The sequence below is a fragment of the Triturus cristatus genome, chromosome 4_1 (assembly GCF_964204655.1).
Source record: "Triturus cristatus chromosome 4_1, aTriCri1.1, whole genome shotgun sequence".
Lineage (NCBI taxonomy): Eukaryota > Metazoa > Chordata > Amphibia > Caudata > Salamandridae > Triturus > Triturus cristatus.
Window position 1 is genome coordinate 408,130,984 of NC_140585.1, and position 521,856 is coordinate 408,652,839.

Below are 521,856 nucleotides of genomic sequence, written 5' to 3' on the forward strand. Positions count from 1 at the left end.
GAGTGCAGGCGAGTGACTTGACATAACAATAAGAAGACCTTGTCGGCGTGCTGACGTCAGTTGCCTTTTTCCTGCGCCGTCAACGCGTAATGGTTTTTTCCAGGGCTCTCCATTTCTGGAAGTTTCTTTGTTGCAAGTCTTTGTAGCAGTGACTATGACTACTCAGAGGAAATCCGGATTCAAGCCAAGTAGGTAATGTGGGGGTGTAGTGAGGATATGGACACACCTGCGGACATTGCTAAGTTAGCATGGGTTGGATGTGCTTGGCCGCCATTTTGCCGCTTTTGCTCACGTTACTACATGTCACATTTCTCGTAAACACTTTACCTGCTCGCTTTCACATGAGAACTGTCTGCATTTCACATATCTAGTTGAACACTCTGCTCTTTGTCTGTACAGTGTGTTCAAGGTCGAAAAACAATGAGCTCTGTTGACTTGCTTTGGTCAGTCTCACGTCCCTAGCCGTAATATAGAACACAGCTGCAAACCTGGAAATCTGCTGCTTTTAATATTGCATTGCATGCATGTTAAGACACTTGGAGAAACGCTTTCCAGGATAGAAGAGCTGTGCTTGTCCGGGGATGTAAACTCCTGCATCTGAACTTGGGGTATGGGGTCCCCCTGACAAAGCCTGGAGGTCTTCTATAATTATAATAAACTAGTTTCTAGCATGGGGGGGATGGCGAGGCGCTGTAGTCCTGTTCCCACCCTCATTATAATATGATTTCCCCTTTTGTTCTATATGGAATTGTAACAATGCTGATTTGTTTGAACTTATGCATATTGTTGCTAGTATTGGCACGTGTATTGCATTATAGAGCACGTTAGTTAAAATAAATATTTTAAACTATTCCTTGGCTCTATTTACTCATGTTGTGGACAAGTACGAGAGTTTGAACGAAAAAGTGTTCTTGTTCCCACGTATCCTGAGAGTGACGGAGTAACATGTTCTAGGATGTCTAATCATTGGTAGATTCGCTGTAGCACGGGAACGAATGAGACACTATAGCTAGTCGGATTGGGGTTTTTGGTACACCACTACACACTGAGGTCCTGGTTTCCTGCGCATAGTTCAAATATGTGCAGAATCCCTGCAACAGGGGTCAGATGTCTATCACTGACCCCCCATGAATACTGTTTGTGATGTCTTTCATCAGACCACGATGCCGGCAATTGTTCGTCATGCAGGCACATGAACCCCAAGGCACTGAAGGCGAGGGAGGACAAATTGTTCATGGCCAAAGCCAAGAAACAAAAAAGGGTCGAAGAAGGTTGAGGTCCCGATCCAAGTCACCGACTCGGCATACTTCGAAGTCATTGAGGAAGCAAAAGAAGAAGCGGCGCCATGGGTCTCTGTGTCATTCGTCGAAAGATGCGATGCTGAAGTCGGTGTTCCCGGTTCCCCGGCGTCATCGGAAGGATGAAGTTTCTCTGTCTCCTCCTGATGTGACTCAGGCCCCATCTCCGCCACTGAGAGTGGTGACTCCACCAGCTCCAAGAGAAGCAATGCCTCCACTGTTGCTGACCACTCCATCTCTGGCTGCAGAGTCCCCAGCGCCACAACCGGAGCTGAATGTCCTGCTCCTTGAGCGGCTTAAGAGCATGCAGTACTGGAATCCGTTGCATTTTGTAAATGCAATGTTCGGCTTGTTCGGCTTGTGCGCCAGAGCGGCAAACGCTACTGGTGCGCTTGTGGGCCAAATGGACCCTGGCATACTCCCTGGGAGGTTTCCCACCTCATTTCCCTCAGGTACCTCTTATGCCTTTTATGCTGATGGCTCCAGGGAGTTTGCCTCTCCCAACGCCGAGATTTTCGATGCTGGTACAATCTCTGGAGGGGCGAGTGCCACTAGATGGATCTTCCCAAGCGCCGTCTCGTTTTGAACCAGCGCCGACTCAACTTCGACCGGTGTCAACTACTGTCCCGGTAGACCTTCCTTCAACGCCGATCCCAAAGTCCCCGGTGCCACGCCTGGCACCTCCGACGCCGGTTCCAAGGTCTTAAAGAGAGGCACAGAGGTTAATGGAAGAGAAGGTATACGAAGAACATGAGGAGGCCGGCGATTGTCTCGTCTTCATGCTTCAACACCCTACGCATGCTTCGAAAGATCTTCCGGTGGATCCCCACCGAGACCAGGAAGACGGTCACCCAGGCCCTCGTCACCAGTCGGCTGGACTACGGGAACGCCCTCTACGCCGGCACCGCCGCCAAACTCCAGAAGAAACTCCAACGGATCCAGAACGCCTCAGCACGACTCATCCTGGACATCCCCCGACACAGCCACATCTCCGGACACCTGAGAGACTTGCACTGGCTCCCCGTCAACAAAACAATCACGTTCCGACTCCTCACCCACGCACACAAGGCCCTCCACGACCTGGGCCCCAAGTTCCTCAACAGCCGCCTGACCTTCCACAAGCCCACCCGCCAGCTCCGCTCCGCCAGCCTCGTTCTCGCCACCGTCCCCCGCATCCGCAGAGCCACCGCCGGAGGAAGATCCTTCTCCTACCTGGCAGCCAAGACATGGAACTTCCTCCCCATCCACCTCCGGACAACGCAAGACCATCTCGCCTTCAGGAAGCAACTCAAGACCTGGCTGTTCGAGCAGTAGCGTTCTCATCCCCCAGCGCCTTGAGACCCTCCGGGTGAGCAGTGCGCTATACAAATGCCTATGATTGATTGATTGACTGATTGATTGTGGATCCTGATCAGGATTTCAAAGGTCTGCAGGAAGCTAGTGGACTTGAAAATCTAAATAAGCTCCCTCATGACTTATATATTTTTTTCAAGCTGAAATTGATTTCAACATGAGCTGAATATAGACTAAACAGCAAAGTCCAAAAACATAACCATGTTTATAAATATTCACATTATTTATTTTCTTAGTTTTATCAAAAATATTTTTATACTTTCTTTTTCATATTTTTACTTATAAAATCAATGTATAAACATCTACAGACAATGTTGCATAATTGTGACATGACATTTGCATGTAAAACAATCTTTGCATCCCTAACCCCCGGGTAAAGAAACAAGAAAAAGACATTCATACACACTACCTCACATGCATTCCAACTCAAGTACACTCATACCACATTCATTAGTGCATATATCTGGAGGGTGGAAGACAAAGGGTTGTATAATCTCCACGACCAATTAAAGCAACTGCATATAGCAGGATCTGAACAGCATTGGTCGACGCGCGTTTCGGTGGCTTAGAGAATGGTAACACCGCCTTCCTCAGGACCTTAGCCAGATATCAGACCAATATTGACACCCCCAGGGGATACCTAAAAAGTATAAGCACAATAAGTTCACAGCCCATGTATAGAACAAGTTTTATCGATTGGACCTTAAAGCACAAACTTTAATTCACATATGGGTACGATATGAGAAGACAGATTTCACATACCTAAACTTTCAGAACACCGAGAAATGTGCTCCATATACCCCAAAGATTAACCAGAAAATCCTTCCCATACTTACTGAGGGAGGATCGTTGGATAGAATTCAGAAATATTATGCCTCCACCACAGTGTGCCATAGTGAACAGTTTAAAGAAAGGAAAAAGATGTAAAAACCACCATCAATTGTCAGAAGAGGAATTCGCCAGGTGGCTACCCTATGTTGCAAAATAGGCCTAATTTGTGGAAGGCAAGGGGTACTTACTAGTGCTGATACTCTGCAAGAGACAGGCCACTGGCAGATACTGTTTTTTGTGACTATATTTCTAAATTATTATGCCACACTCTATCAGGATAGATAAAACAATAAGTATAGTGAGTACTGTTGACCCGATTACATATAATAGTATCAGGTTTACAGAGGGTCAATGGCGTCTTACCTAGAAGTCTCATATGAGCTGTGCATTAGACGAAACGGATATGCATATATATTGCCAGCAAAATGAGAAATCCTATGAAAGAGAAGAGAAAATCCCAAAAGTTGTTGAACCATGAAAAATGGATGTTATTTAGATGCTAGTGGACTGGATACTTAACCTGAATGGAAACTGTCATCTCCGAAAGGTCTCCCAACACAGGAGGTTCCTTCTTATCACTCTGTGATCAGGAAGGCAGCGGATCTGCTGGAGTTGCCTCTTTCCATAGAAGGATTAAAATCTAATATTTTGACAGAGGCACTCCATTCGCCTTCTTCCATCTCAGAGTCTTTACTCCTTTCAACGAGGCTTTGATCCTTGATGTGTGGCAGAAGCCGATGACTGCTCCTGCGGTGTCGAGGTCTGTGGCGAGTAGGTATTAGGTGGCTCTGGGGAATCCTGCTTTTCTGTCCACTCATCCATCACCAGAATGTTTGGTTGTCCAGGCTTCGTGCTCATCATAGCAGTCTGCAGGGTCATTCCCATCAACTCCTGCAGATAGGGAGTCCAAACGCATGGAGCAGTCTGCGAAAAAGGTATTCTCTTCAGGTAGTATGGCTCTCAAATCAACACATGCAACATGCTTTTGGGTCGCTACATCCATGCACTTATGGACTCGGCAAGTGAAGTGCTCCCAAAACTACTGGAGGACGTTCAGGATAATTTTTCAGAGGTTCTTACGGATGCTCAAGCTGCGGACCACCAAGTCATACAATCTGGTCTAGACACTGCTGATCCGATTACCAGGGCAATGGGATTGTCTGTGGCAACCAGGAGGCACGCTTGGTTACGGGGTTTCTCCTCAGATGTCCGAGCTACTCTGTTAGACCTTCCTTTTGATGGATCTTGTCTGTTTGGTGCCAAAGCAGACTTGGTGCCGCAGCTCTTTAAAGACAGTAGAGCCATGGCAAGACCTTTGGGTCTCCTGTCTCAGTCCAAGGGTGTTTGCTGTAGCACGTTTCGTGGTTTTGGAAGGACCATATCCATTCGTGCCAGGCAGCAGCTGCAATAGCAGCAACAGCAGGCAAATCCCCTGTACAGATCATACAGGGGAAAGGGCAGAGGTCGTTTGCGGGGTGCAGCACTGCAGCAAGTCTCCTCCTCCTCTTCTGCCCCTCCAACTGGTGCGGCAGGGAAGCAACTCTAGCTCCGCCATCCTAGAGCATGCTTGTCCCATGCGAGGATGGGTGTCCCATTTTCTACAGCATTGGAGTTCTGTTACTACAGATCTCTAGTTGTTGAACATCATAGAGAATGGGTACACCCTACCCTTCTGGGAGTTTCCCCCCGTTTTACCCTCCCCATCAGGGTTTGTGCTCAGAAGAGAACCTTCTGCTTCTCCAGCAGGAATTTCTGTCATAACTGCAAGAAGGTGTGAACAAGGTGGTTCCGGAGCAGGAAAGGGGTCAGGGATGCAACTCCTGGTACTTCCTGATTCCCAAAAAGGTCAATCACTTTAGGCTGATCCTAGACCTCAGGGTCTTGATTTTTTACCTCAAATAGGAGAAATTCAAGATGTTGACCCTGGCTCAGGTTCTTCTTGCACTGCAGAAGGAAGACTGGATGGTGTCGATCGATTTGCAGGATGCATATTTTCACATTCCCATCCTGAATTCACATTGGAAGTATCTTTGTTTTACAGTGGGGTCCCAACACTACCAGCTTGCGGTCCTTCCATTCGGTCTTACTTCAGCACCTCAGGTCTTCACAAAGGTGGTGGTGGTGGTGGAAGCAGCACATCTCATAAGATTGAGTGTCCCTGTTTTCCCCTATCTGGACGACTGGATGCTTAAAGCAAAGTCATCAGAGATGGTGTTGCATCATCTGCAAGTGGCAACACAACTGTTGTTCAACTTGGGGTTTTTAATAAATGTACCCAAATCTCACCTGGTTCCCTCTCAGCACAACCTGTTCATAGGGGCAGTACTGGACACTACTGTAAGTCGTCTCTTCCCACCTCTATAGAGGATTCAAGACATCTAGGCTATGATTCTACTTTTTCAGAATGGAGCACCTGTTCCAGTCCTGAAGGTCTTGTGCCTGCTCAGTCTGTTCACTTCCTGCATACTGTTGGTCAGCCATACATGCTGGCATATGAGGGCCCTGCGTTGGTGCCTCCTCAGGCAGTGGTTTCAACACAACGGAGATCTCAAAGAAATGATCAGAATCTCTAAAGACACTGCAGTGGAGTTGTTATGGTGGGGTGTTGCAGGCAACCTACCTTAAGGGACGCCGTTTCAACGTCCTTCTCCGGTGACCACAGTGATAACGGATGCCTTCACTCTAGGAAGGGGAGCTCATCTTGGGGATCTAAAGGTCAAAGGCATTTGTTCTCCAGAGGAGAGGTTGTTTCACATCATTCTCCTGGAATTGTGGGTGATACGTTTGGCTCTCAAGGCCTATCTTCCCTCCCTTCGCGGTCAGTCTGTTCAGGTCCTAATGGACAACACTACATCAGTGTGGTACATCAACAAGCAGGGAGGAGTAGGATCATATCTTCTTTTCAGAGAGGCTCTGCGACTCTGATCCTGTGCTAAGGACCATCAGATTTGCGTGATCGTGAATCATCTGGCCGGAGGACTGAATGTGCATGCGGACAGTCTCAGTCAGCAGTGTTCCGCTGATCACGAGTAGCATCTCCATCCAGAGGTGGTCCTTTATATTTTGAGGATGTGGGGGTTTCCTCAGTTGGACCTGTTTGCCACTCACAAGAATGTGCACTGCCTGTCATTCTGCAGTCTCCAGTATCCGACGTGGGGAGCGTTGGGGGACGTATTTGCGTTCGATTGGGGCTTACAGCTTCATTACACGTTTCCTCCCATACCTTTAAGTCCTCGAGCTCTGAGGAAGATTCACCATGACCGGGCCCAAGTCATATTGATTGCCCCGGATTGGCTGCGAAGGGTGTGGTACACCATCCTCATTACCCCTCATTGCACCCTTTGTTCCGTCTCCCTCTAAGGGCAGACCTCCTCTTGTAGTCACAGGGGCAGGTTCTACACCCCCACCTCCAGAGCCTGCACCTTTATGCCTGGAGATTATACGGGCCAACCTGAGTTATTTCTCTCCTCTTCCAGATGTGGCGGATGTTATTTTTTCGCCCAGGAGACATTCCACCAGGGCTGGACTGGCCGTAGCGGGCACCGCACAATCCCCCGGTGCGCCGCAAGATTAGGGCCGGTTTTGGGCCCCTGGGGGCCGCTTTTGTTACAGGGCCATTTTTGCAGCATAGATGCAAAATCGGCCCTGTAACAAAATCGGCCGAAAACCGGCCCTGGCAAAGAGTTCGGCTGCACCCCCAACTCCTGGGGGGGCGGCCGAGCACTTTGCCAGGGCCGGTTTTGGTTCCCAGTCCAGCCTTGCACTCCACCAAATCTGTCTATTCTGGTAGGTGTGCCAAGTTTGTTAGATGGTATGGAGCGAGATCAATTGATCCTTTGCCGGCCTGTTTGTCTGATATTCTGACTGTCTTTCTTTCCCTGGCACAACAGGGTTGTGCAGTAGCTACTGTTAAAGGCTATTTGTCTGCCTTGTCGTCTTTTCTCTGTTTGTCAGATCAGCCCTCATTGTTTAAATCTCCCATAGTTATGAGGTTCATTAAAGGTCTCACAAATAGGTTTCCTCCCACGTCCTTGATCATACCTCAGTGGGATTTAAATTTGGTCCTCACTTTATTGATGGGTTCACCCTTTTGGACCTTAACAGGGTTGTCCCTTAAGGTTCCTAGCATTTAAGATGATATTTGTGGTTGCAATCACTTCCGCTAGGAGGGCGAGTGAGTAGCTTACCTGCCTAAGTTGGTCACTCCTTTCCATCTAGGGCAATCCATCACTTTACCCACTTTTTGCCCTCCTACTCATCCTACTAAGGAGGAGGAGAGACTTCATTGCCCGGACCCTAAGAGGGTGGTCAGCTTCTACCTGGACAGGAGCAAGTACTTCAGGTTGGACAACCAACTCTTCATCGGATATGTAAGCAAGATGAAGGGCAAGGCTGTGCACAAGAGAACACTGTCCAGGTGGATCATCCTCTGTATCAAGATCTGTTACGCCTTGACCAAGAAGAAGCCTCCTTAAAGAATTTTAGCTCATTCTACCAGAGCTAAGTCTTCTGCTTCAGCTTTAGCTAGAGGTGTCCCTGTGGTAGACCTATTCAAGGCTGCAACCTAGAGCCTCCCTCCACACTTTTTCGAAGCACTGTTGCTTAGATTCGGAGGTGAGGAGGGATGGCCATTTTGCGATTTCTGTACTGCAGAATTTTTTGGTGTAGGCAGGCACACTCCGCTGGGAGCAGGACTGCTTGGGGATTCAATTCAAAAGGTGAGGAATCCACAGGCAGATGTATCCATCAAAAGAACAAGTTACTTGCGCACAGACATGCGACGATTGAATGCACCCTGATTGTAATGGATACCTTTCCCTGATGATTTCTATGTATCGTGAGATGTACCTGATATCATTAATAATTGTAAGTGACCTATTAATGTTGAAACCAATAAAAAAAATTTTTTTTAAACGGGAAAAAAAAACAAGTTACTTACCTTTTGGTAACGCTTTTTCTGGTGGATACAGAAAATGTAATTCAAAGAAATATGTAATACATAAGGTATTTGAAGAGTTTAGGTTGGACCAAATATATCATAGGACCCCTTATCCTAAACAATTCCATCAGATGCTGGAACAGCCAAAATGTTCACCAGGGAAAAGTCTCTGCACGACGAAGAATGGGGTTTCAAAACCTCATTTACTAGTTCAACAGCAGATCTTTCTGGGAGATAGTATCTGTTCAGAAGCAGAAAATAGATCGTTACAAATCAAGAGAAAAAGTAAAGAAACTGCAATTGAAATGTATATCCATGGAGGGATAAAGTATGTCTTTTTGAGCCAAATATAGAATTCATGTGGTCCCCTTTGTGTAGGTGGATCCGGTTCTGACAAATCCAAAAAGTTATCAAAGTCGATGAAGTAGCTGGAGGCTGTTGGCACACAATTGGGAGACTCGTGGAGCTGTGTAGAACAGATAGGTGACTCCAGTGGTGGTACATTGTGGTAGACGCATCCTTGTCTGTTTGCAGAATTGAAATCTGTGTTTTTGTAAATTATGATTTTATGGAGTTTGTTGACGTAACAGGAAGAAGTGATACTTCAGTGTTATCTCTCCCCAGCAGGGAAGAAGAAGCTTCATCATCGGTCAAAGCTTTCAACTGGACTTCCTGTAGGGTAGTGACAGGAGACAGGTAACTACCCAGGAGCCCTTTTTGGACTCCTGCGTAGAACCGGCCACATGATGTGGTTTGATGAGATCGATACTACAAAACAATGTGGACGGACCCAATGGTGAAGCACTAAAAAAGGACGACTGTGCTGCAAGTTTTGGAATGCCAGGAACCAGATGGGTTTTTAAGAAGAACCCTCACCCACCAACCTAGTTGGTGGCATTCTTCATCATTTGTTTCCCAGCTGGGAAGTCGAATGCTACCCAGCTGTGCTTGTACGTCTAAATTACAGCAGAGCGGGTTGTTTTTTTTTGGGTGGATGATGCTCAAAAAGTGGTGAGGTTAAAAATACCTCTGGGATTCCGCTGTATTCAAGTGTCGAAGCATAGCTGGGTAGCCTTTGGCTACCCAGCTGGGAACCCAATGATGAAACATGCCACCAACAAGGTTGGTGGGTGAGGGTTTTTCTTAAAAACCCATGTGGTTCCTGGCATTCCAAAACTTGCAGCACAGTCGTCCTTTTTTAGGGATTCACCATTGCGTCTGTCCACATTGTTTCGTAGTAGTAACTAGAGGATTGGGACGTACCCCGTTTTCAGTTCTCGCTCTCTTGTTTGTTTTCCATATTGATGAGATCGGCAGACACAAATCTCTTATGTTTGCTGCCAGCAAGGGGTGGCAAAAGTATAGTTCTGGTACCTTCAACAGCCAGGACGGGTATAGGCACTCTGTAGGATAGCCCAAATTCCTTCTTGTCCACTATCTTCTCCCAGACTAGATCACCAATCTTTGGAATACAAACTGGAGTTGCTGGTGCTTCCTTCACTTTACCACTGGCAGAAAGTTTCTGCTGGACGTTGTTGCTTTGAGCATCTCACAAGTCGTACCGTTCCTGTAAAACATCCAAACGTTCACTGATAAAGTAATTTCCACCACCACTGCACTGGGACTGTCAAGGTCTAGAACTCACATCTCAACCTCAAACAGGATCTCATAAGGAGACTACCCACTCAAGGATTTCTAGTCAAATTATTGAGGGCTCTCTGGAGCCTATATACATGGTAGACCCAAATTCGACCTGAATGTAATACTCTAGCTGTAAAAGACTGCTTCAAGTCTCAGTTCTTCCTCTTCACTACTGTGTTTCACTTGGGATGGTGGGAGGAAACTTGCAAGTCCTATAACAGTTGGAGCATAAGCGAATTGCTGCGGCCAAATCCATAGGAATCAAGAGCAGAAATACACTGCTACCATGATGTACTTGTAAAACCCATCAGAGTGTAAGGGTCCACAGCGGTCCAAATAGACACAAGCCAGAGACATGTCTGAAATCAATAGAGGTGTCTGTGGTGGGCGTGCTATGGTAGAAACCTTCATCTGCTGACAGATGTCACATTTAAGGACTAAGGGCCTCATGTACGTAGCCCAATACCGGTCGGTAACGGACGATTTTCGGTAATTATACCGTTACCGACCGGTATTTAGGCTGTTGACATGTAGGGGGCTCATTTCTGTATTCGGTAATTTACAGAATCGGTAAAATTACCGAATCGGTAATTTTACCGATTCGGTAAATACCGAATACAGTAATGAGATGTAGGGAGACTGTGTGGTGGGTGTGGGGATTCGTTATTTACCACCAACTAATAGTTGGTGGTAAATGACGAATAGGTGTGAAAATGCATTTTTGTGCACTGTGAAGTGTGCAATGTGGCAGACATACATGCCCCTAGGGCATGTATGTGCGCCACATGTGCACACATGGAAGAATCAGGGGTGCAACAGGGTGTCAATGTGACACCCTGCCACCCTTGAATGTGCTCCCCCCATTACCGAATCAGTATTTACCTATTCGGTAATGAGGCATACCTTCCCATTGATTCAATCAATGGGAAGGTATGCCTCATTACCGAATCGGTAAATACCGATTCGGTAATTACCGACTTACTCCGATTCGGTAACATTTACCAAATTTTTACCTACATACACTTTACCGATTCTTAAATACCGAATCGGTGAGATTCGGTATTTAAGAATCGGTAAAGTGTATGCCACCTACATATGGCCCTAAGTCCTTGGTCTGCTTGTATAAACCTGGCCACCAATAGGGTTGCTGCAATAATGAAATTGTAGCCACCACTCCTGCATGAGCAGATGCTAGGCCCTCATCTGCTGCTAGGCTTAGGCCTAACCTGTGATCTGAATTAGGTATTACTCTATCCCCCACATCGGGAATATGAGAAAATGTAATGTTTTGGGTATTCAACTGGTAGGATTATTTAGTTGGAATATGTTTCGGTGAGTGGCTGCCATCGTGCACAGCGTTGAGAGCCCTTATAAGGTCTCCATCTATCCTCAGATCAGGACAAGTAATTGCATCAACTGCAGCAGTTTGCACTGTTGCTTTTGCGGCTTGATCAGCCATGGAATTCCCAGCAACGTGTATTCCTACATGCTGAAGACTCAAAGTGTGTATCACATGAGTCTGTGGCAAACATTCTTTTAGTTTGGTCACCTGTCCTCAAAGCATCTTATGCTTTATTGTGTACCCAGTAGTTTAAGTACACATTGTAAGACTGGACACAATAATATGAATCACACACAATGAGTGTGGGTGATCTGTATTCTCTAGCACAAGAACTACAGCTTTCAGTACAGCTGTGGTGTGCAATCACCAAGTGACTCTGTGTAGGTTTTATGCAGGTGGAATTCTCCATTATGCATTTTACCCTTTACTGCTGCACATGCTGCAGAGTATTAGTGCTTTGTCCCTACGGCAGGCTGAGCAGAACCATAAGTATATATATGATATAATTATACTGATCTAGAGGCATGACTTCACTTGGCAAAGGATATTCATGTTCATATTGCAGATATGCATGTGTTTGTAGTGTAGAATCAAATATGTAATCTACATCTGTTGCTGTAAGTGAGTTGGCGTATTCTATTCATCTTGGATGTAAAGCTTTTGTGTTTGGAACGTTTGCCGTTGTGACAGTCTCTGTCGGTGCAAAACACAGCTATAAATTTGTATATAAATGCAATTTATATGCAGTGGGTACTGTGTCTCCTTCATTGAATGCGACATATGTGTATCCTGATGCACCCACAATTATATGGATCACCAGGTTTGTGGTATTTGCAGGTGTGTGTAAGTGTTTGGAAGCTAACATGTCAGCTTGTACTGTATTTAAAATTTGTGTGTGTTCAGCTGAGTACTTGAAAAGTCTGGACAAATCAAATTATAGAGCTGTTTTACTTGTTGGGCATAGCCTGATATGAATTGTGTTTGGTGGTTGTAGAAGTACACATTTCTCTAGGAAGTGTGTTGCAAGGCTTCTGCCCTCACTTGACAGCTCGTATCCCAATAACAGGACACTGAGGTAGGCTATTTTTGATTTCTTGAAATTAAATTGGTAGCTCATGAGAGCAAATCCCAAAACTATGCGATCTACTCTTGCCAATTGAGTTGATAGGTCTTCATCCGTTAGGTATATGTCATCGATAAGGGTGGGTGCAGTGCTCCGCTCCGCCCGCGGAGTGTGCGTAGTACTGCCCACTTCGCGCTTCGCAAAGTAGGCGTAGCAGGGGCAGACTACGCACACCCGCGGCGGAGCAGAGTTGCCCGCCGCCCACCTCCCTCCCGCCCTCATTTTACAATTACTTATAAACATTACATAAAGAAAATTACTTACCTGAGCTGCCGCGTCCCGGGGCTCCATCTTGCTGCTGCCTGGATAGCTTCTTCCTCACGAATGCGCATGCGCGGGCACCCGCGCTTGCGCATTTCTCACGAGAAATGCGCGGGCGCCCATGCATGTGCATTCGTGAGGAAGAAGCTATCCAGGAAGCAGCAAGATAGAGCCCCGGGACGCGGCAGCTCAGGTAAGTAATTTTCTTTATGTATTGTTTATAAGTAATTGTAAAATGAAGGCGGGAGGGAGGCGGGTGGCGCGTAGTGGGGCTACGCGAAGTGTGCGGGTGGGCGTAGATTTGCCCCCACTCCGTAATGCTTCACGTAGCCTCACTACGCCCACTACGCCCAGGCCTGGTCATCGACATAGGATAATGCCTGATCGTCAAAATCTTCTAGAAGTTCTGTTACCCTGGCTGTTCTTATACCCTTGGGGCAATCAACTGAACTGTTTCTGAGAACTGAGGGTGCTGTTTTGTACGGCGAATGTGCATGTAGCGGTGTTCAAGTGTCTGTAATCGATCACTTAACAATATGAATGATCTGGTTTAATCAATGGAAACAAAGGATTGTTCATTGGTGAGGTGCAGGTTTCTATTACACCTTGGCATTCAAGTTGTCAGCATTTCGCTAACCTGTTTTTAAGCTTCATGTTTAATGGCGTATTGTTTTTGTGGTTGTGGGGTTGACCTCGCAGGTATGGCATAAGGGGAACAGTCATCCCACCCCACATAGTTTCGGTACAATGCTGGAGCTTGAGCTAAAGCCCACTCCTTGCAGTATGAATGTTTTACTGCATCTGGGGCAAGGTGGGAAAAAAACAAGTAAAATGACTGATTTCACTCTAGGGCAATCCATAAGAAACTCTGGTGTTCAATTCTTTTCAGCCAAGAGAATGTCATAGCACAATGACAAGTTTTCCCAAAAACAAACATTTATGGTATGTTGTATATCTCCCTCCATGTGGGGTTGCAATGAATATACTTGGTTAGGAACACTTGTCTCCTTTCCAGTGTTCCCACATAAATGTAGTCACTCATTGCTACTGCCACCAGACACTCCATTAGATTCCAGTGAACTATTATGACTTCTGTCATGCCGTGCTGTCCAGCGTAGCCCACTTCCCACTCAGAAGCAGTGTTTTCATTTTCTGTGGCATGCTTGAATTTAAGACCAGGTATTAATTGAGGCTTGGGCTGTTTAGATTTGTCTTCCTTTTTTTTATTATAAAGTCAGAAGAGCATTGTGAGTCCTTCTTTGGTTTCACATACTCCTCTGTCATGTGCTCTGATCGTCCTCCTCTCCCCAAGCCTTTTTTTATGACTCCTAAAAGGAACGAGATGTACATGTATCAGTATCCTGATGCTTGTCAGGCATTCTAATAGTTTCACGGTTACGCAGGTTTTAGCATTTGTCAGTGGGCTCCTGTTGAGGAGATCCACCCTGTGATTAGTCTTTTGTTTAATTTCCTTATTATCCCACTTCTTAGAAGACTTGTGTCTGTGCTTCGATTTATCCTTTTCACAATTACCCTTAATCTATGGTTTACTATGTCTGGCTCCCAAATTATCTCTACCTATTGATGCATAGATTTCCTCAAAGATTTTAGGTAATTCGCGCTCCTGGTCTTCTAGAGCCACCTGTGTGAGTCGCTGGCATATAGCCAACGCTGCTTCTTCCCTTTTTATGTTACTTAACATTATGGTGGATACTGTGGGAAAGTTGCCCATCAGTTTCGTTCCCAAATCCAGGACAGGGGCTGCCCTGTACTCATTTTGGATCTGTTTAAGCACCTCGGGCAAAACAACTAATGAGGGTGTAACATGTGTTCTGGCATATACTGCAGCAAAGATTGTTCCCCCAAGTGGCGCATTCTTCCACTGGGAAAACATCCCCTCTGGCACTCATATTGTGAGAATTCTGTGTTTTTCTTGGTGCCTCGTATGGGGTAAAACTGCTTCAAGCTGATTTGTTTTTGTGCAATCCAGAGCAGAATTCCCTCCCATCTGGTGGGAACCTTACACATGACTGCATCAATGGTTACTGGGCTAATTCCAGGCCTGGCCAATTGTGGTTGTACAGCATGTGCAGCCCTTGCATTGTCATTGTTCGCATCACATATTGTGTCAAGCATCTATATGCTCTAACCAGATCTGTGTATAGTATTTGTAGCTCTGGTGCTGTCAGATTTCCTATGTCTGGGTAGGGGTGTGTAACCAACTAAGACTGGCCATGTTGCTCCCTCATTACTAAGGGGACCTAGCCTAACCTTGTTTCTTGTAAATGGTAGGGTGCCTTCAAAACTATTTTTGGTGTTATTGATATGTTAGTGATATTTCTTGTGTTTCACAAGCTGCGTAGTAGTTAGTAGGCCTGGGCGGTAAATTCCGCTCGCGGAATTTGCGGAATTTTGGCAATTCTGCGTTCCGCGGAGAACGCAGACTTGCCAAAAATTACGCGATCCGCAGTGTAGCAGAATTTTTTACTTGTTTGCACTTTAAAAATGCGCGTTCGCGCGTGCTGTAGCGACTTACTGGGATCCCTGCGTTCGCCGACGAGTTTTCCTATCCATTCGCGTGCACCATGAGATTTTGGTAGCCTGCAGCGCGATGCCATGAGAGTGTGCGATCGCGAACACGTCATTCGGATGCGCCATCGGACATCCGCGTTCGGGAACAGGAAACGCGCATCGCGAACGGGTGGGACAAGTTAAACAAGATTGCCGCGCCAATTGGCAATCACATGGGCAAACTCGCAAGATATTTCCCCTGAGCATGCAAACCGCGTCCCCGAACAGGAAAAACGCGGGCGGAACAGGCAATTCCGCGTGCTCGCAAAATTCTGCATAGCTCGCGGAGATTTTTTACCTTTTCGCTGAACTTTGCGTAACGTGACTACGCAAATTCCACCCACCCCTAGTTGTTAGGAATTGCAGCCTCAGTGTAAGTGTGCAAATATCTTGAGTGTTCATTTACTTCTTGGAATGTAAGCCATGAAAAGAATACCTCTGTCTTGTACACTTCGTGAGTCTCTACCACAAGGGTAAAGTCTGCACCCGCAAGGGGAGTCCATGTTGTTGTATCATTTGTGTAACCGCATGTCTGCAGTTTACTATTATGCTAACTGGTGCTGCGTTAGTCATGTGTGGAGTCCAGAAAGGGTACCTATTTGGGGTGATCTTTTCAAAGGTTTAAGCTTGTACAACCTACAGCCAACACAAAGGATTCACCTACCCAGCTGAGGATTTTTCCCTCACACCACAGACATCTCTGGTAAATTGGTAAATAGGGGTCGTTGAGATAATAAAAGAAAACTACTCTGGTGATTCATTAAACAAGAACCCAAACTAGATTGCAGGTGGCGTATGATGTTTCAAGGATTTCAATGCAAGGTATCGGGTATGAACAAAAGGTATTTATTGTTCCACAAAATATACAGGTCCTCTTGCTTCCTACGTCTTCGGTCCAGAGGTAGAGGAATCTTTAACTCTTCATTTCTTCCACCAAAGGAAAGGGCGTTCATCAAAATAAACGAAACAGAAAAAAGGCCATTTAGGACAACCCGTACTGAGAAGATCCTAACTAGGGAATTGGGAGTGAGGGGTGAACTAAACACCCGGTTTCTCCAACACCAGTGTCGTGGTTTTCCTTTAATGCTGCTGGCTTTACGCGCTCTGAGCCCCACAACTATTTTCCAGCCAAGCACGCACAACCCCCCCCCCTTCTCCTTTAGCGACGTCTGAACATCTGAGGTGCCCTTAACAAACCACCCCCTGAGGCGGCCACATGCCTCAGAGAGCCACGCTCCTCCAGGAACGCAGCTGGCAGTCTCGTGTTGCCAGATAGGGTCCGGCTTCCTCCTTGCACTTCTCTCCCGGCTCTTCTGCTCCAGGTCCAGTACGGGAGCCTTCCTTGCACAGCCGTTGATATTTCCTTCCCTTTCATCCTGGGTCCCGTGTGCATTGGGTCTCCATGCTACCGTCGTCCCTCCTTGACTCCTCCTGCTCACTCGGGATGACGCTCTTCTTTCTCGGGACACCGGATATGTAGTCCTTTGTTCGAGGGTTCCAATTGGTTCATGTGACGAGGTCACGTGGGTCGTCTCTGCCTCCAGGAAGTTGAGCCTGTTAAAGGTATCGCTGATTCCACCCTCAGCCAGATCTATGGGAGACTGCAAATAGAGTAGAGGAGAGATGTAAGGGGGAATACATCCTCACTCTCTTCCTCATCCCAGCCCCGACCAGGCAAGTCGTGACATGGCGCAATGTCGTATGGCTTATACTTTCTCAGTAAAACTGTGCATATGTTGAACTACATAAATGTCAAAACTGTGCAAGACTGATTCTAAGCATATCATCAGGATATGTTGGCCATAGTCCTGCTTGCTCACAGTACACTATCTGTACCCCTAACTAGGTAAGGTGGCAGGTGGAATATGCAACCTCAGAATATGACAATCCTGACTCCCAAAGGAAATCACGGTAACAGATCTAGAATGTTTTAGTTTGGTTGCTCATGCATACCCAAAAAGATTCACAAGAAATGCACAGCATGGTGTTTCAATATTTATTGAAGCATTGTGATTCTTGAGTAAAATACCTTGCAATAATCAATAGAAGGATATAGAATAACATGATCAGCATTATGTGAATGGGGAATATTTAAACCATTGTGCTGTAACAGAGTATATATGCTTGCTTACAAATACTGTTATATTTTGTACTCCTACCTAGCGCTACCTAACCTAGTGTGGCTAGGGTAGGTGAATCTGCCAATACCCTGTAGGGTGATCTAACTCCCCCATTACCTGTGGGTAAGTGTCATCAGGGAGCCCATCTTAGTGGACAGCTGGGCTTGATCCCTCACAGAAGGTAAACAGGAATCAGCTAGGCTGGCATTCTGGCATGGGGCAACCTCACAGTGCCAGCTAAATACTCCTCTAACTAAGCAAAGAAGTGGTATAATTTATATAATAAACACCACCCATGTTCCCATGCCTAAGTCCCAGTCAGGTTGCTATTGTTGATTCTTCTATGATAGCTCAGTTGCCGAGAGGACGATAACAAGCAACAACATTTTGCGCAGTGAATTTTCAAGGTATATGCCTACGAAGTGGAAATGTAAGAGAATATTATTCTACACAGACACACAAGCAAATGTGTGTTAAATGTCAGTGTGTTTAAGAAAAGAAACAAATTAAAAACGTGGGCATGTAAAATGGTGGTGTTTCTACTCCGGCCAGAATGTTATCATACCCCATGACATTATGCTCTGCACATCTCTTAAGTATTATTTCTGCCTTGGAACCAGGTTGCAAGGGGTTACATTTGCGCAGTGTGTAAAACCACACATAGGGACTATTAGTAAAGTTGGTTCTCTGTATGAAGTTAATGTAACATGCAATCTGTAAGGAAGTCAAAATCATTTTTCTTCTGTCAGTTTTACTGTACTGTGGTTATATGCAGTTTGAAATGTCAAGTTGTTTTTCTTTGAAGAAGTCTTTTGGGTCACAATGTCTCTGTTACTCTTCCTCTAGGTGTAGATGCGCATGGTCACAAACTCCATTGTTAGATTGTTTTTTTCCTGCAATCAGGTGATCCAGTGAGCTCTCAGTCTCAACAAGATCGCCGATTCCCATTGTGGCCCTGAGTTTGCAGACTACCACCTCGTCACAAGTACTATCTTCGATGCATCACTGTCTACTAGTGTGTCTGTTCCAAGCGTCGGTTTTGTTCAACGGCGATCGTCTGGGCCTCTGGCTCTCGGGGGCCCTTTGGGCCACCGCATGCTCTGGCTTCTCTTCAGGGATGGAACGGACGCCTTCAAGGAGATGCACCCAGTGCGATTCTAACTATACCTGGACAGATCTTCTTGTGGTATGCAACTTGTGTCTCTCTTCGGACCATGACAAAAGCCGGTGCAACTGCTGTTCACATACCAAAGTAAAAGGACTCTCTGTGAGCGCCTACATCATCACTGGGCTCACCCGTGGATGCACAGTCCACTTTGGAAACACCCTACATCTTCGGAGAAGCTGACCAGAAGAAGAACAGCAGGAGGATGTCGGTGAGTCACTCAAGCTCCCAGTCCAAAGTACATCTACTCTGATGCCTCAAACTCTGGCAAGAAACTCCTTTAGGAGGAAGAGGAGGCCTCATAGGGAGCTGCATTCTTGTCAGTAGGACCCGAGCAAAGCGCCAATAAAGCAGTATGCGTGAGCAGTGTCAATGCCCCTCCTTCAACCACCTCTCGTAAGCATCTGCATATCAGAGGTGAGCACTGCCCTGGAAGGTGTTGAGTGTTGAGCCATTGCACAAAGCACCGCCACCTTCAGTTGCTCCACTGCCCTCCGGCACTGGTTTAAACTAAAGTAAGGTCTCTGAGCTGATGACAGACTGTATTTCAGACCTTGGTCCTCAACTGGCCTTGAGTCTGAAACCACATGTCGGTGCCCAGTCACTAGTAGCCCAAAGCCGCAGACTTCTCGACGTCCAAACCAGCCTCGCCGCTGAAGAGGCTCTTGGTGCTGAAACCATTAGCAAAGCCACCTTTGATATTGAAGACTCGTACTCTCAATGTCGAAGAACAACCCCTCCTCAAAATGTTCCAGGAAGAGCTGGATGTAAGACGATGCTAAAGTTTCATCTACATTCTCACAGGAAACATTGAGGCCTCTTCCCCAAAACTGTAAAACACCTTCCGAGGTCGCTCCACTATAGAATGTTCAAGGTCCTCCAAAAAAGCCCATCCTACTCTTCGTACTCCTCCCGCTCCTCTTCCCCCATCACCTCCTCCTCTTCCGTCTTCACCTCCTACTCCATCTCCCATGCGCTCGCCACATAGGTCCCCACAGTCCTATTCAGACACAGGGAGCCCAAGCCCTAATTGACAGGCAGAAGATCTTGCACCTGTGTACCAGGGTGTTTCTAGTGACCTTTCCGAGGATTATGAGGAGGACCCTCCAACAGATCCAGACTTAGAACATATCCCAGTCAGGACCTTACCACCTAATGACACATCGACATACCATTGTGACATTCAGCATGCCCCCACCGACCACAAGATGGATTTGCACACTACCCCAGAGAAAAATAATTTCCTTCTAGAGACCCTCTTTAGAGAACCTCTCTAAGACAGAATGATCTTTCCACTATCTCCCAGTGCTCAAAGGGTTGGTTAAGTTGGTACCTGATATTTTTTAAAGAGCCTGGAAATCTTGCATGGTTAAGCTTCATATTGCCAAGAAATATAAACCAGCTCCTTCAGACCCACTCTACATCAGCGGTCATGTCTCCCCGAATTCTCTAGTGGTCACCTCTGCGAGGGAGCAGGCATCAGCCCAGGCTTCTGGGGACGAGTCACCGGCTGATAAGGAGAGAAAAGCACATAGATGCTGGAGGAAAATGAGTAGTGGTAAATACAGCAAAACACTGGTGCATCACTACCTCAGTGGGTCTCCGATCTAGATATGACAGGGCCCAATTGGAGGCAATGGAGGAGCTCTTGCAGCACCACCCACCAGAATTGGGTGCACCATGGATGCGTAAATACTTCCATCATTTTGCGGGGAGCACCTCTTTCGACTACAGAGGAGCACAATGTTTGAGAAAATAATCATTTGCAAAGCCAAAAGGTCTTGCCTGTGCAATAGTTATGGGCTTTGCCAATGTGCTTTAGCCGTGTTGGTGTAGAGGAGAGTGGAATGACGAAGAGTGGAGTAGAGTTTTGTGGCAGAGAGTGTCATGTATTGGAGTGGCGTAGAGTGACATACAGTGGAGTGGCATACAGTGGGCCTGTGTAGAGTGCATTGGCATAGAGTGTTGCAGAGTATAGTGGCATAGAATGAGGGTTAGAGAGCAGCAGCATAAAATTAAACTGTGTGCAATGCAGTGCTGGAGAATGAAGTGGCATAGATTGGAATGTTACATAGTAGAGTGCAGTGTGGCACAAGAGAGTAGAGTGGCGTAAAGTACAGTGGTAGATAGTGGAGTGGCACAGAGTTCAATAGAGTGCAGTGGCGTAGAGTGGCGTAATGTAGAGTGGCATGGAGTACATTGGTACAGAGTAGAGTGCAGTGGCATGGGGTGCATTGGTGGAGAGTGTTGCAGAGCATGCTGACATAGTGTGCAGTGGCATATAACTCAGCACCATACAATGCAGCACTGTAGAATACAATGGCATAGATTAGAGTGGTGCATAGTAGAGTACATTGGTGTAGACTGCAGTAGTGCAGAGTGGAGTTCAGTGGTGGACATTGCAGTGTTGCATAGAAGAGTGGCATAGAGTGCATTGGCATTGAATGCTATGGCGTGGAGTGGCATAGAGTGCAATGGCATACAGTAGGTTGTTTCAGAGTAGAGTGAAGTGGACCATTGCAGTGTAGAGGCTAATTGATTAGAGTAAAGTGGTGTTGAGTTCAGTGGCATACATTGCAGTGGTGCAGAGTAGATAAGGGTGGTGAACAGTGGATTGGTGTAGAGTGCAGGGGTGTAGAGTTGAGTGTTAGATTAAAGTGCATGGCGTAGAGTGCAGTGTTGTGAAGTGGCGTGCAGTGGAGTTGTGCAAAGTAGACTGGAGTGGTGTTGAGTGCAGTGGTGAAGAGTGGTGCAGTGCAGAGTACTGAGGCATTGAGTTGTGCAAAGTAGAGTGCAGTGGAGTGGTGCAGAGTACATGGAGTGGCATAGAGTACAGTATGCATAGTGTGGTAGCACACTGCCATTACAAACAACACATTTTCAATTTAAATGACCATAACATTTGCACAGACATTCAGTTTTATTAATAAAACTATATAGCGCAGAAACAATGTGTGGCAATGGTGTCACCTAGTGTATTGATTTGTTTTGGTCATAGTAAAGTATTTGTTTACAACACACTTAAAAATGAACAAAACATTTGCTTCATTTGTGTACTTCTAATTCAAATATATTCTGAAATACTTGCACAGATCATTTAAATGCTGTTCTGTGCTAGAAAGAAATCCTTTCCTACCCCTGTATCCAGTAAGAGTGTAACATAAATTCTCTCACTTTGAAGTCAGAGACACAAAAGTAAACACCAAGCTCCCTTGGAAGACAGAGCCTCACATTTAACCTCTGTCTTTGAATGCACAGTAAATGTAACAAGATAAGGACAAGATTTACAACCCTGTTTTACAGAAAGGAGCACTTGTGGAAAAATGTAAGTTCCAAAATGCAAAGCCAATGGTAATCAACAGGTGGCATGCATTCCCAGGGAAGCTTTCTAAATGTTCCCAAGCAGTCATTAGCAAAGATAAGTTTCAACCTAATTAAAAAGAACACAGATACTGCGAAGGCCATGGGTGCCTTGCAGAGTTCTTCTGGTAGAGGATCCTTTTGCAAGCACGACTACAGATGAGGTTCTAAGCCCACCTCTCCGGGACCCTCCCACTCATACGAAGGTCACTAGCAGGGTTATCAACAACAAGCAATTAGAGGTTTTTCAAGGGACTCTTTTAGGCATAGCAACTGCAAGGGCTGAGGCAGAGGCTTCCGGACCTGTGGAGTTTACCCTTTCAAAAATTTACTTACACAGCCCCACCGATCACACAACACCTGTCTGGGGTAGGACTTAGGGATTTCTTCCCCCCTGGGAGAGGTCACGGATAATTGGGTTCTCTCTTTTATAGAGAACAGCTTCTGTCTAGAGCTTGTAGCAATCTCACCAAACAACCCCCTTGCACCCACAGCATCTCATATGCCTACAAGAGGAAGTTCAGGCTCTTCTCTCCAAAGGAGCCATAGAGTCTGTACCCCCGCAACCCTTGGGCAAGGGTATCTTCCCTATATTTCCTAATCCCCAAGAAGAACAGCTCACTCAGACCAATCCTCAACAGCAACCCTCTTAGCAGGTGACTTCATGTCCACGCTCGAACTGAAGGATGCCTGCTTTTACATCTCAATCCTTCCAGCTTATCGCAGCTGCCTCCAATTCGATTCATGCTAAGTAGTCGGCACTATCAGTTCAAGGTTCTAGTCTTTGGAGTCACCAAAGCTCCAAGAGTTTTCACAAAATGTCTAGCAGTGGTAGCTGCTCATCGAAGGAGACCTTAACGACTGGCTGATAGAGTGCAAGCAGACAAGAATGCCTGATCCACACTCTGTCCACAGTCTCCCTCCTTCACACTCTAGGGTTCACAATAAATGACATACAATCCCATTTAGAGCCACTTCAAATCCAACCCTCCCTAGAGTCGGGCCTCAACTCAAAAGAGCGAAAAGCCTTCCACAGTCCACAAAGGGTATAAGCTTTCCAACAGTTGCCTCGTTTTTAGCCACTTAGTCAATCAATCAATCAATCAAGGCATTTATATTGCGCACTACTCACCCGGAGGGGTCTCAAGGCGCTTGGGGAAGGGGGTCTGCTAATGCTCGAACAGCCAGGTCTTGAGCTGTTTCCTGAAGGCGAGGTGGTCCTGGGTCAGCCGAAGGTGGATGGGCAGAGAGTTCCATGTCTTAGCCGCCAGGTAGGAGAAGGATCTTCCTCCAGAGGTGGCTCTCTGGATGCGAGGGATGGCGGCGAGGGCGAGGCGCGCGGATCGTAGCTGGCAAGTGGGTGCGTAGAAGGCGAGGCGGTTGTTGAGGGATCTTGGGCCCAGGTCGTGGAGAGATTTGTGTGCGTGGGTGAGGAGTCTGAACGTGATCCTCTTGTTGACAGGGAGCCAGTGTAGGTCTCTCAGGTGGCTCGAGATGTGGCTGCGTCAGGGACGTCTAGGATGAGTCGTGCGGAGGCGTTCTGGATGCGCTGAAGTCTTTTCTGAAGCTTGGCTGTTGTTCCGGTGTAGAGGGTGTTTCCGTAGTCTAGTCTGCTGGTGACGAGGACCTGGGTGACCATCTTCCTGGTCTCGGTCAGGATCCATCGGAAGGTCTTGCGGAGCATGCGGAGGGTGTGGAAGCTGGATGTGGAGACGGCGTTGACTTGTCTGGTCATTGATAGGGAAGAGTCCAGGATGAAGCCCAGGTTGCGTGCGTGGTCCGTTGGCTTTGGTGCGGTGCCTAGGGCTGGGGGCCACCAGGGGTCGTCCCATGCGGAGGGTGATGGTCCAAGGATGAGGACTTCTGTCTTGTCCGTGTTCAGCTTCAGGCGGCTCATGTTCATCCACTCGGCGACGTCTTTCATCCCTTCGTGCAGGTTAGTCCTGGCGCTGTCGGGGTCTCTGGTGAGGGAGAGGATCAGCTGGGTGTCATCGGCGTAGGAGATGATGTTGAGGTTGTGTTGGCGTGCGATGGCCACGAGGGGTTTCATGTAGACGTTGAAGAGGGTGGGGCTGAGCGACGATCCTTGCGGGACGCCGCAGATGACTCCGGTGGCTTCAGATCGGAACGGAGGGAGGCGTACTCTCTGTGTTCTGCCGGCGAGGTACGAGGTGATCCATTCCAGAGCCTTCCCTTGGATACCGGTGTTGTTGAGGCGTTGGACTAGGGTGCGGTGGCAGACAGTGTCAAATGCTGCGGAGAGGTCCAGGAGGATGAGGGCCGTAGTTTTCCCGTTGTCGAGTAGGGCCCGGATGTCGTCGGTGGCTGCGATGAGGGCGGTCTCAGTGCTGTGGTTGGCTCTGAAGCCAGATTGCGATGGGTCGAGGGATCCGTTCGTCTCGAGGAAGGCGGACATTTGCTTGTTGACGATCTTCTCGGCGACTTTGGCAGGGAAGGAGCGAGATTGGGCGGAAATTCTTGAGGTCGGTTGCGTCCGCTGTTGGTTTCTTCAGCAGTGCGCTGAGCTCGGCATGCTTCCAGCTCTCCGGGAAGGTGGCTGTGTCGAAGGAGATGTTGATGATGTCTCTGAGGTGGGGTGCGATGGTGGAGGCTGCTTTGTTGAAGACATGGTGGGGGCACGGGTCCGTTGGAGAACCGGAGTGGATGGTGTTCATCATGCGGGCCGTGTCCTCGGGAGTCACCTTGGTCGAAGTCTGGAGAGTGACGGTGGTGTGCGAAGGTTCCACCGATGGGAGCGGGGGTGGAGTCCCGAAACTCTCGTGGATATCGGCAATCTTGCGGTGGAAGTACGAGGCGAGGGAGTCGCAGAGGTCCTGTGAAGGGGTGATGTCGTTCCTTCCGGTGCTGGGGTTGGAGAACTCCTTGACGATGATGAAAAGCTCCTTGCTGTCATGGGCGTTGTTGTCCAGTCGTTCCTTCAGGGATTTCTTCTTGGTGGTGCGGATGAGCTGGTGATGTCTGTGAGTTGCGAGTTTGAGGGCGGTCATGTTGTCGGCGGTCTTGCCGAGGAGCCAGGCCTTCTCGAGTGTGCGGCAGACCTTCTTGGAGTCTTTGAGTTCATCGGTGAACCAGGGGGCCTTCTTGCTTCTGGGCTTGGTGGGTGGGTTCTTCAGTGGGGCGAGGTCGTCGGCACAGGTGGTCAGCCACTGCGAGAAGTTGCGGGCTGCTGTGTTGGGGTCCGTTGTGCTGACAGGTGGGTTCTGGCTGAGGGAGGAGGTAAGCTGGTCGGCCGTGATCTTGCTCCAGTTTCTGTGGGGGACCTGCTTCGGGTGGTGGTGGATCGTGTTCTTCCTGAAGCTGAAGTGGACGCAGCTGTGGTCGGTCCAGTGAAGTCCGGTGGAGTGGCTGAAGGAGATGTGTGTGCTAGACGAGAAGATCGGGTCGAGCGTGTGGCCGGCGGAGTGCGTGGGGGTGTTAACCAGTTGCTTCAGTCCGAGGTTGGCGAGGTTGTCCAGCAGGGCGGTGGTGTTGCGGTCGTTGTTGTTCTCCAGGTGGAAGTTGAGGTCTCCGAGGAGGATGTAGTCGGTGGAGGGGAGGGCGTGTGGGCTGATGAAGTCCGTGATGTCATCGCAGAACTGTGTGCGCGGTCCCGGGGGTCTGTGGATGAGGGTGCCTCTGAGGGTGGTCTTTGGGTCGGTGTGGATCTGGAAGTGCAGGTACTCGGCGGCGTTGAATGCGTCGATGGAGTCAGTCGAGATGCGAATGGTGTCTTTGTGTACGATAGCGATCCCTCCTCCGGTCTGGTTGACGCGATCCCTCCTGATGATCTTGTAGCCGTCCGGGATGGCTATGGCGATGTCGGGGGCTGAGGAGGCGTTCATCCAGGTTTCCGTTAGGAAGGCGACGTCAGGAGCAGCGGTGTCGATGAGGTTCCAGAGTTCCACGGCGTGTCGGTGGACGGAGCGGGTGTTGATCAGGATGTACTTGAGGTGGTCGCTGTTGTCCGTCTTGAAGGGCGCGGTGCAGGTTCGGAGGCAGGAGAAGTTGCAGGCTCGGCAGACGAAGGGTCCATGGGTGCGTCGCGGTGATGCTCGGTAGCATCCGGGGGTTCGGCCGGTGCTGAGTGCGATGAGTGTTGCGGCAGCGTAGGTTCTGCGGGGGGGGGGTGGCGGACGCGGGGGCCAGGGGGTCTGGTGCTGGGCGCGGTCCAGGCGCGGACGGGCGCAGACGGGCGAAAACGGGCTTACTTTTGGTGCACCTTCGGCGCACATTAGGCGCGCCCGCTGCGCGTGTCCGCTGCGCGGTCGCAGAGGGGGCGTCATAAGTAAGGAGCCGGGAGGGAGGGTCAGCCGGGAGGTGGGAGGCGGGGGGACCAATGGGCTGCAAGGGGAGGCGGGCCTGGGGTCAGCGTCGGCGGGAAGGAGGAGCGGACCAGGAGCAGCGGCGGAAAATGGCGCGAAAACGAGGTGGCGGCGGCGGCGGCACCTACCAGGAGCGAGGGCAGCGGTGGAGAGGCGGAAGGTGAGGGCAGCGAGCGTCAGGAGGCAGCAGGAGGCAGTGGCGGAAGCAGGAGGCCGCAGGCAGCGGCGGCAGCAGGAGGCGTCCAGGAGCGGCAGGCAGCAGGGGTGAGGAGGGACCGGCTGTGGGGGCACAGGGGGTCAATTCGCACCCTTGTGCATTTGCTAGATATGATTGGCTTTTTCGATAGTGCCCCATGCATAGCTCTATATGTGTCTGCTTCAGAAGTGCCTCTCCAGTCAATGGTCACAAGTTCAGGTGTATATGGAAGATCTAGTGTTGATAAGGACCAGCACCCATTGCTCTCTGCAGTGGTGGAACAGCAGCAAGTTATTGCATGGCAGGCCATTTCTAGACCCTGTTCCGCAAGTGACCATTACCAAAGACAAATCCCTAAGTGGCTGGGGGGGGGGGCCCATCTGAACAACATGACAGTACAAGGTCTGTGGCCACCTCATCGCAGGGTTCTGCACATCAATTGCTTGGAGCTGTTAGCAATTCAATTAGCTTTATAAGTGTTTCTCCTACAGATTCAAAGAAAAACAGATCAGGTACGTACTGACAACATGACTACCATGTTCTATCTTCAGAAGCAGGGAGGCACTCGCTCCCCGCCTTTGTCAGCGCTAGCTCAACAGATCTGGCATTGAGCCATCCATCACTGAGTTCCTCTCTTAGCAAAATATCTGCCAGGAGTGGGCAATGACTTTGCAGACCTACTCAGCACAATAGCAGCTAGTCCACGAGAGGAAACTCCACCCGCAAGTCCTGCTCCTTTACTTCAGCATGTGGGCACACCAGACATAGATCGGTTTGCCGCAGCAAAAAAACGCATAATGACAATACTTCGCCACCAGGTTTCCTCATCCTCATTCTGTAGACAGTGCTCTGTCAATCAATTGGTCAGTGGTGGTTCCTCCTGCAGGGCGGAGGAGCGTTCTCTCCTGCTGTGAGTGCAACAGCTGCAGCAATTTGATTTAGTAACACGCACTCACTGTCTCCTCTTGGGGGCAGGGCCATTCCTACTGCTGATTGGCAGCAGGAATTACTTGCCTACGAGCGCATGTCAGATTGGTTGGCGGTCTTGCAAAGGTCGGCCCCAAATGCGCACTGTAGTCCTCACCTATGTATGAGCTGGGTGAAAGCTGGAAGACTGCAATACAAGCACAGGTTCCTAACCTGAAAAGGAGTGCTGTAGGAACCTGCTCCAACCAATCATGGAGCTACTCTCATGCTGAGAGAAACTCCAGGATTGGTTAGGTTTGTTGGCACTTTACTTCAGGCTCTGTGCATTTATTCAGAGAATAGGGAGGACTGCTGTTTCTGAAGACACCAACCGGATGAACCGACGTCAGTAAGTACTTTAAAAAAATATATATTCAAAGAACATGATTTCCCAGTTCACAGGGAGATGTGCACAGTCTCGTGCTGCATGGGGTCACGTCTCGGTACTTCATGATGAGCTGCACCAGCACAACATACGTTTTACTGCGGCTCACTCTTGAGCGAGCTTTCAGCAACAGGGGTCCGTGAGTGGGTGAAGCAGGCTCCGGTGCAGCCTACCAATGGAGCTCCCTGAGGGTAAAAAACATCCAGCTTCTAAGCCCTGCAAAGACAGACCCCAGCCACCCGCCCTTGCCTCTAGCAAGGTACAGGGAACACTGGCAGACCATTGTAAATCCAAAAGGCCCGGAGCTCCAGAGGGTAGTAGGCAGTGTAGTGTCCTGCTGGACACGTTCTAGTGTTCTGCCTGTGCAATACACCCACACTAACACCCACTCATCACAGGCGCCACCAGTCAGGTGACCCTGCTAATAAAAGGCCGGGCGCATGTGCCCTGGGCCTGTTCCAGTAACCCACTGCCAAGCCTCTGTGTGGTCATTTGTATATCATGTGGGCCTAGGGCCCGAGACACCACAATGGCGACAAGACGGGTCTGACCCCGCGTGCTTGCCAAGGGGAGACCCTAACGCTCATCAAAGAGAACTCTTAGGATGTTTATACCCTACCCCACACACCGTGCCATCAATGATATCAGTCGTGGAGTAATTGGTGGACAGCTCTGCCGGAGCACTCCCATTTTCGCCTGCCTGGAGGAGGGGATTGGGGCCTCGGATGCCCCTGCAGCCTGTCCTGTGGAAGTGGGCCCCACGTAGGTGACTCCTGCCCCCCACTACTGCCCGCCTGCTGATGGTTTGAGGGAAGAAGGCAGTGCAGAGAAGAGAACATGGCGTCAAGCAGCGCCATTGACAAAGAGAATGCACTCTACCCGTCAGGTATGACCAGGCGACAACTACGAAATCGCACCACTGATGAGGCACCTGTAAGCGGCCCCAGCATTAGGAGCACCTCTCAGCAGGGGACAACGAGGTGGTAACAAACGGTGGCATGGCAATACCACAAGCGCTGCGGAGAGCAAATGAAGGTGGCATCCTGCTAGCGCAGGGGAGAAGAATAAGCCACACTACAAGACACTGCCATCTAAATAAAAGACGGAACACGTACCAGTGCAAGGTGGATGCAGTGGCCCGGATCAGTGGCCAGGTGAACGAAGACATGCTGCCTGACCGCACTAGTGTGAAGCAGCACCCGGCACCTGCTGTGTGCGCGGGAGCAAGATGGCTGCCACCCGCCAGTTTCGTGCACACCCTGCCAGCGTGGAAGAGGACCGAAGCTGCAGAAAGCAGAGCCCTGCGCAAACAGCCCCAATGCCAGGAGCGCCGCTGTGGGGCTGCTCTCAACAACATTACTGGAGCCCACTGAGGGTGTGAAGACTCATGCGCCAAGAGTCCTGCCCTGGCGTGTTCATCCACTCCCAAGGCCTGCAGCTGCAAGTACGCCTGCCGCGACCTCTAGGGAGACAACTGCAGCGCCACCTAGCTGCTGATCCACCGCACAGGCCAATTGCAGCAACACTGCACAAAAGACAAAATATATAAAATATAAGTGCTCAGGACACTTGCAGCCCTACCGCACCGGCACAGTGTTGTCCTGGCCCTCCAGCAACTTTATGCACCAAATGGCATCTAGTGGCAACTCGTGACACTGCAGCCACCAAAGAACACCTAATGGAAGCAGCCCTGAAAAGTACACAAGTCCTGCAAGCGACATACTGTCCATAGAAGGGAGACCCAGCAGAGCCCCTCTCACTTTAGTCTTGTATTTCTGAGTAAGTTGCACAACACTGATCCTGCTAAAGACATAAGAAAGGTGGCTGCAGCACCACCCAGAGGACATGTGCTGCCAAGACACGGGAAAGGAGCAAAGACAGCACTGCCAGCTGCACACTGACCTGCCTAACAAAGCTGGCAGACTGAGGCTGAGCAGACTGAGGCTTAACATCGAGTGACAGAGCGAGTGTATTGCTTTGTATTGCTGTGCCAGATACTGTGCAAAATCAGGGCGCCGCGTAGCGCTGTTTTATTCTTTCTCTATGCTAAAGTGTTGCTAAAGTGTTTTTAACATTTGTAAAATTTGATTTCTATCGCTGCTCCACTCACCCGCACCATAAAAGCTTTTGCACACGCTATTTTAGCGTGCCGACTTCTCCTTTCTATCTGCACCGCCATCTTGGGTGCGCTAACCTTCATCACTGTGCCACCACCAAGCGCCATTTTGGAAGGCATTCTAGTGCTCTAGTGATTGGGGATTTCTCGCGGAGATCCTACTTAAAGCCACTCGATGCAAGCGCGCAGCCTAGCAGACTGAGGCTTAACATCGAGTGACAGAGCGAGTGTATTGCTTTGTATTGCTGTGCCAGATACTGTGCAAAATCAGGGCGCCGCGTAGCGCTGTTTTATTCTTTCTCTATGCTAAAGTGTTGCTAAAGTGTTTTTAACATTTGTAAAATTTGATTTCTATCGCTGCTCCACTCACCCGCACCATAAAAGCTTTTGCACACGCTATTTTAGCGTGCCGACTTCTCCTTTCTATCTGCACCGCCATCTTGGGTGCGCTATCCTTCATCACTGTGCCACCACCAAGCGCCATTTTGGAAGGCGTTCTAGTGCTCTAGTGATTGGGGATTTCTCGCGGAGATCCTACTTAAAGCCACTCGATGCAAGCGCGCATTAGAAAGTCACAAGTTTGCGAGTGCTAGCCTTTCCTGTGGGTTAGTTAATAGCCGCTCGCTCGTTAAGCACTCCATCGAAGTGTTCAGTCTTCTGGAAGACATGAAACTAGATATACTCTGTATAACTGAAACATGGGCCACCACGGAATCGGCCGCCGGACTGAGCGGGGCCTGTCCTGGGGGATATAAAATCATCCATAAACCTCGCAACTCGGGCAGAGGGGGAGGAGTGGCCCTGATTTTCAAGGAGTCTCTGGACCTTAGGCCATATCAAATTGATGAGGTTGGGGGGATAGAAATTATGGGCTTCTCTCTTCAGTCCCCCAGTGGGAACTTACTCACGGGGATGCTCTGTTACAGGCCACCGGGCGCAACCACACAATTCCACCTTCTCACCGAAACCATCATCAACTTAAAGCTTACCCACACCAATATGATTATTTTAGGAGATTTCAATCTCAGTGAGGATGGAAGCCATGGCAGTCAACTGAGAGACCTCCTGTATTCGTGTTCCACCCTGAATCTCCATCAATTGGTGTCGAGCCCCACTCATCAGAAAGGTCGCACTCTGGATCTGGTCTTTGCCAATCCAGACACAATAAAAGTATCTAACATTACGCCCCTGAACTGGACCGACCATTTTCTTATCCTTTTAAGTCTGGCGATGCCATGTAAGGAGAATATGTCCAATCAGCAACACGCCTACAGGCTGGACATAGAATGGGTCAAACTGGCAAAGTGTGACTCCTTGACCACATCCTTTGACGTCAATCTTTTTTCTCCCAATAAGTCTGTGGAGGATAATTATAACTCATTTGCGGAACACATAGCTAAATTACTAGACCACTGCATCCCTATAAAGCCTCTAAAGAAGAAGAGGAAAAGATCTGCCCCTTGGTATAATGAGAAGTTACACCATCTTCGACTATCTCGCAGACAGGCAGAGAGAAAATGGAGAAGAAGTTACTCTGAGGAAGACAAAAAAGTCTTAAAACAAGTTCAATTGCAATATAAAACTCTCATCCTGAGATCAAAGGCAGATTTCTACGCCAACTCTATTTCACAGGCTCCCAACGGGTCTAAAGCCCTTTTTAAGATCGTCAGGGACCTCACTAACCCAGATTGTCTGAATAACAGAATTGCCCCCTCGCAACTTTTGTGTAATGAAATCGCCTCCTTTTTTCAGGAAAAATTTCCAACATCGTCAATCATTTGCAGGTCAACACACAGGATGGTCCTAATGGAACCACTAATCCCGCGGATGAAGACCTTGAAACGACTGCCACCCTGGACAGTTTTCAACCTCTCTCCCATGAAATCTTTGATAAACTGACTGATAGCGTGTCGTCGGGCTCTCCTCTAGATCCCTTCCCCCACAAAATCTGGAAGCTTTACGGACGTAACACTTTTCCTTGGCTAAGGATGATTTGCAACCAATCCTTGACTGATGGAGCTGTTCCAGGCTGCTGGAAACTAGCAGTAGTCACCCCACTGATAAAAAAGCCGAACCTGGACCCTTCGGTGCCAGCCAGTTTCAGGCCCATTTCCCTTTTGCCGTACCCGGTGAAACTACTGGAAAAATCTGTGAGCAAGACCCTATCTCAGTTTTTGGAGGAGAACCTGCTGTTGGATCGGGATCAGTTCGGTTTCCGCCCAGGTCACGGAACCGAAACAGCTTTAATCACCATGCTGGACCATCTTCGCATGCGAGCCGACAATGGGAGTGCTATGATTTTAGTGCTCCTTGATATGTCGGCAGCATTCGACACGGTAAGCCACTCTGTCCTGCTGGAGAGGCTGAGGCAGATAGGTGTAAAGGGCAGAGCGCTGCAATGGTTCCGCTCCTACCTTGAAGACAGACAGCAGGTTGTCACCCTAGCACCGTTCTCCTCTAGCAGATCCCCAGTTGCGTACGGGGTGCCGCAGGGATCCGCAATTAGTCCCATCCTCTTTAACATCTATCTGCGGCCCCTGTTTCCGTTAATGAAATCTTTCGGAGTCAGCTTGGTGAACTACGCTGACGATACGCAGCTGGCTTTCTCTCTGGAAGGGGAGGATGCATTGGCCATGGATCGCTTCCATCAATGCATGAACCAGACCATGGACTGGCTCAGACGGAACTCTCTTCAATTTAACAGCGGTAAAACTGAGGTGGTATTCTGCTCACCATTCAGGATTCCCAAACATCTTCCTCTTGAATTCCGTCTTACACCGGAGGAAGGACCCCTTATACCAGTCAGAAAGGTCCGCAATCTTGGGGTAATCATTGACGACGATCTCCAGATGGTTTCCCAAGCCAGTAAAACTGCGAACGTCTGCTTTGCCCTGCTGCGACTGCTCCGAAATATTCTACCTCTGCTCCCTAGGGAGTCGCGAGCTACAGTGGTGCGCAGCACGGTATTAAGCAGACTTGACTATTGCAACTCCCTGTATCTGGGGGCTCCGCAGTATGTCCATCAAGGATTGCAGAGGATTCAGTCAGCCGCAGCCAAATTGGTGCTCGATAGGCAACGCCGCTCTTCATCAACCAGAGCACTAAGGGACTTGCACTGGCTTCCGGTGAGAGAAAGGATCCTCTTCAAGTCCTTGTGTCTGACTTTTAGAGCAGTGCACGGACTAGGCCCAGTCCCTTTACAGGACAGGTTTGCTCGCTACCTTCCAAGCAGACAACTACGCTCCTCTACAGCTGGACTACTGACGGTCCCGAGATTTAAGTGTATGAGGGTAGGCGGAAGCGCCTTCAGCACGGTAGCCCCTGGAGAGTGGAATAAACTCCCTGCGAACCTGCGACAGTGCAACTCCTTACTCGAATTCCGTAAGGGACTTAAGACCTGGTTATTTCCTGAAGCTTAATCTTGGCATGCCTATTCGCTCCTCCTCTGTCATCTCTGATGCTCTCCTCTCAGTCTAAAGCGCCAAGATGCCCGTAGGGCGATAGCCGCGCTATATAAGTTTCACAATCAATCAATCAATCAATCAATCTGTCCGCTATCCGAGCCCCGCAGCTACACTAAGTTTGAGGAAGACACGAAGGGAACGACTTAAGCAAGCACACACACCCTTGTAGCTGCCGGTCATGGCAGCGAGTACAGCAGAAATGCTAAACTCCAGTAGAGAGTATCAAATAGTGCAAAGGTTCCCGAGCCAAGAAAACTGCCAAGAGTCTGTTTGAACCCAAGGACAAAGTTCTGTGATGGGTATGACAATGCGTGCTGCATGTTGCCCACAGTGGCTGTCTGATGCCACGGCAAGTCAGAAAGAAGGGCAAGCGCACCAGAAGCGGGCGCAGTTAAGAAGGACCGAGAACGCAAGATCTGAGGTGCGCCTACGCATGCACCCAGAAGTTTGAACGCATGGGCAGGCTCCCGGGAGAGTGAGACCTCTCCATAGAAAGAAGAGCGGGCATATTAAAGTGTCAGAAGATGGCGCCCAAAAAGAAAAAAGGAAATTGCTCCCCCAGTGGTGAACAGACACCAACGCAAGCTAGAATAAGGGCAAGCCAACTGTCAGAAGAGGGCGCCCATGAAGAGAACCAAGCGCATTGAGCCAGAAGTGCACAGAAGAATGCACCAGCGACCCTGACAGCACAAGCAGGTGCCCAGGAGATAGAGACAACTCCACAGAAAAGATGCAATGCTGAAGACAGCACCAAGTGCCCACCCTCACACTGCCTTAAGACAGAGTCACCAGAGGCCCAAGACAGGCAAGAGGAGAGTCTCACACTCCACGTGTTTACCATCCTAGGCATCATCACATTACTCCTCTTTTGAAGCAATTACACTGGCTTCCGGTTGCTCAGCGGTGTGCTTTCAAGACTGGATGTCTTATTTTTAAGTCACTTTATGGAAAGAGCCCTAAATTTGTTGATATGATCAACAAATATGCTCCTACACGAAATCTTCGTTCAGCTCACAAAAACGTATTACTCATTCCTCATTTTAGATTAAAGCACACTGGTGGTGCCAGGTTCTCTAACTTGGCCCCCATATTTTGGAATTCTCTTCCTCTCGATATTCGCTCCTGTACCAATCTTTTCGGTTTCAGGAGTCTTCTAAAAACGTGGCTCTTCTGACAGGCTTTTTAAACTCTCTTTTTATGACCTGGATCTCAACCAAAATAGCGCCATGAAACCTCCCCGGTGTACGTGCGCTCTATAAATTCATTTTAACATAACATAACAACATAACGTGGCAAGCTGCCACCGCAACACGTGCTTCGATGAGAGAAGACACTTGGTTGGATGCCACAGTCACACCACAAGCATGCAGCACATCACTCGAAGTGACCAACCCTGCCCAGCATGCCTGAACGGATGCAGGATCAAGCCCCACGACGGCGTAGCCTCGAGGCGCAAGAACGATGCCCTCGAGTGAAGAGCAGAGGAGCATCGCGTAAATCCCTGAGGAGGGGATGGTGCCTGCGAAAGGTCTTCAAGAGGAAGAAGCAAGTCCTACCGACAGGACAGACCTGCGACAGGTCCGCAGAAAAGGAAAGACCATCTTAAGAACTGGACATGACTAGTAAGATGTCCATGTGGCGCAAACATGAGACATGCAGCAGGACGCCACTCCTGAGTGAGGAACCTGGTCGAAGAAGGAGAAGAGTGTGGCAGGACGCCACTCCACGTAGGAGGAAAGGAGAGTGGCACAACACAACAGGGCAAACAACCGCCACAGGCTCGCAAGAAGGAAAGGATAAGAGCGACAGTACAGAGGACACTCGTGCCAACACTGGAGAAGGTGTTTAATCAGCACAAGCCAGCCACCGGGGTGCAGAGACGTCACTAGAGACAGCTTTGCGGGAGGACCAACCGTAAGCCGATAGCAAGCGCGATCTGCGTCTAGGCCCCACGCTTCACAGTTCGACCGTTCTCTCACCTGTCACCGGCTGCTTGGCATCGATAGCACCTGCTGGAAGACAACTGCAAGTGGCCACGAAGTCCCTCCAGTCCTCCTCAATCCATGACGTCCCCAAAAGCAAGAGACCGCCGCCTGTTTGCCCAACTGAAGGAAAGTTACCATGTTCATCATCCAAAGTGCATCATCACCAAGAACATCAAAAGAGCATCGTACCACCGAAGTAAATCCAACCACTCGAGACAGCCGGAGTTCAATGAGGCATTCCTGGTGCTGTGGGATGCTTGTCACCCAGGAACCTTCTGTGTGTCCCCATGAACCGGAAGCCTGCCGAAGAAGAGCGTTCCGACCATTGGACCATACACCCTTGGGGTTACACGAGGCTCGGCCGTTGCCCTGTTGGGAGTTCCGCAGTGACCCCTCGACGCTGCCTACGAAAGGCCCACACAGCCCACGCGGTCACGTGGCAATCCAGGGGCAAGGGCCTCAACGGAATTCCTGTGAGAGGGGAATTTGGATCGGAGAGATGTGTCGGTGGCAGCTCCACAACAGGCATCCGGAAGCATGGAGGTCACCGATGAAGACTGGTCACCCAAAGACCACCTGAGGAAGGCGTAGAACTTGAGCCCTGATGGCAAGAACACCCAGACTGAGACACCACGCTCTGCAGCTACATGAGCGACTTGGCTGTTGTCCTGTTGGCAGTTCCTCAGCGACGCCTTTGCGCGGCCCACATGAAGCCTGCACAGTCCACACGGTCCCATGGCAGCCCGGCAGGAAGGCCCTCCAGGAAACTCCTGTGAAAGGGTAGTCCAGGCAGGAGAGGCAAGTCTGAAGCTGCTCGACTATCGGGAACTGGGAAGATCATCAAGTACGTAGCCCCCAAGGAAGGACCTCAGCCACCAAGGTCATCCTCAATAGCTGTAAGTTTGTCATCCACCAGAACCTGAGCGCCTGCAAGATCTCCAACTCCACCACCGCTCCAGATGCACCACTTTTTGAACTTTGTAAATAGACTCGAGCACCATGAGACCAGGTCGGTCTGAACTTCATTACCGAGGTGGACCAAAGCTTCCTGACTGTGTGGTCCAGAACTCCCTCACTGCCCAGCAGACGGCCTGAAGAGACTCATTGGTGCTGTGTATTGTTGTTTGTTTTCTTCATAGGTTGGACTTTTATTTCTTTTACATTAAGGTTTGGGAGGGATGTAGTGTCCTGCTAGACACTTCTAGTGTTCCTCCTGTGCAATACACGCACACTAACACCCAATCATCACAGGTGTCACTAGTCAGGTGACCCTGCTAATAAAAGGGGCTGGGCTCACGTGCCCTGGGCCCGTTCCAGTACCCCACTGCCGAGCGTCTGTGTGGTCATTTGTATATCATGTAGGCATAGGGCCTGAGACACCACAGGCAGCGCTGAAAGGCGCAAGAGTCCCGGAGCTCCAGAGGGTGGCGGACCGCACAGAGAGACCGGCGCTTCGCAGGGTCGTATGCAGAGCTTAGAGGCCCCGAGCTCTGGAGGGGCGCACTCGCAGGCAGGACTGAGAGGCTCAAGAGGCTGCACTCTCGGCTAAAACAAAGTATTTCAAGGCATGAAGGCGCATTATTGTGGCACAGCCCTAATGCTTTCAGGCAGGCAGACACTTTTATGTTTTTTCCTACATATATGGCGCACCCGGGAGCACTGCTTTCCAGGCCAGGAGGACAGATACACAATCGAGCCTTACTGCCCTGGAGAGTTTATGGAAAGTGCAGGTTTGGGGTGATGCATTTGTAAATGGAGGGGAGGGGGAGACTGCAGGTTTGGAGAGATGCGTTTGTAAATGGAGGGGGAGGGAGTGCGTGCAAGTTTGAGGTGATTCGCAGAGAGTGCAGGTTTGAAGTAATGCGTTTGTAAATGGAGGGCAGGGGAGGAAAAGAGTGCAGGTTTGAGGTAATACGTTTGTGAATGGAGGACAGGGGAGGGTAAGAGTGCAGCGATCTGTCTCTCCGTGTCTTTCTCTTCCTCTTTCCATCAGCATCCTGTCTCTGTGTTCTTTCTTTCAGTGTGCTGTGTCTGTATGTCTTTCTTTTTGCCTCAGCGTGCTTGCCTCTGTGGAACGACTAACCTGTTCTGTTTACTCGGGGAGAAAAAAACTCTTCATGCCCAAAAGTTTGAGTGCAGCGTGAACAGAATGGACATGCCGAGGGCAGTGGGGACACGTACTTCAGGGTAAATCATGGCGAAGACTCCAGAGGGACACACATGAGTGGGTACAGCTACAAATGCTGCTGTTTTACCTCATTTCACCAATTCTTCCAGGATACCTGTGTCCTTCCTATATGGAACCGAGTCTGAGAGAAAGAAAATGTGATTTGCCTGGGATTAATGGGCTTCAAATAGGGAAGTTTGCAATTCTGGTCTCCTTGTTCAGTCTTCATATGTGCTTGTATATGCACTTCTGTAGTTTATTCTGTGCTGATAGCAGGTGTTTACAATACCCTGGTGGAGTAGAGAACAAGTCAAGTCTCCTTTATGTAGCACCTTACACTGGCATTTAACCCGTTTCCAAACTCTGAATTGTTGCAGCTAAAGGACTGGGGTAAAGGTCCCACTTAATGGTGATGATTGTGCTTTAACTCCCACCAACCTACCCACTGACATACATTGACCTTCGCAAGTTCACACAGCTTCACTCAGTTGTGAGGCAGCCACGACTTCTGATTCCACAGCAGTTGACAACACCACTAGATACCCAAAGTATGAAAGAGAGCAGAGAAGGAATGTGGCTGGAGAGTAGGGTTCAAGGGTGGGTGCGACAAGAATCTGTGAAAGTCCAACTCAATTTGGTCGGGTGTGAATTCATGAGTAGCTTGATGAATAAATAAGGTTCCAGGGATTGACTCTACCAAAGTAATGGCCCCACGACACCCACGGGTGCAATTGTGGATGGATGGCGAGGTGAACAGACTTGTAGAGAAGGGCCTTGTTATTTGAATGGCATCAATCTGCCTTCTGTTTATCTTGTGAATGCATGAATAGGCTAGTAGTGAATGACTCTGTAGCCTGAGTCACCTCAAGGCACCCAAGGACTCTCTTGTGAATATGTAAATGAATGGGTGGATGAATAGGAATGTAGAGACTATTCTGTTAACTGAATCGTCTCAAGGTGGTCTCTGGTCCTCTTTTGAAAAAGTCGAAGAATAGCTATTTAAAGTGAAGGGCTCAGGGTGGACGGACCTCTTCTGAATGGATGAATAGGCTTGTACAGAAATGGCGCAATTCGATTGCCTTAAAGTGCTTCCAGGTTTTCTTGTGGATGGATGGATGGGTGGCTTATTAATTTATAGATTGCTTTATGAATGTTCTTGCTTTCTCAAATGAGTTTGAAAATGCACCATTTGCCCATTTCTTTTTCAAACTGTTCCCGGGGGGAGAACCCCCCCAAATCCTTCTTATGACGGTCGGCCTCGCTCACTACACTCACTCGCCATAGAGCACTCATCCTGAACCTATACACCGTACCAGTTTCAAATGTCACCAGCCACCACTGGCAACAGGCAATAGAGTGTGACAGCAAATAGACACAGAGGAAAAGTAAGTGGCAAGCACACAAACCAATAAAAAGTAAGGGGGGATGTAAGCCCCTTTTAAGATTTATCTTAAACACAATAGATTTCACAAACATAGTGCAAGCGCTGTGCAGGCGAAACCTAAAAATGTCAATATAATGCAATAATACTATCACAAAATGTGCCTCTTTGGGCCAGGTAATTTGCCTTTTCTTGTTACATAATTTAGTCAACCCTGGTGATAATTTGGTCCTCTCCTGCCACATAATTCCCGTGGTCCTGAGCATAGGGCAATGGGGCTGCCCATTTCATTCACTGTCTCTGTAGCACTGTGAGTGATGGTATTTTCCCAGCTCACATGCACAGCCCTCTAAAAAGAAGAGCAAGTGTGCCAGGGCTGGTGTGTATTGACTATAGGGCCTTTACTTTATTTTTATTATCATTTTTTTATATAGCATTTGTTTGGAAAATAAATAAATAGGGGGCTTGGTCAGGGATCTGATGTGGTGAAGCTCTTGTAGATATTCTGTCCCTTTGCCTGCAAAGTCTTGTTACACAAAACACAGCAACCACACTTCCATTTACTAGGAGTTGACTCTTTCATGGCTGGGATAAAACACACTAGGGCTGCCTATCCGCTGATTTTAAAATCCTCCAAGTTTGAGAATTTTTTTCTTTGGCATACTTTAACCCATGCCCCAGTCATCACTTTTGTGGAAGGTGGAAATATGACACGGATGAGAAACGGAATAAGTATGTGGGTGACTATCTTTTGATTACATATATGATTTGTGATATTGGATATTGTTTAATATGGTATTGTATGTGTGGAAATGTTTTAATGTTGACAACCATATTTGGTGTAGGTAGGAGTTGTGGTTGAATGAGGACAGTAAAGTTGAAAGCTATGTTTAAGCTACTACCACAACTTGCCAATTTCACATTTTTGGGGATTTGTCTTCTAGCCATCACTTTATTCCTGTCAATTAAATGACATTTTTCCAGGAGTGCCATTGTGTGTTTTTTTTTGTTTTTTTTTTAGAAAATTCTCCTTCAGTTGTTTAGGCTGAAAGTGTGTGAGGAAACCTGCCCTAGCCTTCACTTACCCAATTTTTGTAAGATGAAAAAGCACACGTTACCGTTCACCCGCAGTGCTGTTCACAACTACAAACAGAGCGCCAGGGCAGGTGTTGCCCATCTCTGACCACCTTATGCTGAAAAATACCTAAGGCAAAGGAGGGCAAGGCAATGAACACTAAGCGCAGGGGATGACGGTCCTGCGTTTTTCAAGGACAGACCTACTGCGTCTTGGGCCCCTGCCTTGCCTGTGGGCAAGGGAGAATATCTGCTAACCCCACCTTGCCCTTGGAGGTTTAGTATGCCCTATGGGACTGATTTACCCCTCCACCCCTCCCAATTGTTGAGAGAACTATTTGTGGCGTTCACCTTTACATCTTGTCCACGAGCAAAGCGGTGCAGTGAGCACCATTGCCTTGCTCGGCCACAGAGGGTGTAGGGTTACCTTCCTCTGCTGGCTTTGCTTAGAGGCAGGGAAGGGATTTTTGACACCACTGGCATTTGCCAACACCCTTTTCTTGTAAAAAGGAAGGGTGTGTTTTTCTCTGCCCCTTTGCTCATGGCCAGCAGTGATTTGTCACTTCGACATAATTACGAAATGAGTGGTTTTGTTTGTCTTACATTTTGGTCCAGGGTGAGGGATTGCCCCCCCCCCCCCCCCAAAGGTGTTTCCCCTCTGCCTTACCCAAGGGCTGAGGAAGCATTTTGTGGTATTAACTTCCTTACCCAGCCCAATTGTTGAAAGGTTAAATGTTTTCCCCGCCACCACCTTATCCGAGGTTGTGGGTGGTGTACATTTCTTCCCCACACTCCTTTCAGAAGTGTGTGGAGCCTTTTGTCACTTGAAACTCCCTGTTTTGCTCAATGGTGAGGTGTGTGATCTTTTACAAAACCTTCACTTGGTCCAAGAGTATGAGGGTGCTCTCTGCTGCGCCCCAGCTGGTCATATGAATACGATTTAAAGCTTAGAGGCAATTGGTAAATTCCAAGTTTCAAGAGGAAACTCTAAATACTGAGCAGATTCCCTCAACTGAGCCTTCTCCGCCGTAATCTCCCTTTGAGAGAGGATATCCAGAGTTTCTTTCACGAATTGGAGAGTTGTGAGTTACCACTGAATTCTAAATCAGGGTTTTATCTCATATTTCCACTATTCTTTATTGAAATATAGAGGGTACATATTACAGCAGTAGGGTAGATACACAGGATATCTCAACAAGTTGTGTATTAGATACATTTGAGACAACTGTGGAGTGCATGTCTTCTGTGTACGTCTCATCGGTTGTGCCCGTGGTTTAGTCCCTCAAGCTTAATGGGGACAAAGCAGAGGTCATGATTGTGGGTAAGGATGCCTCTCTGTGGGTTCTAGACACTGGCCAGAGTCCCGTGGGACCCTGCCCATCCAGTCTCCTCTGGTGAAAAACTTGGGCATTCTCAGGCATAATAAACTCTCCATGAAACCACAAGTGGCTAGAGTCACTGCTACTTGCTTTGCAGATCTCAGATGGCTGAAAAAGATTCTTTGGCTGATGCCCTTAGCAGCGCAAAGAAGGGTCATTCAGGCCTTAATCCTATCCAGACTGGATTATGGTAACATGCTGTACCTAGGTGCTGATAAGGCCCTGGTTCAGCGCCTTCAGGTTGTACAAAATGCTGCTGCTACCCTGCTTCAGTTTCCCATTTGCAACTGCATTGGTTGAGGATCATCAAGCGCATTGAGTTTAAAGCACTGTGCTTTATGTTTAAAACCAAACAGGGTTTAGGCCCTCGTTACATTCAGGAACTGGTAGTTCCTTACCAGCCAACTCGCACCCTAAGATCTTCAAATCAAACCCTGTTCTCGGTACCAAGGTTTTGTTTACCTCGCACGAAAGGTCATTCTTTTGCAAATCTTGGCCCACAACTGTGGAACTCTCTTCCCTCAGCTTTAAGGCATTGTAATTCACTCCCTGAGCTTTTGCGAGGGTTTTGAAATCTTGTTAACTCAACTTACTGCATCAGACTTGTTAAGTACCCTGCGCCCGGGAAACCCTTTGGGGTATCTGTGCGCATTACAAATTGCATAATAATAATAGTGAGGTTGAGTGTACCCCTCGACTGAGTATAGTCGCTAGGTGTGTTGGTCGCAAACGGTCCACTGATAATAGCCATTAATAATGCCCTAAAGGGGCTCAAAACTTGAAACAATGTGCTGTTGAGTTACTCCAGCATCTCCTTCAGCTGAGGTGTCTCGCCTCCTAGTGTCTGTGAAATTTGTCGTGTTGTGAGGTGCACCAGTGCGGTGTGGGAGAGGATGATGGATTCAATACTATGAGCTTGGGGCGGGGGAAGGGGAGAATGGGAGGGAGGGCCTGTGGGCTAGGCTTGGTGTGATGTTCAATCAATCAATCAGGGTTGGTAAAGTGCTGCTACTCAACTGCAAGGGTCTCAAGGTGCTGGAAGAATGGGGGGTGGCTCCGTTGAGTGCTGGGGCCATTCGAAGAACCAGGTTTTGAGGTTCTTCCTGAACTGCAGTAGTGTAGGGACTTGCCGGAGGAGGAGGTTGTTCCAGGCCTTGGCTGCGAGGTAGGAGATGGACTTTCTTTTTCTAGATGCGTGGGATAGTGGCCAGAGAGAGAGATCAGCTGATTGGAGGTGTCTCTTGGGTGCGTGGAAGGAGAGGCAGTTGTTTAAGTATGGTGGTCCAATGTTGTGGGGGGGCCTTGTAAGCGTGAGTGAGGAGCATGAAGGTTATTCTTCTTTCGATGGGGAGCCAGTGGAGATCTTGGAGGTGTTGGGTGATGTGCTTGCAACAGGGGATGTCTAGGGTCAGTCTGGCAGCGGCGTTCTGGATGGTCTGGAGTTTTTGTAGTAGTTTCTTGTTGATTTCGGCATAGAGGGTGTTGCAGTAGTCCAGTCTGCTACTGATGAGGGCGTGCATGACCGTTTTTCTGGATTCAGAAGGGATCCATCTGAATGTTTTTCGGGGTATGCGGAGGGTGTTGAAGCAGGCCGAGGATACGGCGTTGATCTGGCGGTTCATCGTGAGCGAGGTTTTGTGCGTGGTCTGTCGGGTGTTGGGAATTCTGAGGGCGCGGGCCACCAGTTGTCGTCCCATGCGGAGGGGGTGGAGCCCAGGATGAGGACTTCTGTTTTCTCAGAGTTGAGTTTCCGGCAGTTCTTCTTCATCCAAGTGGTGGCGACTGTCATCCCTTCTTGGAAGTTGTGCCTGGTGATGTCGGTTTCTTTGGTGAGGGAGAGGATGACCTGGGTGTCGTCGGCGTAGGAGACAATGTTGAGCCCGTGGTTTCTGATGATGGTTGCAAGGGGAGTCATGTAGATGTTGAGAAGGGTGGGGCTGATGGAAGATCCCTGGGGCACTCCACTTCTGGTCTTCATTGGTTCCGAGAGGTAGGGCGCGAGTCTGACTCGCTGGGTTCTGCCTGTGATAAATGATCATATCCAGCCAAGGGCTTTTCTACGGATGTCGGTGTTGTGGAGTCTGGTGGCTAGTGTGTGGTGGGAGATGGTGTCGGAGGCAGCCGAGAGATCCAGGAGGATGAAGACTGTCATTTGGATCTGGTCGAGGAGGGAGTGAATGTCATCAGTGGCAACCAGTAGGGCGGTCTCTGCTGTGGTTGCTGCGAAATCCAGATTGGGAGATGTCTAGGACGTTGATGGCTTCGATGAAGTTTGCTAGCTGGTTGTTGACGGCCTTTTCGATGACCTTGGCTGCGAACAGAAGCAGGGAGATAGGCCTGAAGTTCTTGAGGTCCATCGGGTCTGTGGAGGGTTTCTTCAGGAGGGAGTTGACTTCGGCGTATTTCCAGTCATCGGGGAGTGTGGCGGATTTGAGGGAGCACTTGATCATCCGGCATAGTTCAGGTGCGTTGGCTGTGGTGGCTCTGTGGAAGATGTGAGGTGGGCAAGGGTCTGAGGGTTCTCCTGAGTGGATGCTGTTCATGGTCTTTAAAGAGTCTTTTGTCGTGAGCGGGTTCCAAGTGAGCAGGGTCTGTTAGGTGGCGTCGCTAGGGGTGGGAGCTGGAGTGATTTTAGAAGTTGTCAAAGATCGTCTTAATCTTGAGGTAAAAGAAGATGCTGAGTCTGTTGCAGAGGTCTTGGGAGGGTAGGACATCTGCTGTTTCGCTGCCGGGTTTGGCAAATTCCTTGATGATGAAGAAGAGTTCTTTGGAGTTGTGGGCATTGGTGAGGATTCAGTCTTTGGGGAAAATCTTCTTTGTGGATATGATGAGTCGGTGGTGTGCTGTGGTGGCTGCTCTGTAGGTGGTGCATGTTTCCGGGGCCTTGTTGTTCCTCCATGACTTTTTGAATCGTCGGCAGGAGTGCTTTGATTCTTGGAGGGCAGGGGTGAACCAGCTTGCTTTCTTGATGTGTCGTCTTGTTGTTATCTTGAGGGGGCGAGTGCGTCGTCTCAGTTCATGATCCAGCGGTGGAAGTTGCATGTCACGGTGTTAGCGTCTGGCTTCATCGGTGGTGGGGTGCTGATGAGGGCGTAGTTGAGCTGGTCTTCTGTGACTCTGTTCCATCTACATTGCTGAGGTGCTGGGGGGGTTGCCACTGTATCGGACTACTCCACTGATGAGGGAGATTTGGGTCATCTGGGCTTTATTGTCTCATACTGCCTGGGAGTGTTTCTTTATATTTAGACTTAAAAATTGCCTTAGGAGCATTTGATGGTCCTAACCCCACAGCCGTGCTCAAAGGTGAAGATGTCGATATTTTTCTCCACCCTTACCTTGCCATAGAACACAGGAGCTAATTGCCAAAAGGAGAGAATCTGACAGCTGCTTCAGTGCAGATCTTAGAATGTGCAAACATGACACTGGTGCAGTTGTGAACTTACCTAGTTGTCCTAAGCCCACCAAATGCTACAGAGTATGGAGGACTAGGGAGAATTACAGATAGGGTGTGAGGGCAGCTTTGAGATGTCTCACTGCCCCATGATCTGCATCATTTTGTGTTCCATTAGAAGAATGGCAAAAGTAACCAACTCAAGGCAAAGGAAACAGGTCCAAGTATTCCTCCTACCCTTGGGCAAGGTTGGTGGTGCGGTCAAATCCCCCTTACTTTAGAAAATTGTGTGGTGGGTAAGGCAGATATTATATCAAAATCCTTAAGCAAAGATAGGGTGAAATTAAATCCCCCCACACTTATTCAATGAAGGAAACACTGGGCTTGCTTAGCAAATACTCCTTAATATTGTGGGATGTAGGAGAATAAAGATTACTTATCCCCACACTTACTCAAGGCCGGAGGAGTGGTCTGTTATTACTGCTGCAGTTTCACAATCCAGGAGGCTCTCCAGGGCTATAAACTCTCCTCATTTGGACAATCCAAAGGAAGCATACCAATGCCTCTCCCACACTTGAGCAACGCAGGGCCAGATGGTATGTCTGAAGGGTCGGGGATATCATTTACCCTCCCTGACCCTTTGTCAAAGCTAGGAGGGGACGACCAAGAACCACTCACCCTTGAACAAGGCAAGCAAGTTATTTCCTGGAGGGGTGGGACCTACACAGCCTTTCCCAGATGTGCTGCAAAGCTGTGGAGTGTGGTTGTATTTGTCACCCTGCCTCCTCCACAGATCTGTCCTCCTATGCATATTGCAGCATTGGCTAGTTATGGTGCTTTGTTTCTTTTGTTCCACCCGTTTACAAACATTACGGGGAGGGTAAGATGAGCAATCGGGGCATCTGCCCCATTAACATTTTTCGTTATTTGGAATAAATTATCCTTTTTTGTCCAGTGATCAAGAACAATTGTGTTCTTCATCACTGGACATATCCAAAACTGCTCGTTGGAAATTCACCTAAGTGAGAAAAGGCACTAAATGTTGGAAAGTCTGCTGTGCCATTAACGTCAAGTGTATTTTTAGTAGTTTTGGAGATAGTTTTAGACTAGTCGCCTATGGCAAACCACATCTTGTTTATATGCAAGACAAAAAACAAACCTATATATTTCAGCTGCAGCTTTTCAGCTTCCACCTTCCTCAGGTAGTGCAAGATTGTTTCTCAGTGGTTGCTCATATATCAATAATGTTTTTTCAATACCACTGGTCAAGATTCTACTTCGAATGAAGAATCAATACACTCCTGAAATCTCTTGGGATATGCAGTGAACCAGTGCTAGTGTCACGGATGTCCACTCACATGTATGCAATGATTTCAAGAACTACATCCAAACATTATCCGCGCAGTCCAGTAGTCCAGTTTTGAAAACATGTTCCACAGTGAAAATGTTTATTTCCAACAGCAAATGGTGAGTGCGTTTAAAACGATTGGCAGGAGGCTGCTGGAGATTCTTTTAAACTGTTGCTGATTTGTGATTCTTCAAGTGTGCAGTGAGGACATTTGTTTGGCCTCCACATTGCTTGTTACTGTCTTGTCATGGGCATTGGATCACATCAATGACCCACGTTGATCTGCAGTCAGAAGCTGTTTCTGATGATGGTTGTAAATGGTATTCACTTTCTAGATCCACTGTAGTCAGCTCTGCATTTGTTTCATCTGTGCTGATTTCTGCTCTCGCCTTAAGAGCTTGTTAATTGGGATCTCTATGATAAGCAATGGCTAGACGCTTTGAAAAATACTTTTGTGGTTTTTCAGGGGTGGACAATATGAGAAATGCTTTTTGCATAATGTTTTTGTAGCTGATGAACAATAGTCTGTCACAAATTGGATTCTGCTACTCTTGTTTCTACTGTTTTTTTTGTTTGTTTTTAAAAGTACTTTCCAGGATAACTGCAAGGACTTGTCAATATGCTACTTTGTGAAGTTCAAAAAGTACTCACTCATAAGGAAATGTTCACAAACTCTAGTGGATACACTTTTTTAGTGTCCCCATTGCTGCAGATGCCTCCTAGTCTCAGCGCCTGGCTGTAGATTAGGAGTTGTGCACATTTTCTGCGTTTACCCTTCAGGAATTCGACCAATAGAAAATGATTTTATTTCAGGAGCACCTACTGTCTGTGAATATCTTAGTTGGTTCGGTACACTCCGCTCCAGCACAGTATGAGCCTTACTCATAATCATATATGAGGATAGTCTCATCACATCCCACATTAACTATCACCAGGCCCTGGGGCAGATCACCACACCGGGTGTGGGACCAGGGACCTGATGCCCCTTATGTTTGCACAGTTTTGGCCGGTACACCAAAAAGTACAATGTGCTTATAGTGGGGCTTCCAATCCGTGCTTCTTTATTCAGCCACAAAGGGCCTCATCTACAAGAAGATGGTGCAGTGCCACAAGCCATTTAGCTGCGCCGTGCTGTCATTTCCAAAGCACAGGGATGCGTCGTATTAACAACAATACGACGCATCCCTGTGCTTTTTCCTTCGTTGCAAACAATTGGCTGCCATGCACCCGCACGGGGACCCTTGTGTCATTTTGCACGGGTGCCTGTGCTGCGGGGATGATTATTTTTGTGTAGGAAGGGACACCTTCCTACACAAAAACAATAATTAATGGCATTTTCCTCTTTGTAAGCGTGCTTCAGAATGCAGCATGCATAGAAAGAGGAAAGAACGAGGAGAAATAAAAGTATTCCTCCCCGTTGCGCCATTCCTATGCCTCCCCTGGGGAAGCATAGGATTCTGACACAGTCCCAGTTTTACAAAATGTTATAAATCTGTCAAGTTCCATGGCTGTTGCGTAAAAAACACCCATAGCCATACCCATGGAACGCCCCTTTTTACACAGAGTAATGCGTGAAGGGGCCCATATATACTAGGCCATGAAAAGTCACGCAGGGTGACTTTTCAAGGCCTTGTAAATATGGGGCAGCTCATTGCGCCGCCGGTGCGTCAAAGAAAGTGAAGCGTTGGTGGCACAATGGACTTGTAAATAAGCCCCACAGTCTGCAAGCTGTGGGCTTTGTGACGGAATAAAGAAGCTCTGGTTGGAAGACCCACCCACGCACAGGGTACTTTCTGGTCTACGGGCGAAGGTTGTTCAATCACATATTAGGATGTATATAAATGGACGTGCAGACTCGTTTTGTGATTAATATTGCAGTGATTTACAATATTGGTTGTTTGTGGTAGTTGCTAAAGTTGCTTTTCATGTTTACATATCAGGCCTGTTTCCTGTCCTCCTTCACATCACATGTACTCCAATGAGTTCTTCATCTCTATGCATCTGAGCGAGTGACTGTGACCCCACATCATTCTACTGATGCTCTCTGGGTCTCGGCCTGATCGATGCCTTCATTGCATCGGAAGCAGATGATCTCCTAAAAGAAGAAGAACAAGAAAATAAAGCGAAGAACTGAATACATTTTGGAGCTCAGGTCTCATAGGACCATTCTGCTCCTTCGGCTTCTGTTTTAGTTCAAATCGGAGTTGATCATGTTGAGTTGTTTGTTTCAGCTCGAGCGCTAGTTATTTTCTTTTCTCCCTAAATTCAGCTGTGGCTCCTCCACTGTTGTGTCGCTGGGGGCATTAGCATATGGGCTCCCAGCATGGGCCTAACACGTGGTGCTGAATAATGACTCGGGACACTGGGAATACGTGCTTGCCGTCTCCGCAGCCGTGGCGCTTCTGCCGACGGTTCCGCGTGACGTCACATTTTTTACTTTGCGTGCAAACCAACGTGCTCTGACGTGGACACCATAGCGTGTCACGTCAGGAGCGAGTATCGCGACATTACATTCCTCCCCAACACACAAAACAAAAACACACCTGATGCAACCCCTAGTCATGGACAAACAGTATCAGAATGTCCGTTACTCTGCAGCCTAAAGTCCCAACAATAAAACTTAAACAGTCTTACTTTACGTAGTCTCGCAACCGGCAAGAAGGTGCGGGGTGCGGCCTCAGGTCGTATCGCACTCCGCCACGTTCCACAGCAGCCTCCTGATCTCCGCTCCCGGAGTCATCTGCTGCGTCGTTCTCTTCCGACTCAGGCACACCCGCTACTCCAGGCCCCAACGACTCCGGCCGGTGCTGCGTGGTGTCATGTCCTAGATCGGCGGGCTCTACTCTCACGCCCGCCTGGCTCTCGAGTTCTGCGAGTCCTTCTTCTCGCGGCCTGTCCCTCATGACCCTGTCTTGGCGTCGTTCACCTCCTCCAGAGGGCACGGGAATTTTCTTGAAGAATGAGACGTTCCTCGTAATTTGTTCAGCCCCCTTCCGAGCTGTCACGCACGTGCCTCGGACTTTCTCCACCATCCAGGGCTGAGGTTCGAAGTTCAGACGAAATTTGCCCCCTGGCACCCGATTGCGAATTAGTACATGGTCACCTGGGGCTATTGATGAGGACACCGCCCTCCGGCGGGCGTCTGTTTGGGCAAACGCTCCACGTCGCTGCACATCAATGGCCCCGTCATTGGGAGTTTCGGGCTGCCATTCTGGGTGATGCGGAATTGAGTCAGTGACCACTCGCCCCATTAACAAGTGCGCAGGAGCCACTCCCGTAAGTGAATGAGGCGTCTGGCGATAGCTGCGGAGGAATGTGAAAATGGCGAGCTCTACAGACTGGTTCTTCTCGTGGGCAATCCGTATCACTTTGTTGAGGGTCCTCATGAAGCGTTCTGCCTCACCATTCGCCTGAGGCCATCGGGGGGTGATTCGCCGGTGGTGAATCCCAAGGGCCTGTAGGTACACTGCGAAGTCTTGGCTTTGAAACGGTGACCCATTATCGGTTCTGATTTCTTTGACAATGCCATGGGTTGCCATAATTTTCTCGATCTTCGGAATTACCTCCTGAGCACTCAGAGCAGTCAATATCTCAACCTCCGGATACTTGGAGTGGTCATCTATGGCCACCAGAGTGTGCCGTCCGTCTGGCAGGCTGCCGAAATCGACGCTGATCTTTGACCAGGGCCTCCTCGGGCGAGGCTCCATCACCACGGGGGCCGGCCGGGGCACCTCACCGGTTAGCTGACACGCCTGGCACTCTCGAACGGTAGCCTCCACAATTTCGTCCATGAGAGGGAACCATACTTTGGTTCGGAGCCGTGACTTAGTCTTGACCATGCCCTGGTGACCGATATGGGCTAGATCCACCACTCTCTGGGTGAGGGACATCGGTATGACCAGCCGGTGGCCTCTCAGCAGGCATCCAGTCTCGTCTTCCGTTAGTTCAGTCCTCACATGGTATAAGCTCACCATTATCTGTCTCGCATGAGGCGTCAGGCTCTTCCACTCCTCTCGGGCGCGAGTCCAGCTGTTGCCTCGGACCGCCATTCTCGCTCTTTGTAGGCACTCGTCCTCACTAGTTGCCTGGGACAGGCTGGCCATGGACACTGGCCGGGGGCATGACCGCGCCGTGATACACCGGACGTACTCTTCTGTTTCTGCCGCCTCTTTTATCTCTCTTGGAGTTGCTGTGCGGGGGTGGCGAGATAGGTAGTCTGCCGGGTTTCGCGCCCCCGGCTGATACTCAATCTTGCAGTTGTAGTCCTGCAATTGCAACATCCACTTCTCTATCCTTGGCGGCGGCTTCGTTGAGGTGCCTGCGAACAGGGAGACCAGTGGCTTATGGTCGGTGGTCACAACAAAGGGTTTGCCGTAGACGTACAAGTGGAAGTGCCGGCACCCCCAATGAATGGCGATCACCTCCTTTTCTATTTGGGAGTATCTCTGCTCCGTCTCCGTGAGTGACCGACTTGCAAAGGCCACCGGGGCCCATTCTTCGGCATCCGTTTTCCGCTGCAGCAGGACTGCACCCAGCCCGACTGGACCGGCATCGACGGCAATCTGTGTCAGCTTGGCCGGGTCAAAGAAGGCCAGCGTCGTGGCTTCTGAGAGTGCGTGTTTGACCTCTTCAAACGCTCTACTCTGATCACTGTTCCATGTCCAGGGGGTTGATTCTTTTGTGAGTTCTCTCAGTGGTGCTGTGAGGTTCGCTAGATCCTTGATGAACCGGCCACAGTAATTCACCATACCTAGAAAACTCCTCACCTCCGTGACGTTTGCAGGAGGAGCTGCCTCCTTGATATCCTTGACCTTGTCCGGATCGGGGTTGACGCCATCAGCTGAGAAGATGTAGCCGAAGAACTGGATTTTCCGGCACAGGAATTCACACTTCTCCCGATGTAGCGTGAGGCCTGCGTCTCGTATTCGTCGCAGCACCTGCACCAGCCTCTCGTTGTGTTCCGCTACCGTCGTGGCGTGTATCATGATGTCATCGCTGACGTTGAGCGCCCCGGGGTTTCCAGCGATCAGCTCTTGTATTACATTCTGGAATACTTCCGCAGCGCTCGATACCCCGAAGCTCAGCCTCGTGTAGCACCTCAGACCTACATGGGTGGAGAACGTGGTTATGTTCCGGGACGCTTCATCTAGAACTAACTGGTGATATCCCGAGCGTAGGTCTAGCTTTGAGAACCACTTGGCTCCGGCCATTTCTCCAACGATGTCATCGATGGTCGGGGTGATGTGTCGCTCCCTTTTGATGGCCACGTTCGGGAGCCTCATGTCCACACATATCCGGACAGCGCCTGGCTGCTTGGGTTTCTTCGCCACGACAATTGGCGACACCCACGGGGTTGGTCCGGACACTTTCTCAATGATCCCCGCTGCCTCAAGCTTCTTCAATTCCGCTTCCACTAGCGGCCGGAGATGGAATGCTATGCGGCGATGCCGGAGTGCTATCGGCTGGACCGTGGGATCGATATGTAGGTGAACTTCTTTCCCCCGGAACTTGCCTATTCCTTGAAAGATTTCCTCGAACTCCTCCAGAGTGTGGTGTACTGATTCTTGGTGTACCCCAAACGCGAAGGTTACCACTCCCAGATCTTCCGCCGCTCGACAGCCGAGGAGCATGCCTTGCCCGTCTTCGGTGACGTAGACATTCGACGTGATGGACCTGGTCCCATGGGACAACACCGTCCTGAACTTTCCTCGCACCTTTAACGGCTCTTCCTGTCTATAGGCGAACACTGTGATAGTCGAGGGCTGTAGTGGGGGCTGTGGACGCATGGACTTGTGCATGGCGGCAGCCATGATGTTGATGCTGGCTCCTGTGTCTACCACCGTTGTGACTTCCTCTGACCCTACTCGGATGCTGCATTGCGGCAGTCTCCTCGTCCGGCGGGCCGCCGTGCCTATCATGTGCACTCGGTGTATGACCTTTTCCTCCTCTTCATCATCGTCCATGTCGCTGGCTCCCGGACCTCCTTCCTCGACCGTGTGCACGGCCTGGCGGGGCTTTCGGAGGCCCTTTGACCGGCACACTTTCTCAAAGTGGTTGAAACGTCCACACCCTCTGCATTTGGTCCCCCTTGCTGGGCACTCCGCCGGGGCGTGGGGTGAGCCACCGCAATATCCACAGGACTTTTGCTGTTCTTGAGCAGCCGGGGCTGGCTTTCGTCGGGGCCACCTCTGTTTCGGCTTGACTGCCACGGCATTGACCGGCTCGACCTTCACTGGCACTTGCAGTGCCGCCTCCATGTGCGCAGCGCGCGCCTTGGACAGCTCCTTCGTTCGGCCCATCGTCAGGATGTCCGCCAGGGGCTTACCGGATTCCTCCAAGATTCTTTCCCTGAGCTTGGCGGACGCACACCCTTGTATTATCTGGCCTCTTATCTCCTCCGTCTCGTCTCGGAACCCACAGGTGGCCGCTAAGTTCTTGAGACGAGCGTAGAATTTGTCGAGCGACTCCTCCGGCGATTGGCGCGCTTGGCGAAATATGAAGCGTTCATAGTCACGGTTTGCCATTGGCTCAAAGTATTCGTTGAGAGCCGCTATGAGCGTCGTGTGCGTCTTGGGGGTGGCCTCCGCGAGTGTCTTCACTATGTTGTGAATTTCTTTCCCACCTAGGTGAATTATCATTGCACGCTTTTGATCTCTGTGGACCTTCGTGGCCTCAAAGAAGATGCGCACTCTGTCCTCCCAGTCTCTCCACCGGGCTGCTACTGTCGATGGGGACCCCTCGACGGAGAACGGCTCTATTGGCGGGATTGTCGCCATGTTGCGCGTGCGTGGCCTGCGCACGGTTGGACTGGGCCTCCCTCTCTCGTGCGCCCTCACGCTGGGCGAGACCCTCTGGCACGTGTGCGGCTGGCACGATGCGAGACCTCTTCTCCCCTGGGCAGTTCCGATTCCCCTGGGCGAGACCTTCTGGCCCGTGTGTTGCTGGCGCTAGGCGAGACCCCTTCTCCCTTGTGCAGCTCAGCTTCCCCAGGGGGTGTGTGTGTGGCAGCCCCTCCCTTGTCCTGTGATGCTGAGGGTTTATTTCAGGCTCAGGGGCGCTTGACCCTACCTTCCTGGGCCTCCGGTGAGCAGAGCGTGTTGTTTGTCTCACTGTCTGGCTTCGGGTGTGGGGATGCTGGGTACAGCAAACGCTGCGCGCTCCGCAGGGCTGGAGGGCCGGGCACGTGATGTCCTTGAGACGCGCTGGGGCGCCGACAGCAGAGACGGCCCCAGCGCGAGCAGCTACACACAACGGAGCGCTCCGGCGCTTCCGCGCACGGCCAAGGCACGCTCTCAGCGCGGGGACTGCAGCGCGTTCCAGCGGGGCACGAGCACCGCCAGCGAGGAGCGCTAACGGCCGCCACACCAACCGGACGCGCTGATTCGGAGCGTGGGCACGATCGCACCCTCGTCGCCAACTTGTTGTGTCGCTGGGGGCATTAGCATATGGGCTCCCAGCATGGGCCTAACACGTGGTGCTGAATAATGACTCGGGACACTGGGAATACGTGCTTGCCGTCTCCGCAGCCGTGGCGCTTCTGCCGACGGTTCCGCGTGACGTCACATTTATTACTTTGCGTGCAAACCAACGTGCTCTGACGTGGACACCATAGCGTGTCACGTCAGGAGCGAGTATCGCGACATTACACTCCACTGAGACGGAAGAGCATCGCAGCAGCAGTAAAATTCAAAAAATGAAATGATAACAAGGGGTTATTGTTTTATTTTTCAAACGAGCCTTGGGGCAGGGCCAGACGACGAAAGGCTGGAGGGCAGTATTTCCGTACTGCTGTCAGTGCGCATGTCTCCACCCGAGCTGCAGTGCTGGGCGGGAGACGTGCAGGCCCAGGCTTCCGGTCCCAGGCTTCCGGTCCCCCTGGAAGTGCAGACCGAGGGTGCTCAGGCGAATCCTGACGCTGCTCTTATACATCTGAGCAGCGTCAGGATTGGCCGCAGGGAGGAGGTCTCAGAGCCTGCAATAAACATAATCAAATGTCCCACTGGACCAGTATTACTTCCTCAGAGGCTACAGATAGCTCCCAACGCTGGCCATATGTATATTACTGTGACATTGAACCAATACATCCTTCTGCCAAACTCCGTTTATTTTATTTTTTAATATTTCAGATTTTCATTTCTTAACTTGTAATTTTTTTATACATTTTACATTTCTCCATTGTATTAGATATAAAATATAAACTGACTGCCTACAATATACACAGTGCTATACAGATGGATTCAATATGTGTTACCGGTTCTTTGATCGCTCAATTGAATTTTATATGAAACATAATGTAAATACATACAAAATGTACATTACTATACAATTTGGTCCAATAATTAATATCGGTTTTGTTGGTCAATCCTCTTCATTTCCTATACAGACATAATCCCAAGAACCTTAAAGACACAAGGAGACATGTCTATATATACACATTTTTTCGTAAAAATAAGTCCTCATATCAATTTTATGCTCCCCATAAATACAACGCCACTCACTCTTCACACTCGCACATTCATTCCCTCACTTATAGCATTCATGCTTGTGCCAAACAACATTTACAATCACTATCCAGGAATAACAGGAAAATGACTATTTTTTCAACCATTGCTGTGTTGTAGGTTGGAATCTTGTGCAATCCGGGTCTATGTGCGTTGCGTTGGAAAATATAATGAAAATCCACCTTCTTCAGGACTGCCTGAGATGACAACTCAAAAGTTGGTGAATCAACAAAGAGGGTATCTTGAAGGACCTTAATTTGCCTACTGGGAGCACAAAGCTCTTGGAGGATCCAGTGCCAATAATGGTTGTATTTCCCTTCCCAAAAACTCTTTTGTAGTGTTATTTGTTATTCTTTATATACATCCAGTGAGTCGTGTACAGAGAGTGTTCTCTTTCTTTTGTGTGTCTGACTGGAATAAGCTTTTATGAGGGTCCGCAAAGCCCTACATGGGGCTATCACGAGTTCCTTGAAACATGGAGATCTAACTGTTCACTTCTCAGTCACAAGGCCGGGTTCTGCTCCGGGAGCCTGTGCTCTGCACCGAGTCGATGATGCGATGAGCGGACGGTAAGTGTTTCTTTTTCTATTTCTTCTAGTAGTCTTCTGCATCCCTTCGCTTCACCAGCCTGTCCTGATACCGGCCACCACAGCCTGAATTAAAGAATGTACTTTATGTTTGCTCCTCCTAAGATTTCTGCTAAAAATACACAATGTGGTCTAATAATGGTAGCAATTTGCTCCTGGATATCTTGTTCTGGCAACTAGGTCGTCGGAAACAGCCATTACTATGCGGTCATAACCACGCGTGACCATCACCACGAAGCCATTACCACGCATGCCTTTACCACGCATATGCCTTTACCACGCATGCTTTTACCATGAGTATGCTGTGGCTTAAGTGCTTAAAATGAGTTTTTAGGGATTAGTGTCACCAAGTCTGATAAGAATGAATGCGTGCCTTGCTATATCATACATTCTTAGGTCGTGAGGAACACGTCTCCGGTTCGATTTTAGCAGGGTTTCTCTTTTGCCTATTTTGATTATTATAAAACCCACTAGTTACTTATCATAGCCTGCTCTATTTTTTCCTTATATCTTGTCTTTTCAGTCTGTGAAAACCTTATCCCTAAGGTGGATGTTCCACTTACTTAGATCTTAACTCCTAGGCGAGAAGATTTTCTCTAGTAAATGTTTTACTTTCTTGGGCTACGTTTACTGCCATTATTCTGAAATGTTCTACACACACAATAATTATTACAAGATAATGTGTAAGGAGACACAACGACCTCCACAGTGTACAGGACCATTAGTTATTGCTAGATTGTATCATTCATACACATTGTATGATCCCCGATGGCGGCACCTTCGCTTAAATCAGAACTTTTCCCTTAAGAATCAAACATCCCAGAAGAATGTGCAAATTTTTTATGTTTATTTAGTTGGGAAGCACCCACTGCATAACTTAATGACTTTAAGGCGCTCTTAGTGAGAGAGAGAGAGAGCGAGAGAGAAAGTATCAACAGAGTGAGTTAATTGAAAAGTGCTCATGGTAGGACTGAGTTATCAAGTGGGGTGACATGTTAGGCTACCGCTTCGCAGGTTGTCCCACTGCAGGTGAAGTCCTGTTCTGGGCATGTCGGAGAACAATCATGTCTAAACTATTCAGCATTGCAGAGGACATGCAAAGAGGTCAGTTTGTCATAGAGGATTTGCAGGCAGCTGTTCGAGTGCAAAGACCTAATGTCATTGATTTTTTGACTTTATGTTATTGGCTATATTACATTGATAACTCCACCCCTGTGTATATTGAAGTCACATTCGAGTGTATTTGAGATTAAGGGGAACTCTCAAGAAATGTAGTGACACTTAATAAGATCCTGTTTGAGTGCAGTTATGACGCAACAGACGTGAGTCCTCAGTTGCAAAAGTACAGAAAAGGGATTCTCAGTGGCAGTCGGCAACATTAAAATATGGTGAGGCTGATGCCCAAAAAACTCACCATATATGTTGCACTTGCTGGTAGGCAGCACTGGTTCCGGTCTCTCTATTCGTCTTGGTGATCTACTTGGCGGTGACTCAGGCGGAAAGGAAAGGACTTCATGCCTAGTGCAACGCAAAACCAACCAATCCTGGAGCTGTGATTGGTTAGGGCAGGCTAACATAGCGCTCATGTTGAGGCTGGGGGCCAGTGGCTGCAATCCCTCTGCTATTTCGCAGCCCTGCAATTGATAGCTCTGAGTGCGCAGGTCAGATTGGCCGGCTCTATGCTGCTGGCCAATCTGACATGCGCACTTCCAGGGGCTGAAGTAATAGTGCAATTGCACTAATCATCCCCGTCCCATGCCCTAACGCTGAAGCAGTGCCAGCCTGTGACATATTATAATATAATTGTATTTATTACCATGATATTAATGTGTGTGCCTGCCACACTTTCAGCAGGTGGGGCACTGCTCCTCCTCCAAAACGGTGGAGCTGCCACTGGACATTCTTGCAAATAAGGCCAGCTGAGCATGTGTTCTTTTGCCAAAGCAAACATAGTTGTTTAATCAGCAGATATCCAATAACATCTGTTTTGAAATGATTCTTGCAAGATTTTTGGATACGTTGTGACTGGTGGTGATGATCATGACCCCTTATTATTTAAATCTAACTTGTACCTCCCTTTTAGCAGGCAGAGAGGTAGCCTCGTCTGTTTTCACTTTTATTTATCCTGCGCTCACTTCCTCAGGCAGTTACGCCTTTGATGCACTTCTAATCAACAAGCGGGATTGTCATAGACTTGAGGTATCTTTCGCATCATGCGACCCCTGCCGTGGTCACTGGTGGGGCACAAATCTGATTAGGCCTTAGATTTACGAAGAAATGTCACACGATGTGGCTGTTGCACTGCAGTAAGAGAGGGCAGGTGTGGCCCTGTCTCCTTAGAAAGAGAGTAGACTGGTTAATTAAGGGATTCAAATTACATAAATGGCAATAGTTTTTTTAATGCTTTTTCTATCCCATCACAAGATTTTCACTCTAGATCGTTACTACAATCTGTCCACACATTATTAAAATTAAGACCGTCAACTCACCATTGTACATTGCAATTGGAATTAGGTTTAACTTTGTTATTACCTTCTGGTCCCTCCAGTCCTCGTCCCATTCCTTAACAAAGTGGAGTTGACTATCTCCACGACAGAAAAAATGAGCAGGAGAATGCTGGGATACCTAAACCCACCCCCTCCCACTTTGAGTACATAAGCTGTAATATCCCAGCATTCAGCATGTTCTTTTTTTCTGTCTTCCGACAGAATGGGACGTGGATTTGCTGGTTCTTACATGCTGGAATCTTCTTGGATGTCTTGTCGGGCTGCTGGGCTGTCCTCGACGTCCTGTTCCGTGGTCTCCTGGCCTGTCGGGCATTCCGGGAACAGCGTTGTTGGGCAGCCAGTCCTTTGTGGCTGGGGCGCCGCTCCTCCCGTTCTGTTCTGGGTTGCAGGCCGCGTCTTCCTGTGGCTGGGCCGGTCTGGGAGACGCGCTGCTGCTTGGGAAGCCCTGGGCTGGTCTTGGGAGTGCCCCTGGCATTCCTGGTTGCCGGTTGGGGCTGCATTTCGGCCTTTTCCTCCTGGACGCTGCATGGCCGCCTCGGGGTGCCGGTTGCTCCTGGTTTCCTCCTTTGCTCGGCGCTCGTGGGTGGATGGCGTCTGGGCTGGTGGCAGTTGCGACTCGTGGAGGGAGTGCTGCCGGGCAGGGCGTTGAAGGCAGGGGATGGGCAGGGTGGGGGGTAGTAAACTATGGCATACGGTCAAACAGAATTAAGTAACTAAATAAATAAGTAAATAAAACAAATATCATTGCGCGCACTGAAATGCCAAATGCATTACTCCAGTTGGCTGTGAGCCAGAGTTTACTACCCCCACCTTTCCCCTCCCCCGCCCTACCGCGGCACTCCATCCACGAGCTGCCACTGGGTGGTGGTTGGGAGTCAGTTGGTGGTGTTTGACTGCCCCCGTGGTAAGGTGGTAAGTACGGCGTAGCGTTTTTTTCTCCATGCTGTGCTGCCTGTACTGCTGTGCTGGCCTGCGGCCTTAGCACCCTGATATTGTATGACTTCCGGTGTTCGGTGGGGTCGGGCCTGGTTGTTACCTGTATGGGTGACTGCCGGGGCATAAAAATAACAATATAATTTGCCGAGGCACACACTCAATAATCCTGGTCAAAACAGTATTATACAATATTCTCACACTGAAAACTAGACACTTTCAACATAAGCGTGCTGCAGGGGAAGGCATGAACAGTCAAACGAATGCCAGCAAAACACGTCCATATATAGGGTCAATGAGACCCAACCTCTGCGCACTGTAGCTATAGGTAGAACATACCTATTAGTATGTCAACATAATGAATTTCACAATCATAAGCTGGTGAATTTCCAACATAAGTCAAATCCACATCGGACTCGGAAATTGTTCAAATATATTTACAATGAAGTCATCAAGTATCAGTTAAAAAAAATGTCCATAAATCCATCAAAACAGAAGTTTTTCCAATTAGATACATTCACATTGAATCAAGAATTATCTGGATGCCCAAGGCATTTCGAGCCGGACTGGCTCTTCTTCAGGGGCTTGAATTCTGGAAAAAAAATAAACATGAACGATTTACAACCGGTATGCCACAAACATCTGACAGGTCATAGCAGCAACAATTCGCTACAGTACAATGTACCAGAAAATTAAGTGTCAAGACGTGTGCTCATGAAAAAATGAATAGAATCAAGTAAAAAAATAAGAAATGAAATAAAAGAAAGAAAAGCAATCCTTCACCAGAATGTGCCACTTTCACAAACAGAACAAATCGACAAAAACGAGTGTGTTGAAGACTCTCGTACATCAATGCTGATGAACAACTACTACTCTTTGTTAAATTGGCCACCCGTGAGACGCCCACCATGAATGAAAGCAAAAGAATGAATGCCTTTTTCATCACAATAAAGGCGCTGAAAAGCGAACAGCTGGAAGCATGCCTGGAAGCAGAGAAACAAACTAATGCTCAAACCCTCCGGAGAGAAGCAAAATCATAATCTCACGGACTCAACTCTTACACACAATAATAATAACATGTTACCAGGTAAGAAGGCTGGAACACTTCAAAGATCTGGAACCCTCCCAGTTGGCGACGAGGCGGACTCGGGAATGCTTTACCGCTTTACCGCGTCCCCGCCAGAACTAAATACAAACCCGCCGGTACACGGAAGTACGCGGTCATTTCAACAAAACTGAAAACTGACACAAGTCCGGTCTGAATGAGCGCTTAGGAAACAAAAAACGGACCAACAAATGTACGAACCACGGAAGACTAAGTAACCGCCATATTACCACGGGTACATCGGTATGCTTGCGATTGGAACAAGGTGAAAAAACACATACAACACACGTAACGTGTGAAGAAATGAGGAAAAAGTGAGATAAAATACAAAATGATGTGAGAAAATTAGACTCAAATTAGAAAGAAGCAAATTAAAAAGAAAATGTGAGCACATCAGAATTCTACATTAAAATACCAGCACTCAGCACGCAAAAACATGCCAGTTACAGTGAATTAAATCCAGATTACAAATAACATTAATAGTCAATTCGATCATTAATTCCCTTGTCTATCAAGGTGTCAAGACGTCTAATCCAAAATGTTTCTCTTTGAAGGAGAGCTCTAGTGATGTCCATATCAGACTGGTGTATTACTCTTTCTAACACTGAAAATTGGAGTTGGGCTATGCTATGTCTTTCCTCCTGCCAATGAGTAGCTAAGCTGCTGCTTTTATTTTGCTTGCTCAATAACTTCGAGAGGATACCCTCTGTTCAGATACAGTTCCTGTTGTAGAGAAAAATGATTGCTCATGTTATCAGGTTCAGAACAAATTCTTTTTATCCGCAGAATCTGTGAGTAAGGTAAGTTCTGTTTTAAATTGGGGGGATGAAAACTTTGGAAGTGCAACGAATTGTTAAAAAATGGTTAAAAAAATCCAACTTCTTAATGCAGTTGACGATCACATCCAATTCACTCACGAAATAAGCCGGACGATGATTGCATATCTCGATGTGACTCTTACCATTAGGGATAAGTCGATCCAGACACAAGTACATAGGAAACCCACTGATGTCAACAATTCATTGCACTTCCAAAGTTTTCATCCCCCCAATTTAAAACAGAACTTACCTTACTCACAGTTTCTGCGGATAAAAAGAATTTGTTCTGAACCTGATGACATGAGCAATAATTTTCCTCTACAACAGGAACTGTATCTCAACAGAGGGTATCCTCTCGAAGTTATTGAGCAAGCAAAGTCACGTACTCTAAAACTCACGAGAAAGTGCTTATTCCAACCTCAACTTCAAAGACAAAAGTCCAGACAAGTTTTTGTCTCAAAATTTTCCACTAGTTCCAAGAAGGTTAAAAACATCATCATCAAAAGGTGGGAAATACTGCAGAATGAACCTGATTTTAACAACATCTTCAATGATCCACCATTGTTGCCCTACACTCGATCAAAGAATTTGAAAGAACTGATTCATTCTCCTAAAAAAACACTCATTACCAATTTTAAAGGGATGAAAAAATGTCAGAATTGTATCCACTGTAACAACGTCATTGTAGGCAATGTGTTACACCATCTAACCTCAGGAGAAATAATCAAACTGTTTCATAACTCCGATTGTAATTCTGAGAAACTGATTTATTACATCAAGTGTCCATGTGGGAAACTATATGTTGGTAAGACTGAACGTAAGATCAAAGTTCGAATTTCGGAACACAAGAGCACTATAAGGACACAAAATAAAAGCAGCAGCTTAGCTACTCATTGGCAGGAGGAAAGACATAGCATAGCCCAACTCCAATTTTCAGTGTTAGAAAGAGTAATACACCAGTCTGATATGGACATCACTAGAGCTCTCCTTCAAAGAGAAACATTTTGGATTAGACGTCTTGACACCCTGATAGACAAGGGAATTAATGATCGAATTGACTATTCATGTTATTTGTAACCTGGATTTAATTCACTGTAACTGGCATGTTTTTGCGTACTGACTGCTGGTATTTTAATGAAGAATTCTGATGTGCTCACATTTTCTTTTTAATTTGCTTCTTTCTAATTTGAGTCTAATTTTCTCACATCATTTTGTATTTCATCTCACTTTTTCCTCATTTCTTCACACATGTTACGTGTGTTGTATGTGTTTTTTCACCTTGTTCCAATCGCGAGCATACCGATGTACCTGTGGTAATATGGCGGTTACTTAGTCTTCCGTGGTTCGTACATTTGTTGGTCCGTTTTTTGTTTCCTAAGCGCTCATTCAGACCGGACTTGTGTCCGTTTTCAGTTTTGTTGAAATGACCGCGTACTTCCGTGTACCGGCGGGTTTGTATTTAGTTCTGGCGGGGACGCGGTACAGCATTCCCGAGTCCGCCTCGTCGCCAACCGGGAGGGTTCCGGATCTTTGAAGTGTTCCAGCCTTCTTACCTGGTAACATGTTATTATTATTGTGTGTAAGAGTTGAGTCCGTGAGATTATGATTTTGCTTCTCTCCGGAGGGTTTGAGCATTAGTTTGTTTCTCTGCTTCCAGCTGTTCGCTTTTCAGCGCCTTTATAGTGATGAACAAGGTATTCATTCTTTTGCTTTCATTCATGGTGGGCGTCTCACGGGTGGCCCATTTAACAAAGAGTAGTGGTTGTACATCAGCATTGATGTAAGAGAGTCTTCAACACATTCGCTTTTGTCAATTTGTTCTGTTTGTGAAAGTGGCACATTCTGGTGAAGGATTGCTTTTCTTTCTTTTATTTCATTTCTTATTTTTTTACTTGATTCTATTCATTTTTTCATGAGCACACGTCTTGACACTTAATTTTCTGGTACATTGTACTGTAGCGAATTGTTGCTGCTATGACCTGTCAGATGTTTGTGGCATACCTGTTGTAAATCGTTCATGTTTATTTTTTTCCAGAATTCAAGCCCCTGAAGAAGAGCCAGTCCGGCTCGAAATGCATTGGGCATCCAGAAAATTCTTGATTCAATGTGAATGTATCTAATTGGAAAAACTTCTGTTTTGATGGATTTATGGACATTTTTTTTAACGGATATTTGATGACTTCATTGTAAATATATTTGAACAATTTCCGAGTCCGATGTGGATTTGATTTATGTTGGAAATTCACCAGCTTATGATTGTGAAATTCATTATGTTGACATACTAATAGGTATGTTCTACCTATAGCTACATTGCGCAGAGGTTGGGTCTCATTGACCCTATATATTGACGTGACTGCCGGGGCATACCTGGTGCTGTGGGCTTCCTTTAATTCTCCCCATTGCTTGTAGCAAGATGCCCTTGTTTTTGACCGGCACTAAGCACCATGGTTGCGCACTGGGGTGCAGTCTCCCCGTTGAGATCTTGGCATCCTCTGCACTCACAGTTTCATGCCGGTCTGTCATTTTGCTATTGACCACAGACCTTCCTGTGCTGTTTCTTGCTTGTGGCCACTTTTTGCGGTCAGCGGCTGGTGGGGCATCTCTGGATGCAGTGCTGGTCATCTGAGGCTTCCTCCCTGGCGCTTTTGCTCTCTGCGCGGCCTCGGTCCTTGCCCTGGTGGTGTGCTGTTTCCTGGGTTCCCTTCCGCGGCCTGCTGCCTTTCCACCCTGTTGGTTCCTGCCCTTGTCTACTGTGCGGTGTTCGGCTAGGTCAGGCGTGGTGGGTTTCTGGTTGGGTGCCCACCTGTGCATGTTGGGTGCTGTGGGCTTCGCAGTGTGTGTTTTCCTGGCCTGCGGCCTCTCCTCCCTGCTGGTGTCTGGTCGTGTCTGCTCTCGGTCCTTGTGCAGGTTCGTGCCTGGTTCGTGCGTGTCTGGGTGCTGGCCTGGGGCTTCCGGTTGCTGTGCGTTCCTTGGTTCTTTCCTGGGCTGTTTGCTTGGCCCCTGCTCGGGGGTGCCTTGCTTCTTCTTGACCCCTTCCGTGGGATCGCTGTGGCTGTTGGCCTTTGTGTGTCCCGTGGGGCGGTGTGTGGGTCTTTGTTGGTTCCTCTCTCTCTATTGGTTGAGGGGTTCCGGTTTCCCTTCCCTGGGGTTGGGTGCTCGGGGCAGGCGGTGGGTTGGCTGTTACCCTGCCCCGTGGTGGATGCCCTGTTGCGGTTGCCTTCCTGTTCTAGGGCCCTGTCCTTTGGGGTTCCCTGCCTCCCGGTTGTTGGGTTTTGTCTTTCTGCCTGTTGTCTGGGTTGGTGGTTGTGGGGCGCCTGTCCCTGGCGGTGCTTTTCTTTTCCTGTGGCTGGGTCGCTTCTTGCGTCCTGCGTCGGGCTCTCGGGTTTCCGGCCTCCCAGTTTCTTGGGTTCCATTGTTGCCCGGAGTGGGGGGGGGAGTGTTGTGCCCTCCCTCTGTCCTTGTGGGCCCTCAGGCCTTGGTTTGCTGGTGGCTCCAGAGCTGTGCTGGTGGTGCCCCTGGTGGGCTTTCTGGCTGGCGTTGGTTTTTGCCTCTTGCCTAGTGCTGGGTTGTGTTGCGCTTGGTTGACTGGTGGGGTTTGGTTTTCCTGTTGTGATTTCCTTCTCCCCTCTTGTGTTTCTTTTTGTGGCTTGGCCCGCTTTTTGGGGTCCTTTGCCTCTCGGCTGCCGGTCCATTTGCCGCCAGTGGTGGCTGGGTGTTGTGGGTCTTCCTTGGCTTCTGTCTGGGTGGCTCCTTGGTTTCTTGGTGTGCGCGGCTCCTGTGCCTCACCCTGTCTGCCGGTTCGGTCTGCCCTGCGGCCTTTTCCGCCCTGATGGTTCTTGTTCCCCACTGCTCTCAGTGTTTGTGCCTGTCTGGGTGTCCTCCTTGCCGTGCCTGGTCTTGTCTGTAGCTTGTGGGTGTGTTAGTGGGGCGGCCGGTTTTGGGTCTGGTGTCGGCCTACCCTGGTGTGTGGGCCGCGTTGCGGCTTTCCCACTCCTCCTTGTCGGTTGTTTGGTTCCGGCTGGCTTTGCCTCAGCTCTGGGGCTGTGGCTTTCCCCTTGGGGTCTGTCCTTTGGGCTTGGCCTTTTCTTGCTCCGGTGCGGGGTTGGTTTTGGGCCTGTGGTGTCTCTGGTCCTTGCACTTTTGTTGGCTCTGCGGTTCTTGGGTCGGCCGATGTACGGTCTTCCCTTTTTCTTTCCGATCCTGCAGCCCTCAGTGGGTTGTGTGCCTTTGGGTTCTCCGGGCACCTCTCTATTGGTTTTCGTGGTGTCTGGAGTGTTTCGGTGTGTTGTTGGGGCCTTGGCTTTGCCTCTGTTTGGTTTTGGCCTTGCTGTCCCTGTGTTTGGCCGCTTGTTTGCCTGTGCGGGTGGGTCGCTGGTGCCTTCTCTGCTTGGGTGTGTCCATCTTTCGGCTGTGGGGCCTTTGGTTGCTTCGGGGTCGCCCTTGGGTCCCTACTTGGGTTCTTTCCTGGCCGCTCTTTCTCTGGCGCCTTTTTTCGGTGGGGCTCTTTCAGCCTCTTGGTGGCCGGTGGTCCTGGGCTGGCCGCCTGTCCTTTTCCTGTGCCGCTCCTTTGCGTCTGGCCGGTGCGCTGGGGCCGTTGTGTGGGTTGACATGTGTGGACTGCTGGGCTCCGTCCCTGTCATCCTGCTGCTTCTCCTCTCTGTGTGACCTGGCTGTGGCTGGCTCCTGTGCCCCTTCTTTGTTGGGGGTTTTAGGGTTGGTTCGGTTGGCCCTCTGCCTCTCCTTCCGGCCCCTGGGGGCACCGTGATGTGGGCCTCCTGTCTGGCTGGCCTGTCGGTTCGGCCTGCTGGCTTCTTGGGTGTTTGTAGGGGTGCCTGCGGGGTTGGGCTGTGGGCCTCCCTGTCTTTCTCTCCTGTTTTTGCCCTTCTGCGGCTGCTCTTGGGGTTCGCCTTAGGTGGTTCCTTGGTGTCCTCCTTTGTCATCCCGGCCGGTGGGTCGGCTCTTGGTTGGTGGGGGTTTCCTCCTTCCTGGTTCTGGGGTTTGGTCTTCCCTGGTTCCGTGTTCGTCCCCCTGTTGTTGTCTCTCTTGATGGTGCCCTGGTCTTGTGTGGGGTCTGCTGTGGTCCTTCCCTTGCTCTTCTGTGGGCTGGGTTCTGTTGTTGGCTGCGTTCTCGGGGGTGGTTGCGCTTCTGGGCACTCCCTGGCCTTCGTTGGGTGGGGTGCTGGGTTTGTGTCCCGGTGTCACCTGCTTTTGGGATGTGTGCCTTGGGCCTGGCCTGTTGTCCTGTCCCTGTGCCTCGGTCTTCTCCTGGTGTGGCGGACTTTCTGCGGCTCTCCGGTGTCTCCGCTGGGGTTGGCTGCTGGCCTTTCCTGCCCTGTGGCCTAGGACACCTCTGGGGTTTCTGTGCCTTTGGGCTCTCTGTTGCCGGAATTGTGGGTTATGCGGGGGGGGGAGCTTACTTGTGGTCGCTACCCCCTATCTTCCTGATTGCTCCTCTGGGTCGGTACCTGCGTTCTTTTCAGGTCCATCCTCTTCGGTCTTTGCGGCTCTGCTGGAGGCTTCCCCTGGTGTGTTGGAGTTGGTCTTGTGTTGGTCATGTGGTTCCTTGGTCTCTTGCTTTGGCGAGACTTCTTCGGTCTCTTCTTCCTTCCCCTCGGCTTTTTGGTGTGGTCATTGTGGGTCAGTTCGGCGGAGGGTCACTTTCTTCCCTCGTCTGGTGGGGTCGCTCTCTGTTTTTGCTCCTGCTGTGTTCGTGTTGCGGGTGGTGTTTCTGGGCCTTCGGCCGTGCCGCCCTGTGCAAGCCTGCTCTCTGGCATTTGGCCAGGTTTGGCCGAGTTTGTTCCTGGTTGGGCGGCTGCCTGGTGCGGTGGGCTGCACCCTGGGCTGTTTTCTTCCTGGTCAGTTGCCATTCCTGGCTTGGTTGTACCGTGTGGGTGCTTCAGCATCTTCTGAGGCCCCCTTCTACTAGATGTTAGGGGGCGGGCGATTGTTTCGGCTCCTCTGGGAGTCCTCTTGGGGCTTGGCTGTGGGTGCTGGGCCTCCTTCTGGCTTGGCCTGGGGTTCTTGTGTCCCTCTTGTTGCGGCCCTGGCTCCTTGCGCTGGGTCTTCTTCTGTGATGGCTTCGTCGCTGTTTTTGCGGTCTGTTCCTGATCCTTTCTTGGGTTCTCCTCCTCTTTGGCTGGTGGGGTGCTTCCTGGTGTCGGTTGTCTGCCCCTTGGGTGGCAGCTCCTTGACTGGGCTCCTTGTGTTGGGGTTTGCCTGGTCATCCCCTGCTAGTTTTGGGGTTTCGGCTCTGTTGGCTTGGATGGGGGCATGGCTGGTTGTATGCTCCTGCCTGTGTTTTTCTTTTTTCTTGCGGGCTCCCTTTTGCTTCTGTTGGGTGCCGCTTTCGGTGTGATGTCCCTGGTGTTGGTGGGTGTCCGAAAGGCCGGGTTGATGGCTTTAGTATTCTCCACTTTGTTAAGGAATGAGACGATGACTGAAGGGACCGGGAGGTAATGCCCTATTACTTACCGGTAATCTTCATTACGCCTGGTCCCGTTGTCCTCGTCTCATTCTTTACACCCCTCCCTACCTCCCTCCCAGACAGCTGGCCTTCCGGTTGGTGGCTTGGTAGTTCAGGCTGATTGCTGGGATATTACAGCTTATGTACTCCCAGTGGGAGGGGGCGGGTTCAGGTATCCCAGCATTCTCCTGCTCTTTTTTTCTGTCGTGGAGATGGTCATCTCCACTTTGTTAAGGAATGGGACGAGGACAACGGGACCAGGAGTAATGAAGGTTACCGGTAAGTAATAGGGCATTATCTCTATATAATATGCCGCACTTAATTACTTTTGCAACTGCTGATCAATATACTTTAAAATTATTCAATTATAAGAAAGATTTTTTAATCAAACTATGTTACTGCTTTGTTGATGTGAAACAGTATTAACTTGCCTATTAACATAAATAAATTTAAAAAAATACTCCAACCTCTACTCATCTCACATATGCCCTGCACCCGCCCTTTTTGGCTTCACGTCGGCAAACAGAGAAGACCCCTAGCAAAGAGCCCCCCTGCGGGCCCATTGGGCATTGCAGCGCCTGCCCAACGAGGAGCTGACCTATAATGAAGCATGACACTTCTCAGTGTGTGTGAGGGCCCTTGCTCCTTATAGGTCTATCCCACTCCTGTCTCCGTTTCCACACCTGGAGCTTCCCTCCCCAGCTCAATCCATCTCTCAGCCCTTCCCAGGAACTACATACTACTTTTCTTATTTCTAACCATTGTCTTGAGAAGTTGATAACTCCATAGCTGACTTAACTTATCCCATAGGACTGCAATAGTCCTGTCCGAAAATTAGTATAAATGCTGTCTTTCTCTTTTTACAGCTCAACACTATTGTGACTTTAATTATTGCACTTTCATCGCATTGGCACTGGGACTAGGGGGAGGGCGGGAGGTGCTGCAGCACCCCTAAATAATCATGGTGTAATTCAGAAGCAGAGGATTACGGTCACGTGAGTTATAGTTGCCAGCACTAACTATAACGGGGCAATTTCACTGGTTTTTTATCAGTAAAATTTCCGCTAACTATAACATGTGTGAAACCTATGGTTTTTTCAGTGAATTTGCAAGGTTTTTTAAATGCTAATTCCTAACTATAACGTGTGTGAAACCTATGGTTTTTTCAGTGAATATGAAGATTGGGATTTACTTTTCTTTCTCTGATCTCAATTTTATAGTGTTTTTCAAAATGAACTGTGTGACAATCGATCCTGGTGCCCAGTGGGGAAGGTAAGGCTGCAGATTGCCTTTTTTTCTTACACACAACAAAATGTAAATGACTGTAAATTAACTGTACAAATATTTCAAAATGTACCACCAGTTCAGAAAAGCACAAAAGGAGCACATTTTTGTAATTCTGAAGTGTACTGGAAGCAAAGGCTCTAATTTGATCATACAAGTCAGAAAATAAAATTCCTCTATGGTTTGCTCAAAAGCACATCTCAATTGCATACACACCATATACTCAAATGAACATCATCAGAACATAAATGTATCCCAATAAAAAGAGCTATATTATAAAAAGTTATTATTTATTTCATAAAAACCAATACTACAATCAATGTTAAAAATCTGCGAATAAAAATCACTTTACAATTTTTGTGGGTTTTTTTTAGTGGAAGATACCACAAAGACAAGAAAATATACAATTCCACATTATCTACACGAAAAGGACAGAGACGGGAGAAGAACGACAAACAGTTCATTTCAATGAATGGAAACATAAGACACTCTTGGATTATCAATCGTAATTAAAATATTACTATTTAAACTTTCTTATTAATACGAAGATATTCTAGTAATCTAGTTGCTATTCAGACAAAGCATCGACGCGTTTCGGTGGGTAACCACTTGTTTAAACCACCTTCTTCAGGATTGTACATAACTTCTGACTACTCTTTTTCAAATCTTATAGGATTACAACACGGAGAAAGAGGGGGCTTAACAATCCAGTACCGGTGTTTGGAGCGGAAGGAATTTTACAAAGAAAGGAATCCTATTGAGGTTATATACCCGAAAGTACAGAGGGGTTGCCTGACTGATTTTGCGACGGAATTCAACCCGTATGAACAATGACAAAAGTATAAATACACAGAACAAAGTGTTTTAGTTTAAGATTCCGCTGTTTCAATTACCATGGGCACCGTGTATAGTCTGTGCAACATACAGATTATCTAAATTTGTGCTGCTACAATTACATTTGATCAGATTAAGTCGGCTATCTGTTGGTAGAAGACACCCTAGACTATATTGAAAAGCGAGAAGGATTGTCAAGCCCTCTCTTTCTCCGTGTTATAATCCTTTAAGATTTGAAAATGAGTAGTCAGGAGTTATCTACGATACTGAAAAAGGTGGTTCAAAGAAGTGGTTACCCACCGAAATGCCTCGATGCTTTGTCTGAATAGCAACTAGATTACTAGGATATCTTCGTATTAATAAGAAAGTTTAAATAGTAATATTTTAATTACGATTGATATTCCGAGAGTGTCTTAAGTTTCTATTCATTGAAATGAACTGTGTTTGTCGTTCTTCTCCCGTCTCTGTTTTTTTCGTGTAGATAATGTGGAATTGTATATTTTCTTGTCTTTGTGGTATCTTCCACTAAAAAAATGTAAAAAAAATTGTAAAGTGATTTTTATCATTGATTGTATTATTGGTTTTTATGAGATAAATAATAACTTTTTATAATATAGCTCTTTTTATTGGGGTACAATTATGTTCTGATGATGTTCATTTGAGTATATGGCGTGTATGCAATTGAGATGTGTTTTTGAGCAAACCATAGAGGAATTTTATTTTCTGACTTGTGGTTTTTTGGTGCTCCACCTCTTTTGGTTATAGGAGCCCCTCTCATTTGGTTGAGATCTAATTTGATCATACCCAATCAAGACACTTTGGTCAGTAATGGCCGAATGAAAAACACTTGCCTAAACCCCACACATTATCGTGTGTGTATTGTATAGTTTTATCAGTAACACTGCATGTCTGTGCACATTTAGCGGCCATTACATAGGACAATGTGCTGCCAAAATGACAGTGCACTGCCCCACGACGCTGTAGTGATATATTTGTGACAGTGTGCGCCTTCATGCTCCATTAACTACATGCCACACTCTTACCACCCAGCTGATCATGGGCGGGGCCCATTTGCTTTGCGTGCTCTTTGCCTGACGCTCGGATTGTTTTAGGATCCCTGTGACCTTAGTACTAGAACATGGAGGGCAGCACCCCCACTCTGAAAATAGTTCCTTCACGACTCCTTTCAACTTAGTATTTTGCCGAGCTGAGCACCAGGAACCGTGCAGGTGAGCTGCAGCGGAATCACCGCTTCCAGCCCTGATCAAAGCTACTGGCCCACAAGCCTTTCAGCGCTTCATGTACCTCATGTTTCCCAACTTCACCTCAACGAGCCCAACCATGCAGTATTTCTCGAAAGGTTGTGGTCTGCAAACGCGGGGCAGTTTTTCCCCCGGATGTCCTATTTATGGTTCCGACCCCACCCTGCTAGTCTCCCCGGGTACACGAAGCAGCCCTCGTGGTCTGCGCGAGGGATGAGCGCGGAAACAGCTGTTGCTTCCACGGTTAATTTTCAGATGGCCATGTTTATTTAATTTCCTGTTTGCTTCTGGGCTTTAAACCCAGCCTTGAAAGAGCCCTGCAAACAGAGCCACCTGCGGTGGCATCGAGCGCCTCCTGGCAGCGCAGAGCCGCGTCAGAGGTGGGCTGCATGACCACCCTTGCGCCCTGGGGCTGGGAGGGTGGCTGGCTGGTTTATGTGCCACGTCCAGTCACAGCCCTTGTCTCCAGTGTTCACGGGCAGACGCTGGTACATTTAATTCCTTTTAGATGTTTTGGAAAGCGCCCACTCGTCGCACAATTGCCCCTTCGTAGCGCCGATAAGTAACAAAGAACTAGTGAGAGACGTCGAAGAATGTTTTTTGTAATTGTGTGTCGTTGTGTAAGATCCACCGCCAGTTTTCCCAACTTCTGCCGTGCGCGCTCCCTACATAGTGACCTACACAGACACTTGTGCACTCCATTCAAGGACACCCCGAGCTGTGTGTCGGTGATCCCTGAAGCGAGGCAGGCTGACCCAGGCGCTAGCACCCACCCCCTCCCTTCTCTGACATGGTCTATTGCAATTTTCCTATCCCTGCCGTTAATTTTCCTTTAAGGCTTCATTGGGATTAAATCAGCAAAAGTCAGGAAGGAAAGCTGCTGAGGAGTTAATCCCGGGGCAGGCGGTCCATGCGGGTCAGAGGCCGCGGGTTTCACGCCCCCACCTCCCACCCAGACCCCACTCTCCCCCATCATGCATACTTGTGCAGAAAGGTTTATGTTTTAATAGACTTGCAACGAATAGAGGAATATTTTTAAGGAGGAACCATGTCGTTTCGCAGTTTTGACGAGAGGAGGGGCGCTCTTGTCTCGTTCTCCGTGGGGCCGGGAGGTGTCGTCTGGCGCGTGGCTGCAGTCAGCACGGAGAGCTCCAGCCCCACAGCAGCCGAGCCTGAGCCCCCGGTCTGCTGCCTGTCTCTCTAAGGAGCTTACTAGCTGCGGGCAGATGTTGATGCCGGGCTCTGCGCCAGCTCTCCTCGCTGGAAGGGGAGGAGGCTGAAACCCCCTCCTGTTGCAGTTAGCCAGGGTGCTGATTGGGGAGGGCTGGTGTGTTGAGCTGCTGAGTGTGATGCTGCTATAAAAGTAGGATGGTGTCTGATTCCCGTTCGCAGAGCTGGACCTGCTCAAAACTTTAGTTCCCGGCGCTCCCGCGGGGAAGGCTTCGCGGTGTGGTCTTGTGCGCTGGGATGGCCAGGCTCAGGGTGACCTACGAGTACTCGGAGGCGGAAGACAAGAGCATACGCCTGGGACTGTTCCTCATTCTCAGCGGGGTGGTGTCTCTCTTCATCCTGAGCTTCTGCTGGCTGAGCCCGGCGCTCCAGGACCTGCGGGGCACGGTGGCCAACTGCACGGTGCTGTCGGTGGAGGAGCTGGGGGAGGCCTTCGAGTGCACCTTCACCTGCGGGACGGGCTGTCGGGGCACCGCCCTCTACCCCTGCCTGCAGATCTACGTCAACAACTCGGCGTCCCGCTCCCGGGCTCTGCTGCACCAGGACGAGCAGCAGCTGCTCTCCAACCCCAAGGTAAGCCGGAGGTACTGGTGAGACTAACTGGGCAGCACCACCTTGCCCCCGCGCCATGAGCAGAGAGAAGGGGCGATGGCCACTTCCACTTCCACTTCCACCAGCTGTGTGACCTCCAGCATCGACACTGAAATGAAATTAAACTTTATTCGGTTATTTACAATCATACAAGTATACACTTAGCAGCATAACATTCCATAGATAAGCAAGTCAGAATCATACAATATACAATACATCGACACAGCCTAAAAGGAAATACCTGCTGCGCTCTGCACTCCGTGTGCCCCAGGCTTTGTCGGATATTCTGCCCCTGTGCCGCAGGTCTGCGTGAGCCTGTAGCACCGCCTCCTCCCTACTGCACAGTAGGGTGACCAACTGGCATTGGTGCAAATTCAGGACGGTGAGTTTAAAAATTCAGGACACAAATTCAGGACAGGTGGTCAAAGTTCAGGACAAAACTTCAGGACAATAGGTATGTTTTACAGACACATCAGAGGAGGTCGCGCAATAGTATATAAGTAAGCCCAGCCATATCCAAACAAATTCAACCATTTGCAAATCTATCCATCATGTATCCTTCCATCTATCATTTCACTCATCCATCCCTTCATCCATACTTTCACTCATCTATCCATTATCCATCCATCCACCCATTCACCCTATTCATCTGTACACTCATCCATCCACTCTTCCACCCATCCATCCATTCAGCCATTTACCCTTTCACCCATGCAGCCATCCTTTCACTTACTCATCCATCCACCCAGTCACTCATCCATCCACCCATCCACCCTTTCAGTCATCCATCCATCCTCCCTTTCTCTCTCCATCGACCCTTTCACTTAGCCATCCTTCCTTCCATCCACTCATGAATCCATCGACCCTATCACTCATCCATCCTTTCTCTCATCCATCTATCCTTTCACTCCTTCACTCATCTATTCATCCTTTTGTCAATCTACTCTCCCTTTCACTCACTCATCCATCCTTACATCCACCCTTTCACTCATCCGTCCATCCATTCACCCTTGCACTTATCAATTCATCAATCCTTTCACTCATCCATCCACCCTTTTACCCATCCAGCTACCCTTCCACCCATACATCCAACTATTTACCTTTTCTCTCATCCATCCTTCCACTCACTCATCAATCCATCCATCCTCTCTCATTATCCATCTATTTGATCGTTCATTCATCCATTCACCCTTTCACTAATTCATCCAGCCATCCACCCATCCCTTCACTTACTCACTCTCCCACCTTTTCATATTCATTTTGAGCTGAGCCTTTTTGAGAAGAGGCCAATCAAGAACTTCACCCTCGCTGCAGGAGCCATTCCAGGACTGGGACAGAAGCCACCCAGGATGGAGACAGGATCCACCACAGGGGGGGCAGGAGCCATCACAGGTGGGGGGGACAGGAGCCACCACATGGGGGGACAGGAGCCATCACTGGGGGGGCAGGAGCCATCACAGGAAGGGGAACAGGATCCACCAGGGTGGGCACAGGGGTGGGCATGCAGCATTCTAGTATCATCTTGGTCTCTTCCAGGGAGGGGCAGGGCTCCTCACCCCCTCCTGGACAAGACAACGAGACGACAGGCTCTCTTTCTAAAATGTTAGTTTTGCCAACACCCACTGTGATGTACAGTACTTAAAGGAGATACTCCAAGAGAACTGATTTAACTGATTGTCCTCCATACTTTGATAATCAGTGTGGGTGCGATTGTGCCATTTCTTTATGTTATTACATTATCGACTGCATGTTTGAAGAACCGAGGTTTGCTTACAATTTAGTAACAGTAATTAAGCTCTGTGAAGAGAACCACGTGCTGCCTCGGGGTAATCAGGGCCGGTTCTAGGATGTTTGGGGCACTGGGCAGAAAGGGAATGTGTGAGGCCCCTCTAAATTACAGAGACATGACGCATTCAGAGCTGTTTGCATCTGAATAGATGCCCCTGCTCCTGAAGCTGCAGCCCCTCCCTCTCAGTCACCTTCAAGCACCTCTTAACAGCTCATCAAGGGCCGAAGGTGTGAGGGTTGCCATCCCGCTGTGCCTCTTCAATGCTGCTGGGTATCTTAGCTTTGGTACTGCTGCATCGAGTCTGTTACACCCGACCTCCACAGCATCGGAGTCCAGAAGGGAGGTGGGTGGAAGCTGTGCCGGCTTTAGGGTGGTACGACCGGTGCCGGATAAAATTACGGACTAATGGCGTCTGTTAAAGAATCCTTCACGGACAACGGACAGACGGCCGAAAAGAGGACTGGCCGTGAAATTTACGGACGGTTGGTCACCCTCCTGCACAGCGCCAAAAAGTGTAGTGAGGTATCTGCAACCCCCTTTCTAAGTTATCTTCCCTTGTGCCAAATTCGTGGATTCTGCAACACCCGTCCTGTGCCTCTGGCTGTCTGGTCTGCAGCACCCTGTGATGGCAAGCTGTGTGATCTTCAGCACCAGAGCACAAGCATAAGTGCTCTTCAAGCTCTCAGCGTCTACTGCCACGAGAATAAGTGCGTCTGCACTCCATCAGCTCTCGGCGGCACAAATCCGGGGACGCGCACCCACTGCCCTTGTTACCCCCGTGCCCGGGTTCTGCAACCGCTCAACACATCACCCACCCAGCTCAATTGTCATTCTGCACCGTCAGAACACCCCACCCCAAGCCCCCGTTTCAAGTGTGGGCCTGCAGCGAAGTCGGCCTCAGTATTGTGCGGTGCACAGTCCGCCCCACTGACTCTAGCGGGAATCCGCGTCCCTTCAACATCTGACTTGCCCCCTTGAAACACTGTTAGCCACTGCTTGGCTGCTGTACGGTCAGCCACAGCCACCTCGGCTCCAAGAAACTTCAGTTGGCACAAAATAAGACTCTCGAAAGCGCCCATGCCTCCCACCGCGGTTTGTGCAGGCTGTGTTACCTGCAGGTGCCCGGCTTTACTAGACGGCCCGATCCCATCATCAGGCACACACAGGAAACCCGGACGCTGTCCGCGGCGGGAGTGCTGAAACCAGCGCGCGAAACGCAGGGTATCCGAACAGCGGCCTGACTCCACGCCCCTCTCACTTTCTGTTGTCGGGGTGCAGCGCACACCCGCTGATCCAGGTACGGGGCTGCAGATTCCGTCGCCCGATGCAGAGCAGACCTGCTCTTACTCTAACGATCACTCTTCAGGGTTAGTCAGGGGGCTGCCGTTTAACTGATGTGCGAGAGTAAGGGGAGCGGCACGGCGCAACTTGTGCGTAGCTTGAGCTTGACCCGATTGCCCGAGGTGAAAAGTTTAGTTTTAATTTGTATTTTAGAGCGTATAGGTCAGCATCTCTGTAAGCGTTCTTAGTTTTGCTGGAAGGGTGGGCCACAAGGAGAAACACGATGCACCCCAGGCCATCGGCTTTAATGAAGTACGGTCTGTATCTGCGTGGGGTCTGGGGGCTACAAACTAGCCCACGCCCTCCCTTTGCACAGAACTGTAGGCTGTTGCTATTGTCCCCGGCAGTGCACCAGTGCATCAGAGTAAATGCAACTGACAGAAAACATCCGTGCTCCCCCCCGCCCGCCCCCAACCCCCCCGCACCACACCCCCCCCGCACCCCATCTGTGTGGAGAAATACAGGGGAGGGGACGAACTTTAGGAGCGCAGGGAAGTAATCCAGAATGTATGCTAATATCGGGTGGGCGCACCCCTCAGGGAGGGCACTGACGCGGCAGTATGCCTGAAGAGAGGTGTGCCGGCAGGTACAGGAGGCCCGACTCCAAGGAGCTAAGCTGGTTTCCGTACCTCGCCACAGTCCTCACTTGAACCAGCTTCCACGAACGGAGGCTGGGCTCCTCGAGAAGTCCATAATGTCACAACCAGGGACGACCGGGCCAGCTAATAAGACCTCGGAGCATGACGGACATACACACACACACCAGCACGTGCGGACACACGCACACAGAGCTTATTTATTGGCTTTCTTCTCCCGTCCTTCTAGGTAAGAGAAGACATTACAAAAAGACATATCAGAACACAGAGAAGGATGCCCGCTAAAAGAAACACAACATCAGCAGAAACAAATCACACGGAAACTCTAACAACGAAGACAAGATACAATGAACTAGAAGAAAAGAAGTCAAACAAACCTGCACTGCTATTCAAACGATACGTCAAAGCTTCATAAACACCCAGCGCCAAGTTAGACACCCAAAGTCCAACACCAAGGATGTATCAGAGTGCAAACACACACCTGATAAACACTATACCAAACTATCATCCACAATACACCCACACTCTCTCACACACGCAACAATAAAGGAAAGCTCAGGTTAAACTTCCCTGCAGCGGACCGACGACACTCCACTGCCGGCAGCCACAGACTCAGAGGTCCTCTCAGCCCTTCCTGGGACGAGCCACACACCACAAAAACCAACAGAAATACAACTTATTCTCATCCTCGCAAAAAGAAACAGCATCAGGCAACACTTCAAGTCACATCCAAAGAGAGGGATCTGGAACTGACACTTTCAAATGACCACAGTGCAAAGTCCAGAGGAAAACAGAAACTTGCACAGTCAGAACTAAAGAAAGGCTTACATTAAAGAACATATCTGTGTACACGCAGGTGTCCCCTTAAAATCAAAAAAGAACCTTGCAAGCAATATGAAACTACATTTAGATATCTAAAATGCATGGGCTTTTAGTTTGAGCTCTAGCTTTATGTGCGAATTCACGCGAACTAGCCGAGCACATATGTGCCCAGATGAACCGTCTTGCCAGGGAAGTCGAAGACATCTACAAGCGCCATTGTGGCTGCCCAGGGATGCCCGTAGTTCTCGTTGTATAGCCGCACCCAACAGTTAAGTGGATGACTCCACAGACTCCAGTGTCACGTGGCCAGACTGGCATCGCATGTAACATGGCGTTGAATGGTCATTTTACCACCAGGTAGCAGAAGCCACCCTAGCGGCCCGCTGCTGCCAGCATCGGCTTCGATGTTTTCTGTTGTGTTTACCTCTATCCTCCAGGGTGGTACAGCCCACAGATGCCCAGGTTCACTTGGACCCCGAGATGTGCCTACCCAAGGGCCTCCCTGCTGCCAAACATATTTAAATAGCGTGGGGGAGAGCTGTGAAACCAACCAAGCGAGCCCAGCCTTGAAGAAAAGATGGCGCACCCGCTTTCAGAACACGGAGGGCCTGGTTTACAGTTCGGTGGGTAGGATTCTCCATCACAACGACGAAGGAAACCCCGCCGTCCTATTACAAGTACCGTAGGATACATTGCACTTGTTCTATAGTGGACAGCATGGCCGCCATGTTTATGCTGGAGTTACTCTTCCAACTTTAAACCAGGCCGCTAGATTGGAATCCGACTTTTTTTACGACTATCCGGGATGCGCCGAACTGCCCCGGACTCCACTCCTGCTAACCACAGGCCCCTCTTGGGCGTCTTCAGTTACCAGGGGGCATAGAAACAATCCTTTGGGGCTGTGTTGGAGGTCTTGACGAAGTCAAGACAGCCCCAGAACCCTGTAAAATCAGAGATGACATTTAAGCAAACATTTTCTAAAATCATATACATGCAAAGTAAGGAGGCAGTATAGTATGTGAACACTACTATTGTTTGTATGTGTGTATATATATATATAACAAAAAGACATCAGCATCGTTTTTGAAAGCGTCCAGACTGAATGAATTCCACGTACATGAAGGCTAAAGAGCCGCCTTATTGTGTGGTTTATACGAATGTATGTTCCGATAGTGACGCATGCACCAGGATTTCTTTTGACCTTTGATGTCACGTTTATGATTGCTGGCAGACGCCCCTCACTTGAGGCCTGGGGCAGGTCCCAGGCCATTCTCACCCTGGGCCTTTTTAGATCTGGCTTTTCAGCAGAACTGTCTGCATACCTATTGTGACCAATCTTTTAAAATACACACGCGGTGGCTTTGGCTCAAGCAAGGGATGTCATATTATGCAGCGGGCTGTGTGGTGAGCGATTCCGCTTCCTAGGAAGATGCAGAAGGGACTATTTTACATCTGAAAAGTACACTCAGTCGCCGCATTGTAGCAGTCACTTATCTCCCGCACGCATTCTATACAGAAAGAACATCTGTTTTTGCTACTTTTGTTTCTAGCACTGCAAAGCCAATAGGTCTAGCTTCAAAGCTGCAAGCAGTGTGGAGAAGTGTGGCTCAATGATTAGAGCGGCAGACCCTGATGCAGAGGTCTAGCCCGGGACCAGGGTTCAATTCCCCGCCTCGGTGGGTCTTGTGCTCAAAAATTCCACGGACCTGATAATTCTCGCCTCGGTGCCTATTCCAATCATGGAGTCCCACTCTGCAACTCCATTCTGCAACTCTGGGCAATAGCTTGCTTAATCTCCACAACGGCCCCCACAATGCTAAGGATGCCTGGCCTCCACCTTGGGAGTGCCAAGGAGTGGACGCCTCACAGGGAAAGCCAGGATGGGTTCCACAGTGGTATTCGTACAAGCGCCTTGAGACCCTTGCGGGTGAGTAGTGCGCTATGCAAGTATCAATTTACATTTACAGTGTTTGTGGATGTAGCACACGTAAACAGCATTTACGCATGCCTCTGTTTGCATAGTCAAATGGGTAAGCCAGATCTATTGGCTTTGCCTTTGCTTGTTATATGCGTATCGATTCGAACTATACATGACATGTTCAAGTGGACTTGACCAGTGTAACCTCGCAGCAACCTTGACATTATCAATATTACGAAAAAGCAAAATACAATATTCAAAGTGTGTACAAAATCCTTTCTAATGTGGACTAGACACCAGATATAGTTTACCTTTACATTTTGTTAAATCAATCTTGCAGGAGGTTTTTGTCCATGCGGGAACCACACGTTTATATATAGCATTTTAATATTTGTATCAAAGCAAAGCTAACACTGTGGATCAGACGTTGGGCAGAGTAAAGTCTGGATTGAAAACACCTAGGGGCAGATTTACAAGCCCCTTGCACCACTAGTACGTCACTGTTCGTGACGGACTGGTGGCGCAGGGGGCTCCTCCATACCTACAAGGACAGGAAAAGCCGCCCTGCGTGACTTTTCCTCTCCTTGTAAATACCGCCGCTTCACACGCAGCACTTTGCGTTGAAGGGGTGTTCCATGGGTGTTGCTGTGGGTGTTCCCACGCAACAACCATGGAACAAGACACATCTCCAGATTTACGAGAAATCGTAAATCTGGAGATGCATCTGAATGCTACGCCACCCTAGAAGTGGCATAGCAAGGTGCAAGAGGAGAAATATTTTAATTTCTCCTCGTTTTTTCCTCTTTCAATGCATCCTGCATTCTACAGCACGCATTGAAAGAGGAAAATGCCTGTAGTGATTATTTTTGTGCAGGAAGGTGCCCCTTCCTGCACAAAAACAATCTCCCCACGACACAGGCATCCTTGCACCATGGTGCAAGGGTGCCTGCGCCAGCGCATGGCTGCAGTTTGTGCACCAGCGCAGAGGAAAGCACAGAGATGCAACATATTCTTGTAAATATGTTGCATCCTTGTGCTTCGGAAGTGCCGCAGCAAAAGGGCTTGCAGTGCCACGCTGTGGCACTTCCTTGTAGATCTGCCCCCCTAGGGGCAGATTTACAAGCCCCTTGCGACATCTGTTCGACACCGTTGCATCACTTCTGTGACGCAGCAGCATCGTAAACAATGCGCCACTATGTGATATATTTAAAACGTGACGCATCTAGGGAGATGCAGCACGTTGTAAAGCCCTGCGCTACATTATACCTGCATCAGGTATAATGTATGCAGGGTGGGCGTTCCATCGCAAGGAAGCCCCATAAAAGTGACGCAGTGAAATCTACAAGATTTCACAGAGTCACATTTACGACCCCGCTGCGTCCTAACCTTATGCCTGCTTGTAGCAGGCGTAAGGAGTGACGCAGCACAGCAAGTATAGGCCGCCCCTGTGCAGTGCTGGAGTTGTGTCGGATTTGCGACTCGACTCCAGCACTGCGTCACCTTTATGAGAAATGCATCTGTCTATCCTTGCGCCACAGTGAGCCACTTGTAAATGCGGCGCATCCATGGTGGTGCAAGGGTTTTTTTACATCACGTAAAATAACTGGCGCATCCCTGCTGGCGCATCCCTGCTAATATGCAGGGATGCGCCAGTTATTGTAATTCTGTCCCCTAGAATTTTCAAGCTGAAGGGGTATTGTTTTGACGCAACCTGTCTGGATAGGTCTGGTGTACTTCCGATGAATAGCAATAGGCGTGGTACCTACCTCAGGAGACGCCATGATGGAAATGGTGTTATTAGACACATGCCCGGTATTGCTACATGCCCTGGAGAAGGCTGAGATGCAAAGCACTTATTTGCTGTGCCGCAACTTTCTTAACCTGGGTTGAATAAAACAAATTGTACAAAGGAGAGTTTTTTAAGAATCCAGCTGAGTGTAAACATTTTTCTTCTGTAAAGTGTTGAATTGTGGCAACAGAGTGTCAGCACCATCAATGAGAGTCATGTAGTGCAAACTGTTAAAACTTTTGTTCCTCTTAGCATCTTTGCGTTCGAGGTATGCACCTCCTGGTCCTCAGCCTTGCTATGGCATGGGAAAGGCCACACAAGTAGTGATTGTTTGACTGCCTTGAGATGACGCAGTGTATCTTGAATTTGATGTGCACTTTGAGAGAGACTCTGTTGCACCGTGCTGCCATTATGCTGCTGCCTTTCCACCTTGTCGCAACCCCTTTCTTTACGTTCCACATTTTGAGCTTCTTCTTCTTACCCACTCACCCTGTGACGTCATCTGTAGATACTCTACATGTTGCACAGGCAGCCGGTTGTCAGCCAGGGGGCTGTGCTTCTATTTAAAGGCTACAGGGGGGCAAACAGCATCTCTACTGTGGATCCTTAGGTAGGGTATTCAGATGTGACACAGTCTTGGGTGTGTATGACTCAGCATCTCGGCGCAGCAAAAACAAGAGCATTATGGGTCACTGGGAGTACATGACCCTGCATGCCTCGGCGAAGCGAAAACAGGAGCATCATGGGTCCCTAGGCGTGCATGACTCTGCATCTCGGCGCAGCAAAAACAAGAGCATTATGAGCCACCCGGAGTGCATGACCCTGCATCCCTCGGCGAAGCGAAAACAGGAGCATCATGGGTCCCTAGGCGTGCATGACCCTGCATCCCTCGGTGCAGTGATAATAAGAGCATTATGAGCCACTGGGAGTGCATGACCCTGCATCCCTCGGCGAAGCGAAAACAGGAGCATCATGGGTCCCTAGGCGTGCATGACCCTGCATCCCTCGGTGCAGCGAAAACAAGAGCATTATGAGCCACTGGGAGTGCATGACCCTGCATCCCTCGGCGAAGTGAAAACAGGAGCATCATGGGTCCCTAGGCGTGCTTGACCCTGCATCCCTCGGTGCAGCGAAAACAAGAGCATTATGAGCCACAGGGAGTGCATGACCCTGCATCCCTGTGTGCAGTGAAAACAGGAGCATTACGGGTCCCTAGGCGTGCATGACTCTGCATCTCGGCGCAGCAAAAACAAGAGCATTATGAGCCACCCGGAGTGCATGACCCTGCATCCCTCGGCGAAGCAAAAACAGGAGCATCATGGGTCCCTAGGCGTGCATGACTCTGCATCTCGGCGCAGCAAAAACAAGAGCATTATGGGTCACTGGGAGTACATGACCCTGCATCCCTCGGCGAAGCAAAAACAGGAGCATCATGGGTCCCTAGGCGTGCATGACTCTGCATCTCGGCGCAGCAAAAACAAGAGCATTATGGGTTACTGGGAGTACATGACCTTGCATCCCTCGGCAAAGCGAAAACAGGAGCATCATGGGTCCCTAGGCGTGCATGACTGCATCTCGGCGCAGCAAAAACAAGAGCATTATGAGCCACCCGGAGTGCATGACCCTGCATCCCTCGGCGAAGCAAAAACAGGAGCATCATGGGTCCCTAGGCGGGCATGACTCTGCATCCCTCTGCGCAGTGAAAGCAAGAGCATTATGGGTCACTGGGCGTGCATGACCCTCCATCCCTCAGCACAGCAAAAGCAAGAGCATTATGGGTCACTGGGCGTGCATGACCCTGCATCGCTCAGCACAGCAAAAGCAAGAGCATTATGGGTCACTGGGCGTGCATGACCCTCCATCCCTCAGCACAGCAAAAGCAAGAGCATTATGGGTCACTGGGCGTGCATGACCCTCCATCCCTCAGCACAGCGAAAGCAAGAGCATTATGGGTCACTGGGAGTGCAGGACCCTGCATCACTCGGCACAGCAAAACAAGAGCATTATGAGTCACTGGGAGTGCATAATCCTGCATCCCTCTGCACAGCAAAAACAAGAGCATTATGGGTCACTGGCCGTGCATGACCCTCCATCCCTCTGCGCAGTGAAAACAGGAGCATTACGGGTCACTGGGCATGCATGACCCTGCATCCCTTGGCACAGCAAAAGCAAGAGCATTATGGGTCACTGGGCGTGCATGACCCTTCATCCCTCAGCGCAGCGAAAGCAAGAGCATTATGGGTCACTGGGAGTGCAGGACCCTGCATCACTCGGCACAGCAAAACAAGAGCATTATGAGTCACTGGGAGTGCATAACCCTGCATCCCTCTGCACAGCAAAAACAGGAGCATTATGGGTCACTGGGCGTGCTTGACCCTGCATCCCTCGGCGCAGGAAAAAGAAGAGCATTTTGGGTCACTGGGAGTGCATGACCCTCCATCCCTCTGCGCAGTAAAAACAGGAGATTACGGGTCACTGGGCATGCATGACCCTGCATCCCTTGGCACAGCAAAATCAAGAGCATTATGGGTCACTGGGAGTGCATAACCCTGCATCCCTCTGCACAGCAAAAACAAGAGCATTATGGGTCACTGGGCGTGCATGACCCTCCACCCCTCTGCACAGTAAAAACAGGAGATTACGGGTCACTGGGCATGCACGACCCTGCATCCCTCGGCACAGCAAAAGCAAGAGCATTATGGGTCACTGGGCGTGCATGACCCTGCATCCCTCGGCACAGCAAAAGCAAGAGCATCGTGGGTCACTGGGTGTGCATGACCCTGCATCACTCGGCACAGCAAAACAAGAGCATTATGAGTCACTGGGAGTGCATAACCCTGCATCCCTCTGCACAGCAAAAAACAAGAGCATTATGAGTCTCTGGGCGTGCATTACCCTGCATCCCTTGGCACAGGAAAAACAAGTGCATTATGGGTCACTGGAAGTGCATGACTCTGCATTCGTATACACAGTGAAAACAGGAGCATTACGGGTCACTGGGCATGCATGACCCTCTATCCCTCGGCACAGCAAGAGCATTGTGGGTCACTGGGCGTGCATGACCCTGCATCACTCGGCACAGCAAAACAAGAGCATTGTGGGTCACTGGGCGTGCATGACCCTGCATCTCTCGGTGCAGGAAAAACAAGAGCATTATGGGTCACTGGGAGTGCATGACTCCGCATCCCTTCGCGCAGTGAAAACAGGAGCATTACGGGTCACTGGGCGTGCATGACCCTGCATCCCTCGGCGCAGAAAAAACAAGAGCATTATGGGTCACTGGGAGTGCATGACTCTGCATCCCTTTGCGCAGCGAAAAGAGGAGCATTATGGGTTACTGGGCATGCATTACCCTGCAACCCTCAGCACAGAAAAAAGCAGGAGCATTATGGGTCACTGGGCGTGCATGACCCTGCATCGGTGTTTATTAATGAGCTACCCCCTTGTGAGGCTTTAAAACATTGCACTCTCCTTGTCTGCCCTGATACCAGAGGCTTGCATCTTTTTTTGTTTTGTTGTGATCAACCAGTTGGAGGTTCACACGCACAATGCAAAAGTATCTTTTGTGAATGGAAGGGAGAGGAAAGGGGTGTAGTAAAATCCTCTCTATTTTCCCCTGTCTTTTTTCTTATTATTGGAAGGGGAGCAGGGGATGTATGTTAGTATTATATTGAATTCAACAGGTTAAATGCTCACCTCATAATTCAAAAAAGTAGTTTTATCATTCTAATACTCAGAGGCACTCTCTTTTTAGCCTTGAACGGATTGCAGTCTTTGCTGTCGCACCAATGACTTTGACAAGTGATTCGCAAGGCACTTGGCCCACCGAGCTATCTCACTGTGCTTTTAACGAGTAACCTGCTGGTTACACAGTTCTCATCCACAAGTCTTGAGCTCAACTATTACTGTTTATCATGTGCTCTCACTTCTTGAATACCAGGGCATGGCGCAGGTCTGATCTGAGCTGCATGGAGTGTCACAAAAGTGGGGCAAACCCAGCGCAAAGTGTCATTTCCTTCCCAGTGCAAATCTCGAGTTGCATGAAAAGTAGCTATGCTCTACTTTGTGTGATGGAGTGGTTCCATGGGTGGTACATAAGCGTTCCAATGCAACCATCCATGGGCTTTGATGCAAATTGCTATCTACTAACATTTGTAGGAATTTGCACCAAAAATGTTTATCTTCTCGAGGAAAATGGAAAGTTTGAGAAAAGTTTCCAATGTTTCCAACTTTGCATGTGTTGCAGTGTACAGCACAGCAACAAAATGGGAATGTGCAAAACTGTCAAACTGCAGTATTTTGTACTGAAAGGGTTCCCTGACTGCACAAGACCTATTCTTGACATCTCTCTCTCTCTCTCGCTATCTCTCTCTCTCACCCTTTCCCCCCAAAGTGCGCCAAGGCTGGGAGAGAGATAAACATGGAAGTATCTTATTTTTCTTTTCCTTTTTTTTAAGTCCTCATTTCACCATTTGCATCAGCTAAATTAACAATAAAACCCCATTTCAACCTGGGCGCCCTGGGCTTATGTTATTGCCTATGCATTAGGCCGACCAGGCCAGCTTCTTTTGTACGAGGCTTGGTGTAATCATAGGACCTATGAGGCCTTAAACCAGCCTAATTTCCTTGCCCCAAAGAATCAATGGTGACCAGATGTTATTATCCTCATTGACCAACATGCCCTGATCCAATCTTGCTGTGTCCAGTGCTACACCCAACCAGCTCTCATAAGACGGAGGTCTAGGGTCCTTCCACAGCTTACAAATCTCTCTACGAGCAATCAAAATCAAGCTAAAGAATAACCCCACCTGCATCGTAGAGAGCTGCCTTATAAGATCATTATCCAATCCAAAGATTACTCGAGCTAAATTAATATGTAGCTTAAATTTAAAAACGCCTTCCATAGCACATTCCAGATTATGCCAAAAGTCTCTCACATGTGTGCAGTCATAAAAGATATGCATATCATCGGCCTCAACCAAGTCACATCTGGGACACCTAGGGGATGGACAAGAAACAAATTTTGCAATCTTCTTAGGCGTGTAATATAGCCTATTAATCACGGAGATGCTGACTTAACAAATTTATATAGGATTTGGAGAAAAAGAGCATATAAGCCGGCTAATGCATCTCCCACTGTAGTGGAACTCCATACCAAATGAGAAGGGGGAAGCTCTTCATCCTCAGCGTCTAATAGGCTCCTATACCAGAATCCGACTACCTTTTTTCTTAAATTTACATTCTGAAGTATAGGCTCAATCTCCCAATTTCCACCTATAAACTCCTTCTCTGCTAAAAACGAGGAACACAATTGCAAATATTTGAATCTAGTGGCTAAGGAAATTGACCATCTTTTTTCTAGATGGCAGAATTTACCTCTCACCCAGCCGCGGTCGGTAGTAGGAGTTCCTGCAGGGCGGTGACGTGGGGAGGGGGAGGGGCTAGGGTGGGGGGTAGTAAACTATGGATTACGGAGGTTTACAGGTAAGTAAACATATAAATTAATAAAACGAATTTCGTTGCGTTCACTGCATCCCCAAATGCGATGCAGTGAACGCAACAAAATTCGTTTTAATAATTTATATGTTTACTTACCTGTAAACCTCCGTAATCCATAGTTTACTACCCCCCACCCTGCCCCTCCCCCTCCCCACGTCACCGCCCTGCAGGAACTCCTACTACCGACCGCGGCTGGGTGAGAGGTAAATTCTGCCATCTAGAAAAAAGATGGTCAATTTCCTTAGCCACTTTCCTCAGGTTAATCAATGGGATGCTGCTTAAGTCCTGCGCTACAGTTATCCCCAGGTACCTAAACTCCTTACTGCTACTTTCAGGCCAATTATCAACGCCCCAACACATTACCTCAGTCTTAGAGGAGTTAACCGAGTACCCAGAGTACAGACCAAATTCCTTCAGGGTAGCCTTTACCCTGGGAAGCACCTCCGCTGGATTGTTGGTGTAAACCAACAAATCGTCCGCGTAACGGGCCAATTTGCATTTATAATCTAAAGCTTGAAAGGGGGTGATTTGTGTATCTAGTCTCAATGCTTGTGCAAGGGGTTCGATATAGATATCAAACAATAGGGGTGAGATGGGGCACCCCTGTCAGGTTCCCCTTTTTATACTAAAACTCGATGTCAATAGACCATTTAAAAGGATGACTGCAGAGGCACCCTCATAGCACTTATTGAGGGTTTGTATGAATATTGCACCAAATCCCATCATTTTTAAGGATTCCCATAGGAAGGCCAAATTAACACGGTCAAACGCCTTGGCTGCGTCATATGCAGCCACAGCCAAGGGCTCTGACAGTGCCAATGTCAAATCAATACTTCCTATCAGCTGTAGAGTTTGCTCCTGAATGAACCTACCCGGGATAAACCCCTTTAGGTCGACATTAATCATCCGTGGAACTATCCTGACCAATCTCCCCGCCAAAATGCTAGTAAAAATCTTATAATCTGCGTTTAGCAGGGAGATTGGCCTATAAGAGTCTGCCTTAAGAGGGTCCTTTCCCGGCTTCAGAACAAGTACTATTGTTGCCTCTTTCCACGAGGGGGAAACCCTACCTTCTGAACTATAGATGTAATTAAAAAGTTCATGTAGCCTAGGAACTAACACCTCCTGCAGTGCCTTGTAGACTTCCCCCGGTAGAGCATCCGCCCCAGCTGCCTTATTATTCTTGATCTTCTTAATATGAAGTTTAATTTTCTCTTCTGTAATAGGATCCTCTAACATGTCGCGCCCTCTGCTGTCAATATTGGTAAGGCCTCATTTTTTAACCATTCTCGGATATTGTTGGGACTTGAAGATGTCTCCTCTCCATAAAGATTAGAAAACACAGGAAGGAGGCACCTTTGCATATCCTCTTGATTACAAGAGGTTTCCCCCGTCTCATTTATAATCAATTTATTGATGTTATTTTTTACTCGATCCGCCTTTACTTTCCATGCCAGGATAGCACCGGCTTTTTCTCCATATTCATAACTTTCCATGTTATGGACCAACCATTGTGCTTTTACTTTTTGGTCTAACTTTCCTCTATATTCCAGTCGCAAATGCTCCAGGTCACTGAGAGTTTGTGCCAAGCTGTCAGCTTGGCAACTCAACCTTACTCGTTCCAAATTAGATATTTCTTTTTCCAGTTTTTGAAATACCAGCACCTCTTCTCTATTCTTAGCACATATCAGACTATGTAAGAGACCACGGATATGGGCCTTAAACGCGTCCCATACATAGTCTAATGATGTCGAGCCCATATTATCTAAAAAATAATTGATAGTAGATGTTTTAATGGCACAAATTATTTCCTGGTTGGATAACATTGCCCTTTTTAATGTCCACCTAGGGGTGGAGTTGATCTTAGACTTATTTCCTAGATATGAGAAAGCTATAGGGGCATGATCAGATAGAATGCTTGGAAGAGTAACAATATCCTCCAGATTCTCCAACCCCAATCTATCCATAAGGATATAATCGATTCTAGAGGAGTGTCTATGTTTTTTACTAAAGAAGGTAAAACCTGGTTCTACTCCCTTCTTAGCCCTCCAAGCATCTACCAATCCCAGCTCACGGATCATATTGGTCATTGCCCTGCGCATACGCGGGGCCGCCACATTGTGACTACAATTCGATCTCTCCTGGATGGGATTCAGAAGAACATTAAAATCCTCTCCAATTACGACTGGAATAGTAACATCTACCAATTTGGTCTGTACTCTGAGCAAACAGGCCGGGTCGTCAACATTAGGACCGTAATAAGATGTTATAGCAATCTCGGTACCCCTGATATCTGCCAGCACCAAAATCCATCTGCCAGATTGATCTTTTTGTACGGACTTTATGGAGCCACCAGCTCCTAATCTAAATAAAACAGCTACTCCCTTATTATGTATTGTCTGCTCAGAACAACAAAAAGATTCAACCCATCTATATTTTCCAAAGACAATCTTACACTCAAGATTACTCAAGTGGGTCTCTTGTAAGAGGCACACTTGAGCTGAAGATTGCTCCAAAAAAGACATAATCAACCTTTGTTTTCGCGGACATCATAGCCCATTAACATTCCACGAAATAAACCTTATTCTAGCAGTCATCATATCTAGCTCTTCTTTCCTCCGCCCTTGGTAGACACCCCCAAAAGAACTTACTCCTTACAAAAAATAAGAGGAAATGAAAAGATGACTTATTTTTTATATTTTTCCCCACTGCAACCCCACCCGTGCATCCCTTCCCCTTCACCCACCGCTCTCTCACTCATGACTCCCTCTCTCCTTCAACCCCCTGGGGAACCCTCCCAATTTCTCTGGGCTTACGCCCTTGGCAGGGTCTACCCGATGTGTGACTAAACAAAATTACAAATTGATCTAGCCAGGACGGCGGCAATATTCATACTTAACTGTAGATTTCTCCTTTGTCTCCGTTATCTTTTGCATTCTTTTCATTCTTTTTCCCTCTCCCCTCCCTCTCCTTATTTATTAGTTGAATTAGAATTCCAGTGTCAGAAAGCTTGATCCTTACTTCCCATTCCCGCTACTACTCCTGCCTCCTTTTCCAATCTTATCTATTAAGATATCAACTTCCTCTATTTGATTTAGATTATACATATGGTTGTTCCACATGATCCGCAAGGAAGCAGGGAATCTCAACTGTGACTTAGCTCCCAACAAATTCAAAGTAACCATCCTCTTGCCCAATTCCCACTGCTTTGTGGCAGTAATATGGGAGACATCAGAGCGAATAAGGAATGAAAATGGGCTAGATAAGGAATCGCACTTCACATGACCGGCTTTCAGGGCCAAAGACAATATTTTCTCCTTAAGGGAAAACGTAAGAAAGTTCACCAGAATTTTCCTTGGACGCTCTTTTCCGGGTTTCCGCCTAAATGGATCACGGTGAACCCTTTGAATATCAGCCATCAAATCCAGATTTTCCCCTGAACAATCTTTTAAAATTGTGGTTTTTAAGAGGGAGACTACAAAGATCTTGATATCGCCTCCTTCCAGATGCTCAGGGACTTTTAAAATCTTCAGATTATTTTTTCTGGAATTGCAAGACGCTCAATATCATCTTTCAACTCCCTGTTGTGTTGAACCAGCTTATCCATCACTGCGGAGGAAGAACATAAGGCTTCCTTAATCTTAGGATATCCGGCCTCAAGGGCATCCGTTCTTTGTGAGACCTCCTCCACTTTCTGTGCCAGTAATTCACAGGAGGCCTGAATAGCTACCTGATTGGTCTCAGAAATTGTAAATCTCCTACCGATATCTTCTTTAAGACCTAACAGGATTTCTGCTAATGTCCCGGGCACCGATGATGTCAGAGGGGTGAGGGAGCTGGTCGATTGAGGGTCTGGTATGATGGATTTTGGAGCCACTGCTCTCCTCATTGATGAAGTTCCACAGTCCTCTCCTCCAGCTTCTTCCTGATCGACCCCCTGATTTTCTAATGACGAAAAACTATTTGTTAACTCCACTGAAGAGTGTACTAATGTCCGCTGATCTTGTAATACTCACCCCTCCACCTCTGCATTCCTAGGAGAACTCAAAGAGAGCTGATCTGCAATACTGGGGAGGGCAGCTATAGGAACGGTAGGAACAGTAGTCATATTCATATTCATATTTATATTTTTATCTCGCCCCTGGTCCAATGTAGTGGTAGAAAGGACCTTATAATAGGACTTCAATGAAGGCGTTATCCTAACACCAGTTCCCCCTCAAGCCTTTTTCTACCTCTTCCTTTCCCTGGGGGAGTAATATCCGCAGTCTGGCTTTCCTTCCTGGAAGCAGCCTTAATTTTTGTTATTGGAGGTGAAATTATAGGGGGCTTAGATAAAGCCGAGACAATAATCGGATCACTATTACGTAGGGTATTAAACATGGAAGTATCGTAAGAGATATGGAGCTACTCTGCTGTCTTCCTTTTATGTAACCCAGTGCAACAACTTTAATGTGTTGCATCAAAATGTGGGCCTGGATGTCTCAAAAGTGGGCTGGCAGCACATTTCTGGTCAGAAATGAAGCACACTATGAGAGGTGTAGGAGTGTGTCATTACAGAAAGGCCAAGGGAAAACAATGGTGCACAGCAAAGCTTTGTAATTGATTTGCTTCGAAAAATCATAATTGTGTAATGTCTATGGGACTAAGATTTATGAAGAATTGCATGAACGGCCAAAATACAGCGTCGTTATGTTTCTTACCTGACGTAAAAACTGCTGTGGTAGCACAATGCTAAACATGTTTTCGATTTATGGTACATCACAAAGATGAGCAAGTGGTGTCTTAAGTGAATTTATACTCGAAGAACAAATTTAAGTTCAAAGTTCTACCTGCAGATATTCGCCTACTGTCAATGACAAGACATGTCATTTTGTAGAATTTACATGTTACATGTCGTAAAATAACATGGCTTTCTCTCAGCCCTAGGTTTGTACCAAATGTGTGTGACATTACCTCATCAATCATAAATCCAGGGGGTGCGTGTACTGTTCCCGCCCCTTGCACCCACTTTGCATGAATTATATGTGATTGGGCTCCATTCGATGGAAAGCCTTTGGGTGCTGCATATTTGCACACAAAAGTTGGTCGACACTGCTGTGTGTACCTCTGTGCATTGCACTGTGCCACTTAGCATTGCACAAATGCGTAGTAAGTCTGTGCAGTGATATATTGCAATGGTGAATCCCACTACCCCAAAGCCACTACATTAGAAATACTACATTGATATGACCACGTCAGAGAATCCCACTGCTGTGAATGCCCTATCTTACATAAGGTAAATTCAACATTTACTTCAAGGATGGATTGGTATTATTGCTGGTTTATTTTATTTATTTATTTTAGTGTATTTAATTTAATATAAATTAATTTAAATCATTTTAGAGTTGCTAGGGTTATGTTTAAAATATATAGGCCCTGATTAGGATGTCGTTGCGGATGGGGGACCAATCGACCTCAGGTTGGCAGCTCTGACACCGCAATTAGGATGCGACCGCACATGGGGCAGTCGCAAACTTCCATTTTTCAATGGGAGCTTGTGTGTCTGGGCGAAATCGCCCGCAGCATAAGCTCCCATTGGAAAAATTAAGTTTTTACACATACCTGCACCATGTGGCAGGCACCTCATTGTGCCTGCCACATGGTGCAGGGATGTGAAGGGCGGCACCATAGCTGCCCCCCAGGGCCACATGCCGAGGTCCTGGTGGGAAGGGGCCCCCAAAGACACTTTCCAACAGCAGTTCTACGTCGGAAAGGCTGACCTGGAACTGCTGTCAGAAAGTACCATGATAATCCCGATGCCGGAAACGCAGTCCTTTAGGGATTATGAGGCAATTTCGACTGGCCGGCAGGCTTCTTGAGCCTGTTGGCACCGAGTCAGATTCCGCAGGCACTTTAAAATCTGAACGCCGTGATTGTTATATGGCGGGCGGAGTTTAAAACGACAATGTCAGTTGGAAAGTTTCTAAATGACATTGTAATTAGGCCTATAATGTTTGGTTTGGAGTTAGGTTTGGTTTGAAGTAATTTATTCAATTTAATTTGATGTAATTTTAATTTAGTTCAAGTTTAAGGTTAACGTTCATTGTAATTAGATGAATACATTTTAATTGAATTATAAATACTTATTTCTATTTAATTTCATTAAGAGTTTGGTTAAGGTCTGCTCCGAGGATTGGTAAATGTCACCAATAAAAGTTAATTTAATATACTTTTTTTAAAATTGAATTTAATTGAATCTGTTATGATAAGCATTAGGGGTATGTTAAGGAGGCATATTTAATTTAACTACACTCATTTTAAATTGAATGGCACTTAATTTAAAAGAATTTAATTTCTATTAACCAGACGTCGCTTTATTTAAGGTTAAGGTTAGCATTGGAATTTACTTTGCATTCATTATTTCATTACGTTTGAGTACATGTAGTTTTACGCAGTTGTATTAGTATTGGGGTTTATGCAATTATAAAGCTGTCTTGTTAGGGTTGAAGTAGTGATACATTATTTTTCATAGTTATCATGTTCAAGCAGTAGGAGTCTTTATGGTGGCTCCAGTGTAGCGAATGGTTGTAGTAGTAGATCCTGAGGTAATAACATTGAACCATTGTTACGCTTTAAGTTCCCACATTCTTCAGTATGTAAGAACACTATAAAAATAAAACTTTAGTGACAATCAAGCTGAACGTTTCAAATAAATATTAAACAAACTGAGACCTTAGTTCACTTATGCAGTTGCTTATAGTTCTCTACATTAATGATATCCAGTATGTTGTTCACTTTTCAGCAAACCATCCTCACATCTAGCACTTCTCCTCCGACTCGCCCCCCACCTCCACCGAACCCACCTGTCACATCACCTTTTTATTAGAAGGGCTGACCGGGCATGGGTGTCCTTGGGGATGGCTAATGGCTGTGTAGAAAAACACAAGTGGATGACGCATTTTGCACATAAAAACAAAAAAATACTGCATTCAACTAATTAACTAATTCATCTGAGTATGTCTTTGGTTGGTCTTCAGTTCTTGCGTGTGTTGAAAGTCTGGGTTTGATTGTGGTGGGTGTTGGTGATATCTACCGAGTCCCATGTGATGGTGGAAGGACATAGGATGATGTCAGTATCTGCTGTTGAGGCAGATGAGAGAGCCTGCTGAATGCTTTAATTCGGAAACTTTTTATGGGCCCTTCTGGTGGTTTTTGTTGGCTTGGAGTCATCTTTATTGGGGCTGAGGGAGTTCATGATATCTTCTGTTAAAATGGTTGGAATTTTGGTCAAACTGTTCAAGAGGATAGGGTGCTGCCCTGATGAGTGTGGAGGAAATGATGCGTGCCAGCGCCGTTCCCTTAAAGTCGGGGAATTGATGTTATGTAGGATGTTATGTTATAGCAGTGAATTAATGCCCACACTCAGCACTGACCACAACTTTGTGGTCAGTGCGTTCACTGCTATGCAGCGGTAGTGGAAGTGAGATCGTGTGCTATTTGACCACTGATTCCATCGGTGAACTGGTCGCTTGTTCCACCCCAAGCCCTTCATCAGCCTATTTCAATCAATCAATCAATCAAACATTTATAGAGCGCAGCAAATCACCCGCGAAGGTCTCTAGGCACTTGAGCTGTTTGCTGCTGCGTTGAGGTTTGATCATTCAAGCCTCTTTGCTTCGGAGGGTCTCGAGGGAGGACAGGAAGAGTGAACTACAGCAGTGGTGCGTTTACCTCCACGTCCCCTTAGACCGCGGGTATCGAAGACAGTGCTAGGTCCCCTAAGACCGCGGGTATCGAGGACAGTGCTAGGTCCCCTAAGACCGCGGGTATCGAGGACAGTGCTAGGTCCCCTAAGACCGCGGGTATCGAGGGCAGTGCTAGGTCCCCTAAGACCGCGGGTATCGAGGGCAGTGCTAGGTCCCCTAAGACCACTGGTATCGAGGACAGTGCTAGGTCCCCTAAGACCGCGCGTATCAAGGGCAGTGCTAGGTCCCCTAAGACCGCGGGTATCGAGGGCAGTGCTAGGTCCCCTAAGACCGCGGGTATCGAGGGCAGTGCTAGGTCCCCTAAGACCGCGGGGATCGAGGACAGTGCTAGGTCCCCTAAGACCGCGGGTATCGAGGACAGTGCTAGGTCCCCTAAGACCGCGGGTATCGAGGGCAGTGCTAGGTCCCCTAAGACCGCGGGTATCGAGGGCAGTGCTAGGTCCCCTAAGACCGCGCGTATCAAGGGCAGTGCTAGGTCCCCTAAGACCGCGGGTATCGAGGGCAGTGCTAGGTCCCCTAAGACCGCGGGTATCGAGGGCAGTGCTAGGTCCCCTAAGACCGCGGGGATCGAGGACAGTGCTAGGTCCCCTAAGACCGCGGGTATCGAGGGCAGTGCTAGGTCCCCTAAGACCACTGGTATCGAGGACAGTGCTAGGTCCCCTAAGACCGCGCGTATCAAGGGCAGTGCTAGGTCCCCTAAGACCGCGGGTATCGAGGGCAGTGCTAGGTCCCCTAAGACCGCGGGGATCGAGGACAGTGCTAGGTCCCCTAAAACCGCGCGTATCAAGGGCAGTGCTAGGTCCCCTAAGACCGCGGGTATCGAGGGCAGTGCTAGGTCCCCTAAGACCGCGGGTATCGAGGGCAGTGCTAGGTCCCCTAAGACCGCGGGTATCGAGGACAGTGCTAGGTCCCCTAAGACCGCGGGTATCGAGGGCAGTGCTAGGTCCCCTAAGACCACTGGTATCGAGGACAGTGCTAGGTCCCCTAAGACCGCGGGTATCGAGTGCAGTGCTAGGTCCCCTAAGACTGCGGGTATCAAGGACAGTGCTAGGTCCCCTAAGACCGCGGGTATCGAGGGCAGTGCTAGGTCCCCTAAGACCGCGGGTATCGAGTGCAGTGCTAGGTCCCCTAAGACTGCGGGTATCAAGGACAGTGCTAGGTCCCCTAAGACCACTGGTATCGAGGACAGTGCTAGGTACCCTAAGACCGCGGGTATCGAGTGCAGTGCTAGGTCCCCTAAGACTGCGGGTATCAAGGACAGTGCTAGGTCCCCTAAGACCGCGGGTATCGAGGGCAGTGCTAGGTCCCCTAAGACCGCGGGTATCGAGGACGGTGCTAGGTCCCCTAAGACCGCGGGTATAGAGGGCAGTGCTAGGTACCCTAAGACCGCGGGTATCGAGGGCAGTGCTAGGTCCCCTAAGACCGCGGGTATCGAGGACGGTGCTCGAGATGCTGAAGGACACGTGTTGGGTAGCGGCTGCGAGGTTGGCCACCCGCCTGATGTCTGTAGAGATGAGCTCCATGGATGCTGCTGTCACAGGCGGCCATCAGTGCACTTGTAAACACACTCCTCTAAAACTGACTATTGTTCCTCACACGTTGTTTCATTGTAAGGAGCTCACATCAGGGAAACTAGAAGAAGCCATTGCTTATGACCGCCCTCCAGGCTCTCCCGACGGCCGCTGACCAAGTAAAATAATGCAATTCCGGACCTCCACTATGAGGCGCTTTCTGGTACCCCTTCTTTAACTGCTCTTCTGGCCCGTGAGTCCTGGATACGAAATATTCCCCATCCCACCCTTCCGCACAACCCTCCCTCCATGCATGCCCCGCAACGAGATCAGACAAGCCTGACACCTCTCCACTGCTCGGTCTTATTACAAAGAACCAACCAAAGGATGAAAGTAATGTGATATTTAAATTATTCAGGTAATAAAGCGCGAAAGAGTGTAGGGATGTACTTTTATGCTCCATCCCATCCCGGGTAAAGGAGAGATTGGGCTGGAGCGGCACTCAACCTGGTACCTTTGTATGAGTATTTGGAATGCCAAATCATACCTGCACGCAGTCTGCAATGTCTGTGTTAAAGTTGGAAAACCAAAAAAAGGTTTTTGACGAAAGAGATGTCACTTTATCACGTGCCGATGTTGTATGTGGTACAACATTATTGTCTAATAAACCATAAATACGTGTCGTTTTCATACAGCACACATGCTCAAATGAATTTCTTCAAGCTGGTCTCAGTTTTGACACTCAATTGAAATGAGACACAGTGAGGTAGAGTGGTTTGCGTAGTATCACACACTTTGGTAAAGTGGAGAAGCTGGGACTTGAATCGAGATTCCCTGATTACATAGTGCTTTATTGAGCCACTGGATGCATATCTATTTCTCTGTCCTTTTCCAACCAAAGCTCAGTGCTATGTGCAGCTATGTCGCATCACAAATTGTTCATTTTCAGGGGCACTAAATGACCTGCCTATTGAATATTAATTAGTCCGTTTGCAATTTGCGACACCCTGTGATTGGCTGGGAATGCAGAGATGGAGGCCTGCAATGGACAGCATCCCTCCATCCCTGGACATGCTTTCCCAAATGGAAACATATTTTTAAGAGCAGCCTATGTCCATTAAAAGGTAAAAAAAAACAATTGGTTTGGATGGGGTATACAAATTACTTTAAAGTACTCAAACAGCACAAGCTTACTTGTATTAAACACCAACAATTTAAAGGAAGAAAATGACATAACAAACACCGAGGTATAGAAATAAATGCTGTATTAAAAAATGTCAACTATTCAAGGCTGTCGCAATTTGCAAATTCAATTGCAGAAGGAATAGGTGACTGTGGTGAAAAACGTGACATATGGTGATTGGTGACATCTGCAAAAACAACAGTTGATGGACAGAATGCAGAACAACGTCATACATTCACCCCAGTACAGAGATCTGGGCCTAAATCCATCATTTATTTGCTCACCATGCCATTCCAGTTTGAACCCAGCCATATGCAAATCAGTCTTGACCCTGTGCCTCATGGGAACAGTCCAGCCCGAACTGCCAAGCCAGGTCCTCCCTGGACTGGAAACAAGCATCCTAGGACCGGTTTCAGGGTTTCACCCCTCTTCAGCCAGGATAGCTTGATTCCAGTGGCAGGGAGGATTTCTTCAGCTGCACTGCAGGGCCCGCGTCGGAGTTGGAGTGTGCACCAAGGACGTTGGTGACACAGTACTTGGGACTCTGGTTACAGTGATCTTTCAGCCGCACGGCAGGCACTGCGTCGTTTTTTTAGCTGCACAATGGTGATGCGTTGGTTTTTACAACCTCACTGCCATGGTGCGTTAGAAAAATGGGCTCTGAGTGTCAATGCGTGGATTTTCTTCCCAGATTTACCAGATTCTACTTCCAAGGGCCCAGGAACTGGATTTGGCACTGCTTGGCAAGTCAGGGCTCTCAGGAGAAGAGCCCAGGCACTGGTAGGTGAAGTTTTTGATGGCCCTGAAACTTCTTAACAGGAGGCAAGCACGCACAAGCCCTTAGGGAACCTTGGAAAGCAGGATGTAGAAAGCAAATTCCAGCCTTTCACTACAAGGACAGAAGCAGCAAGCAGCAGGCCAGCACAACATAGCAACAAGCTGAGTGTCAATCTCCCCTACAGCATCCAGCTCTTCCTCCGGACTGAATGTCCTCTTAGTCCAGAAGTGTTCTCAAGTTATGGTGTCACAGTTCCAGTACTTATACCAGTTTCTGACTTTAAAGTAGGCAAACTTAAAAGGAAAGTCTTTGTAGTGCACAAGACCGTGCCTTGGTCTGACCTGGCTCTAGACACACTACAGGGGAGGGGGTAGAGACAGCTTTGTGTGAGGACAGGCACAGCCCTATTCAGGCGTCAGTGACAACTCCTACCACCACTCTAGCTCAGGAAGACCCATCAGCCTGGTGATGGGTCATCAGGATATGCAGGGCACACCTCAACTCCCTTTGTGTGACTGTATAGAGTGAATGCACAAATAGCCCAATGGTCAGCCTAAACCAGACGTGGATTCTACAGGCAGGCAGAGGCACAGAATGGTAAAGGAAGAAAATGCCCACTTTCTAAAAGTGTATTTGATAAGAACTCTCCTCTCGAGCTCTACACTGTCGCACAGCAAAAAAATGGGAATCGATCCCACTGATGTGTTCTAGTAATCTACGTCCTCCAATATCAACTCATATAATCGTAAACATTTTGTAGATCATTACTTCATCAATTTGCTGCTTTTTTCCCATCGCAATGGTGACAGGGTGATTGAATCTGCAGTCTTTATTTAAAATTTCCATTACCAACTGCACACCACTCCAGGCTTTATACAACGGTACGAGCAGATCAACCAATCTGAAGTTGACTCGGTGTAAAAACCCAATGCATTTCAAGCCCATTTGGCTCTTCGTCAGGGGTTGCTAAAAACAAATATGATAAACAGTATGACTAATCATGGTACTGTGCACATTGTTTAGCATTTCAAACAGATCATCAGTTACAAAAATCACGTAACCATCTCCATATCCCTGAACGCGATACCACCTAATTTAAATGATATCAATTACTGCCCTAACACTTAACTGTGCTCCTCCCCAAACTATAATTACCCTACTGTTACACTCATCCTGATACCAAACCACAAAAGACTCTTCCCCCCTCTCTCGTTGTCCTGAAATATTCAACTATCATTCCGTTTACCCTCGTACCCTCTCCCTTTCTATTTTACCTCAAACAAAAGTCGCCACCAGTAATCTGACCTCCTCATACTGGTCTCCGTGAGTCAACTGCTTGTCTCCGTGGTCTCCATTGTGATGAAAAAAAGCAGCAAATTGATGAAGTAATGATCTACAAAATGTTTACGATTATATGAGTTGATATTGGAGGACTTGGATTACTAGAACACATCAGTGGGATCGATTCCCATTTTTTTGCTGTGCGACAGTGTAGAGCTCGAAAGGAGAGTTCTTATCAAATACATTGCATGGACTGTGGCCTGGGGCGATCCACGGACACTGGACGCACGCATTTATAAACAAGGTTTCAAAGAATGGTTTCACATTAAGGGAAGGAGTACAGTCTCATATATATATTTCTCACTTTCTAAAAGTAGCATTTTCAAACACGCAATTTAAAAACCAAGTTCACTAAAAGATATATTTTTAAATTGTGAGTTCAGGGACCCCAAACTTCAAATCTCTATCTTTTCCAATTGCAAGTTACACTTGTAAGAGGTTGCAAGGTAGCTCCAATGATAACCCATGGGAGACTTTGTCCTTGCAATAGTGAAAAACGAAATTAGCAGACATGTAAAACACACCAGTACATATCCTACCTTGTAAATACACTGCACCCTGCCCACAGAGCTACCTTGAGTCTAACTTAGGGGTACCTTGCATGTACTAAAAAGGAAAGGTTTGAACCTGGCAAGTGGTTGCACTTGCCAGGTCGACATGACAGTTAAAAGATGCACACACAGACTCTGCAGTGGTAGGTCTGAGGCATGTTTGCAGGGCTACTCATTTGAGTGGCATAATCAGTGCTGCAGGCCCACTAGTAGCATTTGATTTACAGGCCCTGGGCACACACAGTGCACTTTACTAGGGACTTACCAGCAAATCAAATATGCCAATCATGGATAACATGGATCATGGATGGTCAGCAGTGGTAAAGTGCTCAGAGTCCTAAAACCAGCAAAATGAAATGCAGCACACAGTCAAAAACAGGAGGTAAGAAGCAAAAAAGACCGGGCAAAAACACTCCAAAGATGCCAGGTCTAGCCCACTCTGTCCAAGTAGGAACAACCAACTCTAGTCAGGGTAAGCTGGTTATACACTAAGTAAGTGCTCACCCTCTGGTAGCTTACCTCAGAGCACTCAGGCTTATCTAAAGAGGCAATGTGTAAAGTATTTGTGCAAAACACACATGATAACACATTGAAAACAGCGCAAAAATATTCCACACAGGGTTAGAAAAATAGATTTGAATTTTATGAGTAAATCAAGACTGAATTGACAAAAATCCAATAAATACAACCAGAGTAATGAATTTATAAAGATTATTTTAAGGTATAGTGTAGAGTTATAAAGCGCCATTATTTCTGAGTGGTATCGCAAGGGAGTTACAAGCTGACCTGTGAAGAGTGTGCTTTTAAAGGACAGTTGTAAAACAAATTTGCACTACTTACAGTCTGGGTATACTAAAAACTATTTTGAACACACTTTTTTTTAATCTTAATCCTTTTTGCACATTTTGTAGCAGACTATTTTATACTGTGTGTAATGCAATTTTAAAATAATGACATACATATTTACAGCACTTCACTAACCAGGACTCAATTCTATGGCTCCCTGGTTACACACACAGACATCTATAGTGCATTCACTAATAGAGGTTTCATAATATATGATAGTGCGTTTCCCACTGATTAACTTGACTTGCATTTATTTTTCATTTAAGCTGTGCGATATTTTATATTTAGTTACCTGAAGGTGAAACACCAAAGAAAGTTACAGAATATTTTATTTTTTAGCCGTGGCCTTGACCCCGCCCCCACCCTCACACACCTCACCCCCATTGCACACAGCATCTCTGTTCCCATACTTTTTTTTAATGCACTTCGACCGCTGCTCATTAGACTTAAAGTTTACAACCATCCAATTAAAGTGCAAAACACATTTTCACAATTGTTTGCTGCTCATATGGTAAGGAGCAGAATGTGTCTTCAAAAGTGAAAGCTAGGAGTAAGCAGCCGCAATGATAGCAAATCAATTTTTATATGCTGTACCACGGTAAAAAGTGCATGCAACATGGTGTGGGCATATATATGTAACATGAAAGGTAAAACCCATACGTGTAACATGAGTGGTAAAACTTGTTATGCATTAAGGATCAAAAGTGAAAGTTAGGAATAAGCAACAGAGGTTATACCATATCATTTTTTATATTTTGTACCATGGCAAAAAGTGTATGCAACAAGGTGTGGTTATATACATGTAACATTGGAGGGAAAACCCATATATGTAACATGAGTGGTAAAACTTGTCATGCATTAAGGACCAAAAGTGAAAGTTAGGAATAAGCAACAGAGGTTATACCAAATCATTTTTGATATTTTGCACCACGGCAAAAAGTGTATGTAATATGGTGTTGTAAAACGTGTCATGCATTAAGGAAACTGCATTTGTTCTCTCCCGACTCCCGCCCTCGTGCAAACCTGTATAATACGGTGGGAACCGCTTTCTTTGGTTTAACTCTCTATTGCCATACACTACCCCAATGAGGCGAAGTAATAAAAAGCCAGGCTTACACAGCTCTTGGGGTAACTCACCGGAAGCGCTCTGACTGACCGCTTTAATAAGCCTGGATCTAATTGACGTCACCTTGTTTTCATTGGGCAGATCAATCTTTCTCGCGAAGGTTTCCTTGGTTGTTGTTCCTTCTGTCCAACACCATGAACGTCCTGTCTGCTGCCGTCTGCGGCCTGCTCGTGCACAAGCAGGTTTATGTGGAATTAATACAATTTACAAGAGCAGGCAAAACTCTGCATGCAGCAGATGTTTGATGACGTTAGTAAATTCTCCAATGCCCGGCTAATTATTTAAATTAAAGTTTCACAGGAAACATGCTTTCAGGGCCTCATCTATCTTCCTAAATACATCGACTCAAATGCTTACAGTAAATATACTTAGTCATTTTATTCAATTTCAATTCATTTGCACTGCATACGCCATCACAGTTACAAGAGATTTGTAAAAAACATATTGATTTGTCGTGCAAACAAACTGATTCATGACAGGAATTAGTCAGTTTGGAATAAAACAAATCCATTCATAGACTATATTTCAAAGGACACAACCCGCCCAGTTCTCAATGTGTTGACCTGTGTCCAGTGCAACACGGCACCGAGTGGTAGTAAGAGGGGAAAAAGATTGAATAACGTGGGTGCTGCCTGGGCTGGGAGGTCATGGCAATTGTTGACGCTCCCTTCTGCTGACCTCCCTCTGCCACCTACCCACTATAGCACCACTTCTGAAAAAACCTCCAAACACAAGCACTGGCAATGCCAATAGGTCTGGTGTATGATGAAAGTGCCTTTTGTGTCATTGATGGGTAATGGACTCCGTAAGTCATCAGATCTGCCCTCATTACTCTTCTTTGCACTCATGTATCCATTCATCCATGCACTGACTCATTCTTGCACTCACGCTCTGACACAACCACAATAAATTACACACAAATTCAACAACTTATGCACGGTACATTAAAAGAACACAAGTAGAAAAAATAAAACACGCTGCTATCAAAATGCTTGCAATAACAAAACTAAACTTAGCAGCCGGTGTTCATCTTGCAAAGGTTTTGTTCATAGTCTATTCAAGTTCAAACATGGCAGCTACATTTAATATAGTGTTTTAAAGGTCAAACATGGCAGCTGCTTTTAAAAACGAACGTGTTGGCCATCTTGGAATGGTAAAACAAGGATCCACTATGGGCAACAGCATTCCAAAGGGGTTTCTTGGTTGAGAGTAAGTAGCTTAATGGGATGCGGCACTCTGCAGATGAGATGATAAGCAAGCAAGTGACCCATTAACGCTGTCTGAAGAGCTGAAGTATTCTTTTAAGAAAATTAATAAAAGCAGAAAAGAAGCAAATACATTCAAAACTAAAGCACTGGCCAACCAGCCCTGAAGTGCACTCATTTTCAGAAGGCAACCATCAGGTATACTGTAATAAAATTGCAAATATTACAAAATGCAGTTGCCAAAACAATATAAAATCACAACTAATAGAGCCTAAAAAGGATTAAACTAGGGCAAATCGTCTATCCCCATGGTTTATTCAGGAAGGTCACCAACACCAAATCCCTTGCCTACTACTGTAATCTGTGAGATTTCATTTAACAAAATACCTGCCTACAGGCTTCAGCCCAGTGTAATAACAAGTCACACGTAAAAGCCTATTGCCTTTAACACATGCTTTTCTCAAAAGGTAAATAAGGCCTACTTGTTTGGCATAAGTTTTCATTAAACACAGATCACTCCTACGGAATCTGACATAATGTTTCCGAGTGAACAAATTAAGCCTCTAGCCTTTACCAGTGGCTCGACGCTATACAGAACCCATGTCTACTGAACAGCGCATAAATTAGCACCTATCAGGCATACATTTATAAAATTACAAATATGTACAAAATTACAAAACAATATACAATCAATAAGGCCTAACCAGAATCATCACAGTGAAATTCCACTGCCAGACCAGCATCAAAACCTTTGCTTACTATGGTAATCTGTGAGATTACATATAACCAAATACACTTCTATGGCCTGTAACATAAAGTGATAACAATCCACTGTTAGAGGCCTATAACCCTTACCATATGCTTTTCACAATAAATAAGCCTGACCTATGTCCTTCGTAATAACATTTCATAATAGATAATATACCAATAGACCTATGGCATAACATTTCCCTGCAGACCAATTAAACCTATAGTTGTACTGAGTGTAAGCTTTCCACAAAGCAACAAGGAATATTGTAGTGCATACCTTCAATCCTCACAGTTTGTTCTGGTAGATCAACATTTATGGTAATCTGGGATATATCCATGCCACAAAATACCTGTCTACAGGCTTTAGCACAGTGTAAAAACAATCCATCCTTAAAAGTCTTTTGTCTTGGCGCATGTTTTTCACAATAAGCAAGTCGGGCCTACTGGCTGTGTCATAAAGTTTCATAATATATCAAACTTATGAAATCTGGCATGACTTTTCTCAATAAACCGATGAATCCACAACCCTTTAATGTTAACTTTACATTTTACCCAACACCGGCCTATTAAGTGCCTATTTAAGTTCTCATAAACTGGCACTGATCATGCACACAGTTATGAAATTACAAATATGTAGAAAAACACAGTCTGCAAAACAATATACAGCCTCTCTCAAACCTCACAAAAATCATCACAGTGAGAACCCCCAGGTGTTCTTGGAGTGGGTGGCCAGTGCCAAACCCTTGCCGTCTACATAAATCTGTGAGATTCCATGCACCATGATGAAATAAATACCTGTATATTGTCTGTAACACCATGTGATAACAACAAACTGTTAAAGGCATTCTGGCATTAACATATGCTTTTCACAATTATTAGGGTAGACCAACTGTCTTTGTCATAATGTTTCATATAAGCGCACTAAAACCATTGCTGGGAACCTATGAGATTCCATGTAAAAAAATGCCTATCTATAGGTTTGAAAATAGAGTGATAACAATCCACACTTTAATGCCCATCTTCTTGATCATATGCTTTTCACAATAAGTATGTAACGCCTAGTGCCTTTATCATAAAATTTCATAGTAAACAAGTCAGACCGATAGCAATGATCATTGGTTTGTCACCATAATCAACTCAGTCCTGCTGTATTGAGTATAAACTTTGCTAGAAGCCAAAAAGTGAAGCACACATGTTCGGCCGACTCAATACCTGTACTCAGGGGAACCAACATTTATGTGGAGCCTAAGCCTGTCTCTATGTAGGACTCTGAAAACTCTTTTTTTGTTAATCACATAAGGTCAGATGACACATGTTAAATGGTAGCGGCAGTCGTAGTCGATAACCTTTCAAGTATTGCCCGGCGGTAATCGCCTCTTATACCATTCGATGCTAAACCAATAAAGAGGCAGGCGCCGGAGACTGGAAGGCAGGAAACAAAGTTTTATTCCGTCGGAGTGGAACACATCAGATCAGACAGCGAAGTATCGTCACGAGGTGCTCTAACTGCATCCCTGAGGCCAGGCCTCTTATACACAGGTTTATGACTTTATTGCAGGTTTATCATACATGGCACATTCTTGAGATTGTCTTGATACATGAAAGAACATCCTCGGAATCCCCACTTCGAGCTCGTTCCCACACATATCTACAGTGGAAGTCCCCACCCCACCCACAGTAGGAGATGGCTATCACACAGCTGGACATTCCGCCAATTCCTGGGGGTGTGTGTGACCGGTCGGGTCTCAGGAGGTGGGGGGCCTTGATCTACTGTAATCCCTTTGATGTGGGGTGTTTCCCTTACAGTAGGGGCAATAAACTGCATCCGCAGGGCTAGGTGATGGCCTGGGATCGGTTCGGACAATGGGGCGCAGAGGAAGGGGGTTATCAAAGAGATGCATGACCATGTATGGGATGTCGGTCAGGCGTGGGATGTGGTTCCATGGCAGGGTCGCGCAGAAGGAGAGGGTTTATGGCCCGTGTATGAGAGAGCAGGGGTGGTCGGCGCGCGGGGGGGGGGGTGCTTGCAGCGCCAGGGGGACGCGCTGGCGATCGGCAATGAGCAGGGAGAGACCAAAAGTGCCTAAAATGGCCGCCGTGCGCTTTCCTGTGTGTCGCGCTGGGGAGAGGCAAGATGGCGCAGATAATGTTCAGTTGTAAACTAAATTTCCACACACACTTCACAAACCTTCTGTCCACATGGGTGCAGGAGTACAGGTTTTGATTGAGCAGAAGTTGTGTGTTTCACAACAAAGTGCTTGCACTCCACACAGCTGTGATCATGTTGTTAATTTAGCCAGCTGCTTGAGCTTAGTTTTTTAGGGGCACACACATGACATTGCAATGATATTAGAGTGTCATTGATAACCGATTACTTTATTTTGTTTTTCTCAGGCCACAGCACAGATGGGAGGAGGGCAGTCATTAAACTAAAGGGATTTTGAGGTCTGGCTTGGCAGTGCGACTGTCATTTGACTTTTTAATGTACAACAATATTATTCACCAGTTCTTCGATTCTACCATAAAGCATTCCTTTAAAGTCAGTCCAATTTGGCTTTGGCAATACTTGTTTAGGTTCCATTGGGGCAGGAGAGGGATGGTGAATCACGGAGAGGGCTTGTTTTAGAGAGAAGATAAAATTAACTATGGATAACTAGAATTCAGTGTATTCAATAATTTTAAAGTGCCTACAATTTTCACAATTGTGGGCATATAAAAACCACTCTTATACTTGTGCTACTTGGCAGAAGATTAGGGTTTTATTTAGGTCTTGAAAAATTGCTGCTGACCCTGTAAGAGAAAGAAAGGCATGAAACATGTAGACCAGTTCATGGACTCACAGACCTCTTAAGTCCTAGGGGGTCTTTTTTGTCGTAATTTTACCACGGATAAGGCTCATTAATTAAAACATTGGTTTTCCAGAGTTTTATCTTCACACCAAAAAAACCTCTCTCCCTGATTCACCACCTGCTCTTGCTTCCATGGATCCAGGGCGTAATGATTCATATTTCATTGTTCACAGCACGTAATATACTGAACGTCACATCTTTTGGACTCAAGTGTTGATAGGGGTGATATGTGACAAACCGACCAATTCCTCTAGTTCCCCGGTAGGTTGAGTGTAAAGAGCAAGTACACCAGTTGAGTCATTATGGGCACACACTCTGAATGTTGACCCACAATAGGCAAATTCATAGTGTAACCCTTATTTTTATTTTTTTATATCATTTAAATATTTTTCGACATTGTTCATGCCTGCATTTTATTGATTAATGTACTATTCTGACCTAAGAAACTGAGGATGCTATTCGAGTCGACTGTGGTCTTCCTGTGGCCACCCCTCGGGGCACGAACACGGTAGGGCAACTTTGGCCACAGAGGTAGATGTCGCTCGAAATCCTGGTGAAGTCCACCCAAAAATCAGTTGTCAATGGTCTAATGACCTCCAGTGACAGCAAAACTAGCTGTGCCATTTAGTTGTGGATAGTATCTGTCTAGGGCAACCAAACTGCACTTTGATGACTCTCCTGGGTCAACAAGACCTGGGTGCACATTTGGAGTGTCGGGGTTCGGTCTCCTGGGCTGCGCTTTGGTAGTTAGAGGCAAACATGCAGTTGTGTCTATCAATTCTGCCAAGGCAGCTTCTTCAGCTTTTGTGGCCCTGGAGTTGTACCAGGAATTCAGCCAACTGACTCTTGGACTTCACCTGTTCTGTCTGGGGCTCGGAATAATTTTTCCTCCAGCTGGGCAACAGAGGCACAGTCCTCTTTGCTAGCCCAGAAACAGCAGGTGCAGTCCAGTTTTAGATGCAACCTCTCTTTGCCAGGGCCACCAAACTGCAGGGCAGTCCTTCTTTGGTCCTCTTTCCAGTGCAGAAGTAATCTAAGGTCTGGGTGCCTTGGGTTATACTTTTATACCCACAGCTTGCCCTTGGGGAATGCAGCGGCTACTAGCCAATGGACAAGCAGGTCCCCTCCCACCTGGTGACGCCTTCCTTCAGTATGTGGCATCTAGCTATCCCAGAGTGTAATATTTTGCCCACCCCCAAGATAGCAGAGCCCTTCTCTCAGTGTGTGGAATTTGATAGCCCACCCTCCAGGGTGAAAGCTGGTTTTACAACTGTTTCTCCCCTCTCTGTCACTGATGCCAGCCTGTCTATCAGAACAATAGAGCAGTTCCTCTCGAGTGTGTCCACCATTTACCCTTCGAAGGCAGCTTACCCTTTGAAGCTCACCTTTTGGGCTCGCACCCAGTGTGTCTTCCTGCAAGAGAGAGGATACACCTCTTCCAACAGCAGGCCTGTATTGTGTTCTTTCCTGGGAGCAATTCAAACTTCCTCCCACGAAGGCCGAAAGCTATCTTGTGGCCAGCATCTGCAAATGGCCACTGGAAAACATGGGCAACAGAGGGGCAACTTTCAAAAGTTGCCTTTTACTCAAAAGTTACATTAAATTCAATTTGGGCATCAAGTCAGGTTTAATGTAATGATTCTTTTGATACATTGAAGTACCAACTTTAGTAGTCTCATTCATAAGTTAGCACAGCTGAGTTGTCAGCAGGTAACCCAGCACTCACAATTCAGGCTACTAGCCTTTCCACAGGAATAATAAGAATTTTGGGGTTTTACTGTTAGGATATGTAAAAATACATGCACCACTTTTTGCTATGTACAAAATTGCACGGTCAATCCCAAGCACGGTGCAATCCTAAGCGCGATTCTCCCACTCATGTGGGAGAATCGCGCTTAGGATTGCACCGTGTTTGGGATTGACCCGGAATTATGACCTATGTAAACAGACTAAAAATTACTGCTCTGCCTGGTTATGAAGCAAATATGAGAAATGCAATGTTAAACCAAAAATATTGTGCTGGAATGCAAGAATCATAAGCCTTGAAAAAGCCCTGGCCCAATTTTAGAGCCTCTGGGCGAAACACGTGTCAGCTGTTCACCTTGATCGGAAACGTGAAGAAAGAAATAATTAGGCCGTTTAATCTGTTGCAAGTGGGAAGAAAGAAATAATAAAATGAATAATCAAAATAAAAACCTGCACTGATTCAAGAACCTTGATCATCTTTATTTCAATCTAACCCAGGAGTTTTTGACTCATATTTCAAGTTACCACTTTTTGCTATAGTTGTTCCTGGAGGAATTATTTAAGTATTCTTTTCAATTAGTTGGTCTCTCAATCCAACAGTATAATTAATATACAGAAAACATAATCAAATCCTAACCAAAAAATGAGATTTTAGGTTTACTGATCTAACTGTTCTTATTTAGTTCTTGCAGTTTTATATAGAGTGTACAAAAACATATAATATTCAGGGACAACAATAAAATTTAAAAAAATATTAATGCAACAACACTGTCGCACCCCATATGAACAAATGAATAATTACAGAATCATTCTCAAGAAAAGATCACTGGGAAGCGATAAATCCACCTAAGCACATATGTTTATAAATCCTGAGTGCAGTTCAGTTTCTTCTTCTGTACTCCAAAAATCATGAGGACTGATAAAATAAATAATACTGTGAATGAGGTTAGAGAGGATGAACGTCAATGTTTTCTGTCTCTTATGGCAAGTCCACGAGACCATCATCAGGTGGTCATCAGATGATGGTCTCATGGACCCCTTGGCCACAAGAGACTGAAACGTCGACTGTTCATTCTCTCTAACCTCAACCTAGAGTCGAAAAATTAGCAGCATCAGTCCAAAACATTGGAGTTTATCATTAAAAAAGAGGCAATTCCTTACAACAATCTACATGTGATGCATCAAAAAAGCTGGACTCAATACTAGACTTCTACGCAATAGAAAACACGTGCATCTGCTGAAAGAACACAATCTATGCTGTGGTTATCAAGGTGAGTCTCCTCCGCAGCAATCACAGAAAACTCGCTGCATGTGCAACCATAACTGAACGATCGCTCCAGGAACTCCAACCACAAGCAAAAGATGCACAGACCCAGCTACTTGGCCTGTTGGAGCAGGCGTCTTACTTGGAGTGGAGGGCAGAAGATTCTGAGGGACCCTCCTGCAGGAGTAACCTCCAGAGGGTGGGCATTCTGGAGCTCATACAAGTCTGAGACTCAGGCTGTTAGCAAAACTGCTCCACTACAAAGACTTCGGTGCCATACCTCAGCATACAAGACAGATGGGCCCGTTCGTGGAGGCAAACCACCAAATAATGTTTTTTCCCTAACTATACCACGGCAGATACGAAGCCATAGATTTGCACCACATGCTTTGGGAATGCACAGCACCAACTCACTTCTGGAGAAAAACTATGGTGCTACTGATCCAACTGTCTGGCCCTCCCAACTTGCAGAGTTGGGAAGTATGGGCACTGGGACTATTCAAGTGCCTTAACCGACACAAAGCTTTGGCTCGGTTTCTAGACGTAGCCCTGCTGTTAGCAATACATCGCATTACCAGTCGCTGGAAAGCCAGCACTCCAACTGTGGTGGCCAAATGGTGTTGTTTGGTGATCTCATGGGCTGAATCTGAAAGCACAGCCCAGAGCAGCGAGGAAGCTAGAGGACTCCGCAATGCGAGCTACTGCAGGAGTGGTATGCGCTAGTTGCCTAATTCATGGCCCTCTCCAAGAAGACATGTTACCTCCATAGGATGTACTTACCTATACACCGGCCCTATTCCTCCCATCTTCTGTAGAAAGATCCTCAATAATCTACTGCTTTCCTTCTATCGCAGTCCCCTACTCTGCCACCCCCTGCACAGTCTATTGCAGTGTGTCACAGATATACATTACAGCAGTACACCCAAATCAACCCTGATGCTCACCAAATCTCATCAACACCTCTAAGCCTCTCTCAAGCAGACACTGTATTTGCCATCACTTTCTGTTCCCCCATGTTTTTTGTACTGTTTTTTACATGTATTTTGTTTTTTCTTTCATTGAAGTAGTTAACTTTGCTATATGCGTAAATACTATTGCAATGTGTTTCATGCCTTACTACTTGCCTAAGCACTCTTACTGTACATGTCACGTTGCCCATATGATTCTATGCAATTATTGTAAACGCAAATATAAACAAAAACGAATAAAAAGATTCTAAGAAAATATAGATACCAACGTTGTCTATAAAAGTATAGCTTTCCATCAAAACTACTACAATGGCATCTATAGAGGACTCCATAAGAAATCTGTACATAAACTGCAAAGAGTTCAGAATCAGGTGACGTCACTGCTATTTGGCCTGACATGACAAGGACACATCAGTCCCTTGACTGGCTACCAATAAAATAAAGATCCCACTTCAAAACTTTCTGTTTTACCCATACTGGTTTGCATGGTCAATGTCAAAGCTACCTCACTAAGCCCTTTCCTCTCTATCAACCAACTAGAAACATGTGGCCTGTCTACCTCACTAGCCAGTAAATCTGATACAAGATATTTGGAGGATCACCATGTTCAAAGTTCCTCCTTGTGGTTACGCTCTGCAACTACACCTGAAACTCGAAGGTAGTGTTCTCAAATTGAAGAAAAACGAATCTTTTCACACATGCCTTTGGTTAACCCCCTCTATGAAACCTAGTGGATTAGCAGAAACGTAACTATTTTTGCATTAGCTTGAGACTTTACTCTTGCTATCATCCGATCAGACAACTAAGACTGGTTCTATGCCCCATCTAAGAATATCTGTATGATCCCCTGTTATGCGTGTTTAGGTCTTCACCTCATTCATCCACCTACAAAGGGGAGAGCTCCTTTCATCCTTCTACCTCATTCTACCTGTTCCCTTGTATTCAACTGGAGTTCACTCTTTTCCTTCTCTGTCTCCTGTCCTCCTGGAATGCTCTGAGGCTACCCTAGCTACTACACAGTTCTAAAAAGGTTATATAAATCCTACAAACAAATAAATACTGTCATGGCCATTTTGGTGTCTTTGACATTATTAAGTTAGAGATTAGGGAATCTAGCATTGAGGGGCTGGACAAGTTTATTCTGTCCACGTTTTCCCAGCGTTTCAACCGCTTTAAGAAGGAGGGAGCTTTGAGATGGGGGCTTAGATTCCACCAACATGCAGATGTTCTTCTCCACTGCTCTTGATTGGAAAGGCTGTGAGTGTCTGCACGTAAGAAAGTGCTTGAATTGCACTTTTTCCCTTGTGGGGAAGCCTATGCTCAATTCACTATGCCTAAATTTGTTATGATGGCGAGTCGATAACCAAGGTTATAGGCCCGATTGTTTTTATCTGTAAGCGTGATGTCAGATGCCACAGGTCTGATCTGTTTAATGTGGACAGTTATGACGAAGGCAGCAGGTCTGATTTTTGTGAAAAGAATATGTTAAAGCAAATATTCTCTTAAGGGTGGATTGTTTGTACGTTGTGTTAAAGTCTTTGGACAGGCATGTGGTTGTATGGAATCTTACAGATTTCTAGAGTAGGCAAGGGATTTGGTGTTGCTTGCCCCCTCTGACAAACACTAGGGGTAGAATATTTGCAATGCTTCCTAGACCCTCTAGGAGGAGTTGTATATTGTTTTGCCAACTGAAATATTATACATATTTGCAATTTTATGACTACATGCCTGACTGTTGTCCTATGGGAAAGCTTATGCTTAATACAGAAGGATTGTGCTGGGTATGGCATGAAGCCAATATTAAACAGCATAGGGCTGATGGGCTGATTGAGAAAAGGTATACCAGAAGTCATAGGTCTGATCTGTTTATTACAAGAAGTTATGACAAAAGCCTTGAAAGGTGGATTGTTATTATATTGTCTTAAATCCTGTAGACAGCTATTTTGTTCCATAGTATGGAAGGGTTTTGGTCTTGGATACCTCCTCTGACAAACCTTTTGTTTAGAAGGTCGGCACTGTTATAATCGCTAAACCCTGTAGAGGGATTAAAATTGTTTTGGCAACTGTAATTTGGTATATATACATAATCGTTTGTGTTAGAAATGGGTTTTCTGACTGGCTAGTGTATGCACCCACGCCAGGCAGAATCCACCACTCTAATCACGATAAGGGGATTACACGTCTAAAATAACCTCTGCTCACCCCCTTGGTACCTTGGCACAAGCAGTCAGACTTATCTCAGAGGCAATGTGTAAAGCATTTGCACATAACAAGCAGTAATACATTGAAATCTCTACAAACAGACACCACACCAGTTTTAGAAAAATATCCAAGATTTATATGTGTAAAACAAGACCAAAACGATAAAAATCCAACATACAGAAATCCAAAATACCAATAAAGCAAAACTAGACTTTAAAAACCGTTCCTTGAAGCCGATAGCTCAGTTCAGGGCGATCACGGCGTCATGAGAAAACAAATCCAAGCAAATCCAACATTTCTGGCCGACTGCGGTGTTGCGGGCCAGCTACGGTGCCGGGGAGACCCGACCCGTAAAACAGTACCTTTGGAGGTAAAGGGCGTTGGACCTTGCGGTGAACTCCAGAGGAGCAGCATTGGCAGGCGTCTGATTGGGAATTGGTGCAGGAGTCATCGAGCCCTTGAAGTCACATGTGTTGCAGGTTGAACTCCTTGAGCTTGAAATCAGGAGCACCAGCAGGCATCTGGACGGCGGTGTGAAGCGGAGTGATGCAAACTGCAGCTCGGTGACGGTCGTCCTGCGGTGTCGGTGAGACCACAGCTGCGGTGCGAAATGGGGAGGTGCTCCATGTGATTCTGACAGGTCATAGTGCAGGCAGCAGCGTCGTCATTGCTGAAGCGCTGTTGTCGGTAGACCCAAGGCTGTGGTGCGAAACGGGGCAATGCAGTGTGCGGGGCCTAAAGGTCGTAGTGCTGGCAGTGGCATTGGTTGACGATCTTAAGTTGCTGGCGTCACTAGGCCAAGGCTGTGGTGTGGGACGTGGCGGTGCGTAAAGTAACCTACGATAGTGACCCCAAACCATGGTGCAGGCAGCGGAGTCAAGGTCAGCTTAGAGCGGCAGCGTCGATGAGACCAGGGCTATGGTGCGAAGCGGGACAGTGCTCCGTGTTCTCCACAAGTGGTGTCCACAGATCATGGTGCAGGCAGCGGCATTGGTGACCGCGTCGTTGGGGATACCAGGGCAGCGTTGTGAAGCGAGGCGGTGCCCACAGGTCACGGTGCAAGCAGAAACTCAGTGGTGGCAGCAGACGTCGTCATCGATGAGACAAGGGTTGTGGTGTGAAGTGCAGTGGTGCCCTCTGCTGTGCCTTCAGGTCACTGATCTGGCAGTGGGGTCTTTGACGGCACCATGTTACCTTTTTCCTCTGTGGCAGCTGAAACACCAAGTTCCAGAAGCCGGAACCCAAAAGATGTTGAAGTGATTTCCCTGAGACTTCCAATAGGAGGCAAGCTCTACATCAAGCCATTGGAGATGCTTAGAATGCAGAAAGAACAGTCCAGTTCTTTCTCTTGCCTAGACAGAAGCAGCAATTGCAGGCCAACCCATCAAAGCACACAGCAAAGTGGTAGTCTCTCCTCACAGATCTTCCAGCCCATCTTCCTGGCAGGTTCCTTAGTCCAGCAGTAATCTAAAGTTCTGGGGTCAGCCCCCATATTTATACCACATTTTTCTTTTAAGTTGGTACAAACAAAGTTCCTCTAGCATACATAAACCAGTTCAGACTGGCTCAGGCCAGGTTCACCGCAGAAGGTGTAGACAGCTTAGTGGAAGGCAGCCACGGTCTATTCAGGTGCAAGTGATAACTCCTCCCACTACTCTAAATGCAGACAGGCCTATTCAGGCTGGCTATGAGTCACCCAGGAAAGGCAGGATCCACCTCACCCCCCCACCTTGTGTCTGTCTAGTGTGAATGCACATCCCCTGCTCCTGTCACTCTAAACCCAGACAGGGAATACACAAAAAGCAGAGGCCCACAGAATGGTTGAGGAAGAAAATGCCCACTTTCTAAAAGTGGCATTTTCAAACACACAACATAAAGATCATCTTCACTAAAAGATGTGTTTTAAAATTCTGAGTTCAGGCATACTAAATTCAATTTGTCTATCTTATCCCAATGCAGTTATGCTTGTAAAATGTTACAAGGCAACTCCCATGTTAAGCCTATGGGACAGACAGCCTTTCAGTAGTGAAAAATGATTTGCAAAGTATTTCACTATCAGGACATGTCACACACACCAGTACATGTCCTACCTTTCACAAACACTGCACCCTGCCCATGGGGTTACCTTGGGCCTACCTTAGGGGTGCCTTACATGTAAGAGAAGGGAAGGAGGGCCTGGCAAGTGGGTGCACTTGCCAGGTTGACATGGCAGTAAAAACTGCATGCAGACAGTGCAGTGGCTGGTCTAAGAACCCTTTGAAAGGCTACTTGTGTGGGAGGCACAACCAGTGCTGCAGGCCCACTAGGAGCATTTGATTCACAGGCCCTAGACACACATATGCACATTACTAGGGACTTAGTAGTAAACCAAATAGGCCAATCTTGGAAACACCAATCCATAAACACAATTTAAACTCTAAGATTGCTACTGTTGGAAAGTGGGTTATTAGTAGTGGTAAATATATGTCTACCACTGGCAATAAGGCCATTAACACAGTCTAGGGCTCAGAATAGGTCTCAGAAAATTATTCTCATGCTCAACCCTTGGTAGCTTGGCTGTGAGCATGCAGGCTTAACTTCAGAGACAGGTATGTAAAGCATTCTAAAAACACCAATTCAGTAAATAATTAATACACAGCACACAATAAAAATCCAACACCAATTTAGGAAAATAGGAAATCATTTTATCTTTAAAATGACAGCAAAATGAAAAAAAAATCCAATGTAGTGAACTGGAGTTATGAATTTTTAAAGATTTAGCACTATATAGCACATAGAAACCTATAGCGTCTATTGGAAAATCTGGTCACGCTAGACCGGGACAAAGTCAAATTTTCAAGCAGACCGCGATGAAGCCCTGCACAGCTACCCCTTGCATTAGGCCTTGGTCACAGTTCTTACCTTCTGACTTAGAAACTTTCCTGGAGCTTTTTCTGCCGGGGTCCCTTGATGCTCTCCACCAGTCTGGGTTCGATGAGGGTTCGACGGCTTGCCTTTTGGTGAGCTCCCAGTCAAACTATGGAAGTCAGACCTCCAGAGCTTTCCAGCGGGACGAATCAGGGATCCAGTCCCACTCGCGGTTGAAGGTGGACGACTTGACTCTTGCGGTTGGAGCCGATCAAGTCTTATACCTTTGGACTTAGTAACTTTTACAGGGATTTTTCTCCAGGGGTCCCTCGATGCTCTTCACTAGGCTGGGTTTGGTGAGGGTTCACTGACTTGGCTTTGGACAAACTCCCGGTCAAACTCTGGAAGTTTGACCTGTCTTCTGAAGCAAGTTAGGGCCACAGGGCTATAGTTCTAGATTGTGCAGCAGGTGCAGTCAGTAAGAGGGAAGGGCCTGGGTAGTGCAAATTAAACTTCCAGTTTGGACCCTTCTTCTTCTCTTGTTTCAAGCAGCAGATCTGAGAGGCCCTGCCTCTCTTGGATACTTATTCTGTGTTCTCTGGGGTCAAGCAGGAGGGCACTCCTGCCCAATGAGGTATAGGGCAATAACACCCCAGAGCATGACCACTTCCTCCAAAGTGTGGCACAATGGTCTCCCAGAAAGCACTATTCTTCCAAACTTCAATATAACTGAAGTCTTGGCAGAGAAGAAAGAGCTAGCTAAACCAAACTCCAGGATGGCTCAATTTCATAGATCCCCTCCCACTGACATCTGCAAATTCCTTCCTTAAGCCTGCCATCTGGCCTGGATCAGAGTGGAAGGGTGTAGATGGACCTGGCAGTCTCTGCCTGTCCCCCTCTATCTTTGAAGCTGATGCGTTATGACCCCTCGCCCCTGCTCTGGCATTTACGTGGAGCTGGGTTCTCTTACAAGAGATAGCCTTTCTCCCTGGGTGCCACTTATCACTTCATCAGAGCAGCCTGGCTAATTCACTTAACTCTGACCAGTAAGGGCAGACCACTGGAAGGCTGAATGTTGGCTTACAGAGAAGAAAGTCTTGTAACATATTTTCTATAGATTTTAGGATAAATTCATCAACAGCATATTGTTGGATTCATCAATACCATTCTCCTAAGTCCATGAATGATATTTTTCCGTTGTCCCTTGCAGTAGTTATGAATTCATACACTCTTGCAATGTTAACCTTTGTGGCTGAAGATCTACAATGGAGAAAATGAAATATCCAATTTCTCCAACACCAGAGCCTATAAAACTGCTTTTATAAGGACACTGCCTATATTTACATAACCCCCACCCCAGGGACACCTAGGGGAGACCCTGCGGGTACCTAAGATGGCCAAATATGGTAGTTTAGCAATTTATAACTGCCCCTAACACCAAAGTCGAGTTTGGGCACAATTTACATTTAAAAGCAGTTCTACAACACAGGGCTGCTTTTAAAATGACCTCAGGCTCTCAGCTCTGCACGTACAGAAAGGTCTGCTGGCCCTTAAACTGCCATGCCCTGTTATATGCTAGGGACTTAAAGGTAGTTTTAATCCGTACTAGGACCTTATAGGGGAGGTCATGCCAATCATAGGGATACCCGAACCCCTAGTGTACCCTAGTGTGTAGGAGTTTTTTTTACTGTATCCTAAGTGTTTTCAGCATAGAACTGGCCCTGGGCCTGGTTAGGCAGAGTCAGTTACCACCAGTTCCAGTCAGCAAAAAATGGGGGTGCCCAGGCCACAGGATGACTTTGCAACAGTTACCCAGCACAATTCACGGTCAAACCGTTGTAGAATGGCATTGTGCATAATGTACATTTGGAGCCATTTAGATTCTGGGGGCCAGTCTGCAGATCCTCTGGCTCATATCTCCAATGTCACTTATGGTCAGGGAATGTTCACCTAAAGTGCTCCTGTCAACACAGCAGGAGCACCTTCGGCAAAAATGCATGCCCGCATGCTGCCATGTTATGGCGGACGGCCTGGCATGCTTTTTTTTTTTTTTCATAAACAAATCCTCAAGGCAGGGGTTTGCTATTGAAAGAAAACGTGTCCCAGGCGTGATGGGGTATGTATATTTTTATGCCTTCTGGCAGGCTTGGGTGGATGGTTCTCTGGTTAAATGTCTCCAACAGGAAAGTTATTTAAGGCACTGAAGTCTGCAAACCAATTCTGTAGGATTAATTTAGCGGATTCCCCACCTCGGAAAAGCTCCCACATTCTGCTTCTTGGTATATACATTAGGGTAGGTTTTCTAATGCGCAATAAACCTCCCATAATTCACAGAGCATTGTGGAGCACACCCTGAACTTCCATTTTGGATTTTTTGGGGTCGTGTTGTTTTTCCATACATTGGTTGGTTGAGGGCGGACTTTAATTTGCTCACCTTAATGGTGTACATAAAATATATTCTAATACAAAATGGGAGAGAGCTAACCAGCCCGACCAATATTATTTAAATAACAATCAGTTGATGAGTGGTAAGGCTGGACCCGTGTGATTTTGCACTGACGTGCGCCAGTTATGTTAGTTATTTTTTATTTGAGCGATCTGCCTTTGTGTGCGACATGTACTTGACCATGACTGCAAATCCTTTGTAAATGCGGTGGGTATTCATATGTATATCAAGCGCGCGGCAATCCTTACTGGTGCTTTTTTATCTCAGCATTCAGGGATGTGACAATCAGTGGCACAGGCGGTGTACGGAAGGAAATGTCTCACCTGGCTGTTGTTTGAACTGTGAAATATAGCAATGATCATTGTTGGCTGGGGCCCAAAGGCCTATGGGCCCTGGTGCCACTGCACCTGCTGCACCAATGAAAGCTACGCCCCTGCCCACAATGAACATTAGGAATGGTCAGTTTTCATGTTATCATTCATTATGTCACCTTTCATTTCAGCTTTCATGTTATCATTCATTATGTCACCTTTCATTTCAACTTTCACTTTTTTCCTTACCTGTTTTTGTTGGGAATCGCTCTTGCTTTCCAGGAGACAAATCGCTGTAATGTCTTTGCCCTCCATCTAGATTAATTACTGATTAATTGGCTATGCTCTGTAAGCTAAATTTTTGCTGCGTTGCTCTCATTGATTTTTGTTTAGCTTTCACATTACTCTCTCTGTCAGTACTGTGATGTCTGACGCAGTTTGGCTTATGGTTTTAACATTGAAGGATTTTGCCTCGAGGTCTATTTGTGGCTTGTCTGTTTTTAAATTATCTTAAGTTACTAAAGAGAGTCACTGTTCCTGAGATGGGAATTAGAAGAAAGGGTCAGCCATTTTTGAAAGGTGGAGATGAGTCGGAGAGACTCTTACTTGATGCCCTCACCCACCCGGAAGGATGTCACGATTCATCATTGGGCGATGCTCCTCTTTGGGCCGGCACTGCAATGACCTACGGGTCCCCCGAAGGGTCACTTTATTGGAGATCTTTTACAGAGCTAGCCGTAAGGTGTGTGCGGGTCTGTGTGCAGTGTTATATGGTATCTGTGGTAGACTAATTTAATGAGGGTGATCCCTCTGTCATAGTTAAAAGATTATGTGCTGTGTGAGAGTAGTCATGACCTTCAGTAGCTAGACAAGTGTGGCGTTTTATTAAAAAGGGGGTAAGGTCGACATGTTTTGCGCTATAGAATGGTCCCTGGAGGAGATACTACATGCTTCTACTGGACCGTAGGTAAGTGATAAATAAGAGGCATTGTGCGGTGGCCTTTTTGAAAGGAAAGTGCCACTGCAATGGACCCAAACAGTGGTCCTTACCTAAAACGACAAAAAAGGGAAAGAAAGAAAAACAGATAATTCAAAATGTAATAAAGTAGTGCCATTTCAGTGCAAACTCGAGGTCCCTAGTTGGTGTGTGGAAATGTGGATTTTCCTGGTCAGTTATGTCCCCTATCTTGGACCCCAACGGTTCTATGTGCATGTCACAAGTACATGTATGTTCCCTCCAGTTCCAGTTTTGATGACGCAAACACATGTGCGTCCACCGTCAACATGTCCTCTGTCAGATCCGCCATGAATGGGCTGGATATTCGCTTCCTAAGTATGAAAGGCCACCGACTTTATATGGCTCAGTTACTCCATTTTTACAGTTCAGGCGAGTAGGCCCGATTCTGTCCTCAAAGCCTTTCCCTGCTCTCTGTCTCTGACAAGCTTCAGCTTGAGCTCGCATCTGTATCCATGAACTTTGTCCTATTTCCTGTGCAGCTAACGGTGCCTGCCTCGGCCAGTTTCGCCTGCCTGCCAAGAAGCTGTATTTCACCTTCGAATTATCTACTTTGCTCTTCAGCCGATGCATTCCTGTCTAGTAGTTTAGGTAAACATTTCCTTTAGCTCCCAAGCAAAGGGTTTGGCTTCTCTGTTCTCATGCAAGTAATTCATAGCCCTGTTGCCATGGAAAGTTTTCTGCCCCTCGCATCTCATATAGACACTTAGACGCTTGTGCACGCACACACAGTCAGTATAGAATAGATTCTGTCCGAGAGTCCTTCCTTGTGGATAACATAGTTCTCTAAATATAGGATGTTAGATATGATTTGGGATTAGGTTGACTTGACCCCCCAGACTTTTCGTCTCCACATGTAGAGCTAAATGTCAAGTCCCCTTCACCCCCTAGTTGCACGTCAATTACACGTCATGCTGCTGCGCGCGCATCTCTGCCAAGTATTTCTGCTGACATTGCGAAATCATCTCCAGGTATCCACCCACACATGACAATTTACCCATTATCATCAAGTGGACGCCCACATGGACGCCCACCTTCACGCCTACTTACACGCCCACATGCTCTTATCTCATTCTCTCTTGCTCACGTACAATTGAGAAATGTATATATACTGTACTCTGTGAATAATGTTTTGAGAATATTGAGAATACTTTTCAGTCCCGTCCAGATCCTTTTTTGGTGATGGAAATATTCTCCCTTTGACTCGAGTTATTGGAATAAAGCCCTTTATGAATCTGATACCACAGACTCAGCCTCTTGCTTTATGCATGATCTTATTGATATCTGAAAAATTATGACAGCGTGATATTTTATTTACCACAGAATGGCGCCCGAACAGTTTAATCTCTTTCCCCACACGCCGGAGATGAAGGTCCAGTTTTGCCCCCTTCCATGGCCGTGATGGACTTCAAGCACGCACGTCGCGGGTTTTCCCGCCAACTCCCTCAGGCCAATGAAGGGGACAGACTGCGACCAGGCATCCATACGAGGCGGTGAGGAACGCAGATTGTCTACCCAGAGCCCACCTGCGAGAGAGCTGTGTCCGAGGTATACAGAGGCCCACCAGGTTTTCGAAGTCCCGATGTCCAGAGGGTCCGATGTCCGCAGTCGTCGAGTCCAGTCCATTCTCCGAGGCCTTCCGTTTCAAGGAGCTACCCGGTGAGTACCATCGCCGGGGAGGCGTGTTGACGCGCACATAGGTTGTGCCGGTCAAGACGGATTTGGGTACACAAATCCGGTCTGCACTGTTTAGCAGTGTATATGTACTGTTTAGCAGTATATCAAGTATTCCGAAGTATCTAGTTATTGTCAAGAATTCTGCTTGGTGATTAGTTATGCAGACTGTCATCATTGTTGGTCATTTTTAAAGGTTAAAATGTTTTATGTTCAATGTTTAATGTGTTAAAATGTCCTGCATATTGTGGTATGAATGATTGTTCATTATTGTGCTTTTTGTATTAAGTGTGTTCAAGACCAGGTGTCAGATCAGTTGTCAATATGCCGCTCTTTTCGAAGTTCAGACAGATTACTACTAGAAAAGGGGTGCTTGAAGAAGCAGTTCCTATTCCTCCTAGGGACACTCCAGGGCACTTTATGTATCACAAGCATGGCTTAGACGCCATATTATTTCTTGATCTATGGGTGGACTACACCAAAGAGTTACCAGAAAGTCAGAGATGGCCCGTAGCTGGGACCTGGGATGCCGAATGTATCATGAAAGTCGAAGAAGAGTTGTGGAAGAGGAAAGCTAGACAGTCACAGACAGACGCTGTTGAATTATGGCGTAAAGAATAGCATAGACGCACAGAGTAAGCGCTCAGAAAAGAAGAGAAAAGTAGGGAGGATTCAGACAAAGCCCGAGAAAACGTGTTAGTTGAGGAAGGTATCTGAGTAAAAGCAGAACAAGTAGACAGACAACGAAACACTCTTATGAAAGAGAAAATGTAGACCAGCTTGGAAGGATGCCATTGAGTTTTTGGCGCAAGGCGTCACATAGAAGGTCAGAGTAAGTGTTTCACGAAGCAGAGAGAAGTGGACTGGTGTCTGGAAAAGCCAAGGATGAGATGTTACAGGAAGAATTAGAGCTGGTAAAATGAGCGTAGGCTGACAGAAAAAGAAATACTGACGTTGCTGGTATTTATCCCGTCCTTTCAGAGGACCTAGCAAGAGTGGCCCCAGTAGAAAGACCAGTTATAATACATATAATAATTACATAGTAGCCCAAAGGTTCTTGAGCCCCCCACCAAATGAACAGCGCATAGCTGGTGTTTACATGGTCCAACATTTGACTACGTTGTCAATAGGAAATTGAGAGGGGTGCAGCTAGAGAAGGAGCAACTCCTGTGATTTGATGACACCCCTAATGTACAAAGTGTTAACGAAAAATAATTAGTGACAAGTTTAGCTTGGAAAAAGAATTGTGGGTATTTCGAATTTGCAAATTTTTCATGAATACAGGTTTGTGTTCTTGATGGTCCAGTGAGCCAATGTGCTGGGTCAAGTCGGTAAGATTATGACCCCCTGAGTGCAAATTGTATGTAAAAATAATTTTTCAATTGAGCGAATTATTGCAGTTTTTATGGAATTGAGTAGTCTTTTTGTCTTTGACAGCTTCAGAGTGAGGAGAAGGTGGGGGCTGTGTAGAGCAGAATGTGATACAGAAATCGGAGACAGATTCTGACCTTGTAGCCAGTGTAGGTGGGGGCCGATGAGAGGAGCAGAACAGGGCACTGCTTAGAAGGCTTCTCTGACATCGCATCTGTGTAATGCCTGCAGCTGGAGAGCCTTGGGGCCAGGAGTAGGAAAAACAAAAAAAAGATGGCTGGCAGCCCAGGCTCAGGCCGCGCTGAGGGGCTATTTTTAACTTCTCTGATAAGACAGGGCAGCTGAGAAATGTAAGTCGAGAAAGATTCCCTTGTTCTATTCTGTGCAAAACAAGTGCCCCGAGGAAATGTCTATGGAGAAGATTTGTTTTATTTTTTAGCAATTGTTATATTGCTTCTGGTCAGAAAGTAAAATGTTGCTCTTGTTTGGAATTTTAAGGGCTATGTGCCTATATAAAAACGATTTTCAAATTCAGACATTTTTGAATTGTGGCCACAAGCTGCCACCAGTTGCATTGGATAAATGATCCAGTGGTTACGGGTCTGTGAGGAAAGATGTGAGATGCATCTTCGACTAGGACATAAGGGTACATTGTGTACAAAGATGCATAGCTCATTTTTATAAAAAAAAAAAAAAAAAAAAAAAAAAAAAGAGACAGGTTCGTGTGTTCGTCATTTTTTGATTATTGTTGCTGATCCTGTGTGTCAGACTTGACACGGTCATCATTGGGATGACCCACTGTCAGATGGAGGTGTATAGGGCAGGTAAATCAGTTATTGATTATAAGCCTGACAAATTAAGCAGGCCAGAATGTTCGCATCTGAGCTGTAGGTACTGTAATTGCTCATCGCTGCTCATTTATATATGTTAGTGTAATTGTCTATGCTTTCTGTGCTTGGTATACTGATGGCTTGGCATATGTATTTTATATATGTTTTGTTTTTGTGTTGTATTGACCAGTCTGTTTAGTGTTTAATACTAAGTTCTCTCCTGTACAAGTACAGAGATAGTCGTGACGACGGCGATCTTTGCACAGCGCTTGGCTGGAACTTGTTCACAATTACTAAATTTCACAGACATGATATTACCATTATCATGCTGTCAAAATAGCAGACAACACGTTATCAGTGTATGTCTAATTGGTATTGGAGATGAATAAAAGAAGGAAAAGTTATGCAAGACTAAAATATGTATCACATGACTGCCTTTCTCTTATAGACAGGCAGCCTCGGTCATATGTTTCCAGATTGGACATTAAGGAACAATTATGATCTGTGCACTTGCATCTTAACTCTTGAAGGCCTGTTTTAAATAAGGACTGCCACCACAGAGTGACAAATGAGGCCCGGTATTTAGGGTAATGAGAAAATATCTGACAGAATTTCCTTTTTAAAGTTTGCTTTAGTAAGCTCATTCTTGTGAGTGGTGGCCCCAAAAGTTGACTTGTTTTTGAATTAGGCTATTTATTGTATAGGTGGAAATTATTGCACAATGACTGATTTCTTTAGCAGATAAATTATTAATTATCAACATTAACAACTGTTCTTAAACTTGGTTTTCCGAATATTTAGGTAATTTAGCATTCCTATTAGGGCCTCCTAGCATTAATATTGACTTCAGGTTGGTGTAGGTTCATGTAATAGGGACATTTGCATATGAGATGTCATGTGGCCAGCTTATGAGCTAACACAATGAGGTTTGTACATTAATTTGAAGGATTTCTCGCCGTTTCACATACGCTGTGTATCTCCTATAATTTTGCTTACGCCCAGTAGCTACACACAGGGATTAATAGTGTTGACAAGACACAGGGTTTGATAGTGTTTGACAGCAGTGAAATCTGTTTCAGATTTCCTCCTGTCAAAAAGGGGGGGGAAGGAGGAGAATATTGGTTTTCTGCTGGCCCCTGAGGAGGTTCGCTTCCCGCTAGCCCCTTAAGAAATTAAGCCCCTTAGAAATTAGCCCCCTTAGAAATTAAGCCAAGGAAATAGGTATGGTGTTTTCCCCTTTTTCTCATGTTTTATTGTGATCTTTCAGGGGAATTAGTTGTGGGCACCGGAACGTATTCAATTGATTTCTGGTTTTTCACAGCCCAAGACACAAAAAGACTAAAGTCCTCAAGAACACACTGTGGCATTTGAAGAATTAAAGAGAGTTTTATGCCAAGCACCAGTTTTAGCAAACCCTGATTACAACAAATCGTTTATGTTTTTTGTGACAGAGCGGGATGGAACAGCACTATCTGTCCTAACACAAGATCATGCAGGAAAACACGAGCCCTGTGCTTATTTTTCTAGTACATTAGACCCAGTAGCACAGGCTTTGCCTGCGTGCCTAAAATCAGTTGCAGCAACGGCCTTAGCCATAAGACAAAGTGACTCGATAGTGCTGGGCCACCCTCTGACAGTACAAGTACCACACGCAGTAGAGGTTCTCTTGAACCGGACACAAACACAACACCTGACTGTAGCTAGACTGACGGATTATGAGCCAACGTTATTTCAACCACACATAGAGATCAGACGATGCAACATACTGAATCCTGCTACCCTTTTGCCCTCCAGTACAGAAAGCGTTTCACCACACAACTGTGTTGAAGTAATACATACCGTGACTAAACCAAGACAAGACTTGACAGATGTTGCACTCCCAGACCCCGACCTAACACTATATGTTGACGGCTCATGCATGAGGACAGGGGCGGGAGAATTAGTGGCAGCATATGCAGTGACTGCTGATACTGTAATAATAGAGACTAAAAGAATAGACATATTGTCAGCACAAGCAGCAGAGCTCATCGCCCTGACACAAGCGTGCATAAGAGCTAAGCACCTGAGAGTAAACATTTACACCGATTCTCTGGCGAGAAAGAGGTTTCTTGACCTCTCATGGGGCCAAGATACAGCATGGCCCCCATATTCAAGCCCTACTGGAAGCAATACATTTACCAACAGCCATAGCTATCCTAAAATGTAAAGCACATACTAGAGCCACAGATACCATTTCCCAAGGCAATGATCTGGCAGACCGAACTGCTAAACAGACAGCTCAGACCCCACTAGACATGACAAAGTTACAGGTTCAATAAGTGTCCAAAGCCATGACAGTTAGGGATCCTTCCAAGGATGTACAAGACATACAGACACATGCTACTATGGACGAATTAAAGAAATGGTCGGAACAAGGAGGGGTACTGACTGATCAGGGTTGGATGAATAAGGGCAAATCCACATGGTTTCTTCCTGATACCATGGTACAAGTGATTATAAATACCGCACATAGTCCTGCACACTTAGGAGAGAAAGCAATGATAGATAGCTTACAGAATATATGGTTCAACAAGCACCTGCGTGCAGCAGCGAAACAAAAGGTCAGAACATGTATGATCTGTTGCCAATTCAATCCAGGTAAAGGCATTCCGATGGAACAAGATGGATTCCATCCACCTGACCACCCTTTTGAAGTGCTCCAAATGGATTATATCCAAATAAACAGATGTAGAGGTTACAAATATGTCCTGGTACTAATGAAGCAGGTGTCCCTTCTGTTAGGGTATACCTGGAAATTCCATTGTGTGCGACATCCTGAAGCAGCAGGCCTTGTAGAAAGACATAATCAGACATTAAAATTTTGCGCAGACAAAGGTATAGACTGGATGGTAGCCCTGCCGGTTGCCCTCTTTTACATGCGAATGGTAGCTCATTCTAGAACAGGCTTATCTCCCTATGAAGTGGTCTTTGGTAGACCACCAAAATATGTGGGCACTACAATGCCTAAAAGATTACTTATGTTGACAGTAACATGCTGACAGATTACCTGGCTTCCTTGATGTCTGCACTACTCTCTTGTTGTTCGCAGGTTGCTGCCGCCTTCCCTGACAACACCCAGGTCAAAGAATACTCCATCGCTCCTGGATGGAAGGCGCCAAAGTCAGTGCTCTGGACCACGGGGACGGCCGTTAAAGTCAAAAGGCGGAAAGGATGATTGCACCTTCACCACTCTTTTACAAAGAAAAAAAAAAACTTTGAACTTGGATTTTGGATTTTGAACAACATTTTCTAGAGGAGAATGCCCAGAAGTTTCCACAAAGCTAAATTGTGATCCAAGAAGTCAGAACCCGTTTGATCAATTAAGTCCACTAGGTGGTGAAGCGGTTGAACATGTATTCTGGCTCGCATAAGATCTTGGACAATAACATAAAGCAAAAATAAGAGAGCTAGATAAGAAGCAAATAGATGTATAGTGACTGTAATTTTTCAATCTCTTATGTGCATCATGATAATATGTATCAGCTTAATACTACATGCTATTTTTCCTCCTATTGCCTCACTCTTATACTCCTCCACTAATGATACCATAAAGCACACATTTAGTGATCTGCCATCCTATGAGCTATCATATCGACTTGCCTTACGCAACAATACCTTTATTCAGATGTTGCACCATTCACATCAGACTAGTAATGCTACAGACTGCTGGGTCTGTGGCCGACTCCCCCCCTATCAGAACTATAAGGGAGTTTTGCCCCTTTATTCTCTATCCGTTCACACACAATGGCTCCTGTGGAGCATGGTTTAGTTTGATTAATTCCCTAGATTCGAATTCCGCAGTTTATCAAGACAACTGGGTATGGGGAAACCTGAACTTAGTTTTGCTTAAAGTCTGCTACCCTAACAAGGAGGGACTTTCCAAAAAGAACAGGAACTGATCTAAGAAATGAAGTATATGGATTAGGTAATTTTACACTTAACCTCATGATCCTGAACGTTGAATCTGAAGCTACACCAATATTGCCCGCCATGTCCGTATTCCCAGTAAAAGGGGAATTATGTATAAGAAAGAATGGCTCCATACACATGGGCCATAGTAAATGCACCACTGTAATAAAATTCAGTGATCAAGGCAAGTCTACATTTAGAGCTTCTCGTCATTCCTACTTTATATGTGGCCAGACCGCATATATACGCCTACCTCTAGATTGGGATGGTACCTGTTACATAGCATTCCTCCTACCACCTGTTTTCCTAGCTCCTCCTGATTATCATAGAAATACTCATTTAGTACACAATAGACAGCAGAGAGATCTCCCAATTGTCGATTACACTGAAGCAGCATGGGAAAAATACACAGATTTCAATAAAGGTTTCTTTCCCTATATAGGTACAGTTACCAATAGTAAGCTGATACGTAGATTAACCAGAACCCTTGAAGCAGTAGTGAACGAAACTATTTCCGCCTTAGGCAATTTAACAGAAGAGCAGTCTGCTATGCGGATTGTTGTGCTTCAAATAGTCTTGTCCTTGACGTTATCCTGGCCGATAGGGGCGGAGCTTGTAGGGTCATCAAATCAAGCTGTTGCATTTTTCATACCAGAAAATTCGCCATCTGTATATAAAGCCATAACTCGCCTTCATAAGATTGTAAACCAGATACACCAGAACCCAGGCACTTGGACTTGGTCCAGTTGGTTTTGGAGTGTGATATCAGCCTGGAGATGGAGAGTTTTATCCTTCCTAGGTATTGGCCTTCTCATACTATTCAGTTGCTGTCTATGTCTACAATGTGGACCAGCGATCTGTGGTCTGTGTGCCACATCGTGTATTCCACCACCAAGATTTCATTCAAGATCACGGAAGAAGAAGAAAGAACAAATGATGCTATATGAACAGATCAATGGATTGATGAAGATTGATATCTCTTGAAGGGCAAGTAGGGGACAAGGAGGGAATGTGGAAATGTGGATTTTCCTGGTCAGTTATGTCCCCTATCTTGGACCCCAACGGTTCTATGTGCATGTCACAAGTACATGTATGTTCCCTCCAGTTCCAGTTTTGATGACGCAAACACATGTGCGTCCACCGTCAACATGTCCTCTGTCAGATCCGCCATGAATGGGCTGGATATTCGCTTCCTAAGTATGAAAGGCCACCGACTTTATATGGCTCAGTTACTCCATTTTTACAGTTCAGGCGAGTAGGCCCGATTCTGTCCTCAAAGCCTTTCCCTGCTCTCTGTCTCTGACAAGCTTCAGCTTGAGCTCGCATCTGTATCCATGAACTTTGTCCTATTTCCTGTGCAGCTAACGGTGCCTGCCTCGGCCAGTTTCGCCTGCCTGCCAAGAAGCTGTATTTCACCTTCGAATTATCTACTTTGCTCTTCAGCCGATGCATTCCTGTCTAGTAGTTTAGGTAAACATTTCCTTTAGCTCCCAAGCAAAGGGTTTGGCTTCTCTGTTCTCATGCAAGTAATTCATAGCCCTGTTGCCATGGAAAGTTTTCTGCCCCTCGCATCTCATATAGACACTTAGACGCTTGTGCACGCACACACAGTCAGTATAGAATAGATTCTGTCCGAGAGTCCTTCCTTGTGGATAACATAGTTCTCTAAATATAGGATGTTAGATATGATTTGGGATTAGGTTGACTTGACCCCCCAGACTTTTCGTCTCCACATGTAGAGCTAAATGTCAAGTCCCCTTCACCCCCTAGTTGCACGTCAATTACACGTCATGCTGCTGCGCGCGCATCTCTGCCAAGTATTTCTGCTGACATTGCGAAATCATCTCCAGGTATCCACCCACACATGACAATTTACCCATTATCATCAAGTGGACGCCCACATGGACGCCCACCTTCACGCCTACTTACACGCCCACATGCTCTTATCTCATTCTCTCTTGCTCTCTTGCTTACGTACAATTGAGAAATGTATATATACTGTACTCTGTGAATAATGTTTTGAGAATATTGAGAATACTTTTCAGTCCCGTCCAGATCCTTTTTTGGTGATGGAAATATTCTCCCTTTGACTCGAGTTATTGGAATAAAGCCCTTTATGAATCTGATACCACAGACTCAGCCTCTTGCTTTATGCATGATCTTATTGATATCTGAAAAATTATGACAGCGTGATATTTTATTTACCACAGGTGGACCACAGTATCATAATATGAGAGAGAGCCACATTTAAGGTTGTCACATGTGGATCGGTCAGGTGAATAGTTAAATAAAAATACTAATGAGTTTCACCGAGCAAAATAAAATTAAAATAAAACAGGAGCGATGAATCATCTAGTCACAAGCAATACTCATGGTGTACAAGTTGACATAGACTGCCCCATAGGCTATCAGGATAGAGGGGGCGGGCAGGCTGTGGTAGAGGATGATCATGTCGTGACCATCAAGACCGTCACAGTAGTAGTGATCAATTAGCTAGTTTCCATTGATGGCAAACCTTTTAATACACACTGTGATAGTAGTGGTAGCACGGATAGGAAGTGAAGGGAAAATGGCTGAGGGCTGCTTCCCTATTCAAAATTGGGCAGGATGCTCCATACGTCTTTGCGAGAGGGAGCTTGCCGTCCCCATCTACATAACAGAAAAGTATTATGGTCGCATTTACCAGTGGACTCATAGCGTATGTATGCGCGAGGAGGAAGTGTGTTGACACTCACAGTTTTGTCGGAGGGCACAGAATCTTGCACCTACCTGACCTCTCACCAGCTTGGGAATTGTTTAGCGTGACGGCTCTGGTATTTCAAGTTACTTTTGGTTTCCGAGGGAGGTGGGTGTGGTTGCGGGCACGCAAAGTGTGACAGAGTCATCACGTGTGAGAAAGCCATCTGTGAAGACAGTGGTGACTATGGGTGCCATCTCATATTTGTTGGGAATAACATGGGGTGCATGGTCGGAAATGGATATTCTTTGTGAGTTCATCGATACTACTAATTGTACCTGCCAAAGTCCATGGAGCAGTGAAACAATGTGCACGTCTCATGTGTGAGTGGTGTCAGAGTGGTAAATGACCACAGACGGGCCAGTTACATTATAGGAGGGTGAATAGCCACTCAGGTTGGTGTTGTTTTATATCAATTTATAGATTGATTAGTGTATTGCTCTGAAAAACCGGGTATGATCAAGTGTATGGGGGTAATTTCAACACACTAGGGACTATGATTAGTAGGTATTATAGTATAACCCTCATGTATGTATGCTGCGTGGGGAGTATCACCAACAATGGTGTAGTAAAGGATCTTCGTGAGTCCATGTATACTATAAATTATGGCTACCAAAGTCCATGGTGAAATGAAACAATGTGCAGCCCTCGTGTGTGAGCGGTGGTCAGAGTGGTAATAGACCACAGGCATTGTAAGAGGGTGAATCACCACTCAGATCGGCTTATTTATCATTGTATAGATTGATCGATGTATTGCCCTAAAAGACCAGGTATGATCAAGTGTAGAGAAAGGAAATGTCAATTCACTAGGGACTATTAATAGTAGGTATTGTAGTACATCACTCATGTATAAATGCTGCGTGGGGAGTGTCACCAACAATGGTGTGGTAAATGATACTGGCGAGTGTTAGTCGGTGAGAATCCACAGGGAAAAGAGGCAGACTAGATTTAACCTTGTGATTCTATCCAAGGTATCTCGTCGTTTAAGCCGGTGGTGTTTGAACACAACCGGAACACCCACCGTTGTTCTTTCCAGAATAGCGTTGGAGCATTCCAAGATGCATTTGCCTCCATAATAGACCATGTTAGTTGGTCTGTGGTATGGCGCTTCTCAATATAATGGTTGCACATTTTGGTTGTGCTGCGGCCGCAGCGAATGTTGCATTTATGTTCACCGATTCTGATTTTCGCAGGTCTGGTGGTCATGCCCACATAATGCAAGTCACACAGGCATGTGATTAAATAGACACCGTTTTTTGTGTTACAATTGGTGTGTTGTTGTTGGGTCCATCTGACATCGACTAGCTGGAGATCTTTTGTGTGGCGTGTAGAGGCACATGCACTGCGGTTACCACAAGGGTAGTGGGCTATGACTGTATGGAGGTCCCACAGCGTGGTTTGTCGTGTCATCCTTTTGGTCTGCGGTCGGCTGTGGACCAGCAGGTCTTTTAGGTTTTGAGTGCTCTTAAAGGCAAATCTGGGACATTCTAACTGGAGTTCTCCTTTGTTGTCAATGTCCCAGTGTTTTAGAACGATGTTTTTTACTTTATTGGATGTAGGGGTGTAAGTCGTGACACAGGTCATGGTATCATCTTGCATTGTCGGGGTGGTTTCCAGAAGGGCTTTGCGGTGGTTGTTACAGACCCTCTTTTTTGTGGTTCTGATGACTTTCCTTGGGTAGCTCTTGTTGTATAGATTTTGTCTGAGTGCATCCACTTGTAGAGCATAGTCACTTCTGTTGCTGCAATTCCTCCTCAGCCTCAAGAATTGTCCATATGGAAGATTCTCACAGAGTGCTTTTGGGTGGTGGTTCTTAAAAGGGAGGAGACTGTTGCATTCAGTTGTTTTTTTGTATGTTTTGGTTTGTAGTGTGCCGTGGTTCAGGGAGATAAGAAGGTCCAAGAAGGGGATTTCCTATTGGATTTGGAGATGGTGAAATTGAGATACAGGTCTTTTGTATTGATCCAGTGATGGAATTCTTCACACCTTTCCTCAGTGCCAGACCAGACAATCAGAATATTGTCAATGTAGCATTTCCATTTGATGATGTCTGTCTGATAGGGGTCTGTGTCAGTGAATACATGTGAGGATTCGAAATCGAAATCATGCCAGGCTCGGCGCGAAAGTGCTGCCTATGGATGTTCCATGTATCTGGTGGTATAGTTGGTTCTAGTGTTGGAAGAAGTTGTTTTTGAGGGCTATACTTGCACACTCCATGATAAACTCCATTGGTATGGGTGAGTCGATCGTGCTGCTTCTGAGGATATTGTCGATGGCCCTCATGGTGGCGTCTTGTGGGATGGGGTATTGGTGTATAGGGCTTCTACATGAAGGGTGACGAGGAAGGTAATTTCATGTTCATTGGGTAGGTTGTAAATGAGGCAAAGGGTTTCTTTGGTGTCCTTAGGAAATGACGGTGTGCTCTGTACCAAGGGTTGTAGGAAGTGATTGCAGAATTGGCCGAAAGGTTCTAAAATGGAGCCAATGCTGGATACTGTAGGTCGTCCCGGAGGGGGTTGTATATTTTTATGGATTTTTGGAAGAATGTAGAAGTATGGAATTGTCGGTAATGTCTTCACCAGAAAATCTGCTTCACACTTCGTGAACCATCCATTGGAGATTGCTTCATTGACCAGGATTTTAATTTTCTTTCTCAAGGTTTCCGTAGGATCTGTATCCAATTTCTTGTAGTATTGGGTGTTTGCCAATTGTCTCTGACATTCGCTGCCATAGTCGTCCGAGTTCATGATGACAGTGGCGCCACTCTTGTCAGCTGGTTCTATAACTATGTTGGAGTCATTGTTGAGTCCATAATGGCTCTTCGTTCTCTTGCTGGTAGATTGTTGAAGAGAACCCTAGGTGTTAGGAGATTGACATCTTTCAGGATGGCCTTCTCAAAGGTAAGAATTTCGCTAGGAGTCATAGCAGCATTGGGCGTAAATCTTGGTGGGTTACGAAGTCCAGAGTCCGAAGGGGTGACGCTCTCTTGGTTATTGAAAAATGAGCGTAATCTCAATTTTCGGAGGCGATAATTACACATCAAACATAATCTTTCAAACACCCAGGTTTTTTCACTACATGACACAATGCAATATTTTTTTTTCCACAGTCGTCACCAACTGAGAACTCAGTGGGGACGCAGTCTTTGCCACCTGAGGACTCAGTAGGGACCACATGTTCTGTACAGTCGCCACTCACATTCTCACAAACCACCACACGATTAAGATTCCATATTCTGTGGTCTTGCGTCTTCACAGCATTAGTGAAGGTTTTAATGACACGCAAAGTTTTTGAGAATTTGGAGGAGCCCGTTTTCCTTGGAATTTTGATCATGACAAGGTCCCCCACACACACTTTTGTTATCTTCACAGCTTTTCTGGTATCAAACCCATTCTTCCTTGAGCAAATTTTACTTTCCTCACGTTTGCACCAATCAAGACCATCCATGCAGTGGCCAAACTGCAATGTATAGACATTCACCCAGGAAGGTTCAACAAAGGTATTGGGAAGTCTTCCTCGAAACAATTCAAAAGGAGTCTTCCCAGTAGTACAATGTGGAGTTACCCTGTACATCTCTATCATCCTTTTAACTTCTACTTTCTAATCCTTGGCATTGGACTTTGCTAAAGAGACAGTCTCCTTTATGACTCTGTTGAGATGCTCGACCATTCCATTAGTTTCTGGATGATATAACACATTTTTTTAAGTATACCTCTAAGGTAAAGAAACTCCACCATCTACCTAGAGGTAATTGAACCCCGTTATCTGTAAGAATTGAATGAGGAAAGCCTTCTCTGGCAAATAAACAGTCGCAAATGTTAATGATATTTCTGCTCTCTATGGAGTTGGTGAAGAAGATTTCTGACCATCTTGAGAACATATCCACAATCACAACAAAATAACACTGCCTTCCTTGATCGTGGATGGGACCCACAATATCTAAAGCTATCTCCTCCCAAGGACAGGAAGGCAAGCTACTTGAAATCATGGGTTTTACCCTTGTTTGTTTTGACTTGTCGCTCCAAGTACCAAGCAATCACGCACTAAGCGTTCTATGTGTCCATACCTGGCCACCAATATGACATCCGCACTCGTTCCTTACACTTGGTCATGCCTTGATGTGTTTCATGTGAAAGATCTATTATTTCACTGCTGAGACTGGATGGGGGAATGAGCCCAGTTCCCCTGAACAAAAGACCATTATTTACAGATAACTCATCAACAACCCAGTAATTACGACACAAATCTGAACCTTGTTTTTTCTTTTTCCAACCTTTATGCACACACGTCAGTACCTCAATCAGAACATCGGCCTTCCCCAATTCTTCATGCCATCTCTCTTCAGAGAACGTACTGGCGGCACACTGACAGATGGAGTCATCCTCAACAAAGTCCTCAGAAACAGATTAATCTCCAACATCAGAAACTAACCTGGAAAGAGTATCAGTAACAGTGCTGCAAACACCAATTAAGTACTCCACAACAATGTCATATTCTTGTAAGGCTATAACCCACTTGGTGATGCGACTTAAAATTAAATCTACACCTTTCTTAGAGAAGGTCTCCACCAGGAGTTTATGATCAGTCCGCACGACAAATGACGAACCCCACAGTAACATTTTAAGTTTCTTCACTGCCCAAAACACGGCCAAGGCCTCCCTCTCGATCATCACAGAATAGTTGGTCTCTGTATCCTTTAACGCTCTTGACAGAAACATGATGGTCCCTGCCCCAAACTCTCCTTCTTGTTGGAGAACAGCACCCACACCTTTAAGGCTTGCATCAGTGGCAACAAGTTTTCCTTTGAGGATCAAATGTTTTCCACTTAGGTGCCATACTGAGATGTAGCTTGAGTGATTTAAATTCTTGTTCATGGAAGGAGTTCCAGGAGAATACAGCCCCTTTCCTCAAGCGGGACCTCATTTTGGCACTAAGTTCCAAAACTCTTTTAATGAATTTAGAATAAAATTCTATAATTTTGAGAAATGTCATTAACTCCTCTAGAGAAGTGGGAGAACTCATGTGTAAGATCGTATTAATCAATTCATCCTTTGGAATGATTACCTCTCCTGACATTATGTGACCAAGATAAATTATGGAGCTAACACCAAACTTGTTTCACAGTGAGGTTCCAACCAGATAGTCTGCTTAACACCTCCCTTAATCTTGCATCGTGCTCCAGAGAGTCTTTCCCATATCAATATGTTGTTTTGATAAACACAAACACCAGTAGAACCATCAAGAACTCTCTCCATCGCACACTGGGAGACGGAAGAAGCAGAGACAAATCCAAAAGATAACCAAACAAATCAAAAGGTACTAAACGGCGGTATGAACGTTGTGAGGTTCCTTGAAGATTCTTCCAATTCAATCTGGTGATAGGCACTGGTTAGTTCAATCGTACTGAAAACAGTGGCACCACCCAACAACATAATTAATTCAGAGATGTTAGGTAGGAGATACCTATCAACCACTATGCACTTATTGAGGTGCCTATGGTCCACACAAAGACGAAAGTTACCATTGGCCTTCCTAGCAGCAACAATGGGAGCAAGCCACTGGGTCCCCTCAAACTCCTCAATTTTGCCCTGGGCATTGAGTTTCATTATTTCTGCTTTCAAATCCTCTTCCATGGTAATAGGGACATTTCTAACCTTGCAGCAAACCGGTTTGGCATGATCAATTAATTGTATCTCACGTTCATAAGACTTCAAGCATCCCAAGCCTTCCTGAAATACTTTTGAAAATTCTGCTCTAAGTTGAGAAGGCAGTAAAGATTCAGACACAGATTTAATGTCCGTGGTGAAACAATCTTTCAACTTAATGGGTGTGGCGCTTCCGGGATCAAGAATTACACCCAGTTCACCCTGGTGTGACCAACTAATTATGCTATCACCTTTTTGGGAAGCATAAACTTTGCCACCTGAGAGGAGTTGTTTATAGTCTATGACACCATTGAAGTAGCCGCGCAATTTTATGGGTTCCCCACCATAAGCACACGGATTAATATCAGGTTGGATCAACTTACGTTTGTGAGCCAGCTTGTTGGAGAAAAACTCATTAGTAACTATGGTAATTTTTGCCCCTGAATCAAAAAGGACTTCTGTAGTTTCTCCATCAACACAAATGGTATCAATCAGACTGTGCTTGTTACCACAGTGGTCACCCACCTTGTGCACAATCTGACCACACATGAAGTCATTACTCTGTGGCCCAGAATCATCACTAACAATTTTTTTTCTTCAATGTAGCCCCTTTTGGTTTATATACGGAGGCTAAATGTCCTTTCCTATTACACTTAGAACAAGTCATCGTAATGGCAGGTCATTTTTTATCATTAGCAAGATGAGAACTTGAGTTGCAGCGTTAGCATCTGCGTACTGATGCAGATATAGTTTTACGACCACTTACATCCGGTTTAATGGACATCCTCTTAATTATATCTTTAATCATATTGACAATCTGATCTTTTTCCTTTTCTTTTTTTATCATACCAATACACTCTATTGAATGTTTAATGCGCTTTACAACAACAAGCACCTCATCCAGGGTAGGATCCTCCTTCAACCAAAGTTCCTCCCTCACCTTTTCTATGCAACAACCCACCATAAATTGGGCCCTGACATGCTCATCAGATAAATTCCCAAATTTACATGTGGAGGCCAATTTTCGCAAATTGGTAACATAATCTTTAACAGACTCCTCAGTATTTTGGAATCTCCTGGCAAAATGCTACCGTTCAAGACTGGTGCTAACTTTTGGTAGATATTGAGTATCCAACGTTTTGATACATAACTCATATTCATTTAAATACTCCGAGTCAGCTTGTGAGGGAAAGGGAAGATGATCAAATATTTCTTGACCTTCAGGCCCCAAACAATGTAACAATAAAGAGGTCTTTCTCTCAAAACTCAAGGATGTTCCACACACCCTTGCATATATTTCAAAAACCTTCTTCCATTTTTGCCCCCTAAATACCGGTGTGCCTGGAGATGCTAAGAAAAAAGTAATGTTCTGCATTGTATAACGTTGCAACAATGAAGTAAGCAAAAAAACCAAATCAAGAGTACAGAAAATAGTAATAATAAAGTAATTAATAGAAATAAAACCCTACTAAAGTCAGTCATCAGCAGCGCTTGAAAAAATATGCAGTGACCCATAGCCAGATTAGAGTGCTTAAACCGTAAGAAAACAGCAGACCATAGAGGAGTGAGCGCACCACTGAAACCTTGCTCAAGCAGATAAGAGCGAACAATTCAAAGAAGAACTTCAGCGCTAGTGTGCACATCACTGAAACAATGCACAGTAGGAAACCAGGAACAGCTTACCACATAGGGGCCGATTATGATCTTGTTAGGAAGGCCTCCAGATGAGTTCCGGAACGAGCAAATCCGATTCGGAGCCTATGTTTTCGACCGAATCTTCCCCCGTTCCGAACCACCAAGTACGATGCGAAGATCTCGTCTGCGTCAACCGAATCGTTTCCGAACCCGATCCTATCAGTCCAACTTGTTCGCAGCTGAATCGTGCGGCGCAATGGAGCTGGCTTTCAAACGAGCGAATACGATGCACGATTTGGACAGCTGTACCGACTCGGTCTCAGCGAGACAATACGGCTGTGGGAATTTGACTTCAGGGGGCTGTAGTGGCTCCCCCTTCACCCGGGGCCCTCCGAATTGGTCCCGTGGGAGTACCCATGGGTCCCCCCTCTCCATGCAAGCACATTGTGGCAGGCACCATGAGGTGCCCGCCACAGGGTGTACTCTTTTCCCCAGCCACCCCTTTTTGCTATGGGTGCCTGTGTACATGTTCAGTATACAGGCTCCTATAGAGTTCAATGGGAGTCTGAGCAAACCGAGTCCGTCACCATACGTGCGCATCAGAATCGGTCGCTCGACCTCGCGGAGTGCAATTCGCTAGGACAGCCATCCGGATCCGAGTCGTACGGAGGGCTTTCCTAGCGAGATCATAATCGACTCACTTGAGTGCATATCACTGAAGAGATGTGCAAGTGTTGAAGACTCATTACACCACAGAAACTGCGCACCAGTGTAGAAAATCAGAAACGCCCTCAACACAGTGTGCGCATCACTGAAAAGGCTCACACGCATAAGAATTATGCACCATACAGTAGAGATGCCTTCAATAACAGTGTGTGCGTCAATGAAGTTGCGTGCATGCGTGGTAAATTAATAAATTGAGAATCACTTGCACGGCACAGCTATGAACACCAGTATGCGCACCCCTGAAATGGTGCACATGCATAGCAGATTGGAAATAGGCAAAGGTGCCTTCAATACAGTGTGCGCGTCACTGAAGTGGCGCACATCGGTAGGTGATTAGAGAAAAAAAACAATACACTGCACACAGAGGAGCATAGAAAGACTCATGCGTGTAGAGAGAGGAAATATCTGTAAACGCACCCCTTTCACTTTTAACGGCTCACAAAGTAACTGGTAGAGCCTCACCACAAGCACCACGGATGGCTAAACCGCAGGAGCAGTGGAGCAGGAGTGCCACTAATAATATAGCACTTCAGGGAAGACCATGCTAAAACAAGCAGGTAAGAGTCACAGTGAAGTGTGCCTTCAGCGAGAGCATCCTATAGAGACGCGCTCTTGTCTCTCCTGTCGGATGCTTAAAAGAGAGAACAGGTTATAGCAGGAAAGGAAGGTCTTACAATACTGGATTTGACTAACTGCAACACCGCACTGTTCCGGTGGTTGCCACTCAGCGGTAGATCGGGATGTGGAGCTGTGCTTCAGACAGACGTGTTGGGATCCTCTCTTTCCATGGTGTTCGTAACTGCCGACTATGCTAGGAGTCCATATGATGTCGAGAAAGTAGGTAACTTTATTGGAAGAGAGAAATCCAATCCAACAACCGCTCCTAGTGAAGCAGCAACTGTCAAAACCCCTTCAAATCCTGCATATTCTATCGCCTGAGCCTGGCTCTCCAGGCACATAGATACCACAACATCTTTACTTCCAACCTCAACCCACACAGTTTTTAGTGGTATTGCTCTGCACTTCTCCTCCCTGCCTATTCTTCCCCTCAGCTGTCCATTTGATAATACCCAAGTCTACCACCTTCCCAGGCCCTGCTGTGCACTTAGATTATCAGACCTTGCTTTACGTTAGTTCTCAAAATCATGTCCAGTCGCTTAAAACAGCTCAATTCACTGCCTCCTAAACTAAACAAGCATTGGCATAGCCAATAGGTCTCGCCTTTGGGACCTTATAAGTGTTTAGCCATGCAACAGTTGCAAAACTAAATACTTATAAGGTCCCAAAAGCAAGACCTATTGGCTATGCAAAGCGGCCATGCGGCCGCGAAAGTGAAAGTAATCGCGGTGCGGCGCGCGCGCCCGCGCACCTGCACTGTAGCTCTAGGCTGGCCTGGTAGCACTTTTTGGAGCCCTCTCAATAAGTCTCGCCAGACCAGCGCATGCGCTGGGTCAGGCGGGACCTAACAAGGTTAGCTGTCCAGCTGTCCTCTAATCCATTCACTCTTCTAATTTCATTTTTTTCTACCCAAACAGCTTCAAAAACTCCAAATGAGGGATCCTTCAACTCAAAACACCTTCAATAGGATCAGATTGTGCTGGCTGGCTGCTCATCAAATCCAACAAATGAGACTACATCACACCTTCTCTCAGAGTCTTAAAAAGATGGAATGTGCGCTAATATTAACTCTGGGCGGAGTTGCGCTACGCGAAACTCTGCAAAGTGGAAAGAAAACTCCGTCACGCTGCACGGAGCTCCGCAAGCGGCGGAGTGCGATAGAAAAATGCTGTTCGTGATGATTGTAAAGTGCTGGTTGCTTGTCCGCAGTGTGCAATCATTGCGAACAGCACCATGCACAGAGCAAGCTTTCCTTTTCTGCCACTCGAGTAGATTATTATTCGAGCGGCAGCTTTCTCAGGGCGAACGGGCTGTGTCTCAACGCGAGCGGACGCGAGCATACGCGACCACTAGCAATGAGAAACCTGACCCCCCCCCCCCCCCGTGTTGAGAAAACTCACCGGGAAGTTTATCTTCAACACTCGCGCTCTCCAACTTGATGTTGACGATTGCGAATGAGGAAAAATCTCGACGGGAGGTGGATTTTCCACGCTCGCGCTCGCCAACATGACGTTGGTAAAGGTGAGCGAGGAAAAAAACTCTGCTCCGCTGCGTGAAGCAGAGTTTTTCAGAACTCCACAAGCTCTGCGTAACACGGAGTGCAGAAAACTCCGCGAATAGAGCGGAGTTCACCGTCCAGGGTTCTCTAATATAGCCTTAGAGCCCGGTGTAGCTAGCTCTACTGGCCATTAAAGGCCCGCCCCAGCGTTAAAGGCCTGAGCCAAAGGCGAGGGCCTTTAACAAGGGAGAGGGTCTTTAATGCCCAGTAAAGCCCGCTATGGAGGGCTCTGAGACTATTAGAACATTCCGCCCCTAAAAGGCAGAATGTTCTAATTTGTAAAACAAAGGCCTGACGGAGCCCAAGGGGATTGAAATGCCCTTGGGCTCCGTCAGGCCTTTGTTTACAACAACAGCTGTGAACAAACATTGGAATGATGATGCTTCGGGCTTCTACTGGCCATTAGAAGCCCGGAGCACTCTATTGTTTTCAATGGAGCTCTCAACATTCCAATGTTCTAATGAGGATTATGATGACAACTCAAATCAAATCAAATCAAATCTTGCTTTATTCGATTCCAAAGTATCAAATCATAAAAGCACAATGCATTTAAAACAGATAAAATACAATAAAATAAAATATTATACAAATATTAAGAACAGCAATGCATGATACAATGAAATGACAATCAAGGCGTGCTAAAAGTTTAAATACAATTGCTATGAGGCATTACCCCGCATGCTCATTCTGAAGCGAACTACCCCTTTCAAAAATGTAACAATGTGATCAATAAAAATCGTTTCATCAAGAAGTAGCAATTTTATAAAAGCGGGTCGACATTGTCTTAAATCTAGCCGTTTCAAGATGGGCAAAATCCTTTTCTTTCTGATAAGAGTATAAAAATTACAGAATAAGAGAATATGAATTGTTGACTGGACCGATGTATCATCACAAGGACATGGACACAAGGTACGGGACCAGTCATTTATCTCAGGAAAGGTCACCGTAATGTGAAAGTTGCGCAAACGAAGGTGCGTCAACAGCATCCTATCGTAGTTGCCTAATGTAGAGGATAAGTAAGGTTGTAGCCCAAATTGTGTCAGGAGTAGTTGATGTTCTCTGACAGTCGGTTTCATAACCTTAGCAGACAACCTAATCAACTCCAGATGGTCTAGGCATAGTGATTTCAATTCCTTCCTGGAAACTAGAGACAGGCTATCAGGGTTGACATAAAACTCAGGATGACCAAGGTCATTCATGAAGTTTTTAATAAATGAGAGCCATGGAATGGTGGATGCCCGCTGCAGATTTTGAGAGTCCTTAATCATGTCCCGATTGAGCCCAGTCGCGGTGCTGGTCCAGACCTTATGCCAGAGTAAAACTGGCTAAATTTTAATAAGATCTGATGAATACGATAGGCCCAGCTCAGTATGACATATGTATGTAGCTGTGCAGTTCGGGACGGCTAAAAGGTCATCTAACCCCATATGCCTGAGCCATACATGGCTACAGGAATACATTTAACTTTATAGATGGTCAACAAGTCAGCAATAGGGTGCTTGCCAAGTTTCCTGGAGAAGTTAATTAGGGCTCCTGTAGCTTTCGCAAATAATATTTTTTTTGTGTTTTTGCTCCATGTACCCCGCTTATCAAACACAATGCCAAGATAAGAAAAATAATTGACAAACTCGATTTTTCTGTCGTCTATGAAGATATCTTGACACTTAACCGACGGTTTACTGCATTTCATAACAAAAGTTTTGGTAACGTTAACTTTAAGATCGAGCCTAGACATACAAGACACAAAACTTGAAACTGTTTTCTGCAGGCCCAGCGGGGTTCTGGATAAAAGAACGGCATCATCTGCATATAGCAGGGCTCCAATTTGCCGGGTGCCGATACTGGGTAAGTCCTGGCCTTCCCTCGCTAAAGTAATACCCAGACTGTTTATGTATAAGGTAAAAAGGAGGGGGGCCAACACACAGCCCTGCCTTACCCCCTTCCTAACAGGGAAAGTGAGACTACATTCACCTGCAAGCCTGTAACGGACACTTGCCTTAGCGTCTAAATAAGACTGTTTAAGAAAGTTGAACAATGGTGCTTCCACACCCATGAGCTCTAAGATACCCCAAAGTTTCAGATGGTTAACACAATCGAAGGCTGAGCTTAAATCGACAAAACAGACAACCTTGTTTGGCCCTAGTGTATTTTCCCCATATAAGGCTCAGATTTAAACCCTGCTCGATAGTGCCAAGCCCTTGACGAAAGCCATACTGGAACTCAGAAAGAACACCCCTGTTCTCCGCCCACATCTGAAGTCTATTCAGGACGAAGCGCTCAGCCACTTTTACGATGGAATCTAAGAGTGATATAGGTCTATAACAGGCCGGGTCGTTGAGGTCGCCTTTTTTAAAAATAGGGACAAGTATGGACTCTGTCCAAGTTGGATAAATCCCTGTGTGCGGCAAGCTTTTAAGACCATGGTGAGTAGGGGGCCCCATAATTGAGGACAGGATTTAAACAAGTCTTCCGGAACACTATCGGGTCCGGGGGCTTTTCCTCCCACACTGTCGTTTATTGCCGCAATCACCTCCTCCACATTAAAGTCGATTTCAATTGGTAGGTTACTTGTATAACTAATATTTTGCTCCTCACACTGTATAGAATCTAAGTTATCACAATATAGCCTAGAAATATGGGTTACCCAATGGTCCTCCTCAATCGTGATTTCAATGCTCGGGGGAATTTATGGGTGCCAGGACCGGGGCATTGAAAGCCTGCCAAAAGCTTTTAGTATCTTTTAACTCTGAGGCCTTCTTAAGTGACAACCATAATTCCGTTCTAACCTCCTCTTTCCGGGCCTTAAGTGATTGTTTATACATAGTTCTTGCGCTTCTTATAATCTCCTGATCCCATGGGGATTTACATAAGGCGGCTTTCAAAACTGCATGGGCTTTACTACATTTGGAGTCAAACCAACCTGTCTTGACAAAGTTACGTTTTTTGGAGTCGGATAACAGATTGAGATGTATAGCCTGTGTAATATTACTAAAGGAATTAAGGATGTCCCGGTCCGTAGCGGACTCATCCAAACAGATAGCCAAATCAGTTTTGCAGCTGCCCAAGATCAGCTTTGTTAACTTCATAGGGTCTGCCCTCTTCCACTTAATGGTATAGCCGTTAGTTCTGTTTAAGGCAATATCCTGCCAAGGCGTGGCCGGATTACCCTCTGTAAACACGTTTGCTGGAAGATACATGGTAACGCTAATGGGGTAATGATCGCTGAATGCAACGGTGTGAATTACAGCATTTTGGTTTCTATCTGTGTATCTATTGGAAATTAGAATATGATCAATAGTGGAGGACAATCCACGACCAATAAAAATGCCAGTAAACGCAACAGGTGGTGTGCATAGATCGTTCACAAAGCCCAAATCCAAGGTATACTTAATCTCATTTAGATTATCCCCAAGCGGGGAGTGCGAAAAATGGGAAGTATCTACCTCATCGTCCAGTATCAAACCGCAATTACCACGTCCAGAATAGTTACAGGGATCCATATTAAAGTCACCCAACCAAATCAGACACAGGTCCTTAGAGGTTGACCTTTGTGTTTTTTCCAAATTTTGCAGTAGATTTGACAGGGCAACCTCTCTGTGTGGCAGGGGAATATTATTATAAAAATTGACCAGGATGGTACTATGAGAAGCGTCAATCTGTATTAATAAAACCTGATAGTATATGTTGGAAACCACAAGATCCAGTTTTTTAGGTTTAGCCTATGTGAGATGTAGATACACAAACCGCCCTTTTTTCTCCCGTGTCTGGACGGTATGGTTGGGGTAGAGAATGTTTTAAACCCATTGATATGCAAAGGGCTATCAGCCCAGGTTTCTTGAATGCAAAGGATGTCAAAACCGGCTACAAAGACAAGCCAGGCTTGATTGGTCAATTTGGTGATAAAAACCGCCACATTCCAAGATAAAATTTTGGTTGTACGAGACCTGAGTACAGCTGGTTCGGGACTTTGGGTGTGTACAGGATTGTCATTACAAACAATGGGGTAGAGAACAGAATTTTTAGAAGACATTAAAAGGGAGGTATTTCGCTTCATTGGAGCTACTCCCGACTCGTTAGTGCAATTATCTATATTATCAGCAACAGCAACGTCCTGGTGTAGGACATCAGGCTGAGCCTCAAGCTGGGCCTCCAGACTTCTGTTATGGATACCAGCATATAAATCATCGCTGTAGCTTACATCCCTAAAATTAAGACCATTTAAATCGTTAGATGTCGATGCCAAACCATTTGGACTAAAGACAGAAATTCGTCTATGAGCTGCATGGCTATGTGTGAAAATAAGTCAGTCGATGTCTTCTAGGCCTGTAAGAGTTTCAAATCTATTACAGGTCGGTCAAATAAATTGATGTTGGTAAGTGGGATTAGTAGATCTCGGCTGGGGGATATAAGGATAATATATTGGAGGAGGATAAAAATAACCAAGTGGCAGAACAATAATTCCTCTGTTGGTTGCATGGTCACACCCTAGTCTGCGCAAGATTTCACTTACCAATCTTGGCGTTCTAAAAGTAAGAACTACAGAATCACCAGGGTAAAATTTTTCCCTTATCCCAACCCAGCCAACTCTTCTCACCATCTTGAACTCACTAAACAGTCTTTCAGTTAGGTCGGTTCTAGAACCGATCCAACAAAGGGATTTATTCCGTAATGCCTCCCAAGTTTTATGTGCCTGATGGAGAAGATGTGGTACATTTGATAATATTAGCGTGTAAGGGGTAACCTCAGGGGGCAGTTTAAGTGTCACCTCTTCTGAAACCCTGGAGGTGATGTGAGAAGGTAAGGTCGGGTAATCTACCTAGGCCCTGATGAAACAACTCTGTGAGTCGCAGGAGTATGATTTCCAGCACCAGGTACATTTTCAGTGGAGGAAGTGTGTTTTGCCTGAGTGGGAGCCTTTGTATTTCCCATATCTGTTACTGGGGGTAAATAATTGCCAGTAGTAACGTTAGAGCAAGTGCCATGGCTATTTCTAACTAGCTCCTCAATCACTGCTATTTTTCCCAAAAGCTTAACTTCGGACTCTGTCACCATTTTATAAATTGCATCTAAACGAATGCGCAGTTGATCATGTACCACCTGGGAGCAATGGTTATCAATAGGCAGAGACAAATGTTCAGAGGGGCCCACCCCTACGCTTTTATGGTTATATGTTAGCTCAATAGGCCGTACCAAGTCTAAGCCTAAGACAGCCCCCCCATTAATAACAGTTTCAACATCCCTGTTAGCACTATGTAAGGGTGCAAAAAAGGCGTCATCAGTCTGGGTACTGATAGAACAGGTTTTTGTCTACACTGTATTGGGATTCTGACTCCGTTTCTGTACTTTAGATTTCAGAGGGACCGGGCCCATACCCTTTCTTCGCTTCACGGATGAATTTTGGGATTTGGCCTCGTTATGAGCTTTGATAGTATGTGACCGTGTCCTTGCGACTGTACTTGGGCAATCTTCAGTGTCCGTGGGGGCTACTTCCGAATCAAATACGATGTCAAATACGGGGTACGAGTGCTGCGGGTGCTGCTGCACCTGTGTGGTGGGTGACGGGAAAGACTGAGGAACGTCACCCGAAATGGTGGTGCCCAGAAAGGAACACCTCTGCAAAGGTAACAGTCCGGTGGGGCCTATGGGGCCTAGGGAGAGGCGATTCTCAGTCAGTTTGATCTCGTGGCTGAGCATGGACTCAGCCCTGATGATGAAGGCATCCAAGGTTCCCGCCACTCCCTTGTGTTTACTCATTTTGTAACCAACACCGGTCGTTACCACATGAAAACGAAAAAACACAAAAACAAGAATGAGGGGGCAACTGTCCAACTCGGTACCTGTAGGTGTTGCTGTCCAGGCACGAAAGTCCCGTTCCTCCCTTATCAAGAGGGTGGCCCCAACCCAGCCCCCGTCCGTGCATTGTCCGAGGGTGGATCGCGTCCTGCACAGCAATGATCTCTTGGTGCTAATAAGGCTTCCGACGACCAGCACACTCCTCCCTCTAGGGTAGCTTAAGGTAACCTGCAGTTTGGAATCCCCCTCACGACAATCCCCTGGACACCAGACATCTAATCACCAGACCAAGAGGTATGGCCCAGCCCAGCCTCGTCTGGTCTTGTCCACGCCCGCGCGCGTCCCGCGGAGTGGGGACCGCGAGCTGGTAAAATGCGCAAATGCAGTGGCGGCGGCACCTCCTGGCGCGGAAACACAGCAGAGCAGACTGGGGGCTGTAGTCTAATGAGAATTATATTGACAACTCAATAGGTTCGTCTTCTACAATAAAGATGTGGCAGGTCACAGATTAAAATCACAGCTGGTAGATTCTGATTTTAATTTGTCCGAGGCTGATAACATTACTATGATAAAGCTGGATAATCGAATCGTATCAGCAAATAGAGGCAATTCAGCCTAAATAATGCACTTTTTAGATATTCGCGTTGATTGTAATTGTTGACAGTGCATTCAAGTCTACAGGCTGAGAGATTAATTTTCAGTTAACTTCATTCTTATGAGCAAGTTTAGCAGGTTATGTGCACCAAAGGGTTGTGAGATGATGCTTTGTGCATGTTTGCGTAGATCAATGGTTACCTAAGCCTTTTAAAACCTTCTTGAAATGATTGCTCATCTAAGTGTTAAAGAAATGTTTCTTGAAACAATTATTTATCACTTTAAAAATCAATGCAAAAATAGTATATACAGAAACATTCCCCTTCAGAGGTATCAAAAAAGCAGCTACCTAGTTTCTTAGTAATGGAAACGAGATGGAAAACTTCGAGGCACCGGTAGGACGGGGCTAAAGTTTGAGAACATTACAAAGTAGCATCCAGAAACATTCACGTTTTTAACTTTCTAATCTAAGACATTTGTGTTTAGAATTGTTCTTTGACAAGTTCTACTATAGACTTCGTTATTCATACAGGATTCATTTGAATATCTGTGAACTAAAGGTCCACGCCCTGCACTAGCACAGCACTGGGTTTCTCTGCCTCACAGGAATCGTTTCTCTACCTCATAGGAATCGTGTCATCTAAAGGAACATGTTTCTGTTAATGTCATAATTAAGGGTCCCAATTTTTCAGTTGGTACAGATTTGATACATAAATAGAGGCAAAAACAATCTGCTCCATGTCTGCATTTTTTTTATTTTTTATAAAGCAATAAAATATTACATTTCGATTTTCTTTTGAATGTCTCTATGCTTTAATTTTCATTTTTAAGCAGTAGTATTTCATGTGTGTTCATTATTTTAGTGTATACGGCTACACAGCACATTGAAACTCACCAGACTTTGATGTGTGAGGGTACATTTATCAGTTATATAAGTGAGGACGTTTATTAGTTCCTTCTTTCATTCGTCACCGATCAAAAATTACCTATCAATAATACCATTAAAATGAGAGCAAAAGTAAATATGTATAAATACAGGCAAAAGTAGTACACATAAATACCATAAAGCAGGGAGCCGTAGTGTCAATGCATTTAATCCCATAACCTAGTTGGGTCCTTCTGATTGCTCCATTTTTAGGTCTCGCCTGAGACAGCGCTTTAGCGCTGCTCTGGCGAGACTTATAGTAAGCACGTTTTGGAAGTGCAAACGAGTGCTTTCAGGCCTCCAACTACAGTGCATGTGCCCCGGGCGCGCGCACCATTTGGCAGCCTGAAAGCACTCGTTTTCTTTCACTTTCGGGGCCCCTTTGATGTCCCGCACCACTGTGCCCGCCCCCAATCCCCCTCCCACTCCCTCCTCGTCAACTTCAATGCGCGCTTGTCTTTCCGCCCCCACTCCCCCTCCCACTCCCTCCTCGTCAACTTTTGCGAAAACATTTTACTAAGTGGAGAACTACCTGGCGATAGTGAGCACATTTTGAAAAATCGACAACAGCCCCTTTGTTTTAAGGATATACATTACCTCGTGAGACAACTGCCCTGATTGCTTGGTTTTAAAAGTTTTTGTAAAGTTTCATTGATCTGTTTTTAACATGGGCGGAGGCGCCACAGGACAAACAGAATATTCTTAAAGTTCTTCTTAAAACAAGTTAATAAAATGCACTTAACAGATCTGCAACCAGCTAGTGGCGAACCACGGTGCCTTAAAAAAAGTGCGAATTATAACAAGAAAACAAAACGAAATAGTTTAAAAGACATCAGTGAAGATTTCGCTAACAGAATTAACACAAATGCCATATTTGCGTTTCGCCCAGGCTTGATGGCAGTCACGTGGTTTTCACATCCTCCTGGAGTTTTTGCACATAGCGGTGCTGTCTCTTTCACATGCAGATTAGCTTGTCTTTCGACTGTCTAAATAAATAGCGTTTCTTGCTATTCTCCCTGGTGGCTGTATGGCTCCCGGCAGATTACATGCAAATTTACGTGTCGCTATAATTGGTATTTTTCAACATCAGCCTCCAACATCCGCTTTACCGAAAATAAAGTTACTCCTGTCCACAATTCTACAATAATTGTTTTTTGAGTTTCAAATAAGCCCTCTGAAAGCATCTGTGCGCCTCCCCTCCACAGAGCCCCTACCTCACACCCCCATCCCATCCCCGCAGGACCCCACCAACGGATTACTGTTTAAATCTCATTACATATTCTAAGATGACTTCCTTGGTCGGGTAAAGGACCCCCTGTCAGGGAAACAAACATCGTCCCTTCTCCTCCTCCCAAGAAATTGTACCAACACCATTGCTTCAAAAACAACATCCTCATGCACAAAACTAACAACAACAAAAAAATCACTGCAACAGAAATAACAGAAAAAACAAGCATTTGCAATGCAATAGGTCTCGCATTTATACGAGTTTGAGCTATTGGCATTGTAAATGACAATGCCTTTTATTTATGTTTTAAAAACCCACACATAAATAAAAGGCATTGCCATTTACAGTGCCAATAGCTCAAACTCTTAACAACTGCGAGACCTATTGCATTGCAAATGCTTGTTGATACTAAGTTCACAGAATGTGATTGCCTTGCCCGTTGTTCCCTGTAGAGAAGAATACTTATTCAGAACAGTGCAAGTCCAAGGTTTGGTTCACAGCATCACTGGTCTGCCTCTTCCCGTCTGTGTGTAGTCTGCACTTGTTTTGCTCACAGTTAGTAGTCATTATGTGTATTCTACAAAGCAGACCTTTTATGTAACATATTTGTGTATCCTCGTTTATCACAGAACACACAATTTAGGCATTTTTACACTGTACCCATACTTTCTTCATGTTTTCTTTGTAAAGTTGTTCAATTCATGCATACAAATTAAGGTACCCTGAGGGTCGGGACGTGACACTCAGGAAAGCATACAAACAAGACAACATTTTGTTTTACTGTTTCTCTGCGCACGGCCAAGTGTAAAATACATTTAAGAATGTCTGAGTTTAAGGGGCACCACTCTGCCCATGACTGAAGTTGCATCTCGACTCAATTTGAAACAGGCAAGAGTAAAGGCTTGCCTAGCCATTGCACATTATCTGTGTTGAAATGCTTCACATCTTTGAATGTGCTTGTGTAGATCTATTCTGATAATTCCCATCCAGGTAGTACAGAAAACAAACCAAAATGCACGTGGCATTTATTAATAGGACCTCGTTACTACTCAACCGTACTGTAAAAAGAGCAGAATACATGAGAAATACAGTGCCTAAGGATGCATTGAAAAAACACAGAATTCCTAATTTTCTTTCGCACGTGACTTGTGCTCAGCAATTGTGCAGCAATGTGAATACCACGAACAGATAGATGCATGGATGGTGCACAGTAAAAGACAACAGGACAGAAAAAGCCAATGCACTCTACAGAATGGTGTGTATGTAGGGGTAGTCAGATCCTCTGGTTGCACTTTCTAAACTGTAATTCCGTTAATCAAATCAATTAAGCATCCCAGTTTTTCCTTTTTTTGCTCTTTTTATTGTGCTGATTGCTGCCTTTGTTTACACGTTCTCTGTTTTTGTAAGAGGTTAGGGATAAAGTATGTAATTGTGGCATGTCACTGAATTTCTTTTGAGGAGATTTTGGCATGAAACATTCCAAACTAATGTTTGATAGGATAGTTGGGTTTTTCAATTTGCTTTATTTGGGACTTGTGTTTTTATTATGCAGATAAGAATCAATAAAACTAATTACAGGGAGGACAAGCACTGGCAAAGCCAAAACGTTTTTCTCTCCTGTGCAACATGCGAAAAAAACATTAGTACCTGCCTTTGTTTGCATGCATTAGCACTTAAAGCATTCAGAAAACGGAAGTTTAATTTCATTCTGTCATGTGCCTTAAGTGTAAAATAACAATATAAACAACAGAATTTTTTGTATACATTTATATGGTGATTGATGGATCTGGCCCTCTCTGCGGGGTACCCCATACATTTTGCCTTTATCCTCCACTTTTTTGCTGAATTCATTTTTGTTTGCCTTAGGACTCTGCACTCTTTACCACTGCTAAGTAGTGCTAAAGTGCTATCTCCTTAAAACATAGTAGAATTGACTTATAACCAATTAGCATGTTTAATTTACTTGCACATCCCTAGTAAAGTGGTAGTATGTCTACCAGTGCTTAATTTGTTAAAAAACATTAGTGCCAGGGCTCTCTTCAGGAGGCCACTGAAGCTTGCACCACACATTGCCCATGCCATGCTACCAATGATAGTAACAACACAATTACTAACCCTCACAGCCTACAAGTGTGACTATTTGAGGACCCCAAAGCTATAAGTATGGCTTGGGTGGCATGTAATAGTCATTCTTAATGTGTATCGAATTATTAATTAACTGTTGTTGAGGTCATCTCTAAATTAGCCAGACAGCGCCACCTTGTGGCAGACTGTCACAAGCCCCTGTGTTGACAATTAAGAGCAGGTGCAGAGCACTGGAAACCACTGGCTCAAATTAAGCACTGATGTGTATCCAGGGCCTGTGCATTAAATGCTACTAGTGGGCCTGTAGCACTGATTGTGCCACCCACTTGAGTAGCCCTTTAAATATGTCTCAAGCCTACCATTGTAGCCTGTGTGTGAAGTTTTTAACTGCCACCTGGATCTGGCAAAATAAACCTTTTCAGGCCCAAACCTTGCTTTTCACATAGGTTACTCCTAGGGTAAGCCCTGGACAACCCCATAGGGCAGGGTGTAGTGTACAATTACACTTAAATATGCTGTAACCTGCCTCCACATACAGGTCTGCATACCCCCTATGGTTAGTCTGGAGCCAGGGAAGGCAGGAAGCCTGTGGACTTCAAGGGAAACCTCTAGAAGCATCTTCCAGCTCAAAGAGGGAACCAGGTATAAATATTGAACCTCAAACACCAACTCTTCAATACACTTCTGGACCTGGGGAGACTCTGCCAGGAAGAAGGCCTGCTGTGCTGCTGAAAGGACTGCCACTCTCCTGGACTGCTGCCCTTCTGGACTACTGCCTTGCTCGACTGCTGCATTGGTGGATTGTTGCCCTGCTGCCCTCCTGCCTAACTGAGAGAGAGTTGGACCTGCACCTGAGCCCAGGACTCCCAGGGCGACTCCAAGGACTAGTCTACTGGCATCTTGTTCACAGATAAAGGTATATAACAGACTCCCAATCACCTAAACCATCACCCAGATCTAGCTGGACCAAGCCCCTGAGCCAAAAATGGTGCTCCTTAGATCTCGGAACTTTGGTGTGTCCTCAGCGAGGCTAAATTAAAGTTTTTGGGCTGTTCCCAACTGCGAAAGGGCCCCGTTGGTGACGAAACCTTGTCACTCATACAGCCCGACAACACGAAGTTCCGTCAGCCCGACCCTTCGCATTACAGAATCAACCGCTCACAGGGAGCACCACTGTGAAGTTCCTCCTTGCATGTTCCAATAGACAACATGCTCTTTGTGCTACAGTGATGCCCGTCCGCAATGCCTGGCCTACTTTTCACACTACATTGATGACTGTCCGTGATGCTTATGGCCCCCTCCTCCGTGAAGGGGACTCTTTGTGCTGGACTGAGAAGGTAGCTTTTCAGCTGGACTAACCTGGTCCCTGCATCCAACCTGTACTCAATCTCAGTTAGCATGAACGTCTGACTTTGTGGCACTTTGGGTTTTTGGCGCAATTTTCACTTAAAACTTCATCATCATCAAACCTTTTATTTCGACTAAAACCCATAAAAAGTTACAGTCATAAAACATAGAATTCAATATATGTAAAAAAATCATACAAACTTCCTTTTTGCAATAGGTTAAAATCCGCAATGGCTAAACGTAATAATTATTAAGTAAAACAGTTCTATACTTTTCCTGGTACCAACTGGATTAGCCTAGTATACATATGTTCATCATGGGGAAAAGAATTCATATGTGGTTAAAATAATTTAATAAACAAGCCATAGAAATGCCATGATCCCCAATATCTTCATTATAGGACATAAAAAAGGGTAAGACGCTGAATAAATCTTCTGTGCCTTTCTCTACTAGCTATCATAGCAGGCAAATTATCTATGGCCTTCTTCCTCTGATTCCAGGCACAGAGCAAATAGCGCGAGATGGCCTAGGCTAGCAGTTCCCTGGTGTTGCCCTTGAGAATTCTTACTGCTTCCCTACAGTGTCGCAATCCCATGGATTTTAGTGCCACTATCAACCATTTCTTGCACGTGTTTCTATATTAAGGGCAGAAGAACATAAAGTGCTCAACCGATTTTGCAATATTGGAACAGTTTGGGGAAAACTTAGAATTTGAGAGCGTCTTGTCTCATTTCAAAGTGTGGGTTCTCAGGGGCAACATAGCACACCTGAATTGGACAGATAGACATTTAGAACGAAGTGGGTACATTCGGTCCATGTAAGGCTCTAGGCTAGGTATACATTTATGGTTAAGGAACTGGCCAGTCATGCTATTTTCCTGGTATACTTTCAAAGTTTGCAGTAGAATTGCCTCCCTGAACCTGCTTTTTACTTCCTGGGCATCACTTTTAGTGATCGGCTCTGGGGTGTTCCATAAATTAACCATGCCTATTCTATGTGATATGTCTTTTATCGCCTTCAGCCAGGGAGTACTGTGGTCCCTATTAAGAGACACTAGTTCTTTCACACAGTCCCTATAAATTACTAGTTCCCTGGTGGACCAAATGGGGTGATAGGGAAGCTTGGGGGGTAGTTTCAAAAGGCCCCTATAAACTTATTTTTGATCCTTGTCAACACATCTGCAGAGGCATAACCCCAAATCTCAGCAGCATAAGTCGCTGATGCTACAGCTGATGCTCTGTATGCAGTGATAACCGAAGACAAGGTACCTCCCAAGGCAGCCCTGTACTTTCTCCCTATGGCTGAGGTTTTCATTTGAAGGATGGCTTTGCTTTTTTCTAGTTGAGGACCCCATGTCTTACTATCACTTAGACTCCCAGGTAGTCAAAGTACAAGACTTTCTCAAATGGGACCCCCTCTATAAACGCATTTCCTCTATACGTTCTGTGAGGATTAATGGTCATTACTTTAGACTTAGAAAAATTTAGTTCTAAACATCTTTCCTCACAGAAGGAGACATAGGCGTTTCATTCTGCTTGCAGTCCCATCGGAGTACGTGAAATTAGCAGGGTGTCGTCCGTAAACATCAAAATAGGAATAGACACACTTGCTATTTTAGGGGCATCATGTTTGCAGTCCATCATTCTGCCTACTGCTCCATTAATGTAAAGACTAAAAAGGGTGGTGGCGAGGACACACCCTTGTCTCACCCCTTGATTGATCTCAATCTTATCCGTCAAATCCCCTGCATTGTTCCACCTGACCTTTGCAAAGGTGTTTGTGTGTAGGACTTTCAATAGCCTTAGCAGGTCTGGGGGAATGCCATACCCATCCAATACCTCCCATAGTGTTTCCCATGGGACCAGGTCGAATACCGCTCTCAGATCTATGAAAGCGACATATAGATGGTCACGCTTCAAGGTGACATATTTCCAAGTTATCACCTTGAAGGGGAGGACCTGGTCCAGTGTACTAATCTCTGATCTGAACCCAACTTGAGACTCTTCTAGGTTGTTATTCTGATCTATGCAGTCATTAAGTTTGAACAACACCTGCCTGCAGAAGGTTTTCTGTGTGTTATCCAGTAGGCTAATGGGTCTATAGTTGGAGGGGTTTGATCTTTCTCCCTTTTGTAGATAGGTATAATAATCGTTCCGTGCCTTGTAGGAGGAATAGAATTACTCACTTAAATCTTAAAATGTGCATAACTGCGGTTCTGCTGATTGAATTTTTGTCATTTGGTCTTGCTTTCTTTTTTTTTAAATCTACTTTATTTTTCTAATTTGATATGGGGGTTTTCTTGTGGGGTGTTTTTCAATTTAATACTGTTTGAAGTGCTGCATAATTACTTTACACATAGCCTCTATGTTAAACCTGACTGCTCTGTGACAAGTTACCTGGGGCGGAGTGCAGGTTAATTTGGGGTTAACTTGTGACCGGAATTGTGGTTGCTGCTTGAGAATGGTTTCACCCACTTAAACCAGTAACCCAATTTCTTACAGTGACAATGAATTTTAAAGTAATGAAAGATGAGAGAAGAGAAAATAAATATATATGCACATGTATACATTCTCATAGACACACACAGGCCCACATATATATTATGCAGTGGTGGTGCAACTGTATAGTTATAGTTAGGTCAGAGGAAGAGAAAATGTTGTTTTACTAATAACTTTGGCGCCGTTTGATGAATCTACATGAAAATTAAAAAAAATAGTTCAGCCACCCCAGCTCCTTTGTATTAATACAAGCCATAACTATAACGTCACTTTAATGGTTGTTTTTCCAGTGTACATATATGTAGAAGGGCATACCCTTCTCCACTTAGGGTGTTACATCAAACACACAAAAGGTGATGGGATGAATGAGGTACACCCAGATGTGGGTCTCTTAATTACTGTGCCACTGGAACCAAGCTACACCCAACTAAGGAGGCCCATTGAGGCCGAAAGCGGTCTTGGGTAGCTTGTGTCCTGGACCTAGCTTGGCAGTGCAGGCGGGACTGTTCCTATTAAAGCAGGCCCAACACTGATTTTCATATGGTCTAATTTGAGGTTGTATGGTGGGCAAAAGAATGATGGATTGGAATGTTACCCCGAGTTATTTCAAGCGGTCAGACTTATTGAACGCACTCCTCCCATTCCCTTTTGTGTGTATATTTTGAATATATACATTGATTCTGACCAGAGGAACAACAGGCATGAGTTTTATGGGATGCTTAAAAAAACAGATGGGCGAGTTACAATCTTATAGAAAATGTGTATGAATAGGTGCAACACGTTAAAGGCTACGAAAGGGAAAGAGATGCTCGTGTTATCAATCCTTGAAGACTTCTAAAAGCCTCATCTGAGTTGGCCATAAAGTGTTAGCAGCTGTCTTACTTCATTCAGGGAATTACAATTTGAGAAACACTGTGGCACACAGTGAGCTATGAGGAACTAGACAAACTGTCCAATACACACAATGAATCAACTATAAACACACAAGTTTGGAAAACATAAAAACCAACCCTACAATGTGATGATAAACCAACTGCTGAGGAGAAATCCCAACACAGTGGAGTTTCACAATTAAAAAGGAGACACAAGAAATCTGACTCCCCAAAATGAATTAGCTGAGACCTGCTCAGCACAGGGTAGCATTTCCAAACTACAAGCGCATAGCAGAGCGAGTCAACAATGCCAAGTGTATCAACAGTACCTCAGCGTTCAGAAAAAGCTTTTAAGGAATTCACGCTGCCTGGCTGCCCTCATGCGGTAAACGCAAGGATGTTGGTATGGACATTGAAAAGGGACTACAAGTATTTAAAAGTTGTAAATAGTGGTTGCACTGTATGTATTTTGTGGAAACCATGTCTCTTCTCTTTTTATTTTGAAATGTACATTTTTCATGGGTAGGCTACCTGTTGCCGCCGATAACATGCCTCAAATGATAGGAACAATTACACTGGCCATTTTAAATTTGCTGACTGCCTTCTCAGTGAACGGGAATGTATGTAGGAGCATGAAGTCATGTGCAATGCGCAGAAGACTTAGTTGGCTATTTTGAGTTCAGTGTTGTTTTTATAGGCGTTTACACTGTTATCTTTTTCTTTCTACAGTATGAGTTGTTATTTGACCTCAACATAAATTTCGGTGCCATTCCATCATCATGATTACAGCATTTACCAAAGAGAACCCTCTGTGTAGCTCCCTGCGGGGTGAGCAGTTGAGGGGTTTTAATGGGTGTGTACCTACCACAGGCCGTGAGCAACGAACAGAAAAACAAACCAAAGGAGCATACTGAAAAAATGGTTTTCTACAATACACCCAACATAAACACATAAAAAAACGAAATAGGTCATTTTAAGTATGATTTAAAGGAGTAAACACTAAATTACTTGTCAGATGCTATTTTTTCATTCAGTCATTTGTCGTGGCTTGTTCATTTAGCTTTCTTTTGCACACACATTTTAAGAAACTGTAGTACACCGAACTGAAGCAGAAGGACGAGCGTGGCTCTGTCCCTAGCCACTCAAAGTGGCATAGAGCAGTAGAGGGGGGCCTGTTCCATAGCACAAAAGGTTTGGTGACGTGCAATCGTTCTCGGGTAATGCGGCGAGAATCTGGAACTCGCTTCCTTCCTTTGCTCCGTCCCACCACCTCCATCCGGATCTTCAAAGCGGACCTCAAATCTCTTCTATTCCAAAGACACTTTCAGAACTAATTCCTTCATTCTCAGACCCCGCCAGGAAGTTCGTTAGTCATTGTAAATGTGTTCTATTTATTTATTTTTTGTACATTCCCTGCTTGCTGTGTTTGATATTGTGTTCCTCTTGCCTGCTGTGTTTGATTCTGTGTCCTGCTATTTTTGTACGTTCTATTTTGTAACATTTCTCTCATGTAACGTAACTGGTTCTATTGTACAGCGCTCTGACACCTTCGGGTATAGTCCGCGCTTTATAAAAATGCATAAGTAAATAAATAAATAAATGCAGTCTCAGGAATAATCCAGACACTACAATGTTCTGTTGGAGTGCTTAGCGGTGTTACTTGGGGTGAGTGTACTATTGTTGGATGCCACAGCAATGACAAGGAAACATGTCCAAACTCTCTGCTTGCTTCTAGAAAGATTCCAAAAATAATGTAATAGTCATATAGACACCTCAGTCTGATAGGAGGAGGAGTCTGACATCATGGTCAGGCAATAGCGAACTCACGGGGCGTCAACCAGTAACTGGAAACAAACTCTAGTAACTAAATAGACTGTTTAAAGATAAGGTGTGCTATTGGGAAGTGAGTAGTACACTCCGGACTAAACCATGCTTATTGCTTTGATGTGTGTAGTGGTTGGGTCCATTTTATGTTTTATGTTCATGTTATAAGCTCTTGTTCTAGATTAATTCTCTCAAGAGGCTCAGATATAGTAGTGTCTTGTCACCTGAATGTTCAGTGTTGAGCTTTACTGGGCAGTTTAGCTGGCATCAACCATTTCCCATTACTACTCACCCTTTCATGTTGCATCCATTGTTTACCCAATTTGAGATTGCCTGAATTACCGCTAGTTGTTGTCAATCTGATTGTCTTCATGACTAAACAGGTCTTGAAAAAAAAACCGCCACGTTAGTGATCATCAAATGCCATTAGTTATGTCATGTCAGTGGTGGGGTCTGACAGCTTAAATCACTCATGACGTTTTGACTTTGAGTCTACCGGCTTTTGCATGTCTGCCAGGAATGTCTCACCAACTGATTCTCACTCACTGTAAATAGCTGGTGAAATGTTACTGACTGAAAACCACCAGTGCCCATTGTTTTTAAATAATGCCTACTGCTGAACAGTACGAGGCTCCATATTGGTTACACATGAACCCATGTGTGGGCTGAGGGAGGAAGAATAATGTCTAACAGCCTACTTCCTGCACACAGGTAGCCTGCCATAGATGTGACCTTGAATACACTGGTTATGGCTTGTAGGGGCCTTAAATTAATAGGACATCCAAAAAGAGATATCCCATTTCATTTTGATTAGAGAGTGAGTCAGCAGTGATTTACAATATGTCTGTTGTACATTACTATATTTACACTGCAGATGAAAGCTGCACCAACATATTCATTTTGGGTTGTTTCAACATAGAAGAAAAAAATCACTTTCTCTATGTAAAAAAAAACAGCGTGTCATTGTGATATAAATTTGACAATTTCTACTCTCCTTTCCATACTTTGGGGTTTGCAATAGTCTCATGAGGCAGCCCCTTGAACTGCCTTGTTGGGTCAAGTTAATTTCTTTGCTGGCCAGCAGGTAGATCAAACCCTGTGTATGAAAAAAGGCCAATCTGGATGGGATTAGCCTTCTAGTATCAGCGGAAGATGGTGCAGAGGCTGATTAACTTGAACCTGCACTGACAGGGGTAGGCATGTCTTCTCACAGGAATAAAGCAAAGCAGGCAGACCTTTGATTCCCATCACATTAAGGGTTCCCTTTCAAGTCATGGAGGGAAAGAAACAGCTACGCATTAGGGGCAAGCCATTGGGAGAGCTCTTGCAAACCAAAACTTCCTTTGGCCACATTGAAAATTCCAGGAGGCTTTGCAGTGGGTGCACCTGTCAGTGGTCTGTTATCATGAGATATTGAGTGGATGGGTGATGTAGTATCTCTGGACTGATCAGAGACTTCCACCTTTTAGAACTCTTCACCTCCACTTTTAAATTGATGCACAAGGGAAAAATTCTGGGAATAAAAGTGAGCTAAGATAAAAAAAAATAGATCTTTTTGAGATGATCTCCCCCATTTTGTGGACCGATGATGCTGTTGTTTTTACTCTGTGTGCTGAGACTCTGCTAACCAGGCACCAGTGATTTGATCTGACCCCTAAATAATGTCGAAATTGGCTATATGCCTAATTGGCAAATGCATTTGCAAAGAAAAAATGTCACTGGTTAAATTCAGGCGTGGTCGTGTAGTGTCACCTTAACAAAGGTTGTAAGAAAGTATATTATTATTTGAGGTGAGCCCTAACCTATCAGGGTGAACCCTAAAAGTTACTAAATTAACATGAGCTCTACCCACTGGTAGTTATGGCATAGAACAGATATTCTTAACTTAGGGTAATGTGTGAAGTAAAGGATAATAAAAAAAATGTCACAGAAATGCCAAAGATACAATAAGTGGAGCAAGGGATATGGGTTTTTTAAGCTTTGAGTGAAAATAGTGGCAAACTCTCTAAGCGCCAAAGATACTCTTTGGTCATGGTAGACCAGGACCTAGGTGAGTTTTGAGGCTGAACGCAATGGATCCTGAGATTCAATACATCAAGCAGGGAGGGCTGGTCATGGATTTTACCTTTGAGGTTAGCTTGCAAAAAAGGAAATCATAATCTTTAAGAGGGGGAAGGCACAGAGCTATATCCGGGAAGGTTCACTAAAGTCTGATGGGCATTCAGCAAGGTCCTTCAAAAGCCGTTAATTTTGGCAGGAAAATCTCTGAGTAGGAAAAGTCAGATTTCATGCCCTGAGCTGTTGCCTCACTCGGATATTTACGGCACCTTTGCCCTGTTAAGATTTCTACCTTTGTACTCTGAAATTAAGTTTGAATTTCTCCAGTGGGAAAATGTGGGAGTTGTATCTGAAGAGTACTCCATGGTGTCGGAAACCTTCTTGACGAGGGCCTTCTGAAATGGATTTGCTGCTGTGGAGAAGTTTAAAGAGGGACAAACCTGTTTCTTCAGCCTGGCGGGATCACATCTGTGTCAGATGAGCTTTGTGGATTGGTCTCTGTCCTCCGGCAGCTTGAAGTCAGCATTTTTCTAAGTCCCAAAACCTTGCAGTAGTAACCCCTTTTTCTTCCGCTCCTCACCTAAGGCTCACAGGCTTCAGGGCGGCTCTCAGAACTTTCGGGCATGGTTCATCAAATGTCAATGTCAAATGTTTTTGCAGAGCGCACATATCACCAAAAGGTCTCAGGGCGCTTGCAACCAAGACAAAAGGAACGTACAGTGACTGAAATGCTCAGGTACCTAAATTTAATTAGCAAAAAGCCAAGTCTTCAGCTTTCTGCGAAAAAGTACATGGTCGGTAATGGACGCTAGCTCCAAAGGAAGTTTATTCCAGAGTAATGGGGCTAAATATGAAAAAGATCGGCCCCCATTGCGTACCGTCCGGACGCGTGTTTGGGCAAGAAATAATCTGGTGCTGGACCGCAAAGAGCGTCCAGGAACATACCATTGAAGTTTTTTTGCCAGATACAGTGGACCAGCTCCATGCATTATCTTGTGGGTGAGACTTAGAATTTTAAAGCGCCCTCTTTGGCGAACCGAAAGCCAATGCAAGGTTTTAAGAGTAGGGACAGAGGGAGAACGGGAAGGAAGATTGAGAACCAGTCTAGCGGCTGTGTTTTGGAGAATCTGAAGCTTGGAAAGTAAATCTTGATTGAGTGCGGTGAACAGGGTATTGCCATAATCCAGGCGGCTGATTATGAGACCCTGAACCAAAGGTTTCCTTGCTTCCAAAGGTAGCCACTTAAAGATCTTACGTAGCATGTGCATAATCCCAAAACAAGTCCCAAGCATTTGATTTATATGGGTCTTCAAAGACAAAGAGTTATCAGTTGTGATGCCCAGGTTGCGAACTGCTAGCTTGGGCAGAGGACAGGTGCCCAGCTCTACCGGCCACCAGTCACAAGTCCAAAGCTGTTCTGCATTCCCAAATAGGATAACCTCCGTCTTACCGCCATTAAGTTGGAGCTTATTCAGATTCATCCAGTCGTTGATCCGGATCATACAACTCTTAAAGCGGGCTTGCACATCATCTTGGTCAGAATTACAGGTGACTAACAACTGAGTGTCATCTGCGTAGGATATTGTTTCAAAGCCATGTGTCCTGATGATATCAGCTAAAGGTGTTAAATAAACATTAAATAGCATGGGGCTAAGAATAGAGCCCTGTGGAACCCCGACTGTTACTGGATATGTTTTGGAAACAATCCCATCCACAGAGACCGTAGTAAAACGGCCTGCCAAGTAACTCTCAAACCAGTTAAAGGCCTTCCCTCTAATACCTACCTCCCAGAGATGATGTTTGAGGATGCTGTGGGAGACGGTGTCGGACGCTGCGGACAGGTCCAGAAGGACCAGTATTGCAGATTCTTGATGGTCCAAAGCTAGCCTGATATTGTCCACAACTTCGATAACTGTGGTCTCAGTGCTATGAGCTGCACGGAAGCCGGATTGTGAGGGAACTAGAAGCCTATTAGTCTCAAGGAAGACAGTAAGACGTTTATTGACTAAAAATTCCAAAGCCTTCCCGAAACAGGGGAGCAGAGAGATGGGGCGATAATTAGCAGGCAGACTGGGATCAGCTCGGGGTTTTTTAAGGATGGGCTTAACCAGTGCAAGTTTCCATTTCCGTGGGACCGTGGCTTGATTCAAAGATAAATTAAAAACAGTTGTTAGAGCATCCACAAATAGAGGTAGAATTTTAGCACAAGCACGAGGGGGAAAGGGGTCAGCTGGGGAACCAGATTTGATCCTTCCTAAACTTTCAGAGACTTCACTATTTGTTATGGGTTCAAACTCGGTTAAAAAAAGGGCACTGTTGGATTCTGGAAAGAAGATAGGTTCACTCACATTAATTATATGGCAACCATGGGCGTTTTCCAGAGATGGGAATGAAGCATATATAGCTTTGATTTTATTATCAAAGAACAGTGAGATAGAATCGACCCACTCCTGGGGGGCGGTGAATTCCTTCAATATTTTGAATAATTCTTTGCTCGAGTGTGCCGCATTGTTGATGCGCTGTGTAAGGTAAGCCTTTTTTGCGGATTTAATATTATTAATGTAGATTGAATGAAGCTGTTTATAATTCCTACGGTGTTCAGCAGATTTGGATTGCCTCCACTGACGTTCGGCCGCCCGACTATCTTGTTTATCCATTTTTAATGAAGCTGAGAACCAAGGTGAGGCGCTGTTTTTTACTTGGACCTTGGTAGGTGGAAGGACTATATCCAGAGCTTTTAAAATAGAAGATTCCAAATTAATGGCAGCGGAATCTACCGCGTCCACCTTCTCGCCTCGTAATAAAGGCACAAAGTGAGATAAAAAAGTATCCGTGGACAGTTTGTGCCAGGGCCGGATCCAGATTCTTCCTTTTGGACTCAATTTGCTAGGTATCTCTACGGGCATACTAAATTTAGGGATAGAGTGATCCGTCCATAGAACAGTGCAAGGAGATTCAATATTAAATTTAAGAGAATTAGTAAATACTAAGTCTAAAGTGTGACCCGCTGAATGAGTAGGTCCAATCACCTGCTGCGTTAATCCTAAAGTAAGCATTGCACCGATAAGATGGGCTGAATCCGAATCTAACAACAATTCAGCATGATAATTAAAATCTCCAAGTAGAATAAATGTATCTGCTGCTAGTACATGTGGTACGATAAATTCTAGCATCAGATTAGCAAAGTCCACCTTAGGACCCGGGGGTCTATAGATCAGGGCCCCATTCCATGATTCTGAGCCAGGCGTGTCTATAGAGAAAATTAAGATCTCCAGCTTGGTAGAAGAAAGAGAATCTAGTACACAGACCCTTTAAGGGGCCACCGTTGCAACCGCAATGCCGCCACCTCTTCCAGATTTCCTATCAAGTCGAATCAGATGATATTGGGGAGGAAACGCTGTGGCTACACTCACTGATGAAGAGTCCTGAAGCCAGGTCTCGGTGATAAAACATATCCCAGGTTTCTCTTCATCTAAGGCCTTGTGCAGGGTCCAGTGGGGTTCAGTTGTGACTGGGCAACTGGTCATCAAGGATAAAGTTGATCTTCAGCTTGTTGTAGCCACCCAGTCATCCGAGCCAGGTCCACCCCCTTCTTCTATTTCCATGTTGTGTCTATTCACTGACACTCTAGTACCCTCCTACCTAGCAAGATTAATACATCTTGGCTGTCTCACTCATGTGCTTTTGTCTCTGTTTCAGACTTCCTTCTACTCTCACAGATTTGCAAAGAGGAAGACTGAAAACAGCTGTTGCTATCATCAGCCTTAGTGCCTGGGACATGAAAAATGGTTATATGGGAGTTGAGGGTAATGAATTTGTCTGCTGTCTCTACTCACATATGGCAATATTTTGAGTGTAAATGGGTTTACGTGTTTTTTATTGAGGAAGTTTTGTGCAGTGTGAGGTAACGCAGCTCTTCAAACTGATTCTGCGTTTTGGAGTACTGTTGTGATCATAGGAAATTTGTGAGCTCATTGAGATCTTCAGAGGAAAATATTGCATACGTTTTTAGTCACAAACAAGGCAGTTTGATTGCATGAAACACTTCAGGTGAGTATCTGTTGGGGGTCACAAACTATTTTCGGTTTTACAGATAAAACTTTGCTTCAATTTATAATTGCTGCTGAAGTGCCAATATGTCACATTTGGGGACTACACAGAAAGATTTGGAAAGCGTATTGATGGAAACTGCGTGATGGAGATTATTTCCCCTGAAGGGATAATAAACCTTTTGTGACAAATAGGTAAATATTATTTTGGCGTTTAATATATCAGGTCAGGTCAGCAAACTTGTTTCTGTTAAAAAACGGCCTGCTTAACTAACATTCCGATAGTTCGTCTGCTTTAACTGGCTCCAGTGCCATTCATTCCAAATCTAAACCACATTATTTTGATCTGAAATGTACCACAGTGGAATCGGAGCAACTTAACTCCACGCATCCTTCGTTCTATGAACTGGAAAAAACATTGTAATAGCATAGAGTTGCAATGCTGAAAATAACAGAACAAGTGCAATAAGATAACATGCAGGAAGGACATATTTACACCACCAAAATAAAGTATATATAATTTTTCCCCTGCCATATGGTATATTCCACAAGCATTTCGGCAAAAGAATTAGCAACCTGTAAGAAACACAATACTTATATATATGATAAAATGCTTGAAATATTATATTTGCTCGAGTTTGTCACACCTTTCGTCATTTAACCAATTAAGTGGTCTTAGCTTCCCATTATACTCCAACTTATCATTTTAAAGATTACACCAGTTTGCAGTAGCCGTGATCCCAGCCATTACAGTGTAACTGACAGTAGTTAAGCGCTCTCAGTAGAACATCACCCCTTCACCCTTTTGCTGCTAGGCCTCCCGCCGTGTGCTAAGCCTTTTTTTGGCCATTTGGGGTAGTTCGCGCTTAGGCCGTGTAACATTTTGTCCGCATAAGGTATCCACACCAAATTTGCGATCTTTTCTTCCAACATCATTGGGATTTTAAAGGTACCCAGGGTTTGTGGATTCCCCTGGAGAGGTCCCATAAATTAGCCAAAATACAGCTACATTTTGTTTTTTAAAAATGGGCCCAAGTGCTACAGAAGAAAGCATCTGTTTTTTCCTCTGAAAATGGTATCAACATGTCTCTGTGGTGCTGAAATCACCATCTTCACAGATTTCAGGGACAGGCAGACTTTTGTCAGATAACCATAATGTTATACATAGTGTTGGCATTTTACTTGGACATAGCCTATTTTTGCTACTTTTTGTGCTTGCAACCTCCTTCCAGTTAGTGGTAGAAATAGGTGTAAAAGCAATAATGGATCCTGGAAAGCTGTACATTTCTGAAAAGTAGACAAAATTCTGAATGTAACAAGGGGTCATTTGTGTAGATCCTTCAAGGTTTTTGTTATAGAAACTAACAGTTGAAAATAAGAAATATTGAAAATGAATTGCCAGTTGTGCCAACATTTTTATCTATAACATCTTCTAACTATGACAGATTTTTTAAAGCAATATACTGTTACATCCGCTGGACCCTTCTGGTTGTCGGGATATATAGGACTCGTAGGTTCACCAAGAACCTGAGGAACCCAGAGTCAATAACTGAGCTGCATCTTGCAATGGTTTTTCATTGTGTACCGGGTAAATAGCAATTAATTTGGTAAAATATAAAGAGTGAAAAATAGGTATCAAGGACACCTATGTATTTCTGAAATAGGAACACAATATAGAGTTTAGAAGCAGTAGTTATTTCCAGATCTCCAAAATTGTGGGTACCCATACTAGCATGTGAATTATAGGACATTTTTCAAAGAGACTTATTTTTTACACATTAATTGTTTGTCAGCTAAATTTGAGGTTTGTAGGGGATTCTGAGTAGGGAAACTTAGGGGTATCCACAAAGCTCATATCTCCCTGGACTCCCCAGGGTGTCTAGTTTTCAGAAATGTGTGGGTTTGGGAGGTTTCCCTAGATGGCCGCCGAGCCCGGGGCCAAAAATCCAGGTGCCCCCTGCAGAACCAGGTCGTTTTGTGATAGGTAATTTTGATGTCTCCACAATACGATTTGGGCCATTTCCTGTTTCGACCGCTATGCCTACCCACACAAGTGAGGTACCATTTTTATCGGGAGACCTGAGGGAATGCTAGGTGGTAGGAAATTTGTGGCGGCCCGGGGATCCCACAACTTTCCCACACAGAAAAGTGAGGAAAATGAGAATTTTTTTGTAGCTAAATTTGAGGTTTGCAGGGGATTTTGGGTAGGAAAAGTTTGGGAGATCCACACAAGCCATACCTCCCTGGACTTCCCTCGGTGTCTAGTTTTCAGAAATGTCTGGGTTTGGTAGGTTTCTCTAGATGGCCGCTGGGCCCGGTTCCAAAAACGCAGGTGACCCCCATGAATAAACAGGTCGGTTTGTGATAGATAGGTGGGCACCTGTGTTTTTGGTCCCGGGTTTGCGGACATCTAGGGGAACCTAAAAAACCCAGACATTTCTGAAAACCAGACACCTGTGGGATTCCAGGGAGGTGTGGCTTGCGTTGAGCCCCCAAAATGTTCCTATCAAGAATCCGCTGCAAACCTCATATTTAGCTGAAAAGTCACATTTTCCTCTAATATCTGTGTGGGAAAGTTGTGGGATCAACGCATGGCACAAATTACCTACCACTCAGCATTCCCCTCAGTCTCCTGCTAAAAATTATACCTTATTTGTGTGGATGGGCTAAGTGCCTTTGACATGGAAAGGCCAAAAACTTGTCAGGCTTGAGGGGGGCCAAAGGGGGTCCACAATATCAGTTTGTTTATACGTTTTTAGGCTGACACTACTTTGGGCACCCGCACAATTGAGGTATTATTTTTCTCGGGAGAGCAAGGGAAATGCTGGGTATTAGGAAATTTGCACCTGTGCGGGGAACCTACCACTTACCTACACAGAAATTTGAGGAAAATTTGAGTTTGTACGTAAATTTGAGGTTTGTGGGGATTCTGGGTGCGAAAACGCTGGAGGATCCATGCAAGCCACACCGCCAGCCGAGAGTTGGTACACGCACACCACCATCCAGCACACCACCAGCCCAGCACCATCCACACACACCGCCAGCCAAGCAACATCCATACACACCGCCAGCCAAGTACCATCCACGCACACCGCCAGCCAAATGCTATCAATGCACACAGTCAGCAAAGCAATATCCACGCACACCACCAGCTAAGTGCCACCCATGCACTCTGCCAGCCAAGCACCATCCCGCACATCACCAGCCAAGCAGGGCGGGACTGGGAACAGCAACCAGCCCTGACAGATTGCGGACCTGGGGGAGGTGTGCTAGTAAAAAGCACCACTCCCGCTTTTGTTACTGGCACCCGATATTGCAGTACTGCTTCAAAACCGGCTCCCAGTGATAAAACCGCCCCCCACTGCCAGAAAACCAGCCCCCACCCTTCCGGCCCACCGGGGAAATGCCTGGTGTCCGCTACGGCCATTCCGGCCCAACAGCCAAGCACCATCCATGCACACAGCCAGCCAAGCACCAGTCCACATACACCGCCAGCCAAGCGCCACTCCACGCACACCACCAGGCAAGCGCCAATCTATATACACCGTCATCAAGCGCGAGTCCACCCACATCATTAGCCAAGTGCAGGTTCACACACACCGCCAGCAAAATTCCAACCATAGGTCTACACACAGACCAGCAGCCAAACTCCAGTTAACACACACATAAACTCTCCCTGGTTTCTAGTGGTGTTTGCCCCGTCTTGGGTGCAGATGAGAATAACAATATCACAGAAACAGCCAAAATGTGTGCCTCAAAAAAAGGGAGTGACCCTTGCCTATGGGGCTTCTCACTGGCATGCCCATAACCATATCCCTGGTGCCTAGTGGGCTTTCTGCCCCACCCGGTTGGCAGATAGGCTTGTGCCCCGATCTGCCTTTCCTGGGGGGGGGGCAGAAAGCTGTTTTTGGTGGGGGCATTGCCATGCAGTTCTTATGTATCCTATACAGTATCTGCGCGTTCGGATAACATAAACTGTGGGATTGGAGGCAGACTGGTTCCGAGCACCGCCACTGGAAATGTTAGCCTGTTTGTATCAGCTAACTCACAGTGCCAATAGAATCTCCTCTTATCGGGGAGAGAATAGTTTCTGGCAACCTCAGAACATGACAACCCTGATCCCTCAGAGTCATGGAAACAATATACTACCTTTCGCTCAGTCACTCATGCTCACTTAGATTTCTCTGAGAGATACACGGAATAAACAGTCTGGGCATTTCAATAAGAATTTATTGAACAGTTTTTATTCTAGTGTAAAATAGATGAGCTGCAACAACCATTAGACAGTAGCAGAGATATATGATTAGCAGTACTATGAAAGTAAAAGGATGGTGCAATTCTACCATTTTGCAGTAATCAGGAATATATACAAGTACATAAAATACATGGTAATAAGGGAGTACTCCTACGATTCCTCCCTAACTAGAAGTACCTAAATGTACCTAGCATCTGTGTAGGTGTTATGCCAAGAATCCCTCTAGGATCTAGTCAACCCCATTACCTGAGAATGAGAGAATATGGGACCCCGTCCTGGTCTCAAGTTGGACACCCCGCCAGGGATGTTAGACCACTGCGAGCTGGAGTGTCTGCATGCAGGAACCTCAGCGTCTCTGTTCAGTGTGTCAGCTGGGAAATCACACTCTCCTCTGTCTTTCTAAGCAAGACATGATGTTTATATACCTATAGGTCTCTGCAGGGGTCCTACCTTGCTGTGTTACTGTGTCGGCCTAAAGGATGACTTCGGGCCTGAACTTTAGACAGAGATATTATACAGGAGATGGTAGTCCTGCTGTGCTTCCAAGAAACCTCATGCATAATGTATGAGATTCGAATTAGGGAAACCCGCGTTGTGAATGCAGTGCCGTAACTAGGTAAAAGGTCAGTCCCTAAGAACCGTTATGTATGTAATGTTGGAAAGAATATAGGTGAAAAGTGACAGTGTTACCTGCGCCTATATAGGGTACCTATATGGAATATAACATTAGCATGCCCATTCTCGGCAGCCCCCACCCCTACGTATTAAAAAATCGCCCTGGTGCCTAGTGAGCTGTTTGCCCCCCTGGGGTGGGGCAGATTAGGGACTATTGCCCCCATCTGCCTCCTGTGGAAGGCAGAAAGGCTGTGGGATTTGTTTGGGTGGGTGGGGGCATTGGGATGCCCATTTTGGGCAGCCTCCACCCCAATATCCATAAATTCAAACAATCCCTGGTGCCTAGTGGGCTTTCTGTCGCACCCCGGGAGGGGGGCAGATCTTGGGCTATTGTCCCCATCTTCCTCCAAGGAAGGCAAAAAGACTGTGGAATTTTTTTGGGGGGTGGGGGCATTAGCATTCCCATTTTTGACAGCCCTATATAACAAATAACAACAAAAATCCCTGTTGCCTAGTGTGCTTTCTGCCCCCCCCCCCCACGGGGCAGATGAGGGGCTATTGCCCCCATCTGCCTCTTATTATTATTGTTATTATTATTATTAGGATTTGTATGGCACAATGAATCATCCCCAAGGGGATCTCTCGGCGCCTGGATATCAGACTACAGATTGATAGAGATCATTGAAACATCCAGGTTTTCAGCTGTTTCTTAAACTGTGCTAGATTGGGACAGGTTAGAATCTCACCTGGCAGTCTATTCCCGTGGGTGGGGGCTAGATGGGAGAAGGCATGACCACCCATTTTAGCTTTCCTGATTCTCCGTGTGCAGAGCAGTTTCCGATTACTCGATCTCAATTGACACACGGGGTGTAAGGTTTTAGTTTCTTCATTAGGTACGCGGGGCCCGTCCCCTGAAGTACTTAAAACACTATACACAGGAGCTTAAAGACTGCTCTCTTCCTAATAGGTAGCCAGTGCAGTTATCGCAAGAGAGGTAGTGACGGGGTGCGTACAGGTTTGTTGAGAGCAAGATGCGCTGCTGTGTTTTGGACTACTTGAAGCCTTGATAGTAAATCTTCCCTTGCTCCTACTAATAGCGAATTTCCATAATCTAGTCTACTGACTAGAAGCGCCTGTATCATGGACTTTCTGGCCGCGAGGGGAATCCACGGAAACATCTTTCTCAGCATCTGCATTATCCCAAAGCAGGTGCCTGAGCCAGTCTTCACATGCTCCTCCATGAAAAGTTTATCATCGATTATGATGCCCAGGTTCCTCACCTGCTTCTTTGGTCTAGGAGCTTCCTCGAGTTCTGTAGGCCACCAGTCAGCGGACCACAGTTCCTCTTGGGGGTGGGGGGCAAAAAGACTGTAAAATATGGCGCAGGTAGGGCTTTGGCATTCCCATCACTGGCAGCCCCCACCCCTGAATACATCGTAAAAAATAATCCCTGGCATCTAGTGTGCTTTATGGCCCCTGGGGGGACAGATTGGGGGAATTTCTGCCCGGGGGCAGAAAGTCTGTAAAATGTTGTGGGGGTGGGGGCATTGGCAGGCCCATCTCGGGCAGACCCCACCCCTAAATAAAATCTAAAAAATAATCCTTGGCATCTAGTGGGCTTTCTGTCCCCCTGTTGGAAATGGGGTCTCTAGTTGGTAGAGGTAAGTACCTTTGGCCAGGTAGGGATCCTTCTTCCTAGTCAGGGTAAGAGGATACCCTTCTAAAATAACCCCTGCTAACCCCCTTGGTAGCTTGACACACGCAGGCAGGCTTATCATAGAGGCAATGTGTAAAGCATTTGGCACACGTACAGTAATAGTGAAAACACTACAAATGGACACCACACCAGTTTAGGAAAATAAGTACTCTTTATCTAAACCAAACAAGACCAAAACAACAAAAATCCACAATACATTAATACAAATATGACTTTCAAAAGGTAGAAACAGTTCTGTTCAAAGCAAATTGCAGATGCGACACTTTCAACACAAAGTATCTTGGATGCGTCAAAATCAAAAGCAAGAACAGCCGCGTGGGAGGTGATGCGTAGGTTCCTTACACGCAGGGAAGGTGATGCATCGGTTCCTTACTCCAGGGGAGGTGATGCGTCGGTTCCTTACTGCCACGCAGAGGAGGTGATGCGTCGGTTTCTTATTGAGCGGGGAGGTGATGCGTCGGTTTCTTACAGCAGCCCCGCCGTCCTTGTAGACTTGGTGCGATGCATGAGGATGGGGGCTGCGTTGGTTATTGATGCGGCGGTGTCGGCAACAGCGCTGCGTTGATTTCTTCAGCCACTGTCCCACGATGCATTGGTTTTTGCAGCCGCACAGCAGGGCCTGCGTTGGAATTGGTGCGGTGATCTCGGCCTTCGTAGATTGGTGCACTCGATGCGTCGTGTGGCGATTTCTTGAGCCTCGGGAAGGCGCTGCATCGGTTTCTTTGGCGGTGTGTCGGAAACATGTACGAAAGCGTTGCGCTTCTCCTCGTTGCGTTACTTTTCCAGCTCCCAACAGCAGGAACAACCTCCAGAGGCCCAGCAACAAGCACATCTTGGCAGGTCAGAACTCCCAGCAAGGAAGTTCAGGGGAGCTGGGGGTGAATTCTTTGTGTCCCTGGGACTTTAAAAACAGGAGGCAGCTTCTCCAGCTCTTCTCCTTGGCAAAGGTTCCTCTAGAATCCCAGAAGTGATCTTTGATTTTAAACAAAGCAGAGGTAAGCTTGGTGGGTATATTTAACAAGCATTGGCAAAACCAATAGCTTTCTCATATTCAAAATCTATTGGCTCTGTCAATTTTCTTTACATGGCGCACTGCAGTTGACCTACTGTGCAACATGGGTTAAAGTAAAAAAAAATAAAAGCACTATGACTTGGCCAGATTTGACTGCATCGCAGCGTTCTTTCTTTAAACTAATCCATGTTCCACAGCAGCTTAACTGCTGTGCAATGTGTAATAAAACATTGATAAAGCTAATACATTTCACATAGGCAAAACCTATTGGCTTTGCAAATGCTTGTTATACCTGGTGGCTCATTTGAAGTGGAGGAAACTTATGGAGTTTTCCCCCCGTAGAAGTGTCTGGTATTTTCTGCCTCTCTGCCCTTGTCCCAGTCTGTCTGTGCTATGCACTCACCTGGTCACAACCACAGAGGCGATATTGGAACTAATGCTGGATCTCCTATCCTGCAGGGCCAGGCCCGTTCAAGAAATAACTTCTCCCTAAACAAAGCACGGCCCAGGCCTGGGACAAAATAAGAAAAGAATGACTTGCGGTAGTGGTTCAGGTCAGCAACTGTGCGACACAGTAGTAGCTGGAGGCTCTCTGAGTGTGCTAGGTAGATGTGAGCAGGGCCAGGACCTCTGATTGTAAGAACAAGCAATGCACAGGAAACAACAAGAAGAGGTAATTACCATCAGTACACCACAGGGCTCTCAAGCAATGGTTTTGCAGTAACTTCAGTAACATACACTTACAGTCTCTATCAGAAATACGGCTAGGAAACAGACTACAGATTGGAGATAGACACTCCCAAGGAATAGCTTGAAATGCAGATTGAAGTTACTAACATTCATAAAGAAACATTCGGCACATAGATTGTAATTTATGACACTCCCAAGGATAAACTCAGAGCATAGATCTCCGTACAGGTTCATACATGAATCAAGCACTCTGGGGAGAATTCTCTTGGCACTACTGTTCATCAGAGAAACACAGAGCAAAGTCTTTAGTCCTTGTATAAACACAATTCAAAGGCCAAGGTTGCAGGAAGGGTCCAGAGCAAGAACAATCAAGTTGAACTGGAGGGAAGTCACTGAGAGGAAACATGAAGAGAAGTCTGTAGTCTTTAAGACGCCGATATTCCGGCCTGCTTACTGCTATAAAAGGATAGTGTTCACTAACCTGATATCAAATACTTAGCCTAGCTCTTCAACTTGTCTTACGTTCGAAGAAGGTCTTCAGGTCTTGACTGAGGAAGTCGCCGGGGAACTGGAGTAGCTGAGCAGGCGGCAGGGACGAAGAATGCATCGAGGTAGCTGCAGCACCACCAGAGGAGCTTAGAGCTGCAGCAGAGACAAGCGCTGCCCAGGTCCAGTCGATTCTTTAGGGGAGTGAGTAGGAAGGAAGCTTGTTCCGCATGGAGCATGGGCCATACAATTGATACAGTGGGATCATGAGTGCCATGTGGCAGTCTAGACGGTTCTCCCAGACTCCTGAAGGAAACATGTGCTAGTACATGTGCTAGTAAACTGGCTTTGATCTTACAGGTGGAAACTAATGGATGGAATCAATTAACAGGAAACAAATGTTTTGAATTGTCTAAACGTGCACAAGGGAAAATAATCCAAGACCCTACAGCGGGAGCAAGGCAAGCCTTTGGGTCTCATGTTCAGGGAATGCTTGCAAGCTCAGGCATAATAGAATCAGGGGGGTTGTGGAAACTCTGGCATGGAATCATAGCACGCCATAAGGCACCACAGGGGTAGCGAAACATGAGACCTGCGCACCAGGATCATTACACAGAGGCTGCATGAGGGGATCATGCCAGTCTACAGGCACAAAAGGCTAGTGTGAAGTCCTTTGTCTGTGAGCTGAGACAGTGTTTTTAATGTGCAAGTGTGACATGTGACAACTTCACCCCCTCATCAAGTGAGGATTGCCCATCCTGCCAACACCCAGACCCTCCATTGTGTGGCTGTCAGGGAGAAATACACAAAAGCCTACTGCCAACTACACCATGCAATGTGACCCAGGGACAGACTGCAGGCACTAAGTGATTAGGACAAGTAACTGGCAATGTTCTAAAAGTGACATTTCCAGAACTTTTGCTTAAAATTCGACTTTACCATTAAAGAGGTTTTCAAATTACAATTCCTCAGACACCAAACATGACATTCCACCCTACCCATGCCCACAAAAAGTTATCACTTGTTAAATGTAATAAAGTAGCCCAATGTTATTCTATGGAAGAGGTAAGCCTCACAATAGTGAAAAACAAATTTGAGTGCTTTTCACTACCAGGATATATACAACTTAAATGTATATGTCCAACTTTTTAAATGCAACGCACCTTGCCTAATGAGCTATTTAGGACCTACCCTAGAGGTGATTAACATGTAATAAAAAGGAAGAATTAGGTCTAGCAAAAAGATTATTTTGCCAGTTGGAAATGGCAGTTTAAAACTACACACACAGGCTGCAATGTCAGGCCTGAGACAAGGGTACTTATGTGAGTGACAAAATAAGTGGTGGAGGCCCACTAGTAGCATTTCATTTGTAGGCCCTAAGTACATGTAGTACAACTTTACTGCAAACGTCTAAGTACATTAAATGTGCCAATTGGGTGTAAGTCAATTTTGCCTTGTTTAGAACCGAAAGCACAAGCACTTTAGCACTGGTTAACAGTAGTAAAGTGCACAGTGTCCTTTGGGCCAACAAAAATGAACCCAGCAAAACAGGAGGGATGAAGGCACAATGTTTGGGGGACTACCACCAAGGGTGTGAGGTCTAACAGGCACCATGTTTGGATGCATTATATTGGTCACCTTTGATCAGAACAATAGTGATACACTGTACACTTTAGCATTGAAGGATGGCATCCCAGGGCAATGTTTGTTTACTTATTGGCCATCTTGGAATGGAATTGACCAAGAGTATCATTGTTTTGTTTTGCTCCACAATGGCAACACTTTACCTCTAAATGTGGCAGTTACATTGAAACATTAAAACAACAATAGATTATGTAAAATACCATTATAAGATGCCGCACAAATGATATAAAGTCAAATCAGACTTCTCAAACTTTACATATATTTTGCAGACACTATTAATATTTATGAGCTATTCCTGTGACAAATGAATACCTCAAGGCACAAATATGTAATAAATATACCAGTAAGCCTATCTAATGTTAGGCAATAGAACATGGATACAATAATATATTATTGTTGTTTCTCCCAGTGTTAGACAGAGCAATACCAATAGATACATTTAATTGTAATGCAGGAGTGGTCATTCTGGAAATCTAGTAGTTCTACTGGTCTTTGGCAACTGACAAAGATGATAGTGAAAGGGATAATTCAGGAGGAAAGTGTGGAGATGTCAAGGTGCCTACCAGGGATGAAATGTAGCATGGTAAATAGAACATTGTGGAAAGGAGGCTACCAGTACCCCATTACCGCGATGTCCGGGCGCGGGGATCCTGTCCCCCGCGCCCGGTCGATTAACGTCCCGGTCACACAGGACACCCTCTCTTTCTCGTTCCCTGCAGGTACCGGCTCCTGGACTGGGTGAACCGGAAACACTCGCCAGTCACCCCGGACGCAGAAACTGGACGACCTCGATCGACCCGGAAGCACCCGACCTTGACCCCGGAAGGGACCCGCCAGACAACAAGCCGGAAGGTAGAAAAGGCCCCGAGAACGACGGAGAGGCGTTCGGAGCAACCGACTCGTGGCAGGAGAAAACGGAGAGCGACGAACCCCCGACTGAGAGCGGGATAGCCCGGCTGGACCGAAGCAAGGAAGAGGACGAGGACGTCTGGACGGAAGACTGGTGGCATCCTCAGGAGGAGGCTGGAGAGCGGCCGCAACTCGGATGAGAGTTGCGGCGGGGCACGTGAGTACACGTCACCTTTCTCCGTGGCCCTCTTGTAAATATAGAACTGTACATAGCATAGGAGACACGCGCACTAAGACACAGTATACTTATCCCCCTTTTCACGAGCACTGTATAAATTCCGATCACTACCCAACACCTTGCACCTCTATCCCCTCCCCTCTCTTACTTACCTCTTCCATCGCCCCTGTCCGTCCCGCCCTCACTTCCCTCCTTCGTAAACCCTCACTCTCGGGTGTCGGTGGAAGTATTCTGACGGTGTCGCTCGGACTAAAAGCCCTTACGCTTCTCTCCCTTTTTCAAGCCTCCGTGGAGCTCCAGTACCATTCCGAGGAGACCGTCGGAGAAAAAGGAGAAGCAAGAATTGACCTCGGCTCCACCACGCCGACCCGGGTCACCAGCCAAGTCAACCGTCCCTTCCTCCATTCTGACGTGGTATATCTGTTCAGCTGTTGATTAAAGCACAGACATTGCTCACTATATTCGGCCTCCCTGCCTGTTATTCCGGTCCGCCCTACCCACAAGTCCACAAGTGGTGTCAGAAGTGGGATCGTCCGGAGGCATGGAGGCCGCAGTCAAACAATTGGCAGAATGCCAGGAGCAACTGGGGAAGATGATGGAGAGATTCCTCAAGACAGCGGAAGACGATAGGGGGCAGCTGCATGATGTGCTGAAAGGCCAGGGTACCGCGCAGGACCAAGCCCTCGAGAAACTCACCACTGTCATGGGGCAACAAAGACCCGTCACCTCCCTGCCCTCCGTCGTGGTACAGAAGTATGTACCTGGAGAGGACCCCGACTACTTCTTCACGAACTTTGAGCGCCTAGCCCAGGCAGCCGCCTGGCCCGAAAACCGGTGGGGCCACTACTTAGGTCCCCTATTGACCGGAGAACTACAGGCCGCCTATCAGCAGGCTAATATCCAGGGACAAACCCCATACGCCGACATCAAGGCCTGCATCCTGGAACGATTAGGGATAGACGACGAGACATATAGGGTCCGACTCCGTCAAGCAAGGGAAGGACCCCAAGAAACCCCTAGGGCTCTGGCTTTCCGTATTCAAGATCTGGCCAATCGGTGGTTGAAGTCGGCTACAGCCACTAAGGAAGACATTCTAGCCAAAATATACTTGGAGCAATTCCTGGCTTCCTTATATCCTGCCACCCAGAAGTGGGTACGCCAACATTCACGGCTAACACTCGACAGTGCGGTGGAAATAGCAAGCGCCTACAGCAGAGCCCAGGAATCCCAGCGACCCAAGGAGGAACACCATTCCCGCACCCCTCCGGGGAACCACCCCCGGATCACACGACCCCCTCAGGTGGTCAGGAAACCCGAGCCTGCTGCCCTCATGCCTTATCCTGTCTTGCCTCGGCCCCATCCACCTGGACCCCAATGTTTTCATTGTGGTGGGTACGGACATATTGCTCGCGTCTGTCCTCAAAAGGAGGAGCCCATGGACATAGGGATGGCTAAAAACTATGTATGTCTCACCGCTGACACCACCCCTCCTCCGTTCCGATGCCCAGTGCGGATTGAAGGACACAGAATGATGGCCCTGGCCGACACCGGCTGCAGACAAAGCGTCCTAAGACCCCAAGAACTACCTCACCCGGTCGGTCCAGTGACCGGTACCGTGGCTATCAAATGTGTCCATGGCGACACCAAGCACTATCCGACCACACAGGTCCATGTCCAAAACCCCACAGACATGGGTAGTCTGTTGACGGTGGGCCTTATACCTAACCTCCCTGAACAAGCGATATTGGGAAGTGATTATAGTGGTCTACCCCCTCTCCTTCAAGACACCACCGAATCTCTGAGGAAATGGTGGGCCGAAGCTCCGTTTTCCCGTGAATCCCCTCCGGGCCGTCCAGCGGTCAAACTATCCAAGACCAAAAGACAGAAGAGGAACGAAAGGAAGGACTTCGCTATGGCCTTTCCTGCCCAAGTTGATGTCCACCCATGGGAAACCGACAGGGAATTCCGCGCCACGCAACAAGAAGACCCGGTGTTGCAGGAAGCATAGGCGCGTGCGCTGGATGCTGAAGATCCCCTACATGTAGGTCCTTATTTCTTCCGGAAAAACGGACTCCTCTACAGAAAGGGAGGACCCCAACAGCCTCCCCAGCTGGTTATCCCTGGGTTGTTTCGTGATAAAGTACTGTTCCTAGCACACAGCCATTTGCTGGGAGGGCATTTCAGTGATGAAAAAACCGGTCATACCATCCTAGATAAGTTTTACTGGCCAGGGGTACACGGACAGATCAAGCAGTATTGTCGGGAGTGCCCGGTCTGCCAACGGAATAGTCGGTATCGGCCCCCCAGGGTTCCTCTCCAACCCCTCCCCATCATTGATGTCCCTTTCACAAGAGTGGGCATGGACATTATAGGCCCCTTGCTTCCCTCGAGGTCCGGATGTAGATATGCTCTCGTACTGGTGGACTATGCCACCCGCTTCCCGGAAGCGGTACCCTTACGCCACCCCACCACTCAAAACATTGCCAAAGCTCTCCTATCCATTTTTTCGAGGGTTGGTTTCCCACGCGAGATATTGACTGACCAGGGGACCCCCTTTGTGTCCTCCCTGATGCGCCAAGTCTGCTCCCAGCTAGGCATCAAACAAATACGAACAGCTGCCTACCACCCCCAGACAGATGGACTAGTAGAGCGATACAATGCCACCCTTAAGACGACCCTTAAAAAGCTTTTGGGCCTCGAAAGTAAAAGATGGGAGGAGATGCTTCCCCTGGCGCTGTTTGCCATCCGGTGTAAGCCTCAAAGCAGCACAGGATACTCCCCATACGAATTATTGTATGGAAGAGCCCCACGGACACTCTTAGATATGGCTAAGGAAGCGTGGGAAGCCGAACCCGACAGAACCCGACCCTTACCTGAGTACGTGGACAACCTAAAGACCCACTTGGAACAGATAAGGGTCATTGTGAGGCAAAACCTGGTAGCCGCTCAAGACACCCAAGAACACCAGTACGATAAAGGAACCAAAGCCCGGAAGTTCAGCCCTGGCGATCTAGTACTGTTACTATTGCCTTCTTCCGACCACAAGTTATTAGGACAGTGGCAGGGCCCCTTTTCTGTACTAAGAGCCGTGACTCCTGTCACCTATGAAGTGGAAACGGAACCCACCCGAGGTGTCACGCAGATATATCACGTGAACCTCTTGAAGAAGTGGGAGGGACCCCGTCCTGTCCTGTCTAATACAATACCCCCTCCCTTTGAAGTGTGCATTGACCCTGACCTCCCCGAATCTAACAGACAGGATCTCAGGCGAGCCCTGTCCTCGGTGCAAACAGTCTTTTCCTCCCTGCCAGGACACTCCACGGTGGTCGAACACGCCATCCACACGGAACCAGGAAAAACCGTGAGACAACGGCCCTACCGCATCCCGGAAGCTCGTAGAGCCATCATCAAAGAGGAGACAAATCAAATGCTGAAAATGGGCATCATAGAGCCCTCCAATAGCAGCTGGAATTCCCCTATAGTGCTAGTACCCAAGCCGGATGGCTCCACCAGATTCTGTATAGATTTTAGAGAAGTGAACAAAATATCGGCCTTCGACACCTATCCCTTACCCCGCGTAGACGAAATGGTGGAACGCATAGGTAAAGCCAAGTACATAAGCACCCTGGACCTCTGCAAGGGTTACTGGCAAATCCCCCTCAAAGAGATAGATAAACCCAAGACCGCCTTTTCCACCCCTGAGGGTTTGTTTCAGTTTAGGGTGATGCCTTTTGGGCTTCACGGTGCCCCGGCTACCTTTCAAAGAGCCATGAACTTGGTACTACAGCCCCACCTAAGGTATGCCGGGGCGTACCTAGATGACATCGTCATTTATAGCGACAGTTGGGAGCAGCACTTACACCACTTATGTTCTGTAGTAGCCTCTCTGGGAAACAGTGGCTTTACCATCAACCCCTCCAAGACCACCCTAGCTGCCCAGAGCGTGAAATACCTTGGATACCTGTTGGGGGAAGGGCTCATACGGCCCCAGAACAATAAGATCAAAGCCATTCAGGCCATCCCCTTCCCCCAAACCCGGAAGGACCTTCGTGCCTTTCTGGGTTTATTAGGGTACTATAGGAGGTTTATCCCGAATTTCTCCCAAACCGCGGCCCCTTTAACGGACTTGTTGAAGAAATCCACGAAAACTGAAGACCTACTCAGACATCCCTCAAACCTGGTGGTCCACGCCTTTGAACGACTGAAACAGTCCCTACTCTCGGAGCCGGTGTTAGTCAGCCCGGACTATACCCAGACTTTCATCCTGCAGACTGATGCCTCTGATCAGGGTCTAGGGGCTGTTCTTTCACAAAGGGACTCGACAGGGATCGAACGACCAATACTATACCTCAGCAGGAAACTTTTTCCCCGAGAAGTCAATTATGCAGTGATCGAGAAAGAGGCCCTAGCCATTAAATGGGCAGTGGAAAGCCTTAGGTACTATCTGGAGGGGCGTGAATTTATATTATACACCGATCATGCCCCTCTAGAATGGATGGCCCGTAATAGGGGTCACAATGACCGAGTCCTTCGGTGGTTTCTCTCCCTACAGCCCTTTAGATTTAAAACCGTACACAGGAAAGGACTACAACAGGGCAACGCTGATTATCTATCCCGGTATCCATTCCCCAGCCCCCCTACTAGAAAGACAGCTAGGGAAAGGGGATGTGGAAAGGAGGCTACCAGTACCCCATTACCGCGATGTCCGGGCGCGGGGATCCTGTCCCCCGCGCCCGGTCGATTAACGTCCCGGTCACACAGGACACCCTCTCTTTCTCGTTCCCTGCAGGTACCGCCTCCTGGACTGGGTGAACCGGAAACACTCGCCAGTCACCCCGGACGCAGAAACTGGACGACCTCGATCGACCCGGAAGCACCCGACCTTGACCCCGGAAGGGACCCGCCAGACAACAAGCCGGAAGGTAGAAAAGGCCCCGAGAACGACGGAGAGGCGTTCGGAGCAACCGACTCGTGGCAGGAGAAAACGGAGAGCGACGAACCCCCGACTGAGAGCGGGATAGCCCGGCTGGACCGAAGCAAGGAAGAGGACGAGGACGTCTGGACGGAAGACTGGTGGCATCCTCAGGAGGAGGCTGGAGAGCGGCCGCAACTCGGATGAGAGTTGCGGCGGGGCACGTGAGTACACGTCACCTTTCTCCGTGGCCCTCTTGTAAATATAGAACTGTACATAGCATAGGAGACACGCGCACTAAGACACAGTATACTTATCCCCCTTTTCACGAGCACTGTATAAATTCCGATCACTACCCAACACCTTGCACCTCTATCCCCTCCCCTCTCTTACTTACCTCTTCCATCGCCCCTGTCCGTCCCGCCCTCACTTCCCTCCTTCGTAAACCCTCACTCTCGGGTGTCGGTGGAAGTATTCTGACGGTGTCGCTCGGACTAAAAGCCCTTACGCTTCTCTCCCTTTTTCAAGCCTCCGTGGAGCTCCAGTACCATTCCGAGGAGACCGTCGGAGAAAAAGGAGAAGCAAGAATTGACCTCGGCTCCACCACGCCGACCCGGGTCACCAGCCAAGTCAACCGTCCCTTCCTCCATTCTGACGTGGTATATCTGTTCAGCTGTTGATTAAAGCACAGACATTGCTCACTATATTCGGCCTCCCTGCCTGTTATTCCGGTCCGCCCTACCCACAAGTCCACAAACATTTAATACTGTACTGTATGTTATGCAGATTTGTAGAGCGCACTATCACCCAGGAAGGTATCCTGGCACTGAGAGGGTGTGAGTCTACGTACACCTAGTAGATGGAATACTTGAAAAGCCAGGTCTTCTGCTTGTTGGTGTTGAAGAGAGCAACAGATCAGTCCATGCTTTAGAAGCGATGTAGAAGAAGGCTCGACCGCCAGATTTGTTTTTCCATATGCGTGGGATTTATGCAAGTAAGAGTCCAGAAGCTGAGGTGTCTGGAAGGTTTGTAAAAGACGATGTGATTATTGAGGTATGCTGGGCCGGTGTTATGTTAGTACCTTGAAAGTGTGGACAAGGACTTTAAATTGTGCTCATTTGTGAACAGTATGTTAGTGATCCAGATGATACATTTTAGTCTATGTGGGTTTGTTTCGATGCTTTAAAATCTATCTTTTGTTGAGTGCACCACTCCTATGCTATCCATCATTTTAAGGTATTATTTAGTATGTTTGCTCCAAAAGCCTACTTACATATATTCTTTCTAGTTCATGATACCTCTAAGGTCATTTGCCCTTATCTCCTAACTCCATCTTACTACTGATCACCAGATGGACTCAAGGAAATGACCAGAAATCTACCTATCAATACACAAGTGTTGGACTTGGCCCTTTTTACAGGGTCATCCCTAAACTTTTTGCCTTTCTCCTAGCCTTTTTTCTAACATCGTGTTGGTGGTTTTTGGAGTCTGGCCACTTTAGCACTGCTGTCCAGTGTAAAGTGCGTGTGCTCTCTGTGTTACTTATGGTAAGATTGGTCTACACCTGTTTGGCCTACTTAATTTACCTGTCAGTCCCTTGTAAAGTGGTATCTCAGATACCAAGGGCTGGTAAATTAAATGCTACTGGTAGGCTTGCAGCGCTGATTGCGCCACCCACCAAAGTAGCCTTGCAAACCTATCTCAGGCCTCTAACATTGCAGGGCCTGTGCGCGCAGTGTTACTGCCGCTGTGACGTGGCACCTAAGGTGTGTGCCATTTCTGTGACCCCCCTTTTACTGCATGTCAGTCACCCCTAAGGTAGGCCCTACCTAGCCCTATGGGCAGGGTGCATTGTAGGTAAAAGATAGGGCATGCACCTTAAGTGTGTGACATGTCCTGGTAGTGACAAACAGCCATTTTGGTTTCTCACTACTGTGGTGCTGCTCTCCCATAGGAATGCACTGGGGATTCCCTGATAAGTGTTTCAGTGGTAATTTCTGATATGAGAGGAGCAGTGTGGGAAGTTTACTATGTTTGGAAGTTTGGAATGGTAATAATAAATGCTGCGCAATGGTGTGCACAGATTTATTATAACTATTTTAGAAATGCCACTTTTAGAAGTTGGCATTTCTGTGTGCTATGTGTCTGCCTGGCTGATGTGAATTGCATGTCTGGCTTTTGAGTGACAGGGGCTGGTGAGGTGTGTGTGGCTCCAGGAGGGGCTGAGTGAGTCAGCACTAGGCTGAATGGGACACCTGCATTTGGAGTAGTGGGAGGAGTAGTCCCCTGACCCTGAATAGGATTGTGCCTGCCCTATACAATGCTGGCTCCACCCCCCCTATGGTGTGTCTGATGACGAGCCCCCACCCGACAAAGGGGAAGAGAAACCTGGTAAATAAAGTGCTCCAATTCCCCCCTGAACCAGTTGTTGCTGGTTCCCCTGTTAAATGGTAGCGGCAGTTTCAATCGATAACCTTTCAAGTATTTGCCCGGCGGTAATCGCCTCTCATACCACTCGATAATTTACCAATGAAAGAGGCAGGCGCCGGAGACTGGAAGGCAGGAAACAAAGTTTTATTCCGTCGGAGCAGAACACATCAGATCAGACAGCAAGGTATCGTCACGAGGTGCTCTAACTGCATCTCTGAGACCTGGTCTCTTATACACAGGTTTATTGCTTTATTACACATAGTACATTCTTGAGATTCCCTTGATGCATGAGAGAACATCCCCTGAAACCCCGGCTCAGATCCGATCCCACACATAGCTACAGTAGAAGTTCCCACCTTACCCGCAGTAGGAGATGGCTATCGCGCAGCAGGGTATTCCGCCAATTCCCGGGGGTGTGTGTGACCGGTCGGGTCTCAGGGGGTAGGGGCTTTGATCTACTGTAATCCCTTTGATGTGGGGTGTTTCCTTTACAGTAGGGGCAATAAACTGCATCCGCAGGGCTAGGTGATGGCCTGGGACCAGTTCGGACAATGGGGCGCAGAGGAAGGGGGTTATCAGAGGAGAGGCATGACCATGTATGGGATGTCGGTCGGATGTGGTTCCGTAGCAGGGTCGCGTAGAAGGAGAGGGTTTATGGCCCGTGTATGAGAGAGCGGGGGCGGCCGGTGCGCGGGGGATGCTCGCAGCGCCAGGGGAAATTGCTGGCGATCGAGAATGAGCGGGGAGAGAGTGGGGTGCCTAAAATGGCGGCCGTGCATTCGCTGTGCGTGGCGCTGGGGAGAGGCAAGATGGCGCAGATAATGTTCAGTTTGCAAGCTAAATTTCCACAGTCCTCCCTTTTAACATATCTCGCCAGCTTGCCTGGCCGTCATTTATCTTCGTTAACCTTCAGCTATAATATCGTTAATGTCTTTCGTACATTCCTTAAAGATACAGAGTTTTTTTTAGGGCAGGCAGGAGTAATCTGACACATTTGCTTATAGTTACATACAGGTGATAAAGTAGGCGAGGAGGTAGTACATACAGAGTTACATCAGCTGTGCCGCATGTCAGGCCCAGGGACAGGAGGAGGGGAGTTTGTTTGAGCACAAATAGGATACTGTAAAGCAAACAGGATGTTTCTGGCAAAACAAGGGATATTTCATACATTACTTAAGGCCCAGACTTTGTGTGGATCGAAAATAGTCAGTTTAGTCGCGTACATGGCTGGTGTTGTATGAATGTCACTATACAAAGTTACATTTTCTTAACTTCTCAGTGTACAGTCGGAAGTGATTGATGCAACATCATGAAAACTTGATAGGAAGATAGTTAATATAAAAAGGTGGTTGGGAGAGGATTTTCAACTTTGACATGGGTTCTTCTTTCCAGTGTCCTTTCTTTTTATAAAGAGCCATCACTGGTAAGCTCTTATTGTTGTTCTTCTTTCGTTGGCACTGTTGAGCACCGGCGGTGGAGCTAAGGTCCAGCTCAAATCCAATTTCTCACGTTGCAGGCTGTGACCATTCACTGTTCTCCGATAACAGCCCCGTTCCTTAACACAGTTCACCATAGGTACTTTGAGACAGGGTACCTGCTTTTTGTTCTTCTGTAGGTAAGTCAGATTCATAATCCATATGAAAGAGGGTGAGAGAGAGAAGGGTGTGACGTGCTTCGGGATGCCGAGGGAAGAGGGGGTGGAGTGGGATCGGATCAAAAAATGTGGACCAAGGGGAGCAGAATCTTCCAGCACTGGGCCCATCAATCGGGCCCGACGGGTTGAGACTTCAGGCACGCTGGTCAGTGAGCAGGGGGGCCTCGATGCAGCCCTTCGCGCTTATCATCCTGAAAATGGTGTCTCGTCTCATGCCCTTTTTGCTTCGTAGCTTCCCCCTTGGTCGATGTCATAGATGTTCCATGGTCTGCAGCCAGGCTGTGCGTCACGTCCGACCCCTCCCTTCCGATGGCAGCACGTTATCTTTAAATGGGTACAAGAAACAAAAATCTTAGAGAGTTGGCAGGGAAGACATTTACATACTTCATCCTCTCTCCCAACCACCGAGTGGTTGCGGACATGCTTTTATCGGTTGCTGTATGATTGGTGTCTATTAACTCTGATGTTAGTGTGTGCGTTACTAATCTATTAATCATTGCTGTGATGCAAGTTTCTGTGGGCGTCCCTGCCCATCGTCTGGCCCTCTAGGTGCCGATTCCTGCGCCCAATACTGGTTGCAGGAAGCCTGACATCTGTCAACCTTCTAGTCTATTAAAAATTCGAACCGGCTTCTCCGGCAGAGGCTCGTTCGTCTCAACACAAGTTTTGTTAATACATATTTCCTTCCGAGGACTGCTAAGTTTATGAAAAGAAAGTGCGAGGTGCTACTGTCACGGGTTCACGAGTATCTATTTCGGGGAGGAACATAAGCTAAGCATTATTTTTGCTGGCGACAATAGGTAACCCTTTATCAGTTAGGCGATGTATTATTAGTGAATAAGGTCATCAGCTGTTTCGTTCGAAATACTCTGAGGTGGCTAGTATAGGGTTGGGGTTATCTCGGGAGAACGGGGTGCTTTAGACATTCTATTTCGGGGTAATTGGGCGGGGGTAATTCTGGGCGGTGGAGATGGTGTTTGTTAAAGCTCTGAAAAACGGAAACCACTGACATATAGTCCCCGTGATGAGGGCCAAATTGGGTGACATCAGTCGTCTTACCTGTCCTTTCTTTTCTCAGCCAATTAAGCTCAATATTTGTAGAAAGGAGAGGTAGTAACGTGGCAGAGTTCGGTCGTTTTGTTTCAGTCAATTTGTTCGAACACCACTGTGCTCCAGGCCAATTATACACTTACCGAGGAGGTATGTGTCGTTAATTTATTCAAACAGAAAAGAGGGTAAGAAGGCTTTTTAGTGAGGGAGGAAGGGAGGGAGGGAGGAAGGGAGGGAGGGAGGGAGGGAGGAAGGGAGGGAGGGAGGGAGGGAGAGGGAGGGAGAGGGAGGGAGGGAGGGAGGGAGGGAGGGAGGGAGGGAGGGAGGAAGGGAGGGAGGGAGGGAGGGAGGGAGGGAGGGAGAGAGGGAGGGAGGGAGGGAGGGAGGGAGGGAGAGAGGGAGGGAGAGAGGGAGGGAGGGAGGGAGATAGGGAGGGAGGGAGATAGGGAGGGAGGGAGGGAGGGAGGGAGGGAGGGAGGGAGGGAGGGAGGGAGGGAGGGAGGGAGAGAGAGAGAGAGAGAGAGAGAGAGAGAGAGAGAGAGAGAGAGAGAGAGAGAGAGAGAGAGAGAGAGAGAGAGAGAGAGAGAGAGAGAGAGAGAGAGAGAGAGAGAGAGAGAGAGAGAGAGAGAGAGAGAGAGAGAGAGAGAGAGAGAGAGAGAGAGAGAGAGAGAGAGAGAGAGAGAGAGAGAGAGAGAGAGAGAGAGAGAGAGAGAGAGAGAGAGAGAGAGAGAGAGAGAGAGAGAGAGAGAGAGAGAGAGAGAGATATGCATCAAGTAGGCTATTTGGCATACATACGACACAAAACGAGAGAGAGAGAGATGGGTAAGATAATAGGCCACTTGGTGCACACACAACATGGAGTAGCATGGGTCTGTTCCATGTAAGAAAACACAAGCGGGGAAAAGACATAAATTCGGTGACCACGTACACACAAATGCCGGATAGGGTGTGACAGTACATGCATCAAGCGCAGAAACTTAAGACGGAGACTCAGGGCTACGTTGAGTATCGGGACCTCTCCTTTCCTGTCCTCCTTTCCTATGCATGCTGCGTACTTTCAGTATTTTGTAGTTTATCCTAGGGGGTGTCGGACCCTTTATTCTCCTCCCTTTGATCGATGGGCAAGCACTTCAATCATACAGTGACGCTCTCTTCAAGTGACCTAAGCATGAGATGCACACACATTCATACCGTGTAATCATAGCACACACGCACAATCATGCCATACAGTTTCTCATGTTCTCAATGGTGGTCTGCACTTCACGCACTATCTCACAACGTTTGTCTAAATTTTCCCTGATATTGAACTCGGTGCGGTCCATGTCCACTTCATTCTTCAGTCGGAGCTTCGTCGTGACCTATAGAGGGGAAAAGAGGGGAGGGGATGTGCAGTATTCAAAGTACCCTAGCACGCGCAGACACGAAAAAGTTCTACTTACCACGTACCAGGCTAGTCGCAGGAATGGGTGATACAACAGACCTATTATTCTTTTTGCCCGAGAAAAAGATGCTCTAATTTATTTCATTTCCTAAATTCGGGTTCCCTTGTCATACATGCATTTCTCAATCGGTCGTGTATTAAGGTGCAAGATACCATACCTTGCGTTCGGCATATACCCTGAGCTATGGTTGTCCATTGTTTAACAACTCTTGGAAAAAGATAGGTGTGATGGGTATAAATTCCGTTAATCAAAAAAGATTCAGGCAAATGGGGACTGCATTATCTGTTTTCTATTGCTTGGGAGTAACAATCATTTATTCAAAAGAAGAAATCTTTATCAACCTATGTGATTAGTCATGACACTGATTCCGTAATTCTTTCAAGGGGCCCTTTATTTAAAACAATGTCAGTATACAAGATACGGGCCTACAACCGTTCAGGCCGGCCACGGGGTGGGAGGCGTCGAGTGTCATGAGCAACGCTACTACGGCATAAAATCGGTTCCCTTCCCGCCCCTCCCCGACCATCATGTGTGGAAGCATCGCATATATATATATATATATATCTATCTCTTTTTAACACAAATGTCACGTGACTGGGACGCCACAAGGGTTTGTAGGCCTCTCCTACATCGGCGCCATCTTGGGGCGAGGTCGGGCCAGAGTACAGTCTAAGTCTTTCCATGAATTAGCTGTTGGACCAGAATTCCTTTCAGTAGTTCGAGAACTTTCGTTAGCGTCAACTTTGCGTCAGCATGGCGTCACTGCGACCCCGTAGAAATGCCATGGTTCGTTCTTGGGGCGGGGCAGCAGGCGGGTTCTTCCGCCGACGCTTCGAACCAGTCTTTCTCACTGCACCAAGCGGAGGCAAGGTGGCTGCCGCCCGGGGCAAAGAGCAATGGCGGCGGTTTTGTCCTTACCGGAAGTCCGCGGGAGTCGAGTGTCAAATGACTCCAGCCGATTCTGCAAGGCTGAGGGGAGCATTTTGTCAAGGGTGGGGCCCATGCCCAAGCAGACAAGCTTTCGAGTCCAGAATTGTCTCACGGTGGGCTTTAGGCCTGGATCCGGAGGAGCCGACCTCCGGAGTTCAAGGGCAGCAGTAGCAGCAGCTCTTCGGTACAGCCACCGGAGAGGAGCCAACAGCAGTAACAACGGCAGTTCGGATGGTACTGCCACCGGGGTGATTCCAGTAGCAGCGACGACAGCAGTTTGGATGGTATCACCACCGGGGTGGGTCCCCGATTATTTGGCTGCGGGGGCCCACTCCTCGCGTCGGGCGCTAGTGGCGATCCTGGTGAACCCGTGCTTGGGCGGTTGTCCGGTGGTCGCGTGCAGCGGCAGGGTGCAGCTCAGCTGGCCGGTGAGTCAAAGACGGTTGGGGTGCAGCTTAGCTGGCCGGCGAGTCAAAGACGGTTGGGGTGCCCTCATCTGCTGGCGAGCCTCCACCTGGGGAGGCGGGGGAGGCCCGTCCGCGTCGCCTCCCCCCTGCCAGGGCACCCTAGCCGCTATTGAAGGAAGAAGAAGAGAATAGGAAGATCCGCACAACGTGCCAGGGTGCAATTCAGCAGACCGATGAAAAAGATGGCTGGGGCGCCCTCATCTGCTGGTGAGCCTCCACCTGGGGAGGTGGGGGAGGCCCGTCCGCGTCGCCTCCCCCCGTCAGGGCATCAGCCATTATTGAAGAAAGAAGAAAGAAAACGGGAAGGCCCGCACAGCGTGGCGGACTCCGCCTTGGTGTTGCCAGAACTTCGGCGCTTCGTATAGCCTCCGGCCTATTCGCACAGTCGTCCGCCACTGATGTCAATGGATTTTTGCATGGCTTTTATAGCCCAAAGTCAACTAAAAAGGACCGCCCAAAACAGGCCAATGTTGCAATTTCGAGGAAGGAGAGGCGAGGACGGTGTCACGTGGACGTAAATGCTTTGGGATGCAGGTCGCAGCAGACTGTCATGTAAATAGTTGTTTAAAACGTGTTTTAACCTGTTTACCCTGTTGGTGTGTTTGTTATATCTTATAAGTTATTAAAATGTTATAACTATACTACTTTGTTGGAGTGTTTGTACATATTTGCAATCTGACGACGAGCACAAGGAGGTTACTGTGCAATCGGAAAAATAACATAGCCCAATTGTGCGCGATCTAGCCCTAGTTTGGTGACGTCGATGGTGGGTGTCAGCAGGCTTCCGTTTGTGCAGGATTTTGTCATGCTTATTGGGCGGGGTGGGCAGTAGGGCAGACATGTTTAGGCAGCGAGAGTAATGGAGTCGGGCTACCTCGTGGCCGTCTCGACCGTGAGCTTGGCTCCTTCCCTTGGTTTCATATGTCCCACAAAGGGCTAACTCCTAGCGTTACTTTAGTTTTTGTAAGGTCAAAAAGGATCCCACCAGTGCCTTTACTATTTTGTCGATTCCTGTTCGTTCATCCTTCGTTAGTCGATTCATTCTGGTGGAATCTTTCTTTCTCATCTCAGGGTCATCCAACGTTATTGCCGACGTTGTGTTCAGTACAGGAGGCTCGGCCGGCGCGGAGGCCGTGAGTACCGAGGCCCCTGTACTGCTTTCGTTCGTGTTTGGGGGTTGTGGGTGTTGCACTATTGATTGGGAGGGTGCATATGGAGGGGGCATGTAAATGATCGGGGGACCTAATAGTAATTCATCATTCGTTCGCTGTTTAGAGGATAACTCAGGGTAGAGCAAAGAAGGGGTCCTAACAGCGTACTGGCCTGATGTTTCGGGCTCCTGTCTTAGTTTAGTTTCCCTTCTCTCCTTTATTTCTTCTTCTAACTTTCTAGCGGCAAGGTGAGCTGCTTTTCGTAGTTCCTTTTCTGCTTTTACTTCTTCCCTCTTTTTCCATTACGTTGCTTCTTTGCGCCACATGCCGATGCTGTCAAGCATAGTAGGCGCCGTCTTATTGCTACGCAGAGCTATTTCTAGCACTTCTATCTTATGGTCGTCGAAGGATCCCATCAGTGGCCACTGACTCTCGGGGTCCTTCTTTGTATATTTATGCCATAGCTTGGTATAAGCTACGGCGACTAGTCCATATTTAGTGAACATGTCCTTATTAGGGGTGCCTTCCAGTGGAGCCGGATGGTTCACCTCTAATAAGCGGTCCGGGCAGAACCAACTATCAATCAGTGGGGAGAAGATAGGCATGACGGGTTTCAACGGGGACAAAAGTCAGCACTACCTATCTTTTCACTGCTTGCAAAGACTAGACGGAATATCTCTATTCCTCGTTATTTGTAAGCAGAGAATACCTCCAAAAGAACCAATATCGAACAACTAGTGTTCGGGCAATCAATCAATCAATCAATGGGGAGATAAAGATAGGCATGACGGGTTTCAACGGGGACAAAAGTCAGCATTACCTACCCTTCACTATTTGCAAAGACTAGACAGAATATTCCTATTCTACGTTATTTGCAAACAGAGAATATCTCAAAGAGCACTATTCTTCAAAACAATCAATGTTCGGACAATCAATCAGTGGGGAGATAAAGATAGGCACGACGGGTTTCAACGGGGACAAAAGTCTGCGTTACCTACCCTTCACTATCTGCAAAGGGAGAGAGAGAGAGTATTTCTACTCCTCCCCGTTTGTAGACAGCGAATATCTCAAAGAGAACAATCAATGAGCACAATCAATGAGCAATACTAGTATTCCAAAGCTTCAGACAATCAATCAATTATTTCGCAATTTGTCGTGTATCACGACCTTACCCAGACCGCGTGGACAGTTTCTCGTCTTCCGCCTCCAGCGCCCGATCGTCCTCTACTCTCCGTATTTGCCGCGGCACTCCTGATGGTTCCCAGTCAGGACCGTAGATCACTCGAGAGAGGTCTGCTCGGAACCAGTGAAGTTCGGATGATCGGCTGCCAGACGAGGGTCTATTGGGCAGGAGCTCTCCCGATCGTTGCAGTCGTTCACTCTGTCGTCGGGACCTCTCCCACTGGATCCACGTGTCGCTGATGGGCCCCACGTTTGGGACGCCAATTGTTAAATGGTAGCGGCAGTTTCAATCGATAACCTTTCAAGTATTTGCCCGGCGGTAATCGCCTCTCATACCACTCGATAATTTACCAATGAAAGAGGCAGGCGCCGGAGACTGGAAGGCAGGAAACAAAGTTTTATTCCGTCGGAGCAGAACACATCAGATCAGACAGCAAAGTATCGTCACGAGGTGCTCTAACTGCATCTCTGAGACCTGGTCTCTTATACACAGGTTTCTTGCTTTATTACACATAGTACATTCTTGAGATTCCCTTGATGCATGAGAGAACATCCCCTGAAACCCCGGCTCAGATCCGATCCCACACATAGCTACAGTAGAAGTTCCCACCTTACCCGCAGTAGGAGATGGCTATCGCGCAGCAGGGTATTCCGCCAATTCCCGGGGGTGTGTGTGACCGGTCGGGTCTCAGGGGGTAGGGGCTTTGATCTACTGTAATCCCTTTGATGTGGGGTGTTTCCTTTACAGTAGGGGCAATAAACTGCATCCGCAGGGCTAGGTGATGGCCTGGGACCAGTTCGGACAATGGGGCGCAGAGGAAGGGGGTTATCAGAGGAGAGGCATGACCATGTATGGGATGTCGGTCGGATGTGGTTCCGTAGCAGGGTCGCGCAGAAGGAGAGGGTTTATGGCCCGTGTATGAGAGAGCGGGGGCGGCCGGTGCGCGGGGGATGCTCGCAGCGCCAGGGGAAAGTGCTGGCGATCGAGAATGAGCGGGGAGAGAGTGGGGTGCCTAAAATGGCGGCCGTGCATTCGCTGTGCGTGGCGCTGGGGAGAGGCAAGATGGCGCAGATAATGTTCAGTTTGCAAGCTAAATTTCCACACCCCCAAGCCCTGTGCCAGGGCAGACAAAGACAAGATGCAATATAAATATAGGGGCTGTGACCCCATGATGTTGTGTTGTTCCTGTGCTTGGGGGGCTTGCTGCAGCTGGGCCTCAGGAGGTACCACCACAAGGGACTGCCTCCCTGCTGGAGGGCCCTGTGTAATGGCCTGTCTGAGCCCAGCTTTACCCAATTAATCCCTAAGGACTTTGGAACTTAGCGCCTCGTGAGCGCTTTATCTTATCTCAAGAAGAGGAGCGCGTGGTCTTTGCAGCGCCGAGCTGCCCATCTTTCAGAGGGAATCCCCATTGTAGGGATTCCCTAGTGCTGCTTTGTGGAGCGGGAGCCCATCCCGCATTTTGCCCAGCCGAGCTGGAGCCTACCCCGCTTTATGCCTATCTAAACAGCAGATCCCCACCCCGCTTGGTGGTGTTGGTGGTTGCCCACCCCGCTTCTGTAATTGTATTCAAGGCGGGTGCCCACCCCGTATTTTGGTGGTGTTGGCGGGTGCCCACCCCGCTTCTGTGATTGTTTTCAAGGTGGGTGCCCACCCGCATTGCGGCCAATGAGAGCGTCACCACCGCGGCCAGGAAGCCAGGCAAGCTGCCTAAGTGTGGGCGGGGCCTGTGCCCCCACGCACTTCCGGAGCCTCGCGGGCTCCAGGTCGAAGTCCCGATCCCAGAAAAGGGGACCGGGTGAAGTAGGAAGGAGAGCTCGGCCGGAGGAGTTCTGGGACGGCCTGGTGAGTGGCGGCTGGTTGAAGCACATTGCCGGTGCCTACAAGGAGAGCCCGGTGAGCGGAGCTCACAATTGCACAGTGGGTGCAGGGACACACGCAATAGGGGGAGACCTGTGAAACGGGGCTCCCCAGGCACGGTGAGTGCCAGTGCGTGTTGCTTCACAGCTGCACCGCCATTGCGGGCAGCTGCACCAAGGGGGCACATTTGTTTTTGAGAAACCCCAGAGCGCCGCTGCCCATTCTCTGCACAGCTGCACCGCACCAGCGTGGGCAGCTGCAATGGAGGTCCAGAGGGCACCGAAGTGCCAGTGCCACTCTTTATTTCCTCAGTTGCGCCCTTGTAGCGGGCAACTGCAACGATTGGCCACATTTTTTGTAAAGTCCCAGTGGGGACCCATCCAGAGGGCACAGTGAGTGCCAATGCCTACATTTTTCCTCACAGCTGCACCGCAATTAGCAGCAGCTTCAACGTTTAGGCCAGATCATTCTCAGGAGTCCCATTGGGGACCTAGGAGGCACAGTGGTGCCAGCACAATTGCGCACTTATGATTCTGCTGCAGTGGCAGCCAGCCCTGACATTTGGGACATAGGACATTTGAGCCCTCTGAGAAGACCAGTTGGCCAGGGGGTCATTGTTAGGTGGGTAGGGCGCCATGTCCTAATGTGATTTATGTGGTGCCGATGATAGATGTGATTTATGCACCCTGATCTGCACATAATGTGTTTAGGTTTATGAGGTTATTGCATAATGTGTTTATGCTGGTGAGGCCTAATGCGTAATGTATTTATGCTAATGAGGTTTGGGCCTAATGTGTTTATGCCTAATGTCATGTTATGATATTTTAGGATGGTGTCTAATGCTAATATGATAATGCTTAGGTCATTATGGTACCAGTAAGTAGTGGTTATATTTTATATTTACTTACCTGTTCTGATGGTTCTGACAGTGGCCCGATTGGCGCTGTCCTGTATATAATCCCCTGTCAATATTGCTTAGTGCCAATTGGCACAGTGTATATTGTGTGATTATGATTCTAATGGGTTTATGATAATACAAAGGCTATTTTTTATATAACCGTGTGTGGCGTTCCTTTTGTGGTGTGCCTATTGTGTTGCTGCTGTGTGTGTGTGTGTGTTGTGCAAATGCTTTACACATTGCCTCTGGGATAAGCCTGACTGCTCGTGCCAAGCTACCAAAGGGGTGAGCAGGGGTTATCTTCAGTGTGTAATTCCCTTGCCCTGACTAGAGTGGTGGTTTCTGTCTGGCTTTGGCGCAAGCCTTAGCCAACCAGAAATCCCATTTCTAACAATAAGGAACAGGCTAAAGGATACATGAAACCCATTCCAACTCTAGAATAGGAGAAAACACACAAAGAAATCCTATCACAGGATCTGGGGCTGTGATACCCACAGGGATCCAACACTGAGGGCTCATGGCCCTTCATTACATCTGTGGGACCATGAGACAGTGGTGATGGAACCCATATGCCAGTTGGAATTCCTAGGATTCTTTCACTCAGTCGAGGCTGCTACAAATGTACAGTGGTGGGATGGCAGGGCAGCAGCGGCACGGAGTGGGAGAAGGGGTATGGGAATAAATTGTTTTTGTGCAGGAAGGTATCCATTCCTACACAAAAACAATCCTGTGCTTAACGCAGTCACCCTTGCACCATGTTGCAAAGGTGCCTGAATTAGCACTAGGCAGCCTCAAGTACGCCAGTGCAGGGAGTGAATTGAAGGGCACCATATCTTAATAGATATAGCGCCGTTCAGCTTTTTAATGTTCATTCTTGCTCCCCTTTGTTTCGTGAACTTCTAATAAATATGCCCTTATTTTGTTTACAACAACCTTTACATTTATTTAAGTGGTAATCTGCTCTTTCTATTTTTTGTGGTTTGTACCTACTTGCAGTTTGTTGTGGAAATAGATGTGAAACCCATGGATGAACCCACAAAGATATACATTTCTAAAAAGTAGACAAAATAAAAAATTCTGCAAGGGATCATTTGAGTAAATCAACTATGGGTTTCTCAAACAAACTAATTGTTGAAATAAAAAAGTAATGGAAATATGTGGGTAAAAAGAAATAGGTTACAAAATGTTTAACCTGTACTCATTTGCCTTGATGGCCAACTTTTTAAAGTATTACACTGTTACATCCAGCACACCCTTCTGGTTGTAAGGGCATGGTTGTCAAACTACACTTTTTAGTACATTTTATACTTCTGCAATACATACCACAAAAAGGTCTACAAAACATTTTGACTGTACTTATGTGTGAGTTCTCCACTCTGACTTTGGAGTCTTCGCACATGTAAGTATATATTTCAGTAGTGAATGTGGGAGTAAGAAGGGTTTAGGGAGGGTACTGCAGGAGTTTAGAGAGGGGCATCACCCGACCACACAAACGTAAGCCAATAGCTTTACTCTGGGGGTGGAGACATGTAACTTACATTTTTGCAGTACGTTTACACTGGGAGTTTGTGAATACTGAAAGTAGTAAGCCTACTACAGGGTACACACCTACTCAAAAGTGTAACTTACCTTTATGAATCAGGCCCTAGAATTTCTTGGTACACAAACATGCAATATTCAGAACCAACAACGGGGCTGCAGCTTACAATGATTTTCCATTGTGCATCAACTATGCATCAATTGATACAGTAAAATCTAACGAATGACAAATGGGTAGGAAGAAAGCGAAACATTTTTGAAAGGCGCCCAACATACTGAGTTAAGGAATAGAGATTATTTTATACAACTCTGAATGTGAGGTTATTCGGACCACCATGTGATTCCCAAGGCATTTTACAAAATGTGCTCTGTTTTGAACACTGACTTGAATTTGGAAGCAGAAAATGGCAAAAGATCCAATATGTAATAACAAATTATCTTCTATTGTGTGTTCCCACAAATCTCCCAATGAAAATGAACCCCAAGTGTGTGGGTGGGCCTTTCTAGAACGTCCCCTAAAGCAACTTGCCAACATCAGGCTTTGACATGAAAATTGACCTATTTTGACAATGTTGCAACACCCCTCTTTGGGGCCCTAGACGCTGGCCCTATTCCTTAGTCCCTATGCCCACCCCGTCTTCTAAGGGTAAAATTGGTATTTCATTATTGAAGGCAAACTTTCAGATGGAGGTCACTACCACCTACTTGTCAGTCCTCAGTAAATGGCTGAAAAAGATTCTTTGATTAATTTCCTTAGCGGCTCAAAGGACTGCTCTTTAGGCGCTGGGCGTATGCAGACTGGATTATGGCAATGTGCTGTACCTGGGTGCGGATAAGACCTCCATTCATGCTTGCAGATTGTTTACAATGCTGCTGCCCGGCTGCTTTTTCGAGTGCCTAGGCATGGTTCAGTCTCCCATCTGCTTCAGGAACTGCACTGGCTCAGGGTCTCTAAATGCATTGAGTTTAAAGCATTGTCTTATATGTTCACGGCCAAACATTGCATAGCACTCCATTACATTCAGTAACTGGTAACTCCTTATTTGCCTGTTCGACCCTTGAGAACTTCCAGCCGTGTGTTGTTTTCTATACCTAGGTTCTATCTAACGCGCATGAAGGGCTGCTCCTTTGCCTACCTGCGTCCTAAACTGTGGAATTGTCTGTCTGCTGTTCTTAGAAACTGCAATTCATTACTTGCCGTTCACAAGAATTTCAAGACTTGGTTATTCTAGTTGCTTGTTCTGGGACATCATATCTGCTTCTTCCTGCGCCGAAACCCCCCCCCCCCGGGGTAGCTGTGCGCACCACAAATCTCTCAAATTATAAATAAATGTGAAAAGATGCTTTATTTGGGCCAGTGTTCAGGGGCCAGACAGTGAAACATTCAAAGGCATGACATTTCTGAAAACCAGACACCCATGGGAGTACCAACTATGCCTCATGGATAGTGGATTTCTACCCAGAATACCCTGTAAATGTCAAACTGTGGCCAAAATCACACATTTTCTTCATGTTTCTGTTAGGCAAAGTTGTTAAATCTGAGGGGACCCACAAAATCCTTACTACCCAGTGTTTGACCTGGCTCTTTCTGCCGAATCATTCCCCAAACATTTTGCCTTTGCCCTCCACTTTTTGCTGAATTAGTTTTTAGGACTCTCTGCACTTTACCACTGCTTAACAGTGCTAAAGTACTGTATGCTCAAAACATGAAAACATTGGCTTATACGCAATTGATATATTTAATTTTTATATAAGTTCCCTGTAAATGCACTTCATGTGTCCAGGGCCTGTAAATTAAAGGCTACTAGTGGGCCTACAGCACTGAATGTGCCACCCATTTCAGTAGCCTTTTAAACATGTTTCTTGCCCGTTATTGCAGAGCCTGTGTGAGCAGTTTTGAACTGTTATTTCGACCTGGAAAAGTAAGTGATTTGCCAGGTCCAAACCTTACTTTTTGATACATATATGTCTACCCTAGGGTGGGCACTGGACAGCCCAGAGGGCAGGATATAATGTATTTGAAAAGTAGGTAGGACATGTACCTTTATGTTTTACATGTCCTGGTAGTGAAAAACTCTTACATTTGCTTTTTGCGATACTGCAAGAACTAGCTCTCCCATAGGATAACACTGGAGTTGCCTTATTATATTTTATAAGTGTAATATCCAAAAGGGAAGAGATAACTGGTTTATCTTTGGTGACTTTGGAATCCTAATTCAAAATCCTAACTTATGGTGAAGTTGGATTTTAAATAACAATTCTGAAAATGCCACTTTTAGATGGTTGGCTTTTCCTTGCCTTAGCCAATTGGTGCCTGCAGCCTGTCTCTGGTATCATGACTGGGTGTTGTTGGCAGTTGTGCTTAGTACAGGCTTCCTAGACAGCCACACACAATGGGAGCTTAGGTGTGACTTGGTGGGCCATCACTGCCAGGATGGGAGAGAGTTGCTGAGCTCAGCCTCAGTTACACCTGATAAGGCGGTGTCCTGTCTTCACACAAAGGGTTACCTACCTCCTGTAGTTATTATGTAGCCAGGAATGGCAGGGCATCTGCGTACTTCAAAGGCATGCCTCTAGAAGCTTCTACTTATTTCAAAGGCACTACGGTGTATAAAAGAAGGACTTTAGACATCACCACTTCCGTAAACTTCTGGAACTGTGGATACTCTGCTAGGAAGAAAGACTGCTGTGCTGCTACTCTGCTGGACTGCTACTCTGAAAGAGATGCTGCCCTGTTGTGCTGACCTGCTGACGGCTGCCCTCTTACCTGTGGAAGAAGAACTGGACTTGCAACCCAGTTTGAACCCTGGACCTCAGAGTAGCTTAAAGGGCTAGTCTGCTTTTTGCCTCATTATCTGACCTCAGTGACATAAAAGGTTCCCCAATAGCTCCTGGAAACATCTTCAGCAAGTGTAAGACCCCCAAGTGGAGCGCTTCAGGTCCTTGATCTTTGGTGTGGCTCAGCAAGCTCTTAATTCATGCTTTTGGGCTGTTTGCGGTTCATTCATACCAGAACCATGCCGATTGCACAGAAATTCAGCACGAGTCACTGCCAGCCCGTATCCTTGCACAGCAAGCATCGAGGCCATGGAGCACGGCCACCACAATGCTCCATCTACCTACCCATCTGTGATGCCTGGCCTGCTCTTCGCACCATGGTGACCACCATCTGCGATGCACTTCTTGCTCCCACCGACTCGCTCCAATGCGAACAGGACTCTTGGCACAAAACTTGAGGAGGTAAAACTTCAGCTGGATTAATCTGGGACTGTATCCGACCTGAGCTCCATAGCGGTTGGCCTGAACTTTTGACTTTGACCCGGTTCAGCACGACTCGATAGGGGCAGTTGGTGCTGTATGCTTTTAGGCGCTATATTGCAGTTTATTCTCTAAAAATTAATAACTCCTGGTTCTGTTGATTGGATTTTTGCTGTTTTGGCCTTGTTTTATTTATTAAATTAAGCTCTATTTTTCTAACCTGATGTGGGATTTTGTGCATGGCGTTTTAACTTATTTACTGTTTGAAGTGTTGCACAAATACATTACACATTGCCTCTACATTAAGCCTGACTGCTCTGTGCCAAGCTGCCAGGGGGGTGAGCACAGGTTCATTTGAGGTTGGCTTGTTTCTCGCCCTGAATAGGATCGTGGTTGCTGCTTGATCAGGGCTCACATCCCAGTCAGCCAGTATCCCAATTTCTAGCACCCAGTATTTCAACACTTTTCCCGATAAAATTGATGCCCCACTCGTGCTGGACCTATTGCCTATGACAGCAAAGGCGCCAAAATGCAACTTAGAGACATCAAGTTTTCCCCTTGAAAATTGATCCATTTTGGCGATGTGGGTAGCTGTGCTATTTTAAGTCAGACTCGCCTGCCACTGAAGGGAACCTACCAGTTATTTCTAAAAACCTCACACTTGGGGTGAAGTGACTTGCATTGATCCCAATATGTTTTATTACTTAGACTATACTTCAAATATCAAAGATTGACCAAAATCAAGCAGTTTCCTCACATTTCTGTTAGGTAAAATTCTAGAGTTTGTGGGGATCCATAAAGTTCCTGCCACTCAGCATTCTCCCACTTCTCCCACACTTCTCCTGATAAAACTGGTGTCTTGTGCAGCTCGGCCTATTACCTCCATGGGAAAAACACCAGAATGCAACGTGGAGATAGCCAGAGGTATTCACAAATGTAAGTTGCGCTTTTGAGTAACTTTACTACTTTTGGCAATTCACAAGTGTATAGTTACTCAAACTACATGTCTTCATTCCTTGAAAAATGGTGTGGAGCCTAATTTATAAGTGTGAGTTAAAACTAAAAAACAGTAGTAAGTCTAGCACCACATATGACCAACCCCTGTTTGTGCAACACCCTCTTGAATGTGAACCCCCTATACACTAATGCTAATTTAAACTAAATTGTTCAAAATAGTTAAAAATATAAATTATTATACTTTAATGTTTAAAAAATATATAAAATAGTGCTGATTTTTACAGACATTTTCCATGTTTAGTAAACTTTTCCCTTTAGTATACCATACAGAGATCTCTGCCACCAGGGTGGAAATCTCCTCATGGTACAATATAAATAACTTTTCCCTATAGATTTCCATGCAGGAATCTGAGCCCCAACTGCAAAAGTCTCCCAATGGTAAAGTGTAGAGAACTTTTCCCTATACTTTACCTTATGTAGATCTCCTCTCCGACTAACATTCTCTTTATGGTAAAGTATGGGTAAAAGTTAAAAAGTTCATTTAAATGTGAAAATCTCTTTATTGTAAAAGTAGGATTAAAGTAAAGAAAGGCTTAATAACCACATTTTAAGATATATCTTTAATTAACGTAAAGTTACATTAAGATAATTGTACTCAAATTTAAATTAAAAATTAAACTTCAAACTAAACTAAAACCTTACATTTTTTATTCTACATGAATAATTAATACAAGTGATATATAGAATTAAAGGTAATGTAAGGATATTTAGTAAAAATATATTGTTACATTAATTTTAAATTTAAAAAAGAATATTACAAAATACTTTAAATAAATATGCATTAATTTTATATATGTTTAAACCTTTTTTTAAACATTTAGGGGCCGATTACGCCACTCAAGACCTAGCTCTTCAACTGATGCCACCCGCGCAGCAAGGGCTCTTGGTGATTAGCCTATTTGATTTGATCATCAGACTGATGAAAAAAAGAAAAGTTCAAGAAGTGCTGGAAGCTCATCCCTTAAGTCCCTTGTGTCCTGCAGTTTCTTGGGATGCAAGCATCCCAAGAATTTACAGCCATTGTGCTCTGGATGAACTATTCACATTCTCTACACTGCAGAAGTAGTGCTGTGTTGGTGAATAGTTCATCCACCACACTTAAGCATTGTTTAATGGGTATGTTTATGTAAGAGTGTATGCTCGCCAGGCAGAATCATGGCTCCAGGAAGTTTGCCTGTACTTAGGTGCCGATTCCAATCCGGGTCGGAAAGCACTCCGACGAGCCGGATCCGGAGTGTTTTCCGACCGAGCCGGAGTCCTGCAGTCCGACCGAGCGAGTACGATGCGGCCGTATGCTGCCGGACTCGGTTCGGTCGGACTCCCATAGAAGTCAACGGGAGCCGATCGTATGACGCGTACATGGGCTCCCATTGACTCCCATTGACTGAATGGGTACGTCTCGCACAAGCGCACCCCCTACAGTAGGTACGCATCGGTGCCATCCGCACCGTACATGCCTGTGTTGGGCAGACCCTTGGGTCTCCCCCTGTGTCCAAGTCATAGAGCTGCGGGTGACAGGGGGTCCTACGTGGACCCCCAAAGGCAACCACCCCTACGTTTTGCGAGCTGGACACTATGGCTCGCACAGGCTGTATGACGCGTGCATCGTACTGGCTCAGTCGTAAATCGCATCCATTGCACGCCACGGTTAGCTTGCGACCGAGACGTACGAAGCAGTTCGGACCCGGAAACGACTCAGTCGGTGAATTTCACGTAGCTCGCATCGTACTTGCTCGCTCGTACAACTGTACGAGTCGGGCGGAAAACACGCGTACGGCTCGTAGTTTTTCAGGCTGGATTGCGTTCGGTGCCCTTCCGACCCGGATTGGAATCGGCCCCTTAGTAGATAACTTATTAAGCAGTTCTCCTTTAGTCTCTGTTGATCGGTGAGGAGAACTTCCTTGGCTCCGATTAACCTCTCTGGAATCCTTGGTGAGGTTGAAGACATTGACACAAGTAAGGCAGCAACAGGAGGTCAGCCAGTAGATCATTGCAGGGTTTTTAGATCTTGTCCTAGGCTTGAGTAGATTTGTTACTCAGGGGCATATTTACAGGGAAATGGCAGAGCGCAGTTGCAAATTTCGCAGCGCCTCACTACGCCATTTCCAAAATGCAGGGATGTGCCATATTTACAGTAATACGGCACACCCTTGTATTTTTCATTGCACTGGTGCTAAAAATAGCTGCCTAGCGCCAACACAGATACCCTTCTGCCATAGTGCAGAGAATGATTGTTTGTGAGCAGGAAGGTGTCCGCATTCCTACACATAAACAATCAATAATGGTGATTTGTAGACTGAAAAATGCAGCACACATAGAATTAACAAATCGGCATTATTTAATGATTGTTTATGTGCAGGAAGTGACATCTTCTGTTCATTATCCTTTTCAGTCAGGAAGTACCCTACCACCAATACTTGACACTACATTCTATAACTTCAGAATACCAGTCAGTCAGACTATGGGCAAGTCTGCCATTTCTGTGATGACCACAGTACTGCTGGACAGAGGAAGGTACTGCACATAAAGGAATGTACCTGTTACTCAAAATGCGGGCCTTCATGGTTGATTGTGTCTTTCCACGTGACCACCAGCTTCAGGAAATAAACACTGCTTCGCGGCCAGGTAGGTAAACTTCTTTGAGGCTGGCAAAGCGTCCTTGGACTGACTTCAACAGCCAAGCATGAAACTTAACTCTCCATTCCTACGGACGCCCTCCAAACGGGTAGTTTGTGTTTCATAAAGGAACAGATGTGCAAGGCATGCTAAAAGAACAAGTAAATACATTTTGGTTAGATCTTATTTTTCTCTTCCACAGCTTTGAAGAGCTCACTTACTGCACAGGGGACAGAAAAGAACATGTAATTGTGGGTTGCCTATTTGTCTGCTTAAATTTATTGTGGAAATAAGAACACCCCACATTTCTATCGATTAAACCACATAAAGATACAAACTGACCATCTGACTAGGTACCAGATTCCATATAGCAAGGCGCTTCTCCTGCAGCATAAATCTATGTTCCTATTTTGTATCCCAATTTTATTTCTAAATTTATTTTTAAATTAGGTTTCCATTCACTATCAACAGCAGTCAGGTGTGCCACATCTGTATACTGCAGGCATCTGCAAGCAGGCAGGTGTGAAAGACGAAACCGTACAGGAAGAAAGAAACACATTAACACTGCATTCTGCATTCGATGGCATTTAGGGAGCCGGAGTAAACAAACACCGGTGAAGCGTTACTTACTGTGCCTCGACTGAGAATTAGTTGGTAAATTAGACTCGGTGCTTTTTCATTAAAGGACAACTTGAAACTTGGAAGCACCTTGGAGGTGTTTAATAATTTGCGCTGCAGAGGCAATCTGGAGTGATCGAGAAAATGATTCAACATCCCCTCCAGCACCCCACTGTTAGTCCCCATGATTTCATCTTACGTTTGTAAATAAGAGCAAAAACCCTACAAATACACATCAGTGGACAGTCCCTCGGAAGGGCGTGTTTATTAACAATAAACCAGCCCATTTCTGTCTTTAGAAAAAAATGTTATCAAACTGTGTATAGAAATGACGCATCTTCAACTGTAAGCTTAATGCAAACTATTTATCTGTGTATTATTGTCCACAGTGGGGGTTTCTACTCTGGTCATCCTAATGTGAAAGAGCCATGGCCCTCTCTGTGAGTAGTGTAGAGGTCACCCTGGGATGGACTGCCATTATGAGCCGTTCTGAGCTGTCCTGTATTTCCAGGGCCAGAATTACCAGGTCTGCAAATACCATGGACCCTGTAATTCAGGGCCCGGGGAACACCAAACCTGGACATGGCTGTGGAACTGTTGGGGCTGGGGCATTTGCCCCGCCCGACCTCCATGTGCCCTCCTTCTTCGCAATGGAGGCAGTTGCAAATCCTGCCGAACCTTTGGCAGCCTCCGCAGGCCTTGGAGAGACCCCCAACCTGCGCGCGCGCACTCCCACCATTGTAGTTTGGCGCATGCCCCAAGCAGGCAGCACACTACTCATGACAAGCCTCCTAGGAGAGAATGATGAAGACATTATCAGTTTTATGTTGTTCCAACACTTCTCCTCATTTGCCTGTCCATGAGCTACCCTACACTAGAGCAGCCCCTCATGGGAGAGGTGGTACAAAAGGGGGTGGTGATGGACGGAGCATCAGAACCAATCAAACACTCACACCCAGTCAACAGATCTGGGTTTGATCCATCACCGTTCTTTAGCCCACTCTGCCACCCCAGTTCAGACATGGCATATGCAAATCAGTCTGACCCTGTGCCTCATGAGAACAGTCCAGCCCGAACTGCCAAGCCATGCCTTCCCTGGACCAGAAACAAGCTTCCTAGGACTGGTTTCTGGCATTTCAGCCGTCTTCAGCCAGGCTTGCTTGAATCCAGTGGCAAAGTGAGCAAGGAACTCACGTCTGAGCATACCCTGCCAACTTATGGCGAACAAAGTGGTACAAAAGGGGGTGGTGATGGACGGAGCATCAGAACCAATCAAACACTCACACCCAGTCAACAGATCTGGGTTTGATCCATCACCGTTCTTTAGCCCACTCTGCCACCCCAGTTCAGACATGGCCATATGCAAATCAGTCTGACCCTGTGCCTCATGGGAATAGTCCAGCCCGAACTGCTAAGCCATGCCTTCCCTGGACCAGAAACAAGCTTCCTAGGACCGGTTTCTGGCATTTCAGCCGTCTTCAGCCAGGCTTGCTTGAATCCAGTGGCAAAGTGAGCAAGGGACTCACGTCTGAGCATACCCTGCCAACTTATGGCAAACAAAGTGGTACAAAAGGGGGTGGTGATGGACGGAGCATCAGAACCAATCAAACACTCACACCCAGTCAACAGATCTGGGTTTGATCCATCACCGTTCTTTAGCCCACTCTGCCACCCCAGTTCAGACATGGCCATATGCAAATCAGTCTGACCCTGTGCCTCATGGGAACAGTCCAGCCCGAACTGCCAAGCCATGCCTTCCCTGGACCAGAAACAAGCTTCCTAGGACCGGTGTCTGGCATTTCAGCCGTCTTCAGCCAGGCTTGCTTGAATCCAGTGGCACCCCCTTTTGTACCGCTTTGTTCGCCATAAGTTGGCAGGGTATGCTCAGACGTGAGTCCCTTGCTCACTTTGCCACTGGTTTCAAGCAAGCCTGGCTGAAGACGGCTGAAATGCCAGAAACCAGTCCTAGGAAGCTTGTTTCCGGTCCAGGGAAGGCATGGCTTGGCAGTTCGGGCTGGACTGCTCCCATGAGGCCCAGGGTCAGACTGATTTGCATATGGCCATGTCTGAACTGGGGTGGCAGAGTGGGCTAAAGAACGGTGATGGATCAAACCCAGATCTGTTGACTGGGTGTGAGTGTTTGATTGGTTCTGATGCTTCGTCCATCACCACCCCCTTTTGTACCCCTCATGGGAGAGGAGCAGCTCGTCAGCGGACCTCTCTTAGGGGGATCATGTTAAATATGCAGGAAATGCTCCAGGAAAATACAATGTACCCACTGGTTTCCAGCAAGGCTTCCCACTCTGGACAGGGGAGTAACGCAGGCCCCTGCAGGGCCTGTGGCACAGGGGGGCCACCAACCGTTCTGGGGCCCCCACATCCTTCAGAGGGGCCCTGCCATATGATATTGTATGAAAGGTTTAGCATCAGAGACTGTGGGGCAATTCCCAAAGGCATTTAGGACTACATAAAGAAGTCCTCCGTTAGTTACCATTTACCTGCTATTACCTGCCCTTGTAAATTGGCCCCAAAACATCTAAAATGGGAATAAAATATGCATATTATGAGGATATTGATACATAATTAGTGGAAACGGTAAGGACTGTAGCCTTGTTGCACATTTTCTAATAGGAAGGTGGATGTTTCTGGGATGATTCACAAAGCCATGTATGAATTTGGACTCCTGTAGTACTGCTTCCTGTGCTCATAAATACTTCTGTGAATCAGTTTCTCACATATCAAATGTACCTGCTAAACATATGCTCATTTAAATAGCTGAATGTGAAAAAATTATAATAGCCCGAATTCTGCACAAAATTCTCCTATGTAAGCACCAATAGTTAAGACAGTAAGAAGTGTTCTCCCATGTCATTAATTCTGTCATGTGACATTAATATGGAAATTGACCTTTGCACTGTGGGGAAAAAAATCCGTGCTTATTAGTACACTAGATCTTGATATCTTGCTATTAGTCCACAGTTATTTTCACTGGCACGGCAAAAGGCAGTTATTTGAGATGTCATTAGTGATGTAATCAATTATGTCATTTAACATCTCATGAATGATGTAATGTGTGAGGTAATAAGCAGTACCTAACGAGGGCACCAGTTATAGTTTTTAGACATTAAACAATATCATAAATTACAGAAGGTTTCGTTTTTTAAACAATAGTTTTACCTTACTATCTAATTATAACATCTCTTTAACCTTTAGTTTTTTATATATATGAATATATATATAATCCAACAACTGCCACACAACTGTTGAACTGTTTCCGGTGGTTGCCTCTGGCGTGCATGTAGCTTGCACGCTTTAACATCATCACCAAACTTTCTCCACCAGGAAAAACGGAGCACTCTCACTGGTATGGCAATGCATTTATTCAGCTCAATGCTTCCTTTTCTTTAAATGAACATTTCTTTCACAACCATGACGCGTTTCGGTGAACAGCCTTTTTCAAAGGCTTACAGTGAAAGTCCATTCTGTGTCGGTGGCTATGTAGTTTACAATGCTCCTCCTATAATAAAGACAAAAGAGGACTACGATTTAGTTGTAGTTCTTTCGATTTCTAGCAACGCCATCTTCAAATGTTTTAAATGCCATTTGGTAATATTAATCTTAGTGATAACATTTCATTTTGAGTAACTTTTCATAATATTTTTTCTGATGATGGCGTTTTTTACTTTACGCTATGACTCAGGGGTAACGACATGGCACATTGTCCCGTTCGTCAGCCGCATATCTCCCATACAGAATTCCTGAAGGTGTTGGTCATAGTGACTGCCTCCTTGCCATGTGAGTCATGCCTAACTCTATGTCAGCAGGCATAGTTCAATCCATGGGCTGCGGCGGTTCTGGCAGATCCTTATTCACAATCCAACGACTGCCTGGCAACCTTCCTGGTGGAGGAAGTTTGTTGATGATGTAAATATATATATATTTTATTGGCTACTAACTTTTGGGGCTTTGATGAATCTTCACATACGTTTCCCAAAAAACGGTTTGGGGTGATGCGTGAAGCGGGCGGAGAAAAAGGGGGCCTCAAATTTCATTTTCCAGTGTTAATTTCCATAGGAAATTTGGAGAAGTGATACTGAAAAAACAGCTGAACGAACTTGCACTAAATTTGACAAAACGTTAGAACTGTAATCAGAAAGAGTGCTTTATGTTATTTGGTGTAAATCCACTCAGTCGTTTATAAGAAGTTTGCATTTAAAGAGGTGCTTGTGGTAGTCATGAAGGGGTTGAAAAAGAGGTACATCTGGACCGTTAGTCCCATGGAAGTCCAGCGGGAGTCGCCCTGTTCCGTAAATCAAAAACAATTATAATCTGAATGCCCACTGGAGCTTCTCTTACCGTCGGTTGATTCAGTTGCGGGGGACGGTTACATGTCCTCCAGAACTGAGTGATCTAATTGCCTGTCCACAACCTCAAGGAAAATGTTGCCCCACCCTTTACAGCATCTCGGGGACTCGGTCCCCGTGTCCTGAGTTTAGTTTCAAAATAAAGTATAAGTGTGAACTGCCTATACCGCAGTACTCCATGGGTCCCAGAGCAGCCCTCCCTTGAGATACTGTGGTACTTCTGTGTGACCCAGTGATGCCCTCTTGTGAAGTGCCGCGGTACTCACACAGGAGTCATACTGCTGGACTGTGGACTGTTTACTGGGTACCAAGGAGATGACGGTTGATTACTATTCCACAGTGCAGCAAAAAATAATACAAATAGATAAATTACAAAAATGTGGTGTAGGGGCCCATGGGAGGTTGGCCCCCTGTGGGGGGTGGATGCCCATGGTGGGATGAATGCAGGGCCTGTCCTGTGCCCAACCCTCTATCACACATTGGCCAAGGTAGGGTTGGTTATAGGGCCTGGCTGCAGGTGTTCACTGGAAAAAACAAAGTTTAAAGTGATGTTATAGTTAGGGATGATAATAATATCTCACTAAACTAAAATACACTGAAATTCACGAGTTCTCGTTTACTGAGCCAACTGTAACTTACGCCACTGGCATCCACTGGTTATCACCTCGCATATTACATCACTCATGACTTAACAATAGAAATCAGTGATGACATCTGAAATGACATTTTTGATGAGATCACTGATGACATGACAGATAACACAACCTTCCTGTTGCCACTGGGTAGTTATAGTGAGGATTGTGTTTCACCAGGAATTGCCTTTGCAAATAACTTTGGCGCCATTTAACAAATCTCAGTCAAACTTTCCAAAAAAGTGGTACTTTTTGACTGGTTTGCACATCAAGTTTCATGGTAATCCGTCAAGCTGAGGCCAAGAAAAAGGAGAGGTCCCAAAACACAAAGTTTGCATTTATTTTCCACAGAATCGTATCAGAAGTGTTTTTACAAAAATTGCTGAATGAAATAACACCAAATTTGTCAGGAAGCTAGATCTTGGTCCAGAAGGCGTGCTTATTGTGATTGGGTGTGAATCCATTGAGTAGTTTTTGAGAAATTAAGGTTCAAAAATATTTGTTTAGGTGGACCGTTGGGTACATGGGACTCTTGCAAGAGTCCCTTGATCCCAGTTGTGAAAAATGGAGCCTTCTAATTGTGCCGGGGAGCTTTTCTACCCTTGGACCAACTTGCTCCCGTGGAAGCAAGGCTCCTATGTGAGCAAGGCTATAATTGGCTGACAGCAACAAGAAGAAAAAGTTTGCGGGCAGCCACTACAGGACTCAGGACTTAGACTCCTGTCCTGCAATTTAAAAAACCAAATCATATAAGGAGGCAGGGTAAGGATACCCTGCACCTATAGCCCTTGTGGTGGGTCCCACAGGGACTCCCTCTGGGCCCTCAAAAGTAAAGGAAATTGGGAATTGTTTCATGATCCTCCAGGACTCCCATGGAATCGTGAAAACAAATAAGTGAAAATGGCCACCCACCACTTTTTCATTAATATTTGGGTAGAGGGGCGTGAGTGTGCACATACATGTGCTCGATTAGTTAAGGAAGATGGGCAGTCTATAAAGTTGTCTCCAGAATATGAAGGCTACAGGTAGTATGACCTTTAGCACCTTCAGGCCTTGAGGTTTTTTTGTGCATAGTCTCTCTTTGGACACGTTTTGCATAGAGTAACCACTGTTCTTAGTAGATAGTTTTTAATACGTTATGGTGTATTCCTCATCAGAGTTTCACAGTCTGCAAACAGTGTGGTATAGAGTAAACTCTTTCCATAGAGTAAACATTGTTTACAGTACCCACTTTTCTATCCATTTCTCACTGTAGGGACAGTGAGTGTGAAGAGTTTGATACATGTAAATGTTGTCCATAGTAGGACTTTAGTTATGACCAGAAGTTGAGTATCTGGAAGAACTTGGCTTTCTCTCAGTAGTTGTATGCAGACTGAACACCATGTGAAGTAGCGGCCACAAATGTATTTATGGTTGATTGTTAACATGAACTTGGTTATACATGAAGTGTATGGTATAGGGTCAATGCTGCACATTACACAAGGTTGCTTCACCTGAGGGATATGTATATGTGATGTTATTAACAATGCTTTAAATTCTTCTGATCTATTTTGTACCTATTTTCATACCTCTAATGCTATACTCCTTTATTGAGGAATTAGTAAAAACGTAGTTTGAATAATGTCATCAGTGATTTTATCAATCATGTCATTTGAGGTGTCATCAGTGATGTCCTAAATAATATGATAGAACATGCCATGAGTGCTGTCATTTGTGAGGTCATAAGTAGTAGATGGCGGGGACGCAAGGTATAGCTAGTGCTGCTAACTATAACTGCTGAATTTCAGTTTTTTTTTTGTTCAAAACGTTAAAATTGTCACTGAAAAATTCACGTAACTATAACGTTACTTTAATCTTTGGTTTTTGTCAATGAATTTCTAGGTTTTATTTTAAAGTAAATAAATTATTTTTGGAGCATATATATGGTAGAATAACTGAATGTTATATTCTGTGTGCGGACATTATTTTGAAAAGGGAATGGCTTTTGTATTGTAGCATGAGAGAAAATGGTGCACAGCAGCAAAATGTTTCTAAAAAAGACATCTTCCCAGCAAGTTAATTAATATTCTAATATCATACTTTAGCCTTTGTATGTGTTTTTACATTAAAGTTGTAATTCTAATTCAGAAAGAGAGTGATCAGTTTTTGGAATATTGTATAGTGTTAGGAGTGTGGATCGACTGGACGCTCTTTTGAGATCTCTCTCTCACATAGTAGCGTGTCTGGATAGACTGGCCTCTCTTTTGAGACTTTTCTCTTAGATGACGGGTGTGCATAGTAGGGTGTATGGGGAACCACTGGCCTCTCCTTTGAGACCTCTCTCTCAAATGACGGGTGCGCATAGTAGTGAGTGGGGAGGGACTGGCCTCTCTTTTGAGACCTCTCTCTCGCATTACAGGTCTGTGTTGGTTGTGTGGATGGACTGGCCTCTGCTTTAAGATCTCTCTCTCAGATGATGGGTGTGTGTAGTAGGGCATAGGGAGTGCCAGGCCTCTCCTTAGAGACCTCTCTCTCAGATGACAGGTGTGCATAGTTGGGTGTGTGGATAGACCGGTCTCTCCTTTCAAAGCTCTTTCTCAGATGATGAGTGTGTATAGTAGTGTTTGGGGAGGGACTGCCCCTTTCTATCAGACCTCGCTCCGACATCGGGTGTGCTTAGTAGTGTGTGGGGAGGGACTGGCCTCACCATTCAGACCTCTCTCTCAAATGGCGAGTGTGCTTAGGAGTGTGTGGAGAGGCAATGCCCTCTTCTGGCAGACCTCCCTCTCAGATGACAGGTGTGCATAGTAGAGTCTGTGGAAGGACTTGCCTCTCCTTTCAGATTTCTCTCTCTCAAATGATGGGTGTGTGTAGTAGGGTGTTTGGTTGAACTGGCCTCTCCTTTGAGGCTTCGCTCTATCAGATGACAGTAGGTGTGCATAGTAGGGTGTGTGGATGGAATGGCCTCTCCTTTCAGACCTCTCTTTCAGATGACAGGTTTGCGTAGTAGGATGTGTGGATAGACTGGTCTGTCCTTTCACACCTCTCTCAGATGACAAGTTTGCGCAGTATTATGTGGGGAGGGATTGATCTCTCCTGTTATACCTCTCTCTCGGATGACGGCTGCTTGTAGTAGTGTGTGAGGAGGGACAGGCCTCTCCTTTCAGACCTCTCTCTCAAATGACGAGTGTATATAGTTGTGTGTGGGGAGGGACTTCCCTTTCCTGTCAGACCTCTCTCTCAGATGACCGGTGTGCATAGTAGAGTGTGTGGAAGGACTGACATCTAGTTTCAGATCTCTCTCTCAAATGATGAGTGTGCATAGTAGGGTGTGTTGTTGGACTGACCTCTCCTTCCAGACCTCTCTCTCAGATAACGGGTGTGCATAGTAGGGTGTGGAAAGAGCCTTAACTCTACTCACAACTCTTCCCAAACCAATGGGCATAAATAGTAGACTCAGATAAACACCATCTCTAGTAAGACTCCTTTCTACAGTAGCAAGTGTTCATACTGGAGTGTATTCAAGTTCAAAGCATCTTTATTTCGGCCATTCTGGTCATAAAATCACCTACTCCTTCCTACTTTTCACAAGATCATAACTTTTTTTTTAAAAGTATGAACCTTTCACTCATCACAGTACTTATCTCTTACACACTACTCAAAACAAGGACCACAAAATGCACAAAATCCACAAGCCAACAGCAATGCCGTGATTGGCTGTCACCATGTCAACCAGGGAGTGGTGGCTGCCATCTTCGAACTCATACTTGGCCGAGTCTGAAGAAAAAATGCATAAAAAATCATAAGGGGGCAGGGAAGGGATATGCTGACTTCCTAGGCCTGGTGGTGGAGTCCCACAGGGATCCTGTCTAGCTCCCAAAAGTTTTTTTTTTTTTAATGAAAACACAGCGGAACTTTGGCAAAATAAAAAGACAAAAAAAGTGTGGATTCCAGCACTTGATCTTCTGTGCCCCCCGGAAGGGCCAGGCCCGGGGAGTGGGGGGGTTTGTAGCTTTGTGGGGGAGAGGGGCGTCCCTAGGCAGAATTAGGCTCTGGGGACCCCATCCCTCGTAGCCCAGCCTTTAAAGTATATTGGCTTAGGCTGACCGACTTAATGCGGTTGCCTGTCAGGAGTGACAACTGCCTCCGCGCCTGAATCCGGACTTGACAACTCTGCAGAAGTGAACGTGTAATTTGACCTCACTTCGGAACCCTAATCAGCGTGACTGGCCAAACAAGAAGATCCACATCGAAATTAACATGATGGGCCCTCTACAACACTGACTTCAGCTGAACAGCAATCACTCCGGTTTCCTTTAGGCTGCCATCCCTCCCCCCCCCACCACTGTCCCGATGAAGACCCGCCTTGACCACACAATATCGCGCATATAGGGTTGAAACATCGACGATACCTCCTGGTCCAGCTCAAGGCCCTGCTTGCAAAAATACTGAAATGGAATAGAGCAGCAGGGCGATTGTATTTGTATTTCTGTTTACCCTGGCCTCTTCCAAACTTGTATATATCTTAATCACCTTGTATATATCACGCACCCAAATGTGTCACTGAGCACAACATGTCACTTGATCACAACTCACTTTAACTTTTACCTTGTTGGCAGCCGTGTATAAAAATTAATGATATTTGGGTATATATAAATGATGCAATTTATATAAAATATCCCAATACCTTGAAACCCTGATTCTTTGCTTTTATTGTGTATTCTTTGATAATGTTTTCACATTTAACCTGTGCAGAAAATAATTTGTTTCTAAATTGAATTATATTTATAAGAAATATTTTGGTTACACCCGACAGAACCATTGTACTTTTTGCAAGACTATACCCAGGTTCTGAGGGACACAGGGTCACCCCATTGTTTATTGAGTTTAAAATATATTGTGCGGGGGTGCATGCCCCCACCTTGACTGATTTCAGCCCCAGAGACCACATTCCCGTGGTCCGGCTATAGCTCCAAAGGAGAGGGGCCATGCAGCCCCCCTCACCAGGCCAATTTGGGCCTTGGGGATCCCACTCCCTGGCCAAAATTGGAAAAGGGAGGGGACCGCGTTGTCCTCATCCCAGTGTGATTAATGCCCCTGGGGATCCCAACCCCTAGGGCCGGTTCCAGCTATCTTCCGAGGTGCTCACCCCCGGGTTATAGTGGTTTCCCTGCCCACACTAGCATGATCAGGGAGCCCTGCATTTTCTCTCGCTTGGCGGGAGCAATTTTAAAGCTCTAACCAAGCAAGAGCAAACACGAAGTCTGCTCCCAGCTGGCCGATGCTTCGAAAATGCTCCTGCCAGCTGGGAGTGGACTTCAGATCTGTGATCTGAATATTTCTCCCGCCCACAGGGAGCAGCAATTTTAGCTGCTTCCTACGGGCAGGAGCAATGCTGGATCCCGCCAGATGTGGGGGACTTTGGGGCTCCCCCCGTGGACTTAAACAAGGACATGGTGGGTGCCCTGGGTGGGCACCAGTGTTTATTTTTATGGGGAGTGATCCTGTTGCGTCCTCATGCAATGCGAGGAGTCCACCCTTGTGCAACATAAGGTCAACATTTCCATGGTAAGTCCCCACTCATGGTTGTCATATGTGTCGGTCCCTGCAATGTCTAGTGAAGTGGGGACAATTGGGGTGCACCTTGTGTATGGTAGTATATGTTCTGCATAGTTACCGTGTAGAGAAGTTTCCTCTCGCTAAAAGTTCATTGAGGCCATCCTCTGTGGTGTGTATGTGCAGAATAATTTGCGCTTCCAATCTTAGTGATATTGGTTCTGAGTTATTAGCGTTCACATGTCTGAGTTATGCTCATTTAATGACAGCTGCTGAATAGTTTAGTTTGATACAATGTTGGACCATTGGTGCTTTCACAACTTTACAGCAAATTTGCAATTTATGTTGGACAATACGTTTGCATATCTCTTGGTTGGTTTTTCCTATATAGGCTAGCTCACAAGGGCAATTAACACAATAAACAACATTCTTTGTGTTACAGTTTGTACATTCTGTATGTTTGATCTTGATTTCTCTGTATGTAAGCTCTTCGCCATCAATCGTGCTATCACAGCAGGAGCAATTACCACACCTGTGGTGTCCTTTAACAGGCAGTAGGTTCAGCTTGGTGCTCAAAGTAGGTGTCTTTTGTTTGTAGAGGCTGTCTCAGATATTCTTGTTTCTTTACAGTGCAAACATGGAAGATTCCTTGAACTGTTCGAGACCTGTGACATTTTTCCAGTTCTTCTTGATCAAGTCCTTTACCATGTTAGTTATGCCAGAGAAGGTTGTGACACACACCCTCACATCTATTTTAGCTTTGTCTCCTGGTTCGAGTAGGGTCTTGTGTGGGATATACCACAAGCACATCATTGCCCATTTAAGCAACTTGTTAGGGTAATTACGTTCTTGAAATTTAATCAATAAATTCCCAGCATTTGTGAAGTAATCTGCCCTTTTTGTACAGTTCCTGCTTATCCTCTGGAACTGACTGAAGGGTAGATTATCACTAAAGTTCATTTGATAGAAGCTTGAGTAGTGCAGGAAAGTGTTCCTGTCTATCTCATCTGTGTAGAGGATGGTATAAATTTGATTATTCTCATGTCTTAGAATTATATCAAGGAAATGTATCTCGCTTTTGTTAATTGTTATGGAAAATTGAATGTCAGGGCCCCTTGTGTTTAACCAATTGGTGAAGTCTTTGATCTTTTGATCTGGGCCCCTCTAAATCATCAAAACATCATCAATATACCTTTTCTATATGTGGATATGTTCTCTGAAATTATTCTTGTTATAGATCCATTTTTCTTCATATAGTGCCATAAACATTACGGCCATTTCTGGTATGAAGGGACATCCCATCGCAGTTCCTTTGATTTATAAATAGAATTGCTTGTTAAACTGGAAAAAAGTAAATTTGAGGCAAATCTTTGCAAATTTCAGTATAAATTCGGGATTCTGTCTTTTATTCAAGAAATATTTAAAGGCTTCCAATGCGCACTCTTGGGGGATATTGGTGAAGAGGGTCATGATGTCAAGGGTTACAAAGGAATCAGTTATTTCATTTAATTCCATGCCTTCCAGTGTGTTGATAGCAGACATTGTATCTCTTAGATAGCTTGATATGTCTGCTATCAAAGGTTTGAAAATGTATCCACTTACTTTGCTGGGGGTTCTAAAATGTACTTAACCCCTGAGATGATCGGTCTCCCTGGAGGATTTTGTGGGTCTTTATGAATCTTGGGAAGGATCTAATTGAGGGATATCCAGGGATTGGAAATCCATCCTTCGCACCTTCCTTCATTAATGAGCTCAACAATCTTATCATTAATCATGGGGCTGGGATTCTCCTGGATCTTTTTGTAATGTTTTTCATTCTGCAATTGCCTTACGAGGTCTTGTTCATACGTGTGCCTGTCCATGAGGACTATTGCGGTGCCCTTATCTGCTGGCTTTATTATTATCTCCTGATTGGATTTGAGTCCTGATAGGGCTTCATGTTCTTCTTTGGACAGATTGTGTCTGGTGTGTTTTCTTTTTTCCTTCAATCGCATCTATGTCTTTTAGAACAGTTTTCTCAAACACTTGTAGTTCAATTGGCATGTTGGAAGCCGGTGGACAGAAACTTGAGGTTTTTTTTAGTCTGTAGTAATTCCTCTCTTGTGCGGTTGTCTCATCTGTTGAAAAGACTTTTAGATGCATTTTCAGAAGAACTGGAGAGCTTCTGATCTAATCTGCATAAAGTCTGATCTTGTAGCAGGGACAAACAACAGGCCTCTGCTGAGTAACTTGGTCTCATCTTGCTGCAGATCTCTGTTTGAGAGGTTGTAGATTGGGATTAGTTCTGATACCCTCATCTGTATGTTTGTCATCTGGTCATTATCTCACCTACTATTTGGTTTTGGTTGAACCATCTGCTTGCTCTGCTCCTTCCCCTTGTCCGTCCTCGGCCTCTTACTAAAAAAGGAGAAGGGTCTTGGTTGATTTGATTCAGTGCTTGTTAATAGTTTTGAGTCTCGCTAGCTATCAGAGTATAATGAGGTAGCAGAGAAGGAGATGGGTGGGCACCAGGGGTAGGGGTGGGAGAGTTCCGCTCTGCCCACAGAATGTGCGGAGTGGAGCCTACTCCGCGTTTCGTGGATTAGGCGGAATAGGCAGCATCCCACACACATCGCGGCAGAGTGGAGTTGCCACCAGCCCCCGCCTCCCTCCCGCATAACAATTCAATAAGAACCTTAAACAATATAAAAGTAAGGAAAACGTCTTAACTTAACTGCGGCGTCCCGGGGCTCCCTCTTCCGCGACTTCAAAATCAAAATTGTGCATGTGCTGGCCCGCGCACGCGCAGTTTTGATGCTCCCTCTTCCGCCTCCATCATCGCGACTTCTTCATCAAAACTGAGCATGTGCGATGTCACGATGGAGGAGGAAGAGGGAGCCCTAGGACGCCGCAGCTAAGGTATGCTGTTTTCCTTACTTTTACATTATTTTTCAAGCTTTTTGTTTAATTGTTAATAGGGCGGGAGGGAGGCGGGTGGCCCGCAGTGGGGCTACGCGGAGTGTGCGGAGATTGTTTTCCCCTCCGTGGCACTCTGCGTAGCCCCACTACGCACGCTACGCCCACCCCTAACCAGGGTGCACATGCTTTTTTGGCCGGGCCTCAGGGATGGGGTCTAGGGGCTGAAATCCGCCCCAGGAAGGGGGGCCGCGCAGCCCCTCTTCTCCTTTAATTATAAGCCGGTCCCCAGAGGATGGGGTCCCAGGGGCCGAAATCTGCCTAAGAGGGGGGCTGCATGCCCCCCTTTAATCATTGGCCGGTCTCCCGGGGAGGGGGTCCCTGGGGCCTAAATCAGCCCAGAGAGTGGGTTTCTTGGCCCCTACACCTTTTCAGTTATGCTGTGCCCAAGGGTCCTCGGGGCTAAAATTGGCCTGGAAGGGGGGCTGCATGCCCCCTCCCATATTTTGATAAAGCTGTGCCCTGGGGTATGGGGTCCCTTGGGCCAAACACTGCATGGTGAAGGGGGCACATACCCCCTCCTTTACAAAAATGCCCTGAGCCCCAGAGGATGGCACCCCTGGGGCCAAAACCGGCCCAGGGAGGGGATACATACACACCTACTCCCAAAAATGTGCCAGACCGGGGCAATGTGATTCACAGGGCTAAAAGGAACCCAAGGTGGAGGCTTGCGAGTTGGCTGCCCTTTGGGGAATTGCGCAGTTGGTTTAACCCATGTAATTAAATGTTACTTTACGTTAAAAAAAACTTCGAATTCCCCTAAAAATAGAGAAATAGAGTTTAAAAAACCTTAGCAGTTCATCAAAAAATCAAAAGTTACAGGGACGTAATAGTTGGGTTCAGATTTTATACACAAAACCATAGAAATTCAGCAGCAAAGGAGACTAAGTGTAGACAGGATGGGACATACTGACAGGATGGCTGGGGGGTAGGGAGCTGTGCCCTGCCCCACTTACACTTCAAAGGGCTTGCTTCAATACACACCAAGGACCCTACTACCAGCCTATTGCCACTCCAAACAGTTTGGAGCCTTTAGAGGGGAAGGGAAGAACTTTCCAGATCCAGATGTGAGGATAGAACATGGAGTCACCCCACACACAAAGGCTGGCACCAGGTATAAATATTGAACCTCCTGAGTCACTCATTAGAACACTCCTGGACCTTTAGACATTAAAGAAGGAGGACTGCCCTTCCCCTGGAGGGCTGCCATGCTGCTTGAAGACTGCCTTGCTGTCTGAAAGGAAGACTGGACCTGCTTACCGTCATCCCAAGCTTTCCTGAGTGACTCCAAGGGTTAGCTGGCTGACCTCCTATTTGAGGTACAGTGACACAACAAGCCTCAGAGTCCTCCCTGCAACTGCTTAGTTGTCCTGATGCCGCTGGACCTGCCTAGACCTTCAACTGGACTTGCCTGAGCCCTGCTGTCCTCTGCTGGAGTGAGTTCCTGATCCCAGGAGGTGCCTCACAAGACATGGACCTTTGACTAGCATTAGTATCAGCTTCTCCAAAGAAGAAAGATTTAAACCTGAGGTTTTGTCTCTTCACGACTGCAAATGGGTCTGTTAGCGCCAGGACTCTGCCACTCGAGATTTCTGCCAATGCAAAGCTCTGGTGAGGCCTGCTCTTCATGCTACAGTGACCGCTAGAGATGACCGGCAATGCGAGATCTGAGCTTTACGTTACAGCAGTGACAGCCCTTGGCGACCGCCAATGTGAAGCTCCAGCAACAACTGTCCTTATGCCCGACTTATCTTCACGCTACTGCAACAACCATCCACGACACCTGCTCTCCACGCTACAGCGACGATCACCCATGACAACCACTGACGAAGTTGTGCCTGCTCCTCTCAACTGTCTCCACCATGAATGGAACTCTTTGCACAGGACTTTGAGATGGTAACTTTTTCAGCAGGACTAACCTGGTCTGTGTATCTGACCCGCGTTCCATTGTAGTCGGTCTCAACTTATAGTATCATTTTGTTATTAAAATGTACTCTATTTTTCTAAATTGATTTGGAATTTTTCTTGTGTTGTGTTTCCACTTTATTACTGATTGTGTGATGTTTAATTACTTTAGACAATAGCTCTAAGTTAAGCCTGACTGCTTTGTGCCAAGCTACCAAGGGCTAAGCACAGGTTTATTTAGTGACTTTTGTGTTCCACCCTATTTTCACAGATTCCATTCTTGAACCACATTAAGGATAAGATAACTGCAGTAATCCATCCTCACAAAGCCCATTGTTGCTTTAATTTAACCTCCTTTTCTATGCTTATGGTTAAATACTTTTGTTTATAACTACTCACATGAAATAACAGCCTGGTATAAATTACAGGAGCAGGTCTGTTGAAGACAATATGCTATCACCATTATTGAGAGAGAGGAAGGAAATCTTGACCCACTCAAACTTGACCTCATAAATCATGACCCCTTTGCACACTGATCAATTGGAATAAGTACCATATTACACTCTATCCATCTGCATATATACAGAACACACACAAACGCAGACACACAAACACGCTTAAAGCACTGCTAAAGAGGTTATGTTTACTAAACAAAGCAAACAAAGAAGCTGGACATATAGGGTTAACTGAACAAACCTTAACTGGTAGCCATGCAATGGAAACCATAACAAGTACCACAAATTCAATGCACATGACCTCACCTATCATGTTTCAGATTACATCACAAAGGACATAGGTTACCCCACTGGTCACAAAGTGTTATATATTCTTGATGACATGACTACGGATACAGTATTTCTTTGTTTCGATATGTGTTATAATTTAATGACCTTGTGTGCCTAATCAGCACTGTATTTGTGGTGAGAGTTTTGGTTTGCATGGCTAAATGGACTTATGGTTTGCCCTGCTAGTAATCATTCTTTTGGTTTTTTTTGCAACCAAAATGTTACTTTATCTGGATTTGTTTAATTTCTTTTTTTGTGTCACAAAATACATTATTGTCTTATGACCTGAAGAAACCATAATCTACTATTCGGAAATGTTTAGGATTTTATGATGATATATTTCCAACCCGTTTTTTTTGTTCCAGCCGCGCTGTGCACAGTTTGACGCCATGTGCAGCAGGCTTTGGATACTGGGCCTACCCCTTGGCGAGGTCCTACACTCATTCCCCATGAGCACAATCCTGCATTGAACAGGTTTGCCTCTACCCAGGGGTGTTTGGTCCCAGGCTGCAATCTGTGGCCAGGCTGTACACTCATTCTAAATCTCACACAACAGAGAAGAACTACAAAACGGGTTGTTCTGTTCCCCTGATTGAGGTACAGGGAGATACACAAAATTCTCCACCTACCCTCAATGGGGTGGTGTATCTCACATACAACCCTACCTAACACTAAACCAGGGAAGACAAAAAATGTCTTAACACTGCCCTCACACACTTAGCTTGTCATGCTTCATCATTGAGCCGCATCAAACAACCAGGTGCAGACCAACACACTGGATGGAGTGCAAAAAATGTTTTTTAAAGGTTTGAAGAATAGCGGTGAGGGTAGAGTAAATATAAACAGACACAAAACGAAACACAAAAGTGTAACACAAATCAAAGGAAAAGCAAATCTTCCCCTTTAGAAAAGGGACCAAAAGAGGTGCAGATACATATACTTAAAACTACCTAAAGGTCAACACTCAATTTTAAATTTTTGTTAGCCCCTGGTAGGATTAAAACCTAAGATTTGGGGTATTCGGGGAAGGTAACGACCCTTCTATCCCCACTGCAATTACCAACATGTTTCTGCCAGCTTTTTTGGCGCCTAACCAGGTCGCTCTGGCATTCGTCAGGTTGTTGGTCCCTAATTTCTGGTCTTCACCCCTGTTCAGGTGTTTTTTACCTTTTTACTTTGTGCATTAGGCAATGTCCCAAGTAAAATCTATAATTCTCATGCTCATCATTTTTTTCATGTCTTTATACATTTTTATTTTTGAATTTCCCCATGTGCCATTAAAACAACTACATTTTCTCATAGCAACCCAGTTTTTTATAGACACATCTAACTCCTTGTTGGTACAAATGACTACACCACGTGAAAACACAGACACCACTAAAAGTGAAGTAGGTTTAAAATCGAGCTTCTAATCCGCTCATATATTCAAAATATCATACTTTTTATTCTTGCTTCATTAGAAGTCTGCCAGACTATATTGTTCTTATATTATCTGGTGAATAATAACAGTGACCATAACCCCAGAGCCGACGCGTCTTATATCTGAGCCGCTACTCTTGTAGCTCCGTGTTACTTACAAGAATTTACGAGTACTATTCTAAACCCGGAACCTCGGGGGCGGTGCTCTTGTCGTCACACTCTGGAGTCAAATGCATTGAGAGAAGGAGAAAACAAAACGGAAGGAAAAATGGAAACAATGTCATTTAGATGTTTCCCATTTATCTACTGCATCAACACAATTCTCATAGCTCTCTTCTAACTCTGAAGCGTTAGCTCGGAAAAACTCAGCCCCATGGAATCCGTTCTATCTAGTTTAGTTGTGAGATATCTTAATTGAAGATTGTCAATGCGTTAGATAGATCGATGCTATAGATATGCCCAAAACTCTCTTATTTGCATTCAGTATCTACTCACTACTCCAAAAAGACACTGTCTCCGATGGCCCCACAATAGTCCTCCGCCGATCCGGATTTTTCATCGTTAGCCTCCATATAAAGAGCTACGGAGTGTTTTACACATCACTTCCCCCAATCGCGTCAGCACGTCTCACGTACGACGGTACAGTTCATAGACATAGAGAGGAGCTTCAGCTGTCTCCCATATATCGGAGACAACCAGATTGGCGGTCATTTATAAAGTGTCTGTTCTAGTAGGAAAACACCTTAAATGTATGTCAAAGTGGGATTTTGCTGTTCAAGCTTCCAAAAAATATATCGTTTTTTATATTCAGTGTCCCATACTATTGTATCCCTAATAGGGGTTACCCTTATACCTCCTGTATGTCGGTAGATCTGGAGGTATATTCATCCACAGGAAAGCTATAGAATACATATTCGTAAAAAATACAATTTCTTTATGATTCCATGTAATTGGAACCAGGGGATACAATCATTAAGTCCCTTTGTACGACTCTTCAGCCTTTCCACCCACCGTTGTTCCCTTAGTAAAAGGAAGTTAGGAATGTCACTCATATTTGGTGGGATAAAAGGTTTTTCCAATACTGTCCACCTTAACTCTCTCTCACTGTGTTTGTACTTATTAAAATGGGCCGTAAGTTTTGTATTCATCTTACCACATCGTATCGTACTCATATTTTCCAATATGCGGGTTTTAACTCTACGAGTTGTCATACCCACATATTGCATCTCACAAGGACATGTAATTAGGTAGATGACATTTTCTGTATTGCATGTGGTATGTTGTCTCAATTCCCATGGGCGATTCAGCCCAATATCTATTCTTTTACCATTGATTGACACGGACAAGCCCTACAGTAGCCACATGAATAGTGGCCTACTACCGGTGGTAGAAATTGGTTCTGGTTCTGAGTATTACCAGGGTTCCTTTGTATCCTGGGACGTGTACTCACAATCTTATCCTTTATACTCGCACTTTTCTTGAAGGAGAAAAGAGGGACCGGTTGATCTAATCCGTTTGCATTCAGAATTCGCCAATTCTTTTGTATGATTTTTTTCAGATGATTGGATATTGTGTTAAATGTCGTCACACAAATGCTCCTTTCTATGGTCTCTCTTTCGTTGGTTTCCAAAAGAGCCTCCCTGTCACAGTTTCTTGCTCTTTTCTGTGCTCTCTTAATTACATGTTCAGGATAGTCTCTGTTTCTGAGTTTCTCACTCAAGCACTCAGCTTCCTTTTTATAGTCCACGACCAGCGAGCAGTTTCTACGAAGTCGCAGGAACTCCCCATAGGGTAGATTTTCCCTGAGTGAACGGGGATGGAAACTATGAAAAGAAAGTAAATTGTTTCTGTCTGTCTCTTTGTGAAAGACACTGCTGATTAGTGTCCCACCTTCTGCTCTGATGTTTAGATCCAAAAAAGGCAGTGAATCATTAGTTGTCATACCCGTAAAGTACAAAAACGGGTTCCTTTGATTGAGCCAGGTCAAAAAGGTCTGAGCAGAGTCTCTACTACCTCTCCAAATGATCAAGACATCGTCTATATATCTCTGCCACACCCTGATATGATTCAAAAAGGGGTTGGCTGGTGAAAAGATCGTTTCTTCCTCAAATTTAGAAACATACAGGCAGGCTAGACTAGGGGCACACGAACTCCCCATGTATGTACCATGGGTTTGTAAGTAAAATTGGTCTTTAAATTTAAAAAAGTTTTTTGTGAGTGCCAGTTCCAAGAGGCAGAGTATAAATGCCCGCGGAGTTTGGAAATCCCAATCTTCTGCAAAGAGGATGTTTTCAATAACCCTCAGTGTTTCTCCTTGGGGGATATTGGTGTACAGCGACTCTATGCGGAGTCCAATCATAAGGTCACTGTTCCTATCGAATTCCATGTTCTTAATAAGATTAGGACGTGTACACTCATTCTCCCAGGCACCCGGCTCTGACAGTGCACTGCCTTCAGCCGGGCCATAGGTCAAACATCCTATTCACCCAACTCTTGCTGTACTTGGCCATGGGCATCAAGGGTTAGCTCAGGGCGTGGCCTACTGTTAGACCCTATTCTCAGCCTCCTGCATACCAAACCCCAGTTGTGCATGGTCTTTAGCCATGTGCAACCTGGACTGGGTACAAGACCTAGCCTTTGAACAGGCTCTCTGCCCTACCTGTTATGTGGCCAACCTTCCTGTGCAGAGCTGGACACCCATCCCCACTCTTTTGTATAATGGATATGCGTGCATTCAGCTATTTCTATGGAATAAATCTTTGGAGATGTGTCCAGAGACAGTGCTGGAATACGGTATTGCCATTAAGGGCACATCATACTTTGTTTCTTACTGACTGGTCTTTTTTCTATTTCTTTTCACAGTGCTCGTATATTCCGCCCTGCGAGAGAGAAAACCAGAAAAACTCCAAAAACGTTAAGATCTGGCAGGAATACTGGAATGTTGAAATTGGCCTGCGACCTTTCACCTGCTACTTGAACCAGCATCGGAGGTACATTCCTGGGTGGGAATCAACACTTGTGTTGTGTTTTCTGGCTGCAGAGAGAGTATCTCAATAAATGCCCTCACAGACCTCAGCTCAGACAGTACTGCTCCGGACGCCTGCTGCGCTCTGCTGCGCTACTGAGCCCAAAGCTGCAGCAAAAATGTTTTACCTCATTGGGGGTGGGAGGGTGTGTGTGTGTGTGGGGGAAAGGAGGGGGTGTAGAGGGCACAACGCGACAGACACAGCGTGTCGCAGACGGACACTCGCCAGAGCCCTTCTGGAGCGTGTTAAAACAAAGGTGTACTTTGAGTCTTTTCCAGCCCATTTACTTGCACCCTCTTGCTTCATTATCAGATCTTTTATATGGGTCATTTTTTGTATAAAATGTCAGCTAAACGGAGTTTGGTGCATGTTGTAAGTAATATGTCCTGTAGACTCACTCACAGTGGGTTTAGTAAACTGCCTCTCTGTGCCAGCAGTACTGATTGTGCTGCAGATGGGCGTTTCCATGCAACCACCTATGGGTTTTGACACTAGTCCCTGTCTACTGACATTGGTAGACAGGGCTTGCTCGAACACTTCCACCTCTCAATCAATCAATCAATCAAGCATTTGTATAGCGCGCTACTCACCCGGAGGGTCTCAAGGCCTCTCTGATGCAGTTGTAACTGTGCAGCAGGTTTTACAATTCTCCACATTTTTCCAACTTTGCATGTGTGCTGCACTGTACAGCACATCTAAACAGGGAAAAGGATTAAAGCATAGTTTTTGTAGTGGAAGTACCCCTTCTAGAACAAAACCGATGCTTAATAGAGCACACACCCGTGCAAACACACGCCCTTTCATTGTGGTGCAAGGGTGTGTGCGCTGGTGCATGCACCCTATGACGCGCAGGAATAGAGATAAACAGTGCCATGTCTTGGTACATATGGTTCTGTTCTGCTCTCTCCCTTTGAAACAGCGCAGGAACTTTGGTGAAAAGTTAATAAATGTGACCCCTTGTGTTTGTAGATAATGCCAAATAGCTACTATTGTCATCTGTTGATAGGCAATGTGTTTTCCTGTATTTTGAAATCCACTAGGTTTTATGCTCCAAAAACTAATTCAACCTATAGAAAACAGGAAAACACACTTAAATATTTCTATCACTTCCTCCACTGTGTCTGAAATAAAAAAATTGAATTAAAACCTCAAGATTTTCATCAAATCAGAATCTGCCTAAAATTCTGACATCCTTTTCTAAAGAGGAATGCCTATGCCAGGCGCCTTATCTTAATACCACTTTATATATATATATTTTTGCACTTTTATATAGTGCGAACTTGACCAAGGCCATTGGAGCACTTTACAAGAGCATCAAATTACGTTACACAAGGTCAGATTATTTTTTAAGACAAGAGGAGATTAGTTAGCTTTTTTCAGAATCACAGGATGTCGAGCAATGCCGGACTTGAACCTGGGTCTCCAGTTCCAAAGTGGGCAGCTCTGGCCATTAGGCCACAGCTCCTTCTTTATCAGGAGTGTGTTACCAGGTGTATTATACCATCATCATGGAGAGACAGTATATTACTCCAAATTCATAACAAATGGGTGAACGATAGTACACAGAACTATTGAATCATCTTAAACTATATTCAATACATTATTGGTAAAACAGCATGGATGTCATTTAGGGGTTGCCAAGGATCGCAGCTGCGACCCCTGGATTGTCATTGCACACGCTGCATCGCATTTGGCGATGCAGCGCGCGCAATGAAATTCATTTTATTTATTTATTTGCATACTTACCTCCGTTATGCTATAATCCAGAGTTTACTACCCCCCACCTTGACCCTCCCCCGATCTGCATCACCACCCGGCAGCACTCCCTCCAGGAGCCGCTACTGGTTTTGACTTACGGACTGTCGTCCCTAAAGATATTTCATAGAAGATATGTCTGAAATAATCATTTTACGACAATGTAATCCCAACACAGGAATACTGTGTGCCTCTCTGTATACTTCCCTTTGTCCCCTGTACCCTGTTGTAGGTGCTAGTGGTGCAGCCAGTGAACAGGCGAGGGGGTGCTGCTTTCCTACCATGGTTGAGATCAGCAATCTAAATTCTTACAGAAGTGCATATGGCGGAAAGGTTTCAGTGCATCAAGCGCCCACTTTTGAAGTGCCACTACCTCACTTACATTTATCAATGTGGTGACCCGATGTACCTTTTTTCCTTTCATTTGATTAATCTAAAGTGCCACCAGGAAGCGGATAAAGACGCTCCCGGTCACATTCTACGTGTCATCCTTTTGTTGAACAATGACCGCTCTCAATATATTGGGTGTAGAGTGTCCGGTCACTTTATTTGTTAGCATGACTTATTTACACCAATAACCCTTCACCCACTTAGTAACTTCTCCACAAGGCAGGCTCTGTAAGTCAGTCATTACTTTTGTATTTCTGGATTCTGCCTTGCAGCAGTGCTCTCATTCTCCTTTCTTACAGTCCTGGAGCAAAGGGGAGAGTTCGTATCTTGTAATAATTTTGGGATTTGTTTCTTGTTCCTGGGCAGACTTGTCCACTAGGAGCGGTCCTCTCTCCAGATGGTCTGCTTCTTACAGATCCTTTTCACCTCGATTTACCTGTGCTAGGCTACTATGTCATCATGCCCTGAGGGTCTGATATATGCATTGTCCTATGCTTCCTGTCAGTGTATCCTCATGAAGCTGTATAGATCACAATCCAAGGAATTGTGTGTATCCATTACTTCTAACCCCTTGCAACCCTTTTATGTATTCTCACCAGAATATTAAGTTTGGAGGATCGTCCTGCCAAACTATTGTTCCCAAAGCGTCAACTACCACAATCTTGTGAAGGTAAATATATATAGGTAAATATGGATTTTCTTTTTTAAAATTCACATTTCTAGACCTTGACAGAATGTGTATATTGCCAAGATACATAGATGTGGTGTTAAGTAGTAAATTAAACCTTTTTTCATAATATTGCGAAAATAATTATTTTGCAGCAATATTTCCTTAGAGTGATATTTTTGCTCCTTATCCCTTTACCCTGATTTACTCAGTTTCCGGTTTCTGACGCAGACACTTATTAGTCTAGTTGACACTTTTCCTGGTTTGGTCTGAATTCTTTAGTCTTTCTGTGAAAACCTATTTTCATGTGGTATTTCAAAGCCTCTACTCTTCCGTTTCATTCCATGGCCTATAATGAAATTTAGAAGCAGTCTTCAACTGATATTGCTAATTCATTTTAGGAACTGAAGTCCATTTACTACATCCACCTTCTAATCCCTTGTACACACTGTACACGTATAATCCCAATCTGCCACTAAAAATCAGAACTCCCCTGCTCAAAGACCTCCTAGACGCTGCTGCCTTTCTAGTAGCTGTCCTGACTCTGCCGAACTACTGCCTCCTGTTTGCGGAAACTTTTTCCCCTGCCTCATGTCTGACCACCCCAAGAACCGACCTCGTTTAAGACCTGCCTTATTAATTGTAGATCATTTTCTAAATATGCTTTAGTCGTCTATAATGTACTCTTAGAAGATACCTAGGACTTCATGTTGCTTAATGAAACATAGCTGAAGGAAACTTCCAAACTTGATATTGCACTCTCTGACCCTTCCAGCTTTCTGATCCATTTTGTAAATCATAAAGGCAAAACGGGCAGTGATATTGCTAGAATCTACCAGGCAATATTTTCTCCACCAAATTGATGAAAGAGGGAAATATTGAAGTCTAATATTTACTATTAAGCTGCCTCCTTCATCTTCCTTTTCAGGGTTATTGATACATAGACTTCCAGACTTCATCATCTTCCTCAGCTCCTTGATATAATTGCTCAAATATCCCTTCAGTATGGCAATTTTGCTGTTTTAGGAAATTTTAGTCTATACATGGATGATCCCAACTGTCACCCTGCCTTCCAGCTAAATCTTGGCTTAGCGGGCATTAAACTTCCTCAGCTGGTTACGGCCCCAACTCATAAGGCGGCGAAAATTCTTGATTGAATTTTCTATAATTTCCCTGATCTGCGAGTTTCTCCTGCAGTTATACTTGCCTGCTCTGACCTCTTCCTGGTGCATTTCTCTTTTAACCATAGGCTAAGGCAGAAGGACTTAGAAAAATCATGAATCTTATCTGGAGCCTGGCATAAAATCTCAGAAATTGCAATCTTTTATTCCGTCTTAACAGGCTTTCTTGATATTTATGTGTTGAATTTCGAGTTACTGATGCCCTAGTTCTAATTGCTCTGTTAAAGATTTGTGTAACCGGAAGATCTCAGCTGACTGCCCGCTGCCTTAAAGAAGGAAAGGAGCCACTGTGAAATTCTGGAGAAGAAGTGGAGAAAATCCTACAGTACTGAGGCAAAAACTAAATACAAACTTGTGCTAAAAGAATTTAGCAAACCATTCGTAAATCCTAGAGAGAATATTTCTCCTTCCAAATTGCAACAGCCTTTAAATGTTCCTGTGAGCTGTTTAAAGTTGTTCACTCTTTCTTATTCCCTGAAGCTACAAAAGATAGAATCATTCCCTCAGTAGAAATATGTAATAACGTGTCTCAATTTTTCCAAGAGAAAATTCAAAACATTTACTTGAAGTTTCTAGTAGTGACCCCTTCTAACATTTGCTCTGAGCAAGTACTAATATCGGGTTCTCAATTATTGAGATTTGACCCTATCTCAGAAGACGATTCTGCTAAGGAACTTGATATATGCAAATATGGGGGCCCTGGCGATCCATGTCCAGCTTTTATTTTAAACCTGACCTCTTCAACTATTAATCATGTGCTGAACAAAATTTTGAATAATTCCCTAGAATTGGCTCTCTCTCCCTCCTATTGGAAACAGGCTTTTCTGCATCCTCTATTAAAGAAGCCAAAGTCCGATCCGGCATTAAATAACTTTTAGCCAATACCACTTTTACTTTCTGCTGCACACATTTTGGAGAAATTGTTCACCTTGCAGTTAACCCATTTTTGGGAATCTAAATCTAATAATGTGCTGCATGATTCTCAATCTGGCTGCCGCCTCGGTTCAGTACTGAATCCGCTTTGTTGGAAATTTCCAAAATTCAGCAAACAAAACCTTGATCAGGGCTGATCTGCCATGGTAGTCCTTCTTGATCTATCAGCTGACTTTGATACAGTTTTGCATTCAGTCCTTTTGAATAGGGTCAGAATGGGTGGTATACAAGGCAAGGCGTTTGCGTGGCTTAAATGCTTTCTCATGGGCAGATTACAGATGGTGTACCTTCCCCCATTTACATCTACTCCAAAACCACTTGAGTACAGAGTTCTGCAGGGCTCAGCTCTGAGCCCGACCCTGCTTAATCGATATCTAGAACCCCTGGCCAAGCTGATTGAATCTTGGGGCATTCAGGAAATTTTGGATGCAGGTGACACCCAGCATCTCCTGTCTTTTCAGGAACATAACAATGATACCCTTTTAACCTTTCAGCAAAGCCTGCCTGTAATTAGCAGTGTGGAAGAATGCAACTTTCTTAAAATGAACTCTTCTTAAAACCAAAATTCTCTTTTTTGGGGCAAAGGGACTGCCTGACCCAAATAAGTGGTGGCCAGATAAACTTAATTCGCCTTCATGCCCTGCTCCCACAGCCAAATATTTGGGAATAATATTTGATTCCAATCTCTCTTTTTAAACTCAAATTCAACACGTTTCTGCTGTGTGTTTCACGAAGCTTAAATCACTTTAAAAAATGCTACACTTGGTGCCGGAGAACACACGTAAAACCATTGTTCACATGATTTTAACGTCCAGACTGGACTATGCTAATAATCTATATCTGGGCCAGCCTGCCTTTCTGACTCAGAGGCTTCAGACTATGCAGAATGCTGCAGCAAGATTGATTTTGAGAATTCCACATTGCCAATCAATCATGCCTCACTTGAAGCGCCTTCATTGGTCACCAGTAGCCAAACTTTATAAATTTAAGACACTTGCATTTGTATTCAGAGCCTTAGCTTTTAAAGTTCCCCTTAACCACGTAAAATACTTCAGCCTTATCAGCAACTTAGGTCTTTAATATCAAATAATTTAAGGCTTCTTGAAGTTTAAATTTTAAATTTATTTTTATTTTTGATTCAAAGGAATTTAATTAGGTATTTTCATTAGAAAAACACAAAGAAACGGCAAGCGGTGTACAGATGCATGAAGTTAATGTGATACATCAGTTGGGTAGAAATGTAACAACTTCAGCAGAATGATGAACAGGAAGTACTGTACACTAATGAGTAATCATCGGATAGTTCACGAAATAAGGAGAAAGCACATAAACAAATAAATAAATAAATAAATAAGAGGATAAGAGAATGGAAGAAAAAAATGTAGAACAAAAAAGACTAGTAATGTTTTAGAGACATTAAGAGAGTAGAGATAGAGTTGAAATATTGGCCTTCCCATGCTTATGCTGAGTGTTGTATCAATATTCTTGTATTGGAGAGAAGTCCTATGGAGGTAGAATTTTTCGGGTCGAGTATGCCTGAAGTTCCCAAGTGTGTTATACACATAACAATATTTGCAAATGGCAATGGTGGTTCAATTGGTAGCACATCTATTCTCTTTGTGCATTAGATAAAGCCATAAAAGTATAGGTGCCCCTCGAGATTAGAATAACTGCACCCCACTGCCTAAGGTGCCAAAACACCGGAGCCCAATTGGACCCAGTGAAGACGTGAAAACAAAAATATAAACCTCGGCACTCTTATTCAGTCCTCTATTAATTAATAAAGTTATTCAGAATGTTAGCTCCAAATATCAACACATTTCCTTTCTGAAACACTGGCTCTTTCATGAAGAGAGTCTTCTAGAAGGAATCATGTTTTAAATGGAAATAACTTAGCAAAACAAACACTAAACGTTTGAAAACAACTAGCACTGGGGGGTTCCCTATGTCCTATATGATTCTTCATGAAGTACTGACTTACAGCGATTGAGTGAGATGTAATACTGCAAGGGTATAAGTATACCTACATGGACTAGGATATGTATAGAATAATAAATGAGGTTATTCAACCATGAAACATATTTTGACCTTTCGTGTGTTTTTTTTTTTTACTTGGCAGAGAAAACTTCTAGTGTCCTGATACGAACAATACGAGACGCAGTCGAGTGATACATCTTAGTATTATAATATACTGAGGTATTTTAACATATAAAGTAATTTCCCTTTTTTATTTTTCATATATGGGACAATGTATTTCTTTGTCTCTTTAATTACAACGACATTAGTCTCTTTGTCTTCTCCCTTTCCTTATAAAAACCAATAGGGACAGACGATCTCTTTCTACAAGACTGGGACAACTTCTATACAAAGTTACTTGGTTGCACATACGAATACCGATTAAAGGTAGTTACTGAGATAAGACCCATTTAATCTTTGACTCATTTTATCTAATAACTTTTTGACCTTATAGCTTAGCTCTATTATGGGTAATGAGCACCTCATGTTTTATACAATTCTCACTACTGGTTCCCTTTTTGGGTCTATCTGCACCTTTTCTTTTCTTTCTATATAATTTTTGCTTCTAAATAAATTCACGTGTCCAAATGAACACGGTCGCTCTTTGGATCTCCATGTTGCTGTTTTATATACAAATCAAAGTGTATCTTTCCTGTTTCCTCTAAGAGATTTTAAAGATATGAATTTTGAAAATTCTCTCTATTATGATATTATTTGCCGCCTTGAAAAAGTTTAAAGAAACGAAACACGTGTCGGCTGCTAGTTCAACGTATGGATTGTCACATCAAGCTGTCTAATCCTGACTATGTTGCTATTGCTTTTTAACTTTGTGACTTTAGATTTTGTTATATACCTATATTAAATGGATTCAGCAAGAATTATACTCATGTTGTGTTGATATTTGGAGCTAACATTATGAATAACTTTATGAAGTAATAGAGGACTGAATAAGAGTGCCGAGGTTTATATTTTTGTTTTCATGAGTTATACACATACTTAACTACTGTTTATGGCTGGGGGGGTATGAAGGGGAAGTACACTATGAACATTAACTATAGGGTAATCATGGTGGTTTGTGTGTGGTGAAATATACATCTAATCTATCCCACATGTGTCTGGTTGATTGTTTCCAGGGAGAGATTTGGAGAGCAATGTCGTCTGCGGCCCAGAGGTGCGTAATCCAATTCATCCAACATTTGAATGATGCCTTGTGCCTGTCCTTCCAATTATTCAGGACAATTTTTGTTGGGGATATGAGTAAGAGGTCCAAGAGAGCCTTGTCCATGTGTTTCATGTATCAGCACTAAGAAAGCCAGCTGTTAAAGTGGAGAATTCATCTTTTGGGCGAAGGTTTAGAGTAGCTACCAGCTAACCTAGTACTGATACATGAGTGATTGGACACTAACTTGGGTGAAATATCTATCTTATCAATTAGTTGTGTGAAAGTTCCCGATATAAGTATGTAGTCGATTCTAGTGTGTGAGTTATATGAGACAGAATAGAAGGTATAGTCCGTAGAGTCTGGGTGTTGAAGTCGCCAAAAATCCTTGAGGCTAAACTTAGAACATATTTTCTGTACTATGCTGTGAGATCTTGTGCTGTGGTATTTGCAGGTGGATTGGCGATCAATTATTGGGTCTAATGGGAGATTAAAATCACCGCCAACTATGATAAGATCATCCTGTGGAAGGTTTTCTATTTTTTTTAATACATTTTCCCAGAAATTGGGCTTGTCCGTGTTTGGGCCGTATATGTTTACAACATGGATGGAGTCTTCACCTTTTTTCAGGTGTGTAACCAATACTCTGCTCTCTTCATCATGAGAGTGTGATCGAAGGGATATGTAAGATTTTTTTCGCTATTAGGGTGATTACTCCTTTCTTTTTGTGGTCTGCTGGTGAGCAAGAGACATGTGATATCCAGTTGTGTTTAATAAAGGTTGTGTCTTTCCTAGATAGTTCAGTTTCTTGTAATAGTATAATGTCACCTTTAGATTTTGCTAGGTAGTCAATGATTTTTCAGCGTTTAATTGGGTGGTTAAGACCCTTCACATTTAAGAAGATGATGCTGAGGTCATCTGCAATATTATATGTCTTGTTTGGTGTAATTGAATATGGAAGTGATGGTAGTTTGACCTCCGCTTTGTGTAGGGAATGGTGTTTGATAGGGTGGTTGTCACCATGCTAGGACTAGGCGTATGGGAGGAAGTAAAACTAACTGTTGCTAATATAGTAGCACTACTAGTATATATACGATTAGCTGATAGTAGAAACTCTTGGTGAGTGTGGAAAGTATGTAATAGTGGGTGCGACGAACAGTAGGCCAAGATAAATAACAGTAAAGAAAATTATAGACGAAATCGGAACAAGAGAACAACTGGGTATACCAAATGTAAAAAACATAAAGCCCCGAACCCTCCCCTCTCCCTCCTCCCTTACCCTGAAAACACCGTTAGATGGAGTTGCGACTGCAGGAGCATCAAACTGACAACTTGGAGAGAGAATGCATGATATAGTATCTATATAGTAGCTAACCTTCTTATATGAACTATGTACTATGAATTGATTATAACTGGAACTAAAAATAGTAGGGCATATCTGTATTGTAGTAGCATTTCAATGTTGAATGGACGATAGCATCACTATATGCGGTCGGAAAGCTTACCAGGAGGTATCACCGACTGTAATGATAAATAAACCAGTAACAACCCAGTGGTATACATGCATAGGGTTTTGCTAGTGAATTACCAAATTTTAAATCATGTTGTAACGGTCTCCTGTAACAGATTATAACAGATTGAATGAATTGCAAACCAGTGCAATTATAGTGAATTATAGTGAAGCACCACTCAGTATACACTTAATAGTAATCGTACAGATGCAACAGCTGTTCAATCTAAACATGTATAATACCTGTCTGTACAAAAGTTTAAACATAGTGTGGTTATGGTGGCAATGGTGTTTGAGTATTCTGGACTACATCAGACTTTATGTATAAGCATAAAAGCATATCGGTATATTGAAAAAAAGGATATCAGGTTTTCCTTTTATTGTAGAGGGAGGTCGAGTGGTCCATGGCTTGCGTGGCAGGGCAGTCTAAGTAGTTTGAGAGATCCTTCGGGTCTGTGAAGAAGTGGAATCTGCCGTTCTCTATGATTTTAAATTTAGCTGGACCTGCATATGAGAATTGGATATTTTTGTCTCATAGCCTGTCTCTTAATAGCGGAAAACCTTTTCTTGTATCCACAGTAGGTTTTGAGTAATCTTGTGTGAAAGTTATTTTTTGACCATTCCAAGTGATCTGGTGATTTTTACGTGCAAAGCTGAGGATTGCTTCTGTGTGTTGGTGCCTCAAAGGTTTGCAGATGATTGGGCGGGTTATTTTCCTTGTTGTTCAATTGTAGGTCGGAATTCTCTGTGCTCAGTCCAGTTCTAGAGATTTGTCAAACTTAATGCCCGTAATTTGAGGGATCCAGTTCTCCAGAAAGGCAATACATGATTCTGTGAGTCTTATGATCCCTCGGTAATGCCAAAAATTCTGATATTGCCCCTCCTATTTCTGTCCTCAAGCTCTGCTGCTTGACGTTTCAAATTGTTGGTGCCGGCCAGAAGGGATTTTATCTCTTTGCTGGTTCGAATTGAGGAATCTTGTACATCACTTATTCTTTGTTCGGCAATGGAAATGTTAGAGTTAATTGTGTTCATATCAGCACGGATTGCTGTTAGTTCTAGCTGCATGGCGTCCGTGTTCTGTTTGGTAGATTTCGCCAGATCGTGGACATCTGCAAGTTTCTTAAGGATCATTTCCATTGTGCTGTTCACATCAACTTTGGCCTTGATGGGCGAGTCAGATAAAGCTGGTTTACCTTTGGAGCTTTTGTAGTATGTCTTGGGGTCTTTTTCCGCCATGATGTTTGAGATGACTTAAGATGATGACTTAAGATGAGGGTTGACGGATGTAGAGTCGGCAGAGTGGTAGGTAGAGTTGGTAAGAGGGCACCAGTGCACTTGTCTGGATCCTGCAGGTATTTTGCCGGTATTTGTTAAAGGCTGCTTTCTGTGAGCCTTTTTGAGGGTTAGGCACCGTTAAGAAGCATTGAGCAGTAGTTTAACAGCTAGGAGGCTGCCAAGTGACCTCTACTTGAATGAAGTGCTGATCTGGGTTTAGAAAGTTTGATAAACCAAAACAAAGCCTCCTATAGCTAATAAAACTTCAAATCCACTTAAGGGTCAAGTGGGTTCAAGATAGCACTTGTGACCAGATCAAGTGGACTGCTGGGCGCTATTATGTATATATGTTTGATGAGCTATAACAAGTTATAACAATGCCCTTGTAGATAGTGGCACTAGAGGATGGTTTGGAGCAGCTTAGATATCAACTAAGATAATGGATATCAACTAAGAGCAGAGTAGCCTGGAACAGCTTTGAGACCGGCTTGGATTTGGGTCCTTGCAGGAGGTAGCGCTAGAGATCAGCTTGGATGCTGCATGGGTGCCAACTAGGAACAGAGCAGCTCGAAACCGCTTGAAGACCAGAGGGTTAAGTTCATATAGGCAGCTGAGCACTATTTTGGCAGCTGACCACTGTTTTGGCACCAATTCAGATATATTTAATTGTAGACCTAATTAAGGTTGCCTTGATTCACCGAAGATGGGAAGCTGAAGCAATGTTGCAGGGGAGGAAGACACAGCAGATACAGCAGGGTGATTGTTTGCTCAGTTTCACTATCGCCAGTGAAGCGCGCTGAACCACAACGAGGGTCAGTCAGTGTCTTGGGCTAATTCTGTCGCATCCGCACTGCACTCGGTGGTGAAGTTGGTAGTGGTAGCAGCGAAGGTGTTGCCTTAGATGAAGGTGAGGAGACTGTGGGCGCCTTGAACTCACTTTGAAAACCGCATAGGTTGCAGGAGACCCAGACACAGCGGGTGATTGTTAGTGATTATTAGCCCAATTGCACGATCGCCGGTGAAACTGGTGAAGCGCGCTGATCCATAATGAGGCCGCCTGCTTAGGGTCAGGCAGTGCCTTCGGCTAATTCTATTGCGTCGGTGCTGCACCAGTAACAAAGTCCGTAGCAGGGAAGGCATTACCTTATATGGTGGTGAGAAGGCTGGTGGCGTCTTGAACTCCCTTGGTAGCCACATAGGTAGGGATCTCAGTCCGATCGTAATCCGCCGTATCTGTAGCGTGTGTTCAATGGATGGATGGATGGTCGCCATTTGGGGTCCGCTGTATAAAAGATATCGGAGAAGGCAGTAGCACCAGTATAGAGTTATTCAAAATGTGGAAGTCTACGCACTCCTTAATTTTGTACACAATAATCACGAAATAATAAATTTCACTCAAGAATGCGTGCAACCCAGTGAAAAAAGTAGCCAACCTGATTACTAGAATGATTCTTCTGGTGGAAAACCACCAGTATACTGGATGCACTGCTGAGAATACTGTATATAAGTTACACTTTGAACTACATAAAAAGATTACGATTTATTCATTGTGTTTAAACATTATTTTTATCTGTAATATACTAATCAAGAATCGGATTTTTTACATTGTTCTAAACAACAACTGTCTAAATATGTCATTGCTTCATTTGTAAATAACACAAATTCTAATGCCTGATAATGAACATAAATATCTTTTCAACAATTTGAAATACTCAAAGGTTGCCCAGCCATGCCCAATGCATTTCGGATTGACATAATCCCTTCTTCAGGGGCCATGAAGAGCTGTGACAACAGGCAAGCCTTGCTTGCAAATTCCAAAAACAAGAGAAAAACAATTGCGCTCGTCACAAACTTTGCGTTTGTGTTTCTAGCAGCTTAGTCTGTCAGCTTATAGGAAGTGTTTAAAAAAAACGTCTATTCTCTTGTTTGAAAATTCCAGAAACGAGAGTAAAACAAATGGGCTCGCCATGAGCGTTACGTTTGTAAATTCGTGTTTCTGTCAGCTGAATCCATCAGCTGTTGGAAATATTTCAAGAAATGCCTGTCCTCTATGAAAGAGGTTCTGTATACGTTCGTTACGTGGCACTCAAACAAGAGAATAGGCGTTTTTTGAAACACTTCCGATAAGCTGACAGACTAAGCTGTACTATGGAAAGTTTAGCAACTTAATGAGTAAAAAAAACAAAAAACACCTTCTTGAGTTCTTCATTAATGACCTAAACCTCATTCCCTTTGTGTTTTACTGAATGGATTTCTTTTCAATCTTCGAGAAAGATTTGAAACACTTCCTTATAGACAGCTATTAAACACCAACCTGAAAATCCTACTAATATTGGTACACCATGAATGAAAAGTGTTAAGTTGCCAAATCAGTGATTATTTATGTATTCATTATGCAGATCCCAATATAGTTAATCCTCTCTGAAACATGTTGCTTTTTGAAATTGTACCGAAATCTGTCGCAAAATTCTAATACTGAACTATTTCAACTGTTCAGTACTCCAGTGACCATTGTGAATAAATACAAATTAAGCAAATTCTGAAAATATCATGGTTCTCCAAAGCAACCTGCGAAGTATTCAAATACTTAAATTGGTACATGGATAATACTGCATGTGTGTGTATTTCTGAGTCACATATTTTGATGCACTAAAACGATAAATTGACTAGCAATCTCGAGGAAAGAAGTAGATCGCACTATGGGGGATATTCTCAAGAACGGGTGATAACTATCACTAGATTTGCTTAACGCAACTTTGCACATCGCAGTCTATCGCGGGAAAATAACGCTGTGTTAACGTTGTATTCTCAACCCGGCGGCACCATGCGATAGTCTCATGACAACGCGCCAAATGACCGCGTTAAAACAAATGCGGCACCTAAAAAACGCAAAACACAAATGCGGAAAAAGTCGCGATGTGGCCAATCGCGTTACAAAAATCAGCGATAACCAGAGACAGGCCTGCAATTCCCAGGCGTCATGCGGGAAAATGCACTATAAAAGAAGAACAAAAAAAAGGCCAAAGAAAATAAACTGCGTAGCACCATGGATGCACCCGGACCGAGTGCAGAGGACAACGCAAACTACCACAAGCCCCACAGACGACCAGCAAGGAACCCCAGGCTCGGGGAAGGCCAATGAGAAGAGGAAGAGTCAGTCCACAGGAAAACAAGATCATCGTTACGGAGGTGATAGGACACTACCAACAACTGTTCGGCACCACAAACGCGTCATTGGCAACAAACGGAAATATGGCAGACCATCGTGAACAACGTGAATGCAGTTGGAGTGTCGAGGAGGTCAATGGAGGAGGTCAAGAGGTGCTGGCATGATGTGAAAAACCAAACCAAGCAGAAAGCCGCTGCCAACAGGAAGGCAGCAACGGCGACTGGAGGTGGTAGTCCTGCGCCACAGGAGTAGCTGGATGATCTGGAGGAAATGGTGGCCACAGTCATCAGTGTGGAGACCGTGGCAGGAGTTGGGGGGCCGGACACAGTTCGATATGACCTGACCCAACAACAACAGGGTGAGTAACGACAAGGGACTGGGAGGACAGGGGGAGATGAGCACAATGGCACACATGCACGATCATGTGTAGCACACTGCACACCTACAATGAGTGTGGAACATGTCCCTGATACCCTTGGCATGCTGCAGCACACATAGAAACACCAAGTAGGCCCCCCTCCACTATGTGCACAAAGGGGCCCCCGTCCATATCACCAATCACACTACCTACCTATGCACATGTGCTGAATCCAGCCCAGCAGCGGCTTTGTGAGCCACACTGACAATGCAAGTGACACTGCATGACCAATAGCATGGCTGCAGTCAAAATACATGACATGGTGCACGCCACAACAATGAGGTGGCCCAGTGTGGATCACATCCTCCAGTGAGCAGGTCACACTCTGACACATCCACATGCAAATGCAACCCCTAACGTCAACAACAAAACTGCAGACAAACAATGCACACAAGTACAAAAACCGTCCAAGAGCACAAAATGACCCAAGTCGCCAACATCTCTGCACCATAAAAGCACACAAGTCAAAGTCACACCTCCTCAAAGGGATAAGGGGCCGCTAAATTAGAGCTGCAGAGGCGACTCTCCCACAATGCAGCACACACACATAGCAATCACAGCACATCAACATTGACGACAATATGGTACGAGGTACAACACTTTCACTACAGAACAGAGGACACAACTGGTGCCGCTTGTGCGTAGAAACTGGCCAATCACATCTGGCATAGCAGGACACTGTGAGATGAAAATGTACGAGTACAACCTCACATCCATCATGTAGTCCAAATGTCCACTGCCTCCCATCAAATAGCCATCTCTTCCAAAACAGTCACAATGTACATTGTCATGCAGTTTGTATGTAAACATCTACAATGCGTCAACATACATGGGACACACTGTTAACCTGCATCTCCCCTTTACATTGCAAAGGGACAATCAACACCTCCTGCAGAGCAGACCAGACATCTCATCAGTGATGATGAAGAGGACACCATGGACATTTGCTCAGACACCCTCCAATGGCTCATGGACAGCCTCTGCACCCCACCCCCAGGAGCAGTGCAGACCAGCTGCATCGAGGTGACCCCACCCCCTGCACAGACCACACAGCAGGAAGCACCCACCACCACGCTGGCTCCCACCACCTCACCGAAGAACACATGCGTTCCAACGCCATGTGTTAGACTGCCAGAAGGAGCTGGCTGAACATGTGCGTCTGGGGTTCGAAATCATGGCAGCCAAACTGGATGCCATACGTGGGTGTCTAAGTCCCATCAGGGACCACTTACAGTCCATTACGGACACCCACAGTCCATTGCATGGTCGTCAACAATCCTTGGCTGACCTCGCTGGAGCCATTACTCATATACAAGAACTGTCTAGTGAGGCAGGCCCCAGAGATGATAGCACGGAGTTGGCATAGCTGCGGAGGACAATGGAGAACATGGAGTGGATGCAGGCTGGAAGGATGGCTGCCACAGCTGAACACCAGCGAGATGTAGCTGGGATATTCCATGCCCTGCAGAGCCTCATCATGGCATTGATGCCACAGAGCCTGTCCCAGATGACTGCTGCAGGAACTTCAACACACACATCTCTGCCCCCTGGTGTGTCAGTGGCACACAGCAATGCATCCATTACACCTCCACCCCCTGATGTGTCCGTGTCACACAGTGATGCAGCCATAACACCACCACACACAGCTGACACAGAAGATCATATCAGAGGACTAAGATGTGGATACTAATGACTCTGTGTGTGGAATGTGGTTGTAGCATTCATCCCCGCCATATGGCCTGTTCCTGCTTGATTCGGCCCTCTGCATCATGCCCTGCAACAACACATTCCAGTGTCCCCTGAAATACTCTGCGACATACACCTTGACCCCAACATGGACTGCCATATCTGCTCTGATTAGCAAGGACACAGCAATCAGACTGCAGACTGAACTCTTCCTCTTCCGATTGACTAATCATTCAACTAAGGACTCTGCTTCATCCTCCACTGGGCACCATGTAATGTGGGGTTTGCATTTCCATGTACTGGTCCCACTCCTACATTCCACAGAATGTGACTAACATTCCAAAACACACAGATGTGTCATGTCTAGGTCCAATCAAGCATAAAAGTATGGATGAATGTAGGGACATCGATTGCACAAAAATGTACACCCTGGGTAAGGACATCAATGCGCATGTTTGACCCTGACCCACATGGCCAATTAGATGACTGTGAAGGTGTGAACTAGCTGTGGCCTTATTGCTCATGAACAACAATCTCGCAACCATCCAAGTAGCCCCAGGTCCATGTATTATATAGGGCTGTGTGTAAAAATGTCACATTCGGTAGCCGGCCCGAAGTAGTGTCCCCCATCACATGTGACAACAGAACATCTCTTCGCATACCCACTCACACTCAACTGTGTGGACACTGCCTGTTTTGATAGATCACTTTGATCCACATGGCAAGACATTGGACACCATACTCTCATTGCAGAAGACATGTAATTGCACAGGTCTACCAGCAACTATCCCAACCACAATGTCTGGCTCATAGAGGTGGAGCTGTCAATAGGGACTCACCCCCTAAGTGAAATGCGTCAGTCAGTTCCTCCCTGTGTACAGACAATGCACATTGAGGCACACGATTTGTCATTCTAATCAACACTCATCACTAGTGAAGTTGTGTAGACTTTATTGTCATGTGTGTGTCAGTACGTGCAAGACAAGGGCCACAACATGCAGAGCAATGCTTCCGACACTAACAGGCAGCATAGTAACATGTAGAGGTGCAAGAAATGGGGAGGCAAAAATGAACACCAATCATTATGGATGGCAACGGTCTCAGCCCACCTTGCCTTGCTGGACGGGTCATGTGATGTTTGGCGTATGCTCATTGCCCCGTGTCAGGGGACACGACTCACAGCCCATGGGATCTGCATAGTGCTGTACCACCGAACTGCGCTAACTGTGAGCAGGTGAAATGGTCCAACAAGGTCACATGTAGTACTACATTGCCATGTGTGTACTCTCCCTCCAGCAGTATATCAGATTTAGGAACGTTGACAAGCGACGCTGTGCAGCACCGCCCATGGGACTGCCTCACCTTGCACAGGTGTGTGTCAACACGTGTAGGTGCACGCACATGCATTCTGAGTCCAGGCGAATGCAGCCACGTCCAGTGTTGTGGTGGGATATGTGACCACTTCTCCAAGATGCAACACGGTGTTGGGAACTGTGCTCTGGGTTACGATCAGTTGTGGCCGCAGGAACGTAGTCACTCGTCCATGAATGCGACTGCAGCTTCATGTGCAATCAGTTCCAAGAGTACGTCGTTTTCGAATTCAATGAACACATTAACTGGTCCGGACAGGTGTGCTCCGTCCACGCCGTTTCACCAATCCACAACACAAACCAATAGGGGAGCGCCTCGATGTGGTCACCGCACAGAGGATTTGAGCAGTCTCCCATGCCCAACTGCAAGCACATATGCCAGATATAAAGGCATCCGAAGCACGGCTATCACGGTTACACTCCTGGTCGTGGGCCAACAGGGGGTGCACACACAAGTCATAATCCAGTTCAGCTACCGTTGTGTTGGCTAGGCAGACATCCATGGGCCACTCAAATGTGCATGATCGACAGTGGAACCAGGGCTGGACGCAGGTGACGTACGCAAGTCGGAAGCTCAGACAGTAGCTGATGCGCAACACTGACATTGGCACTGCCCCAACAAGTGCAGCATTCGGTCACGGTACAGTCTCATGTGACAGGCGTTGTGCATGTGCCCGGGATGTCCTGCCATTGCTTTTGGGGCTCTGGTAGTACCGGCACTCTTCTGACCTGCGGTGGTTATGTGGATGACATGCCACAGCTCGGAGCAATGAGTAGTATGTGTGTGCTACATTTGGAAGTATGGGTTTTTGTGTACGTAAGTGTCAAGGGCATCCCATGCAGAAGTACCTCAAGCAAGGACTTATGTGTGTTGGGTGTGGATACGTTGGTGTTTCATTGACACTGTGCGTGGTATGGGAGTCGTCAGCATCTGCAATGGTATCTCTCTCAGGGGGTGCCAGCTGCAGGCCAGACCAAGGTCGGAGGAACAGATGTCCTTCCGCCTTATGTATTGTGACAATGGACCTTTCATCCCTAATGTTAGTCTGACTACTGCTTGCATTCTAGGAATGTGGTGTGGCTTTCACGCTGGAATTGATGCTGGGCCTTCGGCTCATGGTGCACCAATGGCGATACACACACAACAGTTGGCATGTATGAGGCAAGTGCCTGGGCGGCATGGCGCTCCTTGTACTGTCTCTCTTCCTCTCTCTCTCTCTCCCTCTCCTCCTTTCTCTCTCTCTCTCTCTCTCTCTCTCTCTCTCTCTCTCTCTCTCTCTCTCTCTCTCTCTCTCTCTCTCTCTCTCTCTCTCTCTCTCTCTCTCTCTCTCTCTCTCTCTCTCTCTCTGCCTGCCCTTTGATGAGTGCATGACACACCTTCTCATCTTGAATTCCGTCTTGCAGGCTGTGACTTACAGATTGTCCATGGAAGGCCCGCCATGCCTCTTCCACATAGTTGTTTTGAGTTAAATTTGGATCTAATATTTGGTTTGGAAATTCACAGATGAATGAATGATTCTCGTTTTTCTGGCCACACATGAATATTAATTGCTTTGATTGTGCGTAATCAGGCAAATTGTTTTGTTATTGATTTCGTAAAGTTGATGAACATTATCCTTGTCCGGGGGGGGGGTAGGGGTAGGGCCCCAGGGGGTGGGTGTGTCCTGGGTGTGGTGGATGTTGCGGCCCTCTTGGGGCTCCGAGCTGCATGATCAGTTGCTCCATGGCATCTGTTGTTCTTCAGGTGTGGCTCTGGGCTGGGCTCTCTTTTCATGTATGTATGTATGTATTTATATTTGTAAAGCGCACTGCAACCCTACGGGCATCCTGGCGCTGATGACAGAGTGAAGGAAGGAAGGAGGGGAGGCTGAGAATTAAACTCTGGGGTACAGCCAGGTTTTCAGCTGTCTGCGGAAAAGGGTCAAATCCTGAACCAGTCGTAGCTCCATGGGGAGACTATTCCATAGACGTGCAGCCGCAGTGCTAAAGGCACGACCTCCCAGGGTGGCTCTCGTTGTTTTGGGAGTCAAGGCCAGCCTAGCTGATGAGGAACGCAGCATGCGCGTGGGAGTATACCATCTAAAGAGATTTTGCAGTGGTATAGGGCCAAGGCCATGAAGAGCTTTAAAAGCTACACACAGAGATTTAAACAAAATTCTCTGATGCACAGGCAGCCAATGGAGTTCAGACAAAGCCCTAGTGCTAGAGGAGAAACGCGGTCTCATAAGGGCAAGTTTTGCGGCAGCTGCCTGGGTCCGTTGAAGTCTCTGTATCAAATATGCAGGGGAGGCAAGCAGCAAGGCGTTACAGTAGTCCAGGCGACTAAGAATTGTGCATCGGACTACTGTACCTCGTACATGAGGGGGAAGAAGGGACAAAATCCCACGTAAGCCTCTCATGATCAAATAACAGTTTGAAACCACCTTGTTAACGTGCGACTCCAGGCTTAGCTTCTCATTAAAGCAGACCCCCAGATTGCGAACAGTCTTTACTGGAACCAGAGGGGTATCCAAGGGGAGAGGCCAAACGTTGGAAGGCAGGGAAAAAGGCACCCTGCCCACTGAGCAATGTAAAATCTCAGTTTTGGCACCATTAAACTGCAAGGCATTATTTCTCAGCCAAGTCGTCATTTCCATCATGCAATTGTGGAAGGTGGATAAGGAATCCCCCTGATCACCATCCAGGGAGATAATCAATTGCGTATCATCGGCATAATTAACTGCCGTGATGTTACATGATTTGATGGTCTGCACCAAAGGGCGCATGTAAACATTGAACAAAATAGGACTGATAGATGAGCCCTGTGGAACCCCCTGTTTGTTGGGCAGAAAATCTGACTGATATGGAGGCAGAAAAACCGCCTGCCGTCTATCCGACAGGTAGGAACATAGCCATTTTAGGGCCGAGCCTGTGATCCCGACCTCCTCAAGCCGATGTAGGAGAATATTGTGGCTGACCGTATCGAAAGCGGCGGACAAGTCAAGCAATATCAAGGTTGCAGAATGCCCCTTGTCCGCCCGCATTCGCAGATCGTCCAGGGCAGTGATCAGTGCAGTTTCGGTACCATGCCCCGGACGAAAACCAAACTGATTCTCCTCCAATTTCCCGTTGCTCTCAAGAAACCCTGAAAGCTCCTGGCTGACAAGCCGTTCAGCTATCTTGGCTGGATAGGGCAGTAAGGAGATAGGACAATAGCTTCCATAGCAAGCGGGATCCAACGAGGGTTTTTTTAGAAGGGGAGAAACCAACGCATCCTTCCAACAGGCCGGGACTACACCACTGATTAGTGACTGGTTAATAATCAGATGGAGGGGCGGAAAGGTATCCGACCCTAGTTCCTTCCAGAATTTCTGCAGAATAGGGTCTAAAGGAGAACCAGAGCAGACTTTCATAGCCACATTGGAAAAGTCCTCCAAGGAAGGACAGGTCCAGTGATCTAAACAAGGTCCTGCTGAAGCCTCATCGCTTGGCCTGAATGTTGTACATTCAGGCGGATCCACTGTGGGTGTCCATGTTCCAGCCTTGCAACTAGTTACAGAATTGAGCTGCATGCCCTCGAGGATTCCCTTTATTTTGTTGTGAAAAAAGGCAGCCAGCCCATCACACAGATCCTGCGAGGGAGTGATCTTATTAGCCAAACACTCTGGGTTAATAACACCTCTCAAAATGTTGAAGACACATTTAGCACTGTTCGGAGAGTTTAAAATAAGATCCGCGAAATACGACGCTTTAGTGGAAGCAATAGCTTGCTTGTATCTGACCAGCAGTTCACGCCAGATAATCTTGTCGCTGATCAGATAGTGCCTACGCCACTGCCTCTCTGCGTGTTTGCACTGAATTTTAAAAGCTCTTAATTCCTCGGAGAACGAGGGTGCCGACGGGGAACCTCTTTTCCTAACCCGTTTCAATGGAGCAATCCTATTAATAGTGTTAGTGATGTAGCTACAAAGCTCCTTAAAGTTGAAGTCGACTGACTGCTCTGGCACAGGGAGAGGGGCATCATTAAATAAAGAGGCGCACTGAGCTTTCCTTCTCAGGGATTTCCAGTCCCTGCCTAAGACACTATTGCTGTCTTTGGGCGGGGGGAGACTGCCCCTAGGGATCGACAAGACTCGAAATCTAATTAAATGGTGATCGGACCAATCCACTGGGAGGATATTGTCCAAGGTCACTACATTCTCTGCCGCAAATATTAGATCTAGAGCATGTCCTGCCGAGTGTGAGGGCTCCAACACATGTTGTGACAAATTAAGATTGGCACATGATTGAATGATATTGTTGTACGCTGTTTTCATCATTGCATTGGGCCAGAGATTAAAGTCTCCCAGAATCAACATCCTGCGATGGGTGAGTGCCAAATTACTAATCACATCCAGGAACTGCTGTTGTGACTGTTCGCTCATAGTCCCCGGAGGTCTATAACAAAGAATTCCAGTCAGGACATGGCCGGATCTATCTTTAAGTGAGAAGCCCAGAGTTTCAAACAGCGAGATCTCATCGATATCCAATGGCGAGAGATCCCAAATTTCTTTGAAAACCATCCCAGTTCCGCCACCCCTGCCATTAGATCTAGGCTTGTGAAAAGCTTTGAACCCAGGGGGGTAGGCAGCGCCAAGTTCCAGGTCGAGACCGGGTGCAAGCCAGGTTTCAGTCATGAACAAAATATCACAATCATGTTCGTCAATTAGCAGCTGAATTTCCGTAGAGTGCTTGGGGAGAGACCTAACATTGAAAAGTCCACACTTCAATCCCACCTCATGAGGAGAACAGCCAGTAGTCCCTGAAACATGCACCAACGCCGGTACTTCCGGACTCCGGTCACCGGTGTGAAGCTGGAACAGTTGTGACCGGGAGTAGCAATGCCGCGCAGTAGAAGGCTTCATGCACGGAAAAGGCTCGTAGGCAACATTATTAGCATTATTAGGCACAATAGGCACGTCCGAGGCGCGGACGGGCGCAGACTGGCTTGCCTTTGGCGCACCACCGGCGCGCCCGCTGCGCGCGCCCCGCTGCGTGTTCGCTCCAGGGTGACGTTTATAGAGGCGCCGGCCAAAAGACTAGAGTGCTGACCTCCTAGCGCAAAGCGCAAGTTCCAGTCTAGCGCGAGTGCAGGAAATGAAGTAAGCTAACTTTGTGCAAAAAGCAAGGGCAGCAGCAGAATACGTTTTTTAAAAACAGAACAAATGTATTTTTAGATGGAGCAAGATAAAAACACAATTCGCAATTCAATTCTCCACACCCCCCACATCAACACTCCTTCAAAAATGTCAGATTGTGCGTGGTCGCACCAGGGTGACGTTTATAGAGGCGCCGGCCAAAAGACTAGAGTGCTGACCTCCTAGCGCAAAGCGCAAGTTCCGGTCTAGCGCGAGTGCAGGAAATGAAGTAAGCGAACTTTGTGCAAAAAGCAAGGGCAGCAGCAGAATAAGTTTTTTAAAAACAGAACAAATGTATTTTTAGATGGAGCAAGATAAAAACACAATTCCCAATTCAATTCTCCACACCCCCCACATCAACACTCCTTCAAAAAGGTGCAGGTTGTTGTCCGGCTTTACACCAGGTCAGAGCAGGAGTTAAATACCTGCTGCTAACGCGCTTTATCGCCTGTTTTGTCATCTTCTCGCTGATCTGTGAATGTTGCGATGTGTTGTTGTCGCAGCTTTTTCCATGGGAACGCCTACTCTGCATCTCATTAGCGTTAGTTGCCGGGGTCATCTGTGGCGATGTTATTTGCGTCTGCTATCGCGGGAAAACTGGTGGTATGGGCTGTTAGCTCCAGCTTGTGAATAGGAAGATACATTTATCACCACTTTGGCTGAGATAAAGTGACGCTAACTCAGCAATGAGAATATGCCCCTTAGAGTAGTGTGTGCATTGTATCAGACACGAGAAGGTTAATTAATTAACAAAGAGGCAGGAGGCATGCTTTGTAGATGGTACAATAGCAAACGAAGCAGGCAGCCATCTTGTCTGTGTCGCTCTAGTGCCCTCCAGCACTTGGACTTTAAATGCTGTCAATTTTCACCAGCTGCAACAGTGCTGAAAATGATAACCTTTTTATTTATACATAGATCATTGTGCTGCTTTTGAAAAACAGTTACAATAAGTAGAAAGACTGTATATTGCTATGAATTATAGAACGTACATAGATCATGATTGAAACAGCCCTTTTAACACGCCAAGTGTGCCTTGGTTTCATGGTATTGTAGAGCTTTGGTTGAGGAGTCTGGTTTATGTGCTAAGTGTACATTATAAAATATAAAAATATGGGCGGAAGTTGCAAGACTAAATTAAAAAAACTTTTATATCAGATTAAATTGAAGATACTCATCAGCTTTAGGTACACAATTATAATTTTCATTTTGGTTCATGCTCACTGATCCTATAAGTATGAGTTCATATACACACACTTCTCCTTGTGTTTTTGAAAATTATTCTTCGACCAGGAGAGAAATATATGCAGAATTTTTAACTACAATAACAGAAAGGCTGTCAGTTTTCTGCCTTCACATAGCCAAACAGACCAGACATTGAAATACAGGTATCATAAAAGTGACTCCAATTGTGAATCCCTCTTCAAATTACTGGTTCTAGGCACAAATAACACTTAGGGCCTGATTTAGATCTTGGCATATGGGTTACTCCATCACAACGGTGACGAATATTCCGTCCGCCGAAATATAAATCCCATTATGTCCTATGAGATTTATATTTCAGCTGGCAGGATATCAGTCAGAAATGTGACAGAGTTACCAGTTCACTAAGATCTAAATCAGAAATCAGGCCCTTAGTCTACTAATGTGCTGTGTCTTGATGAGGGCTGCTCACCATAGCAGGGAGAGAGGCAGGGTCCTCTAGTGATGTACATCTCCCTGTAGTCGCTGTAGAGGGGGCCATAGATTGCGGTTATAGAAGAAATCCAGGTTTACTGTTATGAAAACCCCCAGGTAACGTAACCCCTCTGCCTCACATTTCCCGGTAAGTGTGGAAGACCGTCCATGCAGTACGTAATGGTGGATTGTGTCCAATTGATGGTATAGCCTGACTATCTACCGAAGTTGGTGAATATATTCAACACCCTGTGAATTGAGGTTTTGTGGGATGCTAAGTAAAGGAGGATATAATTCGCATATAGGGATATTCTATCTTCTCATCCATCAGTCCATTGCAAGCCTCTAATAAATGGAAGCCAATGGTTCCTACATTAAGGCACAAATCAGCAGTGATAGGAGGCATCCCTGCCTTGTCCCCCTCCTCAGAGGAAATCTGTGAGATGTTGTATTGTTAACCACAACTTGTGCTGTGGGGTCAGAATAGACCCCATGCCATCAAGTTCGGGCCAAATCCAATTTTTTCTAATACTGCAAACATGTATGGCCATTACACAGTGTCAAAGGCCATACAGGCATTGAGTGACATGACCACGGGCGTCTTCTCTTTGCCTGTTTACCCTTCCCAACACTCCATGGAGTCTGCGTAGGTTAAGAGTTGTATTTAGTCGAGGCATAACGCCTGATTGGTCGGAGTGAACCAATTGCGGAATGACCTGGACCAGACGATCAGTGAGTAGTTTAGGTAGGATTTTAGCTTCAGCATTAATTTATGAGATAGGACGATAGGATGCACAGTTGTCATTTGGTTTTCCATCCTTATGAATCACTACTATGGAGGCAAGATGTTGGTTTTCGGGCATTATCCCCTTGGTCCAACTTTACAGGTACATGTTTTTAAGGTGGGGGGCTATTGTGGTTGTTGCTTTCCCTGATCGTATGTTTCGGATCGCTTACGCTATCTCTTCCTCCGTTATTTCACCCTCTGTTAGTGCCGAGGCCTCTGTATTGAGAGTGGGTAGGGGGATGTCTGCAAGTAGTTTCTTAGCCTCCTCTGTTGTTGATTCCCCCGAGGGTGAGTAAACCTCACTAAAATATGTGGCTAATGCGTCTGAAATTTGATGTGGATCTCTAAGCATATCTTCTTCTCTCGAGGCTACTAAAGTAACTAGTCTGCTGGCTTGTTCACGCTGGTCTAACCAAGCGAACAGTTTCCCTGTCTTGTCTCCCATTTCATATATTTTTTGTCTGGTTGCCGTATAGTGGGTCCTTGCTGCGTCTGTGGTCAGTTCACTGTATTTTTTTATTTTTACATTTAGGATATGTCTGGTCTCATCCACGTTACTATCAGTTAAGGCTGCCTCGATCTGCAGGAGCTCGCGCTCGAGTTTTTTGATTGCTTCTTTTTTCTCTTTTCTGTGTCCCGCTACCGAGGCAATGGCTTATATCAGGTTTTTATGGATCCCATAAGGTCTGTGCAATTGGACCGACCTCATGTTTTCCGTTAAATAGTTTTTGGGCGCTTGAAGCAGTCCTTGTTTTACTATGGGAATTTTGAGCCACCATGGGTCAATCTTTGTCCTCTGCCCCTGCCATGGTCCACCCTCGGAATAGACCGCCCAAAGCGGCGAGTGGTCAGACATTCCTCTTGCCACGTGGTGTATTTCCCTAAACCATCCCACCAGTTCTGACAGTGTAATTATGTAGTCTATTCTGGAGAGATTATTGTGTGCTCCTGAGTGGAATGTGTATTGCTGTATTGTTGCATTATGAATTCGCCATGCGCCCACCAGCCCCATGGCCTTCAGGAAGTCAAGTAGTCGTCACTTGGCCTGTTGTGTGGCCCACAGTGAATATCTATCTGTCTGAGCTGGCACTGCAGCACTGAAGTCTCCCCAATCAACAGTTACCCACCGGCAGATCCAACAGTATGTCACCTATGTCTTGGAAGGCTCGTGTATGCACTGTTGGAGGGACATAGACTGACATATGTTTATCGGTCTCCTCCTCCATGTCCCTGACACTGACGCATACCTTCCCAGGGCGTCCCAGTTCTCAGGTTTTGTGCCAAGAGTCTTGTTCGCTTTGGAGAGAGCCCCAGGGAGCAAGGAGAGTGTCACTGGTGGTGGTCAGCGGGGCACGAGGAGAAGGCCAAGCATCACAGATGGGCAGCCCTCCGCCGTAATCGGTGCTTGTTTTGTAAAGTGAAGGACAGGTGGTGCAAATGCTGTGTTTCGGTGTGAGGAGCGCGGTTCCGGTTCAAACTGGCCCATTCATGAAGTGCCCAAAATCTTGAATTTAAGAGCTTGAGAGCCACACCATGGGTCCATGGCTTGAGAGGCACTACTTGGGGGTCAGGAACTCACTGTAGACGTGTTCAAAAGTTGTTGGGGAGCCTTTTATGTCCCTGAGGCTCAGATCAGGAGACCTGCAGACTAGCCCTCGGAGTCACTTTGGGGTCCTGGGTTCAAGATGGTTGCAGGTCCAGGTTTTCCTCCCCAGGCAAAAGGGCAGCAGGCAGCAGGTCAGCACAACAGGGCAGCAACTCCTTCAGAGTTTAAGTTTAGGTTTATTTGAACAATTGCTTGGTTACTTAAAACCCTTGCAATAAATATCCAAAATACATATTTACATGGTGAATTAAAAATGATTAAAAAAATCTTCTGATTCAATTTTTCAAATATGACAGATAAAAAGGAAATAAGATAGTTTCAACTTAAAAAATTAAAGATGCTATTGCACCGAAACATTTCAATTCATATATATGCCAATGGATGACCAATCCACCCCTAATGACCTAACAGTTAATATAATCATTTGAAAGTAACTTATACATATACATGATAAAACCCAAGATTTATGGTGAGGCATAATTTGAATAATAAAATCTTTAGTGTAAAAATATTTCTAATGGTAGGAGGCAAGTGTTGGTTGCAATTTTGAGGCTAAAGGAGCACTCAAGGGAAGTATTCCAGTTCATTGATTGTGCATAGGGGGATTCGATAAGAGTCAATAGTTCAGCCCCAAATATTGTTATGGGGAACTCTATATTATTCCTAAAGGTTTGACATGACCGTTAAATTGCAACTTTTTTATTTTTTATTTCTTTATTAGGTGTTCCTCCAGCACAGCAAACAATGTACATCAAGCAACAGCAATAGTTTCCGCCTCTGCCGTTTTTGTGATAATACAAATCAGGAATTAGACCACCAGTCTTATCAGTGGAGGAGTCCTCCCGGTCACTTTTTGATATTGTTCTTATTCAGTGTTTTAAACATAATCAAAACTTAACTGTAACTTATCTCCCCCTTCCCCAACTAACTCTCCCTGAACCCCTTCCCGTCGCTTCCCATCCCTTCCCTCCCCTCTCCCCCCCATCCTGCCGGGTCTGGGTAACTCGAGGTCCATGTGTCGTATTGCCTATACTGGGTCCCCTTGCATCTGTTCCCTAGAATCTGGGGCCGTCCCCCCCGCAGAATGTGGCGGCTCTGAACCTGCCTGTGTGGATTGTGCGGTGTGTGTGGCTATCTCGTGAATCATAACTCCCCACGCCAGCAGCACTTCTGGTAGTTTGTTATCTCTCCTGGTGTTACGCATATGCACTTCTTCTGCTAGTGCCAACTCCCTTAAATCAGTCCTCCACTTCGCCACTAGTGGCCCCTGCTGGGTTAGCCAATGGATCGCGATACGCCTTTTGGCGATCACAAGGCCCAGAACCAGGAACCGCCTATTCGTCTTGCGCTTAGGATCTCGTGGAATCAGGCCCAATAGGCAAGCACGGGGGTCCAGGTCAAGTACCCAACCCGTTATCTTGGTCAGGTCCTCTAGGACCATTCGCCAATATGTCTGGATCGTAGGGCATGACCACACCATGTGCAGGAAATCCGCCGGAGCACCACGACACCTGGGGCAATGTGGGTCTCTGGAATTATCAATGGCCTGGAGCCGTTTGGGTGAGAGATAAGTCATATGTATTATATTATATTGAATTTGTTTAAAGCGATTGCATACTGACACCTTCCGGACCCCTTCGTGTATCTTTTCCCAGTCTCGAGTCGTAATCTCCTGCGGACACACCCGTTAAATTGCTTCTTATATCAAAAGTACTGGTTGATTTTCGTGTTCTTTTAGTCTCTGCTACACTTTTAGCACAAATTTGACAAAACGGCAATTTAACTGCGTGTCCCCTGGGTCAAAGCAGGCTAAGATGGCCTGTCTTCTTGTTTGTATTCCTCTTTGGTTAAAGGCCTTCGTTACCAGTTGTTACCTTTCTGCCATTACAGTATTACAGGAGCAAACCAAATGCAACATTTCCTCTGTGCAACTCCCACAAAGGCGACAAGTGATGGGTAGGTTACCGCGTTGCCAAGGTGCCATGTGTTCTTTGGCTGGTAGTAACCCCAGCAGGGCAGTCCAGCAGAGAGACACTCTTTTCTGCAGCAAAGAGCAGCCCTTCTCCCTGTCAGAGTATCCACAGGTCCTGAAGTGTACTGAAGAGTTGGTGTCTGAGGTCCTTTTTTATACACTTGTGCCCTGGTTCTGGAAGGTGGGAGAAAATTCTAGACAGGGGCTTTGAAGTGCATGGAATTCCCTGCCTACCCTGTCTCCAAGCTGGCTCAAGTGGCAATGCAGGGTCGTTAGGCCCTTTGTACGGAGTCCATTGTGTGTGACTGTATAGGAGGAATACACAAAGTCCAACTGCCAACTACGCCCAGTCATGTGATCAGAGACAGGCTGCAGGCAACAAATGGCCAAGGCAAGAAAATGCCAAATTTCTAAAAGTGTCATTTTCAGAATTGCAATTTAAAATATGACTTCACCATAATTTAAGATTTTTAATTGTGATTCCAGAGACACCAAACTTGAACCAGTCATCTCTTCCCATTTGGACATTTTACTTATAAAAAGTAATTCAACGCCAATGTTATCCTATGGGAGAGTTAGGCCTTGCAGTAATGAAAACAATTGTAAGAGTTTTTCCCTACCAGGACATGTCAAATTTAAAAGTACATGTCCCACTTTTGAAATACAATGCACCTTGCCCTCTAGGCAGTATATGCTCTAGCTTATGGGTGACTTACATGTATTAAAAAGTAAGGTTTGGGCCTGGTAAAAGGTTTTTTTTACCTGGTCCAAATGGCAGTTTAAAACTGCACACATAAGCTCTGCAATGGCAACCCAGAGACATGTTTAAAGGGCTACTTAAATGGGTGGCACAACCAGTGCTGCAGGCCCACTAGTAGCATTTAACGTACAGGCCCTGGGCACATGTAGTGCACCTTATTAGGGATGTATGAGTAAATTAAATATGCCAATTGGGGATAAGCCAATATTACCATGTGTTAAGGAGTGAGCACATGCACTTTCTCACTGGTCGACAGTGTTAACGTGATCAGAGTTCTGAGGCCAACAAAAATAGGCCCAGGAAAATGGAGGAGGAGAGGCAAAATGTTTGGTGGAAGACCACCTTAAGGCTGATAAGTCTCAAAGATGACTAGCATAGTAATATAGATAATACAAATATTTTTGATAGAAATAGAATATGAGGCGGATATAGTTTAGCAGTTTTAATAGAGATTCTAAGTAATCACAAATTATAGAGCGAATACAGGAGAAAAAACACAAAAGTAACAAAAAACAACCAACAACATGTATGGCATGTCACCGTAACTAGCAGAGTTTGACTATTGCTCATGTGTTCATACACTTGCCTATCCTCCCTTTCAGAGTGGTGGGGCTGTACCTAACCTGTTCCTGTGGGATAGCCTCTCCACCCTAGATAAGACACTTGGCTTGTGATTGTCCGTCATTGGAGGTTGTTCCTTTATTACACTGTCTTCATTATTTACGTATCTATGTGTACATTGCTTGCTCTTGTTTGGATGATGTGTGCAGCCTTTCGGACTGCAGCAAATGAGACATGCATGCCAATTCAGTGAAGCTGATCATTTCTGGCTGTGAGCCCACTGCCATTTATGATAGCACATGTTTCTTTGCAACCCATTATTGGCATAGGACTACTAATATCTTTATTTGATATAATGAATAGTAGTAGCATGTGTACTTCAGATATTCTAATTTTTCACAAGGGGGTGTCAGTTGCATTGTGCCCTGCTGTTTGGAGTCGTGCACCTTCTTTCATGTTTTGCTTGACTAGTGTTTGTCCTCCATCTGTTCTATGATATGTATGTCACTGTCGCTATCGTTTCATAGCTATCACATGGCGTGTATCTTAATATATCCCCGAGCACCTTCTGTCCTATCTTCTTCTTGATCTTTATTTCGGTCTCTAGGACCATAAAAGAGTACATCATAAAAACATTTTAAAACAAAATGATACAGTAATAATTTGCAAACAATTGACCAAAATATAGAACAGCCATTCAATTGATGATAACTTAATACATTGACTGCGGCTGTGCCACATTGCCGTTAAAAATTTTGAAACTGCAAAAACAATTGGGGCCGAAAGATCTCTTTTTAAGATCCTGTATGCCGGAAGGTAGCCCCTAAAGCCCAAGTTTTTAAGAATTGGAACAAGCCAATACTTTCTTGCTCTTCTATATGCTGGGCAAAAAAATATTATGTGCAAGTCACATTCTCTCGGGTGTGCACATGCTGGGCATTGTAACGAAGTCTCGGAATTTGTCCAGCAAGCAGTGTGGGCTTTAAGGGGAAGGAAGGGTGCTGTACCTCCATTGCATGGAGAGCTTCCTAGTGAGAGGGGTGCCAATATTGTCATATACTAGCTCTAGAAGGTATGAGTCTTTAGACTCCAGAAATTTACCATTTAGGGACCTCTCCTGTGAATTTTTAATTTGGACACGTAAATGATATTCATAATAGTCTTTGGAGAGAATCTTCCTTGAGTTTCTGGGGCAAGTATTTTCCGGATGAGACCATAGATTCTGTCTGTCTAGTGCCTCGCATGTTTGTTTAATATGTCTGAGTCAGGGAAACCGTACAGGATTGCAAAGTCTCATGATTTCCTTAAGCTCAGATCTATATTCAAACAATTCTGGTGTAGACCATAATTTCCGCCAGTACAGTAAGGGTTTAAGGCCCAGTTCTTCCGAAATTGGTCTAAGGCCTAGGTCAAATCTCAGTGGTAAGAGAGGGGTACTGGGGGGGAGACCTGTTAGTTGTCTGAGAAAATTGTTCTCAGTCATCTGAATAGTCTGAGTAGCAGTGTGCCCCCATAATTCGGCCCCATAGGTCACTTCCCCTTTTGCCTGTGTTCTATAAATTTGTAAGCGAGGGGAAAACGGCTGGTAGGTCAAGCCTCGGGACATCCTTGCCAGTCCTCCTATCATTTGAGTTAGTTTCAAATTCGCCCTTGTACAGTGCGAATCCCAGGACAGAGACTGATTTAGTGTTATCCCCAGGTACTCAAATGTGTAGACCCTCTCTAACCTAGAGGGCCCTAGAGTAGGATTGGCACGAGTTTTCGGTGGGGGGTTGAAGATCATGTACTTTGTTTTGGACACATTGATCTCCAACCCCCGAGACGCACAAAAGAGTGTGAACCCATCAAGAATCCGTTGGATGCCCATAGGAGACTTGGAGAGCAACAGGGTATCATCCGCAAAGAGGATAGCGGGCACCCTCATGCCTCCAAGCCTCGGAGCGTCAGTGTCTTTCAGTGCGTTCAAGTGGCTAATCACCCCGTTGACAAAGAGGCAGAAAAGAGTCGGTGCCAGCACACAACCCTGTCTGACCCCCCTGGCAACGGGGAAAGGATCCGTGAGGGTGCCCCCTCTCCCACACCTCACCCTTGCGAAATTCCCCAGGTGCAGTCTTCTCAAAATGGCAAGTATATCGTTTGGGATGCCAAGTTCATCGAGAACGGCCCACAGTTTTTCCCTGGGCACTAAGTCGAAGGCGGCACGTAAATCAACAAAGACCGTGTATAGAGTGCCGCCCTCTATTAGAACGGTCTTCCAATGAATAAGGTTTAAACGAAAGATCTGGTCAATGGTCGAAACTTTTCTTCTAAAACCAGCTTGATATGTGCTCATGACATTAAATTCCTCTATCCAGTCTTGCAAATGGTTGAGAATGATTCTACCAAACAGTTTCTGGGAGACATCAATGAGACTAATTGGTCTATAGTTGGCTGGGAGCAGAGGAGAGCCCTTTTTTAAAATTGGGACAATCTCTGCGCCCAGCCAAGTATCTGGTAATTCCATACCTTCCAGGATGGAATTAAATAGAAGCATGAGATAAGGTGCCCAGACTTCAGGTTCTTGCTTAAAAAGGTCACCCGGTAGACCATCCAGACCTGGTGCCTTTCCTGACGCGAGACCCATGATAGCTACTCTGACTTCTTTTAGGGAACAGGAAAAACCCAACGGAATGCTAGCTTCTGTCTGGACAGGGTCGGCTCCAGTCCCCTCAGGGGGCATATATAGAGAGCGCCAGGACTTAGCTGAAATGTTAGGTTCGACCGCGGAGACCAGCTCCTCTGAACCTGTGTTTACACAGCGCCAGAATTTCCGGGAGTCTCCGTGTGCCAAAAATTTCGTTAATTTCTCCCATTTATCGTGTTCCCATTCAAGTTTTGCATTTTTGATGAATGATTTATATACTAATCTTCTCTCTCTGATTTCTGCCCGACCCTCGCCTGTCTTGATTGTGGATAAAAGATCGCTCTTAGCCTTCCTGCAGGCCGAGTTATACCAAGAGGGACCGGAAGTAGGACCGCAAGCCCTTTTTAGTTTACTAGTAAAGATTTGTGACGTAGAAGTAGTGAGATCTGCATGTAGCTGCCGCAACTTATTAAATGATCCCCGCATGCTAGGTTGCAAGTTTAGTGCTTGAGCCTTCTCTAGGATCGGAATAAGTAGGGCATATAAATTGGGTAGCATCCCTTGTTTAGCTACTAGATTCTCCCACTTTATTCTGCGTCTGTTGGTTGAAAGGAGTAACCCCGGATCGGGTGGCTCCCAATTCTTCTCCCTTGGTTCCATACCAGAATAATGTAATTCAAGCTCCAAGGCATTGTGGTCACTATCTTCTCTTTGGAATACCCGAAAGTCACTTATTTGTGACCAAAGGGCCAGTGGGACCAGAATATAATCAAGTCTTGATGTTTTTCCCTCTCTATGGTATGTACATTTTGGAGGAATGTCTGATGACAGCCTTCCATTACAGGCCCTAAGCCCATGTTTGAGAGTGAGAGATGTAATTTGCACCGCCAGGGGAGACCACGCTCTTGGGGCTGGTAAATGGGACGATGGTATGGACCAAGCGAGGTCTTCCTCCTGGGCCAAACCATCCATTAAGCCCATAAGAGGTTCGAAGTGACAATTCAGATCTCCACCTACTATGTAGGGGGTGCCCACAGGAATTGTGTTCAAGGCAAGATCAAGCTCAGCAATAGTAGAGGATTCTTGCGAATTACTAACTGGCCTTGAATAAACATATATAACCAAGAGACTGTGTGGACCCTGCCACTCCAATAGAACAGCCAAAATATCCTCCGAATTTACTATCATAGGGGAAGCCCTACAGCCTAAGTGTGAGGCTATCCAGATTGCAAGCCCACCAGAGGGGCGGCCTTTGCCACTCCATTTGGCATTCTTGGAGAAAACAGCAAAGCCAGTGCGGATAATGTCCTCCCTCATCCATGTTTCTTGAAAGAGGCCTATGTCCTTGTTTTCTATGAAACTATTCCAAACCTGGCAATTTAGTTTATTAGACAAGCCCGCAACATTCCAAGAAAGAATATTTAAGAGGGGGGTTTGAGGTCTAGCAGGTTTGGGAGATAAGAGCGCAATGCCCATAAAGGGGACCTTCTGGTCAATAGACACTACCTCCTGTACTAGGCTCTCTGAAGCTTCAATAATAGTGGAAATGGAGACCAGCACGCTAGATTTCGTGTTGGTTTGTGTCTGCTTAAGTCCATCACCCTGTGCGGGAGTGTCTGACTGTGGATCATTTAGGAGAGGCCTTTTCAATCCCAACACATCACCCAACCCTTGCTCGCTCACTCAGTCCACCCTGTCCAGGTAACTGAACCTATTGTATATGGGAAAATGATTGTCCGCAGTAATTCTAGAGATAGGGTGCTCTATATTTACATTTAGTCTCCACCTACGGTCCCTTCTAGGTACCAGTTCCCATCCCTCTCCATCCACATCGCACCCTGCCACAGGGTAAAAAAAGGACAGGGGGAGAGTGTGGATGGGTGACCCGTGCGTGTTACTGGGCCAACTACAGATATACTTTACAATGGTGGGGTCCCTAAAGTTGATCACAGCGCAGTCGCCCTGGATGGACTTGCTGGTGGTGCCCACCCAGGGGACTCTTCTCACCGTGAGGAGCTCGCTGTGTATGCCCTCAGGAAGGGGTCTGTTATTGGACAGCCAATGGGTAATCTTATTTTTTTGTGCACCTGCTGGTTCCCTAGCAGAAGAATTCAGTTCAGGAATGCCAGCTAGGATCACTATATACGGATTGGCCTGTGGTGGAAGATTAATTGTTGTGTCCCTTGAGGCCTTTGGCATTGCCTCTATTGGAGGCACAGCGAAAGCATCTTGGGCGTTAGCATTTGCACGGGTTGGCTTGCATGGTGGTAAGTATTCTGTTGGGTGTGCAGGGAAATCACGTGTTAGAGTGTGTTGGGGTGGATTTTGGCCTTTCCTAGATGGAGACGAAGATTTACTCTTACTCTCCTCACTAGTTTTAGTGCTGGATGACTGCTTCCCCTCTACCCTATGAGAGAGACCCTTGCGAATTTCCAGTAGAAGTGTTTCTATCTTGGAGATACGGTCCTCCAAAGGACTTAGAGTTTCCTTTAGGAGGATTCGGATATCCAAGAGGGTGAGGGGCTCATTTGTAGATGTAGAATTTTGGCTAGGAGGTAGCTCAGACATATTGGAAGAAGGTGGTGACCTATTTTTCCCAGAATGGTTCGATAACTTGGTTTTGGAGGTGTAAAGACTAGGGTCATTTTTTGAATTTCGTTTAGAAACGGTCGCCTTGCGGCCTCCAATGAAGCCAGCCTTTGTATTTCTTTTGGGGGTGGCTCCTTCCCTCACCCTCCGTGGAGACTTAGAATTAGAAATGGGTCTCTCGCTAATTGCGTCGTCAGTAGGTAGGGTGCCACTCAAGGGGAGTGAGGGGGGCCTAGCACAGGGGAGGGGCAAGTTACTTAGCTCCGTGATAGCAGTTGTATCGCAATCAATGGTAATTGCGGCCGGGCTGCACAAGTCAGCCAGTCCAGGAGTGCCAATTGACCCCCCAGGTTTGGGTGCATCATCTTGTTTAGGCGTAGTGGCAAGTGCAAGGGGACCTAATGAGGATCGTCTGACCCAGTCAATCTCTTGGGATATTCGCCTTTCAAGGATAGATATTTCGTCAATTAACAGTGAGCCAGCTTTGGCAAAGTAAGTGTCTAGAGTACCTTTAGCCGGTCCTGCAGCTCGCGTAGATCTACTTCTTGTTTCTATAGCCGACATAATCAAGAGCTTCTTGAGCAGTTATAGGCCGGGAATAATGTAGATGTAAGGCCTTTTCTCTGCCTCGCCTGTCCTCGAACGGCCTCAAACGGCCCGCTCTTTGCCCGGTCTTCGCACCGCGCTTCGTTCCGCGCGCGTTCCGCTAGCGCGAATGCAGTGGCCAGTATATGTTTGGGAGAAGACTGCAGAGGGAGGGGCTGGGAAGAGGACCCAGCTGCGCCGATGGTACTCCGGGCGCTGGGAAGCTGGTCCTCGCAGTCCCGCCCTCCTCTGGAAACAGTGGCTGTGTGAAGCGTGGAGGCAGCAAGCCGCAGTCAGGGCACACGAGGTTCTGCTTCAAAAGGGAGTTTTTAACTCCGAGCGGCTCCCGCGAAGCGGGGGCCGCGAGTCGCTGCGTTGGTCTGGGGGAGGAGCTGGGAAGAGGACCCAGCTGCGCCGATGGTACTCCGGGCGCTGGGAAAGCTGGTCCTCGCAGTCCCGCCCTCCTCTGGAAACAGTGGCTGTGTGAAGCGTGGAGGCAGCAAGCAGCAGTCAGGGCACACCATAGGACTACTAATATCTTTATTTGATATAATGAATAGTAGTAGCATGTGTACTTCAGATATTCTAATTTTTCACAAGGGGGTGTCAGTTGAATTGTGCCCTGCTGTTTGGAGTCGTGCACCTTCTTTCATGTTTTGCTTGACTAGTGTTTGTCCTCCATCTGTTCTATGATATGTATGTCACTGTCGCTATCGTTTCATAGCTATCACATGGCGTGTATCTTAATATATCTCCGAGCACCTTCTGGCCTATCTACGTTTGTGGCATGTTTAGCATATTATGTTTGTCCCATACCCTTCCACACATCCTATTTGCTTGTGTCTAAGGTGAATGGTGGCACTGTGCTCTGCTACTCACTACTGTTATATTCAGGTTTGTTTGCTGCAGTGGTACCTCAGGATTGTGGTGAATATCTGGTCATTGTGCAAAGAGTTGGAAAGTCTCTGCCCAAAATTCATATCCCTGTTTCTTGCACTTCTCTGGGAGGGAGGCTTGTTAATAAAAGGAGAGACTAGGAGTTTAGACTCGTCTTTGTTTGTGGGCATCTGTTGCCCGTTGTTTCCTATTGTGGATAATGGGTTACAATTTCAATGTCACCACATACATGCATGTACTTCCTTTTTCATTCTTAACTGGAGAGATCTTCATTGCAAATATTTCATAGTCACCAACTTCCAAACTTTGAGCCCCATTTAGAGTTTAGCAGAAACTGAAAATCCTCCAACTTTTATTGAAAACTAAATATAGAGTAGAATGCACAAGACGGTTTCCCTCCACGATGCTATTCCTATACTGGGGAGAAATTCAGCCAGAACATCCTAAAAATAAATTTTAGTCTCTTCCAGTTCAGATTTATATTTTTTGTTTCCTCCAGTCCAGATGTTCAGTTCCCTCCAAACTCTACATGTGTTCCTTTATTTCTAATGGGTGACTGGGGGTACAGATGGCTCCCAGCAGGATGTCTCAAGTCACAGAAATTCAGGAACAATCTGTTGCCAAAACCTGGGGGGGGGGAGTAAGAGAACAAGAAGGTTGTGCATGTTTTTTGGACGGATATTGCAAATGACGTCCCCGATACGTTGTTGCTGTCATTTACCTCCCACGCAGATACACTGTGCCTACTGCCTAACAGCCTTCTGCTTACTGCTTTGACATTATTATGAGTTATGGGCAAGTAGCCTTAGTTCACAAAAAAATCCTATGTCTTTAACCTCTTGGTAAGTGGCTGTTCTTTCTACTACTTACAATATATGCCATGGTTCTGGACTTGAAGCAAGAAATGATAAACTCAAAGGGGGGTACCTATGGATATTCAACACCCAAGAGAGCTGCTGTCTGAGTTTTGGTTGAGTGCTGTGTCTGGCACTAATACAGATCTGTCTGGGTTGGGTTAGTCTGCAGGTGTATATAGTTAAGAGATTCGGAGGACTCACAATGGAGAGTGCACATCTTTCAGATATATGTGAAGCTTTCTGTCTTCCACTGTGGTTTCAAAGAGCAATGTGTAAAAAGACAAGCCCACTCGCCCAGTTGGCCTCCTGGGTACGATTTGTCTAAGCGCCACCATTGAAGGGATAAAAACCACACACGGGAGGGGACGAGGGTCCTTAACACCAGTGGCTATAATACCTGGTGGCCTCTTAAGCACTCAATAGGTGCTAGAGCCTCTTAGAAAAATGCCACCTCTGTACCACCACTACCTTTAATAGGCTTACTTACAATATCATCTTCTGCTTCACAAACAACTGAGGAGTGGGCCAACTCACAGACTCCTGAGAAAAGATCACTCTCGATATCCAAGAATTGATCCATTAGGGGCGACCAATCTGCTACGGATAGCTTAGACCCTCCTGTTTCAACTTCGCCCTCTGCTGAGCAGCTCCAGTACACCTGGGGCAGCATTATACATGTGGCACATTTTCCGTGATTGTCCTGGGTGCACCTTTTAAAAATGTTCGGCGAGTACAATGAAGGAAAATGCGCCGTATTAGGATGAAAGAGCTACCCTCAGGGCAGCCATTAACTAGCACTGCCCTGGGGGCAGCGTATTCATGTGAAGAACGGAGCGGTTGCTGTGAAGCCACAGTGCAGGTGGCATGGAGATTAGAGTTCCCCTTGCAGGAAGGTGCAGTCAGTGACTGCACTCGCCTGCAAGGGGATCTCTGGGGGTCAATAGGACCCTCTTTTCCCCCCTCCAGAGGGCTGCTCTCAGGGGGCGCCCTAATTGGGCACCACCTGAGAGCTTCATTGCCTCTGTGCCTGCGCCTGTAATATGACGCGGGCACAGAGGCAAAGGGATTTCCTCATTTGCATGGGGCACGCCCCCATTCAAATAAGAACACGACCCTGAAGATAGCGCTGGTGCTTTATGTGGGTATCGGTATTACAGAAGGGGCCGCTCAAGCATCGGTGGCTCCTTCTGTAATACCAAAGTGCTCTGGGGTGCGCAAAGCGAGCGCAAACGCTTGTTGCACCCCGAGGCATTTTGTGCAATATTGACTAAGCTATATCTTGGATTCCACATTTAGCAAAAAATCTCATGAAGTTCAAATACTAGGTATTCTGTGCTCTCTGATGCTGGGAATGTCGATGTAGTAAGCGTATGCAACCCCCAGGCATCTCACACTTTAATAAGAAGGTCACTTGAATTCGACTCTGCAGATGACACCCAAGCAGCTATTACTAACAGGAAGGCAAAGACAGAGCAGCATTTCGAATCAGACAGTTCACATACATCTAACTCGTCTCCATAATCTACCAAACAAATGTTTGAGCTAGCTTGAAAGAAATAAAGGCTGTCAAGAAAGTTCAATGGGAACAAACACCCAAAATTGAAGCCCTCTTTTACCAGCACCATCGTCTTTGAAGGGGGAGAGCAGGAGCGGGACAGGACTGCAGGTCCCAGGATCCACAGCGGCTGACTCCGCCACCGACATCCGCATCACGCGCACGGAGGCGCTTTAAATTTCAGCAGGGCTCTCGCAGTGCGTGAAGCCCTTTTTTGCCAGCGCCATCGTCTTTGAAGGGGGAGAGCAGGAGAGGGACAGGACTGCAGGTCCCAGGCTCCCCAGCGGTTGGCTCCGTCGCTGACGCCCGCATCACGCGCCCTGAGGCGCTTTAAATTTCAGCAGGGCTCAAGCAGCGCGGGACGCGCGCGGACGTGTCCGGGCCAAGAGTGGGCCCGTCCCAGCCCGTCAGAGACAGTCAGAGGCAGGGCTGGGCCATTCCCCCTAATTTTTTCTTTTTTCCATTTCTTTCTAATGGGGCCAATGCTGTATTTAGTGTAACTGCATTGCTAACTTCCTTTCTATCATTGTGGCTAGTGACCGCCTAACATGAGTAAACTAAAGTACACTAAAGGTTTAAATGTCACCGGGACACTAGATGCCTTTCTCCAAAGGGCGGAATCAGGCCTGATAAATGAAATTAAATTGACAGAATGTAGACTCTCCTTAACACCACAACCCTCCCTGCGTAGACTTTCCACGACACCGGTACTGACAGATCTAGCTACAATAACTAACAACGAGACATTATCTTCACCACCAAGCACTTCGGCCCAAGCAACAATAGACATAACATCGGACTCTGCCCCCATTTCGCCTCCCGATTGTGGATCAAGGCCTGTCATCTCTAAAGTTACCACCAGAGGGCAAAAGGCCACTTGCAAGCTAAATTACGCCACTGAATCCATTCAAAATAAAAAGAAGGGCAAAACCACCTTAAAACAGAGCAAACCCACAAAGAGGGTAAACGGGAACAAGAGAAACCCACTGTTGACACGGGCGAAACCAATAAGGGTCCCTCGACTACCACTAAACAGAGTATGACAGATAAAGCTGTTGATAATGTAGTCGATGGGAACTTTTGGGGTAGACTTGAGACAATGTTGTCAACTTTCCTGGAACCCATTATGCTAAAGGTATCAATTGTAGAAGCCAGACTTATAAAAATAGAGGAGTTGGTTGGTAGTACATACCCAGTTAGATCGATAGCTAATACTAACTTAAACAAACACAATCTATCCAATAAGGGGGTGGGCATGGCTGCTGCCCCAGCTACCAGCTCGAAAGCTACTGATCAAACATCAAATAGGAGTAATAACTCCCATACGACTTCCTCTAAAGTAGGGAATACACCTGCCAATGCTGGCCACCACCTCAGTATAGATAGACCCACAATGATACCTCCCAGTAATTCCATTGGCTCAGAAAGGGGAGCACAGGCTGAGGGGGCAACAGGTGGAAATAAAGCAATTAGGAAGGGCAGAGAACTGCAAGAACAGAAAGACCAGTTCCTTAGTCCACCATTTAATTTACACTTGCCCCCAGAAGCGACTCCATATACGGTAGTTCTGGCGAAGGTCCCTCCTTTAACTAACAATGCCTTTGAACACTGGTCGACCTTAAAGAATAAGTCCCTTCACTTCTTAACCAGAAGGACTGGTTTAAATGAACCCCTTTTTTCAGATTTTAAAATGGCACGCAGGATTGGGTGGGTCGGTCCCTCATTCAAATCTTTCCGTGGGGACTGTATTGTACTAACCTTTAAATCACCCTTACTGGTGCATACAATCCTAGAAAGGGGTAACAGTGGACCTTCCAATCCCAATGATATAAACATAGTTCCACTAGGAAATTTCTACCGCCCATCCCATTTGCCATCATATCAGGGACCTTATCATGAGAGAGATAATCACTCTAGACTAAGACAGCCTATACATCCTGTCCCAGTTTGCAATCGCTTTGATCCCCTGAATTCCCTGGAAGATAACGATTGACTGGATCCTAGGTTTCACGTATCATATAATCATGTAACCAGAAGGAATCATCTTGGGTCGAATTTAACGAGTAATGACGACACTAGATGTGACTATCAAGTTAGTAACAATAGTGTACTGGTTCAAGGGCCCCTGAATTTGAATACGGAGATACAGGGTGACTCCCATGATATCCCAAAAGTCTCTCTCCTAACTAGTGATGCAAAGGTATGTCTGGTTGTTAATAGTAGTCCGGAGGCATATGGATCAATGGGCTTACAGACTGAGGCTCAAACTAACAAACCGGGCGCTCTAATTGTTACCTCTCCGTCCATACATGTAAATGATGACTTATCCGGGTCAGTAACTCACCCTTGTAACCGCCCTCTTAATGTTAAACTTGCCCTCTGTAACATAGCATCATGTAACATTGCTGGGATTCGTTCCAAGTTAAACGTTCAATTGTGGTGGGAATTTATTTTACAATTCGAGGTCCTATGCTGTCAGGAGACCTGGTCCAAGGAAGCGATCCACCTAAATGGATACAGGACCTACCACACCCCAGCAGTTAATGTTCAGAGCGGAAGGGCCAAGGGTGGCTTATGCACATACATATCTAGCAGTTTGAATGTAAAAAACATTACGATGCTTGCTAGTGACGAGCATTATCATCTAGTTAGAATGGATTTTATCAAATCGTCATCTATAGTTCTGGCCAACTTCTACAATTATATTCCTCCTGGGAAAGTGGGCACCATCGTTAGATACATGCTCAAAGAGTTGAGATCAGTAGGTAATACCATGAGTAAAGACACAACACTTATATTAGTAGGGTATTTTAATTGTGCGCTATATGAGAATGCTGGAGATAACTTGTGTGGAGGTTTTGAAGAAGGAGTATGCTCATCTCATTTCAGGCATACTGCCGTGGGGGAGCAGCTAAATGAACTTATTTTTAGCCTTGATTTGGAATTTGTCAATGAAATATGCCCAAAACCAGCCCCAAAGCCATGGACTTTCACCGGTAGGGGCCTCTGCTCCACCATAGATTATATTTTAGTATCAAACACCCATGCACAAAGTTTACACTCTTTTTGTGTCTCAGAGAACTCACTTAGCGACCATTTCCCCCTGTGTCTGACCATTATGTTACCATCGAGTAAAATCTCTAGATTCAATGTTAACAACGATCGACTGTTAGAAAACATATCCATTGGTAGTACAAACGGGTACTCTCTTCGATGGGCCATGGTAGAACAAGCTGCCGTAACTAAGGCAGTGGTAGTTAAATGCAAACCACACATAGAGATATGTTTGACGAAACAGCTCCCCCTGACTTAATTTTAAGATCCTTTATGGCAATAACCACTGCGATAAGAGAGTCCCTTACAAGGAGCAAAAAGAGGAATAGCTCTCAGAAAGGGTGGTTTGACACTAGATGCACTAAAGCTTACTCCCAACTAAAGAAGGTACTTCATGAAAACCCGAGAAACACATTGGAGATAAGGCTAGCGAGAGGGGAATATAATCAAGCAATAAGGGACAGGAAAAACACATTAAAGAAGGAGGTATGGGAGGCTCTTCACGTGGCCTCAACATCTAGAGACACAGCGGCCTTCTGGAATGTAATCCGGGCACCATTTCTTACCACCGAGATTGGTCCGTCAATTGAGATAGCCATAACAGAAGAGCAGTGGATTGGGCATTTTGCCCAATTGTATAACGGTGAGGGAAACCCTGAGGGAAAGGGTCTGCCTGACATAGTGGATATCCAAGATTATCGGGTGTAGGGCTCAAATCATCAGTCAAAAAAACCACATGGAACTTATGTTTACTTTGAAGGAAGTGAAACGAGCCCTAGATGCAAGCAAAGGCGGTAAGGCGCCTGTTCCGGACGGGGTTCCCGTGGATATGTTTAAATCAAACATTTCCTTGTGGGGGCCGCTGCTGGTCCAGGTGCTCAACGCCAGCTGTAGCACTGATTTTCTTCCCACTTGGGTGGAATCCACTATTGTGCCCATCTTTAAGAAGGGGGACAGGCACGATCCAGGTTGTTACAGACCAATCTCCCTGCTGGATGCCATAACAAAGTTAGTGGGCAGAATTGTTCTGAAACACCTTCAGGACTGGGCTGACGAGAATTCTGTCCAGTCTGACCTTCAGTATGGTTTTCGGATTGGTGTGGAGACTGTTGAACAGGGCATAAACCTCTCCCTCATGGTGGGGAAGTACACCAGTGCAAAAAAAGGGAATCTCTTGCTAGCATTTGTTGACCTCACAGCCGCATTTGACTGTGTGCGCCACATTAAGCTTTGGTCAATATTAGAAGGCTTGGGGGTTGATATAAATATTATTTATTTTCTTTTCTTAAACGTTTTTATAGCGACGATAGTGGATTGAAGGGCGAGCGCTCGGCTACATTTGCAATTAGGAGCGGAGTTAGGCAGGGTTGTGTCCTGGCTCTGTTCCTTTTTAACCTATATATAAATGGATTGGGGGAAGCTCTTATTAAAGACAATCAGGCCTTCCCCCAGGTAGCCGGCCGCCCCATCCCAGCCCTCCTATATGCAGACGACGAGGTGCTGATGTCCCATACGCAAGTAGACCTTCAGCGCGATTTGGATAGTTTCTCCCTTTTTATGAAAGACTTAGGCCTATGGGTAAACTCCTCCAAAACTTTTACTATGCGCTGCGGCTAGGGAATAAAGAAATGCAAACATATGTATGTGGCAGGACAAAAGATTCGGGTTACAAAGACCTTTTCTTATCTGGGCATTCTTTTTTCCCATAATGATAGCTGGGTGCAGGTAGCTACAGCAAAAAAACTGGCACTTTTACGTACTACCTCTACTCTTACAGCCTTGGCGAAAAAATTAGGTAAAAAAAAACCCAGAGGAGCTTATTAAAATCTATAAAGCCAAGTGTGTTTCAGCTGCAGTGTATGGGAGCGGGGTTTGGGGGTATGTTGAACCGCTACCAATCCAGAGAGTAGAGAACTCCTTCCTAAGATACATCTTATCGGTCCCGAGTAGTACCTCAGCTTGTATCTGTCTCGCCGAGCTAGATCTACCTTTTATTTCAGATCTAATCAGGCTTGAGCCTGTCCTGTTATGGCACAGACTCTGGACAAAAATTGAGGCCAAATTGAACAGGGACATCCTTATTGACATTTTGAAACTGGAAGGTGCAATGAGGATTCCATGGTTAAACTATGTTCAAATCTTTTTTGAAGGATCTTGGCCATCTAGACTACTTTAGTAATCCTACTACAATCGGGGCAATAACAAGGAAGGAATTAAAGCGCGAGGGTATTCTCCATCTGGACACCATCAGAATGTCATCTGAGATATTAAAACCCACAGTCCTGCACAATCAGATGGTTTAAACTACTTTTAATATTCAACCCTACCTCACTTTTGCACCTAGTGCCTATGATAGATTTCTTTTAACTCATTTTAGGCTGAGGGGTTTTCACAGACTGGTTACTTTCCCTACAGGGAACGACTGGTCTCAAAACCTCCAACCATGCCCATACGATAATACTTCCCCACAATCCACGATACATGTTACTTTTTTCTGTAGGTTTTACTCTCCACCTAGGAGCTCATTTCTTGTTTCTATTTTGAAACACTGCGGGCTACGTCAATGCCGTCCTGCTTTTTTGGCTCTCCAACATTTGAAGAATGAGCCCACTGTTTACAGATTAACAACTTTCCTGAAACTTGTTTTGAGTCTAAGGAAACAACAGTGTACCTAATTGCTTTTAATCAGTTATGGACTTTTATAAAAAAACACAACTACTCTATGATGGCTTTGTAAATTTAATATCTTTTTAACTTTTATGACTGTAATTAATAATGAAATTATGTCTGTATGAATTGGAAGATTGTTTTTAACTTTGAGCTTTTATGATTGTTTGTTTATTCAATCGAATAAAGCCTTCTTTGATTTGATTGATATTCAACACCCAAGAGAGCTGCAGTCTGAGATTTGGTTGAGCGCTGTGTCTGGCACTAATACAGATCTGTCTGGGTTTGGTTAGCCTGCAGGTGTATATAGTTAAGAGATTCAGAGGACTCGCAATGGAGAGTGCACATCTTTCAGATATATGTGAAGCTTCCTGTCTTCCACTGTGGTTTCAAAGAGCAAGGTGAAAAAAGACAAGCCCACTCGCCCAGTTGGCCTCCTGGGTAAGATTTGTCTAAGCGCCACCATTGAAGGGATAAAAACCACACATGGGAGGGGACGAGGGTCCATAACACCAGTGGCTATAATACCTGGTGGCCTCTTAAGCACTCAATAGGTGCTAGAGCCTCTTAGAAAAATGCCACCTCTGTACCACCACCACCTTTAATAGGCTTACTTACAATATCATCTTCCGCTTCACAAACAACTGATGAGTGTGCCAACTCACAGACTCCTGAGAAAAGATCACTCTCGATATCCAAGAATTGATCCATTGGGGGTTATCAATCTGCTACGGATAGCTCAGACCCTCCTGTTTCAACTTCGCCCTCTGCTGAGCAGCTCCAGTACACCTGGGGCAGCATTATACATGTGGCACATTTTCCGTGATTGCCCTGGGTGCACCTTTTAAAAATGTTCGGCGAGTACAATGAAGGAAAATGCGCCGTATTAGGATGAAAGAGCTACCCTCAGGGCAGCCATTAACTAGCACTGCCCTGGGGGCAGCGTATTCATGTGAAGAACGGAGCGGCTGCTTTGAAGCCACAGTGCAGGTGGCATGGAGATTAGAGATCCCCTTGCAGGAGGGTGCAGTAGGTGACTGCACTCGCCTGCAAGGGGATGTCTGGGGGTCAATAGGACCCTCTTTTCCCCCCTCCAGAGGGCTGCTCTCAGGGGGCGCCCTAACTGGGCACCACCTGAGAGCATCTTTGCCTCTGTGCCTGCGCCTGTAATATGACGCGGGCACAGAGACAAAGGGATTCCCTCATTTGCATGGGGCACGCCCCCATTCAAATGAGAACACGACCCTGAAGATAGCGCTGGTGCTTTATGTGGGCCAGCACTATCGGTATTACAGAAGGGGCCGCTCAAGCATCGGTGGCTCCTTCTGTAATACCAAAGTGCTCTGGGGTGCGCAAAGCGGGTGTAAACGCTTGTTGCACCCCGAGACATTTTGTGCAATATTGACTAAGCTATATCTTGGATTCCACATTTAGCAAAAAATCTCATGAAGTTCAAATACTATGTATTCCGTGCTCTCTGATGCTGGGAATATCGATGTAGTAAGCGTATGCAACCCCCAGGCATCTCACACTTTAATAGGAAGGTCACTTGAATTCGACTCTGCAGATGACACCCAAGCAGCTATTACTAACAGGAAGGCAAAGACAGAGCAGCATTTCGAATCAGACAGTTCACATACATCTAACTCGTCTCCATACTCTGCCAAACAAATGTTTGAGCTAGCTTGAAAGAAATCAAGGCTGTCAAGAAAGTTCAATGGGAACAAACACCCAAAATTGAAGCCCTCTTTTACCAGCACCATCGTCTTTGAAGGGGGAGAGCAGGAGCGGGACAGGACTGCAGGTCCCAGGCTCCCCAGTGGCTGACTCTGCCACCGACGCCTGCATCACACGCCCGGAGGCGCTTTAAATTTCAGCAGGGCTCACGCAGCGCTTGAAGCCCTTTTTTGTCAGCACCATGGTCTTTGAAGGGGGAGAGCAGGAGCGGGACAGGACTGCAGGTCCCAGGATCCACAGCGGCTGACTCCGCCACCGACACCCGCATCACGCACACAGAGGCGCTTTAAATGTCAGCAGGGCTCTCGCAGAGCGGGAAGCCCTTTTTTGCCAGAACCATCGTCTTTGAAGGGGGAGAGCATGAGCGGGACAGGACTGCAGGTCCCAGGCTCCCCAGCGGCTGGCTCCGTCGCTGACGCCCGCATCACGTGCCCGGAGGCACTTTAAATTTCAGCAGGGCTCAAGCAGCGCGGGACGCGCACGGGCATGTCCGGGCCAAGGGTGGGCCCGTCCCAGCCCGTCAGAGACAGTCAGAGGCAGGGCTGGGCCATTTTCCCTAATTTTTTCTTTTTTCCTTTTCTTTCTAATGGGGCCAATGCTGTATTTAGTGTAACTGCATTGCTAACTTCCTTTCTATCATTGTGGCTAGTGACCGCCTAACAAGAGTAAACTAAAGTACACTAAAGGTTCAAATGTCACTGGGACACTAGATGCCTTTCTCCAAAGGGCGGAATCATGCCTGATAAATGAAATTAAATTGACAGAACGTAGACTCTCCTTAACACCCCAACCCTCCCTGCGTAGACTTTCCACTACACCGGTACTTACAGATCTAGCTACGATAACTAACAACAAGAAATTATCTTCACCACCAAGCACTTCGGCCCAAGCAACAATAGACATAACATCGGACTCTGCCCTCATTTCGCCTCCTGATTGTGGATCAAGCCCTGTCAACTCTAAAGATACCACCAGAGGGCAAAAGGCCACTTGCAAGCTAAATTACGCCACTGAATCCGTTCAAAAGAAAAAGAAGGGCAAAACCACCTTAAAACAGAGCAAACCCACACAGAGGGTAAACGGGAACAAGGGAAACCCGCTGTTGACATGGGCGAAAACCAATAAGGGTCCCTTGACTACCACTAAACAGAGTATGACAGATAAAGCTGTTGATAATGTAGTCGATGGGAACTTTTGGGGTAGACTTGAGACAATGTTGTCCACTTTCCTGGAACCCGTTATGCTAAATGTATCAACTGTAGAAGCCAGACTTATAAAAATAGAGGAGTTGGTTGGTAGTACATACCCAGTTAGATCGATAGCTAATACTAACTTAAACAAACACAATCTGTCCAATAAGGGGGTGGGCATGGCTGCTGCCCCAACTACCAGCTCGAAAGCTACTGATCAAACATCAAATAGGAGTAATATCTCCCATACGACTTCCTCTACAGTAGGGAATCCACCTGCCAATGCTGGCCACCACCTCAGTATAGATAGACCCACAATGATACCTCCCAGTAATCCCATTGGCTCAGAAAGGGGAGCACAGGCTGAGGGGGCAACAGGCGGAAATAAAACAATTAGGAAGGGCAGAGAACTGCAAGAACAGAAAGACCAGTTCCTTAGTCCACCATTTAATTTACACTTGCCCCCAGAAGCGACTCCATATACGGTAGTTCTGGCGAAGGTCCCTCCTTTAACTAACAATGCCTTTGAACACTGGTCGACCTTAAAGAATAAGTCCCTCCACTTCTTAACCAGAAGGACTGGTTTAAATGAACCCCTTTTTTCAGATTTTAAAATGGCACGCAGGATTGGGTGGGTCGGTCCCTCATTCAAATCTTTCTGTGGGGACTGTATGGTACTAACCTTTAAATCACCCTTACTGGTGCATACAATCCTAGAAAGGGGTAACAGTGGACCTTCCAATCCCAATGATATAAACATAGTTCCACTAGGATATTTCTACCGCCCATCCCATTTGCCATCATATCAGGGACCTTATCATGAGAGATAATCACTCTAGACTAAGACAGCCTATACATCCTGTCCCAGTTTGCAATCGCTTTGATCCCCTGAATTCCCTGGAAGATAACGATTGACTGGATCCTAGGTTTCACGTATCATATAATCATGTAACCAGAAGGAGTCATCTTGGGTCGAATTTAACGAGTAATGACGACACTAGATGTGACTATCAAGTTAGTAACAATAGTGTACTGGTTCAAGGGCCCCTGAATTTGAATACGGAGATACAGGGTGACTCCCATGATATCCCAAAAGTCTCTCTCCTAACTAGTGATGCAAAGGTATGTCTGGTTGTTAATAGTAGTCCGGAGGCATATGGATCAATGGGCTTACAGACTGAGGCTCAAACTAACCAACCGGGCGCTCTAACTGTTACCTCTCCGTCCATACATGTAAATGATGACTTATCCAGGTCAGTAACTCACCCTTGTAACCGTCCTTTTAATGTTAAACCTGCGCTCTGTAACATAGCATCATGGAACATTGCTGGGATTCGTTCCAAGTTAAACGTTCAATTGTGGTGGGAATTTATTTTACAATTTGAGGTCCTATGCTGTCAGGAGACCTGGTCCAAGGAAGCGATCCACCTAAATGGATACAGGACCTACCACACCCCAGCAGTTAATGTTCAGAGCGGAAGGGCCAAGGGTGGCTTATGCACATACATATCTAGCAGTTTGAATGTAAAAAACATTACGATGCTTGCTAGTGACGAGCATTATCATCTAGTTAGAATGGATTTTATCAAATCATCATCTATAGTTCTGGCGAACTTCTACAATTATATTCCTCCTGGGAAAGTGGGCACCATCGTTAGATACATGCTCAAAGAGTTGAGATCAGTAGGTAATACCATGAGTAAAGACACAACACTTATATTAGTAGGGTATTTTAATTGTGCGCTATATGAGAATGCTGGAGATAACTTGTGTGGAGGTTTTAAAGAAGGAGTATGCTCATCTCATTTCAGGCATACTGCCGTGGGGGAGCAGCTAAATGAACTTATTTTTAGCCTTGATTTGGAATTTGTCAATGAAATATGCCCAAAACCAGCCCCAAAGCCATGGACTTTCACCAGTAGGGGCCTCTGCTCCACCATAGATTATATTGTAGTATCAAACACCCATGCACAAAGTTTACACTCTTTTTGTGTCTCAGAGAACTCACTTAGCGACCATTTCCCCCTGTGTCTGACCATTATGTTACCATCGAGTAAAATCTCTAGATTCTATGTTAACAACGATCGGCTGTTAGAAAACATATCCATTGGTAGTACAAACGGGTACTCTCTTCGATGGGCCATGGTAGAACAAGCTGCCGTAACTAAGGCAGTGGTAGTTAAATGCAAACCACACATAGAGATATGTTTGACGAAACAGCTCCCCCTGACATAATTTTAAGATCCTTTATGGCAATAACCACTGCGATAAGAGAGTCCCTTACAAGGCGCAAAAAGAGGAATAGCTCTCGGAAAGGGTGGTTTGACACTAGATGCACTAAAGCTTACTCCCAACTAAAGAAGGTACTTCATGAAAACCCGAGAAACACATTGGAGATAAGGCTAGCGAGAGGGGAATATAATCAAGCAATAAGAGACAGGAAAAACACATTAAAGAAGGAGGTATGGGAGGCTCTTCACGTGGCCTCAACATCTAGAGACACGGCGGCCTTCTGGAAGGTAATCCGGGCACCATTTCTTACCACCGAGATTGGCCCGTCAATTGAGATAGCCATAACAGAAGAGCAGTGGATTGGGCATTTTGCCCAATTGTATAACGGTGAGGGAAACCCTGAGGGAAAGGGTCTGTCTGACATAGTGGATATCCAAGATTATCGGGTATAGGGCTCAAATCATCAGTCAAAAAACCCACATGGAACTTATGTTTACTTTGAAGGAAGTGAAACGAGCTCTAGATGCAAGCAAAGGCGGTAAGGCGCCTGTTCCGGACGGGGTTCCCGTGGATATGTTTAAATCAAACATTTCCTTGTGGGGGCCGCTGCTGGTCCAGGTGCTCAACGCCAGCTGTAGCACTGATTTTCTTCCCACTTGGGTGGAATCCACTATTGTGCCCATCTTTAAGAAGGGGGACAGGCACGATCCAGGTTGTTACAGACCAATCTCCCTGCTGGATGCCATAACAAAGTTAGTGGGCAGAATTGTTCTGGAACACCTTCAGGACTGGGATGACGAGAATTCTTTCCAGTCTGACCTTCAGTATGGTTTTCGGATTGGTGTGGAGACTGTTGAACAGGGCATAAACCTCTCCCTCATGGTGGGGAAGTACACCAGTGCAAAAAAAGGGAATCTCTTTCTAGCATTTGTTGACCTCACAGCCGCATTTGACTGTGTGCGCCACATTAAGCTTTGGTCAATATTAGAAGGTTTGGGGGTTGATATAAATATTATTTATTTTCTTAAACGTTTTTATAGCGACGCCAAGGCCCGCGTCCGCAGTGGATTGAAGGGCGAGCGCTCGGCTACATTTGCAATTAGGAGCGGAGTTAGGCAGGGTTGTGTCCTGGCTCTGTTCCTTTTTAACCTATATATAAATGGATTTGGGGAAGCTCTTATTAAAGACAATCAGAACTTCCCCCAGGTAGCCGGCCGCCCCATCCCAGCCCTCCTATACGCAGACGACCAGGTGCTGATGTCCCGTACGCAAGTAGGCCTTCAGCGCGATTTGGATACTTTCTCCCTTTTTATGAAAGACTTAGGCCTATGGGTAAACTCCTCCAAAACTTTTATTATGCGCTGCGGCTCGGGAATATAGAAATGCTAAGATATGTATGTGGCAGGACAAAAGATTCGGGTCACAAAGACCTTTTCTTATCTGGGCATTCTTTTTTCCCATTATGATAGCTAGGTGCAGGTAGCTACAGCAAAAAAACTGGCACTTTTACGTACTACCTCTACTCTTACTGCCTTCGCGAAAAAATTAGGTAAAAAAAACCCCAGAGGAGCTTATTAAAATCTATAAAGCCAAGTGTGTTTCAGCTGCAGTGAATGGGAGGTGGGTTTGGGGGCATGTTGACCCGCTACCAATCCAGGAAGTAGAGAACTCCTTCCTAAGATACATCTTATCGGTCCCGAGTAGTACTTCAGCTTGTATCTGTCACGCCAAGCTAGATCTACCTTTTATTTCAGATCTAATCAGGCTTGAGCCTGTCCTGTTATGGCACAGACTCTGGACAAAAATTGAGGCCAAATTGAACAGGGACATCCTTATTGACATTTTGAAACTGGAAGGTGCAATGATGATTCCATGGTTAAACTATGTTCAAATCTTTTTTGAAGGATCTTGGCCATCTAGACTACTTTAGTAATCCTACTACAATCGGGGCAATAACAAGGAAGGAATTAAAGCGCGAGGGTATTCTCCATCTGGACACCATCAGAATGTCATCTGAGATATTAAAACCCACAGTCCTGCACAATCAGATGGTTTAAACTACTTTTAATATTCAAGCCTACCTCACTTTTGTACCTAGTGCCTATGATAGATTTCTTTTAACTCATTTTAGGCTGAGGGGTTTTCACAGACTGGTTACTTTCCCTACAGGGAACGACTGGTCTCAAAACCTCCAACCATGCCCTTACGATAATACTTCCCCACAATCCACGATACATGTTACTTTTTTCTGTAGGTTTTACTCTCCACCTAGGAGCTCATTTCTTGTTTCTATTTTGAAATACTGCGGGCTACGTCAATGCCGTCCTGTTTTTTTGGCTCTCCAACATTTGGAGAATGAGCACACTGTTTACAGATTAACAACTTTCCTGAAAATTGTTTTGAGTCTAAGGAAACAACAGTGTACCTAATTGCTTTTAATGAGTTATGGACTTTTATAAAAAAAAAACTACTGTATGATGGCTTTGTAAATTTAATATCTTTTTAACTTTTATGAATGTAATTAATAATGAAATTATGTCTGTATGAATTGGAAGGTTGTTTTTAACTTTGAGCTTTTATGATTGTTTGTTTATTCAATCGAATAAAGCCTTCTTTGATTTGATTGATATTCAACACCCAAGAGAGCTGCTGTCTGAGATTTGGTTGAGCGCTGTGTCTGGCACTCATACAGATCTGTCGGGGATTGGTTAGCCTGCAGGTGTATATAGTTAAGAGATTCAGAGGACTCGCAATGGAGAGTGCACATCTTTCAGATATACGTGAAGCTTCCTGTCTTCCACTGTGGTTTCAAAGAGCAAGGTGAAAAAAGACCAGCCCACTCGCCCAGTTGGCCTCCTGGGTAAGATTGGGGGCGAGGGTCCTCAACACCAGTGGCTATAATTCCTGGTGGCCTCTTAAGCACTCAATAGGTGCTAGAGCCTCTTAGAAAAATGCCACCTCTGTACCACCAGCACCTTTAATAGGCTTACTTACAATATCATCTACTGCTTCACAAACAACTGAGCAGTGGGCCAACTCACAGACTCCTGAGAAAAGATCACTCTCGATATCCAAGAATTGATCCATTGGGGGCTACCAATCTGCTACGGATAGCTTAGACCCTCCTGTTTCAACTTCGCCCTTTGCTGAGCAGCTCCAGTACACCAGGGGCAGCATTATACATGTGGCATATTTTTCGTGATTGCCCTGGGTGCACCTTTTAAAAATGTTTGGCGAGTACAATGAAGGAAAATGCGCCGTATTAGGATGAAAGAGCTACCCTCAGGCAGCCATTAACTAGCACTGCCCTGGGGGCAGCGTATTCATGTGAAGAACGGAGCGGCTGCTTTGAAGCCGCTCAGTGTTGTCACAGTGCAGGTGGCATGGAGATTAGAGATCCCCTTGCAGGAGGGTGCAGCCAGTGACTGCACTCGCCTGCAAGGGGATGTCTGGGGGTCAATAGGACCCTCTTTTCCCCGCCTCCAGAGGGCTGCTTTCAGGGGGCGCCCTAACTGGGCGTCACCTGAGAGCTTTTTTGCCTCTGTGCCTGCACCTGTAATATGACGCGGGCACAGAGGCAAAGGGATTCCCTCATTTGCATGGGGCACGCCCCATTCAAATGAGAACTCGACCCTGAATATAGCGCTGGTGCTTTATGTGCGCCAGCGCTATCGGTATTACAGAAGGGGCCGCTCAAGCGTCGGTGGCTCCTTCTGTAATACCAAAGTGCTCTGGGGGTGCGCAAAGCACGCGAAACGCTTGTTGCGCCCGAGACATTTTGTGCAATATTGACTAAGCTATATCTTGGATTCCACATTTAGCAAAATATCTCATGAAGTTCAAATACTAGGTATTCTGTGCTCTCTGATGCTGGGAATGTCGATGTAGTAAGCGTATGCAACCCGCAGGCATTTCACACTTTAATAGGAAGGTCACTTGAATTCGACTCTGCAGATGACACCCAAGCAGCTATTACTAACAGGAAGGCAAAGACAGAGCAGCATTTCGAATCACACAGTTCACATACATCTAACTCGTCTCCATACTCTACCAAACAAATGTTTGAGCTAGCTTGAAAGAAATCAAGGCTGTCAAGAAAGTTCAATGGGAACAAACACCCAAAATTGAAGCCCTCTTTTGCCAGCACCATTGTCTTTGAAGGGGGAGAGCAGGAGGGGGTCAGGACTGCATGTCCCAGGCTCCCCAGCGGCTGACTCTGCCACTGATGCCTGCATCATGCACCCGGAGGCGCTTTACAGTTCAGCAGGGCTCACAAAGCGTGTGAAGAGCTTTTTTGCCAGCACAATCGTCTTTGAAGGGGGAGAGCAGGAGCGGGACAGGACTGCAGGTCCCAGGCTCCCCAGCGGCTGACTCCGTCGCCGACGCCCGCATCGCGTGCCAGGAGGCGCTTTAAATTTCAGTAGGTCTCACACAGCGCGGGACGTTCGCCGGCGTGCCCGGGCCATTGGTGAGGCCATCAGAGACAGTCAGAGGCAGGGCTGGGCCATTCCCCCTAAGGTTTTCTTTTTTCCTTTTCTTTCTAATGGGGCCAATTTTGTATTTAGTGTAATTGCATTGCTAACTTCCTTTCTATCATTGTGGCTATTGACCGCCTAACATGAGTAAATTAAAGTACACTAAAGGTTCAAATGTCACTGGGACACTAGATGCCTTTCCCCAAAGGGCGTAATCATGCCTGATAAATGAAATTAAATTGACAGAACGTAGACTCTCCTTAACACCCCAACCCTCCCTGCGTGGACTTTCCACTACACCGGTACTTACAGAACTAGCTACGATAACTAACAACGAGACATTATCTTCACCGCCAAGCACTTTGGCCCAAGCAATAATAGACATAACATCGGACTCTGCCCCCATTTCGCCTCCTGATTGTGGATCAAGCCCTGTCAACTCTAAAGTTACCGCCAGAGGGCAAAAGGCCACTCGCAAGCTAAATTACGAAACTGAATCCGTTCGAAATAAAAAGAAGGGCAAGACCACCTTAAAACAGAGCAAACCCACATAGAGGGTAAACGGGAACACGGGGAAACCCGCTGTTGACACGGGCAAAACCAATATGGGTCCCTCGACTACCACTAAACAGAGTATGACTGATAAAACTGTTGATAATGTCCTCAATGGGAACTTTTGGGGTAGACTTGAGACAATGTTGTCATCTTTCCTGAAACCCATTATGCTAAAGGTATCACCTGTAGAAGCCAGACTTATAAAAATAGAGGAGTTGGTTGGTAGTACATACCCAGTTAGATCGATAGATAATACTAACTTAAACGAACACAATCTGTCCAATAGGGGGGTGGGCATGGCTGCTGCCCCAACTACCAGCTCGAAAGCTACTGATCAAACATCAAATAGGAGTAATAACTCCCATACGACTTCCTCCAAAGTAGGGAATCCACCTGCCAATGCTGGCCACCACCTCAGTATAGATAGACCCACAATGATAACTCCCAGTAATCCCATTGGCTTAGAAAGGGGAGCACAGGCAGAGGGGGCAACAGGCGGAAATAAAGCAATTAGGAAGGGCAGAGAACTGCAAGAACAGAAAGACCAGTTCCTTAGTCCACCATTTAATTTACACTTGCCCCCAGAAGCGACTCCATATACAGTAGTTCTGGTGAATGTCCCTCCTTTAACTAACAATGCCTTTGAACACTGGTCGACCTTAAAGAATAAGTTCCTTCACTTCTTAACCAGAAGGACTGGTTTAAAAGAACCCCTTTTTTCAGATTTTAAAATGGCACGCAGGATTGGGTGGGTCGGTCCCTCATTCAAATCTTTCCGTGGGCACTGTATTGTACTAACCTTTAAATCACCCTTACTAGTGCATACAATCCTAGAAAGGGGTAACAGTGGACCTTCCAATCCCAATGATATAAACATAGTTCCACTAGGATTTTTCTACCGCCCAACCCATTTGCCATCATATCAGGGACCTTATCATGAGAGAGATAATCACTCTAGACTAAGGCAGCCTATACATCCTGTCCCAGTTTGCAATCGCTTTGATCCCCTGAATTCCCTGGAAGATAATGATTGACTGGATCCTAGGTTTCACGTATCATATAATCATGTAACCAGCAGGAGTCATCTTGGGACGAATTTAACGAGTAATGACGACACTAGATGTGACTATCAAGTTAGTAACGATAGTGTACTGGATCAAGGGCCCCTGAATTTGAATACGGAGATACAGGGTGACTCCCATGATATCCCAAAAGTCTCTCTCCTAACTAGTGATCCAAAGGTATGTCTGGTTGTTAATAGAAGTCCGGAGGCATATGGATCAATGGGCTTACAGACTGAGGCTCAAACTAACCCACAGGGTGCTCTAACTATCCCCTCTCCGTCCATACATGTAAATGATGACTTATCCGGGTCAGTAACTCACCCTTGTAACCGCCCTTCTGTGGTTAAACCTCCCCTCTGTAACATAGCATCATGGAACCTTGCTGGGATTCGTTCCAAGTTAAACATTCAATTGTGGTGGGAATTTATTTTACAATTCGAGGTCCTATGCTTTCAGGAGACCTGGTCCAAGGAAGCGATCCACCTAAATGGATACAGGACCTACCACACCCCAGCAGTTAATGTTCAGAGCGGAAGGGCCAAGGGTGGCTTATGCACATACATATCTAGCAGTTTGAATGTAAAAAACATTACGATGCTTGCTAGTGACGAGCATTATCATCTCGTTAGAATGGATTTTAACAAATTATCATCTATAGTTCTGGCCAACTTCTACAATAATATTCCTCCTGGGAAAGGGGGCACCGTCGTTAGATACATGCTCAAAGAGTTGAGATTAGTAGGTAATACCATGAGTTAAGATACAACACTTATATTAGTAGGGGATTTTAATTGTGCGCTATGTGAGAATACTGGAGATAACTTGTGTGGAGGTTTTGAACAAGGGGTATGCTCATCTCATTTCAGGCATACTGCCGTGGGTGAGCAGCTAAATGAACTTATTTTTAGCCTTGATTTGGGATTTGCCAATGAAATATGCCCAAAACCAGCCCCAATGCCATGGACTTTCAACGGTGGGGGCCTCTGCTTCACCATAGCTTATATTTTAGTATCAAACAACCATGCACAAAGTTCACACTCTTTTCGTGTCTCAGAGAACTCACTTAGCGACCATTTCCCCTTGTGTCTGACCATTATGTTACCATCGAGTAAAACCTCTAGATTCAACATTAACAACGATCGGCTGTTAGAAAACATATCCATTGGTAGTACCAACGGGTACTCTCTTCGGTGGGCCATGGTAGACCAAGCTGCTGTAACTAAGGCAGTGGTAGTTAAATGCAAACCACACATAGAGATATGCTTGACTGACACAGCTCGCCCTGACATAATTTTAAGCTCCTTTATGGCAATAACCACTGCGATAAGAGAGTCCCTTACAAGGTACAAAAAGAGGAATAGCTTTCGGAAAGGGTTTTTTGATACTAGATGCACTAAAGCTTACTCCCAACTAAAGAAGGTACTTCATGAAAACCTGAGAAACACATTGGAGATAAGGCTAGCGAGAGGGGAATATAATCAAGCAATAAGGGCCAGGAAAAACACAGTAAAGAAGGAGGTATGGGAGGCTCTTCACATGGCCTCAACATCTAGAGACACGGCGGCCTTCTGGAAGGTACCATTTCTTACCACCGATACTGGCCCGTCAATTGAGATAGCCATAACGGAAGAGCAGTGGATTGGTCATTTTGCCCAAGTGTATAAGGGTGAGGGAAACCCTGAGGGAAAGGGTCCGCCTGACATAGCGGATATCCAATATTATCGGGTGCAGGGTTCAAATCATCAGTCAAAAAAACCACATGGAGCTTATGTTTACTTTGAAGGAAGTGTAACGAGCTCTAGATGCAAGCCAAGGCGGTAAGGCGCCTGGTCCGGACGGGGTTCTCGTGGATATGTTTAAATCAAACATTTTCTTGTGGGGGCTGCTGCTGGTCCAGGTGCTCAACGCCAGCTGTAGCACTGATTTTCTTCCCACTTGGGTGGAGTCCACTATTGTGCCCATCTTTGAGAAGGGGGACAGGCACTATCCAGGTTGTTACAGACCAATCTCCCTGCTTGATGCCATAACAAAGTTAGTGGGCAGAATTGTTCTAGAACGCCTTCAGGACTGGGCTGACGAGAATTCTGTCCTGTCTGACCTTCAGAATCGTTTTCGGATTGGTGTGGTGACTGTTGAACAGGGCATAGACCTCTCCCTCATGGTGGGGAAGTACACCAGTGCAAAAAAAGGGAATCTCTTTCTAGCATTTGTTGACCTCACAGCCGCATTTGACTGTGTGCGCCACATTAAGCTTTGGTCAATATTAGAAGGTTTGGGGGTTGATATAAATATTATTTATTTTCTTAAACGTTTTTATAGCGACGCCAAGGCCCGCGTCCGCAGTGGATTGAAGGGCTCAACGCCAGCTGTAGCACTGATTTTCTTCCCACTTGGGTGGAGTCCACTATTGTGCCCATCTTTGAGAAGGGGGACACGCACTATCCAGGTTGTTACAGACCAATCTCCCTGCTGGATGCCATAACAAAGGTAGTGGGCAGAATTGTTCTGGATCGCCTTCAGGACTGGGCTGACGAGAATTCTGTCCTGTCTGACCTCCGGTATGGTTTTCGGATTGGTGTGGAGACTGTTGAACAGGGCACCTTTCCCACATGGTGGGGAAGTACACCAGGGCAAAAAAAGGGGATCTCTTTCTAGCATTTGTTGACCTCACAGCCGCATTTGACTGTGTGCGCCACATAAAGCTTTGGTCAATATTAAAGGCCTGGGGGTTGATATAAATATTATTTATTTTCTTTAATGTTTGTATAGCGATGCCAAGGCCGGCGTCCGCTGCGGATTGAAGGGCGAGCGCTCGGCTACATTTCCAATTAGAGTTTCGCAGGGTTGTGTCCTGGCTCCGTTCCTTTTTAACCTATATATAAATGGATTGGGGGAAGCTCTTATTAACCCCTTCGCCGCGGCGGGAATTCCACCGCGGCGCTGAGGGTGGGTTTGGGGGCACAGCGGTGGCGCCGTGTTCATGACGGAACACTCCGTCATGAGTCACGGTTGAGCTGTGCTCATGACGGAGTGGTTCCGTCATGACTCCGCCCACGGCGCTAATCGCCCGCACAGGCGGGGAATTAGCGCCGCGTGGGCGGAGCGGCCGCCAACGGCCGCAGCATGACGGAACCACTCCGTCATGAGCAAACGGCACCCGTGGCTCATGACGGAGTGGTTCCGTCATGAGCACGGAACGGGTTAAAGACAATCAGGACTTACCCCAGGTAGCCGGCCGCCCCATCCCAGCCCTCCTTTACACAGATGACGCGGTGCTGATGTCCCGTAAGCAAGTAGGCCTTCAGCGCGATTTGGAAAGTTTCTCCCTTTTTATGAAAGACATAGGCCTACGGGTAAACTCCTCCAAAACTTTTATTATGCGCTGCGGCTCAGGAATAAAGAAATGCAAAGATACGTATGTGGCAGGACAAAAGATTGGGGTTACAAAGACCTTTTCTTATCTGGGCATTCTTTTTTCCTATAATGATAGCTGGGTGCAGGCAGCTACAGCAAAAAAACTGGCACTTTTACGTACTACCTCTGCTCTTACTGCCTTCGCGAAAAAATTAGGTAAAAAAAACCCCAGAGGAGCTTATTAAAATCTATAAAGCCAAGTGTGTTTCAGCTGCAGTGTATGGGAGGTGGGTTTGGGGGCATGTTGACCCGCTACCAATCCAGGAAGTAGAGAACTCCTTCCTAAGATACATCTTATCGGTCCCGAGTAGTACCTCAGCTTGTATCTGTCACGCCAAGCTAGATCTACCTTTTATTTCAGATCTAATCAGGCTTGAGCCTGTCCTGTTATGGCACAGACTCTGGTCAAAAATTGAGGCCAAATTGAACAGGGACATCCTTATTAACATTTTGAAACTGGAAGGTGCAATGATGATTCCATGGTTAAACTATGTTCAAAATGTTTTGAAGGATCTTGGCCATCTAGACTACTTTAGTAATCCTACTACAATCGGGGCAATAACAAGGAAGGAATTAAAGCGCGAGGGTATTCTCCATCTGGACACCATCAGAATGTCATCTGAGATATTAAAACCCACAGTCCTGCGCAATCAGATGGTTTTAACTACTTTTAATATTCAACCCTACCTAACTTTTGTACCTAGTGCCTATGATAGATTTCTTTTAACTCGTTACTTTCCCTACAGGGAACGACTGGTCTCAAAACCTCTAACCATGCCCTTGCGATAATACTTCCCCACAATCCAGATACATGTTACTTTTTTCTGTAGGTTTTACTCTCCACCTAAGAGTTCATTTCTTGTTCCTATTTTGAAACACTGCGGGCTACGTCAATGCCGTCCTGCTTTTTTGCCTCTCCAACATTTGGAGAATGAGCACACTGTTTATAGATTAACAACTTTCCTGAAAATTGTTTTGAGTCTAAGGAAACAACAGTGTACCTAATTGCTTTTAATGAGTTATGGACTTTTATAAAAAACCTACTGTATGATGGCTTTGTAAATTTAATATCTTTTCAACTTTTATGAATGTAATTAATAATGAAATTATGTCTGTATGAATTGGAAGATTGTTTTTAACTTTGAGCTTTTGTGATTGTTTGTTTATTCAATCGAATAAAGCCTTCTTTGATTTGATTGATATTCAACACCCAAGAGAGCTGCTGTCTGAGATTTGGTTGAGTGCTGTGTCTGACACTTATACAGATCTGTCTGGGTTTGGTTAGCCTGCAGGTGTATATAGTTAAGAGATTCGAGGACTCGCAATGGAGAGTGCACATCTTTCAGATATATGTGAAGCTTTCTGTCTTCCGCTGTGGTTTCAAAGAGCAAGGTGAAAAAAGACCAGCCCACTCGCCCAGTTGGCCTCCTGGGTAAGATTTGTCTAAGCGCTACCATTGAAGGGATAAAAACCACACACTGGAGGGGACGAGGGTCCTTAACACCAGTGGCTCTAATACCTGGTGGCCTCTTAAGCACTCAATAGATGCTAGAGCCTCTTAGAAAAATGCCACCTCTGTAGCTTCCCCCAGGTAGCCGGCCGCCCCATCCCAGCCCAACTATACGCAGACGACGAGGTTCTGATGTCTCGTACGCAAGGAGGCCTTCAGCGTGATTTGGATAGTTTCTTCCTTTTTATGAAAGACTTAGGCCTACGGGTAAACTCCTCCAAAACTTTTATTATGCGCTGTGGCTCGGGAATAAAGAAATGCAAAGATTTGTATGTGGCAGGAAAAAAGATTGGGGTTACAAAGACCTTTTCTTATCTGGGCATTCTTTTTTCCCATAATGATAGCTGGGTGCAGGCAGCTACAGCAAAAAAACTGGCACTTTTACGTACTACCTCTACTCTTACTGCGTTCGCGAAAAAAAAAAAAAAACCCAGAGGAGCTTATTAAAATCTATAAAGCCAAGTGTGTTTCAGCTGCAGTGTATGGGAGCGGGGTTTGGAGGTATGTTGACCCGCTACCAATCCAGAGAGTAGAGAAGTCCTTCCTAAGATACATCTTATCGGTCCCGAGAAGTACCTCAGCTTGTATCTGTCACGCCGAGCTAGATCTACCTTTTATTTCAGATCTAATCAGGCTTGAGCCTGTCCTGTTATGGCACAGACTCTGGACAAAAATTGAAGCCAAATTGAACAGGGACATCCTTATTGACATTTTGAAACTGGAAGGTGCAATGAGGATTCCATGGTTAAACAATGTTCAAATCTTTTTTGAAGGATCTTGGCCATCTAGACTACTTTACTAATCCTTCTACAATCGGGGCAATAACAAGGAAGCAATTAAAGCGCGAGGGTATTCTCCATCTGGACACCATCAGAATGTCATCTGAGATATTAAAAGCCACAGTCCTGCGCAATCAGATGGTTTAAACTACTTTTAATATTCAAGCCTACCTAACTTTTGTACCTAGTGCCTATGATATATTTCTTTTCACAGACTGGTTACTTTCCCTACAAGGAACGACTGGTCTCAAAACCTCCAACCATGCCCATACGATAATACTTCCCCACAATCCACGATACATGTTACTTTTTTCTGTAGGTTTTACTCTCCACCTAGGAGCTCATTTCTTGTTCCTATTTTGAAACACTGCGGGCTACGTCAATGCCGTCCTGCTTTTTTGGCTCTCCAACATTTGGAGAATGAGCACACTGTTTATAGATTAACAACTTTACTGAAAATTGTTTTGAGTCTAAGGAAACAACAGTGTACCTAATTGCTTTTAATGAGTTATGGACTTTTATTAAAAAAAACTACTCTCTGATGGCTATGTAAATTTAATATCTTTTTAACTTTTATGACTGTAATTAATAATGAAATTATGTCTGTATGAATTGTAAGATTGTTTTTAACTTTGAGCTTTTATGATTGTTTGTTTATTCAATCGAATAAAGCCTTCTTTGATTTGATTGATATTCAACACCCAAGAGAGCTGCTGTCTGAGATTTGGTTGAGCGCTGTGTCTGGCACTAATACAGATCTGTCTGGGTTTGGTTAGCCTGCAGGTGTATATAGTTAAGAGATTCAGAGGACTCGCAATGGAGAGTGCACATCTTTCAGATATATGTGAAGCTTCCTGTCTTCCACTGTGGTTTCAAAGAGCAAGGTGAAAAAAGACAAGCCCACTCGCCCAGTTGGCCTCCTGGGTAAGATTTGTCTAAGCGCCACCATTGAAGGGATAAAAACCCCACATGGGAGGGGACGAGGGTCCATAACACCAGTGGCTATAATACCTGGTGGCCTCTTAAGCACTCAATAGGTGCTAGAGCCTCTTAGAAAAATGCCACCTCTGTACCACCACCACCTTTAATAGGCTTACTTACAATATCATCTTCTGCTTCACAAACAACTGAGGAGTGGGTCAACTCACAGACTCCTGAGAAAAGATCACTCTCGATATCCAAGAATTGATCCATTGGGGGTTATCAATCTGCTACGGATAGCTTAGACCCTCCTGTTTCAACATCGCCCTCTGCTGAGCAGCTCCAGTACACCCGGGGCAGCATTATACATGTGGCACATTTTCCGTGATTGCCCTGGGTGCACCTTTTAAAAATGTTCGGCGAGTACAATGAAGGAAAATGCGCCGTATTAGGATGAAAGAGCTACCCTCAGGGCAGCCATTAACTAGCACTGCCTTGGGGGCAGCGTATTCATGTGAAGAACGGAGCGGCTGCTTTGAAGCCACAGTGCAGGTGGCATGGAGATTAGAGATCCCCTTGCAGGAGGGTGCAGTCAGTGACTGCACTCGCCTTCAAGGGGATGTCTGGGGGTCAATAGGACCCTCTTTTCCCCCCTCCAGAGGGCTGCTCTCAGGGGGCGCCCTAACTGGGCACCACCTGAGAGCTTCTTTGCCTCTGTGCCTGCGCCTGTAATATGACACGGGCACAGAGACAAAGGGATTCCCTCATTTGCATGGGGCACGCCCCCATTCAAATGAGAACACGACCCTGAAGATAGCGCTGGTGCTTTATGTGGGCCAGCACTATCGGTATTACAGAAGGGGCCGCTCAAGCATCGGTGGCTCCTTCTGTAATACCAAAGTGCTCTGGGGGTGTGCAAAGCGGGTGCAAACGCTTGTTGCACCCCGAGACATTTTGTGCAATATTGACTAAGCTATATCTTGGATTCCACATTTAGCAAAAAATCTCATGAAGTTCAAATACTAGGTATTCCGTGCTCTCTGATGCTGGTAAGCATATGCAACCCCCAGGCATCTCACACTTTAATAGGAAGGTCACTTGAATTCGACTCTGCAGATGACACCCAAGCAGCTATTACTAACAGGAAGGCAAAGACAGAGCAGCATTTCGAATCAGACAGTTCACATACATCTAACTCGTCTCCATACTCTACCAAACAAATGTTTGAGCTAGCTTGAAAGAAATAAAGGCTGTCAAGAAAGTTCAATGGGAACAAACACCCAAAATTGAAGCCCTCTTTTACCAGCACCATCGTCTTTGAAGGGGGAGAGCAGGAGCTGGACAGGACTGCAGGTCCCAGGCTTCCCAGTGGCTGACTCTGCCACCGACGCCCGCATCACACGCCCGGAGGCGCTTTAAATTTCAGCAGGGCTCACGCAGCGCTTGAAGCCCTTTTTTGTCAGCACCATGGTCTTTGAAGGGGGAGAGCAGGAGCGGGACAGGACTGTAGGTCCCAGGATCCACAGCGGCTGACTCCGCCACCGACACCCGCATCACGCGCACGGAGGCGCTTTAAATGTCAGCAGGGCTCTCGCAGCGCGGGAAGCCCTTTTTTGCCAGCACCATCGTCTTTGAAGGGGGAGAGCAGGAGCGGGACAGGACTGCAGGTCCCAGGCTCCCCAGCGGCTGGCTCCGTCGCTGACGCCCGCATCACGTGCCCGGAGGCACTTTAAATTTCAGCAGGGCTCAAGCAGCGCGGGACGCGCGCGGGCATGTCCGGGCCAAGGGTGGGCCCGTCCCAGCCCGTCAGAGACAGTCAGAGGCAGGGCTGGGCCATTTTCCCTAATTTTTTATTTTTTCCTTTTCTTTCTAATGGGGCCAATGCTGTATTTAGTGTAACTGCATTGCTAACTTCCTTTCTATCATTGTGGCTAGTGACCGCCTAACAAGCGTAAACTAAAGTACACTAAAGGTTCAAATGTCACTGGGACACTAGATGCCTTTCTCCAAAGGGCGTAATCATGCCTGATAAATGAAATTAAATTGACAGAACGTAGACTCTCCTTAACACCCCAACCCTCCCTGCGTAGACTTTCCACTACACCGGTACTTACAGATCTAGCTACGATAACTAACAACAAGACATTATCTTCACCACCAAGCACTTCGGCCCAAGCAACAATAGACATAACATCGGACTCTGCCCTCATTTCGCCTCCTGATTGTGGATCAAGCCCTGTCAACTCTAAAGATACCACCAGAGGGCAAAAGGCCACTTGCAAGCTAAATTACGCCACTGAATCCGTTCAAAACAAAAAGAAGGGCAAAACCACATTAAAACATTAAAACAGAGCAAACCCACACAGAGGGTACACGGGAACAAGGGAAACCCACTGTTGACGCGGGCGAATACCAATAAGGGTCCCTTGACTACCACTAAACAGAGTATGACAGATAAAGCTGTTGATAATGTAGTCGATGGGAACTTTTGGGGTAGACTTGAGACAATGTTGTCCACTTTCCTGGAACCCGTTATGCTAAAGGTATCAACTGTAGAAGCCAGACTTATAAAAATAGAGGAGTTGGTTGGTAGTACATACCCAGTTAGATCGATAGCTAATGCTAACTTAAACAAACACAATCTGTCCAATAAGGGGGTGGGCATGGCTGCTGCCCCAACTACCAGCTCGAAAGCTACTGATCAAACATCAAATAGGAGTAATAACTCCCATACGACTTCCTCTAAAGTAGGGAATCCACCTGCCAATGCTGGCCACCACCTCAGTATAGATAGACCCACAATGATACCTCCCAGTAATCCCATTGGCTCAGAAAGGGGAGCACAGGCTGAGGGGGCAACAGGCGGAAATAAAACAATTAGGAAGGGCAGAGAACTGCAAGAACAGAAAGACCAGTTCCTTAGTCCACCATTTAATTTACACTTGCCCCCAGAAGCGACTCCATATACGGTAGTTCTGGCGAAGATCCCTCCTTTAACTAACAATGCCTTTGAACACTGGTCGACCTTAAAGAATAAGTTCCTTCACTTCTTAACCAGAAGGACTGGTTTAAATGAACCCCTTTTTTCAGATTTTAAAATGGCACGCAGGATTGGGTGGGTCGGTCCCTCATTCAAATCTTTCCGTGGGGACTGTATTGTACTAACCTTTAAATCACCCTTACTGATGCATACAATCTTAGAAAGGGGTAACAGTGGACCTTCCAATCCCAATGATATAAACATAGTTCCACTAGGATATTTCTACCACCCATCCCATTTGCCATCATATCAGGGACCTTATCATGAGAGAGATAATCACTCTGGACTAAGACAGCCTATACATCCTGTCCCAGTTTGCAATCGCTTTGATCCCCTGAATTCCCTGGAAGATAACGATTGACTGGATCCTAGGTTTCACGTATCATATAATCATGTAACCAGAAGGAGTCATCTTGGGTCGAATTTAACGAGTAATGACGACACTAGATGTGACTATCAAGTTAGTAACGATAGTGTACTGGTTCAAGGGCCCCTGAATTTGAATACGGAGATACAGGGTGACTCCCATGATATCCCAAAAGTCTCTCTCCTAACTAGTGATGCAAAGGTATGTCTGGTTGTTAATAGTAGTCCGGAGGCATATGGATCAATGGGCTTACAGACTGAGGTTCAAACTAACCCACCAGGCGCTCTAACTGTCACCTCTCCGTCCATACATGTAAATGATGACTTATCCAGGTCAGTAACTCACCCTTGTAACCGCCCTTCTAATGTTAAACCTCCCCTCTGTAACATAGCATCATGGAACATTGCTGGGATTCGTTCCAAGTTAAACATTCAATTGTGGTGGGAATTTATTTTACAATTCGAGGTCCCATGCTTTCAGGAGACCTGGTCCAAGGAAGCGATCCACCTAAATGGATACAGGACCTACCACACCCCAGCAGTTAATGTTCAGAGCGGAAGGGCCAAGGGTGGCTTATGCACATACATATCTAGCAGTTTGAAGGTAAAAAACATTACGATGCTTGCTAGTGACGACCATTATCGTCAGTCAAAGAGGCTTTATTTCGATATGAATATATCTTAAAAAGCAAAATTACAACATTGTACAATAAAAAGATAAAAAGGAATCCGTGCATGGAAAAATAGACACACAGTTCATACTACTACTGATGCCAATAAATTAGCTAAAAACAGATGAAAATATCGGATTAAAAAACAGATTAAACAACATACAAAAGCCTAGATGACCTAATGCGCCAAGCCCATCCTAAGAACTTGGCTAAACCACAAGCAAAGAGGGGCCTTGGATCATTTTTTAATATTCGTAGGGCTTCTATGCAATGTCTGGTACCAAGTTCTCTACAAAGCGGTTTTAGCCACCTACTCCGGGGGGCTGCGTAGGCTGGACATTCAAACAAAAAGTGGGGAACAGACTCAGACCTCTTATCACAAAATGGAGAAAGGGAAGTTGTTTGAGATGGGACTTTCCACCTGGAAGTTAATTCACCCACAGGGAGTAAACCTATTCTAAATTGAAAATATAGGGCCCTGTCTTTACCATTAGAGATGACATCCAGGTAAGGTTCACAGAAGTAAATTTCTTTGACCAAAAGAAAATCCAGAGTGGACCTGCACAGATTGACATTGCTGCTTCTGATGCCCGCCACCCAGCTCCAATAAATCTTTTTTAGCTCAGACTTAGGGGGTGCAGTTCTATTGGTCCAGGCCTCGCCAAGACCAAGGCAGACAAGGAGACGCTTAACCTCCCTCAGCCAGAAGATCTTGGACCAGCCTGATAACCCCAGCACCTCGTTAAGGCCATCCGCATAGCTGGATAGTTCAGGTGTTCTCCATATTCGCGCCCATAAGAGGAGAGGGCGGAGCCTAGCCTGATCGCTGATTGGCCGAGTGCCCAGGTCCAAAAGCAGTGGAAGAGTTGGGGTACTATAAGGGAGCCCCATTAGATCTTTATGGAATTTATTTTCTGAGCGGGACAAGTGGTCAACCTTATGGACGCCCCAAAGTTCCGCCCCATAAAGAGCTGCGCTAACCCCCCTTGCCCTATATATATCAAGAACAGGAGCAATGGGTTTCAGGGATGAAGCACGGTGTTCCTTAAGCAAGGCACCCACCACCCTCTTATGGGTCAACAACATCTTTTGATGGTGACACTTCCATCTCATGGAATCGCAGAGGCGGATGCCAAGATAGTCGAACTCTGACACTCTTTCGAGGGTAACAGAGTCCAGAGATGGTGGTTTGGCCAACCTTTTCGGGGGGTTAAGGACCAAATACTTGGTCTTAGCTGTATTGATAGCTAACCCTCTCACATCGCAAAAAGACTTGAAGTTGGTTAGTAGACTCTGCAAGCCCGCCGGGGTTTTGGAAATCAGAAGGGTGTCATCCGCAAATAGAAGGGTAGGTATTCTTCTACCGGGTTGGTGCATCTGCAGGATGTTGTAGCAGATGCTCCACCACTCCGTTGACATACAATGAGAACAGAGTGGGGGCAAGAACACAACCCTGGCGTACCCCTCTATTTACTGGTATACGAGCTGTTTTTTGTCCCTGATTTCCCCACCTAATCTAGGCAAAATTATCAGAATGAAGGTTTATCAACCAGCTCAGCAAATAAGGTGGTATACCCTGTTCGCTGAGCACACTCCATAGTTGGCTACGGGGAACTAGGTCAAAGGCAGTCCGTAGGTCAATAAAAGCAAGATACAGACTGCCTTTGCCCAGTAGAACCACTTTCCAGTATAGCATCAAAAGGCAAAAGGATTGCTCTATTGTCCCCGTGCCTGTTCTAAAACCAGCCTGAAAGTCTGAGAGAATGCCCTTTTCCTCTACCCATTGCAATATCCTTGCCAAAACCACTTTTCCTGCCACTTTTTGTGAGGTATCTAACAGGCTTATTGGGCGATAATTAGCTGGGTCGTTACGACAGCCTTTTTTAAAAATAGGAACGACCTCAGCACCCTTCCAAATGGTCGGCAGGGATGCCCCTTCGAGACTGGAATTCAATAGGGCGGAGATGAGTTTTCCCCATTCCTCAGGATTGATGCGTAGCAAATCTCCTGGAATCCCATCCGGACCAGCAGCTTTATTGGGCGTAAGGGAATTAATCGCCTCCACCACTTCCTTGGGTGTGAACACAAGCTCATCCATAGACTGAGAATGTGCATAAGGGTGGCATATTCTCAAGCTTTCCCCCTGGTCCTGGGTCATTGAATAGAGTTGGGAGAAATGGATAACCCATGCACTCTCGGGTACGTTACAGGTGATCAATGTATCCACAGGTCTCTCTCTGTTTCTAAGTAAGTCCCAAAAACCCTTTGCATCCTTCCTAAGACTTGCAGCCTTCAGGTCACACCAAAACTGGTCTTCCCAATCTGACTTTGCCTTTGATAATACCCTCTTATAATTACCCCTCGCGGCACAAATCAGAACTCTAATCTTAGATTTTACTGCCTTTAGGAGTTCCCGTTTGGCCATACGACATGCAGCTGAAAACCACCCAGCAGGACCCTTCCTGCCGCCACTCTTGCTGGCCCTCTTCCCACCAATGGGGGCTATGAATAGTTCACCTATAGCCTTTGTGGTTCGATTAAAAACTGCAGGTACCTCTTGCGCACTGAATGAGGGGGAATCTAGGCAGAGTGTAATATTAGCCATCACAGATTGTACCTCCAACATCTTGGCCTCATTACCAATAATATTTTTCCATTTCAGACGCCTACCGCAATTGGAGGGGCGCACTTCATGGGTTGTTTTCCACACATGCGGGGTTTGGAGAGGAGACCAACCCTTCCAAAGTGGGGACAGAGACAGGATTAGAGGATTATGGTCACTATCAATAGAAGGCCGAACCTCCATATCCACCAGGAAAGACCACAGCCGAAAATTCAGCATAATGTAGTCAATCCTAGAGGAATGCCCTATTCTATTAAACGTATGTGCCCCCATTTGATCTGATTTGGATCTGCCATTAGTTGCTCTAAGACCATACTCCAGGCAAAGAGCATTAAGGTCTATTGCCTTTTGGGTCCATCTTCTAATAGGAGTGATTGACAACGGAGGTATGCCTCTCCTTGCGTCATCCTCACCAATGCCCAGCAGATCTTCCACAGCAAGAGGTTCGAATGTGCAGTTAAAATCCCCAGCTAATAAGACAAGGGAATCTGGCCCACAGCGCTTGAGTTCCTCGTCGATACCAGATGGGGCAAGAATAGATAGACCACCTCTAGTGCTTCTAACATAGATATTGAATATTTCAAGCACTCCTCCACCAGACTGGCCTCTTACTGATAGTCTCAAAAGGTCTGGGGAATTGGTGACTATACTTTTAATAGAATACCGCAGGGAAATGCTTACCCATATTAACAGTCCTCCGGAGGGGCGCCCTTTGCCTCCGTTCGGTCGAACAGCTGGTGCAAAATAAGTAGTGTATCCCAGCTTATATTGTGGGTCCATGCACCAGGTTTCCTGGAACAAACAAATCGAAAAGGATTCGATAAATGTGTTCCAGTCTGGGATAGTTATATTCCGGGCTAAGCCGGCAATGTTCCAGCTTACTACCTTCAGGGGAATGCTGGGAATCTCTCCGTGCCCCAAAGCCAATGCTTCTGTAGTGGGAGTACAATCCATGGCAATATCCTTATCGCCGACAGGTGATACCACAGTAGGAGAAGTTCGAAAATTTTCAACAGGCGCCTCCCCGCTAAGTTGGGACAACGCCTGTAAGTATCCCCTAGGCGTATGGGAAGGAGGAGAAAGAATAGTGATTGAAGAGTTCACCTGCAGCTCTCCAAGGGGTAAACTTTCTATTAAAGGCTCCCCAGATGGTTCAGCGTATAGCTCACGTATAGGGGAAATTACCTGTCAATAACCTTTCCGCAATCGACCCTGCAAATGGCCAGGACCATTATTGAATAGGCTGAATTGAGAAATACAGCCACCAATATATCTACAGTCCCGACCTTCCCTCATATAGATTCCGGTCTGCCTTGGCAAAATTGGGGGATAAAAATAGCTGAGGTCACAAGTGCCAATTGAACCCAAGCTTCCTACTAGGCTATGATCCTTAATGGGTTCACTACATATAAAACTGGCAATCCTTGGATCTTCAAAATTCACTATAATACAATCGCCAGAAATAACTTTTTCCCTAGAACCAATCCAACCGACTCTACGTACGTGTAATATCCTGCCCACCCAAAACTCGGGCAGAGGTCTGTTTTCTTTGAGCCAAAATAAGGTCTTATTAAACAGTTCAGCATAGGACTCTTTCTTGCCTGAACTAAGGGCGGGAACCCCGGTCAAAACAACTACATAGGGCTTGCACTCAGGGGGAAGATTAATAATAGAGTTTCTCCCACCGGGAGGGGCCTCCCCTGGATGCATCACATGGGCTTTTGCATTTTCCGATGAGTTGGAAGTTGGGATCACTAAAGCGCTATCAGCTAGTGGAGATATAGCAGTACTAGTAGAATTACCCTCACCTACACTAGCCAATGCCGGGGGACAAACAGTTTTTTTGCCCGAGTTGTTGGTTGTAGCTTTGGGGGATTTAAGTTTCTCAGCCGGCTTAGGGAAGGACAGGCCGATGGTGCTGGAAGTACCAGCGACAAGCGCCGTAGAGAGCGAATTGTGATTAATCACCTCCAAAACTACTGGTTTGTCAACTGTAGGGGCTAAATTGTGTCGGGCAGTAGACGTCACCTTTTTGGCAGAGCCCCCACCCAAGCTGTCATCCCTAGATTTTAGCTGCACTTTTATAAAAGATTTCAATGAGAAAAAATTATCTAGGGTTGTCTGCTCCATTTTGTCCATTCGCTCAGATAACCCTCTAATTTTATCTAATACTGGCAAAAGTAAAGATTTCATTATTTCCTCCATTTTTTTTGCCAGGGGTGAATCTGAGGATGGGGGCTCTAAACTACCAACAATTTGAGTATTGAGGGCAAAGGTTGCATTCCCCTCAACGGTGCCCTCTTCTTTATCTTCCTGGAGTAAACTAGATTCCCCACCTGTTGCCTGATTGGAAAAGCCCCTCTAACAGCCGCCCGCCTCTTGTTTTTACAAGTTTTAGAGAATCTATTTTTCTGTAAGGTGGTGAGTCTTCTAGACTTTAGGGGGGCTTGGTGGATATCCGCCTGCACCATGATAGACGCCGGGTTAGGTGTAGTTGGAAGAGTGGTAGGGTCTGCCAAATGGGAAATAGAAGTGGCTGACTTGCTTACTGCTACAACTGGGGCCACATAACTTTGGGCATTAAGTGCCGTATCCGACAGATTTTCAAGCCCTTCTATATTGGCTCTCAAGGCCGCCACACGAGGATGGTCCAGAGGAGAGGGGGTAAGAGGGTGCGAGAGTGGGACCAAAGCATGTTCCGGTGAAGGTATCTGAGCTATCGGGCCAATCGAGGATCGTCTATCACCAAATGGGCTTCCGGATAGCCGCCGCTCAGCCATAGATATTTCTTTGTCAATGACATTGGCCACACGGGTAATAAACTGATCCATGGTTCCCGCCATGCCCCCCACGTTCCCCCTCAGACTTTTACCTGAACGAGTTGACATTAGTAGTACAGGGGCAGACCGTGAGGCAGGACAACACAAACCCCGGTAGAGTGTACAGTAAGCAACAAATATATATGGCTGAAACAAGCAAGTAACAAGAAAGGGGGGTCCAGACACAAGAACACCTTACATATGTAGGGCAGCTAATGCAGGAAATGTTCAATAGACACAACCCAGTCCGAAACCACAACAGGGGGTGGATGAGGCTGCTACTCAATGACAGTACCTGATTAGTGTTCGAAGCATCAATACCAGCGATTTAGAGGGGGGGCCCAGCCCAGCCTCCTGCAGCCCCTGACGGCCACAGACGGCCCGCCCTCTGCCCGGGCTCAGCCCGGCGTCGCCCGCGTGCGTCCCGCGACACGGAGGGAGCCTCTGATTATGTAGCGCCTCCGGGCGCGGAACTGGCCGGAAGGAGGTCCTGTGCGAAGCAAAGGCTGCCGGGAGCTGTAGTTCCCCCCCACTGCGGCCAGCGTTGGTAAGTGGCGGCGAGGGGAACAAACAGCGTCAGCGTCCCGTGGATAGCCTGGTGGTCTAGTGGTCCTCGCGATGTGTGCCTGCTGCCTGGTATCCGAAAGGTATGCCCCCCGCTCCACCGAGGGAGCCTCTGATTATGTAGCGCCTCCGGGCACGGAACTGGCCGGAAGGAGGTCCTGTGCGAAGCAAAGGCTGCCGGGAGCTGTAGTTCCCCCCCACTGCGGCCAGCGTTGGTAAGTGGCGGCGAGGGGTACAAACAGTGTCAGCGTCCCGTGGATAGCCTGGTGGTCTAGTGGTCCTCGCGATGTGTGCCTGCTGCCTGGTATCCGAAAGGTATGCCCCCCTGCTCCACCGAGGGAGCCTCTGATTATGTAGCGCCTCCGGGCGCGGAACTGGCCGGAAGGAGGTCCTGTGCGAAGCAAAGGCTGCCGGGAGCTGTAGTTCCCCCCCACTGCGGCCAGCGTTGGTAAGTGGCGGCGAGGGGAACAAACAGCGTCAGCGTCCCGTGGATAGCCTGGTGGTCTAGTGGTCCTCGCGATGTGTGCCTGCTGCCTGGTATCCGAAAGGTATGCCCCCCCGACCATTATCATCTAATTAGAATGGATTTTAACAAATCATCATCTATAGTTCTGGCCAACTTCTGCAATAATATTCCTCCTGGGAAAGTGGGCACCGTCGTTAGATATATGCTCAAAGAGTTGAGATCAGTAGGTAATACCATGAGAAAAGACACAACACTTATATTAGTAGGGGATTTTAATTGTGCGCTATGTGAGAATGCTGGAGATAACTTGTGTGGAGGTTTTGAAGAAGGAGTATGCTCATCTCATTTCAGGCATACTGCCGTGGGGGAGCAGCTAAATGAACTTATTTTTAGCCTTGATTTGGAATTTGTCAATGAAATATGCCCAAAACCAGCCCCAAAGCCATGGACTTTCACCGGTAGGGGCCTCTGCTCCACTATAGATTATATTTTAGTATCAAACACCCATGCACAAAGTTTACACTCTTTTTGTGTCTCAGAGAACTCACTTAGCGACCATTTCCCCCTGTGTCTGACCATTATGTTACCATCGAGTAAAATCTCTAGATTCAATGTTAACAACGATCGGCTGTTAGAAAACATATCCATTGGTAGTACAAACGGGTACTCTCTTCGATGGGCCATGGTAGAATAAGCTGCCGTAACTAAGGCAGTGGTAGTTAAATGCAAACCACACATAGAGATATGCTTGACTGAAACAGCTCCCCCTGACATAATTTTAAGATCCTTTATGGCAATAACCACTGCGTTAAGAGAGTCCCTTACAAGGCGCAAAAAGAGGAATAGCTCTCGGAAAGGGTGGATTGACACAAGATGCACTAAAGCTTACTCCCAACTAAAGAAGGTACTTCATGAAAACCCGAGAAACACATTGGAGATCAGGCTAGCGAGAGGGGAATATAATCAAGCAATAAGGGACAGGAAAAACACATTAAAGAAGGAGGTATGGGAGGCTCTTCACGTGGCCTCAACATCTAGAGACACGGCGGCCTTCTGGAAGGTAATCCGGGCACCATTTCTTACCACCGAGATTGGCCCATCAATTGAGATAGCCATAACAGAAGAGCAGTGGATTGGGCATTTTGCTTAATTGTATAAGGGTGAGGGAAACCCTGAGGGGAAAGGGTCCGCCTGACATAGCGGATATCCAAGTTTATCGAGTGTAGGGCTCAAATCATCAGTCAAAAAAAACACATGGAACTTATGTTTAGTTTGAAGGAAGTGGAACGAGCTCCAGATGCAAGCCAAGGCGCTAAGGCGCCTGGTGCGGACGGGGTTCCCGTGGATATGTTTAAATCAAACATTTCCTTGTGGGGGCCGCTGCTGGTCCAGGTGCTCAACGCCAGATGTACACTGATTTTCTTCCCACTTGGGTGGAATCCACTATTGTGCCCATCTTTAAGAAGGGGGACAGGCACGATCCAGGTTATTACAGACCAATCTCCCTGCTGGATGCCATAACAAAGTTAGTGGGCAGAATTGTTCTAGAACGCCTTCAGGACTGGGCTGACGAGAATTCTGTCCTGTCTGACCTTCAGAATCGTTTTCGGATTGGTGTGGTGACTGTTGAACAGGGCATAAACCTCTCCCTCATGGTGGGGAAGTACACCAGTGCAAAAAAAGGGAATCTCTTTCTAGCATTTGTTGACCTCACAGCCACATTTGACTGTGTGTGCCACATTAAGCTTTGGTCAATATTGGAAGGCTTGGGGGTTGATATAAATATTATTTATTTTCTTAAACGTTTTTATAGCGACGCCAAGGCCCGCGTCGGCTGCGGATTGAAGGTCGAACGCTCGGCTACATTTCCAATTAGGAGCGGAGTTAGGCAGGGTTGTGTCCTGGATCCGTTCCTTTTTAACCTATATATAAATGGATTGGGGAAGCTCTTATTAAAGACAATCAGGACTTCCCCCAGGTAGCCGGCCGCCCCATCCCAGCCCTACTATAAGCAGACGACTTCTTTGATTTGATTGATATTCAACACTCAAGAGAGCTGCTGTCTGAGATTTGGTTGAGCGCTGTGTCTGGCACTAATACAGATCTGTCTGGGTTTGGTTAGCCTGCAGGTGTATATAGTTAAGAGATTTAGAGGACTTGCAATGGAGAGTGCACATCTTTCAGATATATGTGAAGCTTCCTGTCTTCCACTGTGGTTTCAAAGAGCAAGGTGAAAAAAGACAAGCCCACTCGCCCAGTTGGCCTCCTGGGTAAGATTTGTCTAAGCGCCACCATTGAAGGGATAAAAAACACACACGGGAGGGGACGTGGGTCCTTAACACCAGTGGCTATAATACCTGGTGGCCTCTTAAGCACTCAATAGGTGCTAGAGTCTCTTAGAAAAATGCCACCTCTGTACCACCAGCACCTTTAATAGGCTTACTTACAATATCATCTTCTGCTTCGCCAACAACTGAGGAGTGGGCCAACTCACAGACTCCTGAGAAAAGATCACTCTCGATATCCAAGAATTGATCCATTGGGGGCTACCAATCTGCTACGGATAGCTTAGACCCTCCTGTTTCAACTTCGCCCTCTGCTGAGCAGCTCCAGTACACCAGGGGCAGCATTATACATGTGGCACATTTTTTGTGATTGCCCTGGGTGCACCTTTTGAAAATGATCGGCGAGTACAATGAAGGAAAATGCGCCGCATTAGGATGAAAGAGCTACCCTCAGGCAGCCATTAACTAGCTCTGCCCTGGGGGCAGCGTATTCATGTGAAGAACGGAGCGGCTGCTTTGAAGCCGCTCAGTGTTGTCACAGTGCAGGTGGCATGGAGATTAGAGATCCTCTTGCAGGATGGTGCAGTCAGTGACTGCACTCGCCTGCAAGTGGATGTCTGGGGGTCAAAAGGACCCTCTTTTCCCCCCTCCAGAGGGCTGCTCTCAGGGGGCGCCCTAACTGGGCGTCACCTGAGAGCTTTTTTGCCTCTGTGCCTGCGCCTGTAATATGACGCGGGCACAGAGGCAAAGGGATTCCCTCATTTGCATGGGGCACGCCCCCATTCAAATGAGAACTCGACCCTGAAGATAGCGCTGGTGCTTTATGTGCGCCAGCGCTATCGGTATTACAGAAGGGGCCGCTCAAGCGTCGGTGGCTCCTTCTGTAATACCAAAGTTCTCTGGGGGTGCGCAAAGCAGGCGCAAACGCTTGTTGCACCCCGAGACATTTTGTGCAATATTGACTAAGCTATATCTTGGATTCCACATTTAGCAAAAAATCTCATGAAGTTCAAATGCTAGGTATTCTGTGCTCTCTGATGCTGGGAATGTCGATGTAGTAAGCGTATGCAACCCGCAGGCATTTCACACTTTAATAGGAAGGTCACTTGAATTCGACTCTGCAGATGACACCCAAGCAGCTATTACTAACAGGAAGGCAAAGACAGAGCAGCATTTCAAATCACACAGTTCACATACATCTAACTCGTCTCCATACTCTACCAAACAAATTTGTTGGAGCTAGCTTGAAAGAAATCAAGGCTGTCAAGAAAGTTCAATGGGAACAAACACCCAAAATTGAAGCCCTCTTTTGCCAGCACCATTGTCTTTGAAGGGGGAGAGCAGGAGGGGGTCAGGACTGCAGGTCCCAAGCTCCCCAGCGGCTGACTCTGCCACTGATGCCTGCATCACGCACCCGGAGGCGCTTTACAGTTCAGCAGGGCTCTCGCAGAGCGTGAAGAGCTTTTTTGCCAGCACCATCGTCTTTGAAGGGGGAGAGCAGGAGCGGGACAGGACTGCAGGTCCCAGGCTCCCCAGCGGCTGACTCCGTCGCCGGCGCCGGCATCACGTGCCCGGAGGCACTTTAAATTTCAGTAGGGCTCACACAGCGCGGGACGCGCGCCGGCGTGCCCGGGCCATTGGTGAGCCCGTCAGAGACAGTCAGAGGCAGGGCTGGGCCATTCCCCCTAAGGTTTTCTTTTTTCCTTTTCTTTCTAATGGGGCCAATTTTGTATTTAGTGTAACTGCATTGCTAACTTCCTTTCTATCATTGTGGCTAGTGACCGCCTAACAAGAGTAAACTAAAGTACACTAAAGGTTCAAATGTCACTGAGACACTAGATGCCTTTCTCCAAAGGGCGTAATCATGCCTGATAAATGAAATTAAATTGACAGAACGTAGACTCTCCTTAACACCCCAACCCTCCCTGCGTGGACTTTCCACTACACCGGTACTTACAGATCTAGCTACGATAACTAACAACAAGACATTATCGTCACCGCCAAGCACTTCGGCCCAAGCAACAATAGACATAACATCGGACTCTGCCCCCATTTCGCCTCCTGATTGTGGATCAAGCCCTGTCATCTTTAAAGTTACCACCAGAGGGCAAAAGGCCACTTGCAAGCTAAATTACGCCACTGAATCCATTCAAAATAAAAAAGAAGGGCAAAACCACCTTAAAACAGAGCAAACCCACACAGAGGGTAAACGGGAACAAGAGAAACCCACTGTTGACACGGGCGAAACCAAAAAGGGTCCCTCGACTACCACTAAACAGAGTATGACAGGTAAAGCTGTTGATAATGTAGTCGATGGGAACTTTTGGGGTAGACTTGAGACAATGTTGTCCACTTTCCTGGAACCCATTATGCTAAAGGTATCAACTGTAGAAGCCAGACTTATAAAAATAGAGGAGTTGGTTGGTAGAACATACCCAGTTAGATCGATAGATAATACTAACTTAAACAAACACAATCTGTCCAATATGAGGGTGGGCATAGCTGCTGCCCAAACTACCAGCTCGAAAGCTACTGATCAAACATCAAATAGGAGTAATAACTCCCATACAACTTCCTCCAAAGTAGGGAATCCACCTGCCAATGCTGGCCACCACCTCAGTATAGATAGACCCACAATGATAACTCCCAGTAATCCCATTGGCTCAGAAAGGGGAGCACAGGCTGAGGGGGCAACAGGCGGAAATAAAGCAATTAGGAAGGGCAGAGAACTGCAAGAACAGAAAGACCAGTTCCTTAGTCCACCATTTAATTTACACTTGCCCCCAGAAGCGACTCCATATACGGTAGTTCTGGTGAATGTCCCTCCTTTAACTAACAATGCCTTTGAACACTGGTCGACCTTAAAGAATAAGTCCCTTCACTTCTTAACCAGAAGGACTGGTTTAAATGAACCCCTATTTTCAGATTTTAAAATGGCACGCAGGATTTGGTGGGTCGGTCCCTCATTCAAATCTTTCCGTGGGCACTGTATTGTACTAACCTTTAAATCACCCTTACTGGTGCATACAATCCTAGAAAGGGGTAACAGTGGACCTTCCAATCCCAATGATATAAACATAGTTCCACTAGGATTTTTCTACCGCCCATCCCATTTGCCATCATATCAGGGACCTTATCATGAGAGAGATAATCACTCTAGACTAAGGCAGCCTATACATCCTGTCCCAGTTTGCAATCGCTTTGATCCCCTGAATTCCCTGGAAGATAATGATTGACTGGATCCTAGGTTTCACGTATCATATAATCATGTAACCAGCAGGAGTCATCTTGGGTCGAATTTAACGAGTAATGACGACACTAGATGTGACTATCAAGTTAGTAACGATAGTGTACTGGTTCAAGGAACCCTGAATTTGAATACGGAGATACAGGGTGACTCCCATGATATCCCAAAAGTCTCTCTCCTAACTAGTGATCCAAAGGTATGTCTGGTTGTTAATAGTAGTCCGGAAGCATATGGATCAATGGGCTTACAGACTGAGGCTCAAACTAACCCACAGGGCGCTCTAACTATCCCCTCTCCGTCCATACATGTAAATGATGACTTATCCGGGTCAGTAACTCACCCTTGTAACCGCCCTTCTGATGTTAAACCTCCCCTCTGTAACATAGCATCATGGAACATTGCTGGGATTCGTTCCAAGTTAAACATTCAATTGTGGTGGGAATTTATTTTACAATTCGAGGTCCTATGCTTTCAGGAGACCTGGTCCAAGGAAGCGATCCACCTAAATGGATACAGGACCTACCACACCCCAGCAGTTAATGTTCAGAGCGGAAGGGCCAAGGTTGGCTTATGCACATACATATCTAGCAGTTTGAATGTAAAAAACATTACGATACTTGCTAGTGACGAGCATTATCATCTCGTTAGAATGGATTTTAACAAATCATCATCTATAGTTCTGGCCAACTTCTACAATAATATTCTTCCTGGGAAAGTGGGCACCATCGTTAGATACATGCTCAAAGAGTTGAGATCAGTAGGTAATACCATGAGTAAAGACACAACACTTATATTAGTAGGGGATTTTAATTGTGCGCTATGTGAGAATGCTGGAGATAACTTGTGTGGAGGTTTTGAAGAAGGAGTATGCTCATCTCATTTCAGGCATAAGCTGTGGGTGAGCAGCTAAATGAACTTATTTTTAGCCTTGATTTGGGATTTGCCAAAGAAATATGCCCAAAACCAGCCCCAATGCCATGGACTTTCAACGATAGGGGCCTCTGCTCCACCATAGCTTATATTTTAGTATCAAACAACCATGCACAAAGTTTACACTCTTTTCGTGTCTCAGAGAACTCACTTAGCGACCATTTTCCCCTGTGTCTGACCATTATGTTACCATTGAGTAAAACCTCTAGATTCAACATTAACAACGATCGGCTGTTAGAAAACATATCCATTGGTAGTACCAACGGGTACTCTCTTCGATGGGCCATGGTAGACCAAGCTGCTGTAACTAAGGCAGTGGTAGTTAAATGCAAACCACACATAGAGATATGCTTGACTGACACAGCTCCCCCTGACATAATTTTAAGCTCCTTTATGGCAATAACCACTGCGATAAGAGAGTCCCGTACAAGGCACAAAAAGAGGAATAGCTTTCGGAAAGGGTCGTTTGACACTAAATGCACTAAAGCTTACTCCCAACTAAAGAAGGTACTTCGTGAAAACCTGAGAAACACATTGGAGATAAGGCTAGCGAGAGGGGAATATAATCAAGCAATATGGGACAGGAAAAACACATTAAAGAAGGAGGTATGGGAGGCTCTTCACGTGGCCTCAACATCTAGAGACACGGCGGCCTTCTGGAAGGTAATCCGGGCACCATTTCTTACCACCGATACTGGCCCGTCAATTGAGATAGCCATAACGGAAGAGCAGTGGATTGGGCATTTTGCCCAAGTGTATAAGGGTGAGGGAAACCCTGAGGGAAAGGTTCCGCATGACATAGCGGATATCCAAGATTATCGGGTGCAGGGCTCAAATCATCAGTCAAAAAAAACACATGGAACTTATGTTTACTTTGAAGAAAGTGGAACGAGCTGTAGATGCAAGCCAAGGCGGTAAGGCGCCTGGTCCGGACGGGGTTCTCGTGGATATGTTTAAATCAAACATTTCCTTGTGGGGGCTGCTGCTGGTCTAGGTGCTCAACGCCAGCTGTAGCACTGATTTTCTTCCCACTTGGGTGGAGTCCACTATTGTGCCCATCTTTGAGAAGGGGGACACGCACTATCCAGGTTGTTACAGACCAATCTCCCTGCTTGATGCCATAACAAAGGTAGTGGGCAGAAATGTTCTGGATCGCCTTCAGGACTGGGCTGACGAGAATTCTGTCCTGTCTGACCTCCAGTATGGTTTTCGGATTGGTGTGGAGACTGTTGAACAGGGCACCTCTCCCTCATGGTGGGGAAGTACACCAGGGCAAAAAAGAGGGAATCTCTTTCTAGCATTTGTTGACCTCACAGCCGCATTTGACTGTGTGCGCCACATAAAGCTTTGGTCAATATTAAAGGCCTGGGGGTTGATATAAATATTATTTATTTTCTTTAATGTTTGTATAGCGATGCCAAGGCCGGCGTCCGCTGCGGATTGAAGGGCGAGCGCTCGGCTACATTTCCAATTAGGAGCAGAGTTAGGCAGGGTTGTGTCCTGGCTCCGTTCCTTTTTAACCTCTATAAAATGGATTGGGGGAAGCTCTTATTAAAGACAATCAGGACTTACCCCAGGTAGCCGGCCGCCCCATCCCAGCCCTCCTATACACAGACGACGCGGTGCTGATGTCCCGTACGCAAGTAGGCCTTCAGCGCGATTTGGAAAGTTTCTCCCTTTTTATGAAAGACTTAGGCCTACGGGTAAAATCCTCCAAAACTTTTATTATGCGCTGCGGCTCGGGAATAAAGGAATGCAAAGATGCGTATGTGGCAGGACAAAAGATTGGGGTTACAAAGACCTTTTCTTATCTGGGCATTCTTTTTTCCTATAATGATAGCTGGGTGCAGGCAGCTACAGCAAAAAAACTGGCACTTTTACGTACTACCTCTGCTCTTACTGCCTTCGCGAAAAAATTAGGTAAAAAAACCCCCAGAGGAGCTTATTAAAATCTATAAAGCCAAGTGTGTTTCAGCTGCAGTGTATGGGAGGTAGGTTTGGGGGCATGTTGACCCGCTACCAATCCAGGAAGTAGAGAACTCCTTCCTAAGTTACATCTTATCGGTCCGAGTAGTACCTCAGCTTGTATCTGTCCCGTCAAGCTAGATCTACCTTTTATTTCAGATCTAATCAGGCTTGAGCCTGTCCTGTTATGGCACAGACTGTGGACAAAAATTGAGGCCAAATTGAACAGGGACATCCTTATTACCATTTTGAAACTGGAAGGTGCAATGATGATTCCATGGTTAAACTATGTTCAAAATGCTTTGAAGGATCTTGGCCATCTAGACTACTTTAGTAATCCTACTACAATCGGGGCAATAACAAGGAAGGAATTAAAGCGCGAGGGTATTCTCCATCTGGACACCATCAGAATGTCATCTGAGATATTAAAACCCACAGTCCTGCGCAATCAGATGGTTTTAACTACTTTTAATATTCAACCCTACCTAACTTTTGTACCTAGTGCCTATGATAGATTTCTTTTAACTCGTTACTTTCCCTACAGGGAACGACTGGTCTCAAAACCTCTAACCATGCCCTTGCGATAATACTTCCCCACAATCCAGATACATGTTACTTTTTTCTGTAGGTTTTACTCTCTACCTAGGAGCTCATTTCTTGTTCCTATTTTGAAACACTGCAGGCTACGTCAATGCCGTCCTGCTTTTTTGTCTCTCCAACATTTGGAGAATGAGCACACTGTTTATAGATTAACAACTTTCCTGAAAATTGTTTTGAGTCTAAGGAAACAACAGTGTACCTAATTGCTTTTAATGAGTTATGGACTTTTATAAAAAAAAACTACTGTATGATGGCTTTGTAAATTTAATATCTTTTTAACTTTTATGAATGTAATTAATAATGAAATTATGTCTGTATGAATTGGAAGATTGTTTTTAACTTCGAGCTTTTATGATTGTTTGTTTATTCAATCGAATAAAGCCTTCTTTGATTTGATTGATATTCAACACCCAAGAGAGCTGCTGTCTGAGATTTGGTTGAGTGCTTTGTCTGGCACTAATACAGATCTGTCTGGGTTTGGTTAGTCTGCAGGTGTATATAGTTAAGAGATTCAGAGGACTCGCAATGGAGAGTGCACATCTTTCAGATATATGTGAAGCTTTCTGTCTTCCACTGTGGTTTCAAAGAGCAAGGTGGAAAAAGACCAGCCCACTCACCCAGTTGGCCTCCTGGGTAAGATTTGTCTAAGCGCCACCATTGAAGGGATAAAAACCACACACGGGAGGGGACGAGGGTCCTTAACACCAGTGGCTATAATACCTGGTGGCCTCTTAAGCACTCAATAGGTGCTAGAGCCTCTTAGAAAAATGCCACCTCTGTACCTTCCCCCAGGTAGCCGGCCACCCCATCCCAGCCCTACTATACGCAGACGACGAGGTGCTGATGTCCCGTACGCAAGGAGGCCTTCAGCGCGATTTGGATAGTTTCTCCCTTTTTATGAAAGACTTAGGCCTACGGGTAAACTCCTCCAAAACTTTTATTATGCGCTGCGGCTCGGGAATAAAGAAATGCAAAGATTTGTATGTGGCAGGACAAAAGATTGGGGTTACAAAGACCTTTTCTTAACTGGGCATTCTTCTTTCCCATAATGATAGCTGGGTGCAGGCAGCTACAGCAAAAAAACTGGCACTTTTACGTACTACCTCTACTCTTACTGCCTTCGCGAAAAAATTAGGTAAAAAACCCCCCAGAGGAGCTTATTAAAATCTATAAAGCCAAGTGTGTTTCAGCTGCAGTGTATGGGAGCGGGTCTGGAGGTATGTTGACCTGCTACCAATCCAGAGAGTAGAGAAGTCCTTCCTAAGATACATCTTATCGGTCCCGAAAAGTACCTCAGCTTGTATCTGTCACGCCGAGCTAGATCTACCTTTTATTTCAGATCTAATCAGGCTTGAGCCTGTCCTGTTATGGCACAGACTCTGGACAAAAATTTAGGCAAAATTGAACAGGGACATCCTTATTGACATTTTGAAACTGGAAGGTGTAATGAGGTTTCCATGGTTAAACTATGTTCAAATCTTTTTTGAAGGATCTTGGCAATCCGGACTACTTTACTAATCCTTCTACAATCGGGGCAATAACAAGGAAGCAATTAAAGCGCAAGGGTATTCTCCATCTGGACACCATCAGAATGTCATCTGAGATATTAAAACCCACAGTCCTGCGCAATCAGATGGTTTAAACTATTTTTAATAATCAAGCCTACCTAACTTTTGTACCTAGTGCATATGATAGATTTCTTTTAACTCATTTTAGGCTGAGGGGTGTTCACAGACTGGTTACTTTCCCTACAAGGAACGACTGGTCTCAAAATCTCCAACCATGCCCTTACGATAATACTTCCCCACAATCCACAATACATGTTACTTTTTTCTGTAGGTTTTACTCTCCACCTAGGAGCTCATTTCTTGTTCCTATTTTGAAACACTGCGGGCTACGTCAATGCCGTCCTGCTTTTTTGTCCCTCCAACATTTGGAGAATGAGCACACTGTTTACAGATTAACAACTTTACTGAAAATTGTTTTGAGTCTAAGGAAACAACAGTGTTCCTAATTGCTTTTAATGAGTTATGGACTTTTATAAAAAAAAAAACTACTCTATGATGGCTTTGTAAATTTAATATCTTTTTAACTTTTATGACTGTAATTAATAATGAAATTATGTCTGTATGAATTGGAAGATTGTTTTTAACTTTGAGCTTTTATGATTGTTTGTTTATTCAATCGAATAAAGCCTTCTTTAATTTGATTGATATTCAACACCCAAGAGAGCTGCTGTCTGAGATTTGGTTGAGTGCTGTGTCTGGCGCTAATACAGATCTGTCTGGGTTTGGTTAGCCTGCAGGTGTATATAGTTAAGAGATTCAGAGGACTCGCAATGGAGAGTGCACATCTTTCAGATATATGTGAAGCTTCCTGTCTTCCACTGTGGTTTCAAAGAGCAAGGTGAAAAAAGACAAGCCCACTTGCCCAGTTGGCCTCCTGGTTAAGATTTGTCTAAGCGCCACCATTGAAGGGATAAAAACCACACATGGGAGGGGACGAGGGTCCATAACACCAGTGTCTATAATACCTGGTGGCCTCTTAAGCACTCAATAGGTGCTAGAGCCTCTTAGAAAAATGCCACCTCTGTACCACCACCACCTTTAATAGGCTTACTTACAATATTATCTTCTGCTTCACAAACAACTGAGGAGTGGGCCAACTCACAGACTCCTGAGAAAAGATCACTCTCAATATCCAAGAATTGATCCATTGGGGGCTACCAATCTGCTACGGATAGCTTAGACCCTCCTGTTTCAATTTCGCCCTCTGCTGAGCAGGTCCAGTACACTTGGGGCAGCATTATACATGTGGCACATCTTTCGTGATTGCCCTGGGTGCACCTTTTAAAAATGTTCGGCGAGTACAATGAAGGAAAATGCGCCGTATTAGGGTGAAAGAGATACCCTGAGGGCAACCATTAACTAGCACTGCCCTGGGGGCAGCGTATTCATGTGAAGAACGGAGCGGCTGCTTTGAAGCCGCTCTGTGTTGTCACAGTGCAGGTGGCATGGAGATTAGAGATCCCCTTGCAGGAGGGTGCAGTCAGTGACTGCACTCGCCTGCAAGGGGATGTCTGGGGGTCAATAGGACCCTCTTTACCCCCCCTCCAGAGGGCTGCTCTCAGGGGGCGCCCTAACTGGGCGCCACCTGAGAGCTTCTTTGCCTCTGTGCCTGCGCCTGTAATATGACGCGGGCACAGAGGCAAAGGGATTCCCTTATTTGCATGGGGCACGCCCCCATTCAAATGAGAACACGACCCTGAAGATAGCGCTGGTGCTTTATGTGCGCCAGCACTATCGGTGTTACAGAAGGGGCCGCTCAAGCGTCGGTGGCTCCTTCTGTAATACCAAAGTGCTCTGGGGGTGCGCAAAGTGGGCGCAAACGCTTGTTGCGCCCCAAGGCATTTTGTGCAATATTGACTAAGCTATATCTTGGATTCCACATTTAGCAAAAAATCTCATGAAGTTCAAATACTAGGTATTCTGTGCTCTCTGATGCTGGGAATGTCGATGTAGTAAGCGTATGCAACTCGCAGGCATCTCACACTTTAATAGGAAGGTCACTTGAATTCGACTCTGCAGATGACACCCAAGCAGCTATTACTAACAGGAAGGCAAAGACAGAGCAGCATTTCGAATCAGACAGTTCACATACATCTAACTCGTCTCCATACTCTACCAAACAAATGTTTGAGCTAGCTTGAAAGAAATCAAGGCTGTCAAGAAAGTTCAATGGGAAGAAACACCCAAAATTGAAGACCTGAGGAAAAAACTGGATGCATTAGATGAAAGATGGACACTTTTTACGGCAGGACAACAGGATGTAGAAGACATACTTACATGATTAGAGGAACAATTTAAATCCACATGGCCAGACATGATCATCAGTGGACTACTTTGGCCAAACAGTGTGAGTACTTAAAAATCGGTAACAGTTCCTAAGAGAGAGGACAAGAACTCTGCAACCAAGCTATGGTTCTGAGTGACTTGTAAATATCTCCAAATAACAGTTGAGTGTGCTTGAAGTGGGGACAGACCTCTTATTATCATTTGTGCCCTTACACACCCTTGCGAGTGTAAAGCATCAACATTGGGCAATGCTCCTCGAGAGGGTGGCGCTGCAGTCCCTCACGGGCCCTACAAGAGGGCTCCTTGATGGAGATCTTTTTAAGGAGGTGCCACACTTGTGCATGTGGGTGTGTGGGCCAAGTGAGTTGGTGCAAGTGAGATTAAAATTTAATGATGGGTCCTTAGGGTAAATTAAAAAGGTAGTCGGGTTTGGAGACTCTCCTTCAGGCTAAATAAAGGGAGGGACCAGTGTGTTCCCACCGCTCTCAAACCATGAAAAAAGTGTGTGATGTACTAAAATGGGTGATGGTCAACATGTTTCGTGCAATCCGTTGGTCCCTAGTGGATCCCTGTGTGCTTCATCAGGACCAAGTGCATAAAGTGATAAATAGTGGGAGTCAGGGAGAGACACCCTGTAATCCCACTTTACCTATCGTCAGGTCAAATCAGACGTCTCTGCGTCCGAGACACGTGTTATCCGTGTTCTCAAAAATCCCAGAACCCTCCCCACGTTGAAGAAGGGCCAGCCCGAACTGCCAAGCCAGGTCCTCCCTGGACCGGAAACAAGCATCCTAGGACCGGTTTCGGGGTTTCACCCCTCTTCAGCCAGGATAGCTTGATTCCAGTGGCACAGTGAGCCCAGGACCCACGTCTGGACTGTTCCCATGAGGCACAGAGTCCGACTGATTTGCATATGGCCATGTCTGAACTGGGGTGGTCCGTCCATCATTCCCTTTGGTTTTGCTTTGTTAGCCAAAAGTGGGCAGGGTATGCCCAGACGAGGGTCCCTTGCTCACTTTGCCACTGGATTCAAGCTAGCCTGGCTGATGACGGCTGATTAGCCAGAAACCGGTCCCAAGATGCTTGTTTCTGGTCCATGGAAGACATGGCTTGGCTGTTCCGGCTAGACGGTTCCCATGAGGGACAGGGTCAGACTGATTTGCATATGGCCATGTCTGAACAGGGGTAGCGGAGTGAGCTAAAGAATGATGATGGATTAAACCAGTTCTGGGAACTGTGCATGCTCAGGCGCCCACGCATGCACAGTTCCCAGAAGAAGACGCGATGGAGACGGATGGAAACCCGGGGACGCCGCCGATAAGGTAAGGTTATTTAAAATTGTATTTATAATGCTTTTTAAAGTTTTTTAATAATGCGGGCGGGAGGCGGGCGGGAGGCGGGCGGCACATAACGGAGCTATGCGGAGAGTGCGGAGATTGGTTCCATTCCGTGCCTCTCCACGTTGGTCCCTTACGCAGATTACACCCACCCCGAGTGTTTACCACGCATATGCCTTTCAAAATATTGTCAATTACAAGGCATGCACTCCCTACTAAGCAATTTGTGTAGACTAGTCTTCTTTTCAGTTTCACACTGCAGTCCTTTTTGTTCCCTTCCCCCACACACTTTTAGCACTGTTTCCGTAGTAACCTTGTTTCTAATAGTCTCTGCCTACCAGCAGGTGAAAAGTTCACAAGACTTTCTCTAAACTGCATACTAGCTTGACATTATCTGTAGCAGGTGTGTGGTTGACTGTTAGCAATTCCATGCACATCCCAACAACATAACTTTTTTTTATTTTTCCAAAGTCAATCACAGAGGTAGTTACTTTTTTTTGTTAAAGTCACTACCTAATTTAAGTTCCCTGCACATCTCCACCATCCAATCAAATATGTTCTTTTATAGTTTACTTGCTGTCCTCCATTTTGACTGCAGCCTTTTTCTGTGTGCTACTCCTGCTTGTCTCCAAAATGGTTAGAGTCGGCATTGTGGGCCATAGTTTTGTGTTTTGGGCCAGAGAGAATGCTAGAAAGAGTGGCACTGACAAGGACCTAGGTTTACCTAATGTAGACATTACTTGGTGTGGCCATAGAGGGTTAAAATGGCATCAATATGGTTCTTTGGCTGAAAGCATTGCAGATTGCCAACATCCAGACCTCATATTTATGCACTGTGGTGGCAATGACCTAGGCACAATTGCTAAAGTCGGACAGGAAATCTTAATGAAGGATACCTTTGGTAAATTGATGACACTTTTCCCACATACTGCCTTAGTGTTCTCCAACATTTGCCAAAGACAAAAGTGACCGTGGGAAACCACATTTTGTCCACAAATAGAGAAATCCAGAGAACGTCATTAAAACTGTTTCTGCATTCCTCTGAGACCTCAACATGGGCTCTGTATACCACAACAACTGACGCTTTGATATGGACGGAATAAATCAAAAAGACAGAGTGCACCTCACAGACGGAGGTGACAGGGTGTTTCTCAACAACTTGAAAGACTGTATCCTGTTCTATGTGTAATTATGATCTACACATCATAAACACAAAGGCTGTTTTCAGAGCCAAACCTTTTCCCAATCACAAGTTCATTTTGTTTTCAAATCCTTTTGTCTAAATTCTCACTCGGATCTGGTAATCTGTCGAGGATCCCTAACCAAAAGCACACATTCAGTACAGAACAGCAACACGTTTTGGCTCTGCGACTGATCCGCAGATCCATGTCCAACCAAAAGCACTCATTCAAAAAAGCAACAGATTTCATGCAGTGGGCATGTGACTGGCTGTATGAGTATGTGAGAGAGTGTGCGAGTGTCAATGTGGGTGTATGAGTGAGTGTATGGATCTGTGAGTGGATATCTGAGTGGCTGTATGGGTGTGTGAGTGGTTATGTGGGTCTGTGAATGGATGTATGAGTTGTTTTGTGGGTCTATGACTGAGTGTGTAAGTATGTGAATGGGTGTATGTGTGGGTGTGTGAGTGGCTGTACAGGTATGTGATTGGGTGTGTAAGTGGTTGTGTGGGTGTTAGACCTGTCAGCCCTTTGGGTGGTCCCTCCTCATCATTATTTATTTTGTCCCTCTTTTGCCTCAAACCCTGTTAGTATTTTTCCTTTTTGGGAACCACCAGACTTTTTAGTACTGATGCAGATTCAGGGAGCCATTTTATCTACCCCTGGAACTTCTGTCTGAGGGCCTGGAGCACAAAATGGTGGCCACCCACTGTCACCTGTGACATCACTGGAACCTACCAGCACCTTCCAGAACATTCCAGAACCCTGTGACAGTTGGAGGCGGTTTAGAATGTTGGGAAGCTAAGACAGAGTTGACAGTTGGAGCTGGCAGTTGGCACCTGACTGGTGAAGAGAGAGCAGCAGAAACCTGAAGGAGGAAGGAGTGAGGCAGCAGGGGTGGAAACTTGTGCCTGGAGTGGGGTCCATAAACCCACCCTTGATACTAGTCCCTACTGACTGAGCCCAGCCTGGAGCCCTGTGTGGGAGAAAGCAAGAAAAACCATCTTAAGGACCTGGACAGCAGGAACAGGCCTTAAAAGTGAAGAACAGTAAATTCCTGACCTGTTTATGGGTTTCCCTGGAGTCCGACGTCGAGAAGCCTAGAGACCTGGAGCCCGAGGTGGAGAAGCGGCGCTGACTGGAAAGCAGACGTCGTACCCGGAGCCGCCAGAGGTCGAGAGAGGGCGTCGACGGAGGTCGTGGAGAGTACCAGAGGTCGAGGAGGAAGTCACCCGAGGTCGAGTGAGCGGCGTCGACGGGGGAGTGAAGTCCGCCCTCCGGAGTCGCCGGAGACCGAGGTGAAGCGTGCCGGAGGTCGGGAGTGGAGATCGCACTCCGGAGTCGCCGGAACCTGAGGAGAATCGTGCCGGAGGTCGGGAGTGGAGGTCACACTCCGGAGTCGCCGGAACCCGAGGAAAGGAGCACCGGAGGTCGGGAGTGGAGATCGCACTCCGGAGCCGCCGGAAGTCGACATCGAGCCAAGGCCGCCCGACGTCATCGACCCGGAGCCGCCCGAGGTCGACATCGAGCCAAGACTGCCGACGACATCGAGCCGAGGCCGACGTCATCGAATCGGAGGTCGACATTGAGCCGAGGCCGCCGACATCGATCCGAAATCGCCTACCGGCGTCGTCAAGAACTGACATTGTGCCGAGGCCGCCGACATCGAATCGGAACCGCCTAACGGCGTCGACACGACTCCAGCGGCGTCGGAGCTCCATAAAAAGGGCAGTAAGTGGAGTAGAGGGCGCCTAAGGCCCTGTGGAGCCCTAAGAGACTATCCTAAGGGGCTAGAGAGGTGTTAGGACCAGCCTGAGAGTGCCAGGGGTGGACTGAGACTGATACAGTGACCTGTGTGAGGGGTTGTGTAGTTTGGGAGAGCCAGATTCCTAGATTACCTTTGATCTACCTCAGTTTTAGCCTCAGCCTTATCCAGGTTAGGTGAGACACCCTCAGGCCATCCACATAACCACAAGCTGCGATTGGGCCAAATCAGCCCATAGTATTTTAAATGAGATCTGATTTTACAAATGTCATTGTTGGCTGATATTATTTATTGAGGGTACTGTATTTATTGTATTTATCTAAGTTATTCCTGTAATGTATTTATTGTCCTGAGCTAACTTATTCCTACACAGTATTTATTCCCTCACAGTATTTATTTGACCTGATCCTATTTATTGCACCTGTAAAGTGTTATTATTTATTTGACCTGCACTTTTAAGGAAAAGCCTTATGTACTGTGATTGTATTATTATTTATTTAATCAGCAACTAAGAGAAAAGAAGATAAAGAGATATTTTCAATATAATTTTTACGGTGTAGTGTCGTTTTTGGAACGGATGCACGCATGGTTATTGTGTGGGTATGATGTATGCTTAACACGCTGCCTTCCCGACCGCTCGAGCCAAGCTACCACAGTGCATGTCCGGGAAGAACACCACCACCCTTCCGGTGTGGGAGTGAGTCTTTCCAACATGATTGGTGTTCAGCGGCGGGATTGAGCTGTGTCTACGCATACTCGACAATAACTGTGGGTAGTCCATAGGCCTACACCGGGAGTTTTCTCAAAGCGGCCTTCCTAATTGTGAGTTTTTGTTTTTCCAAATTTACTCTGGTGGTGGGAGGAGGTATTATATAAGGTACCCCCCTGCATAGCTTCTGCAAATACCTGTCGTCTGACCTGAGTGGGCAAAATGGAGTTTGTGCTAGAAGACCTGGAAAGTTATACTGTGGCCCAACTCAGGGAGTTTTGTCAGCGGGAGGGGGTGTATTGTCCCCCAGGAGCAAAGAAGGGTGCACTCCAAACCAGCTTGAGGGCTTGGGGGGAGGCACGACGAGAAAGCAAGGCTGAGGAGGAGGACAGGGACAGAGAGCCCGACAGTGAGGGAGCTGGTTTGTACCAACCGGAGGTGGGGAACCTGTTAGCGGGGCCCAGAACCATTTCCAGGAAGGGCAGCAGTGCCTCTAGCGGTGGCTTGTCTGAAGTAGAGCTAACAGACCGGAGGGAGAAAAGACAGCTCACATGGGACTTAGCAAGGCTGGAGAAAGAGAAGGAGGAACAGAGGATGGCCCATGAGTTAAGGCTGAAAGAAATAGATCTTCAGATCCTAAGAGTCGGGGCACAACCTGTTCCTAATGGTGGCAGCAAAGACCAAGAAACCACCAGGGAACCCAAACCCTACCTGCCAAAGGACATAGTAGCTAGCTATGGGGCGGGTGACGATATCGCCAAGTGGCTAGCGGCCTATGAGGTCTCGTTAAGGGCCCATGGGGTTCCAGAGAAGTACTGGGGAGGGGGATTGTACAAGTACATGCCACCAGCTGGTAGGGATGCATTATTGGCCCTAGAGCAGGATGAGCAGACCCACTACCCCACCATGAAAGTGGCGCTCATACGAAAGTTTGGACTAACACCCGAGAAATACAGACAGAAGTTCCGGGGTAGCCACAAACTGGGCACACAGAATTGGGTGGACTTCCTGGATTATGCGAAGAAGGCATTGGAGGGTTGGATTCAGGGCAGTGAAGTGAGGAACTACGAGGGGTTGTTTGATTTAGTATTGAAGGAACACCTGCTCGAGAAATGTTTCCCTGAACTGCGTCAGCACCTGGTGGATAGCAAGCTGACCAATCCCCGGAAGCTTGCTGAGGAGGCGGACATTTGGGCTAGTACCCGGGTGTCCACAAGGGGGACTGGAGGGGATACTCAAAAGGCCGGACAGGGCGCCCCCCAGAAGAAAGAGGGAGGGGAAAAGAAAAAGGAGTTCTCCATAGGCCCCCAAAATAATTTCCAAGGTAAGGGAACAGGATTCACCCCTAGGGCTAACCCACCCAGAAACCCTAATCCTGGCCAGAGTCAGCAGCCAAGGGTTGTCCATTGCTTCGAGTGCGGTGGCGTTGGACACTATAAGGGAGATGCGAAGTGCCTGAAACGACCACCCCCTCCCATTGGAGGAAAGGCCCCCGGAGTAGCTAGTGTAGTGCTCGGGGAGGAGATGCCCTTAACTAAGGGAAGGGAGTGGGCGGGTGTCACTTTAGTGTCCCTGGGAGAACGGGAGATGGTTCCTAAGATCCAGGTGCCCGCAAATACTGTAAAGTATGGGCAGTGGGTCACCATCAATGGCCAGAGAGGGGAGGGCTGAGAGACACAGGCGCCAGTATGACTATGGTACGTAGTCAACTGGTGTCTCCGGAGCAGGTGATTCCCGATGTACTCCACCCAGCCGCGATGGCTGACGGCAGAACCGGCCACTATCCAGTGGCTGAGGTTCCCTTTGAATGGGAGGGGGTTGCAGGTTCACTTCGAGTTGCCGTAAGCCCTGCCGTGCCAGTCGATTGTCTACTGGGAAATGACATGGAGCACAATGCTTGGAAGGAGGTGGAATACCGGACTCATACCGAGATGCTGGGTACACCTGACTGGGACTGTGTGAGCACAAGGTCCGCGACTACCCGGAGAGGGAGTTCGTTTCAGCTGGAGCCTGGAACAAAGGCCCAGCCAGCTGCCGATCAAGGGAAGAACCGAGGACAGGAGGAGCCTGCCTCGGCGTCCGCACCCCGTAGGACGGATAGGCCACCGGAGGTGGTGGACCAGGAGTCTGCGGTGGGGGATGTCACCAAACTGGAGGACCTACCCATCCCGGCCGAGTGGCACGTGGAGGGAGGCCCGTCCAGGGAGGAATTCTGCCAGGGCCAGAGGGAGTGCCCTACCCTTGAGGGGCTGAGGCGACAGGCCGAAGCCCAGGCAGCAGGGAACGTTGAAGGGAACTACAGTGTTTACTGGGAGGATGGCCTCCTCTACAGTGAACCCAAGGCACCCCTACATGGATCGTCACGAGCCTTGGTAGTCCCTCAACGTTACCGAGCCTTCCTACTGGAGTTGGCTCACGAGATTCCATTGGCAGGACACCTGGGGCAAGACAAGACCTTCGCCCGTCTTGTCCCACACTTTTATTGGCCTCAGATGAAAGTGTCGTCCGATACCTACTGCCGGACATGTGTGTCTTGCCAAGCCAGTGGGAAAACAGGGGTGAAGCTGAAAGCTCCCCTGGAACCACTTCCTGTCGTTAGCACCCCCTTTGAAAGGGTGGGCATCGACATTGTGGGTCCATTAGATCCGCCTACTACAGCTGGTCACAGGTTTATCCTGGTTCTGGTGGATCATGCCACACGGTACCCAGAGGCAATACCTCTGAGGACCATAACAGCACCTGTTGTGGCTAGGGCCCTGATGGGAATCTTTACCCGAGTGGGTTTTCCCAAGGAAGTTGTGTCCGACAGGGGGACCAACTTCATGTCAGCGTACATGCGGGCCATGTGGAAGGAGTGTGGAGTGACCTACCGGTTCACAACTCCTTACCACCCCCAGACCAATGGTCTGGTGGAGAGGTTTAACAAAACCTTGAAAGGCATGATTAGAAGTCTGCCTGAAAGCCTGCGGAGGAAATGGGACGTCCTCCTACCCTGTCTATTGTTTTCCTACAGGGAAGTGCCACAGAAGGGAGTGGGCTTCAGCCCCTTCGAGCTTTTGTATGGGCACCCTGTACGTGGACCTCTCAACCTGGTGAGAGACGGATGGGAAAGAACTCCCAGAAAGCTTCCCCAGGATGTGGTGAGCTACATGCTGGCCTTCCGGAGCCAAATGGCTAAGTTGTGGAAGCAAGCTTCTGACAACTTGGAAGCCAGCCAAGCAGTAATGAAGGCGTGGTATGACCACAACGCTCACCCGGTGGAGTTGGAGCCTGGCCAGAAGGTGTGGGTGATCGAACCAGGAGAGCTTAGCGCCCTCCAGGATCGCTGGTCAGGACCCTTTGAGGTGTTGGAGAAGAAGGGTAAGGCTACCTATTTGGTGGATCTTAAGACCCCTCGTCAGCCCCTGCGGGTGCTGCATGCCAACCGCCTCAAACCCCACCACGAGAGGCCCGAAGTCATCTTGATGATGGTGACTGACGGAGCAGAGGACGTGGAAAGCGAGCCTCTCCCCGATTTGTTTGCGTGTCAAGAGAAGGATGGGTCGGTGGAGAGAGTGATTCTCTCCCCATCTCTAACTCCTGAACAGCAAGAGGACTGCCGCCAGGTCCTGGGACAGTACTCTTCGTTGTTCTCCCTTGTTCCGGGTAGGACTCACCTGTGCGTCCATGATATGGACACAGGAGACAGCCCACCTGTGAAGTCCAAGATCTACCGGATGTCAGACAAGGTGAAGGCCAGCATTCATAGTGAAGTCACTAAGATGCTGGAACTAGGAGTGATCGAACCTTCTAGCAGCCCCTGGTCCAGTCCGGTGGTGCTAGTACCAAAAGCTGCACCACCGGGTGCCCAACCGGAACTGAGGTTCTGTGTGGACTACCGGGGACTGAATTCAGTAACCAAAACTGATGCTCATCCGATCCCAAGGGCGGATGAATTGATTGACCGGCTGGGAGCTGCCCAATATCTAAGTACCTTTGACCTTACTTCGGGGTACTGGCAGATCTCTCTGACTGATGGAGCAAGGGAAAGGTCAGCCTTCTCCACGCCCAATGGCCACTACCAGTTCTGTGTGATGCCCTTTGGGCTCAAGAACGCACCTGCCACGTTTCAGCGTCTGGTGAACCAGATCCTCACCGGAATGGAGAGTTTCTCTGCTGCTTATCTGGATGACATAGCCGTCTTCAGTAACAGCTGGGAGGATCACTTGCGTCACCTGCAAGCTGTTCTTCAGGCCCTGAGACAAGCTGGATTAACGATCAAGGCCAGCAAGTGCCAGATCGGGCAGGGGTCGGTAGTGTACCTTGGACACTTGGTGGGTAGGGGAGTGGTGCAACCCCTCCAGGCGAAGATCGAGGCCATCATGGCCTGGGAACCCCCCAAGACTCAGACTGAGGTCCGAGCATTTTTGGGCCTCACGGGATACTACCGTCGCTTCGTGAAGGGGTACGGTACCATCGTGGCCCCCCTCACGGAGCTCACGTCCAGGAAGCAACCTCGACGGGTAGTCTGGACGGAGGCTTGCCAGCAGGCCTTCGTGAAGCTGAAGCAAGCCATTTTCGAGGCCCCGGTCTTAAGGGCCCCAGACTTTTCCAAGGAGTTCATTGTCCAGACGGACGCATCAGAACATGGCATTGGGGCAGTGTTATCGCAACTCAATGAAGAGGGTCTGGATCAACCCGTGGTCTTCCTATCCCGGAGACTACTTCCCAGGGAACAGAAGTGGAGTGCAATAGAGCGTGAAGCCTTTGCAGTGGTATGGGCTCTGAAGAAGTTGCGGCCATACCTGTTTGGCTCGCACTTCCTAGTTCAGACCGACCACAGACCCCTTCGTTGGCTGATGCAGATGAAGGGGGAGAATCCCAAGTTGTTGAGGTGGTCTATCTCCCTACAGGGAATGGACTTTCAGGTGGAACATCGGCCTGGAGTGGACCACGCCAATGCAGACGGTCTCTCAAGGTATTTCCGCCTTAGTGATGAGAACTCCCAAGGGGTTGGGTAGCTCTCCCCACTTTCAGCTGGGGGGGGACGCGTGTTAGACCTGTCAGCCCTTTGGGTGGTCCCTCCTCATCATTATTTATTTTGTCCCACTTTTGCCTCAAACCCTGTTAGTATTTTTCCTTTTTGGGAACCACCAGACTTTTTAGTACTGATGCAGATTCAGGGAGCCATTTTATCTACCCCTGGAACTTCTGTCTGAGGGCCTGGAGCACAAAATGGTGGCCACCCACTGTCACCTGTGACATCACTGGAACCTACCAGCACCTTCCAGAACATTCCAGAACCCTGTGACAGTTGGAGGCGGTTTAGAATGTTGGGAAGCTAAGACAGAGTTGACAGTTGGAGCTGGCAGTTGGCACCTGACTGGTGAAGAGAGAGCAGCAGAAACCTGAAGGAGGAAGGAGTGAGGCAGCAGGGGTGGAAACTTGTGCCTGGAGTGGGGTCCATAAACCCACCCTTGATACTAGTCCCTACTGACTGAGCCCAGCCTGGAGCCCTGTGTGGGAGAAAGCAAGAAAAACCATCTTGAGGACCTGGACAGCAGGAACAGGCCTTAAAAGTGAAGAACAGTAAATTCCTGACCTGTTTATGGGTTTCCCTGGAGTCCGACGTCGAGAAGCCTAGAGACCTGGAGCCCGAGGTGGAGAAGCGGCGCTGACTGGAAAGCAGACGTCGTACCCGGAGCCGCCAGAGGTCGAGAGAGGGCGTCGACGGAGGTCGTGGAGAGTACCAGAGGTCGAGGAGGAAGTCACCCGAGGTCGAGTGAGCGGCGTCGACGGGGGAGTGAAGTCCGCCCTCTGGAGTCGCCGGAGACCGAGGTGAAGCGTGCCGGAGGTCGGGAGTGGAGATCGCACTCAGGAGTCGCCGGAACCTGAGGAGAATCGTGCCGGAGGTCGGGAGTGGAGGTCGCACTCCGGAGTCGCCGGAACCCGAGGAAAGGAGCACCGGAGGTCGGGAGTGGAGATCGCACTCCGGAGCTGCCGGAAGTCGACATCGCGCCAAGGCCGCCCGACGTCATCGACCCGGAGCCGCCCGAGGTCGACATCGAGCCAAGACTGCCGACGACATCGAGCCGAGGCCGACGTCATCGAATCGGAGGTCGACATCGAGCCGAGGCCGCCGACATCGATCCGGAACCGCCTACCGGCGTCGTCAAGAACTGACATTGTGCCGAGGCCGCCGACATCGAATCGGAACCGCCTAACGGCGTCGACACGACTCCAGCGGCGTCGGAGCTCCATAAAAAGGGCAGTAAGTGGAGTAGAGGGCGCCTAAGGCCCTGTGGAGCCCTAAGAGACTATCCTAAGGGGCTAGAGAGGTGTTAGGACCAGCCTGAGAGTGCCAGGGGTGGACTGAGACTGATACAGTGACCTGTGTGAGGGGTTGTGTAGTTTGGGAGAGCCAGATTCCTAGATTACCTTTGATCTACCTCAGTTTTAGCCTCAGCCTTATCCAGGTTAGGTGAGACACCCTCAGGCCATCCACATAACCACAAGCTGCGATTGGGCCAAATCAGCCCATAGTATTTTAAATGAGATCTGATTTTACAAATGTCATTGTTGGCTGATATTATTTATTGAGGGTACTGTATTTATTGTATTTATCTAAGTTATTCCTGTAATGTATTTATTGTCCTGAGCTAACTTATTCCTACACAGTATTTATTCCCTCACAGTATTTATTTGACCTGATCCTATTTATTGCACCTGTAAAGTGTTATTATTTATTTGACCTGCACTTTTAAGGAAAAGCCTTATGTACTGTGATTGTATTATTATTTATTTAATCAGCAACTAAGAGAAAAGAAGATAAAGAGATATTTTCAATATAATTTTTACGGTGTAGTGTCGTTTTTGGAACGGATGCACGCATGGTTATTGTGTGGGTATGATGTATGCTTAACACGCTGCCTTCCCGACCGCTCGAGCCAAGCTACCACAGTGCATGTCCGGGAAGAACACCACCACCCTTCCGGTGTGGGAGTGAGTCTTTCCAACAGTGGGTGTGTGAGATTGTGTGTTTGTGTGAGGTTCTCAGTGGGTTTGTGAGTGTCTGTTTCTAAGTAGATGTGTGAATGGTTATGTAGGTCTGTGAATGGGTGTGTAAGTCTGTGAATGGGCGTGTGAGTGGTTATATAGGGCTGTGAGACAGGATATGATGAGTCTGTGTGTGGGTGTATTTTTTTAATTGGGGCCTGGATCTGTGGATCCATTTGAGGGTGTGAGTGGCTGTGTGGGTCTGTGAGTGTGTGTGTGAGTGCTTTTGTGGGTCTGTGAGTGGGTATGTGAGTGGTTGTATGAGTGTGTTAGTGTATTTGTGAATGGTTGTGTGGAGGTGTAGTGTGTGTGAGTGGCTATTTGGGTCTGTAAGTAGGTGTGTGAGTGGTTTTGTGGGTCTGTGAGTGGGTATGTGTGGCTGTATGGGCATGTGAGTGGCTGTATGGGTTTGTGAGTGGATGTGTGAGTGGGTGAGTGAGTGGCTGTGTGGGTCTGTGAGTGGGTGTGTGAGTGGTTTTGTGGGTCTGTGAGTGGGTGTGTGAGTGGCTGTATGGACATGTGAGTGGGTGTGTGAGTGACTATGGGTTTCTGGGTGGTTGAGTAAGTGGCTGTGTGGGTCTTTCAGTGGGTGTGTGAGTTGTTTTTGTGGGTCTGTGAGTAGGTGTGTAAGTGGCTGTATGGTTGTATAAGTGGCTGTATGGGTGTATGAGCGGTTATATGTGTGTGTGTAATTGTGTGAGTGTGTGTGTGAGTTACTGTGTGGGTCTGTGAGGGGGTTTGTGAGTGGTTTTGTCAGTCTGTAAGTGGGCCTGTGAGTGGCTGTATGGGCATGTGAGTGGGTATGTGAGTGTTGTGTGGAAGTGTGAGAGAGTGTGTAAGTGGGCCTGTGAATGAGTGTTTTTTTTAATTGGGTTCTGGATCCGCAGATCCGTCACAGATCCATATGGGGCTGCGCTGTCCCACTGAGCACGGTCACCCAAAAAACATTTTTGGGCACTTTATTGCCCATGATGGGTCCCTTACAGACCTTCCATCAAATCCCTGGGGTCATGATGCCTCTATCTTGGCCCCAGCTTGACGAATCACTCAACACTTTCCAGACAGCAGTTGAAGTGATTGGCATGCTAGCTTTGAAAAATTTGTGAAGATTCGTTAAACGGTACCGACTAGTAGCAAAACAAGAAATGCTTCATCTATGGAAACTAGTTCCTTACTATAACTACCTACAGGCACTCACCAGTAGGTTATATATATATATAATCAATCAATCAATCACTCTTGTAAAGCACAACTACTCACCCTTAAGGGTCCCAAGGCACTGTGGGGGGACTGCTGATCTGTCTAAGGCACTGTCAGTGGCGTAACGAAACTTGAGGGGGCCCCCCTGCAAAGAACATGAAGGGGGCCCCCCCATGCTCCAGACTCAGTCAGGAGCTTTCAGATCAGGGGCCTGCCGCCCATGCACCAGTGGCGGCTGGTGGATCCTAAAAGAGGTGAAGCAAAAAGCTGAGATCCAAGTTGAAGGAGCAAGTGAGTACAGCAACCACACCAAAGTGAAAGAGAAGGGTACAGGGTTGGCCTTCCCGAGTGGAACAGGAGTTCGAATGGTACATTTTACAACACAGGGTTCAGGAAAATTAATTAGAAGCAAGTCGAAATATACCAATGGCATAATACTGAATAGCCTGGTTTGCAAAATCCTGTCCCTTCATGGCTCAGCACAGAGCTCTTACTCATAGGACACCCTTCTGAATACAAATCTCCATCCATACTTATTAGAATGCAGAGCTCTAGTTACAATAAAGCTCACATCCCCAGAACTCAGTATAGGACTACTCTGCTAAGATGAATGAATGAAGGGGATTTATAAAGCACAAAACAGCTGCTCCAGCAGGAGCAGCCTTGCGCTAATTGAAGTCCTATCTGCTCAGTACATACTACATGTAGGTTCAGAGCTCTCCACTCAGCAATTAGCAGGGCGTATTGCTCAGCACAGAGCCCACTGAACAGTATGTGCCCCCCTCTTCTATACAAGACCCCCTACTCACTAAAGGGTTTATTGGTGAGTGCAATGCTTCCAATCAGCTCAGAATGGTCTTCACAGCTCCAGTCTCCATGCACAATCTTATCGCTACATTTGCTGGTTGCTTCATGTTAGGCTTGGCGTGGTTCCCCTGACTTTTTGCCTCTACCTCCTGCATTTGTGACTGTGTATGTGATTTTGTTTTGCTGGTTTATATGCTATGGGCACTTTGCCACTGCTGATCAGTGTCAACGTGCAAGCGTTCCCTGTGTAAATTGTGATTATGATTGGTTATCCATGATTTACATATTTGATCTACTGGTACATCCCTGTTAAAGTGCACTGAGAGTGCCAGGGTCTGTAAATCAAATGCTATCAGTGAGCTTGCAGCACTGGTTGTGCCACCCACATGAGCAGCCCTGTAAATGTGTCTCAGACCTGCCACCACAGTGTCTGCAGGCACAGTTTTAGACTGCTGTGTTGACCTGGCAAGTGTACCCACTTGCCAGGCCCAAACTTTCCCTTCACTTTTATGTAAGGCACCCCTCAGGTAGGCCCAAGGTACCCCCATGAGCATGGTGCAGTGTAGGTGAAAGGTAGGACATGTACTGATGTGTTTTATATGTCCTGATCCAAAATAGTGTGTATTTTGTTTTTCACTGTTGAAAGGCTGTTTATCCCATAGGTTAACATGGGAGCTGCCTTGTAACATTTTACAAGTGTAACTTGCCATTGGGGCAAGATAGAGAAATTGAGTTTAGGCTCTCTGAACTCAGAATTTAATAACTCACTTTTTAGTAAACGTTGTTTTTAAATTGTGTGTTTAAAAGTTCCACTTTTAGAAAATGGGCATCTTCTTGTTAATAATCCTGCGTGCCCCTGCCTGTTTGTGTATTCACCTTCTGGTTTTTGAAGTAACAGGAGCTGGGGATGTGTATTCACATTAGACCGTCACAAGGAGGTCTGAGGTGTGCCCTGCCTTGCCTGGTTGACTCATAGCCAGGCTGAATAGACCTTGTCTGCATTTAGAGTGCTGGGAGGGGTTTCACTAGCACCAGAATAGGCTGTGTCTCCTTTTCACAATGCTGTCTCCACCTTCTGTGGTCCAGCTGGACCAAGGAGACCAGGGCTGGTTTGGACTGGGCTCAGAGACCATTGCCACAAAGAGACCAATGAGAACATGGGGTATAAGTATTGGACCATAAACACCAAGACTTTAGATCACTTCTAGAAACAAGAGGACCCTGCCAAGAAGAAGAGCTGTGTGAGGAGCGCTACCGTGTCTGTGTGAGGGGTGGGTTGGCCTGCAGTTGCTGTTTCTGTCTGTGGCAGAGGAAAAGGTCTGACTCTTTTTGCTCTCCTGTGGTATCCTACTTGTGAAGAATCTCCAAGGGCTAGTGTGTGCTTGCCTCCTGTTTTGGAAGACTTAGGGACATCCAAGTCTTCCGTGTGCTTTAAGGGGAATTTCCTTGAGCTTTGCTGGAAATTCCCTTGTGCTTTACTGAGAGCTACTCTGTGCTTTACTCATTTGGGGAGTTTTTCTTGCGTTTCCCTTCGTGGAAACCTCCCTCTGCTTCGCTCCTTGGAAGCCGAGTGAGCGTTTATCTTTCTTAAAGTTCTGGACTGAGTCCCCACCCGCTGTGTGCAGAGGCCAAAGTCAGAGAAGATCTGTAGGTGTAAACGTGGCCGCTCGTCAAGGAAGCCAATGCGAAGGAGTTCCCGGCATTGCCCAGCAACACCCCGGAGGCCGAAGAAGACGCGGCGTCATCAGCGGCCGCCCAGCTAGCCAGCACCGCTGAGAGGAGCACCCAGGCGAGACAGAGCAGGATACTCTGCTGGTGACTGAAGCATGAGCCCCGCCCTTTTTGCACCAGCCGCAGGGGGCCAGCATGCAGTGCACCGCTACAGTAGCGGCTCCTTCCACCTCTGTGCAAATCCATTGGGGGCATTTTCTTTATTTGTCTGCATTTTGCTTTGGTATTCAGGCAGGCGGCTTAATTACCAGAAACAGCAACCTCGCAGCGGAACGATGTGCTCAAAGATCATTGGTACCATAGTGCTAACAACAACGTGGTAATCCTGGAGTTGTTCCTTCACTACACGTGGTCATTGTAGATGGTAATAACTGGTATTTCTTTACCCCTTATGAAGACCATAGAACAATTGTCCTGTTTGCAGGCCCTTCCTATAATGTGCAGTGGAAGTTATTTAATGAAATAAGCAATCTAAAAGTGTGTATTACAATGTTTTAACTGTTATGCTTATGACAATTGCCTAGTTGGCAAACTGATTGAGATTTATGTGATTGTGTTGTAATGTGTTTATATACAATATAGGTGATATTTTTATATACTACTGTGTGGAGTCTCTTTTGTAGTGTGTATAAGTGTGCCACTGGAGTGTGTGTGTGTGTTGCGCAAAAACGCTTTGCACATTGTCTCTGGGATAAGACTGACTGCTCTGCCAAGCTACCAAGGGGGTGAGCAGGGGTTATCTTGGGTGTGTAACTCCCTTATCCTGACTAGAGTGATGGGTTCTGCCTGACTTGGATGCATACCTTAGCTAACCAGAAACTCCATTTCCAACACTTCATCTCTTGAATGTTATGCCCATTCATTAGGAAGTCTTCCAAGATTTACGAGAAACAGAAAAAACAATGAAACACTTTGCACAAATGACTTCTAACCTGACAAGAGAGACATACATGCACAATGACATACACACAGAGAATAGAACATCTGTCTATGGAGAGAAGCAGCTTCCGACAGGGAAGCAGGAGACTTCAGAGACCACATTTGGAGGGATTATGGCAATATCTGTCTCGAATTGAAGGGACATGTTCAGAAACATCCTAGAGTTTTAGGTGACTGAAGTGCAGGGGGTACAATGGCTCTGGTACAGGGGCATAGAGAGAGTACCCATCGAGAACAAGCATTGGCATAGCCAATAGGTCTCACCTTTGGGACCTTATAAGTGTTTAACCATGAAACAGTTATTGTTGGTGCACCAAGGATATTGTGCTGCATAACTAAATACTTACAAGGTCCCAAAAGCGAGACCTATTGGATATGCCAATGCTTGTGTTTTTATATCAAAATTTGTTTTTCTTCAAAATATATAATTTTATGAATTTGCACGCACAATTAAAAAAAATCATTACTAAGTGATTCCAGTTCATAGAGTAATTAATAACCACTCCACAAACTTTTATTTCTGGTCTGTATGAGATAGCGAGTCAGGCATAAAAAGAAAGCTTCATGCAGTTTCATGTAATTTTTCCAGGATAGAACACAAATGTTAACAACTGCCAGTGAACTACTGTCATTGTCAAATATTGCAGGCTCCTTCCCTTTCGTGTCAAAAAAACGGAAGTCGCCAATTTCAGATTTCCTTTTTTCTCCCTTTCATAGAAACAGTGAGAGACTTTAGTGCACCCCCAAACCCATAAAACTCTCTTCTTTACACTAACGCTAAACCTCCCCATAACTAAACTTTAACCCCATATTTAATCCTAAAACATGCTCCCTAAATCTACCCTTTCACTTTTAACTACATCTGAACCGAACACTAACACTTATCAAAACGCTCCTCCAAAGTTTGATACTCCAGAGTTTTTGAAATTCCAGTTTTTTTTAAAAATAAGTCTGAGATTTATTTCAATATTTATATTGATACTACATATAGAGAAGAGGCAGTGTGAGAGTGAAGTAATCTGACAGAAAAAGACTCACAATAAACTTGAAACTCACGACATTAGAAGGCAAAATCATGAAGCGATCGAGCCCGAATATTGGCAATGCTGTACATCTATGGATAAACCAGTCCGACTTGTAGAGCTGGGAGTAAAGATAAGTGGTGAATCTACACCAGCTCTGAAACAGACGCATCACTGGCTCCGAAATTGTGGAGATCTTCTGCAGATTGTCAGATTTTTTGGGGCAGATTTACACGAAAGTGACGCATCTATACAGATGCGTCACTTTCCCTGCACCACCCTTAGAAACCCTTGCGCCACCATAGATGCGCCGTATTTACAATACGGCGCACTATGGCGCAAGGAATGGCAGATGCGTCAGAAATCCTGACGCATCTGTTGGTGGAAAAGTCACGCATTGCTGGAGTCGTGACGCAAGCACGACACAACTCCAGCAATGCTTGTTGAGGCCTATTCCCACTACACTGCCTCACTATTTACGCCTGCTTGAAGCAGGCATAAGGTTTTGACGCAGTGGCATCCTAAAAGTGGAGCAGTGAAATCTTGTAGATTTCCCTGAGACACTTTTATGAGGCCTTCATGCGTGGGAACGCCCACCCTGCATACATTATACCTGACGCAGGTATAATGTGGCGCAGGGCTTTACAACATGACGCATCTCCCTTGATGCGTCAAGTTGTAAATAGGCCGCATTGTTTGCGCCGCTGTTGCGTCAAAAAAGTGACGCAACTGCAGCGCAAAAGTCTCGCAAGGGGCTTGTAAATCTGCCCCTTTGTTTCTGCAGTTTTTTTATAGTGCAAACTTGGCCCAAGAGCATTAGAAAACGTTAACACCGAATCAGACTACGTTATACAATTTGCTTTTCTCTTTTAGGCACAGGAAAATTAAGAGATTTGCCCAGTATCACAGTTTATTGAGCCGGGGACAGACAAGTTTCGACCCTGGTTCCCCAAGTTACAAGAGAGGGCGCTCTAGCGCCTGAGCCACATCTTTAAAAACCAATAAAGGTTATTTAATAAAAGACTGGACCTCATCTCCTCCCTCGGTCTAAAATGCAATTATTATACATTTCTCTTAACACACCATATCCTTTTGTGGCTTTTAACTTGTAAAGTGCATTAGGGAAGAGTTGTAGCACTTTACAAATAAAATATTGAACTCAATATTCTATAGCCATATTCTACCTTTCACAAAGCACAAAAAACAGGAGGCATTAATCCTTGTTTTGACTGCCTGTAATATTCTGTATTGAGAACAAAATGATTCAAAAATACATTTATACAAGTATGGATCTGTTTTACATTACAACAACTGGCCTAGTGAGGCACTGCAACTGCTGGTTATCAGAATTTACTTGCACAACATAGTGGTAAAGTCATTGAACAAGAAATGAAAAGTTTCTCGAAAGGCCACTTAATTATTGGTTGTGCGAGCAGATGTAATACTGCAAAGATGCATTGCCTGCACATGTACAGGAATGCCGAATTTCATGTGCATGGCATCCTTCCATGTTGGTGAGTCATTTGCCCACAGATGTTATAGCATATTATCGGATTTCACTTTCGAGTGGTCTAGTTAAAGACTCACCACCCCTGACAGTGAAGAAAATAATTGGAAGGAGGAAGCATTTTTAACGAGATAGCAAACTGTGCCTCCATGTTCCCTTGCAGTTCCAAGCTGTGGCAAACTGACATGTCAAAGGCACTGTGGGCCTCTGAGAACTGGACTGGTTTAGAGTCTTGGAGTGAGAATGCTTCTTAGTCCATGTCCCACAGCCCTACCTCACTCATTTTGGAACCCTGGTTATCAGAAAGATGAGCTGCTGGAGCGGTCAACCCTGAGCTCCAGTAAGCGAAGACCCTCTCATCATCCAGGTGCTCAACTGCTGGAAGAGCGAGTCTTATTGCATAACTCGGCGGAGAGGTGACGAGCCCACACAAATGTGACTTTAACCACTAAATGCAAACCAGCAGGAGCCAGTATGACTGCGGCTACCTGAGTGACAGGTTGTTCTTAATTCGTACATAGACGAAATAAGGCTGTTGGTATAATTGCTTCCTCTAAGTCTCTCCAAAGCATGTCAGAATACAATCCACAATTCGCATCCTGGAAATGGGCAATTCATCAAACCTCAAGCGCTCCTGAACCAACTCCACCGTGATGCAGGGAGAGTCTTGCAGCACAACTCCCCCCGCCCTCGTTACCCTGCCTCCACGTAGTGAGCTCCATCTCACCTCACCACACTAAACTAAGAGGGAAGATGCAAGTATGCCAATCGACAATGGTATTAATCAATATGTACACCACTGACCGGGCAGTAACCTCTATATATATGGCAGTAAATGATCTGAGTACAGGGGGAAAAAATAACCCTTCTAGTCTTGTACCTGAGGCTCTAGCATCGACCAAACATAACTCAAAACAACCAAGGTCAATAGCAAAGCGTACAAAAAAAATCATTATTTAAGTAAGTATGTGTATGTATCTATGTATGTAAATATATGTGGTATTTTTAATGCACAAACCTAACCAAAAGGCAGCGGAGGATGGGGAGTAAAGCAAACAAGCATTGACTAGGCTGACAAATCTGGGTTTAATATGCTAACACATGAAGCATTAGCACATTAGAGCGAGTCACAGAGGAGGTAGCCATCAGGAGTGGACAGATAGAGCTGTATCTGTAAAGTAATTTCTCTTGCTGTTCAATGCATGTAATGGAATGAAGGCAGAAGGACACACTCAAGCGGCCAATAGCAGTAGATGACAGATGAATACTCCACTGGGCTTAGCCAAGATGCGAATGACAACTTTTCGAGCCAAAGGCTGAAAGAGGATGGTCGAAGAAAGCCAGTGGTTGAAATGGGCAGACCCAAAACCTATTCTATGTATACTGTTATCAACAGATCGACTTGACAGCTACAGTGCAAAACCCATACCTAACAAGCATTGCCAATGCCAACTGGTCTGGCTTTAAAAGAATGTTGTGTGGTAATGTGAACCATTACAAGCAGACCGCATGGGAATGGATAAATATGTGTGGAAGCAAAGAACTGTAGAATAGTATTGGTGTAGGTTAAAAGGTCAGGTGACAGTTGCACTGTCAAGCCGGAGCTAAAAGTCCATGTAATTTAATGATGCCCACCTCCTGTTTGTACTTATGCCAGAGAAAAACACCATACATTATCTAGTTATCTAAGACACTTTAATAGCATTACAATGTCATGGGTGTGGCCCTGAAAGTTAAAGCTCAGGTAACTGGATAAATAAACAAAATGATCATTAGCTGGCACAGTCACTGGCAGAGCTCCATTACCACAGCACTGAGCTGGCACAGTCACTGGCAGAGCTCCATGACCACAGCACTGAGCTGGCACAGTCACTGGCAGAGCTCCATTACCACAGCATTGAGCTGGCACGGTCACTGGCAGAGAACCATGACCACAGCATTGAGCTGGCACAGTCACTCGCGGAGCTTCCTTACCACAGCACTGAGCTGGCACAGTCACTGGCAGAGCTACCTTACCACAGCATTGAGCTGGCACAGTCACTGGCAGAGCTCCATGACAACAGCACTGAGCTGGCACGGTCACTGGCAGAGCTCCATGACCACAGCATTAAGCTGGCACAGTAACTGGCAGAGCTCCCTTACCACAGCCCTGAGCTGGCATGGTCACTGGCAGAGCTCCCTTACCAGGGCACTGAGCTGGCACAGTCACTGGCAGAGCTCCCTTACCAAAGCACTGAGTGGAACACTGATAGAGCTCCTTGGACACCACTGACTTTAAGCGCTGCAGGGCACCATGTTCATGTCGCTGACTTGGAACAGTGGCAGAGCTCCCTTACCACAGCACTGACCAGACTAGTAGGACAGCTCCAGTGGCACTGGCCTGCCCCATGGTAGAGCCCCTCGACCAAAATACTGACACAAGAAGGAGTCTCCGGACAGCTGCACTCACTCCTGCCAGACCTCCATGACCACTACCCTGGCCCATCACGGGGTTCACTGCCAACAGCACAGCTCTTCCCTACAGCACTGATTCATGATAGAGGTCGCAGACTACAGCTCTTACCCCTGGCAGCAGCAAAGAGCCTTTGGCCTGTGGAACCTTTGGTAATCAGCAACCCTAGCACAAGGCATCCTAAGAAAATGTCTGGCTCCCTACCCCCATTTTCAACAACTTAAGTGCTTACTAGAGGGGCAAGCAGTCGTACCCACTCTAATGTAGAGAACCCAGCAGTCACATACATGCCCAGTTGATAGAAGCCAGCAGTCACAACCCACCCTAGCTGACCCAAGCCACCCTTCATAACCCACCCTAGCTGACAGATTCCACCATTCACAATCCATCCTAGATGACCCAAGCCACCATTTACAACCCACACTAGCTAACACAGTCCACCATTCACAGCCCCCCATCTGAATGAAACTACCATCCATAACCCACCCTAACTGAAGCAAGCCAGCAATCATAGAGAACCTGAACTCAGCATCAAATAATGACACAGCTGCCTACCAATTTAACCAACACAATTCACTGCCTTCAGCACTGACCCAAACGACTGCAGAAGTACAATGCATACAATGCAGTGACAGCGCTATCTGACCTCAGGGTTGACCATCCATCACAGACAGGAGGAGCACCCTTCCTGGACGGGCCCCTCTCCCCGCCACTAAACATGGTGGCCGTGCCCCCCTCTCTACTGTTACAAACATGTTGAAAACAAACGTTTTTATTCAGGCTGAGACCCTAACTCACAGCTGGCTCATCCCTGAGTAAGTAAGACACACTGGAGACTTGTCCCACTCACCACGCGCCCACTGGAAGTCAAAAGACAGACACACATCTATGCACAAGTAGCCCCCACAGGCCGGTGCATGCACAACGTTGAGCGAACAGCTGCGAGCTCCTTACCATCTTGTTAATATCCATGGTGGGAAAATGCGCTGGAGTGAAGCGCGCAGACTGAAGCTGCACAGATGTGCTATCCCAGCAGAGCAGCTTCTTTCTCCCCCAGCAGCCTGGTCTTTATCCCATCTGTTGAGCCAAGAGGCCCTGGAGTGTGCCCCGAACCATCAGATGCAGGATGAGGGCAGGGGATGCCTGTCCCCTCCTCGCATGGGTACCGACAAGCGGCACCAACTGCCAGAGATACTGTGGTGTATTCAAGCGCCGGCTCCTCCTGCGAGGGACTGCAGCTCTAGCCGCTTGGGCTGTGGGGCCCTCTTCTTTCCTCTGGGTGGACCGGTCCCTATGCCATCTGTGGAGAGAGACCCCAGGGACGACCAGCAGGCTGCTCTGTGCCAGTCTCAGATGCGGTGCCCATCAGCACCGCGGCTCTCCTCTCTGTCCACCGAGGGGGACCCAGTTGGCATCTCATCCGCTGAACCGAAGGAGGTCGGCGAGGGTCCAAACTTGGCTCCCTTGCACTGTCCCTCGTCACTGCCTGAGAGGGACACGCTCACACGCCCATTGTAATGAACTAGCGGATGAGCTCGGACAGATTCCAAGATGCGGAGTATCCAACGATCCCTCCGCTCCTCAGGGTACCACGGATGACTGGCGCCTGTAAACCGCTCCCAGCGCTGCCTAGGAGCACACAGCGTGTCTGGGCAATGAGCCGTAAGTGTCAGTCATCTGGCTGCCCGAGCCCTGTCTGGGGAAGTGGCTAGAAAAGAGGCAGGATGGAGCCGGATTCGTGAATCCCCCCGTGCCCTAATGACCAGATACTACTCGTCTATGCTGAAGGGGGGCCCTGCTGCACAAGAAGAGACAGAAAAGCGAAATATATACAGATAATGAAATGTTAAAGAAAGGAGAAGTAAATAGAGGTCTGAGAGTAAGAGTGAAAGGAAGGAAAATACTTTGTGGAAAAGACTCGAATCAGATAATAAAATAAATGGGGGCGGAAGAGAATGAAAGGAGGAGAAGGAAAATAATGCCAAGGCAAACAAGCGTGCGTGCCTCGCGCAGGTAGGGGGTGGGGGGGAGTGCGGTCGAGAGCAGGCAGCGCTTCCCTTGCGGGAGCGAGCGCAATAATTGCTACCAAATGGCGCCGCTCACTCCCGCAAGGGAATCGCCAGACGTGCACACGTTGCCATTGGAAGCAATGCAACCCGTGCACGTTTTTACCCGCAAAGCTGTGCCGATGACTCAAGGTCTCTCCTATGCAGCGCATGAGCGCTGCGTAGGCGAGACCTAAAAAAGATGCACTCTTTCAAAGAGAGGAAGGAAAAGTGCAAGTTCAAAGGGAATTATAATGTCAAATCAGAATGAGGGTGTTCTTGTGCAGAAGAGATCCTGTGACATGGGTGAAATATCCGGGAGCATGTCCGAAGAAAGTGAGGAAAGGTAGGCATAAAGAGAATGCCAGCTCTCAGGGCACATATCAGTAGAGAGGGGATGGTTGCAAGGCAAGTGAGCATGTGTAGTGAATCAATCAGATGAAGAATGTGAAGACAGATGGATCGGGGAGATGCTCTTTCAAGTATTAAAGATAGTGAGGGAACATGCGCAATATATGAAAAGCATGTGTCTCGACAACTGTGAAATCACTCAAGGCAACGGCGATAGGGTTTGTGTTTAGGCGTTTTAGGTATTTGCTCAGAAAATGCATGGGTTGCAAAAATGGATTGGGAGGGGAGAGGACCACCAAACTGGATGAGGGCACGGAGAGTATACAAGATTTCAAGCTCTAGGGCCTAGCTTAAAGTGATAACTGCAATCACACACTGCTCTTTAAATAATTGTGCTTCACACACTACACAAAACTCTACAAATGCACACAATGTAAACTAGTCTGTAAATGCACTGCTGCTATGCTCAACTTCACACATCATTCTATAAATGCGCTGCTGCCATTCTCTGTATCAGTGTCAATGCTGCTCACTCACTGAAACACTGACATAGCTCGTGTAATGTACCTCAAAAAGCCCAAGTTGAAGCAAGTGGTACTAAGGCCCAGGCAAAGCTCAAGCAATTCATCTAAATGTTGGCCTGTAGCACCCACTGATTTCAGAAAAACCCCTCCGCTCACATATAGACTCCCAACATCTGGGAGCTCCCTTGCTATGCAGTACCTCTTTTATTATATGTTAGGGACCGATGGCCACAGGTGTGCAGTATGGGCCTTCACAGGAATGTGGGAGTGACTGTAAGTTACACATGTAATAGAGGAGAACGATTGAGAGTGAAGACGCTAAGGAGGTAAAGGAGTCATTGAAAAAGGAAAGAGAAGTCAGGATGGTGTGGGAGTTCTCTTTCTTTTACATATATAGATAGCTACAGACAGCTACACATGGACACACACCTCAGCCGTGACCAACTCATGTGTCACAAATCTTCTATTATTTGGTCACTCCTGATTTAGATTGCTGTTGGGACTCCTCTATGAATCTTATTCAGCATAGCAGGTGGCATCAAGTTAATCTGCATAGCTTGCTGTCAACACAGAGTAGGAACAGGGTCTAGTCTGTGTCAGAACTATAATCATGGACGAGGGCAGTTTTGTGAGGAGACCTATTATATGTAAAGTTGCCAGCCAGCAGTAAATTGTAAAAACAAAAAAATCTATATTGTGCACTTCCCTCCAAACCTGAAGCATATTTTATTCTGGGACTCGTTGGTTTATGGTTATCCAAAAAATTGAAATATCAAGTGCAGATATGCAGAATGCTAACGGCCGAGCAGTCTGCTATAAATAAGGTATTGCAGGTGTCATGAGATCACTTTACATTTCTGTGTTCTAACACTGGAAATGGAGATGGGTAGCTGTCTCTTGAAAATCTACTTTCAAACCCTAATACATGATTGTAAAGTTAAAAAAAATGTGGGCTTTTGTCAACAGCAGGTCAAATTAGGCCTCCTATTCGGTTTGAAATTGTGGGCAATGAGGGCGACTTCACATAGTGATAAAGGAATTTCTCACCTGATTTCCCATGGACATGCACACCTCTCCTGGATCCAAGCTGCCGCAGTGCCAGTTATGCACTGCTGGCGAGTTCCCAGTCAGTAAGTTATCCAGGGCCTGGGATCAAAAGGGCAGGCTCCAGTAGCTCTTAAAAGTGATTTAATATTCTTATGGTGCTCTCCCACTGTTCGATCATCGAGAGCAAGGGAATGAAGGGAGGTGTGACACTGCAAATCTTTGACGGTCTACGAGTTCCCCGTTCAGCGTCAAAGTATTTTTATTCTGCAGATTTATATAGCGCAAACTCGACCTGAAGGTATTGGAGCGCTTTACACAATCACCGTTACATTACACAAGGACTCATTCATTTTTTGGTAGGCGCTGGGGAGATTAAGTGATTCGCCCAGAATCACAGGGTGCTGAGCCAACGCCGAGGCTCGAACCTGGTTCCCCAGTTCCAAAGTCGGCATCTCTGACCCTAAGGCCACATCCTCTCCTCAAGTCTCATCTCATACTCTCAAGTCTTGCACTTGCTATGCCTTTCACGCAGGATAAATAACAAGACACCAAAGTGCCGACAGAACAGTACAGTCCACACTCAAGCGGCCTGGCTCTGAGCAAGGGGCCATACTGCATGTGCACACAGAAGTCGCTGGATCCTGACGCTTACAATGGCCACGCCCACCATCGTGACATCAGTAAGCCGGACTGTGCCTCAAAGGCGAATCACTCTATACGCCTGCCAGGTACGTACGTAGCTGCCCCATTCCCCCCAAACCTCGGACAATTTTCTGTGATGAGTATCTTTCCGGTATTTTACTTTTGCTGCTGACTCCCACATACTTTTTAGAGGAACGACCCTTATTACCAGTTCATAGCTGCCAAAATTTCGGATTGCTTATGTGTGACATTTTCATAATTTTAGTGTAATTATGAGTGACGTTCAACGACTATGAGTGACACTCTCTAGCATGCCAAATCAAGCAATGAAGACGAGGGAAACATATAAATATTAGAAATTACACCCATTGAACAACAAGAGACTCTAAGAAGATCTTAAAACTGCTACAAAGCACCAGAAATGGAAGGGCACTAACCTAGTGCCCCTATTTATTTATTTATTTGAAGGTTTTATATAGGGCGAACAAGACCCTTGCGGGTATCTGAGCGCTTTACATGTTAGATGTAGGAAACAGGAATAGACATAGCAAACACAGTTATAGGTGATTCAGATATACGATTCTAAAAAAGGTAAAAACTAGCGATTAAGATACGGAGCTCAATAACACAGAGCTACCTTACCCGTAGCCCTTACATAGGGATGCTACATGGAGGCTGTGCTTTGCTGCAGCCAGGCCGGGGTTTGAGGAAAGCGGGAGGTGTGAGAAGGCTCCATACATGGGGTTGCTACCTGGAGACTGTGTGTCACTGCAGCCAGGCCCCAGATCCTGTGGTTTTGAGGGAAGCAGAGGTGTGTGAGAAGGCTACATACACATAGCTGCCAAGTTTTCAGAATCTGTGACATCACCATGGATTCAGTGCACTTGTGAATGACACTCAACTCCCAAATGTGTGACACTTCGTGTGACATTTTCCTGCGAGTAAAACCAAGCAATGAAGTGCACGGAAATAAGTTACACCCTTTTGATCAATGAAAAGCCCTAAAACATCTTTCAACTGCTTCAAGACCTTGAAATGGAAGGTTAAAATAGTGATTTAAACTATTTGTGCACCAAGAAAATAGAAAAGTAAGGCAACCATCCTAAAATGTCTAACACCCAGATGTCATTGAACTTTATTGCGTCCTAATAATTCATACACTGAAGTACGTGCTGCTGAGATCCAGTAAACACAGGGCTGATTTGTTGATGTTCCAGCCAGTAAAAGTATAAGCAAAATCACAGCTTGTACATATTTTTTACCATTTAACAATATACTTCACACATATAAATAGAAAGCACGTTTAAATGTGTTCTGACCAACTGATACTTAAAGTTAACAAACACAGAAATTGCACATTACAAATGGCTAAATACGATTTTGCTTCCAGTTGGTATGAGGCATGTCCAGGATCCAGGCCTTTACAGACTCTTAAAATAACAATTAATGGCTGGTAATTTTCTCTTGGAAAGGTGTGAACTCTAAGCAGAATGCATGTCTCACCCGAGTGCTGCCATTCCAAGGCTGCAGTTTAAAGCTGTCTCAGAGCACACCGCGAGCCACTGGCAGCTCCCCTCAACAGTGCTTACTCTGGTGGGCGGCAGTTTTCAGTGATTTGAAGACCCCCTTGAATGTTGTTTTCCGGCGGGCCCGCCTTAACAGCAGAGATGCCTTCCTGGGTGCAGGCAGGATAGCAAAACAGGGGGTTCCAGTCACGCACGCTGTGAAGGCTTGATTGCTAGCACACCGAGTGCATGGCCAAAACTGTCACGTGGACCTGAGCCTCACACACTCACTTGATCTGCGGCAGAAAGAGAAAGTGAATTTGCTCGCCACTCTTCCACTGTCTATAGTGATCCTAGCACAAACTGATGATAGTGCTGGGGAACGGAGGGCACAGTCTCACTTGCCATGCACAGTACTTGAGGGGGCCCCTGGAGCTCAGGGCCCCTCCGCACCGCGGGGTCTGCCGGGTCTATTGTTACACCCCTGGGCACTGTGGTGGAGTGGCAGAGTGTTCCAGGTCTTTGCTGTGAGGTCTTGCGGATACGTGGGATGGTGGCCAGGGCCAGTTGAGCGGAGTGGAGGTCTCTGGTGGGCACGTGGAATGCGAGGTGGTGGTTGAGGTACGCAGGTCCCACATCATGTAGGGCTTTGTAGGCATGTGTAAGGAGCTTGAAGGCGATTACTTTGTTGACTGGGTGCCAGAGAAGGCCCTTCAGATGGCTGGTGATGTGGCTGCGGCTGGGGATATTGAGGATGAGTATGGCAGAGGCGTTCTGAATGTTCTGTAATTTTTTTAGGAGTTTCTGGGTGATGCCGGTGTAGAGTGCCGTAGTCTAGTCTGCTGCCGATGAGTGCGTGGGTGACCGTATTTCTGGACTCGGGGATCCACTTGAAGATGTTTTGAAGGAGGCATAGTGTGTGGAAGCAGGATGATGAGACGGTGTTGATCAGGTGGTTCATGGTGAGTGAGGAGTCCAGGATGATGGCGAGGTTTTGTGCGTGGTCTGTGGGTATGGGGGGTTCTAAGTGCTGCGGGCCACCAGGAATCATCCTAGGTGGATGGAGTGGTGTCCAGGATGAGGACTTTGGTCTTCTCTGAGTTGAGCTAGATGCAGCTTTAATTCATCCAGGTGGCGACAGCCTTCATCCTGTCATGGAACTTGTTCTTTGTGAATGTGGGTTCATTGGTGAGGGAGAGAATCAGCTGGGTGTCGTCGATGTAGGAGACGATATTGAGTCCGTGGTTCCTGGCTGCGAGCGGGGCCATGTAGATGTTGAAGAGAATGGTGCTCAGGCAGGAGCCCTCAGGCACTCCGCAGCTGATCTCTGTGGGTTCTGTGTAGAACGGAGGAAGTCTGACTCTCTGTGTTCGGCCGGTGAGGAAGTAGCAGATCGATTCCAAGGATTTGTTGCGGTTACTGGCACAATGGAGTCTTGTGCATAGGGTGCAGTAGGAGATGGTATTGAAGGCAGACGAGAGGTCCAGGAGGATGAGGGCTGCAGTTTTGCCTCAGTCGAGGAGGGTGCGGACATTGTTTGTGGCAGTGAGGAGGGCGGTCTCATGCTGTGGTTGCTTCGGAAGATGGATTGGGAGAGGTCCAGGATGTGGTTCACTTTGATGACCTTGGAAAGTTGGGCGTTGATGGCCTTCTCAATGGCCTTGGCTGGGAAGGCGAGCAGAGAGATGGGTCTGAAGTTCTTGAGGTCTGTTGGGTTGGCAGAGGGTTTCTCCAGCAAGGGGTCGATCTCTGCTTGTTTCCAGTCTTCTGGGGAGGTGGTGGAGTTGATGGAGCAGTTGATGGTGTGGCAGAGTTTGGCGGTGAAGAGGGTGCTGGCTCTGTTGAATATGTGGTGTGGGCAGGGGTTGGAGGGTGCTCCAGAGTGGATGCTCTTCATTTTCTTGAGGGTTTGGTCAGCAGTGAGAGGAGTCCAGCTGAGTAGGGTCTGCTGGGGTCCGGTGTCATTGGGTGCTGTGATTGTGGGAGGGGTGAGAGGGTCTTGGGTCTTGGGTCTTAAGGCTGTCGAAGTTGTCATAGATCTCTTTAAACTTGCTGTGGAAGAAGGTGTCGAAGGTGTTGCTGAAGTCTTGGGAGGGTGGGATGTCTGCAGATTCTGTGCTGAGTTTGGCAAATACTTTGACCACAGCGAAAAGTTCTTTGCTATTGAGTATGTTGGCATTGATCCTTTCTGGTAGGGCCACTTTCTTTGTTGTTCTAAAGAGGTGGTGGTGTGCGGTGACAGCGGTTTTGAAGGCTGAGTGGTCTTCTGGGATCTTGCTTATGTTCCATCTCTTCTCAAGCCATCTACAGGTGTGTCTGGACTCATTAAGGGTGGGGCAAAAAAAGCTGGCTTTCTTGGAGTGTCTGCATGCCTGGAGCTTTCTTGAGAGGTGCCAGTGTGTCGGCGCTGTTGGAGATCCATCGGTGGAAGTTGCGTGCTGAGGTATTAGCGTATGCGGAAGCCGGTGGTAGGGTTTTTCTGAGGGAGGTGGTGAGCTGTTCTTCAGAGATCTTGTTCCAACTTCTGCAAGGGTAGTGGTGGGTGTGGTGGTGTACCGTGGGTTTGGTGAAGGAGAAGTGGACTCAGCGGTGGTTGGTACAAAGGAGCTCGAATGGGTGGCTGAAGGTGATGTTGTTACTGGTGGAGAAGATGGGGTCAAGCGTGTGTCCTGCTGAGTCGGTTGGGGAGGATGACAAGTTGTTTGAGTCTGACAGTGGCGAGGTTGTCCAGAAGGTGTGAGGTGTTCTTGTCGTTGGGATTATCCCGGTGAAAGTTGAGGTCGCTGAGGCGGATGTAGTCTGTTGAGACGAGAGTGTGGGGTGCGATGAAGTGGATGATGGCATCGCTAAAGGGTGGGTGGGGTCTGGTGTTTCTGTAGATGAGAGTGCCACAGAGGGTGGTGTTCGGGTTGGTCTGGACCTGGAAGTGGAGGTGCTCAATGTTCGAGTGGTCATCCGCATGGGTAGCTGCAGTGCGGAGTTTGTGTTTGTCATCGTTGAGGCTGCTGTTGACGAAGGATACAATGGCCTGCACGAGGATGTGTCGTGCAGCACCGGTTCTGTGGAGGCTGCGTGCGACTGGGGCAATGCAGGTCTTTGAAACGGGTTTGACCCATGCAGTAGTGGTGATGCATTGGTTTTGTTTGGCATTGAGCCATGCAGCAGATGAGATGCGTCAGTGCCGCTGGATCCGTAGAGGCTGGCAGGGTACCTTAAGCCAACTTCCAAGGGTCCAGGACTGGGGTGACACCACTTGGCAGGGTAGACTCACATTTGGCAGAGAACAGGTCCTGGGTTCAAGATTATTGGGGCCTTCTGTCCCTGAGGCTCTAGTCAGGCCAGCCAATTAGCCCTTGGATTCACTTTGGGGTCCTGTGTTCAACAGATGCAGGTCCAGTCCTTCTCACCCGGGCAGGGGGGCAGCAGGCAGCAGGTGAGCACAGCAGGGTAGCAGTCCTTCAGATCAGCAGTCCAGCATTGTGGCAGTCCTTGAAGCAGTACAGCAGCCCTTCCTCCTGGCATAGTACCCAGAGATCCAGAAGTGAACAGAAGAGGTGATGTCTGAGGTCCAAATATTTATACCTGGTACCCTTTCTCTAGAAGGCGGAGACATTTCTAGAATTCTATTTGAAGTGCCCAGGCATACTGGCTTCTCTAGCCTGGCTGCTGACTAACCACATGGGGTATGCAGGACACAGCCTATTCAAGTGTAAGTAGAGCTGTGCTCAGCTCCGCCATTCCATCCTACTAGTAATGTCCCATCCAGGCACACCTAAGCTCTATATTGTGTGTAACTGTCTGGGAAGAATGCACAAAGCTCAACAGTCAGCTACACCCCGTCATGTGACCCAGATATAGGGGTCAGGCACAAAACTGCTAAGTCAAGAAAATGCCAACTTAAAATTCATTTTCAGAATTTCACTACAATTCCAAAGACACCAAAATGAACTGGTTACATGCTCCCAAAATTTGGAAATGACAGCTTATTAAGTGTAATAAGGTAACTCCAATGTTATCCTGTGGTAGAAGTAGGCCTTGCAGTAGTGAAAAACTAATGTCAGAGTTTTTCACTACCAGGACATGGAAAACTAAAATGTGCATCTCTCACTCTGTAAGTGCATTGCATCCTGTCCTCTAGGCTGTCGAGGCCTACCATAGGGGTGACTTACATGTACTGAAAAGTATGGTTTGGGCCAGGCAAAAGGTTTATTATGCCAAGTCGACATGACACTTAGAGACTGCATACACAGGGTGCAATGGTAGGTCTGAGACATGTTTAAAGGGTTACTTAAGTGAGTGGCACAATAAGTGCTGCAGGCCCACTATTAGCATCGAATTACGGGCCCTGGATACATGTAGTACCACTTTACTAGGGGCTTATAAGTAAATTATATATGCCAATCTGGGATTAGCCAATGTTGCCAGGTTTTTAGGACTGAGCATAGGCACATTAGCACCGGTTGGCAGTAGTAAAGTGTGCAGAGTCCTAAGACCAGCAAAACCGAGATCAGCCAGAATGGAGGAGGAAGGCAAAAAGGTTGGGGTAAGAACACTCCAAGGCTGACAGGTCTAACAGTAGGGTACTGCCTTCTTCCATTAATGACTCCTTCTTCAAGTACCCTTAGCATATAACAAAGGATTGGCGAGTGAAGTGACAAACAACAGTCATTCCTGTGGTTTTTTCATGTTTATATTTATAGTGAATTATCATCTTTTAAATGCTGAGCTGTCAAGTCGGATATATTTATGATTTATTGTCTACAATTTTATGTAGTTTTTTATGGATGCCTCTGTCAAAGAAAAAAGTCACAATGTGGTCTCTTTTACTCCACACTGCTTTATTGGCCTTCTGGGCAGGCTCTCATGCTTCAAGGTTTGATGGAGCAGCAGACGAAATAATTTGGCTGGGTTCTGAGCTTGATCAACCTGAAGATTGTTGGTGTGCCTATCCATGAAGGAAAGGACTACTTCTTAAACTGATTATGTGTGATATTTCCTGCTGTGGCTGCACTGCTAAACCTTTTTGAGTGCTGTCATTATTCTTAGCATGCTGTTGTCAAGTTTGGAGGACCACCAACATTCTTAGTGTGTGAGATGACTCTAATCTATTTGACTGCTGCTGACCATTGTTGATATGTGTGGCTCTTCCTTGTAGGAGTGACACTAGTATTTGTTGCTGTACCCTTCTCTTCCATGTGGAACCACAATGTAAAACCACTTGTCAGCACAACTTTCTCCTCTAAGGATGCCATTAACTGTTGCCTGTAAGCTACAAAAATATACTGAATTAAAACTAAATATTTTAAGTGTCTATCACTCTCTCCTGCAGGAGATCTGCCAAATATTTGTTGTTTCTTGATCTTGATTTTGCTGTGGGAATTCTGCAAAAAGTTGTTTGTGTATATTAGTCAAGTGACCCTGTGGCAGAACTAAGGGGAATTGCTAATGAGCTCCTGTTAGCTTTTAAGCACACTTCAGTTGAATGAAATGTTGGGTACTTATAATTTTGAGCTTCAGACGCATCATCAAGATAGTTTAATGCCTAGCCACCAATAATATGATTTGTGCTCCAGTAACAGATCTGTTATTAAAAACATCACAACCCGACATAGGTTCTCATATGCGATAGGAAAACTGCCTTCCACTAGAAAGCAGATTATTCCCTGACACAGACTTAGGCAAACTAGGAATTCTCTTTGGATCTTTGTGCAAACATGGCTGCCTTGCACTTGTCTGCAGAGATGAGGTGCTCATTAATTTTTAAGAAAGGCAAATGTTCTACATGAGCTACAGACAGGCTTCACTCTGTGTTTGGATCTAATAGCACAAGTGGAACTAAAATGCCTACTAAGTGAAAATTAGCACAGGGATGGCTAATAATTCTGATAGTAACAAAGACAGGTGAAGTTCACTACAGAGAAGCATCAAGTGGTCCCCTTTTGTTTACGCCTTGAAATATGCATATACTGTCTCTGCACCTCTAAAGTAGTCAGCTGCTATATACTTGGTTAGCAGTGCAGTATGGAATAATGAGCCCCAAAGGGATGTTTGTGTGACAGTTCCATGTTCTACAGGGCTTCCACGCGAACCCACCATTGTTGGGGTTATGAAGAGGAACTTCATCGAGATATCATGCCCAGGTTCTGTCTACCTTTCCAGCCTATGCTGCTCTTGCAAGACCCTCTCCAGTACATTCTTGCATATTATTATTTTTCATCTACTCCAGACCTGCAACCGCAGTCATAATTGTAGCTGTTTTGGTTTCACAAATTATCATTGTCAAGGAAAATGTCATTATACACTGTGGGCGCTATTTGCAAAGGTAAACTTACATGTGTAAATCTACTGTTGTAGCTATGGAACTACTCTACACAATTTTGCTGCTCACTATTTCTGAATGCAGATCTACACCTAAGTGTAAACCTACATGTCTCCATTTCCTCAGTTCCGGGGATGGAGCCATCTAAGCCTGAATTTCCAAGTGTAAAGTTTCTACTAGTAATTGTTCACAGGAAGAAAGAACTCTCCACCACTGGGGCTTAATAGAAACTTTCCTATGGATGCAGTAGTCAGCATTGTAACCTTGATGGGTTTGCTATTTAGCAAAGAAAACATAGTTAAAAAACATAATAGCATCACCGGACGGGGGACATAAATGGTACAGAACCAAGGGGCATATTAACAAGGAACGGGGAAAATTAACGCTAAGGGCGCTTAGCGTTAATTTTCTTAACGCCCGCTATCGCTGGATAATATCACCTGGTTATCGCGTTATTAACAACGCTAACCACCTAGGCGATAGAAAATCCAGCGATAGGGGCATTTTGGGAGGTTATCGCTGGTAATGCAGCGATAAAACTACAAGGATAGGGATATCCTTGTTCATAGCCCATGGTGGATTTAGCCATGTAATCCACCTCCCATTGGATTACATGGCTAAGTCTAAAGATTAGCAGACGTAAAAAAGCAGCGTTAACCGTGGTTAGCGCTGCTTTTTTTGTCTCTAACAGGGTTAGCGTGAAGCTTGATAATAGGAGAAATGTTGCTTATAGACATTCTCCTATTATTTTGCTCTGGAACGCCCACTTTGCATCCCATTAGAGATGCAAAGGGAAGCGTAGTGAAAAAGGGTGCTAACATGCGATTTTGCATGTTAGGACCCTGTTGTTGATAGGGCAATATTTTTATCTCCGCTTCTTTGGCATTTAAAGCCAAAAAAGCGGAGGTAAAGCCCTTGTTAATATGCCCCCAAAGACTTGACATAGACAGGAGCATGGCCTCCCAGTCTAGAGGAGATAAATGTGTATTCATCTTTGGGCTGGGAAGCAAGGATAGCTCAAATGCGTGATTGGATTTAGATGGATTAAATATGTTAAGAATTGTGATGGCTTCTGAAGTGGAATCTTGAGCTGGTGTTTCTCTAAATGCTTTCCATGAACAAAGGCCCCCACTGATGGTTCACTGTTGTCTTCTTCTGCAGACCGGACGATGCTTTGCTGAGGCGAACCCATGACGAAAACGTCCTCATGCACTGCTTCCTCTGGCCCTTTGTCAGCTTTCTGGTCGGAGTCCTCATTGTGGCCCTAACCATCTGCGCCAAGAGCCTGGCTGTGAAAGCTGAAGCCATCCAGAAGAGGAAGCTTTCCTAGGAGAGAACAGAGGCGAAGAGTAAAGTGAGAGAAAAATGACCAGTGCTGAAGAAAACGTCTTGAGGCAGGTCACGGGATAGCTGTTATTACACTTCCTATCATCCTCACCATCGATCTGAGCTGGCTGCCTCTGTCCAGGGCTTCTGCAAAGGACATTCTCTACAACCGATCTTGATGGCTGCTCTTTCCAAAACGTACATAATTGATTCTCCACAAAATGACAATAACCGCACCAAAAAATACCAAGAGCTTATGAGATTTCAAGAAAAAGACTAAGCAAAATGCAACTACAGAACTCCAGTATTAATTAACACAATCTTTCCTTTTTAGCTGGTAATTTAGAAGATTAGGTAAGAGGCTGTGGTGCATTCTTTTTTCATAAATGTATGAATTATTAAAGAGTAATTTTTTTCACAAATCCCCTTGGGTGTTATTTGATTTGCTCTATGGTTTCTTTCTTGGCACACTTGCCCACAATGCTTCTAAGCCTGACCCACAGAAGTGCTTGCATACCTAAAGATCACGGTCAATGATAGCAGCCTATTGACTCAAACATATCCTGGAGGTCAGCAAACATGAACTAACGTAGATTTAGGACCTGAATTAGAGTTCGGTGGACAGGTTACTCTGTCACAAACTTGAAGGCTATTCCGTTCGCCGTATTCCAAGTGGATTATAGCCAATGGCACTTGTAATATGGAGATCGGGACATTCTTCACGTTTGTGACAGAAATACCCATCTGCTGAACTCTAAATCAGGCCCTGACTATTGTAACTCCACATTTACTTACTTTGACAATATGTCAGTAGCCTATATTCTAATGGTGGAATGCATGTAGGTCACTAGTAAAACTTTGATGTTATGGTTGAACACCACAGGGGTTGGAGGCATATAATCACCTGAATGGCAGATCATGGTTTGCATGATCAGATTTGTATTTGAATAACGCTCTTTGATCTCTATCTGCGTATCTATGAGACGAGAGCACCCGGAGAAGAAAGCTGGATTGTCTTACAAATATACTGGTAAAGTGTGCCTTCAAGGGATTTTTATGAAAAACTAAGTTGTATGATTTTTATATAGGATAAAAGTATACCTATAAATGAGGTTTATCTCAAAGTGCATATATTGAACAGTTGTATACTATGCATTAGTCATATATTTATACATCATTCCAACCAAATTTGGGAAATCAAATAATCAGAAGAAGCAAAAGGTGTGTAAGAGAAAATAAATTTATATCAATAAATGATATTCAGGGTACCTAAAATTTAGACAGTTGTACAAAATTTGGAAGGAAATAATACATTCAATGATTCCTCCACTAAACAATACATCAAACACTTTTTCTTGACGATACTAAACAGTTATCTAGAAAACAGTGTGACAGTCGACGTTTCGGTCTTTACATTTCACTTCATAAGACCATCTTCAGGACTAGTGGATTAAAAGTTGACCCCTGGAAATCTAATCATTATCCAAGCAATGTCGGTATTTCTACTTTCGTTGTCGTAATTAATGTGTCACAAGCTCTACTCTAAATAAGCCTTAAAAGAACATGTACGCTGTGACGGTGGGTTGATTGATAGATGATTCGCTCAAATTTAACTAAAAGACACGCGTTTCTCTTACCCACTAAAACGAGATTTACCACACCAAGACTATCCACCCTCTACTGGCTTTTGAACGTGGAAAGTAGAAATACCGACATTGCTTGGATAATGATTAGATTTCCAGGGGTCAACTTTTAATCCACTAGTCCTGAAGATGGTCTTATGAACGAGTAGTTCCTGAGCTACTCGTTGAAGAAGCCTGGCCTACAAGCATCCAGAATAGTTACATTTCTTCACTAAAGTGAGCACGGAGACATGAAATTTACATATTTGCATCTGGGTGAGGAGTGGGGCAGTATTCACTTGCATTCTTTGAAAGCAGCTTTGAATCTTGGAGACGGGGCAGGGATTGGCCGAATCTCTGGTGGTGTGGAGTTCCAGCTCAGAGGCCTTTGGAAGTGGAAAATCTGGAGTTTGGAAGCAGCCCAGGACAGTATGGCTGTGACCAGAAGGTTGTGTGGAGTGGAGTTGATCTCAGATTATGTGTGTGTGTGTGATATAAAATAGCAGGGAGGAGGCTACGGTCTTTGCCATTTAGCACCTTGAAGGCAAGTGTCAGCAGCTTGTATAGGGCCTTCTTTGTAGCAAACAGAAGTGGGAGTGTGTATGGGCAGACTGCACAGAGGTCTGCTGGTAACGTTTATGACACTGTTAAGTCACACAAAGGAGTATTGGAGTAGGCCCACTACTACGAAAACACTCACAAGTGAAAATAACAATGCAAATGCAATTCTACACATTGTTTGAAGCACAGGTGATCCGAACATTGCTGAATTTTAAGTTCTTTTGCGGCATGTGGGCACTTCACATTTCTCTTCAAGGTTAGCAAACGTCAAGTATAGATGGTCTTTCTGCTCTACAGAACTCCATTTTCTGAACCTTCTAAAAGTGAAAGAAGGCCAGAAAAATGTTTTCTAATTACCGAAACATTTTGACGCTTATGTTTATGCTTTAATGAAAATGTAATTCATTTGCAGCAGCTAAGAATCTCCACATGTTGAGAATTCTACAGAAATCCACATTGCCATGTGTGGGAATGCTGTGGAGACTCAAGCTTTCTTCTATCTGGGACCTGACTCAGATGCTTTTGCTCGGAATTTCGATTGGGAGATATCTGACACATCTGAGATTTGCACCCGTCATTAAAAGTTGCAGTGGAGAAAACGTGGACATTCTCAGACCATTTTTGAGTCGTTTTTATGCAAATATTTCACAAGTACATACCCACCTGTGTCCGTCTGTCAGTCAAATTATGGGGCATATTTACAAGGCCCCTGCGCCACCGGAGTGTTACTTTTTTTGTGCTCCAGTGGCGCACAATGCTGAGCCAGATTTACAATGCCACGCAAAGCCACTCAGTGTGGCTTTTCATGGCCATGTAAATATGGCCCCCTTTCAGGCATTACTCTGCGTTAAAGGAGCATTCCATGGGTGTAGCTCTGGGTGTTTCCAAGCAACACCCATGGATTCCCAGATATACAAGGTTTTGTAAACTTGGAAATGAGTTACATTCTAATGCCTCCCCAGGTGATGCGTTAAAGTGGCGCAACAAGGAGAAATAACTTTATTTCTCCTCTTCTTTTGCTCTTTCTATGTGTGCTGCATTCTGCACCACACATAGAATGAGAAAAACACCATCAATTATTGTTTTTGTGCAGGAAGGTGTTCTTTCCTGCGCAAAAACAATCATCCCTACAATGCAGTCACCCTGGCATCATTTGTGCACGGGGTGCCTGCATTGATGCCAGGCAGCCAATTGTGCACCAGTGCAGAGGAAAGCATCGTATTGCTGTAAATACAACAAAACCCCAGCACTTTCCTAATGATGCAGCTCAGCGCAGGAAATTGGCATGCAGCGCCACACTGCGTCATTTTCTGGTGAATATGCCTCCTCTGTGCCCCCCTGCCCCCCGCTTGCTTCTGTGCCCCCTTTTTTGATTCTGTACCCCATGCTAACTTCTGTGCCCCCTTTTTAATTCTGTGCCCCTTTTGCTGACTTCTGTGCCCCCTTTGGATTCTGTACCCCTTGCTAACTTCTGTGCCCCCTTTTTGATTCTGTGCCCCTTTTGCTGACTTCTGTGCTCTTTTCTTGATTCCGTGCCCCTTGCCTGTCTCCTTCCCCCGTCCCCGCCGCTGCTTCCCCTGTGGCCCCGCCCCTCCGCACCCATTCGCTGCACCTGACAAACGCCTCCCACCTCCCAGCTGCTCCTCCCTCCCCATAGTTGGCGGCTGCTGGGCGGCCGCGCCGCTGGCGCGCCAAAGGCGCGCCTAAGGCAAGCCCGTATGCGCCCGTCCGCGCCTGGACCGCGCCCAGCGCCAGAACCCCTGCCCCCCGCACCAGCCAGGAAGATCGCCTCCGCTACGACGCCAACACCCTCGTCGCTCTCAACCCAGGAAGAACCCACACCTGCTGCAAGGCTGCTCCGAAGCGCACCCACGGTCCCTTCGCCTGCCGGAACTGCAGCTTCTCCTGCCTTGAAGGCGCCGAGACACCCACAACGACGGATCCCAACCAGCTCAGATGTATCCTGATTAACAAGCGCTCCGCACGCAAACACGCCGTCGAGCTCTGGGACCTACTCGACACTGCATCCCCAGACGTCGCCTTCCTGACGGAGACCTGGATAAACGAAGCCTCCTCTCCAGACATCGCCATAGCCATCCCCGATGGGTACAAGATCACCCGCAGAGACCGCACCAACGGAGCCGGAGGAGGAATTGCCATCGTCCACAAATACACCATCAGGGTCTCAACAAACACCAACGACACTCTCAGCACCGCCGAACACATGCACTTCCAGATCCACATGGACCCCAAGACCACCCTAAGAGGCACCCTCGTCTACAGACCGCCAGGACCCCGGCCACAATTCTGCGACTCCATCACCGACCTCATCAGCACGCATGCGCTGACCTCCACCGACTACATACTCCTCGGAGACCTGAACTATCATCTGGAGAACAACAACGACTACAACTCCTCCACCCTGATCGACAACCTCGCCAACCTCGGACTAAAACAGCTTGTCACAACACCGACCCACATCGTCGGTCACACGCTTGATGCCATCTTCTCCTCGAGCCCCCACGTCGCCTTCAGCCACGTCTCCGAACTCACCTGGACAGACCACCACTGCATCCACTTCTCCTTCCGAAAACCCCTCACACACCACCGCACCCTACAGATCCCCCGCCGCTGCTGGGGCAAAGTCACTGAAGAACAACTACAGACAAGCCTCGCACTCAACCCACCGATCAACCCCGACGAAGGTGCACTCACCCTCGGACGCTGGATGAATGACTGCGCCAACACCCTAGCCCCGCTGAAAAAGCCCACCAACAGAGACACCAGCAAAAGAGCCAGCTGGTTCACCCCGGAACTCCTCGCTTCAAAGCGCACCTGCCGGAAAGGACCTCCTTCTCAGACCGCCTTGACAACAACACACACAACAGCAAGGAGCTCTTCAACATCGTGAAGGAACTCTCCAACCCCAGCTCCAGCGCCAACGACATCCCACCATTGCAAGCCCTGTGCAACTCCCTCGCCAACTTCACCGCAAGATCACCGACATCCATGACAGCTTCAACCCCTGGACGACCCCTACAGGCCTCGACATGCCGGACTCACCGCACCCCACCAACCACGACTCCCTGACAACCTGGGCCAACGTGAGCATCAAGGACACAATCAAGACCATGGGCACAATCCACTCCGGATCCCCGTCTGACCCTCTCCCACACCACATCTTCAACAAAGCCGACAGGTCCATCGCACCCCACCTGCGCAACATCATCAACTTCTCCTTCGAGACCGCTACCTTCCCTGAGAGCTGGAAGCACGCAGAGATCAACGCCCTACTGAGGAAACCCAACGCGGATCCGAGCAACCTCAAGAACTTCCGGCCCATCTCCCTGCTTCCGTTCCCAGCAAAGGTCATCGAGAAGATAGTTAACATCCAGCTCTCCCGTCACCTCGAAGACAACAACATCCTGGACCCCTCCCAATCAGGATTCCGCAGCAACCACAGCACCGAGACCGCCCTCATCGCCGCCACAGACGACATCAGGATCTTGCTAGACAACGGCGAGACGGCGGCCCTCATCCTCCTGGATCTCTCCCCCGCCATCGACACCGTCTGCCACCGCACACTCCGCACGCAACTCCACGACTCAGGAATATGTGACAAGAACTTGGACTGGACCACCTCCTTCCTCACCGGCAGAACTCAGAAAGTCCGCCTCCCCCCGTTCCGATCCGAAGCCTCCGAGATCATCTGCTGCGTCCCACAGGGATCCTCCCTCAGCCCGACGCTGTTCAACGTCTACATGGCACCACTAGCACGCGTCGCCCAACAGCACGACCTCAACATAATCTCCTACACCGACGACATGCAGCTGATCCTCTCCCTCACCAAGGACCCTCTCACCGCCAAATCCAACCTCCACCAGGGAATGAAGGCCGTCGCCGACTGGATGAAGGAAAGTCGTCTTAAGCTGAACTCAGACAAGACGGAGATCCTCATCCTCTGGCCCAACCCCTCAGCATGGGATGACTCCTGGTAGCCCGCATCACTGGGGATTCCCCCGGCCCCTACCAACCACGCACGCAACCTGGGAGTCATCCTCGACTCAAAACTCACCATGACCAAACAAGTCAATGCAGTCTCCTCCACCTGCTTCAACACCCTCCGCATGCTCCGCAAGATCTACAGATGGATCCCGAAAAACACGAAGAAAACAGTCACCCAGGCCCTAGTCAGCAGCAGACTCGACTACGGGAACGCCCTCTACGCCAGAGCCTCGTCCAAGCTCATAAACAGACTGCAAAGAATCCAGAACGCATCTGCATGCCTAATCCTCGACGTCCCGCATCGCGACCACATCACCCCCCACCTGAGGAACCTGCACTGGCTCCCCGTCAACAGAAGAATCTGCTTCAAGCTCCTGGTCCACGCACACAAGTCACTCCACAAAACCGGCCCAGCCTATCTCAACAGTCGACTCTCCTTCTACGTGCCCAACAGGAAACTCCGCTCCGCTGACCATGCCCTGGCAACGGTCCCGCGCATCCGCAGAACCACATCTGGAGGCAGGTCCTTCTCCCACCGCGCCGCCAAGACCTGGAACACCCTCCCCCTCAACCTACGACAAACCGAAGACCTGCTGACATTCAGAAGACGACTCAAGACCTGGCTCTTCGACCAGTAGCAGCAGCACCCCCCCTCCCCCCCGCCCTCCCCCCCTCAGTGCCTTGAAACCCTCATGGGTAAGTAGCGCGCTTTACAAATGATTTGGTTGATTGATTATGTGTAATGAGGCCTTGGTCTTTAAAGCAGTCATAACAAATACATGCAGCTAATAAATACATACAGAATTCCAATAAACATTTCCCTCTAAACTATACCCTAAGCATGCGTTGTATATTCAAGCAAAAGAAATCAACTTACCATGTTAAAACAGCACCACAAAATTATGCTAAAACAGAATCCTTAACATTTTAATTGGATAAAATGTCTTTTTGAATTTTCCTTTACCGCTAATAAGAACCTTCCAATTGCACAAGTCTAATCCCAAAATTTCATTTCCATTAAGAAATCAGCTGAATGCTTACGTTCAAAAACTCCCTATTTCAAAGAAATCAATTATTAAAACATTTTACACACCACTAAAAACCTTTGACAATCCAATAAAACGTGTAAACAATCATATTCATATTCAGTCCATAAGTAAAGGCTACAGACCCAAGTATGCCATGATAATTCAGAAGGTTGCTACTGATATGTTATAGTGCAATCCATTTTGAAACTGGCATAAGGCAGAAGAGCTGGGCATTATCTAATTTGTTCCAGATTAAATATTTGTGAAATGCACTGCCTGCCTTATAATATAAGTTAACATATAAATCAGGATTTTCTTTGGATAGTTTCCGAAAGTAAAGCAAAGTTGTGCAATGCGCTGCTTTGCTGTACACTGCGTCACGGGGGCGATCCATGGCTTGCTCATGATGGACATTCCTATGCAATCACTCATCGGTTTTGATGCAAATTCCTATGCACAAACAATGTCAAGGAAGGATTTGCACAACAATCCTATGCCTCCTCGAGGCTGGCCCAGTGAGGAGAAATGTTTCCATTTCGCCTCGTTTTTTAGGTCTCGCTGAGACAGCGCAAGCTGTCTCTTTGAGACATTTTGTAAGTGGGCTTTCAAAAGTGCTACCCACATGATTTGGCAGGCCTGAAGCTTGAGTGCACGATGGAGTGCACGTGCACAGCTGCTGCTCGCACTCCCTCCTCCCTTCTCCCCCTCCCTTTTCGTCAGCTTCAGGCTCCTTTGATGCTGGCATTCCCCCCTCCCTTTTCGCCCAGCCCTTGTCACCTCGGCTTGTTATTCGCGCGGTCGTGTCACTTTCACGGCCAATGCTTGTTTTCATTTGCTCCGTGCCCCATGCATGCAGAGTCATCGGGTAGTTCACTGACGAAGTGCGCTTTCATGACACTAAGCAGATGGCTTCAGAGGATTCTTTTCAAAGGGGCCGTCTGGGCTTTTAGGAGACAATTGCTCCCAACATAAAAACTTTGCAAAGCATGTCAAGAGCATTAATCTACCAGTAACTTCCCCATTCTACAGTCATTCATCTGTTATTTGATGTATTTTACCCACTTAGTTAATTGGTTCAGGAGGAAAAATATGAAAACGTCACCAGGAAAGGAAAAATAGGCACAGAGAATTATATTAATAAGTAATTTTCTCTGTCTATTTTTCCTTCCCTGGTGACGTTTTCATATGTTTTGCCTGAGCCAATTAACTAACAAAGTAAAACATATTCATGACCAAAAACCCTGTCACGTTGAATGAATCACGTCTCTCTCATCTCCCCTCTCTATGGTCCTTCTGTCTCCCTCGACCCCTCCCTTTCTACCGTTCCCGCTCTCCTCCTGTTTCTCCATCAACGTTTCTTTAATCTCTTAACATTCCTGCCCCTCATCTTCCCTCCCTCCCAGATGTGTATCACCTTACCATATCTCTTACTATTGCACCCACGTCTCACCCAGCCCTTCTCTTTGTCCTCATCCTTCCTGTCTCGCACACCCTGCATTTTGTTATGCCCACTCTCTCCTTTATCCCACCCATCATTTCCCATTACCACCTGGCGCACCTCTTCCCCTCTCTGTCTTCATCTCCTTCTATTCCTCCATCATATCTCCCTCACTGTCTCAACCTGTTACTTTCCTTTGCACTGCTTCTCTGCAGTTACTACCCTGTGTGACAGACTCCGCTGTAGTAGGGTACTTCGTGCTCTCTCTCTCCCTGACACAGGTGTAAGAGGGCCCATGCCACTACCTGTGCAGGGTTGAAATAAGGGCCAAAAGTAAAGAGTATCAAGTCACGGCATCAGTTTACAGAGAAAGCAAAAAAACGAGAAAATTCCAAAACAAGCATTTGCAATGCAAAAGGTCTTGCATTTGCTTGGACCTGCAGGGCATGTCTCTCTGCATTACCAGCCTGCTTAGGGCACAAGCATTTGCAATGAAATAGGTCTCGAATTTATGCGAGTTTGAGCTATTGGCAATGTAAATGACAATGCCTTTTATTTATATTTAGTTTTTTAAAACATAAACAAAAGGCATTGTCATTTACAATGCCAATAGCTTAAACACGCGTAAATGCGAGACCTATTGCATTGCAAATGCTTGTGCTACTTTGCATGCATGCATGCATGCATGCATGCTGCATTGTAAAGTACACATACAAAGCAGGAAAAGTGTTAAAAATGTTTTTTCACTGGAAGTAGTCCCTTCTAGTACAAAACTATCCCTTACAGAACGCACACACCCTTGCACTATGACGCAATGGTGGTGGCATTGGCGCAATGCAGCCAAATGTGCACCAGCACAGGGAGAGAAGAAAACAACGTCACATCTTAGCCAATGTGGTGCTGTTCTGCTCTCTCCCTTTCATGCATACCAGCACAGCAACTTTAATTACTGTGATGCGATGCATTACTTTTAAGTAAATGTGGGCCTATATATCATCTTTCCTTTGTATATGACTGTTGATAGTTCTCCACCCTAGATAGGAGGCTAAAGCACAGTTCATGCTTAGGATCCAAGCACCTCTATCACTCAAACAGGATCCCCTTTATTCACATAAAGCATTGTTTTCATACTAATAATGATGTCATTAAAATGTTTATATATGATGTTGATTTGTACTGCCACTGAAAAGATACACACAATAAGGTAAGATTGCAAGCCTGCTTTACTCTCACTTTGAGTTTCTTAGTGCAATTTATTATACTACTTTTCAACAGATAGTGCAACTTGATGCAATTAAGTTTTCAAAAATTGATCCAACATTTTCAGCTTATGGATCTGATGGGTCAGCTTTATCATAGGCAATGAGCTAAAGACTACCACTGGCTTGCTTATATGGAGACATACACTCAGGCTGTGTAAGCAAAAGACTAAAAATATCAGATTATTATATGTTATACTTATTTGTATAGAGCAAGTTCACCAGTTACTTCCTCTCTTGGCGAGTTGGTTTAAGGCTTGCCTGAGGCCGTGGATATGTCCAAGAAGGGTCTGGGGTATCAGGGGTAATGCGGAGTTAGGTAGAGTAAATTTATACTTAATTATATGTACTTATCTGTTACTATTTGGGTCCATGATAGTTTGTCAACGATATAGTGATCGATTTTTCATACCTCCACTCCATGGTGCAATGAGTATGTAAGCATGGCATGAAGTGGGTTCAGGGGCAGACTGGCCGTAGCGGTCACTGAGAATTTTCCCGGTGGGCTTGAAGGTTGGTGCCGGTTTTGCAGCAGTGCTGCAATATCAACCCCCTGTAACAAAAGCGGAAGTGGTGCTTCCCACTAGCACACAACCTACCCCACCCCAGCTACTGGGGCCGGTCGAGCAGATTGCCAGGGCTGGTTGCGGTTCCCATGCGTGGGTTGAGGATTTTCCCTTGTAAATGATTTACCAAATGTGTTTATAAAGTTTTGTTGTTTATTTTTGTGATGGTTAAAGGAAAGTCCTTGGAATGGCCATAAGGAATTGTGCACTGCAAAGAGCTGGTAGTACACAAACAACATCATTGGTGGCTGCATAATCACCTAGCAGAATACTACTCTGAAGCTGTGGAAGAAGAGGGTGACTTTACTAAACTTGAGAGTTTGAATATTCATGTATTCATTTAAGAACCTCTACTGCACTGCATGATTGACTTGTCCATAGCGGTGAACTCCCAGGATGCCTAGGGTGCCAAGTTAAGTGGCGCACCAACTTTGAGTAAATAAATCAAATTAACAACAATGACATAAGGGGACACAGATTGCCTGCTTCGCCTATGGCACCAGATCCTGGCAGGTGTTCTGGGGCCACCGACGACAAGAAATATCCCCTTGGAACTAATGCAATGTGAAATTAACTTGTAATTTTATGGCACCTGGGATAAACCCCTCCATTGTGCTATGCAGTATGAAGGTGAAAATGATAGCAGCATTGTATCTGAACGTGCAAAAAAAGATGGGACAGCTGTGCAGTGGATACAATCCATTACATCAATGAACACATGCTGCAATAGAACCTTGTTATTAACTACAAGTTATTCAATGGAGACGTAATAATTAAGATACAGTATGCATACGTTTGGTTATATTAAATGGTTCAAGAAGAACTCACCTTTTTTATCAGCCACAATTTTCGTATACCCATTGGTTACACGTTTCTCTAAAATGCTCAGGAATATACACAATCCAGAAACAAGACAAAGTGTGACACGTCAAGGTCACATGAAGAAGAGCTCTATGGCATGGAAGTGAGAGGCCTGACGTCAAGGGAAACATAATGACCAATTGACAAGTGTTCCCACAGATCAAATCAATTCCTCGAAGTGTGCATCAATTTACACGGTGCAACACCAAATTCAGACGTAGCTGCTAAGATTACCATGCTTAGTTATCTAAATATAAGCAAACACTAGAGTCTTAAAATCCTATGGTACTGGCTTGCACGTTAGTGAGTGGTATAAAAGTGTCAGCACTCTTTCCATCATTTTGTCATGCTTGCTATGTTTGCCCTTAAGCCCTTCGCTGCGGCGGGAATTCCGCCGCAGCGCTAGGGGGGGGTTTGGGGGCAGCGCGGTGGCGCTGTGCTCATGACGGAACCACTCCGTTGTAGGAGAGTAGGGTCTGCAATCCTATGATCACCCAGATTTTTTGCTTTTGCTTCATTGGTTTACGACTTTCCCTGGCTGTGGGCCTGCCAATCAGACCCACAGCCTAGCTGTTCTCTCTCGAAATTAACACACATGTACATTAGGTGCATCCACTAATTGGAACTGGGCCGCCTTGTCAGTCCCTGTCTCAGCATACCACAGGTATCCAGGGCATCGGTGTACCCAGGGCCTACCAGGGGCTGCAGCATGTATTATGCCACCCTTGGATGGCCGTCCAAATCTGACACAACTGGCTGCACGACAGCTGGGGCAAAGTGGTGTAATCACCCGTTGCTATAGGTGTAGTATTCCTACACCTAACCCTAAAATGGACACATGGATTCCTATCAGTCACTCCTATGGCAGGCCTTATCAATCCTGAAGGCAGAGTGCTGGGAATCATGTGGGACGGTGCTCTGGCGCGAGCTGAGCCCGTCGATGGCTTGCGGAACCAAGTCCTAATAGCCGTTCCATGGTGACGCGGGCCAACTACTTTAAAATGCATTATAATCCTTGCGGTTATTTGCTAACTTTGGCATCGCATCACCTACACATGTCGAGTAAGGTGTCATACGAATTGGAGTACGAACCCCTCGCCCATTCTGGCGACGAGGTTAGCATTCCCCCCTTTTAGAGGGGCACGACATGGAAGTAACCTTGAACCCCGGTTAGAAGTTGACTCAAGCCTCAGCATCACAAAATGGATGCTGCCACCAGACACAAGTCTGACCTCCTGCTGCTGGGAGACCTTCCAGCGGAGGGAGCTTGGACAAAGGGTTTCCTGTCGAGGGCGGTGTTAGCACCATCCCAGACAGGGTTTGTGTATCCCAGGTAGGCAGGGCTGAAAGGAAGGTGATTGCAAGTGGCACCCCGGTGCTCACTGTGCATAGCCCGGCTCAAACCAGTTTCGGGGGCAACCCTGCCCCTGAGCTGGGGCGAAGCCGGACAAAGGATAGGGGTGTAACCACCCCCCTCCTGGCCCCACCCATAGGTAGGACCTAGTCACGGGCCAGCCCCTTTTCTTAGAATAAAGGTAGGGGCGAGTCCCCTTCCCAAATTGGATAATTCTGAATCTTGAACTACTTTCCACAAAAGGAACGCTTGACTTTTCTGAAGACTCTCCCTTGTGGCTAAGGAGTAGCCACCCTGCACCAGCAGGCACCACCTAAGCGCTTGCGGTTTGCTGTACGTCTCTCCCACGGATCAAGACTGCCCAGCTCGACGAGACCCGAGTCCCTGCCATCTCTGACCTCTACCTACATCATCAGCCCAGCTGAGAGTCGTAGGTGTGACGAGACCTGCGGGACCGGCTATCTTCAGAACCTGCACGACGCTTATCTAGCACACCACCGAGGGACCCTCGAGTGAGTGCACCTAGGGTTTGAGAAGCCCTAACCCTGAGCAGCTCCAGCACCGAAGTCTGTCTCCCCAGCATCCACAGGATCTGCGTGGGGGCCCTTCCGCTCCTTGCTGTTCACCGCGTTGTCCGACCACTCGCCGACCGGCTTGTGGCCCTCTTCACGACGCACCACGATAGTTTCATCACTGGTCTGGTTGCTCCAGACTGGCTCTTGCTCCCCTTCAACAGAGGAGTACCTCGGACCCTCCTGGTCCACTCCCGACGCCATCTCGACTCCACCGCGTGGGTTGCCACTGCCAAGACCTGCTGCCCCACTCCTGGGCCCAGCATCATCGACAGCAGACACCTTCGTGGGACAGCTCGCCCTCCATCCTGGTCGCCGCCGCGCCTCCTGGTCCGAGGAACAGCCGAGTCCGACGTCATCCACTCACCTAGTCGAGGTGACTTCAGCCGGTACCCTCCTGGTACCCACACGATCGCTGGCTAGCGGTTGAGAACTGAGTCCCCTCTGCTTTCAGGTTTCCTTCATCACCGATCCAGGCTTGGGTCGCGCTGAACATCGACACTGGTCGCCTGCCAGCAACTCCTTCTTTCAGGCTCCTGAGACTACAACGAGGACTCCCGACATCTTGCCGAACTTCACGCAGCCGCAGCCCCTGGGCTAGGTAACTCGAGCATTTCGGTGCTCCATCGCAGGTTCGCTCAACAAGTGTCCAGTTCCTTTTTCGTTTAGTCCCACTGATCGGATCACTCCGGAATCAGTAACTCCAGACTCTAACCATTCGCATTTCACTGTAGTGTAGATGGTTTCTCGTGCCCCTCGGGCATTTGTGTAAATTGTGCAACTTGAAGTAATTTCGTAAGAGTTTTGTAGTGTGCTTAGCTCCCTGACTCATAAAGAGCCAGGGTAGTCTTGTTATAAATAAATATCCTTTATTTTCATAACAACTTGTGTGGTGTCCTTTCACGTGGTGTTCAAGGGGTAAATGTGGTGGTAAAACAGCTGGCTTAACACGCCCTCTAGAGTTTAGCCTAAGACTGCTCGTATCCACGCTACTAGGATAGCTGGTCTATAAGGTTGACTTACAACCAATCATCAATAAGGGTCGTTTGGAATGATACACAGTGACCACTAGAATAGTGAGCACTACATATCAGGCCAACTTCTCACATTGGTGAGCAGCGGTTGGGATTTGAGCTTGCTGTTGTTTTACCACACACGTATCCTAAGAATATCGAAGTGAAAGATCACATAAGTACCCAGGTACATATAACTTAACTTAGAATACTCTGAGTTCTACTGAACCAGCTGTTGTAGTGTAACAGGGCTTAGCACACCCTGACTACAACTCTTAGCAAGGGATCAGTAGGTAAACACATAGTGTAGGTAGGTGCATCACTTACACCTCACTAGAAAGCATGTCGGTCCACGGAGAGTCCGCAGAGACTCCCTTAGTGGTCAGTGACCCTCCACAGGTCGTGTCACGATATGCAGCTCTTAGCTTCAAGGAGATGAGACAACTGTGTGCCTCCAGGAAGCTAAACCAGGGTTCTAACCCTACCATCGCAGCTCTGATAGGTCTCTTAGAGGCGTACGATGCTAGGAGGTCCTCTAACACAGGTCCCCCCAATGCTGATGGGAACATGCCTCCCTTAGAGGGAACCCTCGGTGACCCAGACCTCGACCCCCATACAGAGGAGGAGGACGAGGAAGAGTTATCAGGAGACGAGGCAAACAAAGGTCCAGTGGTAGTCGGCAGGCTTACGAGGACCAACTTAAGCAGGCATGAGAATGGAACTGGGGGAGCCCCGGGCCCACGCTCAAGCAGGCCTAACCTTGGGAACGGACGAGCTAGGTCTCTCTCCAGAGGCTCTGGCAGATCGGTTCATACACATGTCTCTCAGGCACCTTCTCAGAGAGGAATGACGTCCCCTCAGAGAAGGGAGCATGAAGCGAAGATGAGGGAAGTCAATCTGAGGATCGAGCGGGAAGAACTTGCCCTCGCCAAAGAAAGACTTGCCTTGGCCCGAGAGCAGAAATTAAGTGGGTTAGATCCCACTGGTGGCAGCATTCTCATTAGAGAGAAAGACAGGGGTATAGACACTAGACACCTGAGTAAAATAGTGCCCCCCTTTAAACAAGGGGACGACATCCACAAGTGGATAACTGCTTTGGAGAGGGCCTGCACTGTCCAGTGCGTCCCCCCAAGTCAGTGGGCAGCTATACTGTGGCTCTCCTTTGAAGGTAAAGGGCGAGACAAGCTCCTCACTACTAGAGCTGAGGATGCGAACAACTACCAAGTCCTGAAGAGCACACTGATTGATGGGTTCGGCTTAACCACGGAACAGTACAGGTTGCTGTTCCGGGACACCCAGAAAATTCAGTCTCAGGATTGGACTGACTTTGTCGATTGTGCCACTAAGGCTTTGGAAGGCTGGTTGCTGGGTAGCAAGGTTACTGATTACACAGGATTGTACAATCTTATCATGCGAGAACAGATTTTAAACAACTGTCAGAACCAATTGTTGCATCAGCACCTTGTCGACTCGGATCTGACCTCTCCCCAAGAATTGGGAAAGAAGGCAGACAGATGTGTCAGGACAAGGGTCAAGCAGAACCAGAACCAGAACCAGAACCAGGGTGGTCAGAAGAAAGCAGACCAAAGGGGTAGTAACAAGAACGAACAAAATGACCAGAAGTCTTCGACAGGTCCCCAACAAACCAAAGAGGGTGGGGGTCAGGCTTCACAGAAGAAGAAGACTCAAGAAGGCCAGTCAAAAAGGTGGTGCCAATACTGTAAAAGTAAGACTCACTGGTTTAGTGAGTGCACCAAGAAAGGAGGGCAAACTCCTGCCTCTGCAGCCCCTAAGGCACCTGCACCCCCTAGTACAGTCAGCAGTGGTAGTGCGCCTCCCAAGGCATTAGTTGGGTTAACCTTGGGAACCGAGGGGAGTGACGACTTAGTCAGCACGCTCACTCAGGCCGTCCTTGTCTGTACCGGGGATATGGATATGTCCCCTGATGCCAGTCCCAATACTTTGGGCAAATACAGACAGACACCTTTGATCAATGGAAAAGTGGCTCAGGCCTACAGGGACACTTGTGCCAGTGTCACCATGGTGACGCCTAACTTTGTGGACCCTGGACAGATCATGCTAGGTACCGATTACGTAGTGACCAATGCCAGCAACGTCACTACCAATCACAGTATGGCAGTTGTTGATTTCTCCTGGGGAGGGGTAAGTGGCCCGAAAAAAGTTGTGGTTAGTTCAGACCTCCCCGTAGAATGTCTGACGATTTGGAAACGTCACAATGGTCAGAAGTGGAGCAGAGGACTCACATGGAAATGTTAGGCTTGCCAGCACATGTCCTTGCTGTGACCAGGTCACAGGCCAAAAGATGCCCCACTGAACAGGTGCTGGATCCTGGAAGAACGGACCAGACACCTTCCAAGAAAAGGAGCAGTAAGGGTAAGGCCTCGCCTTCCCCCTTGCCCCAGGTCGTGGATCAAGTCTCTGAGGAGGCTGACCTTAAAGAACTGAGGGAAACTGAGCCGAAAGAGCTTGAACCTGGTCAGGTTGAGTTTCTGGGCTCAGGGGGACCCTCCAGGGAAGACCTGGGGAAGGCACAGTTAGACTGCCCCTCACTTGAACCCCTCAGACAGCAGGCTGCTGCTGAGGCTGCAGGGAACGCCACAGGTACCCACAAAGTGTACTGGGGCGATGGACTCCTGTACTCCGAGGCAAGAGACCCCAAACCTGGCGCGACCAGGAGGCTGGTCATCCCCTTGTCTCTGAGAGGTTTCCTTCTTACCTTGGCCCACGAGATTCCCCTTGCAGGTCACTTAGGCCAGAATAAGACTTGGGACAGAATTGTTCCACACTTTCACTGGCCCCAAATGTCCGAAGATACGAAGGAGTTTTGCCGCTCCTGTGTCACTTGCCAAGCCAGTGGTAAGTCAGGTGGCACGACAAAGGCCCCCCTCATACCACTACCGGTGGTGGGGGTACCCTTTGAACGGGTGGGGATCGACATTGTCGGACCAATGGAACCCCAGACAGCATCAGGGCACAAGTTTATACTGGTGGTGGTGGACCACGCCACCAGGTATCCTGAAGCTATTCCCCTTAGGACCACTACAGCACCTGTGGTGGCACGGGCCCTACTTGGAGTGTTCTCCAGAGTGGGCTTCCCTAAGGAGGTCGTCTCAGACAGAGGTGCAAACTTCATGTCGGGATATCTGACTGCAATGTGGAAGGAGTGTGGTGTCAACTACAAGTTCACCACACCCTATCACCCACAGTGCAATGGGCTTGTTGAGAGATTCAACAGGACCCTAAAAGGGATGATTCACGGACTACCTGAAAAGCTTCGGCGGAGATGGGATGTCCTGATACCCTGCCTCTTGTTCGCCTACAGAGAAGTCCCGCAGAAGGGGGTTGGCTACAGCCCTTTTGAGCTTCTGTTCGGACATCCTGTAAGGGGACCCCTTTGTTTGGTAAAGGAAGGATGGGAGAGACCTCTCAGAAAGCCGGCATCAAACATTGTGGACTATGTGCTCGGTCTCCGCTCGCGGATGGCGGAGTACATGGAAAAGGCATCTAAAAACTTTGAGGCGAGCCAAGAATTACAGAAAGCTTGGCACGACCAAAAGGCTGTCCTGACTGTGTACCAGCCTGGACAGAAGGTGTGGGTGCTGGAGCCAGTGGCCCCAGCAGCACTCAAAGACAAATGGTCTGGGCCCCACACGATCATTGAGCAAAAGGGAGAGGTCACCTACCTGGTAGACCTGGGAACTCCCCGGATCCCCCACAGGGTGCTCCATGTAAACAGGCTCAAGGCATATGTCGACAGGGAGGGCATGGGCTTGCTCATGGCCACAGATGAGGGACAGGAGGAGGAGAGTGACCCTCTCCCGGACCTGCTCTCTCAGAACCCTGACGATGGGTCAGTAGATGGTGTTGTCTTTTGTGGCAGCCTCTCTGGACATCAGCAAAAGTATTGTAAACAGGTTCTTCAATCCTTTCGACATATGTTCTCTCTGACACCCAGTCAGACCAATTGGTGTACCCATGAGGTCGACACTGGGGACAGTCTGCCCGTAAAGAATAAAATCTATCGGCAACCTGATCATGTCAGAGACTGCATCAAGACAGAGGTGCAGAAAATGTTGGAGCTGGGAGTCATTGAACCCTCGGACAGCCCCTGGGCTAGTCCCGTAGTTCTCGTGCCGAAACCTCACACCCAGGGCGGTAAGAAAGAGATGAGGTTTTGCGTGGACTACAGAGGTCTCAATGCAGTCACTAAGACTGACGCCCACCCGATACCAAGAGCAGACGAACTTATCGGCCGGTTGGCTTCGGCCAGCTACTTAAGTACGTTTGACCTGACAGCTGGGTATTGGCAAATCAGGTTAGCTGAGGAGGCCAAGCCCAAAACAGCATTTTCTACCCCGGGTGGGCATTATCAGTTTGTGGTAATGCCCTTTGGTTTGAAAAATGCACCTGCCACCTTCCAAAGGCTGGTGAATCGAGTTCTCACTGGGTTGGACGACTTCTGTGCGGCGTATCTGGACGATATCGCTGTCTTTAGCGCCACCTGGGAGGATCACCTGGTCCACCTGAGGAAAGTGTTAGAGGCCCTGCAAAAGGCAGGCCTCACTATCAAGGCCACTAAGTGCCAGATAGGGCAGACACAGGTGGTATACCTGGGCCACCTTGTAGGTGGAGGCCAGGTTCAGCCATTGGAGAGCAAAATACAGGCCATCCAGGACTGGGCTCCTCCAACCACCCAGACTCAGGTTCGAGCTTTCTTGGGCCTGACTGGTTATTACCGGAAATTTGTCAGAAATTATGGATCCATTGTGACCCCGCTAAACGACCTGACAAGTAAAAAGATGCCAAAAAAAGTTCAGTGGACAGCAAGCTGTCAGAAGGCATTCGATGACCTAAAGCAGGCCATGTGCACAGCACCTATCCTAAAGAGTCCAGACTACTCCAAACCATTCATTGTCCAAACAGACGCTTCGGAGTTAGGTGTGGGAGCTGTTCTATCTCAACTGAATTTTGATGGTCATGACCAGCCCATAGCTTTTATTAGCAGGAGGCTGACCCCCAGAGAGAAGAATTGGTCAGCTATTGAGAGGGAGGCCTTTGCTGTGGTTTGGGCCCTGAAGAAGTTGAGGCCATACTTGTTTGGCACTCACTTCAAGATTCAGACCGACCATAAGCCCCTCTTGTGGCTAAATCAAATGAAGGGTGAAAACCCCAAACTACTTAGGTGGTCCATTTCCCTACAGGGGATGGACTTCACAGTGGAGCATAGACCTGGCACTGATCATGGCAATGCAGATGGGCTCTCCAGGTATTTCCACTTAGAGCAAGAAGACTCACCTGGTCAAGGCTAGCTTATTGTCTCAAAGTTTGGGGGGGGTCATGTAGGAGAGTAGGGTCTGCAATCCTATGATCACCCAGATTTTTTGCTTTTGCTTCATTGGTTTACGACTTTCCCTGGCTGTGGGCCTGCCAATTAGACCCACAGCCTAGCTGTTCTCTCTCGAAATTAACACACATGTACATTAGGTGCATCCACTAATTGGAAGTGGGCCGCCTTGTCAGTCCCTGTCTCAGCATACCACAGGTATCCAGGGCATCGGTGTACCCAGGGCCTACCAGGGGCTGCAGCATGTATTATGCCACCCTTGGATGGCCGTCCAAATCTGACACAACTGGCTGCACGACAGCTGGGGCAAAGTGGTGTAATCACCCGTTGCTATAGGTGTAGTATTCCTACACCTAACCCTAAAATGGACACATGGATTCCTATCAGTCACTCCTATGGCAGGCCTTATCAATCCTGAAGGCAGAGTGCTGGGAATCATGTGGGACGGTGCTCTGGCGCGAGCTGAGCCCGTCGACGGCTTGCGGAACCAAGTCCTAATAGCCGTTCCATGGTGACGCGGGCCAACTACTTTAAAATGCATTATAATCCTTGCGGTTATTTGCTAACTTTGGCATCGCATCACCTACACATGTCGAGTAAGGTGTCATACGAATTGGAGTACGAACCCCTCGCCCATTCTGGCGACGAGGTTAGCATTCCCCCCTTTTAGAGGGGCACGACATGGAAGTAACCTTGAACCCCGGTTAGAAGTTGACTCAAGCCTCAGCATCACAAAATGGATGCTGCCACCAGACACAAGTCTGACCTCCTGCTGCTGGGAGACCTTCCAGCGGAGGGAGCTTGGACAAAGGGTTTCCTGTCGAGGGCGGTGTTAGCACCATCCCAGACAGGGTTTGTGTATCCCAGGTAGGCAGGGCTGAAAGGAAGGTGATTGCAAGTGGCACCCCGGTGCTCACTGTGCATAGCCCGGCTCAAACCAGTTTCGGGGGCAACCCTGCCCCTGAGCTGGGGCGAAGCCGGACAAAGGATAGGGGTGTAACCACCCCCCTCCTGGCCCCACCCATAGGTAGGACCTAGTCACGGGCCAGCCCCTTTTCTTAGAATAAAAGTAGGGGCGAGTCCCCTTCCCAAATTGGATAATTCTGAATCTTGAACTACTTTCCACGAAAAGAACGCTTGACTTTTCTGAAGACTCTCCCTTGTGGCTAAGGAGTAGCCACCCTGCACCAGCAGGCACCACCTAAGCGCTTGCGGTTTGCTGTACGTCTCTCCCACGGATCAAGACTGCCCAGCTCGACGAGACCCGAGTCCCTGCCATCTCTGACCTCTACCTACATCATCAGCCCAGCTGAGAGTCGTAGGTGTGACGAGACCTGCGGGTCCGGCTATCTTCAGAACCTGCACGACGCTTATCTAGCACGCCACCGAGGGACCCTCGAGTGAGTGCACCTAGGGTTTGAGAAGCCCTAACCCTGAGCAGCTCCAGCACCGAAGTCTGTCTCCCCAGCATCCACAGGATCTGCGTGGGGGCCCTTCCGCTCCTTGCTGTTCACCGCGTTGTCCGACCACTCGCCGACCGGCTTGTGGCCCTCTTCACGACGCACCACGATAGTTTCATCACTGGTCTGGTTGCTCCAGACTGGCTCTTGCTCCCCTTCAACAGAGGAGTACCTCGGACCCTCCTGGTCCACTCCCGACGCCATCTTGACTCCACCGCGTGGGTTGCCACTGCCAAGACCTGCTGCCCCACTCCTGGGCCCAGCATCATCGACAGCAGACACCTTCGTGGGACAGCTCGCCCTCCATCCTGGTCGCCGCCGCGCCTCCTGGTCCGAGGAACAGCCGAGTCCGACGTCATCCACTCACCTAGTCGAGGTGACTTCAGCCGGTACCCTCCTGGTACCCACACGATCGCTGGCTAGCGGTTGAGAACTGAGTCCCCTCTGCTTTCAGGTTTCCTTCATCACCGATCCAGGCTTGGGTCGCGCTGAACATCGACACTGGTCGTCTGCCAGCAACTCCTTCTTTCAGGCTCCTGAGACTACAACGAGGACTCCCGACATCTTGCCGAAATTCACGCAGCCGCAGCCCCTGGGCTAGGTAACTCGAGCATTTCGGTGCTCCATCGCAGATTCGCTCAACAAGTGTCCAGTTCCTTTTTCGTTTAGTCCCACTGATCGGATCACTCCGGAATCAGTAACTCCAGACTCTAACCATTCGCATTTCACTGTAGTGTAGATGGTTTCTCGTGCCCCTCGGGCATTTGTGTAAATTGTGCAACTTGAAGTATTTTCGTAAGAGTTTTGTAGTGTGCTTAGCTCCCTGACTCATAAAGAGCCAGGGTAGTCTTGTTATAAATAAATATCCTTTATTTTCATAACAACTTGTGTGGTGTCCTTTCACGTGGTGTTCAAGGGGTAAATGTGGTGGTAAAACAGCTGGCTTAACACGCCCTCTAGAGTTTAGCCTAAAACTGCTCGTATCCACGCTACTAGGATAGCTGGTCTATAAGGTTGACTTACAACCAATCATCAATAAGGGTCGTTTGGAATGATACACAGTGACCACTAGAATAGTGAGCACTACATATCAGGCCAACTTCTCACATCCGTCATGAGCCACGGTTGAGCTGTGCTCATGACGGATTGGTTCCGTCATGACTCCGCCCACTGCGCTAATCGCCCGCACAGGCGGGGAATCAGCGCAGCGTGGGAGGAGCGGCGGCCAATGGCCGCAGCATGACGGAACCACTCCATCATGAGCACACGGCACCCGTGGCTCATGATGGAGTGGCTCCGTCATGAGCGCTGAAGGGGTTAATTGGCCATGGATATACCCAGACGTGGGTCTCTTGCTCACTGTGCCACTGGATTCAAGCTAGTCTGGCCTAGGAGGGGCGATACCCCAAAACCTGTCCTAGGATGCTTGTTTCTGGTCCAGGGAGGACCTGGCCAGGCAGGTCAGCCTGGGCTGTTCCCATGAGGAACAGGGTCAAGACTGATTTGCATATGGCTATGTCCAAACTTGGGTGGCAAAGTGAGCTAAAGAACGAGGGATTTAACCCAGATATCTTGACTGTGGGTGAGTGGTTGAAATGTTCAGCACTTTGTCCATCATCTTGTTGTGTTTGATATTCCCTGGAAGAATGCCAATACTCCCTTGGGACCTTCTCCCCAAAGAAGACATCCAATAATCATGGCAGCAGTCCTTTGGGTACAACGGTGCTCCAGCGTGGAGTTTCCTATCCTCCCTTCGTCACAGACCAGATATCATACTAACGCTTTCACTCTATACATACATTGGTGGGGCCCATAACACCAACACACACTCATTTGATCTGCTCTTACTGGAGAGATAGATGTTGCAAACGCTGGCGTGAAAAGAATATCTTTTAGTCTAATAAAATTCTATTTACATATACATACACTGAATATCCTCAATCCAGCACATCTTAATTCTGAATCTCTAGATATCCCTTCCACTTTGACGATGGATCAATATAGTTGAATTTGGAAAAGTGATTCTAATCCTTTTCATTTATATTCAGACGACAATAAATAACCCAACACATTTGCTTGTGAATCAATAATATTTTTATCTAATAAATGCAAATTTCTTTAGTAAGAATTTTAATCAATCCACAGAACATCATAGTTACCTAATCTGGCTATTAGTCGTCCTCTTAAGTCAATCGATTCGTCATGCAACACGCTACAGTCCCAAAGATTGATATGGACCATAAACGTGTCCGCATCGATCAATTCCCATCAGTTTAAGAGTCCTCAGTTCATCAGGAAAATGGGCAGCAATCTAATCTGTCAAAGATTCAGGAAAACAGCTGTCCTGCAGTGTCACCGTCCTCTCCGTCAGCATAACGTCAGGAAACAGGAAAAGATCGACCGACGTAACTCACTATTCTACCGTCTTTTATAATGAAATTAATGACAAAATGTAGCGAAAGTCAGTCTTTAGGCACTTCTGATTGGATGGTTAAGATCGTCCGTTTTGGTTTCCCAAAGTCTATGATGTAACACTGTCAGACATGATCCATCCGGTTTATGAAAATTGCCCATTGTTAAAGCTCTTGGCGGTAGTCCAGTTACGACCTTGTCAGTGGAACAGGCTGTGTGGGTCATCTTGAGGCCACTTGTTCAGGAGCCTGGAGCATGCGCACTTAGTCGGAAAACTCGTGGAATGGTAGCTGTTTCGTCGTGTCCAAGGATCGGCCATTTTATCATAGGCCAAATTGGTCAACTTAAGCAAAACAAACACAAAAAGTAATTAAAACATGGAAATAACTAATACATTTTTTAACCCTCACTAATTCCCGTATGTGTGTGTAATTATCTAGCATATTGGTGACATTTAAAGCGTTTATACTCACCCACTGATGTAATCTGGTGCAACTTACAATTACATCACAAAAGCAACATATACCATGTAATATTCTATTTTACTAGTGTTAGTATGCATACGTATATTAGTTTCCAAATTATTTTAGCCATGCAAATGCAAATCCCACGTGTAATTCATACATTAGTAGGGTTGATTAGATAGCAAACAAACACATTAATACTTATTATAATTAATTGATTCTAATTAGTATGAACATGCAGAATGGGGGGGTATACAAAGAATTTTTCACCCGCTCCATCAATCCCCCTTTGGTGATTTTATCACCACACCATTAACATTTTGTATTCCCTTTTTCAAGGAGTAAAAGTGAATTCTTGCTTTTATTGTTACATTTCAGTCTCCCCAATTTCTTCAATTTTGGCTGTTTTATACATATCTTCTTTAACCTCTCCAATTCTATTTCTTCAAATTCCCTCTTCTGTCTCTTATTCTGTCTCCTTAAATTTTCTCTTTTTAACTTTTTCTGAATTTTCTTCCTTTTATAACAAAGACATCCTAATCTTAATATTAATACCAAGAAAATCACACATGTTAATGGAAATAAGATCTTACCTATCAAGGTACTACCTAAATGTACTAAGAAATCTTTAATAGAAGTTATTTTCTTAACAATCTTTTCCCCAACACCTTCAACCTCCAGTGGTATAATTTCATCATGCAATTCAGTTATATTTTTAATATAAATTTTCAAATCTTTACTTTCGTCAGGTATGTTAGTACAACAATGTTGGACTTTCAACATTCCACAGACTCCACCTTCTTTTGCCAATAAAATATCAAGGGCAAGTCGATTTTGCATTACCATGGCACGCATGGAAACCATTTCAGTATTTACCAATAAAAATCCTCCAGCGGTGCTTGTTGACAAGCGATCCACTACTGTTAACATTTTTCTAATTTTATTTGCATTCAGAGATATTCCCACCGCTGGTATCAATGCTCCAAAGATGTCACCTACAATTTCTGACCGAGATTCTCTCTTTCTACGTGCTAAATAACTACCTAAAGTATATACACCATCTTCTCCTCTTTCCATGTGAAAGATCTTTGGGAAAACCAGGCCTACGTAACATGTGCCATACCAATGGTCTGGCAAACGATAATATGCCCTGTTCCCACAGATAAAATATAATCCTGGAAAAACGAAATCATTTCCTCCTTTAAATCCCCATCCACCCATGATTCGATATGTATCATGGCACTCACTGTTACCTATAAAGTAGTTGTCATATGCAGTCTTATTCCTCCTAATACACAAATTTCCTTTCTGAGGCCAATCTAAAGCCATAGTTGGACTAGCTTCTTCCTTCAAGTGTTTTTCCATATCTACATCCCAAATTGTCTTTTCTGTCTTTCCTTCATAGACCTTCCTTTGCATTTTCAGTCTTCTTTCTTCAACCATATCTAAAAAAGTCCTTTCTTCTTTCTTTAAACTGCAAATCAAATTATTTCTATATATATATTCTAATGTTAATTCTTTAGTTTCCAAGAAAAATTCACCTAATACCTTTGCAGGTCTTACCCTATTTAGTTTGTTAATTGACGGTACTTGTGAAAATATGTTATCTACATCTGAAAAATAATATTCTAACTTCCCTGTTCGATAAAATAAACTAGCTATTACACTACATTTTATTCCATAAGTTACAGGAAGGTGGTGATAAGTCACTCCCTCCGAAACAGATGCAGGTAACTGCATACAGACGTAGCAGTCCTTCACGTCCATTGTCTTTACATATTCATACAGTAATTTCGAAAATACATTGTTAGAAAAATCAGTTATTGACCTGTCTTTATGCATATAAAATGTATCTATTCTAGTGTGATCTATCTTTTGAGTCTGCTCTATATTAGTCTTGTTTTCACTATGTTCTCCTATTGTGTCAAAGCTAACCTTAAATGTAATCATCAACGCTAATATACTCCATAGAAGCATTAGTAATCCTGTACAACAACAACACGTTTTACACCATCGTTTCAAAAATATACATCTACTTTTTCTACTATCTGTGTCTGCCATTTTCATGAAATGAACAGTGACTTTTGACTTTGCCTCTTCCACTTCACAACTAGTTTATCTAACCCAAGGCTCTAAGCACCTACTTGGTTCTACCAGTTTTTATCTTTTTCCTTATTTATTGTCTTTCCATCAGCAGTTTTCTTGTCTCATTCAGTTTGGCATTTCATCATTCTTCACCTTTCCTTCGTTGTCTAGATATAGGATTTCCTGAACATCCGTCTCTTCTCCAATATCGGATAAGATAACTCTCAGGATTTCCGATTCTTCGTCTTCCTCAACCACTTCTGGTATAGTCACCTCTGAATTGTCTTGGCTATCTGCCTCTTCTTTAATTTCAGGCAGGGCTACATATGTCCATTCTGGCGACTTATACTTCTGGTTAGGCTTCCTCGTTCTTTTGCTTTCCTCAATTACAACTGTTTCTTCGTCTTTTGATTTTTCTTGACTCGTTATTTCATTCACCTGTTCAGCTCTTGGTGATTTTACTCTTGCCAGTCGGAATCTCAACTTCTTTATCTTATTTGGCCAAACTTCATCTTTTGCTGATCTTTTCAGTTTATTTCCTTTATCATTCCTTTCAGTCCTCCAAGCTCTCTTTCTTAAGACTCTACCTTCTGGTATTTCGTCTTCACTTTCTTCAGACTCTGTTTCAACTTGCTTTTTCTTTCCAACCTCTTTTCTTTCTTTTGCTTCATTCGTTTTCCCTACTTCTGTACCTCCTCGGGTTTCTTGCGCACAATCTTCCTGCTGGCTATTTGTCCCTTCTTCTAACTGGATGTTGGATTTCCCTACACATCCTCGGGGGTCTTCCGCAAGAATCTTTCCCTCTCTCTCTGTATCTGGTACCTGTCCATCTAATTTTGTTACTTCAGGTGGAATTTCTCTCAATTTTTCATCTGGAATTTCTCTATCAATAGTTTCTTTAATTGTCTTTTCACTGTCTTTTTCTTTTCTTGAATGTAAAGTTGCTTGTTCAGTCTCTGAGTCTGAGCTGCTATCAGAAATTTGCAATCTTCTTTTCAAGGAAACTCTTCTCGGGACAATTGTTTGATCTATCTCCAATTCCCCCTTTCAGGGTTTTCTTTTGTTCTTGTCTCTTCTTCGTCTGATTCAGTACTTGATTCTGTCTCATCAAAATATTCCTTTTCTGTGCTATCCACTGGATTTGCGATTCTCAACGTGTGACTTGCATGAATCCAGTTTTTGATTCCAGCACACTTTACAGCTGTAGTTGTAGTCAAAATAACTTGTTGCGGTTTTCCCCACCTTGGAACCAAACAGTTTCTTCTTCTGTGTACTTTAATTCTTACCCAGTCCCCTGGGCTCAGGGTATGAGCTTGCTTCCTTTCAAGGGAGGTGGCATCCGCTCTAACCTGATGAAACACAGAATGAACTGCGTCAGCCAGGCTTTTACAGTAATCCAACACCATGTCATCAGTTATAGGCAACAGCTTGTTGACTGGTATGAACACGTGGCGCATGGCTCTTCCCATGATAATTTCATTGGGGCTCAGCCCTGTGGTTCTGTCTGGAATTGATCTAATCGTCATGAGTACCAGAGGCACGACATCAGGCCATTTCATACCCGTGGCTAAACACATTTTCCCTATCCTGTTTTTGATAGTACCATTCATTTGTTCCACCACACCAGAAGCTTCTGGGCGATAAGCACAATGTAGTTTTTTCTGTACACCTAATGCTTCACAAATCAGTTTTATGATCTCATTCTGAAAATGTCCTCCTCAATCTGATTCAATTGTTACTGGGAACCCGAATCTGGGAATAAATTCCCTCAAAAGCAATTTTGCCACTGTGATTCCATCATTTCTTCTCGTTGGGTAAGCTTTTACCCATCTTGAAAACAAACAGACCATAACTAGAACATACCTCAACCTGTTACAAGGAGGCATTTCAATAAAGTCTACTTGCATTCTGGTAAAAGGTCCTCCTTCTCGACCTATTGTTCCTAGACTCACCACTGTCTTTCTTCCTGGGTTATATTGCTGACATTATATGACATCTCTGACATAGACTTTCTGCTACAAGTCTAAATTTTGCATTGTACCAGGTCTGTTTAAACGAGCTTATCATAGCATCTCTCCCTATGTATCCCTGTCCATGATACATCCGTGCCATGGCAAACATCAGGCTATCAGGCATAACTGGTCTTCCATCCCCATAGACCCATACATGATCCTTCTCTCTTGGTGCACATCCTGCTTTTACCCACTGTTTCATCTCCTGCTTCTTCCTGCACTTGTCTCACTTCCTCCCAGGTACCCACAATGTTAGTAAACAGTAAGGAGCAAGAAGTCACTTCCTTTTCCTTTCCCCTATTGATTGAATTCTGATTTCGTGCACAGTATTGAGCCATATCGTTAGCATATTTATTGCCTACAGCGATGTAATCGCCAGACTGATTATGTGCAGCACACTTCACCACAACCAGTTGATTAGGCAGCTGTATTGCCTCAAGCAATTTTCCAACCACTTCAGCATTCTTAATGGGCGTTCCACTTGATGGCAGAAATCCTCTCTGTAGCCATATTTGGCCAAAGTTGTGCACCATACCAAAACCATACTGGCTGTCAGTGATCACAGTCACTCTCACACCTTTCCCAATCTTACATGCTCTAGTCAAAGCAACAAGTTCGGCTACTTGGGCTGATTTTACTCCTTTCAGATAGGATGCTTCCATTACTGCTGCAACCGTGCATACTGCATATGCTGCACTCAACATTCCATCATCTGTTCTAAAGCAAGAACCATCTACAAACATCACAAAATCACTTTCTGACAATGGAACATCTTTTATATCTGGACGTGGCTTGGTACAGAAATCTAGTACATCCAGACAATCATGATCTGCTTCATCTCTTACTTCCACTTTCTCGGCATCAGGCAATAATGTTGAAGTATTCACATTCAAGCACTTCTCAAGGCTCACATTCGTTGCACCTAATATGACTTTCTCATATTTAGTCAGCCGACTATGTGTCATGTATTGAGTGTGACTCCGTGTTAAAAGGATTGCCACATCATGAGGTACAAACACTTTCACAGGATATCCCATCACAATCCCTTCACTTTGTTCCAGGCTTCGACAGGTAGCAGCTACTGCTTTCAAACACCCAGGTAAAGCTACAACTACTGGGTCCAATATTGATGAAAAGTATGCAATTGGCCTTCTTTGTTTTCCATGTTTCTGAATTAATACAGAAAGTGCACATCCATTCCTCTCACTGCAATACAACTCAAACTCCTTCTCATAGTCTGGCATTCCCAATGCTGGTGCTTCACACAAACTATCTCTCAATTGTTTGAAAGCTGCCAATTCTTCTTTGCTCAAATCAATGGGATCTCTCACATCACTTTTTGTCAAACGTACCAATGGTTTTGCGATAAGGGAAAAATTACTTATCCATTGACAACAATATCCAACCATTCCAAGAAACATCCTTACCTCTCTTTGTGTCATAGGGGCTCTCATTCCTTTTATTATCCTGATTCTGTCTATTTTTATTTTCCTCAGACCTTTTTTGAGGTTATGGCCTAAGTAATGTACTTCTTTCTTACAAAATTGTAATTTTGATCGTGACACCTTAAGTCCTTCATCAGCCAGATGATTCAACAATGTTATAGTGTCCGTTACACAGGCCTCGCGAGTCTTCGATGCCACAAGTAGGTCGTCGATATATTGTACTAATACTGAATTCTCAGGCATCTCTAGTCTTTCTAAAGATTTCTTCAGTATCTGATTAAAGATTGAGGGGCTTTCTGTATACCCCTGTGGAATTCGACACCATGCCAAAATACGCTCGCCAAAACGAAACACAAAAATCTGCTGGCTGTCATGGTGCAATGAAATGGAAAAGAAAGCATGGCATAAATCAACTACTGTATACCATTCTGCTTCATGGGGAATCTGATATAGAATCACAGATGGATTCGGTACAATGGGACAACATGGCACAACAATTTTGTTTATTTTTCTCAAATCCTGTACTATCCTGAACTTTCCATTTGGTTTTTTCAGTCCCATAATTGGGGAATTATATGGACTACTCATTATTTCCCTTAAAGTACCTTGTTTTATCATGTTCTCAATTATAGGGGGTAACTCCTTCAATTATCTCAGGTGTCAATTTATATTGAGGAATATTCGGATAATTTATTCCCTCTTTTACTGTTATTTTTACTGGGTCTACATTTCTCATTAGTCCCACATCTTCTCCCGTGAAGTCCCAAACTTCTGCCTTTACAGTTTGTTTCAATTCGTTTGGTAGGTCATCAGGGTTAAATACAGCATAGGCTTCAGTAACCTCAGTTTCTCTGTTTGCTATGGTCATCTTATACAACACATCTTCATCAGGGGTCTCAAATGCTATACCATCAGGAGTACAGAATATAGTGCAATTCATTTTGCACAATAAATCCCTTCCTAACAAATTTACAGGACTGGTATTGCACACAACAAAGCGGTGCATTTCAAAAAATGTCCCTATGCTAACTTTTACAGGTTCTGTAAATAAGTTTTAATCTGTCTGTTGGATACACCAACTACTTGGATCGTTTCATCCGAGAGAGGAAGATTTTTAACATCAGCTGACCTAACAGTTGATCTAGTAGCACCAGTATCTACCAGGAAATTAACATTTTCATTATTTATCTTTCCATCCACAAAGGGGCCTGTCTGGTCTACTTCTAGAGTTGCACCAAGTACGCACTCTTCTCCCTCCCTTCGGCACCGTCAATAACCTTCTTCCGAATCGCTTGCATCGCGTTGTAGCCAATACTGCGAAACAGCGTTAGCGCACAGCAGCTTATTTACCTGTTCGTTGTAGAATCCTGTTTCACTACTATATTTCTGGGAGTTTTTGCTCTGTGGAAAAGGCGGTTTTGGCACCTGATTCTGTTGGATTACAACCTGCTGCTGTCGTTGCGGTTGACCACTCACCTCATTCTGCACCTGTGGATTCAATGATGTATTTTCATTGTTAGTACAAGGGGGAAATTTACACTTGGATTTCCAATGCCCTATCCTACCGCAATTATGACATGGGAATTTCTTTTTGGCTTCCTCTATGTTAAACTTTCCCTTACCTTTCCCAGGAATGAACTTTTTGGGACCTATATTATTCGCTTGTTCCACTAACTGGGCTTCCTGTCTCTCTGCCACTTTTACTTGTGCCCACATTGCTTTTTCTGTTAACTTTCGTTGTTTGGCCTCAATCTCATCACTGAAATATTTTGCGTGTCTCAATACTTCATCTATTTTCTTGTTTTTCCAATCTACGGAATGTTGTTTGATCATCTCACTAATCTCTGGACGTAGACCATATACAAATCTATATACAAAATGACTCAAGTCCTTTTCGCTCAAATTTTCATCACCACTAAATTGTTTAAAGGCCAAAATCAACCTCTCATAGTAGGCATGTACCGACTCCTTACTTTCCTGATGAGTTCTGTCAATCTTTACCCAATCTGTTTCTTTAGGAGGTACTTTGTTTTTTAAAAAGACAATGACCTGCTCGTATTTCTTCAATACCTCGGGTCTGGAGCTCCTGTCTTTGTATCCATAGGGTATTCTTGTGTAGGCCAATTTATCATAAGTTTGCATTCTGTCCATAAATCTGCTGGTACTATTATGCCAAACAGGCTGTTTAGATCAATCCATAATACTTTGGACAACTTTACAAATCTATCTACCTGCCTATACCACTCGACGGGTTTTTCACGTAGTCGAGGGAAATCATTGGTGAATGACAGAATATCTTGTCTAGTCCATGGGATATGTACATATCCTCCTCCTGGAATTTCTCTCATAGGGCATTCTGTTACTACCTTCTTCTTTTCTCTAACAGGGAAAGCTGCAAACGTTTTATCTGAGGCATCATCTCGTTTTCGATACCATCTGCTTCTCCATTTGTCCTCATCTCCCCATTTTCTCAGCAGGATAATTATTTCCTTAATCTGACTCATTCGTCCTGTGTTATTCATATTTTCAATGTCCTTTTCAGTGAAATCTATTCGATATGGTTTCTGTAGGGCCTTTACCTTTTCAATGTCTATACCCATTTCATTTGCTACTTCTTCTAATCTTTCATGGAGACTTTTTGCTCTACAAGTTATGCTTTTACACAGAAATAGCAACTCATCATCCTGGTAAGTTTTTAACTTATCTGTGGGAATAGTTCCTACTATTAACTCTTCTAATACCATTCATAGTTTGGCTACATCTATTGATTGTGATTCTTTGTCTTTTCTTTGCAGACTTCTCAACCATTCGCTCAGTTCTTCTGAAGATGGGCCTACTGGTTTCTCTACATTAGTTGGTTCTAAGTCCCTTTGGGTTTCAAATACTGATTCTATCTTCACAGTAGGGCTTTCTGCTACTTTTGAGCCTAGAAATGGGTTATTTGAGGCATTTGGCTCCATCGTACCCATTGTCTGTCTCCATTGATTCTCATTTGTGCTCTGCCTTGATTTTTCAATTTGTTTATTACTGTTATAAGGAACCATTAAACAATGTTCACTATCCTTCTGTTTGTCAAAAATAGGCATTACAGGGCCTATAGTCACTAGAACAGTTACAGCTTCTAAATTTTTAGTTAATTCCCTTATCTTTTCAGTTAATTCTAAGGTTGTTTTTGCTAACTCTGCTGAATTTTCACAATTTGCTTTCTCATCTGATTTTCTCTCTATTTCTCCCATCGTTTTACTTTTTCCTAATTCTTGAGGTACTTGTTCTGTCTAAATAACTCGCAAAGTTTCTCTCATTGGGGCACTTGGTGTCAACATTTCAGATTCTGGTTGATACGGAGGTGGATTTTTATAAAACATATCATCAAGAACATCATCCTCTAGTTCGTTCACTCCATACCCCTTTGATTCTAAATTATGTCTTTTTTCTGTACATTTTTTCCCTCCAACACCTTCAACCATTCTTACAGGAAACAACCCATCGGTCATACTCACACTCCGCCACCTTCTCATTTTCTCATCATGAGTATCATGCCCGTATCTGCCAAACATGTATTTATACCTTCCGCCACTCCTCTGTCTTTCCCTATCATGCATCTCATTTTCCCATTCGGTCAGTGCTTCAAACTGTGTTGTTCTAGGTCTTGGTTCTAGATGCATCATTCCTTCTCTCAAATTTCTCAAAACCACTAAATTAAACGAACCATGCTCTGGAAATGCTAAAATTCCGTCACTCCTGGTATACTTTACCTTATTGTCTAATCAAATATAAGTGTGATATCCATATTTTGCAACCATAAAGGATGCAGGGGTTTTCGGTGGGGGAAGCAACTGTCCTTCCCTAGTCACAATCGGTTTGTCCTTTTTAAACCACTTCTTGATCTTTCCAAACCAGGAATTTTTCTCTTTTTCAGGTGAATCGTAATACATCATTTTGTCTTTTCGTGTATCGATAGTCTCTCTTTTACGACTATTCTGTTATTTTAGCCAATCGTAGCGCGACTCACACTAACGCACCAGTCCGGAGCATCTACGTCACTCTGTAATTCTCTACTCCTAGCGTGACTCACATTAACGCACCAATCAGGAGCGTTTACGTTTCTAGCTGTCTGGCCAATCCCAGCGCGGTCTTTCTGACGTCAGCAGCCATTGCTCTTACTCCGGCTTCTACTAACCCCTCCTTTACAAACTTTTCTCGGTAAGCTCTTTTCGCTTTTTCTAACTTACAAATCTGTTAGTAACAACATAAAAACGCCACCATTGTCCGCTTCGCTAACCAAGGATAGTTAATGACCTTTTTCACAAGAATTCCGTCTTTCCCGAGAGCAGCGCTTACCTCTGTCCTACTGCGGAATTGTTACTTCCGTTGATAAAGTAGCACATCCCTCTACCTTACCCTTCTGACAAGCATTAGCTAACCGTTTCTCCAGAATTAAGACACCTAGTTGGAGACCCAATGCTCCTGAGAAATAAAACCAGAGTTTCACGATTAACCCGAATGCTATTTCATTCACGCACTTTCACACGGAAAATGCAATACATTCAGACAGAATTCTGTCTTTCCCGAGAACAGAGAACGGTCTGTCCTACTACAGAATTATGACATACGTTAATAAAGTAGCACTTCCCTCTAGTTTATCCTTCAATCAAGCTTAGGGAACACCTATTACCTTTCCAGTGATAAGCGTTATCGGAGTGCCATCTGGACTCCTGGTACCTAAGACCAAAATTTCACAGGTGACCTTCGCTACCATACACTTCTTTCATACAGGAGATATCTCTAATGGCAACACGCGACGTGTCACCGAATCGAACCCAGACAATGCGTTGTGCAACTTCAATTGTCACACGTTTTCCCCATATACCTATAGGGCAACAACAATTCCGTCTTTCCCGAGAGCAGTGCTTACCTCTGCCCTACTACGGAACTGTTACAAACTTCCAACTTCCTACATCCCAGAAGTCGTGCAAACAACATAGAACTCAACACAACTGAACATAGAGTGTTAATACATAAACCGATACCTATCCACAATCGATAATCAATAAGCTTTTTACAAGCAATAATCACCAAACCAAAACAATAAAAACCATATCTCTGCTACCAAGAAAAACTGCTCCAGCGTGGAGTTTCCTATCCTCCTTTCGTCACAGACCAGATATCATACTAATGCTTTCACTCTATACATTCATTGGTGGGGCCCATAACACCAACACACACTCATTTGATCTGCTCTTACTGGAGAGATAGATGTTCCAAACGCTGGCGTGAAAAGAATATCTTTTAGTCTAATAAAATTCTATTTACATATATATACACTGAATATCCTCAATCCAGCACATCTTAATTCTGAATCTCTAGATATCCCTTCCACTTTGCCGATGAATCAATTTAGTTGAGTTTGGAAAAGTGATTCTAATCCTTTTCATTTATATTCAGACAGCAATAAATAATCCAACACATTTGCTTGTTAATCAATAATATTTTTATCTAATAAATGCAAAATTCTTTAGTAAGAATTGTAATCAATCCACAGAACATCATAGTTACCTAATCTGGCTATTAGTCGTCCTCTTAAGTCAATCGATTCGTCATGCAACACGCAACAGTCCCAAAGATTGATATGGACCATAAACGTGTCCGCATCGATCAATGCCCATCAGTATAAGAATCCTCAGTTCATCAGGAAAATGGCCAGCAATCTAATCTGTCAAAGATTCGGGAAAACAGCTGTCCTGCAGTGTCACCGTCCTCTCCGTCAGCATAACATCAGGAAACAGGAAAAGATCGACCGACGTAACTCACTATTCTACCGTCTTTTATAATGAAATTAATGACAAAATGTAGCAAAAGTCAGTTTTTAGGCACTTCTGATTGGATGGTTAAGATCGTCTGTTTCGGTTTCCCAAAGTCTATGATGTCACACTGTCAGACATGATCCATCCGGTTTATGAAAATTGTCCATTGTTAAAGCTCTTGGCGGTAGTCCAGTCACGACCTTGTCAGTGCAACAGGCTGTGTGGGTCATCTTGAGGCCACTTGTTCAGGAGCCTGGAGCATGCGCACTTAGTCGGAAACCTCGTGGAATGGTAGCTGTTTCGTCGTGTCCAAGGATCGGCCATTTTATCATAGGCCAAATTGGTCAACTTAAGCAAAACAAACACAAAAAGTAATTAAAACATGGAAATAACAAATAAAATGTTTAACCCTGACTAATTCCCGTATGTGTGTGTAATTATCTAGCATATTGGTGACATTTAAAGCGTTTATACTCACCCACTGATGGCATCTGGTGCAACTTACAATGACATCACAAAAGCAACATATACCATGTAATATTCTGTTTTTCTAGTGCTAGTATGCATACGTATATTAGTTTACAAATTATTTTAGCCATGCAAATGCAAATCCCGCGTGTAATTCATACATTAGTAGGGTTGATTAGATAGCAAACAAACACATTAATACTTATTATAATTAATTGTTTATTCTAATTAGTATGAACATGCAGAATGGGGGGGGGTATACAAAATTTTGTTTTACCCGCTCCATCAACGGCATTGTGGACGCTTGGTACATTTCAAGCCCTCCGGTAGATGGCATGATGGACATTATTGGAGGTACTGTTCACTAATCACTGAAGCACCACCAGACCAAGTTCCATTGATATGGGATTGCCCGTCCCTGCGCTTGAACCTTGAATCCTATGTTGCACTCATTACAGCAGTGATGACGTGTTGCAGACCACCAAACCAGCCACTGGAAGACATCTTTAAATAACAGAGTGTACAGCTAGTGAGTATCATCCCACGTGTGCATTCACTAGCTTCTAGGAATCCAAGGCTAGAATCCACAAAGGTGAGTTGTGGCCCAAGTCTAAAAAGCCAACATGAATCACCACCAGATACATATCTTGGCCTTAATAAGTTTCTAATAACACAGACCTATATGACCAGATACTGAAGAATTACGCATTAAAGTGATATGTGAAAAAGTCTTTACGACATGAATATCTATGAGAACCTTAATACACTGGGACATGAGAATTTGCTCTTCTGAAACCTGCAGTTGTGCTGGAGTAGATAACTTGTGAAATATACAACCACGAGGCTCAAAGTGGAATGTGAGATCAGAAAGAGAAGAAGAGGTGACATCATTGATACTGGTTTATTGGAGTGGGACATAGCGCTGTTTTTGAATGGACGCAGCAATAATGAAGCTGTACAAAATAAACTTGAGAGAAAACAGTGTGCTTTGAAACCAAGAAGTGTCTCTAGTTGGCTGAGGGCTGCAAGTAGTGATCCAGTGAGTTAACTTAACTGTCCAGGAAAGGATTGTACATTCCCTGCTCTTGGAAATGAAGATTCTCACAGGTGTTGACTGTTTGCTCACTTTGATGAATTAGTATTTCTGGTTGCCCTTCGCAAAATGTATTTTTATGATGTCTGTTTAATGTTTGTTTATTTCAGTTTTAATTAACACCAATCAATCAGGGGTTTGTATTGCGCGACTTCTCATGCGTGAGCGTCTCAAGGCGCTGTGTTTATTTTTTTCATCTTGTCGTTTATTTTTATGACCTTGAAGACGTTGATTAAGATGTAAAGTAGTTATCTATTTGAGCGACCCATTTAAATGTAAGAGATCAAAGTCTTCTTTTAACATTACTTACTAATTTATGAAAGAACTTTTAGGTAATTAACATGCCCTCAATTAGCTTTGTAACCATCAAGGCCAACCTATGAATTTACATGCCAGGGACATCTTCCTTTATTCATCTTTTCTATAGGTCATACCTCCTCATCAGCTATGCCACTCCCAAGTCACCGTTTTAAATGTATTATTAAGTGTTTCTTACAGCGTAAATCTTGTATTGTTGTGTGTGTCTTTTACTCGCAGAATTGCCTGCTCCGGCACAACTGGGCTAGTTCGATGTGTTGTCGACTTCCCCGTGAACCCTTCCATGCGGCGCTTGTCTTTGAATGTTGCTCTGATTGATGGTGGTGGGTAGGGGAGCTCCCGAGGTTTGAAGTGTTTCAAAAGCCCAGGTAAGTTCTACTAAATCACGATTAGCGGCAGAGCAGGATTTCTCCCACTGGTGTCTCAATGGGCTTGAAATCCTGGACCATGCTCATCTAGCAAAACCCTTTCTGATACCGTTTATATGATTTTATTTTCGATACTCTTTAAAATATCGATTGTCCACGAGGCTTATTGGATACTTTCTTCTCACCCTGAATGTATCTGAGACCGAAAAATGCCTGAGCCACACATTCTCAGCCCTGACACGTGGTAATGTTCTCCTTGTAAGTTGTTTGCGGGCCTCGCTTGGAGCTGACCGGTCTTCGAGCGCGGCTGCACTGCCCGGCAGCACTGACACCGCAGGGCGGGGTATTGCAACCCGTGGATATTACTGCATGACACCGAGTTGAGGAAGTGGGAATGAGGTATAACAAGTGACATCTGAGTTTGCGCACTCATTTATCATGCCTCATGTTTTTCCCATCAAAGAAACTTCTTTTTCCCGTGCCAATTTTGCCACAGGTTTCCGGGTGAAATCTTTATAGGGAAAAAAATCAGGCTGTGGTAAATCTGCACGGCTTGTAAAACCGATTTGGCACAAAGCCCCATTTGCACATTGATTGAGATGACGAGGCTGCTTGTAATGCGGGCCTCAGCACCTTATAACCAATGATATACGCATATAATACACATTAACTCTACTTCTCTTGTACTTGTTAGTATCAGTCATTAATGATGAGGTGAACCCTATCTCTCATGAGACAGGAAAATAACAGAGGTAGAAAAATAGGAAGCCATGCGCTCACCTAACCCAAACGCTATATGAAAGGGCTTTCCTCCCAGTAACATTAAGGATAATTTTCCTGTCTCTCTGAGACTGTTACAAGACATGGGAATGCGGGCGTCATGTACTAAAATGCATTCAGTAAAAGAGGTTGCAATTTGCACACAGAACGTTACCAATTTAATCTGTATTTTGCTAACCAAACTATGAGGCAGATTTACAAGCCCCTTGCATCATTTTTGCGCCGCTGTTGCGTCACTTTTTGTGACGCAGCAACAGCGTAAAATGCGGCCCATTTACAACATGACGCATCTAGGGAGATGCGTCACGTTTTAAAGCCCTGCGTCACATTATACCTGCATCAGGTATAATGTATGCAGTGTGGGTGTTCCAACGCAAAAAAGCCTCGTAGAAGTGACGCAGTGAAATCTACAAGATTTCACTGCGCCACTTCTAGGACGCCACTGCGTCAAATTCTTACGACTGCTTGAAGCATGCGTAAGGAGTAATGCAGCACAATGAGGATAGGCCTCCTCCTGCATTGCTGGAGTTGCGTCGTGCTTGCGACACGACTCCAGCAATGCGTGACTTTTGCGTCAACAGATGCGTCAGAATCTCTGACGCTTCTGTCAATCCTTGCGCCATGGTGCGCCGTATTGTAAATACGGCGCATCCATAGTGGCGCAAGGGTTTCTAATGGTGGCGCAGGGAAAGTGACGCATCTTTACAGATGCGTCACTTTCTTGTAAATCTGCCCCTATGTATTAATAAGTCCGATCTCAAAGTACAGAATCATAATGGGTCACAATTTGACCTATCTTATATATATTAATGAGATTGGTCACAAATTGGGACCCACTATGATTGCCTAGCATCACAGCCATGGGTGCCTGCTGGGGTCACAAGACCATCATGTCTATGATTACTTTTCAATAAAGCATTTTTTTTTTAAATGCAGCCTGTTTTCCACATTGGAAAACGGGATGTGTTAAAAAAGAAAAATGAGAGGCCAACGAGACAAGATGGCGTACCTGTGAGAGACCGCTGCTCTATGCTGTTGATTGAGGCGGTGTGGAGCACTCAAAACAACCGGCCCGCTTTGGGGAAGGCGCGCACGGCTCATTCTGCGTACCTGGACCGTGGAAGTGAATACGCGGTCTGTGTGGCAGCCGGCTCATGAACGGTTTCGGCGGCGCTGAGGGCATCCATAAAGCGGATCTCTGTCTCTACTCGAGCCGCTGCTGAGCTTCTGGCTGTGCTCGCAGTACGGCACGGGTGCCGTCTGCTCGCTCTGCCCGGGACCGTAATGGAGAAGCTGGACAGCCAACTTCAGTGGCTGGCACTGTGATAACCACACCGGCATGCCCCCCCTCGCGTTCCAAGGGCCCAAAGCCCATTGTCCCTAGGGGGCCAAAAACTGCTCTTAAAGGTAGCAAGGGTATAGAGGCCAACTCAAACAAGAGCAATGCTGGGAAAGAAAGAGGGGCAAAAATGGATCACCTCTCCAGCAGTCAATATCTGAGTTCTTCCCCATGGCGGCGGCGTCCCCTGATGGACATAAGACCATCATCACTGAAGTAGGAGGGGATGGAGAGGCAGAACATCACTCCACAAACCAATGCAAGGAAATGGCCCCTAACAGCGGTGTAATTAATAAGAGGGACGGATGAGAATCACAACAACTGGATCATAATATAGAAAATGACATTTCCTTGACAGGGGCAGTCGAAGGCACAGGGGGCGGACAAGAACTGGGCACTATTTCATGGGAGGAATTTCCCCAGACTGTAAAGGGGAATGTGGTCCCATCCAAGACTATCGATATTCTACCTGCAAGTGAGATCGGGCTGGAGACAAAGACTTTGATAAAACGGGTCGCAAGCCACTTGTCCTATGAAGAGTCCCTGGATCCAGGAGACAAGTTCTTTTCTTTGACTGACGGGTCAGACACAAGCGCAGCAAGTATGGCTGTTTCTGATGTTGAGAGTGTCTCTATATTCTCTAGCTCTGAACCTGGCAGTCAGACAGATGGACCTGATACGGTAGTTCGAAGGAAAAGAAACTCCAGGCGAAGTAAGGAGCGGGCATCCCAGGGACAAGCAGGGAAGGCCTGAAGAAGCAAGGAAGCCTTGTCCTAAAGTGGGATTATTGTGCCACGCAAAAGGAATATGAGGAGCCCTATTTGGCTGGCGGAAAAAGACATACAGCCAGGACACTGAGGAGCCGACCCTGAGATTGATCTACAAATCGATTAAACAGCACCAGGAAGAGACACGGCGAAATAGCAAAAAAATAACGGCTATGGGTGAAAGGATTACAGCGGTGGAAGAACGTACCGCCGGACTAGAGAATGAGGCAGCAAAAAGACAAGATCAAACTGAGGCCCAGGCCAGTGGCGTAGCTAGAGCATGTGGCGCCCGGGGCTATCCCTCAGATTGCCGCCCCCCCCCCCCGGGGGGAGGGGGGGGAGGGCATGCACTTCAAAGAGGTCCGTGAGACACGTAGTATCGCCGCGAATAGTTACCTTGATCATGCAGCTTACATGCACATACATGACACGGTCCAAGGCTACACAGTTGAATACAGCGGTGACTGGCAGTACAAAAGAGAACACACAGACTGCATGATCCATCTGGGGACTCAGAAAAACCGCATGTGACATCCATCAGAGAGCTGCGTGAACAATTACCTGGTAATCCCCTCAACACAATGCAAACATGCACATACATGACACTGTTCATGTAACCTTCATCTACAGCTGACATTAAATGACCATACATCTCTTCTTAGTCTTATAAGGACCAGTAAAACTCACTCTTTTCCAAATCTCTTTCTAAATATTATCACTTTCCATGTAATGTTCCTTTGATGGGAAGAGGAGGTTTCTGAGGTGGGAGTATCAGGCAAGTAATACTACTCAGGCTCCATCTGTTCGAGCCTTCATGGAGGATCCCTCTTCATTACTACCTCCACCTGACCCCGCACTCTGCCCTGCACTCCCTTACAGACTCCCTCCGTGCGTCCCTTCAGGGAGAATGCCTCTTCATTATTACCTCCACCTGACCCCGGACTCTGCAACGCACTCCCTTACACGCTCCCTCAGTGTGAGCCTTCAGGGAGAATCCCTCTTCATTACTACCTCCACCTGACCTCGGACTCTGCAACACACTCCCTTAAAGGCTCCTTCTGTGCAAGCCTTCAGGGAGAATCCCTCTTCATTACTACCTCCACCTGACCCCTGACTCTGCAACGCACTCCCTTACAGGCTCCCTCTGTGCGTGTCTTCAGGGAGAATCTCTCTTCATTACTACCTCCGCCTGACCCCGGACTCGGCAACGCTCTCCCTTACAGGCTTGATTATCCACTACTCCTCTCTCCAGTGCACCTTATCTCACAGCTGACCTTGGGCCCCAGCCCCATATCAGGCACCATCGGACTCCACTTTGCTTTTTCCCGGTAAAAACATTAGCAAAATCACCTTCAAACTTAAAACATTGAATATAGCAGTAAATATAATGAGCATGCACTTTAAAGTATGGTCCACAGTAGCCCTTATGACCCGACTGCTAATTAAATAAACAAAAACAGAAAGGCCATGACAGGGCCGGCTTTAGCGCTGATGCGAATTTTTGGCGCCACACTAATAACCTCTTTCTCCGTAAATACCTTTACTACCACCTTCCAACAGTGCCCCTCATCCCTCCATGGCCCCCCTAGTGACCTCCTCCTCAGATTGCCTCACGCCACAAGTGCCCCTCATCTCCCCATAGCCCCTCCCCCTCATGACCTCCCTCACTGCCACCATCCACCAGTGCCCCTTATCTCTCTGTAGCCTCTCCCCCTCATGACCTCCTCCTCAGACTCCCTCACTACCACCCTCCACCAGTGCTCCTCATCTCACCCTAGCTCCCCCTCCACACCATGACCTCTTCCTCGGATTCCCTCACTGTCACCCAGGGTACAAGTCCTAAAAAAAGAAGTGGGGGGACACTGACGTCACAACAGCAAGTGATGTCACGAAAGGTGGCTTGCACCATCAGACTCATTGCCTCCCCTCGCTCACCCCTTAGATGCCATTGCATCAGAGAAGCCAGCGCGTGAGCAGTGTTCTGAATGAGCTCCGATCTCGCCCCAGAGAGGCCAAAGAGTAAATGTGTGGCTCCATTTGCTCCAGTAATCGAGCTCCCGTTAAAATAAGTGAGGGGACGCCATCCACCCGCCTGGTACCCCGACTCGAACCCTGCAGTCACCCTCCACCAGTGCCCCTCATCGCTCCACAGCCCCTCCAACTACCTCCTCCTCAGATTCCCTCACTGCCACCCTCCACCAGTGGCCCTCATCGCTCCGTAGCCCCTCTCTCATATGCATTTGTTGTTTAGCGCTACTCATATCAGTGTAGTGTGTCAGCACTTTACACCACGAACACATTATACAGAGACAATGAATCATACAAGTATGTAAATCAGTCTACAGGGAATGTCACATAAGCCAATGAGGATTACAAGGTGTAGGAATCACATGTCATCCATACTGGTGGGCAGTATATTTTGAGAGGGTTTGGTCTGGGGAAACACAACCTTAGGATTTAAAAGAGTATTCCATGGGGGTCAGCTTTACTGATAAAAATGTATCTCTGCCCAAACATACTCATTTTAGCAACATTAGAATGATGAAAGACTGAGGAAGTTCTAACTATATCACAAAACAAATCTATACCATTCATGTTTGTATGCAGCTCTTTGGGCACGAACCCGGTGCCCTTGTAACCTGATCATACCGTAAAATAAATATCTAACCATGATATTAAAACTACAACTCCGACCATAGCAGGAACATTTATAATGTCAGCAGCTTTCATTTTTCACACTTACCAAGACTCTGAGTCACAGTGCTGCAGCTGGAGATATAAAGACTGTTGGCCATGGGCCTCTGTAGTTTCTTGGAGTTTCTCACCCTTCTTGCTGCTGGCAATCGGGATATATTTCAGGTATGACCGTGAGAAAAGCTGCTATGTGGCACCGCTGTCTTGAGAACAGTGCTTGTGTCTTTTAAAGACACAGCACCTGCTCAAAGACTCACGCTGTGACGAGACACAACCTTCAGCGATCCTCCAGGACAGGGGCTAAGCAGGCAGGAAGTGTCGAGGTCTGGAGGTGACAGGCCAAACACCGGCCTCCTCCTGTAATAATTAAACACGACACAGGGCGCAAATAACTTTTGGGGGTCGGGCGGACTAGAAATTGAGATTTAAGAAGTTTGTCAAAGGAGGTACATATATTGACACTAATTTGCATCACAGAGCGAGGACCATTATGGGACAGAGCTGAGTCACCATGACTGCTCCCGCAGGGTCCGAGGTCCGGTAAGGTCGAATTCACGCAGCATTCTCATGAGGTAGCTACTGCAGGCACCATGATCTCGCACGGGCGGCGGCATGATCAAGGAAGTAATATGTTTTACTCATTTACTGGCAACACGGCGCACAACAAAAACGGAGCGAAACGCAACAGCAAAAGGACTTACACTTGCTGCTACCAAACGGCACATAACTGGTGCCAACCTGGCCCGCCATGCTGCTCTGTGCTGACATTAGTGGGAAAATCTCACAGGCAGTACTCCACACAACATCTCTACAGCGTGCATGTTTCCACAAAAGTGAAACATACGCGCTGTATCTCTTTACAGCATGTGACCCGGCATCCGTGATGACGCCTATCACATGCACTGCCTCCAAACTGAAACCCTTGCTGATTGACTCACAGTTTTGGGAAGCCCAGGTTCATCAAGAAAGAGGAGTGGACCTACGCTCCGGCAGGCCTCAGAATCAAGGGCTTAAATCAAACGAGTAACACAAGTATCTCTGTGGCAAAGGCAGCAACCCACTGAGCTTCCACACAAAATACAGTTCATCTGCATATAAAATCTACTAACAGACAAATAATTGCTCGCCAGCGGATCATTAATCACCAGCGTTATTGGGGCATCTTTTATTGTCTTATTGTTGTCCTGCATCGGCCATAATGATACATTTTAAATGAAGCGCACACAAAGTACGTGTCCTGCTGGGCCTGCGCATATTTTTCAAAAGAAAAGAAACACATTCTCTTACCTACTAGTACTGCACTAAAACGAATTATCCACGGAGTACGGACGCAGCAGAGCAGACTACCCCAGGCCACAAGGTCCTCACGAGAGTGCGTAGTGGTGAAGCGCGTGACGCGTCACCGCTACGTTCTCATCGCGAGACGCGAGGGCCGGGCAAAAATGTAGCCCAGGGCCGTCATTGGTAGCGCTGGCGCGCGCTCTCCAAGATTGACGGCCCTGGAGCAGGCTGGGAATGGGATGGGACCAGTATACGCGGGCGGCGCCGCGCGGGCAGATTAACGGTCAATGCATCAATCATCAATTGCAGCAGCAGGTGCTGACGCACTGGCGCACACTACAACCAAGTAGGTCAGTGCGTGCAGTGCGCAGCGCGCTGCTTGCCTTGCACTCAAAACTGGGCCAGCGCGCGCCGTTGCGGCGGACTTTATAATTTATTTAGTGACACTGTGCACTTGTGCAGTGTCCCTAAATAAATTATAAAGGCCGCCGCAGCCGCCCTAAATATAGTGCCGCCTGGGGCGGTCCGCCCCCACCGCCCCCCCCTAGCTACGCGCCTGGCCCAGGCTGCACAGATAACAGACATCCAATGGAAAGTGAATGATTACGAAAACCAACAGAGACATAACAATCTAAGAAAGGGGAGGAAATGGGGCACAACAAACACTCGAGAGATTTCAGATAAAATCTCAAATCAGATTCTGGGTAAAGAAGAATAAGAAGGCTGTAGCCAATGGAAGAAGGTAGTTTCTTCAAGACATAGAAAGAATAAAAATATTATTATAGCAAACTTAAGAATAACTTCGGTTAATATTTGTGGGTTAAACGACCATAGAAAATGATGCAGGGTGTAGGAAGATTTGAAAATGCTGCGGTCTGATATTGTATGTCTCCAGGAGACACACATTATGGGAACGGAAAAAAAAGTTTTAGAACAATTAGGGTATTACCTTATAGCGTACACTTCACAGGGCACTAGAACTAGTGGGGTTGCTATCTTAACCCGGGGAAAAGGGATTGTCTGCAAGAAACAACTGGTTATAAATATGGGCGGTGGGTCATAGCAGAGTTACATACATCTACTTTTTCATTTACTCTATGTTCAATATATGGACCAACAGGGGATGACCCCGAGGTTTTTGACTTTTTGAATTTAGAATTAGCAGGATGGCTGACTCCCATTATAATGTGTGGTGATTTGAACATCAACGGCATTGGGTTGTGCTGGGGTGGCAGCCCGGGACTGTATAAAGGCCGAAAGCGTAGGGTTTATAGGGCTCTGTCCCACTTAGCTGAAGGGAATGGATGAGTAGATACATGGAGAGAGTTAAAAACGGCAGAATCTGACTCAGGAAGTACTTAGTTTTCGGCCCCTCACTGTACATTGGCCTGACTGGATTATTTTCTTGTTTCTCAGGGCCTAATCTCAAAATGCCGCATTGAAAAATTTCCCTGAATAATGTCAGATCACAGTGCACTAGTGTTGGAGATATTACAGATCAGGGGCGAGAGGGCACAAAAGAATTGGACTTTTGAAAGGGGACTGTTAGTGGACGAAGGGTACATCATCCATATGAAAAAATGGATAGAAGAATTCCTGGGATATAATGGTGGAAGTGCTCGCACAGGTAGTGTGTGGGATGCTTTCAAGGCAAGTATCCGTGGAGAGACACTAAGCTTTAGCCTAAGGCGCTCTAGAAATGAACGTCAACAGTTAAATGAATGTTACCAGGGATTAAGGGCAGGGGAAGAGTATTTAGTTAGGGTAATAGAGTCTGGAGACAGCATAGAGGGTATACTGAATAAACTTGCCTTAACTAAAGCAGCTATTGGGGATGTGGTGATAGCTAAGGTCACTGAGAAATATTTGACACAAAAGGAGGAATGCTGTGAGTGTAGCGAGCGATCTGGGCGCATATTAGCAATCCAAACTAGACAGAAGAACGTACAGAATGAGATAATATCAATAAAGAATGAGCATGGGAACTTAGTGACGACAGCTCAGGGAATCCGAGAGGAATTCCGTAGGTTCTATGTGAAACTATATGATTCTGAGAAAATTAGGGAGGATATTGTCGAAGATGTAATTAAGGAATATCTAGATGCTAGTAGTCTTGAGGAATTCTCCTCGGAAGATCAAGAATCTCTGGCTCCGCTTTTTCGTGTGATGAAATATTTAAAGCACTCGGTGAGCTTGCAGCTGGGAAGGCTGCAGGCCCAGACCAAATTCCACTCGAGTTTTATAAAATGTTCTAGTCCGTTCTCAGGGAAGATCTCTCAAACACGCTCTGTGGGGTACAAGCGGGGGACCCTCCCCCTGAATCCTGGGCCCAAGCCAGTATAGTGGTATTTTTGAAGAAGGGGAAGCCAGCCACGGATCCAGGTTCTTATCGGCCGATCATACTGATGAACACAGATACTAAAATATACTCAAAGGTCCTGTCAAATCGCTTGAGCCATGTCCTCGGTCGAGTTATCTCACCTAGACAACATGGATTCATACCTGGGAGGGGCACTACAAATCATGTTAGAAGAGTCATCACACTCTTCGACTCAGCATCAGTCTCAGGAGACCCTATGGCACTTATTCTTTTGGATGCAGAGAAAGCATTTGATAGAGTCTCCTGGGACTTTCTGTGGGTGGTCCTCGAACAACTGGGGGTAGGTATGGGTTTTATAAAAGCTTTACGTGTATTATATGCCGCTCCCATAGCCAGACTGGTATTGGCTGGCGGACAAACAGAGGAATTCAAGGTAAAAACGGGGACTAGGCAGGGCTGCCCATGCTCTCCGCTATTATTTGCATGCTATATTGACTCCTTGATTCGCAGAATCGATGCTAATCCCAGGATAAAGCCTATAAGTAGCTGTGGGATGGATACCACGATCTCGGGCTATGCAGACGACTTAGCGGTTATGACATCAATACCAGAATCAGCTCTGGCCGAAATCACGAAAGAAACACAGGCTTTTGGGAAAATATCAGGATACTCTCTTAATCAGCATAAAACCCAAATCGTAATTAATGAATATCTTAGGCTGAACGACCCTCGGGTTGTGCAATCGGCAATGCATTTAGGAGTGAATATCTCATCCAATACTGGGGAAATTGTCGAGCTGAATCTTGCCCCGGTCATCTATAAAGGTTCACATGATTTTGCCCGGTTGAATAATCTTCATCTATCATTGATAGGTCGCTGCAATGTGGTGAAAATTATTTTTTTACCTAAACTTTTATTTCTTTTTAGATCAATACTGTTGATATTTGAGACAGTATGGTTTAAAAAGTTGGATGGCTTGGTAAATAGATTTATATGGGTATATGACAAGACAAGATGGGCCATGAAGTTTATGTCCCTTCCTCAGGAGTAAGCAGGATTATCAGTCCCAGACTTTAGACTATATTACTTAGCATCAGCATTACACAATACATGTGCATGTTAGTGGGGGGAAACCCCTTCGAGCCTTGGAACCAGGGGAGGGTGCCAGATATTTATTAATTATTGGTGGGGAAGGACGCTAAAAATCTGTTTTTAAAGTTCACTGAACCTAGTTACTATAAGAAGGTAAAATTCAAGACGCTATTGGCAGCAGGTCAGGTGTGGAAGACGTTAAAAAGGAAGACAGGGATAGGTAGAATAAACTACTATGCCCCCTTGTATAATACTCAGCATTAGCAACAGCTTTTCATGACTATATAATGAAACGATGGAAAGATTTTGGGGTCGGTATAGTGGGGGACTTAGTCAATGTAGCTGGACTCAGGCCATTCTCAGAGTTACAGGATAGATATGGGGTAGAGAGGAGGGATTTTAAAAAATACCTGCAGGTTTGTAGTTATCTGGGGAAGAAAACATGGGGTCCAAATGGGCTAGCCAGGAACACCACGATTGATAATCTGAGGAATGAAGCTGGATGTACTATTAGAAGAATTTACAGGGAGTTGATTGCCATGCAGCCAGACGATCTAGAAAGACAGGCGGAAAAATGGGATCAAAGGCTCGGGATAAAAGGATCCGGTTTTCCTGATTTGTTAGATAAAGGACATAGTATACTCTGTTCATCAAAGTTACAGGCGCAGCACTTCAAAACGATTTTAGACTTGTATTATACACCTGATAAAATAGCAAAATGGGGCGGGTCTGTAGGCGTTAGTTGTCCACGATGTAAAACTGCTCGGGCAGATGTGGTACACATGTTTTCAACTTGTCCGCAGCTGGACGCTCTTAGAAAAAGTATAGAACAGTTTTTAGAGCTAACCCTGAAGGTTAATGTGGTCTTAACTCTGGAAGTGATGTTACTGGGGGTCCGTAGCACAGGATCTGATGGTGCACAACCATACTTTATTTTTTTGGCAATGGCAGTGGTTAAGATCTGTATTGCTACAGCCTGGCTAGACCCGATGACTCCATCTTTTTTACAATGGCTTGAATAGCTTCTCTCCACTTTCAACCTGGAGAAAGGAATTTATGAAAGAAAAGGTCGAAAGGCCAAAAAGCTGGGTAAAATTATATGGGCTCCAATTTATCTGCATGCAGGGGTGATTTCTCTATCTTTTTTCTGCTTCCTTTATTGTTTGTTTCTTGTATCCACCAATGTAATAATCACCTATCAAAAAGAGTAATACTGTACTGGAAAAATAAATGTATTGTATACACAAGAAGAATGATAGCACAAAATGTATACATTTTTACTCCTTTGTTTAGTTTTCCACGGAATCTCTCAGAACACTTATTTGAATATGAAATGTGCCACTATTAAAAAATAAAATATATATAAAAAAAAATGAAATGTTTTACAAACATGTTTTACTTTGATGCAGTTGTCCCATAGGCCACTGCCTATTCCTAAAAAAATCCCAAAATTTAATCCGTAGGTCCCGGGTTATGAATGTTTGAAGGTTAAGGTAAAACTAGCCCCTAAAAGATCAAAGCACCAACCACAGACATCTTGTTGTGCGAAACCATGTCGAAGTAGAAAAATATGGCCGTCTGCGAAAGTGCGCAAGTCAGATACAAAAGTGGTTTGGGCCCGATCGGTGCTTACCTTCAGACTTAGAAGAAATGTGAAGAAAAAGTTGTCTGAGAAGGTAAAGCCCTGCGGGGCAAGGCTGCAGGGGATATCCGTAGAGGAGTAGTCATCATCCGGGAGCAGCTGGACGAAGTTGCAGCGAAGATTTTACATTTGGACTTAGTCTCTTTTTTGGAATTTGAAAATCTCCTGCGGGATTAGGCTGAAGGCTGTAGCCGACAAGAGGTCCACAAGGCTGGATACCCCTTTGGCGATAGACCTCCGAACAGGATTTGCTGCTGCGCAGAAGAACTTAGTAGGAGTAGCTGCGAAGTCAGCCCCAGCGGCGATGCATCTTGGGTGGATAGACAAGCAGGTTGGCCCTGGTCTCCTCTCACTTCTCAGTGCAGTTTTTAGCCCAAAAAATTCTAAGTCACACGTTCTGCATTTTGATTATCTGTGCATCTTTATCACCAACACCAAGGGTCCAGGACTGGAGGGGCAACACTTGGGGGTTAGGACTCAGGCTGGGTCCGGGTGCGGGTTTCAGATGGTTGGATCATTTTCTGTCCCTGAGGTTCTTATCAGAAGGCCAGCCAACTACCCTTTGGAGTCACTCTGGAAGTCCTGGGTTCAAGAGATGAAGCAAAGCTCAAGCAGCAGGTTAGGCCTCCAAGGGTTCAAGGTAGGTTTCAGGCAGCAGAACGGCCCTTCTAGGTGCAGCAAAATAGTCCTCTGAAGTACACAGCAGACCACAGCAGCAGGAAGCCCTCTGACAGTCCTTCTGCAGGTCCAGAAAATGAACTGAAGAATAGATGTGAGGGTTCAATTTTATACCTAGTGCCTTCTTTGAAGCAGGAGTAGTTTCTATAGAATTCCTTTTGAAGTGCTTGAAGTTTCCTGCTTCTCCTGCCCTTTTTCCAATCTGGCTGCGTGAACAATGTAGTGGTGACAAGTCCCTTGTGTGAAGGCAGGGCACATACCATTCAGTTGCATGTGCGGCTTCAGCTTTCCCAAGGCCCCCCCCCTTTCCTGGCAGTGATGACCCAGTCAGGCAGGCATACCTAATCCCTCTACTGTGTGGCTGTCTGAGAGGAATAAACACAGTCCAACTGCCAACTACACCCAGTTATGTGACCCAGGAACAGACTGCAGGCACCAAATAGAGCAGGGAAATGCCAACTTTCTTAAAAGTGGCATGTTTAAAGTTGTAAATCCGACTTTACCATTAAAAAGTGCTTCAGATTACAATTTCTCAGACACCAAACATGAAATGTTTACCTGTTCACAATCAAAAGCTAGCCCTTATTAAATGTAATAAGGCAACCCAATGTTATCCTATGGGAGAGGTAGGTCTCACAGTAGTAAAAAACGAATTTAGGAGATTTTCACTACCGGGACATGTAAAACTTAAAAGTACATGTCCAACCTTTTAATTACAGTGCACCCTACTGTATGAGCTACATAGGACTTCCTTTAGGGGTGACTTATATGCAATAAAAGGGGAGTTTGGGACTTGGTAAGGGAGTTATATTGCCAAGTCAAATTAGCAGTTTAGAACTGCATCCAGGCTGCGGTGGGAGACCTGGGACATGTGTTAAGGGGCTACTTAAGTGGGTGGCACAATAGGAGCTGCAGGTCCACTAGTAGCATTTAATTTACAGGCACTGGGTATATGGTATACTACTTTAAAAAGGGCTTATAAGTAAATTAAGTATGCCAATCAGATGTAAACCAATTGTTACCATGTTTTAGGGAGTAAGCTCAAGCACTTTAGCACTGGTTAGCATTGGTAAATTGCACAGATCCCAAGGTCAACAAAAACGATTTAAACATATTAGGAGGATGAAGGCAAAATGTTTTGGGAGAAGGCCACCCTAAGGCTGACAGTCCAATACCATTCAATAATTTCGAAAACCTTTTCCAAATGGTTAAGTGAGCTTTGTATATTTAAAAATTATTTGCATAATCAGACATAATCGACATGAGTCCCAAAATTTATGAAAATCTGAAGAATAGTGCTGGGCTTGATCCTAAGATCATTCATGAATGCTCTTAGGATTTTAACCTGCTGGACTTGGGACAAGGCAGACATTTGTGGAATATATGCTCCTCTTCAAGTATTGCCTGGCATGAAAGCAGCATTGAAAACAGCTTCCTACAACATTTGAGTGTAAGGTAACTGGCTCTGCTGGGCTTGGCTGGTTAATGGGCATATTTATAAATGCAAAAGTTTAATTACCTCTTTTTTTCATATGCTGTTTTTAAATAAATGTGGAAAAACCCGTAACATGAGTTGGATGCCCAGAAAAGTAGTGTTTTAATGTATGTTGAAAGGGGGCAATTCTGTGCTTAGGTGATAGAGAAGCACATTTATGATCATGTGTGCACTTTCATTTTCAGCAGTATTTTGGAAACCAGGGATTTCAGTTTTATTTAGGGCTTGTCGGGAACAGTTAAGGGTTTATGTATTGTTTTAGACGTCAACTGCTGTATTTTACTTTGATGTTGGCTATTTTGTCCCCTTATAGTCACTGAGAACCAGTTGGAGGAAGAGTTGGACTCTCCTAAACACCAGGGGGTATTTTCACAAGAACGTGTGATAACTACCGCACGAGTAGCGTAACGCAACTTCCAATATAGCAGCCCATCTCGGGAAAATAACCCTGTGTCAACGTGGAATTCACAACAAGGCGGTACCATGCGATAGTCCGCCGACACCGCAGACAATGTCCACGATACAACCACCACGACAGAGATAAAACCACAAACCACAACACCAAAAAACATGTGATGGGCCAAAGCGCGATGAGGAAATCAGCGATAAGCAGAGCCAGGCCTGCAACACACACCTGGCAGGCTGAAAAAATCACCATAAAAGTAGAAAAAACACCCACACACAAACTGACCTACACCCAAGCACCATGGAGGCAGCCGGAGCAGGCGCAAAGGACGAGCGCAACCCCACAAGCACCCCGGACGACCAGCCTGGGACATCGGGGACAGGGAAGGGCAAGGACAGGAAGACAAGGAAGACGAAGTTCAGTCCGCGGGCGAACAGGATCATAGTCACGGAGGTGATGGAACACCATCAACAACTCTTCGTCACCTCCAACATGTCATTGGGCACCAGAACTGGAATATGGTGGGACATTGTCGACAAGGTGAATGCCGTAGGAGAGCACAAGTGGACAATGGACTAGGTCAAGAGGCGATGGAATGACATCAAGCGGAAGACCAAGGAGAAACTCTCCGCCAACCAGAAGGCAGCAATGCAGACCGGAGGTGGGGGCCCAGCGCCACAGCTCGTGCTGGATGACATCGAGGACCTGGTGTCGACAGTCATCAGTATGGAGACTGTGGCCGGAGTCGGGGGACCAGACACTGCTCGACAGGACACAACACAACCGCAACAGGGTGAGTGACAACCAGGTACTGGGGGGACGGGTGGAGATGGCCACGATGGCACACATGCACAATCAAGCAGGGCACAGTACACACCCACAATGACCCTGGCTCCTCGCACAGACCCACAGACTGTCACAATGTACAATGCCATGCTGTCAGAATGTCAACCTGTACCATGCGGCTACATACATGTGGACACATTGTAATACACCATCTCCCCTTCACATCGCAGGGGCTTCGTCAACACCTACTGCAGAGCAGTCCCAGCCACTCTTCACTGATGACAAGGAGGACAACATCAGCATCGACGCACAAGCCCTCCTAGACATCATTGACCTCATCTGCGACTCACCTCCAGGATCAGGGCAGCACAGCTACATTGAGGAGACCCCACCTGTGGTAAATAATTTAATTACCGGGACTTAATTTGATACAGAAACATAATGAAATAGCTCAGTAAATAAGAGGCAGAATCCGTGGTATTAGAGGTTCGGAATGGGCTTTATTCCAGAGGTCGATTATAATCGGTTGCTCCAGGTTCCATCACCACGAAGGTTCAGGAAGTGAAGTACATACGTTATTGACAATTAGTTACTTTTATACAATAGGCATTACAGTGAGGCCAATACAAGAGGCGTAACAATTGATAGTGGAGATAATATATTCATATATGGCAAAGATAGGCGTAACTGGGTGTGTTTACAGAACGTCATCAGATGTGATGTCATAAGAGGGTGGTTACATGAAAGAATTTCGCAATGTCAGCAGAAATACTTGGCAGAAATGCGCGCGCAGCAGCATGACGTGTGATTGACGTGCAACTAGGGGGTGAAGGGGACTTGACATTTAGCTTTTACATGTGGCGACAGAAGTCTGGAGGGTCAAGTCAACCTAATCCCAAATCATATCTAACATCCTATGTTTAAAGAACTATGTTATCCAAAAGAGAGGTCTCTTAGAGTAGAATCTTATTCTATACTGGCTATACTGACGGTTAGTGCGTGTACAAGCGTCTAAGTGTCTACACTAGATGCGAGGGCGGAATCTTCCATAGTAACAGGGCTATGAATTACTTGTATGAAGACAGAGAAGCCGGGCCTTTTGCTCGGTAGCTGGAAGAATGTTTACTTAAACTACTAGACAGGAATGCGTTGGGCAGGGAGCGGAGCAGATAATTTTCGAAGGTGAAATACAGTTCTTGGCAGGCAGCAAGCTGATGTCAGGCTTCGTGAGCCGCGCAGAGAATGAGACAAAGTTCATGGTCACAGATGCAGGCTCGGACTGGAGCTTTCAGAGGCAGAAAGCAAGAAAAGCTTGATGACAGAATCAGGGCCTACTTGCCTGGACTGAAAAATGGCATAAGTGAACCATATAAAGGCGGTGGCCTTTCGTACTTAGGAATGGAATATCCGGCCCATTCATGGCGGATCAACAGAGGACATGTTAACGGTGGACGCACATGTATTTGCGTCTTCATAACTGGAACTGGAGGGAACATACATGTACTTGTAACATGCACATAGAACCGTTGGGGTCCAAGATAGGGGACATAACTGACCAGAAAAATCCATATTTCCACATTCCCTCCTTGTCCCCTACTTGCCCGTCAAGAGATATCAATCTTCATTAATCCATTGATCTGTTCATATAGCATCATTTGTTCTTCTTTCTTCTTCCGGGATCTTGAATGAAAATCTTGATGTGGAATGCACGATGTGGCACACAGACCACAAATCGCTGGTCCACATTGCAGGCATAAGCAGCAACTGAATAATATGAGAAGGCCAATACCTAGGAAGGATAGAACTCTCCATCCCCAGGCTGATATCACGCTCCAAAACCAACCGGACCAAGTCCAGGTGCCTGGATTCTGGTGTATCTGGCTTACAATCTTATGAAGGCGGGTTATGGCCTTATATACAGATGGCGAATTTTCTGGTATGAATATGCAACAGCTTGATCCGATGACCCTACAAGCTCCGCCCCTATCGGCCAGGATGACGTCAAGGACAAGACGATTTTGAAGCACAACAATCCGCATAGCAGACTGCTCTTCTGTTAAATTGCCTAAGGCGGAAATAGTTTCGTTCACTACTGCTTCAAGGGTTCTAGTCAATCTACGTATCAGCTTACTATTAGTAACGGTACCTATATAAGGAAAGAGACCTTTATTGAAATCTGTGTATTTTTCCCATGCCGTTTCAGTGTAATCGACTATTGGGAGATCTCTCCTTTCTCTATTGTGTACTAAATGAATATTTCTGTGATAATCAGGAGGAGCTAGAAAAACAGGTGGCAAAAGGAATCCAATGTAGCAAGTACCATCCCAATCTAGAGGCAAACGTACATATGCCGTCTGACCACATATAAAATAGGAATGGCGGGAAGCTCTAAATGTAGACTTGCCTTGATCACTAAATTCTACTACAATGGTGCATTTACTATGGCCCATGTGTATGGAACCATTCTTTCTTATACATAATTCACCTTTTACTGGAAGTATTGACATAGCGGGCAAAATTGAAGTAGCTTCGGATTCGACATTCAAGATCAGGAGATTAAGCGTAAAGTTACCTAATCCATATACTTCATTTTCTAGATCAGTTCCTGTTCCTTTGGGAAGTCCCTCCTTGTTGGGGTGGCAGACCTTAAGTAAAACTGAGTTCAGATTTCCCCATACCCTATTGTCTTGATAAACTGCAGAGTTCGAATCTTGGGAATTAATTAAACTAAACCATGCTCCACAGGAGCCGTTGTGTGTGAACGGGTATGGAAAAAGAGGTAGAATTCCTTTATAATTCTGATAGGGAGGGAGTCGGCCACATATCCAACAATTTGTAGCATTGCTAACCTGATGGGAATGATGCAACATACTAATAAACGTGTTATTGCGCAGCGCAAATCTATAAGACAACTCAAGCGGAGGTAATTTACTAAAGGAATGTTCAGCAGTAACATTGTAAACATGTCTAGAAATAGGATAATATATGTGCAACAATATACTTGCAGTAATTATTAAAAGACTTAAGAAAAACAAGATTAATAATGTCACTATGCAGTGACTACGCAGTGATTTACAGTACGCCTGTCGTTTCAACATTTTCCGGGTGTTTTCTCTATTCAGGTCCAAGGGATACATGTCAGAGACAATTCAACCGCTTCACCTTGGAGAGGACTTAAACAATCAAATTGCTCGACTGATTGGGCCTAAGCTTTAGTTTATAGTGTTCAGAGTCACTTTTTTCCACAAAAGGAAGTTTTGAGTCAATGGGTGAAGACACACAAGGTGAGGTATTCACGTCTGATTTTAGTCCATGAAATTTCTTGATATGACTTGAATGAATCCATCCCTTTCTGCCTTCGATCTTCACGGCTGTTCTTGTGGTGAGCAACACCAGCTGAGGTGACCTCCACCTAGGTTCCAGCTGAGTTTTGCGGTCAAAGTTCCTCACGAGGACCAGGTCCCCCGGAACCACGTCATGGGGTTTCACCTCAGTGTTGTCAGGAAAAGCTGCAGCTACCTGTGAACGACAAGATTGTAGTGCAGACATCAAGGAAGCCAAGTAATCTGTCAGCATATTACAGTCAATATCAGTTATTTTGCGTGGTATAGGCGTCCCCCACATATTTGGTGGTCTGCCGAAGATCACTTCATACGGGGATAGCCCTGTTCGAGAGTGTGCTACCATTCTTGTGTAAAAGAGTGCAACTGGTAATGCTACTACCCAGTCGACACCTTTCTCTCTGCATATTTTGGATAATCTTATTTTCAGAGTCTGATTATGTCTTTCTACGAGACCTGCTGCTTCGGGGTGTCGGACACAGTGGAATTTCCACTGATAGCCTAACAAAAGTGAAACGTGTTTCATTAATTCGGATGAGAACGGCTGGCCGTTATCTGAGTGAACAACACGTGGTAAACCGTATCGTGGGAAGAATTCTCGAACCAACTGTTTGGCAGTAGTCGGGGCAGTGTAATCTGAAACCGGGTATGCCTCCGTCCAACGGGAAAGAGCACATACAACTACGAGAACATATTTGAATCCTCTGCATCGTTCCATCTGGATATAATCCATCTGGAGGACTTCAAAAGGGTGATCAGGAGGCTGAAATCCACCCTGTTCTACGGGAACGCTTTTTCCTGGGTTGAACTGGCAACAGATCAGACAGGTACGAACCTTTTGTTTGGCTGCAGCTCGTAAATGCTTGTTGAACCAAATATGTTGAATGCTGTCTAGCATTGCTTTCTCTCCTAGATGCGCTGGACTATGGATAGTGTTAATAATGACTTGGACCATTGAATCAGGAAGGAACCACACAGACTTTTCCTTCATCAACCATCCTTGATCCGTTTGGATCCCTCCTAATTCCGTCCATTTCTTTATTTCTTCTGGTGTAGCATGTGTCTGTATATCAATTACGTCAAGAGTAGGATCTTTAACCATCATACAATGTGGTGGTATCTGGACTATTGTCTTTGTCATGTCGGATGTTTGAGCTTGAGCAGTCTGTTTAGCTGTTCTGTCAGCTAGATCATTGCCTTGAGAAATGATATCAGTAATTTTCGTGTGAGCTTTACATTTCATAATCGATATTGCAATGGGCAAATGTATTGCATCTAATAAGGCATGAATGAGGGGTCCGTGCTGAATGTGGGCACCGTGAGAAGTTAAATAACCTCTCTCTCGCCACAGCACGCCGAAGTCATGTACGACTCCGAATGCATAACGTGAATCAGTGTATATGTTGACTTTTTTATTTGCGGCTTGATTACAGGCTTGTGTCAGAGCGACGAGCTCTGCTGCTTGAGCGGACAAGGTATTTATACACTTGGTTTCAATAATTTCAGTGTCTGTGGTGACTGCGTAAGCGGCCACTAACTCTCCTGTACTTGTTCTCATACATGAACCATCTACATACAACGTCAGGTCTGGATCTGACAATGGGACATCTGTCAAGTCTTGTCTGGGTTTCGTCGTGATTGTAATAACATCAATACAATCGTGAGCTAATGGGTCTGTTCCATTTATAGGTAAAAGTGTGGCAGGATTCAATGTGTTACAACGTCTGATTTCTATATGTGGCTGAAACAATGTTAGTTCGTACCCTGTAAGTCTTGCTATAGTCAAATGTTGTGTTTGCGTTCGGTTCACAAGAACCTCTACTGCGTGTGGTACTTGTACTGTCAATGGATGTCCTAACACTATGGCATCGCTTTGTCTGATTGCTAAAGCTGTCGCTGCCACTGATTTCAGGCACGCAGGCAGAGCCTGAGCTACGGGATCTAATGTACTAGAAAAATAAGCACATGGTTTGTGTGCTCCTGCTTGTTCCTGTGTGAGTACTGACAAGGCAGTACCTTCTCGTTCTGTAATAAAGTCGGTAAACTGTTTTCTGTAACATGGTGTTGCTAAAACAGGTGCTTGACATAAAGCTTTCTTTAAGCTTTCAAAAGCGTGTGTGTGTTCCTGAGTCCAAGGGAGAACAGTCGATGTGGCTGCCTCCTGTGTTGTCAACTGAATGAGTGGTTTTGCCAGAAATGCATACTGAGGGATCCACTGTCTACAATATGAAGTGAGGCCTATGAAAGCCCGCACCTCCTTTTGTGTCTTGGGTATTGGCATGTTAGCTATTAACTGAATGCGGTCGTGTGTAAGCTGCCTTCCCTCCTTGGACAGCGAGTGACCAAGGTAAATAACTCGCTGGACACAGAATTGCAGCTTAGAAGGGGACACCTTGTGCCCCTTTTCGGCTAGAAATTGTAAAACTGTCAGTGATGCTTTTTCACATTCAGGTTCGCTTCGGGCGGTGATCAGCAGATCATCGACATATTGAAGCAAAGCAGTGTTAACTGGCATGTGGATACTGTCAAGTTCTCGTTTCAGTGCTTGGCTATAGATGCTGGGGCTTTCTGTAAATCCTTGAGGTGCGCGTGAGAATTTAAAGCTACGTCCATTTAAACTAAATCCGAACAAATATTGGCTTTCCGGATCTATTGGGACGCTGAAAAAGGCATTTTTGAGATCAATTACAGTAAAGAATGTTGCTTCGGAATCAATAGCTGTCAGTAATGATGAGATATCGGGGACCACAGGGAATTGTGGCACAATGCACTTGTTTAATTCGCGCAGATCAATAATCAATCGATATACTGGCGGGACCTTCGGATCTGTTCGTTTGAGAATCGGAATTATCGGTGAATTACATACATTGGAGTCTGTTTCTACAACCACTCCTTGGGCAATGAGCTCGTCAATGATTTGTAGTAAAGCCACTACAGCATCTGGTGGTAACTTGTATTGTCGCATTCGTGGTAGTACCACTCCTGCCTTTAGTGTAACTCGATAGGGTGTAATATTCATGCAACCCACATCAGTAGGGCCTTGTGCCCATAGATGTGTAGGTAAAGTCTGTAATCGGGGATCCATGTCTCTAGACACATAATGACCTTTAAAATCACGTAAAAACAATCTTACTCCTTCCGGAGAACAACATATTATGGCTCCTAGAGCCTTCAGTGTTTTTATTCCTAACAGGTTTTCTGGACATGATTTAGTAAGCAATAAATCTGTAGTTCGGGTCAAAGGTCCTATCGTAAGTGGAAGAGGTTGTGACACTTCATTAACAATAGGTCTTCCTGAAAAACCAAGGGAAATATTCTGTGAGCCTGAGAGGGGTGCCCCTGGAACTTCACTACGTTTTATGGTTGTTCGACTTGCCCCTGTATCGAGTAAAAATTTTCTGTCTTGGCCTAATAATTCACTATGCACATAAGGTCCTTCTTGATCTACAGGGATCTCGATAAGGGGTAAGTCAACTTCCCTCTCTAGGCTGGTTCATGCATATCGTTGATAATCAGGATAGTCATACTGTGCGGTCTGGTACAGTTGTCGTGTCGTGGTTTGTGTGGCAGCAACAGGCAGCGCTGGTGCAGCTGGCACAAACTGTATAGTCTGTGGTGGAGCTGACATGGACTGTGCATGCTGCAAAGCTCCTTGTTCATTCTGATCCTGTCTAAGTGGCCGTGGTCTTTCTTTTGTAATACCCGTGGCGATATTACGCTTCAGGACTGGGCAATCGTGTACATGATGACCTAGTTGTTTACAATAGTTGCATGTCCCTTTTACAGGTCCTGCTAAATCGCCAGAATGTGTCGTACCCTTTTTATGTCCTTCAGCTGGAACTGTCTGGGAGACTAGCATTTTCATTTTCGTGTCTTTCATGCGTCTTTGTTCATGATCTTGTTCCTCTCTAATTCTATTGTGATGATACTGTAACATTTGTAACATTTGCGATGGAGTGTTACCTTGCCATGTACTCTCGAATTTTAATACTCTATTCTTCACTTGGGGCAAGGAATTTTCAACTAATTTTGTCACAAACAGATGTGGGTATGATTCGCTACTTGCTTTTATGCCACTATTTATACCAAAACATTTTTCAAATCGTGCATAGAAATCACTAGTGTCTTCATCTTGCTTTTGTTTACAGGCTGAAATTGCACCCCAGTCTTCCTTTTTCGTAGTTAATAAACGTGGCAGTACCTGTACTAGTAAACCTGGTAGTGCTTTAGTTTTGTCCCCAAGCCCCGAACCTGGACCTCGGGCCTTTTCTTCTGCTTCTAATGCTGTCCAATCTATCTTTTGGTCTCCCACCTCTCACTCTTTTTCCTTGAGTTTTACATAAATGCCAGCAGGCATCAATACCTTTAATATTGTCATAATGTCGGGATAGGTATACTCTCCCATGAGTAACATGTCTTTAATTTCTCGGTGGAAACCCGCTGGGTCTTTGTCATGACTGGGTACCACTTTCTTCATTTCTAACAATTCTATTTTTGATATGGGCGTATACACATATACACGTTTAAACTCATTGTCCTCGCCCTTTATTGGGTGCACTTCTCGTAAGGGATTCTGTCTGTCCATGTAATACATGGTTCTTTCCTTGATGGGCAGTGAGACATGTTCTGGGCATATAAAAAGAATGTACTGCTTTCTTGATTCTAGTATTTCTTTAATTAGCTTAGTACCTGAACCTCTCCATCTATTCGTGAGTAATTCGGTCAATATATCAGGTAAGGGACCAGGATCTGAATGTTGGCTTTTATATAGTATAAGAAGTTGTTGAATCATATAAATCCCAGCTAAACGCTGTTCATCTGGGGTGAGATTCAAAAATGTGTGCGCTACTGTGTCATCACTATACTTCCCGGGACTGTCAACCCAATGAACGGCTGACCTGGCTAATTCTTGTTCATCCATAGAATCGAGAAAATGATAACCCCTTCGTTCTCGGAGTAATTTATCTGCTGCTTGGAATGAATGCTCGTTAGACCTTATATTTATTATTGGTGTTTGAAATTTCCTGTTATTTTCTAGACACATCGGACGTATCGGATCAGTAAGACATCTAGTACTATTACAATATTTTCTTCTACCTACATAGGCTATAGTTTCTGACTGTCCTGTGGGCAGTCCTGATGCTTCTTCCTCGCTTTGTTCGAACTGGTCTACCGCTAATCTTTCTTCGTGTAGGCGTTCTATTTCTTTACGGATCTTTCTGCACATGGCTATTATACATTTTTGCTTATCATGTCTCCCTTCTGATATATTCTGGCTCCATCTGATAAGAGTTTGCATTGCTTCCGGGTCTACCCCCGGTCGGTCTTGATTTCTGATCACACAATTTATGAGGAAACGCAACAGTTCCCCCTGTATTTCCACTTTCTGGTATTCCATAGCTCTGTTAATACATTCAGAATCTCGCCCGGTTTGGACAAAATGATATATATTATCTAGATGTGCAGTCATTCCCGGTAATTTCCCTAAATACACTGCGGCTCGTCTGATACGTAATGATGCTAGGGTCATTTCGTCCTCTTTTCCGGGCACTGGGTCATATCTACAATCTATAAGAAGTTCCTTAAGCGTACGGGCATTTATGAGTTTGGGGGTACGTGAATGTGCTGACTCTTGAAAAGTAAGTTTATTTATTCTAGGTGGCGTAGAAAAGATATTGGTAGCACCTCCGGTAGCCCCATCTGGGGTATCGGGTGTGAAAGGATTCGTTGAACGTGATACAGCAACTATAGGCGTGGATACAGCTATAGAAGTAGCTGTAGGGACAGATGCAGAAACAGATGTGCTTGCCGGAACTTGTGTCAGAACTTGATGCTGTAAGGGTACAAGTACAGGATCTTGGCGTTGAACCTCCCTGGCAAGCGATCTATGTGGGGCGGGATTAGCATACTCGGGAGCTGCGTCATCTAAATATGAGGAAAGAAAGACATCTTCTGCGGTTCTAGGATGCCCCTTAGGATGTACCTTTATTGGGAATAATGGGGTTGGCAAGTCTTTTGGTATCCCTGGAATAGCCTTAGGTAATCCTTCAGCCAGAAGGGGATACATACCATTCATAAGGGCATTTCTTTGTCTGTCTACTTGTTCTGATTTCACTCGTGCACCTTCTTTAATTAATAGATTTTCTCGGACTTCATTTGAATTTTCTTTACTCTTCTCTTCCTGTCTACGTGCTTTTTCTGTACGTCTATATTATTCTTTACGCCATAATTCAATGGCATCTTTCTGTGATTGTCTAGCTTTCTTTTTCCATAATTCTTCCTCTACTTTCACGATGCACTCTGCATCCCAGGTCCCCGCTGCGGGCCACCTCTGACTTTCTGGTAATTCCTTAGTGTAGTCTACCCATAGATCGAGAAATAATATGGCGTCTAGGCCATGTTTATGATACATGAAGTACCCTGGAGTGTCCCTAGGAGGAATGGGAACAGCTTCTTCGAGTACCCCTTTTCTAGTTGTGATCTGTCTTAGTTTCGAAAAAAGCGGCATATTGAGAACTGATCTGATACTTGATCTTGAACAAACTTAATACAGTAATCACAATAATGAACAGTCATTCATACCACAATATGCAGAACGTACTATAAACATTTAACATTTAACATTTAACTGAGCAACAGTAATGATGACGATGATCTAAGAAAAACTTAATCATTAAACATGATACTCGACTTGAACTGAATTATTCTGAATTTTTATACTTGATATACTAGATATACTGCTAAACAGTACAGATACACTGCTGAAACAGTGCAGACCGGATTTGTGTACCCAAACCCGTCTGGACCGGCACAACTTATGTGCACGCCAGAACGCCTCCCCAGTAATGGTACTCACCGGGTAGCTCGGAAACGGAAGGCCTCAGAAACTGGACTGAACTTGAACCGGACTGGACTCGACTCGAACGCTTCGGACACTGGACTCGACTTGGGACTTCGGAAACTGGTGGGCCTCTGTATACCTCGGATCTTGCTCTCTCGGCTAGGCTCTGGTCGGGATACTTCGCACTTCTCACCGCCTCGTCTGGGTGTTGATCGCAGCCTCAGTCGCCCCCGCTTGACCGGAGGGAGATACAGGAAATCCTGCTGGTACGCGTTGTTGTCCGTCCAGCTGTGGCAGGAGACCGGGCCTGCAACGCACCGCCGGCGCGTGAGATGAGAAAGTGTCCCTGTTCGGGCGCCATTTATGTGGTAAATAATTTAATTACCGGGACTTAATTTGATACAGAAACATAATGAAATAGCTCAGTAAATAAGAGGCAGAATCCGTGGTATTAGAGGTTCGGAATGGGCTTTATTCCAGAGGTCGATTATAATCGGTTGCTCCAGGTTCCATCACCACGAAGGTTCAGGAAGTGAAGTACATACGTTATTGACAATTAGTTACTTTTATACAATAGGCATTACAGTGAGGCCAATACAAGAGGCGTAACAATTGATAGTGGAGATAATATATTCATATATGGCAAAGATAGGCGTAACTGGGTGTGTTTACAGAACGTCATCAGATGTGATGTCATAAGAGGGTGGTTACATGAAAGAATTTCGCAATGTCAGCAGAAATACTTGGCAGAAATGCGCGCGCAGCAGCATGACGTGTGATTGACGTGCAACTAGGGGGTGAAGGGGACTTGACATTTAGCTTTTACATGTGGCGACAGAAGTCTGGAGGGTCAAGTCAACCTAATCCCAAATCATATCTAACATCCTATGTTTAAAGAACTATGTTATCCAAAAGAGAGGTCTCTTAGAGTAGAATCTTATTCTATACTGGCTATACTGACGGTTAGTGCGTGTACAAGCGTCTAAGTGTCTACACTAGATGCGAGGGCGGAATCTTCCATAGTAACAGGGCTATGAATTACTTGTATGAAGACAGAGAAGCCGGGCCTTTTGCTCGGTAGCTGGAAGAATGTTTACTTAAACTACTAGACAGGAATGCGTTGGGCAGGGAGCGGAGCAGATAATTTTCGAAGGTGAAATACAGTTCTTGGCAGGCAGCAAGCTGATGTCAGGCTTCGTGAGCCGCGCAGAGAATGAGACAAAGTTCATGGTCACAGATGCAGGCTCGGACTGGAGCTTTCAGAGGCAGAAAGCAAGAAAAGCTTGATGACAGAATCAGGGCCTACTTGCCTGGACTGAAAAATGGCATAAGTGAACCATATAAAGGCGGTGGCCTTTCGTACTTAGGAATGGAATATCCGGCCCATTCATGGCGGATCAACAGAGGACATGTTAACGGTGGACGCACATGTATTTGCGTCTTCATAACTGGAACTGGAGGGAACATACATGTACTTGTAACATGCACATAGAACCGTTGGGGTCCAAGATAGGGGACATAACTGACCAGAAAAATCCATATTTCCACACACCCACCACCCAAACCATCCAGCAGGAGGCACCCACAGCCCCGGCACCCTCCCAAGTCCCCCAGGAACAACAAATGGCCTTCCAACGCTGTGTGCTGGAGGGCCAGAGGGAGATGGCTGAACAGGTGCGGGTGGGGTTTGAACTCATGGCTGTCAAACTGGACGCCATCCTTGGGTGTCTATGTCCGCCCCATGGTCTACAATGAGCCCTAACTGACATCACTGGAGTAATGACGTGGAGAGTAGAACAGCTGTCCGCTCAGAGTGGCTCCAGCGATACCAGCTGTGAGCTGGCACACATGCGGAGGCTCATGGAGGACATGGTGTGTATGGAGGCGGAAAGGATGGCAGCCACCGCTGCACATCATCGAAATGTAGCTGGGATCTATCATGCCCTGCAGACCTCCATCATGGCATTGCTGCCACAAGGCGTGGCGCTGATGAATGCTGCTGCCCCCACACCATCCACTTCCTTGCACCCTGGTGTGTCAGTGCCTCTCAGTGCAGCAGACGTATCCACTCAGGCCCCTGATGTGTCAGTGGCACACAGTGCCGCAGCCGGTACTGCAACACCCACAGGGGGGCAGGTCACACATCCGGGGACGAGGACGTGGATGGGTTTGTGATCAGGAGGCACTAGCATTCATTTCTGCCACCTTGCCTGTTTCTGCTTGGTATCGACCATGGCCTCATGACCTTCCACTGAACCCCGATACACTCCGATGCACTCACTTTGGACAGCGACATGGACTGTCACATCCTGTTCAACGACCAATGACACGGCGGACCGACTGCGGACTGTACCCTTCCACTTCCGCAGTACATGTCATCCCCTGATGCACTCTGGCTGGCCCTCCACGGGCCCATATTGTGTAGTGTGCTCCGCATTGCCCTGTACCGCTCCAGCTGCATAACTGCACTGGATGTGCAAATAAACATCCAGTGACGCACTGTTGTGTCATGTCTTTCATCATTTATGTATGAATGTGTGGATGAATGTAGGGACAGTGAATTCCCTTGCGTCAATGATGCTCATCCTGTGGGATGCCAGTCAGAAGTTGCCAGATTGCATATTGTGTACCGGGTCCCGTGAACACTACAACAGGGACAAATGCATCAGTCACTTCCTTGTCCGGACATGGACTGGACCACGCCCGAGCCCAGGAGTCATTGTGGCAAGCCCTGCACTGGTCTGGCGTATGACAGGCTAGACTACTCCGATGACGCACCGAGGGGGGGCCATCATTGCTAGCCGTTGCAGGCGTACTCGCTGGTGGTGTGCAGGTCACTGGTCTAGTCGTTAGCATGTCACAGCCACTCCCTGAAGGCAGGTTTGCACACACACCACACCCATCCGGCACAGGCGTCACTGGCCATGTGACCCCGCTAACATAAGGGGGCGACGACATCACATTCCCCTCTTCCGGTGGTGACTGGATGACGGCCGCTCCATGCTTCTCATTCATAAAGGGCCCATTAGTTGTTGCGCACAGGGTTGGTGGCATCCGAGGCCTTGCGCACAACACTGGCCTACCGCCACGTGGCGCTGACTGGGCTTGCACACGGTTAGTGGCACCCGAAGCCTTGTGGCCGGCATGGGCCTGCCACCATGTGACGCTGACTGGGATTGCACAGGGTTAGTGGCACTCGGAGCATTGCGGCCGGCACAGGCACCCCAACACGGGACGGTGTCTTTGGGTGCACTGAGTCGGTGGCACCTAAAGCTGCTGAGCGGGTGTGCAGCCTGCGATGATTCCCCGTCCCGGCGGTCCGGACAGCTCAGGTTTAGTGTGCTCTGCTGGACCGCAGTGTATGCCAGAGCCAGCAGGCAGCGTGGACCTACCGCCACATGGCGTCGCTTCCGGGATCCCAGAGTTAGTGGTACTCATTGGACTGCACGGGTGTGTAGCCTGCGATGGTGCCGGGTGCACTGGTAGGTCCTCTGCCATGGAGTAATCAAGACCCAACACCAAACGTGGGACCTGTTGGCCTGCGGAGCGTGGCTGCATGGTGTTGAGGGTGCAATGTCCACGGGCTCCAGGCTTGTGGCTTGCAGTGGCACGTGGTGGGACCTCCCGTCTACACGCCGGTGGCGGAAGGTGAGCAGTGAAGCCTGGGTGTGCATGGGGGGGCATGCTCCGATGGGCAGCGGGAGGGGTTGAGGTGCCTCTGCCTGGGTGTGCATGGGCGGACAGGTGATGTTTCTTGTGCAGGTGTGTGTACTGTGCCAGTCATGTATCTGGACTCTGTTTCAGCTGACGGCTCTGACTCAGATGTGTGACCTGGTGAACTGCGATACATACCGGCACGTGGTTGGAGATACACCGGTGGCAGCAGGTGAGCAGTGTGGCCTGGGTGCGCAGCGGCGGTACTCTCTCTCTCTCCCCCTCTCTTCTTCCTCTCTCTCTCTCTCTCCTTCTCTCTCTCCCCCTCTCTTCTTCTCTCTCTCTCTCTCTCTCCCCCTGTCTTCTTCTTTCTCTCCCCCTTTCTTCTTCTCTCTCTCTCTCCCCCTCTATTCTTCTCTCTCTCCCCCTCTCTTCTTCTCTCTCTCTCTCTCTCTCTCTTTCTTCTTCTCTCTCTCTCCCTCTCTCTTCTTCTCTCTCTCCCCCTCTCTTCTTCCCTCTCTCTCTCTCTCTCCCTCTATTCTTCTCTCTCTCTCTCTCTCCCCCTCTCTTCTTCTCTCTCTCTCTCTCTCTCTCTCTCTTTCTTCTTCTCTCTCTCTCCCTCTCTCTTCTTCTCTCTCTCCCCCTCTCTTCTTCCCTCTCTCTCTCTCTCTCCCTCTATTCTTCTCTCTCTCTCTCTCTCCCCCTCTCTTCTTCTCTCTCTCCCCCTCTCTTCTTTTCTCTTTCTCTCTCTCTCTACCCCTCTCTTCCTCACTCTCCCCTTCGCTCTCTCTCTGTCCTTTGATGTGCGAAGGACACACCTTCTCATCATGTTTTTTGTCTTGTAGGCTGGGATCTACGGATTGTCCCGAGGGGAGCGGCCATGTGTCTTCATTTCATTTCGGTTTTCATTTTAATAAAGTTTCATTTGTTGCTTCGAAAGTGAATGTGTGCTGCTCATTTCTGTGTCGACACATGCATGTCACCAGTTGTGATTGTACGACGTCAGGCGGATTATTTGGTGCATGTTTAAATGTAGCTGATGTGGCATGTCTTTGGTCGGGGGGTGCCAGAGAGGAGTGGTGTTGGTGGGTGTTGTGGCCCTCTTGGGTGTCCGGGCCGCATAATGGGTGGCTCCATGGCATCTGTGGCCCTTCCGATGTGGCCCTGGTCTGTGCTCCCTTTTTTTGTGCAGGCTGCCGTCCAACTTTACACCATGTCAGGGCTAACGCGCCTTATCGCCTGTTTTGTGTTTTTATTGCAGTTCTATCTGGTCGTTGTGAATGTTGAGGTGTGATGTTGTCGCGGCTTTTGGCATGGGAACACCCACTCTGCATCTCATTAGCGATAGTTGGGGGGGGCCTCTGTGGTGATGTTTTTTGCAGCTGCTATCATGGGTATACTGGTGCTGTGGGCTGTTAACACCAGCTTGTGATAGGGGCGATAGATTTATCGCAAACTTGGCTGCGATAATGTGCTGTTGATTCGACGATAGTTTCTTGTGAATATGCCCACATATTCCTTGCAAGATGGCCAGGAGGCCATGAGGTCTGTGGAGGACAAAGTAGATAGAGGAGAAGGCTAGCGCAGGAAGCCAATGAAGTCAGCTCCCCACAAGATGTACATTTTGGGTTCAAGGGACCTGCTGAAGCTAGAGCTCTCCACCAGGAGTAAAATGAGCACCAGATCATTTAAATTGACCCGAAAGAGCAGAAGTTAAGATGTTGGCCCCAATGAGAAAAACGATCTGAATGGCGGTCTGCCGTGATTCCTTGAAATTACCTCCGGTGGGTCAATGCCTGGGTATTGGTGCAAAGTAATTTTTTTAATTATGAATATTGTTTTATTTCAGTGGGATGCTCATAGGGCCCCATCCCTGTACTGCTAAATGCCCTTGGGTGCCCCCAGCTCCCTGGAGTCTGACACAAAAAGAAAGGCTGGGCCCGGCACCTGAAACATCCGATATTGGGGCCCTATTCCCTGGAGCCCCAATAAGTGGGTCTGCTTTAATGTGTTATGGCTACTGCCCCCACTGGTGCCAAGGCATCAGTGGTGCTCCTCCCGCCCGAGGTGGGAGCCCAAGAGTCAGTTGCTGGGTCCTGCGCTCACCAGAATGACACATGGGGTCCCCCGCGACTCCACCCCACTGCCTTTGACAGTATAAATGGGTGCCCCAGGTGGGACCAGAGCACTCATACCACATGGAACTGACATGCGGCACGAGGTCGCAGTTCAAAAGCAAAGAGCGGCAACCAACTTATAAAGTATTAATTTTCTCAGGCCAAGGAGCTCCCCATAATGCTCCGTGACGGGTTCATGTGCATATGTCCTGGATTTGTGGTGCCCCAAGGACAGGCGAGCCACAACCAATGTTTCTGCAATAGATTGTCGGGGCTGCAGGAAGTGAAGCAGCCCCCCCACCCCACCCCGGATCATTTTAGTATATTTACCCAACATATACCAGGTCATATAAGGCATGACCTAGGGAGATTATCGGCACATTTTCAAAGTACTCTCTGGGCTTTTGATCTACAGCTCAGGAGTGCAGAGATCCATAGTGGTGGGTCATATGGCCACATTTTATGTGTACTGAGTGTGCAAAAGAAAAACACAGATACATGTCGTATTGATGTTCAATGCTCTAGTCAAAGTACATTACTGACTTTTTATCATTAATGATTGCATTTAAACTTGGGGTGACCCCTTGACACAGCCAAGCGGTTTCCCTTATATTATAATGTGGTGACCCCTTGACAACGCCAATAGGCCTATTTTAGACTGACACACTATTATAGTGTGATTTTCTATTTGGTATTTCTGTGTGGGGAAGTGTTGTGTGCTTTGGGGAATCATGACCCACCAGAGGTCAAATGCGATTTCAGAATTTCACCGAAGATATTTACACCTGTCTGATATATATATTTGTAAATTAATGCATAGTATTTTGTTGTGTTTGTATAATAAATGTACTTTTCCTTTTTCCCAAGAAAAAGCACTAATTGGACAATCATTTATTGAGATTACTACACCACACCATCCCCCTCATGTAGGCCTTGGAGTGCTCAACTTTGCTACTCAGAGAGTGTCAAGTGCTACAATGGGGTACATGGTACTCAGTAAGGAGACAATTGTGGGCCTATTACTTGCATGGGACTCATATCCTGCACAACTAATAAACACATTTCTTCCAGGGGTCTTTTCAAAAGAACTGAACATGGAAATCTTTATCCTCATTACTATGTCTGATTTCTTCTTTCTTGCACTTTTATGTTTTTCAGGTTTTCATGAAGGGTTGACCATACCAAAACTGAGAGCTCAAAGGCCAGCAGTAAAAACCTTGAGCATTCTATGGGACAATTTAAAGAAAACAGGCTCCTCCATGAGACTTACTACAAGTTCTAGAGGCTTTACAGTTGCAAGCTTTTGAATCATTAGATTTGTATGAAATAACGCTTTTGACAGTGAGAGTGACCTTTTTGATTGCAGTCTCTTCAGCCAGAAGGTTTGGAGAACCAGGTGCATTACTGTCAAAGACACCTTTTTTACCCATAATGAGGGTACTGTGTTAAGACCTGATCGCTCATGTTAGAAATGGGATTTCTGGTTGGCTAAGGCTTGCGCCAAAGCCAGGCAGAAACCACCACTCTAGTCAGGGCTGGGGAGTTACACGCCAAAGATAACCCCTGCTCACCCCCTTGGTAGCTTGGCACGAGCAGTCAGGCTTATCCCGGAGGCAATGTGTAAAGCGTTTGCGCGCGCACCCAGCAACAACACCCAAGGCCCACCACAAAAGAAACTCCACACAAGGTATTATATAAAAATAGCCTTTGTATTATACCAAACACATTAGATAATAAATACACACTTTACAATGTTCCAACAGGCACGGGCAGAATTTACAGGGGATATGTACAAGACAGGGCCACCTGGACCACTGTCAGGAATCAGCACTTTTAGAACTAGCACTTTGTAGGAATAATACTTTAGAACATAGCACATACAATCACTGTAGCACCAATCAGAAAATGTAGCGCACAACCAGTAACCACTGGTAACCGGTAAGTACCACCTACGCAACCCTAACCACCGTAGGAAAATATTACGCAGGGAACCATGTACACATCAGCCTAACCTATACTAGGAAAAACCCTCTCCTACGCATAGGCACAGCTAGAAAGAAACATAGCATAAAGGCATTGCACAGGCGCAAAAGTACATATGTAAAAATCGCCAGGTACCCTATCGGAGGGCACAACACAGCAAAACTGTCCCCAGGCCAACCTGGCCTTTCAGGGGATCAAACGCCCTTTGTCCCTCAGAGTCAGGGCAAGACTGCGCAGGCTGCGCAAGCCAAAGCGTAAGCACAGGGCCCCACCTAAACGTTGCAGCTGCCCACTAAGTGCTTGGCAGCTAGGAAAGGGCTTGGGCATCACGGTGCCTTAGAAGCCTTCTCTGGGCTCTGGGATGCCCCACGATAATGGGGGAGCCTCGTGGGCTCTACACAAATGATGGGGCCAACGTTGGAGCCTCTCTGGGCTCTGCTAAATACTGCCCCCGTCGTTGGAGTCCCTCTGGACTCAGCAAAGTGAAAGGCTGCCCCTTCGTTGGAGTCCCTCTCAGGGACTCGAGAAATAATGCCCCCAGACGTTGGGAGCCTTTTAGGCTCTACAAAACAATGTGCCCCGTTGGAGCCTCGCTGGGCTCTGAGACACCAATGCCCCCTTGGGAGTCCCTCTGGACTCTACAAAATACACAATGCGGGACCGCTTAGTAAGGGAGAAGGGAAGCCCTTACTCACCGGCAGCACTCGTCGTTGGAGTCCCCCCTCCTCTGGGGACTCGAGGTCGTGGAAATGGCCCCCTGAGCCTCGCAGGCTCTGAAAACAACTGTGGGGGCCCTGGAGTCTTTCCGGGCGAGTGCACCGGGGCGCAGGGTAGGCTCCTGCCTGCTCCGGTGCTTAAACCAGCCGCGAGTCTTCGCTGGGAGGCGGGGTAGGCTCCCGCCCTCCTACTTCCGGTTCTAGTTGTCCCGGAGGCCAGCCCCCGGCCTGCCTGACTTCCTGGTCGGGCGCCGGAGGGGCGATTTGCGGGCAAATGCCGGGTGGGCACCGGCTCTTCTAAAATACAATACATCAAGGTGGGCACTCGATTTGGGCGGCAATGTACCTGGCAGGGTGGGCACCTGCCAGGGGACTTCAGAATCGGCCAAGAACGGGGCAAATGCCGGGTGGGACCGGCTTTCAGAAATAAAGCGCTCCTAGCGCTAAGGGTAAAGGTGGAAGCGCTCTCAGCGCTAAAGGCAAGTCCAGCGCTTCCAGGCGCTGGAGGCTTCAGCAAAGCACCAAGTAAAGTGCTCCTCGACGCTGGGGGTCCCAAATAAAGCGCTCCTAGCGCTATAAGTCAAATAAAAGCGCTTCCAGGCGCTTAGAGATACAAATAAAGCACTCCCAGCGCTTAGGGGAGAATATAAAAGGTCCAGCAAAGTTCTCCTCTGTATGCAGCAAGGTAGGGGGGGGGCAAGGCTGGACCCAGAGCCAGCTCACTGGGCCTCCAGGCAGGGAGGTAGTCCAAGTGGCGGTCCTCTGGTCCAGCAACAGCAGCAGCCCCCCAGGCAGGATCCTGGAAGAGAGAACCTCTGTGGGGACACAGCCCCATTTTTAAACACCTTTTCCCTTTGTTCTTGGTTCAGGGTGAGGGGGAAAACCAGTCGCAGCTGGTTGGGGAGCACCCTTGATGTGCTCAGCCCCTCACTCTATTCACTGGCAGGGCTAGGGTCATCAGTCGCACCACAGGGGGCGGAGCCAGCATTGTGTGGGGAAATCCCAGCCCTATTCACAGGACCCAGGTGCACCACTCCCTCACATCACACATGCTGATCTCAACACTCACCACCGGGGCAGACCCATCCAGACTCCTTGAGCCAGGCTCACCAGCCAGCTCCAGCCAATCACGTGTCAGCACCTTTACAGCACCTTTACAGCCATGTCTAGAAGTGGCACTTCCACACTAGACACATACATGCTGCATACATCATTGCGCAGCATTCAATCACACGAGTCCGCACATACCAGACTCGACCCTGCACACCACACGCATAAAGAACTACCAGGGACACATACATTCCCCATGCATTCCTATGGGAGGGCAGGCCTATCTCACCACATGCACTCAGAGTGCGCACGCACTTTACTCTGGGGCACAGGGAAAGTGCGCAGAAACCAAAAATCACTACCACCAGGTCACCAGTAAAAGCAAAAAGTTTAGGGGTGAACCTGCCAGAAGGGCCAAGTCCAACAGCTCATTTATCTCAAAGGTGCTTTCTGTTAATAAAGTCAGGAGATGTTTTCTTACCTGTTTTTAGGTTGAGCCTAGACACTGCTTGCACTGTCGCTTAGTGACCTGTTGTATATGGTTTGTGGAGTTGAACTCCACCCATTTCTTGCCATTGCTATTAATTTGCCTATTTCAGTGTCCTTTAAAAATCTTGCTTGCTAGTGGTCAGTCCTGCCTCTTGTCCCTCCTTTTTCTCTTCCGTTCTTCTCATGGAGCAGAGACTAAGTACTGCATCATTACGCTATGGTTCTTTATCTGTTCTAAGGGGGACCTTTTACTCAAGGTTTCCTGCTTTGTTACTGTTTTTCTGTGTTTAGCTTCAGCACCATAGCTGCTTACATTTAAAAATAGCATTCCTCCCTCCCACCTCCTCCTAATGCCCACAGTTGTTTTAGTGCTGCCTCCTGCACCGTTGCTTGTATTTTTATTTTAGCCTTTTTTACTCTTTTGGCAATCTTCTATGTCGAATGTCAGTTGGACTTTTTTGGGGGGTAGGATATTGGTTTGGTTATGGGCTTCCTTTTAAGGAGATTTGGCTTGAGGAAGTCTTATTTTTAGGTGTGACTGGGGCAATCCTAAAAGGGAGGCTATGTTGCAGCGGGGCATTTTCACTAACATCTATAATAAAATTGGGTATTATCACATTTTATATAAATTGTTGTGTACATGGGCGCCGCGCTTTATGTTACAGCACGGCGCCTGCTTTCAAATTGTTTTATGTTTCAATCATTGTTCCCTGTTAGATGTGTGCTAGCTAGGAGCACATTGTCTTCGCCCAGTGCGCACATCACTGATACCGTTTAGCAGCCGCTGGTTACTCTTTTTGCAATTTTCGATGCTGACTGGCAGTTGGGCTTTTTGGCAAGATTTTTGGCTTTCCTTTTAATGGGGACTGGGCTTGTTTTATTTTCATTTTTACAATATCTCAAGTCTTGCATCTCTGGTCCCATTGGCAGACCAATGTGGTAATGCACGGACTTGGGGAGTAGGGATGGAGGGCTGTTGAGAGTGTGCACAGACTGCCCTCAAAGGTAATCTCTCAGCACACAAAGTAAAGCCTGTCTTCTTGTTTATAGACGTGGCTATTGGTGCCAAGGGTAGAACTGTTGCTTCCATGACCGGTTGGCTCTGGAAAACTCTTCTAATGGTGGACTTGTTTTCCCAGTACCAGGAGCAGAGGGTGTGCTTGCTGCTCATTTCCCAGGGGAACTGTCCCTTCAGAAGGGTGTAGATCAGGAACCAGAGTCCCATTTGTGCCCCTCTTCGAGTCCACCATATACCGATGTTGCATCCCCATGAGGCATACGGCTCTCAGTTCTTTCCTGATGGCATTAAGTCTGCGCTCAGTGCCATTTATCATCTTCAGCAGCTCTCACCTGGTGATTTGCAACCAGTGGGCATTTGCTTTTGTTTGAATGGTTAAGAAAGGTACGGACCCTCCTGTATTGATTTGAGTCTCTGTGAACGGTCTAAATTCTTCCGGAATGTCCTTGTACTGAGCCTAACCAAAATAATGAGCAGTGATGCAACTTCTGTAGCGGATTTTGGAACAACATTGGACAGATCTTCTCCAGGATGACCTGGGTCAGGTTGTGTATGGTTATGAGGGCGTAGAGGCCTTGCCATCCGGGAACAAGTTGGGCATAGGCAAGGTCGCCACAATGCCAGTAAAAATCTATTAGCGTGGAGGTGCCCCATTGCAGGTTCGATATGTGCAACACTGCATGAGAGTTAACATTGGTTCTGAGCGGTATCGTCCCTTTGCCTCTGAAACACAAAGAATAATGTGCAAGTTTCCGTACAATTAGGCGTTGCCCCTTCCCTTCCAACAATATGTACCTATTTATCTCAGTATCCCAGATTTCCTGACATTGGGTGTTTGTGCTGGAGGTCAACCCCCTCTGATAGGACTCATTCCCCCTAGCGTGATCGAGGTGGATGGCCCTACACTGGATTCCATACCAGGGACCTTATTGTCATTAAAAAAGGCAGCCCAAATACATTGAGGGCCATTCAGTGACCACAGACAGAAGCAGGGGTGGACTCCTTTGCACACTAGAGTGGTGGTTTTGCTACCTCTAAGAACCTCTTTTCTATGAAGTACCGGGGCCAAACTGTGTCCTCCCCTACAGTGCCCAATCTGTGCATTCTGTCTACCTCTCTTTGAATGTCACTAGGTTCAGTAAAAAGGTACAATGCTATGGGATTGGTCTCATATCAGAGATGTTTACTACTGCTTCATGTGGTTTGACTCTACTGGGCTTCATCTTTGCCCTAATCCTACAGAGATACAGGTGGATGAGACATTTGGCTTTCTTGGGGGCTATCTCTTGGGGGTAAGTAAAGAATGTCTGCACCTATGGTGTGGGGTATCAGTTAGCATATATCGCATAACCTGGTTTGCGTGCCAACTGAGGTTAAATGTTCATTATGTGTTTTGTAGGAGCATGATGTGTAGTGTGTGTGCGATACAGGCGTTGGGTTCAGTGCATGAGTACGTGAGTTGCGAGAGGTCTCTGCTCATGTCTGCAAGAATGTCAAAGCGGGTTTCATGGAAATAGGCACATTTTGGGAATTGATGGGATACGCGAGCACCCTGGCTAAGCTAAGTATGTACAAAAATGCAGAGGTGCATAACTTAGAAAACATTTGTCGATGTAGGATGGTCTATGGGGGAGATGTCTTTGTCTTGATGAAGAGTGAAAAGGAAAGTTTGTTATTAAAAATGGATGTAAAGTCAATTTATAGTCTGTGCTCTTGAGTGGTTGGCTTGTGGAAGTCCTTTTAGAGGATGTGATCGAAATTTCTTTCGGAGGCCTCGGCTGAAGAGGTGGCAGGTGGTTCAATGATGGTGCACATGTGGTTAGATCTACCTGTAGAATAAGAGATGTGGGCTGTTTGTTAGCTTGGAAAAAGCCTACCGATAGACAGTTTTCAGAACAATTCCTGGTTTTCTTTAAATGGGTATATTCTATGGCTCTACTGGAGCGTGAAACTACCTAGCAGGGTGCTGAAGAATGGTGGTAGCACATTTAGGGAATGGTGAGTTTCAAGTTTTTTTTCATTTTATTTGTATTTTTTCTCCCCCCTCTGCTTGCTACGATGGGGGATAGTATTTTCCTCTGTGGGCTGTTCTGTAAAAAGTGTGTTATGTTAATCGGTGAGGAGGTGTCCTTTTGACCTACATGGGCTATGTGCAATTTTGAGGAGCAGAGGAGTCAATTATTTGGTGGTCTGTCTGTCAACACGTGAGCGTTTCTCTGGTCTCTGCACATGGCGCGCAATGAGGTTCTTCCTAAACGGGGTTGGTTTGTTAGGTCACGCCTTCTTTCTGGAAGGTTTGGAAATTTTGGGCTGTGCTAGGCTGCCTTGTTCAGGTTCCGGTGGGCGTTTCTCTGTGGTCTGGGCGATGCCGCTTTTAACAAGGAATACCAGAGGTGCTCACAGGGTCATTTGTGGGCCCCTGTAGGGCCCTGCAGAGAAATGACTGAGATCAGGTTTGTTTGGTGTGTTTCCCGATGAGGGTCGGGTGAGCTGCTGAGACTCATCGTGCTCGGCAACATGCAGGTGTTGTTAATGGACTCAATGGATTTTCTACTACAGGCTTGAGTGGTGGGGTTGTTTTTCTTTGGAGTTTTGAGGAATTTTTTACCCTGCCCATGGGGGGATCCCGGCTCTCTCCTATTTCCCCCTCTCCCTCAGATCCAGGATGACTTGGATCTGCCACCGTCAGCAGAAATCAGAGACTTCCTTCCCAGCGAAACACTACTCCCACTGCTTTGGAGGGGCATGATCCGATGAGCAGACTTTGGATGTGTTTGGAAGCAATTAACTGAAATGGCTGATTGCCAAGGTGAATTTCCCTTTTGACTCGGTGCCAAATTTGTGCATTGACTTCAATAGTTCTATGGGTCATCTAAACACCCCAAGTGCACAGGAAACCTGCCTTCCGGGATCAGAGCCTGGCCTTGTTTTAGAACTAAAAAGGGGGCCTCCATTTGCTGGAGGCCTAAAATGTTAAAGAATGGGGTCCTTTTGATCTGGGGAATGCCCTACTGAATTAGGCTAAGGGACCTGGGGGCATGCTTTTACATACTGGTCTGGCACCCCTTCCGCCTCGTCAGACTGCCCTTTCAGAGTGGCCAGCTCATCCTGCCTAGGCCCCTGCAAGCACCCAAAATGGTGGATCTGGCATGGATTCCCGATCAACCGAGCGTAAGACAGCCCTGAGTTTTCCTGAACACAAATAAAGTTTTGAGTTTTCCTAATACTGTGTCACTTGTCTTTATTGTTGTAGTGAGTTTTCTGAAGTGGGTATGAAGTGGATACATCATATTGGGAGTTTGCATTTACTGATCGGGAAAGTCCATAAAGGTTTTACCCCCACAAGACAGTTAACCCTCCTTGTCGTGACTCTGGCCCCAGTGTTTGATGGGCACTGGTTGCCTGATTTCCCTGGGGCCGATTAGATGCTGCGATGGCCTTGCTTTGGGCTTGATTTTGCAGATGGTTAATCTGTGTGGGCTGTCCAGGGATTATGCCTTTCTGTTCATGGTATGCTTTCAGGTGACAATAATCAGCCCTGGGGTTTTTCCAGTAGCAAGAGTGACATTCTCTGGGACCTGGGGCTGCTGGCCTTGTAACCCTCAGATAAAGGCACTCTGTAGGAGCCCTCTGGGGTTTCGTGGCTGAGTCATCTTCCAGCCAGGCGCAATTTGAAGGCTCATGGTTGCTGTGATCTTTTGAAGGGTGATCTCACCTGCTACTTGGCTACCCTAAGGGGCCACTCTGTGGGGAGTGGAGTTTGTAGCCTGCCTGCGTTGGGCCCTGGAGCTTTCCCCATGTGGCAGATGAGTATACCTCCTTGGGGTGACAACTTGTGGTCAGGTGTTCCGGACTTCTTCCAGGGGTTGTTTGCCAGGGCACTGCATTAGATAGCAGGTAGGGGACTTCCAAAGCAGGGGATGCATCACACGACACAGGGTCAAATTGTCTGTGTCACTTCCCCACTCGGGGAAGTGTCGGGGTGGTGCCAGAGGCTGAACAGGCCAACCCATATAGCGTGCGCGGTCTGGTTGCACCATTTTCCTGATGCCCATTGAGCTGGTTCACCACCTAACCTTGGGGACTCAGAGGGCATGCGTGTGTCATGGTTCTGCGTCTCCTGATCTTGTACACTTTGCATGCTATCCAGTTGGCCACTCCCACCAAGAGGTGGTGTGTGGGACCTGCCCACTGCCGAGTTCAACTGAATAGTTATAAGAGGCTTTCTGTATACCCCAGGACTGTCCCCTTGAAAAGGACTCGATGGACTGAAATCACCCTGGCTAGCGTCCGTGTAATGTGGGAGCTGTCTGTTGGCTTGTGCACTAGGGGAGAGTTTCCAGAGGAGCAGCAGGCTATAGTCCCTTTCTCGGTGAACGGAATGGACATTCTTATCGACAATAGGTCCCGTCCTAATATGTTGAACTGGTAGGAAAGATAAAACATCAGTTGTTTGAGCATCTTATGTTCCCCGATTCTCAACTCGAGGGACTCTGTAAGGGGGAACTCAGCCACAGAAACTGAAATTCCCTGTATTTTGTCTGTACTCTTTGATATGGGGCCTACTTCTTCCCACAAGCATGCCTTGCCACCCCTGTATCCACTAGAAAGAGGAACAGTGTTTAGCTTATTTACATCATGACTAAGGGGCTCTCCTCAGGGAAGCCCAGGACAGACCTAGGGGTGAGTGCAGTTTTCAGTGCCTGGGTGGTCTCTGGCGGGTGTCCCCTTTGTTTCTCCCTGGGTTGGCAGGTCCCATTTGGAGCTTTCACTCTTGCTCTCTGACCCCGAGGAACTAGAGCCAGTTTCCCAGATTTCATGAGTTATAGGGTCGTGTATGTTGCAAGTTGAGGTCACCCTAGCGTTGTCCCATAGTTCATGTAGGGTTTCTCATTTAGCCCTCTTTTGACCTGTATATTATCCAGTCCGTATGTGTGTCTATGTCAGCCCTATGAGGTTGGTATTGAATGTTACCCCATCAGGCTAGGGGAATGTGTATGTTTTGGTATGGGCATGCCACTCACTACAATGTTTACCTACTTTTCGGGCCTGTGTGGGGAACCTAGCTTGCATATGGTCGAGTGGAGTCTCCATGATGGATTACGGAACTTTTTTAAGGAATTTACAAAATTTTGATTGTCTCGAGATTTTAAATCATTACAAATTCTACTCTAATTGTGGGTAAAATTGTTTAGATGGGGTTGAACCAGAAACGATCTATTGGCTCTGAGCTCTAAAAATCTGATGCATCGACAGACATTTAACTATTTGACAATGACTAATGCAATGAAATAATAACAACCTCCAACAAAGTGTAATGGTTAATTCAGAACAATATAAGTTGACTTTTAGCAGTAAAGTAGCAAATATGGAATTCTGATTTGTGGAAATAATAGTTATTACTTCATGAAATGCATAAATCTTACTAACATAACATAACATTTAACATGAAATACAATATGCAAAATTTCAACAGCACCATGAAATGCAAAAAAATGGAAAAATCTAAAAGAGAATAGAAGAGAGCAGATTTGACGGAACAAATGGTTACTAGGTTAAAAAACCTTGTCCCCTCCCAGTGCCTTCAGCCTGGGGAGAGGTATTTGTGTAACAAAAATAGCGACGATTTGTAGAAAAAAGGGATTGCCAGAGACAAGCTATACTCTATTCACCAACGTCTGGATTATTTTTTCTTAACATCAAAATTACAAACTATGTCACACCCAGGCGTTGTGAGTACCGACTGCCTGATGGCAAGTGGTCCAAGCGAAAAAAGAAAAACCTCTTACTTCTTTCAGATACTACCAGTCTTAAGAAACCAATAGCACTAAGAAAACTCCTTGATACTAAAAAACAGATTGAGAGGCTGGCTCTATATCAAGCCCAGAGCTTATGTGTACCATTCCGTGTCACATCCAGTGGTCCAAACTGTCCCTGTCTGACACCTAGTGACAAGCATAGCCTCAGTATCATGCCCAGTGGTCCAGACAGTCCCTACCTGGCACCAAGAGAGAAGCATACCCTCTGTATAATGCCCAGTGGTCCAAGTGACAAAACTGTAGTTACCTTCTCTAGCGTGCTGACTAGGGGAAAAGCAAAAGTGATCTACGCACTTGTCCTAGTTTGCCACTTGTCACATACAGGGACTAAGGATCTGATGTAGTCTCTTACCCAGTGACGATTGTCTCCGGATGGACCAACCCCCCCATGGATTCAGCAGAACTTCTAATAAATTATGACGTTGGCTCACTGATCTCGTTGCGCAGATGGGAATCCGTTTAGGCAGGGGTCCTTCCTTTGACAGCAGTCGGGCTGATGAACCAATCTCTCCTATCTGACTTGCCAAAATGTTGCTCGAATATGATTTTACCCTAAATAAATGAAAAGACAAGAGGCGTGTGGCAAAACAGGAACAAGTTGGTTTCATTAAACACAGCGGCCAGGAGAGTATCTACAGAGCCACGTCTTAAGACAGTCTCGAAGAACAGAAGTTTTGGCCACACAGATATACATTTTGTGGGTACAATAAAACAATTTGACATTCTTAGAAAATCATCATAGTCATAAATAACAAGAAAAACCATCTGATAACGGGGACTATGATGGATCCTGACCTCTTTGAGAGCTAGTGTGGGCCAGAGTGTGAGTTGTCCCACGTAGTGAGCATGTGATCACCTTGTGTGGTGTATATGTTGTGTCTGATTGACTGAGTATTCCTAACTACATGTGGCATCTAACTTCTTGGTATTATGTGTTTTTTTGGGGTCAATCTCCTTGGTCCTCTTTGTGGTGTGTACCTGTGGTATCTATCAGGGTTTTCAATGGGGGTGACTTTTGTCTTTGTAACCCCACCTGTGACCTGTCAATCGGTAAGCTTGGGTTTACGTCGCAGGGCCTGTTTAGACACGTATCTCTGACTTGGGGTTGATGTAGAGGTCATCTCGGATCAATCCAACTGAGTGTGAGCACGTGTTACACGACGATCATTGATATCATATTTACTGATATTCTCATTATTGTACATGCAGTTGTTACATCATACATTAATATTGCACTCACTGATATTGACATCATTATGTGGGCATAAGTTACGGTAGATTTACTGGCTTTGACATCACTGTGCATGCATAGGTTACAGCGCACATTGGCATTGCATTTACTGGTATTGACATCATTGTGCGTGCATAGAGTACAGCGTATATCCGTATTGCATTTATTGGTACTGCTGCAGCTGTGCATGCATACATCAGGGTCTACATTGCTATTGTATTTATCAATCTCAACATTCACGCTGAAGGAGGAGTCTGACTCATACTATACATGCGGAGGATGTGATGTTGGTGAAGGTTACATCATAAGTGAAAATGGGTGGGTAAAAATTAATCCACCATCCTAGGACAGCCAGGAGAGCACCGAACCCTGATAAGGAGTCTGACTGTGTTATTAGACTGCATTTTCTGTTGGGCATTGGATTCTGTTTTGGATTTTGTTTATGGGTATTTTTCAACTTTGGACAGTTTAAGGAACAGATTTATGAACTACTTCTCTTCGAATTACTTTTTTTGGATTACTAATCACCTCCAACGGCATGCCTTCAAGGAGTTGGGCAATACTTTTATTAGTTTTTTACAATATTATTTCTGTGTAGCTATGTAAGAAATCGGGTTGTTGTTTCACTGGAGTGTGAGCCCTGGTCAAGCAGCAACCACAATCCTTGCCAGGGTAAGACACAAGCAAATCCCAAATTAACCTGTGCCAAACCCCCCCCTGGTAGTTTAGCACAGAAAAGTCAGGCTTTATTCAGAGGCAATGTGTAATGTATTTATGTAACACTTCAAACAGTAGTAAAGTGAAAACACCACACAAGAGGTGAGGACCCTGTGAGAAAGTGCTTTCTTTCTGCATGATTGCCCTCACTTTTTGCTGAACTGCTGATGTACTTGACTGAGTGTGCCTGGGGTTCATGCCAATCAGGTCCCCAGGGACTATGTTTTTTCCCTAAAACTGCATTAATGATAAAACCCAATTGGCATCTCTGGCCACAGGTTAGCCCCTGGTAAATAGTACCACAGATACACATGACACTCATTGTGCCACCCTTAGCGGTCCTGTACCTTTACACTCACACACTGCCTTTGCAGGCTGCGTGTCTTGGTTCAGAACAAAGTGAAGAGTCGACATGGCACATATCCCTGTGTGTGATGCCTACAACACAGTGTCCTGGCAAAGATCCTTTACCCCTCTAACTGGGTGCACTATACCAGTGGTGAGGGTACAGGTGCATTAGCCCTATACCTCTACAGTGTCTAAGTCTTAGACATTGTAAGTGCAGTGCTGCCATTAAGAGTATGTGGTGCTGGGAGTTTGTCATTATGAACTCCACAGCACCATAATGTCTACACTAAAAACCGAGAAGTTTGGTTTCAAACTTCTCAGCACATTAAGCCCACACTGATGCAAGTGTGGGATTTAATGAAAAATGCACACCGAGGGCATCTTAGAGATGCCCCCTGAAAAACGACCTACCACTAGTGTCCAGGCTGAGTGGCTGCTTTCAGCTGCCACCACCAGACATGTTTCTGGACCCCTGGGTCGAGAGCCTTCTGCTCTCGGGGGCCTGAAACAATGCACATCCTGGGACGAGGCGCCAAGCCTCCTCCCCCAGGATGGGCAGGGTCCACGAAGGGGAAGCTTCAAAGGCTTGCCGCCTTTGTGAGCTTCCCCAGCCACTTGCTACTTTCAGCAACTGGTCCCCACTGGTTCTGAACCCCACTTTGGGCAGGAGAACCGGTAGGAAAAACAAGTGAGGCAGAGAGGTGTGCCCACATCTGCCAACTCCACCCCTCCGGTGGGGGAGGCAAGGTGAAGCACAACTCTCAGTCCCCACCATCTTGCAGATGGGGTACCCACCCAACCAGGGTGAGGCATATGCCCCCTTCAACTAGATGGTGGCATAATATGGGGTGTACCCACCTCAGGGAAGGGACCCATTGGTCCCAACCTATTACCTACCTGTAACGCCCCTAAATCTAGTATTTAGGGGCACCCCTGAAGCTTGCTTCCTCAGACAAGAAACTATAAGAAGAAAAGAAGAAGGACCAAACAGCCGTGCTGAAGCTAACAAGAGGAGGACGCCTACCGACTTGGCACCAGCCATACCGGCCTGTCCCCGCCTCGAACCTGCTGAAGCGAAACTCCGGTGTGTCCTGCAGCCAGCAACCTCAAGAGCCCCGAGGACCTGCCCTGCCCTCCAAACCAAAGACTTTGACTCCTGTGAACACGAATAGACTCCAGCTTGAGGCAGGAAACCCGAGTCTGCACCACTCTGCACCCGACGCCCACGGCCCCAGTTCGAATAGCCCAACACTACGAGGAGATCTCCCTGGCAATACTGACCCGAGATCCGGTGATTCCTGACCTGCCTCAAGCCTCCAGCCGACGCCTGCAGCTTCAAACCGGAAGGTCCCCCCAACCGCGACCAGGAGCTGGTAAGAAGATTCAACCCTAAAAGGCACGCCTGCACCCGACGCCCTACAGCCTTGGGTGGCCCAACGGACGGTGCCTAACCAACCCCCAGCATCCCAACTTACCCCTCCAAGTGGTGGTCGCACCCAGATGACTTTTGTCACCGAGCCTGCAGTGTGTTTGCAAACCAGAGGCTCCCCATTGAAAGCTACAGGGCGCCCAATGCCAAAACAGCACTCTGCACCCAGCCGCCCCAGTGCCGCTGAGGGTGAACCTTTGGGGCTGGCTTGAAACCACATTTGCCCTGAGCTTAAGTCCAGGAGCTTTGCTCCCACAACCCTATAGCCTGCTCGACAGCAGCCACCAACCGGAAGCCACCTATCCGTCATTGGATAATATTGGGCCTCAGTACTCTGCACCCCGGACGCCCTAGTGCCGCTGAGGGTGTAACAAGAGTGCATCCTTGACTCTGGGGGACCCCTGAGTCTACCCCCAAAATACCAACTCCCACAACCGAATACTTACCTCTGAACCGATAACCCTATTTTCCTCCAAAGGATAACGTTGACTGTTTTTCTGTGAAAAGTTTCAACGTGTGGAGTTGAAAAATCTATGAAACCCTTTCGAAAATGTAATTAAATAACAAAAACGCTTTTACTTACCAGTTTACAGGAAATGTCCCAGTGTAGTATCCAGCTATACTGCGCTGTATAAGAAAAGTAATCTGTAAAGTAATCTACTTGACTTTCTACTAAAAAGCAAATACAAAGTATATGTACAGGGTATCAAAAACATTGCATAACTAGTAGCTCTACTGTAATCAAATCAAAGTGCATATACAATTGCAATTCAAACTGTTTACAAACTGCATTTGCATTACTACTGTAAAGTATTTCTTACTTACCTTTGCCCGGCTTGCATGGTTCTAGAAAATAAAAAAATGAAAAGAATATTTTTATACAAAACCAATTGGTCCGAAGTTCAGTCTTTGAGTGTGTGATATCATTTGCTGATTGAGTGTGTATAACAAATGCTTAACACTACCCTGTGATAAAGCCTTACTGCTCGACCACACTACCACAAATAGAGAGTAAGGTGCTATCTACTTTTAGCTCTGCCTAAAAATATGAAATGAAATACCAGCATTTGTAAAGCGCACAGCTGCCTCCGGAGAGGTGTCTTGGCGCTGCGAAACATTGGGAAGATTAAGCCAGCTATTGCCCATAGTCACATGGTGCTGGGCTAACCAGCCGCCGGGGATCGAACTGTGAACCCCGTGGTCCGGAGTCAGGCACCCTGGCCGCTGCTCCACACCTCTTCCACATTTGGGGTTCCACTGGACTCTGTACACACTATACCTCACTTTGGTATAGTATATACAGAGCCAGCTTCCTACATTGCTGGCAGTGGTGGGATATACAACTTTGCCTTTGTTGGACCAACTTGGTTACCACCTGATCACACAACAGAACTCTTAAATTGTCTTTAGAATTCTGATATTTTCAAATTGTCAATTTTTTTGCAAAATTACTAAAAGTCTTGTTGGGGCCTTCGTTAAGTTCCTTTAGAATTTTAGAAAAATAAAAAGTCACTTTAGCAAGGGATAAGAGGGGTTAGAAGTTTTTTTTAACTGTGTCTCTTAACAAGAACCCAGCTGCTAGTGAAGAAAACCACAATGACATAGAGGACCAGATTGTGGAGCTCGACCTCACCCGTTACCTCCACTTGTCTTTCAAGGAGGAAAGGTCCCTATGCAAAGTTAAAACATAACTATGGGGTCCCATCCCACCAAAAAAAAGCTCCAGGAGCTGGTGGCTGGGTATGCTAAGGACCACCCATCTGAAAATGGTGAAGACCAATCAGATGAGGAAGAAGCTGGAGGGGATAAGGATGCTTATCACCCCCCCCCCACACACACACACACACTTCATAGGGAGAGAAGGGCCCGAATGGCCCTGAATCCAAAAATCAACCTCTCAGTACCTAGAACCCACACAGGTGGATCAGGTATTACTGAGGACATTGAGGATAGCCTCAATGAGGAGGACAACCTATTAGCAAGGTTGACCAAAAGACTGGACCTAGAAACCAGGTTGCTGGCTCTAGAGAGGGAGAGAGCAGAGATGGGCCTAGCACCCATCAATTGTGGCAGGAATTTACTTAATAAGGATAAAGAGCAATCTTATAATCATAAAATCTCCAAAGGGATTGTCTGTAAATATCACAAAATGGTTCACAGCCTTTGAGAGGGCTTGTGAAATGAGAAAAGTGAAGAAGTCACACTGGGGGGCACTCCTTTGCGAACTGTTCTCTGGTATCTGCAGAGACAGACTCCTGATCCTTTCTGGGGCAGATGGTGGGTCTTATGACCTCATGAAGAAAACTCTGATTGAGGGATTTGGACTCACAACTCTCTAGTACAGAATTAGATTCAGGGGGGCTAACAAAACCCAAAAACAATCATGGATTGACTTCGTAGACTACTCAGTTAAGACACTAGATGGTTGGTTAACTGGACACAATGTGCATGATTTCAATGGACATTACAATTTGTTTATGAAAGAACATATTTTAAGTAATTGCACTAATGAAAAGTTACATCAGCATTTGGTAGACCTAGGTCTAATTTCTCCCCAAGAATTGAGAAAGAAGGCAGACCACTGGGTCAAGAAGAGGATGACTAAAACAACCACTGGGGGGGACCAAAAGAAAGGGGTTACAAAACCTCCACAGGGAAAGGTGGTGAGAATCCCCAAGATAAAAAGCCTGAGTCTTCAAAAGGGCCCCAAAAACCTGCACAGGGGGATGGGTCCCAAAACTCTTCCCTGTCAATAATAGGTACAGGGGAAAGAACTTTGGGCCATATTATCAAGGAACGGCGATAACATTATCGCCGCTTTAGCGGCAGGAAACTGCCGCTAAAACGGCAATAATGGGCTTGATAATATGCCCTTGTGAATTCCCATAGAAGCCCAGGTTCTGGTGTGAATCGGTCAATTGTCGACTCCAAGAAGAGTATGGAACCTTTGACCCACAGTGTACATACACATGTGGACATACTACCAAGGAGCGTCAATTTAGACCCATCGTCTACACCAAGTGCCAGCTGGTCCATTATTTTCTTATCATCTTAAGGTAAATCTATCTTCAAATTAATAGGACTTACAGAGACAAAGCATTAAACATTGAAAACTGAGAAGTCAGAAATATCACAGAAAGCATTATCATCAGGCTGCAGCCCAATGAACAGCATCCCATAGAGAGGCATAGTTAGAAGCAATTACCCATGTAAGACCAAAACTATACAGAAAAGAAGACTTTCTGATAAGTCGTTTTAAAGCCAAGATAGAGGTCTTCTGCAACCATATCTACTTGAGGATAGTTACATCTGGAAGCTCAAGAGTATACCACTATGAGCGGATTCCTGCCGAAGGCCTAGCCGAAACGCGGTGTGTGTCAACAAACCGCCATTTTTGAATGTTCAGTATTTGTTTGTTAACAAGTCGTCAATATTTGATTGTCTAGTATCTACTGCCTTTGATCCAATACATAGAATGTATAATTAAGAATAAGTGATGTATTCAAACAATATTATGTATATCAATATGAATTGAAAGTCATGAAATCCTCAGATGAATATATTTATTCCTTGGGTCTATAAGTAGAGAACATATGTGGTTACAAACATCATCAAGATAGTTTTTGTATTAGTGTAGATTTTTTATCTATTTAACCCCTTCGCTGCTAGGCCTTTTCCCCTCCTGTGCTAAGCCTTTTTTGGGCTATTTGAGGTAGTGCGCGCTTAGGCCCCTGTAACTTTTTGACCACATTAGGTATCCACGCCAAATTTGCGTCCTTTTCTTCCAACATCTTGGGGATTCTAAAGGTACCCAGGGTTTGTGGATTCTCCTAGAGGGTTCCCAGAAATTAGTCAAAATACAGCAAATTTTTTTTTTTTTTGTGAAAAATGTGAAAAACGGGCTGCAAATGAAAGCTTCTGGGTTTTTCTCTGCAAATGGTATCAAAAAAGGGTTTGTGGGGCAGAAATCACCATTTCTCCAGCTTTTAGGGAATGACAGAATTTTGTTAGAAAACCAACATTTTTTACACAGTTTTGGCATTTTTCTGGGACATACCCTATTTTTGCTATTTTTTGTGCTTTCAACCTCCTTCCAGTTAACGGTAGAAATGGGTACAAAAACTATAATGGATCCTGGAAAGCTATACATTTTTGAAAAGTAGACAAAATTCTGAATTCAGCAAGGGGTCATTTGTGTAGATCCATCAAGGTTTCTTTATAGAAATTTACAGGCAAATATAGGAAAAATTAAAAATTTGTTGAAAAAAGCAGCCTTTTGAGTCAACGTTTTCACCTGTAACTTCTTCGAATTATGACATCTCTTTGAAAGCAATGTACCGTTACATCCGGTAGACCTTCCTGGTTGTGGGGACATATAGGACTTGTAGGTTCACCAAGAGCCCAACGAACCCAGAGTAGAAAACTGAGCAGCATTTTGTAATGTTTTCTTTTTTTGGTCCGGGTATATAGCAATTATTGTGGGAAAATGTATACATGGAAAAATCGGTATGAAAGTCACCTATGTATTTCTGAAATGGGAACAAATTACAGAGTTTAGAAACAGTGCATATTTGCACATTTTCGAAATTGGGAATACTCATATTTGCATGACAATTATTGGTCATTTTTCAAAATGACTTTTTTTTTACACAATGTCTTTCATTTGGAAGGGAGAAATGCATCAAAAATCAATAGGTAATAACAGTTGCTTTACAAATTTGAACTACCCTAAGTCTCCCGATAAAAATGGTACCTCACTTGTGTGGGTAGGCATAGTGCCCACGACAGGAAGTGGCTCAAAACCTAAGGTGAACACACCACATTTTCACACTGAAAATTTACACTTTATTTGCGAAGAGTCTAGCTGTAGTTTTTGAACCCTAGCCCTGCCGGCACCTAGGGAAACCTAGCAAACCTATACATTTTTGAAAAGTAGACACGCAGGGGAATCCAGGATGGGGTGACTTGACTGCCTCCCACCATGGTCTGTTACCCAGAATCCCTTGCAAACGTAAAAAATTGACAAAAAAAACAAATTTTCCCCACATTTCTGTGATGGAAAGTTCTGGAATCTGCGTGGATCCACAAATTTCCACCCACCCCGCGTTCCCCAAAGTCCTACGAGAAAAATGGTACCTCACTTGTGCGGGTCGGCCTAGTGCCTGCGACAGGAAACGGCGCAAAACGCAACGTGGTTTTGCAGTGAAAAATGACCCTTTTTTTGGCAAAGTGACTAGCTGTAGATTTTGAACCCTAGCCCTGCAAGCACCTAGGGAAAACTAGCAAACCTATACATTTTTGAAAACTAGACACCCAGGGGAATCCAGGATGGGGTGACTTGACTGCCTCCCACCATGGTCTGTTACCCAGAATCCCTTGCAAACGTAAAAAATTGACAAAAAAAACACATTTTCCCCACATTTCTGTGATGGAAAGTTCTGGAATCTGCGTGGATCCACAAATTTCCACCCACCCCGCGTTCCCCAAAGTCCTACGAGAAAAATGGTACCTCACTTGTGCGGGTCGGCATAGTGCCCGCGACAGGAAACGGTGCAAAACGCAACGTGGTTTTGCAGTGAAAATTGACCCTTTTTTTGGCAAAGTGACTAGCTGTAGGTTTTGAACCCTAGCCCTGCCGGCACCTAGGGAAACCTAGCAAACCTATACATTTTTGAAAACTAGACACCCAGGGGAATCCAGGATGGGGTGGCTTGACTGCCTCCCACCATGGTCTGTTACCCAGAATCCCTTGCAAACGTAAAAAATTGACAAAAAAAACACATTTTCCCCACATTTCTGTGATGGAAAGTTCTGGAATCTGCGTGGATCCACAAATTTCCACCCACCCCGCGTTCCCCAAAGTCCTACGAGAAAAATGGTACCTCACTTGTGCGGGTCGGCCTAGTGCCCGCGACAGGAAACGGCGCAAAACGCAACGTGGTTTTGCAGCGAAAAATGACCCTTTTTTTGGCAAAGTGACTAGCTGTAGATTTTGAACCCTAGCCCTGCCGGCACCTAGGGAAACCTAGCAAACCTATACATTTTTGAAAACTAGATACCCAGGGGAATCCAGGATGGGGTGACTTGACTGCCTCCCACCATGGTCTGTTACCCAGAATCCCTTGCAAACGTAAAAAATTTACAAAAAAACACATTTTCCCCACATTTCTGTGGTGGAAAGTTCTGGAATCTGCGTGGATCCACAAATTTCCACCCACCCCGCGTTCCCCAAAGTCCTACGAGAAAAATGGTACCTCACTTGTGCGGGTCGGCATAGTGCCCGCGACAGGAAACGGCGCAAAACGCAACGTGGTTTTGCAGTGAAAAATGACCCTTTTTTTGGCAAAGTGACTAGCTGTAGATTTTGAACCCTAGCCCTGCCGGCACCTAGGGAAACCTAGCAAACCTATACATTTTTGAAAACTAGACACCCAGGGGAATCCAGGATGGGGTGACTTGACTGCCTCCCACCATGGTCTGTTACCCAGAATCCCTTGCAAACGTAAAAAATTGACAAAAAAAAACACATTTTCCCCACATTTCTGTGATGGAAAGTTCTGGAATCTGCGTGGATCCACAAATTTCCACCCACCCCGCGTTCCCCAAAGTCCTACGAGAAAAATGGTACCTCACTTGTGCGGGTCGGCCTAGTGCCCGCGACAGGAAACGGCGCAAAACGCAACGTGGTTTTGCAGTGAAAAATGACCCTTTTTTTGGCAAAGTGACTAGCTGTAGATTTTGTACCCTAGCCCTGCCGGCACCTAGGGAAACCTAGCAAACCTATACATTTTTAAAAACAAGACACCCAGGGGAATCCAGGATGGGGTGACTTGACTGCCTCCCACCATGGTCTGTTACCCAGAATCCCTTGCAAACGTAAAAAATTGACAAAAAAAACACATTTTCCCCACATTTCTGTGATGGAAAGTTCTGGAATCTGCGTGGATCCACAGATTTCCACCCACCCCGCGTTCCCCAAAGTCCTACGAGAAAAATGGTACCTCACTTGTGCGGGTCGGCCTAGTGCCCGCGACAGGAAACGGCGCAAAACGCAACGTGGTTTTGCAGTGAAAAATGACCCTTTTTTTAGCAAAGTGACTAGCTGTAGATTTTGTACCCTAGCCCTGCCGGCACCTAGGGAAACCTAGCAAACCTATACATTTTTGAAAACTAGACACGCAGGGGAATCCAGGATGGGGTGACTTGACTGCCTCCCACCATGGTCTGTTACCCAGAATCCCTTGCAAACGTAAAAAATTGACAAAAAAAACACATTTTCCCCACATTTCTGTGATGGAAAGTTCTGGAATCTGCGTGGATCCACAAATTTCCACCCACCCCGCGTTCCCCAAAGTCCTATGAGAAAAATGGTACCTCACTTGTGCGGGTCGGCATAGTGCCCGCGACAGGAAACGGCGCAAAACGCAACGTGGTTTTGCAGTGAAAAATGACCCTTTTTTTGGCAAAGTGACTAGCTGTAGATTTTGTACCCTAGCCCTGCCGGCACCTAGGGAAACCTAGCAAACCTATACATTTTTGAAAACTAGACACCCAGGGGAATCCAGGATGGGGTGACTTGACTGCCTCCCACCATGGTCTGTTACCCAGAATCCCTTGCAAACGTAAAAAATTGACAAAAAAAACAAATTTTCCCCACATTTCTGTGATGGAAAGTTCTGGAATCTGCGTGGATCCACAAATTTCCACCCACCCCGCGTTCCCCAAAGTCCTACGAGAAAAATGGTACCTCACTTGTGCGGGTCGGCCTAGTGCCCGCGACAGGAAAGGGCGCAAAACGCAACGTGGTTTTGCAGTGAAAAATGACCCTTTTTTTAGCAAAGTGACTAGCTGTAGACTTTGTACCCTAGCCCTGCCGGCACCTAGGGAAACCTAGCAAACCTATACATTTTTGAAAACTAGACACCCAGGGGAATCCAGGATGGGGTGACTTGACTGCCTCCCACCATGGTCTGTTACCCAGAATCCCTTGCAAACGTAAAAAATTGACAAAAAAAACACATTTTCCCCACATTTCTGTGATGGAAAGTTCTGGAATCTGCGTGGATCCACAAATTTCCACCCACCCCGCGTTCCCCAAAGTCCTACGAGAAAAATGGTACCTCACTTGTGCGGGTCGGCATAGTGCCCGCGACAGGAAACGGCGCAAAACGCAACGTGGTTTTGCAGTGAAAAATGACCCTTTTTTTGGCAAAGTGACTAGCTGTAGATTTTGTACCCTAGCCCTGCCGGCACCTTGGGAAACCTAGCAAACCTATACATTTTTGAAAACTAGACACCCAGGGGAATCCAGGATGGGGTGACTTGACTGCCTCCCACCATGGTCTGTTACCCAGAATCCCTTGCAAACGTAAAAAATTGACAAAAAAAACACAATTTCCCACATTTCTGTGATGGAAAGTTCTGGAATCTGCGTGGATCCACAAATTTCCACCCACCCCGCGTTCCCCAAAGTCCTACGAGAAAAATGGTACCTCACTTGTGCGGGTCGGCCTAGTGCCCGCGACAGGAAACGGCGCAAAACGCAATGTGGTTTTGCAGCAAAAAATGACCCTTTTTTTGGCAAAGTGACTAGCTGTAGATTTTGAACCCTAGCCCTGCCGGCACCTAGGGAAACCTAGCAAACCTATACATTTTTGAAAACTAGACACCCAGGGGAATCCAGGATGGGGTGACTTGACTGCCTCCCACCATGGTCTGATACCCAGAATCCCTTGCAAACGTAAAAAATTGACAAAAAAAACACATTTTCCCCACATTTCTGTGGTGGAAAGTTCTGGAATCTGCGTGGATCCACAAATTTCCACCCACCCCGCGTTCCCCAAAGTCCTACGAGAAAAATGGTACCTCACTTGTGCGGGTCGGCCTAGTGCCCGCGACAGGAAACGGCGCAAAACGCAACGTGGTTTTGCAGTGAAAAATGACCCTTTTTTTGGCAAAGTGACTAGCTGTAGATTTTGAACCCTAGCCCTGCCGGCACCTAGGGAAACCTAGCAAACCTATACATTTTTGAAAACTAGACACCCAGGGGAATCCAGGATGGGGTGACTTGACTGCCTCCCACCATGGTCTGTTACCCAGAATCCCTTGCAAACGTAAAAAATTGACAAAAAAAACACATTTTCCCCACATTTCTGTGATGGAAAGTTCTGGAATCTGCGTGGATCCACAAATTTCCACCCACCCCGCGTTCCCCAAAGTCCTACGAGAAAAATGGTACCTCACTTGTGCGGGTCGGCATAGTGCCCGCGACAGGAAACGGTGCAAAACGCAACGTGGTTTTGCGGTGAAAAATGACCCTTTTTTTGGCAAAGTGACTAGCTGTAGATTTTGAACCCTAGCCCTGCCGGCACCTAGGGAAACCTAGCAAACCTATACATTTTTGAAAACTAGACACCCAGGGGAATCCAGGATGGGGTGGCTTGACTGCCTCCCACCATGGTCTGTTACCCAGAATCCCTTGCAAACGTAAATAATTGACAAAAAAAACACATTTTCCCCACATTTCTGTGATGGAAAGTTCTGGAATCTGCGTGGATCCACAAATTTCCACCCACCCCGCGTTCCCCAAAGTCCTACGAGAAAAATGGTACCTCACTTGTGCGGGTCGGCCTAGTGCCCGCGACAGGAAACAGCGTAAAACACAACGTGGTTTTGCAGTGAAAAATGACCCTTTTTTTGGCAAAGTGACTAGCTGTAGATTTTGAACCCTAGCCCTGCCGGCACCTAGGGAAACCTACCAAACCCACGCATTTCTGAAAACTAGACACCCGGCGGCTTCCAGGGAGGTATGGCTTGCGTGGATCCCCCAACGTTTCCTTACCCAGAATCCCCTGCAAACCTCATTTTTTGCTCAAAAAATCACTTTTTTCACACATTTTGGGGTGGGAAAGTAGTGGCATCACCGGGCTCACACAAATTTACCACCACCCAGCGTTCCCCCAGGTCTCCCGGTAAAAATGGTGCCTCACTTGTGTGGGAGGCCCAAGTACCCGTGGCAGGCAAGGGCCCAAAACGTAGTGAGGCGACATCAAAATGGCCTATCGCCAAACCACCTGGTTTTGCAAGGGGGGTCAATTTGGTTTTTGGCCCGGTGCGCGGCGGCCATCTAGGGAAACCTAGCAAACCCACGCATTTCTGAAAACTAGACACCCGGCAGCTTCCAGGGAGGTATGGCTTGCGTGGATCCCCCAACGTTTCCTTACCCAGAATCCCCTGCAAACCTCAATGTTTGCTCAAAAAATCACTTTTTTCGGCCATTTTGGGGTGGGAAAGTAGTGGCATCACCGGGCTCACACAAATTTACCACCACCCAGCGTTCCCCCAGCTCTCCCGGTAAAAATGGTGCCTCACTTGTGTGGGTGGCCCAAGTACCCGCGGCAGGCAAGGGCCCAAAACGTAGTGAGGCGACATCAAAATGGCCTATCGCCAAACCACCGCGTTTTGCAAGGGGGGTCACTTTGGTTTTTGGCCCGGTGCGCGGCGGCCATCTAGGGAAACCTAGCAAACCCACGCATTTCTGAAAACTAGACACCCGGCGGCTTCCAGGGAGGTATGGCTTGCGTGGATCCCCCAACGTTTCCTTACCCAGAATCCCCTGCAAACCTTAATTTTTGCTCAAAAAATCACTTTTTTCACACATTTTGGGGTGGGAAAGTAGTGGCATCACCGGGCTCACACAAATTTACCACCACCCAGCGTTCCCCCAGGTCTCCCGGTAAAAATGGTGCCTCACTTGTGTGGGAGGCCCAAGTACCCGCGGCAGGCAAGGACAACAAACGTAGTGAGGCGACATCAAAATGGCCTATCGCCAAACCACCTGGTTTTGCAAGGGGGGTCACTTTGGTTTTTGGCCCGGTGCGCGGCGGCCATCTAGGGAAACCTAGCAAACCCATGCATTTCTGAAAACTAGACACCCGGCGGCTTCCAGGGAGGTATGGCTTGTGTGGATCCCCCAACGTTTCCTTACCCAGAATCCCCTGCAAACCTTAATTTTTGCTCAAAAAATCACTTTTTTCACACATTTTGGGGTGGGAAAGTAGTGGCATCACCGGGCTCACACAAATTTACCACCACCCAGCGTTCCCCCAGGTCTCCCGGTAAAAATGGTGCCTCACTTGTGTGGGAGGCCCAAGTACCCGCGGCAGGCAAGGACAACAAACGTAGTGAGGCGACATCAAAATGGCCTATCGCCAAACTACCTGGTTTTGCAATTGGGGGTCACTTTGGTTTTTGGCCCGGTGCGCGGCGGCCATCTAGGGAAACCTAGCAAACCCATGCATTTCTGAAAACTAGACACCCGGCGGCTTCCAGGGAGGTATGGCTTGCGTGGATCCCCCAACGTTTCCTTACCCAGAATCCCCTGCAAACCTTAATTTTTGCTCAAAAAATCACTTTTTTCACACATTTTGGGGTGGGAAAGTAGTGGCATCACCGGGCTCACACAAATTTACCACCACCCAGCATTCCCCCAGGTCTCCCGGTAAAAATGGTGCCTCACTTGTGTGGGAGGCCCAAGTACCCGCGGCAGGCAAGGACAACAAACGTAGTGAGGCGACATCAAAATGGCCTATCGCCAAACCACCTGGTTTTGCAAGGGGGTCACTTTGGTTTTTGGCCCGGTGCGCGGCGGCCATTTAGGGAAACCTAGCAAACCCATGCATTTCTGAAAACTAGACACCCGGCGGCTTCCAGGGAGGTATGGCTTGCGTGGATCCCCCAACGTTTCCTTACCCGGAATCCCCTGCAAACCTTAATTTTTGCTCAAAAAATCACTTTTTTCACACATGTTGGGGTGGGAAAGTAGTCGCATCACCGGGCTCACACAAATTTACCACCACCCAGCGTTTCCCCAGGTCTCCCGGTAAAAATGGTGCCTCACTTGTGTGGGAGGCCCAAGTACCCGCGGCAGGCAAGGACAACAAATGTAGTGAGGCGACATCAAAATGGCCTATCGCCAAACCACCTGGTTTTGCAAGGGGGATCACTTTGGTTTTTGGCCCGGTGCGCGGCGGCCATCTAGGGAAACCTAGCAAACCCATGCATTTCTGAAAACTAGACACCCGGCGGCTTCCAGGGAGGTATGGCTTGCGTGGATCCCCCAACGTTTCCTTACCCAGAATCCCCTGCAAACCTCATTTTTTTGCTCAAAAAATCACTTTTTTCACACATTTTGGGGTGGGAAAGTAGTGGAATCACCGGGCTCACACAAATTTACCACCACCCAGCGTTCCCCCAGGTCTCCCGGTAAAAATGGTGCCTCACTTGTGTGGGAGGCCCAAGTACCCGCGGCAGGCAAGGACAACAAACGTAGTGAGGCGACATTTGGGATAGGCAATTTTGATGTCGCCTCACTACGTTTGTTGTCCTTGCCTGCCGCGGGTACTTGGGCCTCCCACACAAGTGAGGCACCATTTTTACCGGGAGACCTGGGGGAACGCTGGGTGGTGGTAAATTTGTGTGAACCCGGTGATGCCACTACTTTCCCACCCCAAAATGTGTGAAAAAAGTGATTTTTTGAGCAAAAAATGAGGTTTGCAGGGGATTCTGGGTAAGGAAACGTTGGGGGATCCACGCAAGCCATACCTCCCTGGAAGCCGCCGGGTGTCTAGTTTTCAGAAATGCCTGGGTTTGCTAGGTTTCCCTAGATGGCCGCCGCGCACCGGGCCAAAAACCAAAGTGACCCCCCTTGCAAAACCAGGTGGTTTGGCGATAGGCCATTTTGATGTCGCCTCACTACGTTTGTTGTCCTTGCCTGCCGCGGGTACTTGGGCCTCCCACACAAGTGAGGCACCATTTTTACCGGGAGACCTGGGGGAACGCTGGGTGGTGGTAAATTTGTGTGAGCCCGGTGATGCCACTACTTTCCCACCCCAAAATGTGTGAAAAAAGTGATTTTTTGAGCAAAAAATGAGGTTTGCAGGGGATTCTGGGTAAGGAAACGTTGGGGGATCCACGCAAGCCATACCTCCCTGGAAGCCGCCGGGTGTCTAGTTTTCAGAAATGCGTGGGTTTGCTAGGTTTCCCTAGATGGCCGCCGCGCACCGGGCCAAAAACCAAATTGACCCCCCTTGCAAAACCAGGTGGTTTGGCGATAGGCCATTTTGATGTCGCCTCACTACGTTTGTTGTCCTTGCCTGCCGCGGGTACTTGGGCCTCCCACACAAGTGAGGCACCATTTTTACCGGGAGACCTGGGGGAACGCTGGGTGGTGGTAAATTGGTGTGAGCCCGGTGATGCCACTACTTTCCCACCCCAAAATGTGTGAAAAAAGTGATTTTTTGAGCAAAAAATGAGGTTTGCAGGGGATTCTGGGTAAGGAAACGTTGGGGGATCCACGCAAGCCATACCTCCCTGGAAGCCGCCGGGTGTCTAGTTTTCAGAAAGGCATGGGTTTGCTAGGTTTCCCTAGATGGCCGCCGCGCACCAGGCCAAAAACCAAAGTGACCCCCCTTGCAAAACCAGGTGGTTTGGCGATAGGCCATTTTGACGTCGCCTCACTACGTTTTGGGCCCTTGCCTGCCGCGGGTACTTGGGCCACCCACACAAGTGAGGCACCAGTTTTTACCGGGAGACCTGGGGGAACGCTGGGTGGTGGTAAATTTGTGTGAGCCCGGTGATGCCACTACTTTCCCACCCCAAAATGTGTGAAAAAAGTGATTTTTTGAGCAAAAAATGAGGTTTGCAGGGGATTCTGGGTAAGGAAACGTTGGGGGATCCACGCAAGCCATACCTCCCTGGAAGCCGCCGGGTGTCTAGTTTTCAGAAATGCGTGGGTTTGCTAGGTTTCCCTAGATGGCCGCCGCGCACCGGGCCAAAAACCAAAGTGACCCCCCTTGCAAAACCAGGTGGTTTGGCGATAGGCCATTTTGATGTCGCCTCACTACGTTTGTTGTCCTTGCCTGCCGCGGGTACTTGGGCCTCCCACACAAGTGAGGCACCATTTTTACCAGGAGACCTGGGGGAACGCTGGGTGGTGGTAAATTTGTGGGAGCCCGGTGATGCCACTACTTTCCCACCCCAAAATGTGTGAAAAAAGTGATTTTTTGAGCAAAAATTAAGGTTTGCAGGGGATTCTGGGTAAGGAAACGTTGGGGGATCCACGCAAGCCATACCTCCCTGGAAGCCGCCGGGTGTCTAGTTTTCAGAAATGCGTGGGTTTGCTAGATTTCCCTAGATGGCCGCCGCGCACCGGGCCAAAAACCAAAGTGACCCCCCTTGCAAAACCAGGTGGTTTGGTGATAGGCCATTTTGATGTCGCCTCACTACGTTTGTTGTCCTTGCCTGCCGCGGGTACTTGGGCCTCCCACACAAGTGAGGCACCATTTTTACCGGGAGACCTGGGGGAACGCTGGGTGGTGGTAAATTTGTGTGAGCCCGGTGATGCCACTACTTTCCCACCCCAAAATGTGTGAAAAAAGTGATTTTTTGAGCAAAAATTAAGGTTTGCAGGGGATTCTGGGTAAGGAAACGTTGGGGGATCCACGCAAGCCATACCTCCCTGGAAGCCGCCGGGTGTCTAGTTTTCAGAAATGCGTGGGTTTGCTAGGTTTCCCTAGATGGCCGCCGCGCACCGGGCCAAAAACCAAAATGACCCCCCTTGCAAAACCAGGTGGTTTGGCGATAGGCCATTTTGATGTCGCCTCACTACGTTTGTTGTCCTTGCCTGCCGCGGGTACTTGGGCCTCCCACACAAGTGAGGCACCATTTTTACCGGGAGACCTGGGGGAACGCTGGGTGGTGGTAAATTTGTGTGAGCCCGGTGATGCCACTACTTTCCCACCCCAAAATGTGTGAAAAAAGTGATTTTTTGAGCAAAAAATGAGGTTTGCAGGGGATTCTGGGTAAGGAAACGTTGGGGGATCCACGCAAGCCATACCTCCCTGGAAGCCGCCGGGTGTCTAGTTTTCAGAAATGCGTGGGTTTGCTAGGTTTCCCTAGATGGCCGCCGCGCACCGGGCCAAAAACCAAAGTGACCCCCCTTGCAAAACCAGGTGGTTTGGCGATAGGCCATTTTGATGTCGCCTCACTACGTTTGTTGTCCTTGCCTGCCGCGGGTACTTGGGCCTCCCACACAAGTGAGGCACCATTTTTACCGGGAGACCTGGGGGAACGCTGGGTGGTGGTAAATTTGTGTGAGCCCGGTGATGCCACTACTTTCCCACCCCAAAATGTGTGAAAAAAGTGATTTTTTGAGCAAAAAATGAGGTTTGCAGGGGATTCTGGGTAAGGAAACGTTGGGGGATCCAAGCAAGCCATACCTCCCTGGAAGCCGCCGGGTGTCTAGTTTTCAGAAATGCGTGGGTTTGCTAGGTTTCCCTAGATGGCCGCCGCGCACCGGGCCAAAAAACCAAAGTGACCCCCCTTGCAAAACCAGGTGGTTTGGCGATAGGCCATTTTGATGTCGCCTCACTACGTTTGTTGTCCTTGCCTGCCGCGGGTACTTGGGCCTCCCACACAAGTGAGGCACCATTTTTACCGGGAGACCTGGGGGAACGCTGGGTGGTGGTAAATTTGTGTGAGCCCGGTGATGCCACTACTTTCCCACCCCAAAATGTGTGAAAAAAGTGATTTTTTGAGCAAAAAATGAGGTTTGCAGGGGATTCTGAGTAAGGAAACGTTGGGGGATCCACGCAAGCCATACCTCCCTGGAAGCCGCCGGGTGTCTAGTTTTCAGAAATGCGTGGGTTTGCTAGGTTTCCCTAGATGGCCGCCGCGCACCGGGCCAAAAACCAAAGTGACCCCCCTTGCAAAACCAGGTGGTTTGGCGATAGGCCATTTTGATGTCGCCTCACTACGTTTGTTGTCCTTGCCTGCCGCGGGTACTTGGGCCTCCCACACAAGTGAGGCACCATTTTTACCGGGAGACCTGGGGGAACGCTGGGTGGTGGTAAATTTGTGTGAGCCCGGTGATGCCACTACTTTCCCACCCCAAAATGTGTGAAAAAAGTGATTTTTTGAGCAAAAAATGAGGTTTGCAGGGGATTCTGGGTAAGGAAACGTTGGGGGATCCACGCAAGCCATACCTCCCTGGAAGCCGCCGGGTGTCTAGTTTTCAGAAATGCGTGGGTTTGCTAGGTTTCCCTAGATGGCCGCCGCGCACCGGGCCAAAAACCAAAGTGACCCCCCTTGCAAAACCAGGTGGTTTGGCGATAGGCCATTTTGATGTCGCCTCACTACGTTTGTTGTCCTTGCCTGCCGCGGGTACTTGGGCCTCCCACACAAGTGAGGCACCATTTTTACCGGGAGACCTGGGGGAACTCTGGGTGGTGGTAAATTTGTGTGAGCCCGGTGATGCCACTACTTTCCCACCCCAAAATGTGTGAAAAAAGTGATTTTTTGAGCAAAAATTAAGGTTTGCAGGGGATTCTGGGTAAGGAAACGTTGGGGGATCCACGCAAGCCATACCTCCCTGGAAGCCGCCGGGTGTCTAGTTTTCAGAAATGCATGGGTTTGCTAGGTTTCCCTAGATGGCCGCCGCGCACCGGGCCAAAAACCAAAGTGACCCCCCTTGCAAAACCAGGTGGTTTGGCGATAGGCCATTTTGATGTCGCCTCACTACGTTTGTTGTCCTTGCCTGCCGCGGGTACTTGGGCCTCCCACACAAGTGAGGCACCATTTTTACCGGGAGACCTGGGGGAACGCTGGGTGGTGGTAAATTTGTGTGAGCCCGGTGATGCCACTACTTTCCCACCCCAAAATGTGTGAAAAAAGTGATTTTTTGAGCAAAAATTAAGGTTTGCAGGGGATTCTGGGTAAGGAAACGTTGGGGGATCCACGCAAGCCATACCTCCCTGGAAGCCGCCGGGTGTCTAGTTTTCAGAAATGCGTGGGTTTGCTAGGTTTCCCTTGATGGCCACCGCGCACCGGGCCAAAAACCAAAGTGACCCCCCTTGCAAAACCAGGTGGTTTGGCGATAGGCCATTTTGATGTCGCCTCACTACGTTTGTTGTCCTTGCCTGCCGCGGGTACTTGGGCCTCCCACACAAGTGAGGCACTATTTTTACCGGGAGACCTGGGGGAACGCTGGGTGGTGGTAAATTTGTGTGAGCCCGGTGATGCCACTACTTTCCCACCCCAAAATGTGTGAAAAAAGTGATTTTTTGAGCAAAAAATGAGGTTTGCAGGGGATTCTGGGTAAGGAAACGTTGGGGGATCCACGCAAGCCATACCTCCCTGGAAGCCGCCGGGTGTCTAGTTTTCAGAAATGCATGGGTTTGCTAGGTTTCCCTAGATGGCCGCCGCGCACCGGGCCAAAAACCAAAGTGACCCCCCTTGCAAAACCAGGTGGTTTGGCGATAGGCCATTTTGATGTCGCCTCACTACGTTTGTTGTCCTTGCCTGCCGCGGGTACTTGGGCCTCCCACACAAGTGAGGCACCATTTTTACCGGGAGACTTGGGGGAACGCTGGGTGGTGGTAAATTTGTGTGAGCCCGGTGATGCCACTACTTTCCCACCCCAAAATGTGTGAAAAAAGTGATTTTTTGAGCAAAAAATGAGGTTTGCAGGGGATTCTGGGTAAGGAAACGTTGGGGGATCCACGCAAGCCATACCTCCCTGGAAGCCGCCGGGTGTCTAGTTTTCAGAAATGCGTGGGTTTGCTAGGTTTCCCTAGATGGCCGCCGCGCACCGGGCCAAAAACCAAAGTGACCCCCCTTGCAAAACCAGGTGGTTTGGCGATAGGCCATTTTGATGTCGCCTCACTACGTTTGTTGTCCTTGCCTGCCGCGGGTACTTGGGCCTCCCACACAAGTGAGGCACCATTTTTACCGGGAGACCTGGGGGAACGCTGGGTGGTGGTAAATTTGTGTGACCCCGGTGATGCCACTACTTTCCCACCCCAAAATGTGTGAAAAAAGTGATTTTTTGAGCAAAAAATGAGGTTTGCAGGGGATTCTGGGTAAGGAAACGTTGGGGGATCCACGCAAGACATACCTCCCTGGAAGCCGCCGGGTGTCTAGTTTTCAGAAATGCGTGGGTTTGCTAGGTTTCCCTAGATGGCCGCCGAGCCCTGGGCAAAAAACCAAAGTAACCCCCCTTGCAAAACCAGAATAAATATTGTTACTACAGCGTGAGAATTTAGGAATAATACTGCAAAGAAAATGTGGCAGACAGTTTGAGGTTTACAGGACAGTGGGAATAAAAAATATTTTTCAAATCACTAGAGAGACATCACCATGAACTCCCAAGGGTTTTCGACAATATCTACAGTTGGTGGGTTATTCTTACATGGAAAGTGTACCTTGGCAGAGAAATTAAAGACAAAGATTCCTGCACAACCATCTATTCCTCAAACACACACACATACTGGTTGGATTTGGCACGAGGGCGAGTCATGGTTCAGTGTATTAAATTTTATTAACAAGAGATTTCACAAAAATGAAATGCACTGTCAATAATTAAATTCACAAAAAACCAAACCAATGACTCGCAGCTCGTGAGCTGTAAAGCCACGTCAAGGCACCAACCACTTTACAGGCCATTCACACACCTTTCATACGTGATACAAACAAGACCATTCGCACCACCAGGTACAAAAGCAACACAGTACAAAAATCACCAAAAAGGGACAAGGTACACCCTGCTTCAGAAAGACAAATATAACTGCACAGCCATCTAACCCGCAAGCACACACACATACTGGTTGGATTTGGCACGAGGGTGAGTGATGGTTCAGTAGATAAAATTGTATTAGCAAGTGATTTCACAAAACATGAAATGCACTGGTAATAATTGAAAGGGCGAGAAACTGAACCATTGACTCACAGCTCGTGAGCTGTAAAGCCACGACAAGGCACCAACCTCTTTACAGGCCATTCACACACCTTTCATACGTGATACAAACAAGACCATTCGCACCACTAGGTACAAAAGCAACACAGTACAAAAATCACCAAAAAGGGACAAGGTACACCCTGCTTCAGAAAGACAAATATTACTGCACAGCCATCTAACCCGCAAGCACACACACATACTGGTTGGATTTGGCACGAGGGTGAGTGATGGTTCAGTAGATAAAATTGTATTAGCAAGTGATTTCACAAAACATGAAATGCACTGGTAATAATTGAAAGGGCGAGAAACTGAACCATTGACTCACAGCTCGTGAGCTGTAAAGCCACGACAAGGCACCAACCTCTTTACAGGCCATTCATACACCTTTCATACGTGTGAGACATACAAAACCATTCACACCGCCAGCCGCGGGCCCATCACACAACAAAACTCACACCAGCGCCATTCAAGGGCCCATCACTTTCACACGCCCACAATCCAGACACAGCAACTACACAGGCTGAAGGATTGCGTGGAGTGGCACTCAGCTAGCAGTGTGTGTAGTGACCAGCAGAAAGTCACTACTCACACACAGCCAGCCAAGCACCAGTCGACACACACCGCTAGCCAAACGCCAGTCCACGCACACCGCTAGCCAAGCGCCAGTCCAGGCACACCGCCATCCAATCGCCAGTCCAGGCACACCGGCAGCCAATCGCCAATCCACCTACACCGCCAGCCAAGCTCCAGTCCACGGACACCACCAGCCAAGCACCAGTCAGCGCACACCACCAGTCCACGCACACCGCCAGCCAAGTACCAGTCCACGCACACCGCCAGCCAAGCACCATTCCACGCACACCGCCAGCCAAGCTCCAGTCCACGCACACCACCAGACAAGCTCCAGTCCACGGACACCACCAGCCAAGCTCCAGTCCACGGACACCACCAGCCAAACACCAGTCCGCACACACCACCAGTCCACACACACCGCCAGCCAAGTACCAGTCCACGCACACCGCCAGCCAAGCACCATTCCACGCACACCGCCAGCCAAGCACCATTCCACGCACACCGCCAGCAAAGCACCATTCCACGCACACCACCAGCCACGCACACCGCCAGTCCATGCACACCGCCAGTCCACGCACACTGTCAGCCAAGCACCATTCCACGCACACCACCAACCAAGTGCCAGTCCACACACACCAACAGCCAAGTGCAAGCCTACACACACCGCCATCACATTTTGGATTTTTTTTAGAAAAAAAAAATAAATAACAAATTGCAAATAGATACAAATCTTCTAACAGAAAATCAGCAACTAAATACATTGCACTAACACCAACCTTGAAACAGAATCATATTTTCCAAAGAATACAGACCAGCCAGTTCACTTTACCACTCATGAATGTTCCCAAAAGTTTTTTCGCGTGTGGTACGCTCTGAAACAAGCAGGGAGACACAGTGCAGGATGAGAGGGACAATCGGGGCAGTACATACGACTCTCCTTCCGCAAACCTCTTCGCCAACAGACTCTACATCTCCTACTGGGAAAATCTTTTGCGGGTGTGGGAGGAATGTGATCTGGAAAGTGGCGTTCTTTCAATCTAGCAACATCCTCCACCAGTCCAACTCTAGGAACACTTGCCTGTTCCACTACAACAAGGCTGCCTATTACAGACTCCTGAAACTTAGCAAAAGTCATCTTTGACTCAGGGCAAGAATCCTGGAACACAACAAAAGCATTAAACATTGCCAAGTGGAAAAGATGGATAGCCAACTTCTTGTACCAAATGTAAGCCTTACGAAGAGCAGCGTAAGGTTCCAACCTCTGATCTACTCTGTCAACACCACCCATGTGCCTATTATAGTCTAAAACGCACACAGGTTTGCGCACTTCAGCGACCTGACCCCAAACAGTCACAGGTGCAGTGCTTTCATCATGGATGGAAGTCAGCATGTATACATCTCTCCTGTCTGTAAACTTCACAGCAAGAAGCTCCTGGCAACGCAACGCACTGCACTGTCCCCGCACAAGCTTTTGACAAACAAGTTCTTTTGGAAAACCTTTACGGTTACAGCGGATTGTGCCACAAGCAAAAGTGTCCACTTTGGCCAATTCCCTGAACAACCGCACACCAGTGTAGAAGTTATCTACATATAAATGGTGGCCTTTGTTAAAAAATCCTCTACCAAGTTCCCAAACAATTTTCTCAGTCACTCCAAAAGTGGACGGACAACCAGGGAGGTTAAACCTAGATTCCTTACTGGTGTACACCCTGAAATTAGAGACATATCCAGTCCTACTGTCACACAGCATATACAGCTTTATTCCATAGCGTGCCCTCTTACTAGGAATGTATTGCCTAAAAACCAAGCGGCCCTTGAACAACACCAAAGACTCATCCACTGCAATTTCTCTACCAGGGGCATAAATCTCAGAAAATCGATCAACAAAGTGATCAAGGACAGGCCTAATCTTAAAAAGACGGTCACAATCAGGGTGATCTCGTGGCAACGCTAAACCATTATCAACAAAGTGCATCATCCGAAGCAGAAGCAAATACCTGTCACGACTCATGACTGCCGGAAAAATAGACGTTGCCATCAAGGGACTGCTAGACCAATATGAAGCCAATGATGGCTTCCTTAGCAAGCCCATCAAAAAAGTTAAACCCAAGAACTTCTTCATCTCTTCAACATTTGTGGGAGTCCACCGGGTAGCTCTAGAGTGTGGCTTAAGACTGGCACTGTTGTCCCTCAAAAACTGTTCGGCATACAAATTAGTCTGCTCAACAATCTCTGCCAAAAACACATCGTCCATAAACAACTGAAAAAAATTTACAGGCAAAAAGTTCTCAGTATTCACTCTAGACCCTGGAACACCAGTAAACTCTGGAAATTCCGGCTGCACCATGCCAGGGGCAACCCAGAGGTCATCACTTTCAACGGGAAGACTTGCAGCCCCAGCCTGCAGCCCAGATGTCTCTTGCCGCACTACACCAACGGGAAGGCTTGCAGCCCCAGCCTGCAGCCCAGATGCCTCTTGCCGCACTACACCAACGGGAAGCCTTGCAGCCCCAGCCTGCAGCCCAGATGTCTCTTGCCGCACTACACCAACGGGAAGCCTTGCAGCCGCAGGCTGCAGCCCAGATGCCTCTTGCCGCACTATCGGCACATCAGTCTCCTCCTCTAACACAGGCACTTCATCCGCACTAAGAGTATCTTCATCATCCGATGACCCCATACGGAGAGAAAACTCACTGCCAGAATCGTCCCCTGCCTCCTCTCCCTCAGAAGCAGAGTCAGTCTCTGACCCAATATCAGAGGAAGACTCAAACAGCAAACCAACAACCTGCTGAGGAGTCATCCTGCGGCTAGCCATTATACTTACTAAGATAAAAGACTGCACAAACAAATCAACAACAACCAACAATGTGCAAACCAAGTAAGTAAAGAAATGTGTACCTTTTATCACAAAGATCAATGTACTCAAAAACTATACAATCCAATTACAAGAGACAGCTGCACTCACCAGAAACAAACTCTGCAGTGACACAGCAAAGACCAACGATATCAAACTAGAAAGAAGAAAAAAAAACAAATTACTCACAAGACAACAAATTACACATCGAGCACCAATGCAAAAAGTTTTTGACACTCAAAAACCAAACATACTGCTATTATTACACCATTTGCAAAAAAAAATCAGGCAGAGAAATCAAACACATTTGCATTGTACAAAAAAACAGTCTCTTACCAAACTACACAAACAGCAGAACCACCAGTACCAAAACGTCAACGTGAACAGAAGAAAAGCCTTCACCTAGAACAAAAAAGTAAACAAAAAAAACATTACAATTGGAAATCACAAAAAATATAACAATAAACATTATAACATGCCATGTCACTACCCAAATGGTCAATCGGGTTGTGTGACAGGTGGGGCAGAAAACAGCAGGAAAAAAAAGGCTACTCAGTCCCAGGGCGGGTGAGCCAAATACATATAACAAATTGCACCCTGGAAGCGAGGGGTCACTTCTATTTCTAATTGAACTAATTCCCTGGTGTCTAGTGGGCTTTTCTGCCCCCAATGGGAGCAGAAACGGCAAAAAAATAAAACCGATCTGCCCCCAGAGGGGGCAGAAAAGTCTTCAAAAAATTTAGGGGCCCAAGGAAGCGACCCTTGCCCAAGGGGTCGCTTCCTACAATAATATTCATATCCCTGGTGTCTAGTGGGCTTTTCTGCCCCCCCCCTAGGAGCAGAAACGGACAGAAAGACGACCAATCTGCCCCCAGGGGGGGCAGAAAAGTCTTCTAAATAATTAGGCCGCAAAGGAAGCGACCCTTGCCCAAGGGGTCGCTTCCTACATAAAGAAAAAGACATCCCTGGTGTCTAGTGGGCTTTTCTGCCCCCCCTGGGGGCAGAAACGGGCAGAAAGACGACCGATCTGCCCCCAGGGGGGGCAGAAAAGTCTTCTAATTATTTTGCCACCCTAGGAAGTGACCCTTGCCCAAGGGGTCACTTCCTACATAACATAAAAGACATCCCTGGTGTCTAGTGGGCTTTTCTGCCCCCCCTGGGGGCATAAACGGGCAGAAAGAAGACCGATATGCCCCCAGGGGGGGCAGAAAAGTCTTCGAATTATTTTGCCCCCCAAGGAAGCGACCCTTGCCCAAGGGGTCGCTTCCTACATAACGAAATAGACATCCCTGGTGTCTAGTGGGCTTTTCTGCCCCCCCTGGGGGCAGAAACGGGCAGAAAGAAGATCGATCTGCCCCCAGGGGGGGCAGAAAAGTCTTCGAATTATTGGGCCCCCCAAGGAAGCGACCCTTGCCTAAGGGGTCGCTTCCTACATAGCATAAACGACATCCCTGGTGTCTAGTGGGCTTTTCTGCCCCCCCTGGGGGCAGAAACGCGCAGAAAGCGGACCGATCTGCCCCCAGGGGTGGCAGAAAAGACTTCGAAAAATGTTGCCCCCAAGGAAGCGACCCTTGCCTAAGGGGTCGCTTCCTACATAGCATAAACGACATCCCTGGTGTCTAGTGGGCTTTTCTGCCCCCCCTGGGGGCAGAAACGCGCAGAAAGCGGACCGATCTGCCCCAAGGGGGGGCAGAAAAGACTTCGAAAAATTTTGCCCCCAAGGAAGCGACCCTTGCCTAAGGGGTCGCTTCCCAAATTCAAAAAAACAAATCCCTGGTGTCTAGTGGGGCATCCCTACTCCACGATCGCGGCGCTGTGCGCGATCGTGGAGCAGGAATTCCCTGTATTGAGACATCGGGGGAGAGGAAATACTCTTTCCTCTCCCCCGATGCCTCAATACAAAAGAAATCACCCCCGCGGCCCCCACCGGACAAGGGAACCTACCTGTTGCTGCCTTGGACGCGCTGGAAGAAATGGATTCCAGCGCGTCCAACGCTTCCTGATGACGCCGGCGCGCGCTGTGCACGCTGACGTCATCAGAAAGCGTGGGGGGGCTCGGGGTGGCTCGGGGGTGGCAGCGGAAGCTCTTCCGCTGCCACCCCCGTAAAGGGGGGCAAGATCGAGGCGCAAGGGGGGGAGCGCCAGCGCTTCCCCCAGGGGCTGTCCTCATGACGGAACGGTTCCGTCATGAGCACAGCCCAACCGATGCTCATGACGGAACCGTTCCGTCATGAGCATCGAAGGGGTTAAAAAAACTACTTTTGTATCAAAAAAAGAAACAAGAATATTAAAAAAGACATTTAAAATTAATTCACATGTCTTTTGTATCAATGATTGTATTTTCAGTTGTAAATTGTTAAATATTTGTCTAGAGGTGAGATGTGTTTCATAGATCATATACACTGTGCCCGGTGTTTTTTTGCCTTTCTAAAGTAGTAATTTCCCTGCCTGGGCTTAGTATCAGTTTAGCAGGGGCCCGTTCCTTTCCCAAACTACTGTACACTGAGGCCAGAGACGCCAACCCTGGAGCCACTGGAGAGTGGTAGTGTCTCAGATGTACAGGGAGTTCTTACTAACTTTAGTTCATGACATCCCCCTAGCTGAACATCTGGGCCAAACCAAAACCTGGGAAAGGCTAGTTCAACGCTTTTACTGGCCCCAGATGTCTCATAAAGTAAAGGAGTTTGTCAGATCCTGTGTTGACCTGTCAAGCCAGGACACCCAAAGGCCCCCTTGATACCACTACCAGCGGCTGGGGTTCCCTTTGAAAGGGAAGGTGTGGACATACTGGGTTTACTTGAACCTCCCACAGCATCTGGAAACAAATTCAATATAGTGGTAGTGGATCATGCCACTAGGTATCCTGAGGCAATTCCCCTTAGGACTACTATAGCTCCTGCAGTAGCCAAGGCCCTCATTGGTGTCTTCACCAGGGTAGGGTTTCCTAAGGAGGTGGTTTCAGACAGAGGTTCCAACTTCATTTCTGCCTACCTAAAACACATGTGGAAAGAGTGTGGAGTGCAGGACAAGGTTACCCTATCATCCACAAACCAGGGGACCACTCTGTCTTGTAAAAGAGGGTTGGGAGAAGCCTCTCCAAGAAGCAAAACAAGACATTGTGGACTATGTGCTTGGCCTAAGGTCCAGAATGGCTGAGTACATGGAAAAAGCATCCAAGAATCTTAAGGCCAGCCAGGAGCTTCAGAAGCACTGGTTTGACCAAAAAGCGGCACTGGTAGAATTTCAACCAGGGCAAAAGGTGTGGGGTTTGGAGCCAGTGGCACCAAGGGCTCTCCAGGACAGATGGAGTTCCCTTACCCCATCTTAGAGAAGAAAAGTGAGGTCATCTACTTGGTTGACCTGGGCACTAGAAAAACACTCAAAAGGGTGATCCATGTGAACCGCCTTAAGCTTTTCCATGACAGGGCTCACATCACCATGCTGATGGTGACTGATGAGGACCAGGAGACAGAAAGTTAACCTCTCCCTGACCTCCTCTCATACAGCCCTAAAGATGGGTCAGAGGATGGAGTTGTCTTTTCAGACACCCTCACTGCCCAACAGCAGACTGATTGCAAGCATGTCTTGCAACAGTATGCTAAGCTCTTTTCCTTGACCCCTGGGTAGACAAGCTGGTGTACCCATGATGTGGACACTGGTGACAGTTCACCTGTCATGAACAAAATCTATCGACAGTCTGATCAAGTTAAGGAAAGCATCAGAGCTGTAGTCACCAAGATGCTGGAGTTAGGGGTTATTGAACCCTCTGAGAGCCCCTGGCCCAGCCCAGTGGTTCTAGTTCCCAAACCTCATCCACAGGGTGGAAATAGAGAAATTAGGTTCTGTGTGGACTATAGAGGGCTCAGCTCTGTCACCAAGACCGATGCTCACCCTATCCCAAGAGCAGATGAGTTGATAGATAAATTGGGTGCAGCCAAATTTCGAAGTACCTTTGACTTAACTGCAGGGTACCGGAAAATTGGCATGGAGAGGAAATGCTTCAGTTCTGCTGGGTCCACAGAGGCTGGCAGAGCACCTAAGGCCCACTATAAGGGTCCATGACTGTGGTGGCACCACTTGATAGGGTACACTCACAGATGGCACAGTCCAGGTGCTGGGTTCGAGGTTGTTGGAGCCTTCTGTCCCTGAGGCTTAAGCCAGTAGACCAGCCAACTAACCCCTGGTGACACACAAAGGTTCTCGGTTCATCAGATTCAGATCAAGTCCTTCCCACCCAGGCAAGAGGGAAGCAGGCAGTATATCAGCACAGCAGGGCAGCAGTCCTTCAAAGCTGCAGTCCAGCAGAGTGGCAGACCTTTCAGCAGCACAGCAGTCCTTCTTCCTGGCAGAGTATCCACAGGTCTAGAAGTGTACTGAAGAGTTGGTGTCTGAGGTCCAATATCTATACAGAGTTATGCCTTCGAACTGGGGAGAATCTTCTAGAGGCATGCCTTTGAAATGCGCAGGTGCCCTGTCTCCCTGGACCTGGCCTCGGGCAAACTACAGAGGGTATGCAGCCATTTGTGTAGAGTTACGATACAGCCTCAAGTGTATGTGGGGGAGGGCCCAGCTCCTCTCTCCCATCCAGCTAGTGATGGCCAATCCAGGCACACCTAAGCTCCTTATTGTGTGTGGCTGTTAGGAGGAATGCACAAGCCTAACTGTCAACTACACCCAGTCATGTGACCCCGTGACAGGCAGCAGACACTAAATGGCTAAGATAGGAAAATGGCAACTTTCTAAAAGTGGCTTTTTCAAAATTATAATTTAAAATCTGTCTTAACCATAAGTTAGGATTTTTCATTACAATTCCAAAGACACAAAACATGAATGAGTTACCTTTTCCCATTTGTAAGTTACAGCTTATTAAATGTAATAAGGAACTACAATGTTATCCTATGAGAGAGGTTGGCCTTGAAGAAGTGAAAAATGGATTTAAGAGTTTCTCATCACCAGGCCATGTAAAACGTAAAAGAGCATTTCCTACTTTTTAAATACATTGCACCCTGCCCTATGGGCTATCCAGGGCCTACCCTAGGGATGCCCCATGTTTATTTAAAAGGAAGGTTTGGGCTTCGCAAACGGTTTATTTTGCCAGGTCTAAATGGCAGTTTAAAGCTGCACACACAGGCTATAATGGTAGACCTGAGACATGTTTCAAGTGCTACAAAGGTGGGCTGTATAGGTAGTGCTGCAGGCCCACTAGCAGCATTTAATTTACAGTCCATAAGCACAGACATTATCACTTTACTCGGGACTCACATGTAAATTAAATCAGCCAATTGGATATGCACCAATTATACCATGTTTTAAGGAGGAAGCACACGCACTTTAGAACTGGTTAACAATGGTAACGTGTGCAGAGTCCTAAAGCCAGCAAAAGAAGTCAGCAAACCAGAACATCTGAGGGCAAATGTTAGGGGGAAAACCACCGCAAGGATGGCAGGTCTAACAAGCCTCAAAACCCATATCTCCTAACATTTCTTTTTCCAGAACTCTATCTCCTTACTACCCAATTACTCATATTCGTGTCTCTGTTCTGTAAATGCACTTTGCTTTGGCATCATGCATGAGAATGTCTGTTAATATTGGTTGTTAGTCTGACATTGTTGTCTTCCATATTGGTTGGGTCTGCCCATACATTGTGCACACATAAGTGCACACAGTACACACTATTCTGTGCAGGTATACCATATCACAATATAGGAAGGATGGCAGGTATTGCTATCTGCTTTTTGCTGTTTTTTTGGGTGAGACTGCATGTAGTTCTGAAAAGGTTACCTGCATTCCCACTCACGAAATGCACTGGAATCATAATTATGTAGTGTTGAAGTTACTCATGGCCACATGATTCTTTACTCCCCATTCATTTGGAGATGCTCCCATGGCAACTGTAATGTATCCTGCATGAGCTGGGTGTGCTAAAGCCGGAGCTGGTGTGTGCCCCTGAATGTTGGAGATACCACATTGCAAGATGTCTTGCAGGGCGAAGAAGCCATTCTATCAGAAAGCTGCCTTTTCCCAAGCCAAGTGACTATGAATGTATAACTTAGCTACTTGGGCTGACTTCAGGAGGAATGGAACATGGCAAATGCCGAATGACAAGTGCATATTGCTCAACTCTTAAGTCTTGTCTCTGTGATGGTGGAAAAAATACTGACGCTGCACCAACTTGGAAGTCATTTGGGATACCTGCAGGATGGATAATAGGGGGCTGGTGAGTACTGTATCCATAAGGATCAGTGGTCTCGGCTCATGTGTCCACAGACTTGCAATATGGAAGACGGCCAGACAATAGAGACTGGTTCTTAGCAGTAGCGTGGTGGAAGTTGGGTCATCCTGCTTTGGATCATCAATCTCCATAACATCTGCAATATTGTGTGCTGCAGTTATAGTGACCTGCAGGAGCAGGATGTTCTCTACAGGAATACAAATCATCCTCTGGTATTGTGCCAACCTTTGCCTCTTCTTCCCCAGCAGTTGCAAATAAGAGAGAGCGCATTTGCCAGTAGTAGGGAGTGGATGTAAAGAACGTCACATAGATAGATAGATAGATAGATAGATAGATAGATAGATAGATAGATAGATAGATAGATAGATAGATAGATAGATAGATAGATAGATAGATAGATAGATAGATAGATAGATAGATAGATAGATAGATAGATAGATAGATGGATCACTGGTATTATTAGAGATGTGGTTAGTGATGTCACTGACCATGTCATGAGTGATGAAATAGTTGAAGGCATAAGCAGTGCATTGCGGGGGTGTAAGTTATAGTTAGCTCAGGTAACTATAACTGCTGAATTTCTATGGAATTGTACATTTGCAATCTGAGCCTAACTATAACATCCCTCTAACCTTTACTTTTTTCATGAATTTCTACGCTTTTTATATTTATTTTTTCCTACCTAAAACGTCGCTGTAACCTTTGCTTTTTTCAGGGAATTTCTACGTTCTTTTTTAATTCTATTTCAAGTATAATGTCCCTGTAACCTTTGGTTTTAAGGTGAATTTTTATGGTGCTCTAAATTTTACTTCCGAACTTTAACACCCCTGTAACCAATGTTTTTCTTGTAATTTTCAAAGGTTGTTTAAATTAAATTTTCAAAGTGTAACGTCCCTGTAATGTTTGCTTTTGTTCAGTGAATTTTTAGATTTTTTTTTAGTGCAAATTGTAATACAATATTATTTTCACATTTATTTAGGTATTTATTTTTTCAAATGTGTTCTTTATTAAATTAGGTGCTATCCTCCATTTTAACTGTGTTTCATTTTGAAAAATGTCTCATTCAGCTCCAGCGTTCTCCTGTGTGCTGCTAGTCTTTGCCTTCAAAATGGTTGAAGTGTGGATTGTGGGTCCTAGCTTTGTGTTTTGGGTCAGAGAGTGTACTAGAAAGAGTGGCATTGACAGGCACATTTGTTTGCCTAAAGTGGACATTACTTGGATTGGTCACAGATGGTTAAAAAGGCATCAATTGCTGTCTTTGGTTGAAAACATTGTGGATTGCCAACATCCAGACCTCATAATTGTTCCACTGTGGTGGCAATGACCTAGGCACACTTACTGGGGTAGGACTGGAAATCCTAATGAATAACACCTTTGGTCAATTAATGGCACTTTTCCCTCAAACTGTGCTCCACTAATTAAGTGGAAGTGGTCAAACAAATTCTGTCCACAAATAGACAAAGCCAGAAAATATGTCAATACAACTGCTTCTGTATTCCCCAGAGACTATAACAATGGCCCTATATACCACAACAATTTATGCTTTGACATGGAGGGTATCTATAGAAGTGATGGCTTGGAAGAATCTGACCACTCCACTGGAGGCAAAATGGGTGAGTGAGTTGAAAAATTGGGCAGGGACCATTCACACTGCATGTAGACAGGGTGGACAGGTCATTGGGATTACAGTCTGGGACACCTACATTATGAAACTGGAGGAGAATCTGATGATAATATATATTTTTTTAAAGTCTAATTCAATGGTGAATCTAATGTTTTGATAGCTATACAGGAAAAGTAACTTTAAAAAAAGTGGGCCTTGTTTACTTATTTTTCATGCAATGCAGTGCAGAAAATTAAGTTGCTGCACTGTGTTGCGTAGAAGGAAGACAGCAGAAATGCACCCTAAATAGTATGATATGGTGCATTTCTGCTTTCTCTTAGCATTGGCACATTGTGTTCTGTCTAGCACCAATACAGGCACCCTTGCACCGTGGTGCAAGAGTGCCTCCATTTTTGGCAGGAATCTTTTTTGTGCAGGATGGGATACCTACCTGCACAAAAACAATTCTTAAAGGCATTTTCCTTGTTCTATGTGTGCTGTAGAATTCAGCACGAATAGAAAGAGGACATAAAAAGGATAAATAAATATATTTCTCCCTGTTACGCCTGGTTCAAGGAGGCATAGCATTTTGGCGCAATCCCATGTTTACTACTTTACTAAATTTGGGATTGCATCAAAATCCATGGGTAGATGCATGGGTGCGCCCATGCTCCATCCATAAAACGCCTTCTTGCCAAAAGTAAAGCAAAGCATCACTTTGCACTACCTAGCATTACTTTTGGGAAAAATCCAACACAAAGCCACACAAATCTGATTTGCTTGGCTTGGTAAATCCTAATTAACATTTTGCATAATGACTGCAGTGGTGCATCCACGGCCCAAAATGTAAGTAAATCTGGGCCTTAGACTTTGCCTGCCTAAAGGTCCAGTTGGCTAATTAGCATTAGCTTGCCATCAGCTGCCCCTGCCAGTGCTTTCCAGTCGATGATGTGTGAAAACTGTTCCCAGAGCAGAAACAACTGGAAGACCTGGGTGTGAGGTAAGTGACTAAGAGGGGCAATTGGGGAGGGAGGGACTTCATTAACTTGAAAGGGACCAGGGTGAGACCTGCCCATTGGAAGCTTAATGTAAAGGAAGACCTGGGAAAGAGAAGTTCTTTGATCCCTGGGTCAACTGAGGCCAGTTTGGGACCAGCCTAGTAGGAAGGGGGCTGGTCCCAGAAGGTGTGGTTGAGGAGGAGGGGACTACTGATTTCCTTAGTCATAGCCCAGGTTCAGAAACCAGCCTACCTGGCTGAAAATGTGAATAGTGCATTCTGAGATACTCTGCAGTAACGAAAATGGGATGTGTGGCAAAGGAGGAAGGTTTACCTTGGGGAACTTGTTTTCTTGTTCGTTAGGGGGAGTCAAACCCGCCTAATGGCTAGTAATTCCTACAAATGTGGCACCCCACCCCAGCCATCAGACCACTTTTTAGACCTTTGGACGAACAGAAGAGGAGGTCAGACTGGCCTCTGGTACCCCTTGCCCCTCCAGCAGTTTGGACCTTATTCTTCAGGTGTATGGGCAAACCTGAATGTGTTGCTTCATGGATCATACCAGCAAATTGAAGTTAATTCTGACTTTAAGTGGAAACCAGTCTGATGCAACTTACAATATTTTCCTTGCTTTGGACACATATAGATGATTTGGCATTTATGTGCAGGATCCACTTCCAAATATTTCGAGATTTCTTTAGAGAACGGTTTCTTTGAAGTAACATATACATGTGGTAACCTTTCTTGCTGGTCTGCTAACTCCTGATACTTGAACTGGGACTTTCCATCTGGTACATTTGAACCAACTCTCTCGCTTTGAAATGAGCTCATCTCCTTCCCCGCACTCCCATTTGTCATCTAGGAATTCTCTCTGCTACCTTTTGCTGATTTCTCTGATGATACAAATAGGACATATTGAACCTACACGCACAAATGTTCAAAGGGTAGTAAACTAAACTGGCTGAATTCACAATGCCACTTTCACTACCTACACAATTTCTCATCTCCTACAACTACATACATAAAATATATTGTTTGTTGGGTCGAACTGGCAATCCTATATTCATGTAAAAGATGAGTAAATATGCATTTAGATTGTTCAAAGTAAAAACAAAATGGCCAATGTATATATTCTGACATGAAATTTAAAAAAACATCTGTTTACTAAAATATGCAAAATGTCGGAATAAAAGAGAGCCAAATCTAGCTGAGGTATGGAGGGCCTCATTTATGAGAAGTGACGCATCATGTCGCAAGGAAGGACAGATACGTCAGTTTAACTGACGTATCTGTTGGCGCAAAAAGTGGCGCATTGCTGGAGTTGTGTCGGAAGCCTGACGCAACTCCAGCAATGTTCCCTTCACATGGGGCAAGCCCCATGTGAAAGGGCCTGCGTCACCCTTGCGCCTGCCATGAGGCAGGCGTACGTTTTTGATGCATTGGCGTCCTAGTAGTGGCGCAGCGAAATCTCATAGATTTCGCTGCGCCACTCCTACGACCCTTTCTTGTGGGGGTACGCCCACCCTGCATACATTATACCTGGCGCAGGTATAATGTAGTGCAGGGGTTTACGATTACGTCGCTTCGTAAATATGGCGCGACATGGCGCAGGTTTTACGCCACTGGTGCGTCACAAAAAGTGACGCACGGGTGGCGCAAAAGTGACGCTGGGGCTCATAAATGAGCCCCAGAGTCTTTTGCCTTTTGTCCACTTTTAGATAATCATTAATGAAAGCAGATGACTGCCTCTGTGCAGGATACATGTATTAACATCCAGAATCGCAAATATACTAGAGGGCTGCAGCAACTGTAGAAAGAGCTTGCCCAGACGTGCTGAGCTAACTGTCTGGACTCAGCTCACTTCATGAATATTAATTAGGGGCATTTGCATTACATTGAGTGTTTGGAGGAATTCCGATCCCCTTGAGGATCCTGAGTCTGATGGAGGTTTGGGTTTGCCCCTGAGTCAGGAGTGTAGGTTGCCCACCCCACGGCTTTTTTGTCTGCACGCTTTGTGGTAGGAGAGCTGGGGGAGGATTGTTCTGGGGAACGCTGTGTGTGATGATGTTTTAAATGGCAGGATTTCAACCACTGGGCTGCTGTGGTCACATTCTAAGTGTGCGAAACTGGTTAGGGGTGGCTTCCCTTTTCAAGTGCCTCTCTAGGCTGTTCTGCAGATGCATCCTATGTGCAGAGTAATCCCCCACTCAGCAGCGTAGTCTCCAGCCTTGAGCACCCATAGGAGGCACAAAGAGGTGTGATCTATCAGCTCCTCATTATGAAAGCCAAGAAGAGAGTAATCAGGAAAGAGGAAAAAGGTTCTTGCCACCGAAAGAATCCTTCATACTCTGAACAACAGACTTATGCCCCCTGCCCTTTCCCTTCACCCATCTACCAACTGGCAGTGCTACAAGAAGATTATTCAGGAACTCCTCTCAGCAAAATAACCTAATCTCATTCCTATAGGAGCCCTGCCTCCTTGTGTCCTCACTTCAGTGACTAAGTCTCCTCCCTCCTGCTTCAGGACTGTCAGCAATACCAGTGGCGTAGCTGGGGGAGGTCAAAGGGGGCGGTCCGCCCTAGGAGGCACATTTTGGGGGCGGCGGCACTTCACGTGAGGTGATTTCCACTACCCCCTGAAATGAGCATGTGGTACGGGTTAATTATTGTCCTTCTTATTTGGTTTTTCTGAGCTGTATGGTATTGCCATCTTCCCTGTGGGTAGTCCACTGATTGGTATGCAGTGCACACCTGGATGCGGTTTGTAGTAACAGATACAAGGAACACAATCACAACACCTTGAAGAACTATCTCCTCCTCCTCAGTCCTTGCATCTCACATCTTAGGACTACATTGAGCGCTTTGTCGGTGGTGAGGCAGGAGGAGTGGGGGCCAAACAAGGGTCAGCACTGAGGAGAGTGGCACTCAAATAATTGGGCATGACAGTCGGGAGGCGGGCGTTCAGGCAGTGCAAGAATGGGAGCCAGTGAGCAGGTAGCCACCTCCGAGCAAGCAAAGAAGTTCCAAGGACCTACTGCCGACCCCCTCTATTTGTCGCAGGGGAGCAGCCCAGTGCCTATGCACTTACCAGTAGTCCGTGGACCAGTGATCCAGTCAGTGGCACCATAGTATTTTTGGTGTGCATGAGGGGCGGCAAACTCATGGACTGCCTCGGGTGGCAAAAGCTCTGGCCACCCTCAAGGTCTCCTCACACACAGACGACACCCTCAACACCTCCGAACACCTGCACTTCCGGATCCACACCAACCCCAACACCACTCTCAGAGAATCGCTCATCTACACACCCCCCGGACCCCGGGCACAGTTCTGCGACTCCATTGCCAACCTCGCCAGCACCCACACACTCGACTCCATGGACTACATCCTCCTTGGGGACCTGAACTTCCACCTCGAGAACAACAACAACGCCAACTCTGCCACACTGATCGCCAACCTCGCCAACCTCGGCCACAGACAACTTGTCACTACTCCCACCCACGCCGCCGGCCACACGCTTGACCCCGTCTTCTCCACGAGCACCCACGTTGCCTTCGACCACACCACCGAACTCCACTGGACCGACTACCGCTGCGTCCACTTCACCTTCAAGAAACCCACCATGTACCACCGCACCCAACAGCTGCCCCGCCGCTGCTGGAGCAAAATCACCGAAGGCCAGCTGACCACCACCCTCGCCAAGAACCCACCCACCAACACCACCGACCCAGATGCCGCCGCCCACAACCTTAGACAGTAAATTGACGACTGCGCCAACACCCTCGCCCTGCTCAAGAAACCCTCCAACAACCGCACCAGCAAGAAAGCCACCTGGTTCACCGAAGAGCTCCAGACCTCCAAACGGTCATGCCGCAATCTGGAGAAGAAATGGCTCCACGAGCGTACACCGGACAACCACACAGCCCACAAGGACGCCACCCGCAGACATTACCACCTCATCAGACTAGCCAAGAGATCTTCCTTCAAAGCCCGCCTGGACAACAACGCTCACGACAGCAAAGAGCTCTTCAGCATCGTGAAGGAACTCTCCAACCCCAGCGCCAACGACATCCCACCCTCACAAGAACTGTGCGACGCACTGGCCACCTTCTTCCACCGCAAGATCGCTGACATCCATGACATCTTCAACACCACGACTGCCACGACCACGCCAGATGCCACTCCCCCTGCAAACATCACACGCGCCAATCACCTGACCTCCTGGGCCAACGTTGACGACGACGAGACACGCAAGGTCATGAACAAAATCCACTCAGGATCACCTTCAGACTCCTGCCCACACCACGTATTCAACAAAGCAGACGCAGCCATCGCACCCCAACTACAGAAGGTCATCAACATCTCCTTAGAAACAGCGATATTCCCGGAAAGCTGGAAGCACGCCGAAATCAGCGCCCTCCTCAAGAAGCCCAAGGCGGACCCCAAGGACCTCAAGAATTTCCGACCCATCTCCCTGCTCCCGTTCCCAGTGAAGGTCATCGAGAAAATCGTCAACATGCAACTGGCCCGCCACCTTGAGGACAACAACATCTTAGACCCATCCCAGTCCGGATTCAGACGCAACCACAGCACCGAGACAGCCCTCATCGCCGCAACAGACGACATCAGGCACCAACTAGACAACGGCAAAACATCAGCCCTCATCCTCCAGGACCTGTCAGCTGCCTTCGCACGGTCTGAAACGGCACACTAAAGACACGTCTCCAAGAAGCCGGAATCCAAGAGAAGGCCCTGAACTGGACCACGTCCTTCCTCGCTGGCAGGACCCAGAGAGTCCACCTCCCCCCCTTCCGTTCCGCAGCAACCGACATCATCTGCGGCGTACCCCAGGGCTCATCCCTCAGCCCGACGCTGTTCAACGTCTACATGGCCTCCCTCGCACAAGTGGCCCGCCAACACAACCTCAACATCATCTCCTACGCCGACACCACCCAGCTCATCCTCTCCCTCACCAATGACCCGCACACCGCCAAAATGAAACTCCACGAGGGAATGAAGGCCATCTCCGATTGGATGAGGAGCAGCCGTCTGAAGCTGAACTCGGACAAGACGGAGGTCCTTATTCTCGGACCCAACCCTCTGCCTGGGGTGACTCATGGTGACCAACCACGCTGAGAACAGCACCAACACCCACTGACCACGCACGCAACCTAGGATTCATCCTCAACTCCTCCCTCTCCATGTCAAAGCAGGTCAATGCCGTCTCCTCCTCCTGCTACAACGCCCTCCGCATGCTCCGCAGGATCTACAAGTGGATCCCTACCGAAACTAGAAGAACGGTGACACAGGCCCTCATCAGCAGCAGGCTGGACTACGGCAACGCTCTCTATGCAAGTATCCCGGCCAAACACCTGCGACAACTACAACGGATCCAAAACGCCTCTGCCCGACTGATCCTCAACGTCCCTTGCCGCAGTCACATCACCCCCCACCTGAGAGACCTACATTGGCTCCCCGTCGACAAGAGGATCACCTTCAAGCTCCTCACCCCACGCACACAAAGCACTCCACAACACCGGACCAGCCTACCTCAACAGCAGACTCAGCTTCTACAGCCCCACCCGCCAGCTCCGATCCGCCAGCCTCGCCCTCGACGCTGTCCCCCGCATCCAACGAACGACCTCTGGCGGCAGAGACTTCTCCTTCCTCGCCGGCAAGACCCGGAACTCCCTCCCTACCCACCTACGACAGACCCAGGACCTGCTCTCCTTCAGAAGACTCCTCAAGACCTGGCTCTTCGAGCAGTAGCGGCACCCCCTCCCCTCAGTGCCTTGAGACCCTCACGGGTATGTAGTGCGCTCTACAAGTACATTGATTGATTGATTGATTGATTGGCTACGCCATTGAGCAATACACTTCTACTGTCTGCGGAAATAGCATCACCTCCCGCTTGTGCACAGGAACAGGCCAGAGGCTTTCAAAATGAAACCCATAGGCCTTCATTACTTTGCATACTTTATTCGTAGAATGCAAATACTACACTGGCCATACACACACACACACACGCACAACACACTCTAGTGATGTTAACTGTAAATACCTTTCATATCAGCAGTTACTCTGCTGTGCAGCAGAAACAATCTAGAATGGGAGTAGGTAACAACACAAGTGTAATATTTATCTGCGTATTCACGAGACACTCAGCCAATGTCATAACTAATTTTAGTGAGTGGGTAAAAAAATAATCTTTAATACAAAATGGTGAGGGAAGATCATTAAATGAGAGCCTTTTCTTTTTTCTGCACTGACTCTTCTTGTGCAGCTTACAGATCCTGTACCAAGGTTGACATGCTCCAGACAATGTTTCAAAGGGCTGTCCTAGGGTTGACATACAGCAGGCTAGTGCGTATACACTCAGGCTCACATGTTTTAAACGGTCTGCCCGTATGTAGAGCAATATGTATAATGTTTTTCTTTTTACAGCTTAGATCCTCAAATTGCTTTTTACAGCTTACATCATTAGATGTTTGCTATCTCAGGAGATTCCTCCCCCTATAGTCCGAAAACCCTGCATGAAAAAAACTGAACTTGACTGACTTCCACTTGATTCCTTCTGCTTTATTCCTCTCTTTTCTTTTCTTCAGCGTGACCTTTTTTATTCCTGAGTATAGACTTCTTTCAGTCTTATGCATGTCTGTCTTAATCTCTTATAATTCTGCAAAAGGCTAACACTTCATTTCATAGATCACAACCTGGCCTGCTTTAAAACCCTATCCCTGCAACCTAACAGTACCTAATCTCCACCAGCCTATCTATTCAATCAAGCATTCACCTGAAACCACATAGCTCCCACTAGTGATTACACCTTATTGGTAGTAATATAATCTATCTCAGAGTAACTGGAGTAAAGGCATGCAATGTTTTTTTTTCTGGAGAACACATAAACTAATCACAATAACCAACATTTAGCTACTGGATTAACCACTAGTTTGGGTTCTGGAGTGCTACTTGCTGTAAAGCACTTAAAGGCCTCATAAGAGGTAGTAAGCATTATATCAATACAATTACAGTGACATTGTGCTGATCCACACCTCTGTTCGTTAGGTGCAACAATCTGCAAAACTGACCATCTTCTTTGTTCTAGTCATTGCTAAGGAAATAGTTGACAAGATGGGGTTCTCCTAAATAACCAGATAAGACGTTTATTTTCCTATCCTATGCAAGGCTACGACCACAGCTATGCTCCAGAGCTACAGCTACAACCACAAACACTATATGGGCTGTTACATGAAGAGAGTACCTACAGCCCAGTACAGAGATCTGGGCCTAAATCCATCGTTTTTTTGCTCACCATGCCATTCCAGTTTGGACCCAGCCCTATGCAAATCAGTCTTGACCCTGCGCCCAATGGAAATAGTCCAGCCCGAACTGCCAGGCTAGGTCCTCCCTGGACTGGAAACAAGCATCCTAGGACCAGTTTCGGGCTTTCAGCCCTCGTCAGCCAGGATAGCTTGACTCCAGTGGCATGGAGAACACGGGACCCACGTCTGGGCATACCCGTCCCACTCGGGGTGACAAATGCAAAAACAACAATTGATGGACAAAATGCAGAACAATGTCATGCATTCACCCCAGTAAAGAGATATGGGCCTAAATCTATAGTATTTTTGCTCACCATGCCATTCCAGTTTGGACCCAACCTATGCCCTAGTCACCACTCTATGCCAATCAGGCGCATTGTCATCACAATAGCATGATTCCCTGTCCCTTCTGAAATAGTCATGTACATTTGTATGTCACTATAATGAGGTCAACAATTTCTACCTACAAAATGACCTACACTACAACCCCTACCACTATTATGTCAAGGTCAGTAAATTTCCCCCATTCTAAACTCCACATCTTACCTTGGCGATGCAGCGGAAGTCAGTGTGGTGGACGTAAGAGTTTGGCATAAGACATATTGCGTGCCCGCACCTCACACACTAGAAACCTGCTCCTCCTTGTAAGTGTGCAGTTAGTATGTATTCTCCTATCATCCTCTTAAAACGATGTAAATGTTAACCACACGCCAGGGACCATACTGCTTAAAAGGGTATATACATATTTGCTTCAGACTCACATTCTGTGCTGCAGACCATCCTTAAAATACCATAAATTGCTATGTTACATAAAGGGATCAGTGACGTCTAGCTAGGGCACAATGCACACAGATGTTTGCTGGTCACCCCTCTGTATGAACGCCACACCAAGGTTGCAGGCTCCTTTGGTGACCACTGCTATTTTTCAGACCGGTCTAAAATGTAGGCCTTCATTAAACAGATTGCTGAGTTCCAGATTTCTTTTTCTCTATTGAGGGATTTTTCTGAACCTCTAGATCTGAAACTGTTTTACCATCTTGCATCCTGGTGAGAGCACTCGCAATTCCAATAATGGGGTTGGCATGTCAATACTTATTTTAATTACAGATTGCTACTTGGCATATAATTCTGCTTAGATACTGTAGTTTTCTTGAGGCAACGTTTGGGATTCTTTATTTACTTTTACATCTTATTCATACCCATTAAGTTTTGAACTTTGGAGCACTGTTCTGCCACACATTTGCTTCTTTGCCACTGATTCCTATACAAAATAAGTCTGTGAAAATCTTAAACTTAAGCCTTTTGCGCTTTCAAAAAATATTTTTCACAAATCGAACTTTTGCTTTTTGGCACTTAGGATTTGATCATTAAAATGTCAGCCATACTTAGCAAATTGTTCATACAGAACTACACCAGAGAGAAAATTGTTTCTTTATTGGTCAGAAAATCAACACTGGTACATTCCTACAGAATACCCGTTAATGAACACTTTTCTAGTCTTTTGTACACTTTTCTTTGCAGTATTTTAGAAGAAGTATTCTGTCTGCATTTCGGACAGGCGCAGGTGGCACAAACAACATCCCCTCAACCTGATTGAGAATAAGGATCAGTACCCACCGTGCAAAGTTAAGACCATCCAAAGGTGGTAATACAACTGGCACAATTCTTGAAGGCCTGGCAGAGCGGTGGAGATTAGGCAATGTGGCTCAGGTTACAGCACTTATGGTGGTAATCTTTACCATGGGAAGTCGCTCAATGATACTGAGATTTTTCGAGAAAAAAAGGTGTTTAAAACGTACTTTTCCATCTCCTATACTGACAGCCAAAAAGTAGGTACGACTATCAACACACAGCGTCTCATTTGGCATTATAAAAAAGATAGTGAATTAAATTTAAAAGCATCCTTGAAGTAAAATGAAGCTCCCACAAAACACATATTAAAATTCAAGAAAGTAAACAACAAAATTTTTGATTTTTTGAGATCTCATATCCTTTGTAAGTTTCCATATCGAGAACATTGTCTGCCGTTTCTTCTTTCTTTGAAGTTGTTCAAATAACTTGCTTTAAAGCATAATAGCCAGGTTTTGCCTGCGAATTTTTAATATTATTTCCCAAACAATGTTGTTTTATTTAATAGAGAGTCTGGCAGAAGCACGAACTTCCTATAACGCTTCAAATAGAAAAACAAATTAAATATGAAGTGTCAATCTGCAGGTGTGGGCAATGATCGCACATCCAATTTCCCCTTTTTCACACCAATTGTTTCTTGCCTCGAGTCGTCTTTTTGCTATATAATGCTTACTTCCATTTTAATGAAAATTCCCAGAAATAACACCTTCAACAAAAAAAACGCAACTTTAGCATTCAAACTTGATTATTCTTAGATGTTCCTACAAGTTGTCCTGTGTAATCAAAATATTGCCACATGTTTACCGATTGCAGATTATATCAGGTGATCAATAAAACGTATACTTTACATGGTAATCATTGTTTTGTTACTGAAAAATATTAACAACTGATAAAAGGGAATCAGCTGCAGGATAAGCGAGGCGATGGTGCGTGCACAATGTGCTCTTAGGTACAGAGTGGACTGTGGGTCAAAGTAGGACATTTGTTATTGGACCAAGTACCCACCTGCTCCATCCTCCTTCTAAATCTGAACACTTAAATGAGTTCGAGTTCCAGTTTACCCTCTCACACCACACACACTCCTGGCATCCGCTTCATATCGAGGGCTGAAGCCATCATTAAGCACAGGAAGTGAGATCAGATTAAAACACCCTTTCCTTAAACACTGCACGGAATCATAAAAGCCTGGCACTCATAACTCTCTCATATCGCCCCTTTCAATGCGCAGATCACCTCTGGGCAATTTTCAGTGTAGTCAGCAATTTTTAGTGTAGTACACTTAGGGCCTGATTTAGATCTTGGCGGGACTCGCGTCGTCCCTCTGTGGAGGCATTTAAAAGTACCCTGTCAAGCTGACGGGTTCCCGCCTGCCCTATTTAGATGTGGGCTGGCTGACACTCCGTACACGTTTACAGAATGTTCTCTGACGCGTAAGCAGCTCACCTCCGTCAATGCAGTGGACTCCTCTGCTGGCTAACATTACTCTGTTGCTGTCAGGGTGGTGGGTTTGCACCGATTTCCGTTTTGGGACACATTCAACATTGTACTATTCCTGTGGCTTTTGGATGGATGCTCACATCACACAACTGGTGTATTTTGGCTAATTGTTTTCACCTGCATACCACACTATAACACACACTCCATTTCATACCATGATCCGTTGCCATTCCATTGAAGTCAGTTCTTTTTTTGCTTTCTCTGTTTCTTGTTCATATCTTCTTTTGTTCTGCTTTTTTTCTTGTGGGTTATTACATTTATATAAGTTCATTATTTGATAATATCAGGAAGGAGAAATCCCCGTTTTACTGAGGAAGATTTGTCAGTCATGGTGTATGAAATTATTCGCGTAGAACCACAATTGTTTTTGAGTCCACATCTAAATAGGGTGGGCGGGTATCCGTCAGCTTGACGGAGTACTTGTAAACGCTGCCATGAAGGGACAATGGGAGTCCAACCAAGATCTAAATCAGACCCATAGGGGTATATTCACAAGAACGTGTGCTAAACATCACCAGAAAATGTGAACGCAACTTTACACATCGCAGCCTGATAGGGCCGGATTCTTGTCTAACCAATTATCTGCAAGAACTCTCTCAGGTCGCCAGGATCTTTTTACTTGCCAAATAGCTTAGAGGGAGTAAACACAATTATCAGAATATAACTACCGCAAGTTGACATCATTAAAGGACGAAGGACTCAGGATCTAAGATTTCCGAGATTTTATTATGAGCAAAAACATCTGAACATAAAGGCACCTCAATACGAGGCACAAAAGATAAATGGGCACTAATAAAAACGCTAGCCTACGAAGAATTCGCATTCGACTAAAAATGAAAAGAATTACAGATTCTAAAAGCATTAAATAAGAATCGTTATGCTGATATCAATTTTTGGAATCATTAGTCAAAACATTTCTGTCCCTACTCTATTCTAAAGTGGCATCCCTACTTAGCATTCCCTCCCAAGTAAGAGAATCATGGAAAAGGTGTCAGGAGTGAAACTTCCTAAGAAGTCTTCACTTCGTGAGAGCTCGATCTTGGATGCTCCTTCTAGCTTCCCGCCTAAACCTCATCTGCTCAACCCACGGGAGACTGTCCCTAATACAAAACCCCAAAATCGCAGAACACGCCCTTCGGCACACCTCTTCAACCAGGTTTTCCTCCGGGGAATTTCCATCCAGAACTGTCCATCTTCCATCGTCCGTTAGCTTGACCTTGGGTCCCAGGCACCTTCCATACTAAGCATTACAGTTGCACATTCCAATGCACTCCCCTGTAGGCTTCTCGCCGTATCTCAACTCCTAAAACAAAGACTTATTCTCACTAACGAGCTAAATGTCCTTGCACCTGCAACAGAAACATGGGAACGAAAAGGAGAGCTCTTCGCATCCTGAAGTTTTACATTTCACGGCAACTCAAGCCTTGACCAAGAAATCCCTGTCAGTCTGTAAAATATAGCTAAAATAAGAAATGAACAGGCCTTCTCTTCTACATATGCAGTTAGGCCTAACAAATTTAAACACCTTATGGACTCACATTCTAAGCATTAATTCAACATAATCATCTTGTGAATAAGCAACCTACTTTTTACTTCTAACGTGGCACACATTTAATCCATTACATTTATTGTGAAACCTAATCATCTCCATTATTCCAAATACATTCACGATGACTTGCAACGTTAAACTTCGCAAAACGTTATTAAATGTCTAACACTTCTATGTTAAATAATTATAGCAAATACATTTCTATGACGCTTCTAGACATACATCGATTATATGCGGGTGCCGACTAACGGTGAATATAATGCACCCCTACAAATCTCAGAATCACATGGCGCTCTATCAGTTCCCCCCTTTGATGACAATTGTCATCACACCATCACAACTTCATTCCCTTTGGAGAAAGAACCGACCTAAACAGTGCTTGTTGCCATTCAACTCTGCCGGAACCCCTCCATCCTTTTAAGGTTCTAATATTGACTGTCCTCCATTCTCGCCATTCTTCTCTCATTCGCTCTGAGAGCTCTCTCAACCTTATTTCCCCTGTACCATTTACAGGCTCTAATAAGTCCCCACAGACAGATCACACAAACCACAATGATAAACAGTGGCTTCAGCACAAATCTGAGGAACCCTTTTCCCAAGTTTGCAAACCAACTTCCAATACGACCAAATCCTTTACCAATCTTTTCCCACACATTCTCTTCAGTCAACTCCGCAATCTCCTGGTGAATCGTTGTAATGTTGTCTATATAATTCTCCAGATTCTTGCTATTGTCTGGAATATACGTACAGCATTCCTGGACCTTCAACAATTTACAGACTCCGCCCTCTTTTTCCAATAACACATCTAAAGCAAGACGATTTTGCAAAACCATCGTTCTTATCGATAAAATCTCCCCATCAACCAACAGCAATGACCTCGCTGTGTTCATTGACAATTCATCAACCACAGTCGCCAGCTTTGTTATCTTCACGTCATTCAAAACCACGCCCAAACCGGGTATCATTGCTCCAAAGATATCACCAATCACTGCACCTGCACTCGCAGCTCGTCGCACTTTAGAATGATGTCCGGTCTCTAACAAATTGAAATCTTCTGTATGGTAAATCTTCGGAAAAATGATAGCCAAGTAGAATGTAACATACCAATTCACAGGCAATCTCACATAAGCATTCTTTCCGCATACAAAATACACCGTTGGAATCACTTGCACCAGACCCTCCAGAAAGTTCTTAGCAGAATCTTCCATAGTAAAGGTATGGTCACACGTACTATGTCCCACTGAAACCTTGTCATAATAGGTCTGAGGGCGTCCACACACAAATTCCCCTTCTGTACTTGATCTAATGGGCCAAACCCTTTCTGCTTCTGTGGCACTTCTGTTCTCCCTTTGAGTACCCTGTGCACTACTTCCTTCTTCCGCAGAATTTGACTCTACTCCGCCCACAGCAACACTTTCTTCATCTGAGTCAAATTCGGGACCTCAACTTGCACATCCCCTTTCAGCTTGGTCTAGTGCACCACCAACTGCGTCAGCAACCCTCACAGCTTGACTTGCCCTCTCAGATGGCCCTGCCACCTCAGCTGGATTTTCATTCACGAGAGGGTTGAATCTTCCAAGGGTGCTGGAACTCTGCGGGTATGGGAGGCATGCACCCAGTTCGGCAATCCCCCACACTTCACTGCTGTATTCGTAACCAAGATTATCTGGTACGGCCCGTGCCAAGGAGCATCCAGGCAACTGTTCCTCACGTGTTTACGTACAAGTACCCAATCCCCTGGGCACAAGTCGTGGCACAGGTCACTTGCGGCTGGAACAGCTGCTGCTTGCACCTGATGAGACACAGAACGGACTACGTCAGCCAGGCCTTTACAGTAGTCGAGAATCAAATCATCAGTGATGTTAATCAAAGCAGTGGGAGGTATTGCCGGCAAACGCATTGCTCTCCACATGAGGATCTCATGAGGCGACAATCCAGTCCTCCTATCAGGCACACTACGGAGACTCATGAGAACCAAGGGCAATGCATCTGGCCATTTCAAAGATGTCGAAGAACACACCTTTGCCATCCGGGCTTTCAAAGTCCCATTAACTTGTTCCAGAATCCCAGAAGCCTCTGGTCGATAACTGCAATGTAATCTTTGGTTTACATTCAAGGCGGCACAAAGCAATTTCATGATCTCACTATGGCAATGCGTTCCTCTGTCTGACTCAAAAGAGGTCGGGAAACCGAACCTCGGGATAAGCTCTCTCAGTAGTAACTTAGCTACGGTGAGTGTGTCACACCTACGTGTTGGATAAGCCTCCACCCATCCAGAAAAGACACATACTACAACTAATATGTACCTCAACCCATTGCACCTTGGCATTTCAATGAAATACAACTGCATTCTGTTGAAAGGCCCACCTGACCTCCCAATATGACTCAGCGTCACAGCCGTCCTTTTCCCAACATTAATTTGCTGACACTTAACACATCTCTGACACTCAGCTTCGGTTACTGCACGAAACTTTGGATTGTACTATGTTTGGCGAAACACTCGCACCATCGCATCTCTGCCAAGATGTACAGCACCATGTATCAATCTTGCCATTGGATTCAACAGACATTCCGGTAACATAGCTCTTCCATCATTCAAAATCCATACATCCACATCTCCCTTTTCACATCCAGCTCGCACCCAACTATCCCGTTCTTGATCAGAAAATTCATCCTGTAACCGTTTCTGTTCTTCCCATGTATCAGCCATGGCTAACATCACGTTGAAATCGGCTCTTTCTTGGCTTCCCTCAACATGCCTTTCAGTGAATGTGCATCCCTGTTCTGCACAAAATCGAGCAACTTCATCTGCATAGTTATTACCTAACGACACAAAGTCATTCCCCTTGGAGTGTGCAGAACACTTAACAACTGCGATTTCCGCTGGACTTTGCAATGCTTCCAACAATTGCCTCACATAATCCCCATTTCTAATGGGTGAACCAGAAGATGTCATAAACCCTCTCTGTGACCATAGCTGTCCGAAGTCATGATCGACACCAAACCCATACTGGCTATCTGTATAAATCGTTATACGGATCTTGTTAGCAGCCAAACAGGCATGGGTCAAAGCAATGAATTCAGCCACTTGGGCGGAGTATACTCCTTCTAAATAAGCGGCTTCAACCACTCCAGTGAGGGTACATACAGCAAACGCTGCTTTCAGTCGACCAGCACTGTCTCTTAAGCATGAACCGTCCACAAAGAAAATTTCATCCGACACTGGAAGCGGCTCATCGACAATGTCAGGTCTCGGTTTGGTGCACAATTCAGTCACATCAAGACAATCATGGTCCTCACAGTCTTCATCATCTACATTTGGAATAGGCAGCAGTGTGGCAGGATTAAAAACAGAACACCTCTTCAGCGTCACGTTATCTGCGGCAAGGATGACTTGTTCATAACGCGTCAACCTATTATTCGTGAGGTGCTGTGTTTTAGTCCTGATCATCAGCAGTTCAACAGAATGTGGTACATAAACAGTAAGCGGATGACCCATTACAATGCTCTCACATCTCTCGATACTGATACCTGTTGCAGCAACGGATTTGAGACATCCGGGCAACGCAGAAGCTACTGGATCTAAAGTAGCTGAAAAGTAGGCAACTGGTCTACGGACACTTCCATGAGTCTGGGTTAGAACTGCCAATGCGCAACCTTCCCTTTCGCAGCAGAATAAGGCAAATGCCTTGTTGTAATCAGGCATTCCCAAAGCTGGAGCGCAACACAAAGCTTCTCTCAGCCTCAAAAATGACCTTAAACAGTCTTCGTCCCATGGTACAGGATCACTCACATCCTTACGCGTCAGCCGCTGTAAAGGCTTCGCTTCAAAGGAAAACTTTGGGATCCATTGGCGACAATAACCAACCATTCCCAAGAACATTCGGACTTCCCTCTGAGTAGTGGGAACAGGCATTTTCAGAATAGCCTCAATGCGATCTGGTGACACCTTTCTCTAGCCTTTCTCAATTCTGTGACCCAAATACTGTACTTCACTCAAACAGTACTGCAACTTGTTCGGAGACACTTTATGCCCATTCTCCGCTAAATAATTCAACAGAGCAACGGTATCGATCCTGCAAGCGTCTTCAGTTTCTGACGCAACAAGCAGATCGTCAATGTACTGCACTAGAACAGAGTTCTGTGGCAACATAAGACCTTCGAGATTTTTCTTCAAGATCTGATTAAAGATAGACGGGCTCTCTGTATACCCCTGTGGGATACGACACCACGTTAATACACGATTTTCCAGCCGAAAAGCAAAAATAAATTGGCTCTCCTCATGCAGAGGAATCGAGAAAAATGCTTGACACAAGTCAATCACTGTGAACCATTCAGCTTCACATGGGATCTGAAACAGGATCACAGATGGATTCGGTACCACTTGACAACATGGAACAACTATCTCATTGATTTTTCGCAAGTCTTGTACAATCCTGAATTTCCCACTCGGCTTCTGTAGTCCCATAATAGGCAAATTACATGGGCTACCCATGATCTCCCTCAGAATTCCCTGCTTGATCATAGACTCAATTACAGGTTTAATCCCTGCAATAGTTTCAGGTGACAACTTATACTGGGGCGTCCTCGGGAACTCTACATTTGGCTTAATCTGGATTTTCACTGGGTCTACTCCCTTGACTAATCCGATCTCCTCTCCACTGAGGTCCCGTATGTCAATTGACACTGAGTCCCTCAGATCAAGTGGAAGTGCCTCCACCGTCAATGTTGGATACATTTCCACACACACACGCTGATTCGCAACCTTAAAGGTCGCACCGTCATCCCTTGTCTGTACTTCCACTCCCTTCGGGGTACAATAGATAGTGCAGTTAAGCTTGCACAATAGGTCTCTACCTAACAGGCAAACTGGACTAGAATCACACACCACAAACTGGTGTCGATCGTTGAAATTCCCTATCTTGACTGGTATTGGCTCCGTCAATGGACTAGTCAGTTTCTTATTTGCCACGCCAACGACTTTGATTGATTGTCCAGAAAGGGGTAGGTCTGGGACCACTGCAGATCTTACAGTCGATCGAGTAGTGCCCGTATCAACCAAAAAGGTCGTAGGGTGACCGTCAATATCTGCTTCCACAAGGGGTCCCTTCTGATCTACCTCTAAGACAGCTCCAAGCGCACAATCCTCTTCTCCTCTCGAGCAGGGTCGTGCCAGCGGGTCTAGATCGTTTTCCTCACTCCCTTCAAACATGGGCATCTGCAAGTATGTCCAAGCTCCCTGTTGTATATTCTGTATCTTGGGTGGTTGGGGAACCTGCATCTGCGGAATACCCGTCCCCCCTTTGGTCATCTTAGGTCGAGTCACTGTAGGGACCACGTCCGCCACAGGAACCTGGTCTATCTCTCCTTCCTGCTGTAGCTGGTTCAACGGGTTCAAAGGACACTCGCGTCTCCAATGTCCAATCTGGTGACAAAGATGACATGCTGTGGTCTTTTTCAATGTCGCCACATCCATTCCTGTCTTAGGGTCTATTGACTTTGGCCTTCCCTGACCCCGAGCATTCTGAATTCCTCCTCGATTGTTTCCCTGTTTCGTTCCCAACGTTCCCCCATTAGGCTGTCCCTGGGCTGTTTGCATCTGCACAAGCATCAGTTTATCCTTCAACTTCCTGTGCTTGGATTCTATCTCATCACTACAGTATCTAGCATACCGTAAAATCTCATTTACCGGCTTGTTCTGCCAACAAATCAAATGCTGCTGTATCATGAGACTAACCTCTGGCCTCAATCCCAACACAAACTTAGAAACAAACTGTCCCATGTCTTTCGTATCCAACACATCTAGACCACTGTACTGGTTAAAAGCCTGCAAAAGTCTCTCGTAAAACTCATGCACAGTCTCCTTAGGCTCTTGCACTGTCCTAGCTATCTTCACCCAATCGATGTCCTGAGGCGAGATTTTCGACTTCAACCAAGTAATCACTTGTTCGAAATTTTTCATCACTATAGGCGACGGACCATTCGAAATTGGGTCCCTGTCAGGCTCCAAAGTCGGCCACTCAACAGCAATTTTACATGCCGACCACAAATCACTCGGAACCACAATGTCAAATAAGGTGTTCAGATCAATCCACAATACCTTTGACATTTTGACAAAGTGATCGACTTGCTTATACCACTCCACAGGTTTCTCCCTAAGTCAGGGAAAATCATTTGTGAAGGCAGCCAAATCACCCCTACTCCAAGGTACATGTACATATCCTCCATTCTGCACTTTTCGTAAAAGGTAATTCCCTATTTCCATCATCCCTCCACCCGGAGGTGGTGTCTCTCCTATTGTTTTCTTAGAGCTTTTCTTCTTGGACCATCTTTCTTCCCACTTGTCAAGCATGATCCATGCACGCATTGCTATGATTAAATCTTTGATATGGGTTCTCAATCCCATGACTCTTTTCTCTTCTAGTTCCTGATCACTGTACTGCAACCTATAACTTCCTTGCAATGATTTAGTTTTAGACAAATCCACATCATACCGTTTGGCCAATTCCGACAATTTCTCATGAGCAGTTCGTGCTTTGCGAGTCACATCCTTCGCTACAAAGAGTAATTCATCTTGTTCGTACATTAATATTCTCTCAAGGGGTAAATTTCCGCTTATTATCTCATCCACCTCTGCCTTCAATCTTACAATGTCTAACATTCTCCCTTTCAGGGCTCCCTTCAGTACTTCTCTACAACCTACACCATCCCTTTTATTGTACTCACATTCTCGTTCCTGTGACCTCCTGTCTTCTGACATACTCATAGGAACAGAACGATTCACTATTGTGCCTCGTTCGCTTTCTGCCGTTAACACACTCTGGTTCTGGTTTCTTACTGGTGGTGTCCACATTCGCAAATCTGATCTTGACTCGGCCGAAGACCTCGGTCTCACTGGTCTCGGCTCTCCCTGTCCCCTGGAGCAGTCTGCTGTGGCTGGCAATGGCGTACTCCATTCTATAGGCTTCGGAGTCTGCTCCATTCCACTTACTGACCCACTTCCCTCTGTCACACTCCTCACTCCTACAGCTGACTGTACTGAGCTTCCAACCTTCCAACCTTCTCCTGACCGGTACCTTTAGAGCATCCGGTAACCTCGCACCTCTCCCAACCTCTGCGCTAGCTACAGACTGATTCCTCGTACCCTCAACCCCTGTCGAGATCTTTCCTTCTACTCTCACATCTGACTGGGTTGGTACTCCCCCAGTCCCTTCCATCTGAGCTGACCTCCCTTCCGGGGCATCTGATCTGGGTTGTATGGAGGTGGTCTTTCAGATAATAACCTCTCTAATAGGCTATCATCGGTATCACTGTCATCCTCATTATCCACTCTCTTTTCCTTTGAATTATCAGTCTTTACTAGTAAGGGATACAACCTGTGTCCTTCTATTGCCTGTACTCTCCATCTTTTCTCTTCTGCATCCCATCTGGCATCCTGGAACTCCTTAATCGCCTTTTTCATCCTTTCCTGGTTTCTATCTCTTTTCCTATCAGGCGCTGCTCTAATCCACGCATGCAATGCTTCAAATTGTGTTGGCCTTGGCAGAGGTCGTAACGCCGCCATCACAGACTTCAACTGGTACAACACTTCCAACCTGAATGAACCATATCTCGGGAAAGCTAATTCTCCTTCGCCTTTGGTCATTTTCTGCCAATTTTCAAGCCAAATTATAGTATGCAACCCCACATTTCTTGCCATGTAATGTGCCGGAGTATCCTCGGGAGGGGCTTCTTCTCCCCCACGAGTAACCACATGTTTGTCACCTCTACACAATTCTCGGAAAACTTTAAAGCATTTCATAATGACCAATTCTGAACGCACACAATTTTTCGTTACTTCCTGATATCAATCCACCAATGACAATGCGACTCACACCAGCCGACCTATCGCAGAGCGACACCCTCTGACGTTACTTTTCCTCCACTCGCAGCATTCGTCCCATTCATACGCTAAAATAACCATTTGTCCCAAACAAGTTACTTCTCTGACTGTACGTCCACAGTCTCTCGAAGTTGTCGACCTCGGTTGGCAACTGTCTGTCCCCATCCGGCCAGACAAATCGCCTCTGATAGGTTACAAATACTCAAATCCACATACAACAACCCATGACCAGCGTCGGTTTGCCATGCACTCACACATTCGCTCCCCCTATCTCGGTCCAGGTGATCGATGCCGCCTCACGATCTCCTTCGGGTGGTCAACAAAATCTACCGCGGGTGTCTTCTACACCCAATCGCTTAAGCTACTCGTCGAGCCTAAGACTTTCCCGGGCTGCGCGCGCTCACAGCCTGATCTAACAATCACTCAACATTCACACCAACTCCGCAAGACATCACACAACAAATCAACGCCGCAATCTACAACATCTCACTCTATTCATACTCACTCCTCGAACTGCTGCTTTCTGCCGCACTGCTACTCTCCGTCGATGTCCATCAGCCGCCGTCGTCTGCTGCTCACCATCTGATGATTCACCATCACTTAGCATCTATGGGCCTCAAGGATCACTTATCCTAATCTAAATCTTCCCTCGCTATCGGAAATAACCATCCGTCTCTGCTACCAACTGATAGGGCCGGATTCTTGTCTAACCAATTATCTGCAAGAACTCTCTCAGGTCGCCAGGATCTTTTTACTTGCCAAATAGCGTAGAGGGAGTAAACACAATTATCAGAATATAACTACCGCAAGTTGACATCATTAAAGGATGATGGACTCAGGATCTAAAATTTCCGAGATTTTATTATGAGCAAAAACATCTGGCACCTCAATACGAGGCACAAAAGATAAATGGGCACTAATACAAACGCTAGCCTACGAAGAATTCGCATTCGACTAAAAATGAAAAGAATTACAGATTCTAAAAGCATCAAATAAAGAATCGCTATGCTGATATCAATTTTTGGAATCATTAGTCAAAACATTTCTGTCCCTACTCTATTCTAAAGTGGCATCCCTACTTAGCATTCCCTCCCAAGTAAGAGAATCATGGAAAAGGTGTCAGGAGTGAAACTTCCTAAGAAGTCTTCACTTCGTGAGAGCTCGATCTTGGATGCTCCTTCTAGCTTCCCGCCTAAACCTCAGCTGCTCAACCCACGGGAGACTGTCCCTAAGACAAAACCCCAAAATCGCAGAACACGCCCTTCGGCACACCTCTTCAACCAGGTCTTCCTCCGGTGAATTTCCATCCAGAACTGTCCATCTTCCATCAGCCGTTAGCTTGACCTTGGATCCCAGGCACCTTCCATACTAAGAGTTACAGTTGCACATTCCAATGCACTCCCCTGTAGGCTTCTCGCCGTATCTCAACTCCTAAAACAAAGACTTATTCTCACTAACAAGCTAAATGTCCTTGCACCTGCAACAGAAACATAGGGATGAAAAAGAAAGCTCTTTGCATCCTGAAGTTTTACATTTCACGGCAACTCAAGCCTTAACCTTAACCAAGAAATCCCTGTCAGCCTGTAAAATATAGCTAAAATAAGAAATGAACAGGCCTTCTCTTCTACATATGCAGTTAGGCCTTACAAATTTAAACACCTTATGAAATCACATTCTAAGCATTAATTCAACATAATCATCCTGTGAATAAGCAACCTACTTTTTACTTCTAACGTAGCACACATTTCATCCATTACATTGATTGTGAAACCTAATCATCTACATTATTCCAAATACATTCACGATAACTTGCAACGTTAAACTTCGCAAAACGTTATTACATGTCTAACACTTCTATGTTAAATGATTGTAGCAAATACATTTCTATGACGCTTCTAGACATACTTCGATTATATGCGGGTGCCGACTAATGGTGAATATAATGCACCCCTACAAATCTCAGAATCACATGGCGTTCTATCAAGCCTATCATGGGAAAATAACCCTGTATCAACGTGGAATTCACAACAAGGTGGGACCATGCGATAGTCTGCCGAAACCGCGGCCAATGTCCGCGAAACAACCACCTCAACGGAGATAAAAACACAAACCACAACACACAAAAATATGCGATGAGCCCATTCGTGATGAGGAAAGCAGGGATAAGCACTGCCAGGCCCGCGACACACATGGCAGGCGGGAATAAGCACAACAAAAGTCTGAAAAAGAAAGACAAACCAAACAGAAAACAATAGCCAAGCACAATGGAGGCAACCCAAGCCAGCAGACAACCCCACAAGCCCCATTGGCAACAAAACATTGTACATGGCAGGCCATCTTGGACAAGGTGAATGCAGCCTGAGAGCGGAGGAGGATAATGGAAGAAAACCAGAACATCCGGAATGATGCAAATGGCACAAACAAGCAGAAACACGCCAACAACAAGAAGGCAGCAATGCACACCAGAGGTGGGAGTCCAGCAGCACACCAGGAACTTGATGACATGGAGAAAATGGTGGCCACCACTTCAGTCTTGAGATGATGGCAGAACTCGGGGACCAGAAACTGCCCAAAACAACAGACACAACAGTAACAGGGAGAGGAACTAGCAGGGACTGGGGGGACGGGGGGAGATTGGCACAATGGCACACATGCACAATTAAGCACAGCACAACTGCAGACAAACCATGCCCAAGAGTAACAACACCAACCAGAAGCACAAGTCACACAACCCGGCAATATCACACCACTGAACAAGCACAGAAGTGAAAGCCACGCTGCCTGAAAGGGAGAAGGGTAAGCCAAATCAGAGCTGAAGGGACATCTCACACACAATGCAGCACACACACATATGAAGCAGAGCACCCCAACATCGAACACAATGTGGTACAAACACCAACATTTGCACAACCAAACACAGGACACAAGTGCACTCGCCTGTGGCTAGTAAATGCCCATATGCATCTAATTAAGCACGAAACAGGGACATGATAATGCACAAGTACAAACCCACAGTCCTGATGGGGTAGTAATGCGCGTATGGCAAGGAGCCAGAGAGTCCATGACACACACATTGGCATACAAATCAAGACACAACACAGTAGGAGAAAGTGCAGAAACCTTATGAACAAGTGTGTGTCAGTACGGCCAAGAGAAGTGCCACGATATGCAGACCAATGCAGCAGCATTTCTGAACGAGGAACGTAGGAAAGCGCCCATGTCCACCTCGGGGGAGTCCATTACCAACACAAGTCAGTGCCAACCTGCGTTGGTTGTCCGCACCTGGATCATGCGTCCAGGCCAATGCAGCCATGTCCACTGTCGTCTTGGGACATGTGACCAGATTCACAACATGCAACCAGGCGTCGGGACACGTGCAATGGGTTACATCCAGTTGTGGCTGCAGGTACCTTGTCACTCGTCCATGAACGCAAGTGCAGCTTCCGTAGGCCAACAACTCCAATGAGCGATCGTTGTCCACCACATCTGACATGTCATCGACCTAATCCATCAGCTGACCCATACAGATGTGCTGACTCCAACCACTGGACTCAATGTGCACCAAAGCCCAATCGGGCAGTGGCTCAATATGCTCACTGCACACGACGACTCGTGCAATCTCCCAGGTCCAGTTTCCAGCCTGCATGCCAAACATCCATGCATGCCATAAACGGGCATCACGGTGACACTCCTGGTCGTGGGCCAAAAGGGGGTGCACACACACGTCGTAATCCAGGTCAGCTACAGTCACGTTGGAGAGGCAGACATCCATGGCTCACTCCAATATGCACGAGCGACAATGCAACACAGGCTGAACGCAGGTGACGTCCGCAAGGTGGAAGCTCAGCCGATAACTGATCCGCAGCACTGCCAACGGCAGTGCCCCCAGTATATGCAGCTGACATGCACGGTACAGGTCCACGTGACTGGAGTCGAGCATGTGCCGGGGATGGTCTGCCATTGCGTCAGTGGCTCTGCTTGAAGCGGCACTGGCTTGCCCTGCGCCAGTCCTTTGGATGAAATGGCACAGCTCGGTGCAATGAGCAGTGTCTGTGTGCAATGAGCGCAGGCCTGGGGTGGGGTGGGTGTATGTGTGAAGGCCATATCACACACGCTAACTACGACCAAAGACTTCTGTGTGTGGGATGTGTACACGTTGGTCTCACGTCAGGCAGTGCGTAGTGTGGGAGTCGCAAGCAAATGCTATTGTATCTGTCAGGGGGTGCTGCCCACATGCAAGTTCCTGCTCGGAGCTGCAGATGTGCTACCGCCTGATAGTTCAGACAAAGGACCTTTCATCCCTACAGTAACTTCACCATCTGCATGCATACAGGAGATGTACAGAGGCCTGCGTGGGTGTGGTGGGATGTCTGCGACCCTGGGAATCATGGATGATATGCCCAGCACGTGGCACATGAGCGGCCTCATTGTGTGTTACTTTGCCACACAGCTGCTCCTCCCTCCCACGAGCCCCCACACTTGTGTGCACGGTTGCATCACGTGCACTCCCACGGCACACAATTGTAATGCCTGTCTGTGCATGTCCAGCAGCATGCCAACAAAACCGTGACACTGGCCTTTGAAGGTGTGCAGCCACGTGAGTTTAGGCCAATGGTCCGAGCAGGGCGGACACAGGTGTACAGCCCATGACTGGCTGTGATCGCGCTGCGAATGAGGCCAGGCAACTGACTCATGCATCTGCAGGACTGATACACATAACACTTGGCATGCATGTTCCAAGACCGTGAGCGGTCTTGCGCTCCTACATGTCCCCGTACGTGCAGGCCCACCCTCCTGGTGCATGCCACATTGCAACATCGAGTACTGTGGCCCTGTGGCAACAACACCCCAAAACAGAGACACACTTACCGCACTTACCCGACTTCTGGTCGGTTGGCATATTGTGTGTCATGTTGAATGTAGTTGTGCTGCGTGCCCATTGGCAGTGTCATGAGTTGCATGGCTGTGGGCTGGAGGTGTATGGTGTGTTTATTTTGGACCTACCAATGGGCACTGCATTTCCATGTGTGCCATCCTGGGATTGACTGTCAGGAGATGTGAGTTTCATGCACTCTGCCTGGGGAGTTGGCCACGACATTGTTGAGGAGTCCCGGGCAGTCCACTATTGCCTGCACAGTCATGGTATGCGTGTGCTTTCTGTTGTGGTGGCTGTGTGCAGTGTGCGCAGGGGGCACAAGGGGTACATGTGTGCAGTTGATTGTCCCTGACACGTGAGGGAATCTACTATGGCGTAGGGCCTTGCTTGGTCTCCAGCTGCCCCTGCGCAGTGTGGGTGATGTGGGGGTGCTGGGGTATCAGGCTGATGTTGGCATTCAGGACAGGTGTGATGACCTTGGATGGAGCTGGCTGTGTGACTCATCCGACTCTGGCAGTTTGGGTAAGATGGTACCAGAGGCCGGCATGTGCTGCGCAGCCGGCAGCTTTGTCTGCGGAGGGATGTTGTTTGTCTACTGGGTTGGTACCGTCAGCAGGTGGGGGATGTGGGTCAGGATGCGGGGCATAGTTGTCCTTTTGGGCCTGTAGTGGGCAATGTCCTCCTCTGGCTTTGGGTCTGGGCAGCAGGTGCGTTTCAGGTGGGTCCGCTGCCTTTGTGTACGCTGCCTCTGTGGTGTTCCCGGGGGGGGCAGGACCGGTTCTGGGGGTGGTGGCGGGCCTGGGGTGGTTGCGGTGGGTGTTGTGTCCCTCATGGGTATTCACATTGCATGACCATTGTCTCCAAAACATCTGTGGGTCTTCCGGTGTGGCTCTTGGTTAGACTTCCTTTTATGTTGCAGGTAGTCGTCCTGCTTAACACCAGCAAAAGGCAGGTGTTAATTCCCTGCTGCTACCGCGGCTTATCGCCTGTTTTTGGTTCGCATCGCAGATCTGGCAGTTCGTTGTGAAAGTGGTGTTGAGGTTTTTTCGTGTGTTTTTGCACGGGAACGCCTACTCTGCATCTCATTAGGGTTAGTTGGTGGTGTCCACCATGGAGATACATTTTGGGGCAGTTATCGCAGGAATACTGGCGTTGTCTGCAGTTTGCACCAGATTGTGAATGGGGTGCTAAATCTATCTCCACTTTTGATGCGTTAAGGTGGAGATAGATCGGAGATAAGTCCTTGGGAATATCCCCCTCAGTCTCCTAAATTGAACTTGAAATCCTCCGGGGTGTCAGGTTGCAGGTGGTATCTGGCAAAGTCAGATAGCTGTTGGACGAGAGCCTACTGAAGCTGTTGGTTTTGGGCAAAAAAGCAATGGCAAAATGATGAACTGCAGGGCATTGAAGTTCCCAGCTACTTCTCGCTGGTGTCCAGCCGTGGCAGCCATACTTCCAGCCTGCATCTGCTCCATGGTCTCCATTGACCTCCACATCTGTGCCAACTCTGTGCTGTCATTGCTGGTGCCTGTCTGACCAGACAGTTCTTGTATCCGATTAATGGCCCCAGCGAAGTCAGCCAAGGTCTGTGGTGGAGCATGGTGCATACAGGGGGTGTCCAATAGGGACTATATGTGGTCCCTGATGGGACTCAGACACCCACGTATGGCATCGAGTTTGGCTGCCATGAGCTCGAAACCCACCTGCAGCTGTTCAGCCAACTCCACCTGGCAACCCCACACACGCTGTTGGAATTCCATGTATTGGTTGGGGGGGTCCTCGGAGACAGCAGTGGTGGTGTGTGTTTCCTGCTGTGTGGTCTGTGCAGGTGGTGGGGTCACCTCAAGGCAGCTGGCATGCCCTGTTCCTGGGGATGGAGTGCAGAGGCTGTCCATTATCCGTTGGAGGATGGCTTGACATATGTGCAGGTTGTCCTCTTCATCATCAATGATGAGAAGTGTGGTGTGCTCTGCAGGAGCTATTGTTTGTCCCTCTGCAATGTAAACGGGAGATGCAGGTTAACAGAGTTTCACATGCATGTTGAAGATTTGCAGATGTTTACATTCAGACTGCATGTCAATGTACATTGTGACTGTTTTGGTGGAGCTGGCTATTTGATGGCAGTCAGTGTGTTTTTCGACTACATGATGGATGTGTGGTAGTAACCGTACATTATCATCACACAGTGTCAGGCAATGCCAGATGTGAGTGGACAGTTAATACGCACGAGCGGAACCTGTTGTGAGCTCTGTCCTGTGGTATTGCACTTAGTACCACATAGCTGTCATTGCTGATGTTCTGTGATTGCTGTGTGTGTGTTGCATTGTGGGGGAGTTGCCCCTGCAGCTCTGATTTCGTGTACACTTCTCCTTTTGAGGCGGGGTGCCTTTGAATTGTGTGCTTTCAGGGGGTAAATTGTTTTTGACTTGGGTCATATGTGCTCTCGGACAGATTTTGTGGCCTGATGCATTGTTCGGCTGCTGCGTGTATTGTACAGCATGCGTTGTGGGTGCACATGGATATGTCAGAGTGTGACCTGCTCCTTCACGGATGTGATCCTCACTGGGCCACCTCCATGTCCATTTGTGGGCCATGTCATGTTTTTAGGCTGCTGTCATGCTATCGGGCATGCAGTGTCACTTGCATAGTCAGTGTGGCTCACAGAGCCACTGCTTTGCTGGATACAGCACATGTGCATGGGTAAGTTGTGATATTGGTGATAGGGAGGAAGGCCCCTTTGTGCACATTGTGGATGGGGGCCTACTTGGTGTTTTTATGTGTGCTGCAGTGTGCAAAGACTATCAGGGACATGTTCCACGATCATTGTGGGTGTGCAGTGTGCTACACATAATTGTGCATGTGTGCCATTGTGCCCATCTCCCCCCGTCCCCCCAGTCCCTGGTTGTTACCCACCCTGTTGCTGTTGGGTCAGGTAGTATAAAGCTGTGTCCAGGTCCCCAAATCCTGCCACCTTCTTCACACTGCTGACTGTGGCCATCATTTCCTTCAGCTCATCCAGCTCCTCCTGTGTCGCAGGATTCCCACCTCCAGTTGCTGCATTCCTGTTGGCGGCGAGTTTCTGTTTGGTCTGACTTTTCACATCATGCCAGCGCATCTTGACCTCCTCCATTGACCTCCTCGACACTCCGACTGCATTGATGTTGGTGACGAGGGCCTTCCATATTTCCGTTTGGGTTGCCAGTGCTTCAGTGGAGGTGCCGAAGAGTTGTTGATGGTGTTCTATCACCTCCGTGACAATGATCCGGTCTTCCTGCAGACGGAACCCCGTCTTCATCTTCTTCTTCTCCTTGCCCTTCCCTGAACACAGGGTTCCATGCTGGTCCTCCGTGGGGCTTGTGGAGTTCGGCTTGTCCTGTGCACTCGGTCCAGGTGCATCGCATTTTTGCGGCGTGGCATTGATTTTAACGCTGACATGTGACGCGTTATCTGGTGACTATCGCATTCTACCGCCGCGTTGTGAATACTTGTTTGGCACAGTGTAATTTTCCTGCGATAGGCTGCAATGTTGAGAGTTGTCTTAAGCTACTCTTGCGGTAGTTATCACACGTTCTTGTGAATGTACCCCTCGCTTTCTTAACTTTCTGCACAGGAGACACAATTTTGTGCACTTTGATTTTACTCAATTGGTGTTAAACTTTTTGGGTACAACTCCCCAGTAGTATTATTTTGACAAAAGCATACCCAGATAAAACGGAATCATCCCTCAAATAATACCAAAGTGAAAATGTTGAACCCCCTCCCCTAAAGTATTTTTATTTTTTATTTCTCTAAATCTTAAAAATAATAATCGAATTTGTTAAGAAAGCACATTTTTCACATAGGATTGCCAAGGCTTCTCACTTGTCAACTCTTCAAACTTTTGTTGTGCTTTAATCACCCTTGTCAGCTAAAGCACGTCATTCTGTTTGATAAACTTTGCAATGATCTCTCTTTTTGTTTGGCCATAAAATGCATGAGATATAATTTTATGCAAAATAATAAATCAATTAATACTAGAGTGAGGTGATATTACTAATTTCATGAACAAATACGACCACCACAGTTATCCATAAAACAAAGAAAATACTTTTATTTGTTCAGCTTATCCATATGCACAGTATATTAATAAAGTGCAAAACAGCGTATTGTGCCCCCAGTACAAAAATATACACAGCTAAAACATAATACAGAAATTACAATATACAACAAAAGCTGATGTGTTTATAACACGCAACCATTAATAGAATAAAGATTGAATGAGTCCATTTGACAAGATTAGCAGTAGTTTGCTTGTTACTCTATTTGTCAACATTTTGACCCTTATTTGGGATACACAGGTCTCATCACGGCAATATGAATATGAGGACATCTTTAATAATGAATAAAACAAAATTAGTGTAAGGTGGTGGTCTACAGCATGTGAAACACAGGCATTTATAGGAACTGATTACCTGATGATCCCTTAAAAAACATAGCAACCACTATTACACTTTTGCCCAAAGAAGAATATTGGTGCAACGTGGTGAATTAGGGAAGTATATGATCACTCACGTGATTGAGAAGGCCATCAACAAGCAACTCACAACCCACCTCAAACTTGACCATCTTCTAGACAACACTCAATCAGGTTTCAGAAAGAACCACAACACACAAACAGCACTCATCACAGCCACTGACGACATTTGAATCATCCTGGACTGAGAAGAAACAGTGGCCCTCATCCTGCTCGACCTTTCTTCGGCGTTCAACACTGTTTTCTATAACACCCTCATCAGAAGACTCCACGAGATTGGCATACAATGATCGGCTCTCAAATGGATCTGTTCCCTGATCACAGGAGAACCCAAAAGGTCAGGCTGCCACCCTTCACATCAGAGATCAAGAAATTGATATGCAGACTCCCACAGGGATCGTTCCTAAGCCCCACTATTCAACATATACAAACAATGCTCCCCAACATTATCTGATCAAAAGACATCACTGTCATCCCCTATGCTGAAGACATCTAACTCACCCTCTCCCTGACGATCAAGACAACCATCGCCAGAAAAAACTTCATTAACTGCATGATCATGGAAGCAGACTAGATGAAAACCAAGTGCCTGCAGCTCAACTCCAACAAGACGAAATTACTGGTCTTTGGCAAAAAGAGCACCCGATGGGGTTCCACTTGGTCGTCGTCAGAGCTAGGACCAACACCCACACCCACAGACCAGGCAAGAAATCTAGAGATCGTCTTAGATCACAAGATCAACATGACAGATCAAGTCAATGCAGTGTGGCCCTCCTACTTCCACATCATACGTATGCTTCAAATGGTCGCCCCAGAACACCAGATGAACTGTCACACAAGCATTCATCATAAGCAGGTTGGAGTATGGCAACACTCTCTAAGCCGGAATCTCCAACAACTCCTATAAACACTTCAGACCAGTTAGACCAAAGCTGCAAGACTCATACTGGGCTTCCCATGTTGCACCCACACCATACCTCAAGATGCTTCACTGTCTCCCCATTCACAAGTGCAGACAATTTATGTGTCTTGCTTACGCATACAAACCCCTACACAACACAAGACCAGAATACCTGAACGGCCATATACACTTTCACCAACCCATCAGACATCTACGCTCTGCCCCACTCTCACTTGCACACATTCCGCACATCCTCAAAAGCAAAACTGGAGGTCGCTCATTCTCCTTCATTGCACCCAAGACATGTGACGGCCTCCCTCAACACATCAGAGCCTCCTCCTCACTTCTTGCATTCCACAAAAAGCTGAACAACTGGCTCATTGTATAAGCACCTTGGGGACCAAACATCTACACACCTGCCCAAGTGCCTGGGTACCCTGTCAGGTGAGTAGCATGCCATACAAATCAATGTGACATATGTAACATAACATAACTTAGCATAGCGTAATATAACATACCATGAGATAACATAACATATTTCAGGAAAGAGTTTCCTGTAAAAGTGAAAATCACAAGTAGAGGTTAAAATTGAGCTAAGATAGACCAGGTAGATATCCAGATGGGATCATAACTTTCTACAAACTCACCCCTGAGTAGACAGAAAGCATTGGAGCCAAAACATGCAGAATTGGTATTACGGAGCAGGCTTCAGAAAATTGCAGCCTGCCACATGAAGTCAATGAAGAAGAGCAGGTCTACACTTCACAGAAACATACAAAACTGCTCAGAAAACAAGATTTGGAATGAAGCATGCATTCCGGTCTAATTTTACCTTTGTGAATTAAGCCCTCAGTTTCTTTAAAATGGCCTGCTATCATCGGCCCTACTCTCAATCAAGAAACTATTGAAAAACAATAGGAATATAGATTGATTTTTATCTATCTTTAAAAACCAATGTTGCTGCTGTCAAGACTTACTTTTAGCAACTTAAAAGTCCAAGATCATTGCTCCATTTATCGCAAGGCAGTTTCATGTACCAGCTATTATTGCCCTGGCCTGTTCCAGATTGAACCTCATCAATACAATTTCCTTTGCCTCTCTGGTCTTTCTTTTGCACCACATTCACTTGGTATGAAATACAGCTGCCCCTCCTGTTATTAATCTACCTAAATATGCCAATATTTCTCAAATTTAGAAGCACCCACACTGGCTTCACTGGCTCCCCATCCAGTTATTAATTATGTTTAAAGCAATGGTTACTTTACCAAAGATATTTTTCATCAATCTTGTGGTTTTAATGACTAAATTCTGAAGGCTTATTTGCAATTGGACTGTTGGTTTCTTCTATCAATGCCAGTTGTCCATTCATGGATCACACAGCATCACCTTTAAAGGCAGGCTCTTCTTCATGATTGTGCCCAAAATCTGTAACTCTCCTTATTCATTCTCTCACACAGAATCAGTGTTATTTCAGTTCAGCAAACAAATAAAACTCCTGATTTGTCATCTGCTTCCTTGGCTAAACTAGCACAACAACACTATGGTGACCGCATAATTTATAGACCATAGCATGGAGATCCAACTGAGAGGAGTTCCATGGTGCAGAAGGGACTTTATTAAGGCTCTCTCCATGCCGGATGATTTGATTACCTTTGAGAGTGGTGAAAGTGACCTGGTCAGAACTGAAGAGGCAGTTGTGTTATTGCCCATCCCAAGGCTTTAATGTTGGTATCATATGTAAAATTTTGCATCCACTTGATACCACACCCTGCAGCATCAGTATTTATTAACTAGCTGTTATTCTGACTGGCATGTAGAGTAGCAATGAAGGGGCTTGACTTATGTCTATCTTGGACAAGTTAGTGTATATTGCCCCAGCTGTGGTTCAGGGTCTTCATTTCTATTTCCACAGTTCAACTCCAGTAGTTCTTCAGCCTGCCTCTCTTCTGTTTGCCTTCTGGGTTCCCTGTAGAACTTGATTGATATTTAGCAGCTGCAGAATTTGTGCCAAAACTGCACCACAGTTAGTATGAGCTCATGAACATTTGCAAAAGCAGGTTTTTGACCACAATAAGATAATATGAAAAACATTTGATTACAGTAAGTACATACACATGTCAGGTCAGGTGAAAGGGTTAAAGTGAAACAGGGGTAAGGGTAGGGGTTTAGAAATAACATGGAACTTAAGTGAGGATTTGGCTTAAGATTCTTATTATTGTGGTCAGGATTCGCGGCTAAGGATATTGCCTGAGCAATTAGAATTTTATGCTACATTTAAAAATCCATTGGATAGGAAAATTCTATTTTCCATGTTTCAAAGTGAAAATTCTAAATAAAAGTAAATTTGCCACGCTTATTATTTCCAAAGGATACGCCTTCACACAAAAAAATGTATGAAGAGAACCAAGAGAAGAAGGAATAGAACCTGAAGGCTGAAAAGGGGGGGGGGGGGGGATGTTAATTCTCACATGTATTTCAAGCCATGTGGATATCAAACCCAAAGACTGAAAAGTAAACAAAGAAGAAACCCAGGTTACTGGCTGTTCGGAAACAGATCACTCGTTGTGGTCGTATACCTTTTTTTCGCCACTACAACTAGTCAGGGTCTAGGGAACTGCCAGGTAACCATTTCAGTCTTTGGGTTTGATATCCTTTCGGCTTACTTTGCCGTTCCTAACATAATTGCTGAACTTGATGTTTGAAGCGCCGCACTCGGCAAACACGGAGTATAGAGGCTCAGATCAGCCATTTACTCTGGATCTGAGACCCACAGCACAGGAGAATTAAAGAATCATACCGGCTCAACCTAATATGTCATGACCTGCCGGGTCGGAATTATCACCGGTTTAAAGGTCTAAGCACCTACTTTGCATACAGCAGCCCTGAAGAAGTCTAGGGTTTTACAACCCACTGATGAAACACGTGTTGGCTGGTTTGCTCAGGAACACTGCATTAAAAATGAACTACACCGGTTAAGGACTTTGTCATCTTCATTTGTGAACAATTAGAACTGTGTTGTACTGTTTTCTTTACTCTCTTGCGTGTGCATAGGATTTGTTGTATTTAAGGAATAGAACCTGTCTGGAAATGAGGTGCCCACCCACAGAATAGCAGAATAATCATGGCGGGGAAGAAAGGTATATTTCACAGAAAAGGCAGCCCACACACCTGCAAAGATGTTAGAGATAGGAGTACAGGAATCAAAACCTGGACACAGAGGAATGACAGTGGCGGGGGGCAAATGAAATGATGCACAGGAGGGTGTTTTACTGGCTCCCAGAAAGAGAAACATTAATTTCAAATTTCATGGAGAAATCTGTTCAAAGTAAAGAGGAAAATTACTATAAAGATCAAAGTTTAAAACTAGAGGTGATACAATTTCAAAGTTCTAGAAACAAACTATCCCCATAGATTCTGACTGAGGCGGGGTATGTGGTTGTGTCTAGTAGGGCTAGTAGTTAGGGCACTTACGAGGATGGGGAAAACAAGGAGGGTACAGTTAGTTTGGGGAGGCATGAGTTTGGATTAAGATTTAGTGTTATGTAGGACCATTACTGTAAGTGTTATGGTTAAAAGTAGACATAGACAGTGAGTTTGGATTATTATTATAGGATGGTGTTAGAGGTAGGGTCACTGTTAGCTGTATTAAATAGAGATAAGTATTAGTTTAGGTTTAGGATTACTATAACGAGGTAGAAGTTGTTTATAGAGGTTGTTTAAAAGGGTGTACTTTAGGTTTTACTGTTTGACTTGGTCCTCTCCCCAGCGTCAACCCCAAACTTTTTGCCTGCACCCTCTTGCTTTTTGAACCAGCTTTTGTTGGGTTTGAGGACTCTGTGCATTTTACCACAAGTAACCAGTGCTAAAGTGTGTGCGTTCTCTTCTTTAAACATGGTGAAATTGACTTACACCTGATTGGCACAGTTAATTTCCCTGTTAGTCCCAAGTAAAGTGGTACTACATGCACACAGAGCCGGTAAATTAAATGCTTTTAGCGGGCATGCAGCACTAATTGTGCCACTCTCTTAAGACGCCTGTCAAACATGTCTCAGGCCTTCCATTGCAGCCTGTGTGTGCAGTTTTAGCTGCCATTTCCTTGTGTCAAAATAATCCTTTTGCCAGGCCTTAACCTTCCTTTTTAATTCATGTAAGCCACCTATAGGGTAGACCCCAAACAGTCCAGAGGGCAGAGTGCAGTGTATCCAAAAAGTAGGACATGTACTTTAGAATTTTATATGTTCTGATAATGAAAAACTCAAATTTGTTTTTCACTATTGTAAGGACTGCCTCTACCATAGGATAACATTGTGTTAGCCTATTACATTTAATAAGACATAATGTTCAATTGTGAGCAGCTGGGAAGTTAGAGTTTGCTGTCTTAGGAATTGTAATTTAAAACCCTCTTCCATGGTAAAGTCGGATTTTAATTCACAATTCTTAAAATGCTACTTTTAGAAAGTTGGCATTTTCTTGTCCTAACCACTTGATGCCTTCAACCTGTATTCTGGGTCACAGTACTTGGTGTAGTTGGTAGTTGGTCTTCATGTATTCCTCCTAGACAGTGAAACAAATGGGCAATAGGTGTGGGCAGTATGAGTGATTCTGACTTAATGAGGGGGTGGAGCTGTTACCTTTCACACTAGCACATCACTAAGGGGGCCATTAGGATGGCGAAAGGACCGCTACCGCCAGTCTGGCGGTGGCGGTCCTTCCGCCATCACTAAGCGTTTCACCTACGACCCAATTACAATGGTGGTGGGTACCGCGGCAGATGCAAAGTCCATCCGCCACTACACCGCCAAAGGCAACCATGCCAATTGCCTGGTGGACGGTGCGGGGTGCCTGAAACGGTGGCGGTGCCTAGCAGGCACCATCCACCAAATCAGGATGTTGTGTGGACAAGGCCTTTCCATGGCAGCGATGCCCCCATGGAAAGGCTGGCGGAGATGCAAATTGGGGTCCTGTTGTGGGCCCCCCTTGTCCCGAGGGAGGTGTTGCTGCACTGGGGGTAACCCCTGCATTTCTCTGCACTGCGTGGCAGGCACCACAGGCAGTGCAGGGAAATGCAGTGCATGCCATTTTGACATTGCGAACAGTGCTGCATCCAGCAGCACCATCGGCAATGTTAAGGGCTCAGGATGCACCCGCCATACTGGCGGGCGCATCTTAATTTGTGTGTTGGGACTGCTGCATTACTGGCGAGCGGTCCCTCCACCGCAACGATGGCGGGCGGACTCATGTCCACCCGCCATCGTAATTAAACACCCCTAAGACTCTGCCCCAGCACACACAGAAAGTGTTTCACACTAGTCTTTGTGCACCCAGACAAGCTGGGACCCTGTCAGGGAGGAAGGATATTCCCGACACCTCAGGGGGGTGAAAGTCTCTAGAAACTTCTACTACTTCTAAGAAGGAAACAGATATAAATATTGGACCCTTAGACCCACTCTTCAATATACATCTGGACCTGTGGGAGACTCCCGGTTACTGCTGTGCTACTCTGCTGCAAGAAGGACTGCTGCTCTGTTGCCTTGCTACTCTGCTCCCAAATGTGAAGGACTGAACCTGCATCTTTAACTCAGGACCAACAGAGTGACTCTAAGTGCTAATTGGCTGGCCTCCTGATCAGAGTCTGAGGGATAGAAAAGGCTCCAACCCACTTCATTCCTGCACCTGGCATTGCCTGCTCTGAGTCTTGCCCTCCAAGTGCTGCTACTTCAGTCCTGGCCCCTTGATAGTGAGCCTGAAGGTGCTCTGACAGCACAGCTGTGATCCTAGCAGAACCGACATAGTGTGATGCATTGCCTTGCATACATGCATTGGTACCGGACCTCAACAGCCTGGACTTCACATCACAGCCTCGCAGCTCCTCGGAACGCTGTTGCGCCAATCATCCTCAATGCAGAACTTCACATCGCAACCTCGCAGCTCCTCGAACCTCCCCTGCACTATACATCCTCAATGCAGGACTTCACATTGCAGCTCTGCTGCTTTCCTGAACTGCCGATGCACAATGCATCCACAATGCAGGACTCCGCAACACCATCTGCATCCCCCGGAACCGTCATAGTGCTGTGCATCCTCGATGTGGGATCTTGCAATGCTCCACAACCAGTATTTATGTTTACTTTTTCCAGAAGGCCTAACTAGGTCCATGTAGCCTGCTCGTGCTCCATCGTGCCCAGCCCGAACCTGTGACTGGCACGACTAAATAATCACAATTGTCACTTTGCTCTTTCTGGCATTATTTCTCCTTAAATCTTTGAAATTGCACATCTCCAGTTCTACTGAGTGGGATTTGGGGGACATATTTATGATCCTGTTTGTGTCACTCTTTCACCACGCACTGTGGTGCAAGAGCAACTCAAACCTTAGGTCAGATTTTTGAAGCCAACCAAAACCACTGTGCATGGCTTTGAGTGGCTCTAAAAGTCTACAGCCATGCATTGCACGTCTGGAACCCTACCCAGGGCGTTGCATGGGTGTTCCCACACAACTCCATGGTTTTTGACGCACTCCAAGATTTACAATTACGTGTAAACCTGGGAATGCACCAAATATATATGCCACCCCAGGAGAGGCATAACGAGGAGAAACATCTTCATTTCTCCTTGTTACGTTCTCTTTCTCTGTGTACTGCATTGTGCAGTACACATAGAAAGAGGTATAGGCCTCTCAGGACTGTTTTTGTGCAGTTAGGTGCCCCTTCCTGCACAAAACCAATCCTGTCTACAACACAGGCACCATTGCACCACGGAGCAAGGGGGCCTGCTTTGGCGCTAGACTGCCAAAATGGCGCCAGCATAAGGGAAAAGGACAGGAATGCACCATATTGTAAATACAGCGCCTTCCTGCCCTTTCCCTATGATGCAGGGTAGTGCCCCAGTGTTTTCGTCATTTTGATCTTAAATTATTTATGAGAATTTACTCTATTTGTCTAGGTTGGTGTGGGATTGTTTTTGTGTTGTGTTTCACGTTATTACTGCTCGAAGTGCTGCAGAAATGCTTTATACATTACCTGACTGCTTCATGCTATCAAAAGGTTAAGAACGGGTTACTTTTTACTGATTGCCTCTAAGTTAAGCCTGACTGCTTTTGTGCCAAACTGCCACAGGGTTAGGCACAGGTTATTAATGTGGGGTTTGCTTGTGGCATCACCCTGACAAAGATTGTGGTTCCTGCTTGAGTAAGGTTTGACTCCCCTCAACCAGTAAACCAATTTCTTATTCTTACCCATGTCTATTAAAGTGCTGCTTTAAAAAAAAAAAGAATTCCTTTTAGGAACTCATTGTGTGGTCCCCTGAGGCACGAGATGCCTCTTTTGTGCTCCCACCTATTTGTATACAGAGTGGATCGGAAAAGCACTTGTAAATCACAGATTTTGCAACCACATTTGTGCATGACGTGCGAAATGATGTAAAATACAGTTTCACTTTGTTACATCTTCTCTCTGTTGTCGGGTGAGATTATCAATCTGAGGTTTGCCATGTTTTTTACCTGCTTAGAGAGTTAGCTAGTTTTGGGATCTGCAAGTTTTCTTTTTTTTTTTTTTTTTAATTGAGGTATTTGAACATTGAATTCTAAATCCATTTCTTGCTTCAACCATGAACCTATTTGAATAAACAACAGGGAAAACCATCTAAGAGTAGGGGACTTACAAGTAAAAAATAAAATAACATTATCCAATGTGGCCATAATTCAAGGATCAGACATTATAGGCCAGACTCATGGTGAAGTGGCTGTGGTGGTCTAGCCACTGGCGGTCCGACCCCCCTATTACAAGTTGGGTGGTCGGACTGCCCTTGGACCGACGCCAAGGAACCGCCGTTCCCTGGAGGTGGCGCGGCGGTCAAAGGCCACTATATGCTTGTAAGTATATTACGAGTTTCCTATCCGCCGGCGGTGACATTGCTATGTTATGTTATTTATTTGTAAAGCGCTCAACTCACCCTGGGGCATCTCGGCGCTGCATAATAGACTAACAATCCAGAACAGAAAATCGATAAAAAAGGGCTAAAAGAAAATTCAGAACAGAAAGGCTTTCAGATTTCTTAAACAGCTCATATCTGGGGATTGATCGTAAAGCATAGGGAAGCTGATTCCAGTATTTTGGTGCCAGGTATGAGAAAGATCTACCCCTCGTTCGGAAAAGACGGAAACGGGGGACTATTAATAGACCATGAGCGCTGGATCTAAGGTTCCTTGAGGGAGAGTATTTAAACAATTTTTTTTGTAGATAGAGAGGACCTCTGTTATTATAAGCGGTGTAGGTGAAGCAACAGATCTTAAAAAAGGATCTTTTTTTCACCGTAAGCCAATGGAGTTCTCTGAGTAATGGTAGAGAAGGAGTTCCTGCAGGGCGATTTAACCCCTTCGCCGCGGCAGGAATTCCGCCGCGGCGCTGGGGGGGTTTGGGGGCAGTTGCGGTGGCGCTGTGCTCGTGACGGAACCACTCCGTCACGAGCCACGGGTGAGCTGTGCTCATGACGGAGTGGTTCCGTCACGTCTCCGCCCACTGCGCTAATTGCCCGCACAGGTGGGGAATTAGCGCCGCGTGGGCGGAGCGGCCGCCAACGGCCGCAGCATGACGGAACCACTCCGTCATGAGCACACGGCACCCGTGGCTCATGACGGAGTGGTTCCGTCATGAGCACGGGAAGGGTTAAGATCATCCTTGCAGCGGTATTCTGAACTACCTGTAGCTTGGCCAGGAGGGTCTCACCTACATCTGCCATCAGGGCGTTACCATAGTCCAAACGGCTGGTGACCAAAGCCTGTACTAGAGTCCTACGATGGTCGGTAGGCATATAAGGAAGGATTTTCCTCAGAAGCCGTAGATTGTAGTAACATGAGGCAGATGTATTGACGATATGTTCTTTCATCGACAGAACCCTATCGATTTTTATTCCCAGGTCATTGACTGAAACCTTGGGGGTAGGGGCCCCACCCAGTTGGGTGGGCCACCAATCATTTGCCCAGACCTCAGTTGCTTTGCCTAATAGCATGATCTCTGACTTGTCTGGATTTAGTTGAAGGTAGTTGTCAGTCATCCAGTCATATATTGTCTTTAGGCCATTAGCAAAGCGGGTTTTCTCATTCTCTAAATTACCTCCAATAGTGAACATGAGCTGCGTATCATCTGCATATGAGATGATCTCAAAACCCAGAAGTTCAACTATCTTCGCCAAAGGAGACATATAGATATTAAAAAGGGTCGGACTTAAACAAGAGCCTTGCGGGACACCCCTCTTCAAAGGCATTTTCGGCGAGGAGTAAGGACCCAAAATAACTGTGTGAGATCTGTCAGACAAGAAATGCTTTAACCATTTCAGAGCAGTTCCTTTAATGCCCCCAGCGACTAGTCTCTCCGCCAGCTTGGTATGCGAGATGGTATCAAAAGCTGTGGAGAGATCTGGAAGAATCAGTATTACTGAACCCCCTGCATCAACTGTTCGTCTGAGTGAGTCAGTACCTGCCAATACCGCTGTTTCTGTACTGAAACCTTTCCGAAAACCCGATTGTGAGGGGTCTAGAATGCCATTATGTTCAAGATAGGTGCAGAGTTGTTTATTTACAATGCCTTCCAGTTGTTTCCCTATAATGGTAATAGGGAAATGGGGCGGTAGTTAGAAAGAATGGACTGGTCCGCTGAGGGTTTCTTCAAAATAGGCCGAACAGATGCCTCTTTCCAAGCCGTAGGGATGATGCTCGTAGTTAGAGAGGAGTTGAAAATATCTCTAACAGCCGGAGCACAGGTGGTGGCTACGAGTGCCATAGTTTTTGGGGGACATAAGTCATTGGGGGAGCCTGATTTTGCTTTAGAAAGGCCATTTGTGACCTCTTCAATAGTAGCAGGTTCAAAATGCTCTAAACAGGCCTCATTTACTGTTGGGGCTTCACCCATAGTTTCAAACAACAGATCTGGGGTTGATGAGATCTCTGGAGGAAAGTTGTTGTAAATTGTGGATATCTTATCCTTAAAAAATAATGCTAACGAATCACAGAGATCCTGAGATTCAATAAGTGGCTGCGCACACACTCTGGGAGATGAAAAATCTTTGACTATAGAGAACAATACTTTCGAAGAGTTACTAGCATGTTATATCTGTTTGATGATTGAGGCACGTCTCGCTACTTTCAGATTTAGGTGGTAAATAGCCAGGGATTGTCTGAATAGGAGTCTAGATTGATATTCCTTATTAGTTCTCCAAAGTCTCTCCAGGCGCCTACAATTGGCTTTTTCCCTTCTAAGCTCCTCTGTGTACCAGGGGCTAGAAATTCGTCTTATACCTACACTCTGTTTAGATGGTATAACTACATCAAAAGCACTACGAAGAGCAATATTCAAATCTTCCAATTTTTTGGAAGGTTCAAGGAGATTAGTTTCCCCAGGAGGAGAAAATGTTCTGTTAAAAGCATCTATAGATAGATTTTGCCACACTCTATATTGTCCCAAAGGTACTCTCTTCTGAGAATCACCCTTTATTTCCCAAACCTTGTTAGAGGTAAAGGAGATCATTGAGTGGTCCGACCAAGTCAAAGAATGGGGAGGGGCACATGTCAGGTGGTGATCGTTAGAAAATACTAGGTCTAATAGGTGGCCAGCTCGGTGAGTAGAGCCTACCACACGTTGAGTCAGACCTATCGAGTTCAGCGCCACTAAAAGTTTATCTACCTCTGGATTTGAGGCATCTTCTGCATGAAAATTAAAATCCCCAAGGAGAAGAAAGGTATTGGATGCCACTACATGCAGTGCTTTAAGTTCAACTAAGAGGTCCGGGAAGTTAGCTTTAGCTCCAGGGGGTCTGTACAATAGGGCGCCATGCCAGGAGTTGGTGGAAGACTCAATAACCTTAAAGATTCCTAATTCCAGCCATTCATTTTGAATCGCAAACACCCAATTCACTTTGAGATGTTTCTGAAAGGCAATGGCAATGCCACCGCCTATTTTCCCTTCCCTATTTAGATGTATGAATTGATAGTTATCTGGAATAGCCAAATAAACCTGGGGATGGTTAGTGGAGTTTAGCCAAGTTTCTGTGAGGAAACATAAAGCAGGATTATTCGAGGTAATAAGGTCCCAAATTTCAAATGGATGTTTGGAAAGGGACCTTACATTACACAATACATTTTTAGACCCCACAATAGAATGAACAGGGGTCATTTTCCCTTGAGGCAGGTCCCCTGAGTGTCGTACTTTAGAATTTGGGACCGCGTAGGAGGCAGGGCCCTACCCCTGTCTATCCCAGTATTAGTGAACCGCGAATGGTTAATGCGGTATGTACAAGTGCTTTGTGTAACGTTTTAGCTATGAATGCACTGTGTATACGCTATTATACATCACTACGTGGGTTCCATTTTAGAGCGGTGGCCATCTTATGGTTGCCCTCACATAGGCTACATAGCATGAAGCGAATACGGGCCTTTTAGAGCACATGTGCTTTTCTTTGACTTTTCTGTGACCTGGGCAGCTTGGCTCCGCTGCCCCAGGTCAAACTGGTCCCACGAGTTCCCCGTCCTCTGGCCACCTGTGATTAGCATCAGGGTTTGACACACCATAAAGTCTTTTCATCCTACACGAGCCTCCAGCTAATCTCTTTTTCACCTGACTGTTCCTGCTTTATGGCTTGTTTTCCAAACAGGAGATGCTCATGTTTATTGGGGCCTATCGATATCTGATGTGGGATCTGAGCCTTGCTGTGTAAATAATTGCGGGCTGGCTTAACTGGAATGTGGGATGGTCATCATGACTCTGCCTTTTCGTTTGTAATGTATACATGTAATGGCCATATCGTAAACTAAGGAATGTATGCCTGAAGCAGGATATTCTGTATTTAAGAAGAAGCCCGTTTCTGTGATTTTCAGCAGTCTCCTGAGAACATACACGCTGTTGTACTTCTAGGATACCTGTAATTGGTCTGCAGCCAATAAATTGATCTTTGACTTCACCCAGAAGACTCTGTGTTTCTGTAGGTCTGAAACAGGAAGTACCCGAAGTCATAGGGTGTGTTCCCCTGCACCGCTGGGCTTAAAATTCCCAGTACTTCAGTTGGCGCCCAACGTGGGGCGATTTCAGCGGTACCGGTCCAAGCCAGAGGTTCGTGAGGAGCTTCGTGTGGAAATTCTGGAGGAAGGCCGCCACTTCATCGACCCCTGCATGTCGACGTGGTCCGAAAGTCTTTTCTGCGAGGTTCTCCGCGTCCCGACGGCTACGAAGGACTGCCGCCCTGATTAATCGCCCTGTTTTGGACCCTTGACGATTTTTTGGTAGAGTGAAACAATCGAGAGAGTCATCTGGTGACGCTATCGATCATCAATATTCAGTTAAGTATAAGTGGAGCGTCTCCTAGTTTGAATTTGGTATCCTTCGGGATCATTTTGATTTGGTGCTTGCAAGTCCCAAAGCCAGAGGACTCGTGTATTCACGAGACTATCGTATTCGATAATCCTTTGACGTTTGAAACTAGACTAGTGAGCGAAGATGCCTGGTTCTAGTGTATTTTGTAGATTGTTTTGTTTGGGTTGTGGAAGGGATTTCCAGTTAGAGGATTCATGTCCGGTTCCTCCAATTGGAACTCCAACTTATGAGCTTTATGTAAAACATGGCGTGGGCCCCATTGCATATAATGAAATATGGATCCGATACACCAGAAAGGACGGTGTTTTAAAATGGCCCCAAAATGGTAGTTTCGATACAGATATCTTAGATAATTTGGAAGTTAAATTGTTTAAAAAGAAAGCCCGGCCGGCGATGTTTGATTCTTTCCGCCTATGGCGAAAGGAAGCCAAACAGAAGGAAATTAAGCTAGCAAAAAGAAATAAGAGAGAGAGAGGTATGTCAGTGATGCAAGCAGCTGTGCAATTTAAAGATAATGAGGAGGAACAAATTAAGGAACAGATACATAGACAGCGCAAACTAGGGATTGATAAATGTTACCCTGTTTTGTCACCCCTTGTGCAAGATGAGACAAAAGAGAATGAGAAAGATTCTCTAATGTCCCATTTGTTAAGTTCGCCACCCCCATATGCGCAAAATGCCACTGCACCTCCACAGCTTGTAAATGCGCAACCTCCAGTAAATATGCCGCAAGCCTTCCCACAGGCGCCAGCTCCTCCTCAGCCGGCTCCTATCCCTGCAGTGCAGCCCTCTCAAGGGCCGCCAGTTTTGCTACCTGTTGCCCCTGCGCTTCCTGCGACTTTGCCTAGCACGCCAGCGGCCTCCTCTGGCGCTCCTTCTTGCACTACCCCGGTACCTGTATCTGAATCCGTTTTTCTTCCCTCTGTCTATCCCCCTGTTTTCGCCTCTACTTCTCCTTTAGCACGACAACGACTAGCTAATGTAGTTACTAGTTTAATGTCGCCTCTCTTTGGGTCATCTAGTGCGACTCCTGATTTACAGCGTAAGCAATTGCGCAGTCAGCTGTCTGATCCTGAAGAGAAAAAGACATTAGATCATATGGCGCGTAGGTGGATTATTTTTTCATCACTCTATGATGTGGAATCAGTTGTTGACGTGTTTCATCAATGGGATGCCCCGAAACAGAGGTATGTGTTCGAGAAAATGTGTGAAATCCTCTGTGAGGAATTGGATGATCATGGTAGAGATCCGAGCCCGCAGGAGTTGTGTCGAGTGAGATTCGATTTTGGAAAAGGTACGATTGTGGGCCCCGATGTCAATAGAGCAGTTGCGATCTTATTATCCTTGAGGAATGATGATTGTCAACAGTCGTTGTTTGCACAAGATTTCCCTGTGGGGAGAAAGGGAAAAGCGCGACAATACCCTATGAGAGAAGTCCCTCCGGTATGGAAGGAAGCTGTTGCGGCTGATGCCGCTCATGGTATTGCTGCTATGCCAGCACATTTTCAGCGTGTTTGGGTGCATGTCCCTTGGAAACGATCTGAAGTAATAGCGCTTAAACAGACGTTGCCTGATCCCCGTAAAAACCCTGCAGGATATTATAAGGAATTATCACAAACTGCAGGATCATGTATCATGAATTTAGCTGACATTGATATGTTGTTTGGAAATGTTGTTCCACAGCCTTTGTGGGGGTCAATTCGCAATGTAGATCCCGATGCAGAACTAGGTGCTACATGGGCTAATATTATTGCCGCAGACACTAGACAAATTGGTGGTGCAAAACCTGAGCCTTTGGTAGCAGAGCTCCCTGGTCGAATTATTACCTACATGAAAACTATAATGCCCGCGATGCGCGTAAATTGGGATAAACTATCCGCATGTAAGCAGAAGAAAGATGAGACAGTGTCTGATTTCTTTACCAGGTTTGAAGAAACGTTTATCGACCACAGTGGTCAAGACATGAGCACTGAAGGTGGCCAACGGTTATTTGTTGATAAATTTGTGCAGAATCTACTTCCTGAGTTGTGTAAAAAATTAAAAGACTCAGAAAGTTCTTGGGCTGTTTCCTCTTCAGCGCAAATACTGGCTACTGCACAGTATTATGAGAATAGAGACAAAGATGAGAAGGATAGAACAGATAAGAAAACGAAAGAACTAAAGACAAAGGTCCTTTTGCAGCAGGCCTTTCCGCCACGTGGAGGACAGAGTAATTATAGGCAAACACAAGGTATCTATCAGCAACCCCAACAATTTCAGAATAGTCAGCAAATGAATGGGTATTATCAACCACGAATCCCTGTAGGTCCCAACCAATGTTCATATTGCAAAGAGGAAGGTCATTTTAAATATAGTTGCCCTAAATTAATGCAGCGTAACAGTAAGCTCCTAGAGGCAGAGGGCGTGGAAATGCTCCCCAGAACGCGCGTCCTCTTCCGCCTCAAAATACCATAAATAGCTTTGATCAGCAAGCCAACGCGACTTGTAATACAGCTCAGTACTACAATAATGATTATTATGCGGAAGACGACAATGTAGAAGATGATGATTACTAGGACAGCCGTAGACAGAGAGAGGGAGTTGTTTCAGTGCCAGTGGATCAGAGCGGGCCTTATGTTAAAGTAACTACAGCAAATGTAACGGAGCCCTTTCTGCTGGATACTGGTGCTGCAAAGAGTTCAATCATGCATTCAAAACTCCCTGGCGCGCCTTTGTCTGGCGAAATGAATGTCTCAGTAGGTTTTTCTGGCGCCCCAGTTAGGAACCCGATTTCTAGTCCTATGTCACTTTCTGTTGGACCTTGTGAGCTAAAAGCACCCCTCATCCTAACAACAGGTTGTGGTGAAAATTTGCTAGGCTTAGATTTGCTAAAAAGATTGCATGCGACGCTATATTGTTCTCCCTCAGGAGTACAACTTACATTAGGCAAGAAAGTGATTTCCCCAATGTATTTGTCTAAAAATGCAATGCCACCTGAATTGTCATCCCTTCCGGATGTCCTTTGGGCTACTGGTCCCAATGATGTGGGTCTTTTGGAAATACCGCCATATGTGGTCACTTTAAAAGCCAATGTCAGATTGCCACGCATTCCCCAGTACAAGATCTCCAATGAAGGTCAGAAAGCATTGTTAGCAATTGTCGGTGATTTGATTAAAAAGGGTGTAATTGAAGAGACAAGAGGCAACGTTTGCAATAGTCCTGTTTTACCTGTCTTAAAACGAACGGACCCTTCACAGCCACCTGTTTACAGATTTGTGATTGATCTTAGAGAGGTTAATAAGATTGTTGTACCACAGTTTCCAGTTGTCCCTGATATAACTGCCTTGTTAACCATGATTCCAGCCTCCGCTGCATGGTTCTCAGTAATCGATCTAAAGAATGCTTTCTTTAGCATCCCAATTGCAGAGGAGAGCAGAGACATTTTTGGCTTTAGTTTAGGAGGTCGCAGCTTCCGCTTTAAACGCGCTCCCCAGGGCTACTGTGAGAGTCCATCAATATACAGTCAGGCTTTAAAAGCGCAGCTTGATGCACTGGTTTTACCTAGTGGCGCTATCCTCATTCAGTACGTCGACGATTTACTAATCGCCGCGGATACTGAAAAGATTTGCAAAAACGCTACCTTGTCATTGTTGCGTCATTTGTCTGCCTTCCATCACAAAGTGTCTCTCTCAAAGCTGCAATATTGTCGACAAGAAGTGACCTACTTAGGTCATCTCTTATCGAAGGAGGGAAGGAAACTGACCCCAGAAAGAATTCAAGCCATTGCACAGTTGAGTGTGCCAAGAACACAGAGAGAAGTGCGTGCTTTCTTGGGCATTACTTCATACTGTAGGCATTGGATTCCCAATTTTTCCTTGTTGGCAAAACCTTTGTTAGCATTAACATGCAAAGACACACCGAATCCTATCCCATGGTCTGAAGAGTGTCAGAAAAGTTTTTTGGAATTGCGTAATGCATTGTGTTCAGCTCCTGTGTTGGGTACCCCTGACTACAGCAAGCCTTTTACATTGTATGTTCATGAGAAAGATGGTTGCGCATTATCAGTGTTAACACAGCCTTTTGGCAACAGACCGCGTCCGTGCGCATATTTTTCGTCAACCTTGGACCCGGTAGCGAGGGCATTGCCAAGTTGTCTGAGAGCCACAGCCGCTGCAGCTATGTCTATTCGACAGTCTGCTGGACTAGTAATGGATAATACATTGATTGTTATGGTTCCACATGCTGTGGACACATTGTTAAACAGGACCAAGACACAGCACTTAACTAGTGCGCGATTATCTGGTTATGAGCTGACACTGTTAGCAAACCATATACACATAAAGAGATGCAACACGTTGAATCCAGCTACACTATTACCAATCCCAGCAGACCTAGATGAGATTGAGCAACATGATTGTCTGTTCAGAACAGAAGAAGAGACGAAAGGGAGAGTAGATCTTAAAGATACTCCCCTGACTGAGTGTGATGGTACTTTATGGGTGGATGGTTCTTGTTTCAAGCTTCGGAATGGTGATACGACTGCTGCATATGCTATCACGACTTTGCACACGATTGTTGAAACTGCACGTGTGCCACAAAATTCGGCTCAAGCAGCAGAATTGATTGCCCTTACGAGAGCATGCGTGTTGTCTGAAGGAATGAAAGTGAACATATATACGGATAGCCAGTACGCCTTTGGCGTGGCTCATAGTTTTGGGCGATTGTGGAAGGAACGTGGGTTCCTGACTTCGCATGGAGCTAAGATTCAGAATGGCAAGTTGGTGAATGATCTCCTTGAGTCGCTGACCCTACCATCACAAGTTGCGATTATGAAATGCAGTGCGCACAAGAAAATCACTGATGACGTTGGTCGTGGTAACGCGTTTGCTGATGAAGTCGCGAAAGAAACAGCAAAAGATGTAAAGACTTGAATGTATGTTGCAGGCCCTGCCAGATGGGTTGGTGATGTTGGAATGTGTGAAAACACAATAGAGAGTGTGAAGTCCCTTCAAGCTGAAGCCACAGAGAAAGAGTTAAGCAAGTGGAGAGAAAGTATGGGTAAGTTGGATGAGAATGGTTGTTGGAATGATTTGTCAGAACATAGGCGATGGTTGTTACCTGATGCATATGTGCTTCCAGTGGTTACTATGGCACATGGAATGGCACACATCAGTACGAAAGGAATCTGTAAGTTGTTGGCTCCAGTATGGCAGAATGCTGGAATTCCTAAGTGTGCAGAGAATGTGGTCAAGAATTGTATGGTATGCTTGAAGTACAACCCTGGTAGGGGAACCCCAACTCCAGCTGGTCATTTTGCGCCTCCATCATATCCATTTGAAGTTTTGCAGTTGGATTTTATCCACATGGAAAGATGCAACAACCTGAAATATGTATTGGTGGTTGTTTGCGCTTTCTCAAAATGGATAGAGGCCTATCCTCTAAAAGATAACACTGCTCTGTCCACAACCAAAGCCCTTGTGAAGGGATTTTTCCCTAGGTTTGGAATGCCAAGAATGGTGTGGAGTGATAATGGGAGTGAGTTTGTGGGCCAAGTGATGAAGAATGTGTGTGAGGGACTAGGTATAAAGCAGAAATTTCACGCTGCAAATCACCCCCAATCAGCTGGATTAGTAGAGCGCTACAATGGCGCTCTAAAACTCAAACTGGCCAAAATCCAAGCGAGCTCAGGTCTTAAATGGCCTGACGCTCTGCCTCTAGCACTCCTGTCCACCAGAATGACCGTGCATTCACGAGTGGGACTTAGTCCCTACGAGGTCGTTTTTGGCCGCCCGGCTAATGTATGGGGTGTGCCAAGACCGACGAAATTCAGTGAAATCGAGCATCCAGTACTGCTTGATTACTTGTATGATTTGACGGTTAAACTGCGTGTTTTACACCAACAGGTGCACGATACTCTTCCCCAGGCCTCTGAGGCTCCAGGACACCCTATCGACCCAGGCACGTGGGTCTTGGTGAAAAATTTTCAGCGCAAGAGCAATGATGAGCCTCGTTGGATCGGCCCTCATCTCGTGCTCCTATCCACAAGATCAGCTGTTCGAGTAAAGGGGAAAAAGAACTGAATCCACGGCGCCCACGTGAAGAGGATCCCTTTGCCTCTGCCGTATGACCAGTGGGTCCAGGAGGGTATCGCTGACTCTGAAACAGACACTGTACCTCGTTTTGTGCCGTTCAGTGATGCACGCATAAAAGGCACAACTTCAGCACAGGAAAGTGACGATATCTTGCAAGAAGCTGTGCCACCGTCAATTCGATTGGACACCACAGAGCCTGAACTCTTGTTCCAAGATCGAACAGTACCTGGCCGTCTCCATTACAATCTAAGACCAAGGCCTATGGACAAATAAATATTCTTTTTCTTTTACCTTTTTATTTTTTGATAACCAGAGCTTTCCCATCTGAAGGACTTTCTTGATTTTTGTTTTTCGAACCACCATCCGGGTTCAGCCGCAGGGTCGCGGTGCCAAGACTTTGGGGCGCAGGCCGAAGACGTTAGGTCGACGGTTCTGGTTGGTCTAGGGCGTTCCCTGGACTGACAGGCGTACTCCTTAGCAGAAGATACTCACCCGCCGCGAGCGGCACGATTAGAGGATGGAGTTTTTTAAGATGGAGAGACTCACTGAGGAAATGAACTTTAAAGCAAGAATATGTAAAATAATGAAGAGCAAACGTTTTGTATTTTTATGCCTGTTCGTATTATGTAGTATGGTAGTGTTTACTGTAGGATTTGTATTCATCTCCTCTCAAGAGCCCATTGCACCCACTGTACAGCCTATACCTCCTCCTACTATCTCCTCACACTCTTTTCACCCTCTGACTGAACATGAACAAGCTAGACGGTCTGAATTTGTGAATAACTCGTTTATTCAGCTCCTGCACCAACACCAACTAGTCATGAATACAACCAATTGCTGGGTGTGTGGTTTAATGCCACATACCATTAATAAGGGTATTCCCTATCTAGTGCTGCCGTATAGTTACAATGGATCGTCATGGGCATTCCAGACCATGTTTCTCTATGCACTAGATGCGTACTCCCCGCGACAACCGCGTTCCATCAGACCTAGCACCAATAATAAAGCTTTAATGAAAGGAGTTGCCGATATGAGCAGAGATATCGACGCATACTCATCTATTCCCAAAGAAGAGTTGAGAGCTTATGTAGGGTGGAACGCGACGGGGTATAGTATTGGTCTGGGTGAAAGACAGCGAAAAATCTCATCCCCAATCTGGGTCGTACCCCACATAGGTCGGTTCTGTTTGCAAGGTAATGGTCAGAATCCTAGAGCTCAACTGGGAAGAAGTGACTGTACTGAAACGTACACTTTTCCGTCACAGTTTTCCCCTGCGTTTTTGGCTGCCAAGGGTACATATTTTATCTGCAATGACCGAGCATATACATGGTTGCCCCCTGACTTCTCGGGCACATGTTATATTGCAAATCTGCTACCGCCAACATTTACTGCCGCCTCTGACTATCACAAGACCAGAGTTGTGAGAGGTGTGATTAGTAAGGAGGATACTGCCGGTCAGGAAGCGGGAGATTTCTTTTTGGGTTTCCTGCCGTTTTGGGGACCTATGGTTAATAGTAGGAACCTGAGACAGCTGACTCGTGTGGTTGAATCCACTGTTAATGTTACGGCTGGTGCCCTTGGTAATTTGACAGCTGAGCTCCAAGCGGATCGCCTCATGACTTTGCAGAACCGCATGGTTCTAGACGTCATACTTGCAGACCGCGGTGTGGTATGTAAGGTTATCCAATCCAGTTGTTGCATTTTCATACCAGACAATGCTCCAACAGTTTATCAAGCCATCTCCAAACTACATAAAATATCTGAGTCCATACACGTGGACAAAGGAGATTGGTCACTGGTGGGGTGGTTCTGGGAACTGATATCTGCCTGGGGTTGGAAAGTTCTGATGGTTATTGGAATGATCTTAGCCATCCTTTTCCTGTTCTGTCTGTGCGTACAGTGTGCTCCTGCGATATGTGGCCTCTGTGCTACATTATGTGTAAGGAAACCTGTATCGAGGGACGAGCTAAGTAATAGGATGATGCTACAGCAACATCTCCATGACTTCATGAATATTGACCTAGACTCGGATTGAAATGAGTATAGTTATTGCCTATGTAAGGGCAAAAGGAGGGTCTGTCGTACTTTGAATTTGGGACCGCGTAGGAGGCAGGGCCCTACCCCTGTCTATCCCAGTATTAGTGAACCGCGAATGGTTAATACGGTATGTACAAGTGCTTTGTGTAACGTTTTAGCTATGAATGCACTGTGTATACGCTATTATACATCACTACGTGGGTTCCATTTTAGAGCGGTAGCCATCTTATGGTTGCCCTCACATAGGCTACATAGCATGAAGCGAATACGGGCCTTTTAGAGCACATGTGCTTTTCTTTGACTTTTCTGTGACCTGGGCAGCTTGGCTCCGCTGCCCCAGGTCAAACTGGTCCCACGAGTTCCCCGTCCTCTGGCCACCTGTGATTAGCATCAGGGTTTGACACACCATAAAGTCTTTTCATCCTACACGAGCCTCCAGCTAATCTCTTTTTCACCTGACTGTTCCTGCTTTATGGCTTGTTTTCCAAACAGGAGATGCTCATGTTTATTGGGGCCTATCGATATCTGATGTGGGATCTGAGCCTTGCTGTGTAAATAATTGCGGGCTGGCTTAACTGGAATGTGGGATGGTCATCATGACTCTGCCTTTTCGTTTGTAATGTATACATGTAATGGCCATATCGTAAACTAAGGAATGTATGCCTGAAGCAGGATATTCTGTATTTAAGAAGAAGCCCGTTTCTGTGATTTTCAGCAGTCTCCTGAGAACATACACGCTGTTGTACTTCTAGGATACCTGTAATTGGTCTGCAGCCAATAAATTGATCTTTGACTTCACCCAGAAGACTCTGTGTTTCTGTAGGTCTGAAACAGGAAGAACCCGTAGTCATAGGGTGTGTTGGCCCTAGAGAGCCCCTTCTGCCTCCTCTGCTTGTGCATGCACACAGGAGGGCATAACATGTTACCCCCGGTGTGCATGCGCAACAGTTCCTGTGTGTATGCACAACAGTTCCTGCATGGCATGGACTTTTCAGTCCATGCTGTGCAGGAACCTTGTGAGGCATTCCCACTGCGGTGCCAAAGGCACCCCAGCCCTTGAAGGAGGCACCACCACCCTGGAAATGCCGCGCTGCCTTCCCGCCGGACTACAAATAACGTGGCGGCAGCGAGTCTTAGCGGTGCGGGCGTGGCGGTGGAGTACCGCTCACCCTCACATAGCCAAAACTCATAATCGGTCCCTCTGTGGAAACAAATGATCAAATTTAAGTGCAAAAAAATTAAAAGCTCAGTTTGTTTGGACACAAACTAGTAGGGTGGACAAGTTAGAGTCAGTTTTGTTTCAGGCACTGACTAAAATAATTAAATGATGCCAGGCTGCACAGACAAAATGATTGCATACAGAATTGATTGTGTGATGTGTACATGTAGATGTGTGGCATTTGTATAGCACAAACTTAGCTAAACGCAGTGCATGTCATGATGACTGAGAATACTTTAAAAATGTAAAATTGTCCCTAATGCAATGAAAGACGGATAGATGCATTGCACCCCCAATACTCCTTTTAGCAGAACAAAAGCCCACTCTACATACTTGTGAAACCTATTGACTTATGTGATTTACCACATTTGCTGCAGTTCTACCCCCTACAGATTTAAATATTCTATTACACCAATTTTTAAGGCCTGGGTTATGCATACGTTCATTGAAAAAATCAAAACAAGATTTCAGTGCAGATGAACAAAGCTGAGGGAACCTACTGTATTGTGAGCAGACCTTTCAGTGTGCTCACAAAGGAGAGACAATATGTGTGTTTTGGTTCCACTGCCCCGTGATGGGGTGTGTGGGCCCTGTCTGTCTACAAAGAGAGGAAGAAACATGAGCGCACAAGAGCAAGGATAGGGGATGGAATAGAGAGAGAGTAGTAGCAAGGGGGTTCGGACTGAGCAGAGAAAAGAGTAGCCAGGAGCCATAGCCAGAGCAGAGAGAAGAGCAAGTGAATGTGCACAGAGCAGAGATAAGAGCAGCAAGGGGCATGGACAGAGATAAGAGAAGAGCAGCAAGGACGCATAGACCGAGCAGAGAGAAAAGCGGCAAGGTAGCATGGACAGAGAAGAGAAAAGAGCAGCAAGGAGGCATAGATTAAGAAGAGAGAAGAACAGCAAGGTAGCATGGACAGAGAAGAGAAAAGAGCAGCAAGGAGGCATAGATTAAGAAGAGAGAAGAACAGCAAGGTAGCATGGACAGAGAAGAGCAGCAAGGAGGCATAGATTGAACAGGGAGAGAAGCAGCAAGGTAGCATGGACAGAGAAGAGAAAAGAGCAGCAAGGAGGCATAGACTGAGCAGGGAGAAGAGCAGCAGGGTTGAATGAACAGAGAAGAGAGAAGAGCAGCAAGGTAGCATGGACAGAGAAGAAAGAAGAGCATCAAGGAGGCATAGACCGAGCAGGGAGAAGAGCAGCAAGGTAGCATGGGAAGAGAAGAGAAAAGAGCAGCAAGGAGGCATAGACTGAGCAGGGAGAAGAGCAGCAAGGTAGCATGGACAGAGAAGAAAGAAGAGCAGCAAGTAGGCATAGACAGAGCAGAGAGAAAAGCGGAAAGGTAGCATGGACAGACAGGAGAAAAGAGCAGCAAGGAGGCATAGACCAAGCTGTGAGAAGATCAGCAAGGTTAGCATGGACAGAGAAGAGAAAAGAGCAGCAAGGAGGCATAGACCGAGCAGGGAGAAGAGCAGCAAGGTAGCATGGACAGAGAAGAGAAAAGAGCAGCAAGGACAGCCGCGGTCGGTAGTAGGAGTTCCTGCAGGGCTGTGATGTGGGGAGGGGGAGGGGCAGGGTGGGGGGTAGTAAACTATGGATTACGGAGGATTACAGGTAAGTAAACATATAAATTAATAAAATGAATTTCGTTGCGTGCACTGCATCCCCAAATGCGATGCAGTGCACGCAACGAAATTCGTGTCAGATGTCACACTAAGTTAGGAACACTCAGCCAATCAGAACACAGCATGCACATTATACGCAGTGATCACGCGCTCCCCATGCCGGACATCTGGACACATACCCACTGACCTCGCACTGTGTTCACGGAAGTTTGAGACCCAACTGCGCTTCTTATTAAATGACGAGAATTATGGCACCATGACTAGGCCCAGATCTTTGTCTCCAAAGGAATGTACAAATTACTTTATGATGCTTCATGTAATATTTAAAATGATGGCCGAAATCAATGTGCTTTGAGACAGTCTTCAGACCCCGATTCTGTTGCCTCCTCTCCCGGCTGCTGCATTTAATTAAACCAATTGTTCCTGTTTTGCCAAATGCCTTTTGTCTTTTATTTTTTCATGGTAAATTCACATTTGAGCAAAATTTTGGTGAGCGAGATAGGAGAGATTGGTTTTTCGAGGCCCACTGCAACCGAAGCAAGAGGACCCCACCAGTACGGATTCACATCTGCGCAGCAAGAACGGTGAGCAGATGCTGTAATTAATTGGAAGTTCTGCTGAATCGACGGGGCAGTGGCCCATCCTGAAGCTGCTATCAGTGGGTAAGAGACTACATCCTATCCTTAGTACTAGCATTTGGTGTGTGGCAAACTAGGATAAGCTTTAAAAACCTAACCTGAATGCCCTACTACTAACAGAAACCTGACGTATGGCTTCTTTTATGTGTCTGAGCTGAGTAGTCGCAGGGCGCCTGTGGACCGCTGAGCAGGACACAGATGGTATGCATAGGCTCTTGGTGTATTATAGGGCCAGCACTTCAATCTTATTTTTTTAGTCTAAAGGGGTTTTCTCAGTATTATCAGTTTCTTAACACTAGTGATGTTTGAAAGAAGTGAGAGGTGCTATTTGCTTGGACCACTGGGTGTGACACATAGGGTGCAATTCGGTCGTTAGGGAAAGATTTGGACCTTGGAGTTTAAGGAGTAGCTTGTGCTTGGCCAGTGAGGGCCTGTAGTTGTAGAATTATTCTTTCTAATCCGTATAAATTGTTGCTATCTTTGTCCCAAAGCCAATATTGACAGATTATCGGGCTCACTGAGTCCTGCGTACCGAGTAGAGCCTCCCCTCATCATCTCGGAGCAGGCTAAGATTTTTTGATAAGTCATCATTTTTTCTTCTCTGTTGTTTTTTCTGTTGTACTTCTATTATGGTTTTCAATGGATGCATTTTTTCTTAATGTTGTGATGCTGATAAATTATTGTAACTGTGTTCTATGTTATGTCCAGTTAACGATTCTAAGTGCACATGAAAAAGTCATCATATGTTCACATTTTACTGTTCCATTGCTAAAAAACTGTTCATAATGTTTTGAATTGACCATTGCACTGTCTTACAGGTTGTTGTATTGTTTTATGCACTATGTTTGTTTTATGCATCTGTTGTAAGCTGAGCTCATAGTAAAAGTAAATATTTCCAGCATAAATCAGTGTGCATAGTATTTTCCCACGAACAGAGTAGGATTTAAGTTTAGTTAAAAAACCTGACAGTTAAAAGTTCACTAAAATCCCTTACAAAGGTTCCCTACTCATCATGGAGTCACTTTTTAACCATATGCAAATTTGATTCTTATGCTGTCTAAAAAGCTAGATAAATGTAACCGTGAATGGCTTATGCTTTACCCTAGCAAGAGGGGGGGAGCCTTCGACAACAACATAATTGAACAGACGGGGATACACATTCAGATCAAATACGTAGGACAGAAAAAGACTAAAAGAGAGGCACTGTTAGAAGTGTAGGCCATCTTCTAGTCTGTCCCCGAATCCAGAAGCAAGGTGTCCTCACCTCCCCCACCATACACCGGCACAGAGGTGCTCTCTGATGCTGTTCCTGCACTGGGTTACACCAATCCCCCGGTTGAGGGGGTCGAAGAGCCCCCCCACCGGGCAGTGAGCCACTAGATCTAGGGAAGGGAAATTGCCAGATCAGCAACCCAGACGATTCCAGCCTCAGCCCAGTTTGGTGCTAAAATTCCCCAAAATTCGACCCCAAACCCATCGTACACAACCCATCAAGCCCCAGCGGCACAGGGATCAAACACTCCAACCCACCCAGCAGAACGCTCTCAGGTAACTGGGAAGTTCATAGCTGTTCTGAATAGTGACAGCATCAGTAAGGTGGAGGAAAAAGGCCCCAGGCTTCCGGGGTCCCACATTGAGGGCAGGGCCCACTCCCCCAGGGTATGCTCAGGTAGCAGAATAAACAACAAGACGTGAGCTGAAGGAGAACTTCCTACCAAGGAGAACTGCTCATTGCACCGAGCGAGGCAGCCTTGGTGGGAGATGGTAGAGAGGCACGGTTTAAGAATGGAGAGAGAACAAGCTCTCCCCTTTGAGGCAGTTAGGGAGAGTAGAACCGTACACCCTGCCTGGGAGGAGAGCAGAACTAGGCCCTGGGCAAAAGGGAGGCTCCTTTCTGGAGCCCGAACCTCACCAGAATGTCAGAGTAGGCGAGGCACTGACCAAGAATTAATAGACCAGGGTAGCCTAGCCCAAACTCATTTAATCAAAAATAAACAGAGAGGGACCCCACATTCCCAAAGGGACAGGGCACTGTATTAGACTTAAAAGTCAGAAGAAATTTCCCTTTCAGTTTATTTATCATTATTCTTGCACCCTCTTCACACTCTTACACTAATCTGACTCATTACTTCATATACACCCCTGGTTGCATTAAGGTTCAACACCACATCTATATAAAAAATGTATTCATAGATAAATCACCGTACCCTATACGCAATTGAGACTATGACTACAGACAAATTAAGATACTTAGAAGGCTTCATACATAGATAAAGAGCCTTGCCTCCTGTTGAAAGAAGAACAAGACGGAAGCTAGTAGAAAGAAGAAGTAACGGGTGATTGAATTATCCAGTATTTTAAGGAGTGATTTCAAGCTGACCCCCTAGAAAGATAGTGTCAAGAGAAGAAGGCAAGGTCTTTATGCCATTATTCTGCCACCTGCTAGCCCGCTGCACTGAAAGTTAGGGCCAGTCTGATAGACCCTGGCCAGAGGAGGGATCCTTCGAACCAGAGGACATGGCCATCATGGTAGACTGCATCTGTCCCACAGGGGGACGCCCCTACACGCAGGAATTTCTTTGAAGATGGAAGCACTACGTTGTAGAAATGCCAGCGCAACAGCTCCAGGCCAAAATATGCCCGTTGTTACAGAAAGGCACAACAGGGACCATCTATGTGCCATGGGCTGAGATGGACAAAAAAGGGCTCAAGACCAAACTGCCCTCATTGATGGAGGAAGCGCAGGAAAATGGATCTCATATTTTGAGAAAAACACAGTGGGAATAAACCTAGCAATAGGCGATGTCAAGAGCCTGCTCATCAACCTCATCGGAGATCAGACTAACATAATGTTTTCCTGAGCCCACATCTCAGCAGTCACGCTGGGCAACACTGAGTATGATGAGGCCACATTCAATTAGTTTAGACAACTGATATGGACGTCCCTATGGAAAATGATCCCTGCCCGCCCAGATGTGGGGGCATTGATGACAGAGAGCAGAAACCTAGGAAAACCTTGACCGACTTTCTTGACAGAATGAGGGAACAAGGGGGACAGGAGACAGGACAGTCATGGACCCAACACAGGCCTCCAGGTTGCATTGTTCTACAACATCATCAAACATGGACTGTCCACCAAAATACAGGATGGGCTAGATATCGTTATAGGACTAAATACAAAACCTTGGCGGGAAATGCATGTCAACGTATTACATTACTAGAGAAAGAAGAAGGAAAAAGACTGGGAAAAGCAGCAGCAAGCCCAAAGAGTCACCACCAAGCTGGTCCAACATAAATTTAAAAAGACCGCCCTTGAGGGGGACGCGTTGGCTGTGAGTGTGCAAATATCACCAATCTTGAAGGAAGCTCAGTTTCCGAACCCCAGAGAGTTGCCACCCAGTCTTAATGGCAGAGGTCAGGGAGGCTGACAGCCGCCAGACCTCATATAGTGCTACTACTGTCACCGAATGGGCCACATGACCGACTGATGCCACCTGAAAGCTTATCATTCATGAGGAGAGATTGATTAGCGTGGGCCAGTCCCCACAAAATTACGATCCACAAAACCAAGCCCAGATCAACCAGAGTGCAGAGCACATTCAGCCACAAGGAATGCTGTCAGCAAACACACTACCGCAACAAGGAACAGGCAGATGGCCAAACACATGGCAACAACAGCAGGCAGGGAACGCAGCCCAGCAAGGACTGGTGCCACAACAGGGAGAGATGACTGCCTTGGGAGGCAATTCCTTTACACAATCACATAGTCAAAATCCGCAGTGAGTCCAAACCCCCAATACGACACATCCACTTCATACTCTCTTCAGAAATCTCACCCCAACAACAAAGACTTGTGATATAACAATTAGAAGGAAAACTCAAGCCTTTACTTGCACTCTGGAAGAACTTTGGTCTGCCACATATGGGAATTCATGCTAGAGTTCGCAATTAGGGTGCCTGCTGTGCCTAGGCCCCACTCTGCTGCTGGACCCCCCAGGCAGGTTTGGCTGGCCACACAAGGGGAAGGGCAGTCTGACGAGGAGGCAGTGTGGCCCCCGACCAGTACATTAAAATAGGCATCTAGGTCCACTCAGCCAAGTCCAATTGGTACAGGTTCCTATCACTAGATCAAAAGGTCCCCATTGAGGCCTCCAACTAATGGAGGCCCCCTTTAGTTCCAAAACGAGCCAACATTTTAAGTGCTGGACCCCAGGTTTTTTGAACAGCAGTATGTAGAGATGCCCCATAGAACCCTGTAGACCACTCATGAATAAGCAACAATTACAAACAACTCCCAAAATGCAACATGCTCCCTTCCTTTCACAGAGCATCACACCTGTGTAAGTCAAAAGGAACCATCTGCATCGATAAAAGTGCACAAACACTCACATGTTACTAAAAGTAGGGTATTTGAGGGCCGATAGGTAAAAAAAAGTCATCCACACACCCAGGAAGAGCATCCGGCTAAAACGCTCACTCCTGTGACATCCAGGGCAGAGGACCAAAGGACCCACAAAATAAAACTCAGGCAACCCATGAGAAAAACTCACTGATTCCTAAAATGATACCCAAAATGAGCCCCCCCATCCAGTACCTCACCAAATATTGCTCAAAATGAAGGCACAGAAATTCCCCAAAAACGACAGGCACAGGAATTTCTGAGTCCGAATAATGATGCATGTTTCTCTATATTCCACAGCTCTTATCCAACAGGTTTGCAATCAAGCCATAAGTGCACCACCTTTACTGCAGCCAGTCACCTCTTCGGTGGCGACCTCTAAAATCCTGACAAGACCCAAGTGTTCAAGCCAAAGACAGGGCACTATTTTTTACGGACATTTTTTACAACAGACACTTGACACGGTGCCAACCAAAGACACCCCTGGACACCAGAGAGCTGCAGACAGCCCCTCCAGACACCATTGCAAGACCTGCAATGTTCCAAAAGTTATGTATTATTGCACCTTTGTACACCATCCGCCTATCATGGGTGTGGCCGCATCCAGACATAGCGAGAAATCTGCCTAGTCATATGTAGCCTACCTCGACATTTCCACAGTCCTTGCGTAGGGACCTCTCCCACCTCACTTGCCCTTACACTGAACCAAACACTAGTATCCCACATGCACTACACAGCGCACTCTTGCACAACACATGACTGCAGGGGCACCGAGACGTTGTCTAGGTCACGCCTTATTGGTTCGCTGATACCCCACACCGTAGGCGTAGACAGACTTTACTTATCCCTAGAAATCAAGTTCAATTGGCCGCACACCGCTCGTCACACCAGCAAGTTGCCCCAAGGAACTATGGTCAATGTAGTGGCGACGGCGAGTACGCCTATGCCATGGTGTGTGCAAAAAAGTATGTGTCGCATTAGCCATCCCTGGACACGTGTTTCGAGGTAGTTGCCTACCTGTTTTAATTACTTTTTGGCAGTCCACGCGGCACCCCTATACACTTACCTGCTCCCTGCTGACGAGAGGCAAGTACCTCGAAACACGTGTCCAGGGATGGCTAATGCGACACATACTTTTCTATACACACCGTGGCATAGGCGTACTCGCCGTCGCCACTACATTGACCACAGTTCCTTGGGGCAACTTGCTGGTGTGACGAGCAGAGTGCGACCAACTGTATTTGATTTATCCCTAGAAATAGCCCATAAAAAATAAAAACGTCTAATCCACCTGTACCTATGTAGGATTAGGGCCAAGATACAACCCAGTAGAGTAGAACCCCATACAGTAGCGGTAAACATCACAAGGCATTAAACCAACCCCACAGCACTAGTCAAACGGAGCTAGTTAGGATGCTCAGGCGAGGCACTATTGGGGAGGACACTGTTTGGCCCCGGTAGTTTCGAGAAAAGAGGTTCTTGGAGTGAGAAACATGTCCATTTACGCCTCTGTCTTTTGTCCCAGGGTAGCCCTAATCATATCTGGGGACGTATTCTTTATTAACAAATGGACCCCAGACATGGAGTTCCAGTGGGGAGCCATTCAGCTCGATGATACAAGGGGAAATGAGTCTAAAAGGGAAGGGTTGAATTCCAGCATAGATAACCCATGTCAGGAATTCTGGGACACTGAGATAGATAGGTGCACATGGCTAGAAGGAAAGGGGCAACCCTTAAAAGGTACAGAAACTTACATTGTGTTCCTTGTGTTTCAGAGGCAAAGAAATGATACTGCTTGGCAGTAACGAGAATCATAAAGCAATGCTCCATGTACCAGAAATGCAATGGGGCATCTCCGTGTTGATGGATACCTACTGACAATGTGAGAAGTTTGCATACACCCAGCTTGTCTCCGGATGGCGGGGCCTCGGCACCCTTGTAGCCATACAACCTCTAACTCTGGTCATCCGTGGAGAAGATCTGTCCTAGTTGCACCAATATCTACTACAGAAGAAAACATCTCTATTGCATTAGGCTTGAGAAAAAAGACCTGCTGATTACTTTGGCTGGGCTCAGTACAAGGATATTCTGGAAGAATTTAGACTGTTTTTGGACACTCAAGTAAACGCGGGAGGGTTGCAAACAACCAGGTGAGAAATGCTGAAGATGATCAATTATACTGAGCTCAGCCTAAACTCTATTAAGGATGAACTAAGAGCCATCCGCTTTATAGCGATACAAAATAGGTTTGTGTGTGTCTTGATAACTGCAATAGAGGGTGCGGTGTGTGCCAAAATCAGTGCATCCTGCTGTACTTTCATCCCTAGAAATGACCTAGACAACGGGACACCAGCTTTTGACATCCACCAACTGCGTCGTCGACAAGCTGACATGAGGAAGGAGGGTTGTGCCCCTGAGCAGAACTTGTTTATAGACTTATTTTTCTGGTTCCCTCAATGGGTGACAGGCTGTGCCTGTGATTGCTTCCAATTGCTCTTCTTGTGCTATTTTTCTGTGGTTTCCTACAAGTGGGGTTTTCCTGCTGTAAACACATAGTCCTCAAGTTAGGTAGAGTTCATGTTTCTAGGGAATTAGTAATACACATAACAGAAACACAGCAAACCTCAAATAATTGTCATTAAATATGAGGTAAATTATGTAGTTGAAAATTCAACTAGAGGGGGAAAGTTAATATTGGAAAATATGATATCAATGCACGTCACAATATATGTATGTATATTAACAAACTCGCATCACCGTTGTTGAAATCACCCAATATGACCTCACCCTCAATTCCAAATTAGAAGTATATGGTCAGTCAGGCCCTACAACTGATTGACAGTTCACAGGTGGGGTGACACGTAACTCTTAAGACAAATGAATGAACAGGAAAGCCCAGATCGATCATACAGATAGGCAGCAACACCACAATGGTCTTAGGCGATTGGCCCCAATAAAACACATTTGGCTGGAGGGGCACATGCTCCCAAAACACCATAAAGTCAGATGCCACACTCAGAACACAGCGTGCACACTACACGCAGTGATCACATGCTCCCCATGCCAGACATCTGGACACGTACCAACTGGCCCCGCATTGTGTCAAGACTCACCCGCACGTCTTATCAAATGACCAGATTTATGGCCTCTTGACTAGGCCCAGATTTCTTTCTCCAAAGGAATGTTCAAATTACTTTATGATGCTTCATGTAATATGTTAGAAAGTCATTCTTGTGCCCTGTTCACCCCCATGGTACTGGTGGCAACTAACTCTGACTTTTGCCCTGGGCTCTGCTAATCAGGTCATGTAACTACATGCGTCGACCTTATAAAAGATGTTTTAAATGCCCTGGTGAGGGAAATACTACTGATTTTATTTTCCCCCTTGTAGGTACTTGGTTCTATAGGCTAACATTGCAATACTTTATTTAAGTAGGAAATGAGTAAAATATGTCCTTCAAGGACTTAAAAGATTGGTATTGCTTAATTCCAGAACTTGCCACAGCTGAATTAGTCATAACTAGTACAGAAATGAGTTATAAGACTTTCTGTCTGTGAGCCAAAATCCAGCCTTCTAGCACTCTCCCTTGATTGACTAGCTCTAAAAGACTTAGCAAGGCTGCTTTGATAAGGTGATAAGTGGCCTGGCCGGAGCTGAGGTTATCTGATAGTGGGAGTTCTGCAGCTGCAAAGACCACAGGGTCAGACTGATTTGCATATGGCCATGTCTGAACTGGGGTGGCGGAGTGAGCTAAAGAATGATGATGGATTAAACCCAAATCAGTTGACTGGGGGTGAGTGCTTGCAATTTTCAACACTCCGTCCATCATCCCCTTTGGTTTTGCAAAGGCCAGACCAGGCAGAGGGATGGGTAGTAAAGCCTAGGCTTCAAAGAGAGGAGGACTGTAAAGGAATGCCAGGCCTACCTACCCCCACATACTGCACCCCCAGCCAGATGGCAGGCTTAGGTCAGGAATTTGCAGAGATCAGCAGGAGGAGAGCTAATGAAAATTAGCCACACTGTGGGTTGGTTTAGCTAGCTCTTACTCCTCTGGAGACAATTCATTCATGTTAGATTTTAGAAGTGCAGTGCTTTGTGGGACAAGAAGATGCCACACTTTGAAAGAAGTTGCCATGCTTTTGGCTGGCATACAGCATCTCATTGGACAGAGGTGCCCTTCTGCTTGTTGTCCCAAAACACTGAATACATATGTGAGTGCTGCATAGCCTCTCAGATCTGCTGCCTGTACCTAAAAGGAGAAAAAAAACTGTCCTTTTGGAAACTGGATCTGTACCCAAAGGCCTGCACACTGACTGACTACGCCTGCTGCACAATCCGATACTACAGCTCTGGGGACTGTATCTTGCTTTAAGAAGGATTAAGGAATGGTCTCCCTGCAAGCTACAGGTGAACAGAGCCCAAATGCATCATCTCCACCAACAGTCCCCATCCTGGAGTGTGTCCAGTGGACCTTTAAGGATTTGGCCAGGTGCATTGTGAGAATTGTAGTCCAGACATCCCAGAGACCCTCTAGGCGATTCCGATCTTTTGGATTGGTGTTTTGGACACATTGAACCTACAAGGAGACCTTCAGGAAGCACCTCCTAAAGTTTGGAGAACAATGGAAAACCTTTGTAAAAACGCTGTACAAGGTGACCGACCTGATGTCGAGAGTCATGTGGTCTACCTTCAACCACGACCGGGCCAGGATTTCAGGTTTGTCCACTGAAAGCTCTGGAGCCTCCAACTTCCAGGATATCACTGGGGCTTCACTGAAAGTTAAGCTGATGAACCCTCACCGAGTCTACCCTGCTGTGGAGTTCTGATCGATGTTGAGAGAAGATCCTCCAGAAAGGTTTCTCAGTGCAAAAGTAAAATTTTGACCGAGGCCTCCAGCTTAGTATATTCGACCAGGGCACCATTGCAGTCGTCCTAGTACTTTATCCCGGTCAAAATAGACCAGATGTTCCAAAGTGGTGCAATAGGCTTTTAAGCACTAGAAAGTGTTAATTCTTTAATAATCCATATCTCCGGTTCCCTACATTGGATGTTTGTTGTTTTGATGTCTATTTGTTCATAAAAACATAACTTATTTTGATAAAATGGTGTGGGATTTGTATGGTGTTTGGTGTCTTACTTATTTAATGTATTGGTGTTTTGAAAT

At 46.4% G+C, this 521,856-nt stretch overlaps 1 protein-coding gene across 3 annotated transcripts; it reads left to right on the forward strand.

Annotated features, from left to right (window-relative positions):
- Nucleotides 1-71,766: 71,766 nt before the first annotated feature.
- Nucleotides 71,767-343,940, forward strand: KCNMB4 (potassium calcium-activated channel subfamily M regulatory beta subunit 4). Of its 3 annotated transcripts, XM_085650554.1 has the most exons (4): nt 71,767-72,275; nt 221,735-221,862; nt 229,974-230,011; nt 343,357-343,940. In XM_085650554.1, exons 1-4 carry the CDS (start codon nt 71,940-71,942, stop codon nt 343,374-343,376), a joined length of 522 nt encoding a protein of 173 aa, XP_085506680.1. In that variant the 5' UTR covers nt 71,767-71,939; the 3' UTR covers nt 343,377-343,940. The 3 variants fall into 3 exon arrangements, with proteins under 3 accessions (XP_085506680.1, XP_085506679.1, XP_085506678.1); XM_085650553.1 differs by lacking the exon at nt 229,974-230,011 and having other exon boundaries at nt 71,803-72,275; nt 343,357-343,937; XM_085650552.1 differs by lacking the exons at nt 221,735-221,862; nt 229,974-230,011; nt 343,357-343,940 and adding an exon at nt 173,885-174,321 and having other exon boundaries at nt 71,803-72,275.
- The last annotated feature ends 177,916 nt before the right edge of the window (nt 343,941-521,856 follow it).

Excerpts from the sequence above, each read along its gene's own strand:
- KCNMB4 (XM_085650552.1), top strand. The coding sequence starts at position 71,940 with ATGGCCAGGCTCAGGGTGACCTACGAGTACTCGGAGGCGGAAGACAAG. Across the intron at positions 72,276-173,884 it reads AGCTGCTCTCCAACCCCAAG|GTACCGGCTCCTGGACTGGG; the intron begins GTAAGCCGGAGG and ends CGTTCCCTGCAG.